This window comes from Rhinoraja longicauda, chromosome 31 (assembly GCF_053455715.1).
Source record: "Rhinoraja longicauda isolate Sanriku21f chromosome 31, sRhiLon1.1, whole genome shotgun sequence".
Taxonomy (NCBI): Eukaryota; Metazoa; Chordata; class Chondrichthyes; order Rajiformes; family Arhynchobatidae; genus Rhinoraja; species Rhinoraja longicauda.
In genome coordinates this window covers 17,189,537-17,766,252 of record NC_135983.1, presented here as the reverse complement: position 1 = coordinate 17,766,252, position 576,716 = coordinate 17,189,537, and the positions used below count along the sequence as shown (strand labels likewise).

Below are 576,716 nucleotides of genomic sequence, written 5' to 3'. Positions count from 1 at the left end.
GCGGGAGTTCAATGCTCCTGTGTGACAAATCCATGCTTTTTGCCAGAAGCATCCTGTTAATATTCTGTATATCTTTGTTCTGGTGAACCACAAGTGGTTCTTGTAACATCCTTGTTTTCATTTAGAGCAGCAGTCTGTTTGTGAATGACATCTTGCTGCTCAGTGAAGATTGTGGTTTACTCATGACTGGTTGCTACCTTGTGGCATATTGCCAATCCTTCAGAGCTTTAAACCATGGTTGTAGCCAGATGTTTAGCTGGGTTAGTGCAAGACTGTGCAGAAACAAATGTGGCCCCTGAGCCAATAAGTGTTGAGTAATGGGAATAACCCGAATCCCCGACACAGTGAACATTGCATCCAGGAGGTATTGGTGTCCTTGCTGTGCACAACCATTTGCCAGAGTTTGGGGATCCTCCAAACATGCCTTCTTTTTGTGAGGCAAACCTTAACAGTTAACTAACTTGTGCATTCCCATTTGTCTTTTTGACAGCATTGCAATTGTGGTACACATCTGAGTGCACTTAGGCAGTACATATATTTACAACCCCTCCCACCCCAGATTCCTTGTGCATGCTGCCAGGCTAGAGGCTATTTCCTCATTGTATCTCAGTGTTCCTGGTGCACATTATCCCAGTCACTTCTTGACTGGTTCTTCTATCAGCAGCACTGTGGGTTTCCTGCTTTCCCCACACCCTGTTTATAATGCACAGCTTCCTACCTTCTGCCTCTGGTGTCAGGATTTAGATATTGCGTTCAGTGAATCTATTGGTCTCCCCTTTCCCTGCCATCTGTAGCTATTTAAATTGGTGGCCGTTTTATATTGTTGCTGATGTTTGGTAGCCATGGGAACTTTTCTTTTTATAAGCTAATGGCCCTTTGGCATTTGTATACAGCAAAAGGTCAGAAGCAGCAATAAACGGAGGTTCTTTCAGGAATTAAGCAGGTTAAGCATGGTATATGTTTCTGGGCATAAACCATGCTGCTGCTGTTTCAAACAATTCTTTGGTCAATTAATTTTTTTTGTGTGGGGTACCGGAATGGATATTAGCTCTGGATACAGCTGCAGTGTAGCACACCAGAAAAGGTGGAATCCCAGCAACTTTGGCAAGCACGAGTTTTAAACCATGGTGTATCAGCAATTTGATTTACAAGGTTTGTTTACTTAAAAGAAATTAGTTTAGTTAGGTGTAGCAGTGCAGACACAGGTTCTTCGACCCACCGACCAGCGATCCTCGCACACTAACACTATCCGACACACACACTAGGGACAATTTATACTTGTACCAAACCAATTAACCTACAAACCTGTATGTCTTTGGAGTGTGGGAGGAAACTGAGGATATCGGAGAAAACCCACGTGGTCACTGGGGAAACGTACAAACAGAACCCGGGTGTCCGGTGCTGCTAGCGCTCTAAGGCAGCAACTCCACCGCTGTGCCACTGTGCAGCCCTATTCATTTTGGGTAAAATTAGTTCTTTAGGTTTGGGACAGGTGTTGAAGAAAAGACTAATTGCAAACAGAATATTTAAACTAAAATAAGCAGATGTCATGTACATGCATTAGCAAATTTATCAGCACTTACTAATGCGTCTTCCTGAAAAAAGATATGAATTGTGATTTTAATAATAGTTTTGTTAAAGAAAAGGTTGCGTTCTCTAAAAATCTATTCCAATCTGGTCTGGTGTCTAAATTTATATTTATTTAAATGCTCCCCTCTTGTAGTTACGCGGACCGTGGCATGCTATCTTTCTCTGTAGATTACAGGGTACTTAAATACGAGTATCCCAGCCCTTGTTAAAGAAAGCAAGGAGCTTTTGTTCACTTGAGGTAATTACTTCTCATGCATAATTCTCTGAAACACCCCAAGAGCCTTGCAGTTGAACAGAATATTGTCTCTATCACTTATTTCTGGAACCATTCAAGGACAATGCAGAGGACTACAGCAGTTTAATGTGTTTGTCCATTGGCAGGTTCTGGAGTTTATATCACCCGGGGTCAATTGATGAACTGTCACCTCTGCGCTGGGGTCAAACACAAGGTGCTCCTTCGCCGCCTGCTTGCCTCATTCTTTGATCGGTGAGTAACAGAATCACAACCCTGCTATGTAGCTTAAATTTGCCTCCAATTTGAACCAAAGAACATAGTGATTTGCTATAAATAACTTTTTTTTTGTTTTCTTAGCCAACAAACTCTTAGTTCTGGTAAGGATAATGAGATGGTTTTCATTATTTTTCAGCAACACATTGGCAAATAGCTGTGGCACTGGGATCCGTTCCTCCACCAGTGACCCCAGTAGAAAGCCTTTGGATAGCAGGGTCTTGAATGCAGTAAAACGTGAGTTGTAATCGGTTGATTCATTCTTGCCATAAATAGAGAAAATTAGCGTGCTTGAAGCTGTGCAATAATCTAAGCGAATTTATGTAGATTTAACATTAAGATTTTGTTGAAAAGAACCAGTTGAGTGATTGGTTATATGTGGCTTCTCCTCCTCTCATTACTCTTAAAAGATATATTTTCACATTAGAAAATTGACCCAGAGTTCTTCAGTGTGAATGCAACTGATGAGGCAAAAATTGAGAGATCAGATGGAATGATTAAAGATGTTAACCAAAATTGGGCTTCGTGGAAATACTTGGAGAAGGAGGTGGAACTGAAGAGGAGTTTAAATTGGGAAATTTAAAATCAGGGATTTGTGTTGTTATTGGCATGTTCCCAGTTAGTGGGGTAAGTACAAGAAAATACAGAGGAGCCAGGGTCGGAAGGAGAATTCAGAGAAGACAATATTGAAGAAAGCTGCCAAAGTGGGGGAGGCATCTACATTATCTTTAACAATATTTGATGTCTGGGGAATGAAGAATCTGATGATGGCTCTGAGAAGAATCTGAATGGAGCTGTGTGTTGCATGCTCATCAATTGAAATGATCAATAATAGGATGTAAAGTATTAGAGTCATACTGCATAGAAACAGGCCCTTCGGCCGAACTTGCTTATGCTAACCAAGTTGCCCCATTTACACTAATCCTACCTACCTGCATTTGGTTCATATCCCTCTAACCCATTCCAATCCTGTATCAGTCCAATTGTCTTTTAAATATTCTTATTGCACCTGTCTCCACTGCCTCCTCTGGCAGTTCATTCCATTTACCCACCATCCTCTGAGTGAAAAAGTTGTCCCTCTGGTTCTTACTAAATCTTTCTCCTCTCGCCTTAAATCTATATCCTCTGGTTCTTGATTCCCCTCCTCTGGATAATAGACAATGTGCATTCATCTAATCTATTCCCCTCATGAGTTTATACAACACTATAAGATCACTCCTCAGTCTCCTGCGCACAAAAGAATATCGTCCAAGCCTATCTATAGCTCAGATCCTCCAGTCCTGGCAACATCCTTGTATATCTTCTCTGCACTCTTTCCAATTTAACGACATCCTTCCAATAGCAGGTGACCAAAACTGAACACAAATGTGGCCTCACCAATGTCTTGTACAACTGCAACATAACATCCCAACTTCGATACATTAAGAAATTCAACTAGTTAAACATTTTTATGAGAGCTCTAATGTCTAAGATTAACTTGTATTGAACATGCATCATTGCTGAATTGTGCATGCGTGGGACATTTTTTAAATTTGGTACATAAAATCAGAAACATATTTTGACTCAACATATCCAAAGCCAGGTGGAAGCAAGAGATGTAATGCTGAGGATCTGTAAGGTGCTGCCAGGTCGTATTTGGAGCACTGTGAGCAAATTTAGGCCCCGTATCTGAGGAAGGATGTGCTGGCTGTGGAGAGGGTCCAGAGGAGATTTACAAGAATGATTTCCAGGATTGAATGGGTTATCATATGATGAGCGCTTGACAGCACTGGGCCTCTACTCGCTGGAGTTTAGCAGGTTGAGGGGCGACCTCATTGAAATTTACAGAATGACGAAAGGCAGAGATGGTGGATGTGGAAAGGATGTTTCCACTGGTGGGAGAATCTAGGACCAGAGGTCATGGCCTCAGAATTAAAGGGCGCTCTTTCAGAAAGGAGGTGAGGAGGAACTTCTTTAGTCGGAGGGTAGTTAATCTGTAGAACTTATTGCAACAGAGGGCTGTGGAGGCTGTCAGTGGATATTTTTAAGGAAGAGATAGACAAATTCTTAATTAGATCAGGTGTCAAGGGTTATGGGGAAAAGGCAGGAAAATGGAATTAGGAGGCAGAGATCAGCCATGATTGAATGGCGGTGTAGACTCAATGGGTGAATGGCCTAGTTTTACTCCTATAACTTGTGAATGAAAGTTTAGATTGGCCAAAGGGAAGAAACCAGATTTGTTTTAAATAAACTAGAACTTTGAGTACAAAAGGGGAACAAAAGGAGAAGTCCCCCATGTCCAGACTACAATTAGAAAGCTCTCTGTCTTCAACGTTTCAATGTCGAATGTTAGAATCCTTGATTTTGCACCATGTTCGTCACTACTGGTTGTAAGGGCTGGTGCCCATGGTATGTTAATGTTTAGCATGGAGTTTCAACGCAGATATAGGGACTGTCACCTCATTATAAATTTATCAAAGTATATATTGTAACCCAACAGTGCATTGGAGAACCCAAATTTTCATAAACTGATTCTTAGAATCTCAGCTTGTTTGTACAGCTAACAAATGGAACTGAAGAGTTTGACGCTGAGGGGCAAACTGGAGAATACCCCTTCAGTGTTGTGTTGGCTAGAAATGGAGACATGATTTTAACAAATGCCTTTAACCTTGGTTGAAATTTGATTTAAATCCAGCCAAAAGTTCACTTCACAGAATAATACAACCTGATTTACAAATTTAGTTCATCTGTTTGAATGTAATGGTAAGGGGGTAAGCATTCTCCTAGTTGTGGAATGACTTGGTCGAATAATAACATGGTGTAGTTTGTGAATACAGATGTAGTCTTATGATCCCAATACAGATTTTTATGTATTAGAAGACTATCTTGTGACTCAATAGAGCCCATTAGCAACTATTAAAGCTTTTTTAGGTATGTAAAGAGGAAAAAAATAGTCAAGGCAAATGTGGGTCCCTTGAAGACAGAAGCGGGGGAATTTATTATGGGGAACAAGGAAATGGCAGACGAGTTGAACCGGTACTTTGGATCTGTCTTCACTAAGGAAGATACAAACAATCTCCCAGATGTTCTAGTGGCCAGAGATCCTAGGGTGACGGAGGAACTGAAGGAAATCCACATTAGGCAGGAAATGGTGTTGGGTAGACTGATGGGACTGAAGGCTGATAAATCCCCAGGGCCTGATGGTCTGCATCCCAGAGTACTTAAGGAGGTGGCGCTAGAAATTGTGGACGCATTGGTGATCATTTTCCAATGTTCTATAGATTCAGGATCAGTTCCTGTGGATTGGAGGGTAGCTAATGTTGTCCCACTTTTTAAGAAAGGAGGGAGAGAGAAAACGGGAAATTATAGACCAGTTAGTCTGACATCAGTAGTGGGGAAGATGCTGGAGTCAATTATAAAAGACGAAATTGCGGGGCATTTGGATAGTAGTAACAGGATTGTTCCGAGTCAGCATGGATTTTCGAAGGGGAAATCATGCTTGACTAATCTTCTGGAATTCTTTGAGGATGTAATTAGGAAAATTGACAGGGGAGAGTGGTGTACCTTGACTTTCAGAAAGCCTTTGACAAGGTTCCACATAGGAGTTTAGTGGGCAAAATTAGAGCACATGGTATTGGAGGTAGGGTACTGACATGGATAGAAAATTGATTGACAGACAGAAAGCAAAGAGTGGGGATAAATGGGTCCCTTTCAGAATGGCAGGCAGTAACTAGTGGGGTACCGCAAGGCTCGGTGCTGGGACCGCAGCTATTTACAATATACATTAATGAAGGGATTAAAAGTACCATTAGCAAATTTGCAGATGATACAAAGCTGGGTGGTAGTGTGAACTGTGAGGAAGATGCTATGAGGTTGCAGGGTGACTTGGACAGGTTGTGTGAGTGGGCGGATGCATGGCAGATGCAGTTTAATGTGGATAAGTGTGAGGTTATCCACTTTGGTGGTAAGAATAGGAAGGCAGAGTATTATCTGAATGGTGTCAAGTTAGGAACAGGGGACGTACGTACAACGAGATCTGGGTGTCCTGGTGCATCAGTCACTGAAAGGAAGCATGCAGGTAAATCAGGCAGTGAAGAAAGCCAATGGAATGTTAGCCTTCATAACAAGAGGAGTTGAGTATAGGAGCAATGAGGTCCTTCTGCAGTTGTACAGGGCCCTAGTGAGACCGCACCTGGAGTACTGTGTGCAGTTTTGGTCTCCAAATTTGAGGAAGGATATTCTTGCTATTGAGGGCGTGCAGCGTAGGTTTACTAGGTTAATTACTGGAATGGCGGGACTATCATGTTGAAAGACTGGAGCGACTAGGCTTGTCTACACTGGAATTTAGAAGGATGAGAGGAGATCTTATCGAAACGTATAAGATTATTAAAGGGTTGGACACGTTAGAGGCAGGAAACATGTTCCCAATGTTAGGGGAGTCCAGAACAAGGGGCCACAGTTTAAGAATAAGGGGTAGGCCATTTAGAACTGAGATGAGGAAAAACTTTTTCAGTCAGAGAGTTGTGAATCTGTGGAATTCTCTGCCTCAGAAGGCAGTGGAGGCCAATTCTCTGAATGCATTCAAGAGAGAGCTGGTTAGAGCTCTTAAGGATAGCGGAGTCAGGGGGTATCGGGAGAAGGCAGGAACAGGGTACTGATTGAGAATGATGAGCCATGATCACATTGAATGGCGGTGCTGGCTCAAAGGGCCGAATGGCCTCCTCCTGCACCTATTGTCTATTGTCTATTAAGTACTCATTTGTCTGAGGTACCCTTGTATGGGTTCAGAACTTTCAAACCAAGGAATTCTGCATTAAAAATAATTTTACGCTTCCAAAATGTTAACTTTCTTCCTTTATTGTAATTTCTGAATCATGTAAGCTTTGATATTTTGAATTTAGATGTTGCCTATTCCTTGCTTGACACACTCTTTTACACATTGATTACCTTTTTTTTCTCCTGTTTTGACAGTATATTGTCAGAACTTTGCTCCCAATTTCAAAGAGAGTGAGATGAATGTGATTGCTGCTGACATGTGCACTAATGCTCGACGGGTTCGCAAGCGCTGGCTGCCCAAGATTAAAGCGATGTTGCCTGACGGGATGGAGGTGTACCGCACTGTGATCGGTGATGCAGGTGGCGGAGACAGTTTGGACCCCGAGCTGTATGGAACTGGGTTGGCATTTGAGCAAAATAGTCAAGCTGAGAAGCGTAATGATCCTGGGACTGTACTCGGAGAAAGAACAAACCCTGCAAGCATAGATGTGGAGTCCCCCAGCTCCAACCAGTCGTGTGAACAGAATGAAATGGTAGAGTCGGTAATAAGAGAAGCTGCTGGCACTAATAATTTGGCTCCCGACATGCCCAACACGGGCGCCACTTTTGATCAAGATGAAGCTTCCTCCAATAATAGATCTGAAACAGCCATGCGGAAACTGGATGGAACATATGCAGGTACCTTGTGAAGATTTCCACTACCAAAAGAAAACGCATCATGGTAATTGAAATGGCTTGCATGCATACTAACCCTCTCAACATTTGGCAGTGTTATTAAGCCACTGACCTGTACCTGTTGCCTGAAGACATGACTTTTATCCTACCTGTATACAAATTGCCATGAAGGAATGAAGACGCCTTTTTAACAGTGAAATAGAAGTTTCTAATTCGACTTGTCTTGCCGGGACGACATCAGAGTTTGTAATCTCTCCCCATCAAATGTCACAATTAAGGAGCAGCCAGGTGGCTTGCGAGTTGCCATTAATGCTGGTATATGTAGCCCTGGTCGTTTTAGCACTGTTGGTCCATTAACAGACTCTTAAATGGAACTGACCTTCTAAAAACACACTAACTGTGATGGGTTTGAAAAGTAGAATTTAAAATAAAATTATGTCCTCATCGACGTCTCAATATCTGCTCTCCTCTCAAACCATGATGACCGTGGTTACTACCGAGTGTGCACTAGCTTATCTAGTTGAAGATCAATATTTAGCATAATCTGACTGATTATATTTTTTTCAGACACTTGCATATAAATATGTAGCTATAAGTGATGCTATAAGAAGAATGATTGACTGAATGACTTTGGGCTCGGAAGGAGTTTTGAAGATTTCCATTGATGCCGACTGGTAACATTTTGAGCATTTTACCCTGTTAGAGGGCAGGGGTTTCAGGATCCCAGGTGGGGTGTTAATCCTTCACTCATTCCTTGAAGTCAGGTGGTACTGCTGTTGGGCTGGACTAAGGCGTGATGGGGGAAGAAGTCCAAGCAAAACCTTAAAATAAGCATAAAGGTTTAAGTTGTGCAGGAGGTTTGCATGATGTGACGAGATTGAACATTGATCATGCTTAAGACATAGATTGTCATAAAATGTTACTTAGATTGTATACATGCAGAAACATGTGCCTTAGACATTTGATTTACTCTTCCTCCCAAGAAAGAATCCCATCATATTTTGCTGATTGTTTTGTTAATTGTAAAGAGCACCCATAGTATTTAAGTGACTTTACAGTATTTATGTATAAATACAGATTTGTTCACAGGTGTGTGAATTTTCCCAAAAGTTACTCACTTTGTTTAAGCAACTTTGGCACAAACCATGCCATTAATATGACTGTTGACTAAATGCACTTCGTGGAAAGTATTTTTGTTTTTCTAATGAAACTGACCATTCCCCTAACAGAAGAATGCAGAAGTGCCATTTGAAAGTTTGGCTCCTTGACCCTTTCAACTTGAATATTTTGGCTTACACTGTTCTGATGCACTTTATTGTACGTGGTAGGTTATCAAAGATTCTCAGCAAGCAGGCATCTTCTAAAATTGTTAATATTCCCTCGCCCCTCTACTTTTATTTTTGAAGATTAATCAAGTTCATTTTTGCTTGTATTACTAAAACAAGATCTCAATGTAATTTCTTTGCGAGGGTGTTGGCAATGATGTCATTGCTGGAACTCTCTCCAGAATGCTGATTTTCCTGCTTGTGGTTCATTGATATATATATTTAACATTCTCCTTCCTACAGATTAATGTGGTTAGATTACTGAATAAAGTTCTGGGGTAGTCCAGTATATTTTCTTACCTTTGTTCCTTTCCAGTAAAAGACCAATAATTGTTTACTGGATATAATCATTTATTACTTCCTTTAAAGCTAAACGTAATGCTCTCAGATAACTTGAGTGTTGTACGATAGATGGTTAGATAGGATAGATGGTTAGACAGGATAGATGGTTAGCTGCTCCAAAAAACCCTTGCCCCCCTTTTGAGGGGAAGGACTGACTAGCATTATTCATTCTCCCTTTGAACCTGGCAGAATCTGCAGCAGCCTCCACTTCTTTCCCTCTTCAAAAGATTGAAAACCTGAACCTATGTCTTCCTGCTGTATTGCCCCAAATCTGGGAGATTATGCTAACTAATCCTGTGTTCTGCCGTTCAACTTTCAAAATGACACACTACCATTTCTGCTTGGGATAGAGACACTTGTGCACTATTGGTTTGGAGGTGGTTAATGTAGGGCTGAACTTAAGGAACTGTTAGAAGGGCCAGAAGATTCTATTTGAAGAGTTTGTGGGGTAAACAATGCAACTGCTATCAATACTGAACAGATGCTGAAGGAACTCAGCGGATAAGGCAGCATCTGTACCTTTATGGTACAGGTGACCACCATAAAGAATATAAATGCCCACCACACCTGCCTGTGGTGGCTGGTTATATACTTTATGGCAAGCGTCTGTCCATTCCATCCACAGATGCTGTCTGACCCGCTGAGTTCCTCCAGCACTTTGTCTCTTCTCCCCTCAATACCATTTCTACATGCCCTTTTCATTTGGACAAGAGCACACAAGTGTGAGCAAATTGCATTTAGCCTTTCCAACAATTAAGATCGTTTTTCTGCCAGGTTGAATTTAATGGTCAACTAGCACATTGGTTTTGAAAAAAAAACCTTTGTATATTTAAACCAGGAAGGTCTCAAAATGTCTCTGCCACAGTGTGGAACATTTCCTCTTAGGTCGGCATGGACAAGTTGGCTGATGAGCTTTGTTCCGTACTCAATGACTTTATGACCTGTTTATCATATGCCTCACCTCGTCTTCCTGCCCATCAATGCACTGATATTAAGGATGGCAGTTGCTTTTATGGGATACTGTTCCAATTCTAATAAAGTGCAGGTGCAACTCATTTCTTTGACTTCCCCGCTTGCTCTTCTATGTTCTACTCACTATCTTGCAAGCAATCTCGCCACAATCCCAGCATGCAAAGGCATGTTTCATGCTGAATTGCTGACTTTGTACTACATTGTCGATCACAATATCAAAGCCTTGAACTTAGCAGAGAAAAAATGTGAAACCTCCCATTTAAAAAAAGACAAATGATGGAGCAACACTGTTAGAAATGTAACCAAATATACACTAACATTTTCAAAACTAAATGTTATGCTTTATCCTTTGATCTTGCAGTTAAAATACATTAGTTCAATGGAAAAGAGAGACAGCTGGAGGACAAATTATAGTCTTTGGTGTAGGATTCAAGAACTGCCGAGTAGGTGCTTTCCAGAGATGATATGAACCCCAGGTTGCAGTGTTGCACATTGCCTTTTTTTCCAACCATTGGATCAACAAGGCACCCTCATTTATAAAGGAGATCATTTCTGAAAATACATTAATCATTGAAGTCAATTGTGTTCAGTAGATTCTAACTTCATGGCTATCCTGTTCATGAAGATGATATGGGCCAGTGCCTTATCCTTTCAGGATTAATAATCGGATTCACTGAGGGGAAATATTCTGAAAATTTGAGGGTGTTTCAAGACATGCTTTTGTTCGAAGATATGTCTCCTATTTTTGGCCTGAGGGAAGCGATCTTGCATCATGTTTTGATTTCACCAAGCGCCCTGCTTTACCAAATGGAGGATGTATGCAACCCAATGGATTGGAAGCACTCCAAAAACTTTCCTGTGCCCAAAAGCTTTAAGTTAAATGGTGCTTTGCAATGTTGGGCCTGAGTGGATCAAATGATGTATACACAACAAATAGTTAAAAATACAACTCTAAAATGACAAAATAAGAATAATTTGGTGAGCATGAATTATGGTGTAGGATGTTAAAATTATCAATATAACAAAATATAATTTGTGGTATTGTAGTAGTTCTGGTACTTATGCTGAAATGGATGTTAACTACAAGATTTTCTAGCTGGTATTTGGAAGTAGTATTAACTTAATGAAGGTGAAAAACACTCGATTAAAATGGAATAACTGCAGCTCTAAATTTCGCAACTCAAGGTTTGACGTGAGGGTTTTTAAATCTTTGAATCCTCGAGTGTAGGAAAGCTAATTTTTAACAAATTATTCTTCAGTTAACTGCAGAACATCAGTAAAATTGCACTAAACTACAGTGATCAGGGATGAAAATTAAAACTGAACGGCTTCAAATTCCTGGCATTAAATACAAGGAATGAAGTGGTGCAGTGGGGTGATGGAGGGGAGAGGAGGAGAATGAAGAAGCTAGAAGGGACATCTGGTGGACTTTGCCAAAAGATTTAAAAAATGTAATTGTGCATCAGCCGCATTAACTTTTTCTAACTGCATTATTTCTAGACCATTAGTGCAGCTGTCAGAACCTATTGAGAGATTTGCTGATTCTAACATTCACACGATTGAAAAAATGTCCCTCATAGTTTTCTGAATTCACCAAAAGAATTTCGCAAGTCTGATTCAGTAGAGAGGTATTTTCATATGCTGTGGAAAAAAAGGGTGCTTTTTCTGCATGCACTTGAGAAGCATGTGAACCAACTAATATTTTTAATAGAAAGTTTTATCAAATTTCACATATTAGTTCGTCTGAAGAGGTGCAATGTTGTACTAATTTTTAGGCTTTTCTTTTTGCTGCACAGTTTTGCTTAAAAGGTGTAATCCACAGACCATATCATTTATGAAATCACTAAATTTATAATCCATGTTATCTAAGAATCTAACTTTGCAGGCAAGATGTTTTGGGTGACGTTAATCATCAAAGTCCTGGTACGTTTTCATCACTTATCAACAAATCCCATTTTGGAACCATTTCATTCTTACAAGCAGTTGGGGGGCACAATGTGGAGCTGGTAGAGCTGCTGCCTCAGAGCGTTGGAGACCTGCATTCGATCCTAACCTCGGGTGCTGTCTGGAGTTTTACATGTTCTCCTTGACCATAAGAGTTTTCTCCAGGTGCTCTTGTTTCTCCCACATGATCCATCTCAAAGACATGCAGGTTTGGATGGTTAATTGACCTCTGTAAAATTGTCCCTTGTGTAGGGAGAGGATGAGAAAGTGGGATAACAGACCAAGGGCAAATGGACGGTGTGGACTTGGGTCAAAGCGCCTGTTTCTATGCTGTATCTCTAAACTAAACATCTAGCCACTTTGAATAATGTGTTGACAAATCATTTCACTTGGCATCAAGAAACTCTAATCACAATCTTTTTTTAATTTTGAAATTACCGTTTATATTTCTAACAAACTGTAATGGGATCTTTTAAAATGCTAATCTTCCCGATTGGGCCTGGTTCCTAATCAATGGAATTGTTTATGGTTAACGTTGGCAGGCAGCACATTCTTCATTTAGCTTTCAACACAGCACTAATGTGCGAAACATAACCTTCGTGATTGTACTTCTATTTTATTTTAAAGGTACAAGGAACAGATGCTTCTGCCTTTGGGAATCTCAAATATTACTTATTTGAAATTTTGTGTATTTTAAATGTACTGTAGATTTATGAAGATAATTGTCCCATGTCCGTAATGCTGGTTTAGGGGTTTTGTCAAATTGTTACAAGAATTACATTGTCTTTGTGTGGAAGCTTGAAATTGGAACCCTGAACCTATTCAGTGTGTTTTTCAAATACATCTGACAGTGAAGCTTCCAAGGTAGGAATAAAGTGAAGAAATCTCTAGATCTGCTGAGTGAACAGAACTTGGTATGGTTAGCAGGACTAATGATGTGAAATCCAGCCACTTCGAGTTAAAAATACTGTTAATGTTAAAGGGCACAAAGGGCTGGAGTAATTCAGCGGAACAGGCAGCATCTCTGGAGAATATGGATAGGCGATGTTTTGGGTCGTGGCCCTTCCTTTCCTAACCAGAAACATCACCTATCCAGAGATGCTGTCTGACTGGCTGAGTTACTCCAGCACTTTGTCTTTTTTGGTAAACCAACACCAGCAGTTCTTTATGCCTACTGTTAATGTTGGGTTGGTTTGCTGTTGAATTGGGTTTGTTTTCCTCTGCCTTTGACCTGCTCTGGGTAGCTTGCATCTTCGGGCACAGCTGTTGTGTGAAACTGAGTATCATAAGCATCAGCTGATTCTTGTTCCCACCAGCATCTATTTATTGCTGAAGAGAGTTAGCAGGTATCCCCACTAATCTAACTGTGCTTCCTCGCTCACCCAGCTACACAATGCAACTCTACATTTACGATCGAGAGAGCAATTGAGCACAATTCAAACTATCCTTGCCATGGTTCATTGTTCCACCATAAATAATTGAGAAACTGCTTTATATAGAATGAGAACAACTTTAAGAATTGGAGAGTATTAATTTCAAAATCCTTGGAAGGTGTGAGGAGGAGAAAAAAATGATGCAAACTTATTTTGATTTAATATAAACCCGGTGTTTAAACATTGACATCAGTCACACCTCCTCCAAACAAAGCAGTTCATTTATTTAATAACTGCTTGTAAACTGAAAAATGCTCTGTCTTTGTGCTGCAGTCAGATCTTATCAAAATGAGTTTAATTTAAATCCACAGCAATCAGCTGACTGCATTTTGTTTCATATCAGAATTGCATTTTTGGCTCAAATACGTTTGTACAAAAAGGCGTTCATCACATAAGCAAAATTACAATTTCCTTTTTCTCCAGTCTCAAGAAGGGTTCCAATCTGAAACATTGACTGTCCATTCCTTCACAGATGCTGCTTGACCTGCTGAGTCCCTTCAGCACTTTGTGTTTTGCTCTAGATTCCAGCATCTGCAGTTTTTGTTTAGGAAAAGTTCATAAACTCCATAAATGGATCACCACTTCATGATCTATAAGCACATCTCACATTGATCTTTTTCAACAGACTTTGACCCAAAACCTCTTCCCTGTCCTCTCTGTGTAATTTCTATGTGCAAAGCAACAAGAAAATGCCCAAATTGAATATTTAGATGTGGGGTAGCAACAAGGTCACGGTCTATTGTAACCTTTGACACCTTCCAATGCAGTACTGACAGACTATTGAAGTACTGAAGAGGCATCTAGCCAAACTCTTACTTGCTATAATGTTCTGAAAGACTGCCATAAGGAGCCTCAGGATCCCCTTGAGAAAGAAATTCTGTTTATATTTTATGCTACAGAATGGAACATTGTTTGATTTTGAGGGAACTTTGTCTGTCTTGTAAGATTTTCAAAGCATTCATGCTGATTTGTTTTCATTTTGCTCGCCCTACCTCTTTCAAGTTTGCGAAGCAGATCTATCAAAACCTAACACTGCAACTTTAATAGCAACATAATTGGAGAAACCTTTCGGCACCAAAGCAAACAATAAGGCCTCACGCTTGTTTTAACTAACATATCAGGATGGAAGAAATGTTGTATGTTTCTGTAGTCTTCTTTGATTAAAACTGGGAGAGTGTTCATTGTGAAAAAATAATTTAAAAGATTTGCCTGACCTGCAGCGGGTTTGTAAAAATTAATTATTTTTAAATTACACTGTAAAATGTCTGAGCCATTTCAACGCATTTGCACCTTTAAGTTCGAGGAAAGATTGTATAGATAGAGCTGCCTTACTGAAAATGGCACTGTTGGGACTGTTTCTCCAGCAAGATGACTGTTAAATTCTGGGACTGTTTCTAGATTTGGCCAAGATTTAACGTGTTCAATAAAAGTAACACACTTGAACTGTTTTTGTGTCTATTGTCATACTCTTGGTCTGTTTTATTCAATCGTTACAGCTTCAGTGTGAGATTTGCTGGCTGAATTTGTGGGAAAGATAATCTTGATCCATGCAGTGTCATCTTGGGTTTTTTTTGGAAATCGTTTTGAAACACTATTGTATTTTCATCAAACTTTAAAACTGACTGAAATGTTTATGCACAAGTGATCGTACATCAGTCCGAGAACTGTCATCAGTGAATCACAAAGCCATGCCACAGATGTGGGTGGAATTCAAGACTGATGTTTAATTTCAATGTTAAGTGTTGAACTGATGGAGATGGAATAAGACTTGAGACTAAATCCCTGCTTACATTCAAGTGGACCTTGGAGATTCCAGGGAAATTGAAGAGGTGGAAAATTCTTCACATCTTTGGGCAAGTGCATACAGTCTTTAACCCAGAATTGGGGAATCAAGAGCTAGAGAGTATAGATTTAATGCAAGAGGAGAAAGACTTAAGCCTGAGAGGCAACCTTTTCCACACAAACGGTGGTAAGTACATGGAACGAGTTGCCAGAGGAATTGTTTAAGGCAGGTATAAAATTTTAAAAAAACAGAACAGGTACATGGATAGTGTTAAAGAAAACTTTAAAACACAACACAAAGATCGGGTGAGACAGTCAAGACTTTATTTAAGAGTGCCAAATACAGTTTGTTGAGCAATCTCCTAGATCAATCTGGGAGCAATCTAGGAGATTGCTCAACGAACAGATTCAGCCACTCCTTATATACAAAATTTTCCTTTGATGTTTTGTTTATTGCAGAAGGCGCTAGAACTTTTCCTTCCAAATGGTCTTATAACAAATATACATCATGCACCTCTGAAATACACAGCAGAGTAAACACAGCCCAATTCCACAGCATTACAGATAAGCAAATTCCTGTTACCCTTTCAACCTTATTTTATTGTTTTACGATTGCCATTTGCCCTTTGATACAGAGAAGAGAACCTGACTAAAGTGGACTGCAATGAGTGTCATTTATACATGCTTAGTTTCAACCTTCTTTAAAGCACAGAATTATTATAACACATGAAGAGAACTTTAAACATTTTTAAGCACTCTACCTACTATCCCTTGCTGCCTTCTTGAAGCGTTGCGATTTATCTTTGACAATAGGAAAGGTTAAAAGAATATGGGTCAAATGGAGGCAAATGGGCATCATTGACAAGGTGGGCTAAAGGGCCTGTTGCATGTCTCTTTGACTCCAATTATTGATTTTATCATTTCACATTTAGAGTATCTTATCAATGCAGATTAGCCGCAAAGTGTCTCTGGGACTCTTCGCACAGCAATTTGCTTCGTACGGCTGGAATGTAATCAGACAAAAATTGACCCCGACCCACATGAAATATACAGACCAATAACTTATATGTAATTCGATGATCATAGCAGGGAAGGTTGAGGTCATAAAAGAGAACGCATTGTTGGAGTTCCTTTGCGCCTTATCTCTCAGCATGATAAGCCATAAACAGGTCATTTATAAAATTTCCATTAAGATTTTTAATCTCTGAATTTGGGGTACTTTTTAAACGTCACAATTTTTATGAATATTGTACTGTCTACAATGGAGTCTGTTCACCACCAATTCTACACAAGAAACAAAAAACCACACCGTAGTTGAAATGTTAACGTCTCCATCTCTCTCTCTCCTTAGATGCTATGCCTTCCCAGCATTTTGTATTTCAGATCCCAACACCTTCTGCTTGCGTTCATGAAAGTTGTAATGGTCCACCTGTACGTGCTGCAGAGGTCCCGATCAAGCTAAGTAACCATACTGTTGTGAGTGAATGTTTATTCTTTAAATGGACAACTTGCTGAGTAAATTGACTGCTGCAAGTTATACACCCTGTCCCATCACCGCCTAGCAAAGTGTTCAGAACTACTATTTCACATAATGGGTGAATGGAATGCAGGTTGCATTAAGATATGGATAACAGTGTAGTATAATGTTAAAATCCCCAGTTTATATTTACATATTCTTAAAAGTTTATTTTTAAAATCCTTTGAGGGTGCTGATCTTAGTACACGTTTTATGATATTAAATTAAGGCATTTATTCTGAATCTGGACTTGAATTTTGATAGGCTATTCAGCTTCAAAAGGGATATTTTTCGCCTGAGTTATTCCCTCTTCTCCCTGCTTCCATTAGGCAGAAGACACAAAAGCTTGAAAGTACATACCATCAGACTCAGGAACAGTCCTCCCCATATGTTAGGGTGCAGTGCCAAAATTCCAACAGACCTCAATGCAGTCAATGGACTTTTAATCTGGAACAGTTACGCTATAATGCCCAAAACATTATTATTATGCACTGATATTTTGCACTTTGCATTGCCTGTTGTACTTGTGTATGAGTTGATTGTACTCGTGCATAGTATCTGCTTTAATTGGATAGCAAGCATACAAAAACTTTCCACTATCTTGGTACATGTATCAATAATAAACCAATACCAATAGTTTGTTCAGCTTCAGGAAGCACCAGAGTTGAGCTCAGTTCCTTGCCTGTCCAATATTTATTGAATAGCACCCAGGAATGGGAGCTCTGGTTGATATTCCAACAGAATTCAACAATCTCAGATAATAAATTTGCTGTTTAAAAAGTACCTATCTTTTTAATTCTTTTCTGTTACAATTGCCTTTCACATCGCCTTCCCGTCATGTTTATCAGTTAACGCCTTTTTCTCTGCATTCTGTCACAAACATTTGAATTCTTTCCTCTTTAAGCAACCCTCTCTATGCATCGTAAAATGTGTCATATCTATAACTTGCAGTTCTGATCTTGAGTCATTGACGTATAACCAGTGCTTTTTTAAATGATGGTAATGGTACATGACCATTATAAAGATAATGATAATTATAAAGATAAACGTCATTATTTTTCTTTCTGGCCGTGTGATGTGTTTATTAATCATGTGTACCAGCATCTTTTTGTCTACCATAAAAGCACTACATAAAACATTAACTTAGTTTTTATTTTCCTCTCGATTGCTGCCTGACTTGCTGAATATTTTCACCATTTGCTTGCATCGGATTTCTAGCATTCACAGTATCTTGCCTTTATATAGTTTATTAATATCTTTGCAGCTGATGCCTATGTAAGCATGCGCACCATGCAAATCTGACGAGAACTGAACGTGATGTTATTTTGATGATAAAGAGTGGCAATTGTTCCAGGCAAGAGCACAAAGGAACAATGGCATGGCGAAGTTAGCATTAAAATTAGTCGAGTTGCACGCCTGCTTTTGCATTCAGCGGTCCCTTTTCATTGTAGCTTAATTTTCTTTTAGTAATTTGTGATTAAAGATTGTATCTGAGACAGATGATTTTGATCAGAGAAAGATATTTATTTACATTTCCAAACGTATAATTTTAAGTAAGACGGTCGGGTCTATATTGATATTTGAGGGATATCTATTTGGATCTTCCTCTCAGCTTTGGTTAAAAGTGCTTTATCAGCTATATGAGACCGCACTGCAGTGTTTGAGAAGTAACCTGACAGTAAGATTCCCAGAGTAATAGAAATGAAATGGTGTGAGCTATATTCAGTGAGTAAGTAGTACCTGGATTTTGGATAGAACCATGGAAGTATGATAGTGCCCATGTTGAATTCTTAACCTCTAGTCAATTAATTGATATCAACTAATGGGCTTGAACTTGAAGGGTCCTAGTTGGAATAGGAATTGCTAAGCCAGTTTGCTGTATTAGTGAGGGCAGACTTTGTCCTTTTTGAGATGTGTGCAGCAGCTCACAATTGTTCTTTGTGTTGAGAGAAAATGGTGTTGCAGCTAGATACAATAGTGGCATTTAAGAGACTTTTATATAGGCACATGGATAAGCTGGGAATGGAAAGGCATGGATAATGTGCAGGCAGAGAAGATTAGTTTAACTTGGCATCATGTTCGGCACAGACATTGTGGGCCAAAGGGCCTATGTTTGCATTGGTTTAATATTGCCAAATGTACCACAATATAGGGAAAAGCTTTATCAACATGCTATCCAGTCAAATCATGTTGTGCATAAGTTCAATCAAACCATACAGAAATGCAACAAGGAGTGCAAAAGGAAAGTACCAGAGTGCAGTATATATTGTTACAGCATTGTAATGGTGTAGTTATGGAGACAAACCGCAAGGTCTGCAATGAGGTAGTTTGGCAGATTGGGACTATGCCCTAGGTTATGAGAGGGCTGTTCAGTAGTCTGATAACAGGGGGAAGAAGCTGTTCCTGAGTCCGGAATGGAGGGATATGGATCGTGTCCAGGCAAATCGAATTAGATTAACTGAGTATGTTTGGCACTGAAACTGCGAGAAGCCTGTTCCTGTGCAGTAATGGCCTATGTACTCTGGAAGGTGTGTACATGTACATCAGCATGCCTGAGAATGACATTTATTTGAGGCAAAAGACAAATTCAGAAACACTTTGGATGTATCAACTTTTGCCACTAGGTGCGAGAAGGATTTCAAGATCTATTTTGTGACTTGATCAGAGATAGTGCCCTGTACTTACCTGAGGGCTGAAAATGTCAGTTTCCATCTGCTCACGGCATGGAAAGATTTGTAAATTATTGGTGTCAGTCTTGGCCATCGGAGAGATGATCCTTATCCAATGCTGCAGATGCTAGAACTGGGACAGCATCTCTGAAGGATATGGATAGGCAAAGAAGCGTCTCAACCAAAATGTCACCTATCCCTGTCCTCTAGAGATGCTGCCTAACCAGCTGAGTTACTCCAGCACTTTGTGTTCTAGGAAAGATCAGGATAGCTTAAACACAATGAAGTAAACTTGTCGATTTATTCACAAAATGCTGGAGTAACTCAGCAGGTCAGGCAGCATCTCGGGAGAGAAGGAATGGGTGACGTTTCGGGTCGAGACCCTTCAGACTGATGTCGGGGGTGGGACAAAGGAAGGATATAGGTGGAGACAGGAAGATAGAGGGAGATCTGGGAAGGAGGAGGGGAAGGGAGGGACAGAGGAGCTATCTGAAGTTGGAGAAGTCGACGTTCATACCACCGGGCCGCAAACTGCCCAGGCGAAATATGAGGTGCTGCTCCTCCAATTTCCGGCGGGCCTCACTATGGCACTGGAGGAGGCCCATGACAGAGAGGTCAGACTGGGAATGGGAGGGGGAGTTGAAGTGCTGGGCCACCGGGAGATCAGTGGCGTTAATGCGGACCGAGCGCAGGTGTTCAGCGAAGCGATCGCCGAGCCTGCGCTTGGTTTCGCCGATATAGATGAGTTGACATCTAGAGCAGCGGATGCAATAGATGAGGTTGGAGGAGGTGCAGGTGAACCTCTGTCTCACCTGGAAAGAATGTTTGGGTCCTTTGATGGAGTTGAGGGGGGAGGTAAAGGGACAGGTGTTGCATCTCGTGCGGTTGCAAGGGAAAGTGCCCGGGGTTAGGGTGGTTTGGGTAGGAAGGGACGAGTGGACCAGGGAGTTGCGGAGGGAACGGTCTCTGCGGAATGCAGAGAGGGGAGGGGATGGGAAGATATGGCCAGTGGTGGGGTCCTGTTGTAGGTGACGGAAATGTTGGTGGATGATATGTTGGATCCGCTGGCTGGTGGGGTGGAAGGTGAGAACGAGGGGGATCCTGTCCTTGTTGCGAGTGGGGGGATGGGGAGCAAGAGCGGAGCTGCGGGATGTAGAAGAGACCCTAGTGAGAGCCTCATCTATAATGGAGGAGGGGAAGCCCCGTTTTCTGAAAAACGAGGTCATCTCGGAAGCCCTAGTCTGAAACACCTCATCCCGGGCACAGATGCGGCGTAGACGGAGGAATTGGGAGTAGGGGATAGACTTTTTGCAGGGGACCGGGTGGGAAGAAGTGTAGTCCAGATAGCTGTGCGAGTCGGTGGGCTTGTAATAAATGTCCGTCACTAATTTTTCTCCTGTGATGGAGATGGTGAGGTCCAGAAACGGGAGGGAGATGTCAGAGATAGTCCAGGTATATTTAAGGGCAGGATGGAAATTGGAGGTGAAGTGTATAAAGTCAGTGAGTTCTGCATGGGTGCAAGAGGTAGCACCAATGCAGTCGTCGATGTAGCGGAGGTAGAGTTCGGGGATGGGGCCAGTGTACGTCTGGAACAGGGATTGTTCGACGTACCCGACAAAGAGGCAGGCGTAGCTAGGGCCCATGCGAGTGCCCATAGCTACGCCTCTGGTTTGGAGGAAGTGGGAGGAGTCAAAGTAAACTTGTCAATCTGCTAGACTGATGAAAAAGACAGACTTTTATTTCTAATCCAAAGGCATTTCTTGTGACGTGCAGATGTCTGAGTAATTTGCATCTGATGAAGTATTCTTTAAATGTAGTCACGATTGTAATGTAGAAATCAAGATGAGTCGTCTTTCTTCCCACTGTCTGCAATGTGATAACTTTGTTCCGTGTTTAATAAATACATTTTGTCCAAAACAGGGATTTTGTCCTTTATTCATAACTGTGGAGTAAGAATTTTTATGTTCCCTTGTGAGAGACCAAGACTTAGGTACAACTTACCATCTGAATTGTGGCACTGTTATACTGCCATGTTGAAGTGAACCTTGCCCTCGCAACCTTTAGATTGTTGATGGTCAATGAGGATAGCAACTATCCAACGTATTGCTGGATTATTTGTTGATAGTTTCAACTAGTTACCAGAGTTGTGCTTGGTAAAGGCCTGTGAGAGGAGATGCTCTCATTTCTCCTGCAGTTAATTATGTTCTTCCACTGCAGATTTCACACCAGCTCCGTGTGTCAACAGCAACTATTTTTATCGGCTGTGTTTTGCAGGGAAGTGCTGGCTTTTGATGACAGAATTAGTATGTGCTGAATAGGATGTTCTGTTTCCGTGAATACTTTCATTTCAGGTCTACACCTCACATTTTCCTCAGTTACTTTCCCCAGTCTGACATTTAGGTTTTGGTCTAATGGCTTCATTTCTTGTTTGATCCTATTTGTACCTCTGTCACTATAACTCTGCCTGAGATGTGTATGGAGTAGCCTTTTTCCTTTTGTGTGCAATTGCACCACCGTTGAGCATTTCCTGGCGTGCAAACCATCCTGTGACCACTCAGTTTGGTGCTGATCATGACCATTGCAAATTAAATCGAGAGCTCCATTGGGCTGACCCAGAGAAAAGACGAGCTTTCTTGGGGTTTACATGGCTTAAAAGCATAAGTAGAATGAGATGTAGATGATTTAGCTTCATGTGTCTGGTCTCTCACTCGATGAGATTGTAATTAATCTATCTTGGTGTCTTTCCTCCTCGAGCCCTTCATTATCTACAAATCTGTCATCTTGAATAAAATCTACTGAGCCATTTAGAAGGGGTTCCAAAGATTCACTACTTGTATTTTGGGATTGTGACCCTGGTATTTGGTATCCCAGCCAAAGGAAAATGCTCCGCATTTATCTTGACAAGCTTCAATGATATCACCTTGAGGATATTTCGAAGAAATTTGCAAGCTGTGCAATATTTTTGAAATTCAGACACAGTCGTATGTAGAAATTGAGGCATGTAATCTCAAAAGACCTCCATAATATTACTGACCATTTGAGGAATAAACAGTTTTGGAGGAACTCAGCACGTCAGGCATCCATTGAGGGAATGGACAGATGACGTTTTGGATCAGGAGCATTGAACCCTCCAGAAGTGACCAGACCGAACATGTCATCAGTCCATTGCTCCACAGATGCTGCCTGACCCGCTGAGTTCCTCCAATGTTTTATTTTGCTCGGGATTCCAGCATCTGTAGTTCCTTGTATCTCCATTAATGTCCAATTAATGTGCCTGTTTGGCAATGTATTATCGGCCTGGACATTGTGCTCAAAGCTCTGGAAAGAGGGTTGGGTTGAACATGTGACTTTCTTGCAAAAAGGCAACTGTGCCAGCAATTGAACCACAGCTGAGAAGTCTTAAGCAAGTCACGAATATGTAAAAGAATGCTTTTTTTTCCCCTTCACAAATCTTCCATTTAATTTTCTTTTCATGTGTAATGTAACACCTCGTCCTTCATCTGTCCTTTTTTCCCCCTTAAATTTGTCATCTCCTTCTCCTAAGGAGATTGATGCATAGTTGTACACAAGGAGGCATTGAAGCCCACTGTATCATTGCTGGCCATCAGGCATCCAGCTAAGCATCCCAATTTCCAACTCTTGGCCCTCAGCCCTCATGCCAATGTGTTTCAGATGCTTGGCTAAATGCCATTTAAATGTTGAGAGAGTATCTGCCTCCACAACCACTGTAGCTAATGCATGCCAGGGTTCAACCATCCTCTGAATAAAATACTTCCCCAAAACCCCCCACTAAATATCCTTCCTGTTACCTGGAGCCCTGTGTAGGAAAGAACCAGATGCTGGTTTAAATTGAAGGTAGACACAAAATGCTGGAGTAACTCTGCGGGAAGGCAGCATCTCTGGAGAGAAGGAATAGGTGACGTTTCGGGTCTAAAAGAAGGGCCTCGACCCGAAACGCAGTCTGAAGAAGGGTCTCGACCCGAAACTAAGTCTGCAGAAGCGTCTCGACACAAAACATCACCCATTCCTTCTCTCCAGAGATGCGGCCTATCCCGCTGAGTTACTCCAGCATTTTGTGTCTACCTGAAGCTCTGTCTCTGGTTATAGATGTCCCTGCTACTGTTAATGCTCTCCTCTATTCCCCTCAAATTTTACATACCCGATCCCTCCAGAGCATTAACTGGTCACTGTTCCACTGTTCATTACAATCTCGTGCCCAATTACCCTTATTGTGTTATCATCGCCTTTTGTCTTTGGGTGGGGTTTGGTGAGCTGATGACTTGGAATGGGTCTGATAAGTCCCGTAAGAATGCCCCATCACCAAAATTCTGTGTATGGTTCAACAGCATGTAGCGGAGCCAAGGAAAATGCAAGGAACTGCTGAAAAAAAAGTGCTGGAGTCACCCAGCGGTCAGGCAGAATCTCCGGAGAACATGGGCACGTAACATTTTGGGTTGTGACCCATCCTGATTGCAGTGGGGTGGGGTGGGGTGGGGTGGGGGGGAAGGGAAGAAAGCTGGGAAAGAGGTGGGGGTGGAACCAAGTCTGGCAAGTGATAGGTGGATACAGGTTAGGGGCATTTGATTAGCAGATTGGTGGGCAAAATGCTAGTAATGAAAGGGTGCAAGATAAATGTGAAGCCAGAAGGAGGGATAAAGGTAGAAGGAGATGGTGGGGGGAAGAAGCAAAGGGGGCACCCCAGAGTGGAGGCACGGAGAAGAGAAATGGGGAAAGAAGGGGGTTTTGCCTAACATTGGAGAATTCAATTCAAGTTGCAAGCTACCCAAGTGGATTATGAGTGGCAGAGCCATTATCTTCAATTGATTTCCTGCACAGAATAATCACTGCCACACATCCATCATATTTATTTCTAAGAAATTTATTATCCCAAGCCAGCACAAGAAAAACCAAGGCAGAAAAATTATTTATGTACATGATGAGAAACAAGAACCATAGAATTCTCCTTTATCATAAAATAGCACTGTCACTGGAAGGTTATGTACAAGCTTAAACTTCAAAATGTTTAATTATTTACACCAAAATTATTTACATATGCTAAATGCCTCCGAACAGTTGAGTTCAGTGGACATTGATTCATTCCCAAGCTGGGCAGCATTGTAGATTGATTGACTTGTTGGGATCTTTCCAGCGCCTCACTGTGTACTTTCATCCCTCAGCTTTTGACTTTATGAATGTAAACACTACTCTCTGAAGCCCAATGCCCCCCTTGCTTGTTTTAAGTTTATTGATCCATTCATGTGTCCGTAGGATTGGAATGGAAGCCTAGTTCACAAAATAGAGCAGGTTGATCTGACTTGACAAACTGCCTATTACTAATATCTTCAAGCAACTGATTCTATGTAACATCACTGTACTCAGACACATACATATTGGATTAAAACACGGAGTCACTTCGTTGCTGCCCACACACAGCTAACACTACGGGGCAGCAATCACATTTTTAATAAACTCCCCTTTAGTCAACTGTTAAGTGAGACTAAGACCAAACCATCATTTGAATATTCACATTTTACAGCTTTGATCGCATACTGGAATCTTAACCAGTTATTCCTTAAATATCAGACTCCAGACCAGAGCAGAATCTGTTTATTCAAACATCCAAGATGCCACAGTAAACATTCTGTGTTGGTGATTTTTCCTTCTGCATGTCTTAGATTCTCTCTTCTGCAAAGGCTGTAGCAATCTAAACTGTTCATCTGCTTGTGTGTGCGTGTTGCAAGTTTCTAATTTTGACAATCTCTAGCTGCATTTAAAACAGATTTAATTTTGTCTTGAAATCTAATTAGCTCTTTAAGTCTTGGGACTCTTTCATTCATTTGACATTGAACGTCCAGATAACGAGCTTACAAAAACCACAACTTGATATTACACTAATGTTATAAATGGTCAAGGATTCACACCTGTAATTCCACACAAGATTTCATTTGTGTCACCAAAAGAGGGGAGTAGAATGGGTTGGTTAGAGTAAAGGAATGGAAAGTCAGGGGTGCTGGGAACAGCCCAGTTCTTCTTTGCCAGAAGAGGAAAGCAATGGGAAAGTTAGCCAGTTTGGTGTTGGAAGCTTGGAAAGATTAGAATATGGAAAGGAAAGTCGGGGATGCTGAGATCAGACCAGTTCTTCTTTGCCAGAAGAGGAAAGCAATGAGAAAGTTGGCCAGTTTGGTGTTAGAAGCTTGGAAAGGTTAGAATATGGAAAGGAAAGTCGGGGATGCTGAGATCAGACCAGTTCTTCTTTGCCAGAAGAGGAAAGCAATGGGATAGTTGGCCAGTTTGGTGTTGGAAGATTGGAACTAGAGAAGGTCTCTGATTGTGAGTCTTTGAGCAGATCTTTGTCGAGGAGACCAGCAGAGAATCAACACCCTCTACCAATGCAGGGTCATTTGAAAAGAGCTGATTTTTTCCTATATATATGTTGTTTGATAAAAGTATGACTTTTCTCTGGTCAGTGGCTTCAGTCTTTTTACTTCAATGAACAGTTCAGTTCACCCAAATGAGTTTGGAGCATTCAAAACAGCCCCCATGCCTTTGCCAAGTGTTTCAAGGGAACTTGGTTCAGTTTTATCAATCACTCCATCTCTTCAATGTGAACTTTCGTTTCCCAGCTTTTGACTCTGAAGAACAGACACACAACAGTTAGTGGAAGGGAATGAATTGGTTTGAAACAAAATCCTGCAATTGTCAGTTTTGCCCAAATTACATTATAAGATTTTGACATATGTCGATCATACAATTGTGACTTTTAAGACATTTGGACAGATATATGGATAGGAACGGTTTAGAGAGCTAGGTGCCAAATGCAGCAGGCAAATGCAACAAGTCCAACACGCCAACTTGGTCAGCATGGATCAAAGGGCCTATTTCCATCTTGTACAGCTGTATGACTATTGTTAGGAAAGAAGTATTGCATGTACATTACATTTCTCTCTTGCATAGTGACTTTTGTGGCCAGCCTCACCACAGTTTTGTGCACAGTGACTCTTGGGATAGGGATGAGATGAATGACCATTTCACCATGAGATCTTCAGCCTTGTTTATCTGAACAGGTGGACTTGCATTCTCTGCTCTGGAAAATAATGTGTCTTAATCTGCATGAGATCTGTGGTCCAGAGTGTTAATGCTGACGTATCAATGCTGTTGGTCAAACTCCTGGATCTTCCGCTCAGACCGTTGGAGTATTTTCACAGCACACACGGGGCCTGTTCACATAAATGATGCATCACCATCTTCTTAGCACAATAAATAAACCACAGTAAATAAATGCCCTCAACATCCACATGACGAGACTGAAACATCTCCAGCCTTAAAATTGGAAAGGACTCTGTGAAATGCACTGATAATTAGCTCTTATCAAAATTTTATTGCATTGAAATAAAAGAAATAGCAAAACTAAAGCGTAATATGAATTTTATCACTGATTACAATAATATAATGGGCATTGATAAACATTTTTGATAACATCTGCAACGTATTCCACAGCAAGCTACCAACAGGAAATGGCGGGCACTAGGCAGAGTTTGCCTTTGGACACTTTAGATGGATGGTGTTTGGGTAGAAATGTGCCAAACTGGAGGAAATGATGGAGGGTTAATGTTAATAGTAAAAGATCCAAGGGGTGACTGCCTCACTGGTGGGTGGCACAGCTGGGAGATCTGTTGCCTCAGTGCCAGAGACCCGGGTTCAATGCTCCCACCCAACACTGAACATTTTGGAAAGTGATTGGGTTTTGTCTCACCAGAGACATCCCCACCACCATTGGTGAAGGGTATGTGAAAGAAAATAAGTTGCAGCGGGAAGTAAGGAGAAAGAATGTAATTTGTAGGATTTTCCCCCTTGGGGTTGACTAGTCCCTGATAGGCCAATAGTTATAGTATGTTTTGTGTTTTAGTGCATGGTTCAGAAACCTTGTGTGTGTGAATCCTCTAGCACAATAGTTGACCACGATGGCTAAATTGATGACCGGAACTGCTTTTGAAGGCCACACCCCTCAGTAGGGAGATGGTGAACACCAGTGATGCATTCCTCATGCCATCCAGCAGCTGAGCTCTCACTTCCTGCAGTTTTCCAGAAATGACAACGGAAGCCAGCATACTGAATGTGTACTAGAATTGGTTCAGCAAGTATAAGCATTTTAATAGTCAAATAGCCTGGTATGAGAGACATGGAACTGCAGATGGTGGAATCTTGTGTAGAACACACAGTGCTGGAATAATTCAACGGGTCAGGCAGCATCTGTGGAATACGTGGAAGGGCAATGTTTCTTGTCAGGACTCTTCCTCAGAATCAGACTCTGAATTGGACTCTTCTTCAGACGCTCAGTCAGAATCAGGGTTCCAACCCGAAATGTTTTGCTTAAGATTCCAGCATCTGCAGATCGTTGTGCTACCAAGCTGGTGAACTATTGTTATGACCTTCATGAACATCCATTATCAATCATGACAGAACCTCATCCATGCAGAGCTGCTGCAATGTAATAATGGGTGCGGACAAGTGAGCACAACTAGCTCTGTTACAGAGGTGGACCAGAGGGCTTTGTATCATGGCCAAAATCGGCCCACAAGTTGACTGTCCTGCTACATGGTCCTTCTAGAAAGGAAAGCCCTGGTTGGCAGTGCACACAGGGTAGTACTGCCACCCACTGATCACATTTGGCCTTACAACCAAGTCTGAAGCTTTGTTGGTGCTGCTCTTCCCAGTGCAATATTGCCTTCATTTTTCCTCCTTTTGAAGGTGATAAATTAATGTTGGGAGAAAACTGATTTTGAAGATGCAGAGAAAGAGAGGAAAGGAAATAATGCAAAGATGGTTGATAATTGCTGTAAGGCGAGAGTTGAAGGCTCTCTGGCCACTCCTATCCCTTGTAGAGCAACAGCTCTCTCCTCTCATCCCCGCCCACCCATTCCCTGGATTTTAAAACTTATTTTATCTTTAACATTTTACAGTTCCAATGAAACACCATTGATTCAAAATATTAATTTCCTCTTTATCCACATGGCCTGGCAGCATCAGGGAGAGATAGTTAATGTTTTAGGTTGAAACACCATCATCAGAAATGGGAAAGGTGAGAAAACAAATTTGTTTTGTTGCAGAGGAGATGGTGAGGGATGGGATATGGTGAGGAAATATCTCCAATGGGGTGAGGCTGATGTTGCTGATTCCTCGGATTGATGAGGGTAGTAAGAGGAGACTTGGAGGAACATGTAAAAACTGCCAGAACTACAACTGAGATTTGAAGCTGAAAAGAGAATTGCTGAAAGTGTTCAGCTCTTCAGACTGTGTGTGCTGGGAGAATGGGGGGAAAGGGTTAATGTTGCAGATGGATAATCCAGCAGAACTCACCACTTCTGATGCAAACATGAATTAAATTATCTGAAATTAATATTAAATCCTGAAGATTTCAATATGTCCAGATGGAAGGTGAAGTGTTGTGTCTCAAGCGGGTGGAAGTAATATCAGGATAACTGAAAGGTCTAGATGTAAATCGCAACACATCCTCTAAGACAGATTCCGAAAGGGAAGTGAAGAGTCTGGGATGGTCCTTGTGACATTGAGAACCATAAAAGGTAGGCAGCAAAACTAATTGAATGGTTGAGTTCTTTGTATCCAGTAAACAATACTGATGCGGGTGTCACTGAATGAATAAAGGGGTGAAGGAGGCGCTGGGGGGTGAGAACGGGGTTCCACAAGTTCAGATGGGGCCAGGTTTGACTGAGTGAAAGGGTGGCAAAATCGAGATGATGGATGAGAAGGGACATGGATTTGTGGTGGGACTTGAAGTGGAAGGAACAGGAGGGAGAGTTGGTGGTCAGAGGAAAGTGAAGGTGTGGGGAGGAGTTTGGGAATTGGAGAACTGTAGAAGTTTGTGATCTGAAAGGAAGGAATTGCGTGGCAGCAATGTGTGTACTGGAGGGAAGAGGGCAACTGCAGCAAAGTTTTTTGAGGGCATGTCAGTGCTATTACAGAGAGGTCAGGAATAAGCATGTGCTGATATAGGCCATTAAGCTTGGATCTCAGACCGTGGCTCTTGGGCATTAGCTCCCTCCACAGATGCTTCCTGACCTGCTGGGTGATTCCAACAGTTGGTGTTTCTATTTCAGATTCCGGCTTCTGCAGTTTTAAAATTTTCAGTAACCTTGTGCATGTGGCAATTTTTTCTTGTTCAAGATTTTCCTAGCATCCATCAATCAGGCTCTTGAACACTAGTCAGCGCTAACTTCAGCAACCATTATCTTCTATGAGCGGTGTTTCTGGTTGCACTACAAACTTTGGGTTTTGCATTTTTATGGTGACCCCGTATTAGCTATTTATTATATTTTTGATTATTACATATTATGGGCCTGTTAAACTGCAGCAAGTAAGAATTTCATTGTTCTGATTTTGGTACAATTAAACGCTCTTGACTCATGTCTCCTTTAGTGGCTAGGTGAAAGATCTGAGTCAAGTGTGTGCAGAGCCTTAAATGTTTGCAAAGGATTAACGTGAATATAGATGTAAGTCATCATTGTTTCTTAACTGACCTTGATCTTTTAAAGGAGAAGTTGGTTTTCCTCTTGCTAGCTTTGACTTTTCCACGATTCCTGACGCCTTCCTGCTGGTCCATGAGCAGTAGCAGAGTGGCCTGGTTTTCCCTGGTCAGGGGCATGATGGAGATGTCGCGGACTGCTCGGAACTGGCCACAGTTGTTCAGATGTTCGTTCTCCAACCGGAAGAAATTCCAGACAAATCGTCTGCAGCGAAAAATGTGTTAAGTTTAAATGTGGCAGAATGCTATTTACAAATGAACCACAGTGAGCGAGATGGAAAATAAAATAGTACAGCACAGGAACAAGCCCCGTGGCCCACAATGTCTCTGCTGAATGTGATTCTAATTTAAAATCTCATGTCACCCATATCCCTTAATTCCCTGCATATCCATTTGCCTATCCAAAAGCCTCTGACACACCACTCTGGTATCTGTCTCCACCACCTCAAGAAGCACATTCCACGCTCCCACTACCTTCTGCATTCATGTTTTTAAAAAATCTGCCCCATACGTCTCCTCTAAATTTCCCCCTCACCTTAAAACTATGCCTTCTAGCATTAGAAATCTAGCCTGGGGAAAAAAATTCTGGCACTCAACCCTATTTATGCCTCTCAAAACTTTATATGCTAGTTTCTGGTCTCCCCTAAACCTCTGACATTCTGGAATAAATGTTTGCTTTGTATCTTTTATCATCTTCTTTCACATCATTCCACGTCCACCCAAGTATATGGATAGGAAGGGTTTAGAGAGGTAAGGGCCAATGTAGTCGAATGAGACAAGCCCAGTATGCTAACTTGGTTGACATGGACAAGGGGGGTGGGGGGCAGAGGGCTAGTTTGTAAGCTGTGCAGCTGTCTCTAACCCCTCTGCTTATTATCATTAACTCTTTATAAAAGCGCTATTGGTCAAAATGGAGGTGATTGGGGAGTTCTTCACTCCTGGAGAACATATTGCTATAAATTATTGCAGTTGATTTGTACTAAGTGCACTATTATCCCCTTATGATTCTTTTGGGAACTTTTAAGGTCGGCACGGTGGCGCAGCAGTAGAATTGCTGCCTTACAGCGCCACAGACTTGGGTTCGATTCAGTGTACAGATATATGATTAAGGGAATAACGTTTAGTGCAAGATAAAGCCAGTAAAGTCCAATTAAAGATAGTCTGAGGGTCCCCCATGAGGTAGATAGTAGTTCAGAACTGCGCTCTGGTTGTGGTAGGATGTCAGTGAATATTTCCTCAACTCACCTACAAGTGAAAAGAATGTCTTTGATACAGCTTTAGGATATGGTTATGTATTGTAGTAATATCAGAACATTGACTCCCACTGTTGTCCTATTTGGGGTCAGAATGTGGAGAGGATGTTTCTACTAGTGGTGGAGTCTAGGACCAGAGACCATAGTCTCAGAATAAAAGGACGCACCTTTTATAAAGGAGATGAGACGGAATTTCTGCAGTCAGAGGATGGTGAATTTGTGGAATTCATTGCCACAGATGGCTGTGGAGGCCAAGTCAATGGATATTTTTATGGTGGAGATTGACAGATTCTTGATTAGTAAGGGTGTCAGGGGTTATGAGGTGAGGGCAGGAGAATGGGGTCGAAGAGGGAAAGATAGATCAGCCGTGGGCTAATTCTGCTCTGAGAACTTATGAACTAATGAGAATAGGACATTGATCTTAAACATATGAATGTGATACAGCATTTCCTGCAGCAGTCACAATCATCTTTCCTGAACTTAACTTCCTATGCCTGTGGGACTGACATTGCCTCTTACCTGAAGACCTCCAGTGGAGCCAGGGTAGTTGAGATGATTTCCGCCACCTCCGATTGTTTGGTATTAGTGAACAAGATGTTAAGGGCCCAAGCAACACGAAGTATCACATCCTGAAGCATGGCGCCGTAGTAGTACACCTAGTGAGCAGAGCAAATCCATTTTTAAATTGGTTCTCAAAGTGGAAAGGACTGTCACAGTTATAAATGGTGCACTGAAATATCTGGCCTATGCTGATTTATGCTCCACTCAAATGTCTGCCACCTTGCTGCTGGCAACCCTGCCAACGTAACCTAATCCATCTGTATTCATTGAGCTTTTACCCTTTTATGTCCAAGTCAGATGAGCAATCCAAGTGTTTTCTGAGATCTACTCAAGTTAATGAGAGGTCATCTATCTGATGATGGATCGTCCATGAATCCAGCCACAGAGCAGTTTTCCCAGTAATATTGCAGGAGACTCTTCTTGCTCAACCTGTACCAATTGAGTTCGGTGGTTCAGAGGACAATAGACAATAGGTGCAGGAGTAGGCCATTCGGCCCTTCGAGCCAGCACCACCATTCAATGTGATCATGGCTGATCATTGTCAATCAGTACCCCGTTCCTGCCTTCTCCCCATACCCCCTGACTTCTCTATCCTTAGCTCTATCTAGCTCTCTCTTGAATGCATTCAGAGAATTGGCCTCCACTGAGAGGCAAGTTTCAGGTCACTTAAGATTTTTTGCATATTTAAATGTACCTAATTGTTCAATCCTTTGGCTTTTATATTGTTTTAATTATTTGTTACACTTTTGGAAAAATTCCCAGCCATCAATATTTTATTTTAGTTGTAAGAGAAAAGCAACTCGTTGGTTTTTCCAATAGGTTTAGACATTATTGTCACGCACACTGGACCTAGTGTTTTGCATGCTATCCAATCAATAGAGCACTAAACAGCAGTGCACTGTTCAGTGCTTCCCCTGAAGCAACAACACCCTCTGGTGGCAGGCTGACACAACGTGCAGGACATGGACAAGGTTTTTGGTCGGACCTTTGCTCAGACCAAGTTTACATTTTTCTCCCATCTTGTGATCTCTAGCTCTTTGCAGTTCGGAGTGACACATTGCACAGCCAGTAGAGTCACTGCCTCGCAGTGCCACTGACGTGGTTAAATCCTGACCTCAAGTGTTGTCTGCATGGAGTTTGCATGTTCTCCTTGTGACTGTGCAGGTTTGCTCCTACATCCTCGGCCAACACGCATCCCAGGTACGTGTTGGCCTCTGTAAACTGTCTATAGGTAAATGCTATAATCTGGGGGAGTCGATGAGAATGTAGGAGGAATTAAACAATTGAATAACATAGGATTAGTGTAATTGGATGCCTGATGGTCAGCATGAGCTTGGTGGGCCGAAGGGCCAGTTTCAGTGCTCATCTTTCTGATACTCGGGGTATAGCACCTGCCGATCCACTAATCCACACCTATCTTGCCAATCGATCAATGGAGTTGGCAGTTTAATGTGGCATCAAAACCTATGCTGTGTAGACACCAGAACACCAAAGACCATGTGACTTAATGGTATGTGCAATTCCTATAATTCTCCATTTCACAGGTGGCTAACATAGAGTCAGTCATTCAGCATGAAAATAGGCCCTTTACCTAACTCATCCATGCTGACCAAACCGCCCCATCTATGCTAGTCCCACCTGCTTGCGTTTGGGCCATATCCTTCTATATCTTTCCTATCCACGTATCTATCCAAATATCTGTTAAATGCTATTATAGTACCTGCCACAACTACCTCCTCTGCCACCTCATTCCATATGTCCTCCACACTCCGCTCGTATCTTAAACCTATGTCCTCTGGTTCTTCCTAAAAGAACAGTCCTTTAATTATGAGGCTATGACCTCTAGTCCTGGACTCCCCCACTGGTGGAAACGTCCTCTCCATGTCCACTCTATCCAAGCCTTTCAAAAGTTACTCCTGTGCTTGTCAATTGGAAGGTCGGAAGATTTGAACTTAGTGTGGTCTGAGGAGATTACAATGGGAACATTGACACACAATGTGCCAGAATGAAAGACGGTATAAAATTTCATAGACAAATGTACACTGATGTGGGAATTTCACTGTTTCATCTAAATTTGGATGACACCTTTACAAGAAAGCAAGGACTTGGAAGATAAATATTCTGCTTACTAAGTAACCAACTTGTTCGGTTAGACATGCAGGCTTTATAGACTAATTAACCTCTATAAATTGCTCCTATTGTGTAGGGAGTGGATGCAAAAGTGGAATAACATAGAATTAGTGCCAACAAGTGATCGATGGTCGGCATGGATTGAAGGGCCTGATCCCGTGCTCTATCTATCAATCAATGTGCACTTACTTTATAATAGTATACTGTCTCTTCTCTCAGATACTTGTTCTCCTTGGTCTTCCTGTCCAACAGACCCCAGTCCATCTTCAGGTCCCAGCCAATGGTGAAAATGGTGCTGACACAGGTTGTCACGGCCCACAGGTAAAAGTAAACCTTTACACCAACCGTCAACTGAGAGCGTTCTAAGGGAGAGCAGGAAGGTGCACATGAGAACTCGCTCAGCTTCACAAACAACAAATTACTGAGCAACACCCGGAGGGATTGATGGTGATCTTTTTTAATATCCAGCGGTATGCCACAGCACAGCATGTAACCATGGCAACGGGGGAAAGCACAACTCTTTTTCTCCTTGATAAAGTAATGTGCTGCAGACGACAAATCTTCAGGTCTGCACTGCCAAAGACCAAAACTTTTTGCCCTAATTATTTAGAAGATATTTAGACATATACATGGATAGGACATATTTGGAGGGATATGGACCAAATGCCAGCAGGGGGGACTAGTGTAGCTGCGACATGTTGGCCAGTGTGGGCAAGTTGGGCTGAACGGCCTGTTTCCACACTGTTTCACTCTATGACTCCAGGTACATGGATAGGGAAGGCTAAACACAGGTAAATGTGACTCGACTGGATGGGCCGTCATGGTCAGCCTGCACGAGTTGGGCTGAAGGGCTGTTTCGGTGTTGCCTGACTCCACAACTCTCACAATCCATGCAGCACTTTGCCATGAAAATATCCTCAGAGCCAACTTCAGCTCGGGTGCTATAACAGCATTTAAGAGATTTGAACAGGTACGTGGATAGGAAAGGTTTTGAAGGGAATAGGGGGGGTAAATGGGACCCAGCCTAGATGGAACATTTTGATCAGCATGGACAAGTTGGGCTGAAAGGCCTGTTTCTGTAATGTATGATTCTTAGTGCTGAGAGATGCATTTCAGCCAATAACACAGAGTTACTGCACTGATCCAGTGCATTGGGCGAGAAGTGGGCGATGTATGTTGAAGGCATCAGGAGCACCAGTGCTTATGGTAACCAGCAGGTCTGAACCATGCCCAGTGCTGTGATACCAGCACTCTCAATCTGGCAATGAGTAACAGGTATCTGCAATTTTTAAGTTGATCCAAAATGGAGTGAAAACCCAGAGATAGTAAAACCTTGATAACCCCACACCCTTGGGACTACTCTGTGCTAGACTTGCCCATTTCCCAGACCATTAGGCATTGCTCTCATTATTATCTAAGCATGTTCCTTCTTTAGCATGTTACACAGTCGTACAATAGATTTTTTCAGTGATCCCAGTGAGTTTAAACAGCAGGAAATGTACAAGCTCTCGGGACTTTGGCTTTGGTTGCAAACCCATACCAAAGTTCCTGAACCCTGGGGTTCTGGATCCCAACCACTGCTAGGTGGCATTCCAGACCCTGGGCACTCTACCCGCACTCTGGACCCCTGGCTCACATTCCCAATCCGTGAGTAAGCCAGATGATGGATTATTAGAGTTTTACTGCAACTAGATCTCACCAGGATGGCAGCAGACTGATTTCACTTGCCTTTCTCCGTTGAGTATAGAGCTGCAAAGGTTACCATAATGAAAACCGTGGAGTATTTTCCAGCATTTGCTAAGTGCGGGAATGCTTCCCGGCTGTCCCTGTATCTCCGGAGGCACTGAGTGAATCTGATCCAGGGTGGAATACATTGGATAAAGCAGGTCATTCCATAGGAGTTACCACTGGTTATGAATTTATCTGTGCCAAAGAAAAAGAATGATGTGAGATGAGAAATGTAAATGACAATTGAAGGATGCTCATCATACATGTTAATGGACAATTGGTCTAATTTTGTTTTAAAGTTCTGAATGTTATGGATTTGAAGTATGAACTCTGAGCGTGTCTTGTATTCTCCCCTCCCCAATTTTTAGTGCTGCAGTATTTTGCTTTTAGATTGAAGGAAGACTCTCAAACGTTGGTCAGTAGTAATATTTATGCAACACTGCTGCTAGAAAAGACTCCACATGGCAGGAGGAAGCCCAACTTCTTCCATTCCAGCCTCCAGCAACACTGCACTCATTGAGCATCCATCGTCAGCATCCTGGGCTCAGAGCCTGAGCCTTAACAGCTAGGCACGGTAACACAACAAACTACAATATTCAGCCAAACATCCTGCTACAGGGTTTAGTTTGGAAATGCAGAGGAATGTTTGTGATTCCTCTGGATAGCAGGAATCGTAGCACTCCAGACTTGGATCCATTCTCCCGCCATCAAGACCCTGATTGTAGCCCTCAACCAATCCTGAGATTGCGATATACACCATCTGCAGGATTCCCTGGTACATTGGATGGATTCCTCCCTTGTGATTTCCAAGGACAAGATAATCTTGCTTGCAGGAACATCCAGGCTCCTTTCAATTGCACACAACATGGACCTTGTTCAAGGGTCACCCTTTGAATATCAATCGGTCATAATGTGGGAACTTGCACACCACAATAGGGCAATTTTAAAACCAAGGACAATGGTGGTTCGGGGAGTTCAGGAGAGATGATGCCGGTGTTTGTTCAACGTGAGATAACAAATGCAAAGCCCTGTGTATTGAGTCTTTTCGTCCCTGTTACCTCAGTAATACACTTGCCATGTGTGTGGTGTTGCAGATGACTGCAGTTCTGACATGATCTCTCACCTGCAGGTGGGCTCAGGAGACCCTCGTTACTCTCCCACTTCAACTCAAATCCATAGAAGCAGATCAAGTACCAGAGGTCCAGGAAGACTGGCCCCATGCTGTTGAGTTGATCAGCCAACCAGAAATCAGCAAAGCCCACTTTACGGAAGGGGGCCGTTGCTAAACGGGACTGTTTGCAAGGAAAACAAAGAGGGAAATGATTATTTCAAACCCATGTTTCTCACTCCCAAGACAAATGTTAAATTCTACCACATGGTTGCAACTTCCGAGAGGATCTTATACTCTAAGGTCCTTTATGAAATTAGTTTCCCTGTAGTCACTTGCATCAAACAAGATGATGTGATCAGGATGAACTTGTCGATGTTCCAAGATCAAGTTATTGAGGATAAAGGAGAATCAGCGTCGTGGCTGGATCATGCAATTGTTTACCCAGGGAGAGTCACGGCTTGATAATGAGACAATTTTCATTGAATTATCCAAATTTAATTAACAAATTCCCATCCCCTCTTTCATGTGCCCAGCCCTACCCTGGTATTCATGCATTTCTCCCATGAAACTGTCCCTCTTCCAGCATCTCCCGCCCCCTTCCACCTTTATCACTCCTGGCTTCACATTTCTTTCCTCTTCTCTTTATCTGATGCCTTTTTGTCTCCTTTTCACTTCTAGCCTTTGTCCACCTATCTGCCTATCAACCACCCCTCCTCCCACCTAAATCCACCTATCACTCGCCTAGCTTTGCCTCGCTCTCACCTCATTTCCAGCTTTCTGCCCCCCCCCCCCTTCTCCCCCTGCAATCAGTCTCAAGAAGGGCCCGACCCAAAACATTGCCTTGCCATTTCCTCCACAGATGCTGCCTGACCTGCTGAGTTGGATCAGCAATTTGTCTTGTTTTTCAGAAGTACTTTATTGGCTCAGAAGGATTGCTCCACAGCCACTGAAGGCCGTACGTGTCTGCATGCTTTCCCCAACTAGCCATGTCTGCTGGTGCACTTACCAGAACTTTCAATAACCAGATGCGGGACTTGTAGTAGAAGGTTTTGGTTGGGTTCACGAGAAGTAGCACCATGAAACCATACAGGACCAAGGGACTGACTGACATTGGAGTGTGGATGTAAGCACTGAAAAGGCAGGCGAGTAGACTCAAGCACCAGAGAACGCCCAGGAAACCTGCCAACTGAAAGAGAGATGGTGACAAGTCGTCAGTATGAGGGCTTATTCTAGAGAGGACATGCTGTCAGAATCAGGGCTATTCCCATGCCAGTAAGTTCCCGGGCAGTGGTGGTTTGGTGGGAGGGATGTACTTTCAAATCTTTTTGTGGGATATAGATTTTGTTCTTTAAACTCCTTAATTAATACAAATCAGATGTTTTCTGGCTACCTTCAACATAGTCCAACACACTGATGTGGAACTGGAATCCTGTTTACTCTGGACCAGCTATGGAGAGCTTCCTTCCCTTAATAAGAATCTCACACTCTGAAGAAGGGTAAACCTGAAATATCATGTCCTTTCCCTCCACAGATGCTGCCTGACCCGCTGAGTTACTCCAGCACTTTGTGTTTTGTTCAAGATTCCTGCGTCTGCAGTTCCTTGTGCTGCTCCACATCAAATTCTCCTCAAAGTATAGCAACTTTGAATAAGTTCTCTCTCCAGGAATGCTGTGGAACCCTTTCTCAATGCTGAGACTGAAGAAGGTTCTGACCCGAAACGTCACCTGTTCATTCCCTCCACAGATGCAGCCTGACCTGTTGTGTTCTTCCAGCACTTTGTGTTTTGCCATAAATTCATGGTGACTTACAAATTGTTATTTTTGACTTTATTAACACCGACTCTCATCTCAAGCTGTCTAATTAGTTTCAAGCAAGGATGACATGCCGAAATGGTGCACAAAATGCTAGTTTCCCAGCTAATTAGTCTGGTGTTGAAACTGTTTTCACATCATGAAAGGAATTTCTCCACCTCTTCACCAAAGGAACACCACCACTTCTTCTGAACCTACATTGGGGAGTATTATTGAGCGCCTTAGCTTTGAGCTTTAATTTACTGTATCCATCTACACCTCTACCCAACTCCTGTCACCTGACTCCTGACTCAATCGCTTCTGTACTCTGAACTTGTTTCACTATCGTTGAGATGCAACACTCCATCGGACTTACCTCAAACAAATCCTGATGGGAGAGGTGATTCCTGGGATCAAGTTCAAAGATCAAGCAATGGTTTACTCCTGCCTTTCTCCAGCCATAGATGTTAATTCCCAAGAGGAAGACAAACTCAATCATAATGAAGCCCCCTCTGTAAGCCCGCAGGAGGGGCCACACGCTGGCTTTCTGGGATAAATGGAGACCTAGAGGAAAACAAGCAGCAATGTAATCGGTTAGAGTTTGCTCTGCAGATGCTGCCTGACCTGCTGAGCTCCCCCAGCACTTTGTAATTTGCTCAAGATTCCAGCATCTGTGGTTCCTTGTGTTTCTCATCTTTTCTCTTCCATCTTCAACATTCTTGCAGCCAATGAACAAAAGTGATGAAAGGAAACAGCCAAGTTTTAGTTAAAAAAATCCCCATCTCATTTTCCTCCCAGTAAGCGAGGAAAATGTTTGTGGTCCCATCAACACGACGAGTCTTCACTTCCTGAAGCCTAGACGTCAATGCTGGAGGTTTGGCAACCCTGCACCCCAATGTCCACATATTCCTCAGTATGAAGGGGCCATGGGCATTGGCTTGTCCATGTGATTCATCTATTCACATTCTGATTACCTGGGAGTGGGCTTAGTGGTGATTGGTACATGAATAAGGGCAAACTGACCGATCATTGGGAGAAATCTACGGGCTTATGGGATGAAACCTTCTCAAGCCCATCCATCTCTAGTTAGCAATCTTCATAATTCGCCAAGGTAATGCCTGTTCTCCTTAAATTACTGTCTGAAGCAAGTGACGAGAATAAACAGGCAAGTTGCCGGGAAGTTGAGGCATTTCGTGCCATTTTTCCTATAAATATTTAACTTGGTGAAAGTATTTCTGCAAAGGATACCACCAGAGAAAGCTAATAACTGAGTACACTCCCTTTCTCAACTGTTGATCCTGAGATCAAGTGAATAACATTATCTGCAGTTTTAGGAAAATTTAGGTTACTCTGTTAGAAAATGGGCCTGTGATCATTCCCGCCTCTTTATCTTCATTACACTTTTGGAAGTCAGAGTTGTGCTGACCTGTGTTACTGGAGCTCCTGTCTGCTCTGGTCACTTGATCTGCATGCACCATTGAATGATTCATGTCAGCCTGTCAGTAGTGTTGTTTACAAATATCCCTGGAATACACAATGAGACCCGTGCTCTTTTTCCCGGTTGGTTGATGCTAAGTGCTCACCTTTGATGATTATCAGCACAGATAATGCCACAATGAGTCCACACTGCACTCCCACCCGAAAGGTGGTCCATACAGGGGCAGGCTGAGGGGACACAATGCAAGACATTAGCAGGGGAGACTGGAAAAGTACTTCAACCATTTATGTAATTCTTTCATCCATTAATAATGTCGTCAAGCAACACGTGCACACACCTCAAACTGCATTTCCTCCACTGAGATTAATATACAATAATATACGTGCACTGATCTCATCTGCTTCTTGGGTGTTTTTGCAGGCTTGATGACATCCACTCAACTTTGGAGGGTTTTATATAGTCATTCAGCCTGAAACGGGCCCTTTATAATTTAAAAAAAATGTTTTTGAAGTGTCTTTTAAATGTTGTTATTGTACCTGCCTCAACTACTTCCTCTGACAGCTCGTTCCTTAGACCCACCATCCTCTGAGTGGAACAAGTTGCCCCAAGTTCCTATTGCTGCCATCTTGCCCCTCTCATGTTAAATCTACCTCCTTTGGTCCTTGATTCCCCTGGAAAAGGACTCTGTGCATTCACCCTATCTATTCCCTTCATGATTGTATACACCCCTTGAAGATCGTGGCCCTGGGGTGGGCAGAGCCATTCCATGGCTGGGGCAGGATGTGCAGGCGAGCAATTAGGTGAAGCTGCCACCATTTACGCAGAGGTTCCTGATGCATGGCAACCGTACTCTCCTTAGAATCCCATTGTTCCTTATCCACTCTCAGCAGTCATGGGCCAGAGGTGCCAAGAGTCAGTGGGATGGTGTTAGGAGCTTTGAGCACACCTGGAATCTCTTCCTTTGACAGGGTGTCTGGTGTTGGACGTATGAATGGCTTGCCCTGTCCAATGCAGCGACTGAGGGCCAAAGGGCCTCCCTCTGTGCTTGAGATGCTGCCTTCTGAGTGTAGAATGATGTTGATTTCCTCATCTTTCCAGTGAATTTGGAGATTTTGCAGATGCAGCAGTGGAGGTATTGTCCTGGTCAGGATAGGCTGTCCAGATTACAGAAGCATTTTGGAGGATGCTTGATATTGAGAATGTTATTCAGGTCTGATATCTTTATCTTTGAATACTCTTCCTCGATCGACTAAAGGTTTTCCTGAATCGCTGAAGAAGTCAATGATGTCTGCCTTCGCCCAAAAGAGCTGCTGAAGTGATCCATGTTTTGTAAACTTGTATTGCCACAATGCAGTGTCGTGTAGGGGGGGGGGGGGGGGAGGGTTGGTAGAGGATATTTTGTCTTGTGGATGTTGAGAGTAGGCCCATCTACTCGTTCTTCAATGAAAGATTAGACGATGGCTTGAGACTCAGTCTCCAACTGGGTGCAAATGCAAGGGAAAGCTGCAGAGTGCAGCGCACCTAACCTTGGCTGTGGAGTGCAGTAACCTTCAGTTGACCAGATTGCATTACATATGAAAATTAGCTCCACTCCCATGAGGATGTGATGGAACAGTACAGTGTGATGAATTGTGCCAATGAGTTGGTCTTGCTTCACTCAGATTTTTTTCTCAGCTGTAGACCCATTCGTTAGTTTCATGGCATGCATGCAACCACAAAATAGTTTTGGAAACAAATGTGAAGAAAGTGTTTCATTATCCCTCCTGATGGATTGAGTCATTGGCTTTGACCTCATCAGCTTTGAGGTCAAACAAGGCCACATACTGCTGCTAGTGTAGCTAGACACAAAATGCTGGAGTAACTCAGCGGGTCAGGCAGCATCTCTGGAGAGAAGGAATGGGTGACGTTTTGGGTCGAGACCCTTCTTCAGACTGCCCATGTAGGTCCCTGCATTTTGTGATGGAAGATCATAATTATCGTGCTTCTGGATGGACAAAATCCATGCTGCAATTTGGAAACAGCTTGTATTCTCCCCACCATTGAGAGCATCTACATGAGACACTGCCTCAAGAAGGTGGCATCTATCTTCAAGGATCCCACCATCTGGACGATGTTCTCTTCCCGCTGCTACCATTTGGCAAGAGGTTCAGAAGCCTGAATCTCCCACCATCAGGTTCAGGAACAGCTACTTTTCTTTTCGGCATTAGGTTTTTGAACTGACCTGCACAACTCTAATCCTACCTCAGCAACAGAAAACTAGAGATCACCTCTCGCACTACCTTGGACTTGCTTTCTAATTATGTTTTGTGCTAATTCCTTACATTTTTCACACTTTTTTTTTCCTTTTCACTGTCTTACAGAATTGGTGCAATTTATATATAATTTGTTTGTGTTGTCTGAGTCTGCTTGTAATACTGCTGCAAACAAGATTCTCATTGTATCTGTACCTCACTGTAATTGTGCATATGACAATAAACTTGACACTAATATACATTCTTTGACCGCACCCCTCCATGTAAGCACAAATAAGATCACTAGCGCACACTCTCAGACACATGCACACACATAGAACACAAAACCTTATTCACCAATGCTTAAGCAAGCAATGTTAGTAAGACATGCAAAGCGTACATTCACTGTTATTCAAATGCATGCAACACAATGACTGGATTGTCATTACATTACATGTATCTGCTCACATCTGTGTGCACACTTGCTCCAATACATCAATGATTGTATGACTGACCTGTGCCGTTCCTAGTGGTGGAACCCGAAGCCTCTTCATTGCCCGTGCTCTGTCCCCTCCTGCCAGCTGATTGGTATAGAGTGACTGTGTGGAACAATTTTGCATCCTCAGTACAACAAAGTCTTTACTCTGGTAACGTATTATCATTTCTACTTTTGTATCTGTGCTTTCTGATGCTGGTTTATGGCCCAGATTATGGAACTGGAGCTCCAAGGTTCTGTCACGAGAAGAGCTACCAGCAGTGCCCTGCACCGTTACATTCTGTGGAGCGATCAGCATGCATGAATTGTTCCCACAACTGCCATGCTGGCGTCTCTGTCTGGTATCATTGGATCAGGACAGGGTGGGTTTCTCCTGTGCTCCTCGGTAGCTGCCTCTCAGTTTTGCACGTAATAAAATCAAAGAAAGGTTTCTTGCCCAAAATCGGGTGAAGTCTGCCTTAAGAAGATGGCTGCCAGGTTATCCATAAATAACCTTCTCCTTTGCCCCTCTGTTGCATTCTGTAAATACTCTACGTCCACCAGTGCATGGCAAGGCAATGTCCATGGATACCACCCCCCCCTCCCCCGCACACCCACTTGTATGCTGCATTCTGTCAATACTCTGCTATATTCACCTGTAACTGTCCTCAAGGTGTACTATAATCTGAGCAGCTACCTCTCTGACTATGCTAGCACACTGCACTCCTTATAAATACCTCTCACCCCCTCGCGACATGTTTCACTATGTAAATACCATTGCGCCTGCCAATACCCTCTCATTCTCCCTTCAGTGCTTGTAAAAGACCCTGCCCATGTCCCATATTTCCCTTCACCCCTCTTTTTTTTCCCCTGTCCCTTTCCACTCATATTCCTTCCAGTTTAACATTTCATTCATCCTCTCCTTATCAGGAATCCTTTTGCCTCCTTTTCACTTCTGGCCTTTGTCACTTATTCCACCTATCTGCCTGTCCCCCCTCCCTTCACCTATATCCCCCTATCACTTGCCATGCTTTTTCCCACCCCCACATCTCCCTCTCTTCACCCATATCCACCTATCACTTGCCAGGCTTTGCCCCACCCCCACATCTCTTTACCAGCTCCCCCCCCCCCAACCCAGCTTGAAGAAAGGTCCAGACCCGAATCATTACCTGCCCATTCATTCCACAGATGCTGCCTAACCTGCAGAGTTCCTCCAGCACTTTGTATTTTGTTCTAGATTCCAGCTTCTGCAGTCTCCACTTTAAATATCAGGGTATTTTTAAAAAGTTGTGCACAATTGCTATTTTAGTCTATAACTTTCCACAACTTTAAAAGGCAAAGGTTTCCAAGCACAAAGCTCGAGATTCCTTACATCTTCAGTTCATTGCGTCTCTGACGCAATCTTTTGGTCAGATCTCATCCTGGGGATCCGTCGCACCTCCCAGTGCTATAGCTACAAGCACAGTGGTGAGAACTCCTGTAAAAGCCTGCAGCAGTCTAAACCAATCCTAGGTGGATGCATGACTGCGCTTCCTTGCCTGGTAGCCCTGGAGAGAGACCAGGGATATCATATCTGCCTCTGAGCAAGCGAGAAAGGACCCCTTCAGTCCCGCCCGCACTTACCTCCACCTCGCTTATTAGCTGGTCTATCTTCCTGCTGGTGTACACTGTCGAGCTCTCCACCAGGGCTGCCTGCCAGCCCGCCCCCTTCGATGCGTTGAACATCTTATCATATTTCTTCAAAATTTTGGAAAAACCAGTGAGGTTGAGATTCTGGAAGAGAAGTAGAAGCTGCTTTGTCATGAGATGAACATCTCTTGAGATGTTGGACAGGTGGGGAGGTGGAAAGAATGCAATTGGCCAGAACTTGGAAAGAGTGAGTTCAAGTGTGTTGTTCCTGGCATACGCATTGGCTGATGCATTCAGAGGGTAATCGTCAACTCCACAGTGCAAGAGAACTGCATTCGATCCTAACCCCGTTTGCTGTTGGTGTGAAGTTTGCATGCTCTCTCTGTGGCTGCCTGGGTTTCCCCCTCTCATCCCAAGGTCATGTGAGTTTGTAGGTTAATTGGCCTCTGTAAATTACCCCTAGTGTGTTGGATGAGAAAGTGGGATAACATAGAACCAGAGCGTAATGGTGAGTGTGGACTCAGTGGACTGAAGGGCCAGTTTCCGTGCTGTATCTTTCAATTCAATTCAACGCACAGAGTCTCAAACCATAAGAGCAAGCTGGTCCTGTCCCTCATCATCCTCATTATTCTTAAAACCTTAATCATTGGTTAAATTCACTGCAGAAAGTTATGGTTATTGATGGGCTACTGGTTAACAAAGAATCAATCAAATCCATGGTTATTAATTCAAAAGATGAGCTCTGATTGGCAAAGGCGCTGGGTGGAGTCCAGAAGGGTGTTGAGGTTGACATAATAACACCATTTAAAATACATTTGGACAAGTACATGAATAGGAAAGGATACGGGACAAATGTGGGCAAACGGGACTCGCTTAGATGGGGTATCTTGGTCAGCATGGATGAGTTTGGCCAAAGCACAAGTTTTTGTGCTGTATAACTATACCCCTGGTGTGTAGCTGAGGAGGAGAATCTGAAAGTGGGCAGGGGGGAGTTGATGGGAATGTGGAGAGAATAAAACAACATAGGGTGAGTGGAAGTAGGTGGTGGGTGGTTGGCATAGTCTCATTGGGTTGGAGAGTCTCTTTATGGTACATCACTATGACGATGCTTTGGACTACATGCCAGGGTGAAGCAATGTGAAGAGCCACAATGTTGTAATTGTTGACATCCGTATTCAGGGCTGTATTTCCTGACCCTGCACTGATCCTTCTTTCCACACCCTCCCCCCTTTTTGCCACCTCTCTCCTCCGAGCGCTGATGCAGGATAGGACACATTGTCACATTATCCCAGAAGGGTGACTGATGACCATGGAAGGGCATGGTGATGAAAAGATAAATAAAGGCAAGGACAAAATTGGTCTGCACTGCTCCATGAAAATAAATCATCACTAAAGAAATCTCCTCTGATCCTCCCTCTGACTATGGCAATTTCTCAATGTTAGGAATGTTACTCTGCTGGAGCTCATGATTGCTCTGCCAGTCAATCGGATCGGGGTTTGACCTCATTTTTAACCTTTGATCGATATTCCCTTGTGTACCTGGCGAGCTCAGTTTGGTCTGCAGCATCCACAGCATTTTGAGGGGGCAGGAGCGACAATGAGAGACGTGTTGCCTCTTTGTCAACCTGAACACAACCCAAACCACTCCATAGCTGATGAAGAGATTTGACTTTTAATGTATGGTCACTCCAAGGTAAAAACATGCAGTAAGACATATAATCATCGACGAGGTGTATGCAGAACAAGGAATTTCACTGTATCTAGGTACATGTGACAATAAAGTATCATTGTCATCATCTAAAGTATCATTGAGGTGAGAATAAATATTGTAATGAGAATGTTTTAAGACCAAATATTGGATGCAGTGTTTTCTACTCACATGTGCATTGGTTTTTCATGTGCAACTCTGAGGGCAGAACAGGGTTGGATATACTTAACAACTTATCCAGCAGACAATACCTCCAACAGTGTTGCACATGATCAGCATGTGCCGAGAGTTCGTGGACATACAATTCTATGTATTGGCCTTGAACACACAGCCTCCTGCTCCAGTGGTGGCCGTGATACCACCGACCATTCGGAGACTTTCTCTTTGACCCATGTTTAACATGGTGCATTAAATTTCACTTTTCCGCTCCGATGTCAAGGCAATGTTAGTAATGCCTTCTGCCAAGAGAAGGCATATGATTTGCTTGCCTTCATCGATCAGGGTATTGGTTATAAGAGTTAGGAAGTTGTGATGCAGCTCGTTAGGACTTTCTTTAGGCAGTATACGGAGTTTTGTGTGCAGTTTCATCACTAGAAGGATGTGGAGGCATGGGAAAGGGTGCAGAAGAGGTTTACCAGGATGCTGCCTGGATTAGATGGCATTAGCTACAAGAAGAGGTTAGACAAACCTGGATTGTTTTTTTTCTATGGAAAGCCACTGGTTCAGTGGAGTCTTAATAGAAGTATATCAAATTATAAATGGCATAGACAGGATAGATAGTCAGAACCTTTTTCCCCAAGGTGGAAATGTGAAAGACTAAAGGGCATCGTTTTAAGAAGAGAAGGGCAACATTTTAAATTTAGAGATACAACGCAGAAACAGGCCCTTCGGCCCACCGGGTCCGCGCCGCCCAGCGATCCCCGCACACTAACACTATCCTACACCCACTAGGGACAATTTTTACATTTGCCCAGCCAATTAACCTACATACCTGCACGTCTTTGGAGTGTGGGAGGAAACCGAAGATCTCAGAGAAAACCCACGCAGGTCACGGGGAGAACATACAAACTCCGTACAGTACAGCACCCGTAGTCAGGATCGAACCTGAGTCTCCAGCGCTGCATTCGCTGTAAGGCAGCAACTCTACCGCTGCGCCACCGTGCCGCCACATGTGGTGGGAACACTGTCAGGGGTGATGGAGCCAGATCCGATAGTGGCCTTGTAAGAGGCTTTTAGCCTCTTTTAGATATGCACATGAATGTGCAGGGAATGGAGGTATATGGATCATGTACAGGCAGAGGAGATTATTTAACTTTGTATCATGTTCGGCACAGATATTGTGGGCTGAGGTGCTTGTTCCTGTGCTGTACTAAGTTCTATGTTCAAAGTCTCTGGTACGTCCTGTCCACTCACCACCTGAACATTTCTATAATGACATTAAGGGGCATTTTAATTTGTTTCCACTGGATCCCATCCGTCAGAGTGGGTGATGAATTTTGATGGGCTGAAACAGCCTTCACATACCTGGTAATTCTGCAGTAGGACAAGACTAAGGTAGAGTTCACTGAAAGCCAGTTTCAGGCCACACATGGTCTTGTGTCGTGCCCGGTGCCTGTGTGGTTTAAGAAGGATGCTCCTCCAGTGCCCCGTTGATCTTGCATCGATCACTCTCTGGGCATCAAATACTGCTTGAAGTTCAATCTGTAGTGTTGCTAATTTTCTTTGCGCTTCTGCAAGTTTCTCTGAAGATGTAGAAAGGCAAGATGTATTTAATTAAGCTGTAATGCGCGAGTTCAGAATTATTCTTATTAATGTATAGTGTGAGTCAGTGAGTAAAAGGTGTAAATAATTCACCATGGAATATTGGGAACAAAACATGATTAATAACTTTGCAAGATTGCTTGGGTTGTTTGTTATGGATCAATAGACCTGGTACCTGCAACTTGTTCAGGAGACTGGACATAAAACTCCCTTCGAAGATAGACGAAGATAAATCAGCGGGACAGGCAGCATCTCTGGAGAGAAGGAATGGGTGACGTTTTGGGTCAAGACCCTTCTTCAGACTGTTTTTAACTTCATCAAAGTTCTTCATCGTTGATTTGCTATCTGCCCCAAATCTTTAACCCTCCAAGTGCAAAGTCTGGGAGAGTACCATTTATAAAAAGAGAAGTGAAAAGACCATAGGGTCAAATAGTGAATCAGATTTGGTCTAGTTAGACCTATTGAAATGAACTGATCGCCCAGTAGCTAAATGCAATACATTTGTCTCTCGATGTTATAGTTGTGGATTTTGGCTCCGGGCTCTGTTTTGTTTAACACGGTACAATTCTCAGAGCTGGAGGTTCCCTCAGCCATGGAGAACACAAGAAAAAACAGTAGAAGTTAATCGTTTGGATGTATTTTCTATTTGGTGAAATCATGTCTGATTTGATCTCAGCCTCAACTCCATCTCCCCACACCAACCTGACTTGCATAAATTCCAATTGATTGCAAAGTAATCTGTCCCTCCGACTGCCTCATTTTCACAACACAGACAAAGAATATAACAAATGAAATAAAATCATGAATTTACCTGCATAAAATGTATTTATTTTGGTTAATTCTTTCTCACTTATCTGAAAGAATTGTTCTTCCAGTGACGCGTAATATCGTTGAATAACTGCAGGTTCTGAAGCTGTGGAGATAAACACAGAAAATTTGTCAAAGGAAATTGGGTAAAATCAAAGCATTATAAAACTTCTATGTTGAGAATTTTACCTGCATCAATAATCTGTGACATCACACATCTTGAATCAAAGGGCAAAATGGGACATGTTTGTCAGCATGGATTTGGGACATTAACTGTTTCTTTTTCAACAGATGATGTCTGACCTGTTGAGTGTTTTCAGTATTTTGTGGGGGTTTTTTTCTGTTTTTTCCTTTTGTTCTCTCCTTATAATGGGATTGATAGCATTCCCTGGGACACCAACTACACTTCAGCCTGTTTTTCTAGGCTAGTTTGGAAAGGCTTTATTTGTGGAAAGTTATTGATCCCATGTCTTCCTATTAACCAAGAGTATCATCCAACTCTACCGTGTTATCTTTATCTATCAGTTAGAAATGACTCCAATTTCTTGCCCACGTTTCTTCAGTTACTTTGCAGAACTGGATATAGAAGTCTTTGTCTATTTCACTGGGATGACGCTGTTCCAAGTGTACTCTGCCCAAGTCTACTCTGCCCAACTGATCAAACCTATTAATTGAAAATTACAGCATGGAAACAGGCCCTTTGGCCCACCGAGTCCATACCGGCAATGTTTCACCCATTGAAGGGCCTTTTCTTGGTTTAGCAGAAGTTATAGCAAATGAGCCATATTGAGAGGAAGTTTAACATCTCTTGCTTTTATATTTATTTCCTGGGTTTATATATGCTTTGACATTAGTTAAAAATCAATTGTCCACGTGAGTATCTGGTGGTCAGTCTACCTGCTTCCTTAGTGATTTGGTTGTCCGAATTTTTTCAATTTTTATCCCTGAGAATATTGTGGCTTAACATACAAGTTTTCCCTCAATTTTCTGTGGCCTTCTAAATCATAATTAATCTTTAAGTTCATGAGCTCCAAAATATTATCTTAATATGTTGCAAGGGCATTCCTTCAGTGGACTATTTCACAATTCTATTAACTGAATTCTAATTTTATTTAAAATAATAATTTTATAAGATTTTACTTCCTTCATCGCAACTGTCTAATTTCTTTATGAAACCTCTTTGTGCTTAAATCAACCAGGAAGTAGAGGTGGATAGATCATACAGAGAACATAAAACAGTACAGCACAGGAACAGGTCCTTTAGCCCACAATGTCCGTGCTGAACATGATGCCAAAATAAACTAATTTCTGCCTGCACGTGTTCCATATCCTTCTATTCCTATCTAAAGGCCTCTTAAAAGCCAGCCCTGCCACTATAAAGCACACACACATTCCTTTGGTGGGATAGACTTCTTACAATTGAAGACCACCATGGGGGATGGAAGAAGAACGTTATTTACAAAATTGTCGCAATAGATTTTGTTTGAAAGCACATAAGCACGTATGGTGAAGAATGCAAAGTAACAGTGGTGTTACACTGTGGCATACTTAAATCCAAACCAATAACTTAAGCAGGTGGGGGACTGCCACCAGAGAAAAGGTCAATACAAGTTGTCATCTTCGTGCGCAAGCCAAACATCTGAGAAAGAGACTCCATCTCCCATCAGTTGTTAGCCTCTGCTTTGTGGGTGATCCCTGATCTCTGGCACTGGAAGCTGTGGATCCAATACCCATTTGTTGACCCTTGTGCACAATATATGAAGATTAAAACAATAAAACATGAGGAATTACTGCATTGTTGGAGGTGCAATTTTTAAGTTTTCAGTTAAGTTTAAGTTTTCTAACCATCTGTTAGATCTGCCTTCCCGGGTGCACGTAAATTATTCCATAGCACTTTTTGGGAAGAGCTGAGGAATTTTATCCTGCATCCTGGCAAATATTTATCTCTTAACTAACATTATTAATACAGATGTCATATCCATTATTCCTTTGCTGTTTTGGAGATTTTCCCTTGTGCCAATTGGTTCCTCAAGTGCCTACATTAGCAAAGGCCCAACCCGTTTCTCCCGCTAATACCCGCGCTCACCTCACCTCACATGACTTGTCCTTGCCCTCAACACCAACCCTTTGGATTTTTCTCCCCCACTTTCTACAAATCAAATCACTTGCTTGGGCCTTAGCTACACCTTGTCTGTTTTGTTGGCTATGTGGAACAATCCTTGTTTCAAGCCGATCCCGGCACAAACCCACCCTCGAGCTTTCTCCTCTGCATCAGCAGCTGCATTGGTGCTGCTTCCTGCACTCATGCAGAACTAGTCATCTCCTCCACCTACTTCCCTCATCTCCTCCACCTACTTCCCTCAAATTCACCTGGCTGATCTCTGACTCTCCTTTATCTTGATCTCTCTGCCTCCATCTCAGATGAGAAAATTGCCACTGACATCTCTTCTGTAAGAGCACCAAGAGACATTGGTATCTCGACTATACCTCCTCCCACCCTGCCTCCTTTAAGAACACCATCCCTTTTTCACAATTCCACCACCTTTTCTTAAGATAAGACCTGACCTCCCATCTCTGGAAACAATGCTATCCTTTGCCATAGTTGATGGAGCTCCACACATATTTTCTCCGTTTCCTAAGATAGACACAAAAAACTGGAGTAACTCAGCAGGTCAGGCAGCATCTCTGGAGAGAAGGAATGGGTGACATTTCGGGTAGAGACCCTACTTCAGGCTATTCATTTCCATTTCCTACACATTTATTCTGAGCCCCAAACCCCTTCCCTCTCTTCACAGACAGAACACCAGAAGGGCAAGTGCTGGAGGAACTCAGCAAGAGTGCTGGAGAATTGCAAGTTATTTTAATTTCCATTTTCCCCCCTATTCTAGTTTCCCCTGAAATCTCTGAGAACTATCTTCTGAACATAGCTTTACATTTTGGCATCACCGTCAAGGCCGCAGTCAAGTGTTTAATTGTTATACGTACTGACAATGGAACAATAACATTCTGTTTTTACTGCAACTTATCAGGCCCGTTAACACAGATAAATATATAACAATCAGTTGTATAATAAATTAACTAAAGGGATTTTATTCCTCTGTAAAACTAGTTATTATAAACTGGCTTTACAGAGGAAAAGCTATTAAAACACTCAACAAATAATCAATCAGACGTTGCATGTAAAACAGGAGCCAGGATTTTGGTGTTCTTCATGGATTTTCCCTGCTGATTTCTTCCCATCTGTCCCTCCCTGTAGAAATACAGAGGCGGATCAGCTACAGGTTGGGATGTAAGAACAAAGGAACAGGTATGTTGGAATGAAGCTGTCTGTCACATCCAGAGGAGAGAGCTCTGTTCATGAGGTGCACTGCACAGGCAAGTGCCCCTGGTTAATTAATAGATGAGGATTTCACAACCAACCATGTTAATTAAGGGATAAATATTTAACCTGATTTAATTACTTTTCAGGATTTGTTTCTGGGGGGATTGAACTGCCTTTTTTTGCCACACAGACATTTAGAATTCTCTTTATTCATAGAAGCAACAGGTATCTGTGAGAATTCAGCTGGAGATCTGCCGCTGACCATTCTCCCAGAGTGCGTGAGTGGTCGGGAATTGTTCTGCTTTCTGTATCTTTTTGGAGCCATTGTATTTTTGCCCCATGTTGTGTTCTGCCCACAGCCAAGTAACTTCTCACAAACTAATTCAGGATGGGTTTCAGGAGCAGTCGACAACTAACCATACTCCCCCTCCCATTCCCAGTCTGACCTTTCTGTCATGGGCCTCCTCCAGTGCCATAGTGAGGCCCACCGGAAATTGGAGAAACAGCACCTCATATTTCGCCTGGGCAGCTTGCAGCCCAGTGGTATGAACATTCACTTCTCCAAATTTAGATAGTTCCTCTGTCCCTCTCTTCCCCTCCCCCTTCCCAGATCTCCCTCTATCTTCCTGTCTCCACCTATATCCTTCCTTTGTCCCTCCCCCCTGACATCAGTCTGAAGAAGGGTCTCGACCCGAAACGTCACCCATTCCTTCTCTCCTGAGATGCTGCCTGACCTGCTGAGTTACTCCAGCATTTTGTGAATAAATACCTTCGATTTGTACCAACATCTGCAGTTATTTTCTTATACTCCCGTGATTGTGATTGTCAGCAAGATGGTATTCTATAATGGCTCCATCCACTTCCTCCGCTGATCACACTCACCTCTCCTTTTGCCAGATTTTGCACAACAGCAACAACAACAACTGATGTTTGTTTTATGAATTCCCTTTAATGTGGCTGAACAATTCAAGATGGTGCACAGGACTGATATTAATTAAACGTTGACTTTGGATTATGAAAGGAGAAAAACGAAAAGCTTGCTCAAGGAGATGGCTTTTTAACAGCAATGTAAAGGTGGGAAGAGATACAGAATGGCATTGTGGACAATGGTGGAGAGATTTTAACCTGTGATGAGGCCCGCATTAAAGGAATACCGTTCCCATGGAAGGTCATATGGCAGGAGGGTATCAAGTTGTCTTGGTGATCTACGTACTCCTCTGCTAAGTTTCAAATCTCTGGTCCAACCCATCATCAATCCCATCTGTCCCCATCTGTCCCCATCTTCACACCGTCAGCCAACTTTACCCTTTGGAGGGATGTGGGCAGGACAAGATTGGTTCCAACAAGTAACTCTGATCTCTGCTGTAATTAAATCTCTTTTGCAACTTCCAAAGCCTTGAGATTTTTCCTTCAGTGTGAAGCTTCGAATTGAACATTATAAGTTACTGGTTATGTTTCGTTATGCTTTAACCTCCTCCCTTAGAATCCTATTTATTATTTGAGGCCGCTCCATCTGACTGTTCTTTACCCATGTCATCTCAATTCCGACTTAATCATCCATTAAACCATAGGTTCCCTTTCTACTGACACCATCAAAGGCTCTCTCTCTTCCTTTCAGAACTTCCATTAAGCTTTTGGTCACCCACCCAAGTACCCCTTCTCTGTCTTGTTGCCAAATGTAATCTTAGATTAATGAAACTCTTCTGGTGCTTTTTCTCATGTTAAAGGTGCTGTACAATTTAAAGTTGTGGTGATTGTACTTGCCCTTGTAACCTTCATTACAGGCCTAAACGTGCTGGAGTAACTCAGACGCCAAGCAGCATCTGTGGAGAACACAGATAGATGACTTTTTGGGTCGAGACAAAGGAACAAAGGACAACCATCTGCCTGTCAAACCCCCCTCCCCCTCCCTCGCCTGTGTCAATTTATTACCTGACATGCTTTGTCCTGCCTCTTCCCTTTTCCAGCTTTCTTCTCCCCCCCACCCCCATATTCACAACCTTAAACGTCACCTATCCATGTTCTCCAGAGATATTGCCTCAGCTGCTGAGTTCCTCCAGCACTTTGTTTCTACCTTCATTACAGGGCTGTTAGTCCCTGGGAAAAGTGGCGGTGGTGACTCCAATTGCAAAGGCAGGGGTTGAGCAACAGATCCATTGTTCAACCCCCTAAAGTGGAGCATTGTCTTTAACCAGACAACTATTTGTTTCATGATAAATAAATACTGACAGCACAAATAAAACCTTGCCTCTTATTAATAATACAACAGGAAATCGATCCCCGCACAACCATCAATGCTTGAGTCAGTGCCAAGGTTAAACTCTGTTGCTAACTCCAGGATGTACAATGCACAGAGAACACTGGTGAATAATGACAAAGAGCAACCTCTCGTTTGGCATCGTGACGTGCACTACCACCACAATGTGGGGCAAACGGCTGAGGTGGGATGAGGTGCCATTGTTACTCCGTGCAGTCGAACAGCTGGGGTTTAAAGCCTGCCTCTGGTCTCCATGGAGACACGTGCCCGAAAGCATCTGCGTGCTATCAGGTGTACGGTGGTGAAAGGAGTTGAAAGGAAAAGGATAGTCTGGTTTCATTTATATATATATATATATATACAGTGCTTTTACCAATCTCGGGTCAGCCTGAAGGTATTAATACCTAGAATGTGGATAATATGCAGCCGGCATGCACACAGCAAGTTCTCCAGAACACAACGTGCCCCAGATCGGATAATCCACTTAAATGAGGCAGATATGATTGCGGCGTTTAAAAGACTTTTAGATAGAGGCGTGGATATGGAGGCATGTGGATCACCTGTGGGCAGGACGAGATTGGTTTATTTTAACATCATGTTCGGCATAGTTATTGTGAGGCGAAGAGCCTGTTTCTGTGCTGTACCGCTAGTTCTATGATACATAGAACATTATAGCATGTTGGCAATGTTGAGTGGGAGATAAATGTTGGCCTGGATTTCAGGGGTACAACCTCTGGCCTTCTCTGAGATGGTGCTATCAGATCATTTGTGTTCACTTTGGAGGTAGGTTTAACAATGCATCCAAAGGAGGCACTTTGGGAAATACAGCTCTTCCTTGGCATTGAACTTGGAGCATCTGTGGAGATTTTTCTGAAACGGTCTCTGGAGCAGATTTAAATGCTCAACCCTCCAGAGAATACTGCCCTCTGAGTGACTGCCTAGGCTGACTTACAGGGGCCACCAAGTTGCCAGAGGTGTCCAGTGAGTTTTGGAAGGAACCCAGTGGGCAGTTTAATTTTGTTTTTAGTTTTAGAGATACAGCGTGGAAACAGACCTTTAGGCCCACCAAGTCAACACTGACCATCAATCACCCATTCACACTAGTACTACGTATCCCATTTATGCATCCACTACCTACACACTAAGAGTACTTTACAGAGACCAATTAACCTAAAAACTCGCATGTCTTTGGGATGTGGGAGAAAAGCAGAGCATCCAGAGGAAACCCAGGCGGTCACAGGGAGAATGTGCAGACTCCACATGGACAGCAGCTGAGGTCAGGATCGATCCCAGGACCCTAATGCTGTGAGGCAGCAACTCTACTATGCTGCAGTGTGGAAGGGATGTTGCTTCTGGTTACCAACTCTCCAGCAGACAACATCCTGGCTCACAAGAAGATCGATGTGTCCATAGACAAACAGGGGGATGATCTTTAAGATCTTTAATGGAATGAAAGAGGATTAAAATAATTTAAAAAAAGATATTTGAAATATCTGCAACAATTAATTTCTGCAGTAATGTGATAACATGTAGAAGTTGACCTCAATGCCAGAGGGGTGGCTTGGAGTAATTAATACTTAGAGTTTTGAACATTTACTTATTGGAATAGACAAGCCCTGGCCATGTCTGGCGAGTTAAGTGGAGGCGAGTTAAGTGAAGGTGAGTCACAGAGGTATAGTTATGTCGGGCCCTGCCAGGACCTTTAGTGCTGAGTTGATGGGTTTCTGTTCTAGTGAAGCTTTTAAAACTTGGAAATTAATGGGCAATCTGCTGATCAGTGTGTGTCATTTACAGTGAGTGGTTGTTGTTATTTTTAATGGGCTAAATCACGCATTGGAAGTATTTTTGTATGTTGACACATTGTTTATGTGCCTATCCAACCTCTCCCTATAACTCAAGCCCAGATAACATCCTGGTGTCAAATGTTACATCAAGGCGGCAGATTGATATTTATCATGCTTCACATGTCCGGGTAACTGACACCATTAACAGTCACAGCACAGTATAGGTAAGAATTCTGATTTGTGCTAGTCATACATATTGATGAGGTTACACTGCGAGAGGGCGCGTAAAAGATATGCAAGGATGGGAGAGCTCGAGTTATCAGGAAGGATTGGTTATGCTAGGACTGAGTGATGGCATGGTAGAGTTAGATTAAATTAAGTGAGACATGGATAGGATAGATAGCCAGAGTCCTCGTGGTATGGTTATCTAAAACTAGAGGGCATAGGTTTAAGATGAGAGGTCGAAGGATTAAAGGGGATCTAAGAGGTAATTTGTTTCATGGAGTAGTTGGTATCTGGAATAAAGTACCAGAGAAGGTGGCAGAGGAAGGGACAGCAACAACATTTAAGAGGCATCATGAGAGGTAGTTGAATGGGCAAGGCACACAGGATATGGAATGAATGCACCCAAGTGGGATTAGTATAGATGTGTATGATGGTCAGTGCAGATACAATGGACCAAGGGCCCATTTCTATACTGTACAACACTCCCAACACACCAGTGTACTGAAATGACACCTGCCATTATCTATCAACAGTGGCGAAACTGATATCAGTGTTACTAACCAATACCAATGTGTAAATACGAAAGTAGTTGTGAGCTAGTTTTGGTTATTGGTATTTATCTCACTGTCTAAATAGGACAGTGTTACGTATGGCAGTATAGCAATGAGATGATTCCAAGAAGCTTCCCAGTCACCAAACCAGATATTCAGACAGATAAATGACAAATAGGGGAAAGGCGAAAGAGAACGGTTCCTGCAGGAAGTGGGAGGGATCAAGAGGAGTTCAGTTGAGTTTATGGTGGTCTTCAGCACAGCGAAGGAAGAGCTACCAGTACCAATCAGAATCATATATGTTGAATAGTCTAGAACGGACTTGAGGAATCGTCCATGAGGCTTGGCCAATTTGAAAATGAAAAGTTTTAAATTAAGGTTTGGATGGATGAGAGGCAATGTCAGTCAGTGAGTGTGGGAGCAATAGAATGGTGCAATGGTTGGTGTTGGTAGCAAGATTATTGATAAGCTGGTGTGTGCATGTATGTATAAGGTGGGAAGGGAAGCCAGCCAGGAGAGCATTGGACCCATCTAGTGTGAAGAAAATACAGGCATGGATGAAAACTTCAACAGAGGAGGAGTAATGGCCCGAGGTGGATGTGGGTTGTCCTGGTAATGGAGTTAACCATGTGGTCAGAAACCCATTCAAGAGTCAATAAAAACACCAAAGTTAAGAACTAACATTTGTCTGAAGAACGGTCTCGACCCAAAACATCACCCATTCCTTCTCTCCAGAGATGCTGCCTGACCCACTGAGTTACTCCAGCATTTTGTGTCTACCTTCAATTTAAACCAGCATCTGCAGTTTTTTCGCTTAACATTTGTGCCATGCACTCTATAAAAAGGAAATCTGATTTATTCCTGTGTTACAAACTGATTAGGATTGCATTGTAGGGATACCAATGTTAGAAATTGGCATTCAGCACACTATAAACAACTGATGCCTTTATAATAGTACCTAACCACATTCATCAAACAGTTTCATTTAGTGGGGGCACAATGAACTGCAGATGCTGAAATCTTGAACAAAACACAAACTGCTGGAGGAACTCAGTGGGTCAGGCAGGATCTGTGGAGGGAATGGACAGATGCCGTTTAGGGTCAGGTTCCTTCAGACTAATCAGTCCGAATAAGGGCCCTGACCTAAAACGTTGCCTCTCCATTCTCTCCCCAGTTGCTGCCTGACCCGTTGAGTTACTACAGCAATTTGTGTTTTGTTTCAGTTAGTAAATTGACTGCACCAGATGCATTAATCTTATTGAAAATCAATTAAAAAACTGCAGATACTGAAGATTTGACATTTTAAAACATGCTGGAAATACTCAGCAGGTCAATCAGCATCTCCGTTTCTCTTTCCACGTTCATCTCATTGTTCAAACATCAGTTAATGTACACCTGTGAGAACCTCTAATGTTTTTAGATGATACAAATGAGAGATTAAATTTAGGTTTTAGCTTTTTATTGTCGTGTGTACTGAGATACAGTGAAAAGCTTTGTCTTGCATGAAGTCCAATCATATCAGATAATACGTGGAGGAAGGAACTACAGATGCTGGTTTAAACCGAAGATAGACACAAAAAGCTGGAGTAACTCAGCGGGACAGGCAGTATCTCTGGAGAGAAGGAATGGGTGACATTTTGGGTCAAGACCCTTCTTCAGATAATACTATACATAAATGCAATCAAGCCAAACTCAAGTTCAATTAGTGGAGTGAAGGGAAAGATACAGAGTGCAGAATATAGTTCTCAGCATTGTAGGGTAACTGTTCCAGAGACAATGGTTCCATTGAGCAAAGTCCAGAATCAGACAGTACACTAGCTTATGGAAGGACCATTCAGGAGCTCGATAACAGAGGGGAAGAAACTGTTCCTGAGTCTGGTGGTGCGCACTTTCAAGCTTCTGTATCTTCTGCCTGATGGAAGTGGGGAGAAGGAGGAATGACCGGGGTGGGAAATGTCTCGGGCACATTCAACATGTGCACTAACTTGCAATCCACAAATAGAACAACTGGTGAATGTTTTGTCTGACACACATATTGGCACACAGTAGATCAAGGACTTCTGGTGGGCATCAGTTGTGCACAATAACATTCATTACTCTGCATAAATAGAAGTCATTAATCACACGGTACAAATAAGGGAGCTATTCGTTATTATTCCAAACATTTTGGCATTTTGGAATCATGTTTGTCCTACAACCAGGGGAGCTAATGGCTACCAGCTTCACAGACCAACATAAATCATACTTTAAACAAGGAAAACGGAAGGTGTCAGTGCTGTGCTGATGTTAATCACTGTATAAAACGAAGGATCAATAGCTGTTGGTGAAGTATTTGAGACTTTTTGATTAGCACTGTTTTATTCTTGTTCTTAAGGAGGATTCAGACGTAGGAAAGATCTGCCTGCATATTTGCTCAGAAGAGGAACAAGCCATCAGTGAAATTGCAACCTCCCGTGACTAACGCAGGAGTTCAGTAAAGGTCATGGTGCTGGAACCTGTTTAGAAAACCTGGAAAAGGAGATGAGATTGCAGCATTTATGGAGGAGTAAGGAACCTATTAAACAGATGTGGATTAATGTCAAACGCTTGTAAAGAAAGCTTTAATCAGACTGTCTTGTAATCGTTAACGTTATAGGTTTCTCTCTATCCTCTAGTAATAGAAACATTCAGGTTTTGCCTGTTGATTCGGGAAATAAAAGTTACCCTGAACAATGAACTAATGAATTAAGCCTGACCTAAACGTAATGTGGTGCACTTCAGTAAACTGAATTAGCAATACATAGCAGTGGATTAGGAGAAACTGAAGATTGGTACAAAGTGGCACAGGGTGAATTTATAACTACAAATCCTACTTTGTGGTGGAGGTTAAACGAATAGAACTATTCATTAGATCATAATCTTAGTAAAATATATTATTGAATTTAAAGTTATTGGCAAGGGACAGAGTTGTTAATGGTCCCTATTTATGGACTGCATTAAGCAAAAATCAATGGTTTGTCACTTAAAAGGGATAAGAGAAATATTCATAATTTATGCACTTGGATTTGCAAAGATCGAAGATGAGAACTCCAGACTGTAAGGTAGACACAAAATGCTGGAGTAACTCAGCAGGTCAGGCAGCATCTCTGGAGAGAAGGAATGGGTGATGTTTCGGGGCGAGATCCTTCTTCAGTCTGAAGAAGGGTCTCGCCCCGAAACGTCACCCATTCCTTCTCTTCAGAGATGCTGCCTGACCCGCTGAGTTACTCCAGCATTTTGTGTCTACCTTTGATTTAAACCAGCATCTGAAGTTTTTTTTCCTCACTCCAGACTGTAATATGATTGTAATATGTGTGTGCTTTTTAGGATTGTTTTGTCCCATTACATGTACCTTGTGCTTAATCGGTGATGCATGATATTTAGCCCCTTTAAGGAATGAATTATATTTAATAACAACTAACTTCTAGAATGCTAGTTGGGTCTCACTGACTTACAATGTGAACGCGTTGAAGGAAATTATCTGAGTTTACTCAGAGTTTCAGAACAAATTTTTAAATCAATACATTATAAATGCATCCACACTTCATTTTCGAACATCTTCATGACTTGAGAAATGCAACTTTTAATTTTATTAGTCACTTATTACAACTGCATTTGAAAACAGGTTACATAAATAATTATAGGCACAGTATTTGGCTGTGGGAATGACTTTATCACCTCAGGCAGGAAATCAATAATTTATGCTTCATCGGAAGTTAATGTTGAGATTAATTAATGTTACTGGAGTTGCTATAGTAAACACTGTTAAATGTGAATGCTATTGTTATCAAAGGAAGTTCTGGAAAATGTAAACTATTAATGATCCAGTTTAAGATTGTGCATCCAAACTCTAGGACGTTTTCTTATTTTATTCCATTTATTTTATTTTATTTTTAAGAATATGCAAGATAATTCGACCTGAAGGGGTAATCTGGCGAAGGTATGCGCTCAAAGACCCTGCCCCTGTCTTGATTGCAGTTCTTGCAGTTACCACCCATGTTGCCACTATCGATGTTCCCAGACAGATTCTGAAACCTCCACTGATTCAAAGCCAAAAGCAAATCCCTGCAAAGTGGAACAGTGAACGGTGACTGACATCCCAGTGTTTGCTGCCCTTCCTCAGAATCTGCAATGTGTACAGAATTCCTTTGCCCATGCAACGTTCCTTTCTATTTATGTGGAAAATAGTTCAAGCCGTGTATGAAATATCTACCGATGGAAAGATCCTCAAGACTGCTGAAATTCAGCAGCTTCCGCAGTGGCTGCCCAGAGGTTAGAATCTGGTGGACGGTGATTAACAGAGTATCTGCAAAATTCCAAGTTTGCCAGAAGACGTAGTTGACTCAAGTATAATAACAATTTAAAAAGACATTTGGACATGTACATGGATAGGAAAGGTTTGGAAGGGTATGCATTTAGTTTGGAAATACAGCATGGAAACTGGCCCTTCGGCCCACTGAGACCGCACTGACCAATGATTACCTATACACTAGTTCTATCCTACACATTAGGGACAGTTTAACAAGGTGAATTTTAACCTGCAAACCAACCTGTCTTTGGAATATGGGAGAAAACCAGAGTACCAGGAGAAAGCCCTGGATCTCTGGCACTGCAAGGCACCAACTCTACCAATGCATCACTGGGCCAACCAAGGGCAAACGGGATTAGTTGGGCATCTTGAAAGGCATGGTTGAGTCGGGCTGAAGGGCTTGTTTCCGTGATGTATGACGTTGTGACTCTACGGTGCTGTTATGATCTGCTGTGTCCTGTATCATCAGTGTGCTGAGAAGCTTAATAACTTGACACCATGCTACCTCTGGACATAGTGGTCTGACTAAGCACTAACAGTAAATTGGCAGTAAGTAGCCATGGCAAGCGAGGAAGTCGTGCCTTTGACCTTCCATGTTATATGTATGGACAGTATTCGACTGACTTAGGAGGTCCTGTACGTGGAATCTGGAAAAGGTTATTGGAACATTGTCCATCCCAAACTTCACAACACGTCCAACAGAGGCAGGCACCGGGCTGGACCTAATGGTCTGGCTGCATTTGGCAAGTTTGACAGTCCACTTTACTGGAGTTGCTGTGGTAAAGATTGATAAATGTGAATGCGATTGATATCAAAGAAAGTTATGGAAAGCAGAACGAGCAACACAGTGTGTTCCTACTTGAAGAGATTGATGAATGTAATATATGGGTAACATCTTGTTCAGTCACCTCCTGAACCCTACATATGGAGACGAATTATGATGGAAATTCATTGACCCAGAATGTTAACTCTGTTTCCCGCTCCACAAATGTTGCCTAATTTGGTGAGTATTTCCACTATTTCGGATATCTGGCAGCTGCAATGTTATTTTATGAATGACCTGCGTCCAATGGGGGAAGTGAATGTGTATGTGGGGAACAGTGGCTGATAAAATAAAACTGATAGAATACGTTAACTTTCAAAGTTCCAGAGCAATTTATTAAGGGCAGACATTGGATCAGATTGTAATCAATGCTTCCTGTAAATTCAGAAGTTTGGATGAACATCACAACACAATTAAAGCCACAAGTTGGCTTTTCATTAAATGCATTTGAATTCATCCAAATAAATCATTTTAAATGTATCCAAGAAATGTTCTTAAAATATGGAGCCATTTTCCAAATACATGGTGTATTATTTAAAGTACAAAGGCTTTGCCTAATCATTAACATGGTGCCCATAAGTAACAGTACCACTGATATGTTGCAGAACAGAATAAATAAAAGGTCTTCGATAAATTTGCGTCTTTATAAATGTAAATGTGTCGCAATCACCAGAAAGCATTATTTGATTGATTACATTGTCGCTGTCAATAATACTCACTCTGAATTACAAATTTGACATGCTGTCTCAAGCTGTGAACAAGGTAGGTCCTGTTCACATTTTACATTTTGTGACCTCTGCCAAGTTACTTGAGCCTTCAATATCTCATTCCCACCTCAGGATGCTCCCCAGCTGTGGCAAGGGTAAGTAGAGCTGCCATTCAAACTAATCCAACCATTCTCAGAGGTGACATTTTGGCCTTAAACTCTTGTGTTCCTATCTCCTTTAATTTATTAAACTGTGTTCAGCACTGTTTTATCTGATCCAGACTTGACAAGTTGGAAGGAAAGAAAGGCAAAGAAAGGAAAATACTTTCATTTATGAAGTGCTTTTGTAGCAAATGAAATATTTTGGAAAGGTAACCGCGGCTGGAATGCAGGGATTGCAGAGGCCACATTGTGCAGCTTGGGACCACACAAACAGCAACAAGCTAATCGGGCCAATTTTTTTAAGATCTGGCTTTAGGGACAAAAATTAGCGGGGAAATTGTGGAGAATTGGGCTAAAACTTTTTATCCTCGGTTCTGTTTATCTCCTTCCATAGGCTTAATTGTCCTGAAGTCAACCAATAGTGTTGGACTTTCCCCCTGGAACTGTTATTCTACAATGCTGCAAACTATATTCTGCGTTCTGGTATCTTTCTCTTTGCTCAACCTATAGTACTTGCGTTTGGCTTGATTGTATTCATGTTCAATATTATCTGATTTAATTGGATGGCACACTAGAGCTAGATAGAGCTCTTAAGGAGAGCTCTTAAGGATAGCGGAGTCAGGGGGTATGGGGAGAAGGCAGGAACGGGGTACTGATTGAGAATGATCAGCCATGATCACATTGAATGGCGGTGCTGGCTCGAAGGGCCAAATGGCCTTCTCCTGCACCTATTTTCTATTGTCTATTGTCTATTGTCTATTGTCACACAAACAAAAGATTTTCACTGTACCTCGGTACACATGACAATAATAAATCTAAACAATAAACCATTATGAATTTAACTTTGTATAGTGGTAATATTAGTCTTGAGCCTTTGCCTGTTATGCTGAGAGATGTAACAGTCAATTTAATCAAACTCGGATGAATTGCTGGCCCCAGTGTTCCATGCTTTCATCTCCCTGTCTCAGTTGGAGAGCTGACCAGTCCCAGTGTGAAAACATCAACAGGCCCATCCATTCATCAATGCGTAAGCAGATACAGTAGATTCTTGTTGCATCGACATTTCTTATTGACATAGTGAATTAAGCACAAACTGCTCTTGATACCCTATGGGGTGCTTCGACAGTGTGCCCCAAAAGCAACAATAATCCTCATATGACACGCAGAATGACAGGTATATTAAACAAGCAATGGGCCTCTTTCTTATGCAGTGAGTTAAGGGCAGAAAGTTTACCAATGAAGCAAATGAATCAGTCACAAATAATTGTTTGACAAATAGAATTGAGCAAAATAAAAGATTTTCTACCTCCATGTTTGTAAAGAAGTAGCATATTTGCCAACAGCTACAGTTGAGTCAGTGATGTAAACCCTGTTCTATGCTTTCCATGTTTCAAACCTTTGGACACGTTCAACTAACCAGCTCCTTCCACTACCTCTCCCTAAACCTGCAGTCTACTGGTGACAATTATGTCTGATGGCGGCACGGTAGCGCAGCGGTAGAGTTGCTGCTTTACAGCGAATGCAGCGCCGGAGACTCAGGTTCGATCCTGACTACGGGTGCTGCACTGTAAGGAGTTTGTACGTTCTCCCCGTGACCTGCGTGGGTTTTCTCCGAGATCTTCGGTTTCCTCCCACACTCCAAAGACGTACAGGTATGTAGGTTAATTGGCTGGGTAAATGTAAAAATTGTCCCTAGTGGGTGTAGGATAGTGTTAATGTATGGGGATCACTGGGCGGCACGGACTTGGAGGGCCGAAAAGGCCTGTTTCCGGCTGTATATATATGATATGATATGATGATCAGACGAATTTCCTGGAAGCTCTTGCACTCTGTGAAGCCTCAATTCACGTAAACCTCATCTCTTTGTACTGTCATAGCTTCCTAAATTCCACAGTATTTCTTATATGGAGAAACAAGGAGCTGTAGGTGCTAGAATCTTGAGCAACGCACCAAGTGTTGGAAGAAGTCAGTGCATCAGGCAGCATCTGCGGATGGAATGGAATGTTGTCTGTGTATTCCCTCCACAGATGCTGCCTGACCCATTGAGTTACTCCAGCACTTTGCCTAAAGCTCAGCATTTCCTGCATGTTTTGAGAAGATATTGTTAGCGCATTTTCCAGAAAAGAACACAGACTGTAAACTTCAGTTCCCTGGGAGTGATGAACATCCAGCCTTTGTAATGGCTTTACTTTCCTTATAATTTCAACATATCACTTGCAGTAGAAGAACAACCTATTTCACCATCCACTGATACTTCCAAAGGATTACATCTCTGTGCACTTACAGACCACAAAGGCAGCCAAAAGAAAATAGATTCTGGAAGAGAATCTTCATAGTGTTGAAACGGGTCAAGAGGAACACACAGGAAGCTTCCCGTTGTCATTTGAAGGCCCGCAGAATGACCAACTAAACCATGACCAGAGTAGAACTGGGCAAAACAGCAGTGGAAGACAGTGTTATGTCCAGGAATGAAGTGGTACACACTGCGTGGCTCATCACAGGTACTAACCTCCATACCATGGAAAGGATCTTTAGGATCTTTTAGAATAAAAGGTTGTACATTTAGAAAGATGAGGAATTTCTTTAGTTAGTGGTGGTGGTGAATCTGTAGAATTCAGTGCCACAGACGGCTGTGGAGTCAGTCATCACAATCACAATCACAATAAAACTTTATTAGCCAAGTATGTTTTGCAACATACGAGGAACTTCATTTGACATACAGTCATAACAATAAAAAGCAACAGGACACACAAAATACATTTTAACATGAACATCCACCACAGTGACTCCTCCACATTCCTCACTGTGATAGAAGGTGAAAAAAAAGTTCAATCTCTCCCTTCATTGTCCTCCAGCGGTCGGGGGCTCTAACCTTCCGTTGACGGGATGATCTCAATCCAGTAGCCGGCGGCGAGCCTTCCTCATCGGGGCGATCAAGCTACTTCATCGGGGGGATCTCAGCTCCCCCGCGCCGGCGATCTACCCCGGGTGGGGACCAGTCGAACCTCGTGCAGCTTTTGGAGCTCCCGACTGATCTCAACCTGAGACTGCGAGCTCCAGATGTTAAAGTCTGCAGGCTGCATTGGAGCGTCGATCCCAGGCAAGGTATTTATTCACAAAATGCTGGAGTAACTCAGCAGGTCGGGCAGCATCTCAGGAGAGAAGGAATGGGTGATGTTTCGGGTCGAGACCCTTCTTCAGACTGATGTCAGGGGGGCGGGACAAAGGAAGGATATAGGTGAAGGCAGGAAGATAGAGGGAGAACTGGGAAGGGGGAGGGGAAGAGAGGGACAGAGGAACTATCTAAAGTTGGAGAAGTCAATGTTCATACCACTGGGCTGCAAGTGAGGTGCTGTTCCTCCAATTTCCAGTGGGCCTCACTATGGCACTGGAGGAGGCCCATGACAGAAAGGTCAGACGGAGTGGGAGGGGGAGTTGAAGTGCTCAGCCACCGGGAGATCAGTTTGGTTAAGGCGGACTGAGCTGACATGTTGAGCGAAACGATCGACGAGCCTGCGTTTGGTTGGATCGCAGGCTCAGATGATAAGTCCACGCCCCCACGGGGACTCAAGGTTAGTCCCAGGCAAGACCTCCAGCTCCGTGATGTTAGGCCGCAGAGCGACCAGAGATACGATCCGGAAAACAATCGCATCTCCGGCAAGGTGAGAGATTGAAAAAATGTTTCCCCCTCCCCCTCCCCCACCCCCCACATAAAACAAACCAGAGAACATTTACACAAACTTTTAAAACTTACCAAAAATAACAAAAAGAGTTTGAAAAGGACAGGCAGACTGTAGGCGAGGCAGCCATTATGCGGCGCCCCCTGGTGGACAGATACGTTTGGGTCCTTTGGGTATTTTAAAGCGGAGATTGACAGGTTCTTGATTAGTAAGTGTGTAAATGGTTACGCGATGAAGGCAGAAGAATGGGGTTGAGAGGGGGGAAAGATAGATCAGCCATGATTGAATGGTGGAGTAGGCTCTGAGCCAAATGGCCTACTTCTGCTCTAAGGACTTATGAACTTATGAGCCACATAAACAGCAGCCAATATCATCAAAGACCAACATCACCCTGACCACGCGCTCATTTCACTATTGCCAATTGGGAAGAGGGGACAGAAGTCTGAGAACTGTAACTTCTAGGTTCAAGAACAACTTCTTCCCATCAACCATCAGGCTCTTGAACAACACTAACCTCACAACACTAACCTCACAACACTAACTTTCTGGTTGCTAAACATTTTAATTCTCCTTCCCAATCCCACACAGAGCTTTCTGTCCTAGGTCTCCTCCATTGTCAGAGTGAGGCTAAAGACAAATTGGAGGAACAGCATCTCATATTTCGCTCGGGCAGCTTACAGCCCAGTGGTATTAATATCGATTTCTCTAACTTCAAGTAACCTTGACATTCCCTCTCTCCCTATCCTCCCCCACCCAAGTCGCACCAGCTTCTCGTTTTCACCCAACAAACAGCTAACAATGACCTGTTTTCTTTATCCTCGTTTCTTTTTGTGCATATCTTTCATTCATTGTTCTTTATCTCTCTACATCATCGTCTATACCTCTCGTTTCCCTTATCCCTAACCAGTCTGAAGAAGGATCTCGACCCGAAACGTCACCCATTCCTTCTCTCCAGAGATGCTGCCTGACCTGCTGAGTTACTCCAGGTTTTTATGTCTATCTTTGGTTTAAACCAGCATCTGCAGTTCCTTCCTACACTAACCTCAGCAACTATGATATTCTCTGGATTGTGTCTTTGGTTGCACCATGGGCTTTGAGTTTTATTTTTGCACTATTATGGTTACCTAGTATGATGGTTATTAATTTATTGTTACTTGACTATTATATAGTAACTACATGTTGTTATATTATCGCAGGCCGATTAAGCAGCAGCAAGTAAGAATTTCACTGTATGCCAGATCATATGACAATTAATACTCTTTCCTCTTGATTCTTGTCAATTCACCTCTTGTGCTGTTTAGCGTACCATCGAGCACAGTAAGATCTCTTTGAACCAGATCCTCTATTCAATTGTTTTGCATTTCCTCCAAGCAGTTTGTTATTAAAGGGGTTCCAAACTCATGACAAAAGGGTGGACAGGAATGATTGTTTCATTTTAATAAAATGTTACTTCTACAAAGTCCCTCTTAGGAGTGTTCCTGACCAGCACACTGTTCAGTACGTTTCTGTTGCTGTGCACAGCTATCATTGGGAGTGTAAGCACAAACAGTGGAACAACATTTCGCCTCAATAAATTATTGATGAGAAAGAATCATTTCATATTTCAAGCTGTGCACAATGTGATTATTAATTAAATCCTTCAGCATCACCCTTGCCTGATAGGAACATATTCAGGAGGTTAATTATTCATCATGACCTGTATTTTTTCAACACATTTGAAAGTCAAGTAAAGAACAAGAACAGTTAACATTATATCACCTTTAACACTGTGAAATATTGCGATTTCCCCCTCACAAGAACATAATCAGACCAAATTTTAACCGAGCCAACTTAGGTGTTAAGGTTAATTTTAAGATGTGAGGAAAATCAAATGTTTTGGAGAGAGAATTCATGAACACAAGAGTATAACATCCTCGTCGGTAAATCTTCAAAAAATTATTTGGAATAATATTAAACACTGTTTGACTGTTGGAACAATGTTGAAGCTAAGCCCTCTTTCATTATATATAAATTAAATCATATTTCAGCATTAAATATTAATGTCCAGGATACTGACTAAAGTTGGCATAATTCCAAGTGCAAGTCAGGATATTCTATTCAAGTTAGTGGAAGCAAAACATCTGTTCTGGAGGTTGCTGCCATTCCATCTCATTGTAACATCACTAACACAGAACATAGAAAAATACAGCATAGGAACGGGCGCTTTGGCCCACAATGTCTGGACCGAGCATGGTGCCAAAATAAACTTGTCCCATTTGCTGTGTGGGGTCCACATCCCACCATTGCCTGCTTATCAATGTGCCTATCTAAATGCCTCTTAAATACCCCTAACGTATCTGCAGGCACCCATCTCGGTCTGTGTAGGAACTTTCCACGCACATCTCCTTTAAACTTTGCCCCTCTCAATTTAAAGCTATGCCCTCTAGTCTTTGACATTTCGACCCTGGGATAAAGGTTCTGACTGTCTACCCTATCTATGCCTCTCATAATTTCCCAGACCTCTCTCTGGTCTCCCCTCAACCTCCAGTGTTCTAGAGAAAACAATCCAAGTTTGTCCAACCCCTCCTTGTAGCTAATACCCCATTACCTTCTGTATTTGGGGCTTCGTGCTGGGCCAAGTGCAGCATCTTCTTCAAAGCCTGTTCAAGAGAAAAATAAATATAAAGAATAAGTAAGCATGCACCTGGTGTCATTCCACCCAACATGATATGGGACAGGAGGCACTTGAGACTAAACCAACTCTACTGCTGTGTTCTACCTTGCCATGTCTCTTGGATTGTAGACCATCAATACATAATTTTAGGCAGTGCGGTGGCACAGCCCGCAGAGTCACTGCCTCACAGCTCCATAAACCTGGATTTGATCCTGACCCCTTGTAGTGTCTGTGTGGAGTTTGCACGTCCTCCCTGTGACTGCATGGGTTTACGCCAGATAATCTAGTTTAATCCCAGATCCCAAAGACGTAAGGTTTGGTGGTTTAATTGACCTCTGAAAATTGCTGTCGGTGTGTGGGTAAGTGGTAGAATGCGGGAGAGTTGATGGGAATTTGGGGAGAATAAAATGGGATTAGTGTGGGATTAGTTCAAGGATGTCGTGGACACAGTGGGCTGAAAGGCCTATTTCTATGCTATATGTCTCTGACTATATTAATACTAAAGTAACCGTGTATGTTTGTGTTGGTCCCTGTGACTCACATCTAGTGATGATGTCCTCTCATGCACCCAGAATGCAGTGGGTTGTGAAAAAATGTTGATAAACCTTTCATTTTAAACAAGTTGAACATACAGTAATAGACCACATAGCTTCTTTCTAAGTATTTTATGATGCCACCAATGAGAGATTTCCATGGAGTTTTCTTTGGTGCAGGAAACTTTAATGTAATTGCCGAATATTAATGAAGACATTTGATTCATTCAGTTGTATTTCTTCATGACAGTAATGTAGGGCACCTCACGTGCCAATTCATTCCCCCACCTCCATTGTGTTGAATACATCAACATCCTCATGGAACAGATTTAGGACAAATCTAGAGCCCTCATCCTAACCCGCCTCACCTGTATCCACCTATCACTTGCCAGGCTTTGTTCCATACACATCTCTCTTTTCAGCTGTATCTCCCCCCCCCCACCTTTACAAACAGTCTGAAGAAAGTTACCAACCCGAAACATTGTCTGTCCATTCCCTCCAGTGATGGTGCCTGACCCACAGAGTTGCTCCAACACTTAGCGCTGAGCTAGACGTTCAATGCATGGCACTCACGGGCATTGGCAGCAGCACTGTATTCACCCGCTATCTGTGGCTTCATGATCTCTGCCATTACTCTCTGCACAGTTGGCCAATATTGATCCAATGAGGCGTACAGAACAAAATGCCAGAAGTTTCAAGAACATTGAGGAATGAAAAGCCAACCTGAACCCACGACATGGAACTCCACTTATGGTTAGCAGTAGAGGCAGTGTGTTATAGAGAGAGCTAACCAATGCCATGACCCATGACTCAGGTCAAAGCTCTGTAGTTCTTTCAAACCTGGTTGTGTATTGTAGTAGATAGATGGAGGATAGAACAGTGCAGCACAAGAACAGTTGATTAGACAGTTAAAAGGAGAGGAGAATCAATGAACATTTCAATCCCCTCTGATTGGGGGAATCCAGTCTTTCATCAGCCTTGTCTGCAATGAGATAAAATGCAATATACTTTTACATCATTAAATTAAAGTGCTGTGGCTTCTTATGGTGAAATGCGGATTTGTTATATGAGCATGTGTTAAGTTGTCTAAATAGCCATCAATTTCTGTTAGAGCAAAAGTTTGATTGCAAGGAAATTTGGCATGTTTCTTCAGAAGACTAAGGAAATTTGGCATTTCTCCAAAGATTCTTACCAGTTTCTACAGATGCACTGTAGAAAGCATTGTACCCAAATGCATCGCAGCTTGAGTTGGCAACTGGTTTGGCCTGGGCCACAAAATTTGGTTTGAGTTGTAGACTCAGCCCAGTCGAACACACAAACCAGTCTCCTCCCCTTCCACCCCACTCTCCCATCGATTCCATCTGCACTTAATGCTGCCTCAGGAAAGTAGTTAACATAATCAAAGTTTACTCACACCCAGGTCATTCTCTCTTTTCCCCTCTCCCTTCAGGCATAAGACACAAAAGCTTCAAAGCAATTGCCATCAGATTCAAGGACAGCCTTTTTCCTGTTGCTGCCAGGCTGTTGAATGGGCCACTTGTAGGCTAAGGATATATTCTTGACCTCCCAATCTCCCTTGTTGTAGCCTTGCACTTTTTGCTATCTGCACTTTCTCTGTAATGCTATATTCTGCATTGTTTTTTCCCCTCTTTTTGCACTATTAGTTGTACTCATGTATGGTATGATTTGTTTGGATACCACACAAGAAAAAGTGTTTCACAGTATCTCAATCCAAGTGACATTGGTAAACCAGTAGCAAAACCAATACCAATTCTCGACTAAAAACCACCATGATCATTTTGAGACTTCAAGAACTGCTGCCATCAAATTTGCAAAAGTCCTTCACAATTTAATACTTATTAAGATGCTGTTTCAGATAAACAAAAGTGGATTTACCTAGTACTTTTGAAAGATGAAAACATTCCAAGGTGTTTCACAAGAATGGGGAAACTGGCAAATTTGCCAACAAGCAATACCAATATAATCACAGATGTTGACAAAATCCCAAGTCTTAAGGAGTATCTAAAGGAAAAAATAAATGTTGAGAGGCAGGGAGGTTTGGGGAGGTATTTCCAAAGTTTATTGAACTGCCAATATGCAAGTCTTCTAAGAGCTGACCGATTAAAATGGGGAGGTGCCAAGTCTTGTGCTTTGAAGGGTAATGGATGGAGGCAAAGATTCTGTAATTATTGTTTGAACTACTTGAAGAACTCAGGCCACTTAACATGGTTCACATAACCCCCATAAGTGAAATGTGGTGAGCAAAACACAAAGTGCTCAAGGACCTCAATGGGTCAGGCAGCATCTGAGGGTCAAGGACCTCAATGGGTCAGGCAGCATCTGAGGGTCAAGGACCTCAATGGGTCAGGCAGCATCTGAGGGTCAAGGACCTCAATGGGTCAGGCAGCATCTGAGGAGGGAATGGACAGATGACATCTTGGTTCCTTCTTCAAACTCCACTGACAAATTTCCTCAGAGTAATCTGCAGTTCTTTGTATCTCCAGCATTATGGTGAGTGTGTGCTTTGTGTTATTTTTTTCTGTAGTTTCTTTTAGTAATGTGGGCCTCATTTCTTTGTAAGGGAGGCATGTCCATCTCGGTCTCAAGAAGATGGGATGAATACAGCCCACCTTCGACACGCCTGACATCAATCCATTCATTGGCTCTGTCCTCCTTGCCCTCAACACCTGGCAATCTGCAGGCAAACAGAGCAGCCAATTTGCACACATTGAAGTGCCTTAGAACTACACTGGAGAAACAGGTTAGCTATTCCCAGAGGGTGCTGATTGAAGGCACCATGTTAACCAGAGTACCTGCTCTGTTTAGTTTAATCTTGAAAGTCTACTTGATTAACTTCCCTGTTTCTGAAGAACAGCTCATCTAATTGTGCATCAAACCAATGGGGGGGGGGACACAGCCTTGGACATGGACTCCCGGATGGGAACAAAGGTGAGAGCTGTCATCTGATTCTCACATCTTCATGATAGACCCTTTTAGCACTTGCTCCAAATCCAGTTCTAACTGTTAAGTCTATTCACCTTAGCTCACAAAAATTACCAACTGTCGTGATGAATTGCTTCATTTCACAGATTAGTAAACATCATCAATAAATGATTCTTGAAAATAGAACTGGGGGGTTTGTCTTCCCCCTCCTCTCTTTTCCAGCTATCAACCCCCTATTCAACCAGTCTGAAGAAAGGTTCCGATCCAAAATGTCATCTGTCCATTTCTCTCCCCAGATGCTGCCCGACTCCCTGAGTACCAACAGGACTTTGTTTTTAGCTCAAGATGCCAACATCTGTAGTTTCTAGTTTCTTCTGATGACACTAAAAGACACCGACACAAGGATGTGGTTTAGAATAAAACAATTCTGTTTCCATTGATAATTTAATATAACTCTTGTTTAAAGTTTAGCTTAGTTTAAAGATACATGGAAAAAGCCCCTTTGAGTCCATGCTGACCATTGATCACCTGTTCACATGTTTGCCCACGTTCATATCCACTCCTTACAACTTAGGGGTAGGTTACAGCGGCCAATTGAACAAACCTGTATTTCTTTGAGTTTCGGGAGGAAACTGAAAGAAACCCACAGGGATAATATGCAAACTCTGCACAGACAGCATCTGTGTTCATGATCGAACCCCAGCCTCTGGCGCTGTGAGGCAGCAGCTCTACATATCTGTGCCACAGTGCTGATTGTAGATCACCAGCACACACTGACTCTCCACATTGCTGGCACCCAACTTGACTGGGGCCAGTTACCCATAACTTCCACCATAACTTCACCTCTCACACCGGGGTTCAAGAACAGCTTCTTCCCAACAACCATCAGGCTCTTGAATACAACGCAACACTAACTGGAACAATAAACTTCTGTGGAGTGACACGAAACTGCAGATGCTGGAATGAATAAAACCACACAAAGTGCTGAAGCAACTCAACGGGTCAGGCAGCATCTGTGGAAGACATGTATCGGGAATGTTTCAGGTCACTTCAGTCTGAAGAAGAGTCCTGACCTGAAACATTGACTATCGCTGTCCTCCAGACTTGCTGCCTGACCCGTTGACTTACACCAGCACTCTATGTATGAAATTCCATGGACTGTCCTTGGTTGCACAAAGAACTTTGATGCGTTTTTTCTGCACGAGGATTGTGGTTGTTAATTTATTGAATTTTTGTTCGTGTTATCAATGTGTATTGTGTTTACAGATCTGTTAAGCTGCAGCAAGTAAGAATTTCATTGTTCAGGTGCATATGTCAATTAAACACTCTGGACTAAATGCAGTGGTCCCCCACAGTTCAGATACAGAGAAGTAACTTGTGCAAGTCCTCACCTCGTATTCGATGTACTGCTTCCTCCATTCTGGAGTGAGATGTGCCGACAGATGTTCTGCAAACTTCATTGCTGCAAAAGACTCAGAGCACTGAGGATTTCCCAGGAAAACATAACAGGAGCAAAAGGAAAAAAAAAAGAAGAGGCAGGCGAACCAGTCCACTGTCTTACGACCGCTTGGTGTTTCGGCTGGCGACAGGTACCGCAATAAAAGTTAGTATAAATTTTTTGCACAATGATTGATTACGGTGAAGTCCGAGCAGAACCCTAACACCTTTCTCTGGCTTCAGGCAGCTCGGTGACAGAAACAGTATCACTACCCATCAATAAATAATTGAGCGCTCCACTAACAGAGTGGGAGGGCATTAGAGAGAGATAGCAAGCACAGCATTGTCAGAAAATACCAAGTCAAGCCAAGTCAAGTCAATTTTATTTGTACAGCACATTTAAAAACAACCCACGTTGACCAAAGTGCTGTACATCTGATTAGGTACCAATGGGAAAAAAAGAAAGAAATGTACAGTAGCACGCAAACAGTTCACAGCGCCTCCTCAATGAGCCTCAAACGCTAGGGAGTAGAAATAGGTTTTGAGCCTGGACTTAAAGGGGTCGATTGTTGCGCCCTGTTTCAATCTAACTTTCACTTTTGCTTATTTTTGCTCATAATTTGATGAAGGCCTCATATTTTGACGTGCACGGTGATTTGGTGGGCTCAGCCAAAACAAGGCAAAGGAATCGGATTCAGATTCCGACTAGTTTATTGTCACATACGCCAGAGTGAAATTCCTTATTCGCATGAAGCTTACAGAGTAAACAGTATACATGGCAATGATAAGTACAATAATAAGTACAATGACGCAAAGCAGTCAGAGCAGCAAAATGGCGCAAAGATTGAAGTGCATTCTGGACTAGTGCAAAAAAACATACTAGAGTGCTGTAAGAAGCTGCCAGAGGAAGGTATATGGAATAATCTACCAGAGGAAGTTTAGAGATGGGTACAAGATTAAAAAAACCATTGGACAGCTATACAGATAGAAAAGGTTTAGAGGCATGTGGGCAATGCATGGGCACATGGGGAAACTGAGACACAAGGAACTGCAGATGCTGGAATCTTGAACAAAACACAAAGTGTTGGAGGAACTCAGACAGCCTCTGTGGAGGGAATGGACAGGTAACATTTCAGGTGGGGATTCTTCTTCAGGCAGCTGTAAAATGGGACGAGCTCAGATGGACATCTTGGTCAGCGTGTATGAGTTGAGCTGAAGGGCCAGTTTCAATGCTGTGGCTCCATGTGGCTGTGGCGCTCATCGACACTAAACATTGTCCACAGTGAGGAGGCGCTGGTTGGACCCAGCACCGGTGACAATGGAGTTGAACGTAAAAAGGAGGGCACATTCAACCCAAGTGGACTGCCTTCCCCCGAGCCCCAGTGTTTTGATCAGGTTCCTTCATCTAATAAAGAGGACTCGACGGGTTTGATCTGAAGAAACAGTGCCCTTTTCAGTTTTGATGAACAGTAATTGTCCTGAAATGTTGAGTTTGTTTCTCTCTCTTGAGCGGCTACGACATTCTCTGTCCCCATTCTAAACCACATCATTTGCTGTAAGAAGGAAGAATGAGAGGATGTGATCTTAACGTTGGAAAGGGATCCATTAGAACAAGGGATGGGGTGTAGTAAACACTGATAGTGCCTTACGATGCAGCCACAGTCTGCACTGTGGAGGATGAGTACTGCTTTAACTGGGCTCACCAGAGTGTCAGCCAATCTTCTACCAAAATTAAAGTAAGATCAATTTTCCAGTGGAAATTTGATTCCATTGTCTCCATGAAAATCTACTCCTCCACCAGATACATTAATTCTTCTGCATTGGTCACCCCATGACCACCAAAAAGATAATAGGTGAAGAAGAGGAATGGGCATTTTTGTCGGCAATCGTTGTGCAGTGATATTTTTATTATTCACAATGAATATGGAAAACAATGCCCAATTCGCAGAAAAAAACTAACAATACATTTGCCTTTTCTCTTCAAGAACGTATGTATCTCACTGCTAATGTTTTATGGGACTCTCCATCAGTTCTTGGTCAATAGAGAGCTCTGCTCAGGATGTGCATGTTGGTCAAGGTATTGTTCAATATCAGAGATTAGTGGTCAGACTCTCTCTTGTTCATTGTCATTTTCAGTCACTGCTGTGGCACAGACCTTGCTTGGGAGTTCACATCCCAGGTCTTGTTTTGGTTCATAAGTAGTCCCGGTGCTTAATGAGTTGCACCTTCTGATTCACGAGTTGCTTGTTTGGTTAACGCCATCTGCAGGCATAAGGCACTTCATCTTTGGATGAGTTACAAACAGAACATTTTGAAGTAGTCACAGAGTCTTACATTACAAAACCAGACCCTCAGGCACAATTTGTCCTTGCCAACCAAGATGCCCCATGTGAGCTTGTCCCATTTGCAAGCGTTTGTCCCAATTCCCTCTGAGCATTTCCTGTCCATGTACCTGTTTATGTGTCTTTTAAATTACCACTTCTGGCAGCTTGTTCTATATGCACACCACAGTCTGAGTGGAAAAAAAATGCCCTTCTGGTTCGTATTAAACCTGTCCTCTTGTTTTTGATTTCCCCTTCCCAGGGTAAATGACTTTGTACATTCATCCTATCTATTTCCCTCATGATTTATACACCTCTGTAAGATCACCCCTTTGCCTACTGTGCTCCAAGGAATAAAGTCTTAGCTTGCCCAACCTCACCCTATTTGCAAGTCCTGGCAAATTGTCTCTGCATTCTTTCCAACTTAATGATACCATTCTTATAGCAAGGTGACCAAAACTGACCACACCAATGTATTGTACAACAGTAACATAACATCCCAACTTTTATACAATACCCTGACTGATGAAGGCCAGAAGACTCCTTGACCACCCTGTCTACTTGTGACGTCATTTTCAGGGAACCATGTACCAATACTCCTAGATCCCTCATGAGTAATGAGACCCTTCCGACAATCAGTAGACTTGACACAACTGTGACGCTTAATAGTAAAGTAATCCAGGGCTGTGGCGAAGAGGAAGGAGGTGAGGGACAAATTGGAAAGTTCATTCAGAGAGCTGTGAGTATCAACAGGCCAAATAGCTTCCTGTGCAATACAAATCTTTCGCTCTTTGATACAGTTTGATTTGGTTTTGTCCAGTTTAGTTTAGAGATACAGCATGGAAACAGGCCCTTTATCTCACCGAGTCCACCCTGACCATCGATCACATGTTCACACTAGTTGTACCACAATGTGCTAGGGGCAATTTACAGAGGGCAATTAACCAACACAGTCACATATCTTTGGAATGTGGGGGAAAACGGGAGCACCTGGAGGAAACCCATATGGTCACAGAGAAAGTGTGCAATATCCACTCAGACAGCAGCCAAAATCAGGATCCAACCCAGGTCTCTGGCATTGTGAGGCAGCAGCTCTACCACTGTGCCACTGTTCTGTGGGGCTCATAAACACTGGGGCTATAGCAGCCAGTAAGAGGCTATGTGTCTTGCGGCAAGTGACTCACTATTTGAGCCTCCCAAACCATCTGAGGGCATGGTGGCACAGTGGTAGAGTTGCTGCCTTACAGCGTTTGCAGCGCCAGAAACCCGGGTTCGATCCTGACTAGGGGTGCTGTCTGTACAGAGTTTTACATTATCCTCGTGACTTTGTGGGTTTTCTCCTTTGGCTTCCTTCCACACTCCAAAGACGTACAGGTTTGTAGGTTAATTGGCTTGGGTTTGTATACTTGGTATAAGTGTAAATTGTCCTTCGTGTGTGTAGGCTTGTTTCAGTGTGCGGGCATCACTGGTCGGTGCAGACTCGGCAGGCCGAAGGGCTTGTTTCAGTGTGCAGGCATCACTGGTCGGTGCGGACTCGGCAGGCCGAAGGGCTTGTTTCAGTGTGCGGGCATCACTGGTCGGTGCGGACTCGGCAGGCCGAAGGGCTTGTTTCAGTGTGCAGGCATCACTGGTCGGTGCAGACTCGGCAGGCCGAAGGGCTTGTTTCCGCACTGTATTTCTAAACTAAACTAAAATCCCACTTCAGTCAAGGGATGTGTTTGAGTAATCTCCATTTTCCTGGGTAACTGCAGCTCCAATAAGCTCAAAAGAAAATGCCGTTCAGGACAAAAGAAAGAACTGTAACTGATTTTATTTTCTCTTTCCTTCCTCTTACAGCAGAGATACTGGGGTTGGTGGGAAGACCTGGGTAGCAACAGGTGAATTTTAAAAGAAGCTGAGGCCAATTCTTGCACCTCATTCAGTAAGATGAAAAGACTGTGCCCTTGCTTTTGAGGGTTTCAGATACTGAGCCACTTGTTTAAGTATCGAGATTTATTTGAAACATTTCTGTAACATGGAGAGCTTCAGTCTTTAGTGAGTTGGTGCCAGGATGGTTAAATTATCAGTAGATCCACTATTTCCTCACATAACATTGCTGTTTATGACCTCATCTTCTACCCTTCCTCAATCTTTTATATCAGCCTATCTTTTCTATCTTCATCTCTCTTTCCTCCCTAAGGTTTTCCTTGAGCAATTATTTGCACAACCAAGTAACTTTGCAGACACAAGGAATTGCAGATGTTGGAATCTCGAGCAAAACACAAAGTGCTGGAGGAACTCAGGGAGTCAGGCAGTATCGGTGGAGGGAAATGGATAGACGGTGTTTCAGGTTAGGACCCTTCTTCAAACCCCACGATGATAAAGTGACCTGGAAGATCACTTCAACACTAATGTGCATGAATAGCCCCAATGTGTGTTCCATGTAGTTCTTACCTGCAAAAGACAACCAACATCTTGTGGGACTTGAGTAATCTGCAGCCTAGACCCAGGAGAGTTAACACGTCCATTCTTTAAATCACATTAAGGAACAGTTGAAGCTTACAAGTCCATTAGTTATAATGATATTTCATAACAGAGACACAAGGAACTGCAGTTGCTAGAATGTGTAGGAAAGAACTGCAGATGCTGGTTTAAATCGAAGGTAGACACAAAATGCTGGAGTAACTCAGCAGGACAGGCAGCATCTCTGGAGAGAAGGAATAGGTGATGTTTCGGGTCGAGAGTCTGAAGAAGGGTCTCGACCCGAAACGTCACCCATTCCTTCTCTCCAGAGATGCTGCCTGTCCCGCTGAGTTACTCCAACATTTTGTGTCTACCTACAGTTGCTGGAATCTTGAATCTATAGCATGAAATATAATTCATTATATATTCATTTTTGTGATTTCTTCTCATACATGATCAAGAAAAGAAAAAATACATAACAATTGTATCCTAGGGCACAATTCAAGAGCTGAGGGCCTCTCATAACACGTGAAGCCTATTTTTCATGTGGTTACAATTGTAGGTTAGGTTTATTAATGTTGCGTGTACCGAGGTACAGTGAAAAGCTTCATTTTGCATGGTATCCAACCAGGTCAGATAATACGATATTGTAGCGACCATAGAGAATGGTCCAGGTCGTCGAACCCTCGGATTGGCCAGCGAGGTCACGTGGGAACGCGACCATGAGGATTGGTCCAGCAAACGACATCGCTGATTGGCCAGCGATGTCAGGTGCGCGTTTGGCGCCCGATTTAGCCAGTTCGGCGAAGTCTTCAAGGAAGACAGTAAGTTTATATTGGTTGTCCTGTAACTTGTTGTTTTGATTCTGTATTCGTGTATTGCGGCTGCAATAAACTTCGTCTACAACTAGCAAGTTTCGGACTCGCCATATTGGTGACCCCGAACGTGATCTGGACGATCACCAACTGAGCAGGAACCCGACGCCTCGTTGACGATGACCGAGCAGGGCACACCGGAGTCAGGCGCGGCAGGCGTTCATCTTCCGTTATTTTGGACGTACGCACCGCAAGCTTGGTTTATCCACGCCGAGGCTCAATTCCACATAAAGAAGGTGTCGGACGATTCCACGAAGTACTTCTACCTCGTCAGCGCCCTATCGCCGGACACAACCAAGCGCATGATGCGGTTTATCATAACTTCACCTGCGGAAGACAAATACGAAACCATGAAGAAGGCATTACTGCGAACCTTCGGGTTAAATAAGCATGGTGGTGCGGCAAAACTTCTGCACCTACCGGAGCTTGGAGACCAACTGCCTTCCGTCCGCATGGCTGAAATGATGGTGCTAGCCGGTGAGCATACGGATTGCCCGATGTTTGAACAGGCATTCCGCGAGAAACTTCCCGAGGATGTCCGACTGCTGCTTACGGATTGTTCTTTTAAGGACCCCGAAGCATATGCAGCGAAAGCGGACGCGCTCATAGCGGGAAAAAACAAGGCCAGTGATTCCATCAACAAAGTCTCGACATCGGTGACCACGCCACAGCGACGGAAAGATGGCGCCACGTCTCCCGCCAATTCCCCGAAAGCCCGCCAAAAAGATCCGCACAAGCGCGGCTGGTGCTATTATCACCTACGATGGGGTAACGAATCCCGCAACTGTCGTTTGCCTTGTACCTTCGCGGGAAATGCCTCGGCCGATCGTACATAGGGGCAGTTACGATTGGCCAGAACCGGCGCCTCTATGTCCATGATCGATTCACGGACACAGAATTTTTGGTAGACACCGGAGCCATCGTCAGCATAGTGCCGCCGACCGACCTCGAAACCAGATCGAGTAAGACAGGTCCCACCCTCATCGCGGTTAACGGCAGCCCAATTCGCACTTTCGGCACACGGAAGATGTCCCTTGCTTTAGGCCTCCGCACGTACGAATGGCCATTCATCATAGCCGACGTCAAACAAGCGATCCTGGGCGCAGATTTTCTCTGGGCTTTTTCACTGGTTCCTGATGTCCGCGGTAACGACCTCCGACCCGCTGCTGAAGACGAGCACGTCGCTCCGGCAATCGCCTCCTCGCCCAGCCCTACTGTCCAGGCCGTCGTCGCGGCCCCCGACTCGTATGCTGCGATTCTGGCAGAGTTCCCAGAGCTGCTCGTCCAACGTTTTGACGCACCTTCAGCTAAGCACGGTGTAGTCCATCACATCCGCACTGAAGGCCCTCCCGTTTTCGCTCGGGCCAGGAGACTACCGCCAGACAAACTGGTGGTGGCACGGGCGGAGTTCAGGAAGATGGAGGAAATGGGAATTGTTCGTCAGTCTGACAGCCCGTGGGCCTCGCCGTTACACATGGTCTCCAAGGCATCTGGGGGGTGGAGGCCATGTGGCGATTATCGGCGTCTCAATGCTGTCACCACGGCTGATCGCTACCCCATACCGCACCTACAGGACTTTTCATCTGGACTGGAAGGAGCGGTGGTGTTTTCCAAAATCGATTTGGTGCGAGGATACCATCAGATTCCGGTGCGACCGGAGGACATACAAAAAACTGCAACTATTACTCCGTTCGGATTGTTTGAATGGTTGCGTATGCCTTTCGGTTTAAAGAACGCGGCACAGGCTTTCCAGCGACTGATGGACCGCGTGGGCAGGGGTTTACCCTTTGTGTTTATTTATTTAGACGACATCCTGGTAGCCAGCCCCTCAGTGCAAGAACACCAGGCCCATTTGCGGACCGTGTTCCAGCGGCTCCAAGACCACGGGCTCATTATTCAACCCTCCAAATGTCAATTCGGCCTGCCTGCTCTCGATTTTCTAGGTCACAGAATTACCTCTGCCGGCGCTGTCCCTTTGCCAGAGAAGGTGGAGGCTATCCGGGCTTTCCCCAGGCCTACCACAGTAAAAGGGCTGCAGGAGTTCATAGGCATGGTTAATTTCTACCATAGATTCGTTCCGGCAGCGGCGCGAGTCCTGCGCCCACTTTTCCAATGCCTTGCAGGTAATCCGGTAGAGTTGTTGTGGTCCCCGGCCGCAGAGTCGGCTTTTACGGCAGCTAAGGCAGCCTTGGCAGACGCCACCATGCTGGTCCATCCGAGCCCCTCCGCCCCCACGGCCCTGACGGTTGACGCCTCTGACGTGGCGGTGGGCAGGGTTCTGGAGCAGCAGGTTGGTGGCCGTTGGCAGCCTTTAGCGTTTTTCAGCCGGCAACTAAATTCGGCCGAGCTGAAATATAGCGCATTTGACCGAGAGCTTCTAGCTCTCCATTTAGCTGTCCGTCATTTCAGGTATTTCCTCGAGGGCCGCCCATTTGTGGCATTTACGGACCACAAGCCATTAACATTTGCTTTTTTGAAATTGTCTGACCCATGGTCGGCCCGCCAGCAGCGGCACCTGACTGCTATTTCAGAATTTACCACAGATGTCCGTCATATCGCGGGTAAGCTGAATGCCGTTGCTGACGCCCTGTCTAGACCTGCTTTTCCCCCTATTTCGGCGGTGGACTGCGAAGTGGATCCCCAGGAGCTCGCGGAGGCACAGCTCCTGGCGGATACCGTTTCGACGTACCAGTCCACCACTTCGGGATTGAAGTTGGCCCAGGTAGCTTGTGGGTCGGAGGGCACGAAAGTCTGGTGCGATGTTTCTCTTCCTCGCCCCAGGCCGGTAGTACCGCCCTCCCTTCAGCGCCGGGTTTTCGATGCCATTCATGGGCTGGCACACCCGTCCATCCGCTCCACCTCTGCCTTGGTGGCAGCGAGGTTTGTCTGGCATGGCCTGCGGAAACAGGTAGCGGGATGGGCACGTTCCTGCGTGCCCTGTCAGACCGCTAAGGTCCAGCGCCACGTCCAGCCCCCCGTACAGGATTTCGAAGTCCCGGCTTTTCGTTTTTTCCACATCCACGTGGATTTGGTCGGGCCTTTGCCTTCCTCCCGGGGCTACACCCACCTCCTCACGGTGGTGGATCGGTTCACCCGGTGGCCAGAGGCTTTCCCATTGTGTGATATCTCGTCAGCGTCTTGTGCTAGGACTTTGGCCCTTCACTGGGTAGCTCGTTTCGGGGTCCCGGCAGTTATTACAACTGACAGAGGACCACAGTTCACTTCGTCCCTCTGGGCCGCGCTGGCGGAACTGTACGGGTCCAAATTGCAACCCACAACTGCATATCACCCCCAGGCAAATGGACTCGTAGAAAGGTTCCACCGCCAACTTAAGGCGTCCCTCTGTGCAAGGCTTGAAGGCCCAGACTGGGTAGACCAACTCCCTTGGGTTCTGTTGGGCATCCGGACAGCTCCTAAGCCAGATCTCGGTGCGTCGTCCACAGAGCTGGTATATGGCTCGACCCTTCGAGTACCTGGAGATCTGTTTCCGGACACTTCAGCCCTGCTCCCTACAGTCCCATCAGCGTTAGCAGCTCTCCGGGAACGGGTGGGCTCCCTGGCTCCAGTGCCGACTTCACGTCATGGGTGTCCCATGGTACATGAACCGTCTTCCCTGAAGGACTGTGAGTTTGTTTTTTTGCGTAAAGATGCCCATCGCGCCCCGTTGCAGAGGGTCTATCAAGGGCCGTTTCGGGTTTTACGTAAGGGAACGGCTACTTTCACCTTAGACATGGGCGGCAAGAGTGAACTCGTCTCGGTGTCCCGGCTCAAACCTGCCCATTTGGACCCAGATCAACCAGTCCTGGTCGGTCAAACCCCTAGAAGAGGCCGACCTCCGTTAGTTCCGCCCAGTCCACAAACCCCCATTCCGACAGTTCCTCCGGGACCTCCAGTTTCGGCAGTTCCCCTAGGACCCCCCGTTTCGGCAGTTCCTCCAGGACCCCCCGTTCCGGTAGTTCCTCCAGAACCTCCCGTTCCGGCTGTTCCACCAAGTCCGGAACCTCCGGCTCCTGTGGTTCAGGCTGTCCCTCTCCGTACTCGTTATGGTCGCGAAATCCGGCTCCCTGCTAGGTTCCGCACCTCGGGTTCTGGGGGGGGTCATGTAGCGACCATAGAGAATGGTCCAGGTCGTCGAACCCTCGGATTGGCCAGCGAGGTCACGTGGGAACGCGACCATGAGGATTGGTCCAGCAAACGACATCGCTGATTGGCCAGCGATGTCAGGTGCGCGTTTGGCGCCCGATTTAGCCAGTTCGGCGAAGTCTTCAAGGAAGACAGTAAGTTTATATTGGTTGTCCTGTAACTTGTTGTTTTGATTCTGTATTCGTGTATTGCGGCTGCAATAAACTTCGTCTACAACTAGCAAGTTTCGGACTCGCCATAATATATAAATGTAATCAGGTCAAACTTGAGTCTTTGAATATCATCATAATCAAATGACAGCACCTTTAAAATGCAACAGGGCAGCAGTATTTGCATAGAAATGCCAAATTACAACACAATCTCACCCCTTGATTGAATGCCTGATTGCAGAGAGACAGGTTTCACCTTTGAGCAGCAACTGACATATTGCAACTTACCACAATCAGATTTGAATTCACGATGCAGTAATCAGATTACTGTAACTGGATCACACACAATGCATTGCTCACGTGGCTCTATCTGTGCCTCGTCTTCCTTCTGCACATGGAATTACCAACACTGCCAGCTCTTAACATAGAACAGTGCAGCACGGGTACAGGTCGAGCCCGTAATGTCTGTGCTGAACATGCTGCCAAGACCAATTGTTATGTGCCTCTACATGATGCATATCCCTCCATTCCCTGCAGATCCATGTGCCTCTCTGTAAGTCTCTTAAATGCCACTGTCGTGTCTGCCTCCACCACCACCCCTGGCAGCTCTTGAAAGAGAAAACAAACTCTACGGAGGGAAGGCAATGGACACCTTTTTATATCATCTCCTGCCAGGAGAATGTTAATGAAACCATGTCACATATCACCTAAGTTTGCTTATTCCATTCTCAACAGGCAAACTGCACTGACAATCCGAGCATTTATTTCCCTTGAGAAGGTGGAAGTGGATCATCTCTTGAATTGTTAGAGTTCACGTGGTGAACGTGACTCCTACTCTGCTGTTACTGGGAATTCCAGCATGTTGACCAAGTAACAATGGAGGAATGAGGAAATGTCTTCATTGCTGAGATTTATTCACAAAATGCTGGAGTAACTCAGCAGGTCAGGCCGCATATCAGGAGAGAAGGAATGGGTGACGTTTCGGGTCGAGACCCTAAACGTCACCCATTCCTTCTCTCCTGAGATGCTGCCTGACCTGCTGAGTTACTCCAGCATTTTGTGAATAAATACCTTCGATTTGTACCAGCATCTGCAGTTATTTTCTTATACTACTCATTGCTGAGATGGTGTGTAACTTGGATGGAATAAGTTAGCTGCTATCTTTTTGACTTCTGGTGAAGGATGATGAGAATTGGGGAGAAGCTGTAGTACATTTTAGTAGACAACTCAGCTATGCCAAGTGCTGAACTTATGGAATAGTTTAGTTTGAATCCAGGGCATGGAAACAGGTGCATCGGCCCCACTGAAGTCCAGGCTGACCATCGATCACCTGTTGACACTAGTTTAGTTTAGTAAGTTTAAAGATGCAGCATGGAAACAGGCCCTTGAGCCCACCGAGTCCATGCTGACCACAGAGCATTCACACTAGTTCTATGTTAACCCATTCCCCACAAACTCGGGGTAATTTACAGAGGTGAATTAACCTACAGACCTGGTATTTATTCACAAAATGCTGGAGTAACTCAGCAGGTCAGGCAGAGAGAAGGAATGGGCGACGTTTCGGGTCGAGACCCTTCTTCAGACCTACAGACCTGCAAGTCTTTGGGATGTGGGAGTAAACTGGAGCATCCAGAAGAAACCAATACGGTCACACACTGAGAACGTGCAAACTAAACACAGACAGCCCCCAATGTCAGGATTGAACCTGGGTCTCTGGCACTGTTAGGCAGCGGCTCTACCAGCTGAGGCACTGGGGTTTTACATTTAACATCCTTTAACATTCAGTGATTCCACTTCTTGCTCAGCATCTACTTTAGCTGTTATTTTTGTCTCAGATGCGATTGTGGTTCCTTGTGAAAATCACGTGCTGAGTGAACCAAAACAGTGTGTCGGAAGGAACTGCAGATGGTGGTTTAAACCTAAGATAGACACAAAAAGCTGGAGTAACTCAGCAGGACAGGCAGCATCTCTGGAGAGAAGGAATGGATGACGTTTTAGGTCGAAGAACAGTCTCGACCCGAAATGTCACCCATTCCTTCTCTCTAGAGATGCTGCCTGTCCCGCCCGCTGAGTTACTCCAGCTTTTTGTGAAACAAAACAGGACTGATTTTGTGTTGGTGCGAGTAGCCTGAGCAAAGACTGCACCCTACTGGTCTGGAAGGCACCTGCATCAGAGGAGATCTTGAAACCAGCTTCCAATGGCTGAAAACTCTGCAGTTATATAATGCCTTTCTTAGCTATTCTTTAAAAATAAAAAAAACGAGAAGCAGACACATTTTCCCACTAGATCCTCGGTCCCCCGTATTTCTGAGAGATTGTTTGTGTCTTCCTTAGTGAAGACAGAACCAAAGTACTCGTTTAACTTTTCTGCCATTTCTTTGTTTCCCATTATAAATTCACCTGTCTCTGGTTGTAAGGGACCTATATTTGTCTTCACTAATCTTTTCCTTGTTACATATCTAAAGAAGCTTTTAGGGTCAGTTTTTATATTCCCCGCAAGCTTTCTTTCATGCTCTTTTTCTGGCCTCTTAATTAACCCCTTTGTCCTCCTCTGTTGAGTTCTAAATTTCTCCCAGTCCTCCAGTTTGCTGCTTCCTCTGGACAATTTATATGCCTCTTCCTTAGGTTTCCAGTTGCAGGCCTGCCCTTTGGAACCAAATGAGTGCAGTTATGGCCTCAGTCTGAAGAAGGGTCTTGACCCGAAACGTCACCCATTCCTTCTCTCCAGAGATGCTGCCTGACCCACTGAGTTACTCCAGCATTTTATGATACCTTTGCAGTTATGGCCTCACTGCTGGAGATGCTGGTCAGGGAGAGGATGCTGACATTAATTTTCTTATCCTACCAGTTGATTGGGTGGATATTGTGGCCGGCAGCACTGGTACCACCACACCGGGACGTTGAGGTGCCACTGAGGGTGGTCTACGTTTCAGCAGCGTACAGTGGCCAGCAGCTATTGTTGTTCAGAAAAATGAACTTTCCATCTGCGCTGAAATCTACATCATGGCTACCTTTGTGTGTGGCTGCATCAACCCGTGCATAAAACCAAGGCACGCAGGCACCAAATAGTTCAGATTTATTATTGTCACGTGCACTGAAATACTTTGGTTTGCATGCTAGTTGAAAATAAACTGATAATACTATACATAGAAACAATCGTCAAACTCAAATACAATCGATCTCGAGGCTCGACCGGTGAGACCGACGTCAGGCAGAGCCATAGTGGTGGGTGACTCCATTATCAGAGGTGCGGACAGGAGATTGTGGGCGACACGCGAGACTCGAGGAAGGTGTGTTGCCTCTCTGATGCCAGGGTCCAAGATGTCTCAGACCGACTTAAGAACATCCTCGAAAGGGAAGGTGAGCAGCCAGAAATAGTTGTGCACAAATGATGTGGGTTAGAAGAGGAAGGAGGTTCTGCAATGTGTATAGAGAACTAGGTAGGAGGCTGAAAAGGAGGACTTCTAGGGTGGCTATCTCTGGGTTGCTTCCAGTACCTCATGCTAGTGAGGGTAGGAACAGGGAGATAGGGGATCTGAATGTGTGGCTAAGGAGTTGGTGCAGGGGGCAGGGATTTAGATTTCTAGATCACTGGGATCCCTTCTGGGCCAGGGGTGACCTGTACAAAAGGAACGGGTTGTACCTTACTTAATTGGAGGGGGGACTGACATTCTGGCAGGCAGGTTTGTGAGTGCTACATGGATGGGTTTAAACTAAACGGTGGGGGGGGTTGGAGTCAACAACGTGGAAGCGTATGCATGCAGTTCATGGAAAGAGAGTTCAGGAAAGGTCACATTTAAACTAACAGGGCAGTGTGATGAGAACCGATGCAAGGAGACAGAGGGAAATAAAAGGAGGACAGAAGCAAATTGCAGAAGGGAGATAAGACAAACAAACCTGAAAGCTTTGTGCCTTAATGCGAGGAACATTCGTAATAAGGTGGATGAATTGAATGCGCAGTTAGTAGTTAAAGGATATGATATAGACAATAGACAATAGACAATAGACAATAGACAATAGACAATAGGTGCAGGAGTAGGCCATTCGGCCCTTCGAGCCAGCACCGCCATTCATTGTGATCATGGCTGATCATTCTCAATCAGTACCCCGTTCCTGCCTTCTCCCCATACCCCCTGACTCCGCTATCCTTAAGAGTTCTATCTAGCTCTCTCTTGAATGTATTCAGAGAATTGGCCTCCACTGCCCTCTGAGGCAGAGAATTCCACAGATTCACAACTCTCTGACTAAAAAAGGGTTTCCTCATCTCTGTTCTAAATGGCCTACCCCTTATTCTTAAACTGTGGCCCCTGGTTCTGGACTCCCCCAACATTGGGAACATGTTTCCTGCCTCTAACAAGTCCAACCCCTTAATAATCTTATACGTTTCGATAAGATCCCCTCTCATCCTTCTAAATTCCAGTGTATACAAACCTAGTCGCTCCAGTCTTTCAACATATGAGAGTCCCGCCATTCCGGGAATTAACCTAGTAAACCTACGCTGCACGCGTTGGAATATAGTTGGAATTACGGAGACATGGCTCCAGGGTGACCAAGGCTGGGAGCTAAACATGCAGGGGTATTCAATATTCAGCAAGGATAGACAGAAAGGTAGAGGAGGTGGGGTGGCATTGCTGGTTCAAGAGGAGATTAATGCAATAGCAAGGAGAGACATTGGATGCTCTTGAATTGGTATGGGTAGAACTGTGAAATAGCCAAGGGCAGAAAACGCTTGTTGGAGTTGTATACGGACCAGCAAACAGCAGTAGGGAGGTTGGGGATAGCATCAAGCAGGAAATTAGGGATGCGTGTAGCAAAGGTACAGTGGTTATCATGGGTGACTTTAATCTACACGTAGATTGGGCCAACCAAATTGGTAGCAGCGCTGAGGAGGAGAATTTCCTTGAATGGATACGGGATGGTTTTTTAAACCAATATGTAGAAGAACTGACTAGAGGGCAGGCCATCCCAGACTGGGTATTGTATAATGTGGAAGGATTAGTTAGCGATCTCGTTGTGTAAGGCCCCTTGGGCAACAGTAACCATAATATGGTGGAATTCTGCATTAGGATGGAAAGTGACACGATTATTCAGAGACTAGGGTCCTGAACTTAAAGAAAGGAGACTTTGAAGGTATGAGACAGGAATTGGCTAGGAAAGACTGGCAAATTATACTTAAAGGTTGACAGTGGGGATGCAATGGCAAAGATGAACTCCAAAATTTGTTCATCCCTGTCTGGTGAAAAAATATAAAGGAGAAGACAGCTCAACGAGGGAAATCAAGGATAGTGTTCAATCCAAGGAAGAGGCATATAAATTGGCCAGAGGAAGCAGCAAACTGGAGGACTGGGAGAAATTTAGAACTCAACAAAGGAGGACAAAGGGGTTAATTAAGAGGTCAGAAAAAGAGCATGAAAGAAAACTTGCGGGGAATATAAAAACTGACTCTAAAAGCTTCTTTAGATATGTAACAAGGAAAAGATTAGTGAAGACAAATATAGGTCCTTTACAATCAGAGACAGATGAATTTATAATGGGAAACAAAGAAATGGCAGAACAGTTAAATGTACTTTGGTTCTGTCTTTATGGGAGATAATACGATATTATTTTATGCATGATATTATTTGATATTATTTTATACATTAGACATTGTTACGGTATTATTTTATACATTGTTGTTTAAGGTTTGTAACTACTTAGGCATTAGGCGCCTCTCTGTAACTAATTAAGGCGCTCTAGACATTCCTTACCCTTGACACGTCTCTGTAACATAACACTCCTTTGCTTTAGCTTGTGCCCTTGCTGTAGCCTAGATGATAAGGGCAGCAGAATCCGAAGAGATGCAGACATTCATCAATGAGTAGGATTTAATGGTGGCAAGAGAAGAGATAAGGAAAAACATAGGCCTTGTGTGTGAGGGATGAACTAGCAGGAAATAAGGGAGGCGAAATATGAAGGGATGTGAGCATTGAGATAAGGATATATTACTAAATGGGATTTAATGGTGGTGGGACAAACAGGTACTACAAAGAAATGAAGGACTGAAGAAAGGAGTGTGAGTATGAGGTAATGCAAAGGAGATAAGGGTTAGAATAATCCTATAAAAATAGGCTGTACTAAGTGGACAGTCAGATGGTTGACATCCTGATTGTTCCAGCCGTTGTTTGCAAATAAAGGCTTTTAACTTCTTGAAGAATTCTCCGTGTCATCTGCTTCATTTTGAACACCGGTAACCACGACATCTTCACTAAGGAAGACACAAACAATCTCCCAGAAATACTAGGGACCGAGGATCTAGTGGGAGGGAGGAACTGAAGGGAATCCACATTAGTCAGGAAATGGTGGTAGGTAAACTGTTGGGACTGAAGGCAGATAAATCCCCAGGACCTGATGGTCTGCATCCCAGAGTATTCAAGGAGGTGGTCCTAGAAATCGTGGATGCATTGGTGGCCAATGTAACCCCACTTTTTAAGAAAGAAGGGGGAGAGAAAACAAGGAATTATAGACCAGCTAGCCTTACATCGGTAGTGGGAAAGATGCAATAGCATCCTGCATTTGGAAAGCAGTGACAGGATCGGTCAAAGTCAGCATGGATTTATGAAAGGGAAATCATGTTTGACTAATCTTCTAGAATTTTTTGAGGATGTAATAAGTAGAATGGATAAGGGAGAGCCAGTGGATGTGGTGTATCTGGACTATCAAAAAGCCTTTGACAAGGTCCCACACAAGAGATTAGTATGCAAAATTAGAGCACATGGTATTGGGGGTAGGGTATTGACATGGATAGAGTACTGGTTGGCAGGAAGCAAAGAGTAGGAATTAACAGGTTCATTTCAGAATGGCAGGCAGTGACTCATGGGGCGCCGCACGGCTGGGACCCCAGTTATTTACAATATATATTAATGATTTAGACGAAGGAATCTTCAAGTTTGCGGTGGCACAAAGCTGGGTGGCAGTGTGAGCTGCGATGAGGATACTATGAGGCTGCAGGGTGACTTGGATTGGTTGGGTGAGTGGGCAGATGCATGGCAGATGCAGTATAATGTGGATAAATGTGAGGTTATCCACCGTGGTGGCAAGAAAGGAAGGCAGATTATTATCTGAATGGCGCCAGATTAGGAAAAGGGGAGGTACAACGAGACCTGGGTGGGCTTGTGCATCAGTCACTGAAAGTAAGCACGCAGGTACAGCAGGAAGTGAAGAAAGCTAATGGCATGTTGGCCTTCATTGCGAGAGGATTTGAGTTTGGGAGCAAGGAGGTCCGACAGCAGGTGTACAGGGCCCTGGTGCGACTGCACCTGTGGTATTGTGTGCAATTTTGGTCTCCTAATTTGAGGAAGAACATTATTGCTATTAAGGGAGTGCAGCATAGGTTCACCAGGTTAATTCCTGGGATGGCGGGACTGACATATGATGAAAGAATGGGTCGACTGGGCTTTAATTCGCTTGAATTTAGAAGGATTAGATGGGATCTTATAGAAACATATAAAATCCTTAAAGGATTGGACAGGCTACATGCAGGAAAAATGTTCCCGATGTTGGGGGAGTCCAGAACCAGGGGTTACAGTTTAAGAATAAGGGGTAGGCCATTTACGACTGAGATGAGGAAAACCTTCTTCACCCAGAGAGTTGTGAATCTGTGGAATTCTCTGCCACAGAAGGCAGTGGAGGCCAATTCACTGGATGTTTTCAAGAGAGAGTTAGATTTAGCTCTTAGGGATAAAGGAATAAGGCATGTGGGGAAAATGCAGGAACAGGGTACTGATTTTAGATGATCAGCCATGATCATATTGAATTTCGGTGCTGGCTAAAAGGGCCGAATGGCCTACTCCTGCAACTATTTTTCTGTTTTTTCCATGTTTAATAGGTAGAGCAAAGAGAAAGATACAGTGCAGAATATATTTCTCAGCATTGTAATGCACTAGTTCCAGAGACGATGTTCGATGTCTGCAGTGGGGTAGAATAGGATCAGACTGTACCCTAGCTTATGGAAGGACCATTCAGAAACCTGATTTACAAAAGTGTTGCTGCATGCTGAAGATCCCCCTGTCCCTCGTGTTGTGAAGGACAGGCCTGGACTCTTTGCTGCACAACCTTCCATTTAGTTGGACATTGCTGCACTACCCATCATTCATGCAAAAGTAATTTCAGGAAAACACCTTGGACCACATCTCCACAAGGCAGTGTATCAGCGGCAGAACTTTCTGCAGGAGGACATGATGGATCCTGGGGCATGGTTCCCCCAGCCAGTTCTCAGAAAGGTTTTGTCTCATTGACCAAACTCACTAAAATGTGCCAAGACTTCACTTGGCTGACAGTGAGGGGGGGGGGGGGGGGGGGGCATTTCAACATCATCCTTCATGTGCAATTGACATTTTACCCACAACACATGCTCCTTCCGAGAGGGTTGCAATGAGGATAGGATGATCTTTGTGGATTGGGTATTTGCAAAGAAGTTCTGGGAAAGAATGAATGGTCCTTGTCTAGGTAAATCGTGGACAGTTGCGTAACAGAGGATTCTGTGATCTACAGTATGAGTAGAGATTCATATGGATAGAAACTTTAAATTAGTTTGTTAGTTTAGATACAGCATGGAAATGATTCATTTTCTCCACCAAGTCCACACCAGCCATTGATCACACTAGTTCTATGTTATCCTACCTTTAAATGCTGCTGCTGCTGCAATTTGGTAAAATATGTACTTTGATATGCCTGAAACATTGTTCTTCCAGTACAAAGGGATATCCATAAGGAAATGCTGACACCACCTTACTATCACAACGTTTGAAAAACATTTGGATAGGTTTAGAGGGATATGGGCCAAACGCTTTGGCATGGGCAAGCTGTGCCGAAGGACCTGTTTCCACGCTATCTCCATGACTTGACACGTTCCAGCCTACTGGTGTAAGTGCTAAGGGCTGCACTGACGTTTGGTGCGGCCAATGCTTTGTGGGGAAGGACTACATTCTAAGATCCTACCAACACTTAACATTTAGGGGTTAAGCCCTGAGTAAAAATCCTACAAACACATGAAATATGTATTATCCATAGTGACAATGGTGTTTTGTACATTGAACATATTGACACTGCAAATGTCCAATAACACTATGAATAATTCATCTTTATAAATGTAAAGAAAAACATGCACTGCTTTTGTATTTCTTGTCTTATCCTTTTATGAATAAAGTTTATATATGAATTAAAACGTGATCTTCAAATTCTCATTTCCTCAAACAGATAAAGGCTGTGCTAGTGCACTGAAGATGATGGTAAATTTCATCATTGAGATCTGCCTTGGCAGAGATGTAGTCCTGAGGTATGGGGAAAGGCCTGTGTTTTCCAGGATCTTGTCTTGAACCATGATTGATATAGGAATGGGGAGCAGTGGCAGAATGCAAGAGGACCTTTGATTATCTGACGATTGTCACTCTGAGCAGCCTGTTGCATTTATTACATGTCTCAGATGTGTACTGAAGGGCAGGGATTTACAGAATGAGTATATAATGACTTCCAAACTATGGCATCTGTACTGACCTGTGGAATCCCTTGGTTTATGACTACTCAAAATGTGACATTCTAGATGGCAATGAGAACATCAAGTTTAATGTAAAACTTCAGTCTGAAGAAGGGTCTTGACCCGAAACGTCACCCATTCCTTCTCTCCCGAGATGCTGCCTGATCTGCTGAGTTACTCCAGCATTTTGTGAATAAAAAGTTTAATGTAAATATTGGTATTTAATGTAAAAAGTATCATCTCCCAAACGACCATCCACCATACCCAAAACAGTGTTGCAGTAATTCAGTGGATCAGGCAGCAATTGTGGGGGGAATGGACAGACACCATTTTCCATCGAGCCCTTCTTCAGACTGATTGTAGTAGGGTTTAATGAGTGAAGTAAATGACAAAGGGTGGAAGTGAAAAGGAGATTAAAAGGGTGTCTGATAAGGAGAGAAGATGAGTGAAATGTAATGTCGGAGAGGGATATGGGTTAATGGGTGACAGGGAGTGGAAAGAGGGGGATAAAAGGGAAATGGAGGACATTATGATGGGAGATGAGTGTGAGAAGGAGAGGGAATGAGCAGGAGGCGGGGGGGGGGGGGGGGGGGGGTGTTGGGTGGGAGATGGTGAGAGATATGTTTGTGTACCTGGATGCACTACCCACAGTACTCTGCCACTCCACTTCATCTCCACTAACTCAATCTATTCCTGTGCTGTAAATTATATTCATATATCATACTTTGGGTTTTCGTAGCACAGTGAACTCAGTTGTTGTAATCGAGGAACTGTTTCCTGTGACATCCGCATCCAGAGGAGAGAGATTTCAGGTGATTAAAAACAAAACCCGGAGATAAATTATGAGAAGCGTATTGATTGAAAGATAAAGCACTGAAATCGGCCGCTTCACCCATTGAGTCGATGTCATTGATTGCCCGTTCACACTAGTTCTGTTATCCCACTTTCTCACCCAGTCCCTACACATTAAGGGCAATTTACAGAGGCCAATTAACCTACAAACCCGCACATCTTTAGGATGTGGGAGGAAACCGGAGCAACGAGAGGGAACCTATGCAGTCACAGGGAGAACGTGTCAACTCCACATAGACAGCACCTGAGGTCAGGATCAAATCCTGGTCTCTGGGGCTGCGGCTCCATGAGTTGTGTCATTGCGCTGCCCTCGTTTTGGCTGAAAGGGTGTTGCAGGTGGGAATGATTTTGAACAAAATTAGGGGGGAAAATGTTCAAGATTATAGGGGAGTGGAGCCAATTGAACCGAAAGCCAGCACTGGAAAATGTAATAAATCTTCCTCTGTGCTGTACCAGTAAAATAAGTATAAGAAAATAACTGCAGATGCTGGTACAAATCGAAGGTATTTATTCACAAAATGCTGGAGTAACTCAGCGGGTCAGGCAGCATCTCAGGAGAGAAGGAATGGGCGACGTTTCAGGTCGAGAACCTTCATCAGACTGAATGCTAAAATGCTTGCTGCTACTGCTGGGAACTACAAGGCCCAGAATGCATGTCGTTCTGCGCGCAGGCGCAGGAGGCGCGGACCGGGCGCCCCCCCGGGAGTGGGTGAAAGGTGAAAGGTCGCACTGGTCTCCGAGTGGAGGGGCGCTGAGGAGGTCGGGCGCTGCCTGCTGGCGCCGGGGCGGCGGCTGAACGACAGTCCGCAGCGGCTGCTGCTGGCCGGGCCGGGCCCTGCCCTCGCCTCGCCCGGGGCCATGTTCGTGCAGGAGGAGAAGATCTTCGCGGGGAAGGTGCTGCGGCTCCACATCTGCACCATGGAGGGAGCCGAGTGGGTGGAAGAGGTGACCGAGGACACGGGCGTCGAGAAACTCAAGGAGCGCTGCCTCAAGCAGGTGGGTCAGGCCGCGGGCCGCACCCCGGGCCGGGATGCAATGCCCCTGCCCCGCCGCCCCTGCCCCGCCGGCCCGGCCAGGCAAGGCACGGCCCGCATGGGGGTGGGGGTTGGTGCGGGGTTGGAATGGGGTCGGAGAGGGGTTGGGATGGGGTCGGAGAGGGAGGAAGGGGGTTTGTTTGGGTCGGAAGGGGAGGTGGAGGTCCGGGTGGAGAAGGTATGGGGGTTTGTGCGGGTCGGTGGGGAAGGGGGAGGGGGGGGTTTGGGTCGGAGGGGAGGGGGATGTCCGGGTGGAGAAGATATATTATGGGGGTTTGTGCGGGGTTGGGGGTGGAGTTGGAGGGGGAGTTCAGGGTGGAAAAGGTATGGGGGTTTGTGTGGGGTTGGGGTGATAGGGGGGGGGGTAGTGGTTTGGTTAGGGGGGGGGTGAAGGAGGAGGTTGGGGTTGAAAAAGGTAGGGGGTTTGTGGGGTGGAGAGGGTCAGGGTGGTGATGGTGGGGCGTGAGGCAGAGGAGGGGTGGTGGTGGAGGGGTGAAGGCATGGCTTTTTATAATGTCATAAATAAGCTTTATCTGTATTTTAAAAATACATGCAATGCTCTTTTAATATATTAATATGTCTATATTCATATAGCATGGATGATAGACACAAAATGCTGTAGTAACTCAATGGGACAGGCAGCATCTCTGGATGCTGAACCCATACAGCATGGAACAGGCCATTTGGCTCAACTGGTCCATACTGACCAAGATGCCCCATGTAAACTAATTTAATTTGCCTGTATTTGGCCCATATCCATCTTAACTCTTCATATCGATGCAGCTGTCCAAATGTTTTTTAAATATTGTTATTGTACCTGCCGCAATTACTTCCGCGGGCAGCTTGTTCCATGTATCTACCACTCTCTGTGTTCTGTCCCTCAGATGCCTGCTAAATATTTCCCCTCTCGCCTTAAACCTTGGACTGGTTTTTGATTCTGCTACATGGTATAAAAGATTCTGCGCATTTGCCCTTTGTTGCTCTTGCGATTATCTACACCTCTAAAAGATCAATCCTCAGCCTCCTGCACTGCAAGGATTAAATGTTGGGTGGCACAGAGGGATTGCTGGTGGAACTGCTGCCTCAGCACTAGAGACCTGGATTCAAACCTGATCTTGGTGTGTCTGTGGAGTTTGAAACATTCGCCATCATCATGTGGGTTTCCTCCGGGTGCTCCTGTTTCCTCCCACATCCCAAAGACATGCAGGTTTGTAGGTTAATTGGTCTCTAAAAATTACCTTGTGTGTCGGGCATGGATGAGAAAATGGAATATCATAGAACTAGTGTGAATGGGTGATCGATGGGTAGTCAGCATGAACGCAGTGGACCAAAGGGCCTGTTTCCATGCTGTATCTTTCAATCAGTCATTTGCTTGTGTTATACCCAATAATGTTAGCACCTCCTTTTTTACTTGTAGGAAGAGCATTGCCACTTGTGGCTCCCCCCAGGGTGATGTCCATTCCCTTGTTTGAGGGAGCCCCCACCAGACTCGCACCCTCAATGTCCAGCAGCAGAAGGACCGTAGTGGAGCTCCGCAGAGCCGTTATGTTGGCTACACTGAGCTTCAGCAGGCATGATGGTTCTGTTTTTGACCATGTGTGGGGAGTGGGGCAAGCTGCCCTGATGGCTCTAATGGGAAGTAGGTGGGAGGAGAGTAGAAAATCATAGGGGAAGGAATGACTATCCTGGTGGTCTTTGTGGTTGTGCCACTAGCTTCCTGTTGCTGGGGTCCTAGTGTTGCCCCTCCACTTCTTCCAAAGTCCTTTTTTTGTTACTTTGCTGAGACGTATCTGATATTTCCAATGAATTCTTATTTTGTACATTAGCATCTTTGTTGTTTAAGAAATAGTGCTAGATGACTTGTTTCCACTATCCTTTGAGTACAACTGCATTCCATTAATAAATGTACTGGATGTGTTCATTCCATCCACACTGCAAACATGGTGCAAGCTTTAAAGTACGTCCGTTTATTTAATAGGACCAGGCCACTAAAGTTGTTTTCTGCCTTCTCCCCTTTTGATTCTATGTACGTTTGAACTTTTAGAAAATTGTGTGAATGCACAATGATTTTTCTGCCCTGAGCTGGATGCTAATTTGTGTTTTTTTGCTTTTTGATGGTAAAAAGGCTTCTACCTTGGCTGATGAAGGATCTAATTGTCGGTTTTGGCCTAAGTTTTGTCTCTGAGTCATAGAAACATAGAAAATAGGTGCAGGAGTAGGCCATTCGGCCCTTCGAGCCTGCACCGCCATTCAATATGATCATGGCTGATCATCCAGCTCAGTAGCCTGTACCTGCCTTCTCTCCATACCCCCTGATCCCTTTAGCAAAAAGGGCCACATCTAACTCCCTCTTAAATATAGCCAATGAACTGGCCTCAACTACCTTCTGTGGCAGAGAATTCCACAGACTCACCACTCTCTGTGTGAAGAAATGTTTTCTCATCTCGGTCCTAAAAGACTTCCCCCTTATCCTTAAGCTGTGACCCCTGGTTCTGGACTCCCCCAACATCGGGAACAATCTTCCCGCATCTAGCCTCTCCAACGCCTTAAGAATTTTATATGTTTCTATAAGTCTTCTAAATTCCAGCGAGTACAAGCCCAGTCAAAGGATTGCGGGTTCATATCCTTTTCCGGAAATGTGAACGCTACATTGTACTACAGTTCAGTGTAGAACTTTGAAGTGAAGACACAAGAAACTGCAGATGCTGGAATCCTGAGCAAAAAATAAAGTGATGGGGGGAACTCAGTGGGTCAGGATGAGTCTGAGGAAGGCTCCCAACCTGAAACATTGCCTGTCCATTCCCTCCACAGATACTGCCTGACGCGCTGCATTCCTCCAGCACTGTGTTTTTGCTCAGTACTTGGAAGTGCTATGCTGTGCAACTGCTGCCTTGTAAATAAGATATAATCCATGTGTTCTGGTACATGTGGCACAAGAGCTGAGGGGTTCTCCTGACCGGCCATTATTCCAGAGCTAGCTATAAATGAGCCCTGCAAATTATTCTCATTTCAGTCCATGGGACTTTGCTGGACATGAGCTTGCTGCAGAGTTTGCTTATGTAACACTAGTGAACCCAGTTACCCTGTTCTTTGACTATAAGGTGCTTCAGAATATCTGCAGTTGAAAGGGGTTTTATAAATGCAAGCTATGTTTTTTAAACTGAGGTACATAGAAAAACACAAAGTAAGATTTATTAGGAATTTATCAAATGGTGTCATAAATTTAATGGTACATTTTTGCTTGAACTGCCTCGAGGTCCCAAACACTTATGAAGATGTTTATTGCAACCTAGAGTATTTATATCGAGGATGATGATGTTTTTTTTTAAAAAGTGGTGTCCAGCTTTGAAGAAGCTGACATCATTCTTTAAAGCCTTGACCGTTGGTGAAATTATTTTTAGCTAGTTGTTTGGTATTTTTGCGCTATTAAATTACTGAATGTTTCTCATCAGCAGTTTTGGATTATGGTTGCAGCAAACTCTTGTTCTGCACTCTGCAAGGTTAAAATCTTGTTTTTGCTTGTGTCATTTTGTTTCTCTTGGGGTTCTTCCTTCAATTGTGCCCTGACAGTTAATAAGTGCCAAAAATAAATAAGCACGTAATTCAGTGTACAAGTGTACAGTGTACAAATACTCTGTTCACAGCATAACCAAAGTGAGTTAATTCCTTATGTTAAAATCATAATCTGTTTCTCCCGAAGGTGAAGTGCAATAATATAACTGTAGGAAAGAACTTCAGATGCTGGTTTAAATCAAAGGTAGACACAAAATGCTGGAGTAACTCAGCAGGACAGGCAGCATCTCTGGCGAGAAGGAATGGGTGACGTTTTGGGTCGAGACCCTTCTTCTGACTGATCGTAATTGATATAATTGTAGGATATTTATTTTAAGGATCCCTTTCACTTGTTATATATTTTGGGTTTTATTTGGTTTTGCTGTCAATAATATAATGGAAGTGTTCCTTACTGTTTTGCCATTGTAATTATGAAGACAGATTAGTATGGATGTGATGGGCTGAATGGCCACTTGTGCTGTTTATTTTAAAGCAAATGAAATTATTTTATTTTATGCTCTGTTTGACTGCTCTTGTATCCCAGACAAAGAGCAATTTACATTGCAGAGCCAAATTTGTGTGTACACTTTTAACATTTCACATCATGTGCTTAAAAAAAATGTGCCAAGGTGTTACCTGATTAAGACAACTGCTTGGCGTGCAACCAAATGGTTTTGATAAAGAATGTTGGTTTCGTCCCCTTGGCTGCGATGAATTAAGTGTGACAAGTGGACTTCACATTCGGACCTTGAAAGAGGATATTAGCCTGATTACTTCAGCACTCCTGAGACTTCTGACATGATGTGCGCAAGAAGGAAGGAGTGTGGGTGTGTATGTAAACGTGTGACAGCATGATCACACTCACTTGGATGCCTTATACTGTCTAATTGCTTGCCAACATTCACTCTAGGTGCACAAATGAAGAATCTTAAATTTATATTTATCTTGTCTTCTGAGTCATTGGCTTATAATCACATCTGCAGAGATGCAGTGACAGACTGTTTTGTGTACAACTAGGCAAGCCATATCATTCATGTGTACGTCAGGATATGCAAAAGAACAAATTAACTGCAGAATATAGCGTTACAGCCATCACAAAAGTGCAGATAAAAATAAAATGCAAGGGCCACAACAAGGTAAGCTGGAAAATCAGGAATTAATCCCCATGAAAGATCTGAACGAGTCTGATAACAGTGGGAAAGAAGCTGGTACGTGCTTTCAAGCTTTGCATCTTCTGCTTGACAGGATTGTTGATGGCATAGATTATGATTTTGGGAGAGATTTTCTAATAATGTATTCAAATTTGGTGGAAATGCTTTGGGTTGAACAGCATGCAGCGATTCTGTACTGACTCGTTAGTTGGAGAGATTATAGGAATCCAAGCAGAGGCAGATAGCCACTGGGAGCTAAGGAAATGGTTTGGTTTTCTTTTGGATGATCCGGTTGAAATTTTGCATTATCCATCATTTCTATTGAATCTTTTGAAGGTGTACGTTTTTTGCTCTTCCACTGTTGCAGTTAGGGTTTTGAGATCTGCGGCTCTTTGACTGGCTGTGTCAGTTTTCTTGAATAGTTCAACAGACACTTGGGTATTTGACTATCTTTTGGCTCGTAGTTGGGTTTCTCTGAGCTTCATTAATGGATGTTCAATTTGCTCCAGACCATTTCCATTGTTAATGATATCAACTTCAAATGGTCTGATTCCATATGATTTTTTAAAAAACATGCCAGTGATGTTGACAGAAGCCACATTTAGCTCGTATCCATTTTGTTCCTGTTCCTGGCTGTGGGTGGTTATTGTTGGCCATGCAACATTTTTGATTTTGTTTCAAACTTGTTGACTGGACCATCATTTAATGTGCTGCCAGCCAGCGTACGTTATTTTTAAATTGAGAAAGCTGTAAATAAAAGTACATCAAGCTAATGTAGACACACAATACTGGAGTAACACAGCGGGACAGGCAGCATCTCTGGAGAGAAGGAATGGTCAATGGCCCATTCCTTCTCTCCAAAGATGCTGCCTGTCCCGCTGAGTTACTCCAGCAGTTTGTGTCTACCTTCGATTTAAACCAGCATCTGCAGTTCTTTCCTACACATCGAGCTAATGTGCTCCACTGGTGTGTTGGCCAATTAAGTCATCTGCTAGGAGCCTGTTTACTATCATTCTTTTTTGCCACATCTTCTCTTGTATTTCCCATCTCTCCCTTAATTTTATAACCTAAAACTTACCTTGCCACTCAGCTGTCTACCAACACATTTCTAAATGCTTCCTTTTGAAACATATAAGATTCCTATTGAAACATATAAGATTATTAAGGGGTTGGACACGTTAGAGGCAGGAAACATGTTCCCAATGTTGGGGGAGTCCAGAACCAGGGGCCACAGTTTAAAAATAAGGGGTAGGCGATTTAGAACGGAGATGAGGAAAGACTTTTTCACTCAGAGTTGTAAATCTGTGGAATTCTCTGCCTCAGACGGCAGTGGAGGCCAATTCTCTGGATGCTTTCAAGAGAGAGCTGGATAGAGCTCTTAAAGATAGCGGAGTCAGGGGGTATGGGGAGAAGGCAGGAATGGGTACTGATTATGAATGATCAGCCATGATTGCATGGTGGTGCTGGCTCGAAGGCCTACTCCTGCACCCTATTGTCTATTGAAGTTAAATTTTGACTACCCTTTCTCTCTCATACTCCAACTCAGGGAGATTGTGTTCTTCAAACATGCACAGACCAACTGGTTGGGGATTTTTGGACCTCTTAGATGATCCGGGACTTTTGGTTTGGGAACACTTAGATGGTTTGGGTGCAAACATACCCCTCCACACCTTTCCTTATAAAATCAGTAATAACAGCAACATAGTCGTTCATGCCTGTCTACTGACTCCAAACAGTCAGAGTTGTTCCTCTACCTCCCCTCTCCAGCTCTGTTCATTCCTCACCGCTGGAGCCATGCTCCTCAGTCACTGCCAATACACAGGAAGAAGGAGCTCGGCTAATATGATTTCCCAAAGTGAGATGAGGGATAAAGCAATAGGCATCTTCGATAGTGGAGTAGCAAAGGTGGAAGGTGTTTGATCCTCTGGTGCTGCATGACATATACTGATGGTAGTTAGGAAGTGACATCTGAGAAATCCTCATTCTTTGGGGCACGGGGGTTCCCCTCTTCCATCATAGATGAGGCCATCACACGTGTCTCCTCTACCCTGTACCTCCGCCCGTGCTCCCCCCCTAGTCGCAACAGGGACAGAGTCCTCTAGTCCTTGCCTTTCACCCCATCAGCCATTGCATATAAAAAATAATCCTCCAACATTTTCACCACCTTCAATGGGATCCCATCACTAGTCACATCTTCCCATTTCCACCCCTTACCCCCTTCTGCTAAGACCGTTCCCTCCACAATTCCCTGGTTAACTCATCCCTTCCCACCCAAACCACCCTCTCCCCAGGTACCTTCTCCTGCAACTGCAGGAGATGCAACACTTGTCCCTTACCTCCTCCCTCAACTCTGTCCAGGGACCCCGATAGTCCTTTCAGGTTATGCAGAAGTTCAACTGCACCTCCTCCAACCTCATCTACTGTATCCGTTGTTCAAGATGTTGACTCTTGTACATCGGCGAGATCAAATGTAGACTGGGCGAGTGTTTCGCTGAACACCTTTGCTCAGTCTGCCTGGACCTACCTGATCTCCTGGTTGCTAAACACATTAATTCCCCTTCCCATTCCCACATTGACCTTTCTGTCCTAGGCCTCCTCCATTATCGGAGTGAGGCTCAATACAAATTGGAGGAACCGCATTTCATATTTTGCTTGGGCATCTTACAACCCAGGTGTATGAATATTGATTTCTTTAACTTCAAGTAATCCCTGCATTCCCCCTCCATCCCTTCTCCCACCCAAGTCACAGCAGCTTTCGTTCTCACCTACCTGTTCCCTGTATCATTGCAACTTTTTTTGCATATCTTTCATTCATTTGTTCTATATCTCTCTACATCATCACCTATATCTTTCATTTCCCTTTCCCGTGACTTTCAGTCTGATGATGGGTCTCGACCCGAAACGTCACCCATTCCTTCTCTCCAGAGATGCTGCGTGTCCCACTGAGTTACTCCAGCATATCGTGTCTATTTTGGTTTAAACCGGCAGTTCCTTCTTGCACAGTGACTTGTACGAACTGGCCTTGTTGAAGTCCTTAGCTATTTTGGGAATGGTGCGGTGTATGTTCTCTAGTATTTGTTGGCCACGGCATGCAGCTCCTCCAGTGCTAGCAGAACATTTGCTTGGGGTGGGATGTAGTATGCATTCATGATGATGGTGTTGAATTCTCTTGGGAAGTAGAAGTGCTTGTATTGAATGAAGCATGGAATTCAGAGCTGCTGGAATTTATTCTTGGCTTTGGGTTGGTTGGAAAATGATTCTGTCACTGGTGGTTAAGATTTTTATTTATTGGGTTTGTGAGCTTCCTGGAAAAAAAGATTATATTGCCCTCCACAGTAGATAGAGCCAGTGGCCTTTCCCGTAAATTGATTTTAGAATTTTTAAGATCAATATTGTGTAGGACACTCAATCTAATGTCTTGATTAAACTGGTATTGTATTTTAGCATTATTATTTTAGTCATTGTATTTGCTGAGAGGAAAACTACTTTTCCACCTCTCAAGTCACTGATTTTATTGAGCAGAGCACTAGAAAAAACAGTCATGCTTTGGTGTCCCATGTAAGTGAGCATTCATGCATCATCAGTCTGTCAACATTGTGGCAACTTCATAAACTAATGATCCTGCTTTGCTTGTTTTTCGCACATGGGTTTCCACTAGGGGATGTTGGATACCAGTTTACTAGGGCAAAATGATAAAATAGCATTTAACCACACATCCACTTACTGTGAAAAATGATTAATTAAATTTTCTGCTGTCTAGGACATTGAAGCTATTTTCAACACTGATCTGGAGAATATTCAGTTGTGAACTCGTGCTTAAGATAAAGAGAATCATCATTTTGTTTAGAATATGGAGGGGGGGGGGGGGGGGGGGGCTGGAGAAAACTACGTGGAAATTTTCAGTGCCCTCTGCCTTTTATTATACAGATGTATTGTGCTAGGAACATTTAATTTTTTTTATTTAAAATCATTTAAAACATTAGCGACACAGTGGTGCTGGTTTCCGATGGGCTTGGTGACGGACACACCATACATCTCTGTCCTCCATACAGCTGGCCAGCTCCTCTTGTCTCTACCTTTGCGTCTTCCATCAACGTCTTCAGCATCGTCTTGTTTGGTCGTCCCGGGTTCCGTCTTCCATTGTGATTGTGAAGCCGAGGTCCTTGTGTTCCTTGAGCGCCTGCCTCGTTGCATAATCAAGGATAATGACAAAGAGAAAGGGTGCCAGTGTGTCTCCCTGTAAGACCCCCGTGAGGATTTTGAACACTTTGCTCTCGCCATCCGGGGTGACAACCTTGACCGTGGTGCCCAAGTACGTATCCTTAATGGCTCTCAGGAGACGAGGAGGGATACCATAAGCCTTCAAAATCCTCATCATTTTGCATCGATTAATTGAGTCAAATGCCTTCTTGAAGTCAATGAAGGTTAGGACGGCCGGCAGGTTGTATTCTTCACCTCAATGATTCTTCGGAGGGCCAGGATCTGTGTGACCGTGTTCCTTGACTCTCCGAAGCCGTTCTGATTGTAACATAGCTTCGGGCCGTTAGCAGCCCTAATCCGGTTGAGAATCAAATGGTTGTAGACCTTGGCCAAGACACATGTCAGGCTGATGCCACGATAGTTGTCAGTCTTGTTCAGGCTCCCAGATTTGGGGACAGGGATGATGTTGGATTGTGACCATTGTGTTGGCTTGTCATTCGGCATTAGTGCTTGGTTGGTTCTAAACTAAATATTTCTTAGTGAAAAAAAAAGAAAGTGGACTGCAGTAGATTGTTATATCAGCTAGTTTTAAGAGGAAGAGTTGATTTTGTTTTTGATTTGTTAACGATCACATGTAAAAAGTCATTGCTATTGTGGACACCGACCGGTCTAACGGATTTTGGTTATATGGATGGAGCATCTCACAGCAATCTGGCATCTCTGTCTCTTTATGAACACAGGCAGCTAGTCGTACTGCAGAGGTCATTGAAATTGACAAGACCTTGAAATTAACAAGCAAGTGCTTTGATCGACACCTCTATTAAACAATGTAACAAACAGACTATAACTTTGTATACTTAGCACGTTAGGCAGGTTAGTGTCTTTGGAAGGAGAAACAGTGTTAACTTTTACGGTTGATGTCCTGTCACCCTGGCAGAGTCTCTGATTTTTAAAAAGAAAACAAACTATCTGGCTGCAATTCTGTTACTGTAACGAGATTTTAACTCCAATGAAAGAATTAAACCTATGAACTTGAACCCTTGATTTTTGTGCTAAAGGTTTGGTCAGTGCTTGTGAGGTTGTCTGAGAATTTCACAACAGGTATCTGGAACCACCACTGCACATTTGGTAATGCACACCCAAGATGTTGTGAGATGTGCAATTCTGGCATACTGAAGTTGCCACGGTGAAGCAATACCAATGCTGTTTACAGTTGGAATTTTGGAGTGCAATTGAATTGTGTGGCTATAATGTTATGGATTTTTGAGATTGGACAATTGGGAAATTCTCTTCCTTGTGTGTATATATAGACTGCTCACAAGTCTCTTTCCAATGAAGAATGACAAGTATGTGAAATGTTTAAATTAAATTATGGAGAAAGCAAGTAGGGCAATCTTTCATCTCCCCCCCCCCCCCCCCCCCCCTAAATCACAGCTGCAATTTGCTGGCATTGCCAAACCAATTATAAGGCAGGCGGGACTGATTTATTAAGGGCATGGAATATGATCTGTGAGGTGAAGGCAATGAGTTGAGTGGTTAAGATCAGCAGGGTTTGCCTCAGACATCGATACTCTCAGCACTCCGGTAAAGGAGATAAGAGTCGGAGTGGGTGTTTGTACCCATGTGCAGACCAATGTACATTCTCTGCTTCAAATGGCTTCCTATTGGGTGGGAAATAATCCTTCCTGGGTGTCTCATGCAGCATGTTGCCAATGCCCACAGGGCTACATCTCGATAACCAATGGTTTTAGGAGAGGGAGAAAATGGCAAACGTTTTAAACATATCAACACAGCATTGTTTTATCGAAGGTATCATAAAATGCTGGAGTAACTCAGCGGGTCACGCAGCATCTCAGGAGAGAAAGAATGGGTGACGTTTTGGGTCGAGACCCTTCTGGTGATTCCTCCTGCCTCCTACTCTACACTCTACAGCATTGTTTTAAGTATGCTTTAAATGTGTGGGGTTAATTGTATTGTTTATGTGCTTCTCTTTTCCCTGCTACTTGTACTGTAAATGAGCCTGGGTGCTTTGCCATTATGGAAGTAAAGGACTGAATTCAAGTCTTTGTACCATAATGTTTACTGTGGTGTACCCTTAAAAGAGTTAAAATCACTTTGTAATTTCTTGGCACATCCAACAGTGCGTACAAGGAGGTTTAGAGGATCCAAAGACAGTCACACACCACAAACTCATTCACGCTACTTCAGAGAGGGTCCTGTCGGACACAAAGACTGTAGGTGAAGAGAACCTCCAGGATAAAGGTGAGTGTCAGCACTGTTCCTTGAATGGAGGGGGTCTTTGCGGATTTCTCATTTTAAAAGAAAAATGACTGATAAAGGAAGTTCATTTGAGAGTTTTAATCCTACTCTATAACCTTGGGTAGCGAGTATCTGGGGGTTGGATGCAAGGAAATTAGCAAATACTAAGGTGGTTAATGTGCTTCCGTGGTTTAGATCAACTGAATAACGTAATCAACCTAACATGGGGAATGTTGCAGTCTTACCAGCTTGTGGTAGACTATTTTTCTCTTATCTCTTGTTTTTGAGTTTAGTTTCTTTTGTTTCCCTTGAGTTGAGGTCGGACGGCTTTGAATGTTATAAAGAGGCTTAGGCAAATTAGTAACATTTTGGTGTGGGACATTCTGAAAGCTAACTTGAAAGATTATAAAGGAAAATATTACTGTGGTTAACAAGACTTGTAAAATGATTCCATACATAGAGAGAATATATACAGAGAGTATGAGGCCAGCATTTATTACCCATCCCCTTTTGTTCAGTGGTGATGGTGAGCTTTGTCCTTGAACCATTGCTGCCTGGTATTTTGCAGTGCTGCTAGGTAGGGAGTTCTGAGATTTTGATCCTTTAAAATGAATTCTAGGTTGTGATGTGTTGTGTGATATATAGCCTTGAGAGCCACAAGTGATTCTTGGTTTAACTGGAGATTAACCTATGCCCCTCAGTTCCCTCAGAATATCCCTCAGAATAATGTGACATGTACACAAGCAATTCCTCTGTGACTTACAGTTGCTAAACCTGGGCTGTGCATTTATGGCTGATGTTGAGAGCAGTGTGATTGAAGGAAAGTATTAAAGCAGTGGTATGAAGTATCCACAGTAGCAGAGTGATTTCCTTCACTCAGAGCTAAACCACACTAAGTAGGAGGGACCCTGCTTTGGTCGTTGGTCTGGGATGACATTCGAGCTTTAGTGGTGTTCGGTAGTCTTGAGCTAAGTCAATGAAAATGATTTGAGGTTCCCATTCATTACTGTCTGGTAAGGGTTGTTATGGAGTTGAGTTGGAGATGGTTTTACTGCCCACTGTGTTAACACCAATAAGACCACAGGGACAACTTAAAGAGGGGGTACTAGCAAATTGTATCTCAACAGAAAATAATTTAAAGTCAACATTACAAGACTAGGAAAATATTGTTATTGTACTTTCAATGTCTGGACTTCAAAACTAAGATGAAAATAGAAAACATTTGAAGCACTAATCGGGTTGATCAATGTCTGCTGAGAAAGAAATAGAATTATTGATGGGTATCTTCAGAATTGGCTGTCTATTTTAGATTTGCAGCCAGTGCAATTATTTTTTTGGTTGTCAAATCCAAGTCCCATGGTGAGCCCCAGATGTCTAGGTAAAATAATTGTGGGACAAGTGTGATGGTTTAAGATGCAGTAAGTAATTCCTGTGGTTTAACTGGGTAATGACATTAGTCCTGACCATGTTTTGCTTGTATTAGTCTGACGGTGAAAAGGTTGAGAAGAGTGTTTGGATAATCTACCATCTGCTGTTGTCTCAGTTGCATACTCATGTCCCCCTTTGGTTCTATTCTAGATGTTTTATTGTTAATTAAAAAGCGTGCCCCTGCTGCTCCTCCCAAAATGGCTGATGTTTCTGCAGAAGAAAAGGTAAATTACTCATTTAAAACAATCTATGTTGTCATTTGGGGAAATTCCACCATATAGGAAACACTCTTCTAATCTATGGCTGGTAGTTTTATATCAACAGGGATTCCTTGTAAAATTGCACGGATTTTTACTGAGGTTATGTCCAACTTAATCCTCGATTCACATTTTGGATTAAAGACCACTTAATGTGAAGTACATACTTTTATGTAGTTCTCCATATTTCCTGTGGAATGGAAAGAAAGGGTTTCTGGAGTGATAAATGAGGGTTTCAGATTTTTCCAAGAATGAGAGTCGAATTTTGTTTGCTTTCACAATTGCAGCGTACCGTATTGGTCATTTATATTCTCATGACGCCATCTTCTAATATAAAGCATTTTTATTTTCCCTTCTCCATCAGAAAAAACAAGAGCAAAAGGCACCAGATAAGGAGGCCATCGTGAAGGCGACAGCTCAACTTACTGCTCGGCAGGTTGATCGCATGGTTGCCCAGCACAACTTGCGAGATGTACGTGACTATCTTTATATCATATTTTTTTAAAGAGTTTGTTAAAATCAATTGTTTTTATTTCTTTACAATAAATTTTTAAAATATTATTTTTCTGCACTACTCTGATAACGTCCTGTTATTCCTCTGTAGCCCATCTGCTGGCATGAGGATGTAATTGATGGGTTTATATGGGGTGTTTCCAAAGTAAATGTCTTGGTATTGGAATTTAAAAAGTTAATAAGGTATTGTTAGTTGAGTTTGTTTTGAATACTTTGGTTTGTTTATCCCTAACTGTTGCAACCCCTCAACAACTGAATATGGCTGTAGATCTAGAATACATGAGCAATGCTATTGAAGATCCAAATAAAAAACCTGAAGTGATTGGGAAACCCTAATCGCTGTTGGGATGATGCATGTCATTTAAATTGTTTCAGTTCACTTTTGGATTTAAATTATCAGCAGTGAATTTCGGTGCTGGAAATGGGTTTTAAAACTCAAATTCGGCAACTGAGTTTATGAATGACTTTTTAAAGCATGGAGTGTTCCAGCTCGACATCAATAAGCAGCAGCTGCTGACAAAGAATCACTGATGAAGTGGCGGGATGCTGCCGCTGGGACAAATGAAATGGTTCCTAACACAATGTTAAGCCACCAACTGGGGGTTTCTTGCAGTTTGGATAGGGAGATCTAAACCTACCCTGCAATGCCCAGAGAGAACGTTCTGATCAATCCGTCCATTGTTTTTTAAAATAGATCACATAACTCCTGGCCTAGATTTTACTTGCTATTTACTCATTAGGCTGGAAAGCTAAAACCACAATCTTTTTGCCCCATTTCCACCAGGGGAGCAGTGTTCAAATCAGTCCCACGGAATGATGCAGGAAGAAGTTAGAGGGATTAATGGTGATCTAAGCTTTGATTACCAAGGGGCTGATTCACAGGAAACAAAACCAAAATGCAACCATATCTTATGGCAGTGAGCATGGACCAGGCAATTGTTTGTGCTTTGTTCTGAAAAATGAGATATCAGTGCAAAAAATGTGTAATCTGGAGGAATACTGGGTAGAAGTAGATGGGTTGGGTATATTGACAAATATTTAGCTGGAGTGATAGTGATGTGAAGTGATTAGACTTTGCAAACAGGATATGACTCAGAGCTTCTGGCAAAAATACAAAATCTGTATTAACCAGTTATACTTGTTCAGCGAAACAATGATATTTAACTGAAAATAAATTGTAAGCTAATGTTTTTTTCTAGTTTCAGACAGAACTCAGGAAAATACTTGTTTCACTAATAGAAGTGGCACAGAAGCTGCTAGCGTTAAATCCAGATGCTGTAGAACTGTTTAAGAAGGCAAATGGTAAGATTGCATTTTATTGATGCCAAGGCAACCAGTCTGTTTTTTGGCCCTGATTTTTTTTCCATCCTCAAATCATGCTTTTTCTCAAGGCTATTGATTGTAGTGGTTAAGTAAAGATTGGGAAAGACCGACATTTGTCGCGGGGTAGAATAGTGGCAGAATGCTGCACTTGACTACATTCATTATCTTTGGGGATTGAAGGAGAACCATTCGGCAATAGCAACTGATGGAAATTCTACTTCGATTAATAATTGTAATGGTGTAGTCATTGAGATTAATATCAGTAATATTGTAAAGATATCTCACAGGCGTATATCTCCTTGGATTAGATTTAACAATTTAGCTATATCTTCATTTATTTCGGAAATCACAAAATGGAGAGTGGACAAAGAAACTGAAACTAATGCAAATTTAAAGATAAAATAATTTTAAAGACTATGGAAGTGCATTGTCAGAATTGTTCGCATTTAACAATTGGGATATTTGGTTGTTTTATAGGTGTTGCTCTTTAATCTGAACTTTTTTTTGGAAGAAATGTTGAAGCGAGGCAGAATATTATTTAGAACGGAGAACATCAATGAAAGTGTGATAATGGGACCTTGTAAATCATGGGACTTTGTAAAAAGCTTGAGGGGAAATCAGGGAGTTCTTGAAATCGTGTACATTTCTGTACTTGGCCAGCAAGTCAGAAAAATATTGTCTACCATACAGTATCGTTTTTCATTGGGGAAATTGACAGTCTTTTGAGAGCTAGGGTCATATCCCAATGAAATTTGTTTTATTTTGCAGGGTTAAGACTGGTTTGTGTTTTGCAGTTCTCCCCAGAAGTAAAAAATATATATATCGCAGTTTTACAAAATGAAACTACTGCATTCAGCTCTTTGTAGCCTGACACATTGGAGTTTGAGACAATGATCTTGTTCACAGATATATGGAACAGAAATAACCATTCAGGTTGATGACCTATTATCAGAATTGAAAAGGAATCTGTTTCTCTACATCAGACCATTTTCTTTAATTGAACAGCTTTGATCAAACTATATTGATGAATAAATCTCTGATTTGGCAAAAATATTGTAGAAAACACTTCCCCTGCACATGATATTTCAGATATTAATTTTCAAAGGTCATGGCGTGCCTCGTGCTCTTTTTAAGGAAATTATTTTCTAAGCCCTTCTGAGAATTCATTTCTTGTTTCATTGTAACTTTAAGATAAACTTGATTGTTATGAGTGTAGCTAATGTATTTTTTCCTTCATGTAGCCATGCTGGATGAGGATGAGGAAGAACGAGTGGATGAGGCAGCTCTACGTCAACTGACAGAAATGGGCTTCCCCGAGAGTCGAGCAGTCAAAGCATTACGGCTGAATCAGTGAGTCTGATGTGGAGTATTTATTTTTAGCAAATGAGTATTTTAGCTAGAGGACTCTACATTGGAAGCTGAAGGTAATAATACAGGAATCTGTTGTGGCACATAGTCTGTCACTTTCTCCTTGCACTAAGTATTGAAGGGTATCAAGGCAGTATCTTTCCATCAAGGAATGTATTATTCTGTTAACAGGAATCCTTCTAAATTTGCTGTCGCACATAAATGGAGTACCATTTTATTTTACAAAGGTTTGCCTCTATCTAAACTCCCAATCTTCATAATGGAGGAAGATAGCTCAGCTGTATGCTTAAATATTTGTTTAAAAGTCCCAGCTTGTTGGCTTAGAATTCCTTATTCTAATCTAAGGTGATTGTGCTTTGTGTTATTTAGTGCAGTGTTATTTTAATGCTCTCAGAAACTATGTATTCCCAAGCCCGCCTCTTTAAACATGTTCAGCAACAGTTGTATTATAAATGGGTATGGTGGATCAAAATGATATGTGTACACATTTTGTTTTGTGTAGAGTGATCAATCTTTAGCCAATTTTAATTTTTACTTTTGTTTTAATTTCACATGTGATTTAATCTTACCATGAACTGTGATCTTCAAGAACAATGTCTTTATTGCACATTGGTTCCTTTTGTTCGCACTAATCTTATTGTTATTAATGTGTTCAATTTTTTTGATAGTTTATCTCTGTTATTGCATTGACAGGCCTGTTAGGCTGTTGCAAGTAAGAATCCCATTGCTTCATTGTCAGTGCATGGAACAATTCAACACTCTTGACTTGTCATAATGTAGCCAAGATGGAGGCAGGATTAATTCTGTAGTCCCCATTCTGGGGTCTGAATATTGTTGTATGCGGATGCACAATAATTACAAGTTTTCCCTTCCTTTCCCCCTCCAGTATGTCTGTAACACAGGCTATGGAGTGGCTAATTGAGCATGCAGAAGACCCTGCAATTGATGCACCGCTGCCTGTTCCTGGAACATCTGGAGGAAAAAGAGCAGCGGCAGAGGAGGCTAAACCTGAAGCAGTTGCTGAAATTTCCAAGCAAGATGAGCTGACTGACATCTTCAAGAGAATTAGGAGGAAACGGGAATTTCGACCAGAACCCAGAGTGAGTAGAATTAATTTTTCCACATTACTGATACTGTACGGTGGGACTATTTCTTATATTTAATATGTTTCACATAAGTTGGGGTGTTCACTCTGTGACACCATTTTGATTATAAACTAGACGTTGTGATACATTAGTTTGTTAGAAAGTAAAGTAATTCGATATGAATGATACTGCAGCTGCTGAGAGAACTGGTATATATCATTTAAGGCTTCCTTTATTTGCCCCATATTCAAATTGTAATTAAAATCTATGATAAGCAAGAAATGTGTTAACTGTAAACTTTATTTATAGCCACGCTGGAAATACAATTGGAATACTGTTTTACTTTCCAAAGAAATTGTTAGCACCATGATGAATCAAAGTAGTTAATGATTTGTTTCTCAATGTTAGCCTCTTGTGCTTTCAACATTGATTATATGTTGCTGTGATTTGTCTGTTGGTTAAAGATCCCAGTCATTAAAAAGAATAAAGACTTGGGTTTTTATGGCACATTACACAATTTCTTGATGTATCAAAATGTTTTGCATTCAATGAAATACTAAAGTTACATGTAGTCATTTTTCCTAAATCTGCCTGAGGGATAGGAAAAGAGTAAATGATAAAATGAGAAATAATTGCTGTACCAGTGGCTATGAAGAACTGGTCCCAGTTGAATGCTCTGCAATTCGGATCCTGTGTGTGGTTTTTGTTGGGTGGGGGAGGGTTTGCTGTCAAAATTAGGAAGTTTGGATTGCCTTCTGTGCAGACTGCTGTGTTAAAAACCAAATATGTGAAATCAGAGTGTAAGGACTTCATTGGAGTTTAGAGTCAGCTTTTAATTAACCCAACCATTAATCCTGTACCCACTGTGCTGTAACTATTCATCACACAGGCCTCTGGGCATTTATGTATATATATATATATATATATATATATATATATAAGGCGGCACGGTAGCGCAGCGGTAGAGTTGCTGCTTTACAGCGAATGCAGCGCCGGAGACTCAGGTTCGATCCTGACTACGGGTGCTGCACTGTAAGGAGTTTGTACGTTCTCCCCGTGACCTGCGTGGGTTTTCTCCGAGATCTTCGGTTTCCTCCCACACTCCAAAGACGTACAGGTATGTAGGTTAATTGGCTGGGTAAATGTAAAAATTGTCCCTAGTGGGTGTAGGATAGTGTTAATGTGCGGGGATCGCTGGGCGGCACGGACTTGGAGGGCCGAAAAGGCCTGTTTCCGGCTGTATATATATGATATGATATGATGATATATATATATATATATATATATGTGGGAATGGTAAGGGAAAATCAGGAATAAAACTTTATCATGACAGCAAGCAGAATTGATGGAGGGCAGAAATGTTCTGGCCATGTGAAGTGGCAGACATTTTTCAAATGAAGCGTGATTTCATTTGCCATGTGTCATGATTTTGTTCTCCGTGAGAGGTTTTATGAGCAATCTGCTATTTTTGGGAAATTGCCATTTAAAATATATAGTGTCTGTACAGGTGAAGTACAGGTGGTGATGCAGTTGTCGGTCAATTTGTATTTTCTTCGATAGGCAATGATTGCTCTGATGGAAATGGGATTTGATGAAAAAGAAGTCATCGATGCATTGAGAGTTAACAACAACCAACAAGATGCTGCTGTAAGTACCAAAAAGACAGTTTATTAAATAAAATCTTGTCTGAGAAATACAGAGTGGTTGATATCTGGAATACACTGGCGTAGGAGGTGGTGGAATCAGATCACTGTTTGGACGGCCCCTTGACGAGGTAATGGAATTGGTGTAGGAAATGGAATTGGTGTAGATGGACAAAAACGTCGCCGTGGCTATTACGGGTCAAAGATCTGTTTCTGATCTGCACGACTTTGACTCCAAATAATTGCATCTAATTGCATTTGAGTTTGATCTTTTATTCACTGCATTCTCAATTGAATTTATCTAAACCATGAACAGATTATTTAGGTTGTTAAGGAGGATGTTCGTGCAAAATGAGTCAGTGGAAATTTAAAAGGTTATATGGCTGTCTTTGAGTCAACATGGAGCATATCATTGCATCCTAGGGAAGTAATGCATTCATTTGCTGTTGCATTTCATCTTTTCTGATCTTGTATATAAAGTGTTATTCATGGCTGTTCCCTTTTGAATCACTCGTAGAATAAAATTCCCTAGCAGTCCCCACTTGGTCGCTGAAAGTTGCTTTGCTATCTTAGGAGAAAATCGAAGCTGTCTTTAATGATTAGCATCAGAATTCAAACTGGTAAAGATCTATAAACCAAAAACATAACAGGTGCTAGTGGAACTGTGTAAGTGTTGGTGATGAAGAAATTGAGAGTAAGGATAACTAAATTATTCAGCCAACTTAAAAATTACATTAATAAAGCATTTCAACCCCTTGCTCATGAAGGTAATATTTGTGCAGAATTATGATGATTTTGGTCTGTTATATAAGCTTGGATGCTTTAATTTTATTTCCCCCATTTACCTTTTCCTATCTTGCTTGTTTTTGCCCTCCCTTTCCACCTGGGCTGATAATAGTTTGTGTATTTCCATTGTAAATATCGCTAAAGTCTTTTAGGCAGAATTGACCAAAGGAAGATAACAGGGGTGTAAAATTCAAATAAATTGTCTGAATTACCACACCCACTCCCAGTGTAATAGTTTTACTTGCACACTGATCCTCCCATTTCTCGATGATGGATAAAAAGAGTTGCTGGAAGTACGAATCTGAGGGGGGGGGGGAGAGGAGGTGAAGAGAGTGAGTGGGGGTGGAGGAGCAATGGAGAAACACTTGCCAACATAATGTAACTGTTCAATATGATACGATAGAACTTTATTTATCCCAGGAGGGAAATTGATCTGCCAACAGTCATAAAAACACAAAATACAGGAGGCTTGGGAAGGGTCTATGTTGATGAGGGCAAAGCTGTAGACTTGTCTTTCTGGACTAAAGCAAAGTATTTGAATAAGGTTCTGCATGGTAGACTGCTCTGGAAGATTAGATCGCATAGGAATCGGGGAGAGTGGATAGAGAATGTATAAAGGAACTGCTGATGCTGGTTTATACAGACCATAAATACAAAGTGCTGGAGTAACTCAGCACGTCAGGCAGCATCTCGAGAAAAAGGATAGGTGACATTTCGGGACAACCCTTCTTCAGACTCAGATTGGATAGAGAATTGGGTTCATGGAAGGAAGCAGAGGGTGATGGTGGAAGGTTATTTTTTGGACTGGAAACCTTTTAACTAGTGGAATGCCTCGGGGATAAGGGCCTGTTGCTTTTTGTGGTTTTGATCGAAGATTTGGTTGAGAATGTAGAAGGATGGTTAGTAAGTTTGCTGATGACAATAGAGTGGGTGGTATTGTAGATAACAAAGATGGTTATCACAAATTACAGCAGGATCTTGATAGCTGGGTAAGTGGGTTGAGGAATGGTTAATGGAGTTTAATGCAGGTAAGTGCGAGGTGTTGCATTTTGGGAAGTCAAACCGGGGCAGGACCTTTGCAGTGAATGGCAGGGTTCTGGGGAGTGTTGTAGAGCAGAGGGATCTAGGAGTTAGTTTCTTGGAAGTGACATCACAGGTAGATAAGGTGGTCAAGAATGCTTTCGGTACATTGGCCTTCATCAGTCATGGCATTGAGTATGGAGCTTGCGTTCAAGTTTGAGTATAGAGTATTGTTTTCAGGTTTGGTCACCCTGTTATCGGAAGGATGCTGTTACGTTAGAAAAAGTGCAGAGAAGATTTACTAGGATGTTCCCAGCACTCGAGGACCTGAGCTATAAGGAGAGGCTAATCAGGCTAGGACTTTATTCCTTAGAGCGCAGAAGGAGAATGGTTTTAGGAACCTGAGAGGCAATTCTTTTCAGAGAGGACAGTGGATATATAGAACAAGCTGCCAGAGGATGTAGTTGACGCAGGTGCTATAAACAATATTTAAAAGACATTTGTACAGGTTCATGGATAGGAAAGGTTTAGAAAAGATATGGGCCAAATGTGGGTGGGTTGGACTGGTGTAAATGGGGCATCTTAGTCGGCATGGGAAAGTTGGACCGAAGGGCCTGTTTCTGTATGATCTGTAACGAGTAATTTTTATCATTCAGTGTGAGTGGCTGCTGGGTGATCGAAAGCCTTCCCCTGAGGAATTGGATAATGGTATTGATATCGAAAGCCCGTTATTTCAAGCCATTTTGGACAACCCTGTCGTACAGCTGGGACTGATTAATCCTAAAACACTGCTTGGTAAGTTTTTTGTTAGAAGCTTTGGTCTCATGATAAACAATGAACTCGGATTAGAATTTTAGAATGCTTTCTTTCTGGTTCCTTGTATTTTTTTCAGACAATTTCTCTTTTCAGCAACTCTGCATCTTTTTTAAGATGTTAACTATATCCAGGTGTTTATTTCTACAGTGCCCCTAAAGTCCAGGTGCTTGTTAGGGCCAGGGGTAGAGCATTCGACCCTCAAATTTGCCACGGCTTGCAATAAAATGGTGGCTGATCAAATTGGAAGTTCAACATGTTCCCACATATTCTCCATATCCTTTCACTCCCTTGCGTATTGGATTTTCCCACCTCTGCTTTATAAACATTCAAAGACTCTATTTGCATGGCCCTTTTGAGAAAAAGTTTCAAAGACGAGGCACACTAACAGAAAAAATGACTTCCACTGCTTTAATTGGCAATTCCTTGTTTTTAAACATTGATCCTGAGATCTAGATTCTTCCACAAGAGAGGATTCCTTTCACATCTGAACTGTCTATGTTTTGATCAAGTCACTTGTTGTTGGTTCTGGACAGTTCAAGGATTAGCTCCCGCCATTAGGTTTCACTTAACCAATGTAACTAACAGTTGCATGTTAACACATTATTTGAAAATAATCCAGAGGTTTGTTATTTGATGGTTGACAGGTATATTTTCCATTCAATGATTGGAACTTTGTGACTCAGCGATACGGTAACTGTTTATTGTGCAGTGCTTTATGTTTGTTGCTATAGCCTTGCTTTGTAACAAAGCATAACATAGTTGGATGTTCTAAGTACATTGAAGAAGGTTTCAATGCCCCTTAAACCTTGTTGACTGAATGTTACATTTTTAACCAAGTGTTGCTGCTATCCATAGGTGTTCCCTGGGAAATCTGTGACTATAACTGTGCTACTGTTATGACGTGGTTTCCCTTGAGCAAACAGTGTTGATTTTTACAAGCAAGGGAGAAAACCTCAGTGGGACAGTGCGTAAACAACTATGTGGTGCAAAAATAACTTTCCCTATGGACTTCTGTTCCTTTGCAATAGAACAATGGCTATGATTGACCTGCCTATTGCCTATGGCAACTTTTATTGCCTGATTCTTTTTGGGGCAGCCTAGCTTATTTTTGCTTTTTTTGGATCGAAGAGAACACAGAACAGCAGAAAATCAGGCCCTATGGCCCACGATGCCAAGAGCATCTCTTATCTGCCTGTACATAATCCATACCCCTCCATTCCTTGTGTATCCATATGCCTATCCAAAAGGTAGACACAAAATGCTGGAGTAATGCAGTGGACAGGCAGCGTCCCTGGAGAGAAGGAATAGGTGACGTTTTATCCAAAATGCCTATCCAAACGTCTTCAAAGAAAAGTGAGATCAATTTTTCAAACATTTTCTGACGAGAGGGGAAATGACTTTCTCCTTCAGTATTATCATCTAAAACTTCATGCTATAAAAACAATTTCCTGACCAACTTTTATTTGCAGTGCATGTCATCTGTAATTCTCGTGGCATTTGATTCTTCTCTGAATAGATTTTGGCAAAGCACCAGTCTGAAAGGGGTTGTCTGAGTGAATCACGCCTTGCTTGCATTTTTGCATCATGAGTTTGTAAAGAATCTTGACTTTCTAGCATAATTAGCGTAGGTGTTGATGGTGTGCATGGAAGTCCTTAGGCTGCAGAGAGTTATTGAGGTCTTGGTTAAAGGACTTGAAAAATGGCAGATGAAGTTAACATGACATTTAAGTAATAAAAGAATGTACTTTGTAATTTAAATTTTCTATACTTTGCTCAAATTTATTAATTTAAAATATCTTAATATACCATATGTGATTATTTAACATAAAATGTAATGGCTAGGACATAGTTTTCCAAGGAATCTTGTTTTCATAGATTTAAAAATATTCTTCGAGGTTATCCACTGAAGAATGCCCTCTTTTGTGTTTATGCTACCCTGTTATTCATTTCCACTTTCTCTTCCTCCATTCCAACCCCTCCCCTCTCCCGCTTTACGTTCCTGCTTGCAGCATTTGAAGATATGCTGGAAAATCCATTGAACAGCACTCAGTGGATGAATGATCCCGAGACTGGCCCTGTGATGCTGCAGATTTCTAGAATTTTCCAGACTCTGAATCGTACGTAGAACACCCCCCTCTCCTCAAACACGGGTGCTTCCAGCTGCTTGCCTGCAGAGATGGGTTTCATTTCCTGAGAAGAGCAAGTGCGGATTGTTCACGACTGGAGCCTGTTTGTGCTTAATATGAGAAGCTTGCAACTACATCCACGTAACTACTGTTGCCTTTGGATCTAGCGCTTAAGGCCTTGATCTGAGGTTTTTTTAATTTAAAGGAAAGGTTAATAGTAAATTGCACAGATTTCAAGACACGAAAGAGAACACTTATAAAAGCTAAAGACAGTGGTAATCCCATTTTTGGAAAAGGGCAACTAATATGTTGTTTGGCATTTGGACATTTGTGAACAGCCAAAGAACAATGGGTAAAAAGCTTGGGATCCGCTAAATAGATGTTTACTATTATTTGATTGCCTTGGTTATTGAACCCTATATATACCTCTTTGAAAGGGATAGAGCAACTTTGATAACTGGTGAACAATATTATTACTATTAGAAATGCACCAAAGCGTACTTGGAAAGACCTTTTAATGTGGAAAGCTGCATTGCTCTTGTTATCAAGGTTGTCAGTCCTCGGTAGAAACTTCAAAATTAGCGGTAGTGTACAGTGAAGGAGGCAGTCGTGCAGACAGAGGTGATTGCAATATTGAAAATAAACGGTAATAATTGTAGCTGAGTAAGGGTTTTCTTATCACGTCTTTTACTAATACATCGGTTTGGCTTTTCTTCGCATCCAACAACAACGGGAAGTCATCGTTCAAAATAATCGCAGTGCCAAATAAGTCTGTTTTAGAGTGCAGAATACTCCCACTGATTACTATATGAATATTTTTTAAAGCAATGAATTGGTTCCTTTTGCAGCTTTGGAAGATGGTCTCGTCTCTCACTACATGGTACCATGGTGCTCATTACTGCTGTGTATAAGGAATCTATAAATACTGATTTTTATAGAATGCTCTGTGCTCTATTTGGAGAATTTGTACAGATGAGTTTTTACTTGCGAGTTTTCCATGCACCAGCCTATTTCCTCTTTGTAGGACAAAGGAAAAACTTAAACCCATAATCATTGTGACCTACGATGATGATGAACTCACCCGATAAAATTGATGATTACCATGAACAAATGAAGTTGCTTTGTTTTTAAATTAGTGTTACAGTGGTGAGAAACTAAGATTGCTGTTGGGGTTTGAACACTGGAATAGTCATCTATTTATGAAAAGGAAATGTTTTGGTTGCTGGGGTTAATCAATATGCCAGAACGTCTTTAAAGAGTAACATTTTACTGCCAGTAGCCAGCAATTGATACTCTCTCAAAATAAAGAAACCCAGTTGAAGTGCTTTGGTCGCTGTAAAGCAAAATCTGTTTGTTTCTTTGGGAAGTCATATTGATATCTCTTGACATGAAAACAAAAGTAATTCTTCCCCTATTGTACTTGGTTGTATTTTATAAGTGTTCTCCTTTCTTAAAAAAGAAACTGTACTGAGACCATCAGGAGCTGTTGATTCACTAACAACTTTAGTTTGTGGTTTGAGTGTGAGACTGCTTTAAAAGAAGAGATTGAGTGGAGTGAAAAGTCTTTTCCGTATTTATATTGGCTGAAAGAATTGTCAAAAGATTTGCATCAAAGTGGGGAAGTGTCAGGCTTGCTACTTGCTTGCTGTTTTTTGGTAAATGGGTGACTTGATTTAATTTTCTGCTGCCTTTTAAGTTTCTCTTCATTATTGCCCAAAACAAACCAGACCAACTAACTGCCTCCATAGTGGTTTGGAATAGATTGGTTGTCCAGAAAACAGCTCTCCTTGTCTAAAGTGCAATTTTAAAATAGTGGAAAACTATTACTCGACTCTTGTGCAATGCAGAAACCTTTCCCAGATTATAACTGCAAGAGCTGAAGTGCTGTCATTGCACAAATTTGATTAATTTCTTCATTTTCACAACTCTAGATGTTCCAGGTATTTTTTTGAACAAAAAATACTTGTTATAAATGTGTAGGAAAAATCTGCAGATGCTGGTATAAATCGAAGGTAGACAAAAAATGCTGGAGTAACTCAGCGGGCCAGGCAGCATCTCTGGAGAGCAGGAATGGGTGACATTTCGTTACCCATTCCTTCTCTCCAGAGATGCTGCCTGCCCCGCTGAGTTACTCCAGCATTTTTTGTCTACCTTGTTATAAATGTACCTTCTCCCTCCAGCCATGGTTAATTCATTGCTTTCGGTACAGTTCTGTGGTGCTTAATGCCTTGGTGTGACCCAGTAAAATGACAATCATTCATGTGTACAAGCCCAGTGAATAGTGTCAGTACGAATTTTGGCAACCCCCCTCCCTGTAATTCTGGGCTTGTCTGTACTTGAGTTTGTACTGTTTGGATAAAAGTGGTAAGCAGAAAATGGATTCCATTATTGTCCAGACGAGGTAATTGCAAAGTCAAAACATTTGACATTGCAGTGACACCATTTACCTCCTGGATGCACTAAAAAAAATCAGTGAAAGTAAATATATGGGCTTTGAATTGAATTCTACCAAATAAGATTTTTTTTCTAATTGGCAGTTTTATACAACTTTTAAAATGTAGTGAGTCGCACTGGAAGCTGTCCTCGCCTCCGCTTGAGTTTACTGCTGCACAATGCAGAGTTCATGCTATTGGGAATTGCTGCCAAGAGAATGATGATCCACTTGCAGGAACATACCCATACAATATTATCTAATGAAATCAGAATAAAGGGAAATGTTACATATCTGCTGTACATCTGCAGCTTTTGCAAAGCTGATAAATTAATTTGAAACCCTTTTCACTTTTAGAAGCCTTTGTTTTTAAATCTTTGCGTTTTCCAGCTTTTATTCGATTTCCAATGTTCATTATTTGTATTCTATCTTTCTAAGGAGAGGTTCCTTTTTTAGAATTTAGGAGAAGTGGTAATTTTACTTTTAATTAAAATAAGTAGAATGTACAAGAGTTCCTGGTCAATGCCAGCTGCATTGCAGGTGGAGGTGGTTTTAGAACTGGGAAAAGTTATTTAAAAATATATTCTACTTGTTTTTAACCTTTAAATTCAATGGAGGGGGAGTTTAATAAAATGGCAAGTGACCATTTGCAATCTTGATTGTTTCAAGTGTAGACCTTCAGTCTCCAGTGGTATGTGGTTTACATTAATTTTGTAGTGCAGTGTGATGTCTGTGTTGAGGTCATTATGTAATGTCTGCATTGAGACCTAATGGAAATGGAGTGATTCCAGCTGAAATGGGAACTTGCCTTGGCTAATATGATCTCAATGTACAGAACTGGTTAAAAATGTTCTTCATATTAACAGCAGAGCATGGATGACTTCACTGCAGCATTGAGAAGAGGAGAAATAGAGAAGGATATACATGTAGAGAAACAATGCAGGCAGATGTACAAAACTGCACAAATATTTGATTAGTCAAGCTCGGGCTACACTGGTCACTGAATACTGTGCCATATTTGATTTGGTCTTTTTCATATCTATTTTACTCAATCTTCCCTTTCTTAAAAACAAAAAATATTTGCACCGTTTTTCATTCTTCTCTTGCCACCAAACTCTTCCAGCCTTTCTTGCCTGCTTTCTGATTTAGATGCTACCTTTACAGCTGCAGATAAATGCAATCCTTCAAACATGCACTATACAAGTGCCAGCAGACCATATGATTATTTTGACCAATCTTTAAACGAGTCAATTTTTGTTCCTACCATCGACAGAATTATTGCCACTTGTTAGTGTCCAGTACCTGTTAAATCGCATGATCTATTCTCAAATTCCCATTTTTCTTTGATATGAAATATTGATAACCCTCTTCACTTTTCTCCATTCACTTAAACATTCTTGTTTTTATAGAATGCCTATAAAGTGCAACAAAACTTGGCACTTGTTAAAAGGCTGATTATTTGGTCATTTTTACATTGCAGTGAGAGCTGGCTATTCACAAATAGGCTGTCATATTTCCACATTGAATGGTGACTGATAAGCCATTCAAAGCGCAATTTTCTGCTGCAACATATGGGGGTAAACATCTTCGTATTGAAAAAATGATTAACATTTCTTTAAATTGAGGCAGTTACATTTCTCTCAGCAGTTAGTTCTGTCTATTGTTAGAGGTCGCTATTTATTAGTCCATATTTCCTTCTGATCTGCACACTCTACCCACTCCATCCCTGCAAAGATGGGATTGGTTAATTAAAAAATAGTAGGTTGTCACAAGTATCCCAAATTTTCCATTGTTTGTACTGTACAGTATTTTGAATTACTGAAGAACTATACCAAATATCATTGAAAGTGGTGTGTATTCTAAATACTTTTTAACTATTTTGAGCTTATAATGAAATTGCAGATTATAATGAATTCATCAAAATTATTTAATATTAGGATTTGAGTTTTGAGATCAAATCGATGCAAATTTCGAGGTGCAAGAGGAGAGTAAGAAATATATTATGAATCTCATTTTATTTGAGATATTGTAACAAATCTGTTGCTAAGGGTTCCACAGTTCATTTTAAGGTGACAATTTTTGTGTAAAATGATAAATGGTTTACACTGGCTTTTAAATAGATTTGTTTTATAAAAAGGTGCAAACATTTCATCTGGATCAGATTTGGATCTTGGGGATACTTTTACAAATGTTAACAACTTTACGTCTGGCAGTTGCAACATTTCAGTACATTTGATATTGAGCATGAGCATTTGTTCCTGTGGTGGGTGCAGAATTGCTTGTGTGTGCTTTCCTTCCATCTCTCTTCCCTACAACCCCCCCCCCCCCCCCCCCCCCGGTAGTTTGGGTAATGGAAATTCGCCCTTGTAGAGTTCGCAAATCACAATCCAAAAATCTGGGATGTTAGGATCCTCTTAGAAACTTTGGGGGGGGGGGGGTAGTAAAGAGTACTGTTTTGTTTTCCAACTCTTATTTCCTCACGTGTATGCAGATGATGCACAGAAAATCATGACACAGACCGTTTTCTGTGAATGTAATCCTCCGGTAATGCAACGGTCACCTGTGTTGGAATGGCCATTATTGGTACAGAAAGATGCAATAGCAAGACAATCAAAGTGGCAATATGTTTCTTATATATATGCCTGCCTTGTGCATTGTGGAATTGTGACCACTCAATATAGCTCACTTATGACTTACTGACATTTACTATCGTGGTAAAGTAAAGCAGCTAATAAAAACCCACTTGGCTGTAGAGTTCTACTGGACTATTTAAATGATTTGTTTTGTGTCCATTAATAAAAAATATTTGGTTTTGAGTTTTCTTTCAAAATTTGGATCTTGCCTGGAAGCCTTTATCACGAGACCCTCAACATTTGGGGTAATGTCGATTTTAGGCAGATTTGTGAACTAGATTGTGTAGTTGGGACTTCCCTTGCAGTCAAATCAGGCAAATTTCAGAGAAATTGTATGTTACTAACCATCACCTTGCCTCTCCATTTAAAAAAAAAAAAAAAAGCAGCAAAATCCACTTAACTTCTTGACCAGTATGGTTGTGAGATGCATGGCCATTTTGATGTCCAGTTTAAATTGAAGTCACTTAGTTTGCAGAAGTATGTATTTTCTAAAATTCTTTTCTTACTGAAAAAGTAATATATCTGTTGGGTCATATGAATATATATTTGCTCTTCCAGGACAATTTATTTTCAAATGATTCCTCCAGTTGTAAGCAAGGAATACACACTGAAATTCAAGGAATTCACACTGATGTGTGATTTTTAAATCACCAAATCTGTATCCTGATATTCTGGCCCAGAAAGTGTGCCATCTTCAACTCTGAATTTGTCTTGAGAAGTAGGACTTGCTAAGATTGAAAACTTCACTGAGATCTGACAAATGATACATGACCTTTCCCTTTACTAGTATATTGGTCATTAGCAATTTATTTATTTATGGTACATTGAGCAGATACTTGGTTGACACAATTTGCTTTGCATGATACTTTCATACAAGCTGTAGTAGGGAAGTTCAGACCTGTGCACTCCAGTATTAAATGCAGAACCTGCTATCCTTCTCGTAATTCCTTGCTTATCACAGTTAACCAACAAATACAAGATAACATTGTACATGATGAAATGCACAGCTATTATCTAATTCCTGCAGCAGTATTTGTCACTTTCTGCCATTTATCCCAAACCTATAGTTGTTTTATAGTTTAGAAAAGATCACTTGAATACTGGAAGCACCATTGTTTGCTTCATTTGATTTACAGCGGTCTTTAGCTGTGTAGGAGGCAAAATCAGATGGGACAAATACAATTGATCATCCTGCATTAGATGATGTGTAGTAATTGAGTTTGAACTTTAGATTTGAATTGATCCCATGATTTGAACTGAATAATTTCCTTCCTATTCTAATTATGCTGTTTTTGTTTTACTTCTAAGATGGATCTTCAAAATTTCTTCCTCTTCTGTTTGGAATTGACTTGATTTAATAGTGGGCTTGAACATTTCAGCCATTTGTGAAATAATACCCTCTATATTTAGATAGTTAGTGCTCAAATGCTGCCATCCTATTTCAACAGTTCTGCATTTTCAAATTAGTTACTATATCAGTTTGTAATCAAATCAATTGAGGTTACAATTGTAAATGGGGAGAATGAGCAGATGGAAGATAGGAGAGAGAGAGAGAGACTATTGTATGCTTTGAGAACATAAAGGGTTTGGTTAGGTCCCAGTACAAGCATGTTTCATGCAACCAGACCTTTTCTGGCTGATGGTAGATTTATCACCTTGGATTCACTGCTCCCTTCAACATTTTGCCACGATTGTGTTCTGTAAACAAGATTTTACAGCCTGTCAGATTAAATTCTCTAGTGCAGAAAAGAAAGTTTCCAGGTGGTCTTTGAACTAACAGTAGTGAGAGTTGGAAGAACTGAGCATTCATTTTTTAATGTAAATGATGCTTGCAAATTGACCATGATATTTCTTGCAGATGTTCATTGACACACATCTCAACAGGGTTTCCTGTTTGCTATCCAGCTGCAAACGTGATTGGCATCTTCTGCAAATGTTAGAGCTCTATCAGTTACTTCTGCACAGACATTTAGTTGATCTACTGTTTTGTTAATTGTGGCATGGATTTGGCTGGTGAGCTAAGTTCCATAAGTCTGCCACTAAACTCCTTTGCAACATTGACCATGCCTACTCCTCTACCTGGTCTCATTTATCAGAACCCAGGACATCAACTCTAGGTTACATTATTCTGCTAAGAGTCACATTATCAACATTTAATCTTGGAGAGTCACCAGTTAGGGACAGTCCTGTAGTGTTTTGGGGATTTTTTTGGATCAGGCCTGATCCAAATTCACCTGCTCGATTGTTCTGTTGGGAAAATAATGATAATTCCGATCTCGCACGCTAATGGAAAACTATCTGTTTATATCAGAAGTACGAACAAGAAGGTACTCGGCTAAGTACCTCGACCTCAATGGTTTCCTTTCTTTGTTGAATTGTGGCCAAGTTCACTGCAAATTGTAGATGAAAGAAAAAACTTTTTTGTTAGAGTGGGGTGGGGGGAGGTAAGATGATTGCATGGACTTCACTTGGCTGAACTTATATACGCTTAGGAAGATAGACACATTGATCCTACTTCTTTCATGGTTTTATCATCCCACCTTTTATACGAATGGAAACTGATTTGAAATATGGGCCTGATCAATATATTTGTTTTATTTTCAATGTTGTCGTCCCATGGAGAAACCTGCAGGTTTTGGGTTAAGTTTGGGCAAGACTAATTGGATGACACTTTCAAAGGGCTGTAATAGCTCCATAAGTTGAAACTTTTCCTCCAGCCCTGCCAGATAATACAAATATGATTTTAAAGAAAGGAGTAGACCTTGGGTCAGGAAGAGAGAGACAGGAGTTGGCTCTGTGCTGTGCATTGATTTCACTGACCCAGCCCACTTATCAGGTCTTTGCAATGAACACAACAAAATATGTAAATCTGCCATCAATAGATCTGAGCAGACACTGTCAAGCTCCAGGTTAGTGCATCGGGATTCAATATTGCCTATGAGCATCTAATACGAGAACTATCTTGAGGCAATGTACACTAAAATGTTGTCTTCATCTACTAGATCTAGATTAGTGCATCTGGATTCAATATTGCTAATGAGCATCTACTATGAAAACCATCTTGAGACAATCTGGACTAAAATGTTCTCTACTACCAGCTCCAGTCTGCTTTAATCTTACCTAAAATATGATTAGCAGTGCATATTGCTAATACTAATATGATTAGTCCAACATTCATGGCAGCCCAAAATCTAAAGAATTAGAGCTAACACTACTGAGGTTAATTGTGTCACAATCCATTGTGGTGCAATTCTGGATGTATCCGGTGGACAAGGGAAAGGAGTGCATTCACGTATTCCTGCTGTTCCCCAGAGTTTATAGGGTCACAGGTTTCATCAGACCAGTACAGCTCCTTGTGAAAATGCATTGCAATTTGGTGTTGCAGCTGTCTTTACCGTGTTCTGATTAATTGCAATTGCTTGTAAAAACAAACCTCAATCCTTTCCCAAGTCAGACAATTGGCACAATTCCTCCATTTCCTGTACCTATTTGGAGTGACTGTGAACTGGTTTTGTGGATTGTGAAGTGCACAGTTCTAATACTAATGTGAACTATGATTTCAGGTTGTTTAACAAAATGTTTGGAATTTATTTATTTGCAATAAAAGATTTAAAAGTGTCTTTTGATTTTATTTGAATAATTTGCATGAGCAGATGACTTAAATTATAGCATTGCCCTTTGTGAATAATTAAAGGGTTTCAAATGTAACTAGATTAGCTATAGTAAACAGTTGTTTAAAGTGCTAACAACAGACCATTGTAGCTAGTACGTACTAAGAACTCTCGACAACATGGCGAAAGATGGAGAGGCTTGAGAGGTGCAAACTCATTTTCTCCAGCATTCCTGGAGATGCACAGGATTTACTCCATACATTTTATAATTGATGTCGATTGCTGGAGTGTTTAATGAGTAAACAGTGTAAGTGTGGGTCAGATTACCAGCCCAATATAGCTAATAGCTTGTTGGGAAAAGGACAAGACAGTTTAAATTGCAAATCAACCAGCTGAGTTCTCACAATTTTTGACTTTAATTTCAATTTCCAGAATCTTATTTTTTAAATTTTCGACCTCGTTGATTTTAGAGGGAGGGAGGGTGGCTGGGTGGGAATTGAACAGGACAAGCTTGCACAGATAACGGCTACTCTTCTGGTTATTGCTACTCATAAATTAAATAACAGTACCCAATGAGCCAGGACATTAAACTATGTAATGCATGTAATTCTATTAAAAAGCTAATCTCCGAGGTTTTAGTTGTCCCTTCACACTAAATGGATGCTATACATGGCTTAGTGCTGAAGTCACAAGATTGTGCATGCACCATCCAGCTCTAGAGTACAAAGTCTAGGCTGACACTCTGGTAGAAAACCACACTGTTGGAATAGTTATCTTTGTTATGATCTTATACACGTGACCCATCTATTGTCATGGGTAGATGAGAAATGCCACGCACTATTTTGGAAAATAAGAGATCTATTTTCCGTGTCCAAGCCACTATTTGTCCTTCTGTCATTATGAAAGCAGATTATCCGGTCATTTTGTATAATTACTGTTTGTGGACCATGTGTGCAGAATTGCTGTCATTTTTCCTACAATTAAAGCAGTAACCTTTTTATTCATTTGCAGACCCAGGCAATGGCAGCATGTATTGCCAATAATTGCTTGAGAAGGTGGTGGTGAACTGCCTTGAACCACTTCAGTCCTTGTGATGTTGTGCTGTTGGGTAAGGAGTTCCTATAAGGCTAGACTAGACGTGTCTGGATTTTCTTTGGTGGGACATCTTAAATGATGTCCTTGAAATGCAAGTAATTTCACGAGTAGTCTTTCTAGGGATAACTGGGGGAAGGGAAGAATGATAGAGAAGTTGAAATTGTTGTCTTATGGTCAGAACACCAAGCAGAAAATGACCAGCGGCCTTGTATTTTTGAGTATTTGCATCTGCAGCCAAGTGGCAAATTCGTTTTCATTAATTCACAATTGAAAATCGACTATCATTAACCCATTTTTAAGAGAACTATTTGACAGCAAAAAAACATTCTATGTAAATTTAAAATAGAACAGAACAGTACAGCACAGGAACAGGTCTTTTAGCCCTCAACGTCCAGGCCGAACATGATGCCAAGATAAACTAATCACTGCCTGCACATGATCTATACCCCTCCATTCCCTGCACATTCTTGTGCCTGTCTAAAGGCCTCTTCAATGGTACTATCGTATCTGCCTCCACGCCTTGCCTGTGCATTCCAGGCACCCACAACTCTATAAAAAACTTACCTTGCGCATTTGCCCCTCTCATCTTAAAGCTATGCCCTCTCGTCTAAATAAAGAAGTAAAAATAAATTTAGAAAGCCTTTTTGTGGTAAGCTCTAATTGCCAATATTTAAATAGCTGCATGACTGTAAAAATGTTTTCAATGAAGTGTGTTTGTGTTGCATTTCTTCCCACGTGACATTGTAACCCATCCATCCTCAGCTGTTCTGTAACAGAACTTTACTCACTAACTGAGCAGCTGCATAAAAATAATATTTGTGCTGTTCTGCCCTGAGATAGTGAACTCACTGTTCATGCAACCACTTCAGGAGCAGCCAGAAGCTTCTCTGCCCCTCAAGCCTGCTCCACCATTAGATGAGATCACAATTAATCCAATGCTTTACCTCGGCTCTGAAATCCTGTCAACCCTGGTAAGCTTTACCACTTTGAATTTGTGTTTTGCCTGCATTTTACCCTGCCTTGGAGTTTCCTGGGATTGACACCTGTGTAAGCAAGCGGAGGGAAAGTGTATTTTTTAGGTGACCGTTCTAATTTTCCTTGAACATTTTTGTGGATTAAAAACTGTTGGAAAGATGCAGGGCTCTATGAAATCATCTTCGAAAAAGTAAATTTCAGCCATAATTGGCAGCCTTAACCAAAGCATCTAAAAGAAGAATTTACATCATTGAGCCTAACGATGCCAATTCAACAAGCTTGATGATTCCCAGAATCTAATTCCACAATTCCCTTTATCATGCAGTTCTATGTACTATAAAACGCTATTAGTCTGGCACGCTTGGGATTTTGTAAAACTGTTGGTCCAGTAACAATTGGGGGTTTAGAATTAGTTAAAGATGGTGATATTTGCCATCCTGCGAACAAGCACCCTAATCTCACTCATTGATTTACAACCACAGGCTTGTTTGCGCACTTTCAGAGGCTGAGCAAATCATCAATGCCTCTTGCATGGAAGCACATCATTGCATAAATCTTTTTAAACAATATTGGGAAGAAATGGTTCCTCTGCTATCCTAGTCCACCATGCATGGTTTCCCAATAATAAAATCTGCAATGAGATCCTAGAAAACATTAGTGACTTGCTCAAAAGAGGAACCACCTCTCAGCGCCGGTAAATATCAATGATGAAGTGTGCTATTGTCTCCAATATACCGTTGTGTGCAGCAGTGATTCTACCACCCTCTTTGTATGTTGTTTGTATAGTAGGACATGTAACATCTAAGCAGTATCCCCAAATCCTCCTGATTCATCCTCCACTTTTGATGGACTGGCCATATTATCTACTTGCTTGGCACCAATCTCCTGAAACAAGCACTCCATTTTGACGTTCATCAGGAGTGCAAAGAAAACACTTGAAGGTTATCCTCCTCCTTCTTGGGAACAAGTGTAACATGCTCGCCAACTAATAAGGATATCGCTGGCCCTGTAATTGCTTGAAGGAGCATCGAGGAAGCTAACTTTGGTAGTGAGAGCCCAGGAGAAGTAAACAAGCAGGAGGAGTACACAACATCGCAAAATAGCCTTCCTACCCACCCAACCAAGCGTCAGCTGTGGCAGTCTGTGTACCACTCTCTAACTCGCAAAGTTGGAGCAGGAGTGAAAATTTCCAATCCCTCATTATTCATGTACTAGTTTAAAACAACCTCTTATAGACTGATGGGAATCCAGGTCAAGCAATTTGCTTAACTGCACTGCAAATGGATCATGCCTTTAAATTCTATCTTACAGACTGATTTATAGTTATTATTCCTGTGACCAAGAAGAGCATTAGATTAAGTATTGCTATCTCTTCCATTAAAATCTGCATTGGTGCTGGCAGAGATGTGCCAAAGTGCTGATTCATTCTACAGCCTGACTTTCAAACTTAAATTAGGCTATTTTGGAGAGTTGAGTAAGAACTAATTTTGGAAATAATGTGATGATTGATAGGCTTTTGGATAGGCACATGTATATGCAGGGAATGACGGGATATGAACCACATGCAGGCAGAGGAGAGTAGTTTAACTTGACATCATGTTCATTGTGGGTCGAGGGGCCTCTTTTTGTATTGTACTGTTCTGTATTCTATGACAGATGGGATGGAGCTAGAATATGAAATCTTCCTCGCCTAAAGCAGGGAAGTCCTTCTAGACTAGTCAAAAATATATGGTGTTAGACATCAAGCTGTTATCATACACCATAGGGAGAATCTGAGCTACTTCAGCATATGACCGTGCCAACAAGGTGTGAAACAGCAATCTAAAAGCCTTTTTGCCAACAGCCCATAGCAATTGCTGCTGAGTTTTGAAGCCTTGAAATTTATAGGCCCAGCTTTCATCAAGTTGTATATGAGTTCAGAAGCATTTATATAGTTTCCATTACTGTCTTCCACTACCAAGCTGTTAACATGTTTCTCAATGCCTATTATATTTCAGTATCGCGTGCATGCCCTTTGATTACTAACATGACCTAGTGGAAGGTTTCTGCACATCCAAAAAACAAATGGGATTTGAGAACAATATCATAACACTAATGCTCTTAGATTGGTAAACCAAAGGGGTAGGAGCACAAATGCCATTGCTGACAAATTATGACAATGAATGGAATAAAACTCATCTACAGCAACAGCTAGAGGTAAGATGCCATTGATCAGTCAGATAATGGAGTATAGAGGTTGGGACGTTATGTTATGGTTGCACAAGACGTTAGTGAGGCCACACTTGGAATATCGTGTTCAGTTTTGGTCACCCTGCGATAGAAAAGATGACATTAAGCTGGAAAGAGAACAAAGAGGATTAACGAGGATGTTGCCAGACCTCAAGACCCTGAGCTGTACGGAGAGGTTGGGCAGGCTAGAACTTTGTTCCTTGGAGCACAGAGTTGATCTTATAGAGGTGTATAAAATCATGAGGGGGATAGATAGGGTAAATCCACTGGTTATTTTATTGCAGGGTAAAGGAATCTAGATCTGGAGGGCATGGGTTTAAGGTGAGAGAAGAAGATTTAATGGGAACCAGAGGGGCGAAGGATGCTGTGCATGTAGAATGAGCTGGCAAAGAAAGTGGTTGAAGCAGGTACAATAACATTTAAAAGACATTTGACTGATACAGAGGAGATATTCAGAGGAATATGGCAAAAGGGACTAGTTTTGATGAGGCATCTTGGTCAGCAATGAATTGGGTTGACAGCCTGTTTCCAGGCTTCGTGTCTGACTTTGATTCGCATCATTATACTGGGTATATTTGACAAAATGTTTCAGGGTGCCTTACAGGACTGCTATCAAACTGGATGTGACGTAAAGATATCATGATTGATGTTCATCTTGGTCAGAAAGGTAGGTTAGAAGGAGACTACATTAAGGTTCCCCCACTGTAAAAATCGTCCCCACAGACATACTGGTATCTCTCACTAGGGTCTCCTCGATATCCAGCAGCTCTGCTCTTGCTACCCCTCCCCCTCCCATTCGCAACAAGGTCAGATTCTCTTGTCCTCACCTTCCACCCCATCAGCCATTGCAGACAGCACATAATCCTCCAACACTTTCGCCACCTCCAACGGGCCCACTACTGGCCACATCTTCCCATCCCCACCCATTTCTGCTTTCTGCAGAGACCATTCCCTCTGCAACTCCCTGGTCAACTCGTCCCTTCCCACCCAAACCCACCCCCTCCCCAGGTACTTTCCCCTGCAACTGCAGGAGATGCAACACCTCTCCCTTTACCTCCCCCCTCGACTCCATCCAAGGACCCCGACAGTCTTTTCAGGTGAGGCAGATGTTCACTTGTACCTCCTCCAACCTCATCTACTGTATCCGGTGTCAACTTCTGTACATCGGTGAGATCAAACGTAGGCTTGGAGATCGTTTCACTGAACACCTCTGCTCAATCAACCTTAATGTACCTGATCTCCCGGTTGCTCAGCACTTTAACTCCCCCTCCCATTACCAATCTAACCTTTCTATCCTGGGCCTCCTCCATTGTCGGAGTGAGGCCCAGCGCAAATTGGAGGAACAGCACCTCATATTATCACTTGGGTAGCTTACACCCCAGCGGTATGAACATTGACTTCTCCAACTTCAAATAGCCATTGCTTTCCCTCTCCATCCCCTCCCCCTTCCCAGTTCTCCCACCAGTCTTATTGTCTCCAACTACATTCTATCTCTGTCCCACCCACTCCCCTGACATCAGTCCGAAGAAGGGGCTCGACCCAAAACGTCACCCATTCCTTCTCTCCAGAGATGCTGCCCGACCCGCTGAGTTACTCCAGCATTTTGTGTCTACCTGATATCTTTCATTGTGAATAATCTGTCTCCCAGACTCTGAAGCTCTGGAATTTCTACCCAATCATCTGTCTTTTGCTCTACTTGAACCCCAAAGTGAGCTGCTAGTAATTTTATTTTTATGCTCCTATTGGTAGCATTGGTGCTGGTGTTTTATTCCGCTTAAAGGTGTTATTTCGCAATATTATTTTCTGACATAAAACATGGCATGGTGGAATGCTGCACAGCACTTTATATAATTGAAGAGTCTTTCTTTAATGCCTTTTACAAGTGTGGCATGGTTTGTGTATCTACACCCACATCTGTGCTTAAATCTAAACAACCGAGTCTGGTTCTCCAGCTGAGAGTGCTTGGCATCTGGTGTGCAATGGCGGCCTTACAGTAAATAATAGCAGGCACGGGCCTTTTCCACTTGTCTAAATGAGGGTTCAAGATCTGGAATGGCAGACTTCTCACTAACAATCCTAATACTAATGCACCGGGATATCACCTAAGAACTCGCCTATTCCTTCTCTCCAGAGACGCTGCCTTACGTGCTGCGTTACTCCAGGTTTTTGTATCAGTCTTTGGTTTAAGCCAGCATCAGCATTTCCTCCCTACACACTTAAGGACTTGGATTCAGTGGTTACTTTGCTGCCCTGAATGAGATTTATTGAGCGAGTAAAGGCCAATGATCAATGTACACTCTCTGCAAAGGAAGCCTGAAGGAGGAATCTTCCTATCTCACCATTAACAATGACCTGCACCAGAGTTTTATCAATAGCCCCCTGTAGGAAAAGCAATTGCCTTATCAGCCTCTGACTCGATCATAATTAGAAGCAGCATACTGCAGTCATTGACAGCCACCAACTCTGGAAACGAGATGAGACCAAAAGTGAATCCTATCCTGAGTCCAAGCATTCCTTGGCCAATGTCCCAACAGACTGCTGCTCCCTGGTAACTTTACAGCCAGAGTTGGTGAAGAAGCATACCCCCTAAGGTGTTATTGGAAAGAAGAGGAAGCTAATCCTTCTGAGTACCCAGGCAAAATGCTTCAAACATGGGCATGTCATAACCCAGGTCCAGTTTCGTCACAGAGACAAGTACCAGATCTTAGAGCGACATCTGCTCAATTACACCTGAATGATTGACTGCAGGGTTGGTTTCAACCTTCATTCCACAACAGGTGCCATTGACTGATGGTTGGATGTGCACCCGATCCAATCTGTCGTCTCCATTAATCTGCTCCCTGGATGGTGATGACCACAGCAGGGTATGATAGGAAGATTAATACTGAAAGAATCAATGAATGTTCTACACAATTAGTACTTTGTAGGCAATCCGATCACTCCCAGCAGGCAGAGATGTTTCCCGGGCTGCTGTAAAGCCTGCCATAATTAGCACCTGCAAAGAGACTCTTGGCCTTTCAACCAAAGAGTACCAAGACTGATTTAATGGGAGCAATCAGGTGATGCAAGAAGAAATTAATAATGAGCACAAGGATTTTATGTGCAGGGAAAGTGATCATATATCAAAGACAAAACCAAAACAGGTCCTTTGTCGTCTGAAGGTTGAGGGCCAACAAGAAGACCTGTGACCTGAGAAACAGATGATGGCTGAAAAGAGTGCATGGATCCAGCAGCAAATGGCAGATGACTGGAATAGTCATGGGGTTGTACATGTTTAGCATTGTCAAGGTCATCTCCCATCTACAACCTGAAAGCTGAGAATGAGGATATGTCCAGGATAGAGAAGCAATCAGTGCCTGCCGGAATAGGGTTCTGTTCAGCTCCTCCTGCTCAGAGCTCTTTGCACATCTTGGACCCCACAAACCTGGGTGGAGGCAAATCATCGGCAACTTGAGGTTTAGTTAGTTAGTGTATTTATTGTCACGTGTATAGAGATATAGTGAAATGCTTGTCCGCATGGTATCAAGTCAAATTATACTATTCATGAGTACAATAAGTCATCTTCTGGATTAGCTTGCAGAGAGTGGCCATCTTGAACATCCAATTTTTTGAGACGTTCCATCTTGGCCCAAGGAGATATGAAATTTGTTCTTCACTTTTAAGGCCAGGAGTCAATAGACAATAGGTGCAGGAGGAGGCCATTTGGCCCTTCGAGCCAGCACCGCCATTCAATGTGATCATAGCTGATCATTCTCAATCAGTACCCCGTTCCTGCCTTCTCCCCATACCCCCTTAAGAGCTCTATCCAGCTCTCTCTTGAATGCATTCAGAGAATTGGCCTCCACTGCCTTCTGAGGCAGAGAATTCCACAGATTTACAACTCTCTGACTGAAAAAGTTTTTCCTCATTTCAGTTCTAAATGGCCTACCCCTTATTCTTAAACTGTGGCCCCTTGTTCTGGACTCCCCCAACATTGGGAACATGTTTCCTGCCTCTAACGTGTCCAACCCCTTAATAATCTTATACGTTTCGATAAGATCTCCGCTCATCCTTCTAAATACCAGTGTATACAAGCCTAGTCGCTCCAGTCTTTCAACATATGAAAGTCCCGCCATTCCGGGAATTAACCTAGTAAACCTATGCTGCACGCCCTCAATAGCAAGAAATCCCGGCACACTGGATGAATGAAGTAGGGTCGGACGGGCCCAACACGATGCCATTGGTTCCATCTAACGCCGCTCCAAGCAGCTGCCACAGCCACCGCTCGATTCACTCGCTTACTCGGCTGCTGTAGGGCCAACACCACAATCCGCGACCACCACAAATGCACCATCCATCGCCTCCAGTAGCTGCTCCTCCACTTCCCTGCGGCAAAAGAAGACTATCTTTCACAATACTAGAATCTTCCAAGTACTTTGCATACATTATGATGTAGGAAGCAGGTGTACAGCTATTTCGAAAAGAGGGGGGAACGACCAGGTAATTTATTTTTAGATGTTGGGGAAATATTGGTCAGGACACAAGTGTCTTTTTGACCAAATATTGAAATGCTTCTTCTTCAAATATTGAAATGAGAGGGCAAGCATCCAGCATTATAAAACGTGTATTGATCAGTGAGGTCCAATCATCGTTTGGTCTCGGGCCAAAGTGAAAGGTGCATTATATGCTCTCTTGCAATTACTTCAATCAATCCATTAGATTATTGCTTAGTAATTATTAGTGACCACCTGCAATGTGAATAGAACTGTCAAAATTCTTCATTTTAGATTTTATTTTTAAAATACAGAAATTCTCTTACCTTCCTAAATGAGGACATAATTTATTACCAGTCAGTTTCCAATAGCAACTGTCATCCTTGCACCTTACACAGTGTGGGATATGTGTAGTGTGCTAGGCAACGTGACCATGTTAATTCTCAGGGGTGGCTTTGTCTCATCTGAATGTTCACTGCAATCAGAAACTAAAATTTGCCAATGGAGTGAGTTCAATACCATCTCAAATCTATGCTGTTCTGCGCCCTTGGAACATACTGCAAAATGTGCCATAACCTGTCAGTTACCCATAGTTGTTGTACATTAAATGGCTTTAACAAGGTTAATCTGGAATATTATTTTAAACTATGTTACATTGATGTGCTCATCATATGAGAAACTCTTGCAGGCTATGTATTTTCCTTCTGACGTTCGTTACATATTGAAAGCACCTGCATTTACGTAATGCTTTACACAAAGTTAAGTACTTCATACAATATGAAGACACTGGTGAAAAAGGTATTTGATGTAAACTCCGTCATGCATTCTGATCATCTGGGAAAATAAATATTTCAGGTCGCAATATCTTTGGAATGGAGTGTCAGCCATCATGAACATTGTTTTCTTGCATTCTTTCCCCTCATCTACTCAACAGTCCACTTAGGTTTATTGTCCCTTTGTTTGCCTATCTCATCTGCTTCCCCTTTCCCTACCACCACCTCTAGTTTCACATCACCTGCCAGCTTGTGTCTGTCTATTCCCTCCACAGATGCAGCTTGATCCACTGGGTTCCTCTGGCACTTTGTGTTTTGCTCCAGATTCCAGCATCTGCAGTTCCTTGTGTCTTCAGAGGAAGACTGGGTTTCTGTATTGCTATCCTCCATTGGTTTAAGCAGCAACTCCCTCAACTGCCATCTAGCCTGCTAGTCAAGTATAAGTCTCCAAGACTTCTGCAGCTCCTCAAATATTCAAAGTCGTCACCCTCAAGGGCACAATTTGATGGGAGTGCCAACTCATCCCCCATCGTATATTATTTACTATTTAACATCGGTGCAATTATAGTCCTGTAACTCCTTGCAAACAGAACTATGCATTTTGTATTTGAGTTTAAATGCTGCACATCAGGACTTTAAGTGGATTTACAGTTGTACAGGGCCTTGGTGAGACCGCACCTGGAGTATTTTGGTCTCCTAACCTGAGGAAAGACATTCTTGCCTTAGAGGGAGTACAGAGAAGGTTCACCAGATTGATCCCTGGGATGGCGGGACTTTCATATGAGGAAAGACTGAATAGACTGGGCTTGTACTCGCTGGAATTTAGAAGACTGAGGGGGGATCTTATAGAAACATGTAAAATTCTTAAGGGGTTGGAGAGGCTAGATGCGGGAAGATTGTTCCCGATGTTGGGAGAGTCCAGAACCAGGGGTCACAGCTTAAGGATAAGGGGGGTCTTTTAGGACCGAGATGAGAAAACATTTCTTCACACAGAGAGTGGTGAGTCTGTAGAATTCTCTGCCACAGAAGGTAGTTGAGGCCAGTTCGTTGGCTATATTTAAGAGGGAGTTAGATGTGGCCCTTTTTGCTAAAGGGATCAGGGGGTATGGAGAGAAGGCAGGTACAGGCTACTGAGCTGGATGATCAGCCATGATCATATTGAATGGCGGTGCAGGCTCAAAGGGCCGAATGGCCTACTCCTGCACCTATTTTCTATGTTTCTATGTACATTGTTTCCATGTTTTGACCACACAGTCATAGGCAGACTTGAATTGTAAATTGATAATCCCTCTAATGGAAACTAAATGACTGAGACACAGCCACTCCCAATGACCTTATTAAAACATCTTCACTGAGAGAATGCAGCAGTTCCAAATGATTGTTCAACATCCCCTTCTCAAGAGCACCCAAGATGGCCTAAGATTGGACATTAAATGTTGATCTTGCTCTCAAATGTCACGTCCAATAATATACATTTTTAAAAACAACTTGATGGACTATTTAAGCCATTGTGCTGTCAAACTATTGCTTTTAAACCTTGAAATTGCTACATAATGTTTGGATTACATCATTCCAATATGAATTAAAAATAAACATTAAAAATATAATTGAGTGGCAGATGTCATAAGTTTTAAAATAACCATACAGCACTTGCTGGGCTGCTGATGGCAAACTGTTTGTAATTGAGAACATAAGAATATCTGGCAGCCAGCTGTTCATGAGCAGTGATTCACTGAGGTGTGGATGTGCAGAATTTTAGATTACATAAGAGTAGGAGTATGCCATTCCTTTTGTCTGTTGCACCTTTCAAAAAGAAAGTCTAGTCTTGATTCAGATTAGATCATCTATATCATTGTGGAGATTTAGTCACAGGTCAGAATCAAGAAGGAGAAGCAGTTTGGGTGGAGCAAAAAAACAGAGACAGAAAGTGGCCGAAAGTCTACTGGTACCCAAATAATGGGGGTAATCGTGGATATGGCATTAGAAGCTTGAACTGCATATAATAAAGCTAATGAAAGACTTTAATCTATATCTAAACTGGGTGAACCAAATGAGCACTAATAGTGTTGGAGTTCAAAGGGTTTGTTTTCTAGATCAATATGTTCAGGGTCAATTGAGGGAACCGACTATGAGGAATAAGGCAATGACAGAGAAATTGAACTAATATTCTGTGTCTGGTCACAGAGATTGTAAACATTCCTGGAAATCACAACAAAAAACAACAGACTTGAATGAGCAGCTAAAAGAAATCAACATTAGTTGAAAAAAAAGAAAAATCAATGGGACTGAAAATCATTAAATCACCAGGATCTAACAATAGGCACTCCAAGATTTAGGGGTTGTCATCTCCCAAAATGTTAGGGATTCTGGAAGGGATCCCATGGATTGGAAGGTAGGAAGTATAACCCTTATATTTGAAAAAATAAAATGAGGAACTACAGACCAGACAGACTTGCATCACTCCTTGGGGAAAATATTGATATCTATTATTTATGAAATGGTAGCAGGGGTGTTAAAAATTAATAAGAGGATTGGGCAGCAGTAACATGGTTTTATGAAACAGTGTTAACATTTCAGGTTAAAGACCCTTTAAGATTTATATTTTCAAGTAGATAATCTGTCGTTTCATTAATGTTAGTTGGAGGATGTACTTTCCAGTTATTTTTTTGAATAATATGATTTATTTTTACTATAAATAGATTTTTGATAAATCTAATAGTTTAGTTTAGAGATGCAGCATGGAAACAAGCACTTCAGCCGTGCACAATAGTTCTATGTTATCCCACTTTCTCATCCACTGCCTATACATAATTTACAGATGCCAGTTAATCTACAAACCCCTTTGGGATGTGGGAGGAAATCAAAACACCCAGAGGAACCCCACGCTATCACGGGGAGAACATGCAAACACCAGACAGACAGCACCGGAGGTCAGGATCGAATCCTAGTCTCTAGCGCTGTGAGGCAGTGGCTCTACCAGCTGTGCAGACTGCTGCTCTAACTACGACTGCAATTACAAAACAGATAAAGATTAAACTAATGGCTCCAGTATGTTTGGACTTTCAGAGGGCATTCAAAAAATGTATTTAAATTAGGGCATTTGGAATTGAGGATAATATATAAAGTGGATTAAAAATAGATTAATGTACAGGAAATAGAGCAGGGGGAATAAATGGGGCTATTTTGGCTGTGACTGGTAGGATGCCACCAGGAGCCTCAGCTCTTCTCAGTTTATATCAATGCTTTGGATACAATGATCATGTATAATATACCCAATATCTTTGAGGGTACAAAGTAGAGTGGCTATAAGGACATATAGATAGGTGAAAAGAATGGGCAAGATCAGGGCAGATGAAATATAATGTGGAAAAGTATGAGGTCTTCCACTTTGGTAGAAAAATAAAAAGGCAGATTGTGCTTTAATGTTAACAGATAGAAAGCTGTCGGTGTTAGAGGGCTTGGGTGCCCTAGTTCACATATGGCAGTAAGTTAGCACACAGGTACAGCATTCATTTGGAAGTTAGCCTTTATTACTTGATGATTTGAACACAATATATCGGAAGCTGAGGGGAGAGATGATAGGAGTATATGAAATTATGAGAGGCAGAGATAGAGTGCCTTTTTCCCCAGGGTGGGAATGTCAAAGACTAGGGCAGAGCTTAAAGATACAAGGGACAAAGTTTAAATGAAAGCGCAGAGCAAGTTTTTTTTTACACAGCGAGGCAGGTGCCTGAAACACACTACCAGGGCTGTTGGTGGAGGCAGATATGATAGTGCCATTTAAGAGGCTTTTGGATCATGTGCAGGCAGAGGAGATTAGTTTAACTTGGTGCCATGTTAGACAATAGGTGCAGAAAGGATATACTTGGTTGACTCAATTTTAATGTGCACAGCTGCAGAAGCCAAGATGGGGAAAAAAAATCTCTCCACCATAGTGGAATAGATACCTTTAACTAGTCTGTAGGGACATACGGATTGGCCAGGTAGTCTAGAACCCTCAGATTGGTTTACGGGTCACGTGGTGCGGGAGCGCGAGGTATTTGAGTGTCTGGCGCCAAACTCGAGTTAGGGATTAGATTAGCGAGCGAAGTTAGTGTGTGTCCAAAAGTAAGTGCATTGCGTTTGTCACGGGTTTTATCGACAATAAAGTCTTTGGATAATATCGCTCGTTTGGACTCACTACAAGTCCATCAAGAATAGGTCTAGGGGTAGGAATTACAATGTGTCTTATACCCTTCAGGAATCAATGCTTTCAGGAGCGAAAAGTGTTCAAATCTGTCTAAATAAATTTGATCTTGGAAGGAATTCTATCTTAGCTCACTGGTAGCAATCATACAGTTAGAGGATTGTTGCTTCAAGTACCAAGCAAGAGATTCAGCATAAATTATTTGCTGTCATTCAATGAGTTCAATGCTAAGTCAAGTCAAGTCAAGTCAATTTTATTTGTATAGCACATTTAAAAACAACCCACGTTGACCAAAGTGCTGTACATTTGATTAGGTTGCTGTACATTTGATTAGGTTCCAATAGAAAAAAAATGAAAACATACAGTAGCACGCAAACAGTTCACAGCGCCTCCTCAATGAGCCTCAAACGCTAGGGAGTAGAAATATGTTTTGAGCCTGGACTTAAAGGAGTCGATGGAGGGGGCAGTTCTGATGGGGAGAGGGATGCTGTTCCACAGTCTAGGAGCTGCAACCGCAAAAGCGCGGTCACCCCTGAGTTTAAGCCTAGACCGCGGGATAGTGAATAGCCCCAAGTCGGCCGATCTGAGGGACCTGGAGTTAGAGAGGGGGGTTAGAAGATTTTTGATGTTGGGGGGGGGAGTGTCCATTTAGGGCTTTATACGTGAATAGGAGGAGCTTGAAGTTGATTCTGTACCGTACAGGGAGCCAGTGGAGAGAGGCCAGAATCGGGGTGATGTGGTCCCTTTTACGGGTACCCGTCAGGAGTCTCGCTGTGGCGTTTTGGACCAGTTGCAGGCGGGACAGGGAAGATTGGCTGATCCCAGTGTATAGGGAGTTGCAGTAGTCTAGGCGGGAGGAAATGAAAGCGTGAATGATTTTTTTCTGTGTCGTCGAATTGGAGGAAAGGTTTGATTTTAGCTATGGTTCGAAGTTGGAAGAAGCTGGCTTTTACCACAGCGTTGACTTGCTTATCAAATTTTAATGCAGAGTCAAATATCATGCCGAGGTTTTTGACATGCGGTTTGACTAGGCAGGATAGGACTTATCAGATGAAATGGTAACTGAGGCCTTATTTTTTCTCTCAGACAGATACAAAATATGGCATTGCATTATTTCAAAGAAATTGAGCTATCTCCTTGTACTGAAAATATTATTTTCTCAACTAATGATAAAATGAATAATGTGATTATTACCACATTACTTGGAACCTTGTGGTTAGATTTGCTTCTAAATTTCCCAAATTTACAAGAGTCTGCATTATGTTATAAAATAATTCCCAACGCTGCAGTTACTTTGCTCTGGTCTTTTTCCTAGAAGGAAAGTTTGATTTTGTGGTGTTGTTGTGAAGTTAAGCCACCAGGTGGCACATTTCATACAAAGGGCAAGAATGATGTGTGATAGTCTTATTGGAAGCAGTGTTAAACCATGTAACTGAAAGCTAATTGTCAAGTCAATTTTATTTGTATAGCACATTTAAAAACAACCCACGTTGATCAAAGTGCTGCACATCTGATTAGGAAAAAAAAAAAGAAACATACAGTGGCAGGCAGCCAAACACAACGGCGCGGCAATCTTGAACAAAATGTTTAACTAAAGCAGAATGGTGTCCCGCGGCCGCGCCGCACCGGGCGATGGAAGGCCCCGTGGCCGAGCCGCACCGGGCGCTGTTCAGTCCCGCGGCCGAGCCGCGCCGGGCGATGGAAGGCCCCGCGGAAGAGACCTAAAAAATAAAAGAAAGATTTCCCCCAACCACGCCCCCCCCCCCACATACCCACCCACCCTCACCACCCCCCCACCCTCACCACCCCCCCCCACCCCCACATACACAACCCAAACAAAACACCCCACCACCAACACACTGTATCAAGATACAGTGAAAAGCTTTGTTTGCAATAGTATTCAGTCAAATCATACTGTACATAAGTACAATTAAGCCATGCACAAGTACAGCAGGTAGTGCGAAGAGAAAAATACCAAGGTACAGAATATGGTGTTAGATTTAGTTACAGAGAAAGTACAGTTGAAAAAAGCGTAAGTTACAGAGGGAGTTTTCGAAGTTGGGCAAGAGGGAAATATGGGCATCCCAGTGTTTTCTGTGAAGATTCATGACAGTGACAATCTGTGTATCCAAGCTTGTGCTTCATTTTGCTTGACACACATTTCTAGCACTTGAAAGGAGCATTGGCACTTGAGTAGATTGGTCAGCCCTGTCAATCCTGCATGTAGTTTTTTTTCCCCCCCAGTGAGCGACTCGGATGGCTTTTATATCTCAGACCTGCGGTTTCACTGGACACTTGTGCAGACTTGGGTTCACTCACACCATTTGTAGACCGTTCTTGTGGGTTGAAACATTGCATCAAGCATTGGCTCCAACGTGGAGGGTTTGCAGGTTCACACAAGGCTGTTTTGCTATTCAGTCTGATCTGGACAATGATTTCATCTCCAAAGAGTATGTGGCTTAGCTTAGAAATTATTGAGCCACCATCTACTGCATTTTGGGAGAGAATTACAATCTCAGCAGTTCTCGCTTTTATTGATTCCAGTTAACGATTCACCATGGGAAATAATTATTTCCAGTTTGTGTTACTATCTTTTCTCGAATTTAAAACTTCACTTAACAAATACCAGACGGCCGCTGTGCCTCAGTGTCAGCGATTAGTTGAAAGGTTCATGGTTAATTGCCAGTGTAGAGGCTCTCAGCATCAACTCCACATTGAAATTCCATTCCAATATCGAAGAAGAATATTTTTGACTTTTGGATAGCGGATGAGATATTAAACTGAGATAATCAAATATATATAAACAAACCCATAGTATCATTTCAAAGAACAACAGGAAAGTGCATCTGGTATTTACCCCACTAATAATAATACTAATGAAACAACAGATTATCCACGGTACAGCAGAGGAAAAGGTCCTGCGGCCCACAATGTCCTTGCCAAACATGATGCCCAGTGAAACTAATCTGATCTGCCTGCACGTGATCCATATCCCTCCATCCCTTGCACATCAATGTGCCTCATAAACACTTCTATTGTGTCTGTCTCCACTGGCATTCCTGGCAGCACATTCCAGGCACCCTCTGTCTGTAAAAAACTAACTTGCCCCACACAGCTTAAAACATTGTCCCTCTTGCCTTAAATCTACGCTTTCTAGTCTTTGCCATTTCCATCTTGGGAAAAGGATTCCGGCTGTCCATCCTGAAATAAAAAATTCTGTTTCTCATCAGAATCAGAATAACCTTTATTGTCATCCAAAAAAACAAGTCTTTTGGACGAAATTCCGTTACCCACAGTCCAACAATAAGAGCAATAAAAATAAGCAACAACACACACACACAATCACAAACCAACACAAAACAAACAAAAGAAACAAGCATCACAGAGAGTCTCCTCCATTCACCTCCTCACTGTGATGGAAAGCCAGAATGTCTTTTCTCTTCCCCTGCCGTCTTCTCTCGTGGTCAGGCTGTTGAACTTGCCACTTTCCAGGCCGCGCCGGACGGTGAAAGGTCCACAGCGAGCCGACCCAAGCCCCGCGATCCGGGGCGGGCGGGCTTTCCACAGATGCTGCCCAACCTACTAAATGTTCATAGTATATTTCAAGCATCCATTTGTTAAACCACTGCCGTTTGTGGAACGTATTGCATGTAATTTGGACACTGCTTTTTATTTATTTATTCATTCATGCTACATTAGTATCACTAGCAACGTCAGCATTTATTGGTTATCCTAATTGTCCTTGTGAAGGTCGTAGCAAACTTTTATTTTCTGCAATATCTGTTGATGCAGCCCCATGTCAAAAGCTTCTAACAATCAAAGTCCCCCCCTCCCAGCTATCCATACCAATAATAGTTATAGAGTCATAAAGCACCAATACAGGTCCTCCAGCCCAACTTGCTCATGCTGACCAAGATCTACACTAGTCCCATCGGTCCGCGTTTGGCTCATGTTCCGAAACCCCTCTAAAACTGCCTGATCCGTGCACCTGTCCAAATCTCTTTTAAATGTTTGTTATATCGTACCTGTCAAAACGACCTCCTTTGGCAGCTTGTTCCAGATACCCACCAACTTCCGTGTGAAAATGTTGCCTTTCAGGTTCACTGCCATGAGAATAATTCCATGAGCACCTGGAGTTTGGGTGAGCTGCCTAGTACATAATAGCCAATTCCTAAATTATGCTCTGTGGGTTGCAGAAAATAAAGTATCATGCATATTTATATTACATCAATCACGGTCTCGGGATATCTCAAAGCACTTTACAGCTAATGAATTTTGGGAAGTGTAGTCAGAATCCTAAAACAACCATGTGACAACTATCATGAGTTAGGCTACTCATAGATTTGCTGTCATAGCTTTTGATAGTGAAATTACTCCTTGTTAAAATTAGTTACTTCCTGGCAGTTCAAAGACGTACAGGTATGTAGGTTAATTGGCTGGGTAAATGTGAAAATTGTCCCTAGTGGGTGTAGGATAGTGTTAATGTGCGGGGATCACTGGGCGGCACGGACTTGGAGGGCCGAAAAGGCCTGTTTCCGGCTGTATATATATGATATGATATGATAGTTGTGTGGCTTAGATGTAATGTACCACTTGTCCTAAGTCTAAGTCCTAAGTCATCCTAAGTCTGGACATTGACTGCTTTATATTTCCGAAGGCATTGACTGCTTTATATTTCCGAAGTTAGAAAACTGAACACTGGTTTCCTTCACCAAAACAGTCACAACATAGGGTGGGTACCCTGAAAGCTTTTTAGATTTAATTTCTAATTACCACCCTTGTTTCTCGAGACTCCTCTTACATCTAAAGTCTCTCATCAGTGCTTTGCTTTTATTAAATGAAATTTGATGGTTGAATTGTTAGTGCAGCTGCATGGAATGAAAAATCACACGACATGCTCTGCAGTGTTTAACAGGAATCAGGGATTAATTAAAACATAGAACAATACAGCAAACGAACAGACCCTTTGGCCTACAACGTCCGTGCCGAAATGATGACAAATTAAACTCATCTCCTTGCATGTGATGTATATCCCTCTATTCCCTGCATTTCCATATGCCTATTTAAAAGTCTATTCAACACCACTTTCATATTTGCCACCACCTCCAGCTGTGCATTCCAGGCACCCACCACCCTCCCTGTAGAAAAACTTGACCCACACATCTTTGAATCTTGCCCCTCTCACCTTAAAGCCGTGGTCTCTAGTCTTTGACACTTCCAGCCTTACACCATAGTTGTGAAAAGGGTCTTAAGCGGTTAACCTGCAATATGAGTTATTCCCATAACTAATTTCTATCATGGTAAATGTGATTAGGCGGGGTGGGGGGGGGGGCTCAGTGGGAAAAGGACAGAAAGGTGGGAATCACAGCTCCGTCATGGCATATTGGGCCAAATAGCCTCCTCCTTTATGGTGTAAATCACTGGATGAATTTAAGAGAGAGTTAGATAGAGCCCTGGGGGCTAGTGGAATCAAGGGATATGGGGGAGAAGTTGAGAACTGATTGTGGGTGATCAGCCATGATGACAATGAATGGCGGTGCTGGCTCGAAGGGCTGAATGAGCTATTGTTATAATAAGGGCACAATGATCTAAATGCCAACTGAATAGAAATGTATTAAATTAACAGAGGTACAGATAGGGTAGACAGTCAGAACCTTGTTCCCGGGGAGAAATGTCAAAGACTAGAGGGCATAACTTTAAGGTGAGAGGGGCAAAGGTTAAAGGAGATGTTCAGGGCAAGTTTTTACACAGAGCGAGGTTTGTTCCCTGAACTCACTGTCATGGTTGGTGGAGGAGGCAGATATGATCGAGACATTTCAGAGGCTTATAGATAGGCAAATAATTACGCTGGGAAAGGTGGGATGTGCATACCAAGATTAGTTTAACTTGACTTCGTCTCGACCCGAAACGTCACCCAATCCTTCTCTCCAGAGATGCTGCCTGTCCCACTGAGTCACTCCAGCTTTTTGTGTCTATCTTCTGTACTGTTTTATGTTTTGTGAATCATTTGAGCAGGGGAATTTCTTTCCCCTCGTGCTGAGGCAATGATTGGCATATTTGAATAAATAAAATTTGCATAATAGTTTAGTGGGCGGTTAATTTTACCAAAGGAAACCAGCAACATAGCTTTTACAACATAGCTTCTTGCAAGGCCATCAAACTAAAATGAATCAGAAACTGAAACTAAAGGACTGAATGGTTTAAAAAAAAAAGACACTAAGTGCTGGAGTAACTCCATGGTTCAGGCAGCATCACCGGAGAATATAGATAGGCGTCGTTTCGGGTCGAGACCTTTCTTCTCAATGGTGAAGTCTGTGAGCCTGGTGATGTAATAAAGCACGAGTTAACCAAAGTTTCTCTGGCCATTTAGTTCCAGTGGGGCGAAGAATGTGATGCCACAGAGACCAGTGCTCGGAGCACGGCTATTTTGTTTGTGTCGTACCCAGTTGATTGCAGAATATTTGGAATGCTTCACAGGTTGTGAGTTTGAGGCCAGGAGCCTGTCTTTCTAAGCAGCTTCAAATTCCCATCAAGGAGTTGGGCTTCCAGGGCCTCAGGAGGAGGAAGGAGGTGCATCAGGGAACTTGTGCAGTCCCAGATCTCCTCCTGTCAATTAAAACTCATTCTCCTGGCGCCAGTACTCCTTGTGCACATTCCCCTCCCCCCCCCCCCCCCCCCCCCCCCACACACCCACTGGATATACATGAAAGTTGGCATGCCTTTCAGCTACTCAATAGATACTAACTTTAATTCTTCATGGATTATATAAAATTCATTTCATTCAGAGAGACACAAGAGACTGCAGATGTTAGAATTGCGAGCAAAATACAGACTGCTGGAAGAACTCAGTAGGTCAGGCAGCATTTGTGGAGGGAAATGGACAGGAAACATTTCAGGTTGGAGCTCTTTAGCCTGATGGAGCAGAGGGGAGAAAGCTGATAGAAAGAAAGGAGGGGAAGGGGTGGGCCAAGAACTGGTAAGGGATGAGTGGATCCAGGTGGGAGGGTTTGGATTGTCAGATGAGTCGGGTAGGGAAAGAAGGGTGGAGATAGTAACTAAAATTGGAGATGATAAATGGAGAAGACAAAAGGGTGCATATGGGGGAATCTGTTAAGAAAGGAAGGCGGGGAGTGAAATGTACAACCAGAAGAAAGGATAGTGGATGAAAGGAACTTTGGGGGGGGGGGATGCAATGTTCAATTTCCCATTCCACAAATAATAATGAAGTATGTGCTCACAAGCAGCAAGGCCTGGACAACATCGAGTCTTGAAGAGGTAAAGGACACATAGTATTTTAGATACTGAACTAGATATCACATCTCCAACACAAATTAATCTAATCGCCTCTCTCTGATGTTGAAAAGCGTTACCATCACTAAATCCTCTATCATCAATGGCCTGAGGACAGTATTAGCCAGCATTCAAGTAAACCAGCCACAAGAATGTCACCTGAGCAGGTTAGTGGCTCAGTATTTTGCAGCAACGTTTTCTCTGCAACGTTGGAGGTTGAGGGGAGACTCGATAGAATATAAAATTATGAGAGGCATATATGTCGTACACAGTCGGAACCTTTGTCCCCAGGGTTGAAATAACCAACACTAGAGGGCATAGCTCTAAAGTGAGAGGGGGAAAGTGTAATGGAGATGTGCAGGGCACAGTGTGGTGGGGGCCTGGAATACATTGCCAGGGGTGGTGGTGGAGGCACATACGATAGTGGTGTTTAAGAGGCTTTTGAGTAGGCACATGGAAGTCCAGGGAATAAAGGGATATGGATCATGTATAGGCAGATGAGATCAGTTCAGCTAGGCAGCGTGTTCGGCACAAATATTGTGGGCCAAAGGGCCCGTTTCTGTGCTGTATTCTATGTTCTAAACCGAAGATTGACACAAAAAGCTGGAGTAACTCAGCGGGACAGGCAGCATCTCCGGAGAGAAGGACTGGGTGACGTGTTGCGTCGAGACCCTTCTCCCCATTTGTCTTGATGTGTGCAGCACTAATACCGTTGAAGCTTATCCCACCCAGGACAAGGCAGGTTGCAACAACATGCTGCAAATCTCCTCCAAAGAGCATTTTTAGAAGCATCTTCAGCACATGGACTGTAACAGTGGCGAGATGTCACATGGACTGTAAGAGTTCGACATCTCACCACCATCTCTTCAAGACGAAGCAGAAATTAACAAAAAAACGACTTTTTTTTTGGTTCTCGCATTCCATGAATGAGCGAAACAACAAAGCCCCTGTTAAAACCTAAATATGAAAAGAATTATGGCATTCCATACTTAAAACCTTTCACCACATTGAAGGCAACAAGAGATAATAACTACTCTGGTCATAAAATTGACAAATACAGGAGGCCATTTTCCGTGTAAAGAAATCTATTTTGTCCTATAACCTGGTTCCTTCTTCAAAGCTCTGTACATTATCATTACAGAATATTTATACTGGGGAAAAAATAACTGAAGAAATAAAGTCCATGAATCCCTTTTTTTTCAACTCTCTCTCTCTGTTCTTTCCCTTTTACCAGTGAGATAATTGAGGAATGCTGGAGCACAAATTATGGGATGATTCACTATGCTCTGGCACTCGTCTAGATGCCAAATTAAGAACATTGGCAGAGGCCGAGGGAATAAACTTCCTGATTAGGTAATGCTGTGTGGTTGAAAAAGTAAATGGGAGCAATGAACATAGAATGTATTACACTGAGACATAAGAAACTGCAGATGCTGGAATCTTGAGCAAACACAAAGTGGGAAAGGAATTCTGGAGTCAGGCAGCATCTGTGGGGAGAATGGACAGACAAAGTTTCGGGTCGGGACCCTTCTTCAGACTGCTTTATTACATATGTATAGAAAAAATTATAGATATCTTCAACTGCACTAAACATGCAATTGTATGTTAATTGAATTTTAAATCTAAAATTCAGGGAAATGCCTTAACACAGCTGCATGTCAAACCAGAATGCAATACGTTTCTCAGAGTGGTTTGCTTCGCAATTATGAAGGAAGGAAAATGCTTAACATTTAATTACATTTCCCAGAGAGTTTTCTGGAACTGAGGTATATTGGATGCAAAGAATTCCTTTGTGGGAAAAGACAGTGGTCATGTTGTATACAACATAAACACAAAGTGCTGGAGTAACTCAGTGAGTCAGGCAACATCTCAGGAGTCTGAAGAAGTGTCTTGACCTGAAACATTGTCTGTCCATGTTTTCCAGAGATGGTGCCTGATTTGCTGAGTTACTCCAGCACTTTGTGTTCTACGCAAGATTCCAGTATCTGCAGTTCTATGTGTCCATATATAACATAATTGCCTAGACAACAATGGGATGAATGTAAGATAACTCGTGATGTTAACTGAGGAAGGAATGTTAGCCATCACTGGAAGAACAGCCTAACTGTTTTCAAATTAGCATTGCTTTATTATTGTCACATGTACTGAGATAAAGGGAAGAGCTTGTGTTTACATGCTATCCAATCAAATCAGACAATACTATACATGAAGACAGAAGAAACTGCAGATGCTAGAATCTTATGCAGAATGCAAAGTGCTGGAATAATTCAGCGGGTCAGGCAACGTCGCTGGAGTACGTGGATAGGCGATGTTTTGGGTCAGGTCAGAAGACTGGTCACGACCCAAATCGTCGGCTATTCATGTTCTCCAGAGGTACTACCTCACCTGCTGATTTATTCACAAAATGGGTGACGTTTCGGGTCGAGACCCTTCTTCAGTCTGAAGAAGGGTCTCGACCCGAAACGTCACCTATTCCTTCTCTCCCGAGATGCTGCCTGACCTGCTGAGTTACTCCAGCATTTTGTGAATAAATCGATTTGTACCAGCATCTGCAGTTATTTTCTTTTACCTCACCTGCTGAGTTCCTTCAACACTTTGAGCTTTGCTTATTGCTGTATCAGATGGGATTGACGTTTGGACCCTGAAAGATTCAAGTTTATTCAGAAATGCAGCTTCATTGAGCAAAACAATGTTTCCAATACTGGTGCAGATTATAAAATGGGGCTGAACTCAGTTGTGTTTGCAAACCTATGATTTAGGGGTGGGGTGATGTTGCTGGAATTTCCCATGTTACATTGTGTGCACAAGTTTCTATGTCACTGCCTCAGTGCCATTATCCACAACTGTTTCTCTTGTTTCATTGCATCTCCTGCATCCGGCAGATTCTGAAAAGGACTATGCCATGTGTTACCTGCTTCCATGGCAACTGGAAATGTCACAGATTAGTTCTATTGCACTGGTTAGGCAGCGACGATTTCAGAAAAGAGCCAGAATGTTTTCAAAGGAGATATATCAATCCTGATGATTGGAAGGCAATATTGAACATCCATATTTACATCGGTGGGAGAAATTTAAACAGCTTAATTTCGATGCTTTAATATGTGATTTTGCAAATATAGATTTTTATTTCACAATATTTCGCATACATTTTAATTGCCAAAATTAGTAAAATCAAGAACTTCACTCCTAAGAATCTGGAAACTAGGAGAGAATATTTTCTATCCATGATTTCTTGGTTCACGAAATGTTAGCTCCAATGACTTAGTCAATGTTTAATGCTCAGTCCTGGTTGCTCTTGAAGAAATGGTAATGACAATGAAACCTCTGATGGCCTGAAAAATTCAACCTGCAGTACTCATTAAAAAAATTAAGTGTATTTATTTTTAAAACTTGTTTGCCTATTAAGAATTGACTTGCTCTCATTGTGCTGAAGTGATTTTAGTGCATCTCTCCTGCACTATGGAGAATCAGTTAACTTTGTACAATCAGAACTGAAATCCAGGTCTTCGTAACTTATTACTAGACCCTCTGATTCGTTTCACCGAATGACTGGAGAAAGCAACTCATTGATGACATTCACATTGTGTGTTCAACAGCTACATGTTGTAATTTGAGTATTACATATAGGAAATTAACAGGAAGAACTGTTGTGATTTTTAAAACCGGTCAAATGGGCAAAAGATAAAGGGCAAAAGAAAAATCTGTGCAACTATACACAAAGAGTTCTTCTTAAATCCATTGACACTTAATTCAATAGTACAAAGCATTATTTTTAAAAGACTAAAGATGTTCTGCTACAAACTTTCATCATAACTTAGGAATAAGTTTGGGAATGCTGATGCACTAATACAGGTGCATTTATTTACAGAACCCCAAAATATTCTTTCGAGGTTTACCAATCCCACAATCATGCTATGGATATACCACGTTTGTTCATGAATGTGATCTTTTTTTAAGTCTTGCAGTTGTGCAGTTTGCCATACTTCGAATTATAGGTTTAGATTGATTTTAAACCCATGTAATAACTGTTTATAACATATCAATATGTTGGGTGGTAGATAACAGAACAGATTTCCTTGGTGTTGGGTAGAAACATAGACAATAGGTGCAGGAACAGGCCATTCGACCCTTTGAGCCAGCGCCCCTGTACCCGTTGCACACCATTCAATATAATCTTGGCCGATCATCCAAAATCAGTACCCCGCTCCAGCTTTTTCCCCATATCCCTTGATTCCGTTAGCCCTAAGACCTAAGGGTATAGTAATATAATCTCATTTTTCCTAAAAGTTTTTACAATTCTGTTACAACAATGGCAGCGTAAAACTACGCCCATTGTGCTGTCCAAGTGCTTGCTTTCAAAATTTACACAAATATGACTGCAAATCCCCACTAATGTTCTTCATTCCACCAGGCGGTGCCATCAGCAATGGCAACCTTGCCAACGGTCTGTCTGGCTTTTCATCTTTTTTTGTTATTTTTAGTGTGTTTTAAAAGTTTGTGTTAATGTTCTCTGGTTTGTTTTATGTAGGGGGTGGGTGGGGGGGGGGGGGCCGGGGGAAACTATTTTTCAATCTCTTACCTTACCGGCGATGCAATTGTTTTCCGGATCATATCTCCGGTCGCTCTGCAGCCTAACATCATGGCACTGGTGGCCTTGCTCAGGACTGACTTTGAGCCCCATTGTGGGGACGTGGACTTGCCTTCGGAGCCTGCGATCCTTAGCCTGGGATCAGCGCTCCAACTGCGGACTGCAGATTTCAACATCGAGGGGCTCGCAGTCTCGGGTAGAGACTGATGTCGGGAAGCTCCAAGCCACAGTAGCCCCGACCCAGGGTCAGATCGCCTGGAGCAGGGAAGCTGAGATTCCCCCCCGATGCAGGAGCTCGATCGCCCCGACACAGGAGGGCCCGACCGCCGGCTATGGGAGTCAAGATCATCCCATAAACGGAAGGCTCGAGGCCCCCAAACAAAGAAGGGAAGTAGATTGAACTTTTTTTCGCCTTCCATCACAGTGGGGAATGTGGAGGAGTCACTGTGGTGGATGTTCATGTTAAAATGTATTTTGTGTGTTCTGTTGCTTTTTATTGGTATGACTGTATGGCAAATGAAATTCCTCGTATGTTGCAAAACATACTTGGCTAATAAAGTATGATTATGATTTCGTTGAGTGCAATGCATATTTGATATTAATTTTTTTTTAAATGGTAGCCTTATAATCTCTCAGTTTAATGAAACATAACATTCAACAAGGTCTGAAATCAATTAGATAAAATGAACAGTGCAGAAATGTGATATTTAGCCCTGAAGCCTCCCCACTCCACTTCATCTCATTCTCAGTATATCCTTCTATTCCCTTCTCTCTCATGTACTTATCTCAATTGCCCTAAAATGCATAAATGATAATCATCTATTTAACCACATGTGGCAAAGTTGTTATTCCAATCATCCTCCAGGTAAAGAAGTTTTTTAAAATTATGTGCAGGATTAATTAGGACTATCAGTTGCCATTCTCATAAAAGAGCAAACTGCTACAAATACTCAGCAGAACAGGCAGCATCTCTGGAGGGAGAATTAAAATTCTAGGTGTAATGCTCTACCATTGGAACTGGGAACATAACTTCATAATGTAAGTTTTAAGTTGGGGGTATAGGGGCTGAGAAAATAAGGGAATAATACATTGGAGAGCAGTTAAAACTAAATCCAATGTTTGATTTAAAACTTCTCAGTTCTGATGAAGTCATCAACGTAAAATACCAACTCTGTATTTCTCTTCACAGATGCTAACGTGCTGAATATTTCTACCATTTTTAATTCATTCAGATTTGCAGTAGTTTGCTTCTGGACATGACACTTAGTCTTGAACTAAGAATGAGAAAAAAACTGTTTTATGAGTACTCTAACATAATTTTAAACATTTTTATTGGAGGAATTTGGGTGTTCCTATGTGTCACTGAAAGTTAACATGCAAGTAGAGGAAGCAATCAGGTGGCAAATGGAATATTGGGCTCTAATGGAAGATTAATAAAAGAGAAGGAATGGGTGAATTTGTTTTCTTGAGAAGGGTCTCGACCCGAAACTTCACCCATTCCTTCTCTCCTGAGATGCTGTCTGACCTGCTGAGTTACTCCAGCATTTTGTGTCTACCTTCGATTTGAACCAGCAACTGCAGTTATTTTCCGACACAATATTGGGCTTAAATGGCTTTTATGTTTCAGAGTAGAAATGTCTTGCTCCAATTATATAGTGCCCTTGTGAAATTACATCTAGAATATTGTAGTTAGGTCCAACCTCTTTTATTGAAGTCAAGTCAAGTCAAATTTATTTGTCACATAGACATAGAAGAGACATAGAATCCATTTGGTAGAAGCAATATAGCAAAGCTTCACTAGATTGATGCCAGAGATGGTGGGTTTGTTGAATGAAGATAGTTTAAACAAATTGAGCCTATGCTATCTTAAGTGTAGGTAATTTTATTAAAACATTTAAAAAATCATGTGATTTGACAGTGTAGATGTGAGTGCAGTCTATGTTTCCTTTGCTGGGATATCTCAAACCAGGAGCCAGTGTCTCAAAATAAGGGTTAGCCTTTCAGGACAGAAATTAGAAACAAATTTTTCATCCAGTCATTAATTAATCTGCAATTTTCTACCAAGAGAGATGTAGAGACTCGGCATCTAGGTGTACTCAAGAAAGAGATTGATTGAATTGTAAATATTGAGGTAAGTGATGGAAATGGGATTACTTCAAGATAGTGGCATTAATGTCAAGAATCAATCATGATCTGAGTGAATGGTGAAACAAATATGAGAAGCAAATACTTGTTTCAATTTCATATGTCCTGAGGTCATCGTTCAACCTTGTTTTCATAAGAGCTTAAAGAAGGATTTTGGGGTCCAAGTCTATAGCTCCCTGAAAGTGGCAACACAAGTAGATCGAATGGTAAAGAAGCTGTACGATATGCTTGCCTTCATTGATAGGGGCACTGAATAAAAGTCAGGACGTCAAGTTGCAGCTTAATAGAATGGGACACGTTTTATACAGAGTGGTGAGCTGTGGAACATGCTGCTGGGGGTGGTGGTGGAGGCAGTTGCAGAAGTGGCATTTAGATAGATGCAAGGAAATAAACCTTGGAAAATGAAAAGCTGCAAATCATCCGATTCGAATCTCCCGCCCCGGAGAGAATGTTACCTTGGTGGCGCGTTGCGCGCGCGCGCGCGGCCGGTGCTGGGCGGGGCGTGGACACGCCCTTCCGCGTCGCGCACGCGCGGCGGGAACGCAGCGACGCCGACGGTTGGAGGGGGGGGAGGGGCGCGAGGGGCGCGCGTGCCCGTCCAACCCGCGCACTGTGGGGGCGGCGGCGGGGCGCGTGCACGTTCAACCCGCGCACAGCGGGCGCGCGTCTCCAACGGCCGCGGCGGCGTCGACGGACGAGCTGAAGGAGAGGAGGGAACGGCCGGTCGGCCCAAGGAAGGGGGCGCAAACATACTCTCACACATACACAGCAAAAAGGACGCCTCTTCGACCACCATGACACGATCGATCCGACTTTTCCTGGGCGCAGCCTCTGCCATTTAAAAAAAAAAAATTAAAAATAAACTCCCATTCATTGGGGTGTCACGTTGTAGGCCGCGTCCTCAGGTAGGCGGTCACCGAGCGAGGAGAATTAATGCGGCGATTCTGCTGAGGAGGGCGATTGTACTGGGGATCTTTATTCGTTTTTTTTGTGGAAGATTACGCCTTAAAAGAATTGTTTGATTATCTGACTGGCGACGATGGTGGATGTGGATGTAGATTTCGGCGGCTGCGGTGCGTCTGGAGATGGCAGCAGCCGCAGGAAGATGCCGGAGCCGCTGGACTCGGACTGCGCCGAGGTTGTCCCGCTGGAGCTGTACGACTCCTCCAGGGCCAAAATCGCCGCCAACCTGGCCTGGATCTTCTCCAAAGCCTACGGAATAGGTAACACTAAAAATCATCTCCATAATTACATCTCTCTATCCTGATTTATTACTGTAGAAAAGAAATGCAAGTTCATGAGCTGCCAATGATTAACATATTTGCTGATTTCTTTGTTTAAATTTGCTTGTGGCAGACTATAAGATAAATTATTTTGGGCAAATATTTCTTCGAAAGAATTGGAGAGGCTCATTGTAAAGTAGCAGGAATCTCAGATTCATTTATTGCGACAATGACATGTGGGGATTCGTTTGGCTGTGGTATCCACGTGAATCGTGTTTAGATTTTTGATTGATTAGAAACGATACATTTTTGAACTCATAATGCTTATTTTTACTGCTTGGCTCTTGACTAGACTTTATCTTTTGTGGTGGAGTTCTGGTTCTGTTTTCATCTTGAAAGGAAAATACTTTCCAATTTAACTATTAACTCTTAGGTGAGATAGAACATACCAAAACAGGTCTACATGTCTCCTTTGATTTGGATATGAGGAATGTACGAAAAATGTGAAATATTTAGATGCTGTGGGACTAGCCAGTAGGCAAAACTACAACCAATGTGATGAGGGCTGGACTGATTTTCTCATCAGAGAGCATGTATACACATCACTCGTACTGCTTTACATGAGTGCAAGAATGGGGATAGAAGACTAATGATCATGGTATTGGATTCACAAGCTGTAGACTGAACTATGGTAAATTGTAGAGAATTTACATCATAAAGAAGGACATTCAGCTAAACTGACTTTGTTACATTTCACCGAAATGTCCCTCCACCATTATTTAACCCCAACGACATATCCATCAGTTCATTTTTCATTTGTGATTATCCAGGTTCTTAATTTCTTTAAATGCTTCAGTGCAATCCTCAGAGCTGGCATGTATATAACACAGTTAACATTAAAAGATTTCCCGTAACTCTGCCTGCTATATTTCAAATAAAATGAAGAGCTCTTGCAACTACCTTGTGTCATTCTGTGGTGTCTTTGCCCTGACTGATCCTCGCGTGACGAGATCCACAATATTATGGAAGACTTTAAAAAAATAATCTCAGCAAGCAGATGTGTGATGCAAATTAGGTATGGACAATTGCTAGGGATGCTCACTTCTTTGAATAATTAAAAAGAAATAAATTACATCAGATAATGTATATGCATATCTCGAGTCCAGTTTAACCTGCACTTTTAAATTATGTTCCTCTTTAAATTAGTGTTTTCCAGTGCTTTCCTTGCATTTTTAATGGTGGTGATTTTCCCATTTTTTTCTTATGACAGTGAAGACCATTCAGCCCATGGCCTCTGGCAGCTCACAGAACATTTTCATTCCCACACAAAATTTCACTGTGACCTATTCTCCCTCAAATTCTCCCATTTGTGAAATACTGGGGGCAATTAAAGAGCCTAATTAAATTACCACAATGTGGCCTGACATCAGGAAAAGTCAAAATGAAAAACTACCTGTTTGATGTAATGTTCTTTGGGATGGAAATCTGCCAGAGTTTCACCTATGTATCACTAATGTCTTATACGCTGACTCCGTATGCTTTAAGAGTAACCTTCTTCAGTAGTAATTACTGGCAGGCCAATGCCTCACACATCCTATGAATAGATACAAACATATCTACTGTTGGTTTCCTGAATCCTTAAAATTATAATGGGATCGCTGCAATATTGACATTTTACTCATTGAAAAGATCATGAGTTATTTTGTTGCAAAACTTTTTACTTGGAGAATTCTACAATAGAATGACATATTTTGGAAATACTAGGTGGACACAAAATGCTGGAGTAACTCAGCGGGTCAGGCAGCATCTCTAGAGACATTTGGATAGGGTGACATTTTGGGTCGAGACCCTTCTTCGCTGCTGATGGTCTTTGAAAGTGTGGTGAATTGAATTTGATACAGGTGACTTGTATTTTAAGTGTAGCTCCAGAACAAAATGTCAATTGTTCTGGCCTCTTGTGTAAAGATATGTATCAAAAAAGGTTATGTTCTAAACTAAAATTATTAATTTCCATCAGTATTCAAAATAGTTGTTTTGCTTTGTTAGCTATGTTGGACAGGGAAAAGAGGTAATGACTATAATTTAAAATGTGCGTAAAATGGAATACAAGTATATATCACTGTTCATAACCTCAGTCTTTTATCCTTGAGAGTGACCATGCATCATGACAGAATAATGATGAACTATGTCGCCATTAATACAACAGCTTAAAACTTGTAGGCAGTTAATGAAAACGGTTTTACTTTTTTAGTGTTTTACTGTATTAGTTTCCTTCTAATTATGTAACGGACACAAAAGATGGTAGCAACACTGTAGGCTGCCCTTGTATGAACAGGCAATCCATGCATTATGTAGGGTATGCATTTACGTTCCCTGAACACCGCCCATGATGCAATTTTCCATAATGAGAAGCCGCATCATCTACTTCTATTAGGGAAATGGAATTGGGAAAAAAATGTTTATTTTTATTCACATAAATTCCATGAGAGTGAATTTATTTTGTACCTCAAATTTTTGGGTATCAATATGCGACTTCTATAAGGATGAAATTCCATTACCTGAATGACCTTAATAACATGAATCGCTTTTACATATTTTATACACTTTTATTTGGCAAAAATAAACCTGAATGCAACTAATCTGTTGCAGTGGTTCTAATTTCATGAATATTTCCTCTGGTACTCGATTTCTAAGACTTCTGAGATTATCAGCGTGACTCCAGTATGGTTTGTGGCCTCTTTGGTACCAGCGTTAACGAATGCATGCAGAGCAGACTGAAGGGAGAGAGTGAAGAGCCAATTACAGTTCACATAGGTAGAAAGAGGAATGGGATCCTGTGAGCAGATTTTCAGGAGCTAGTAAATGGGACAAAACAGAATCTCAGTCTATTGTTTCCAGTGATCCAGGTAACAAGTGCAGAAGTAAGGGCAGTGAGCAAATAATGCTTGGCTGGAGAAGTAATGCAGGAGGGAGGACTTTAGAGATCTGAGACTTGTAAACTGTCAAAGACAGATGGGTTTGACCAGGTAACATGACCAGATCTATATGACTGGCATTTCTGGCAATGGTGTGGGAGAAGTTAGCTGGGGAATGGAAATTAAGAGTGAGTCAGGAGAGAGGGAAACACAGATGAAATGAAAGTTAGAAAGGTAGTAAGCAGAATAAGTAAGCAGTGCAAACAAAGTCAAGCAGCAATAGGGTTCACAGCACGGAAATTTGTTAAAAGGCACTAAAACCTAAGCATTATGCATTCACAATAATGTGTATGAATTGATGACATAAATAGTTGTAATTGGGTATGCTCCAATTGCTATAGAGCAGAAATGTGGCTGTGAATATTCCAGAATGTTTGACAATTAGAGAGATGAGTAGCAAGGAAAAGGAGGTATGATAATGCTGTTGAGTGATGGCATCAGTATAATACTAATTAAAGGATCTTGGCTTGGTTCCGGGTCCAGTATGATGTAGAGCTTTTCTCCCATTGCCACGCCTCTGAGCCTTTTTCTGGGAAGGAGTCCTCGCCTCCCAGTGACAACCCTTTTTCTCGTATCCAACATTCCCTCCTCTTGAACCCCGCCCCACCTCACCCCCATGCCTGCCCCCTTACCTTCTCTGGACCTTTTTATTTCCAACTGTCGGTACAACATCAACTGTATTAACTTCTTTACTGCCCTCAAATACTCCAATCTCACCCCCTCTGAACACACAGCCCTCCGCTCATTTAGCAACGATCCCAACATTGTATTAAACCCACCAACAAGGGAAGTGCTGTTGTACTCTGGCAGGCTGACCTCAACCATGTTAAGCTGGTGTCAGTTCTCGGACTCCTCGATATACCTGTATCTTGACCATAACCCCACAGACGAATACCAGGCCACCATCGCCCAAACTGTTTCTGATCTCATCGCCTCTGGCCTCGTCCCCTAACTCTTTCTTCACTACATCGACAACTGCACCAGGGCTGCTCTTGCACCCCTGCAAAAGTTGTGGATTTCATGAACATCATCACAAACTTTCACCATGCCTTCATTCATCTGGACTATCGATGACACCTCTTTCCTCTTTCTTGTCCTCTCTATCTCCATCACAGGGGACAGACTACCGACAGATGTGTTTTATAAAACCTACCAACTCCCGCAGTTATCTGGACTCCGCTCCCTCCCACACTGCCTTTTGCAAAGAAGCTGTTCCCTACTCTCAATTCCTCTGTCTCCACCGCATCTGCTCCCATGGTGACTTCCCATTCTAGGACATCTGAGATGTCCTTTCTTTCCTCTCTTCCTCTGTCTTAACTATAACCCGGAACTCCCAAATACAGTTTTGCTATGGTTTTCCATAAATTCACAACTTCATTCATTACCGCAATACATGTATTTGGGTTATTTAATGGGTTTTTCTTCGTCATTATCATCATCAAAAGGTTTTCCCTGTACTTCAGTACAGGTGACAGTAATAAGCTAGACTAAACGCAGTTTATATAGAAACAAAGAACTGCAGATGCTGGTTAATAAACAAAAGGAGACAAAGTGTTGGAGTAACTCAGCAGGTCAGGCAGCATCTCTAGAGTACAGAGACGGGTGACATTTTGGGTTGGGGAGACCCTTCAGACTGAAGAAGGGTCTCAACCTAAAACATCACCTTATCATGTTCTCCAGAGATGCTGCCTGACCTGCTGTTACTCCCAACACTTTGTGTCCTTTTTTCAATTTATTTACACTGGCGCCTTTTAATTATAGTGAATTGGTCTTCGCAGGGGCACTGACAAAACAAAAATGAGCTTAACCTACAGGCTCATCACAGGGGCAACTTTAAAAATACATTTTGAAGGAAGGTAGAGAGATTTAGGTTCATTTAAAAAGATGATGCTTTAAATGACAGGAGAACTTGCCAGCCTTGCTCATTCCTTACACTCCTGAAATTCTTAATATTTCACATTTGCCTTGCCATTATTCCAAATATTAATACTTTGCATAATTTGCGCTCCATCTGTCAACTCCCGCCTTCCCCCTCCCCTTTTTATCAACCAATCAGTTTGCGCTTTGAGTGACCCCGAATCCTCAGATTTACTTTCCCTCTTTGTACTTTTATTTTCAGCCTCACAATAAAACTGATTGAATATATTTGTGTGCATTTTGGGACGTCAAAGCAGGACAGTACCTTCACAGTGATTGGTAGGGCCCTGGGTAGCATTGTAGAGCAACGGGAGTGAAGATGCATATTTTCTGAAAGTGGCGTCACAGATAGATAGGGTGGTCACGAAGGCTTTCGATACATTGGCCTTCATTAATCAGGTTGTTGAGTATAGAAGTTGGAATGTTACATTACAGTTGTAAAAGTCATTGGTGAGGATACATTTGGAGTATTGTGTTCAGCTTTGGGCACCCTGCTATAGGAAAGATGTTGTTAAGCAGGAAAGAGTGCAGGAAAATTTATGAGGATGTTGCCAGAACTCGAGGGCCTGAGCTCTAGGGAGAGGACTTTATTCCTTGGAGTGCACAAGACTAAAGGATAATTTTATAGCGGTATATAAAATTGAGGGGAATAAATAAATAGTCTTTTATCCAGAATCAAAATATAGAGTACATAGGTTTACAGTGAGAGGGGAAAGAAATAGCAGGGACCTGAAAAGCAACTTTTTCACACAGAGGGTTGGGTATATGGAACACATTGCCAGAGTAGACAGTTGAAGCAGGTACTATAACAACATTTAAAAGACATTTGGAGAGATACATGGATAGGAAGGTTTTAGAAGGATTTTAGCCCAATTAGGTTGTGGGACTAGGTAAATGGAACATCTTGGTAGGCATGGGCTGGTTGGGTTGAAGGGTCTTTCCGTGCTCTATGACTATATTATAAAACCTTCTGATAAAACAGCATTTAATTTCTATTCCTTGTTTCACATCTTCCATTTCTGAATCCAAATTAGTACCATTCTGGATCTCCTCCCCTTGATCAACTCTTTAAAAAACATGTCCATTATATAAATGAAAATCAGCAAACTGGTGGAAATACTCAGAGGGTCACTCAGCATCTAAAGAGAAACAGATAATAATCATTTTATTAAAGGTCATAAAAATCATCGTCAACACCCATAAGTTAGATATGTAAACACAGGAAAGCTCAATACTCATCAGATCAGGAATGTATGTGGAGAAAGAAAAATTAGTTGATACTACAGATGTTTAATTGTGTAGCAGAACTGGTCTGCCCAATCTGCCGGGCGTTTCCAGCATTCTTTTTGGTTTAATTTTATCAATAGCCCTGACCTTTTCATAGCTTTAAATGTGTCTCTTTGTTTGTTTCCCTCTCTAACTTTCCTCATTAACCTATTAGCTGGATGGCTTGATAAACATTGAGGGCAATCAGAGATAATATCTTTGTCCGAGTCACCCTTGTCCCTTTCCGCAACTTAAAGCTAACCTGTTTTCTCATTTTTCAAGCTCAGTTAAAATGTTTGATCCGAAGTGTGAACTCTTCACTTCGCACAGATTCTGCCTGGCCGGCAGAGTGTTTCCAGTATTTTCTGTCCATTGTATAATGTTCTTAAAGTCCAAATGCTACATTTGCTGCTTGTTGCAATTTACCATACCAACTAGTCATAAAGAATGAAATTGGTTAAAAACAATGATATTTTTCACTGTGAAATATAATTTCCCCAAGACACTTGTGTCCTTTCAAATTTGGCGTTTAGGTCACCTTTAATGTATTATCCTTTTATTTGTAATAATTATACTTTATCCTTTTTAAGCAGTTCAAGATTTTTGCGCACTTCCTAGCAACATCTTTCTTAATGACAAACACTGATGCAAAGGACATGTAGATTATTATTGACACTTTCCACTTGTCAATAAGATTGTGTTTCACTTCACATTTAAGATTTATTTTAATTGATATAGTTGGAGATTATTAATTTTCTTCTTCGTGGTATTTTCACTTCCCTCAAGCTTGGAGTGCATTGAAGTCCCAGTCAGTTCTTTGTGTTCTTGTGTCCTGTCAACCCCCCCTTGCTTGGCTTAATATGTCACTGGCATGCGCTCTTTTATCTTACTGTTGTGAAACTACAATTATGTTTAAACTGAGAAGGAATAAAACTGGGTGGACCATCTGGCATTAACCTAGGCGCTGAGTTTGAACACAACAAAAAATCACTTCCAACCCTGTCAACCTAGCAAATGTCTCCCATACAAACATTAGGGTCTGGTGTCGGTTATGCCATAGACTATTGAAGTAACTGGCAAACACATTTGTACTTACAAAATTATGCCTTACTCACAATGTACCAGATTCTTCCATCACAATCCTTGAGCAAATTCTGTCTTCAAGAGTGATTCAAGACCCCATGCATTAGTCCAAATATGAGCAAGGAAACCTTTGCCTAATTTCAACCTACTATCATTATGTCATTGTGTAGGCCTTTGCCAGCTAAAAATTGAACTAAAGATTTGAATTTATATTGTGAATGCATTTAGGACAGTTGTGCATCCCATTTTAAAATGTGTATCATATTTTTCTGTAGACCACCAAAGCACAGTTAAATATTGGTTAGAAAAAAAATCATAGTATGCTTTCTAAAAAGCTAACTTTCCAATTTGCTTTTTGTTCTTAAATTCAAAAAGTGCAACAAATAATTCTTGCTTTCATATTAATGTGGGGCGGGGGAAATCATTGAAATCATGGATGTCCATTAAATAGAATTAAAGTAATGTAGAAAAGAACAGCAATTATATCTTGTTTACTGTTTAAGCTAGTGAGCTGAAACAAAATTATTTGTGACTTAAAAGTCTGTTTTGATGAAAATGACCAAAAATAAGAGTATGGTGTCTTGTGTGGCTCTTTCTAATGATGTGTATATTTCCATAAAAGATTCAGTTATAATTATAGTTGAACCAAAATAGAATAAATTATATCCTCGTTTACCGCCTTCATTTGGAAATTTCTAGAATGAATTGAAATGTTTTAAAACTGAGGTAAAGAGTCCAGTTGTTGAATTTAACTTTATAATATAGAAAAGCAATGTGGATATTTATAAATTGTGACCTGCTCGTAAGATTTATTCAGCAGCACCATTTTTAGTAAATACTAGACAAAGTGGACCCGTTAGGCCCAAACCTCTCCTGCATTGGTGCAGCACCTGTCCTCCCCCCTTCTCTCCTCAACCTCCCTTCCCCCCCCCACTCCCACCACCCTCCTCCCCTCCCCTCCTTTTAAACTTTAAAATGTGAATAACTTAAAAAATATAACACCGATTTCAATAATATTACTTGCATTATCACTAAAGTGACAACGGTGAGTAAGATGGGCCTAAAATTGTCACGCTATCGTGTACCGTTTTGGCTGAAGTTCAGTCACAAACAAGATAACAAACGAGAGTTTTAGTATATAGATTATAAATCCAAATAAAAGCATATTAATAACCAAAACATGTTTGTATCTACTTTCTGTAAAAAGTGTTTAAAACAGTATAAAAAATAATGAAAGATTTTTTTTACTAAACCAAACAATAAGTCTGAGAATCATTTTTTATTAATTTCTCACAACAATGGGCTAGTGAAATCAAGGGATATGAGGAGAAGGCAGGCACGGGTTATTGATTGTGGATGATCAGCCCTGATCACAATGAATGGCAGTGCTGGCTCGAAAGGCCAAATAGCTTCCTCTTGCACCTATTTTCTATGTTTCTAAGGGGTGGTGAAAAATGGCTCATGAGTTAACACTTTTGTAGAATATAATTTCTACCTCTTTATTGCCATAAAATGTGGCGCCTAGAATATGCAGGTCCCAATCACCCAGTAAAATCTTTGTCACCAGTTGTCCCAACCCATGGAAGCAATATTAAAGCGTAGTCTAATGCGGGTAATTGGTTCATGGGACCTGGATGCCATGATTCTGTATAAGAAAATAACTGCAGATGCTGGTACAAATCGATTTATTCACAAAATGCTGGAGTAACTCAGCAGGTCAGGCAGCATCTCGGGAGAGAAGGAATGGGTGACGTTTCGGGTCGAGACCCTTCTTCAGACTGATGTCAGGGCGACAAAGGAAGGATAGGCCATGATTCTGTTCTGATTAGCTGGTCAGCCAGGATTGAAATCAGATAAGTTGAAGCAACAGGGGGATTGAAAAATATTAGAGAGGTACAAAATGTATAATTTTTCTATACTCGTTTACATGGGGGAAACTTGAATCACAGGCGGTATTCGGGGGCGGCACAGTGGTGCAACCGTAGAGTTGGTGCCTGACTACAGGTGCTGTGTGCACGGAGTTTATATGTTCTCCCTGTGACCGCGTGGATTTTCCCCGGGTGCTCCAGTTTCGTTCCACACTCCAAAGACATACAGGTTTATAGGTTAATTGGCTTTGGTAAAGATTGTAAATTGTCGCTAGTGTGTAAGAGAGTGCTGGTGTATGGGGGCCACTAGTCGGCACGGACTCGGTGGGCTGAAAGGCATGTTTTCGCTCTATCTTTAAACTAACGAAAAAGTTATTATGGGTTATTTTTAATAGTAAGTTAATTAGTGTCAGCACAAAGGTGTATGTCTTTTTTGTCTTTTTTGTATGATTGGTATGTTAATTGGCAACTGTAAATTACCCTTAGTGGAGGTGGATGGTAGAAGGGTTTTGGGTTGCCTGTGGGAGCAAACTGGTTATGGAAATAGCATGGATGGGGATTTTCTGGAGGCATGCATAGATTGGTTGGGCTGTATGGCCTAAAGTATTGTGAGGAAGTCTGAAAGGAATACCAGTAATCAAGCATAGAATCATATCTATAATTTCAGTTTAGTAAATCCTCCACCATCTGTCAATTTTAAGTGATGGATCCCTACAGAAAAGGATTCTGGGAAGAATGGCATGATAGTTGTCAGGGCCGACTGTGTGGTTCTATGATTGTTTCTATTCCATTACTGAAGAAAGCAGCCTCAAAAGTGAATGCAATTTGAGCAAATTTTTTTTTTGTAGTATTTAAATGAGCTGCTTAGCGGTTTTGTGACCTTCCCAAAGGAAAGGTTAGTAAATATCTTGAAAAATTATTAAACTCATTTAACAATACTAGAGATCTTGTAAGAATCCAACCATAGTATGTTATATGCCCAATTCACTGCATTCCACAGCTGTCACAAAATCCTCAATGTCAGTCAGAAAATGTTACAACAAAATCTTATTTCATTGTTCATATATTTTTGAATTCTTAAATAATCTAACTACTTCCAAAGTTGATATAATAGATCCGTTTCAGGCAATGGGAATGATGAAATTTATTTTACTGTTGAAAAATAGATTTGTAATTTTCAATAAACGTTCACAAATACCTACAAACAGGCTAAAGATATAAACAGTACTGGGTGCTTTCAATACTAACTTCTGAAATGCAGCACATACTCCTACATGCACCTAGAAATGCACATCAAGGTAAATATTGTTGGAAGATTAGTAAACCAAGAGCTTGACTATTTTATGTCCACATAGAAGTAAATTTCTCGCTGTCATGTCATGTTGACCTTTAATGAATGGCCACATCAGTTTAGATTGATCAACTCAGTAGGTTTGTTTAGATCTCAGATTAAAGTAGGGTTCCTTACATTCCTTAGGAACCCTTTGTCATGTGAAAATATGTTAAGATGGATGTAGATTTTCCAATAGCGGGAGTGGGGGGTGGAGGGAAGGGAAGAGAGAGGGAGAGAAATCAGTTTGGTATCTAATGTTAAGATTTTTAGTAAACTGAAATTTAAGAAAATAAGCCATATCAAAATCAAAGTGTTGATTTTATTTAAATAAATAAAATTACCATTATAAGGCAAAGAGAGGTTGACAAAAGTTTCTGCAAAAGAAGGTGGTGTGAGAATGAACAGACAAATGTTTTAGGTGTTGTTGAAAACGGAGGTAGATGTGTTGGTTGAAGAGGCAGCTGGCACTGGTATGGGTTTGTCAGATGACAATTTGACAGGTACAGGTTCAGTAGAGGCAGATTTGACAGTGCAGTGAAGATCTCAAAACAAGAATTATAATTTTCACTGCCTTTCTTTATGTAACTTCCGGCAACAATTAATGTTTTGCTGACTCCACAGGCAACCTCTGTGCTGCATTTCATTGCAAGTGATAGGTGAATTCAGATGGGGAGAGATGGGTGGAGATGGTAATCAAGGTTGGAGGTGATAAGTGGAGAATACCAAAGGGTGCATGGGGTGGAATCTAATAAAGAAGGAAGATGGGAAGTGAAATGTAGAAGAGATAATTGGTGGATGGGAAAGGGCTGGGTGTAAGGGGGAGGAAAATAGAGGGCCAAGGGTAGAGAGGAGTGGGAAACGTGTAGGTGAAGGAGTAAAACAGGGTGACGAGGCGGAGGGGGTGAAAAGAAAGGTGTGCGTGGGAGAGAACTGGGTAGATTAGATGTGAGGTGTTTACCTGAAATTGGAGAATTCAATATTCATGCCATTGGGTTCTTAGCTATCCAGCGGAATATGAGGTACTGCTCTTCCCATGTGCAGTAATCGTGTTACTTCCAAATTAGAAGATTGGTTCAATTTCTTCTTTAGAGATTGAGTGCAAAGGTCTAGCTTGACACAATACAGTGATGAGGAGTTGATGCACTTTGGTGATATCATATTTTGGATGAGATTGTAAATGCGAGGTGGATGTTATAAGTTCCATTTTGCTGTGTCATTGTTGCCACCAATGTCGTGACCCATCTGTATTCTCAGTCAACCTTCCAAAAGTAGATCATCTGACCTCTGTGGTTCTGCTGTGTGCAAAAGCTTGCTATGGATAAATTGACTACTCTGATCCCTCTGTTATAGCAATGATTACACTTCTAAAAACTTTTGTCAGCAGTAAAATAGTTTGGGAGAACCTGAAGGCATGAAAGGTGCCATATACTCTGTCTTTTCTCTTGCATAGATGTTAGCATGGAACAGTTGAACTGGATGGTGTATATCTGTTTTTTTATAATTGTTACATTGATGTAATGGAGAGAAAGTCAGAAAAATGAATGCTAAATGGCAAAATCCCTGGTGGGACATCCTAACTGGGGATAGATTTGAGAATTTTACTTGATGCTGCAGAGAAATCCATGGATTGGAAAGAAGCTGATATCATGCTTCAAAGTAAACAAGTTAAGTAACAATGGGTTAATTTATTTTATTTTAAACATATTTTAAGCATTGCTTGGGTTAGTAAAGAAAATGAAATAATTAATTTAAGCCATAATGCCAAAACTGTCCCCTTGTTTATCTTTCTCATGTCACCCTTTGAGGGCATAGTATGATTTTCTGTATCCATAATTGTGTAACTGACTTGGGTATATTAAAATCTTCAAGGCAAAATCTTATGGCATCAGAGCATGCGACTCATTACATGCGCTTCCCAGTGAAGGATCTACTATCATCCAATACAATTGCTTTAGTCTTTTAAACCTCTTTTCTACCTGTAAATGTAACTGATGCGTTAGTGCTGAGAAACATATTCTGCACTTTGTATCTCCCCCTTTGCTCTACCCCTATTGTACTTGACTGATTTGATTGTATTTGTGTACAGTATTATCTGATCTGATTGAATCGTATGCAAAACAAAGTTTTTCATTGTACATCGGTACATGTGACAAGAATAAACCTAAACCTAAAACCTTGTTCACATTACTTCTTAGTCACTGTTTCCATTCCTCTTTCTAACTGCACAGACAAGCTGAACTTGAATCAGTGAATCTTGTTTTATGTTTAAGTCAATCAATACACGACAATTCCAAGAAAAATATCACCAACCTTCATCTCTACCTCATTCCTAATTTACATACCATACCCTGTTTTATCAGCAACCGACTAATATGTTTTTGTATCTATGACTAATCTAAATCTCTATTTATGTATCCATTTTCATAATAAATCCTGCAGGAATATTGATTGATTGAAAGATACAGCATGGAAACGGGCCCTTCGGCTCACCGAGTACAAGCTGACCATCGACCACCTGTTCACACTGGTTCTATGTTATCCCACTTTCTCATTCACGCACTACACAATAGGGGCAATTTAAAGAGGCCAATGAACCCGCAAACGCTAGGTCTTGGGATGTTGGAGGAAACCAAAGCACTCGGAGGAAACTCACGCAGTCCAGAGAGAACATGCAAAATCCACATAGGCAGCACCCGAGGTCAGGATCGAACCCAAGTCTCTGGCACTCTGCCACTGCAAATTGGTTGTGCATTTTGAAATCTTTGGCTTCTGTCATTCCTATTTGTGGACCTCAAATTTCTCCTTTGCTGTTGTCTTGTATCCTGAATCCTAGCTTATGCTTTCTGGTCCATTGTGGTTTTTACTGTGCTCAGAATTTCAGGCCCCTATTTGCCTACACATTGTACTCTTCTCCCACTTGTGTCCTGGTACCTCTGATACTGTTGTTTTGATGTCTTGAAATATTTTGAGACATGGAAGTTGTTAGTCACATTGAAGGTTTAATGTAACTGTCACCTGTAAGGCAGGAGAAATAGTCTGGAGCTAGCTGGTGCAGGTTTAAGGTGAGAGGAGAAAATTTTAAAGATTTGAGGGGTAGATGTTTTATAGAGAGGGTGGCGAACATCTGGAACGAAGATGTGTGTAAGAAGGAACCGAAGATGCTGGTTTAAACCAAAGATCGACACAAAAAGCTGGAGTAACTCAGCGGGACAGACAGCATCTCTGGAGAGAAGGAATGGGTGACGTTTCGGGTCGAGGTCTGAAGAAGGGACTCGACCCAAAACGTCACCCATTCCTTCTCTCCAGAGATGCTGCCTGTCCCGCTGAGTTACTCCAGTTTTTTGTGTCTATCTGGAACGAACTGCCAGAGGAGATGATGAAGACATACAATTACAATGTTTAGAAGGTGTTTACACAGATACTTGGTTAAGAAAAGCGTAAAATTGGATGCAGGACTAATTTGGGCAAATGGGATTAGCGTCGACAGGCTTCGCAATTGGCATGCATGAGGTGGGCTAAAAGGGCCAAAGTCTATGCTATATGTTTCCATGATTTTCTGTTGTGACATAAGAAATATGATGAAGTATTTTATGGATTAAGGCTAATTGAGAACTAAGGTTTCTAAATTATTTAAATCTGTTTGCTCTAATGTGATTGTAATATATGGTTTTACAAATTTCAGTATTTATCAAGTTATAGGCATGTGACTTTTCTATTGGATAGACAGTTCATTCCAGACAGGAGGGGAATGTCAAATTAATTTTTTGGTTAAACATGGATGTGATTGTTGCTGTAAATCAATACTTTCCTCTAATTCCTTCTGTGGCTCATTGCAGATAATATTCCTGAGGATTTAAGGGATGCTTTCTACACAGACCAATATGAACAAGAACACATTAAACCACCCGTCATCAAGCTGCTGCTGTCCAGTGACCTTTACTGTCGTGTGTGCAGCCTCATTTTAAAAGGGGATCAGGTGGCTGCGTTGCGGGGTCACCAACCCGTCATTCAAGCATTGTCGCGCAAAGGCATTTATGTCATGGAGAGTGATGATATGCCAGTTTCGGAATCGGACCTGACACAGTCTCCAATCAAAATGGTGAGTGAGATAAATTCTTACTGGGGTTTATATTAATTCCTTTATCTGGTGGCTTTCTGGTATTTCTGGGTAGATTTAATTATCGTATTTTCAGGCTTCCCTTCAGGAATGTTGACAAAATTGGATAGCACAAAACTCCCTTCCATGGTTTACACGGAAGCTATCTTCTGTGGTTCGCAAGTTGTAACTGTTGACATTACTAATGCTAAAACCAGCAGATGCTACCACTGGCCGTGTGTTATAAACTGAGTAATTTATAAGTGCTCTTCACAGATTTGGCATAAGCTAGTTATAGTGTAGAGATAATTTGCAAAGATGTTGTCAAGACGAAGGCTTGAGCAAAAGGGAAAGGTTGAGCAGGCTTGAAGCGCAGGAAACAGGGTGATATTATAGAGGTGTGTAAAACCATGAGGGGAGTGGATTGGGTGAATGCGCTGTATTTTACCCCGGGTAGGGGAATCAAGAACCAGAGGACTTTGTTTAAGATGAGAGGGAAGCGATTTAATAGCAACCTGAGGGACAATTTCTTTCACTCAGAGGGTGAGAGGAGAAAAGACAATTTCTTTCATTCAGAAGGTGAGAGGAGAAAAATTTAAAGATTTGAGGGGTAGGTGTTTTATAGAGAGGGTGGCGAACATCTGGAACGAAGATGTGTGTAAGAAGGAACTGAAGATGCTGGTTTAAACCGAAGATCGACACAAAAAGCTGGAGTAACTCAGCGGGACAGAGGGTGGTATGTACATGGACCGAACTGCTAGAGGAGGCATTTAAAAGACATTTGGACAGGTACATGGATAGGAAAGGTTTAAAGGAATATGGGCCAAGTGTGGGCAAATGGGACTAGCTTAGATGGGTCATCTGGGTTGGTATGTTTGAGTTGGGCAGAAGGGTCTGTTTCCTTGCTGTATAACTCTGACTATATTATGTGGCTACATTTGCTTCTTTCTCGATGTGTACTTGTTTCAGGTTGTTATGTTTTTATTTTGCTCGATAAACTTGCTATGCACTTTGTAAAATAGTTTTGAAGATGAAAGAATGCGAATTGATGTTGGGGTCTTTGATCTTTATGTGAGTCGTGACTTATTCACTCTGTGCACATTCAAAATTAGTTCAATTGAAAATTTCTCTATCCAATATACCAGTGTGGTTCCTTCTACCATTATGACATTGATTTTCCTTTTGAATGTATTTAACAATCAGGATTCAGCCTTTAAGCCATATTTATTTGTTCAATGTGTGCTGATGTACATGGGAACATGTCAAAGGCCTTACTGAAGTCAATATAAACTACATCAGCTGCACTGACTCATCAATATATTTAATTAGTTCTTCAAAAAAAGCCATGAAATTAATTAGATAGCATTTCCCACCAACAAATTTGTACTGACTATCCCAGTCATTCCTTACCCTTCAAAGTATAGATTAATCTTCTGATTCATATTTTTTTCCAATAATTTCACTACCACTACCTTTTGAGTAAAAATAAAAATCTCTCACTTTGGTCCTTTTGTCTTGTGTAAAAGCTCTCTACCACAAAAATCCATGGCGGAATTTTGTGCATTTCAGTGAAATCTTGACTTGACCTTTGCCTCACCTCACCTGACAGTCCTACCATTCCAGGAATCAGTCTGGCAAATCTTCATTGCATTCCTGCTATGGCTAGTATATCTTTTCTTGAGCAAGAAGACTAAAATTGCATAATTTCATCAGGTGTGATCACACCAATGTGTTTCAAGAAGATCATCTCATATTCTTCCAAAAGACAGTGGGCATAAAATTCTAATAATGGCATTCTGACTGTTTGGAAATCTTGACGGTTTAGCACTCGTTAGTTCCCATCCCTTTCCATGCTCCCTGGTTTCCATACTCCCTTTCCCACTCACCAGGTTTCCATGCTCTAATGTCACCTGAGTGTGCCGGATGATTGGAGTTTTACTGTATTATTTTATGTAAGGAGGATGGTGATACAGAAAACCAGTTTGGTCTGTATACAGGTCTTGAATAGCAGAAAACTATAAAATGTAATAGATTCCGACTGTTGGGAGCACCCAGGTAATACAACTAAATGTATGAGAGTTGGTGGATGGGAATTATGACACGACAATAATGTTAAATCACTGACTTGTATTACCACAATAAACGTGACATTTTGATTATGAAATTAACGCCAGGTTAAAATTAGTAACTAATCTATTGGAGATCTGTTAGAAATATCATATATCATATCATATCATATATATACAGCCGGAAACAGGCCTTTTCGGCCCTCCAAGTCCGTGCCGCCCAGCGATCCCCGTACATTAACACTATCCTACACCCACTAGGGACAATTTTTTTTTTTACATTTACCCAGCCAATTAACCTACATACCTGTAAGTCTTTAGAATGTATGAAATATCTTCCAATTATTTCGGTTTATAGTCATTGTTTCTATCAGAGGGTCACATGTTTAACTTTTGTAAATTTTCAGTGGTTTATTTTTATTTTTTTATCATGAAATTTTTATTTCTTCAAGCCAATTGTAAACTATAAATGTTTGTCCAGTTCTTGAAAATAGCTGGAGTTTTTGCTGAGTGTGTTGAGCTGCCTGGAGTCGCCACTCAAATTCCACATTGTTTGCCACTTAATTTAGATTTGGGCTTGGATGTAGTGGATGTGGAGAGGATGTTTCCACTAGTGGGAAAGTTTAGGACTAGAGGTCATAGCCTCAGAATTAAAGGATGTTCTTTTAGGAGGGAGATGAGGAATTTATTTAGTCAGAGGGTGGTGAATCTGTGGAATTCTTTGCCACAGAATGCTATGGAGGGTATCCTTAAAAATATCCTTAAAAGGATATTTTAAAGGCAGAGATTGATAGATTCTTGATTAGTACGAGTGTCATGGGTTTTGGGGAGAAGGTAGGGGAATAGGGTTAGGAGGGAGAGATAGATCAGCCATGATTGAATGGTGGCATAGATTTGATGGGCCAAATGGCCTAATTCTTCTCCTATTACTTTTATATCTAATAAATTATGGCCAAACTTCCTTGCTGAGAACATCCTCATCTCGATTGCTTTGGTCCTACTATGTGATAGAATCTTCCAGCAAGTAGTGAGGTCATGTGGGCAGACCAGAAACAATCTTTTACAAAACAGCTCAGAATCTTTTGATGGGTGACAGTGCCCCGAGTCCCAACTTCGCCATCTGTCAAAGTATTTTGCAGTTTGTAATTCTTCTGAATGTCCTCTATCGCAAGTGATTAATTTACCTTTCTTCCTCACAACTATAAAAGCTTAATTGAAAGGAATTGGAGCATGTATTCTGGGCAAGATCTAACCCGCACAAGATCTGTGAACACAATTTTAGGATTCGCCCAGTTCATGTTCCATTGTCATGCTCATACTCAATATAAATTCCTCAATACAGCATACTGATAGATTTGCTAGTTGGAATGTCTCGGTATATTCAGAGCTTCTTTAATTTAATGCAGGTATTAGAGTTCTGAACTTGCTTGCATTTAAATGATTAAATGCTGGTAGTTGGTTAGATGAATGCAGACCTTTTAACAGCAAGATTTAGGCCATTAGCAACAAAATATGAAAGCCCCCTCGATGTCTGTCCATCTGCATGCTGTTTTAAAGTTATGTGTCTGAAGGAGAAGCTGTTCTGCTCTAAACTGAGATGATGAATTGTGAATCATGGATTAAAGAGTGGGCGACTTTCCATATTCAATGATAATACCCAGCCGAGGATATTCTGCAACACTTGCACAATTATTTAAAGCTTGTACTGATACTGTTGCTGTTTCATAGCAGTTTATTAATAAACTGAAAATGGAAATAAAGAAAAGCCAGAGTGATGAATGCGCCTTTCACATGTTTCAGTTTAGTTCGTTTAGTTTAGTTTTTTGTCACGCGTACCGAGTTACAGTGAAAAGCTTTTTTTTTACGTGCTATCCAGTTAGCAGAAAGTCAATACATGATTACAATTGAGCCATTTACACTGTATAGATACATGCTAAGGGAAGAATATTTAGTGCAAGGTAAAGCCAGCAAAGTCCCGATCAAGGATAGTCTGATTAGCATTTTGTTTGGGTGTGTTAATATTGAAAAAAACTATTGTAGAGTTGTAAAGATCATTACATTTGGCACATACCTGCAATTTGACAGTGCAAATGAGGACATTTAATTAATTTACTTTCTTACCCACCATTCAGTTCATTACATTTATTGCAAAATGTGTCTAGTGTTGTTACTTTAAAATTATTGTGAGCTATATCTAACATTTTTATTATTTTGATTATTGCACTCAATTTTCCTATGTAGATTCATAATGCCATCTAGTTGAAATGTTGGATGCACAGAAGCACACAACATGAGCTTTTTAGATTCACATAAGCTGCTGACCATCCAATTTATTACACTGAATTTAGAGCCAATGGTGTGGTCTCATTTATACTGGGGAAATCGAATGCAGATTGGGTGACCCCTTTGCACAAAATCATTGTCAGCAAAGGTCAAGTCAAGTCAAGTCAAGTCAATTTATTTGTATAGCACATTTAAAAACAACCCACGTTGACCAAAGTGCTGCACATCTGACTAGGTGACCCATCGCTTCCAGTTGTCCATTGCTTTAGTCTTCCCTTCCACAGTCACTCTAACCTCTATTTTAGGCCTCCTAAAATGTAACAGAAAATCTCAACAAAAACTTGATTTGAATTCAGCAATTTGATATAATTAATCAGTCAATTCAGTTTTGGATTCTAACATTTCCAACATTCCTTTCCTCTCGCGCTCCAGAATTATTTAATTAATTTTCACTTGCACATCCCCTTTGAAGGTGGGTTGTACTGAGGGAAAACAACTGAGGGATACAGCAATCTGCTTAAAAGAAAATGGAGAATTTGGTTGATATTGAAGTTCAGAGAGACAATAAATAGGCAGTAAAAAAGCTTTTTTTTTAAATGTCAAGGATAGTGCATCTGTTATTTTTCTCCTCATTAACATCTTAATATTTGAATGCTTGCTTGCAGTTTTGGCAAATGATAGATCTCAACTTTTATGTTTTCATTTTTTCTCTGCATATGAGAAACCACTATATACCTTCTATATTTTTGTTCCTATATTGCATATTTCAAACTTCATTTACAATTGATGTAACCATTGTGTGAAGAATTCATTACTATTTTCTATCAATATTATAAACAAACAACATTTGTTTCAAGTTCAGAAGTCTAGATAAGGAAAGTTTGCAATCTGATTGTGGAAATGGCCGACCAACTGGATACGTGAATTAGAGTTTTGGAAGCTGCATTCTAAATGTAAAAATATTTGCAGAGGTTACCACCTTTATTAGCAACTCAAAAGCTTATAGTGTTCTAAATGTATAACCATATACTAATGATATATACTTCTGATATTACAGAGTGCCCATATGGCTTTGATTGATGCGCTGATGATGGCCTACACAGTAGAGATGATTAGCATTGAAAAGGTGGTGGCATCAGTAAAGCGTTTTTCCACGTTTAGTGCCTCAAAGGAATTACCATATGATCTGGAAGATGCCATGGTGTTCTGGATAAACAAGGTAAATGTAAAATCTTAGCTACTTTATGTAAATTTTAGTTTTATCTTAATGTTCTATACTGGCCCACAAAGCTTTCACCCAATCCTCTGATAGAATATGAATTGAAATGTTGCTCATAATGTATGTGCATAATCTCTTTCTATTTTTTGTTTTCTGTGCAAGAACTGCTCTTATTTGCAACCCTTGATTTTGTTTAAAGTAGCCATTTTATAGCCACTTTTATAGGCCTAAAAGTGTCTATTCTGACATGAGCAGCTACACCCTGGCCGTTGGAACATAAGAGGCTAAGGGGTAACCTTATTAAGGTGTACATGATCATGAGGGGCATGGATATATTGATTGCTTATACACTTTCCTCCAGGATAAAGGATTCTAAAACTAGAGGGCATTGGCTGAAGGTGAGAGGGGAGAGATTTAAGAGGGACATCACTCGGAGGATAGTCCCTATCTGGAATGAGCTGCCAGAGGAAATAATTGAAACGGATACATTTATAATGCTTAAGACATTTGGACACGTATATGGATAGGAAGGGTTAAAATTCTTGATTAGTTCGGGTGTCAAAGGTTATGGGCAGAAGGCAGGTAAAATGGGATTAGGAGGCAGAGATCAGCTATGATTGATTGGCGGAGTAGACTCGATGGGCCAAATGGCCTAATTCTATGCCAAAACTTGTGAGAGGGCTCTGAGCCAAATACAGGCAAATGTGACTAGCCCAGTATGCCAACTTGGTCCGCGTGGAAAAAGTGGGCTGAGAGGACTGCTTCCAGTAGTATTGCTCTGACTCCATCTGATTAACTCTTTCTCGTATCAAATCTCTGGTTGCATATATTTTTTAATTTACTCAGTTTCACAAGTGGTCATTGCTAGCCATTGTTGCAGTAACTACCAGGAGGTTTGAATTGTAATTGGAAACAAGCCAATCTCAGTGTTTAACTTTTTGAATTTAGCTATTAGCTTCTCCCGTTGCAAAATTTAGATCTCGTTCAGTGTGAATGAGTCTATGTTAACTAATCTCTCCTCTAATTTAATCAGAATCATTTAATGCCTTGTATCTCTTTCAATTTTTCACTTTGTGCCTACCTTTATTTCATACTGGCAGTTTTTCTGCACTATTTCCTGTTATTCCTATTAATATTCAAATGACGTCTTTTAATTTACATTTTTTTGGCTATTACATAGTACTATAATTTTTTCAATAAATCCATTTAGGTATAGAATGCAGGAGGAGTGGGGCTTGGTGAACCATTGGGATTTCAAAATATTTGGATAACAGACTATCGGAGCAATTGAATTCCTGCAATTTAACTATTTTGGGATTGCCATGGAAGCATTTTACCCATCGCATTTCAGGCTACATGCATTTATTATCCTTTATTCCTGTATCAACTTCCTGTGGATCATCAAATTCCTGATGGACAGGAAGCAGCATGTGAGGCTGGGAAAGCACATCTCGGACCCGTAGACCCTCAGCATAGGAGCACCGCAAGGCTGCGTACTCTCCCTTCTCCTTTACTCGCTCTACACCAATGACTGCACCTCCACAGACTCCTCTGTCAAGCTCCTCAAGTTTGTGGATGACACTACCCTGATTGGACTGATCCAGGATAGGGAGGAATCTGCCTACAGATGGGAAGTGTCACAGCTGGCGTCCTGGTGCCATCGCAACAACCTGGAGCTCAATGCTCTCAAGACAGTGGAACTAATTGTAGACTTTCGAAGAGATCCCCCTCCCCTCCCCCCACTCACCATCAACAACACCATAGTCGCATCTGTGGAGTCATTTAAGTTCCTTGGAACCATCATCTCCAGGGACCTTAAATGGGGGGCCACCATCGACTCCACAGTCAAAAAGGCCCAACAGAGGATGTACTTCCTGCGGCAATTGAGGAAACACAATCTGCCACAGGCAATGATGGTCTAATTCTATACTGCTATCAGTGAGTCCGTCTTCACCTTCTCCACCATGGTCTGGTTTGGCTCAGCCACCAAGCACGACATCCGGAGGCTGCAACGGATCGTTCGCACAGCTGAGAAGGTTGTTGGCTGCAACCTTCCCCCCATTGACGAACTGTACACTGCAAGGGCCAGGAAGCGAGCGGGAAAGTTCATCTCTGACCCCTCTCACCCTGGCCACAAACTCTTTGAAACACTTCCCTCTGGAAGGCGACTCCGGACTGTCAAAGCAGCCACAGCCAGACATAAAAACAGCTTTTTTCCACGAGTGATAGTTCTACTCAATGATCAAAGTCTGTAGTCTCTTTTTTGCTCTGGTTTATTTTCACTCACATGTTTAGACCGTAATGGTGTATCCTTATTGTTTTGATGTGTTTATGCTTTATTCTTAATTGTTAACTGTATGTTTGTGTTGTCATTTGTGAGCGGAGCACCAAGGCACATTCCTTGTATATGCATACTTGGCCAATAAACTTATTCATTCATAAATGCTATTTCTGTGTGCCATCATAGACAGAGAGTTCGTATGGAGATGCTTTGTGGGAACATGAATCGCCCATTTATACTCATTGTGCTCTAATTCCACTTTATTCTTCCCATATTCCCATTAACTCTCAGATCCCCTGTCACCAACACATGAGGGGCAATGCACAGAGACCAATTAACCTACCAATTGGCCCGTCTTTTGGATGTGGGAGGAAACTGGAGTGCTGGAGTGGGGGGGGGGGGGGGGGGGGGGTGATGATGGAGGAACCCATACGGATACACGGAGAACGTGCAAACTCCACATGGCACTGGAGGACGGTATCTAACTAGAGTCACTGAAACTGGGGCTGCAGTTGTGGCCTTGTTCTGCCCACCAGTTCAAAGAAAGGGCTCAAATTTAATTGTTTATCCAAGACATGCTATTTCAAAGTGTTTTTCTGTTTTCTGTTCTAAAGTATTATTTGTTCCTATTTTCTTTTAAATTTTGTGGGACTCCTGCTGTTTGCATTTTCTACAATAATAATTACATTTTACTAAGTCTTTGTAGGCTACGTGGAGTATACTGAAGCCATAGAATCATTTATCCAAAGGTGTAACAAAAGAAGTCAAATGCCATCAATCTGAATTAAAAGCAAGAGAGTAAAAGGCATTATAAAATTGATCTCTTGCCAAACAATAGAAAAAATGAAATAAAATCCTCATTATGCCACAGCAAGAACACTTTGTGTAAATCTGGCCACCATGATGAGGTAGATATAGAAGCAGGTGAAAGTTATTTTCAGATATTTCTATGCTGAATCCAATTGGGAAAAATGATATTTGGATTTCACAAGATATTTTTATTCCCTGAAAAGTTCGAATTTTGTCGCAGGTTAATTTCTTGTTATGCTTGCACAGCATGGTTATGTAAGGATGTAGTTACTCTCACATTTACTTAGCAACCTAGAATAGTCGTGTATCGCATTGCTTAGCAACCAATAGCAACAACAAAAATAAAATTACAGGTCCAATAAACATTCAGCCAGATTGGCCAAAGGCCATTTTGTTAGTCCGATTACTATAAAATTGTGATTAAAAATACTGGGACGTTTCAGAAGATACAATGTGAAGTAGTTCATTTTGAAAGTAATTTACTTTTCTCATTAAGTCATAGAGTTGTTTTTCTGATTTTAAAAACCTTTTGTAAAATTGTGTTAACTTTAGTTGATTCAGAGAGCTACATAGAACAAAACAGGAACTTCATCCCCACCTGCCTGAACATATTCTTCCTAACCTTTAGAAACAGAAACATAGAAAATAGGTGCAGGAGTAGGACATTCGGCCCTTCGAGTCAGCACCACCATTCAATATGATCATGGCTGATCATCCAAAATCAGTACCCCTTTCTGGCTTTTGCCCAATATACCTTGATTCTCTTAGCCCTAAGCTAAATCTAACTCTCTCTTGAAAACATCCAGTGAATTGGCCTCCACTGCTTTCTGTGTCAGAGAATTCCACAGATTCACAACTCTTTGGGTGAAAACATTTTTCCTCATCTCAGTTCTAAATGGCCTACCCCTTATTCTTAAACTGTGACCCCTGGTTCTGGACTCTCCCAACATCGGGACCATTTTTCCTGCATCTACCCTGTCCAATCCTCTAAGAATTTTATATGGTTCTATAAGATCCCCTCTCATCCTTCTAAATTCCTTTCCCATCAATGTACATGGCCAAGTGTTTTTAAAATTTTGTCATTGTACTCATCTCTACCACTTTCTCTGGCAGTTCATTCCATATAAACACTACCCTGTGGAAAGATTTGCCCCCCATTCCTTTTACCTTAAATCTGTGTTCTCTACTTTTATACTGCCCTACGCCAGTGAATAGACTGTGGCTATTCATCTTATCTATGCCCCTCATTATATTATAAATCTTTAAGGTTATTCCTCAGCCTGCTATGTTCCAGAGAAGTCTCTCCTAATAACTTCCAGACCCTGTAATAGCTTTGCAGGTTTTTGTGGACCCTTTCCAGTTCAATGACATCCATCTTGTAATGTACGGCGGCCATTAATGTACACTGTACTACAAATGTGGCCTTATCAATGTTTTGGTCAGTTGTAATATGACGTCCCAACTTCTGTACTTCATACCAATGAAAGCAAGCGTGCTAGACACCTTCTTGACCACTTTGGCTACCTGTATTGCCACTTTCATGGAAATATGCAGCTGTACCTCTAGGTCTCTTTCTTCTGCAACACCCCCCAACACCCTACCAAGTCCTGCCGTGGTTTATCTTATCAAAATGTAATGCCTCGTATTCATCTGAATTGATCAAGATCCTGTTGTAATCTTAAATAACCTTCGCTATTCAATATACCACCAATTTTAGTGTGATCCACAAACTTACTAACCATGTCACCATCATTCACATTCAAGTTGTTAATATAAATAACTTGGTGGAAGTGGTGCAACACAATTTTCGACGCACAAACCTTCAGCTTATCAATCAGTCTTTGCCTTTCCAAATGCATGTAGATCTGGTTTCTCAGAATCTTCTCCAATAAATTTCTGATCACTGATGTTATGCCCACCAGTCTGTAGTTCTCAGGCTTTTCCTTGCAGTGTCTCTTAAATAGAGGCACAATATTAGTCTTCCCATGGCTATCAATGATGCACAACATCTCTGCTGGGGGCTCTGCCAATTCTTTCCTAGCTTTTCACGATGACCTAGGACACATTTGACCAGATCTAGGGGAATATCAACTTTAAAGTATTTTAAAATCTCCAGCATTTCCTCTTCAATGTGGACACTCTCTAAGACATCACTATTAACTTTCCTGAATTCCCTAATATTCGTGTCTCCACCGTAAATATGAACGTACTCACACATAGATGGCCTGGTTGACCTTCTGGTGAGTCCTATTCTCTCCCCAACCACTTGTTTGCCCTTAATGTACATGTAGATTTATTTTGAGTTCTCTTTAGTCTTATCTGCCAAATCTGTGTTTGATTTTTTTTTCTTTCTTGTGACTAAGTCAAATGCATTTGATAAATTTTTGACAATGTTGGCAGACTTTCAGCTGTTGGCTGAATATTGTATGAACCTCAGTTCAATGATCTGATAATTAGAAAAACAACCGTCAAAAAGCATTATTCTGTGGTATCATCATTAATGTTGAAGTCACTGTAGTATTAAACATGAAGCTAGAAATTGGATGCTGGTTGTATATTGAATTACTGCAATTTATTGGATTCTTACAAAGAGCATACTATGAACGTTGCGATTGCATCCAAATTGAGGGTACTGACATTCTTTTTGTCTTTTGTACATTGTGGATACTGTTTTTCATTTGTCTTGTCCCCATACGTCAGTCACTATACCTTGCTGTTAGTTGCACTTCAAGCCCCCTCTTTGCTGACTAATGGGGGTCTCACTAACGAGATGTTGGTTGGAGAACTTGCTATTATCAGTGATAGGTTTATCATTGCAAATATTTACAAAGGAAAAGAGTGTTCTACCTTTATGTAGTTCTTCCTGTATCCCCACTTTTATCTGAAAGATTAATAAAAATGGAGAATCTTTTGGTAGACACAAAATGCTGGAGTAACTCAGCAGGCCAGGCAGCATCTGGAGAGAAGGTATGGGTGACGTTTCGGATTGAGACCCTTCTTCAGACTGGATTTTTTTACTTTGGAATCTTTTGAGAGGACACATTTCCCAAAAGGAGTTATAAACCCTTAAGTTAATTTTTCCATGCTGCTTGTTGAAGTGGGTTGTTGCTTGAATGTGGGTCTAGTGTTACAACAATGAAAAGCTGATAATTCCCCTCAATTTCACAGTGAAATTTAGTGTCTCCTCTGTGTGGTAACAGTCTATTCATGAATTTGCCCATCAGCATTTCTGACCAGTATTTGAATTTGTATATTGGAGATTATATTTTTTCCTGACCATTTATCATTGGTATCTGTTCCCACTTCAAGATTAAAATGTCTTTGTCTTTTGCCATTTTAGGTGAATTTAAAAATGCGAGAAATCACAGAAAAGGAATTTAAACTTAAACAACAAGTTGTAGAAAGTCCAAGTCACCAAAAGGTAAATTTGATGGTCTTATTAAATTCTAGATTATTATTTATTGACTGATTATTGCTGTACAAATATAAAAAGTACTTCTCTAATTTGTTCAATACAGATACACAAGGAAATGTTTGTCAAACATTGAGCCATCAAATTGTTAAATGATGTGTTTCAATCTTTATTTACTATTTAATAAAAAACAAGATACTTAGATGTGCTCTCACCAAAGGTCTAATACATTTTTAATTGAAAGATTTATTGGCGAATTCTTCAACGTCCAATTACTTGATTATGTGGATATTTTTAAGGCAGAGATAGATACATTTTTGATTAGTACAGGTGTCAGAGGTTATGGGGAGAAGGCGGCAGGAGAATGGGGTTAAGAGGGAGAGATAGATCGGCCATGATTGAATGGCGGAATAGACTTAATGGGACGAATGGCCTAATTCTACTCCTATCACTTATAACCGTATAACACTGGTCAGACCTCACTGAAATTCTGGTCACTGCCCCGTAGGAAGGCAGTGATGGCTCTGGAGAGAGTGCAGAGGAGAGTCACCAGGATGTAGCCTGAGATGGGACATTTCAATTATGAGGAGAGACGAGAAGCTAAGTTATTTTTTCCTGGGGTGGAGAAGGTTAAGAGGGACATGCTTGAGGGATATAGATAGGGTTGATTCCAGGAAATGTGATGCTTGATGTAGATTTAGGAAGATGGGTAAGATATTTAGAGGGAATCTGGGGGACCTTTTTCACCTGATATTATGAACCTGATATTTTTGGTACACCTCATTTATCTGTTTAATTTTATTTTATATATCTTTCAACCGAGGAGCTCATACTATTGTTGCTCCACAACTAAATGTATTTGGATTATTCTGGATCCATCTGGTCTTTGAAGGATATCAATTGTTCAATTACAATTTTGTTTGCTGCTCTTAAATGCCACTGTATCTCTGGCCGAACCCACTGTCATCCCCTGGGAATTGGCATGTTCCCAGTTCAGTATGTTTACTGTAAATTACTCCATTATTTTTCCCTAGTTAATCCAAACCGCATGATACTATGATTACTCGCGCCTAAATTTTCTCTCTTGTGCACTTGGTCCACTGACTCTTTTTTTAGAAATTGGTTTTAAATTATATAAACATTGTAATGGAAGATTATAAAGTTAGGAATTAAACTGAAGACAGAAATTAAAATGCAGGTAATTAAAGTGGAGATGAAATGTGAGAAGTCAGCACTGGAAAGTATAGATTGTCAGAAATGTAATCATAATTTATCAAACCTTTTGTCGTGTAAGAAGATTGGGTAGTCCATTGTTGCAAGGAATGCCAGTTCCATGAGATCTGATGGGGAAGGGAGCAAGGCAATGAAGTGCAAACGAGGAGTTTGGCATTGTGGAGTGTGAAACTAAAAGTAGACTGGATGGTGAAGGAGTGTGACTCAGTGTGTGGGAGAGTCAAAAGTTTGGACGCCAATGAGATGTATTTTAAATAGTTACAGGGAAACCACAAGATCAACTAAATTCCAATGATAGGCTTTAGATGTTTGCCCATCACATTTCTTTAGTGTATAAAGAGAGAAAAATTATAGTTCAGAGTTCTGTGTGCAGTTCTGGTCGCCCAGATACAGGAAGGATGTCATTAAATAGGAAAGGGTGCAGATGAGATTCTCCAAGAAGTTACCTGGGCTTGCGGGCTTGAGTTACAGGGAGAGGTCAGATAGGCTGGAACTAATTTCTTTGGAGTGTTGGAGGCTGAGGGGTGACTTTATTGAGATGAACAAGATCATGAGGGGGATGGATAAAATGAACACTCACTGTCTTATTTCCAGGATAGAGGATTCTAAAACTAGAGGGCACAGGCTTAAGGTGAGAGGGGAGGGGGCATTTATTTACGAGGGAAATCGGGGGCAACATTTTCCTCAAAGGGTAGTCCGTTCCTGGAATAATCTGCCAGAGGAAGCTATAGAAGTGGATACAGTTATGACTTTTAAAAGACTTTTGTACAGATGTATGGATAGGAAGGGTTTTGAGGGGAAAAATAGACACAAAGTGCTGGGGTAACAGTGGGTCAGGCGGTATCTCTGGAGAACATGTTTTGTTGATGTTTCGGGTTGGGACCTTTCTTCAGACTGATTGTTGTAGGGGCAGAAATATGGAAGAGAGGGTTTAGAGGGCTCTAGGCCTAGTCCAGTATGCCACCTTGGTCAGCATGGACAAGATGGGCCGAATAGCCTGTTTCCACGCCATACAGCTCTGTGGCTCTATGGTGTTGTCCACTGCTCGGTGAACTTGTTTAACCTTGTCGGCGCTAAAAACGTGACTACTCGTGTACTGCAAAGGTGAGGTCTGCTGTATGATTTTACCGGGTTGTATGCAAAACAAAGCATTTCACTGTACTGAGGTACATGTGATAAGAAAGTATCATTGAATCATTAAATTGAATAATTGAATCAATGGTTGGGGAAGGAAGCGAGGGAGGTTTTGTGGAAATTACGTTTCAATGAAGGGGGACCTCATTGAAACATACCGAATAGTGAAAGACTTGGATAGAGTGGATGTGGAGAGGATGTTTCCACTAATGAGAGAGTCTAAGATTAGAGGCCTCAGAATTAAAGGACATTCCTTTTGGAAGGAGATGAGAAGGAATTTCTTTAGTCAGAGGTTGGTGAGTCTGTGAAATTCTTTGCCACAAGGCTGTGGAGGCAAAGTCAATGGATATTTTTATGGCAGATATGGATAGATTCTTGATTAGTACGGGTGTCAGGAGTTATGGGGAGAAGGCAGGAGAGTGGGGTTATGTGGGAAAGATATGTATGAAGGAACTGCAGAAAGCCGTGTTACAAACGATAAACAATAAAAGGTGGCAGGGTGGCGCAGCGGTAGAGTTGCTGCCTTACAGCGAATGCAGCCGGAGACTCCGGTTCGATCCTGACTACAGGCACCTTCTGTACGGAGTTTGTACGTTCTCCCCGTGACCTGTGTGGGTATTCTCCAAGATCTTCGGTTTCCTCTCACACTCCAAAGACGTACAGGTATGTAGGTTAATTGGCTGGGCAAATGTAAAAAATATTGTCCCTAGTGTGTGTAGGATAGTGTTAATGTGCGGGGATCGCTGGGCGGTGCGGACCCGGTGGCCCGAAGGGTTTCCGCGCTGTATCTCTTTAAAAAAACAGTGCAACAGGTTTGAAATTTGGTGCGTCCACTAACTAATTGTTTGAAGAAGCAAGATAGAATAATTTAATGGTTCATTATAGTGGCCAAAGTATTGACCAAATATATAACCTACCAACAGCAGGATGATTTTAGTTAAAAGGACTGAAGGATATGTTGTACCTCTCCTATTTCGTCCAGTCTTTTTAATGTTTAATAGTGCAAAATAGTGCACTGGGACTGAAGGCTGAATCATTGAAGCTGAAGGAATGAACAATTAAATACAATTGATTAAGAATCAGACATTTGAAGTCTTAACATGAAGAAAATAAGCTAGTAAACTAATTTGAGTGCAAAACTGCTCAGATGAGGAAAGAAAGTCTGTTATGTTAAAACAGACTGGAAAAGGGGTCCAATATGGAACTAGGAAAAGGCCCAAGCTACGGATGCAAAATAGACTATGTCACTAGGTTTTGCTTATTGAAAGCAGCACATTTTTTATCAGTGGAACAAACTAATACCAAGTTTTAGACAGTGATTTGGGGACAGAAAAATTGTATACATTGTTGAAGTGAATTGTTCTCGTGTTTAAAGCAAAAGTCTGAAAAAAGGTAAAAATACTTTGTCATTGGTGGCAATCATATTTGTCTGAATATCAGGCATAGGAGTGGAAATTGGAGTGGAAAATGGAAAAGTACATATGTCAGAATTATTTGAACTATGTGGAGGAAAATGCAGACAAATTCAAAAGTACATAAGCACATATTTAGTGGCTGATAGGATAAACTAGGCATATGGTGCCATCTTGAGGCAATTGTCGCTTTGTACAGGAAATGCTATTGTGGGAAACTGTTCAGTCTAAGGCACCTATACTAAAAAAAACAAGGCCATCTGAATCTTAGTAGTGGAACTGTAGTATGTAGATGATTACTACCTTTGTGTATGCTCGGTGGCTGAATTAGAAGATTATTTACTTTTTTACTAAAGCGCATTGACCTTGCATTCAACGCCCACAAGAGTCTAAAAGTCCTATACATCATCTTCCCACTGCGCAACAATGTTTCCTGACAATAAGAATTAATGATGAGACCCTGGAAAACATGGATCATTCTTATATTTTTTGTGTCAATCCTTAGCAAAGATAGACATTGATGAAATTCAACATAGCCTTTAAATGCTCCAGCTCAGTCCTGGGTTAAGAGAGAAAGAGTAATTGAATTTCGACTTTAGACCTGATGCACAACTCTTGGGAGCAGTAATCCCTGTTCTGTATGTCTCTGAGACCTGGACTGCCGGCAGCAGGCATATAATGGCACTGGGAAAATGCCACCCACAGAGTCCCCCAAGTTCACTGCAATGATAAGCAAACAAACATCCACATCCTCAGCACTGAGGCCTCAGTTGCTCTGTTGATGATGTCAACTGCCACCATCTGCCACCTTCTGCTCCAACTGTGCAACAGTCTGCAGTTCCCTCATTGGCCCTGTCAGCCATCTCAGAATGTATAACGGTTGTCTTGTTCCAGGCTGGCATGATTATGGAGCCTGTCTCATACTTCCCTTTTTAATAAACGCTAGAAATCTGTGGTTTGGAAGCAGACAGAAGCCATGAGAAAGCTGAGGAAAAAGTGCACTACATCACAAACTGCCCAACCCATCTGCCACCTTCTCCAGCCATGCAACATAAATCTAAAATGATTAAATAAAATGTTCGAAATATATTTTTGGTCACTCACAGTCAGTGAAATGGGTAGCAAGTTATGACAATTCAGATGTGTAGGCTTCATCAGTTTTGAATTTTTATAAATTGGTTTCTTATTCTTGTGGACTGCCTGATGTACACAGTCATGTATTTTACCTATTGTAAACAAATTGTTTTCTTGAGCAGCTACTTAATACCATCTTTCAGCAACATCCCAGGGAGAGGTGAATTGCAGCTTGACCTGAGTCAGTTCAGATTTGTTAGACAGAAATGTACTTTGCAGTGCTATTCTTATATATTTCCCTCCCCCCCCCCCCCCCCCCCCGTTTATATATTTTGCAATTCTTTTAGTTTGGTTTTGAACTTTCATATTAGTAATTAGCATCAAATGTGTAATTGTGAAGAAACATTTTTTTGATATCAGAAGACATTCTCAAATGACATTTATTTCATTGACATATTCTAGTGTAATATATGTTTGCAGTTGGAAAGATTAAATTGATCAGTTTGTGAAACTGAAAGGGAAAGAAAGTAATCTGACATTCCATTTCTGTGGCAAACATTTTAGATGAAACATTTCTTAAGTTGATGGTTAGCAGCACTCCCACTGACTTTGATACTCATTCTCATGGAGTGGTACTTACAATTCTGTTCAACATTGTTTCACAGCAACACACAAGAGACTAAAAGCTTATTATGTAAATGATAAAGGAAATTATCCTGACCCACTTCTGCATTTGTGGCCTCTATATAATTTGGTATTTAAGTGTAATTGTAAACAGTGCTGTGTTTACACAAAATGGTGCATGGATAAATAAAGGGAAATTCTTTCTATTTGTTGTTGTACCTCCATGAATATTTGACTGTTTTAATTGAACATCGGTTGCACAAGGAGCAAATGAATATGAATTATGTAATGACTAATCAAAAGGGAAATATTTGCCAGCAAATATTACTACGCAAAATTTGTTACACAAATCTTTTGAATGTTGGTTTATGTTGGGTTTAGGATAAGTGTCATATGCTATTCTAGCCATCTTCCACATTTTAAATGATTTAATTTAATAATGCTGCCCTATTTTAATTCTGTAAGCATTTTATATTTAATCTCAATTTAATCTTAATTACAATTAACTCTATGTACCAGGTATGGGTGTACAGTCCAACTGGATTCATGAGCGTAGCCTTTCCTTTCTCATGCATTCCACTCCATCAGATCACACACAAATATTCTCTGTAAAACTTAACTAAACTGATGTAACAAAGTAGGTAATACTGTTGAATATGTTGATTGCAAATCGATAGGGATTAGCTGTCTGATTTGAAGTATTTTATAATGGTCTGCGTGTAATGTTCTAACAAGCTTTGATCCTTACCCTTTCTGTGCGTTAATTCTAACTCCTTTCCATGCTTTTTGGGCAGTCTCCTTCAAAATGGTATTGGAAACTGGTGCCTGTAAGTGAGCCATTAAATTTCTATTTATATTTCAGTCATAATTTATTCCTCCCCTTCTAACAGCAATAAACAACAAACACTTTCTGGTATCTATTGGAATTACTGTATAAATCTACTTTTAGTAGCTTAAGAGTGAATTTTGTACGAGCATTCGATTGTTTAAAAACTTCCTGCCTCAAGAACAGATTTCACATTTTAATGTAGTCAGAAGGTAGTTGTTTTACCTCTTTCCAGATATTCCAGACTCTTATTAGTATTGAATTCCATATTAAATGAGTTGCATGTCGTGAAATAATGAAGGAAACATGATTGTTTTAAAATGCAAAAGGCCATTCTGTTTGTTTTTGAAAATCTGCAAGAATAACTTCTGAAGTAATGTAATTGCACACTTGTAAAGGCTATTTTTTTGGCATAAGGGAGGTAGTTTTACAGTTGTTATTTACCATACTATTAAATTAGGTAGTTAAACTAGTCAGGAAAGGCCTGCATTGTTTTGTAGCAGCTTCACTTCCATTTCAGGATATTACAAAATACTGTAGTCAATAATGCATGCTTTTGAAAAGTATAATTGCTTGTAATGTAGAAAGTTGTGGACAACTTCTCACACAATTGCCATGTAATAATGCTCAGGTAATTGATCATTGGGGATCAAAACTGTTCTCCAATTAAAATAATGCCAAGATGCATTCCCTCTAACACTGCAACAGTTTCCGAGTGTTGTGCTAGAATGACAAAGTGGATTTAGACTCTGGTCTCTTGAGTAGGACATGAATCACAGCCAAGAGTCAAGAATGTTTAATTGTCATATGTACCCACAATGGAACAGTGAAATTCTTGCTGCGGCAATTAAGTGTCTGAGTGCTACCAATTTAACATAGCTGGTGGTCAATTTACTGGAAATTTTATCAATTTAATTGCGTTCAGATGGTATAGCAACTTCACACCATTCAGTGTATTGAGTGGCAATTCAGATGACTTGATTCCTTGGTTGGAAGGTGGTTTGTTGTTTATTGCTGAAAATGCAATGACTCCAGAGAACATCTCTGTGCTTTCAAAAGTGTTTATTTGGAAAATACAATGTTCTCTTTTAACATGTATGATTAAGAATAATGTATGTCATGCTTTGAATATGGATTGTAAAATTATTATTGGAATATACTTTTTTTTACCACTGAGAACATTGCATTTACAAATGAAGCATTGAGAATCTATGAGAATATTCAGTAGATTAATTGTCAAGTATGTTTTCTGACTGCAGGTACTGAATGCTACAGAGCCAGATAATTTTATTGTCAGATATGCACATGCATAAATCCTCTTATTCAACAGTCTTTTTCATCACTTTTGTAGATGTGGAATTATTTGTTTCAGCAGGAAACTCCTAGAGACTGTCAAAAACCCTCAAAATTATTCCAAATTGCACCATTGGCCCAGACTTTCATCAAAAATGTACTCAAGTTTTTTTTTAAAGGTAGTTTCACTAGAATTTGCTGTGGCTTTTGGCTGCAAATTCTTGGGGAGCTGTTGTGGTATTTTCCAAATAAAGGCAGGTGATATGATACAAAATTCCAAAAATGGAGTGTGTTCCTGGTGAATATACTGCATTTACTAAAAGTGCCGAATCAGTGGTAATGCCCATTTTCTCTGTTCCAAACTTATCCTCGGTTCTCCTGTGGCCGTCAACCAATGCCAGTCCACTTCAAGACTGCACCCAGGACCTATTTCTCAATTTATCCACCAAATGGTTAAGTCTGAATAAGCATGAGGATCTTTGACAGGTCCTGTGTTGAAACGAGCATACTGTTTTCTGCATGCCTTGCATCTTTCCTGTCTTGTGTAAGTTGGTCTGATCTGATGCATGCCATAGCCCACTGCATTTTAGAACCAAAAGAATATGCTCAGGTTATACAGTAAGCTTCATATTTTTAAATGAAGAGTGTGTAAAGTCCCAGCCAATGTATAACAGTAATGCACATTTCATTGAGTGAGTTGGATGAATTAATGTTCTTGGTTTCTGAAAAATAATTGTGGATCTGGGGAAGTACTGTTATTGGATTTCTTTAATTCACAATTCATTAAAACCATCCAGTTTCCCTATTATCAGGAATTGAAGCTCTAATTTGTCGCTGTGGGTTTAAAATAATAATTGTAGGTTTTGTTAATAACCCATTGTTTTTCATCAAAGAGAAGCAAGCCAAGTTAGAGTAAGCAATTCTAATGTTCTAGCACTATTTAATTGAGGCATTGAAATAAACCTTAAAATGGATATATGTAAATGATTAGTTAGTTTATTCATCTATGCCTTTAAAAGGACATGTTTGCATAAGCGTTATTTTTCAGACACAATGGAATATGATTTAATAAAATCACCTCCGAATGTCATTGGAAACAGAATTTTTGAGCCAGTATACTGACTTCGGCATCTACTTGCTCAGCTTTGATTCATGCAGTTTGCATATGTACTCTAACAAGTCAACTATGGCACCAACAGCAGAATGCTCTGTTTAATCACATCCTATGCTTAATCTAAATTATAATCTCCAATATAATGATATGTGACTCTTGGCTAAATATAATGCTTGCCTTTTAAAAAAACACATAGCATTGCTATCTTTGGTAGGCTCTTAGATTTGTAACCTTGAGTATTTATTTGGAATATGGATGAAAATCGCATTAGCACTGATGAGTATCCATCGAGCCAGGATGGATAAATTTATACTTGCACGTAAAACAAAACAAGAAGTGAAGCAGACAAAGTTCAAATCAGACTGATAGTAATCTTTGCACAGTTCTTTACATCTCCTCCAGGGTAATGATGTTGATATCTGTTGCTTCAATAACATTTTAAAAAATGTATGAAATTTGATCATTGCTTCAATTTATTTTGCGTTCAAGAGCAAATAATGATTTTTTAAAAATGCTTTTGAAATTTGATGTAGTAATTCCACATAAAATTCTTTTCATTTTTTCTTGTTTTCGATTAAAATTAGTATTGTGTTATGCTTTAAAAAAAATTAAATGACTTTTCAACTGATTTTTTGATCCATCACTCCTTTGCACCCTTAGGCTTAGAATTGCACTCAGACTTTTAGAATCTTATTAATGTAGCGGAATAATGAGGAACATACTGTGTGGTTGCAGATATAGCACATAACATTTGTACTTGTGCATGTTACTTCTTTCATCAGTAAAGTGTTATACTTTAATACACTTGAAGTATAACATAGGTGGCCAATGTACTTGATTGGATGTAACTGTAAAAACAGTTTATTACAAAATTGTGTCCTCCGAATCTAGATTAATTCTGCAGTAACACCAACTTGCATTTCTGTATGTGTATAAATTCAGAAATTTCCATGCAAACTTTCCAAATTTCTAAATTTCCATGAATCTGAAGAGTATGCGACCGGGCATTTGTTGCCCATCAATTTCAGCGAGCTTTTATATGTCTGCCTCTGTGCAGTACTGAAATGTCAGACTTGGGTGATGTGCCCCAACTTAGAGAGGTTCAAATACTTTTTTTTAAATCTGAGGATATCAAAAACTGCTATTTTCTAAATTGCACTTTGGTATACCAGCCACTCCTAGACATTCTTTATCATTGAATAGTATTTCACTATTTTTTTTAAAGAGAATTAATGGAAGTGCCAAGTGTAGAATGTAGGTGTGCCAAATGTAGGTTAACATGTATTTGGGAGCATGATTACATCATTTCTGAAAATAATAAAGACCCAACTTAACTTGCACAATAAGTCCCAGTTTTATTAATATTATTGTTATTCTGCAGAAAAAAGTTTATTAAATGTAATAATATTGGAAGGTTGGCACAAACAAATTCTACAACTTCCAAAAAAGAGATGCATACTTCTAATGTAAAAATATCACCAACACACATAAATTGGCCTCATGTATTTTGTGGGAACCAAGCTGAGGAAATATTTGCAGCTCACCAAGCAATATAGTGGCATAGGGAGCAGAGCTGCTGCCTCAAGGCGACAGATCTCAACATCGGGCGCTTATCTGTGTGGAATTAGCAGGTTAATAGGTTAATTGGCCAGTAATTTGCCCTTGGTGTGTAGGTGAGTGATTGATCAAATCTGGAGGGGTTGCTGAGAATGCGAGGAGAATAAAAATGGAATTAATGTAGGATTAGTGTAAATAGGTTCATGGTTACCTGGTGCCGAAAGGCCTGTTGCCTTGATGTATCTTTCCACAAATCTAAGATTTGGATCCTTGCTGGAAAAGATTTTAACAACAGAGCATTACCAGCACGTTAATGCGATAGAAAACGTAAAAGTGCAAACTTGTTCTGTCTCTTTCAGGCTGGTGTAGTATTGTACTTTAAATATTTCATTGATATTTTATTTTAAACTTTTATTCCTAAATAAAGCAGTACATGTGCCTGTTCGAGGGAAAATAACACATAGTGGCAATTTACTGCTTTGCTGATTTCATTTTTCCCTCAACAGGGATCCACTATCCATCCCACAAAATCAAATTCATTTGACTTGTAAGAATGTTAGGTTTAACATCTTTTTGGGAGACATCTGTTCAAAAATTTACTTTTTTACAAATCCTAGTGATAATTTTCGCTTTGATAATGTCCTATCTAAAAATAAACATGAGACCAGTGAAAGGGTATCCAGAGCAGAATGTTCTTTTGGATCTTGAGGAAGAAACAGAATGGAGTACCAGTTAACTTCTAGCACAAACATAATCTTGACTACTTTTGCGTTAGGTCCGTTATCGGCGAGATCATCCCTTGAACAAGCAGTTACCATTTTTCCCTTTAATGGAGGACCTAATGAGGGATGCCTGCGATGGCTGTTCACTTCTGGCAATTATTCACTATTATTGCCCAGAGCTCATGAAATTAGAAGGTATTTATGACTAAAATTACACATTATACTTATCTTTTTCTGCTATTGCACGTAAACGTAGATATAATTTTACATACTATCGTAAATCAAATATTGAAAACATCTGATTTTTGTAAATATTTGTATTTCATGCTGTTGTGCATTTATCCAATGTATAATATGATGCACGCTCAGAACTGAAGAAATATCAGATTGAAAGTAATTATGATGCTGACTATTTTTCAGATCACTAGTTCTGGCATTTATTCTATTTAAGCAATACACTTATCATTTTCTACACCTTAAATTTTAGCTGAAATGCCATGATATAAAGTACAGGAAAACATCAAGTGAAAAATTAAAGGTTATTTCAGGTAGCTCCAGGTAGCCAAAACTCCTTGAACAAGTAAATCACTTCATTCATTTTTTATGTATTCAACACATCAGGCACCCTAAAATGTTGACTTATTCCCTGAGGTTCCAAAGCCTAATTTTGTTTTTTTAATTATCAATCGGGCATTGGAATCTTAGGGACTAAGTCAACATTTGAGGGAGCCTGTTGTGTTAAATACACAAAAGATGAATGAAGTGATTTACATGTTCAGGCAGCTTTGGCTACCTGGTCTCCCAGTTGCTGAACACTTTAATTCTCCTTCCCATTTCCACACTGACCTTTCTGTCCTAGGTCTCCTCCATTGTCAGAGTGAGGCTAAGCGCAAATTGGAGGAATAACATCACATGTTTTGCGTGGCAGCTTACAGCCCAGTGGTATTAAGATTGATTTCTCTAACTTCAAATAACCCCAGCATTCCCTCTCTACCCTTCCCCCCTCCAGGTCATACCAGCTTCTCATTTTCACCCATCAAACAGCCAACATTGGCCTGTTTCCTTTATCATCATTTCTTATTTGCATATCTTTCTTTCATTGTTCTTTATCTCTCTACATCATCTTCTATATATCTTGTTTCCTTTTCCTGTGACTTCCAGTCTGAAGAAGGGTCCTGACCCGAAATGTCACCCATTCCTTCCCTCCAGAGATGCTGCCTGTCCCCGCTGAGTTACTCCAGCTTTTTGTGTCGATCTTTGGCTACCTGAAACAACCTTCGTTTTTATCTAGACTTTTTCTTACAAAACATCAAGTGAAAAAGTTAATAGTTAATGGAATACACAAAATTAAAGATGTTGTAGAAAACAATAGTGTACATAAATTATCCCTTCAACAGAATAAATGCCAGAATTAATGATCTGCAAAATAAACAACATCAACACGACTTTTAATCCAGATAATTCTTCAATTGCAAATAGTAAGTTCCAAAAATGTATTTGGAATTTGCTTGTTTTTCTTCTTTAAAGACTGATTGATTTTAACATTAATTTAAATCGGTTCTTTATGTTATTTTTTTCTTTTGTAGATATTTGTTTGAAGGAAGTGACTTCAATTGCAGACAGCTTGTACAATATTCAGCTCCTGATAGACTTCTCAAACCATTACCTAAACAGAAGTTTTTATCTTACTCTGGAAGATATGCTATATGGTCCTTTAGTATTGAAGGTAAGGTCTAATTTAGAATCCCTATTTAATAAGGCACTTCATTATGTAGAGTGACTGTACCTGGACAGAAGTGGTATAAGAAAATAACTGCAGATGCTGGTACAAATCGAAGGTATTTATTCACAAAATGCTGGAGTAACTCAGCAGGTCAGGCAGCATCTCAGGAGAGAAGGAATGGGTGACGTTTCGGGTCGAGGCCCTTCTTCAGACTGATGTCAGGGGGGCGGGACAAAGGAAGGACATAGGTGGAGACAGGAAGATAGAGGGAGATCTGGGAAGGAGGAGGGGAAGAGTGGGACAGAGGAACTATCTAAAGTTGGAGAAGTCGATGTTCATACCACTGGGCTGCAAGCTGCCCAGGCGAAATATGAGGTGCTGTTCCTCCAATTTCCGGTGGGCCTCACTATGGTACTGGAGGAGGCCCACGACAGAAAGGTCAGACTGGGAATGGGAGGGGGAGTTGAAGTGCTCGGCCACCGGGAGATCAGGTTGGTCAATGCGACCGAGCGCAGGTGTTGAGCGAAGCGATCGCCGAGCCTGCACTTGGTTTCACTGATGTAAATAAGTTGACATCTAGAGCAGCGGATGCAATAGATGAGGTTGGAGAAGGTGCAGGTGAACCTTTGTCTCACCTGGAAAGACTGTTTGGGTCCTTGGATGGAGTTGAGGGGGGAGGTAAAGGGACAGGTGTTGCATCTCGTGCGGTTGCAGGGGAAAGTGCCCGGGGACGGGGTGTTTTGGGTAGGAAGGGACGAGTGGACCAGGGAGTTACGGAGGGAATGGTCTCTGCGGAACGCAGAGAGGGGAGGGGATGGGAAGATATGGCCAGTGGTGGGGTCCCGTTGTAGGTGACGGAAATGTTCGCGGATGATTTGTTGGATCCGCTGGCTGGTGGGATGGAAGGTGAGAACGAGGGGGATTCTTTCCTTGTTGCGAGTGGGGGGAGGGGGAGCAAGAGCGGAGCTGCGGGATGTAGAAGAGACCCTAGTGTGAGCCTCATCTATAATGGAAGAGGGGAAGCCCTGTTTCCTGAAGAATGAGGACATCTCTGACGCCCTAGTGAGAAACACCTCATCCCGGGCACAGATGCGGCGTAGACGGAGGAATTGGGAGTCGGGGATAGACTTTTTGCAGGGGACCGGGTGGGAAGAAGTGTAGCCCAGATAGCTGTGCGAGTCAGTGGGTTTATAGTAAATGCCCGTCACTAGTCTGTCTCCTGTGATGGAGATGGTGAGGTCCAGAAACGGGAGGGAGATGTTGGAGATAGTCCAGGTATATTTAAGGGCAGGATGGAAATTGGAAGTGAAGTGTATGAAGTCAGTGAGTTCTGCATGGGTTCAAGAGGTAGCACCAATGCAGTCGTCGATGTAGCGGAGGTAGAGTTCGGGGATGGGGCCTGTGTACGTCCGGAACAAGGATTGTTCGACGTACCCGACAAAGAGGCAGGCATAGCTAGGGCCCATACGAGTGCCCAAAGCTACGTCTCTGGTTTGGAGGAAGTGGGAGGAGACAAAGGAGAAGTTGTTGAGGGTAAGAACCAGCTCTGCTAGGCGGAGGAGAGTATTGGTAGACGGGGATTGGCTGGTTCTACGGTCGAGGAAGAAACGGAGGGCTTCAAGAACATCCTTGTGGGGGATGGAAGTGTAGAGTGACTGGACATCCATGGTAAAGATGAGGGCCTGGGAACCGGAAGTTATCGAGGAGATGGAGAGCGTGTGGTGCAAATACTCTGCTATCCCTCGGAAAATCACATCAAAAATAACTCCGTACAACTGTACTCTGCAGCCTCTCTCTAAATAATCTGCTTTTCTATTCTTCCTGCCAAAGTGGACAACCTCACTTTTCCTCAAATTATGTTCCAGTGTTTTGCTCATTCCTTTGTTGGCTCTTTCTGCTGCTCTCAGCATGGATTCTCTCTTTGTGTTATCACCAAACTCTGACAATGAAGGCAGTTCTTTTAGCTTAATCATTAATATGGCTTGGGAATAGTTTTGGTCCCAGCATACCGCTAGTCTATCTGAAGAAGTCTTATCCCTGTTCTTGTAGCCCTGGTAATGTAACTGCTTTGTTTGATTCCTATAGTAATAAACGAGCATATGCTTAACATTACCTTTTTCTTTGTAGCCTAATATTATGGTGTTCATTGCCGAATTGTTCTGGTGGTTTGAAGTTGTAAAGCCTGACTTTGTGCAGCCAAGGGAAGTTCAAGAAATCAAAGATGGTACGTTTTAATTTTTTTAGATATCCTTAAAAAATAATAATTTAATTTGTCATTGTGATGAGATTACTCAGGAGTCAATATTTGATAATTTGACCACAGAGTTTGGCCAAGCCATTACTGCGATTTGTTCTGCAAAAGACTAGATATAAGTATTGACCTGAAGATCGAGACATGCTACATGATATCAAAATGTTCATCATTGTAAAAACCTTCCAATAATTACAAAGAAAAAAGATTCTCAAGTATTTGCTCTCTTTATTCAGCAAAAATGCTCCTTCAACAGAAGAACTCACGTCCGCCTCTTCCAATTTCCAATGTAACAAAACGTAGCTTTATGGTCAGCCCAGCAAATGGTTTAGGTGATGTGACAGCAACTGCACCACAGAGTAACCAAGAGAGTGGAACAAGGTATTGCCTGCATCCTGAAGAGTTTATGTAAGTCTGTCCTCTTCATCTTGGCATGCCCTTGAACAACATGGTTACAGTGTTATCTAAAAACGGCTTCTGTTCATTTTATTTATTTTTGTGTATGTGTGCATGCATGTATTTAAACTTTTATTATATGTGGAATTTAAATTAAAACCTTAGCACTAACAATTAGAATGTATGGAGAACAAAAAAATCCAAGTCACCTTCATTAAATTAAGCTGTTTACATCTTGTGTCGAATAAAAATACTTTTTTTAAATCTATAGCAAAGGAAGCCCTGCTTTCAGTCCATCCCACCCATTATTGCCTTTAAGACAGAGGCAACATAAATCTCCTTTGCCTAATGAAGACAGTCCAGGTAAGACGGTTGCAAAGCATATTAACTGGAAAATGTACAAATAAATATATGGAAGAATTGTAGAACTGCTATTTTTGTTTGTGGGTGGGGATGGTGGTGCCATGGAAAAGACATTAGAAATCCAATTGGAAAATCTCGATGACCAGTTGATTATTTAATATGGTATCAACCAGCAAATTCTACAATTGCTTTAAATTGTTGCTTTCAATGTCAGCTAGTTGGATTATAAGGCTCCTTTTTGTGTATTATGGTGAAATGCCAGTGTTTAAGTTCTTCTCGGCATTTTTGATGGTGCTGGAATGGAGATTTTTTTATTTTTTTTTCAAGGAGGAATTCTCCATGCCAAAGAGCAGTGGAAGATAAATCATTGAAAATGTTCAAAGAAATAAAGAGATTTTTGGGCTATAGGTGAGTCAGGGTTATGGGCCACAGGCAGGAAAGAGTAGTTGTGCTCGGGTTAGCCTAACCAAAAGATGAAACATCTTTTCACATAACTTAATAGTATTCTTACCACATAACTTAATAGATTCCATTCCTAAAATTATTAAGGATGCTAAAATTAAAGCATGATCAACTTTAAAACCGGCGCATCTATAGATGAAGAAGCACTTTTTTGATATTGATAAGCAGATTTAAATTATACATTATATAGAACATGATGCTGATTCACAAATTGTCTAATTGAATGTGTTTCTCTGGTTTTACTGTAATTTTATTTTTTCTCTGTTGTTTATCCATTTTCCCTGCTTACAAATGTTTTGATCTTTGCCAAGTATATTCCAGAATGAACAGTCACTCTCTGGTATATGTGATAATTATGTGACAATTAATCTATGAGCCTTAATAAAGCAATTCAGTCGTGAGCAATCAACCCACTTAGTCCTCCTAAACACATTGAAATCAGGAAATGCTGAATAGCTGAGTTAATACCACCTGTTTCAGTTTTTATATTCCCCAAAAATCTAGGAACCCAGACCTATTCTAACAATCCTGCTTTCATCTTTGAGACATGAACAGTTGGGATCAAATCTGCAAATCCTTTGACTTGTATGCTTCTCATGAATAAAGTGTTTAAAAGACGAAAAGTAGAAGTAGAAGGAGAAGGAGAAGTAGAAAATTACAACTCAAAACGAAAATAATTAAACTAAATCTGTGTGGGATGGTTAAAATTATCTATGTAATGAAAAGAACTAATACTATTTTTACTGTTTGACAAGTTTAAATCATGTCGACATTATTACCCTTGCAGTTACAATGTGGTGGCATTTAACACTGGAATGAATTTATTTGATACAACACCATATTCATAAGATTCAAAAGGCGTGATAGCTGCTGTTTTAATTTGTTCCACGCTTTTAAAATCATTGCCATTAGTCCTTACTCAAAACTCAATGCAAGCAATGATTAACAAATAATGTTGCATTTTTTTGCAGTTTTCCCTGACACATCATCCCTTCGACTACACAACCGTATGAGATTGGCTTTTCATATGTGTGTGCACAAGTGATTACAAACTAGATAGAATATACAAAGAGGCTCCTGGTTTTAGGTTTAGGTTTATTATTTAGGTGTGTTATTGGTCAAGATGTACAAATAAAATGGTGCAATCATACACTCCTGAGATGAAGGGATTTTTAGCAATGATAAAATGAGTAGGTTGGATATGTACTTGTTCAAGTGTACGAGAATAAGAGGTGATCCTATTGAAACATGGATCATGGATTGGACAGGTTTGGAGGGATATGGACCAAATGCGGGCAGGTGGGACTAGTGTAACTGGGACATGTTGGCCGGTGTGAGAAAGTTGGGCCGAACGGCCTGTTTCCACACTGTATGACTATGACAGTGAAATTTGCAATATTTTTTAAGGGATTTGACAGAATAGATGTTGAGAGAATATTTATTTTCAAAAAGGCATGTTGAACTGGAAAGTTCTTTGGAACTCTCTGCCCCTGAGAACTTTGGAGGCTGAATCATTGAATATGTTCAAAGCTGAGGTCGACAGAATTTTGGGCTGCAAATTAGGGTTATGAGGAGTGGAGAAGAAAGAGGAGTTGTGGTCAAGTTTAAGTAAGATGTGATCTCGAAGATGAACCTCAGGGTGCTGGATGGCCTTTCCCTGCTCTTATTTCTTGTGTTAACATTCATTTTATGTTTGTTTAGATACCCGTCATCGTTCAAATTCCCTTACTCGAGTTGATGGGCAGCCAAGAGGCTCAATTTTGGCTTGGCAAGAAAAAAAACCAAGGTAGGTAGAGGAATATCTTGATGCTTAATTTTAACCCAATATCTTAATGTTACTTGTTTATGTTATTTTCTTTGTCTCTGCGGATAGAACATCTAATTACATGGTACTTTTGTGATAGTAAAGATCGCAATAGTGCAGAAATATCAATTGCTTCAAGAAAAATTAGGTGCTTCAAGTAAAATGTCACCACTCTCCGGTGCCATTCTATAAATCTTATAATGAACATTCTTATATTGTTAATTGAAGTTTAGTTTTTTTTTGGCTGTGCAGGCCTGTCCCCCAATCCTCACTGTTTGTTGCATTCTGTCTTGAATTAGCCTTCCTTGAATTAGCTCTTTCAAAATGAAGACCTATTCCAGACTGGGGATTGATTTGACGTGGGTAGTTTGAGGAGCCAATTGGCCTATGTATTCTGTTTCGTATGTATTTAAAGGTTGAACAAGTAGTTGAGTCGTGTAGAAAGCGGCTAATTCAGTTAATATTGTTTTGGTAGTGGTGACATACTCTAATTGGCCTGAGTGTGATGTGTTCAGAAGACTAATGTCAGCAGGATCTTCCTTTCCGGAGGGGAAAAAAGGAGAATTGCTGGAGGAATTCAGTGGGTCGGGCTGCTAGTAAGCGATAAGTGGGTCATCATATCATAAGACATAGGAGCAGAATTAGGCCATTCGACCCATCGTGTCTGCTCCGTCATTTGATCATGGCTGATCTATTTTTTTCCCTCAATCCTATTCTCCTGCCTTCTCCCATAACCTTTGACACCCTTATAAATCAAGAACCTATCAACATCTGCTTTAAAAATATCCAGTGTCTTGGCCTCCCAAGATATTGGGTATCTGGCTGTGATCCACACACTCTGGGTACAGAAATTCCTCATTATCTCCATTCTAAAGGTGTATCCTTTATTGTGAGGCTGTGTCCTCGGGTCTGAGACTCTCCCACTACTGGAAACATCCTCTCCACAGGTTTTTATTTTTGGCTACTAGCTCTCTTTCTAGCACACAGCAGTTCCCATGGATTTGCTCCTATGCCTATAACTAATGATATAAAACAAAAATAGATTGCTCTTAACTAGTAATAATATAATATTGAAAGTTGTTATTTATAGTTGAATTCCATAATTCATTGTAGATCATTATTAATATTACCAAATTGACAAGAACATGGATTGAGGTGAAATGCTATTCTCTAGCTAACATTGGGCTGTTTTTGGAACAATATAATGAGAGCAAACATGAACGGTAATCTCAATGGGATGGATATTATACTGATAGGCAAGTAGAAGCACGAAGGAACAGCACTTCATCCTTCTACTTACAACCCTGGAGACCCAATATTCAACAGTTTCATATTACTGGCCAGACTGAAGTCATTCTCCAGCAACTTTAACTCACTTGCTCTCTCCACAGATATCACTTACTGAGTATTCTAGCATTATCTCTGATACTTTTCTCAGTTTCTCTCTGCTGCCCTGATTCTTCTCCCTTTATTTACACTCCTTCAGATAAGTCAATTATAGTTAATAAACATTGACCATCCTCTCTTAAAGGGACCAAAATTTGTGGTACTTAAAACACACTTGTTTTCTCAATTTTCTAAAAGGTCAGTGAGTTGAAACATTAAAGCTGTTTCTGTCTCTGCAGGTGCTACTTGGTCTCCCTAAGTATCTCAAGTATTTTTTGTTTATATTGCCAAATATATGTTCGATTTAACAGTAAATGTGTTGTATACACTTTAAGTCTTGTGCCTGATTCTTTTTTTCCAGACCTTTGTCTCAGCCAACGCCATTTGCCCTTCACTCTGCAACGGATAGTGATGTAGACATTGCTTCTGGAGATAGCATCAGCTTGGCCAGGTCTATCAGCAAAGACAGTCTTGCGTCCAATATAGTCAGTGTAACCCCAAAGCATCAATCCCAGTTATTTTCGCCACCTGCAGAAAGCAATGGAAAAGGTTTGCTAAGAAATGTGCACATAGAAGATGAGGACGATGAAGAACTTGTATCAATAATTAAGTCAGATGACGGAATGGTTAATAATTGTGGTCTTGAGTTACAAAATGTTTCATTTAAAGCCCCAAATCAATTATTGCTGTCAAAGTCCCCCACAAAACAGCAACATGACCTTGAAGCAGCAAACCAAACATGTGGATTTTTCTTTGAACCTTTAATGCCTGCTGTTTTAAAACCAGCCAAGGAAAATCTTTTAATTGTTAATAAGCGTGATGAATATGGAGAACGTAAATATAGACCTTTGACAGCAAAGAAAATAGCTGATGGACATTTGCCTTCAACACACAAAAAGGCAGTGAATACCAATGGTGAAGCAGATGTTAACAGGACATTCACTCCCATAACCAGTTCTGATTTTACAGTAGTCGCTGATCCAACCTTTACAGAGCCTTTAAGACACAATGAAGCAACAAGAGTTTCTTTGAGTAACTTTAGACCTTTGGCAAGCAGTAGTGTTGAAGCTTTAACGCAAGAAGAGCCTGGAGTTTTTTTCCTTCATACTGGAGATACTGAAAAAGGATTTGATGATGTATCAGCGAATAATACAATCGCTGCGGAAACAATAAATATCCAAGATTCTGATTCAGAGGTGCTAGATACGGAAGAGGCTGCTCAAGATCTAGTTGCTGATGAGGAGGTGCAGCGCGTGGGAAATTGTTACAGTGGAGAAGAGGAATCTAGAAAATTACATCACGATATGAAGGTAAAAGAACACGAGGACAAAGATGATGCCAGCGGACGTTCCAGCCCTTGTTTGAGTACAATATCTCAAGCGAGTAGTACATCCATGACCAGTGCCAGCATTAGAATGACCAGTTTTGCAGAACGTAAATTACAAAGACTCAACAGCACTGAGGCAAAGTCCAGTGCAAGTAGCTCTCAAAAGACAACACCTGATGGGTCAGAATGTTGCCCCATACACATGATGACGTGGAGGCAGAAACGAGATCAGAGTCCTGGTAGACAGATCAAAGACAGTGCTCAGATACTAGCCTCCGAACTTGTTCAACTTCACATGCAACTTGAGGAGAAAAGAAGAATTATTGAAGCTCAGAAAAAGAAAATGGAAGCTCTCTCTGCCAGACAGCGTCTAAAACTGGGCAAAGCAGCTTTTTTGCATATTGTTAAAAAGGGCAAGAATGAAGGGATTCCGCAACCACTTAAGCCTGAACATTTCACGAAAGAAGCGGAATGCCCAAATCACGAGGAAACTATTGCTCTTGTTTCTCAACCTCCTAGAGCAGATGAAGATTTTCCAAACCAAGAAGCCAAAGAAGATTACTTAAAGCAACTGGATGAAATAGGGGCAAAAGAAGTTCAGGAGAAAATAACTGAGGATGATATTCAAGAGAGCATTGCTGCTGTTAGACAGCGGTGGTTTAAGGAATCCTCCCAAGTTGCCTTTGATGTTGACAAGAACAGGGTGAATTCTAATGGTGGTTTTGATGACGGTATGTCAGATGTCGATGTAAATGAATATAACCGTTCAATTGAAAAACTTAACGAAACTTTGAACAACCTTCAATTTGAAATGCATAAGCTTTCACAGCAGCAGGAACTCCTGATGAAGCTTAAGGACCAAGTGCCGACAACACCGGTACCAAATATTAATCGCAACCTGCAGGATCAAAAGATCAAGCAAGCAGTACTGATTGTGGAACCACTGTCGCCAACAGGCAGTAGTCCATCGCAAACTGTGCGCAAGCAACCACGCAGCATACAACTAAAAAACCCTCGTGCAGGGAGGCCAACAGAGCTAAAAGTCTCTCGAGATACTAAAGCACAGGGCTCTTTTCGTCTTATTACACCAACACACAGCATAGAAACGCTTCCCCATTTGCGACCTTTCTCAGGTAGTAAACCACTTAAATTTGAGACTGAAGATATTACTGATCCTGCTGCTGTTAATGCAGGTGCTTTAGATGGCAGGACTTCTAAAGATTCTGCTGAGCTCTCCTCTGAAAGGACAAAGGATATGGATGGTCCCAGGCAAAGTGAGGAAAGTAACCTGCGACCATTGGTGCTCTCCGCATCTCAAAAAGACAGTTATAACTATTTCTATGAGCAAATCAACACCGAGGCAGTAATTAGCACCCCAAAGAAGCCTGAACACACTTCACTTAATTCTTCAGACAGTTCAGGGAAGGAGAACATTCCTATTGAGGAACACTCCAAAAATAAGGCAAACCTCGTTGAAGTAGATATCTCTGAACTGAAGGCACCTGCAGAAGGTGAAGTATGTGAAAGCCAAGGCATCTCCACCAGTCAAGTGATTTGTGAATCAGAACAGAAGTCTGGATTCGGCTTTTTTTTCAAGGTTAGTCAAATTCAAATATCTAAATTAGTAGTTTCTGAAAATTGGTTTTCACTGGAATCATTTTTTTCTGTTAGTTTTTCTTTCAAGCCATCTTGGGTGGAGTGATATGAAATAAGTATGTCCTTTTCTCTTACAAACACACGCACAATATATACGTATGCACTATTATAAAGGTGTTTATCACCTGCAAATCTGTGGGTTTTGTTGGTGTACTCCTAATCAAAAAAAATCAGACTTTTGTGATGCATCACGTCAGATTTGGAAGTGCTACAGATGTCATTAACTGATTTCATTGAGAAGTATGTGTTACAGTATGGTGGAGGAGAGTTTAATTTGAATAGACCAAAATACCTTGTATAGAGGATGTTTGTGCACTTCAAAGCATAAGACCAACTGAAGTGGATTACTTATTTGAGTCATGTTCCCATTTCCCTTCAGTTACCCAGAGTTGTTATTTATAATTACATTTTGTGTATGATGTAATATTAACACTGAAACAGACTAAAATTTGATGCACCGACTGCAGTCTGTAGTCCTCTATTGTCACATTCATACTTTACCCTTCAAATGTGCACATGATCATTTTTGAAATTTCCATTCTCTAATAATCTCTCGTTTGTGACTTGGTACATTGTTGTCTTTACTCCCTCTCCATCAAATAATACTAAACAAGATCCTGGACGATATTTGATCTCCCCCTCCAGCACCTAACTGAATTTATGTCCCAATGCTTATATTTACTTGGCCCAATTGTATCTTGCTTAATAGACATTAAATCTCTGTCACAGAAGGTAGTTGAGGCCAGTTCATTGGCTATATTTAAGAGGGAGTTAGATGTGGCCCTTATGGCTAAAGGGATCAGAGGGTATGGAGAGAAGGCAGGCACAGGTTACTGAGCTGGATGATCAGCCATGATCATATTGAATGGCCTCAAAGGGCCGAATGGCCTACTCCTGCACCTATTTTCTATGTTTCTAAATATCTTTGGCATGAAGGCATTTTAAAATCTATTAGACCAAGTGGACCCGTTGGACCCAAACCTCCCCTGCATTGGTGCAGAACCCTCTCCACCCCCCCTGCCACCCCCCTGCCCCCTCCCTCCCTTGGAGAGATTTAAACTTTAAAATGTGAATAACCTTAAAAATATAACACCGATTTCAATGAAACTTCTTCCATCAGCACCAAAGGAACGACGGTAAGGTGGGCCTAAAATTCTTGCGCTATCGTGTACAGTTTTGGCCATAGTTCAGGAACAAACAAACAACAGGAGTTTTAGTATATAGATTATTATTGAGATATATAATTCTGAATGGTAAATTTATTTGAAAAAATTAATTAACCATAAAGATGATTAAAAACACCTTTTAAACTAAACATTTTTTTTACATAAGTAATTTATGCCCAACTCCAGTTTTGCCTCCCGATCTGAAATCTTATAATTCCCATTAGTCGAGTGGTTTCTGATGTTGCGCTGTCTAACCTGATACAAGTTGAGATTTTAATGTACATTTTGAAAATGTACCTTCTATTACTTGGTGTAATTTGGTTTCCATCACTAAATAGCCATTTTATCTCATAACAAAAAATAAAATTTTGATTGGGTGGAAGTTTTTATTTCAAATGTGTGTGTTATTTCATATTCAGGATGAACAAGTTTGCTTATTTATGTGCTAAACCATGCACTGCTCTTTTCTCATTTCCCAGCAGGATGATCAGAAAGCAGAAGATGAGTTGGCAAAAAAGCGTGCTGCGTTTCTCCTCAAGCAGCAACGCAAAGCAGAAGAAGTTCGCTTACGGAGGCAGCAGCTAGATGCTGAGATAGAACTGAAACGTGATGAAGCAAGGTGAGGCAATGGAGTTTTAAAATGGAAAGGGCAAAAAAGTTTCAGATGTGGATTTAGTTATGGTCCAATAATTTTGTGCTGTGGATCATCTCAGTGACCTCAACTCTACTGAACCACTACGGACTTTGCATGACCATGGTTCCTTTCTTTTTTTCCTACTGCCTTGTTACTCCCTAATGGTGCCTTTATGCCACTTGTTTTCACTTCCTGGTGTTGTTTTCCAATCCTCTAGTGAAATACTTGGGATACTTTGCTGTATAAGAAATACATTCATGAGAATGCTTTTCAAGTAATTTGACACAAAAATGTAATAAACATAGAAACATAGAAAATAGGTGCAGGGGAGGCCATTCGACCCTTCGAGCCAGCATTGCCATTCACTGTGATCATGGCTGATTATGCACAATCAATAACCCGTGCCTGCCTTCTCCCCATACCCCTTGATTCCACTATCCCCAAGAGCTCTATCTAACTTACTATCTAAATAGCAGAGCTTGACAAAATAATTTTGATAGTTAGCATTTTGAACTTAATTATATTGGTTACCTGAACTCAAAATAATCAAAATTATTTGATTAATTTTGCAATCAAAATAACAACATTTTGATTTTACAACTTAGGGCTGTAATAAAATGGAAGATTCTGTGATAGACTTTCACAGAATCTAGTATTTTGACCATTACCCTCTTTCAGACGATGCATAAATGTAATATAGCTACATCTTCAAAATAAATTAAACTATTTAAAATTCTACACTATATACTTAGAGTCGTAGAGTTGTACAGCACATGTCCATGACGATCCTTTTACCCACCTACACTAATTCCCTTTGCTTGCACTAGCTCTATATACTATATATCGTGCCTGCCTAAATATATCTCTTAAATGTAATGATTGTATTTAACTCCACCACCTCTTATGGCAGCAAATGCCAGATATTAACCAGACTGTGTTTAAAAAGAAAATGTCTCAAATCCCCATTAAAACTCATGTTAAACCTGTGGCCTCTTGTTTTTGATACTGCTACCATGCCAGAAGACTCTGACTACCTACTCTATCTGTGCCTCTTGTAGTTATACTGGCCTTTATCAGCTCACCCTTCAACATTCCTCCAGGGGAAAATGAACCCAACCTATCCAATGTCTCCCTCTAAAGTCCTCCAATCTAGGCAACATTCTAGAGAATCTTCTCAATACCACATCCTACCTCGAGTTTAGTGACCAGAACTGCACATGGAACCTGTACCTAAACAATCTAAAAGTGCACCATGCATTCCATGTCCATATTCGATTTGTATCTGAATTGTCACCTGAACAAAATATTGTTTTTGTTTTGCAGGCGTAAGGCTGAAGAGGACCGCATTCGCAAGGAGGAGGAGAAAGCACGAAGAGAGTTAATCAAACAGGAATATCTAAGACGTAAACAGCAGCAAATACTGGAAGAGCAAGGCCTTGGTAAACCCAGACCTAAAGTTAAGAAGCAACGTCCAAAATCAGTCCATCGGGAAGAATCTTATAGCGAACCACCTTCACGATATCCTTCCACTCGTAAGTAGCATAAAAGTTTGAAATTGACTCTTCAGGTTATGTCATTTTGGATGATGTAATTATATCACTGATAGTGCAACAATTTAAAGCTGGTTTAGTTTTGTATTGAGGTTTGATGAACAAAGCATATTTCATCTTGTTTGATTCCCAAATTGCACTGCTCTCAAGTGCTATAAATCACATTGCCAGAATGCACAGATCCATGTATTTTTTGTACAATTTGACAATATTATAACATTTTTTTAAGAGTAACAGAAAAGTGAGAGGAAAAAAAATCATAGTCTACTGTGTAACTATAGGAAGGTAACATGAAATAATGACTTAGAAGGGAAGTCTGTTTAAATGCCGCATTGAATGACAGCAAATAAATTGAAACTCTTCCACCCAACAGGTGCATGACTAAGATGTCCCATTTATATGTGTTTGGCCCATATCCTTCTAATCCTTTACTATCCATATACCTATCCAAATGTCTTTTAAATGTTGTTATTGTACCTGCCTCAACGACTACTTCTGTCGGTTGAAATGGGTGCCTGGCTCGTATGTGATCGTCAAAAAATTAGCATGATTCTAAAACATGAATCTACATGTCACTAATATTTTCTAAAACAGTAAATTGAGGTTAAGATTAGTTTTCCATTTAATTTAATTTATTTACAGTTTTGCATTATGGAACCCAAAAAGACTTGATAAATGAATGAAATGCGGAGACTTTTATGAAATCATCAATTTGAGGTATAAAAGCAGTTTGTTTTGCTTACATAATAGTGATGTGTGAAGTATGTTTTTTGTTTCCTTACTTTCAGCTGACAATTTGAGCAGTGCTCAGTCTGGGTCAAGTCTGTCTCTGGCATCCGCCGCTACCACTGAAGCAGAAAGTGTGAATTCTGCTGGCGGCAGTGGTAGTGGCGGTTATTCACAAAGGTAAGCATGATGCAAATGTTTTAGAATGGACATAAATTAAATTATTTCACATTCCTGGAAAAATATAGACACAATAATTTGGAAAGTTTAGGTAAATCTTATTACTTGTATTGGTTTCGACTGGTTGTATTTCATAGTCCCCAAAAATTATATACAGTGCCCTCCATAATGTTTGGGACAAGGACCCATAATTTATTTATTTGCCTCTGTACTCCACAATTTGAGATTTGTAATAGAAAAAAATCACATGTGGTTAAAGTGCACATTATCAGATTTTATTAAAGGCCGTTTTTATACTTTTTGTTTTCACCATGTAGGAATTACAGCTGTGCTAATACATAGTCGTCGTGTCCCCCCCCCCCCCCCCCCCCCTCCCCATTTCAGGGCACGATATGTTTGGGGCACATGGCTTCACAGGCGTTTGTAATTGCTCGGGTATGTTTAATTGCCTCCTTAATGCAGGTATAAGAGAGCGCTCAGCACCTAGCCTTTCCATCACCTTTAGAAACTTTTATTGCTATTTATCAACATGAGGACCAAAGTTGTGCCAATGAAAGTCAAAGAAGCCATTATGAGACTGAGAAACAAGAATAAAACTGTTAGAGACATCAGCCAAACTTTAGGCGTACCAAAATCAACTGTTTGGAACATCATTAAGAAGAAAGAAAGCTCTGGTGAGCTTACTACTCGCAAAGGGACTGACAGGCCTCCACAGCTGGTGACAGAAAGAGACCTCCACAGCTGATGACAGAAGAATTCTCTCTACAATAAAGAAAAATTCCCAAACACCTGTCCGACAGATCAGTAACATTCTTCAGGAGTCAGGTGTTGATTTGTCAATGACCACTGTCCACAGAAGACTCCATGAACAGAAATACAGAGGCTACACTGAAAGATGCACACCACTGGATAGCCGCAAAAATAGGATGGCTGGGTTACAGTTTGATAAGAAGTACTTAAGAGCAACCACAGTTCTGGAAATGGGTCTTGTGGACAGATGAGATGACGATTAACTTGTATCAGAGTGATGGCAAGAGCAAAGTATGGAGGAGAGAAGGAGCTGCCCAAGATCCAAAGCATACCACCTCATCTGTGAAACACGGTGGTGGGGGTGTTATGGCCTGGGCATGTATGGCTGCTGAAGGTACTGGCTCACTTATCTTCATTGATGCTACACCTGCTGATGGTAATAGCATAATGAATTCTGAAGTGTGTAGACACATCCTATCTGCTCAAGTTCAAACAAATGCCTCAAAACTCATTGGCCGGCAGTTCATTCTACAGCAAGACAATGATCCCAAACATACTGCCAAAGCAACAAAGTAGTTTTTCAAAGCTAAAAAATGGTCAATTCCTGAGTGGCCAAATCAATCACCCGATCTGAACCCAATTGAGCATGCCTTTTATGTGTTGAGGGGAAAACTGAAGGGGACTAGCCCCTTCAAAATAAGCATAAGCTAAAGATGGCTGCAATATGGCCTGGCAGAGTATCACCAGAGAAGACATCCAGCAACTGGTGATGCCCATGAATCGCAGACTTCAAGCAGTCATTGCATGCAAAGGATATGCAACAAAATGCTAAACATGACTACTAACTACTTTCATTTACATGACATTGCTGTGTCCCAAACATTATGGTGCCGTGAAATGGGGGAACTATGTATAAACACTGCTGTAATTTCTACATGGTGAAACCAAAATGTATAAAAATGGCCTTTATAAAAATCTGACAATGTGCACTTTATTCACATGTGATTTTTTTCTATTACAAATCTCAAATTGTGGAGTACAGGGGCAAATAAATAAATGATGGGTCTTTGTCCTAAACATTATGGAGTATACTGTACAATCAAAAACAGGCAGTTCAGTAGAAACAACCTCTGCATTTGTTCTTGTTCTTGCTCCTCTTTGCCCCACTGCTCATGCCCTACTGCCTTTCCATCCCTATTTATCTTTTTCTCTCACAGTAGATCTATATTATACTCATGCAAAGTGTAATTTTGGGGTAATGCTCATTTCTTCCCAACCAATCAGCATAGCAATGTGTTTTTTGGAATTACAACTGCACTGAGTAGCTCCTTCAGTGACAGACTCCTTCATCCCAAGTGCGTGAAGGAGAGATATAGGAGGTCCTTCCTTCCCGCTGCTGTGAGACTGCACAACCAGCACTGCTCCCAGCAGACGAGTCAACAGTAACAGTTAAGGAATACACAGTAAACTGATGACAATTTATCCTTGTCTTTATTTTTATTTATACTGAATGATCTTTTGCTATCCATTTTGCTGCTGTAACACTGTAAATTTCCCCGGTGTGGGACGAATAAAGGAATATATTATTATTATTATTATTTTAATGGTTGCTAAATGTTCAGAGTTATTTTATTTTCTTAATATACAGGACGGACTCCATGGAGACCTTCTCAGTGCCGAGTCGAAATCAGAGTAGGAATACAGAACGAGATTGGGAAAATGCATCCACAGCCTCATCGATTGCATCTGTAGCTGAGTACACTGGTAATATCAAAATTCTTAGGTTGTGTTTGTTTGAAGTTTGGCTTGAGAGGATCAATATTTTTTTTTAAACCAAGTTTGTGTTCTGTTCCAGGTCCAAAATTATTCAAGGAACCAAGTTCAAAATCAAACAAGCCAATAATTCATAATGCTATCTCACATTGCTGTCTTGCGGGAAAAGTAAATGAGCCGCAGAAAAATTCAATACTTGAGGTCAGTAACAGAAAAACAATATAAATGTGGTAAACACATGGATCAAGTAATTACATGGTTAAATGTTTTGCAACTTCACAACACCAACTATTCTTTAACTCATTTAATAATCAGTTTTATAAGACGTGATTTTGTGTCCCCATCCCACTTCGCCTACAGTTATATAGTTGCCTTCAAAATTCAGTTTTTAAGTATTTCTAAAATGTACAAACGTATAAATGTAATAACTGATGCACCTATGATAGGATTTTGAAAAATATTCCATTCTAATTGAAAATCATGAATTGTTAAATAGAAAACTGGGCATATAATCAATGTGAAAATAAGTCACAACAAAAGATGCTGTAAAATAAGGGATAATGTATGTCAAGAAGGAAAATGATTTAAACCAGCTTTTAAAATAAATTTATCTTTCAGTTTAAGTGTAGGAAGCATGGATGATGACTGCACATGTAACTATTAGGATTGTTTTACCTTTGATGGATTTTTTCATAAGCGATCCAAAATTTAAATGCCCTACTTTAATTCACATATTTTTCAACTTATTACTAAAACAGAAGTATTTATTCACAAAATGCTGGAGTAACTCAGCAGGTCAGGCAGCATCTCAGGAGAGAGTTAGTCAGGGGAGTGGAGAATTTGAGGCAAAACAGAAGTAATTGTTTTGCAAATGTATTGCCTTTTGTAAATCTGTTGCCTTTTGTAAGAACCCCAATTATGAGTGCAGGAAATCAGCCATTTGAACATCCAACTTCATAGGCGGTGGGATAGGTTGAAGACAGATACTGTGCATAGACACAAAGTGTTGCAAGACTTTTCTGAAACATGAAATAGCAAGCACATTGGTTTTCAATTGCCATAGCACTTTTTAAGTTAAGAAATGCAGCCATTGGTCGAAAATCTCCTACATTAGTTTCCATCGAAATTCAAAGCTTGATTGCAGGGCCATATTTAAAGTTCTTGAACCAACATCAAACACAACATTGTGAGGAACCCTCGTAATTTTCTTTGCTTTTGAGGATTTGGATTTTCAATTTAACACACCTTTCTAATAGTAAACAGAAGATTCAAATTTTCATCCCAGAAATTTAAGACCAGAATAAAATCATTGTGGTTGTTTATTGTGGTGGTCCCATTCACAGTTCCATGCAATTTTATACAGCAAAGAGTGCGATGATGCCTTTTGGGTAAAAAGATAAGTAGTCAGGTTTCAGAAAAGTATTGCAACACTTTGTGTCTATGCACAGTATCTGTCTTCAACCTATCCCACCATTCATGGATGGTCCTGATTATTGTGGAGAAACAGACATCCAGTAATGCAAATACATAATCCCTTGAAAATGAGTTTTGGGGCATAAAGTCATAAAAACAAGGTATTAGAATTTTGAGATTGAAATTAAGGGGTTGAATGTACCGGGTAAATAAATAATGAAAACATTTCATGGTAATCAATAGTCAATAGTCAATAGTCATTTATTTGTCACATACACATAAATGTGTAGTGAAATGAAACATTACCCGCAGTTGAAACACTAAGACCAATAAGAATAATCAATAAAAATGCAATAACACATACAATCATACACTAACACCAAACAAAAAGAAACATCCATCACAGTGAGTCTCCTCCAGTCCCTTCTCACTGTGATGGAAGGCCACAATGTCTTTTCTCTTCCCTGCCGTCTTCTCCCGAGGTCAGGCTGTTGAACTTGCCACGTCGGGGCGGTCGGGGCTCCCGACATTGGAGCGCCGCGCCGGACGGTGAAAGGTCCACGGCCTATTCCAGGCCGCGCCGGACGGTGAAAGGTCCGCGGCGGGCCGACCCAAGCCCCGCGATTCGGGGTGGACGAACACGCTGCCTCTGCCGCTGCCGGTGCTCCCGATGTCGGCCCCCACCCAGGGGCCTGTGGGCTTCCGACGTCCACGCGGCCCGCGCCGGAGCCTCCGGAGACGAGTCGCAGCCGCTCCCGCAGCATCCGCAGGCAGCCAGCGCCGCAGGTGGTGAGTCCGGGCCGTGGGCTCTGCGAACCAGAGCCCCAGGTGGTCCCAGGTGCATGGCCAATGGTAGGCCGCATTGGGAACGGAGACACGACACAGAAACAAAGTTCGTGTCTCCGTTCGGGAGAAAGAATTTTTTACAGTTCCCGTTCCCTCCCATCCCCTCCCCCCCCCACATAACATACAAACACTACACCATATTAAAACTACAATTCATACAAAAACAACAAAAAACACAAAAGACAAACGGACTGCAGGCAAGCCGCTGCTGCGACGGCTGCATTGGTTGTTCTACCATGAAAGTAGATGTTAACATCACACAAAGCATGCCATACACTAAGCTAGATGATGCCTTGAGATTTCTTTACCAAGAGAACAAAAAAAGTCCAAGAGATTAAAAAAAAATTATGATTGGTTTTGATTAGTAAATTTCAGAAATATAATTTGCTCTGGTTAGAAACAGCTGGAGGTAGTCGTCAGAAATGACAGATCTGTCAATTCTAAATCATCAGTCACATACAAGCATTTAGAAGGATCCAGATAAAGGGACTGAACCTGAAACTCAACTGACCATTTCCCTCCTCTGATGCTGGCTAACCCAGAGTTCCACCAGCAGGTGTAGACTCCACATCTAGTCTCTTGTGTCAGCCTTCAGGAAAAAAATCATTTTGGCAGAGGGTGGTTAAGAACCTGGGGTTCTTAGCAACCTCATAATTGGGGTGTCTATAACTTTACAACACCGTTCACACAATACCAGAACTGTTAAGTCATGTCCAGAGACAACTAATATTGGGAATTGGGTCAAGCTAACTTTGTCCCAAATCAGGTAGCAAGCCAATTTTACTGTTCTCTGCATGTGAGATGAGGAAGAGTGGAAGCACAAGATTTTTTTTAAACCACAAAGTTGTCAAATTTACAGTTCAAAATTTCTTAGTAAATTGTTTTCCATTTATCTTCCTAGGAACTTGAGAAATGCGAGGCTAACCATTACATCATCTTGTTTCGTGATGCGGCCTGCCAGTTCCGATCAATTTATGCCTATTCCCCAGACTCTGAAGAGAGCCAGAAGTTAACTGGCACAGGGCCAAAAAACATTAATAAGAAGATGATCGATAAGCTTTACAAGTACAGCTCAGACAGAAAGCTGTTTAGCCTAATACCTACGAAAACCATGTCGGTCAGTGTGGACGCAATCACGATTCATAACCATTTGTGGCAAGCCAAACGATCTGCAGTGCCAAAGAAGCCAGCAACTGGAAAATGAGAAGAATTTTATGCTTGGGTTCAAGTGCTCTGTTAATCTAATGTTCCCCCTATTTCCTTATAGTAGAATGTGTTGAAATCAGCAATTTTTCCATTTGATTTGCTGGCTATTTGGTTTTGGGAGCTACAAATCTCTCCAGATTTTGTTGCATTTGACAGAATGGAACTTTTTATTGTACGTTTGCACAGACAGTGAAATGTTATCTATTCTACAAAGGACAAAATAAGTAGTCAGGTATTTTTCTGAAGGATTTTGGTCTCTGGGTGCTGACATTTGGCGGTACGTGACAAAATTATGGCTTTTTTTCTACGGTGGTTACTCTGGCTTGTAACTCTTTTCTTTGCATGTGGCAAGTTTTCTAGCCAGTGAATTCTTAAAAGTATTTGTGGGCTGTGATTGTAAAAAGGTTCCTCTACTTTTACTTTACCTTCAATTCCTCTATGGAATGGCATCGCCATGGGGAATGGGGCAATGTTACAGCTGGATTTGGCTTGAGGTAAACTTGTGGTGAACAGATTTCTGACACCATACCTGCCACTGACCTGAAATTGGAACAAAATGGTGGGCCATCTTCCGAAACTGGTTCAGGTAATTCTGGCCTTACTTTGGTACAACAATCTAATAACTGCCAAGAAACTTAACGACAACTGACTTGCAATTCCAATGTTACTTACTTTTCTCCTTGTATTCTTGCTGTGAACGGTGATGGAGTGTGATCTGTATATATTGAGACAGCAATGTGACCGATTTATCAGCAGCCATAGTACTCTTGGAAGAACAATCATGCAAAGCGTATGAACAAATCTGCCTAGGATGGCAGCATATGCAGAGAATTGCCTCATTGAACATTTGATTTATGAAAAACTTGAATTTGGCACATTTTATACATACCCCATCATTTTAGAGAAAGTCTGTGTTCTGCAGTAATGATTGGGTGTTATTCGTCCAGTAAGGAGGATTGTTGTAGAAGTAGAGAATTATCACACAGAGCACAGTATTGCTGTATGGAGGCACACTGAGAGTTCACAGTTAAATTGTAATGCTTTTTATTGCATTGTGCATTCTGAAATCCTTACATCCTCTTATTTTCCAATGCTGTATGAGCAGCATGCTCTTGTAAGAATGTATATTCTGTTGAACACAGCCTATTTCCTTTGGGATAACAGTATTTATTATATTTCATAACCAGTTATTTTGCCATTCTTGACTAATGTCTGCAAAATGGACATTCTCCCACCAGATGTTTATGATTTTTTTTTTCCTTCTGGAGTTTTTAACAACCTGTCAGGAGCTGTGTGTGTTCTGTTTAAAATAAAGGAAATCTTAATATTAAGCGGTATAGTAGTAAACTAATTTGATCGCTCTCAAATGTGTGATCATAATGATGGTTCTTGAAGCTGGATTCTTTCTCCACTACACGGCAATTCTGTGTAATCACTTGTAATAAACCGGCAAGATAAAGTTGCTTAGAAGACACTTTTTATTTTGACAGTGCTGACTTATACATATAGTCTGAACACTACCAACATGTAAACACATCTTTAGCAGAAGGAAACGGCTTTAACTTTTTTTTTGAAACAAAATGCAGAAGTAAACTATGTTTGTTTATAGTGTATAATTGCTCCAAATTGAATTGTATGTTTAGAAATTTTCAGCTAAAATTGGCTAAATCGGCATGGAAATTTTGCAAGCATAAATGTAATTACCAGGAAGGATTTGAAAATATCTTAATTGTAGGTGCAGATGAATGTATTTTCAAATACTCTTTTAGTTTTTCATTATTATGGCAGAGTTATTGTCTGTTGTTTTATAAAATTCATTTTAATACTTCAAGTGAAATAATTAGTGAAGGTGATTACATCATATAGGGACTGAACATTTTAACAAATGAGTATGATGTGATACTCTTTAAATTGCTTAATTCTTAATAAGTAGGATCAAAGAGGAAATTATTAAAAAGTATGATAAATTAAGGCTTATCATCTAAGGAGTTTATTACTTCATGGATTCTGTTATCTTAACATAGGTTAATGCCAGATTATTTGCAAGTTTGATACTTGTTTTAAAATAGATCATTCCTATGCAACATTTATGAAACGTTCACGTTTTAATGTTTTAAATTTTCACTACTTAAGCACATTTGTTAAAAAAATCCTTTAAGAGATAATTACAGACATTTAGATTTAAGAAGTTGGCCTAATGGCTATGATGCATTTAGTTTCACATCATATGTTGGACCCAAATGAGTTCCTTCAACTTGTTTATGGTGACTTTCTCTTTTAGCACAAGAATATAATCTTTAGAAGGTAATTTATCATTCTGTAAAAGCACTTTTCTAAAAAATATAAAATGTGTCGAGGGATATCAATATTTATTTGCATTATTTAGAAAACCTGCTTTAAAATAGGATCTCACTGCTTCGGGGTGTTGAATGGTAGTTATGGATAAATGTACACAAACTTTAAATTGTTTTAAAATCCAGCTCAGATTGAGCTAACGTGCTGACTGGAAAGTCCGAGGTGAAGTGCATTGTGTCAAAATTGTGTTTAGAATCAATATTGAACAGTCAGTCGAAATAAGATCAATATTTTAACAATGATTTTATGTACTTTCGGTATGATGTACCTTGTTTTGCAGCACATATTATTTGCTTCAATTTCTGTTGATTAAGTGGAAACATTCACTGCGTGCTGATGACATCAGGTGCATGAATTGAGAAGGGGAATGATACCAACTCCAGCGTGAACCATGGTTGGAAGTGTGTGGTCCAATTTCTCTGGATAAGTTTCCATTGGAAATGGGTGCAAACATTTCAAAGTATGCACAGTACACTTTTTATGTGTGATCCACACAAGGAAAAAAAGTGCTTTTTCAAAAACAATTTCTGGGCTAAGTATCCACTTACCTTGTTGTTGGGTTTTGATCACTTGCGTTGTAAGTGTGTCACCATATTGTGATTGAACCTTTTAAAACAATTTACACTGCCATTTTTCTATGTGACAATTTTAGTAGCCAGTTCTATTAGAATCATAAAAGCACAGAAAATGCAGTAAATCTCAAATGAGAACAGTAGACACTGAAAAACAATAAATGTTAGCAGAAAGGAATATTCAGAGTTTGGGTGATGGTCACATCTGATATAAGAATATTTGACCCAAAGTATCTCTGCTAATCTCAAAACATTTAAAATATACCATATACATTAGTTAATCTTCCTTGGTGCTGTCTCTGATTGGTAACATGCACAGGGTGGCAAGTGGAAAGAAAAACTTGCTGTGCTATAATATTTGCAATTCAGGATGCACATCTCCAAACTTGTATAAATAAATAAAATTTAAATGATGTGAACAAATTTGATGATGTTAACACCACAGAAATGTAACCAAAAACAATTATGTGGCTAGACTGGATTCATTTGCCATTGCATCATAATTGGTTTGCAGCTTTGTCCATCACAATATTTTTTGTAGCAAAATACACCAGAAAAGTTAAGAAAACATTTGTACATTCTGCTGATGATATGTATATGAGTGCATTCCAAATTATGTATTGAGATTAAGACAACACTAATAAATTGCTGAGAGTTACCTCTTGAGCGATTTCACCTATAACACTGGGCTGTAATGCATGTTTTGCAGTAATTTCCATTTTAGTGGTAATCCTTTTAAGGAGTAAAGATAATTTTATGATGTGCCAAGTTGCTTCCTTTTCACTTTCCATGTGTTTCAGGCTGAATTATTTACTCGTCAAGTTGAGGTGACATAGACACATAAGCTGTTTCGTTCCTTACTGTTTGTGACTTGAAAATCAAGAACAATTTTCAATAGCAGGCCAATGCAGATAAAAGGGAGTGAGAATACTATTGTGAATGACTATTTTACTCAGGTATTTTGGTTTCTTTTTATAATGACAAAATGTCCATATTTTTTTGAAATTAAAATATAAATTCATAGAATATGAATAATTGTATTGGTACAAAAATAATTTAAACAAACTGGAGTATAATAAGAGGATAAGTAGAATAGCTATGCTAGTCACCCACTCTATTTCTATGCTGTACAAAAGCAGTGGAAATTAAGTTTTGCAAAAATAGGTAAACTCTTGTCTGTCCATAATACTGCTATGGAAATGATGTTTGCTTGAGTTAAGTATACAAATAATATTCTTGAATTTTACTGCTTATGCACTTAATTATTTGATTTAAAAGAAGTGCAATTTTCCTTTTTGTGAAAAGATAATTTCAAAGTGAGTACTTTAACAATGAGCTGTCAGAGTTCAATGTAGTTGTGCACAAATCAGTTTACATTGGATTAAGCTACTTATATCAGGCAAACCGGGTTGCACTGATGCATTTGGTGATGTAAATTTATAAAATGTCAAGAAGTCTTGAGCTAACAAATGCAAGTTTGTCTTCCACTCCATTTTTATTTTGCTTTTTTGTAATTTTAAAACAAAAGTGTGACATAGAGTGAGATGTTAAGATAAATTACAGCATTTTATAAATAAGTGTATGGGTAGCTGGTTGGAACTGTAAATATCTAAAAATGCCAGAAGGTATTTTTATTAAGTTTGAGTATTTCTACACAGATCACAATAAGTGATGACTTGTTTTTGTAATGTTATCATGCTTATCATCATCACCTAAATGTTGCCTGCTTTTATGTTTAGCACATAAAGCATATTTATTTTGGAAAAGCACTGAAAGGTTAATAAAGAGCAGTGAACTGCACTGATCACATCATTGTATATTTTGATTTCCGTCATTTTTATTTGACATTTTTGTTGCAGTATTTTTACACATCAAAGTTCCTGAAAACACATTAATTGGAGAAAAGTTTGGTTTACAACAAACAATGAAAATTATGGCACCTGCGAAGAAAAAAAACATGCAATTATACACTACAAACTCTAGCTGATGTAAAAGTTATATAAAATCTGCAAAGATTATTTATTTTGGGACTCCATCCAGCATTTTTGCACATGATTTCAGTAACCCTAGTTACTGCACTCAGTAAGTGCTACAGTAGGGTAAATTAAAGAACATATTTCATGCTGCCTTCAACACTGGCATTTAGGTGGCAAAATTCACATTGCTTAAATGCTAGATATCCTGTAAAGATTGGCCCTGAAGTGACACTAACTTGGCTGAAAGGATTAGGAGTAAACTAGGGTAGACACAAAATAGCCTCTTCAATGTGTCTGAAAAGAGAACAGTACAACACAGGCACAAGCTCTTTAGTCCATTGTGTCAGTGCTGACCATGATGCCGATCTAATTAATCCTATTTGCCTGTATCCCGGTATTCCAACCCAGTCCATGTGAATATCTAAATGCTTCTTAATGGTGCTATTTATCTGCTTCTACCTCCTCTCCTGACTGCGCATTCCGGGCACCTACCACTGTGTTTATTAAAATTCCCCTCTCACCTTAAACCTAATATTTTCACCCCGAGGTAAAGACTCTACATTATCTATGCCCCTCTTAATTTTATATATTTCTATCAAGTCACCCCTCCGCCTCTAACGTTGCATAGTCTCTGCCATGGAGATGACTTGTGATCTTGCTCCATATGTCTGCCTGGAAATCTGAACCAAAGATAGCTGGAATCATTCAGCGGGTCAGGCAGCATATGTAAATTGCCCCTAGTGTAGGGAATGGCTACAAAAGTAGGATAACAGAACTCGTATGAATGGATGACTGCTCGTTGGTGTGGACTCGGTGGGCTGAAGGGTCTGTTTCCAGGCTGATTCAATCTATTCGCTATCTTGATTATTTTTCCATATCTTTGGAAGTTGAGTCCTTGCCTCTCTGGTCCTCCATGGTTCTGTGTTATTGCTGCGTGGAAAGAATGGTAGATAGGACATCAATCAAACAGTTGTTTGTCCTGAAGATAGATACATAATGCTGGAGTAACTCAGCGGGACAGGCAGCATCTCTGGAGAGAAGGAATGGGTGACGTTTCGGGTTGAGACCCTTCTTCAGGTCTCGTCCCGAAATGTCACCCATTCCTCTCTCCAGAGATGCTGCCTGTCCCGTTGAGTTACTCCAGCATTTTGTGTCTATCTTCGGTTTAAACCAGCATTTGCAGTTCCTTCCTACAGCTATTTGTCCTAAGTAAGTAATAAAGGAAAATCGCAAGCATTCCATTTTGCACCTTACCTTTGGTTTGTATGTGATCTAAAGGAAGTCAGAAGGTAAATTAATCATAGTACCCTCTAATGTGTATGGCGGGAGTTCATTTTAGTCTCTGGTAATTTATTATTTAAATCAATTTTGGTGTTCCTGAAAGCCCAGCATTTATTGCCCGTTCCTAATTGTCCTTGCGAAGCTGTCTCCTTCAATCACTACAAACCCTCTAGAGATGGAGCACTCTGAGTACTGTCAGGCAAAGTGTTCAGGATTGAGTTGAAGTGATGGCGAAGATCGGGAGATATATTTCCAAGTGAAGTTGGTGTACATCTTGGAGGGAATCTGCAGGTAATAGTGTTTCTATGCACCTGATGCCCATGTCCTCCACGGTGGTTGAGGTTGTGTGCTGCTGTCAAAGTAGCCTGGGCTTGTAAGTGCAGTGCATTTTGTAGTTGGTATGCACTTGCAGCTGCTGCGTGCTGGTGGCAGGGAAAGTGAATGTTGAAGGACGGCAGAGAAATATTACTCCAGAGAACTGCTTTGTTCTGGTTGGCGTTGAGTTGCTTGAGAGTTGCTGTTATCCAGACAAGTGGAGAGTATTTTATCATGTTCATGATCTGTGCTTCGTAGCTGGGAGAAAGAACAGTACAGCACAGGAACAGGCCCTTCAGCCCACAATACCCATGCCAAACATGTTGCCAAGATAAACTACTCTACCTGTACATTATTCATATCCCTCCATTCCTTGCATTTCCAAATGCCACTATTGTATCTCTCCACTATCACACCTGGCAGCATGTTCCAGGCACCCACCGCTCTCTGTAAAACAAAAAACTGCCCTGCACATCTTTAAACTTTACCCCTTTCACTTTTTAAAGTTATGCCCTCTAGTCCTTGACCTTTCCATCCTGGAAGAAAAAAGGATCTGACTGATCTCCAGGATATTGCTGACGAGGGTCTTGATAAAAGTAATACCATTTAATGTTAACGGTAGGTGGTTGGTGTTCTCCCATTGGAGGTGTCATTGTTGATACTGTTATGGCACACATGTTACTGACTGCTAATCAACCCAGCCTCAGTTTTGCCGAGGTCTTGTTGAAGCAGCACTGCTTGCTTCATTAGCTAAAGAACTGCAAATCGAATTGAACATTTTACAATCATTCCCACTTTTGACCTTCTGATAAAAAGAAGGCGAATGAAGCAGAAATGTCCATTGATCTGTTCTAGGTGGATCGAATTTTGAAACTTGGTTTGGGGTTGGTGATGGTGGTGGAGGAGTAGAAGTCGGTCAACGATGCAGACTCATGGGTCAAACAGTGTTTTACTTGTGCCTGACCCACGGGAATCGCAAAAATTAATTAACACAGACCCCCAAAAACTGATTACTGACAATGGTGATGGTGCTTAGAAGGAACAAACGAATGCCGCATTTCTGAAATAACAGCAAGAAATTCTGGGTATTTAATGTTGCTTCTGGTAAAATGGGTAAATGATTGGGGTGGGATGGATCACTGGAAGTGTAGCAGCCAGTTTCTCGTCTATCAATTAGCTCCCAAGCTGCCACTTGCATAGACCGGGTGAGCGATAAGCGTAATGACTCGAACAAATAATAACAGATCCTCCTCGACATTTGATAGTCTTCTTTATTTGAAGGTGCAATAAACATATTGGCATATCTCTTGTCATCGACTGGTTATTCATTTGCTAGTGGTGAAATTCCATATCTTACCACAGTCTTTGCGATCGATATGAATTGCCAGATATAACTTCAACACAGTTTGTATTAATCTTCTTGTTAATAAAACAGGCGATTACATCTTGGCTAATATCTATTGGCGGAGCCTCTGACTGACCCTTTGTCAGCACCTCCTTGGCTCACTCTGCCAGCACCTACCCAACTGACCGCCCTCTAGCTCCGCCCTGCCCCTACGTAAGCATTGCATTAATTCTATAGTGTCCAGACTACAGCAGGATACAAGGTAATAATATTAATAAGCAAAAATAACTAATAACTGCAAAATGGCTCCTTCAGGAAGTATGTGCATTGAAAGGTCCAGTCCACAGAACTAACACAAATCCAATCCTAAAGACTAATTGCAGATGCTAGAAACCTGAAATAAAAGCAAAATATAATTGAAGCATCCAGCCAGTCAGCATTCTTCAGGATGGCGCCGACCATGGCTGCCACAGTGGCTGCTCTTTGCTGTTTTGTATGTGTTTGTTCGTTTGTGTTGTCTGTGAAAATCCCACAAAGATCACTTTCATGAGAGAGGTACTCCTTAACATCAGATATACGGTACCTTCAAACATCATTTTGGATTTCTCCCACTCGCTCGATTATTTGGATATACTCGTCGGCGGGACTATGTCCGTGTTCAAGGTCTTGAAACGGAGGTGGACCCAGATGAAGCGCTCTGGAGCACTCACCCGATTCCGGCGACGAGGATTACACACAGCGCTCCTGAGTATATTCCTTGCAAATCTACGTTCTCGCAACCACAAAGTGGACAAACTGCAACTCCTGCGCCATACAAACAAGGACTCTCTCCAGTCTGTGTTCTCTTTTTGCTCTGGTTTATTTCACTCACATGTTTAAACTAATGTATTCTTAATGTTTTATGCTTTATTCTTAATTGTTCACTCAATGTTCGTGTTACTTGCGAGTGGAGCACCAATGCACATTCCTTGTATGTGTACATACTTGGCCAATAAACTTATTCATTCATTCATTCAGGCAGCAAACAGTTAAATTTCAGATCAAGGACCTTACATTCCCAAATATTAAGTGTATTTAACCAGAATTTTCTGATATTTGAACAAGGACTATTTATTTTTAACGGTGGTATAAACATACTAGATAATTTTCACTTCTTCAGAAATGATTAGATATAAATGGCTTCACACACATCTAAGAATGGAGCTCTCGGCTCAGTAGGGGACTGAAAAAGCGGGTATTGATAAACATGCACAAGTCACCGTGGTAACCTTGAGAGAGAGAGCAACATGGTATGTCAACCAAGTGACCCATGGCAAAGCAGAGGGAAGCACAAGAGAAGAGCACAGATTAATCATTGTAGGAAAATAACTGCAGATGCTAGTACAAATCAAAGGTATCACAAAATGCTGGAGTAACTCAGCAGGTCAGGCAGCATCTAGGAGAGAGGGAATGGGTGACGTTTCGGGTCGAGACCCTTCAGACTGATGTCGGGGGCGGGACAAAGAAAGGATATATGCGGAGACAGGAAGACAGTGGGATAACTGGGAAGGGGAGGGGGAAAAAGAGAGAGAGGAACTATCTAAAGTTGGACAAGTCAATGTTCATACCGTTGGGCTGCAAGCTGCCCAAGCGAAATATGAGGTGCTGTTCCTCCAATTTCCGGTGGGCCTCACTATGGCACTGGAGGAGACCCATGACAGAAAGGTCAGACTAGGAGGGGGAGTTGAAGTGCTCAGCCACCGGGAGATCAGGTTGGTTAAGGCGGACTGAGCGACGGTATTGAGCGAAACGATCGCCGAGCCTGCGTTTGGTCTCGCCGATGTAGAGAAATTGACATCTAGAGCAGAGGATACAATAGATGAGGTTGGAGGAGGTACAGGTGAACCTCGGTCTCACCTGGAAAGACTGTTTAGGTCCTTGGATGGAGTCAAGGGGGGAGGTAAAGGGACAGGTGTTGCATCTCCTAAAAGGTTAATCATTTGTGCTTTGACTCTCGTGGTCCCTGTGCAGTTACCACACAGAATGCCATCAATGCTCGCTAGTTTTATGTTACACAGGATTAATCTTTTGGCTGAGAGGTGAAGTGTTACCATTGAGCCAAACTAACATTTCATTAGGTTGCTGCGAAGTCGTGGAAAAGGATGTGTTAATTGTTAACAAATCTTGTAATCAGTGTGGAATTTTGTGCTCTGGTTTCTGCAGTGGGGCTTCAATCTTTTTCACTTAAATGCCCGTCTGTTACCAATTAAGCCATCATTGTCCCAATTACTGACACTTCGAACAGTTTTCAGAAAAGAAAGGTACACCTGATTGAGTGATTAGTGGATACAGCTTGCCTAATTAATACATTTTAAAAAATGACAAAATGTCAAACAGACTTTAATGAGAATCTTTCTATGCCAGGCAGGCAGATTTTGCATTGATTTTGAAATTGGTTGCATTTTAGTAGGCAAATAATTATTGATAGTAATGTTTAGGAGTAGGGATCATAGAGCTCCCATGTTCTAGTCACTGCTGTTTATCAACGATGATGGAACTGATCACATTCTTGGATGACAATAGACACAGGAGTAGGCCATTCGGCCCTTCGAGCTAGCACCGCCATTCAATGTGATCATGGCTGATCATTCTCAATCAGTACCCCGTTCCTGCTTTCTCCCCATACCCCCTGACTCCGCTATCCTTAAGAGCTCTATCTAGCTCTCTCTTGAATGGTGCTAATTGGAGACAGGGAGAACTTTTTTTAATAGTTATTAACTAATGAAATATCTACCTTTATTAGAAAATGTATATATTTAAGCTATTTCCCACAATTTTATTCAGACGTTTCTATTTACACTAGGAGGCATTATAATCCAAAGTAAATATTCTCAGTTAAAGCTACCGAACAATGAAAGGCCTAGATAGAGTAGACGTGGAGAGGATGGAGTGGTAGAGTCTAGGACCAGAGGGCACAGCCTCGGAATAAAATGGGCATACATTTATAATGGAGATGAGGAGGAATTTATTTAGCCAGAGTGGTTAATCTGTGGAATTCATTGCGGAGGCAAAGTCATTGGATATTTTTAAAGCGGAGATTGATAGGTTTTTGATTAGTAATGACGTCAAATGTTACAACGAGAAAGAAGCCAGGAGAATGTGGTTAAGGGGGAAAAATAGACCAGCCATGATGGAATGGTGGAGCAGACTCGATGGACTGACTGGCATAATTCTGCTCCTATGCCTTATGATCTCCTTAAAATAGATACTTAATTTCTTTAAGATTGGATGTTTGGTCGAGTTTGAAGTAGATCTGTCCCTCCACTAAGATATTTTACTGGACACTGTGTGTAATATAAATAGTTCTTCACTTGTGTCTGACCCATATTAAGTTCAGAAAATAATTAACACAGACTCCCAAAAGTGATTACAAACAATGCTGGAAGTTAAAAAGAGTAAATGGATGGAGAGTTATTGAAATAATAGCTGGGAACTCTGAGGATGTGCTGGTGTTTCTGATGAAGCTGGGCACATGATTGGGGTGGGGGTGAATCAGTCCATGACCATAAAATCCCCGCTGCTCGCCCAGAGTGAGATTTGTTTTCCGTTCCGACGGCAGCGAGTTTTTTTTTTTAGTACAACGATACATTTTTCTTGCAGTTTGAGCGATAGATTTATGTTGATGAGTTGCAATATTACAGCATCCCTGGGAGGCAATCACTACTGACTTCTCAACCAAAACCGTGCACAAAGATCAGTACCTTTTAAAGTGTAACAGAGCATAGCAACTTTACCCACCTCGGCGTGTGGGTTTGTAGCATGTCCCCTGCCGTTAATGGACACACACCGCTGCTCGTGGACTCTAATAGCCCATGTAAACATGCACGTGTTAAAACAAGTCCTGACGCTTTGGAATCAAGAGACAGACCACTGGTTCTTCAGAGTCTGTTGGGAGTTTTAAGCCGGTTGCATGTCCAGATGTGATTACGGCATTATCCAACTTTCTCCAGATGTTCCAGATGCCGCAGGCAACCGTTCGAACGCGAAACTCGAACTGTAAGTACTTGTTCTTTTACCGATTAAATTTTAGTATAACGCTGTTTGAAACTCTACTAGAATGCACCCACTCCTGATGGATGTACTGATAGATGCACCCACCGTGCCGGAGTAACTCAGTCATTCGGGCAGCATCCCTAGCCTAGAGGGAATGGACTGACGATGTTTCGGGTCGGGACCCTTCCTCAGACTCGATCTTTCTGCAGTCCCTCCACAGATCGAGAGTCAAGAGGGTTTAATTGTCGTATATATCGACAACCGTCCACTTAACAATTAAACTCCTCGTTGTCAGCATTTAGAAGTCGCATGGACGGGACATGAACGGGAAATGTTTAGAGCGAGTGAGCCAAACCCGGGCAATGAGGACCAGCGTGGGCAGGGGATCTTGGACGAGTTGGGTCGAGGGCTCTGACTCTTTTCCAGACTTCCTCTCCCCAGTCTGAAGAATGGTCCCCATCCGAAACGTCGTCTGTCCATTTCCCTCCACAGATGCTGCCTGACCGGCTGAATTCCTCCAGCACTTTGTGTTTTGCTGACGATTCCAGCATCTGCAATTCACTGTGCCTCCGAAACACGTGTCCAAACAGTTTGGACCATATAGCTTGGACCTGCCCCGAGGAACTGAGTCAGTGGACTCGCGTGAAAGGGGGAGTGCTCGCCATCAGAGGCAGTTGAAGAGGCGATCCGGTGTGGCGACCAGTTCATTCCCACCACCCTCTCCAGTCCGCACGGTGATGCCCATGTGTCAGGGCTTTCTCTGAGTTGGTCGCGCCGCTAGTAACAAGGGGTAATATATGCCCGAATGAGGTTAACACTGGGTGAAATGAGTGAAAACAACCCCCACCCCATCTGACACCCGCAGCTTCTCATTCACGTCAACCTCGCATTCCCTGTTGATCAATGTTGTCCTATTTTTCTTCCCAGTATTGCTGTCAGCGCTTTATGCTTGGAATCTGCTTCATTCAACGTGCGAGGCCAGTGATCCATGCGTCGGCGTAAATAAGAATGTGTACCTCTGCACCATTATACCGCACGGTGAGTACAACTGTGTACTGTAATCAGGCAAACGCATTTAATTTCAAAGTCTGTCCAGACCTTTACGCACAAGAGGAGCAATGCCAATCCTCAGCAGAGGGGAGAGTGATGGGTTGAATCCTATCAATCTCGCCGACCACACTGTTAAAGTGCATGAAACGAAAGCACAGAAAGCATAGCTGTTAGAGCTCGTGTCTCACACCACCACTGCGGCCTGGGTTCAATCCTGGCTCCTACTCATCTCTGTAGAGTTTGTCTCTCTGGCCATATGGGGGTTCCTCTGGTTTCCTCCCAGCAGGGGTTGCTTGGTTAATTTGCCGCTTGTGTTCTTACTGTGCAGGTTAATGGAAGGGTTGGGGCGGGGAGTTGATGGAAGGTGAGAAAATAAAATGGGATGAGTGCGAGAGAGTGTTGGATGGTTGGCTTGGCGTCGCTGCATTTTAAAAATCCAGATATAATTATCTTGCATGCACTAAATATTTCTGGAGAATTTGCTCCACTTTTATTGGTCGATGGTGGTGTGGTGTTTGTCTACAATTTTTAAATACTGTGTACTCTTTCTGAGTAGATTGGCCTTGTTATGGAGGGAATGTCGTCCAAATTTGCCTGGCGGGTGCCTGGAAGGGTGGCACAGAAGTGCATCTTGTAGAGCTGATGCTTCACAGCACCAGAGACCTGGCTTTGATCCTGAACCAATTTATAGGTTAATTACTCTCTGTATTTGCCCCTAGTGTGTGGGGGCATAGTTGCGAAAGTGGGATAATGTAGAATTAGTGTGAACGGGTGGGTCGATGGCCATTGTGAACTGGGTGGGCCAAAGGACCTGTTTCCATGTTGTATGTTTCAATTCATTCAACCAACAGTCTGTCATGTGAAGGGAATGAATAAACTATGTTTTTAAAAAAAATAAAGAGTTCAGAGAATGAGAGCACCTTATTGGAACTTGCATTTATAAAAAGCTGTGTAGGATAAATGCAGCGAGGATATTTTTTTCTGTTGAGGATTTTACATGGGAATAATAATCTCAAAATAAGGGAAGGACTTTCATTCCTGAAATGAGGAGAAATTTCTTCTCTCAGATATTGGTAAATGTTTGGATTTTCCTATGCCACAGAATGTGATTTCAGACATTAATTTGGTGGTGCAAATTTAAGCTATCAAAGGGCATGGGGGGCGGGCAGGAAAATGATTTTGAGGTATTGGTTTTTACCGAGTGGTGAAAAATGCCCAGTGAGCGAAATGGGCTTCTTCTGAATCTGCTTCTTGTATTCAAAAGCAGCAACAACATTTTGTCTTGTTATTTCTGTTCATGAAAAATGGATGTTACTAGCAATGCCATTGTTAATTGTGCACTTGTTACCTACTGTTTGTTGCGAGTCTTAATCTGGCTTCTGTCATTAGCAACGCAATGTTACCAGTGAAAATTCTGTCTGCAATGTTACATGTGAAACCCATTTTTAGAATTTTTGGGGGCTTGTTGAAGCCCAAGTAATGAAGCTTCTTTCCTTCGCCATTAAAACTTGTGACTTTCAAAACACTTTGTCTTTCAGCTTCATTGTATCCTACCAACGTGAAACACCTTTTGTTCAAAGTGGGGAGTGGGATTGGACCCATCAACAGCACCATGTTCAACAGCTCAAGCCTCTCCTCTGTCACCAACCTAACGATCGTCGACAGTGATGTCACAAATATCGAGCAAGGAGCTTTCAATTCTTTCCTTAGCGTAACTGTCCTGATTCTAGACAACAATAAACTGTCTACCATCAGTGCCTCCTGGTTCACCAGCCCTGCAAGGCTGGTTAAACTTTCTTTGGTCAGAAACAGAATTTGCGCCATTGATGTGACCACCCTGTCCAACTTTACCAATCTGGCCGAACTTGATCTTTCTCAAAATATGATAAGAACCATAGCAGACCAGAGTTTCAGGAATAATTTGAAGCTGTCCTTCCTTAATCTTTCCAATAATAACCTGACCTTGCTGAGGATACAGACATTTGTAGACTTTCATCCCAAGAGGCTTGGTCTCCAGGACAATCCTTGGTGTTGCACCTGTGAACTTGCTGATTTGGCAATCTTCCTCAGAGGTAATTGCTTTTAATGGACTGATTATGTGATTCTTGCTGACTTCCTACAATCTGGGCCGATTCGGAAGTTAAAGTGCGAAATATTGTAGGTGTTAGAAATATTTAGCAGTTGACGGCAAAACTGTAGCAGTTGAACGTGACTTTATCCATGTAAGGAGGCCTCCCCATCTTTATTCTTACTGCCTTTCAACATAAAGCTTGGGAACAATTGAATGCTTACTGAGTCACTTCAGGTCAACCTTAGTAGAGATATTCTATCACATTCTGCTGAAACTGCTGGTCGTGAACCATTTTAACACCCCTTCCCATTCCGATGCCAACTTCTCTGTCCATGGGACTCCTCCATTGCCGCATGCAATAGCACATCATTTTCCTCTTGGGCAACTTACAGTCCAATGAAATGAGCAATGAATTGTGTCATTTCATGCTATATCATAACCCTAAGCCTCCTCTCTTTCCCATGTCCCTTCTCCACCCCAATGTGCTCCTATTTCACCCACTCACCAGTTACCCTGTTTAGTTCCTCTCCTTTGTACACTCATCTCCCATCCCTACATCCCATATTTTCCTTTTATTCCCCTTATTTCTCCTCTCCTCCCCCCCCCCCCCTTCCACACATATCAATAGACAATAGGTGTAGGAGTAGGCTATTTAGCCCTTCGAGCCAGCACCGCTATGCAGTGTGATCATGGCTGATCATCCACAATCAATACCCCGTTTCTGCCTTCTCCCCATATCCCTTGACTCCGCTATCTTTCAGAGCTCTATTTAACACTCTCTTGAAAGCATCCAGAGAATTGGCCTCCACTGCCTTCTGAGACAGAGAACTCCAGATTCACAACTCTCAGTGAAAAGGTTTTTCCTCAGTGAAAAGGTTTTTCCTTTTCACTTATTCTTAAACCCCTTATTCTTAAACCCCTTATTCTTAAACTGTGACCCACCCTCTGGATTCACATTTCACTCCTCTCCTTATCTGACACACTTTTGTCTCCTTTTCACCTCGAGCTTTTGTCACTTACTGCACCGATCTAGCATCACCCCTTCACCTGTACCCACCAGGTACAGCATTTACCAGGCTTTGTCTCGCCCCCACCTCTTTACCTCTCTTCCTTTCCCAACCCCTTCCCCACCCCACCTCCACTCCAATCACTCCGAAGAAGGGTCCCGATCCAAAACATTGTCTGTCCATTTCCCTCAACAGATGTTGCCTGAACCACTGAATTCCTCCAGCACTTTGTGTTTTGCTCGATTCCAGCATCTGTCTGTTTGTTGTATAATCCTGTCTGGCTGCATGAAATTTTGGCCAGATAAGAATGGAAAGATCATTTTGTAATTATGACCAAGTTTATTGATGATCACAATTATTGATATTTATTTTAGATTTACTAAATTAATGATCTTGATTTTGAAATTCTCCTTGGTGCCGTGTTGAGGTTTGAACTCAACTTGTATATCGTTAATTCCTTCCTCTAAATAGTTAGATCAGTGAGGTAAAGGTTGTACTGTTCTTCTACCATGTTAAAAGATTCACAATGTGATTCAATATAACATATTTTGCTAAATAATGAACAGTTCTAAGTTTCAAATTTAGCAAGTATTTGAATGTTCAGGGAACCAAGAAATATGGAGATTGGTGAGGTAACTGGACTCGAGGTAAAAGATCTCATTGTGAGAGGGGGAAGTACTGTTTAGCTATTTCTTGCTTCTCTTTCTTGTATAATCGTTGAATAAATGCAAAAATGATCCATGACATAAATGCAGGTATGAATATATCTTGAAAGAATGGGAAACCAAATGCAAAACATTTTTAGTTACTAGAAATGCTCAACAGGTTGAGGCAACACCTGTGGAAGTTGTAGGTGTCGTAAAGTCCGAATTTTATGTCGATATCAATGCCCGATGAGTTTACTGTTTTTATTTTTAATGTATCTTTATAGTGTTCCAGTACAGCTATCTCAATAATTTGACCTTTAATATTTCCAGACTTTATGAATAAATCTATTCTTGACGACAAGTATTCTGTTACTTGCCTTGATCCTCCCAACTTGCTGGGAACCCCAGTCTGGAATATATCTGATTTTGGCTGTGAGACAACGGCAAGTACAATCCAGTCTTATCAACACCTTCCTTCTGAGAAACGGCTTCCTAAATTACTTGGGCTGCTAGGTATGTTTTACAAATGTTTATTGTATGCTAGACTTTGTGTAACATTTCATTTAAACTCATTTGGTTATCAGTTTTTTCCCTGTGAATAACACATTAGCTGATGGGGATGGACGAACCAGTTCAATCTCCAGTTAGTATCTCTGTTCTGCACCTCCCCCACCATTGCAAAGTTTCTATTTTCAATTTTGTGAATTCTTAAGTTTTTTGAGTGAAAGAGAGGGGTGAAGTCAAATTTTCCATCTTCTCCTCTTGGAGCCATTGGATTGGAGTGCACATAGTGGCACAGGGATGGGCAGACATGTCCCAGCTTCTCTTTGCTGCATTCACTTTGCACAAATGGCACTGTGCCCAAATGCCAATGACATCGGGAAAAGAAAATGTAATGGCAGTTTCTATACCATCTCGAAATCCCACTTCGATAGCCATTACTTCTCGGGGATGAAATGTAGTTATAGCTTACGCACACGTCGCACCCTGATATGACAAAACAAATCTTCCAAACTCCTTTTCTTCATTAATTGGTTTTATTAAAGTAGCACAAATCATAGAGTCATCAGTTTCCGTACTTTATCAACTGTTTCTTCTTCAAACAATATCTAGAAATTCTTGCAGTTATTACCGTATGGTTCTTACAAATATAACCGGTGCGAGCGCATGGTAAAGAACTGTATGCTCACCATCCACCGAGTCTAAACTGACCCACAACCTCTGTCGACACACTAGCCTCCTCCCATCTAGACACTCCCAATTACGCATTAAGTCACACCCACATGCAGGCAAAAAAGACATAAACTAGAAATATTAAAACATAGCCATAACACAATGACAATAACTGAATTAAGCATAAATGGCTCCTACAGAAAATATGTTTGCTTTGTTCAGTCCATTGTATCCCATGTGGACAGAACAAAGCAAAGCTGGAGGTGAAAAATCAGTCTTTGCCAGTTTTCCTTTCTGTCCCTAGTTTCTTTTTTTTTTCTTTCTGGAAAGTGATGGAAGTGCTTTTAAATTTCAGCTCTAACCACTGCGTTCTCACTATGCTTTCTCAGGGCTGCTCTCCATTCCCCTTCTACTAGTTCTGCTTTTGAAAAGGAAACAAGAAAAGAAGCAGATCATACCAGGAAGACAAACAAGCAAAGAACAGGAAAGTGACCTGGAAAAGGAGGCTCGGGAATTAAAATCTAATGCTGAAGGATGGTCAATTTCGGGAGAGGATGGGAACAAAAAACACACAACATCAACAAGAGCAGGGGTTCAACAGGTAAATGAAATTGCTCACAAGGATCTGGCTGAATTAATACATTACAATCAAGAGATATCAATTACAAATGCATCAACGTCTCAATGTTTGACTGAGGAATGGGAGAGTGAAAAAGGCAAGATGGTCACAAGTAAAGAGCAAAGAGCAAGGTGCAATGCCAGTCCTTGCCAGGAAACGTATGATCCATCCTCAACAGTCTTTGACAGACAGTCTGCTGGAGTTCTTGATTATGGAACAGTGAACAATTCAAAAGCATTGGTCCAGAACCAGGACGGGTCGTATGTAACAAAATGGGATAGGAATGGGAATGACAAACCTGTAGGAACAATTGTACCATTGTCCAAAGTGGCAACTGATGATAGCATGAATTGCACAAATGTGAATCCCACTGCGAAGCAAGTTCTAACTATGACAGTGAAGAATGGTAGGCACGATGCAGAGAAAAATTCAATGGCAAGAGCAAAGGTGAGTAAAGAAGATGCTGGTGATACGTGTGATTCAATCAGTGCAGTGAGCAGTGTGACTGAAAGACAATATGGCAGGGAAAGTGAAAAGCCTGAGGAAGATGGAAGTCAAGAAGATATCTCGCAAGTCAGAAGAGGATTTGTTGGTGGCCGAGGAAAGGATTTGAGACCAAAGAATGATGAGAATAGAGTGAAAAAAGGCCAATTGAACCCTCAGGCTGCGACACTTCCTGGCTCAAAATGTGATCTAGCCACAGCAAACAGTGAAACAGCAGATGATACCGGCTCGCCAACCAGTGATGATCGTCCTTGGGACAGCGAGTATGGCTATGTTAATCTTCTGCATGAAATTGTGGAAAATCAAGGACGTCGTACCAGAGAACGATGGAAACAGAGCCAGCGATTCAAAATAACCCATTGAATGTCATAACTTTCAGGCCATCATCTGTAGATTTAGATGGCAAGTTTGATGTGAGCCTCAGTTCTTTGGATGAAAGTCTGTCCATTCGTGTCAAATGCTCTGTCGTACAATGACTAATCATAGTCAATGGCTAATGACAATCCTCCTGATAGTCCTTGGGGTGGTATGAATTATGATAGGGCTGCAGCATTTGAAATGTGCTTAAAAAAATGTAGAGGTTGTGCATATGAATATGTAAATGTGTGAATTGGAAGCAGGATTAGACCCTCAATCCTGCTCTTTCAATTCATAACGTCATGGCTAGCGTGATTTAATCTCGCCTCTGCATTGCTGCCTAACTATGGTAACCATCCAACCTTGCTTATGGAACATCACCCAATGCCTCAAGTATTTAAAAATGTTGTTTCCATTGTCCTATGAGAAAGATTTGCAAAGACTCCTTGCCCTCCTTTGTTGTAGAGTCTCCCACAAGTGGACATTCCAGGACCCACCCAGATCCTTGAGGATCTTGAGCAAAATGCTGGATGAACTTTGCATCTGTGGAGGGAATGGACAGGCAACATTTCCGGTCTAATCCCCTCTTCAGATTCAATCCCTTCAGGATCTTGTATGTTTCAGTCAAAATGTGGTGGTTGACTGGAGCACAATGGTTTTCCATTGGATCCATGGCTTCCCTCCCACGTCATAATGATATGCCGATAGATCAATTATCTACTGTAAATTACCCCCAGTGCAGGGAAATATCAAAAGACTCCAGCAGAGTTGAGGGGCGCACGAGAGAATAAGCTGCAGAGTACACAGGGCATGATCAGGCAAGTGAAAATGCAAGGGGGAGTGTTTCTTTATTTTAGCATAATAAACATTTTACTTTTCAAAATGTCAAAATCTTGAGTGAAGTCGTCAGCATGTGCCCAAATCTTTACCATATTTTGAAGTTAAATGGCTCCTCCCAATTTTCAGGTAAATTTTTGGCTTTTTAAGAAAAAGAATCTTAGCAGATTTGGCAGCTTTTGTCCTCTGTCACTTGGTGAACAAACCCCACGGCTACATTCATCAACAGATTCAATGAGCTGCAGCCAGAAGCCCAGAAGCACTTCACTTTTCAACATGCAGTGAGTGGCTCATGATTACAATTTTTATTCATTTATGGGATCTGGTTTCATTAACTGTAACAAGTTTGCCCATTTGCTGCTGTTGAGGCTCTGTGTTGTGTTGAGGAGCTGAGCTGTTATGGCAAAAGTCGCATATGTTCCAGATTGGTTAAGGAAAGCAGACTTGCTTTACTGGGGTATGAGAGATAATTCAGTAATTTTTTGGTCACTCTCGACCTTCGGGGAGAAAAATAATTGCCTCATTTGTGCGTTAAAGTAATTATGTCAAATTTGCAGGTCACCTAGAAAACTACTTTGCCCCTTGAATGTAAACAGTTGCTCATGTTAGGACTATAATCGATCAAATGTATCCTAACTGAGGCAGCATGGCACATTCCCTGATTATGAAGGCAAGGGCTGGTGAATTGAATTTTTATCATGTTAATAGTAGAAGATTTTTAATTATGAAAATAATTTTCATTGGTGAATAGATTTGAAATAAATATTAGAAAAATGCTAGTATTTCCTTAAAATTGAAATGAATACGCATGCTGAATCGTAACAGGCAAGAGTTGGAACTTTTAGTTTTTCTTTTGTAATCACTTCTGTATTACTTCACAATAAATGATTTGCTTTTGTTGCAATATACTGTACCTTCAGTGTGGCTGGTGCTTTTCCTTCATAAGTTCTTCTCCTGACTACATGTGTAGCTTGTTTCAATACAAAAGTAACTTTGAAAATTGCAAGTATGGCTTTCTGGGGAATGTGTTGTGCAGTGATTTTTTTTTGTCTCCTTCAACATATGGTAATTGAGATAGAATCCTGATCAAACTGCCCAGGAACATTTCTTCTCTCTTTCTCTCATCCCCCCCTCCCCCTTCCCCAACCCACCTCCTCTCACTGCCCCCCCAACACCAACATTTACTTCCCACCATCCTCACATCTGCAAAAAAAAAGTTATTTAAATAATTTTGGTGGTTAGTTTTTAAAAGTCTCCCTTGAGCTTTCAGCCGAAAAGATTGATAACATTACTTGGGTTTAGATCTATGTGGGGTGCATTGGAAAGCTTTGTTTTGCATGCTGTCCAATCGGATCAGATAAATCCCATACATAATACAATCAACCTAAACTTAAGTACGATAGGTACCGCAAATGGGAAGATACAGAGTGCAGAATATGGTTCTCAGCATTGACATGCATACGGAATGGACATATCATGATTGTGGTGGGTCCCTTCCACAGATAAGGCACTTTTCTCTGTAGGGGAATCTGAACTAAAGTGCTTTAAAGTAAATCTTCTACTCCATATTGGCAGTCCATTGATGTGATTAGAAAGGACGAACTCCTATGGTTGAAGTGATAGTGAGGAAATGGTGAGGAACTGGCATTAAAAAGATAAAGCAGGTTGACTAGGTATGTACCTCAGATTTTGCTATGTGATAGTTATCGCCTTAGACAGCTCAGTGTAGCAACTAAGCAACGATCTTAAACAGTGCCGTGGGAGAGCTATTTGCTCATTAAAGTTTTCAGATTCGTGCTCCAGGCTCCCTGAGGTTCTGATCAGTTATTTAACTCATTAACTAAAGTAATTAAGAATATCAGGACATGTCCTGACACATGCCCAGTCTCAATTTGCCTGTCTTCCTGCCGCTCTAGGGGTTGTCAACACTGTTAATGTTTATATCTTGTAACATGACTCATTAACATCTGCACTGAAGCAGAGACCATCTGAGAATAAATGCTGCAGTTACTGAGAATCCCAGGCACCTGCCATCAGACAACAATCACCAGAAGCAGCAGATGGTGGAGAACAGATCTGGAATGGTCTTGGAGAACCTGATGGAATTCCATTCTGTAAAATGACCATTTATAGGAGAAAGATGAACAGTGAGTACAATCCACCTTTATATTCATTATTTCCACATATTTCTGTGGTTCTGCAGTTTTTTCAAGACATTTATACACAAGCGCGCATCACTTTTTTACATGTTGTCCCATTCCAGGAATGATGTGGAGGCTTAGGAGGGGGTGCAGAAAAGATTTATCAGGATGCTGCCTGGATTAACAGGTATTAGCTAAGAGATTGGATAAACGTAGATGGTTTTTCCCAGGAGTGTTGGAGGCTGAGGGGAGACCTGATTGAAGTATATAAAATGATGAGAGGCAGAGACAGTGCAGACGGTCAGAACTTTTTCCCTGGAGTGGAAATGCCCAACACTGAAGACAATAGCTTTAAGGTTAGAGGAATAAACTTTAGCGTAGATGTACAGTACAAGTTTTTTTACAGAGAGCAATTGGTGCTTGGAACACGCTGCCAGGAAGAGTGGTCGAGGCAGATACAATAGTGGTGTATGAGGCTTTCATAGGCAGGTGGATTAGAAGGGAAGCCAGGGCTAAGAAGATTGGTTTATCTTGGCATCATGTTGGGTATGGACATTATGAGGCAAATGGTCTGTTCCTGTGCGATACTGTTCTACGTTACTGTAGTATAATACGTTTTTGAGTGGGTTCTGTGTTTAAATATGTAAGCACCCCATTTCTGGCAGCAAACCTGCTCACATTCCTGAAAGTTGGTATTCCGGACCTAATCCCAGCCCCAGTTACACTGAACATTGAATCTGCAGTTTTAGGTAACTGACCTATGAACAACCCACCTTCTCCCTCTCTTCTCTGTGCCCCACCTGGACTTACACCCTTTGCTCCCCTTCCACTTATATTCCTCCCTCCAGCTTTCCAATTTTCACCTCTTCTATTCTTATTCCTCACTTTTTGTCTTTTTATCTCTGGCCTTTGTCCAAAAATCTACCTATCACCCCCCCCCCCCCCCTCGCACCCGTATCCACCAATCACGGGCCAGGCTTTGTCCTGCCCCTCCTCTCTTCCAGCTTTCCTTCCCCCCCCACCACAATCAGTGTGAACAAAGGTCCTGGCCCAAAACATTGTCTATCCCTGTTCTCCAGAGATGCTAACTGACCTGCTAAGTTACTCCAGCACTTTGTGTCTTGTTTTTTGTAAACCAGCATGTGCAATTCCTCGTATCTCAGTCCCAATTGGCTGTGTGACAGGAGGCAGAGGTGGATCGATGTTGTATTGAATGGATCTATGTTGTATTGAATGTATATGTATATAAACGACTTGGATGAGAATGTAGGGGATGTAATTAGTGAGTTTGCAGACAACATGAAAATTGGTGGAGTTCTAGGTAGTGAAGAAAGTGGGACATGGGTCAGCTGGTAAGATGGGCAGAGCAGTGGAAGATGGAACCAGGTAAATGTGTGGTCTAGCATTTTGGGCAGTCACAGGGCATGTAAATGGCAGGAATCTTGGCAATGTTGATGTACAGAGAGACCTATTTGTGCAAGTACATAGCTCCCTGAAATGGTAACACAGGTAGATGGGATAGGAAAAAGTGGAATTTGGTACGCCTGTTGTGGCATTGAGCATAAGAATTGGGTTATCCTGTTGCAGTTGCACATTTAGAAACTGGGTAAGAGGAGTTGGGCAGGAATTTGGGTCAGATCAGCCATTAACATTGATATGGCCGCCTAGTCTTAAATTCATGTCATTAAAGTTATGACCTCATTAAATTGGTTACTGTAAATTTTCAGAATAAGGAGGCTAATCTTAAATACGGAGGTGATATCAGGAAGCTTATTTCCTTGGACAAAAGCTGTGGAAATTGACAATTCTCCTCTCCCCCCGTAAGTTGTAGATAGGAAATTAAGTGATAGACCTTGGTTTGGCCAAAGACAAGAAATATCTTTGTAACTGTTGTGGGTGAAATAAGTGAAGGTTAGCTAAGATCTAATTAAATGGTGGATTACATATCGGCACTAGACTCCCACGTCCCTTTTGTGTCTCTCAACAGATATTTTTGTGTTCCTGTGTGTCGTTGCAGTGCTGCTGTCGGCTGCTGCTCCACAATGTCCCAGCTTCTGCACCTGTGCTGAAGATGTGGCCAATTGTAAGTCTCTGCCTTCACTGCAACCAGGTAAGTGGGGATTTCAGCAGGAGTTGGAGGCACAGGCGGGTTCCTTGGATAAGTGTATGAGAGAGAATAGTTCAGACCAGTGCCTCTATCACCCTTGAGCAAAATTTGGCCTTTGGGCCAAAGATTTATTTTAAGATGGCGTGGCTAGATGAATTGATAATTCTGTCAAAATGATTTGGGTTTGCAACCTTTATCAATCACAAAATTAAATCATTAAGTTAAAAAAAAAAGTAAAATAAAATTAAAGGATGAAATAAGAGGGGAAAGAATTCTATCCACGGGCTTAGAAAATCCTGGAAGGATTCAGTCACAGACACGCAATGAATATTGCAACGATCTTGAATTCTCCTGCTCGTTGTGCGCTAAAAGTTGCACAAGAGCAGCAAAGCTTTGTGTCAAACCAGTTTAATATCTTTTGCTGGGCTTTTCCATCAACGTTTGCTATAATTTTCATCAATTTTGAATCCCCTGCACGACCCAGTGTCGATCCTTCACTGCCAATTGTAGTCGACGGCCAGAGATTGGGAAGCGGAAGTTTAGACAGTCATGCTGATAGCTGGAGGATGGGAGGAGGCGAAATGTCAGCAGGGACCAGTGGAACTAAATGGCTCCTGAAAATTAGTATTAATTTATCCTCTTGTCTCTTTTGTGTAAGTGCTTACAGATTTACCAAAGTCTATGCAAACGATCTTGCTTCAGGGGCAAGGATTGTCACAAGTCGCAAGGATTGAACCAAGAGCTTTGCAGAACTTCTCCAGCCTGCATTACATGTCCATCACTGAGTTCAGACTCTCGCTTTCCAGCCACGCCTTCTATGGGTCAGTGGGCGGACAGAGTAGCCTGCAGCTGCTGGAACTCACCGCAAACAATCTCTCCAGTTGCAACGTGGAAAGCTCAGCCTTCAGGGGCCTGTCAAATCTGACCACACTCAACCTGTTCCAAAATGATCTGGATGTGCTGAAGGCACCCTGGTTTTCAGACCTGGCCTCGCTTCACACATTAAATGTGCAATCAAATAAGATCTCCTATCTCCCACCACGCATATTTGCAACACTGCGGCTGCTGAAAATACTTAATGCATCTAGGAATCTCATCCAATACCTATCCACAGACACATTCTGCGGCCTGGGAGCCCTCTATGAGCTGGATTTGTCTAACAACAAGCTTGCTTTCATTGCCAGCGATGCCTTTGAACCCTTTCACAATCTGAAGCAGCTGAATCTGAATGGCAACCAGCTTGTGACATTGGCTGCTGTCCCCGAGTCCGTGCAGAAGATGCAGTTGCATCACAATCCCTGGGAGTGCAGCTGCCAGTTGATGATGTTGCTGGAATCACGGCGAAAGGCTGTAGAGGATGCTGGTAGTCTCATGTGTGGGAACCCGTGGCCACTGAAAGGAAAACTCATCCTGGATCTGCATTCCACTGAATGCTCAACCACAATCCCAGTGCCAGCAACTACGGCCTCACATGTCGCTCCTACCCTAGGTGCTCAAGCTGTGGTTGGTGGATTTATTGGTGAGAATATATTACTTTTTTACAATCTCAAATATAACATCCCAAAGATGGGAGGTGCATTGGCCACTGTAAGTTATATGATCCTAGGAAGCTGAGTAGATTTTGGCCAATGTCTAAGGAAATAAAGATAATTATTTGTACGCAACTTGGCTGGCAATTGTAAATGACGAATGTCCTTCCAGAGGCAAATATTCAAAGTGGTCTTTGTTTTTAAACCCTTTCAAATTGGGTTCAAATGTCAGTGGACCAAAAGCAACACTGTACATGAGCTGGAAGTCTATGTAGCACTAACGGATTATTTGCATTTTAACCATGTGCAATTATAACTACTGTATTTTAAAAACAGTTAATGGCATAGTTTATACAATATCTTTTAAACAGTTATAAATTAAAATAAGTTAATAATTCAACAATGGGACTTGTTTATCGATTAAGGTGGGGGAAACAGTTGATAATCTGGGAATTCTCTGAATTTTAAACAATGGTCCCGGTCTGGTCAACAGCCCTTCAAAGTTCAGCCTAAGTTTGTTAACGGGTGAATGTATTCGGTCTTTTTAAATATTTCATAATCCAGAAGGCAAACTGCTGAAGTCAAGTATAGAACAGGGGCCAAGTTTGAGGTGGTTGCAACATGACACAATGATTTGTTTATGTGTCAAATTGGGCCGGACTGCAGAGGAGATACTGAGAGAGGTGATGGATTCATTCTCAATTTGGTCAGCCATATTCTAATTTACACGGGAGTCATGTTTGCAGGTGGATTTTGATAATTACATTCTTTCATCACCAATCTCGATCCTAATCTCTCCAACTGGATCTTATCTTGGCCTGCCACCTTCTCTTCTGATTTCTGCCTCAGACCTTGTAGGTGCTATTTAACTTCCCTGTGGTGAGAATTTGAACAAGATTGCTTTGGCATTCAAATTAATAGTTCAGAAGATTCCATTCAGATCTTATCAGTGCTTGCACCTTGCTGTTCCCACAGGCCTGAGCAAACACAATGGACTGACTGTTACTGATGATACACAGTCATGCCTTTTAATCAACAACTACACAAGGCGTGGAAGGCTGCGGACTCACCTTGGGTAAATGGGTGCCACAGTGTGTCGAAGAGACAGTTTCTGTGCTGGTTTACTCCGACAAGAGCAGCTTATCCCACATTTTCAGCCTCTAACAATTTTTGTCTGTTTGATTATTTCATAGACCCAATCCTTGTGTAAAATTGAAATATAGGAAGTCAGTTCGACACAGTTGGGCTGTTTGTTGTCATTATAATATTGAGTTTCAAAATAATTTTGTTCCTACAAGGAGATAATACAGTATTTAATTTTCCTCTTATTCATTCTCTTACTAAAATGCCATGATACTCTGTTATATTTTACAGTGGTTTAAATATTCAAAGTATCCTTCTGATTTGGCTAGCAAGGAGACTAGAGCTCCTAAACATTGAGGCCCAATGTGCACAAGCAGGATAAGCCTGCCTTGAGAGCTATTTGGACATAAATTGGAATGGACTTGAAAGGATACGACTCGACTACACTTAGAAAACTCTGGGTGATAAAGTATTTTCTACACTTCCATTTGCAGCTGTGGCATTGTTTATTTTAGTACACAATAATCCAGGATTCTGTGATCTTTCCATCCTAGGGGGATGTTTACTGGTGGGAGCTATCTGGCTGGTTACCTGGCTGGGGAGGAGACACTGGAGAGAGCAATACCCGAGGAGTCGCAAGAAGGACAGCTATGAGGCAAAGGGAAAATTACAAACAAAGACACCAAGTGAAACACCAATGGAATTGGATGCCAGCAACCTGAATGCCAATCTCCCTGTGATTGCTTCACATCAAACGATCAATGAGACAGAAAACGTTAAGGGTAACCAAGTGGAGCAAGGGGAAGAACCTTTAAAGATCCCCACAGAGTTATGGACGGCCATGGAAAGAGTGATCAGGGAAAATAACACAAAGAACAAGAGACTACGACCCTGTAAAACGTTACCCTGTTTACTTCAAGCTGCTAATGTTGTCCACATACAGAATGAAAGGACAGTCAGTGTTAGCAGTGCGATCATGGATGAAGGAAAAGGAAGAAGCTGGGGAAATACTGAAAGAGGTGATAGATTCATTTTTAATTTGGTTGGCCATTTTCTAACTTGTAGGGCAGTTAAATTTGCAGGTGGATTTTGATAACCGTATTCAATCATCAGTTTTGCAAGAGATAATTTGTCTGAGAGGTTGCTGTTGGGAATATTTTGGTCTTTGTGTGTGCTCAAAATGGATCCTTGCAATAACATCAAACCCACAATGACAAACAAGAAGGCTACATGGTATGGTACACTTGCCTTCATCAGTTGGGACATTGCATCAAGAAGTCCTGTTGCAGCATTATAGGACATCCCAAGCCACAGTTGGGAGTATTGTGTACAGTTCTGGTTGGCCCATTACAGTAAAGATATGGGAGCTTTAGAGAAAGTGTAGCAGACATGTATCAGAATACTGCTTGGATCATAGGGTATCAATTATAAAGAGAGTTTTGACAAACTTGCACTGTTTTCTCTGGAGCTTCTGAGGTTGAGGGAAGACCTGATACAAGTATATAAATGATGTGAGGCATAGATAGGGTAGACAGTCAGAACCTTTTTTCTCAGAGTTCAAATGTGCCGAGGTATAAGGTGAGCAGACTAAGTTTAAAAGAGGTGGGTGGGACAAGCATTTTTACACAGTGGTGGGTGCCTGAAAAACACTGCTCCAGGTGGTGGAAGCAGATACAATAGCATTTAAGAGTCTTTTAGATAAGTACATAGATATACAGGGAATGGATCATGTGCAGGCAGAGGAGATAGGTTTAACTTGACATCATGTACAGCACAGACATTGTGGCTGAAGGGCCTGTGCTGTACTGTACTTTTCCAGGCTCTATGTTGTCCTGGGCCAGATAGTAACGATCCTATGAGAGTCAAATCAGGTCACCCCAATTGAAGCATTTATATTTTACTTGTCCATACTCTAAGTCACAGTAGCATGGTGAGGGCATTACTGATGGAGAGTCTGGACGTTATATTCACCTACAACATCGTAAACAGCTAATGCCTTATTTTTAATTTCCCACAGAGAAAATGCCCATCCACTCAGCCACCAGCAGTTCACTTCACAACCTGAAGTTAACAAAGAAGGGCCAATGCAAACTTCAAGAAAAAATGCAGGAAGATACTCCATGCAAAGCTATCCTGTCAAAAGAAGAGAAAACTGCCCTGCAAGTGTCCAAGTCCTCGAATGACCATAAAGTAAATGATACCCCATCACTGGAGATGGAAGGAAGAGTTGGTGTTGGACTGCCTGAGTATCAGCAGACATTATCCCAAAGCCATCAGTGTGAAGAACCAATATTGAATACCTCTCAAAAGCACAACTTGCAGCAAGGCAGTAAGCATCACAGTGAAAGCTCTCAATTCACAAAAAGACCCAAGATGGTACTTGACTCCGAGTTCAATGTATGTGATGCAGTAAACGTGGAAAACAACATATCATTTATAACCGGAATGGACGTGACAACCACACCCATTTTAATATTTGCTCACGATGAACATGAACAGCCAGGACATGAGCTAAATGAAATAGAGGTGCCTATCGGCAAAGAGTCTGATGGAAACACACTGGGGTTAAATAGCACCCTCTCTAAAGCACCCATTTCATTAGTAGGTAGTTCTGCTGGACCTAACAATGGTGTAACTTTAACAATCAACACAATTACTGAGGATAAAGTGAGCCAGGCTGGATCAGCAACGACATCATTTAGCTGGCCTTACGCGTGGAGTGTGCAGAGTCAAGAGAATTGGAAACAAAGTACCACGACACTTGATTCAGCTCCACTTTCAGAACGGCCGGAGACAAACCTCTCACTGAAGTTGTCTTCAAAGACTGGCGCACCCATGCAATCAAGTACCAGGATAATAGACCAAGGAGCTAATCTGGATGTGGAAGAACGGACCAAGAGATCTGAGCCACGTTTCCAAAATACATTTGCCAGAACTGAAGCCTCAACAAATACGAAATTGGACTTGGAGCCACTGGGACACATCCAATGCCCAACACATCCAGGGAAGTTATTGGATAGGAATGCAGAAGAAAGGAGAGACTCCAATCTACACAAAAGGCATTTTGGTAATACAAACTATACCAAAAAAATGTACAAATCGGTTTTTAAATTAGTGGATGAGGTGCAGTTTCCAGCTGCGGAAGAGAAAATGCAGAATAAAGCATCACAAAACTCGCCAATTCTCAGTGACGGGGAGAGCAGGGATAAGCTTAAACTGCAAAATATTTTGATTCCACTCTCAGTCAAAAATAAAGATCTACAGCAATTTGAATCTTCTGATCCGGCACTCAAATCGGCGGCACACTTAAGTCCGTTTTACAGCCGGTGGTTCTATAAGAGAGAATTTGGAACTGGGTTTGGGAAATGGAATCCAACTGTACCTGAAGGAGTCGACTGGAATACGGTGCCAAATGTTCACTCTGAAAAGAGCCGTGGAAGTCCGACTGCTGATCAGATACAAACCAAGGCTGAGGGAGTTACTGTGGTCAGAACCTGGAAGGACATCCATTTACCCAAGCACTTTGTTAAGCTTAACCCACCCACCCGTGGCGAGCGTTTTGCCAATGACGAACTCACAGTTATTGGCGTGTTTCATAATCTGAGGAAAACATTGGATTTTGATTAAAAGTCACGTTGATTTTCTTCAGTCAGCCATCAACTTAAATTCAGTCTGAAGAAGGGTCTCGACCTGAAACGTCACCCATTCCTTCTCTCCTGAGATACTGTCTGACCTGCTGAGTTACTCCAGCATTTTGTGAATAAATACCTTCGATTTGTACCAGCATCTGCAGTTATTTACTTACACAACTTAATTTGGTCAAATTATTTACAAGTTTTATAAGACTAAATGTACTCTTCCCTGTGCAATGAGACTTACCCAAGGTTTGCATGTTGTGATGTCTTGAGAGGTCGGGAGCTTTTCTCTTGAAGGTTGGGAGGTGTGGGTGCCGGAAATGAAGACAGAAAAGTTCTTGTTTTCAAACTTAAATTCCATATATTTAGTCTTTTCCAAAAACAGGTAAACTTAATTGTTTGCAGACAGGTACACAAAACCAAAACGGGTAGTTAAATCAAAACTGAAGCTTGCTGCCTTCTTACAAAATATAACTCAAACACTGCTTCTCTCCCTGCCTGCTCCAGTTGTTGTCTCTCTCTTTAAATACAATGCTTCCCTTCCCTTTTAGCTCTCTCACTGAGGCAATCAGCTCATCTCGTTCAGCTGGGCAGCAATCAGTGTCAGCAGCAATCAGTGTCAGCAGGGCAGGCAGCCCTGTTGACTATGGGTTTTGTAGTCTTTTGCTGGCAGCCATGATGGTTTGTAGTCCTCGTTGCATCCACCGGGAGGAAATGTATCTCCCCTCTATGACTCTACCTCTCATGATATCACAATGTGTACAAACTTGTAATCAACAAAGCAATTTCACAAACGTATCAAGAAACAGCTGACATTATCGCAGAATTATATTTTCATCCTCCATCACCAACAACTGGACAAATCTGTTGAAGGTGGTTACACACTAATGTATAGTCATATAATTCCTCCATAACAACTTCAGACCTGTGGTAAATTAAATGGCCAAGGAATACATCTGCCAATGACGTTTCTCACTCTGTGAGAAACACCAAGAGGATTAACCACTGGATGTAGCAAAGGCATAGGAAGTACTTTGGATGTGAAATTCAGGATGGGGTTGGTGGACTGACTCTGGACATTGCTAGGCTGTGCTGTGGCAGATGGTGAGAGAACCAAGATGGGGAAATCCACTCTCCTTCATTCTCACTCATCTATCACTCATTTGTTCCCCAGAGGTGTGGTGACTCTGAGATAACGTCCACCTTCCTTAGGACTTTTACTGTATTCTAGAGCATTACAAAACTGTAAAACAGAATATATCAATAATACAGCTTGCAACTCAAGACTGGTCATTTGTGAGGTTCTCGTCAGCAATAGCAGTCCAGCACATTCCCCTGCCTGGCGTATTTCTAACATTATCATCGAGCCACATGCCAACCCTGGTCTACAAAATGTAGAAGAGGAGAATTTGGTCTTAACCAAATGTTCTGATCAATGAGGTGCCAATCTCATGTTATTACAAGACAGCAAAAGCATCAGGCTTTAAGCAGAGCAGATGATTCCATAATCCAATGCATTAGGTAAAAAAATTGTATTCCTAACATATCCAGTAATGGATGCAGCATTTAAAATGAATTGCAAGAGAAGTTTCATTGAATATCCCCATCTCAGTGAAGCTGGAGAGTGCAAGTCTTGCTGAAGCAAATCAGTGTGAAAAACTGACAAAACATATCCAATTAAGCCAATTACCATCATCAATTTACTCCAAACCATCAGCGAAATGCTGGAAGGTGTCATCCTTTGCATAAGAAAGCAGCACTTACAGTCACCAACATGTTATGAGTCACCGATTCTCGTTTCTCTCAAGGCCATTCAATTCCAGACCTTGTTATAGCTTTGCGTAGGAAGAAACTGCAGATGCTGAGTTAAACCTAAAACAGATACAAAAAGCTGGAGTAACTTAGCGGGCCAGGCAGCAGCATCTCTGGAGAGAAGGAATGGGTGACGTTTCCGTCACCCATTCCTTCTCTCGCTGCCTGGCCCGCCCGCTGAGTTACTCCATCTTCTTGTTATAGCTTTAGTGCGACCAGTTTAATGCAACCGTTCAAACGCCTGACCGTGTGGTTTCAAAGATCCCTACGATAAAGAATCAGAAGCAAAATACTCTCCTCCAGCTAGAGTCATATCTAACACAAAAACATCTACCTGTTGGTAGTTGAAGCCAACCATTTTAGCCCCAGGATATCACTGAGCCAGTTCGGCAGGGCATGATCCAACTATCATCAGCGGTCTGAATGAAGCATCACCCAACATTGCATTGATTAAATGGCGTAGCCTCGATGGGCCAAATGGTCTAATTCTGCTCCTATAACCTGTGACATTAAATGTTACGATTTATTCACAAAATGCTGGAGTAACTCAGCAGGTCAGGCAGCATCTCGGGAGAGAAGGAATGGGTGACGTTTCGGGTCGAGACCCTTCTTCAGACTGACCGTCATCTCCATCGCCACAGTTGTTATCAGGTTTGCTGTGACATTTCTGTTTACATTTTGGATTTGTCGCACATCACGATCTTGGTTTTGCCATAAGGATCACAAAGCACATGAGTGTAACAATTCTTACTGAAAGTCAATCATCGGCTGCATGCAGCAATTTATTTCTGATTTTTTACATTCATGGACACTTCATTTAACAGTATAAAATGATGACACTTTTCTTTCAAAGCAATATATTACAGTTGAAAGGTACAAGAAAAAAGTCAAAACGATCCTTTAATATGTTGTTTGCAATTGGAAAAAATGGGAAGTACACTGGAAGATCACAGGCAACAGGTATCAAATTCAATGCTATCTTTAAAATACGTGATGAAAAAGACATACTTTCATAATATAATATGTAAAGATAGTTCTGTTTTATCGAATGGCATTACACAAAATAGATGCTCTTAAAAAGAATTTTTAATTCGCCTCTCCCCCAAAATGATATGTTGTTACTCCAGCTGTAAACCAAACAATCTGCGGAAATCTGATCAGATTGACTGTAATGCATGTCAGAACACCAGTGCATCTGTAGTATTGCAACATATTCATTCAGCAGAGAGGCCATGCTTGGGAGGGTGAGCGGCCCCAGGGGGAGCGGGGGGGGGGGGGGATGAAATGTGGTGGTGGAATAAGTTGACACTAAATCAGAATGAGAGTATCATTAATGGCCTCCCACCGTTTAATTGTGGGAGAAAAATCATTCTTAGTGAGTTATTGCCAACACCCAAATGCTAAACACATGCAGGTTTTAAAATTCGGTGACCATTTATGCATTCAAATGGTAAGTTTGAATTTGGCAGTGTTCTGTTCTGAATCCTTGAATGAATCATTAGTTTTCCCAAGGCTCTTTGCTCTGCATCAGCTGGAGTTTATTTTAGTAGTTTGGGTGTTTTGCAGATGTAACAAAATGCAAAAGCGTTATTGTTCAAGTGGACTCATATAATTACCAAATAGATCACACAAGAACTATTTTCTGGTCTCAGCGGCCTTAGAAAAAGCTCTTTGCTCATTTTGAAAGTACTTTACGTTCAGGTTTGTTGCTATTTCCATTCAGGACAGGTGCAGCAATACTAAACAGCTAGAAGCTTAGATGCAGTGCCATGGGTGCACGTAGCTTGCTTGCGAGGTGCACTTTGGTACTCTGTTGAGTATCCATACCATGGCTGGGTCAGATAAGTAGCATGCTGAATGTGTTTCAATGTCCTCAGAAGCTTGAGAGTTCCACAGCTTACGTAGTTACATTCCTTGTAGATGGGCTTCTGTCTGCAGTATCACAGGGATTTGAAACTGAGCTTTGATGGAAGGTGGGTGTGAAACCAGACACCATGAATGGTGGCAAATAAATGCCACAAACGAGGTACTATGGATCACATCGTCCTTGCATTGAAGACCAGAGGCATGAGAGGGACAACTGATGAATTTGTTGAGTTTGAGGCTCTGTATGTTTCAGTAACTGGACGTCCACATTAACTTCCATAATTTCCATTTTCCCAAATAAGCCCGTTGATCGCCACCGTCAACTCATGTAGTTTCCATGAACTGTCCAAACTCCAGCTTTAGATGTGGTGAGAAAGATCTATGCAAGTTATTTTGAAGTGTTCGACCCAAAATCTATTACTGTCTTACAATAGAGTTATGTTGATGCACGTAAATTTCTATTTACGCTATCATCTTTTTTTGATTCTAATGTTCTGTACCTCAGGGTCATCCTCTACACAGAGAGCAATGTGTCGACACAGTCAAACCGTGGTACAACCGCTGACTGGGGCCTGTATGTTTCCCGTTCTTTGTGATAGACAATGACATGCCATAATTTTATAACAAAATAAATACACGTTCCGCAACTATCTCAACAGTGTGCAATACAAGTGCCCATGTTCCCTTGCACACCCATTAAAATTGTTCAAGTTATTTGTTCCAAATGAATATGGACTGATGCTTTCTCTCCTGCACAGTTTTCCTGATATTTTTCACATATTTGTCCACGGTTCCTTATTTCTTGTTGGCAAGTAATTGATGATTTAGCCCAACGATGAGTCAGACTGAAGGCACCACTTTCCATTCAAACCAGCAATGAGAAATTAATAACTGTGCAAAAATGGATCGGAGATCAAATAGCTCCAGCAATTATCCTATAACAATTGTCCAAGCACATTTATGTAGAAAAAGATCTTGAAAGCATTTGTCCCTTTGGCACCAAAGGATCCTTTGAATTAATTTGACACAGCAACATCGGCACCTGGACAGTGGAAAGAAAGATCATGCCATACCTGTACATATGTCTGAGTCACAAATACTATCTGGGAGACAGTATCAGGGTAATCTGCTCACCAATAATAGAAATAGGACCACTTGTCCCAAGTAGGTCGAGTTCAAATAAATAAACAGCACGTCCCATTCTACATGGTACAAAAATATATAAAATAAGTCCACTATCTGGACATGAAATTATGCATAATATATCAAGTAAACATTTTCTTCATATGTTGCTTTAGTCTGAGTCAATGCTGATTTTCAACTGGCATAGTTCCATTAAACCTGTTGTATTTCAAGGTCTAATCAGAGTAACCACGGTGATCTATTTCAATTTGTAAACTGGTCGTATTTGGTAATGCAAAACTTCAATCAGCATAGTTTTGTTTCAAAGTGTCAGTAGGACCATCTTCTGTGCATAACAGTATGCTGTCATTTATGTAAAATCAAGATGGTGTCTTACAAATTGTCAGGGATCCAGCGTTTATAGTTCCGTTTCATTCTTTGCCTCCTCATTGGATGGGAACAACCTGCAAGGCTTGCTCTTCAGGCTGCTTGAACCATTTTGAACATTGGCCAGTGGGTCAGAACGAATCAGGTACCTAATCAAAAGTACAACAGTCCAGTTAACAGCAGTACAATACTTTAAACAAGGTGCCGAAACCCTCTGCCTTCAGGTCAGGTTAGAAAAACTGAAACCATCAATGTCAATGGCCAGTGAAGTGTTAGCATTTAAAGGTTACATACGGCGTCAGAACTACATGTTCCTCATTTTAAAATCTGCCTGACCATTTTCCCAAACTCTGTAACTAACTTCTCTACAGTTACTCCTCACTGACTCTGGCAGAAAAGGCCCTTAAACCCTTGGCAATAGAAATATAGAGATCCCATGGGACATTTTTACAGATGACCCAAACTATCCTGGCCAGCACTTATCCTTCAATCAACATTGCTAAAACAGATAATCCAACCACTAAAATGTTGGAAAATTTGCTGTGTGACACATTTCCTACTTTACTAGAATGGTGACACTTCAACAGACAGTCATTGCCTATAAACAACTTAGGGATGACTTGAAAGGGACAAGAAAGATAAAGTTAATGCCAGTATTTTTAAACATTTCCAAAAATCCTAAAGCAATTTGAAATTAAGAAACTAATGTGGTGTTCAAGGTTATTGATTCTTTGACAGCTTGGTGGAGTTGCCCAAAGGAACCATTTCCATTGTTAACCCTAAATCTAATAAACAGTTTACAGTATTTGGGTACATACACAATATCGTTCAGTTCCAGTCGTGTGTCAGGTGGCGGGTTAATCAGAACATACGATAAAGTATTCTGATGGTCGTTCATCTCATCTAAACAGAAAAAAGGTTCAGATAAAAATGTTTGATAATTAAAAACGAAAAAATAATTCCCCTATTAGCAAGAATTTAGATTATGTATGAAATACCCTATGAGTCTACTCCCAAGGTTATGCTCGTGATTTCCTTCTATTTACCGAACTATTACTCAACCATTACCAGTTTGTGTACAGATGTGCTGGCATTAATTGAATCTCCAAGCCAATCTAAGAACAAGAATGCCCTATAGCCAATGCAGACCTAATCCACATGGAATAAAAACTCTGTTCAAGAAGGAGGAAAAATTGTGACTTAGTTTAGTTTAGAGATACAGGACCTTCAGTCCACCAAGTCCAAGCTGACCTGCAACCCCTGCACATTAACATGATCCTACACACACTAGGGACAATTTACACTTATACCAAGCCAATTTATCTACATACCTGTATGTTGTTGGGGTGTGGGAGGAAACCGAAGATCTCGGAGAAAATCCACACAGTCACGGGGAGAACGTACAAACTCCGTACAGCCAAGCAACCATAGTCGGGATCGAACCCGGGTTTCCAGTGCTGCAAGCGCTGTAAGGCAACAACTCTACTGCTACGCCACCTTGTCGCCCTTAAAAACGTGTACTTTTTTTATAAAGAAGCACGAGATATAAGCTAATTCAGGGGAGAATTGTTTTTTCACACAAACTCAAATGGGTGTAAGAATATCAGGTTCTACTCACCTCTGCACATTTGGTGCCAATGACTTTAATGGGGATAATTGTGTGGGAGGGAAGTACAAATGGTGGCATCCATTTAGAACTAGTGGTCAAAGATAAGTCACTCCCTCGTTGAAGTTTTTTCTCCTGTAGATTATGGACTTAGATGTTTGTCTCATAGTTTAAAAATGACAAGGAGAATGAATAATAGTGGAATTCTTCTATACACAGTATATATAAAGATCGAGATTCAAATGCTCCCCACAATTTGTGTGCACAAGGTCAGCAGAAAACAAGCTTTTAATATATGTACGGCAATGCACAAATTCATTTAATAAAGTATAGGTGGTTGTGCACCATGATCGGTTGAAATCTTGCATCCTTTAGTTTTAAAATACACTCTCTTAGCATGGACCCCATATCAAATAGTAAAACAATCCATTCATCAATAAATCAATACAGTACAATTCACAAACACTTACAAAACATGTTAAATTTGTTTAGAAGATGTCTTCCATCAACTTTGCAAACAACAAGACTACAGTTGACTCCAGGTAAAATCATTCTTGACCCATGCACTAAATGTGCCCCATTCAAGACCATCACACAAATGTTAGTCTCAGCATAATGTTTGCCAAGAAAACACAGTCAATCTATCAGTGAATTTAACCCCTTGGCAGTGATGCACTGACAACTTTCTCCCACCCAATCGACCTGCATTGTAATTGCAAGAAAAATGGCACAGGGTTCATATGAATTCTGACTGAAGTGCAAATGGACAAAAATTATGTTTTATAAGGATTCAACTGCAGTACAAGATGCACTTTCTATTATATATATCAAATGAACACCTCAAAGAGATTAACGTGAACACATTTGTGAACAAGAAATATATTTTATAACACACCTCCTTTGATGATATTTTCCCTCAACTGATAACAGGTTCAGATAAACTTTACAATACTTATTTTAATAATTTCAGATATTTTTTGCACACATCCTAATAAACAAAAATCATAGAATTTTAGAATTAAAACTTGAGAGGCATACAGGTGTGTTATAAAAGATGATCACACAATGAAGCTACTTTGGAACAATAAGGCAGACACCAAAGTCATGGGTTGTGCAATAACAATGATGTGAGCATAAGAAAGCTATCTCACTTAGACTGACCCTCACAGTTCATGGTGATCACTCATGCAGGCAGATAAGAAGCCATTAGATTTTATGCTTTTCAGTGTTCTGTATGGAAGGATGGAAATTGCGTTCATTTTCTATGAAACACTGGCATAACTGATGGAAATAGGATAGGTACCCCAGAAGAGACTTGCCATTTCTCTGATGCATAGAAGCATAAATAAGTAATTGAATAGTTTCATTCAGAAATATGTGTTGTGTAACACTGAATTGATTGGAATATACAGCATGGAAACAGGCCCACCCCAAGTCCATGTCATATCATATCATATCATATATATACACAGCCGGAAACAGGCCTTTTCGGCCCACCAAGTCCGTGCCGCCCAGTGATCCCCGTACATTAACACTATCCTACACCCACTAGGGACAATTTTTACATTTACCCAGCCAATTAACCTACATACCTGTACGTCTTTGGAGTGTGGGAGGAAACCGAAGATCTCGGAGAAAACCCACGCAGGTCACGGGGAGAACGTACAAACTCCTTACAGTGCAGCACCCGTAGTCAGGATCGAACCTGAGTCTCCGGCGCTGCATTCGCTGTAAAGCAGCAACTCTACCGCCGCGCTACCGTGCCGCCCATCGATGCCCACCGTGCCGTGTCAACCATCGATCAACTGTTCACACTAGTTCTATGTTATTCCACATTTGCATCCACCCCCTACACATTCAGGGCAATGTACAGAGACCGATTAACCTAGAAACCCACATATCCTTGGGATGTGGAAGGAAACCGGAGCACCCGGAGGAAACCCACTGTCACAGTGGAAATTCCACTCAGACAGCACCCGAGGTCAGGATCAAACCCAGTTCTTTGGCACTGACAGGCAGCTGTTCTACCAGCTGCACCACTGCTGGCAGTGAGATGAATTTGACTACAGCATAGCAGAAGGTTCGAATTTCACATTGCAGCCAAGTGTTTGAGTATTCTCACATGAATACAACTAATTACCCAACCTGTGTGCTGCCATTCAAACTTACTCGCTTAGGTGAGATTTCTACAAAGTCTATCTTTGTGCTTTCCTATAATTGTTGCAAAATATTGTAACAAATATCTCAGATTTGCTGATCGAGATTTGTACCAGGATGGTGTCATTAGTGATATTTTTGTTCAACAACTAACTTCTTCAGCAGATTTTATTAGATCAGGGATGCTCAGAGTTAGATTGCTGAGCCACAGAAACCATCCACTTGCAAGGAATTTTGCTTTTTCCCCAGTTTGTATCCTTTCCTTTGGGAAACTTGTGGTTCATTTTTCCGGCAATTGTTTGCAGCCATGACTCTAACACCATGCTAAATATTCTGTCTTTAATGGAGCTGGTAACAACTTTGGTATTTTATGAATTTTCAAAACATCAGGCAGTACAGAAAATTTCCCTGGGGCTAATATAATCTATTTAATTAGAGTACAGAGGAATAATTCCCATGTCCCTATATCATTATTATTCTTAAGCAAATCTATAGTATAAATTATTCATAAATTAATGTTTAAAAAAGCTAAGATTTGCTTTCATGTTCATAATCTCATCAAAGACAAAATATCCCAAGAATATATTTAGGGAACACAGTATCCTTCAACACGCAATTTTAAATACAACTCAATGTTTCAAGTTCTCTCATCATGTAAAAGAGTGTGAAAGGAGCATTATTTATTGATTAGCTTATTTAAAGAGCAATTGGAGTTGGTTATGAAAACTAAAAACATAACCTTAAATCACCCCAGATGTCAGATTAGTAAGACATTATAACCTTTATTAATGATATAGAAATTCAAATAGTGAGGTTCATTTTGCATTTATCGCTATTTTGAATTTGCTGTATTTTAGGACTTATTTTGTAGGCCCTCAGTGTTTAAAATATAAGGTTCAAGAACCAGAGTCTTCTGACAAGTATTTCATTCCAGCAGGAATCTATTTTTGAAAGGCAAGTTGTTTTGGATTGTTCTGGACTTTTAACAAGTGTCGGAGAAGCTGGCCGCTGCAACAAGTATTACATAAAGAATGATCTTTATTTCACCGTAGTGAATTCATCGAGAGCACAAAAGCAGAAAATCCTGGCCTTAGCTTTTAATTAAATGGGTTTGATGATTGTGCACCAGAGTGAATGTTGGAAAATGTAGTGTTAAAATGCAAACATGATTTAAATAAAGAATTATATTTTAGGCTAAAGTTCCGGTTTGTCAGTAACTCTGATGTAAAATTTGTGCAAATAAATATTACCTATAGGTAATGGGACATGGGAACTTTTATCAAGTTCTTATGAGAATTATGGAAGGAATCTAGCACTAAAATACAAGCTTTCACTCTTGCATTTGTACTTGGCAGTTGATTAAATATAAATGAGCAATTGCTTCTGTTCATGATTTAAAAAAAACATTTTTGTGAATATTTCATTTTCCCTCTTTAATCAAAAAATGTGGAATTGCCAAACAGCAATCGAGTTGCCTACTTCTACTATTGTCCACTGAAAGGTGCCACTTTGACAAGGACCGAGTAGTGTTAATGCCATCGACCCTTCCTCATGGGTCTAGCCTTCACTTGCCAGATTGATTGTGTGGATGGCAAGTAGAAAGTGAAAAGTCACAGAAATGGTCACTTGTGTTCAAGTATCCAAGCCAGGTTAGTACTTGATGACCATGTATAGGGTAGTACTTGATGACTATGTAACAGATGCAATAGTATCAAGTTTGCCCGTTGAAAACTACCAATTTTCACTTCAACCTCGTGGAGGGGCAGAAGTCAAAAGCAACCCCATCCACAGTTAAAGCATACGACAGCAGCTTTCTCGTAGTCACTTCACCAAGAACACAAATTTAAAATCAAATGATTAATAATTTATTGGATAACAAACTGTCTCATGAGAGAAATGGAAGTGCCACTTGCTGAGCACCTTCCACCAGCACAGATAGAGAGAGGCACCACACCATTGGATTAGTGAATTATGAATGAGGTTTAGTGGTTCATGCACACAAACCTGCTCCATGGAAGAAGCCCAGTCCCCTGTAAAATACAGTGAAGGGCAACCCGACCACAATCATAGCGCGTGGCCTTAAGATATAACCATGCTCTAGTACAAGGGAGCAGAACAAATTATGTTCAAGAAGTCAAAGTTAACATTCAAATTTCAGCAAATTGAGATTCCAGCTCAACCATACATCCCAATTATGCCCTACTTTTTAAAAACAATTATGGGAGTAATCGCTTTTAGCAGCAGAGGGTGGAGAACAGGCCATGTTGACCTTGTGTAAATACCACAATGGATCTAGTTGTTTCATGTACACCAGGAAACACCAAAGCAATGTCCAAGCTCTGCTCTGTCCCAGTACTTGTGCTATATTCTAATGTTACCTGCCGAAACATTGTTTTGAAAACACAATGAAATTAAATATTATTACTGAATAGATCTGATGTGCTCAAATATCTATGATAAAACCCATTGGGTATTTAGGTCATGCTGTCAAATAGTTTTTATTGTTTAAATATCAATCTAATTTAGTTAGGCCTTGGCTGGCAATTAGGCCAAACGGAAGTGATTTTATCAATTACTCCCCTGCCCAATTGGCATTCACTTTTCCCAACCGAAAGTTAGACTGCCTCGAGAATGTATTTTGTGTTTTTATGACTGTTGGCAGATCAGTTTCCCTCTTGGGATAAATAAAGTTTTCTCATATCGTGTCGAATGTTTAGTTGACAGTATTCCCATAATGTGGAGTTTGTTGTCAGAGGCAGTTTTGGGAACCTAGACTCAGGGCTTCATATGAACAGATGGCATTAGGTTGCACAGTCAGTATGATAAAGGTGTGATGATTGATCGTGGCATGACTGCTCAATGTGCAGTCGTAATGCTCTTCTCTCTGCTGTTGATAAAACAGACTAATGCCTCTATTAAAAGCAGGGCCCAACAGAAGCTAGAAAACTATATGGACAACATGATTTCCACCCAAACATCACCACAAATGGATTTACAGGTCATTTGGTCTATGCTGTTTGTTCAGATGTAAAATAAAACAATAATAGCTAACTGAGCCTGTTTATCTGAAAAGCTTTCCACTGTACCTCAAAGCTTTTCACTGTACCTCGGTACACGTGACAATAAACTAAACTAATCTTGCTGCTCCTTCAAAGACACACCTATTTATAAATTTGAAACCTTGTCTTCCTCTTAGAAGCCAATCGGAAGTTTAATTTAATAGAGTCATTGAGCCATACAGTGTGGAACCAGGCCCTTCGGCCCAACTTGCCCACACCGGCCAACATATCCCAGCTACACTAGTCCCACCTGCCTGTGCTTGGTCCATAACCCTCCAAACTTGTCCTATCCATGTACCTGTCTAACTGTTTCTTAAACGTTGGGATTGTCTCAGCCTCAACTACCTCCTCTGGCAGCTTGTTCCATACACCCACCACCCTTTCTGTGAAAAAATTACCCCTCAGATTCCCATTAAATCTTTTCCCCTTCATCTTGAACCTTTGTCCTCTGGTCCTCAATTCCCCTACTCTGGGCATAATCTGGGATAATGTATCTTTGATCTATCAAGCCCGTTGTAAACCTAAGCACCCTCAGTGTAGTTCATCATACCATTTTGGATACTGGCATAACTTGGGATGTGTGGTAGGTATATGTCAATTTCAATGTGATACTTTAGTAGGGCAAAACTTCCATGAAACCTTATTTGAGGCTCGTCAAACAACAGGTAAAGCACGCTGTATGAAAGAGATGCCAACATTTATAACAGAAAACCCACAATTCTTTTCAGGGCTAGGCAGTTGGTCGGGTGAAAAGAGATGAATAATTACGATTGACAACTAAATTAGGGAAGTTGAAGTGTCTGCCCTAGAGTTTAACAGATTATGCATACTTGATCACATAATACTGTGTACTCATTTCGCCAGTGGATGCTTACATCTGAACACAGAGCTGTGCAGGTTTGAAGGTGTCGTGTGCATGTGTTCATTACTGTTGGCAGCAAAGTAATGAGATTTTTTGATTCTTAAGTGGGCTGGCTTATTAGAGAGACAAGGAACTGCCAATCCTGGTTTACCAAACACAAAGTGCTGGACTAACTCAATGGTCAGGCAGCATCTCTGGAGGACATGGATAGGCGATGTTTAGGGTCGGGACCCTTCTTCAGTCTGAGCATTGTATTTCTTTTTGGGTTTGATTATTAACTTTTCATGCAACAGTTGAGACCTTCTGAAAGTTATGCCATGTCGATAAAAGGCATCAACTTGGCAAGATCCCTGGGTAAGAAACTCCCTTATACCTGCAGATGCAGCAGTGATAGATGGATACACTATCTGAAGTGTTGAAAACATTACAGATCAAAGGCTGAAGTGCCTTCTCTCATAATGATGTTTCTTTTCAATCAGGAAAGCCAGGATGTTTAGTCCTCGTCTGCGCAGGTACCAAATTCGACCCCTTTGAAAATATTGATTGCATTACAGAAGTGCTAAAAATGTGCAGGAACTATTATAATAAACTAAGACAGATGTGATTTTCCTGGAGCAACTGTGGGAAACGAGACATTGATATAGCAAATATCTGAGGGTCCTTTGGGCCAAAATATTCCCCATGACTTTGTGAAATATGCAGTGGGCACTTGATCATGGTAAACTGTTATTAAGGTTGGCATTTCTTATAGTATACATTGTCTGTGGAGGGTCACTCTGTTACCAGGGAGAGAATTTACCTTGCAAATATCCAAGATTTACACGATTCATCACATCACTGGCTGTTAAATTTGCTACATCCTCTACAGAACATACATACACACACATACAGAAAAAGGGACCAAGATTGTAATGTTAAATAAGATAAATAACTTGTAGTGTTAAATAAGATAAATAACTTATATGCTGTTGAGACAAAGTAAACTGAATGAGAAAAAGAAACAAAGAAAGGAGAAACACTGTGGAAAATATATAGTCACTTTTCCAGATATTGCATGTCCTTTAAATAAATACATTGGTGCCCAGATTATTCCGTGTATATATTGGCTGCATAAAGCCAGGAATCACAGAAGCACAATATTAATGTTGCATAAATACACATCACGACACATATGGCAACCCCACTAATGCGTTACTAATTCAATTATGAGATAATCTTGATACGATAGAGGGAATTAGCTGTAACGAGAGGTTGGACAGACTTGGATTGTTTTCTCCGGAAAGCTGGAGGTTGTGGAAAGATCTGATAAAAGAATATCAGATTATGGGAGGTATTGATAGGGTAGACCATCAGAACCTTTTCCAAGGGTAAAAATGTTAAAGACTCGAGGGCACGGTTTTAGGATGAGAGGGGCAAAGTTTAAAGCAGAAGTGCAGGGTAATTTTCTTTTACACATTGGATGGTGGGTGCGGGTAATGCACTGCCAGGGCTTGCGTTTAAGAGGTTATTAGGGAAAAAACATGGATATGCAGGGAATGGAGAGATCATGTGCAGGCAGATGAGATTAATTCAACTTGGATTCATGTTTGGCACAGACTGGAATTTAGAAGGTTGAGAGAGGATCTTATCGAAACGTATAAGATTATTAAGGGGTTGAACACGTTAGAGGCAGGAAACATGTTCCCAATGTTGGGGGAGTCCAGAACAAGGGGCCACAGTTTAAGAATAAGGGGTAGGCCATTTAGAACTGAGATGAGGAAAAACCTTTTCAGTCAGAGAGTTGTGAATCTGTGGAATTCTCTGCCTCAGAAGGCAGTGGAGGCCAATTCTCTGAATGCATTCAAGAAAGAGCTAGATAGAGCTCTTAAGGATAGCGGAGTCAGGGGGTATGGGGAGAAGGCAGGAACGGGGTACTGATTGAGAATGATCAGCCATTATCACATTGAATGGCGGTGCTGGCTCGAAGGGCCGAATGGCCTCCTCCTGCACCTATTGTCTATTGTCAGATGTTGTGGGTTGCAGTCACCTGTTCTGTTCTGTTCATCCAAATGATTTCACAATAATGATTATGCATTTATCTTCAATAACACGGCAATTTTGTTAAGACACTCTAAAGAAGGTTAGCCATGTGATACACTGTCCGATCATCAAAAGTCGATACAATTATACCTTGTGATAATGACTCTGCTCTACTGATTGCATCACCTTCTAAACTTTGAAAATGAAATATCAGGCAATTGGATTGGTCTCAAAGCTGGAACAAGCAAGTTGAATTGAATGCAGTGGCATTCAGTTTGCAGTTAATATTCAACAGTTTTAGTAGAGAAAGAAATCTACAGATGCTGCCTTGACCCGCTGAGTTCCTCCAGCACTTTGCATCTTACTTAAGATTCCAGCATTTACAGTTCCTTGTGCATTCAATCTGCTGCTCATTGCAAAATCTCCTCAAACTGCACCTACAGAGCTCCTCTCTGATGCAAGTTCTGTGATGCACTCCCCCTTTCTCACTGCTCCCCCTCTGTGATTCTTGCTGCTCTCCAGCCCTTTGACCATAGTCTATCACTTGCCAGGCTTTGTCTCGCTACCACCTCTCTTTTCCTGCTCTCCCCCACCCCCCTCCCCTGAAGAAGGCCTGGGCTGCCAGGGGTTCGTAAACTGTCCAGCACTCTACAGTGATGAAAACTGTTGCAGAGCGCATGCCAAAATCATCACCATAGTTGCCTTTTTAAGTAGGGTCGATGTAGATCTTAGTAATTGAGGTAAAGACTTCTTCCACTTCTTGGCAGAAATGTCATCACTTCATGCATCTGCTGACTGCTTTTCTGGGAAATCAGGAGGTAGAAATTTATCTGCACACACTAATGCCTGAGAAGTATGGGCTGGCTGTGCACATGTCCTAACGCAGATGCTGCCTGACCCGCTGAGTTACTCCAGCATTGTGTGGCCTAACGCAGAGATCCATTGACTTCAGTGGCACCAAATGAGAGAAAATGAGAGAAATGGCCAGTGGCCAATGCACTTTACAGCATTTAGCACAAGTGGCCAAAGACAAATTTCTCCCCATGTTTTTCTCTCAGTCTGTGGACGTGGTCATTGGCCTTGTTCCTGATGGAGGAGGGATGTGCAAGGTGGGGTGAAATACCTAGCAGAGATGAAGATCAAAATAACTTCAACTCTCTTTCAATCTTCACCTGCTAAGTAATAGCTGCTCCAAAAACCTATGCCTATGAGAAAGGTAACAGAGTGATAAAGCACTGAAACAGAGCCTTAGGGCCCCAAAACCTTACACTGGTGTTATCAGCGTCTCAGTCTGTCTGACACAGTTGCTGGGCATCACGCACTTTAACTCAATAACTACATATCTTGTTTCAAATTTAATGCAAAAAGCCATACTTAAATATTTTCAAATTTTCCATCATAAGTTGTGTTCATTTTACAATACAGCAATATTTTCCACAGCACCTCTCCAAAGAGCAAGATGATAGAAATTACTGCATTTCAATTACTGGTTAAACAGCATTTGGCTGGTCATAAGCAGATACCTTTCTCCTGTGTGAAGATATTTTTAACATAGAAGAAAACAATTAAATTTACGGTCAGAAAATAGATAAGATTAGCAACATCTGACCTTGTTATTGCTTTAAGAAACGAGAGCTATTTCTATTAATTACTATCGTAAACTTATGGAAAAAATCCACTACATTTTAGAAATATTTCGCAAATCAGGTCGTTGACCTGTTTTTGTTGTTCGAAAGGAGAATACCCACCATATCCTGTAGTGGGTAATCCCAGGTGCTTCATTCTGTTTTTCACCAGTTCTGACAACTCTTGCCGTTCTGACCGGTGGTACAGGTTCTGTCTCTTCTGGCTGATCTTTTCGTCGGCTTTGCTGGTGTGCCTGTTTCCCTTCCTGCTCAGCTTCCGCGCCCACTGCAAGCTCTTGCGTCTCAGCAACGGGTGCTCCGACTGGTCACTGGACGTTGAGTTGCGGTGACTCTTGGCACCCCAGTGGTCTTTCCCCTCCCTTGTGTCCTCACACTCATCAACGTTGATTGAGATCTGTGACTGAGAGAACCAGAGGGAGGAGGCACAGGTCACACCATTGGCCAAATGTTAGGCAATTGTACTAAAGGCACCAATTTCAGGGGGAAAAATATTTGTCCTAATTTGGAAAATAAAACGCGCAATAAATGCTCAAGAATCCCGAACCTTCTCTACAATAGTCAAGTAACACCCAAGCATAAAATGACCATATCATACCTGCGGGCTCAGCAAGTCAGGCAGTAACTGTGGAGGGAATAGACAGGCGACGCTTTGAGTGGGGATTCTTCTTCAGACTGAAGAAATTGAATGAAATGAATGGGAATGAATGCTAATGACTGCATGATGTTCAATTCCACTTGCAACACCTCAGCTAATGAAGCAGATCGTGCCCACATGCTTAAATCTAGGCACCATTCAGGCAGTGGGGATAAGCGGCCAATAACATTCATACCGTCGAGGGTCCGGTGCCACTTGTGAAAGGAATGAAAAGTAAAAGGATTTGGCCAAACAGCACCTCACCTCAGATGTTGAAAATAAGTGCAACTCTGTCCTGTAAATCCCAACTGGGATTTCGGCACTTGAAGAGCAGAGTTTCTGAAAGAGCCTTCCATATGTGCGAATCCATAAATCATCCTCCGTGATTTTCATCTACAAAACAAAAGCAAGGAGTCAGTAGGTTGGGTGAACGACTAATCAATAAATATTCAAATTCATCAACTAAAAATCACCGAATTAGTGGACGTTATCTGCAAGGAGAGGTTGGACAGACTTGCATTGTTTTCTCTGGAGAGCGGAGAGCACAGAGGTTGAGGGACTGTATAGAAGTGTATAAAATTATGAGAGGCATAGATAGGGTAGACAGTCAGAACCTATTTCCCCCAGGGTGTAAAATCAAGTTCTAGACTGCATAGCATTAAGATAAGAGGGTCAAAGTTTAAAGGAGATGTGTGGATCAGGTTGTTTTTTTACACATAAGGGTGATGGATGCCTGGAATGTGCTGCCTGGGATGGGGGTGGAGGCAGATACAATATCTATCTTGTGTAATTTAAAAGGCTTAGAGATGGGTGCATGGATATGCAGGGATATGGATCACGTTTAAGCAGATGAGGTCAGTTTATCTTGGCATCATATTCGGCATGGGGACTGTGGGCTTGTTCCTGTGCTGTACTGTTCAGTGTTCTATGAACCTTGGAAATCTCATTAATTTATGGATTCAAAGTTAATCATTGAATGTGTTCATTTAGTGAGGCAACCAGATTGAAAATTAAAGACTGCATTTGGATGTCCATTATCCTGATAGACAATAGGTGCAGGAGTAGGCCATTCAATGTGATCATGGCTGAACATTCTCAATCAGTACCCCGTTCCTGCTTTCTCCCCATACCCCCTGACTCCGCTATCCTTAAGAGCTCTATCTAGCTCTCTCTTGAATGTATTCAGAGAATTGGCCTCCACTGCCCTCTGAGGCAGAGAATTCCACAGATTCACAACTCTCTGACTGAAAAAGTTTTTCCTCATCTCTGTTCTAAATGGCCTACCCCTTATTCTTAAACTGTGGCCCCTGGTTCTGGACTCCCCCAACATTGGGAACATGTTTCCTGCCTCTAATGTGTCCAACCCCTTAATAATCTTATTATGATAGCAGAAGGTTCCGTTTTCCTTTAAAATAAATTCTGAAGCAATCAAATTACATTTTAACAGCACTAAGGAAACTGGTGGATCATATCAATGGGTACAGGAGGATTTACGTGGATGTTGCTGAGACTTGAGAGAGTAGTAGAGAAAGGTAAGGCAGGCTTGCACATTATTCCCTGGAGCATGAGAAGCTGAGGGGTGATCTTATTGAGGTGCTGAAAATTGTGAGGGGCATGGGCAGGGTGAATGCACAGTCTTTTTCCCAGGGTTGGTGAATCAAGAACTAGAAGGCATGGGTTTAATGTAAGAGGGAATAGATTTAGTAGCAACCTGAGGGGCAACTTTTTCCACAAATAGGGCGTGAGTATATGGAACGAGTTGTCAGAGTAAATGGTTGAGGCAGGTACAATAGCAAAATTTAAGGGACATTTGGACAGGTACATGGATAGGAAAGGTTTGGAGGAATATGGGTCAAATAATGGGTGCAGAAAGGATTTACGAGGATGTTCCTATGACTCGAGGGCCTGAGTTATAGGGAACTAGCTGGGACAAGCTTATTCCTTCGAGTGCAGGAGGATGAGTAGAATAGTGGAATAGATAGGGTAAATGCACAGAATCTTTTACCCATTGTAGGGAAATTGAGAACCAAAGGACATAGGTTTAAGGTGGGGAGAAAAGATTTAATAGAATCCTGAGGACAACTTTTATTTACACAAAGGGTGGTAGGTATATGGAACGAGCTGCTGGAGGTAGTTGAGACAGGTACTATTATGATGTTTAAGAAATATTTAGAGGTACATGAATTGGATAAGTTTAGAGAGAAATGGGCCAAACGCAGGCAGGTGGGACTAGTGTGAATGGGGCATGTTAGTTGTAGTGAACAAGTTGGGCCGAGGGGCCTGTTTCCATGCTCAATGACTCTATGACTCTCCAGTCTAGGTGTTAATATCTTATAGCTATCAAGGCCAGCATTTACTGCCCATCCCTAATCATTCCTGAGTAGGTGGTGGTGAATCATCTTCTTGAACTCTCCAGTTCAAGGTTCTGGACACAAAAATATTTCATTGTTCAATTATTTTTCTGAGCATTTGTCATCTTGCTTTTTTGTCCCCACAGGAGGATTTACCGTTTGGACCCGAGACATTGACCATTTCTGGTTACACAGTCATGTGTCTGTCACGTCAGCAGCCTCACAGCTTGAATTCCACTTGTAGCAAAGACAGTGATTCAGCCAAACGTTCTCAGACCTTCACACATTTGCAACTTGCTGCTCTCTGTAACAACACCATTAATGTGTGCAACATCGTCAAGGTGTCAAGATGTGTGGGAGGTTCAACCCTGAAATAATTCCTTCAGGAGCATAACCGAGAGGTTCGGAGGGAACAAGAACGTTCATAAATAAATGTTTAGATAATCTGGAGGTTAGTTCTTTATACTTGTAACATTGTACATTCATTGGAGTGTGCAATTGAAATGAGCAGTAACAAATGGGCTCAGACAACAAGTACTTCTGGAGGCAGACAAACAATGAAATAATAGACTTAGAGAGTGGGTTACTGAGGTTACTCTGGAGATAGTGCATGGAACAGGCTCTTTGATCCACTACATCCATCCCAACCATCAATTACTCGTCCACACTGGTTCTATGTTATCTAATTTTCTCATCCACTCCATACACACTCGGGGCAATTTACAGAGGCCAATTAACCTACAAGCCCACAAGTGGAAGTGGGAGGAAACCAGAGCACCCAATTTCATAATAATAATAATAATAATATATTCCTTTATTCGTCCCACACCGGGGAAATTTACAGTGTTACAGCAGCAAAGTGGATAGCAAGAGAGCAAGAGATCATTCATTATAAATAAACAAAAGATACATAAATTGTCATCAGTTTTCTCTGTGTTCTTAGCTGTTATTGTTGACTCGTCTGCTGGGAGCAGTGCTGGTTGTGCAGTCTCACAGCAGCGGGAAGGAAGGACCTCCTATATCTCTTCTTCACGCACTTGGGGTGAAGGAGTCTGTCACTGAAGGAGCTACTCAGTGCAGTGACAGTGTCCTGCATGGGGTGGGAGTCGTTGTCCAGCAGCGATGTTAGCTTTGCCATCATCCTCTCTCCCACCACCTGCACTGAGTCGAGGGGGCAACCCAGGACAGAGCTGGCCTTCCTGACCAGCTTGTCGAGTCTCTTCCCTTCCGCCGCTGAGATGTTGCTGCTCCAGCAGACCACTCCATAGAAAATGGCCGATGCTACCACCGTGTTGTAGAAGGTCAAACTTCATTGTAGAAGGTCAAATTTCAGTGCAAACTTTACACAGATGGCACCCAAGGTTTAGGATCGAACCTGGGTCTCGTGCTGTGAGGCAGCAGCTGTACTGACTATGCCACCGTGCCACTGAAGAGTTGCTTGGCCATTCTTGTTGCCAAAAATACATGTTAACTGGTGCTTTTTTGATGACGGTATGCTGACTTGGCAACCTTACACAGTTAACAACGAGATTTTCAATTTTTTTTAATGTGTTGATTCTATACTTTTTAGTTATTGGTTTATTAAATTTGAAGTTGATTGGTCACAAGATCAAATCACAAGAGGGGGTATATTGATGGGAAAAATGTTGATAAAGGAGGCAAGGTGGCGCAGCGGTAGAGTTGCTGCCTTACAGCGAATGCAGCACCGGAGACCCGGGTTCGATCCCGACTATGGGTGCTGTCAGTACGGAGTTGCTACGTTCTCCCTGTGACCTGCGTGGGGTTTCTCCGAGATCTTCGGTTTCCTCCCACGCTCCAAAGACGTACAGGTTTGTAGGTTAATTGGCTTGGTAAATGTAAAAATTGTCCCTAATGTGTGCAGGATAGTGCGAATGTGCGGATAGTGCGGATCGCTGGTTGGCGCGGACCCGGTGGGCCGAAGGGCCTGTTTCCGCGCTGTATCTCTAAACTAAACCAAATGTAGCAGAATTTTTTATTGATATGGTGACTCAAAAAAAGTTCTGTTGTTATAATAACAGTTGGCTTGCCAATTATTAGCAAGATGCATGAATGGATGATGAAATAGACTTGCATGGACAAAGTGAGTGAAGCACAACTGGTTTGGGGTACAGTACACAATTATTTGAATTACAATTTGTCAGCCTGCGAATTTGCAAACAAAAAAAAATTACATTCATCTCTGGGTATTTCAAACTCAGAGATTAATAAAAGGAAATACATAAATAAATCCGCAACAAACTTCTTTAAAATTATTCAATCTTACTTACAGCACAAAGATACCCGGAGCCTGGGGTAGTGTCAAGTCCAAGTAACAATCGTGCGATTGGAATCATGTAATCTTTAACAAAGGACTTGCAAGGAAAGTGGAAAGATGGGGACAGTTAGTACTTGTTATGTAAAGTTATTTTTGTTTTGCACACTCAATTTGCTTGTTCCTACTTACATCAGTGGGAACAAATAAACAAACAGCTGAGATGCTCAGCGATACAAACTTGCATGAGTGCATCACATTTAACATCATAAAATGTTCTAGCATGTTTCACAGAAACATAATTAAACTGAGATGTGCTAGGGACTGTTATGATAATTGATGAAAAGCTTGGCATGAGACAGTTCTTAAAGAATGTCTTAACGGAGGCAGAAAGAGAGAGGGCTCAGGACAGACAGAATTCCAGAGCCTAGCTACCAGGGAGCTGAACGCTGAGCCATGAATAGCACAGTGGCAATAGGATCGCATATCTCCCATTGGATTGCTAATCTGTTTACTGGCGAAAAATGTGTCAACGGGAGGTAGTGCATCAAGAATGCAGCCAACATTATCAAAGACCCACACCACCCTGGCCCTGCGCTCATCTCACTGCTACATTACGAAGGTACAGGAGCCTGAAATCTATGCCCACCAAGCTCAAGAACAGCCTCTTCCCATCAACCATCAAGCTCTTGAACACTACACAATAATTACCTCAGCAATTATGATCTTCTTCAGACCGTATCTTTAGTTGCACGACTGACTTCGGTTTTGCACTATTATGATTACCTAGTATTAACGGTTATTAATTTATTATATTTTGCGTTATTATCTGTGTGTATTGAGTTTATGGGCCCACTAAGCTGCTGCGAGCCAGAATGTCATTGTTCTGTATTTCAGTACAGATGACAATTAAACATGTGATTCTTGAGAGGGGTGTTTGTGAAGTGTGCATGGCGATACAGACCTGATAAAGCAGTGTGTCCAACATACTGATGCTGAACACTCTCCCAGCGGCAAACGGGAGACGGAACATGAATGCCAAATTGGAACCCTTTTCACGCTCCTTCTGCAAGATGACAAGGGAACAAATTCAATGCAGTTAGTTCAAGTAAGGTCAATTCATCATCCAGAAAGTCGGTAATAATCCAAAATATAATAAATTAATTATTAGAATCAAAAAGTCAGACTCCAAGTGGGGTATTGTACGCTACAGAATATAGAGCAGTACAGCATAGAAACAGGCCTTTGACCCACCATGTCCATGCCAAACATAATGGCAAGTTCAACTAATCTCCTCTGCCTGCATGTGATCCATATCCCTCCATTCCCTGCATATCCATGTGCCTATCGAAAGGCCACTTAGGTGCCACTATCGTGTCTGTCCTCACGACCACTCCTGGCATCTGGACAGATACACAATAAGCAAACATGAAGGAATGTGAAATTATTCCAAGCAAATGGGAAAGGCACAATGGTGGGCCCAAGAGCCTGTGCCTCTGCTGTTCTCTCAATGGCAATGAATTCTTGACAAAGATCACGACATCCCTTTCTCAGCATTCACGAGGAGGTGAATGGCCGTCTCACACAAACACGCACACAAGCTTATTAACAACTTTCCACGTCTCAGAAATTTACACAAAGTTTTATTGATTCGGAGGAGAAATAGTTGTGCAACATTTGCCCAAGGCCCGAACTCTTTATGATCTACATAAATAGTACTGGCTTAGCTTCCACCCAACTTAAGATTCAGGAGAGAAATATCTATGGTAATTAGGCACCTGTCGCAGAATCAATGTGCTTGTGACTCCCTCCCACGGTAAACCTTTAGATACAAGCAATTTGAAAGATACAGCATCGAAACGGTCCCTTCGGCCCACTGAGTCCGTACCGACCATCGATCACACCTTTATGCTAGTTGATATCTATGCTATCCCATTTTTGAATCTGCTTTCTACACACCAGAGGCAATTTACAAACCTTCACATCTTTGGGGATGAGGGAGGAAACCAGAGCACCTGGAGGAAACCCACGAGGTGACAGGGAGAACATGCGAACTCCACACAAACAGCATCTGAGGTCAGGGTTGAACTCACATCTCCAGCACTGCGAGGCAGCATTTCTACCAGTTACACCACTGTGCCACCCCCACTTAATAGGCAATTCAATCAAAATATAAACGACGAGTTACCTTTTCTAACTTGGAAAGTGCAAGAGAATAACAGTCCTTGGCTCGAAACTGCATGAACCTCATGTTTGATGGGTGTGTCAGCTCTGTAATGATGCTGAGACTGGGGAACAACCTAAAACATAGAGCACAGCAAATGAGCTTTGAATACCAGCAGACGATGGATGAATAATTGCCCATTCATGGTTTTCTATTGGTCAGGTGACCTCTCAGGTTGGGACCCCTCTTCAGACTGATGGATGGACCTGACCTGAAACGTCGTCTGTCTATTCCCCCCACAGATGTCGCCTGACCTGCTGAGTTCCTCCAGCACTTTGTTTTTACTCAAGATTCCAGCATCAGCAATCCCTTGTAGTTTTATGGTTTTCTTCTGCCTTGACTGCTTATGCAGCCACAAAAGGTGAAGATGTAAGCAGCTTAGTTGAAATATTCTATCCCAACCAGAAAAGTGAAGTGCGGCTTGTTCTTACACAAGCAAATCCTTCATAGCCATTGATGATTTATAGATACAGTAGCATTCAGTTCATGCGTGTAAACAGGAATGTTGGGATACAGGATGCAATTGCTTTCTCGTGAGGAGAAAGAGGTTAGTTGACAAGGGGAGGAAGCAAAATTCCAATTGTATTGCTACGTGACTGCAGACGCGTATCCAATCATAGACATTAAATATTATTAGTGACCTTATTTTGAGACACAAAGCATTTCCCTTTGTAGGAACTTAACCTTGGATATAGAATGCAATGAGCATTACTTTGATTCCTCTAACTCTCAGTGACATCTTTAGAAAGAGTTAATTGGGAAATTACAACATTATAATGGCACTTCAGAGTGATTTCAATAATATTCACAGGCTGTAACTATATCAAAACCTATTTCTACTCCCTAGCGTTTGAGGCCCTCTGAGGGGGCGCTGTGAACTGTTTATGTATGTGCTGTTATGTTTGTGTGCCATTGTATGTTCGGTTCTTAGTACCTGAACTGATGTACAGCACTTTGGTGAACGTGGGTTGTTTTTAAATGTGCTATACAAATAAAATTGACTTGACTTGACTTGATTGTTCCCCCAAAATGAAGTGTTCCCATTTCAGATAGAATGGTGTGAGTGATCACTATGTTAAAATAAGCTATTTACAGTTATCACCACCAAGGTCAATTGGAAAATATTGTGTCAGAGAAGTTATGACTACTGCTGAAAAGGCATCCCATCCGAAGAAACATTTCATCTTTTGTTTCTCTGATTCTCAGCCATTTTCACTGAAACACAAAGTGCTGAAGGAATCCAGCAGGTCAAGCAGCATCTGTGAAGGGAATGTGGAAGAAGGAACTGCAGATGCTGGTTTAAACCGAAGGTAGACGCACAAAGCTTGAATAACTCCACAGGACAGGCAGCATCTCTGGAGAGAAGGAATGGGTGACGGATCTTTCAGACTGAGAAGGATCTCGATCCGAGACGTCACCCATTCCTTCTCTCCAGAGATGCTGCCTGTCCCGCTGAGTTACTCTAGCTTTTTGTGTCTATCTGTGGAGGGAATGGACAGGAATTTTTGTAGTAGTGTTGGAGTAGTACAGTTAACTGGACAAGGATCAGGAACAGAGAAGTTGAGGTTGGAATTTATCATAGTGAGAAACAAGTGGACGTGCAAGCAAGCCAATTTGCTTGAGAGACCCACCCGTAACTCATTTACGCATGTCCACGGTTTGCAGAAATATTCTTACCTGAACATGGTTTGAACATTGACAATGGTCTTGGCATCAGCCATGTAATCTTCTTCAGCACTCATTGTACTCTCTTTGTCCACGACCACCAGGTTATCAGCATAAATAATCCCACACTGGAGTAGATTATCCAGGCTGCGGAATATGTCCCGGAAAAGAAAACAAAACAAGATCAAGAGTTCAAATGTGTGAAACACATCCCTTGCAGAAGCAGAAAGAAGGGATTGTCTGAGGCATTCTGTTGGCTTGGTGGCAAATAATTCATATATTTTCCTTTCAGCACATACTCTGCGGGGCAGATTTAGTGTGTTTTATCTTCTTAAAAAATGCGAAGGGGTGCCTTGATGTAAACATTGAAATAAATAATATAATACAAAAGGCCTTTAATGAATTTTGTATGTAGTAAACAGTCTGAAGAAGGGTCCCAACCCTACCCTTGTTCACCTATCCATGTTCTCCAGAGATGTTGCCTGACCCGCTAAGTTACTCCAGTCCTTCCTGTCTTTTTTCCCCCAATATCAGTGCTGCGGAATTATAATTATTAGCCACTTATCCCAGTAGTTCTGTCCAGGTACGTACACGGTACGGTTTAGTTAATCCCACATTAATACATAAATCAGCATCTTTTACTGCTTACAGTATGCAGCCTCGCAACCAGGCTTTGAAATGATTTGTGCTTGTGTTGCAAATTTTGTGGCTCATTATATAGATGCAGAAGAGCAAAGAAACGTTAATCCTATTGATGAAGGCTAGAAGTAAACTCAGATCACGGAGGTGAGAGACAATCCCTTCGCCCACTGTACATCTCAGTCATTGAAGAATTCTTTCAAAAGAAAATTAGGCTGCCACTCCAGATATCAACAGTGGCTAATACTAAGAGAAGCACTTAAAAGAGTTCACAATGCATAGTCTCATAATCATAATAGTATGCTTTGCAACATATGAGGAATTTGATTTGCCATACAGTCATACCAATAAAAAGCAACAACACCCAAATAAATTTTTAACATGAACATCCACCACAGTGACTCCTCCACATTCCTCACAGTGATGGAAGGCAAAAAAAGGTCAATCTCTTCCCTTCTTTGTCCTCCCACGGTCGGGGGCCTCAAACCTCCCATTGACGGGGCGATCTTGGCACCCGAAGCCGGCGGTCGGGCCCTCTGCATCGGGGCGATCAAGCTCCCATGTCAGGGGGATCTGAACTCCCCCGTGCCGGGCGATCAGACCCCGGGTAGGGGCTAGTCGAACCTACTGCGACTTTGGAGCTTCCTGACATCGGCCTCTACCCGAGACTGCGAGCTCCTCGCAGGCCGCGGTTGAAGCGTCGATCCCAGGCAAGGGATTGCAGGCTCTGATTGTAAGTCCACAGCCCCGCGGTGGGGCTCAAAGTCAGTCTCGAGCAATGCCGCCAGCTCCATGATGTTAGGCCGCAGAGCGACCGGAGATACGATCCGGAAAACAATCGCATCTCCGGCAAGGTGAGAGATTGAAAAAAAGTTTCCTCTGACCCCCTCCCCAACCCCCCACATAAAACAAACCAGAGAACATTAACACCTACTTTTTAAAACACACAAAAAATAACAAAAAAGACAAAAAGAGAAAGCTTGTTAGCGAGGCTGCCATCGCTGATGGCGCCACCCAGTGGTCTCCTCCATATCATTCCAAGAACATCTCCAGAACTATGGGAAACACTATTATGCTTGCAGAAATTCACCAAAATAATTCTGATAGCCTGTTGGGAGGTATTCATGAGGGACTTTGTTCTAAAAGGAAACTGCCTGATGTCTTGGCATGTTTTTATGCCAGCCCCCTGATTAAAACCTTGGCCAATGGAAGAAATCCAATCAATGCTCAATTACAACATGGCTGTGCAACCAGGACTCTAATCTTCAGCCTTCAAACCCAAGTAGCAGTGCAATTATTAAACTAACGCTGGCACTTGGATAGTATAGTGTGTGGATACTTACTTATCAATGCTTCCTGCCATGAAGTAAACCATGGGGAAACAGCAGATGGCCTCCAAAAAATGATTATCCGGCCTGAAATACAAATCATGGCACAAAGGCATAAAACCATTCCATCCATTCAATCAAAACTGCTCACAGCATTGTTCATATATTAAACTTGCATGATTATAATTCTGTAATATGATTTCAATTGATATATATTTTTTGGTAGACACAATGATGATAATAGGGAAGAAGGTTTAATGAAAAAACTATCAGTGATAGCAAATGCCTGTCATGAGACAGGCCATAGACAACTATAAATCTTATTCTATCGGATTTTATTGCTAAGGGTGCTGGCGGTAGATACATAGACCATAGGTGCAGGAGTAGGCCATTCGGCCCCTTGAGCCAGCACCGCCATTCAATGTGATCATGGCTGATCATCCACAATCAGTACCCCGTTCCTGCCTTCTCCCATACCCCTTTATTCTGCTAGCCCTAAGAGCTCTACCTAACTCTCTTTTAAATGCATCCAGTGAATCGGCCTCCACTGCCTTCTAGACAATAGACAATAGACAGAGAATTCTACAAATTCACAACTCTATGGGTGAAAAAGTTTTCCCTCATCTCAGTTCTAAATGGCCTACCCCTTATTCTTAAACTGAGGTGGCCCCTGGTTCTGGACTCCTCCAACATTGGGAGCATATTTCCTGCATCTAGCGTGTTCAATCCCTTAATAATTTTATATGTTTCTATCAAATCCCCTCTCAGCCTTCTAAATTCCAATAAATACAAGCTCAGTCGCTCCAATCTTTCATCATGTAGAAGAACGATTACAGAGGCGAGAGTTGACATTATCCTTATTTTAGTCTAGTTTCCTCCAACCTAGACTCAAATGTGGAAGAGAAATAGTAAGCATTCACTCTCTGTGGCATGGTGTTTATAAATAACAGCAAAACCCTGCTCTGAAGAAGAGTTCTGACCTTAAACGTTGTCTGTCCATTCCTCCTCAAGTGCTGCCTGATCCACTTATTTCCTCCAGCACTTTGTGTTTTGAGCAAAACACTGCTCTATTCTTTCACTATTTAATGAAGGCAGGAAGATAGGTTGGAATGAACTTTTTAAAGACAATTATTAGAATTTACTTGTTCAACATTACTGATAAAGTCTATAAGGGATGACAGTTTATTTTCTTTTTGCTCAATACCTCTAAAAGTCCATCGTGTACCAGGGAAAGTGAAAATGTACGTAAGAATATTGGAGGTAGAATTCACCGGGAGAGAAAACCAAGATATGTGTCAATTAAAAAATCTAGAGGAGGGAAAGATGGAAAGAGCAAAAGTGATTTAATCCAGAACATTTTCTTTTGTTTCATGTGTTTAAATCCATGAATGCTTGCATGTCTGATAACAGGAGCTTAAGATGTCTACATTTTTAGTAACTGATAGTTTCACCAGCCCATTTCATTCACACCCATAGTGTTTGATTTTACAAGCTGTCGGATGACAGAGAAGATAAGTTCTGGCAGGAAAATACTACATTCATGGTGCAAAACATCTCCCCCTTCTCTTATGAATGACTAACAATATATCTTAGACTCTAAAACCACAACATGCAAGCCTTTAAGCAAAGGGGTTCTTCAAAGCACTTGTCCAGAATGATGCATGTAATTAAGAGGAGAGTGATTCTCCATGTTAATAGTTGTATCTAGTTCATAATCATTGAACAAATATAGAGGCTGTACATGTTATGGATGACCTGACTTATGTTGATCAGACCATGCACAAGTTCCCCCAATACATTTTTAAAGCATTTTTCAAGATAGTAATAGCAATAAAATATTTCATGGCATTCATTAATGATGGAATACAATATATATTGCATTAATTTAATTGCGTGTAACACTAGGGTGAATATTAGATGAAATGAAAGAATTACAGTAAGTGTATGCAGAACAAATATGGGTAACTATAGAAAATGGATGTTTCTGAACTGGAGAAAATGGGATAGTTGTCAGGAACAGAATTGTGATGTAACCAGGAACTGCCTATCCTGCGTTTGTCTTGACATGGTGGTTAAGAATGCTGCCACCTTCATAAAGGAGGATCCATTTCTGGCAGAGTAAGATCATCCAGTGAAAGTTAACTTTTGACAGACTAGTTACAATTGCTTTTAATCTGCTTTCAGTGTTGGATTGTGCTCACACTTGAAGTGAATGTTTGCAGCCGAAGATTCTTCTGCGAGATAGCTTGTTTCAGATTAGTTGCGGTCATTTATTTGGAAGATGAAACTTGACTTAAAAATAATAAATCAGACAATTTCCTCCAAATAAAGCTTCGTAGCATCATTGCATCCAAGTACTGTGATAAGTTAGTTGACAAGATTATCGATCTAAAACCATAGTTAGTTATAATTTGAATTGCTATTTCCCGGAACACACCATTGTTATCAGCTGGCCATTGATCATTGAATTATGTGCATTGATCAGCATGGCAGAAAATATAGAAAGAAACCCTTCATATATGCAGATGCCAAGTGTAAATTATACCATTTTTCTAAGTTTGCAAATGAGCATAATTAAATGACTGGACTGAATATAAATCATCAAAAGTGCACTCACGGGTTGTCCAGCAGAAGAACGATAGGATTCAGTTCTTTCCTGGGCCTGTAGTATGCTCGGAGTGGGACAATGAAATTGTACAGTCCGTTGCCTGCAGTCTCGGCAGACACAATGATCAATTTGTTCTTGAAGCCATAGGCTTTTGCATCTTCAAAGCTGTTGTGCCTGCACCCCTTAACAAAACAACAAGACAAAGCCACGGGTAAGGGCAGACATGGTACATAATTGTCTTGGGGCCCTGAGCAACTCTCAGGGAGTAACATGACATTTCAGAACCAATTGGAATGGACAGTTCCTTTTCTGAATATATTTCAGACTGGAGGTAAAACAACCTACAATATTATTTTTTAGGAAGAACTCCAGCCATTACCCAGTTGGCTGTGAAACATCTTGGTGGATTCAGAAGCCATAAGGTATTCAAAAGAAATGTTCTTTCTTTAACTTAAAAATATTTTTGATAAAATTATCTTTGTATTCAGAGTGCATTTTATTCATGCATGCTGCCACAAGAGTCTGTAATTGATAGAGTAGAGAGAGAGAGAGAGATCTCCTCTAAATCAATATATATATTTTTTAAATGCAATGTTAAGAACAACTTCTTCCACATTGCTATCAGACTCCTGAAAAATCACCTCTTCATATCGTCTTCCCAAAAGTGCTGCCCTCCGCTGTTACTCTCAACTCTACTTGTATTAGTTCAGATTGAACCAGACTGTACCATTCTGATGTTTTGCAATTGCTATTGTATGCATTGTTGTAGTTAATATCACTTCATGTACACTATTTACTCTTTGAGCCTCGTGAACAAAGAATTTCATTACACCCTGGTGTATGTGACAATAAACTGATCTCAAGCTGAATGATCAGGTTCTAGGGTCACTAGAAGCATCACAAAATGCTCTTGAAAAGTTACCGGTCACCCATTCATTTAGACCCAGCCATGACAAATTATATACCTGCACGTGCTGCTCTTGTCTTTCTTGGTGGTGGAGGTCATGGGTTTGAGTAGCGGTCTCACAGCAGATCAGGTAAGTCACTGCACCAGCTGCCTACTTGGGGTGGAAGGTGTGAATGTTTTGGGTGGTTTGTTGAAGAAAATCAATCTGGGTTAAAGTGATGGAGTTACTCCGTGGGTCAGGCAGCATTTGTGGAGGGAATAGACAGATAATGTTTCTGGTCAGGACCCGTTTCAGGTTGGTCCACTGATTTTCTCCAGCACTTTGTGTTTTGCACAAGATTCCAACATCTGTGGTTCATTGTGCCTCCAATTAATCGTCTGCTTTGCTTTGGATGGTTTCAGGCTTCAAGTGTTATTGAGGTTGCACTCATCCGGGCAAGTGGAGAGTATTCCCTCACACCCCTCATCTTCACCTTGCACATAGTGGAAAAGCTTGGGGGGGGGGGGGGGGGGGAGAGAAGGGTCAAGGCATTCTCTGCAGGATATCTAGCCCATAACCTTCTCTTTGTAGCTATGATATCTGTGTGACCGGTTTAGTTAACTGTCTGATTAATGATGACTCTCAGGATGTTGAAGGTGGGACTTGTTGGTTGTAGTGTCATTGAATGCCAAGAACACATGGTTAGAATTTCTGTAGACACAAGGGACTGCATTGCTGGAATTTTGAACAAAAGGCACAACGTAACTTAGTGGGTCAGGTAGCATCTCAGGAACATGGTAAGGCAATGTTTCGGGTCAGGATCCTTCTTCAGATGGATTGCAGTAGGGGAGGAGGGGTGGAGAAAGATGGAAGTGAGGTGGGGGGATAGAACACATTTTGAATTTTGGTAAGTGATAGGTGGATACATGTCGGCGGGGGGGGGGTTGGGGGAGTTGATTAGCAGATGGGTGGACAAAGGCCAGAGATGAAAAGGTGACAAAAGGCTGAGAGATATGGTTCTGGATACCAGAACTAGGAATCCTGGGTCCCCTGCTTGATTTACAGGAAGGTTTCATTACCAACATATGTGGGTGGCATCACTCATTAAATAATTTCATTTTTACATGTCAGCTATATAACACTGATTGGAAATGCAACTGACAGTAGACTGATGAGTGTCTTTTGATCTTCTGACAGGAAAACGCAGCGTGGAGAAATGAGATATTGATGTTCTCACTTAGCGTTCAATCATGTTTGGCTTTTCAATCTCAGATTGCAGCGCTTGTTTATTTGCAGCTGGGAAATTTACCTCAGCGTAACAGAGTCGAAGTGAAACCACAAGAACAGAAAGCTACAATGCTATAAGCATTCAGCAGCTTTTAATCAGAATGCTCTTGCACCGAAGAAACCCTGGGTGGCCTTTCACCCACACCACCCGGACGTCACAATTCCCAGGAGACCTGTGACTGATAGTGGTGGAAACATTTAGCAAAGGTTGGACACAAAATGCTGTATCAACATAATGTAAATTGTTTTAAGTAAACCTTGAACAATGACAAAACAGGAGGGCATATATTTGAGGGGCAAAGTTAAAAAGGAGATGTACGGGGAACGATATTTTCACAGAGGGTGGTGGGTGCCTGGAACGTGCTGCCAAGGGTGGTTGTGGAAACAGATATGATAATGATGTTCTGGAGACTTTTAGATAGGTGCATGGATATGCAGGGAATGGAGTGGTATGGATCCCATGCAGACAGAGGAGATTAGTTTAACTTAGCATCATGTTTGGTGCAGACATTGTGGGCTGAAGGGCCTGTTGCTGTGCTGTACTGTTCCATCTTCTAAAACTAAAGTACACACAGGTGGGAAGGAGAGATGGAGTGGCGAAAGAGTTTATATCCACTAACCTTCAGCTTGTTGCCGTACCTCTTTCTTCCCCTCTGGGAGTAAGGTGTACCCTACGTGACCTGCCACATGTCTTTCTGCTTTGCAACTCCTCCCGTCTTATGTCTATGTTCTTTTGTCTTTGGTCTCCCTAACTGGTTGCTCCTATTCACTGCTTACAGCTTATCCCCATGGCCACCTAGGTTTTACCCAATCAAATAAATCACAGGCAAGGACTGTTATAGACCAGTTAGTCTGACATCGGTGGAGGAGAAGATGCTGGAGTCAATTATAAAAGACAAAATTGCTGAGCATTTGGATAGCAGTAACAGGATCGTTCCGAATCAGCATGGACTTACGAAAGGGAAATCATGCTTGACTAATCTTCTGGGATTTTTTGAGGATGTAACTAGGAAAATGGACAGGGGAGAGCCGGTGGATGTAGTGTACCTTGACGTTCAGAAAGCCTTCGACAAGGTCCCACATAGGAGATTAGTGGGCAAAATTAGAGCACATAGTATTGGGGGTAGGTTACTGGCATTGGTTGGAAGACGGAAAGCAAAGATAGGGGATAAATGGGTCCCTTTCAGAATGGCAGGCAGTGACTAGTGGGGTGCTGGGCTCGGTGCTGGGACCGCAGCTATTTACAATATACATTAATGACTTGAATGAAGGGATTAAAAGTAACATTAGCAAATTTGCAGATGACACAAAGCTGTGTGGCAGTGTGAACTGTGAGGAAGATGCTATGAGGTTGCAGGGTGACTTGGACAGGTTGTGTGAGTGGGCGGATGCATGGCAGATGCAGTTTAATGTGGATAAGTGTGAGGTTATCCACTTTGGTGGTAAGAATAGGAAGGCAGATTATTATCTGAATGGTGTCAAGTTAGGAAAAGGGGACGTACAACGAGATCTGGGTGTCCTAGTGCATCAGTCACTGAAAGGAAGCATGCAGGTACAGCAGGCAGTGAAGAGAGCCATTGGAATGTTGGCCTTCATAACAAGAGGAGTTGAGTATAGGAGCAAAGAGGTCCTTCTGCAGTTGTACAGGGCCCTGGTGAGACTGCACCTGGAGTACTGTGTACAGTTTTGGTCTCCAAATTTGAGGAAAGATATTCTTGCTATTGAGGGCGTGCAGCGTAGGTTTACTAGGTTAATTCCCGGAATAGCGGGACTGTCGTATGTTGAAAGACTGGAGCGACTAGGCTTGTATACACTGGAATTTAGAAAGGGATCTTATTGAAACATATAAGATTAATAAGGGGTTGGACACATTAGAGGCAGGAAACATGTTCCCAATGTTGGGGGAGGCCAGAACCAGGGGCCACAGTTTAAGAATAAGGGGTAGGCCATTTAGAACGGAGATTAGGAAAAACTTTTTCAGTCAGAGAGTTGTAAATCTGTGGAATTCTCTGCCTCAGACAGCAGTGGAGGCCAATTCTCTGAATGCTTTCAAGAGAGAGCTAGATAGAGCTCTTAAGGATAGCGGAGTCATGGGGTATGGGGAGAAGGCAGGATCGGGGTACTGATTGAGAATGATCAGCCATGATCACATTGAATGGTGGTGCTGGCTCGAAGGGCCGAATGGCCTACTCCTGCACCTATTGTCTATTGGCATGGCACTGGCAAGCACTGGCAAGCACTGGCCTGGCACTGGCAAGGACTGGCATGGCACTGTCAAGGACTGGCATTACCACTGGCAAGGACTGGTCTTGGAGTCCTGAAGAACTCTCAAAATGTAGCACAATATTTCAGAAACAGTTGGAATGGACAGTTCCATTGCTGAATGTTTTTCAGATTGGATGCAAAGCGACTGACCACATTGTTTTTAAAAAAAACTTCACCAACTAATTATGAAATTCAGAAATCGTGAAAAGATACTCAACAGAAATGTTCTTTCTTTCATTTTATAATGTTTTTGGTAAAATTAACTTTGTATTAAGATTGTGCTTACTACCTCATTTCAATGCGACCCTGTGACCAACAGGGTGGGGAGATCTCCGAACCAATATCTGTACTTTTAAAAATTGGTGGAGATTTAAGAACAGCTTCTTCCCCATTGCTACCAGACTCCTGAAGCAATCAAGAAACATAAAAAACCGCAGATGCTGGTTTTGAAACAAAAAAAGATACAAAGTGCTGGAGTAACTCGCAGGTCAGGCGGCATCTCTGGAGAACACGGATTGGTGACGTTTTGGGTCAGGATCCTTCTTCGGATCCTGACCCAAAACATTGCCTGTTCATTCATCCACAGTTGCTGTCAGACCTGCTGAGTTAATCCAGCACTTTGTGTCAAAATCTCGACGGCTGAGAATTAAACCAATTGGTTGAAGGGGAGGTGGGATGAACATTTTCACCTAGAGTGTGATAGGTATCGGAAACTTGTTGCCCAAAAGGGTACTAGAGGTAGAAACCTCACCACATTTAAAAATAACTTCATGCGTTCTTGAAAAGCTGTGACCTGCACAGTGATAGACTAAATGATTCAAGTGCATCTATACACTCGGGGTAATTTACAATGGTCAATTAACTTATCAATCTTTGGGACATGGGAGGAAAATGGAACATTTGGAGTAAACGCAGGCAGTTTTAGGTTTAGTTTCACAGGGAGAAATTGGAGGTCTGAATGGAACCTAGGTCACTTTTGTACCGCATATATGAGGAAGAACAGTTAGCTAATGGGAACTGATACGATATTGTGGTTGGAGGCATGGGGAGCAAACAAACTACTTGGCCAAATTCAGTGTTATAAATTTTATGTAACATCAAATTGCTGTCTATTGTTGTAGTTTGTCACAAATACTACCAAATGGCGAGGTTCCATTACTTTTGTATAAGTAAAATGCTAAACGGCCTCAAAAGACGTACAGGTATGTAGGTTAATTGGCTGGGTAAATGTAAAAATTGTCCCTAGTGGGTGTAGGATAGTGTTAATGTGCGGGGATCACTGGGCGGCACGGACTTGGAGGGCCGAAAAGGCCTGTTTCCGGCTGTATATATATGATGAACAATACTTTCTAAACACGAGGTTATATAACTGAATGCCCTAGATCAGATATCGAAAACACTCAAAATCTAAACATCAGCATCATCTTGGATTTGATACATCTTAAAGACCTCTGTAAAACCTTTGTAAAACTTATGCACTCTTTTTCATCTCTTCTTCTGCAATTGGTGTCCTGGAAACACAGAACAACCAGTCTGCGCAGTCAACTGGGTTCATTTTGAAGGTCTTACCCTGTCTAATCTCAGACAGCAGAATGAAGCCTTCACAGGTAATAGATGGCAGAGAGTTGGAGAACTTCCAATGTAAGGCGAATTGGGAGGGTATCCTTTCACGTACCTGGATACAAACAGAAGAAACACAATGGATATGATATTTGATAACACAATTAGCATTTGTCGGCAACGTTCTTGAATGTTTTCCATCAATGATTTTCTCAGAATTGATAACTTTAAAATGGTGGGATGGTGTGTATGGTACATAGAGTGAAATAGGCTGGAAATCATGATACACCACAAAGGGAGATTGAGTTAATTGCACAATGGGGAACCAAACCATAGGAGTTGAGTTCCACTCCTTTACAACTAATATATGTACAACCTCTTTAAAAGGGGACATAACGTGAATAATACTCAGATGTGATGTCTAATGCTCATCAGCAAATTAACATTAAGTCTTAAAACTAAACTTATTTTTGGATACAAGGCATTAAAGCAAAATTCTAAAGGGTCTTGACAAGGTGAGTATGAAGAGTAGATTTCTTCTTTTGAGAATCTGGAATTTAGGTTATTATAAAAAAAATTAAGGGATCACCCTTTTAAAGTGTCTCCTGTCAATGAGTTGTGAGTTTTTGGAGTTTCTCAAGTGGCAGTGGAAGCAGAGTTCTCAAGTACCTTTAAGGCAGTGGTGGAAAGATTTTTGGTAAACAAAGGGTTGAAAGGTTACAGTGGGGGATGGGAATACAAGTTCAGGTTTAGGTTCCATTTAGACCAGCCATGAGCTTATGAATGCTCTGATGAGCCTCTTCCTGTTTGAGATGAAGGTTATTTGGTCATAATTGTATTGCAAGATGTAACTGTGCACAAGGTGACACAGGAGACTGCAGATGCTGTGATCTGGAGCAAGGAACAATCTACTGGAGGAACGCGGATCATAGAACAGTACAGCTGGACACACAGGAACCACAATGTCCATGCTGAACATGTTAATTCTAGCAGCACCTGTGAAGTTCAGATACAGTATTTCAACTATCCCTTTGCATTTACTGATGCTTCCTGACTCACTGAGTTCCTCTAGCAGTTTGCTTTTTGCTATTGACTGTGCAGAAACAAATACCCATGTTCTCCACCTCACAATAGTCATTGCATGTCAAAATACTTTATTGGCTATAAGTTGATTTGTGATGCTGCAAAGTTTTCTTTATAAAGCTAAACAATAAAAATATGCTTCTCTGAAAGAAGATCCACATCACCACAAGGTGGTGCCATTGGCTCAATCATAGATTCGTTTGGGCTGTGTTAGCAAACCCATTGTTAAAAGCTAGCCAACCCATAAAACACAGCAAAATACACTTTGAATCCAAAATGACTTTTAAATGGAAATGCTGTACCATCAGATTAAATCCCAGCACAATGATCAATAGATTGCAGTCAATTGTAAATAAGAAATTATGTTCACTATTTGGAATTTTGCCCAGTTTCTAAAATGGGCTCGTTTATGAGCAAGTAATCTGTCATTTAGTCTAGTAAGTAATTCTGAAGTTAGATATTGCAGCAGTTATATAGTCAAAAAAATATTCTTCAGATTTTGCTAACAGGTCTTTTAGGCATTGTTTTGACTACCCAGCCCAATGACTTCCCTTCAGGCGTTTAATTGGAAAATATCCTCAAGATTGCAGTTCTTTGCAGTGTTTAGATACAATGGCAAAATAGGTAATTGTTCCCAAAAGAGAAAGAAGGTTTGAGTCCACAAAGCCTGATTGTTTTCTCTGGAGCGTTGGAGGCTGAAGGGAGACCTCATGGGAGAAGTGTACACAATTATGAGCGGCATAGATAGGGTAATCAGTCAGAACTTTGTTCCCCTGAGTGTAAATGTCAAAGACTGGAGAGCATAATCTTAAGGTGAGAGAAGCAAAGTTTAAAGGAGCGTGCACAGCAAGTTTTTTTTACACAGGTCGGTACTTGGATCGCACTGCCAGGGGTGATTGTGAAAGCAAAAACAATAGCTACATTTAAGAGGCTTTTGGATAGGCACGTAGATATGCTGGCAATGGAGCGATGTGGATCGCATGCAGACAGAGGACATTAGTTTAACTTAGCATCATGTTGGGCATTGACATTGTGGGCCGCAGGCCGCAGCAAATACCTATGCTGTGTTGTTTTATGTTCTCTGTAATCCAATTTTCTTACTTGAGCTCGTTGCAACCCAGTGGCTGATCTGAACCTCATTATTTCCAAGTTCTTATAAAATTATTGGTGGAAATACTTCTCAACATTGTCAGGCTTCAAAATTCCAATAGGATTAGCATTTTAACACTGCCTCACTGTGAGACTTGTTGAGATAGTGTTCTCTAGATTTGCACACTCTTTGTGTGAATTTGTTTCACAAATAGACTTCTATGTGACCAAGCTTTAATTTTAAAACATTGTCTTTTATTTCAGTTTTCTTTATCATTGGTGGCATCGTCCTACTGAATTCCTTTACCAGTTCATAAACCTTGACATCGCCCTGTCAACACAAGGTATAATAATCTATGTGGAATGCAAACTACCTCAAACTGCCCCTCATGGATGCTCACCCATTTTTCCCGCTATCCCACCCCTTCCCCCCCACCCCCCTTCCACCTACAGCCCTTCCTCTGGACTCACTTTTTCGCTCTTTTTCACACCACCTCACTGCCTTTTGCCTCCTTTTAGTCTCTGGTCTTTCTCCATCCAACTGCCAATCAATCCCAGATGGAAACAAAAAGCTGGAGTAACTCAACGGGTCGGGCAGCATCTCTAGAGAAAAGTAATTGGTGACGTTTCGGGCCGACACCCTCCTTCAGACACTGCCAATCAACCCCTCTCACTTGGATCCACCTATCACTTACCAGGCTATGTCCCGCCCCTATCTCTCTTCCAGCTTTCCCCCCACCTCTTATTACAATCAGTCGGAAGACGAGTCCCAACACAAAACGTCTATCCATGTTCTCCCGAGATGAGTTAGTCCAACATTTTGTGCTTTACACTCAAGATTCTAGCATCTGTAGTTCCCGGTCTCTGCCTCATAATTTAATAATTTTTACCCTGGCATTATTCTGGTCAATCTGCACTATAAAATCGTTCCAAGGACAAAGCATCTTTCCCCGAGGTTAAGTGGCTAATACCTAGTTCAGTCAATAATTGAAAATGAATCATGCACTAAATGGATGACTAACACTTTCCTCTTTTTGATCACATAGAAACTGGAAATGGAACTACACACTATACAATCCTTCTGTGAAACAAAACTGCTACTTGGTGCCATTAGCTTCACTCAAAAGGCAGGAGACCTTGGCTGAAGATGAGACAGTCTCACAGTGAGGCCGTGGCACATGTGCTAATGGAAATCAAATAACGTTGTTAGGATTAAATGGTGGAACTTTTACATCCTGAAATGAGAATGTTAATTATATGACAAATCTTTTTTACAACTAGTTAAATCCCTTATTTGGCCGAAAGCAAAATTTAATTTTTACAAAAAGAAACCTATCCATTTGTTCCTGTAGAGTCTTGCAGCCACTTCAAGTGAGGAAATGTCAGAGATCAGAGTGCATAGCTTTAAGGTGAGAGAGGCAAAGTTTAAAGGAGGTGTGCGGGCATGTTTTTTGTACAAACAGGGAGTGGTGGGTGCCTGGTATGCACTACCAGGGATAGTGGTGGAGCTGGATACGATAGTGAGGTTTCAGCGTATGTGATATGCAGAGAATGGATAGATAGGGAGACACGGAGACAGAGGAGATTAGTGTAATGTTCTGAATTCATTTTTCTGAATATTAGTGCATCATGTTCAGCACGTCATAGTGGGCCTGTGGTGTATTGTTCCTTGCTCTACAGAAGTGAAGCAATTAAAGCTTCAAGTCTGGGAACCTTCACTACAATATGAAATGTTAACTGTTTCTCTTTCCACAGATGCTGTCTGACAGGCTAAGTGTTTCCAGTACTTTTGGTTTTAGTCCGCATTTTCAACAACTGCAGTTTTTTGGGGGGATTTTCATCATCTCTACTGTGTTTATTCACAGCACCTGTCTCCATTAGATAATGACATTCTGACAATGATCACTGACTGGTTCGTTTACTTCATATTGAAATCCTTCCCAGCTTTCCACCACTTCATTAAATCTGCCCATAATCTTCTTTGTTCTGAAGGGTCATTTAGAGGAAAATGGAAGCAAGAGCAGCAAGTTGAACATAAAAGAGAGAGACAAAAAACTGCAGATGCCAGAAGCTTGAGCAGAAACCCCAAGTGGTGGAGGTGCTCAGCTGGTCAGGCGGCATCTGTGGAGGGAATGGGCAGATGAGGGTGTCAAAGGTTTCAGGGAGGGGGCAGGTTGAGAGTAAAATAAATAGATCAGCCATGATCAAATGGTGGAGCCGACTTGATGGGCGGAATGGCCTAATTCTGCTCCTATGTCTATGGTCTTATGACGTTCTAAAATGCTGTTATAAAATGCAATGCCTGATAGCATTTCCCAGACACGAGACCTCGCCAACTGGAAAGACTTGTGGCGGCATAGAAACACCATCTCATGCACAGTCTTGCAATTGAAGTCCTATTCTGCTCTTTCTTCAAAATATATTGAAATTCCTTCACCATTTCTGGATCCATTTTCACCAGCAGGATTGCATTGAATCTCAAGCACAATGAGAAATGGGAAAAAAAGGCTGACGTTACTTGCACTGCAACACTTCATAAAATGAAGGAACAATATAAGTTAACACCACGATGTTCTTGAGCAAAACTCTGTGCTGGAGGAATTCAGCAGTTCAGGCAGCAAATTGAGATGAGTCTCATTCTCTGAGTGCCTCCTGCACTTAGTCCTTTGCTCGAGAGTCCAGCATCTGCAGCTCACTTTGTCACTACAACGCTCTTGCTGAGCAGATACATTGCTGTATAAATGCTTTAACTATGTTGATTTTATGGAATGCAAAAAAATTCAATACACTAAAACGTGAACGGCATTTTGTGTTTGATTTGCAAGGTTAGGTACAATGTATACGTGATACTGAACACGAATGCTCAGATTTGTGGCTGCCTAGTTAATTAGAACTAATTAGAGGTTACATCCTGTCATCTGTAAGGAACTGCCTTCCGCATTGTCCACAAATATGCAGATGTTGTGCTGGTTCAACTGAAACTAATAAATGTGGTTCAATTGCAGCACAAGAACATAACGGAGAAGCCGAAACATGAATGGATTTTCAAATGCAATTCATTGTTGGAATTGAATAGTGATTGATGAGAGAATTTCTATTTTTTTAGTACAGTACAATATGATACAGCATAAGTATGGGAAATTTCAACACCACTGTGCAATAGCACTGGTTCAAGAGTTATGCCAAGCAAAATGTAGCCACACTCGCGATCACAACGAGAGCCAATCGGCCACGATGTGGAGGAGTCCATTAGCACACCCACGCCAAAACACAAAGGATTTCAAAGAATTGCAACCTTGAAATGCCTGCATCTCCCAGATTCTGCTTTTGTTTTACAAACTTGCAAAATGCATCGCCACTGTTAAAAACGATCAATGTTAAAAGGTCATTTTTGTGAACACTTTTACAGGCTCAGAATGTTGCACAAGTAGTCTTTCTTGACGAACTAGCATCAGCTTACTTAATAATGGGAGCGTCAGAGCTCTACACGACTCCGTTCGCTCTAAGTACTTCACTTGGCAGCAGGGGTCATGAGAAGCAAAGGCTAGTTGTGGCACCCCATAATTGAAGCTTCTGAGATCTGCTCAGTTAGTCTGGGGTGGAGATTGAAAGTGGAACTGCATGATTCAGCACCAAGTCATTCAATGCACTCAGTCATCGAGCTGTCAATGAGGGGAGCAAAATACACAAAACACTGGAAAAAAAGAGGAGAAAAAAAAATAAAAATAGAAATACTACAATTAGAGCTTTCATTCTAACATCATGCGATGATTATTTTCTGAAGTTTACAGTTTTGATTCTCTTTATTGATATAATTCTAAAGTCTGAATATTCTTTTCCAAGAGGATGTTGGGTCTTTTAAAACAAATAAATATGTGTGGGCGTATAGATAATGAGCAAGGATTTGGAATAATTGCTCTTTTAGAGACATGGTGGGTGGAATGCTATCTTCTTACGGCAAATGATTTAATAGTCTAAAAATATATTTCCCAGCCACAGATTCATTGTAAATAGTCTTATCTGGATATTACATTACATTCATAATTTGAAAGCAAATTAATATAGAGAAGGTACAATATCTATCTTCAGTTGTGGATGGGAACAAGGGACAAAGTGCCACATAAGTGAAACACAATCAAATATTCTTGCTGAAAAGCACAAACACCAGTTTGTTTTATGACATGGAAATAGCGCAGATTTAAAGGAAATTAAGTAAGGGTGTGAAAGGGAGAAGAATGGAAAAATATGTCAACAAAATGAAGTGAGGTGAATAAAGTGCATGGGAGGTGGGAGGCTCATCGGAAGCAGAAACATCACCAATATTCTGTCGGCTGTAAATTCAACTCAATTCATTGTAAATGATAATTTCCGTCATTCTATAAAATAAAAAAGCACCTACATCAATGATTATTCACTCCACCACCTTTTGGAATAAGCCAAATAATCACCAGAACATACACCAATTTATTCATACTATTTTCATTTGACAAAGAAAATAGCTTGGTAGCCACTTAAACAAAATATGAATCTTTGAGCCATTTTCCCCATATATCCCTTTTTTCCTTTAAAACCGAAGAGCTAAATCTAACTCTCTCTTGAAAACATCCAGTGAATTGGCCGCCACTGCCTTCAGTGGCAGATTAATTCCACAGATTCATAACTCTCTGGGTGAAGAAGTTTTTCCTCATCTCAGTCCTAAATGGCCTACCCCTTAATCTTAAACTGTGACCCCTGGTTCTGGACTCCACCAACATTGGGAACATTTTTTCCTGCACGTTGCCTGTCCAATCCTTTAAGAATTTTATATGTTTCTATAAGATCCCCTCTCATTCTTCTAAATTCGAGTGAATACAAGCCCAGCGGACCCATTCTTTCATATGTCATTCCCGCCATCCCGGGAATTAATCTGGTGAATTTGCGCTGCAATCCCTCAATAGCAATAATGTCCTACCTCAAATTAGAAGACCAAAATTGCACACAATACTCCAGGTACAGTCTCACCAGGGCCCTGTACAACTGCAGTAGGACCTCCTTGCTCCTAAACTCAAATTATCTCGCTATGAAGTGCCATTAGCTTTCTTCACTGCCTGCTGTACCTGCATGCTTTCTTTCAGTGACTGATGTACAAGCACACCCAGGTCTCGTTGCACCTCCCCTTTTCCTAATCTGACACCATTCAGATAATAATCTGCCTTCCTATTCTTGCCACCACAGTGGATAACCTAACATTTATCCACATTATACTGCATCTGCCCATTCACCCAACCTATCCAAGTCACCCTGCAGCCTCATAGCATCCTCATCGCAGCTCACACTCTACCCAGCTTTGTGTCATCTGCAAACTTGGAGATGTCACATTTAATTCCCTCGTCTAAATTGTTAATATATATTGTAAATAACTGGGGTCCCAGCACCGAGCCTTGCGGCACCCCACTAGTCACCCCCTGTCATTCTGAAAAGGACCCATTAATTCCTACTCTTTGCTTCCTGTCTGCCAACCAGTTCTCTATCCATGTCAATACCCTACCCCCAATACCATGTGCTCTAATTTTGCACACTAATCTCTTGTGTGGGACCTTGTCAAAGGCTTTTTAAAAGTCCAGATACACCACTTCCACTGGCTCTCCCTTATCCATAGAAACAAAGAAACATAGAAAATAGGTGCAGGAGGAGGCCATTTGGCCCTTCGAGCCAGCACCGCCATTTATTGTGATCATATCCCTTGATTCTGCTAACCCCTAGAGCTCTATCTAACTCAGGTCTGTCTAATTCAATCCATTCTACTTGTTACATCCTCAAAAAATTCCAGAAGCCCCGAGGAGCATTGTCCTGAACATGTTTCAAGCAGGTTCATTCAGCAAACAGGACATCCTTGTGGCTGAAGGAATTCCATGTTATACTGGGGTCCCTCAGTTACAGATCAGTTACAACAACCACTGCTGGAGACGCAACGCTCTGTGAAAGCCCATTGTCACCGAGGCGCATACAACATTGAACAGTGAATGCCCATTCCGACTCACCTTTCTGCATACATTTCTGATTTTATCTTCTGTTTAAAGAAAATCTATACATTGATTAGATTGAACATGAAATGCACCCTGCAATCATTGTACACACAATATCAAAAGTTATTTCCGTGTGTGGCTGTTAATAATTACAAGTAAAAGCCCATTAAATAAATGTCTTGTTATCAGGAAACAGTTTTAAAATTAACTTGCTATGTGCAAAATCGATAATTCTGTAGTGAACAGCTGTAATTCAGTGCTTGGGCCACTGCTGCTAAAGTCTTGTTGAAGTGAAGGTGGTGGTGGAACCTTGCAGGTTGGGTCAGGATCAGCATTGCCAGAGGTGGAGTTGACGAGGCTGTGAGCAGGCAATGGGTGGGAATTGGCAGTCCATGACCTAATGTTCATGGGCATGAATAAGATGTGCAGTGAGAATCAAGTAGATAACTTAGAGTATAAGAAAATAACTGCAGATGCTGGTACAAATTGATTTATTCACAAAATGCTGGAGTAACTCAGCAGGTCAGGCAGCATCTCGGGAGAGAAGGAATGGGTGATGTTTCGGGTCGAGACCCTTCTTCAGACTGATGTCAGGGGGCGGGACAAAGGAAGGATATAGGTGGAGACAGGAAGATAGAGGGAGATCTGGGAAGGAGGAGGGGAAGAGAGGGACAGAGGAACTATCTAAAGTTGGAGAAGTCGATGTTCATACCACTGGGCTGCAAACTGCCCAGGCGAAATACGAGGTGCTGTTCCTCCAATTTCCGGTGGGCCTCACTATGGCACTGGAGGAGGCCCCTGACAGAAAGGTCAGACTGGGAATGGGAGGGGGAGTTGAAGTGCTCGGCCACCAGGAGTGCTAGATAACTTAGAGTGCTACCCATAGTGCTCAGCCACCGGGAGATCAGGTTGTTTAACGCGGACCGATTAGTGCAACGCAGCCAGTCCCTGATAGCAGGGTGGGTAACCTGCGCTTCTCGGCCTTTTGGCTAAGATCAAGTGTAGTATCTGTTCTGGCACAATCTAATGTTCTTATAAGAACAGTGTAAGTATAAGAGCAGTATTTGCATTAGATCATCGACGAGGAGCGGAGGTCAGGAGCACGTGTCTGGTTTAGGGGTGGATCCATGCTGGTTGGGTAACCAACCTAACACCCTTATCCAGGTGGGATGGCAGTAGCAAGTGGAGCTGGAGGGCAGGGTATCCGGAATACCCTGCGTGTATCGGTGAAGGACCTCAAGGAGGGGAACCCTTTCTCAAGGGATCTCTTCATCAAGAAGGTGCTGCTGGAGGCCTGTGGTTTCAAAGCCGGGGACATCTTCTGCCTCCAGGACTTCCCAGGTAACGGATATTTCGACGTTACCTTCCAGAACCCGTCGGGATGGCAGAAGTTGCTGCAGGACTTCCGGGAGAAGGGGGATGAAGCCCCGCTGTCGCTCCTGAAGGTGCAGCCGCTCTTCACCCTCCCCACCCAGAGGGAACGGATGATCACGGTGCACATGTTTAACCCACATGTGCCCGTCGTGGATGTCCTCACCTTCCTTGCGCGCTACGTCGAAGGGGCCGGAAACTGCGTGGACATCAAGGACTTGTTCGGGATCTGGACGAGCAAGAGGCAGGTAAAGGTGAAGCTGAGGGTGGACGGGAAGGGATTCATTGTCCACCCTCCCTAGGTGTTCGCTATCGGAGGGAACCGGGGCTACATGACGTACGTGGGGCAGCCCAGGGTGTGCAGGAAATGCAACAAACCTGGGCACGTGGCGGCAGAATGCAGGACAGTCGTCTGCAGAAACTGCAAGTTAGAAGGCCACGAGACAAGGGATTGTAAAGAGAGTAAGAGCTGCAACCTGTGTGGGGAGGCAGGCCACCTTTACAGGGCCTGCCCTAAAAGAGCAAGCACTTATGCACAGGCGATAAGAGGGGCCGCTGCCAGCACCCCCAGGGTGGACGAGACGCCTCCTACCACGGAAAAAGTCCAAAAAGGAAAGGAGAGCAGGGGCGAGGACAACGCGACCACCAGGAGCCCCCAACCGCAGGACAGAGCCCCCCAGGCCCCCGCCCACGAGGGTGAGTCGATGGAAGAGGGGGAACAGGAAGAGGAGGAATGGAAGGTGGTACAGTCGAGGAAAACATTGAAGGCTGTGCGCACGGAGAAAAAGACGGAGGGGGCAAGCAAGTCCCAAAAAAGAGTCCTCTCCCAGGACGAGGCCAGCAGCCTCTCCGCATCGGAGGATGAGACGACCAGGAAGAGCCGACAACGGAGGCAGAGGCAGAGGAAGAAAACGGGGGAGGAGGAAGGTAAGAGAAAGAACATGTCTGTTGCCCCCCAGCCCCAGGAGACTGGGAGCAGTGCCAATGGGCCCCAGCCCCAGGAGACCGTGAGCGGCACAACGGCCAATGGGCCCCTGCTCCGGGAGACCGTGAGCGGCACAACGGCCAATGGGCCCCTGCTCCGGGAGACCGGGAGCGGCACAATGGCCAATGGGCCCCAGCTCCGGGAGACCGGGAGCAGTGCAGTGGCCAATGGGCCCCAGCTCCGGGAGACCGGGAGTAGTGCAGTGGCCAATGGGCCCCAGCTCCAGGACACTGGGAGCAGCGCAGTGGCTTCGCCAGAAAATACACCCTGTGCTGAGGAAGCCACCAACCTGTACCACTACCTGTGCGACAAAAATGTGCAGGAACTGAGCCAGATGATTGGCATGCGGGAGGATCGCCTGGGACTCTAAAGGACAATGGAGCTGAAACTGGCATCCTTAAACGTGCGCAGTGTGAAGAGCACTGTGCGATGTGTATCCGCCTTGCAGTACCTGGCCAAGGTAAAGGCGGATGTGACTTTTTTACAGGAGTGCGGGCTGCCACACCTTCGCTGCTATCGGAGGTGGTCGCGATGGTGGCCCCACGGACTGTCGGTATGGTCGGGGGGAAATGATTGTCGTGCGTCCGGTCTGGGGATCTTGCTGCGGGGAGGGGGCTTCACCATCACTGAGGTAAGGGAGGTGGTGGGGGGTCGTCTCTTGGTGGTGGATGTAATGTACCGTGGTTCTCCGCTCCGGCTGATTAATGTGTATGCCTCACCCAGGTGGAGCGAGCGGGTGGCCGTCCTCCAGCAGCTCCCACCGCTGCTGGCCACGTCTAGACCGCTCGTTCTGGCCGGTGACTTCAACTGCATCATCGATGCGGCTGGACTATCCGGCAGTGCCAACCACAGACAGGACGGCACCTCCAAACTCCTGGTGGAAACGGTCAAAGATGCAAAGCTGCGCGACGCCTTCAGTGACCCTGCAGGCGGAGTCCAGCCACGGTTCACCTGGTCAGGACCAAACGGTTCAGCCCAGTCCCGGATAGACTTCCTCTTCACATCGAGGGCCGTCACGGTCAGACACACCGACCTCGCCCCGGTGTTCTTCTCTGACCACTGCCTCCTTCAGGCCACCTGTCACCTACAGGAGGACCGGAAGGCGGGCAGAGGGACGTGGAAGCTAAACGTGGAGCTGTTGACCCCGGAGAACGTTAAGGAGCTAAAGAGGGACTACGCATGTTGGAGAACTGTGAGGCCCCTCTTTGACTCCCAGACACTCTGGTGGGAGGCAACAAAGGAGAACATCAAGAAGTTCTTCGTCTCCAAAGGTGTTCAGAGAGCAAGACAGGGTAAGAGGGAACTGTGTCAACTCCAGACAGATTTGCAGCAGCTACTCCTTCTGCAGAGGAGAGGGGTGGATGTGAGGGAGGAACTGAGAGAGTTGAAGGGTCGGCAAGCTCGGCTCTTTACCTCTGAATCCTCCAAGATCATCTTCCGGTCCAGGGTCCGCCATGTTGAGCAGGATGAGACGTGCTCACGTTACTTCTTCCATAAGGTTCACAGGGGGAGCTCTGTGATCAAAAGCCTTAGGGAGGAGGACGGCTCGGTAACATCCTCGCAGACAGACATGCTCAAGATCTGCAGATCCTTTTATAAGGATCTGTACGATGTAAAGACCACAGACAGCACCGCCTCCCAGAACTTCCTGTCCTCCATCACGGAAGTCTTGGACGACAGCAAGCGGGAGAGTCTGGACCAACCACTGACCCTGGAGGAGCTGACTGGCTCCATCCGTTCCTTTGACTCGAGTAAAACTCCCGGAGGCGATGGCTTACCGGCAGAGTTGTACTCGGCTCTGTGGGACTGGGTGGGCCCGGACCTGCTGGAAGTGTACAACGATATACTTCTAGCAGGCAGCATGTCAGACTCTATGAGAAAGGGCAACATCACCCTGATCTACAAGCAGAAGGGGGAGATGAATGACTTAAGGAATTGGAGACCCATCACATTGTTGAATGTAGACTACAAGATCCTGTCTAAGGCCATCGCCAACCGGGTCAAGTCTGCTCTGGGACAGGTGATCCACCCGGACCAAACCTGTGCTGTACCTGGCAGGAAAATCTCAGACAGCCTGGTGCTGCTGAGAGATACCATTGCCTACGTGCAGGACAGACGGGTGGATGCCTGCCTGGTCAGCGTGGACCAGGAGAAGGCCTTCGACAGGATATCGCACACGTACATGAGGGACGTGCTCTCCAAAATGGGCTTTGGGGAGGGAATCAGGAAGTGGATACAACTGCTCTACTCTGATATCTGTAGTGCAGTCCAAATTAATGGGTGGGAATCAGACAGCTTCCCCGTCAGGTCTGGAGTCAGGCAGGGTTGCCCTCTTTCCCCTGTCTTGTTCGTCTGTTGCATTGAACCCTTTGCCGAATCCATCAGGAAGGATGCGAGCATAAGAGGAGTGACACTGCCAGGCAGTGGGGGCACTCAGGTCAAGGCCTCCCTGTACATGGACGATGTCGCCGTCTTCTGCTCGGATCCAGGGTCGGTCCGCAGACTGATCAGCGTCTGCGACCAGTTTGAGTTGGCCACGGGGGCCAGGGTAAACCGCAGGAAGAGCGAGGCCATGCTCTTTGGCAACTGGCCCGACCGATCTTCCATCCCCTTCACCATCAAGCCTGACTTCCTGAAGGTGCTGGGGATCTGGTTCGGGAAGGCTGAGACATGTAACAAAAATTGGCTGGAGTGGATAGCCAAGGTGGGGAAGAAGCTGGAGCTGTGGAAGCAGCGCTCCCTCTCCATCACGGGGAAAAACCTGGTCATCAGGTGTGAGGTGCTCTCGGGGCTGCTGTACTTGGCGCAAGTGTGGCCCGTCCCTCCCTCCTACGCCACGGGGATCACCCGGGCCATTTTCCGTTTCATCTGGGGGTCGGCGATGGACCGGGTGCGACGAGCCACAATGCACAAGTCGGCAGACAACGGGGGTAAAGGCGTGCCCAACGTCGCCCTCATTCTGATGGCCACTTTCGTGTGTGGCTGCATCAGGCGGAGCATAGAGCCAAGGCACGTGGGCACCAAATGCCACTACCTGCTGAGGTTCTACCTGTCCCCGGTGTTGCGAAGGATGGGCCTGGCGCAGATGCCGCGCAATGTGCCAGTCAGCTGGACATTGCCGAACCATCTGTCGTTTGTGGACAGGTTCTTCCGGACCAACACCTTTGACCACAAGTCCATCGGGCAGTGGTCAGCACGGAACGTCCTGCAGGCACTGCAGGGGAATGACTCCATGGATCCTGTGGCGTGGTTCCCAGAACAGACAGCCCAGCTTGTCTGGCAAAATGCCTCATCGCCAGTACTCACCAACAAGCACCAAGACCTGGCTTGGCTGGCGGTGAGGGGAGCCCTCCCAGTCAGATCCTTCCTGCACCGCCGGAACCTCACTACCAGCGCACGCTGCCCTCGGGACGGCTGCTACGGAGAGGAAACGGTGGCCCACCTCTTCAAAGAGTGTGGATTTGCCAGGAGAGTCTGGAGAGGTCTGCAGGGGTCCCTGTCACGATTCATTCCGAGCAGCTCCGTCACAGAGGACTCTGTGCTCTACGGACTGTTCCCAGGGACGCATTCCGAGACTGACATCGAGTGCTGCTGGAAGGTCATCAACTCGGTGAAAGACGCTCTTTGGTCTGCCCGATCCTTGTTGACCTCCCAGCGGAGCGAGCTGTCCGTCAAGGAATGTTGCCGACTGGCCCACTGCAGACTGCAGGAGTACGTGCTGAGGGACGCTCTGAAGCTTGGTGCAGCCAACGCCAAGGCCCTGTGGGGGAGGACCACAGTCTAGGGTCCTTCCGCTGCTGGACATGGGGGGCAGGGTGTGGTGGAGAGAGACGCCCCTCCAAATAAGGGATATGTATGTAAATGTATGTAAATGTCTAAGTAAATGCCTGTATTGAATATGTAACCTCCGGAAATGTCGGATGGGTTTGTTTAAAAATGATGTTTTGTAAATGATATTTATAACTTGAATAAAGTATTTTTTGATAAAAAAAAAAAAAAGAAAAAAAAAAAAAAGAATAAATAAAAAAAAAAAAAAAAGAGTGCTACCCATAGGTGTTACTTTAAGCTTGGAGACCTGGAACCATATAGCATTTGCAGTCACAATTCTTTTGGGATAAAATTCTATTGTTGTATTTCATGATAGGCCAATGCATTTTCGTTTTAGTGTTTCTAATACCAGAAGAGTTTACTTACATCTCAACAACAGGAGGTGAACACAGTACTGCAGGTGTGGTCTAACTAGAACACTCTAAAATTAGAATGTAGCTTTTTTCATTCTATATTCCACAGTCGGACTATTGTATAAAGGACAGACATGACTTCTCTCCATGCCTATTTAGTATCTTATTTTCAGTGGGAGAAGACTGACATGAACCTTTCCATTTCCATATGCAGCATGAATATAAAGATTTCCACTTCAGATAAACACAATGATCCACAAAGTTGCTTATGTCACAGTTCTAAATTCATTGTTTCAGTTTCTCAAAGTTGCATAAATATTTTCAGCAGCCTTGTCTAATTGGGCTTGCAAGTCCTAATGGCAGAACATTATAAGCGTTGCAAATTAAGTTTAACTTTTAGCAAACTACAAAATGATAACCACCAGTAACTCAGCTTTAAACAATATTGTTGTCTGACAACAAATCACTGACTAATTAGACTCAACATGTAGAAAAGCATTGGAACAGTCTTGATCTCCAAAATTATTTACCATAAAATTATATCAAATCAAGCTGTAATTGGTGAGGAAATAAATGATTCATGCCACAAGTATAGTCAGTTCCAAACTTCCCAGGGTTATGAGGAATTGGATCTATTTCATCAATGAACTGCAATGCACATGGGCCAGTCAAATTAATGTCTATTTTGAACAATTGCATAAATTAATTGAAAGGAAAATAATAATCACAGAGGGGAAAAAAGCAAAGTATCATAATTGCAGAAGACGCACAAGTCTGAGTAGGTGGGACCAGCAATTCAACTAGAGTCATCCATTTGCTTTTTCCGCATTATTTCATATTCTTCACCTTCCAACAAATCTCTAGACTAGATTTTTATATTGATTCATGACACATTTGGGTCAAATTAACTGAAAAATCAGGGCTCATTGTTTTATAATGACTACTTGAGATAATGAATGTTCTAACAATCCTCTGATGAAAGCAATGTCATTGCACTCCCACTTCACTCACTATCAAGTTCATTCGACGTTACATTTTATTGATCATCTCGCCAGTGGAGCCAATCTTTCATTAAGGAACAATGCAGGCATTTTTGTAGTTTTGAATCCACTTTTATCATCTCAGTTGGAGAGAAAAGGCCAATATTCAGTCTTTGTTCAAAACTTCTCAGTGCTCTTATAATAATTGTGAGGTTTTGATGTACCCTTTCCTTACCGCTGATATGTTCCTCAGTATGCCAGACTTGCTCGTGGTATTTTGAACATGGCCTAATCAAAGTCCCATTCAAACATTACTTCCTCATATACAGACACAACATGCTGGAGTAACTCAGTGGGACAGGCAGCATCTCTGGAGAGAAGGAATGGGTGACGTTTTGGGACGAGACCCTTCTTCAGACTGAGAGTCGGGGAGAGGGAGTCTAGAGATATTGAAGGGAAAGGTTCTGTAGTTCCTTCCTATACATTACTTCCTAATACCTATATTTGATGTCTCTATATTTGATGTCTCTATATACATATATCTCTATATGCATCAATATGATCAGCCATGATCATATTGAATGGCGGTGCAGGCTCGAAGGGCTGAATGGCCTACTCCTGCACCTATTTTCTATGTTTCTATATCCAAAAATCACCCAGAGCTGCTTTATGAATTTGTTCATTACTGTACATTGTTCACAATAGCTTTAAGTTGAGAGGGGCAAAGTTTAAAGGAGCTTGCAGATCCAGTTTGTTTTTTTACACAGAGGGTGGTGGGCACCTAGGTTGGAGGTACAATAGTGGCGTTTAAGATGCTTTTAGATAGGCACATGGATATGCAGGGAATGGAACGATATAGTTCATACGCAGGCAGATGAGATTAGTTAAACTATGCATCATGTGTAGGCACAGAGGACCTGTTCCTATGCTGTACTGTTCTATGTTATATATTCCAATCTAAACTATCTAAAGATCAGGATCAGGTGCAGGCTGAGGGGATTAGTTTAACTATGCATCATGTTTGGCACAGACATTGTGGTCGAAGGGCCTATTCCTGTGCTGTACCTTTCTATGTTTACGTTCTACTTTCCAATCTCGACTGTCTGTGCGCTGCAGATCAATCTGTTCCTCCATCGGTATGTCTGAAGAACGATCTTCAGCACGGTGGCGCAGCGGTAGAGTCGCTGCCTTACAGCGAATGCAGCGCCGGAGACTCAGGTTCGATTCTGACTATGGGCGCCGTCTGTACGGAGTTTGTACGTTCTCCCCGTGACCTGCGTGGGTTTTCTCCTAGATCTTCGGTTTCCTCCCACACTCCAAAGACGTACAGGTATGTAGGTTAATTGGCTGGGCAAATGTTTAAAAAAATTGTCCCTAGTGGGTGTGGGATAGTGTTGGTGTGCGGGGATCGCTAGGCAGCGTGGACCCGGTGGGCCGAAGGGCCTGTTTCTGCGCTGTATCTCTAAATCTAAAAAATCTCAACCTGAAACATCACCTATTCCTTTTCTCTAGAGATGCTGTCTGACCCGCTGAGTTACTCCAGCTTTTTGTGTCTATCTTCTGTATAAATCTTGGGTTGGGGCTATGTCCTTTTACTGTTGTTTTCCTCCCGCAATTGCCATTTGCATTTCTTTACAAAGGAGTTTGCGACCGATGAATCTTTTTAACATTAGTCTCGCAGGAGAAGCCAACAAAATTGCAAATTTACACCCACGCTTCACATCTTTACCTGTTTCGCATGATTTGTTTCCCTTGTCCACAATGCTTTTTTTTAATGTATACGGTCAGTTTTTTTTCGTAATGTGCTGTCCTTTACATCATTCGTCAAAGCCAATGGCCCAAATCAACTGAGCAACACCTGACTGTTCCCCAGAGAACCGCTGATGAACAGCACCTGCTTGAATCAGCATGTTCCCGACTTCCACGCCGATGCATTGGGAACATCGATCTCAGCAATGAGTCGGAGGTCAGACACTAATATACCTGACCCCTAACTTTCACACCATCTATTGTACCGTTACTGGACTCACTACCGTGCTTCGTTGTGCTAAACCAAGGGCCCGGATTCACTTATATCTGCCCCCTGAGCTTTACGCCCCATTTATGGAACCATTCCATCTATTTGCAATGGTCACTGATCAGGAACAGAAAGGTAAGCACATGTGAGTGAATTTATCTCGTGTGTTATTGAAGATTCAAGATTCAAGATATCTTTATTTGTCATCCAAAAAACAAGTTTTTTTGATGAAATTTAGTCACCCATAGTCCAACAATAAAAGCAATAAAATAAGCAAATTACACAACCCCAACCAACACACAAACAAAGAAACATCCATCACAGTGAGTCTCCTCCAGTCCCCTCCTCACTGTGTTGGAAGGCCACAATGTCTTTTCCCTTCCCCTGCTGTCCTCATGTTTGTATATAATGTTCGTTTTAATTACATTTAAATCAGTAAAAAGTTTAAGCAAATTTATTGCCTTCCATTTTAAATATATGTTTTAACTTGCTCATCATCTGAAAAGATCTTGGGTGATGCCACAAGATCTAACACTTGTATTGTTCTGCCCTGGGCCCAGCACAGAGATGTATAAGCCTTCACCTCTAATTTGATGGAAGCTTAAAGAGATTCAGCATATCATTGAATACGTTAACAAACATCTACTGAAGTACTGCATAAAATACCGTGACTGGTTGCATCATGGCCTGGTATTGGTAATTCCAGCACACAGGAACGCAAGAGGCTGCAGAGAGCAGTGAATCAGCCCGGTCCATCATGGGCACCATTGCCTCCATCAAAAGCAGTTATATGAGGAGCTGCCTCACGAAGGTGGCATCTGTTATCAAGAATTCCACCATCCAGGCCATGCCCTCTTCTCAAAGCTGCCATCCCTCAGGAGGTACAGAAGCCAAAAGCTCCACAGCATCAGGTTCTTTCCTACAACCATCAGATTCTTGAACCAATTTGCACAACCTCCTTTGACAATGGAACAGTGCGGCCCATATACTTGAGCTTTTTTAATTGTCCTTTGCACTCATGTCTTTTTCTTCTTTTTAATGCCTTGCAGAATTTATGTCTCCTTCATGTTTTGTGTATTGACCGAGTCTATGTTCCTGTGATACAATTGTGCCCCTTTGTAAGCTGCTCCACTTTGCACTAAGGCCCTTGGGTCAAGGAATAAAGCTGGGTTTGATTCACAGGACCGCGTAAGGACAATGCAGGGGTAACAGGTTGGGGGTTGGGATGGTAAATATGGACTGTCACTGCAAGCACTTTGAGCAAGACTTAAAATTGAAAAAACACTTTAATGCGAGATGGAAATAGAGCAAATTAACAGATGCTGAGAGCTGAATTGTCAAGTTCATGCCCCTTTCACTAACCAGTCCATCTTTGTAATTTCTTGCCTTCATCTTCACAGCGCACTGCTCTCTAAATTGGTATAATTAGCAAACCTTAAAGTCATTAGTTTTGCACGCATGTCCAAGTCATTTGAATAAATGGAAAATTTAAGAGATAGCAACACAAATCTCTGGGGCACGTCAAACTCCTACCAAAAGAATGACTGGATATTCTTTCTGTGCATGTGCATTAATTTACATTTTAATTTTCTTATGTGCTACCTTATTAAATGCCTCAGAAAATTAATTTATAAGATATTGAGCCCATCTTGTCTCCTCTGTTTCTGGGCTTGCCATTAGAAAATATGAGTTGGCTTGGTTAGATAAAGCACCTCTGTTCTACACGAGTTCTTTGCGAGTGTTCCTAATTAGTCTGAATCATCCTTCTCCTTTTGAACAGATATGTAGTACCGCAAATCACAAAACCAGATGGTGACCGCTGCTCTACATTTCTTATTTAGACTTCTAACTCTCCCACTTTGTTTCTTTTCTCTACCATTCAGCTTCCTTCTACAATTCCCACTTCACTCATCAAAAGGCTTTTTTCAAAGTTTAATTTTTGCCCCAATCTCTCTCTCTCTAATCAAATGTTTATCTTTGATGTACCACTATCCAGAATCTTTTTTGATGGTCTTATGCATTTCATATCTTCGCTCGTCTATTGTTTGATATAATATTTCTTTGACCTCAGCTGGGGTGCCAATCATCGAGCTGAAAGTAACTGATTTGCTGCCCAAAATCTTCTCTTGGTCTCTGCTTTCTCCATATCCAAAATGGCGGCGCTGCCATAGCAGCTGCGGCTTACCTGCGGTCCATTTGTCTTTGTGTTTTTGTTGTTTTTTTTGTCTTAATTGTAGTTGTGATGTGGTATTTTTGTGTTTGTGTACTATGTGTGTATGTGGGGGGAACTGTAAAATTGTAAATAGGTGTCCCTTCCGAACGGAGACCCGACCTTTGTTTTCTGGGCCGTGTCTCCGTTCCTGCTGCGGACTACCATCGGCCCAACTCCTGGAGCTGGCTGCCTCCAGAGCTCTGGTTCGCAGAGCCCGCGGATCGGACTTACCATCACCGGAGCCGGCCGTCCTCGGAGGCTGCGGGAGCGGCTGCGACTTGCCTTAGGCTCGGGCCGCGTGGATGCCGACATCGGGAGCTCCGGCAGCGGCAGCGGGTTCGCCCGCCCCGGATCGCGGGGCTTGGGTCGCGGACATTTCACCGTCTGGTGCGGCCTAAGATATGCCGCGGGATATTTCTCTGCTGGGCGGGGGCTTCAATGTCGGGAGCCACGACCGCCCCGACGTGCAGCAACAGCGGCAGCAGCAGCGTGTTCGCCCGCCCCGGATCGGACTTATCATCGGCGGAGCCGGCCGTTTTCGGAGGCTGCGGGAGTGGCTGGGACTCGCCTTAGGCTCGGCCCACTGCGGACCGTCCGGCGCGGCCTGCAACTACAACAGCCTGACTGCGGGAGAAGACGGCAGGAGAAGGGAAAGACATTGTGGCCTTCCATCACAGTGAGGAGAGGACTGGAGGAGACTCACTGTGATGGATGTTTCTTTGATGGATGTTTCTTTTTTTGTGTGTTTTTGGGGTTGTGTAATTTTAATGCCTATTTAATGCTTTTATTGTTGGACTGTGGGTGACTGAATTTCGTCCAATATTGGATGACAAATAAAGCTATCTTGAATCTTGAATCTTGAATCCAGCACTGGTGTGAATTTGATCAAGTTATCTTCACTATTTCCAAAATTGCCCTTGCTTCAGTTTCTCAGGATCACTAATTTAATCAGATCAAATTTAACAATAATTTGCAATATAGAACATCTAAAGATGCTTTACAGAAGTGTTCTTGGATATTATTTTGATACTGAGCCACATAAGCAGATCCCGCACCATAGAAAGGTGTGAGTTCTGCTCATGTGGCTCAATAAACATTCCAATAAATGTTTAAGTTTCTTTAGTTTAGAGATACAGTCCGTGCACCCAGTGATCCCTGCATACTAGCACAATCCTACACACTAGGGACAATTTTACCAGAGAATTAACCTACAAACCTGTACGTCTTTGGAGTGTGGGAGGAAACCGGAGCTCCCGTAGAAAACTCCCGTTGATATGTGGAGAACGCAGAAACTCTGTCCAGACAGCATCCGCAGTCAGGATCGAACCTGGGTCTCTGGAGCTGTCAGACAGCAACTCTACCGCTGCAAGGCAGCAACTCTACTGCTGCGGCACCATGCTGCCCCTGAATCTAGACCACCCGAGGATCATTAAAGCACCTGCCTAAAAATCGTACAGTAAGATTACAGCATCTGCATTCCTTGCATCTCTCAACCTTGATTTGTTCTCTACACCATCGAACACGTAACAATACAGCACGGGAAAAGGCCTTTCTGCCCTGTGAAGTGCAGTCTGTGATGAACGTGATGCTAAGATAAATATCATCTACCTGCACGTTTCAAGTCCCTTATTACTCAGTGAATTGTTCACAGTAAGGTAATCACATTATTTCTCAAGTTAAGGGGTGGAGGAGGTAGATACAATAGTAGTGTTTGAGGAGGTTTTAAATATGCACATAGGTACAGGGAATTGAAGGATAAGGAAAGAAACAGATTTAGTTTTAGAGATACAACATGGAAATACGCTCTTCGGCCCACCAAATCCACATCAAGCAACAATCCCCCATTCACACTAGTTCCATGTTTTTCCACTTTCACACCCACATCTTACACGTGGGTGGGGGGGGAATTTACAGATGTCGTTTACCTTGTAAAACCACTCGTCTTTTGGGATGTGGGAGGAATGTGGTGCAGCCAAAGGAAGCCCATGTGGTCACAGGGAAAATGTGCAAACACCACACAGATAGCACCAGGGCCGTCTTAACGCATGGGCCTGATGGGCCCCATGCTGATCTGTGTATGTTAAGTGACTTGCAATAAATAAATACTACTTTAAAAATGTAGGTTCAATAAGTGCTTTTTTCACAACAGTTTCGGTCCCTAAGTGTTTTTTCGCAACATTTTCCATCCCTAAGTGCTTCTCACAGCGATCTGTTTCGCAACAATTAGCTCCCTAAGTGCTTTGCTTTTAAGAAATGCCGCAAATGCTTGTTATAATAAGAAATTCGTAGTAATTTCATACTGTGACATCTAATCTGTATGGCTTACTGAGTATTATTGTGTTTTTCAAGCCTCGTGTATTGTTCAAATGTTTATCATGTTGATTAGTTGTTGCTGTACAGCATGTTTTTAATGTTTCAACACCGATTTTGTTGGAAGTGCCAATAAAATAAATATATGTTTAATTTTATCAACCATTTACATTTTTATTCCTGTGAGTAGTTGTCGTAGGGGCCCCAGTGCACTGCTTTGCCCGGGGCCCATAATGCTGTAAAGACGGCCCTGGATAGCACCTGAGGTTAGGAACGAACCCAGGTCTCTGGCACTGTGAGGTTGTGGCTGTGAGGTTACTGTGTCACCCAAATTAGTAGCAGTTAAAGCCAATTATTGAGGGATGAGTAATTTACCACCATCAATGCAGATAAATTGGTCAATACAGAGAAAATAAGCATCAGAAGCACTATCTGAACAAATACACAGTACTTTAAAGTTTTTTTTATACTGACATGATTATATTGACCTTTTGGTTGAAGCTCTCACTTAAAAACACAGATGGATGCAACAGAAAGAATACAATAGGATTGTTATTCTGGAAAGATGAAATCAAATGGACTGAGGGGACATTGGTATCATTCAAGTCACAAACTCAGGGGTCAGTTGGAGGTTACAAAGAGGGCTGAGGGAAATAAATTGCTATTCAACAGTGCAAGCAAGAAAGGAGACCGTTCCAATCTCAGGTGCAGTGGAGGAACTCAAGGAGGAACTCAAGCACTTTGAGATTCATGATATTCGTTTGCTTCTGTGTTTGAATGTGCTTGGGGATCTACAGTTTTATAAAACCGCTTGCCCACAATCCCAGGGATTGAATTGAATTGATTGAAAGATACAGCAAGGAAACAGGCCCTTCGGCCCACTGAGTCCATGCCGACCATCAATCGTCTGTTCACAATATTCTATGTTATCCCACTTTCTCATCTACTCCATCCAGACTGGGGGGCAATTTACAGAGACCTATTAACCTACAAACCCCCACGTTTTTGGGAAGTGTGGGGGGGGGGAACCACAGCAGTCAGAGGAAACACACGCAGTGACAAGGAGAACGCAAAAACTCCACACAGACAGCACCCGAGGTCAGGATGGAACCTGGGTCTCTGGTATTGTGAGGCAGTGGCTCCACTAGCTGTGCCACTGTGCTGAGGTCAGCTACACCAAACACAAGCACAAACAGGAATATCTAATGACTCAGTCAACAATTATCGGTTCAAATTCATCTTTAAGGTAGCTAACTCACTCGGGGGTAGGTAAGCTCTCATCATCAGACGGATTGGCCTCATCTTCCGACTGGTCGCTTAAGAGATCGCAGGGCAGAATGGCAGAAGTGTCTGCGACTTCCAGGACGGGTGCAATGCTGGGCCTTCGACCTCCAGCCCCATTCTCCGTAGGCAGAGTCAAAGTGGTGCCACTGGATGGGCGGCAATCTGTGTTCTGTAGGTCCATGGCAACTGTGCCTAGAAAGAAAACGACAGTAGGGTCAAACATTGAGGCAACTAAATGCGGTTAAGTTAACCATTTCAAGTACAGTTCATGACGTACAGTGAAGTTAATCATTCCAGGTACAGTCATGGGCTAGGCTACCAACCTCAACTCAAGGCAGAGGTGACCACAACTGCACCACCTCCCTTCTCCTCAAATAAATAAGGCTTTATTTATTCAAGCGTCCCCAGTGGCCCGGTCGCTAACAAATGTTTTGATTGTGTGCGAGGCACTACAGAGTTCAGCAACTGTTGCTGAAAAGGCCATTGTCCACTTTTGCTGATGCAGGTGTGATGGCTTAGAGCAAGGTTTAGTGGAGGCAATATTAGGTGCACAACCAGATAGGGATGGGGAGAGGGTCTGGATGTCCTGCAGGTGGCAGGGAAAGATTCAGGGGTGAATTCAGGACACCCTGCGAGCATTCGTGGCTCTTGTTTAAATCAGGGGCTCGGGGCCAAAGGGAGTGTGGGAGTTCAGACTGCTTGGGGGGAGATCAGGGGCTCAGGATGAGATTGCAGTGTTGGGTCGAGTGAGGGACACAGCAAAGATGGGATATAAAGGATCGACTTTTTATGGGACTTATCTAACCAGAATCCAAACTCAGCACTGCACTCTAGAGAAAAGTGTACAGAGAAGCTGTCTGACCTGCTGAGTTACTCCAGCACTTTGTGTCTATTTTTGATACTGCCCTGTGAAGATTTAGTTAGCCCGGAAAAGTGCAGCAGAGGTGGTTCCTGGACCAATTTGTGCCGATCTACCCCTAACAGCAGAGTCACTAGAATGATGCAATTTGACGCAGCTCACACCCAGAATTTAACACATGTTAAATTCCACTATTTCTATGGGGTTTTTGCTACATATAAGTTTGTATTCTAGGAAATATGAACCCTGATCCATTTCAATCGTTTTGATAAAATGTGTAAAGAAAATCGTCTGAAAAAGCGTATCAACTGATCAGGTAGGATGAGTGAAGTGCTCTGAAAGGAAGCATGCAGGTGCAGCAGGCAGTGAAGAAAGCCAATGGAATGTTGGCCTTCATAACAAGAGGAGTTGAGTATAGGAGCAAAGAGGTCCTTCTGCAGTTGTACAGGGCCCTAGTGAGACCGCACCTGGAGTACTGTGTGCAGTTTTGGTCTCCAAATTTGAGGAAGGATATTCTTGCTATTGAGGGCGTGCAGCGTAGGTTTACTAGGTTGATTCCCGGAATGGCGGGACTGTCGTATGTTGAAAGACTGGAGCGACTAGGTTTGTATACACTGGAATTTAGAAGGATGAGAGGGGATCTTATCGAAACGTATAAAATTATTAAGGGGTTGGACACGTTAGAGGCAGGAAACATGTTCCCAATGTTGGGGGAGTCCAGAACCAGGGGCCACAGTTTAAGAATAAGGGGTAGGTCATTTAGAACAGAGATGAGGAAAAACTTTTTTAGTCAGAAAGTTGTGAATCTGTGGAATTCTCTGCCTCAGAGGGCAGTGGAGGCCAATTCTCTGAATACATTCAAGAGAGAGCTAGATAGAGCTCTTAAGGATAGCGGAGTCAGGGGGTATGGGGAGAAGGCAGGAACGGGGTACTGATTGAGAATGATCAACCATGATCACATTGAATGGCGGTGCTGGCTCGAGGGGCCGAATGGCCTTCTCCTACACCTATTGTCTATTGTCTCACAGTCTGTTTCCATGAAGTGCTCTTGTTATATCTACTTTCTCAGATCGTGTGAGCTGGTAACGGTTCTCCTGATGCTCTGAGCTGACTTCGTCATCCCTTTATCACTCCACCCTTTGCCTTGGATTATCATCTGTTTTGTCACTCAGTTACGATCACTGTCTAACTTATCACAGACATAGAAATAGGATTTGTAAAAGAACTGCAGCCGTTTCTTAATGTGCAAATCTCACGTAAAACACAAAATTCGCCCCGTGCTCACTTCCAGTTGAGGTCCGTTAGGGAATTTGGACCAAGCATTTCCTGTTTCGATTCATCCAAAACTTCCATTGTATTTTGTGCACTTAATAATATCATCAACGTGCACAGAACTCATGAAAACATTTGTAAAGAAACTGGATGAAAATGGTGTGGCATTTTGTTTTCCACTCGCAATAAGGAGCAAAACACACTGGGATAGAAGTTAGAGAGGCTGAGATCTCCCTGCCTGGATACGTTTTCATTCCAACAGTGGTAGATAGCGAGTGGATAGATGGAAGCATCGGTGCAGAGTTGTCAGGGTTTGCTTCGACTGGTGATCTCAATGGCCATTCTGAGAGTGGCCTCTTGGGCACACATTGGGCAACTCGGGCATGTATCTCCCTTGGTCTGATGAAGGGTCTCGACCTGAAACGTCACCCATTCCTTCTCCCCAGAGATGCTGCCTGACCCGCTGAGTTACTCCAGCATTTTGTGTCTCCCTTGGGAGATCGATTGATTGAAAGATACAGCTTGTAAAACAGAGTCCACATTGACCATCGATCACCCGGTTCTATGTTACCCCACTTTCGTATCTACTCCATGCACACTAGGGGCAATTTACAGAGGCCAATTAATTAACTTACAAACCTGTGTGACTTTGGGATGTGGGAGAAAACTGGAGAACCCGAAGGAAACACACATGATCGCAGAGAGAAGGTGCAAACTCCACAGAGAAAACACCCGAGGTCAGGATCGAACCTGGGTCTCTGTGAGGCAGCAACTCTATCAACGTGGAGTAACATTTCACCCATTCCCCACCACATCCCCAAAGCGCACAGTCAGTGTTCTGTTGCTTTTAAAAGGGAGAAAGAACAATAACAATCTCTTAAAGTAAAGAAGTCCCACTTTCACAATCTCTTTGATGACCTATGGTTTGGTATTAATAACAGTGCTTTTTTGGCGATGGTATGTGCCGGTACACTTTGTCGTTGACAATAAAGCACTGATTGGTACCATACATGAAACATGTTTAGCAGACCACATTAAGGGGGGACTCCAATTTTAAGGACTGATCAAATTGTCCCCTTGTTCTTCAGCTCTGTTAAATCTCTATCTACCAGTACTCATGTACGTACGGCCTTTTACCCGAGATATAAACTCAGTTCCCCCCCCCACACAAGTGCTGCCCGACCTGCTGAGCATTTTACATTTTAAGCAGTAATAAACTTTTGGTACCGATATATACAAAAATCCTGACAAAAAGGAAATGGTAGTTTGGAAACTTGAGTCAGTAATCATTTGTGGCCAGCAAGAGTTTAATTACTATGAAGAAGTGGAGGGTTGAATTTTGAATGTGTTGTGCACTAATATGTACCCTCTATGGGTTTCCTGTGACCCTGTCAGTGAGACAATAACATTGCACGTATAGTTTAGTACTTTACTGTGCAAAATGTTACATTACAAACACTAATGTTCCCGTTACATTGCAGTAACATTACAATATTAATTTACAAAAACTTTGTAAGATTACAAGACAATAATCTTACAAATTATATTTAGTATGTAGGAAATCATTCTGCTTGTATTCCCTCTCCATATTGCACCCAATTACAGAATCACCACCTACTTTTTTCCCTCCCTGTGCTTCCTTAAAATGAGCAATATATATATATATATATATATACATATATACACACATACACACACACACATATATATATACACATGCACACACATATATATATATATATATATATACACATACACACGCACATATATATACACACACATATACACACATATACACACACGCACATACATACACACACGCACATATATACAAACACATATATATATATATATATCTCATAGTTTCAAATTCTAATGGCAGCCCAGTTTCCTGAAATATTAACATTACTTCATCTTCCTCCAGTGCTGCTTAGTCTGCTGAATATTTCTGTTCAATTTTCAGGATGTGCAATATTTTACCTATAGATTATTAGTGAGCAGCTGTAAGTCAACATTGCTTTGAGGCTCCCTTGGTGCTCAGATATTTAAAAGGCCTTTTGAGCAAAGTTGGAGTTTATTTCTAGGGAGTTTGGAATACAAAAGGTTGAGGGTCACATTGTAACTGCACAGAGCCTTGTCGATCTCCTCAACACCCTTGATAGATAACTTGGCCTTGGAAGGGGATGCGACACAGAGTTACTGGGGCAACACAACAGTTCAAGAAGTTATTTAAGGAAACACAAGAAACTGTAGATGTTAGATCCTAAGTGCTGGAGGATCTGGGGAGGGAAATGAACAGAAGATGTTACAGGCCAGAACGCTTCTTTAGATTGATGGAGTAAGGGGAAGAAAGCTTGAAAAAAAAATATTACTCCAATCAGTCTGAGGTAGGGTCCCAACACAAAATGGCGTCCGTCCATTGCCTCCACAGATGTTGCCCGACTCGTGGATTTCTCCAGCACTTTGTGTTTTGCTCAAGGTATTTCATAAGACAGACTTCACAAACTTGGCATTGCTCTTCAAGGGAGTCCAAGGGATGGTCTACTTGGCACATTTAAGATGATTGAAGATTGTGCTTGGGTAGTTGGAGACAGAAACGATTTATTTTGATGATGGAGTCCAGAAGAAGGTGGTATAATTTTAACATTAGACTGAAGCTGCTCTTCAGTGATGGCATGAAGTATATCTTTATGCAAAGGGAAATATAAATCTGTGCACTAGCTCTCAACAAGCTGTGGAGGTTGGGGAAGAGAATTAATTGATAATGTCAAACACAGTGAGATGTATCTAAACAAGGATTATATCTGTGAATCCCTCTGTGGCTCTGATTGTCTTTTGACATGGCTGAATTGAAGTTAGGCATGAGGTTTTGGAGTGTCCATTCACAGCCCTCTTAAACATTTAGAAGAAGCAGTTGCAACATATCTTCCTACTGTGCACATGTGACTCTGATATGTTCTGTACTGTTGTTTGTCACTTTAAGTGTCAAAGACAAAACAGTGTCATTTACACTTATGGGGGCATTAGTGAAACTGAAGGAAAGATAGCATTAATAAGGCAAGAGACCAAAAGCAATGATTTGACTTTATAAAGTGCCTTTTAACATAATAGTGTCTCAAGTCATCTCATACAAGCATTAGCACAAAAAATGTGTCACGTAGGTAGTAGTCTGGGCTTCAGACGTAGGTTAATGTCTGTCCCTTGTGATGAAAGGGTCTCCACCTGAAACATCTTCTGTCCATTCTCTCCACAGAATGTGCCTGACCTGCTGAGGTCCCCCAGTACTTTGTAGATAGCACAAAGGGAGATTAGTTGCATGTGACCAAAAGCTTGGCCAAGGACAGGGATTTCAGGAGCATAGAAAAAAAACAAACATAGAAAATAGGTGGAGTAGGCCATTCGGCCCTTCGATCTCAGAGACAATGATATTTCACTAAAAAAAAATCACAAAAAGATATTCACATGTTTGGAATTATTTTGAAATATGGTGACTGCATTCATCTGGGCAAGTTGATCTTGCAAACAGTAAAATGGCCATTTTGGCAACATTCATCTTGGCAATGGACTCCGAGGACTGAATGTGTAAACTCCCCACAAAGGCTGTGCTGCATAACACATTTATGCTATCTTGGAGTGTTGGTCTATAGTCACGAATAAAATGCATCAACACCCCTTTGTGTGATTTTTCCTCAGTCTCACTACTAATAATGCATGCCAAAATGGCAAAAGGCACTAGAAACTGGAGGCTGGGAAATTAACACAGTTCAATTAACAGCACAATTAGTCAAATACAAAATATAAAAATAAATTGCTGGAAACACTCAGCAGATCAAGGTGTAATCTGTTGGAAGTGAATCACTGTCAAAGCATATTACACAGAACATTATAGCACAGGAGCAGGCCCTTCAGCCCACTTTGCCATGCTGAACATGATGCCAAGATAATCTAAGTTCTGCCCGCACATGAACCATATCCCTCCATTCCTTGCAAATCCACGTGCCTATATGAAAGCCTCTTGAACGACACTATCGTATCTGCCTCCACCACCACCCCTGGCTGCATGTTCTGGGCACCCATTGCCCACAGTATAACAAAATCTTGCTCTGCACATTTCCCTTAAACTTTGCTCCTCTCACCTTAAAGCTATGTTGATATTTCCCTCCTGAGACAAAGGTTCTCATTACCTACCCAATCTATTATTGGGCTTTCATTAGAGCTGCCTGAAAAACATCTGGGCAGCAGAATGTGTAATGTAAACAAATGCACCTAGAGCCAACAGGTGTTTGTGACCAACACAGTCATAGGGAGAGCATGCAAACTCCACAGAGATAGCACTGAAAGTCAGGATTGGACTTTGGTCACTGGAGCTGTGAGATAGCAACTCTATAAGTTTTGCTACTATGCCACCAAAAATGCCCTGCAAACAACCTGTGCTTGCTCTTCTACCGCATGCATCAAGGCAGTATAGTGCTAGTGCATTTATACACAAGGCTCAGCCTGAGGCACATTCCCATCTTTCATGACAGGAACAGGCAAAGACTTCAGCCCAGCCATTCGGGTCAGCAAATGAGTCTTGGTGACATTGAATGACCTTCCCCAGTCTCTGACAGCAGGGAAGGTCCACAGTCAACAACGTTTTTGCAACTGCATATTTGCCAGAGTTTTAAATCTGATCTGAAATGTCAATGAAAGCACGTATCATGACCAACAGCTTCATTTGTCAAGGGAAACGATCTTGGGTATAAGTGTGTAAAATACTTTCTCATAGGCAAAGCTGAGCTTTGCAGAACACGATTCAATTAGTCAGCGTGTCAACTTATTTTACTGCCTCGATAACAGCAAGGTAGTTGCCATACAAATACAAATAATTGGGTTGAAGTATGTCAAAAGTGGAGGATGGAGATTCGGGTAGAACAGAGCAGTGAAGAACAGGCAATTAGGTCTTTGTAGGTGATCCTGGGAAAGATTTTAATCAGAACATATCGAAAGAAATGGATTTGGGAAATGAGTGGAGAGGGATACAAGGATAGATGAGAGAAGCCTCCTCTGTAATATCTATTTTGAGGGGAGAAGGTTGATCAGATGGTAACAAAAATAGACAGGATAAGAATTAAGTGGCTGGTATCAAAAGAACTTCGATTAGACTTGCATTCGAGTGATTGATTGAAAAATAGAGTGTGGAAACAGTCTCTTTGGCCCACCAAATCCATGCCGATCATCGATCACCCATTCACACTAGTTTTACGTTTTCCCACTTTCTCATCCACTCCCCACACGAGAGGCAATTTACAGAGGCCAATTAACCTATAAACCCGCACATCTTTGGGATGTGGGAGGAAACTAGAGCACTCGCAGGAAACCTGCGAGAGAACATGCAAACTCCACTCAGACAGCACCCGATCTCAGGAATGAATCCGGGTCTCTAATGTTGTCAGACAGCAGTTCCACCAGATGCGCCGCTCGAAGGATCGACTGTCATTCATGTAGTGAATGCTAGTTAACCCTATTTATGCTGTTACCCACGGGCTAATTGTCAGATTAAGATTGTTCCTGGCACAATTTTGTTTTTACTGTGACAAACATTACGTTTACCTTGTTCTCTAAAAAAAATAAAAAGAGCAAATTTCAAGAATATATGAATTCTAAAAGATTGTCGTCTTCTTGGGAGAAATATCATAGACACAGAAGCCCAAGCATCACCATTTCTACCGAACATTATTTTCCTGTACTTGTTAAAGGCCAGAGTTTCATTTCAAATCAGATCTTCTAACAGGATGACAAAATGCTATTAGAGAGTCACTGGATAATGTCATGTAAAATGTCATTAGAGAGTACACTGGATAATGTCATGTAAAAGTTTCATATACAATGCCGATTTCAACCATACAGGTAAACCATTAATTGAATGCCTGGATTAGAGGGTTTTAATTACAAGGAGAGGTTGGATAAACTTGGATTGTTTTCTCTGGAACATCAGAGGTTGAGGCGAGACTTGACAGAAGGGTATAAAATTATGAGAGGCATAGAGAAGGTAGACAGTCAAAACCTTTTTTCTCCGGAGTAGAAATAAGGTGAGAGGAGGAAAGTTTAATGGAGGTGTACGGGGCAAGTTTTGTTTTTACACAGAGAGGGGTGGGGGGCTGGATCACATTGCCTGGGGTGATGGTTGAGGCAGATACGATAGTGGCGCTTAAAAAGGGTTCTAGATAGACACGTGTAAGTGCAAGGAATGGAGGGATTTGAATCGTTTACAGGCTGATGAGATGTTTAACTTAGCATCCTGATTGGCACAAACATCGTAGGCCGAAGAGCCCATTCCTGTGCTGTAGTGTTCTATGTTCTATGCACAGTGTATTCCTCATTGGGAGACGGGTCACGATCCTTTTTAAATGGTAAAATGGAGAAGACTGGACAGATGTGGTGGAGTTTAAAGTCATGCATGGCATGCCTGGACATAACCTCGGCGTTTCTGGTCCACTTTTATGCGGAGTCTCTCTCTCAGAACCTCCACCATCCCACCATTTTGAACTCTCACCCACAAACTTCGACCTCACCCAGTCCCACTAATTTTTGAACTCCATCCACCTTCCCCTCTCATTTCAGAACCCTTCTCCATGCTGACCATCGCAGTGATCATCAGATCGATCTGAACCACCAAATGAACGGTGCCAAGTTTAAACCATCGATTTAATAAGCCTCGACAGATTTCAGGCCGTTTCCAGACCATGCAATTATATATATTGGTTTGATATATTGGACGAGGCCAAAATAATGTCTATCCATTCCTTCAATGGATCATTTAAAAACAGTTTACAAGTCATGCACACCAACAGTGCAACAGTCTGAAGAAGGGTCTCGACCCGAAATGTCGCCCATTCCTTCTCTCCTGAGATGCTGCCTGACCTGCTGAGTTACTCCAGCATTTTGTGAAATAAACGCCTTTGATTTGTACCAGCATCTGCAGTTATTTTCTTACACCAACAGTGCAACAGGTAATCTCATCTCAGGGTCGATAGCTTTTATATAAAATGGTACAATAACGTGGAAGGGAAAAAGGATGCTCTCAGCATTCTTGCAGAGAAACTGGCTGGGAACATTGATAGTTCAGCCAGTGCAATCAGCATTGTAGGCATTGTCTTGGGACTCTCTAGGCAACAGAGTTTATTTGCAGACTGTTGGAGAATGCACCACCTTCAGAACTTCCAATTTAAAGCGTGTTTGCAGTTTAGTTTAAATGTGTGATAAAAGTGTTCATTGAGTGAAATGTAGTGTATCACTACAGTTTTATGTAGTGAAATGTAGTGTATCACTATAGTGTAGTTTTCTCCGAGATCTTCGGTTTCCTCCCACACTCCAAAGACGTACAGGTATGTAGGTTAATTGACTGGGTAAATGTAAAAATTGTCCCTAGTGGGTGTAGGATAGTGTTAATGTACGGGGATCGCTGGGCGGCGCGGACTTGGTGGGCCGAAAAGGCCTATTTCCGCGCTGTATATATATGATATGATATGATATGATATGATCACCTGGCTGGGTCAAATTGCTCAATAATGCTGTAGGAGCCATTTCGCTTAAATTAGTTACTGTCATTATATTATGGCTATGTTTAATATTTCTAGTTTCTGCCTTTTTTGCATGCTTCTCGGGGATGTGATTTGATACGTAATGGGGAGCGTCTACATCTGAGGGGGCTAGCGTAGCCACAGAGATTGGGGGTCAGTTTAGTCTCGGAGGATGGAGAGAATACAGTTTTTTACCACAACCGCGCCAGCCACAACCACATGGTAACGACTACACAACCTTTACTGTATTGTTTGAAGAAGAAACAGTTGATAAGAACGAAATTGCTCTTTTGATTTGTACTACTTTAATAAAGACCAACTAATCAAGAAACAGCGTTTGGAAGATTCGTTTTTGCGATCTCAGAGTGCGGTGTGTGCTTAAGCTATACCTCCATTCCATCCCCGAGAAGTAATGGCTATCAAAGTTGGACTTTGAGAAGGTATAGAAACTGCCATTTCAAATTCACTGCTTCTGATGAGGTTGCCTTCATTCTCGGGTTAAAATTTGGACCAAGTTTCTGTTGCAAATGATGCATTCATCTTCACAGGATGCAGAAAGAAAATGTGAGTATATTTGACAATGGATTAAAAGTAAATAAAATGATGCGAGGGATAGATAGGGTAGACAGTCAGAACAGTTTTTCCCCCCGTGATCAAAATGTCAAGGACTAGAGGGTATAGCTGTAAGGCAAGAGGGGCAAAGTTTAAAGATATGCGGGGTATGTTTGTTTCTCCCGCACAGAGTGGGTACCTGGAACCCGCTGCCAGAGGCGGTGATGGAGACGGATACAATAGTGATATTTAAGAGGATTTTAGATGGGTGCGTGAATATGCAGAGAATGGAGGGATATGGATCACGTGCAGGCAGAGGAGATTAGTTTAATCTGGTGTTAAGTTTGGCATGGACATTATGGGCCAAAAGGTCTCTTCCTGTACAGTACTGGTCTATAGTCTTTAAAGTGGAAAGCAAAGATCACAGCGACAAGACAGCCACAGCAGCAGCAGATTGAGGTGTCGAGTCTTGGAGAGAGAAACCTTGCTTCTTTGAGTGATGGCATCCTCAGTAGCAAGGGGTTCAAAAGAGAACCCAGCGATTTGTTCAGATGATACAAGGCAGTCGGTTCATCGAGAGTGTACCTAATAACTGCACCTTTGCTGGAAATCTCTGGGGTGTTTGTAACAGTGCCACCTTAATCCAGTTTGATGCTAATGCTGTGGTAGAAGGGACTGTGCACATCTTGGGAAAAGAAAACGTGGTGTTTACACTAATTCAGCTGTTCACTGAGCTGCTAAACTATCTGATCCAAGTTGGACGGTTGAAGGATTGTATTGAAAAGTGAAGGCAAGTTTAAATATCTGATGTTATCTCAGGTGAAAAGAGAAGCAGAGAACGATAATTAGATTGAAATCCACCCAGAGGGAACGTCAGAGGTGATGAAAAGGAAGGATCATTATCCACAAGGAATGGAAGTGAGAATTGGTTTGTTTACTTGAATCAAGAGGATGAGAAGCAATATATATTTTAAAAAAATATTCAGGCATTGTTGTTCTTGGATTTGAGATATCTTGATGCCATTTTTCAAGAACGGTCAACTGCAATTGCGCAGGAGGATGTGTTGGTCTATGTCAAGTTTGGCATTTATATTTGACGTTTAGAAATGTATACATGGGTAGGAACAGACCATGTAACCTTAATATAGGAGGCAAGATTTGTCAAAGGTGAAAATGGAAGGAGAAATCATTTATTTGGTTTATCATTTCCAGGACATATATCATTTCCAGGACATATTAGTAGCATAACTGACATTAGTTTATATTATGTAAGAAAATAACTGCAGATGCTGGAACAAATCGAAGGTATTTATTCACAAAATGCTGGAGTAACTCAGCAGGTCAGGCAGCATCTCAGGAGAGAAGGAATGGGTGACGTTTCGGGTCGAGACCCTTCTTCAGACTGATGTCAGGGGGGCGGGACAAAGGAAGGATATAGGTGGAGACAGGAAGACAGTGGGAGATCTGGGAAGGGGAGGGGCTGAGACCCTTCTTCAGTCTGAAGAAGGGTCTCGACCCGCAACGTCACCCATTAGTTTATATTATCGTGCTTTAGTTAAGATCAGAACTAAGGTGATTTATCTTTTGTTAAATTTATTGCTGTGACAATGTATAGATACAAGTCTGTCTGTAAATGATAAGTCACTTTATAATTTTATTCCCATTACAAATAGCTCATAGATAGAATAATTTACATTTAATAAGTAATTAATGTCATCATGGAATTGTTAATAGGCTTTTCAAGGGAAAGTGTATATAACTACAAGGCCAATTTGCATCATGCAGCATGACTTCTGTTGCAGTGTTTCATCAGCCACTTGTCTGAGCATCAATAACAGATGGTTAGAAGTTCCACTCTTCTTATCTCACTAAACAGCAATGCAGTACAATCTATAGAAGTTATAGGCACATGGGTGGTGAACACAAGCTCAATGGCCTTAGCAGTGAAGTACCGCATCAAATGGCAGAATTAAACTTAGTTTATTTTAACAGCTACTCTGTAGATTTATATCATGCAGGAAAACTAAGCATAATGATTGAAAACAAAAACTGCCTTGTCCTGTCCACTTTCAGTCATAACAGATGGATATTTGTTCATTTGGGTATTCCTTTGTCAAACCCCTTCTCCGCAAATAAAAATTTGGCAGTGTAAAGCCATGAACTAAGTGCTGGAGGAACTCAGCGAGCCAGGCAGCATCTGGGGAAGGAAATGGACAGACAATGGACACATGTCCAGGACTCATTATGTAGGATAACTGAGATTAACTGTGGAGGGAAATGGACAATGGGCAGGCAGATGCTGCCTGAACCACTGAGCTCTTCCTGCACTTTGCTTTTTTTACTCAGGATTTTAGCATCTGCAGTCTCTTGTGTCTCCATTGGAACAGCATTAACCCATTTCTGTGAAGGTTATATTCAGAGAACTCAAGGCAACAGATAATGCCATTGAACCTTGGATGGCCTGCAGTATATTAATCTCTAAACACGAATAGGCAACATTTCGCATCAGTACTGACTCAAGGTGTCCCGACCTGAAATGTCACCTATCCATGTCCTCCATAGATACTGCCTGATCTGCTGAGTTAGTCCAGAACTTTGTGTCTTTTTTCTGTGCCTTGCTTTCTATTTCCTTGCCTTGTTTGACCTTTCCAAAGGTATTCATCACTTTCCTACCCACCTGACTAGTGCATTGATATTTGCCTGCCATTTAGAGCTTGTTTGCCCACACTACAAATTGCAAGGCCAAATGTTATATAATCTACAAACTTTTTAATCAGGGTCCAGCATCCAATCTAACTCAGTGTTCACTTGGCAGTAAAGTGACTGATTTAGCACCAAACTCTCCAGACAACACTGCAAGCAACATTACAGTTGCTAAAAGACCTCCTAAACTATCTGTTTCTTTCTGCCTCTGGGGCAATCTGCGTTAATTTCACTTTCCCTCATGTCCCAGATATTAACTGAGAGGTTTACAAAGCAGACTGCACGACCACCTGCTGTCCTAGTCTCTCTGGTGGTGAGCACCAGATCTCCTGATAGTCAGTGCTACAACCATTTTGCTACTGTGCTGACTTGATGTGTTAACTGTATGCTCAACACTATTCATATCCATCAGTAAGCATTGCATGGGGATAAGATGACTTAAAATGGAAGAAGCTCACTATCTTCTTCCAGTTAAATGCTGCAATACAAGGATAGATATACTCAGGAAACGATTGCATTATCCAATGTAGACACAGGAGATTATAGATGATGGAAGCCTGAGCAAGAAGCAAACCGCTGGAGGAACTCAACGGGTCAGGCAGCATCTGTGGAAGGAAATGGACAGACACCATTTCGAAGAACTGTCTCGACCTGAAACGTCATCTGCCCATTTCCTTCCACAGATGCTGCCTGACCCATTGAGTTCCTCCAGCTTTGTGATTTCAAAGTCCAGACTCCCATCAACTAAACTAGATTCTAATCGGGACCTTCATATGTCCTGAGTGAAATTATTGCTTCTGAATTCCCTCTAATCCCATTAATTACTTTAAGTGTATGGTGTACTTTAAGTTATTGGCATAATTGGTGGTGACCAGAATTACACACACTCCTCCTCCTGTGGCCTAACATGTGTTTAATACAGTTCCAGCAAGACTCCATTGCTTTTACTTTATGTCTTCCAAATTTCTTTATTTTCCTACAGAACTGCCCTCTCCACCTCTCAGCACCTTACAGTTTACAGTGGATTCTCATGCCTTGTTTCTCCTTCTCAAGAGGCACTGCCTCAGGATGCTCCCGGTTAAATTCCATTCGCCACCATGTTTTTACAGCTGTCCAATCCATTGCTAACTCTCCGCAATCAACAATTATATCTGGTTGGATATATTCACCAGGCGATCTTTCGTCTTCATTTAATTTTCCATTCTCCAATCCTTCTAAAACTATTAACCAACAGATTAAAAAACTTTTATTAAAAAAATCTCCAAAGACTTTCTCTCTGAAGGTGATTTCACTGGCGTTCAGGTTCTCCAATTTCTGAAAATTCCAGAAAAATCCCGGAGGGAATGCAGTTCACTCAGCTACATGCTGGGGTGGAAACAGCCTGGGTTTTTGTTCATCCACCATAAAGCCTCGTTTCATTATTACCCTGTGTAACACACAGTAAACGCACCACCCAGTAATGATGTTTGCTTCTAGAGGCACAAGGAACAGCAGCTGCTGGAATCTTGAGCTAAACACACAGTGCTGGAGGAACACAGCGGGTCAGGCGGCATCGTTGGAGGGAATGGGTGGACGACATTTTGACCCAAATCATTGCCTGCTCTTTCCCTCCTCAGATGCCGCCTGACTTTCTGAGTTCCTGCAGCACTTTGTGTTTTGCTTACATCTGCCTCTGCATTGGTTTATAACAATGAGTCACACAAAAAACTCAAGTGAAATTAATGCAAGAGATGAAGGGGAAAAGCACCTGAAAATATGAACTTAATGCAAATGAGTAATAAAGTTGACACATAAAGGAAGACTGCAAATGTTGGAAATCTTTAAAAAAAGCAAAAAAATGTAAAATGCCAGTCAGCATCTGATAAGACTGTTTCAGCAGAACCAGTTCTGATGACAATATTCAAGGGCCAACCTATTTTTTCCTTAAGGTATCATCCAGATTGCTGCACATTTCCAACATTTGCCTTTGGTATTCAAAGATTACTGTTATTAGATCATGCTTCTAAACTAATTATTTGGCATTTCATGAGGTGTATCAAATAATGCATATCCATCCAATAATATTACATGCACTGCAATTGGAACTGCATAATCTTAACAATAATCCTTACCATGGCTAAAGCAGAACAAATTGCAATGAAGCTTACAAAAAAAAAAATCAGACAGGACTCAAAACCTTTTCAGGTGAGTTGATGTATGATGGCAGGACGTGCATGTATTACTTACCGTAGGCTGTGGACTGGTTAACTTCACGTCACACATACAAAGGAGAAGAAAGCAGTAACAGAAAGGGAACAGTCAACGCAAACTCCATCAACATCGCAACACCTCAAAGGTGAAGTCCTGTCTTACTTTTGCAATTGGAACATTACATTAAAAAAGTAGATTTAGTCGTGACAGTGGAATGACCATGTCAATCTTCAGGCTTGTTTGACAAATCGCCAATTATTTGGCACTCATTCAAAGATCATTGATGGAAAGGTGAACCCAGGATGCAGACAGTTCAGCGAATATGCTGTACATCTTTGTTTTAAATTAATAATAAAGTTATGGAACAGGAGTTGCATCAATTGACCAAAATGTAATAGGTGAATAAAAAAAATCAAGGAAGAACAATGAGGAAAAAGAAAGCAAATAACAGTATTAAAAGCTTTGTATTATTGTATAAAGCTCTTAATCAATGTTGATTGATAATGCATCAAAGTTGATCAGGCAGCATCTCAGGGGAGAAGGAATGGGTGACGTTTCGGGTCTCGACCCGAAACGTCACCCATTCCTTCTCTCCTGAGATGCTGCCTGACCTGCTGAGTTACTCCAGCATTTTGTGAAATAAATACCTTCGATTTGTACCAACACCTGCAGTTATTTTCTTATGCTTCAAAGTTGAGCTCTTTTCAGCTTCAGTGAATAGGAAATTTGTTGAAAGTGCCCAATCTTTATATGCCAAATCAAAAGTCACAAAAATGCAGCACAAAAAATTAATCAGAATTATTTGCAACTTTTTTTTATAATGGTGGATAATTGTTTTCATAAAAAGTATATATTATGCTGATTATGATTAAAAAAAAACATTACAGATGCTCCTCGACTAACGATATTTTGACTTTACGATGGTGCAAAAGCGACATGCATTCAGTAGAAATCGTATTTCGAATTTTGAAATTTGATCTTTTCCCAGGCTAGCGATATGCATTTTCGACTTACGATATTTACGATGGATTTAATCGGAACATAACCCCATCAAAAGTCGAGGAGCACCTGTATTACCATAAATATAAACCCAATGTCAATAACCAGAAAATACAATGGCAGTTCAAATCATGAATTAATTTGATAATTAATTTTATTAATGAAGTTCTAAGCTTGTATCCAAAATGATATTATGTCATGCAGTAAGATGTGGCTTTTGAATTAGCCACAATCTTTCTTTTATTTATTATTTCTTTGTCGTAAGTACTTTTCAGCCAAGTCTTTGTCAAATATTACTCCAGCTAAGTTGTACTAGGACACAACTTGTTGTGCCCATATAAAATGGTTTTGGTTCCCCAATGCAGAGGATTTAGTCCTGGCTGAATTCAGAACTAAAGATACGAGGCTAAACCAAGTGAGACACAATTCCCAAACTGCATGACAATTTCTCTGACAAAACATAAATCTATTTCAGATGAACATAAGTACACCAGTCTCAGAACACTTGGATTTTTCCCCTCAGGTCTTAAATTAAATGATTGAGTGAAATACTTGATGATTAACATTTGTGTTGTGGCCATAAGTCCTCTATCCAGCAGAAACAGAAGTGACTTCCATTTCTCACATTAATGGCCCAAGTTTTGCAGATAATATGACAATTACTCTTAAAGTTCGTTGCCAATTTGCAAAACTGGAAGTAATTTCCCAAGCTGCCAGAGATACTTAAGTGTTAGAAGGTCCTATCAGTGAAACCTGCTTTTCCATACCAGTGCAATCTGTATATCTTTTTCAAATCATTGAATGGATGAATGTTTAAACTTGTTTTACATTATCCTCAAGACAAAATCATGACAAAATTAAATTCCACTGAATAAGGGTCAGTATGATTCACCTTATCAATCAATCTTTGATGATGCAGTTACTGTCGAAAGCCCCAGACACTGGAAAATTAATTCCATATAAACTTCATTTACTTAGGATACTCATACCCAAATTACATGCTATTCAAAATAATTTTAAAATGTTATTAAAGTTAAGAGATCACAGTTCCTATCTTAATCTCATTCAACGGTTCCAATCTCTGAGCACTCTGTAAAATGTTTACAGTAAGTTAGCTCATAAATTAGAGATATTTCACTTTCTGCACATTCTTCAAAGCTGGTAAAGCTGATGCCAAAATTAATACCAGAAAATTGGAAGACCCCAGGATTCACTGATCCTTATGTTCATCATTCTTTGAGGCCAGCAAATGAAACCTTGCTTCCATGCAGATGACAGCATCCAACCTAATGTCTTGATAATTATTAAGGGCTTTTGTCAAGACGTCATCTTGCAAGAAACTAACACTCACTATGTAACATTACAGTGCAAGGCAGGGCAAAATGTAAAGTAGATGAGCGGGGCAAGTTTTATTTTACACACAGAATGGTGGGTAACGCTGCCAGTGGTAGTGGTGGAGGCAGATAAAAGAGCTTTTGGATAGACACATGGATATGCGGGGAATGGAGGGACGAGGATCAGATGCAGGCAGATCTTGGCATCATGTTTGACATGGACATTGTGGGCCGAGGGGCCTGGTCCTGTACAGTTCTGTTCTATGCTCACTAAATGGCCAAAAATCAATTTTAAATGAAAAATGTTAGTGCTTTCACTTCTACGAGAATGGTTCAAGAAGATCGTGAATACAACTAAAATCTAATCCAGTAGGTCTTTTGAAAATTGTTTAATCCACACTTATTAAAGCAAGCAAATAATATTCCATCGCACTCCTGACATATGCCTTGTAGATGGGGTGTCTGATGAGTCATTTGCCACAATCTACTAGCCTCTGACCTGCTCCTGGCCATAGCATTCATGTGCCGAGCCAAATGAATTTCTACTCAACAGGATCCTGGCGATGAGGGTCTCGACGATGGTCACTCCATTGAACGCCATGAGTAGTTGATTAGATTCTCTCTTGTTAGACAATAGCATTGCCTTGCACAGTTGTTACTTACCACTTATCAGTCCATGCCTGAATGCTGCATAGGTATTACTGTATGCAGGTATACATTGATTATTTTGCCAAAATAAAATCACGATGCAAGGATCAGCAAATATATTTATCCTGTCCTTACGATGAAGGAAGTTCACTGACAAACCAGCTGAAGGTGACCTAGGACACCGGTGACATTGCCTTGCTGGGGAATGATGATTGAATTTCAACATTGCACTTTGTGCAAAAAAACACATGCTGGCGGAAGTCAGCAGGTGAGGCAGCATCTGTGGAGGGACATGTCCAGACGATGTCTGAAGAAGGGTCACGGCCCAAAATGTCATCTGTCCATTTCCCTCCACTGATACTACCTAACCCGGTGAGTTCTTCCAGCACTTGGTCGTTTTGATAAACATTCCAGCTTCTGCAGCTCCTTGTGACTCCAACTATTGGATTTTGTTCCCCTTAATAGCCGTTGAATTCAGTTTTATCAGAACTCCTCGATGTCGCTTTGATGTCAAGGGCAGCTGCTCAGGGAACACTGCTTTCTGGTCCAAGATGAAAATAATCGTCACTGAGCAACTGAACAATTCTGCTTTTAATTTAAACATGAAGAAGAGGAGGAGCAAATGATTCATGTTTACTGATGGTTTTTTTCCATGGAAGGAACCAACGCACTGTAGAATATTTTGTCAACCTCAATTTATCAAGATGCTAGCACCTTCCACCCCATCAACATTTCCGTCACCTCCAACGGGATCCCACTACTGGCCACATCTTCCCATCTCCTCCCCTTTCTGCTTTCCGCATAGACTGTTCCCTCCGTAACTGGTCCACTCGTCCCTTCCCACCCAAACCTCCCCCCTCCCCAGGTACTTTCCCCTGCAACTGCAGGAGATGCAACACCTGTCCCTTTACCTCCCCCCTCGACTCCATCCAAGGACCCAAACAGTCTTTCCAGGTGAGGCAGAGGTTCATCTGCACCTCCGCCAACCTCATCTATTGTATCTGCTGTTCCAGATGTCAGGTTCTCTACATCGACGAGAGCAAACACAGGCTCAGCGATTGTTTCGCTCAACATCTTCGCTCAGTCCGCCTTAACCAACCTGATCTCCCGGTGGCTCAGCACTTCAACTTCCCCTCCCACTCCCAGTCTGACCTTTCTGTCATGGGCCTCCTCCATTGTCATTGTGAGGCCCACCGCAAATTAGAGGAACAGCATCTCATATTTCGCTTGGGCAGCTTACACCCCAGCAGTATGAACATTGATTTCTCTAACTTCAGATAGTTCCTCAGTCCCTCTCTTTCCCCTCCCTCTTCCCAGTTCTCCCACAGTCTTCCTGTCTCCAACTACATCCTATCTTTGTCCCGCCCCCTCCCCTGACATCAATCTGAAGAAGGGTCTCGACCCGAAACGTCACCCATTCCTTCTCTGCTGAGAAGCTGTCTGACCTGCTGAGTTACTCCAGCATTGTGTGATTCCTTCAAGATGTTAGCAAATAATTAAGAGTCAAAATAATTTGGTTGTTTACCTCCATAGATGCTCCCTGGCCCACAGAGATTCTCCTGCACATTTTTACTTTTTCTCCTTATTCCAGCATCAGTCTTTTGTCTCTCTAGATCTTTTATAATTTGTTATAAATATTGGCTGTATTGTTAATGGTACCTGGAGAAAATTACTCTTCAACATTCAGTATTTGCATTCATTGTGACAATGCAGCTCATGGAAGCAATTAAAATGATCGGCAATTGGAAGTGTCCATGTCTGTTCAAAGCCAAACCGCAAAGAGCCAAATTAGACATTTGTTAATTAGAAACTCCAGGTGCTGGAATCTTGAGGGAAAATCAAAATGCTGGAAAAACAGTGGATCAGGTAGCATCTTTGGGGGCAATGGACAGGCGATGTTTCAGTTGGGAGCTTTCATCAGATCTATACATGCTTTTAACAACTCAACACCACTCAGCCATAACATCTTGGTCTACGTTCTATTCTCTCTCATGCCTCCAGTCCTGATAAAATCCTACCTCTATGGGCCTTGACACAGACATAAGGATTTTCAAGGTAGAAAAGAGTGCTGAGATTTAGTGTACGTATTTAAGTTAAATCACTCACCCATACTGGCAATGATGCTGTGGACAGGTAGCCTGGAAGGTCCACTGAAGATGCCCCCTGAAGTCAGGGACTGTCGCTTTTGTTTCTCTTCCTCTTTGAAAATGAATGCGGAGTTTTCTTCTTTGGTGATATTGATGTAGAAGCAGATGTCTGGACTGGCCATGATGTGCCGAGGTCCAGGGTTAAGCAAGATGCTCTTGTTGTCCTCTTTCTTTGCACCTATCAGGCAGACACCGTACCTGCAGAAAAAAATGGAAAAGGTACAATGTGCTGGAGTAACTCAGTGAGTCAGGCAGCATTTCTGGAGAACATGGATATATGACATCGTGTAGGGACCCTTCTTCGGACTAATTTAGAAAGCAAGGAAGACAGCTACTTACTATGTTAGCCTTTTATTCCCTCTGGGTAACTCACAAATTAATTTCCATTTTAGTTTTGGGATATAGCATGGAAAAAGGTCCTTCATCCCAACAAGTCCACGCCAACCATCGATTATCCGTTTACACTCGTTCTATGTTACCCCATTTTTGCATCCGTTCCCTACACACTCGGGACAACTTACTGCGGCTAATTAATCTACAAAGCCGCGTGTCTTTGAGATGTGGGTGGAAACTGGAGTACCCAGATGAAATCCACGCAGTCACGGGGAGAACTTGTGAACGCCACACAGACAGTACCCGGGGTCAGGAAAGAACCTTGGTGTCTGGTGCAGTGAGGCAACAACTCTACCAGTTGTGCCCCCGAAACAAACTATTACAATAATTTAAATTCATATTGGAAGTTCATTCCATGATCTAAAATAAGATAGATAAACATTGTGGCGATAAACATCTACCAAAATAGTTTTGATGGCATTCATTGACTCAAATGCTAAATTTAATTGAATTTCCACCACTATTGACTCTTTTGAAGTGTATTTATAATTGCAACTCAATAGCAGAAATGTATTGTGCTTATAAAGTGCACTTCTCACAGGACAATAGCAGCACGTTATATCAAAGTTTAAAGATGAGTACATTTTCCATTAATATGCAGTGTGGCTCAGCTGGCATCCTCATCCCAACGAGGGATGCATTTTCATCCAAAACCACTAATCATGATCCCATTTGAAAAAGATTTACATTTTCTACTCTCCAGAATTTATGCCTTTAAGACATATCTCCAAAAGGCTCTGATTATTGGTCACAATTCTTTGCGACGATATTAAAAGACAATTCACTGTTCATCCATCGATGTTCCAGGAAAATGACATTGCCGCCTTGGTTCGCTGCCATGCGTATCTGCATGATTTACATATCCAAAAATGAAATCACCACTGCAAAACCATTATCGTTATTCTTCATCTGTCTTTTCATACCCTTCTTTCTCACTCTCATTCTTATTTTCATCACTGTACGTGCTAGGGTCCAGAACAATGCCTCTGCCAACTGAAAGGAGCTTGAAGCAGGAGGAATAAAGCAGGAAGAGTAATACAGAGAGATGCCCATGAGCTGTACCTGCAGCGTTTGTAATGCTGATGATAACATGAACACTTTGGGAAATTCCTCCAATTAAAACGACAGGTCTACAATCAGTACGCTATACTGCAGATAGACCACTCAAAGACTCTCTTTGCCATCAATGTTCTATTTAAATACATTGGAAATTGGATACCGCATTGCGGAATCCAAATGAGTCTTTAAATACATAAAATATAGCAGCAATATTCACCGTACTACAATACACAGGTACAAGTCATCTAAAAGTCAAACAGATTCTGAAGAAGGGTCTCGATCCGAAACGTTGCCTGCCCATTCTCTCCGCAGATGCTTCCTGACCCGCTGAATTCCTTCAATACTTTGTGTTTTGACCAAGATCCCAGCAAATGCAGTTTCTTGCGTTTCCAATCAGAGATTCCCAACGGATGAAATGCCATTGTGTTGAAAACCTGAACCATTTACTGCTTACAAAGCTCAATTTATTATAAAATGGAGATGTTTTATTTTCAATTCACACCTAGAATTGACACCCAATATTAGCATCAAGCTTACACATGGTAGGACTGGCCTAGTCCTACCTTCATGAGGATCCTTCATTGCTTCTACTCTGGGGCTGTAGAGAGCATCCTGGCCGGCAACATCACAGTCTGGTTTGGGAACAGCTCTGCCCAGGACAGGATGGCCCTGCAGAGAGTAGTGCGTTCGGCAGAACGCACCATGGGAACTACACTCGTCCCCCTGCAGGACCTATACATCAGGAGGTGCAGATCCAGAGCATGCAAGATTATGAGGGACCCCTGCCACCCCAGTAACGGACTGTTCCAGATGCTACGATCAGGCAAACGCCTCCGCTGTCACGCTGCGAAAACGGAGAGGATGAGACGGAGCTTCTTCCCACAGGCCATCAGGACTGTCAACTTTTATAACCCCAGAGACTAAATTTTTGTCGACACTAATAGTAACTTATTAACTTTATTTATATGCTGTAACTGTAATTCTTTTTTGTGCACAACCCGCAGGCATTGCCACTTTCATTTCACTGCACATCGTGTATGTGTATGTGACAAATAAATTTGACTTGACTTGACTTAGTTCAATGCTATTTTTTCTTCTACTTTGCCACTGTCTACAAATATTGCAAGGACATTTTTTAATCTTATGGCGCTAAATATCCCATATTCTTCATGAATAAGACGGCTATTTATAAAATTATGGGTTATCCAGTTTTATAAGATAACCCATAATTTGACAAATGGTCACGGGAGTCATGCTCACTAAGAAATGGTATTGAGTACTCAGACAGGCTGTTTACAATCCAGTGCTCCAGCAGCATCTCAGCACAAAATTATCTTTAGGTTTCTTTATTTGCCCTGAACTTCCAGAGAAGCTCAAATCTGGCCCTGCATCGTTCATCGCTGTTCATATCATAAGAGATAGAAGCAGAATTAGGCCATTCAGCCCATCAAGTCTACTCCGCCATTCAATCACGGCTGATCTATCTCTCCCTCCTAACCCCATTCTCCTGCCTTCTCCCCGTAACCTCTGACACCCGTGCTAACTTTGCCTCCACAGCCTTCTGTGGCAAAGAATTCCACAGATTCACTACAGAAATTCCTCCTCATCACCTTCCTAAAAGAACATCCTTTAATTCTGAGGCTATGACTTCTAGTCCTAGACTCTCCCACTGGTGGAAACATCCTTTCCACAACCACTCTATCCAAGCCTTTCACTATTCTCCAAAGACGTACAGGTATGTAGGTTAATTGGCCGGGCAAATGTAAAAATTGTCCCTAGTGTGTGTAGGATGGTGTTAATGTGCGGGGATCGCTGGGCGGCGCGGACCCGGTGGGCCGAAGGGCCTGTTTCCGTGCTGTATCTCTAAATCTAAATCTATTCTGTATGTTTCAATGAGGTTCCCCCTTCATTCATCTAAACACCAGCGAATATAGGCCCAGTGGCATCAAATGCAAGAATTCATTTGGCATGGAGAGCAGAGGCAGAGAATGCTCGAGGCATTCAGTGGGTCAGACAGCATCAGTGAGGGAAGAAATACAGTGGCATTTTTGGTCAGACACTTCCATCAGAACTGGAACCAAGGCAAGCATATTTTACAGCGGCATTGCTGTCAGTTTTTTGCTGTACCAGGATACAGTGAAAAGCTTTTGTTCGTGAGCCATCCAATGAAATCAGATAATAGTGAACATCAAGCCATACACAAGTACAACAGATAAAGTGAAGGGAAAAATAACAGAGTGTGGAATATAGTTTTTCTGCAATGTAGTATAACAGTTCCAGAAAAAAAATGTCTGCAATGGCATAGGTTGGAAAATCAGAACTATACCCTAGCTTTGAAGCTTTAGTGCCCGTCTGGCTTCTTAAATATATTCAGCAACTTAGCCTTTATATCTCCTTGTGGGGAAGAATTCAGTGGAGTTCCATTGAACAGCATTACAATGGAAAAGTAATGGGTGACATAGAAGGAAAGATTACAGAAAATGCAACAGATATACATTTCTCTCCAGTGCAAAAAGATAGAGGGAATAAATCGACTTGACAAAAGGATAGCTGAATATCCAAAGAGGAGTCATATAAAGGCGATAAAAAAGTAGCAAGCATTTCCCAAAGACATACCGGTTTGTAGGCTACTTGTCCTTTGTAAATTGTCCCAAATGTATAACAATACGATAGAACTTTATTTATCCCAGGAGGGAAATTGGTCTGCCAACAGTCATAAAACACAACAAGATATCCCGACTACGGGTGCTGTCTGCACGGAGTTTGTACGTTCTCCCCGTGACCTTTCTCCAAGATCTTCAGTTTCCTCCCACACACCAAAGACGTACAGGTATGTAAGTTGATTGATTGATTGATTGTATTTATTTGTCATTCAAAAATAAATCTGAACGAGATGTTATTGCCATAGTCATAACAATAAAAAGCAAACAAGACGCACAATTACATGAATTTAACATAAACATCCATCACAGTCACTCTCCTCCAGGCACCTCCTCAGTGTGATGGAAGGAAAAACAGTCTTCTCTCTTCCTTGCTTCTCCCGCGGTCAGGCAGTCAAACTTGGTATAAGTTTAAATTGTCCCTAGTGCGTGTAGGATAGTGTTAATGTGCAGGGATTGCAGACTCGTTGGGCTGAAGGGTCTGTTTCCGTGCTGTATCTCTAAGCTAAACTAAAGATACATGAAACATGAAATTAAAGTGACGAGTGGAAAGTCCAGGATTGGGGATGTTGAAAGATTGGGGAGGGGAGGGGAGTCAGTCCACCCCACGACAGAAGGGGGAGGAGTTGTACAGAAGAAGGGGGTGGAGTTGTACAGTTAAGGAGTGGATGTGAAAGTGGAATAACATGGTACTATTGTGAACAATTGATCGATGGTCGGCATAGACTCAGTGGTCCGAAGGGCCTTTCATGCTATATCTTTGAATCAATCCAAAAAAAACCCGCAGATAAATATATCATTAATAATATACTAAATGAATGACCATACTAGGTAACCATAATAGTGCAAAACTGAAGTCCCAAAAACTGATGGATTGAAAGATACAAAATGGAAACAGGCCCTATGGGCCACCAGGTCTAGGCCGACCATCCCTCACATCTATACCCGTTCGGTTACCCACCTTTGCAGACACTATGTACACTCTGGGGCAATTTACAACCCAATTAACCCACAAACCTCAACGTCTTTGGAATGTGAGAGGAAACCGGAGCACCTGGAGGGATCCACTGCGGTCAAAGGGAGAACGTGCAAACTCCACACAGACAGCGCCCGAAGTTGGAATCGAACCCGGGTGTCCGGCACTGCTCTACCAACTGTGGCAGTGGGGCTGCATTGCTAACAGGACTGTTAATGTGAACATGAACAGCACTTACTTTTTGTGGGCATGGAATGAGGCATAGGTGAAACTCTTCCCTTCATATTCGCCAAAGAACTTGCTGTCGGCCAGTTTAATGTGATAGACTTCATTCCCCGAGCACCGACCGTACATCCTCTGCCACTGTTCTGGGGATTGTTGTCCTTCCCTGTAACCATGGAGACGCATTCTTTTATTAGTTTTAAATTCTTCACGAAGCATAGAAGCCTCGTGAGATCTAATGCGAACCGAACAAGGTGAAACCCAAGGACAAGAACACTGTTTAGCAATTTCCATTCTCCAACTGCAGGAGAATTCAAGATTATCATGAGTATTTCTCTGCAATCCCACTTTCTGGTGGCACCTGGCAAATGCAAAACATATTCAGCAACTTGTGTGTTCTTTGTTCAGTGTTGCAAGGAATGAATGATGAGGAAGAAACAGGGTTCGAGAAGCTCATCTATCCAGAGGCCATGTTTCAAGGATTCAATTATAAATACAACATTTGTACACATCAATGAACAAAAATCTCCACTGGGAGTAATTTTTTTATTTATTTTTGCTGTATCTGCTTTATCAAAATAGCAAATAACGTTTCAGTTTCCCATGATGTACAAACTTGCAACATCATCACGGATTAGTCTTTGTGAACAACGCACTAACATATAGACTTGTACTGATTCCCCTTATGCAGTGTTGCTGGTTTCACCATGTTATATGAGGAGGCTACTGATTAAAGCAAATAAGCAATACAATTTCACAAAGGCTTAATCTTGGCAGAGAGCAATTTTTGCTGGGGGGCATGTTGAGAAATCACTGCTTCAAGTTGCACCAAACCAATTTCAATTTTCCTGTCATCCTAAGCTTATTTTAGACAGGCTGATGATATAAGTACTTCATAATTTATCTTAGTGGTCACTGCGGTAATGAACTGATTTTAATTCACAACAGAATATTAACTGGTGGATTGCAGTGTTAGTTTAACCCAAGGTTCGTTCATTGAAATACTACCACAGTTTGTTTGTTTTCTTGTGTCTCAAAACAAGTTGGGAGATTTTCTTTCAATGTCTGATTTTTAATTCCAGATGTATGGAATGAAAAAAAGCTACTGAGATGTTGCACCTAAAAATGCTACATTTTAAAAAATGACCACTCCTGTCTACATTGATTTTTTTACATTAAATTCCACAATTGTCATGCTTTTACATAAACTCTGACAATGCATTAAAAAATACCAATTTAAGTTAACTCCTTTCCACATTGAAATTTTTACATTAAATTCCACAACTTGACATGCTTTTTCATTAACAATGCATTAAAAAAAACCTGATTTAAGCCACACAGATGATGCTAAGTTACAATGACCATGGGTATTAGACGCTGTTCAGGCCGCATTTGGAGTATTGTGAGCAATGTTGGGCACCGTATCTGAGGAAGGATGTGCTGGCTCTGGAGATTTACAAGAATGATTAAAAGAATGATCCCAGCAGTGAATGGGTTAGCACACGATGAGCATTTGATGGCACTGGGCCTGTACTCGCTGAAGTTTAGAAGAATGAGGGGGAACCTCATTGAAACTTACCGAATAGTAAAAGGCTTGGATAGAGTGGATGTGGAGAGGATGTTTCCACTAGTGGGAGAGTCTAGGACTAGAGGTCATAGCCTCAGAATTAAAGGATGTTCTTTTAAGAAAGAGATGAGGAGGAATTTCTTTAGTCAGAGGGTGGTGAATCTGTGGAATTCTTTGCCACAGAAGGCTTTGGAGGCCGTATAAAAGGGTATTTTTAATGCAGAGAGATATTCTTGATTAGTATGGGTGTCAGGGGTTATGAGGAGAGAATGAGGTTAGGAGGGAGAGATAGATTAGCCATGATTGAATGGCGGAATAGACTTGATAGGTCAAATGGTCTAATTCTACTCCCATCTCTTATGACCTTATGATGGAGGGCTCTATCAGGGTAAAACACGTTTTAAATAGGAAATCTTGGTTCAAAAATATGTACAAAGTACAAGGATCAAATTCTAATGGGCAGAGTTAACAAATCAGTAAAAAGGGTTCATGTCGAACTTCAAGTGGGAATAGTTTATTTTGGCATTGTGCTTGGCGCAGACATTGAGGGCCAAAGGGTCTCTTCCTATGTTGTGCTTTTCTGTGCTGAACATGGATCTGAGTCAACCAATGTCTTCAACGAGTAATTCAAAATAAATGCAGGTGCAACTCAGTCGATATCATTTAAAGCACATTTTCCTGATGATCTGGATAGATTGATACCCATATAATGGAAGACATGCAAGCATTTGACTTACTGTCCCCTTGATGTATGAACCAAGAGCGTGATGAGAGTTGAGGTGGAAGGGCAGATGCAATTCAAGGCTAACATGGCATACTTAAACTCCTCTTCACAAACTACGTGATCTACAAAGAAAAGGAAATAAGAACATGGATGAAGATACAGAAGAGCCATTTTTGAGTTTGTATTTGAATGCCAGAAAATCGAATGCTGCAAAATATATGAAATGGATATGTCATTCGATTTAAATTGAAAACCCTGGGAGCATTCAGCAGATCAGGCAGTATCCAAGAGGGAAGAGTTAAAACTTCTTTTTGATGACATTTCACCAGCAATGGACACCTGATGCCTGAGCTGCTGAGTAGTTCTAGCATTTTCAATTTGTGTTTCAGATTTTGAGAAACTTAAATATTATTCGTTTCTGACGTTAGTTTCATTACAAATGTCAATCCGAGAAAATATTTCTGATATGCTTGGCAAGTTGGTAACACTGCAAGCTGTAGGGTTGCAACAGTACAAATGAAATAAGCAGTTCACACCCACACTGTGAACAAAAAAAGGTTATAAGACAGAGGAGCAGAATTAGGCCATTTGGCCCTTCGAGTCTGCTCTGCTATTCAATCATGGCTGATCTATTTTCCCCTCCCAACCCCATTCTCTTGCCTTCTTCCCGTAACCTTTGCACCCTTACTTCTCAAGAACCTATCAATCTCCTTTTTAAAAATACCCAATGTCTTAGCCTCCACCACCGTCTGAGGCAACGAATTCCGCAGATTCACCACCATCTGGCTCGAGAAATTCCTCCTTAACTCCATTCTAAAGGTACGCCCTTTTATTCTGAAGCTGTGCCCTCAGGTACTATACACTCTCACTATTGGAAACATCCTCTCCATATCCACTCTATCTAATCTGCTCAAGGTTTGGTAGGTTTCAATGAGATCGCTCCTCATCCTTCTAAACTGCAGTGAATACAGGCCCAGAGCCATCAAACCTTTCTCATACGTTAACACAAAAATCTGTAAACCCCCTAAACCTCCTTTGTATCCTCCGCAACACCTGCACATCCTTCCTTAGATACGGGGCCCAACCACAATATTCCAAATGTGACCTGACCAGTGCTTTATAAAGCCTCAGCATTACATCATTGTTTTTATATTCTCGTCCCCTCAGAATCAGAGATCTACATCTTAGTTCACCTTTGTTAGATGCTAGGCAAAACCAAAGATCCCCGAACGAAAATAAGGGGAGGGGGGGATATCTAACACATGGTGCCTGTGTTGATTGCATGCTTTATAACACAGTGGGGAACAACAAACAGCAGCCCCTCCAGAGTCACAATGACTTTGTGCGGCACGGTGGCGCAGCGGTAGAGTTGCTGCCTTACAGCGAATGCAGCGCCGGAGACTCAGGTTCGATCCTGACTACGGGCGCCCTCTGTACGGAGTTTGTATGTACTCCCCGTGACCTGCGTGGGTTTTCTCCGAGATCTTCGGTTTCCTCCCACACTCCAAAGACGTACAGGTATGTAGGTTAATTGACTGGGTAAATATAAAAATTGTCCCTAGTGTGTGTAGGATAGTGTTAGTATGTGGGGATCGCTGGGCGGCGTGGATTCGGTAGGCCGAAGGGCCTGTTTCCGCGCTGTATCTCTAAATCTAAATCTAAAATTTACATGGAGGAATTGCAGTTGGTCTCATTCAATAATAACGCCTCAAAGTCAGTAAGCTTTGCAGTGTGAAAAGCATACATCATAATCATACAGTTTGCATTAATAGCAGATTTTCAGTAACTTTGTATTTCTTGGGTTATAAACTTCGTAAAAAGTCAAGTGCAGTGGAGGGATATGTTACACCGAGCAGCAATGAATTACTTTGAATATTCTGGGCCAATTTGGAACTTGGGAAAGTGCAGAAAAAAAAAATTCAACTCACCTGCAAACTTGACGTGAAACTTATTTTCTGGCTTCAGTATCTGAACGTAGAGGGGGCAATTTGGGGCAAAGTCCTTTACAGCCCACGCTCTCAAGATAGTCTGATGATCCTGTGCATAAAAAACCCCACTGTTAGATATAGAGCAAAGTACCAATGATGAAAATAAACTCCCCAGTAATAAGTGAAACATGAAGTGTTTGAGCAACTCAGCAACTTTGAATGGAATCTTGTGGAGCCTGTCCATTCCAATCCCTCCAGAGATGCTGCCTGACCCACTGAGGTTTTCCAGCATGTTGTATTTAATTCTATATTCCAACAACTGCAGTTTCTTGTGGCCCCACAAGGTACAGCAAAGATCAAAGTACCTCTTTGCAGAATCCGATGAGTTCTTCTTGTAACCATATAACAACCCGTTCGGCCCTACCAGTCCATGCCGACCACTTTCTCTGACCTAGTCTCATCTACCTGCTCTCAGACCATAACCCTCCAATCCCCTCCCATCCATATACCTATCCAATTTACTCTTAAATAATAAAATCGAGCCCGCCTCCACCACTTCCACCGGAAGCTCATTCCACACAGCCACCACCTTCTGAGTAAAGAAGTTACCCCTCATGTTACCCCTAAACTTTTTTCCCTTAATTCTGAAGTTATGTCCCCTTGTTGGAATCTTCCCCACTCTCAAAGGGAAAAGCCTACCCACGTCAACTCTGCCCTCTTAAAATTTAAAAAACCTCTATCAAGTCCCCCCTCAACCTTCTACGCTCCAAAGAATAAAGACCTAACCTGTTCAACCTCTCTCTGTAGCTTAAGTGCTGAAACCCAGGCAACATTCTAGTAAATCTCCTCTGTACCCTCTCCATTTTGTCGACATCCTTCCTATAATTTATAATTCTTATATCAGGTATCTTGTTTGTATGGTTTTCCATCTCCCCCTCACTCACTTGTCCCACAATGTGCGGTGTAAGGAAAGAATGGTGGGGCCTGGAATTCGTCAGGGGCGGTGATGGCGGCAGATATGATAGCGGTATTTAACAGGATTTTAGATAGATGCATGGATATGGATATTATTAAGAATAGGGGGTAGGCCATTTAGAACTGAGATGAGGACAATCTTTTTCGCCCAGAGAGTTGTGAATTTGTGGAATTCTCTGCCTCAGAAGGCAGTGGAGGCCGACTCACTAGATGCATTCAGAAGAGAGTTAGATAGACCTCTTAGGGCTAGCAGAATGAAGGAATATGGGGAGAAGGCAGGAATGGGGTACTGATTGTGGATGATCAGCCATGATCACATTGAATGGCGGTGCTGGCTCAAAGGGCCGAATGGCCTCCTTCTGCACTTATTTTCTATGTGTCTATGTATATGGATCATGTGCAGGCAGAGGATACTAGTTTATCCTGGCATCAGGTTAGGCACAGACATCGTGTTCCTGTGCTGCACGTAATAGAGCAAAATAAAATGATATGAAGGATTTTGCACCTCATATTGGCACAGGCATGACATTCAGTGAGAACTATTTAAATTTATAACATTGAGTGTGACTCAACGCAATGCTAAAATGGAAAGTTGAAAGCTGGGCTCAGTATAATCACTGCTAATGTCCCAATGGGTTCAGCTAAATACTCCAGATCAGTGCATTTGGTGCGGCCAGAAAGGTCATATCAATTACAAACTAAGCTACATTCAACAACTTCTTTGCCATCAATATATCATTAAACATCATTACAATTATACGCAAAAAAATCTAGCTTTTAACCTTTTAGAGTATGTCAGTACAAAAATCTAGCGTTTAACCTTTTAGAGTATGTCAGTACAAAAAAAAGCATTGCTCAAGATGATCTTATTACTCAAGTTAATTTCTGTGTTTTCTCTGAGGCAGCATAATGCTTTTTGTATTGAGCGTAAACCTATGCTTGAAATTGCTTCTTTTCCTCTATACCTGATACACCTCTCCCTCTGTGTGTCCAAACTGTAAAAGCACACACCAATAAAACGTAGTTGTAAAAATATAATTAAAATGGCTTCAAAATCCAAGAGGTTACCACATAGAACTGCGATGTACCTGATTCTTCAGTTACATTTCTGCCGTTCTGCTTTCAAAGACCTTAGGCATTAATATAAGAAAATAACTGCAGATGCTGGTACAAATCGATTTATTCACAAAATGCTGGAGTAACTCAGCAGGTCAGGCAGCATCTCGGGAGAGAAGGAATGGGTGACGTTTCGGGTCGAGACCCTTCTTCAGACTCCTTAGGCATTAATGTTGTATTACCACCTCCCTGCCACAAGAGGTTCTCAGAGAGCTGTGCAGACAAGACTGCTCTGAAGCGATAGGAAACTTGAAATAGGCAAGACCCTTTCATTGATCCTTACCGGACCTTATATTGCACTAAGCGTTTTATCCTTCATCCTGTATCTGCTCACTGTGGACAGCTTGATTGTAATCATGTATAGTCTTTCCTCTGACTGGATAGCATGCAACAAAAAAAGCTTTTCACTGTATCTCGGTGCATGCGACAATATACTAAACTAAACTAAATTAAAACCATAAAGACCAAATCATAAAGTGCTGGAGGAACTCAGCGGGTCCAGCAGCATCTGTGGAGGGAAGGGACGTCTCAATCGTGAAGATATTTGCTGGTGGCTTCAACTGGAAATGCACACGCTGCAAAGCATGGAAATCTGGGGTCCACTGACCAATTTGAAGGTCCTAATCCCAAATAGCAAGGCCCAGAAATGCTGGTATACCCCAGCGTCCCGGGGGTTCCACTCCCAGATCCTGTGCAGGGTCAGACCTGATGCACAATCGATGGCTCCATTGGTTTAAGGGACCATGGACAAAGTTTCAATGTTCATGAAACAGTACATTACTCCCGTAAAATTACATTGTTTCAGTTTAATATTTTCAGTGTTTTTACTTGAATTTGAATTTTTAAATTTTTTTTTACATTGGTGTGGTGGTGGTGGTGGTGGAGGCAGATACAATAATGGCGTACAAGAGGCTTTTAGATAGGCACGTTATTATGCTGGGAATGGAGGGATATGGATCACCTGCAAGCGGAGGAGATTAGGTTTTCATGGCATCATGTTCGGCATAGCCATTGTGGGGCAAAGGAACTGTTCCTGTGCTGTACTGTTTTTGCACTTCAAGTTTAATTGTTTTTAATGTTGTTGAATGTCAGGCACATTTAAAATATAGTGAAGTCAATTGAAATTTTAAGCTGGTAAAACCCTGCATTCCCCAGCTATCGAAGGATGTGGGGTCATTTTGGGTGAAGGGCTACATCACTGCCCTGATCTTATAGACAATAGACAATAGACAATAGGTGCAGGAGTAGGCCATTCAGCCCTTCGAGCCAGCACCGCCATTCAATGCGATAATGGCTGATCACTCTCAATCAGTACCCGTTCCTGCCTTCTCCCCATACCCCCTCACTCCGCTATCCTTAAGAGCTCTATCCAGCTCTCCCTTGAAAGCATCCAACGAACTGGCCTCCACTGCCTTCTGAGGCAGAGAATTCCACTCCTTCACCACCCTCTGACTGAAAAGGTTTTCCTCATCTCCGTTCTAAATGGCCTACCCCTTATTCTTAAACTGTGGCCCCTTGTTCTGGACTCCCCCAACATTGGGAATATGTTATCTGCCTCTAATGTGTCCAATCCCCTAATTATCTTATATGTTTCAATAAGATCCCCCCTCATCCTTCTAAATTCCAGTGTATACAAGCCCAATCGCTCCAGCCTTTCAACATACGACAGTCCCGCCATTCCGGGAATTAACCTAGTGAACCTACGCTGCACGCCCTCCATAGCAAGAATATCCTTCCTCAAATTTGGAGACCAAAACTGCACACAGTACTCCAGGTGCGGTCTCACCAGGGCCCGGTACAACTGTAGAAGGACCTCTTTGCTCCTATACTCAACTCCTCTTGTTACGAAGGCCAACATTCCATTGGCTTTCTTCACTGCCTGCTGTACCTGCATGCTTCCTTTCATTGACTGATGCACTAGGACACCCAGATCTCGTTGAACTCCCCCTCCTCCTAACTTGACACCATTCAGATAATAATCTGCCTTTCTATTCTTACTTCCAAAGTGAATAACCTCACACTTATCTACATTAAACTGCATCTGCCATGTATCCGCCCACTCACACAACCTGTCCAAGTCACCCTGCAGCCTTATTGCATCTTCCTCACAATTCACACTACCCCCCAACTTAGTATCATCTGCAAATTTGCTAATGGTACTTTTAATCCCTTCGTCTAAGTCATTAATGTACATCGTAAATAGCTGGGGTCCCAGCACCGAACCTTGCGGTACCCCACTGGTCACTGCCTGCCATTCCGAAAGGGACCCATTTATCCCCACTCTTTGCTTTCTGTCTGTCAACCAATTTTCTATCCATGTCAGTACCCTACCCCCAATACCATGTGCCCTAATTTTGCCCACTAATCTCCTATGTGGGACCTTGTCGAAGGCTTTCTGAAAGTCGAGGTACACCACATCCACTGACTCTCCCTTGTCAATTTTCCTAGTTACATCCTCAAAAAATTCCAGTAGATTTGTCAAGCATGATTTCCCCTTCGTAAATCCATGCTGACTCGGAATGATCCCGTTACTGCTATCCAAATGCTCAGCAATTTCGTCTTTTATAATTGACTCCAGCATCTTCCCCACCACTGATGTCAGACTAACTGGTCTATGGTTTGGGCAGTTCAATAACTTATCCAGATCTGTCCTTCCTAAGTGTGAGCTTGGGGCCCTGAAGGACAATAATTCCAGATGTGGACAGTGCCAGCAACATCCAGGACATTATTTCACAGGGTCAAAGGAATGCCGCCAACGACCTTCGCATTCTGAGGACATAATGGATGAAATGTTATCCTTGTTCAGTACGACAAGGGCTGGGGAGAGCAGGAGTAAAAATCCTTGTTCCAGTACAAATGGAAGCTATTTAGTTTCATCGCTCATTTAATTTAAAATCAACTCGCATGATAATCCTGAAAATTAATCATTGATATTCAAAAATAACAATCAGTTACCAAATGGGAACATGAAAAGGCAACGAATGGGGCACCTGTACAAAATGTTTCCCTCAATGCCAATTGTGCAGGATTGATGTAGAGTTTGCAGGTACTAAAGATGAATTATCTGGCCGTAACTTGGGAGAAAAATCATAGGGATATTAAGTGTACGACATAAAATGCTGGAGTAACTCAGCGGGACAGGCAGCATCTCTGGAGAGAAGGAATGTGTGACGTTTCAGGTCGAGGCCCTTCTTCAGACCGAAGAAGGGTCTCGACCTGAAACGTTACCCATTCCATCAGTCTGAAGAAGGGTCTCGACCCGAAACGTCACCCTTGCTTTCTCTCCAGAGATGCTGCCTGAGTTACTCCAGCATTTTGTCGATTTAAACCAGCATCTGCAGTTCTTTCTTACACACAAGATATTAACTGTGTTTGTTTTCATTATTTTTGCAACAAATTCGATTATTAAAGAATTAGACATGCGAAACACACGTGTGGTACTGAGTTGGTGACAGAAAGTCTCCTTATGAAGTTTCTATATGTCTTCTAGAGTTAGCGATCGTGTTCTACTCTTGATTTAGAGGACACAAGATGAAATATCAGCTTGATCTCAGAACATCGAACTTATGGTAGAGTTTTCCTTTTACCAAGGCAACCATAGTATTAAGCCCCCCCCCTCCCCACAACCCCCCTCCCCACACCCCCCCCCTCCCCACAACCCCCCTCCCAGTTGACTGTTGGGTTTACCGTACCGCTGCTGTACGGTCCGCTTCATTGCGGCTGCTCAGAATGAAACAGGCTTCTGCGTCATCCATCCTGTGACAAGGGAAGACATCAAGCACGTTGGCCATTTAATTATTCCATAACCCTGCGATACACCTGTACCAACCCCCCCTAAGGAGTGGAGAGATACGGATCACGGGCAAGCAGAGGAGAATAGTTAAACCAACCTCCTCACCTTCCAACATCAAGGGCACAGCGACCTTTCATTCTGCTCCAGCTCTCACGTTATTTTTGGATGATTTCTCCTTGTTTACCAATTCTATTTTCCTGCATGCATAAGCTGCATCAAATTCCCTGGTGCATTGAAGGTTGAAAGCACAATTTGGTCGAACAAGCGGAGGGATCATTGGTGGGATGGGAAACCAGGAGCAAGGGAACACAACTTTCTTATTACAATCATGTTATTTGGAAAGGGAAATGGGAATTTAATATAAAGATTTGTGGAATTTTGTTCCTTCCCCCGAGAAGCACTGGTGCATGGAACACGGGGAACTTTCAACTGATAGAGTTTGGTCAAATATGTATTGAGGATTATGGAAATGAATACAACAAATTGATTTGAAGTGTAAATTAGCAGTGACACGAGCAGACTGGAGGGGTTGACTGCTCCTCTTGCCTGCATTCATCTCTTGCCTCAATGAGGATGAGAGTCAGGAAGTCTTGCAGCAGCTTTATAGGACTTTGGTTGGGTTGCATTTGGAGTATTGTGTGCAAATCTCATTGCCCCATTGCAAGAAGGATGTGGAGGCTTTGGAAAGGGTAGAGAGAAGAAATTTACCAGGATGCTGTCTGGATTGGAGGTTATTACCTAAAAGGAGAGGTTTGATAAACTTGGATTATTTTCTCTGGAGACGAGGGGAAACCTGATAGAAGCATATAAAATCATGAGTAGCATCGATAGGGTAGACAGTCAGAACCTTTATAAACAGGGTGGAAATGTCAAGGACTGGCAGGCATAACTTTAAGCAGAGAGGGTCAAAGTTTAAAGGAGATGTGCGGGACAAGTATTTTTTTCCCCACAGGGAATGGTGGGTACCTGAAACACACTGCCTAGAGATGTGGTGGAGGTAGATATGATAGTGGCACTTAAGTGGCTTTTAGATAGGCACATAGATCTGCAGGGAATAGACTAGGGTTGTGGATTACGTGCAGGTAAAGATTAGTTTAATTTGGCATCATGTTCGGCATAGACAATGTAGGTTCAAGGGCCTGTTGCTGTGCTGCACTGCTCTATGTTCTGTGTTCCACGTGAGACAATGCGCCTCGTATTTTCCTATGATCCTTTGACCCACCAACTCTATGCATGTTCTCAGGGCATTCCCATGTTAATCTTGCGGAGATATCGTTCTGGTGTTCACGAGCTCCTGGAACTATTGGAAACGTTTACTGAGTTTAAAAAAAAATTGTGCATTCTTTCACATAATCCACCAAAGTCTATCAGTCACTTACCACCACTTAGAATCGAGTTTCAAATTGATACGAGATGTGCCTTCATCGATCCATATCAGAAAATAGTTTAGAATAATACATTTAATTTGGTTAGTTGTGAACTTAATTTCCAAATCCAAGAGCACCGCATGTTCAACAAGACCATCTTTTAAAGGGACGTGCAACAAATATTGATCTGAAAGCAAAGCCCGACAAAGCCAAAGTTCGCCAAGGAATAAATCTGTATTGTATGTCTCATAATGGGTGAATATTGTGGCCACAGTTCTGTCAGGCAGGGCAGGGATGATGGAGTAATTCACCCATTGACTGGAGGGTGGTGACCACACTGCTGAAGGTGGGATTTAGTTCATGTACATAACTGTTTATAACTATCCCCCAACATCATTGTACTCTTCTGGAGAAATTACCCTAGGGTTTTCTGAGATACAGCTTGGAAACAAGCCCTTCGCTGACCATCGATAACCAATTCACTCTAATTCTATGTTATCCCACTTTCTCATTCGTTCCCTACACATTAGGGGCAATTTACAGAGGCCAATTATCCTACAAATCCATACATTTTTGCAATGTGGGGGGGGGGGGGGGGGGGCAGAGCACCCAGAGAAAACTCATGCAGTTACAAGGAGAATGTGCAAACTCCACACAGCCAACACCCGGGACACTGGCACTGTGAGGCAGCAGCTCATAAGGTCATAAGGAATAGGAGTAGAATTAGGCCTTTTGGCCCATCAAGTCCATTCCGCCATTCAATCATGGCTGATCTATCTCTCCCTCCTAACCCCATTCTCCTGCCTTCTCCCCATAACCTCTGACACCTGTACTAAGCAAGAGCAACTCTGCCAGCTCCACCACTGCGTGGCCCAACATTTAATGGGAGAGTTGTGTAGTTTTCGTCTTCAGTTCAGTTGACCACACTGTTTAAATTGAGCTTTTTTCCCTTGGGTAAATTGACTTTGTTGGACAACACACTGGTAGCTATGAAAACAGTCACACAGCTAACATGGACTCTAACTCACTGCCTGACATGGTAGATGAATCAGACACATTGAACAGTCACCAAGTTAATAATCCCGAGGTATCATAAGGGGTTTCTCCCTCCCGTTTTAGATACAGAAGCATGCCACATTGATGTGGGCAATTTGACTTACTTGGCTCTCATGAGATCTTGGTCTTTCAATGCAGACCCCTGCAGGTAAATGACCCGCTGGGACCAGAGAGGAATCTGCAACACTCTGCGCACCTGGAGATCCATCTCAGTTGGACACAGGATGACCACATAGTAATCCTGCAACAGAAAGTAGATACAGCACCACCTTCTCAACACAGTATAACCAAATAGGGTTAAATGAGCACAAATTAACAATGCACACAGATCAAGCACACTTAACTTTAAATAATAATCTTTCATCCTTGCATAATTAAAGATATATTAATTTTATTCACATAGAACATTACAGCAAGGGAACAGGGCCTTTGTGTGTACCGAACATGATGCCAAGATAAACTAATCTCCTCCGCCTGCATGTGAGCCATATCCCTCCATATCTACGCTCCTAATTAAAAGCTTCTTAAACATTACTATCATATCTGCCTCCACCTCCACCCCTAACAGTGTGTTCCTGGCACCCATCACCCTCTGTGTAAATGAATTGCCCTGCACTTCCACTTAAAACTTTGCCCATCTTGCCTTAAAGTTATGCGCTCCAGTATTGGACATTTCCAGCCTGGGGAAAGGGGTTCTGACTGTTTACCCTTTCTATGCCACTCATAGTTTTATATGCTTCTATCAGGTCTCCCCTAACATAGTGTGCATCACCAAAGTGGTCATTACAGCCCCAGGGGTAGATGCCTCATTGATCATGGAAACGATTTACTGGTGCAACTCATGAGATAATTGTCCCATCAGAGGCAGTTGAAGGAATTGCATCTAGATTGTCAGAAGTATAGAAGAATTGAGAAGTGATCATATTGAAAAATTGATATGATCCACGCGTAGATGCCAAGATGCTTCCACTGTTGAGGTCGATCCATCTTGAATGTGGAGACATTGTTACAAGATCAGGAGGTGGTAATTTATAAATGAGGTGCATAGGAATTTCTTCTTGCAGAAGGTGGTGAGTCTCAGAAATTCTTCACATGGGCAAATGGGACAAGCTTTGGTCGGCATGGGGCATTTCGGATGGCATGGACGAGTGAATTGGGCTGAAGGGTCTATATCTGTGCCCTCCAGAGCTGCAGAGGCTAGATCAGCAGGGGCAGTTGAAGAAGGAGGTACAGTTTTGAAGGATCAGGAAACTGAGGGCTATGGGATACTGGCACAGAAAATGAGATGAAGCCTGGGGCAGATCAACCAGAGGGCGGTGGGCATATGGAATGAGCTGCCAGAGGAAGTGACAGTAATACAACTTGTACAGGACGTTTTGACTAGTACTTGGAGAGAAAAGGTTTAGAGGGATATGGCCCAAATGCAGGCAAATGGGACTGGGTCAGGATGACAGGTTCATGAGATTGATCCCTGGGATGGCGGGACTGTCATATGAGGAAAGATTGAAAAGACTAGGCTTGTATTCACTGAAGTTTAGAAGGATGAGAGGGGACCTTATAGAGATATATATAATTATAAAAGGACTGGACAAGCTAGATGCAGGAAAAATGTTCCCAATGTTGGGGGAGTCCAGAACCAGGGGCCACAGTCTTAGAATAAAGGGGAGGCCATTTAAAACTAAGGTGAGAAGGAACTTTTTCACCCAGAGGGTTGTGAATTTGTGGAATTGTTTGCCACAGAGGGCAGTGGAGGCCAAATCACTGGATGAATTTAAGAGTGAGTTAGATAGAGCTCTGGGGGGGGGGGGGGGGGGGGGAGTGGAATCAAGGGATATGGGGAGAAGTTGGGCACAGGTTACTGATTGTGGATGATCATCCATGATCACAATGAATGGCGGTGCTGGATCGAAGGGCCAAATGGTCTCCTCCTGCACCTATTTTCTGTGTTTCTATGACACCATGGGCAGCATGGACGAGTTGGGTTGAAGGGCCAGTTTCCATGCTGAATGATTCTCTGACTCTCTCAACTGATGAGGGATGTAGAGTCCACATTGTATGGCTTCGCAACACAAAATTATCCTCGTAGAGCATTAGCGTGAACCAAGAGTATTGAGGAGAGAAGGCTGAGCGTTTTCTTATTCCTAATTTCAGTCAGAAATCAAAGTTTGCTTCCCATCGTTAGAAAATTCCTGACTGCTTTCCAAATTAAATTGGGAGTATCAATCTCAATATTCCTTTCAAATATCAAGCAGTTAAAGATTATCTGAAAATCTACTTGAGAGTTTTTTGGTCTGCTTCTGTTGATAAGGTTCTTTCCCATGGCTAAAACAACCCTTACATTTATTTTTTATTCTTCACTTCCTGCCTTTGTTGCTCCTTGCACTGTTCAAGCCTTTCCCCAAATACATTTCTGAAAATGCTTAGTGGAGAAAACCTGGAGTCAACTCAAAACAAATTCATATCTTTTGAGAATTATTTCAGGGGGAAAACAAACTGAAGCTGGAACTGGTTTTTTTTCCCCCCAAAGGTTTGGCAAATATCATCAGGGCAGCACTGCTGGTAGAGCTGCTGCCTCACAGCGCCAGAGGCCCAGGTTCGATCCCGACACCAGGTGTTGCCTGCGTGGAGATTGCACGTTCTACCTGGACCATAGCTTTCCTCCGGGTGCTCTGGTTTCTTCCTACACCCCAAGGACGTGTGGGTTAGTAGATTAATTGGCCTCAGTAAATTGCCTCTGGTGTGCAAGCAGTGGAATGGAAAGTGGAATAACATAGATCATGTGAGAATGGGCAAATAATGCTCAGCGTGCTCATTGGGGTGAAGGGCCTGTTTCCAAGCTGTACCTTTCATTCAATGAAATGCTGCATGAAAACCTGCTTTTCCATGTAATTTAGCAAGAAGGGCTTGAATTTATACAATGTCTCTTGACCCATTGGTCCATGCCAACTCCCAAAGGAGATTATCCAAAGGAGCAATCAGCTTAATACCATTCACCCCTCCATAATCCCCTATCCCCTTTCAACCTATTTTCTCCTTCACATGCTCATTAACTCCCCTTTTGTTTTTCTCATACCTAGATTCATACAGCACGGAAACAGGTCCTTCAGCCCAACTTGTCCACACCAACCAAAATGCCCCATTTTCGCCAGTCCCCCTGTCCATGTTTGGCCCATATCCCCTTAAACTTTCTTATCCATGTACCTGTCCAAATATCTTTTAAATATACCAAAGGATAATTTACAGTAGTCACTTGTATCACCAGACCATCTTTCGGACATGGGAGAAAAAAGCTTCTTTCAATTGTTTTAGCTTTTACAAAAATTTATGTATTTTAGTTTTACGTGATTTATATTTTTCATTGTTTAAATATTTATTTAGTTTCTTTTGATTTCGCAGCTTGATGGAACTTTGGTTAGGCCGCGTTTGGAGAATTGTGTGCAGTTCTGGTCGTCAGTATATGGGAAGGATGTGGAGGCTTTAGTGAGTGTGCAGAGGAGGTTTGCAAGAATTATGCCTAGGTTAGGGTATGTTGTTTGCTACAGGGAGACAAACTCTGTTTTCTCTGGAACACTAGATGTTGAGGGGAGACTTGATAGAAGTACATAATTTATGAGAAACATAGCTGGGTAGACAGTCAGAACCTTTTTCCCCAGGGTGGAAATGTCATGTAGTAGAGGGCATAGCTTTAAGGTGAGAGACTTTTGGATAGGCACATGGATATGCAGGGAATGGAAGGATATGGATCATGCACAGGCAGATAATAATTGGTCTTGGCATTATGTTGTGGGCTGAAGGGTTAATAGACAATAGGTGCAGGAGTAGGCCATTCGGCCCTTTGAGCCAGCACCACCATTCAATGTGATCATGGCTGATCATTCTCAATCAGTACCCCATTCATGCCTTCTTCCAATACCCCCTGACTCCGCTATCTTTAAGAGCTCTATCTAGCTCTCTCTTGAAAGCATTCAGAGAATTGGCCTCCACTGCCTTCTGAGGCAGAGAATTCCACAGATTTACAACTCTCTGACTGAATAGGTTTTTCCTCATCTTTGTTCTAAATGGCCTACCCCTTATTCTTAAACTGTGGCCCCTGGTTCTGGACTCCCCCAACATTGCGAACGTGTTTCCAGCCTCTAACGTGTCCAACCGTTTAATAATCTTATATGTTTCGATAAGATCCCCTCTCATCCTTCTAAATTCCAGTGTAATCAAGCCTAGTCGCTCCAGTCTGATCCTGCACTGCACTGCTTTATGTTTGCAGCTTTGTCAACCAGTTAAGCTGGGGAGCAAGTCTTGACCTGATGTCAAGGGGTTTTCCAACTGGTTTTGAACCACCATCCAGGATGCCATTTACATTATTGAACCTCCCACTACCTGACTGAAGATCCTGACAGTTATTTTAAGCAATCTCATTTCAGGAGTATTGCACAAAGCAGGTGCATTCCATTGGACACCACCACATGTCTGATTGACTCAAGATTAACTGTAAACTCTTGGCTACGCATTTGCACCCAAAGCCAATGTCAAATTTTACCTGCAGCCTGGGATGAGCATAGAATTCATTGAGGAAGTCCATCAGCAGGTCGATTTTTAAGGAGCTGACACAGAGCACAACGTGTTTCTCTGTCTGTGCTCGATGCCGACTGTAATTCCCACCAGACTTCTGCCTTTCCATCCACAGGTAAACAAGCTCTTCAAACTAGGGCAAGAAAGAAAATAATGTCTGTGACAGAGCAAATTACCCAGCTAATGCCTTTCACTAACCTCTTCAATGACACAAATCAGAAGAGGCAATGACATTGTCTAAGCAGTCACTGTACACACTGGCATTTCCCTATATAGTAAAAGAAAATAACTGCAGATGCTGGTACAAATCGAAGGTATTTATTCACAAAATGCTGGAGTAACTCAGCAGGTCAGGCAGCATCTCAGGAGAGAAGGAATGGGCAACGTTTCGGGTCGAGACCCTTCTTCAGACTGAAGAGTTCATGGTAATATAGTAACCCTATATAGTAACATCGTCTTTGCTTCAATTTCATGTAGAATTGTATAAGATTTGCTTATATTGAAGAAATCTTGCAGCAAGCGATGTTCTAACAGGCATCCAGACCATACCAATTTGTAAATCCTAACACCATTTTCCCTGTTGTTGCCAAACAACTCCTCGCAATCAATGATCACAAACGTGATGGCACCTCTTTGCGAGGTGGCAACATTGGACTTCTGGGCAATTTAGTTTTTTGACGCAGCACCATAAATCACATTGCTCCTCACCAAGAATATATCCTCGTTAATTCCTTACACATTGCGTTGCCAATCCAATTGGCCTGTTTCAGCAAACCTCCTGCTGAGCTACTGAAGTAGACTGGAACCCGGTCCCACCTGGAGAGAAATGTAACTCTGAGATTGCCCTTAGTGCATACAAGAAGGGAACATCAATGGTTTTGCTTTCCGTAGATGCTGCCTGACCTGCTGAGCGTTACCAGCATTTTCTGTTTAGTTTTCATGAGACTAACTTGCTGCTTACCTGGTGGAAACTCTCCAACACATACACAGATATGGTCAATAAATAAGTTAATAGCAGATATATATATATATCAGTTCCATTGGCCAGATAAACAACATACCTGGAGAGGCAATACCACCAAAGCAACGCATATCATGATGACCACAAGGAGTTGTGAAGGCCAGATCTGTGGAGTCACATCCCCAAATCCAACTGTAGAGAAGGTGACAACGCAGAAGTAGAGAGAATTGAAAAATGACAGATTGTCTCCCGCTCTCTCCAAATGCTGGATTCCACAGGCTCTGGAATATCAACAGAATTAGTAAAGGTTAACATCGTGACCGTATAATACACAATGAGAATAACAGCAAAGCTTAAATGCAGGAACACTTATAATCTCCAGAATAGTCAAATAACAATTGGAAATGTAAAACTGGAGGTTTTGCACTAAGAAATGCCCCATTCTTCCAACAGGCTGCACATTTGAGCTTTCACTCACAAATCCTGCAATTAATTCACTGCATGATGTAAATACAGAGGAGTTCCACTGTTTACAAATGTTTGCTGTATTACCATTAACTCTGCAGCAATGATATCCATGATTTATATATCTATTTTTATTGCAATATATTGTGGAACACTCTGCCCACAACACCATATCAAAATACCCATTTTACTCAGCCTCTGATTTATGGAGGTTTGCTAAATGTCACGTTAATGCCAGCCTTTTGTAAATCAAGAGATGCTTGAATTTGCCCGCTAGCCCCACATACAATACAGCTACCAAGACCTGTCTATATTTTCAGACTTTTTAAATAGTGTGGTAAATGACAGTCTCCTTGCCTTGAAAATGATTTTTTAATATCCATGGAGTTTCAACCTCTTTCTAAAAAAGTGTTGGAGATATTGACCGAGATACATTTTCCTCATTTCCTTTTATCAGACCATTAATCCAGGCTGTGTTTCCTGATCCGAAAACGTATGTCATTTAAGTACAATTTATACTTTCTCACACAGTCTGAGAGTCTCAGTAAGGACTCTGCAATTTTATTTATCCTTCACAAAACTTTCTATTCAGACACCATAGATTACACGCAGAGAGAACTGCATTGGAAAATACATCAGTTTGAAGGAAATCTCTGCTGACAGGCTCACAAAAGCTCTATGGGTAGCTGTCTGCAAGGTAAATGCCAAATGCCATTTCCTTACCACAGAGAGCAAAATTTGGAACAATATTATCATTGCCTCCAGGGCGTGACTTTTGAGTCATTTCTTCTCTACTCCTTTGTTGCTTGCAGTCGTACACATGGTTTAAAGCCATCACACTGGCTATTTCCAAAGTGGAAGATGAGATCGGGGTCAAGAAATTGGTTTGCACGGTGCTCAAAAAAACGGCATTGCCAAAATTGCATAATGAGACTTTTTATTTAACTGGAGAAGGTCATCTGAGAGAAGAGGCAACAACTGGAAGAGGTCTGTAAAGATAGCAGTGCTCTCGATGAATACCAGCATTTCTAAGAGCCCTGCACTGCAGCCGAATGCCTCTCCCCTGAGTGGATGCAAAAGCTGCAGTTCGTCTGTGACAAAGAGGGAGACTTCGCAGAGGCAGCCCACTGAGTCTGCACTGACCAGCGCACCCATTTTCTGCACCAATCCAACTCTAACACATTGTAGTTTTAATGCCTGGTTCATCACTGACCTTGCCACCATCGAAGGGAGATACAGGAGGTGCTGATTCAAAAAGGCAGCCGATATCAAAGACTGGCACCACCCTGGCCATGCTCTCATCACGCTGCTACCTTTAGTAAGGTGGTACAGGAGCCTAAAAACCGTGACCATCAGGCTCAAGAGCAGCTTCTTCCCAGCAACCGTACAGCTCTTAAACATGACATACCACCAACCTCAGCAACTATTAATTTCTATGGACTGTTTTTGGTTTCATTACATTTTTTTGCATAAGTATTACAATGATTAGTTTATTGAATTTTGTACATTGCCTTTGTGTATTGCATGAACAGGCCTATTAAACTGCTGTAAGTAAGAATTGCATTGTTGGTACATATGACAATTAAACTATCTTGACTTGACAAGTTTATACTACTCATATTCACGGCAATTAGTCTACCAGCCAGCAGGTTTGGGGATATAGAAGGAAACCGAGTTCCCTGAGAAAATCCACACAGCCGTCAGAGGGACTTCACACAGACAGCACCAGTGGTCAGGGTTGAACCTGGTTATCTGTAGTTGTAATGCAACAACTCTCCAGCCGTACCCCTGCGCTCTGCAAAAGGGGGCAGCTCCTCACTTGAGCTATTCCTGACCTTTACAGTGCACCAGTGAAGTGTTACTTGGGGCACCAAATAAGTCGAGGCAGCCTGCATTTATCACAAGGTAAGTTCCCGAGTTTGTCAGCTCAGACACTTGTGTTTGGTTTCTACTTTGGGTTTACTCAAAAGTGCTTGTACTGCTCTCAAAGAATAGGTCTTGTTATAATGAGCTGGAAATCAAACCCGGTGCTTGCCTGATTGCTTTGTAAAAGTATTACATTGATCCCTCAACTTAACAACTCAAAGAACATTTCGATAACTGCAACAGTATCACCAACCCAAGCAGAAGGCTGGAACTTCAAGTAACCCCCACACTCCCTCCCACTCCATCCCTCCCCCACCCAAGTCGCACCAGGTTTCCATTCTCAGCTAGCAAACAGCTAACGATAGCCTGCTTCCTTTATCTTCGTAACTTTTTCGCATATCTTTCATTCATTTGTTCTATTTCTCTCTACATCACTGTCTATATCCCTCATTTCCCTTTCCCCTGACTGGTCTGCAAAGGGTCTCGACCCGAAACATCATCCAACTGCTGTGACATGAGAGTCTGAAGAAATGACCTAACTTGAAATCTATATACTAAAACTCTCATTTGTTTGTTTGTTTGTTCCTGAACTACAGCCAAAATGGTACACGAAAGCATGACAATTTTAGGCCCACCTTGCTCACCGTCGTCCCTTCGGTGCTAATGGAAGGTTTCAATGAAATCGGTGATATATTTTTAAAGTTATTCACATTTTAAAATGTAAATCTCTCTCCTATGGAGGGAGGGGGTGGAGGGGGGGAGGGAGGGAGGGAGGGAGGGGGATAAGGAGGGTTGAGGGGGTTGGAGTTGGGGGGAGGGGAAGGGGAGGGAGGGGAGGAGGGAGGGAGGAGGGAGGAGGGAGGGAGGGAGGAGGGAGGGAGGGAGGAGGGAGGGAGGGAGGAGGGGGAGTGGAGGGGGGAAGGGGGGAGGGGAGGGTGCTGCACCAATGCAGGAGGGGTTTGGGCCCAATGGGTCCACTTGGTCTATATCACCTAAAAGTGTCGTCTAGAGCTGCCGCCTGACCTGCTAAGTTACTTCAGCACTGTTCTATGCAGCATTCTAGCATATCTAGTTCCAAGTGTCTCTGATGTGAGGAGTCAGCGTCACTGAACGACAAAGTAGATCTCTCTGAGGATCTCAATTAACCACTCAAGTGCACTTCATATTACTAGCGGTAAAATATAGTTCCCCTCCTCAGTCAGTTAGCTATGAACTAATCGCATTATACAGGAAAAGCCATGCGAATTGATCATTCACAAAAATCCAAATTAATCAGCTCATTTGGCCAAATAAATTCCATCACCTTCTCATAACAGCAATCTTTTTTTCTCTCAAGCAAGCATAATTTCCACACTGCCATTGCACGTTATAAATCAGCAGTCACCTCACCTTACAATATTTAACCTGCAGTCTGAAGAAGGGTCTCGACCCGAAACCTCACCCATTCCTTCTCTCCTGAGATGCTGCCTGACCCGCTGAATGACTCCAGCATTTTGTGATACCAAAGAGAGATTCTACAGTACATCAAGAAAGTACAGGTAAACATTGTTAATCCACCAAGCTCGGGGCTTGAGCAGTGCTGGGAAAGTGGATTTATTTTGGCTGATGGAAATGAGTCCAAATCATACTCCAAAACACACCTAACTCACTTTCCTTTTTAAACGATGTTACATGGTAGATTTATAAATTCCCCGACAAACCCAGTAGGAAGTGTGGGAAACAAAATTCTGTGAGATTCAAGGGAGTGCAGGAATTGGGATCTCGGTGAGATGAAAGAAAGTGTAAGAACCAAGTCCCTGGTGAGTTTAAGGGGAGTGCCTTATAGCAATGTCCTACTCTTCCACAGGCTGTACAAATGAGTTTGCGCTCACACATCCTGCAATGAATTCACTGCATGCTGTAAACCCAACATCGAAGAGATCCTCTGTTTACAAATGCTTGCTGTTCTGCCATTGACTGCACCATTGATCCCTTGATTTACCAATCAAATTTTGTTGTGATAAATTGTGGGCCATTCTCTGCATACAAGACTACACCGTATCAATATATCCATTTCAATGATTTATGAAAGTTTGCTTAATGTTATGTTAATCCAAGCCGTTTGTTAAATCGAGGGAATACTTGAACGCCCACCAGTTCCACAATCGAAACGGCTATGAAGGTCTGGCTATATTTTCGCAGCCTCTGAACATTTAATAGTGTGCAACATAATGTGTAGTGGGCTAAACGGGCATCAGCATCTGGTGAGCCAGCTGTTGAACCACCTGGAATGCTGAACTATCAGGCGGTGGATGTTTACAGCACCGGTCTCTGACTCACAAATTCAAAGCCTCACGGAACCACCACCTTGTGATAAAAAGAATAATATAAAAAACGTATCATTGAGAGGGTTCTGTAAAATTTGTGCTTTTGGATTCACCTGAAATAGTCCTTGCCATCCTGTAAATAGATTTAGAAATGTCAAATTGCAAGCCCAAGTGTGGGCCATTTGACGGCAATTAGGAGAACGTACAGCTAAGACAAACCATTTAAAACTAAGTAAAATTACATTAATCACTCCGAAATGGGTAGTAACTGTACAATTGCAGTCACCTAGATATTTCCTGTGATGTTCGTGCACTGTAATAAAGAAAAACACACATCACCATCAATATGACAGTAATTAACAGTTCTGCTCTACAGGAGCTTTCTCAGAAGGAGTTGAAATGACACAGATCTGTTTAAAAATTGACAGAAAGAATATATTCATGAAAAATCTATCTGCCTATATTTATATTGTACCCCTCATCATCTTTGCCAAAATGTCCCTGTGTCTCAAAACAAACGATGCAGTGATCTTTGGCACATGAGCAGCTTACAGCAGTTGTTCTGACACAGCAATGAGACTATTATTCTCGAGTTCAGTAATACTGATTAAATAAAGCATATCTATCAGCACTGTTTGATACATTGTGCTGTTGGATCTTTAACAGATGAAATGTAATGCACAAAGCTGGTCACCCTGCTATAGGAAGGAGGTCATTTAGCTGGAAATGGTGAAGATTTAATAGCTTGTTGCCAGGACTCAAGGGCCTGAGCTACAGGGATAAATTAGGCAGGCTAGGGCCTTATTCACAGAACATAGCACAATGCAACACATGAAAAGAGCCATCGGTCCACAATGTTTATGCCAACCATGATGCCAAGATAAACTAATCTCATCTGCCTTCACATGATCCACGTACATTCCTTGGAATGCCAGAGGATGAGGAGTTATCTTGTTATGATATTTAAAATCGTCACGGGGATAGGTGAAAGTGCAGGCTCTTTTTCACAGGTTAAAGGAATCAAGAACAGGTGGCCTTAGGTTTTATCAGCTGAGAGATGAAAGAGTTAATAGGAACAGAGGGATGTGGGTATATGGGTCAGAGGACGTAGTTGAGACAGGTACAATAACAACAGTTAGAAGACATTTGGTCATGTACATGGATAGGATAAGGTTTAGAGGGATATGGACCAAATGCGGACAAATAGGCCACTGGAGAGCTTGAGAATGTGCTGAAATTTACACTGATCTTTGGAGAAATGTGATGAGCTTAGGCCTCTACAGCCTTCTGTAGCAATAAATTCCACAGATTTGCCACCTTCAGATTCCCACCAGCTGGGAGTGGAACACAGCATGACAAGTGATAGGTGCATACAGGAGAGAGGGATTAGTTTATCTAGGAGTGTCCGACACAGACGTTAAGCCGAAGGGTCTGTTCCTGTTGTAAGTCTGAAGGGTCTCGACCCGAAACGTCACCCATTCCTTCTCTCCAGAGATGCTGCCTGTCCCGTTGAGTTACTCCAGCATTTTGAGTCTACCTGTACTACTCTATGTTGTTTATAATATTGCTATAGATAGAATTATTTCAATTCTAAATAATATTAAAATCTCTCCAAAGATCAGTATAAATCTCAGCACATTTTCAACCTCTCCAGTGGCCTATTATCAAGCCACAGATTTCTCAACTGTTCCTTGTAACTAGAAGTCTCAGCCAAGTTGCTATAATCTTGATGTCAGTGCAGTACTTTTTTTGGCACCAAGGCTTTCTGAACCCTTCACCTTTGAAACTGTTGTTATTTGTAACATTTTTGATGTCCTGGGAATAAATTATCAGCTCCAACGTTCGTCAAAGATGTCAGGAAGCATCTGGAAGCTTTGCTCATATCTGGCGGGAACCAATCTATATTTGGTCCATCTGCCTTTTATTTTATTTTATTATGCAACACAGCATAATAACAGAATAAATATGCGAAATTTTTACTTGATGTAGAAACCATGTCAATTCATTTGTGCTCACACTAACAAAGCAGACATATAAGAAATAAGGCAACCTTGAAATCAAAATTTGGAAGACAACGCATGTAGAAACATTAGTTTTTCTAGCCTGACAATATATTTTTAAAATCACATTTCTCTGTGTAGAAAGGAACTGCAGATACTGATTTATACTGAAGATAGACACAAAGTGTTGGAGTAACTCAGTGTGTCAGGCAACTTCTCTGGAGAAAAAGGATGGGTGATGTTTCGGATCAGGACATTTTTTCAGTCTGAAGAAGGGTCCCAACCTGGAACTTCACTATCTTTTTCTCCGGAGCTGCTGCCTGACCCGCTGAGTTACTCCAGTATTTTTGACCTATCTTTGCATTTCTCTGGCACACTTTGTATTCTTTGGACACTCCAAAGAGTGTTGCAGTCAATTAAGTCCTTCCAAGTTATAATCACCACTCAATGCAAGGAATTCTGCAGAGAATATGTACACGATCAGCAATTTGAAAAAGTATGTTGGACACAAAAAGATGTTAGGATTCCTTGTTAGAGGAGGGAATCACTAATATATCTGGTGTTACTGCTAAGCTCTCCGAGCCCAATTATGACTTTCCTTTTACTCTTAATAATGTATTTTAGCAGAAACTGGTGTTTCAGTACTCCAAATTAGAAAGAGGTCCACTAGTTGGTGTTTATAAAATCACACAACTATACAGGTGGAAACAGACCTTTCATCCCGAGTTGTGCATTTTGGGCTAACTCCATTTGCTTATATTTCGCCCATATCCCTGTAAATCCTTCCTATCTATATATCTATCTAAATATTTTGAGAGTCATAATTCTACCCTTTTCAACAACTTTTTTTGGAAGCTCATTCCATATACACCCCACCCCACCCACTGTGTGAAGAAATTGCCCCTCATAACAAAATTTTAGACTTCTATGTCATTTTGTAACTGAGCTATGTGCAGGACTCTATTTTATTATATATCTTTAGATATTACACATATACAAATTAAAAGTTTTAAATTGCATAAACTGCAGCTGCATCTATTCTTTATCAGCTTTCTATTGTACAAAGTGCCTGAGGGCAACTGCAAACATTCAAGTCTAATTTTCTACCATGGAAATTTCTATCACTTGATATTTACCTCATGTTGGTAAAGAATTGTTTTTAACACAAACAGCAGCAATTAAGCATTAAGTCACAAACTTCAATTCCCTCTTCAAGGGGCAGCAGCTGTTTAGAATACAAGTGAGGATTTTGGTCGGCACAAGCAACAGCAAATGCTAGAATCTTGAACAAAACACAAAATGCTGGATGAACTCAGCGGGTCAGGCAGCCTCTGTGGTGGGAAAGGACAGGTAATGTTTTGGGTGAAACTCTTCTATTGGCAAATCATGATCTGTCCATTACTGCCACTGCCTGACCCTTGTGTTTTGTTGAGGACTTAAGTGGGTCAATAAGGTCCAAAGGCCACTGATCCAGCCCGTGTTCAGACTGATATGGATATCCTAAGTTTTTCCTTTTATATGCAGCAAGTCAGACTACTGAGAATTTAACATGCAAACACTTCATGACTTAACAAGGATCCTTCTTAACAACAGGAGGGAATGGACTTCACAAACCTACGTGATATTTTATTGCAATGACCAAGCCAAGCATAAACAACCATTATTGTTTTCCTGGCTCAACGGAGTAGAAATTTAGACAAGCATCATTGTGAATGATGAATATTATTCCTGCCACATGCTCTGCCCAATATTTAGTCCCATTGATTTTAATACAACTGAGCACAGGGTTGAGCAAACTCCAGAAACGCTGCCCTTTTAGTGACAAGATTCAAGTATATTTAATTGTCATGTACATCGGCAATGGAACTAAGTAATTCTTACCAGCTGCTACTTTACAGGCCCATTAATGGATTAACACACACATAGATGTACAATAATCATTAATACAATAAATTAATGATCAGTGATACTAGGTAACCAGACCATAATAGGGTGAAACCAAAGCCAGTAGTGCAACCAAACCAAAGTCAAAAGAACAGCATAGTTACTGAAGTTAGTGTTCAAGAGCCTGATGGTTGCTGAGAAAAAGCTGTCCTTGAACCTGGAGATCATGGTTTTCAGGCTCCTGTACCTACTTCCCTAAGGAAATAGTGAGATAAGAGCATGGCCAGGGTGGTGTGGGTCATTGATGATATTGGGGCTGCCATACTGCCTCCTGTCGATCCCCTTGATGGTGATGAAGTCAGTATCGGCGATAGGCAGAGTCCACCACTCTCTACAGCCTCCTTCATCCTGGGTATTCCACTTTATTCCTGGGTGTGATCGAGGTCATGATGCAACCAGTTAGGAGGCTCTCTACGTGTAGAAGTTCGATAGACTATTGGGTGACATGTCGAATCTCCTCAATCTTCACAAGAAGTAGAGGCATTGATGGGCTTTTGCTGTGATCGTATCAATGTGCCGCCACTTGGCCAGTTTCTCGTTGATTGTCGTTCCAAACTAACAACAGGCTGTTGCTTCAAGTTTCAGAAAAAAATCCTGAAATAATTTGCTCAAGTCATTTTGGCTGCTTAGAAATAAAATTAAATGGCGAAAAGATATCTATTTTTAAAAATGCCATTTATGTGGTGCTTATAACACTAAAATGTTCGAAACATTTCAATGACTCAACTTCAATCAGTTAGAAGGTTCGATTGGAGAAGCTAGTGGGTTTCCTTCCTCTGAACAAAAATACCAAGGGGAGATTTATCACTTCTTTTTTGTTTCATTGCAAAGAACCTGCTCCCGTTAATGGGGAGTTGGTAGATCAGAGAGTAGGGATTTAAAATTTTGTGCAAAGGGTTTGAGGAAATTGTTCTTTTTGTAAACAGTGATTCATTATGTTCTGGAGCTCAGGCTGGTGGAAGCAGAATTAATCAGTACTATTAAAGGAAGCTTGAGAAACATCTGAGAGAAAACCACTTGAGAAAGAGCAGGAGATTGACGTTAACTGGATTGCTCTACTTGAAGCAAGCACAGGCTGGATGGGCTGAATAGCTTCATTCTGTGTGCCAAAGACTCAATTATTCAATGCAATAATTTTCAGTTGAAAGTTAGGCACAGAAGGAACATTCATGACAGTGACAAAAAGCTCGGTCATAGGAAGGCGTAAGGCGCATTTTAACAAAAGAGAATAACAATTTATTTTGCAAGGAAACTGCATTCCCAATATCAATTGTATATTTACTTTGTACTGTGGCAGGAAGGAGAAGCAACCTTAGAAGCAACCTTACTACTAGAAGATGACTCATTACAAAAGCTATGAATTCACTAATAATGGGAAAGTTAACACAGATTTCACCTCAGAAGGTTGATGGAAGTATAAAAGAATTGAGGAAGCGTCACCAATACGGCTAAAGCTGTGCCCACCATGTTTTGATTGTTCCTGGTTTTGAGCACCAGACTCCTAACCTTTAATTCTTAGGGGTTAGATTTAATATGCAGCTATTTTCAACATTCAAGCTTTTTGCACATGTTCACATTAAAAATAATCATTTTTATCATCTTTTGTTGTTAGTGTGAGCTGTCCTTGCTTTAAATCATTTGTACTCGATTCAAACTGACGTTGTATGGGAATATATTAAACTAAGTGACCCAAATGCACATTGAACTGAGAAGCCCACATTTGCTTGTGATTTAATATCAATGCAGGGTTTTAATTGACTATTGTAACCCCACTTTTTAAGCTAATATAACCCCACTTTTTAAGCTAATGTAACCCCACTTTTTAAAAAGGGAGGGAGAGAGAAAACGGGGAATTATAGACCAGTTAGCCTAACATCGATACTGGGGAAAATGCGAGTCAGTTATTAAAGATGTGATAGCATCACATTTGGAAAGTGGTGAAATCATCGGACAAAGTCAGCATGGATTTACCAAAGGCAAATCATGTCTGACGAATCTTATAGAATTTTTCGAGGATGTAACTAGTAGAGTGGATAAGGGAGAACCAGTCGATGTGTTATATCTGGACTTTCAGAAGGCCTTCGACAAGGTCCCACATAGGAGATTGGTGTGCAAACTTAAAGCACACGGTATTGAGGGTTCAGTGTTGAGGTGGATAGAAAATTGGTTGGTGGACAGGAAGCAAAGAGTAGGAATAAACGGGTCCTTTTCAGAATGGCAGGCAGTGACTAGTGGGGTACCGCAAGGCTCAGTGCTGGGACCCCAGTTATTTACAGTGTATATTAATGATTTGGACGAGGGAATTGAATGCAACATCTCTAAGTTTGCGGATGACACGAAGCTGGGTGGCAGTGTTAGCTGCGAGGAGGATGCTAGGAGGCTGCAGAGTGACTTGGATAGATTAGGCGAGTGGGCAAATGCATGGCAGATGCAATATAATGTGAATAAATGTGAGGTTATCCACTTTGGCGGCAAGAACAGGAAAGCAGAGTATTACCTGAATGGTGACCGATTGGGAGAAGGGGAGATGCAACGTGACCTGGGTGTCATGGTGCACCAGTCATTGAAAGCAAGCATGCAGGTGCAGCAGGCAGTGAAGAAAGCGAATGGTATGTTGGCATTCATAGCAAGAGGATTTGAGTTTAGGAGCAGGGAGGTTCTGCTGCAGTTGTACAGGGCCTTGGTGAGACCGCACCTGGAGTATTGTGTGCAGTTTTGGTCTTCAAACCTGAGGAAAGATGTTCTTGCCTTAGAGGGAGTACAGAGAAGGTTCACCAGATTGATCCCTGGGATGGCGGGACTTTCATATGAGGAAAGACTGGATAGACTGGGCTTGTACTCGCTGGAATTTAGAAGACTGAGGGGGGATCTTATAGAAACATATAAAATTCTTAAGGGGTTGGAGAGGCTAGATGCGGGAAGATTGTTCCCGATGTTGGGGGAGTCCAGAACCAGGGGTCACAGCTTAAGGATAAGGGGGAAGTCTTTTAGGACCGAGATGAGAAAACATTTCTTCACACAGAGTGGTGAGTCTGTGGAATTCTCTGCCACAGAAGGTAGTTGAGGCCAGTTCATTGGCTATATTTAAGAGGGAGTTAGATGTGGCCCTTTTTGCTAAAGGGATCAAGGGGTATGGAGAGAAGGCAGGTACAGGCTACTGAGCTGGATGATCAGCCATGATCATATTGAATGGCGGTGCAGGCTCGAAGGGCCGAATGGCCTACTCCTGCACCTATTTTCTATGTTTCTATGTTTCTATCACTATTCATTGTGTAGGAAGGAAATGGAGATGCTGGTTTAAACTGAAGATAGACACAAATGGATGGACAGGTTTGGAGGGGTCTGGACCAAGCGCAGGCAAGTGGGACTACCGTAGCTGGGACATTGTTGGCCGGTGTGAGCAAGTTGGGCTGAAGGGCCTGTTTCCACACCGTATCACTCTATGACTATCACAAAAAGCTGGGATAACTCAGCATCTCTGGAGAAAAAGAATAGGTGACGTTTCGGGTCGATAACCTTCTTCAGATTGAGAGTCAGCAGAAAGGGAAGCGAGAGATACAGACGGTGATGTAGAGAAATATAGAAGGAATGAATGAAAGATATGCAAAAAGCAACGATGATAAAGGAAACAGGCATATTATCGTTACTCTGGCATTACAAAATTACGGAGGCAGACCATTTCCCTCCGGGGATGAATAAAGTTTTATTGTATCATATCGCATCACCGTCTACATCTCTCATTTCCCCTTCCCCTGACTCTCAGTCAGAAGAAAGGTCTCCACCCAAAACGTCACCTATTCCTTTTCTCCAGAGATGCTGTCTGACCCGCTGAGTTACTCCAGCTTTTTCTGTCTATCACTATTTATTAACGTTATTGTGTGCAGTTATAGATGCTCCATTACAGGAAGGCTGTGAAGGCTTTGGAAAGGGTGCAGAAGAGGTTTACGCTGTCCGGATTAGAGGGCGATAGCTCTCCTTAGAGGTTGGACAAACTTGGGTTGTTTTCCCTGGAGCATGGAGGTTGAGGGGAGACCTGATAGAATTATGAGAAGCATTGCTAGGGTAGACAGTCATCCCCCCCTCCCAGGGTGAAGATGTTATACCGGTGAACAGGTCATACCTTTAAAGTGAGAGGAGCAAAGTTTAAAAGAGATATGCAGAGCACGTTTTTTTAATACAGCGAGTGGTAGGGGCCTGGAACGGGCTGACAGGGGTGGTGGTGGAAGCAAATACAACAGTGGCATTTACAAGGCTTTTAGATAGGCACATGGATGTGCAGGAAATGGATATGGATAATGTGCAGGCAGAGGAAATTAGTTGAACTTGGCTTCATGTTCGGCACCGACATTAAGAGCTGAAGGGCCTGTCCCAGTGAGGTACTGTTCTGTGTTCTAATTCAGTGTTAAGGATCTTCCAGACTACATTCACTGCTCCTGGAAGTTTTAGCCTCTTTACTACAGTTCCATTGGATCACAGCTGCTACTTTAACCAGTTTTTTTTTGTATTAGTAACATTACAAAAAAAAGCTGCCCCAATATCCTTTCCAAATCTCTCCCCTCTTATCCTCTAGTTTTAGAATCCTCTTCCTTGGGGAAAAGATTGAGCGTCCACCTTATCCATACCCCTCATGATCTTGTACTCTTCAATAAGGTCACTCCACAGAAGAAAAATCCCAGCCTATCCAAACTCTCCTGATAGCTCAAGCCCACAGGCCCTGGTGGATGCGATGTGAACCCTTTCCAACTTAATGACATCTTTCCAGTAGCAGGTGCCCAGAACTGCACACGGTACTCCAGGTGTGATCCAAGTATGACATCGCCCGTGGAGGAATTTGTCGTAAGGTCATAAGGAATAGGAGTAGAATTAGGCCACTCGGCCCATCAAGTCTACTCCACCAATCAATCATGGTTGATCTATCTCTCCCTCCCAAACCCATTCTCCTGCCTTCTCCTCATAACGTCTGACACCTGCACTAATCAAGAATCTTTGACATTAATTAAAAATACCCGTTATCTCCATAATCTTTGTGGTGGAACAGATCACTGGTAGGCATCCGTATGAATGAAGTCAGAGCATCATCTTTAGTGGGAGTGTTGCACAGCAGGAATTATCGTAGTGCTTATTAAGAGTGACAGAAGGCAGCACCATACCGAGAATTTAGACAGCATCTCTGGATATTACCAACTAAATCAAAATGTTGCTACATCACAACAGCATGGTTGACAGACTGGAAAACTCAAGAAATAACATAAAAACCACACATGTTAAACATGTTTCCACTTACCCAGTGAAGACAAGGCAGAGTAGAGTGCAGATCAGTATTGACACTTGGTTGAACATGGCAGACTGCGTTCTCTGAATGGCTCGATGCAAATCATTCTGGAGGGAAAGACATTTCTGTTAGGTCATTGAGATGATCCACCTACAAATGAGAACATGTCCCATTTTTTACAAAAGGGACCTATGTTTTTCAAACTGGAAATTTTAATTAGTTTCTTTCCAAATTTGAGTCCCCCACTGTGGTTTTTGTTGATTTGCTATTGAAGGTTGTGAAACTAAAAACAGTGGCATCTGCTAATTCCTGAAATGTCCCTTTATCAAAATCACCAACAATAACAACATATTAAGCCACAAAGTGCCGGAGTAATTCAGCGAGTCAGGGAGATTCAATTCCTCACCATTACCCGCTCACCATTGAGAGTAAATCTTCCTCTAAGCAGCCCTGCCAGTTGAAGTTGTTGTGCCTTTTATAGTAGTTACTGCCATTTCAGCAAATCGGGGAGTTAAGTTTGTGCTTCTCGTATGGACTTTGCTGCAAATTTGTGGTAATGTGGAGAAGGTCTGTGGTTTGAGACTCAAACTGTACCTGGTGGAATATTGCCCCCAACAAGGCTTTGCACAGAACAAGTCTCCCACATGAAGCTACAGCAATCTGCATTTTTATACTATGAATCCCAGCACGCTTTCCTTTGGAGGAGATATTAAATTGAGGCTCCAACTGCCTCCAAGATGCATTTTATGACTTTAGAATACCACAATTACTTCACCACTATTCAAGTATTTTGGATGCATAGTTACTATTTACTGTAGGAAAATTGTCAACCACCTTGTGCCAGCAATGTTTCATTATCACTTGATCAGTCTGGTGTTGGGTAAACATTGGCCAAAATATCTGAAAACCTCTTTTAATAGTTTAATAGTCTTTTTTGCATTCATTATAGATGGTTGCCAGGTCCTTGGTTTAACATCTCATCTGAACAAAGCATTATAGATTGAGCCTGTTCCTTGCTTCTTCAAAGTATATTTCAGTTCATTAGCTTCTTATTAAGAAAGAAAATGATGCAGTTGAATCACAGCAGATAACTAAAACTGTAACCACATCCATTGTTAAATACCCAGCTCTTAGCGTCTGTGCCAACTACCTTCAGTCCACCGATAGTGTTGTGGTCTATATAAAATCTGGTATTCTCTCTTTATGATCCTATATTAATTGGAGTTTTTGTAGATGCTCTCGTCCCTCAAATGCAACATGTAAAACACTCTTTACGTGTAAGAAGGAACTGCAGATGCTGGTTTACACAGAAGATAGACACAAAATGCTGGAGTAACTCAGTGGGCCAAGGAGCATCTCTGGAGAAAAGGAATAGGTGACGTCTTGGGTCGAGACCCTTCTTCAGACGAAGAGCTCAGTCTCTCAGTCTGAAGAAGGGTCTTGACCCAAAGCATCACCTATTCCTTTTAGGTGCCTCACCTGCTGAGTTACTCCAGCATTTTATGTCACACTGTACATGCGGTGTGCCATTGTCGACACAAGGAACTACAGAAGCTGGTTGACACAGAGCTGCTTCCTCACCTGTACAATCAAACTCCTCTCACCTGTATCCACCTATCACTCGGCAGGACTTGTCCCACCTCCACTTCTCTTCCAGCTTTCTTCCCCCTACGACAATCAGTTTGAAGAAGAGTCCCAATCTGTAACATTGCCTGTACACGTCCTTGAGTGGTGCTACCATACTCCAGTACTTTCTGTTGTCGTCCCCCCCCCCGTCCCCCCCCCCCCCGCACCACAAAATAATTGCTGTGGCACAGTGAGTTGATGTTTCCGGGGAATATTCCAGTCTGCAGCTCGTAGAAAGTTTACACTACACAATAGAATTTCGTTCTCAGCACTTCCCGCAGTGAACCACCCTCAGTGCTGTACTGAAGTGTCAAGTTGGATTTGTCTTTCCAATATAAAGCTTCCTAACTGGGATGTGTAGAAATGTCAAGTCTTATGATTCAATAAGTCAGAGCTCGAACTGAAAAAAACATTAAGGAAGGAGTTAAAACTCTGGCCACTCTATTATATTGCATAGTTTCCGGAATGAGCAGATATTTTATGTAGAAGGGACAGAACCTGAAACTTTGCCTGTCCATTCCCTCCACAGATGCTGCCTGACCTGCTGAGTTCCTCTGGCACATTGTGTTCTGTACCATAAGTAGAAGCCTGCTTATGGTTGATTTTCTTAGTGCAGCCCAAAGAGTTCAGCAGAATAACAGATACCAACCCAATGAACAGAATCAAATAGCAATCAGCATGGTTCATTTGTCCTGATTCCTATCAGATAGCTAGAAGTGGGTGTTGCCTAGTTACCTCACTGTATTTTTATCCTCTGCATTAATCTGCAATTGCAAGGCCAAGTTTGTTCAATGTACTTCACTATAATATATATTCAGTGTGACAGGAGTAATGAATCAGCACGCCCTGACCTGTGAATGTTCCGTGCTCGTTCACCCAATTGTCACCACAAAAAACTAATTTTGATCCTTTAGTAACCAACATATGAAACTATTTACTTCCAATGGCTTGGTGAATTGTGAAAATTACAATTGCAAATGCTGGGAAGAAAATCTCTTTGCCTACAAACAGTTGTACAGCAGAGGGATCCGATGTAGAGCAGAGGGATCTAGGAGTACAGGCACACAGTTCCCTGAAAGGGGCATTACAGGTAGATATGGTGATAAAGAAGACTACTGGTACATTAGCCTCCATCAATCAGGGTACTGAGCATAGAAGTTGGAATGTTATGTTACAGTTGTACAAGACATTGGTGAGGCCACCTATGGGGTACTAAGTTCCGGTTTGGTCACCCTATTAAAATAAAGATGTTATTAAGGTGGAAAGAATGCATGAAAGATTTATGATACTACCAGGACTTGAGTGTCTGAGCTTTCGGGAGAGATTTGGCAAGCTAAGACTTTATTCCATGGAGCACAGGAGGATAAGGGGTGAATGAGCCTTTGTGAATATGTGTTTGGTGATAACTACAGGATGCAGGATAAAATTGATCACTTACAATCATGTTCTCCAGTGCATGTTTGGCCAGCCAGCAGTTTAGAAACACTGGGATGAAGAGATTCCTCAAGGGCGGCCAAAAAATCTGCCAAGGAAAAAGAAGACTGTCACGCTGGGAAAACGCACAATATATCAACAATTACCAAATATAGTAGTGATAGAAAAGCAGCAAATCAAGATGCTTTATATGGAAAACAGATACCAGACGGGACAGAGTGAGAGGGAGGGAGAGGGGCAGATTCAGCAATCTGTATCTTCCCCTTTGCTTTACCTATTGTACTTGAGTTTGACTCGATTTCATTTATGTATAGTATCTGATTGGATAGCATGCAAAACAAGGCCTTTCACTGTACCTCGGTACACCTGACAGTAATAAACCTAAACAATTAAACTGGAATAATGTCAACCTGACAAAGATAGTTAGTTCATATATGTGAAGTGCAAAGTATTGGACTTCCAAAGAACTATTGGAAACTTCAAAGGGTTTGTTATCAAGGTAGAAAAAGCACTGTTCAAAACACTTCATGGCTGTTCCACAGTAATGATTCCATTGCAGCCTTATCACATCTAGAGCCACTTAGCCTCCTTAAATAAGAAAATCAGATTGGAAAAAGATCAGTTCAACAAATGGCATCTCCTTCAGAAAGTAGTTGCCACAGTAATCTAGTACAGCAGACATTTTCAAAACTTTAAAGTGTCTTGTCAAAAAGGAATGCATTGATAGTTAAGTCATCTGTGCTTAGGAAGTTTTCTGCAAGATTAGATCTCATTAGCAGCTGGGCCATCTTGAACACAGAAGGATCTGGCAACAGAGATTGAGAGATTGGACATGTGAAGTTATAAAGCTAAATGGCTTACTGTTACAAGTGCCCATGTAATTTGTAACAATTTTATATATAAAATTAAAAACTCAAAATACTGAAAACACTCATCATGTCAGATGGCATTTGTGGAGAGAGAAAGCTTACGTTTCAGGTCAATAACCTGTTATCAGTAAAGTCCGGATAAAAGATCATAGAATTTAAGGTTATGAAACTTTGGGGTGAAGAAGAAGCAAAGAACTAGAATAAAGACACGAGACTGCAGATGCTAGACTTTTAAGCAAAACACAAAGCGTGGAGGAACTCAGTGGGTCAGGCAGCATCTGTGAAGATAATGGACAGATGATTTTGTGGGTCAGGACACTTCTTCAAACTCAGTAACACAATACAGCTCTAGCTGTAAATAGGTTGTTCTAAAGCTCCTGTGTTATTAAGTGTAACAGCTGGTAGACCTGTGCCTCACAGCACCAGTGACACGAGTTCAATCCTGACCTTGGGTGCTGCCTGTGCAGAGTTTGTACGTTCTCCCTGTGATCACGCATTTCCTCCAGACCCCTTCCACATCTCAAAGATGTGCAGGTTTGTGGGTTATTTGCTCTGTAAATTGCTCCAAGTGCCCCAGTCAGTGTGAAAGTGGCATTACCTAGAACTAGTGGGAACAGGTGATAGATGGCTGTTGTGGACTTGATGGGTCAAAGAGCCTCGTTCCATGCTCTGTCTCTAAACTAAATTTCATCTTAATTACAATCAAGAACACAAGAAATATCAATAATACTTTGCATGTGTTGAGATAATCTGTGAATATCTATCTATAAGGCAGTGACTATATATATTTTTTTACAAATGACTGCTCCTGGAGTTAAGCTTCTCTAACTGTAATTACATAACTGCACCAAATTGGCAATCTGATTAGTGCTTTGAAAAGTCAGAGATAAATCTTTCACATTTACTTACAGTGACTATGAAAGGAACAGTGTTGATCATTTCAAGAAGAAAAGATATTCGGAAAATCTGTTCCCAGATATTTCCCTGTATAAAGCAGAATGCAGTGAATTAATTTTACATATATTTTTCCACTCAATGTCTTGATTTGAGTTCACATAAACCACTTCACATAAACCAAATTAACTGGCTTTGAGATGGTGCAGTGTTGACTAACAGATTGGTCATCAAACCAAACATTCGGAACATGGAATCAACGACTGTATGGTCGGTTATCTTCCTCGCTGGTCTGTTAATTTCATTGCTCGGAATTGCAAACATTCTGAACCAAATTTCTAAAGCACTTCCGTAAAACTGGTATTGAGGTGATTTAAACAAATTAAATTGTCGGTCTCCAGTCCAGGTGGAGGTGGTGTCACCATGTTGGAAAGACTTGCAGGAAAAAAAAATCACTTCTCCCCCTTTCCAACATAACAAAATCGCAGTGTAATTCCAAGTGCATGGGTCACTCATGATTCCATTGATAGATACTGAACAATCTAATGAATTTGATACTTTATCCTGTGAACCAGTAACTCTTCAGCATTCCATATTGCACTGTAGTGATGATTCAAGTACACCATGCAATTTTGGTAATTTAAAATGTCAGAACTGTCCCAGAAAATGGCTTTTTTAATGGTGCAAAGCCTCATGGCACTAGAGATGAGAGAGGTATCAAATTTGAACAAGCTCTCCTCAGAATCAATTAATCCTAGTTGGAGAGAACGCGTGTATGTTTGAAGTGTGCTCAGGGCTGGGCCAGGGAGGAGTAACAATCATAAAGAGCCCTTTTGGAGACACAAGAAACTGCAGATGTTAGAAAATTGAGTAAAACACGAAGTGCTTTACACATCTATGCTGAGAATGGATTGGAGATGTTTCTGGTATTAAAGAGCTCTTTATTTTTCGTTCAGTAGGGGTTGGAGATTATTAATTAATTATTTTGCAGTGTTAATAATAATAATAATAATAATAATATATTCCTTTATTTGTCCCACATCAGGGAAATTTGCAGTGTTACAGCAGCAAAGAGACATTCATTATAAATAAAAATAAAGATAAGGATAATGGTTATCATTAACTGTGTTTTTTTTAAAAACTGTTACTGTTAACTGGTCTGTTGACTGGTCTGCTGGGAGCAGTGCTGGTTGTGCAGTCTCACAGCAGCGGGGAAGGAAGGACTTCCGATATCTCTCCTTCACACACTTGGGGTGAAGGAGTCTGTCACTGAAGGAGCTACTCAGTGCAGTGACTGTGTCCTGCATGGGGTGGGAGTCTGATGTGGCTGGAAAATTCAAGCTTCTTCCACAACAGTGAAATGAGATAGCTAGCCAAAATACGGAATTTTTATACAGCACTTGTGACAAATCATCTCATACTGGCACACAAAGAGTTGCCAACAATTACCAGGGCAAGAGTTGCTTCACTACAGTAATTAGAGGGAACTCAGTCATACAGCATGGAAACAGACCCTGGGCCCAACTAGCCCATGTCGACCAAGACACCCTATCTAAGCTAGTTCCATTCGCCCACATTTGGCTCACATTCCTCAAAACCTTATCTGGGCCTGAAGGTTAGTTCAAGGCCAGAGCACGGTATACTGCCTCTTCGCAAGGTAGGTGTGGAATCAGCATCTTCCATTTGCCTCAATTTATCTTTTTAAATTAAGAGTAATCTAACTTCAAATTATGATTCAATTCTTCTTCTTACTTACATAAGAAAATCAAAAGTATCCATAGGCTCCATAGAAATTTGTTCTTTAGATAACTGCTAAATTAATGTATTTATTTCACGAAATGCTGGAGTAACTCAGCAGGTCAGGCAGCGTCTCAGGAGAGAAGGAATGGGTGACGTTTCAGGTCGAGACCATTCTTCAGACTGAAGAAGGGTCTCCACCTGAAACGTCACCCATTCCTTCTCTCCTGAGATGCTGCTTGACCTGCTGAGTTACTCCAGCATTTCGTGAAATAAATACCTTCGATTTGTACCGGCATCTGCAGTTATTTTCTTATACTAAATTAATGTACTGTATTGACCATTCTGATTTTCCTGAAAACATTGATGTTTTCTCAGCTGAATCTCCCATTCCAACCTCAGTTAACAGTCTACGAAAAATGTAACTTCCAATTAATCTACTTTCTCATGTTTAAAACATGGGTGGGTGACATGACAGAATTTATAATATTGATATAATCGATCTTTGATGAACACTTCCTTGAGCACACGTTCACGGTTCTTTCCAAATGAGAGCTTCGTCACTCAAAGATTGGGTGAAGAAACTTATTTGAAACACCGTCAAAACAATAAGAATTGGGGTGAGTCATCATTTCTATGTAGGTTAATTGGCTGGGTAAATGTAAAAATTGTCCCTAGTGGGTGTAGGATAGTGTTAATGTACGGGGATCGCTGGGCGGCGCGGACTTGGTGGGCCGAAAAGGCCTGTTTCCGCGCTGTATATATATGATATGATATGATATGATATGATATGTTAGGGTGTTGGGAATGTTCCCCTTGAAGTGGAGTCCCAACTAATGCATTTGATAAAACAACAATCGGAATATTGCCCATTTAAAATTGTGCTCTTGTCGAATCTCTAGTAGACAGATTAGAATGGATTGCTGCCACCATCAACTGCTGTGGGAAATAAGAAAATAAAAGTGGATGCACTATTAGAGGGAGCAGTAACACCATTTGATGCGTCCGAGGTACTGATTTCAAAATGGCATTTCTGGTACAATGGTAGGGACAGTACACGGGCAGGAAAAATCGAGCATGAAAGTAGGAAGTGAGTAAAATTAAAAGTGAATAAGGTAGAAATAAGTCAGGAGAAAGAGTGAGGGAAGATACAGACTCAGTGTCAACGAAACCTAGAAAATAGGTGCTGGACTAGACCATTAGGCCCTTCGAGCCAGCACCGCCATTCAATATGGTCATGGCTGATCATCCAGAATCAGTACCCTGTTCCTGCTTTCTCCCCGTATCCCTTGATTCCGTGACAGTCTTGAAAGAGACAGTCTAATTATGTTTTGGGATATATTACATACACATGACCTCATCAGTTGGGGCATTGAGTATAAGAGTTAGTGAGTCATGATGCAGCAATATAGGACTTTGGTTAGGGCTCATTTGGAGAATTGTGTGCATTTCTCTGACTTATTACAGGAAAGATCATAAGATCATAACTGATAGGAGCAGAATTAGGCCATTCGGCCCATCAAGTCTACTCCACCATTCAATCATGGCTGATCTATCGCTCCCTCCTAACCCCATTCTCCAGCCTTCTCCTCATAACCTCTGGCACCCGTACTAATCAAGAATCTATCTATCTCTGCCGTAAATATATCCAGTGGCTTTGCCTCCACAGCCTTCTGTGGCAAATAATTCCACCGATTCACCACCCAATATGTGTAAGCTTTGGAGAGAGTGCAGAAGACGTTTACCAGAATGTTGCCTGAATTAGAGGACAATTGCTATGAGAGGTTGTATTATTTTCTTGTGAATGTCGGAGGTTGAGGGGAGACCTGATAGAAGTATATAAATTTATGAGAAGCATAATAGATAGTTAATTCTTTCTTTCGCGGGGCGGAAATGTCAAAGACTAGAAGGTGTAGCTTTAAGCTGAGAGGAGCTAAGTTTTAAGATGTGCAGCAAGTTTGTTTACGCCAAGTGGTGGGTGCATGGAATGCGTTGCCCAGGGTGTGAGTGGAGACAGATATGATTGCGGCATTTAAGAGGCTTTTAAATATGTAGGGCTTAGTAGGAATTGGAGGAGTATGGTTAGGGTGGTGAACCTGTGGAGTTCATTGCCAGAGATGGCTGTGGAGCCAAATAATTGGGTATTTTAAAAACAGAGACTGATAGGTTCTTGATTAATAAGGGCATCAAAGATTACGGAGAGAAGGCAGAAGAATAGGGTTGAAAGGGAAATATAGATCATTCATGATCGAACGACAGAGCAGAATCAATGGGCCAAATGGCCTAATTCCGTTTCTATTTCTTATGGTCTTATATGGATCATGTACAGGTAGAGGAGATTAGTTTAGCATGGCATCATGTTTGGCATAGACATTGTGGGCTGAAGGAACTGTTCCTGTCCTCTATGTTCTATGTGTATAGGCATTGTGAGAGAGGAAGACACAAAAGAATCACAGCTGGATCATTACTGATATGTTGTGAGGGTTGTATTCGGCTGGGATGAATAAAAGGGTGAAAAACACTTAGAATTACCAACAGACCGATTGCGCTCAGAATTCTCATAAAAACAAACGGAATACCTTGTTGAATTGTTACGTGAGCAGCTTTGAGTTATGCTACGTCTCTTCATATGTGAGGCCACTTATATTTCCCCTATGCTTCCTTATCAGAAGCAGGTCAGTTGGCTTCACCTGTGCCATCATTTATCGCCTGCCAAGATATAGTCCTGTCAGCAATTTCTCTTCTATTCAGTGGCCTGGGACTGTTGCAGTGGTCTTTTCTCTGTCTGTTTCCCCAACGGGTCTTTCAAAAAAGTCTCAACAAACCCAACCAACAAATGAAATACTGTTATTTTCAGTTCTTTATCGGTACTATTATTCCTCTGCTGGAATCTCATTTCAAATTCTGGCAGGGCAAATATAGTAATCTTGCCAAATGTTGATAAATTTAGGTTCTATAAATACTGTGTGCAGTCTGTTAGAAGGACCATCAACTTAGACTACCCCTGTATAAACATTTCTGGTCACTGTAATCCAAAAGGTCATCGCAGCACTGGAAACAGTGGACCAAAATGGATTGCCAGACGTCAGCAGAGCAGTTCTCATGCTCTGACTTTAAGTTCCGAGTTCATAAGAATGGATTATGAAGCATTAAATCTGCCAAAGTTGAACAAACCCTCAGCCAAACACAGTAAAGAACCTCATAGAATCAACTGAATATTAAAAATATAAAATATATGGCCATCAGCTCATGCTTCAGAATTGGGTTTAAAATTGTTGAAGCTATTTATCTTTCAAAGAGAGATTATTTAGATTGAACTCTCTTACCTTGTAACTTAAATACGTGAGGAGCATTGTCTCCAGATAACCAATTAAAGCCACTGTAACCTGTGGAGAGAAATTAATGACAACAATAAGAATTCATTTGCTTTCCTGCTTGATAAAGATAAATGCAAACCTGGTGTATTGTCCTCTTAAACAATGGAGCAAAAACAATCTGCGTTATTCCAATGTACAAGAATTCATCAGTTGTAATTACTGCTGTGTCATCAGTCAAAATAGCTGCCAATCTGCCTCCGGCCTTGGAAATTGAATCTTACAGTCTATTTTTTTTTCTGAATCTAATTACAGTTGGAGCCTTGTTTTTTAAAATAACGAAATGATTTTTCTTTTTAATTTTTTCTGTTGTGCCTCTACATCCTCTCCTTTAATTCCACATTTCATTTGCTCTATTATGGTTGAATTAAATTAAATTTAATTGATTTGGAATCTGCACGTGTCAATGAGGATTCTTCAAGCTGTTTGTTAAATTCCTCATTGCTTTTCCCACTTTCAGGTAGTGGTGAGATCCCTTTCTGATGAGAAACCAGATTTGAAGAACTCTGGCCAGAAGTACACAGAGGAAGTGGTCAGCTAGGTTCTTTCCAGGTGACTCAGAGGGTTGTGGCTGTATGGAATGGGCTTCCGGAGGAAGTGGTGGAGGCTGGCTCGATTTTATTATTTAAGAGTAAATTGGATAGGTATATGGATAGGAGGGGATTGGAGGGTTATGGTCTGAGTGCAGGTAGATGAGACTAGGTCAGGGAGAATGGTCGGCGTGGACTGGTAGGGCCGGACAGGCCTGTTTCCATGCTGTAGTTGTTATATGTTATATATATGTTATATGTTATATGATATATATTTTCCACTGACCGGAAAATCTGGGGAATTTTCACATTACCTATTTTCACTATTAAAAATCCTTGTCAAAGAAAATAGAAACAGAGTTGAACACAGAACATAACACGGTGCACTTCAACCCACAATGTCTGTGCCAAACACAATGCCAAGTTCAACTTGGCATATTCCCTGCCTGCATGTGATGCACACCCCTACATTCCCAGCATAACTATGCGCCTATCCAAAAACCTCTTAAATGGCACTATCGCATCCACCTGCACCATGGCAATCCGTTCCAGGCACCGATGGATTAACACAGGTCCCATCACAACTGTTGCCTTGATTTAAATCTAATTTATATCATAAGGTCATAAGGAATAGGAGTAGAATTAGGCCATCCAGCCCATCAAGTCTACTCCGCCATTCAATCATGGCTGATCTTTCTCTCCCTCCTAACCCCATTCTCCTGCCTTCTCCCTATCACCTCTGATATCTGTACTAATCAAGAATCTATCTATCTCTGCCTTAAAAAATATCCACTGACGGTCTCCACAGCCTTCTGTGGCAAATAATTCCACAGATTCACCACCCACTGACTAAAGAAATTTCTCCTCATCTCCTTCCTCAAAGAACATCCTTGAATTCTGAGGCTATGACCTCTAGCCCTGGACTCTCCCACTATTAATTGGATTTTTTTACAAAACTTCTGTGTATGTTCAGTTTAGTCATGTTTGAGTGAACAATTCGCAGACACTTCAAACCTGCATTAATTAAGCACAAAAAGGCAGGCAGACCTTCTGTAGTGTAATCAGTTTTTAAAAAAAATTCAGGCTGATGAACAAATCACTTTAAGTGAAAAATCGGAAAAAACTGCAAATGTTAGAAATCGGAAAAACCCCATAAAATGCTTGAAACACCCAGAAGATCAGATGCAACTGTGGAAAGAAAAACAGTTCATGTTTCGAGTCTGAGACTCTACACATTGAGTTTATATTAGCATGGTAATTGGTATAATGAAAGTTTGGTATTTTGAGATTGGATAAAGTACATTTCCTGAACACAAGATAGCAAGTTCTCCACTTCATACATAAGTATAATTCATGTAAGGCTTCATCCATATAATCATAATTAATATAATTATATGAAATAGTGATCATCTTCCAGCCACACACAGGCACGAAGAAATTCTTGCCCATGTTACATTTATTCCAGGAATGAAGGGAGATGGTCACTGTGAATCTTCTGCCAAACATGGAGGAAATCCCAGCTACACAATGGCAAGATGTGGAGTTCGAAAATATATATGAAGTTGGTTTAATATTTTCCCGCAATGGAAAACACCTTTCGGTGAATGACTAATCACATGTTCGGGAATTTATCAGCAAAGGTTAACTTTAGCTAACTAGATAATGTGAATCAATCACATCAATATTTAGATAGGGTTCATTATTAATTTTAAATAATGCTGAAAATATGCAGTGTAGTTGCAAGTAGGAGTTTGATCTGCCATAAAATATTTAAATCGTAATCCAGGATAATTAATTACATTTATCTCATGGAGAGCATGAATAATATGCTATTAAACTCATCAGCTTGTGGGCGGCACAGTGGTGCAACAGGTAGAGGTGCTGCCTCACAGCTCCTGTTCTCCAGGACTTTGGTGCTGTCTGTGTGGCGTTTGCATGGTCTCCGTGTGATTGCGTGGGTTTCCTCTGGGTGCTGTGGCCCACTCCCACCTCTTAGAAATGTTCCAGTTGGTGGAAGAATTGTAAATTATTCCTAATATAGCTGGAAATTCAGAAGGAAGAATTGTGGGCATGGGAGGAGATTACATGGAGAATGGAATTGATGGAATTGCTGTGGGGGCCAGCAGCAAGGACTGAAAGGGTCAATTAGTCTCCTGCTGCTAGTGTGTGAATAAATCAAAATCGGGTAAATCAAAATTCATCTTCTGACTTTGTGTTTTATAGTCCTGTAGTGAAAATGCATTATTGCCTCTTAGCCTAGAGACAGTCTTGTGCTTGCGAGGAATGGGTTACAGGCTACATTTTATGCACAGTATGACTGTAACATCGACTGTAGCCTCTGCTCAGATGAGACTGAAGTGGTCAATTCACAACCACTGAAAATGCATGAGGTGATCACATCTTTCAAATCAATTCCCCAAACCAGGGAAGGTGATACAGGCAGATACGACAGTCCGCTCCAAGTGAATAGAATAGCACATTTAAACAAGAGTCAACATCACAAACTTTGGAGACTGGAGTAAATCTTCCCTGATGTCAGTTAGCTGTTATTTTATTTCACTCACCTGAATTCCCCACAGTGGTAGACTTCTGTTTACCCAAAGTATAGGTGCCCTGTAAATATAAAAACAGCAAGCATTGGACCCTAGTAGCACTTTCAAATATCAGAGTCATAACCAGTCAGCCATATTCACCCAGAGTTGTGAATCTGTGGAATTCTCTGCCACAGAAAGCAGAGGAGGCCTGTTCACTGGATATTTTCAAGAGAGAGTTAGATTTAGCTCTTTGGGCTAATGGAATCGAGGGATATGGGGAGAAAGCAGGAACAAGGTACTGATTTTGGATGATCAGCCATGATCATATTGAATGGCTCGAAGGGCTGAATGACCTACTCCTGCACCTATTTTCTATGTTTCTATTCCAATAACTAAGATTAAAGCTGGAAATCTATCAAATATCTCACAACTTTATCCATCACACAAACGAAGATGGAAACAGATGTCACAGTGTTTAGATTTATGATCAAATATAAATCAGATGCCTGAGAGTTTGGAAAAATGAAATGGCAATCACTTTGACTGCTTCGGGCACCTGAGCTACTTGTCCAACAAATATTCTACAAAAGGGACTGCAAAATATAGACGTATTAGTCTACACTGAGCTTACCTGTGGTTAATTAATTGGTGTTTGGTGAACAAAAATCCATTTTGGGATGTGAAATTTTGTACTAAGTTAAACCATTTAATTTTACTATAAGGGAATAATTCAGACTTAAGAGGATCACTAACAATCAATACTGCATAAAGTGAAAAAATGCCTTTTCTCCTTATAAGGGAGTGAATCACATAAGAGCAAGTTCTCTTTACAACCCAGTAGTTGTGAGTTTTTGCCTTAACACTGGTTAAACCTCATATTTCGCTTGGGCAGCTTACAGCCCAGCGGTATAAACATTGACTTCTCTAACTTTAGATAGCTCCTCTGTCCCTCTCTTCCCCTCCCCCTTCCCAGTTCTCCCACTGTCTTCCTGTCTCCACCTATATCCTTTCTTTGTCCCGCCCCCCCCTGACATCAGTCTGAAGAAGGGTCTCGACCCGAAACGTCACCCATTCCTTCTCTCCAGAGATGCTGCCTGACCCGCTGAGTTACGCCAGCATTTTGTAATACCTGGTTAAACATCAGATCAGTATAGACTTCATTGAATGCATGGAAAAGCATACCATGGTGTAGATCTTCCTGATGCATTTTTTTTTGCAGTTAAAAAGTATTAAGTTCCTTTATATTCCTTCCTTTATAATCATAACTGTTTGGTTAAAAGTAACAAGTGAAAAAAAATTGTCCATTATGAATCTATTCAAAAGGAGGAAGGGAAGGCAGGTTTGCTAGTGCGACACCTGTGGCTTTAAACTAAGTAGTAGGGGGGAGGGGTTAACAAATTGTGAATATGAAGATGAGGTTAAAGGGAATACAGCAGATATTGCAGAAGACTCTCGAAAGAATGGGAACAGAAGTTCTAGAGGGGAAAAGAGATTAAGGGCAGGGCCATTTGTGACCGATGTGAGAGGGGAGGTAAATACAGAAGTTAAAGTGTTGTACTTAAATGCACGTAGTATAAAAAATAAAGTGGATGAGCTTGAGGCTCAGTTAGTCATGGGCAAGTATGATGTTGTAGGGATCACTGAGACATGGCTACAAGAGGACCAGGGCTGGGAACTGAATATTCAGGGGTACACAACGTATAGAAAAGCAGACAGGTGGGCAGAGGGGGTGGGGTTGCTCTGCTGGTAAGGAATGATATTCATTCCCTTGCAAGGGGTGACATAGAATCAGGAGATGTTGAATCAGTATGGATAGAAATGAGGAATTGTAAGGGTAAAAAGACCCTAATGGGAGTTATCTATAGGCCCCCAAACAGTAGCCTCGACATAGGGTGCAAGTTGAATCAGGAGATAAAATTGGCGTGTCACAAATGTAATGCTACGGTGGTTATGGGAGATTTCCACTTGCAGGTAGACTGGGAAAATCAGGTTGGAAATGGACCCCAGGAAAGAGAGTTTGTAGAGTGCCTTTGAGATGGATTCTTAGAACAGCTTGTACTGGAGCCTACCAGGGAGAAGGCAATTCTGGATTTAGTGTTGTGTAATGATCCTGATCTGATAAGGGGACTAGAGGTAAAAGAGCCATTAGGAGGCAGTGATCACAACATGATAAGTTTTACTCTGCAAATGGAAAGGCAGAAGGGAAAATCGGAAGTGTCAGTATTACAGTATAGCAAAGGGGATTACAGAGGCATGAGGCAGGAGCTGGCCAAAATTGACTGGAAGGAGGCCCTAGCAGGGAAGACGGTAGAACAGCAATGGCAGGTATTCCTGGGAATAATGCAGAGGTTGCAGGATCAATTTATCCCAAAGAGGCGGAAAGACTCTAAGGGGAGTAAGAGACACCTGTGGCTGACAAGGGAAGTCAAGGACAGCATAAAAATTAAGGAGAGGAAGTATAACATAGAAAAGAAGAGTGGGAAGACAGAGGATTGGGACTCTTTTAAAGAGCAACAAAAGTTAACTAAAAAGGCAATACGGGGAGAAAAGATGAGGTACGAGGGTAAACTAGCCAATAATATAAAGGAGGATAGCAAAAGTTTTTTTAGGTACGTGAAGAGGAAAAAAATAGTCAAGGCAAATGTGGGTCCCTTGAAGACAGAAGCAGGGAAATTTATTATGGGGAACAAAGAAATGGCAGACGAGTTAAACCGTTACTTTGGATCTGTCTTCACTGAGGAAGATACACACAATCTCCCAAATGTTCTAGGGGCCGGAGAACCTAGGGTGATGGAGGAACTGAAGGAAATCCACATTAGGCAGGAAATGGTTTTGGGTAGACTGATGGGACTGAAGGCTGATAAATCCCCAGGGCCTGATGGTCTGCATCCCAGGGTACTTAAGGAGGTGGCTCTAGAAATAGTGGAAGCATTGGAGATCATTTTTCAATGTTCTATAGATTCAGGATCAGTTCCTGTGGATTGGAGGATAGCAAATGTTATCCCACTTTTTAAGAAAGGAGGGAGAGAGAAAACGGGTAATTATAGACCAGTTAGTTTGACATCAGTGGTGGGGAAGATGCTGGAGTCAATTATAAAAGACGAAATTGCTGAGCATTTGGATAGCAGTAACAGGATCATTCCGAGTCAGCATGGATTTACGAAGGGGAAATCATGCTTGACAAATCTACTGGAATTTTTTGGGGATGTAACTAGGAAAATTGACAGGGGAGAGGCAGTGGATGTGGTGTACCTCGACTTTCAGAAAGCCTTCGACAAGGTCCCACATAGGAGATTAGTGGGCAAAATTAGAGCATATGGTATTGGGGGTAGGGTACTGACATGGATAGAAAATTGGTTGACAGACAGAAAGCAAAGAGTGGGGATAAATGGGTCCCTTTCGGAATGGCAGGCAGTGACCAGTGGGGTACCGCAAGGTTCGGTGCTGGGACCCCAGCTATTTACGATATACATTAATGACTTAGATGAAGGGATTAAAAGTACCATTCGCAAATTTGCAGATGATACTAAGCTGGGGGGTAGTGTGAATTGTGAGGAAGATGCAATAAGGCTGCAGGGTGACTTGGACAGGTTGTGTGAGTGGGCGGATACATGGCAGATGCAGTTTAATGTAGATAAGTGTGAGGTTATTCACTTTGGAAGTAAGAATAGAAAGGCAGATTATTATCCGAATGGTGTCAAGTTAGGAAGAGGGGATGTTCAACGAGATCTGGGTGTCCTAGTGTATCAGTCACTGAAAGGAAGCATGCAGGTACAGCAGGCAGTGAAGAAAGCCAATTGAATGTTGGCCTTCATAACAAGAGGAGTTGAGTATAGGAGCAAAGAGGTCCTTCTACAGTTGTACCGGGCCCTGGTGAGACCGCACCTGGAGTACTGTGTGCAGTTTTGAGGAAGGATATTCTTGCTATTGAGGGCGTGCAGCGTAGGTTCGCTAGGTTAATTCCCGGAATGACGGGACTGTCGTATGTTGAAAGGCTGGAGCAATTAGGCTTGTATACACTGGAATTTAGAAGGATGAGGGGGGATCTTATTGAAACATATAAGATAATTAGGGGATTGGACATATTAGAGGCAGGAAACATGTTCCCAATGTTGGGGGAGTCCAGAACGAGGGGCCTGTAGTGGCCTGGCGGAGGCCAGAGAAAAGGCAAGATGCCAGGCAGTGTTTAGTTAGATTCTTTATTAGGCTGTGAGCTGGTGCCCACAGCGTAGTTCTCCCAGGGATGATCCACGCCTTCCCTTGGTCTGGCTTTTAACCCCTTTCACCTGTCCGTCACGTAACGAGGGGGCTGACCCGAGGAGTGGCCTGATCCGCCACAGGACCCCCCCCAAGAACCGGAGGTACAAAACGGACAGGAGGGCGCACGAGGCGACCAGCCCGGGTGCGCACCGTGACCGGCGCAGGGACCGGCGACTGACCGACAGGTGGAGGGGTCGTAGCAGACACTGGAGGGGGTAGGTTGGACGGGGGGCGACCGCGCGGGCGGGGCTGTGCAACCGGCACCGGCCGATCAATGTCCACGTGTGCCGGCTTCAGCCGTGCGATCGAAACAGTCTCTCTGCGACCCCCCATGTCCAGAACGAATGTGGCCGAGCCGTGTTGTAGGACCCGGAAGGGGCCCTCGTACGGCCGCTGGAGAAGTGATCGGTGTGCGTCCCTGCGCAGGAACACAAACTGGCAGTCCTCCAGAGCGGCAGGGACGTGTGGCTGGAATGTCCCATGACGTGATGTGGGCACAGGTGCCAGCCTGCCCACCGTCTGCCGAAGACGTTGCAGGGCGTCAGAAGGCTGCTCCACTCGACCCTGCGCTGGTGGGATGAACTCCCCGGGAACCGTCAAGGGGGCCCCGTACACCAACTCGGCGGAGGAGGAGGCCAAGTCCTCCTTGGGTGCGGTGCGGATCCCCAGCAAAACCCACGGCAGGGCGTCCACCCAGTCTGGGCCCGTGAGCCGAGCCTTCAGGGCAGCTTTCAGCTGGCGGTGAAAGCGTTCCACCAACCCGTTCGACTGTGGATGGTACGCCGTAGTGTGGTGTAGGCTGACACCCAAGAGTCTTGCCATGGCCGACCACAGTTCCGAAGTGAACTGTGGCCCCCGGTCGGATGTAATGTCCAGTGGCACCCCGAACCGGGCGATCCAGTGCGCCGCCAAGGCCCGCGCGCAGGTGGCCGTCGAGGTGTCTGCCAGCGGAATGGCCTCCGGCCACCGCGTGAAGCGATCTACCACAGTGAAGAGGTGGGTCATGCCCCGGGACGGCGGCAGCGGCCCCACGATGTCCACATGAATGTGGTCGAAGCGCTGCCGAGGGACACGAAACTCTTGCAGAGGCGCACGCACGTGTCGCTGGATTTTTGAAGTTTGGCACGGGATGCAGGTACGTGCCCAGTGTGCGACCTGCTTACGCAGCCCGTGCCACATGAAACGGGAAGATACAAGGGCCACCGTCGCCCGAATGGAGGGGTGAGACAGCTCGTGGAGCACCTCGAATACCCTGCGACGCCAGACGACAGGGACGATGGGCCGCGGCAGGCCAGTGGAGGTGTCGCACAACAGTGTTGTATCCCCGGGGCCACAGACAATGTCCTCCAGCTGCAGGCCGGACACGGCTGTACGATAGGCGGCCATCTCCTCGTCCCCCAGCTGTGCGGCTGCTAGGGCGGAATAGTCGATCCCCCCGGCCATTTGTAGGACGGCATGGATCACGGGTCTAGACAGGGCGTCGGCCACCCTGTTGTTTTTTCCCTCCGCGAACCGAATTGAGGTGGTGTATTCCGACACATAAGCCAATTGTCTCTGTTGCCGCGCAGACCACGGATCCAAAACCTTGGCGAACGCAAATGTGAGTGGCTTGTGGTCTGTGAACGCGGTAAAGGGTCTCCCCTCTAGGAAGTACCGAAAGTGGCGTACCGCGAGGTAGAGGGCGAGGAGCTCCCGGTCGAACGCGCTGTAATGCCGTTGGGCCCCGCTGAGGTGCCTGCTAAAGAAGGCGAGTGGCCGCCAACACCCGTCGATGTGCTGCTCTAGCACCGCACCGACCGCCACCTCCGAAGCGTCCACGGTCAGGGCGGTTGGGGCATCCTCCTTAGGATGGACGAGCATCGTGGCCCTGGCCAGGGCCTCCTTAGCCTGCTTCGTCATCCCACTCGACCTCCTTGCGGCGACCAGCCATGAGGTGGAAGAGTGGGCGCATAGTTCGGGCTACCGACGGCAGGAAGCGGTGATAGAACGAGACCATCCCAGCGAATTCCTGCAGGCCCTTGACAGTGGTCGGTCGGGGGAAACGGCGGACAGCTTCGACCCTGTCCGGAAGAGGTACCACCCCTTGTGGGGTCACCCGATGGCCGAGGAAATCGATGGCCGTCACCCCAAAACGGCACTTGGAAGTGTTGATGGACAAACCGTACTCGCTGAGGCGTTTACACAGCTGGCGGAGGTGGGTGCAGTGCTCCTGCTTCGAGCGGCTGGCCACGAGTACGTCGTCCAAGTAGACAAAGACGAATTCTAGGCCACGGCACACACAGTCCATAAGCCGTTGGAAGGCCTGTGCGGCGTTCTTCAACCCGAACGGCATCCGTAGGAACTCGAATAGGCCGAACGGGGTGATGATGGCAGTCTTGGGGATGTCATCGGGGTGGACCGGGATTTGATTATATCCGCGCACAAGGTCCACCTTGGAGAACACGGATGCTCCGGCCAGGTGGGCATTAAAGTCCTGGATGTGCGGAACCGGGTACCTGTCGGGAACGGTCGCGTCATTTAAGCGCCGATAGTCCCCGCACGGTCGCCAACCCCCGTCCGCCTTGGGGACCAAGTGGAGTGGTGACGCCCACGGGCTATCGGAAGGGCGCACGATGCCCATTGACTCCATCTGACGAAACTCCTCTCGAGCTAGACGGAGCTTGTCTGGAGCGAGACGCCGCGCTCGGGCGTGCACGGGTGGCCCGGTGGTGGGGATGTGATGTTGCACCCCGTGCTTGGGAGTGGAGGAGGAGAAGTGGGTTTCCACAATGTCCGGGAAGTCCGCCAGGATGCGCGCGTACGTCGCATCCACGAACGACAGGTGTCCGACGTTGGGGGAGACCGGCCTCAGCGTGCTGGAGTGCACCAGGCGCTGCCGCCTGACATCCACGAGCATGGAATGCGCCCGCAGGAAGTCGGCGCCCAGCAGCGGCTGGGAAACATCGGCAATGATGAACCGCCACGTGAACCAGCTGTCGCCGAAGTTAAGGGCGAGCTGGCAGACCCCGTAAGTGTTGATGGGGCTACCGTTCGCCGCAGTGAGGAGGGGGCCGCGTTTGCCCGTATGGATATCGGCGGTGGAAGGAGGTAGGACGCTCACCTCTGCTCCAGTGTCGACGAGGAACCGACCCCCGGTGCGGCGATCCCGAGCGAACACGCGATGGATCTGGCCGGCCGCCGAAGGGATCACTGACGGCCGGCCCTCGCGTTTCCCGGAAAGGCACAGGGTAGGCGACATTGCTTGGCGTTCGGTCCCCAACGACGGTGATAATAGCACCAGCTTTTGCTGGTGTCCGGTGGTGGTGCAGACTGGGATGCCCACCAGCGACCTCCGGTGGTCTCCAGCGGTATTGGAGGTGGTGCTGCTTGGGCCGACCACCAGCGACCTCTGGTGGCGTCTGGCTGAATTGTCGGCGGGCCGTGCGAGAAGGACGTGCCGGCACCGGGGTTCCCGATGGCGGCCGGATTTCGCCGCGGGGGTCGCCCTGAAACGGGGTCGACGGCGGCCCCAGCTTGCTGTTGGCCTTCCGACGCCGCGGAAAAGACGGCTAGGGCTGCCAGGTCCTCCCGACGGGACATCCAGATTTGGTCAGCGCGCTCGCCCAGCCGCTGCGTGTCGGTGAAGGGGTCCTCTGCGAGCTGAGAACGGAGGTCGACGGGGAGCTGCCGCAGGTAGGCCTGCTTAAATAAGAAACAGGGCGGGTGGTTGCCCATAAGGGCGAGCATGTCCTCCAGAAGGGCCGACGGCCGTCGGTCCCCGAGCCCCCCCTGGCTCATAACGCGAGTTGCCCTCTCGGCGTCGCTGAGGCCGAACCTCCTGATAAGGAGTTCTTTAAGGCCCTTATATTTGTCATCCGCGGGGGGGTCATTAAGGTAAGGCTTTACTCGCCTTGCTGTCGCCTGGTCCAGGGCGCCGACGACGTAAAAGTACTTCGTCAAGTCGACGGTTACCCCTCGCACAGCAAACTGTGCCTCTGCCTGCTGGAACCAGACCTCAGGCTCTTCGGTCCACAGGGTCGGGAGTTTGAGGGAGACGGCCTCGAGGTCGGCAGGACCGAGGGCAGCAAGACCAGGTTGCGCGAGGGCGGCAGGACCGGGTTGCCCATTGTTCGACATCACTACGTGTGATGTCCGTCGGGGTCACCAATGTAGTGGCCTGGCGGAGGCCAGAGAAAAGGCAAGACGCCAGGCAGTGTTTAGTTAGATTCTTTATTAGGCTGTGAGCTGGTGCCCACAGCGTAGTTCTCCCAGGGATGATCCACGCCTTCCCTTGGTCTGGCTTTTAACCCCTTTCACCTGTCCGTCACGTAACGAGGGGGCTGACCCGAGGAGTGGCCTGATCCGCCACAGGCCACAGTTTAAGAATAAAGGGTAGGCCATTTAGAACGGAGATGAGGAAGAACTTTTTCAGTCAGAGAGTGGTGAAGGTGTGGAATTCTCTGCCTCAGAAGGCAGTGGAGGCCAGTTCGTTGGATGCTTTCAAGAGAGAGCTGGATAGAGCTCTTAAGGATAGCGGAGTGAGGGGGTATGGGGAGAAGGCAGGAACGGGGTACTGATTGAGAGTGATCAGCCATGATCGCATTGAATGGCGGTGCTGGCTCGAAGGGCTGAATGGCCTACTCCTGCACCTATTGTCTATTGTCTATTGAATACCAAAACTTTGTTATCAGAAATGTATCAATAAATTTAAAGATTTCATTTATCAAGTTATCTGGCCTCTCTCTCCACCTCCCTGTTACAGAATTCTAATGAATGCACATTTCATCACAAAGTATTACTTACCAATTGATAACGAGATTAGATGTTGGACGCGAGGTGTAATTCTGCTTTGAACATCCCCAACTGAGAGGAAAGAAAAATCAATAAAGACACAGAAAGCAGCAGCAGCGAGGTTAAAATACTTGTACAAAACATTATACAAAGCCAAATGTCCCAAGGTACTGGTACAAATAACTAGTACTTAAAAACTAAAGGGAGACAACAGGAGGTTTAAATAGGAAGGCAGTCTATAGGAAGCACCTGCAGGTCGATGAGTTAGTAGATGGAGAGATATTTTGGAGAGTCAACTGCCAAAACAGCTTCTGTATGGAGAACTGTGTCAGGGCAAGCGCTCAGTAGGAGGTCAGAAGAAACGGTTTAAGGACTGCCTCAAAGTGTCCCTCAAAGACTTGGACATCAACCTCAGCACTTGGGAGTCTCTTGCTCTGGACCGTCCAACCTGGCGTAGCAAGCTCGCAACAGGAGCCCGTGCAGCAGAGAACAGACGCACTGCAGAGGCCCAGAGGAAACGCACCGCGCGCAAGGCCCGGGCTACCTCCACTTCCACTGCAGCAGCCATCCACTTGTGTCCTACGTGTGGGCGTGCCTTCCGGGCCCGGATTGGCCTCACCAGTCACTTCCGGACCCACAGTCACCAATCCTCCAACTGAAAGTGAAGTCATGGTCATCTTCGAACCCGAAGGACGAACAACAACATTTTGGAGAATGAAACTGTGGAAAGAGGCCACTCGGCATACTTCATCAGCTGATTGGAAGGGAACAAAAATGTAATCTGATACTACAGTGTCCTGGGAAGTGCTGTGCTGATTGAGGCACAGTCTTATCATATCATATCATATACATACAGCCGGAAACAGGCCCTTTCGGCCCACCAAGTCCGTGCCGCCCATCGATCCCCGTACATTAACACTATCCTACACACACTAGGGACAATTTTTACATTTTACCCAGCCAATTAACCTACATACCTGTACGTCTTTGGAGTGAGAAGACTCATAGACACAGAGTCGTACAGCACGAAACAGCCCCTTTGGCAGAAGTCATCCATGCCGAACAACATGCCCCATCCAAGCTTGTCCCATTTGCCCGTGTTTGGCCCATATCCCTTTAAATCTTTCCTGTCCATTCAAAGTATCTTTTAAATGTTGTTATTTTACCTGCCTCAACAACCTCCTCTGGCAGTTCATTCCAAATACCCACCACAACTCTGTGTGAAAATGACACCCCTTCGGTTCCTTTTAAATCTTCCTGTCGAACTATGATTGTTCAAATGGGTTAGATTCAGAACAGAGCCATCAGCTTAAAACCAGGCATCCTCGAGGCATTGTGGGAAATCCTTAGAAATGCATGCAGTCCAACCTCATGGTCAGGCATAGCTCTGAGTCCACCATTACTATCAAGCCAGAGACTGGGTTTTGTTCAATGAGTTGAACACTGGGGAATGCTGGAAGCAGCACCAAACAAACAAAAAAATGATGAGATTGCAGCCTAGTGACTCGAGGCAGCAAGGAACATTGGGGTCACTAAATTCCCAGCACAAATGGGCATCTCGAAAAGGAGGCTAACTGCTTAAGTCTTGACTAGCACTGTAAAGTTCACCACCCCCAATCTCTTACAATCTGATGAAAAGCTGAACTGGACCAGTCACATTAATACTAAGGTTACAACAGCAGGTCAAAGACTGGGCTATCTTGCAGAATAACTCACTTCAGAATATACTAAAACCTTCCCACCAGACTGCAAGGCACAAGGAAGGAATGTATAGATTGAACATTCTCCGTTTGCCTAGATGAGTTACAATTTCGGCGATTCTCAAAAAGCCCAGTATCATTCAGGACATAATATTTGCCTGAATTGGAAACCATTCCACCAACCTAAACACCCCTTGCCTCCACCATCAACACAAAATGGCTGCAAGGTGCACTTTATTTAACTTGCACTTAAACAAGAGATTACTCAACTTTGTTACTCCACAGCCCCTCCCAATCCTGTGACATTTACTACCAAGGAGAGCAAGTTTAGCAAGAACATGGGAACTCCAACACCTAACAGGTTCTCCAAGTCACAAAGCAATCCAATTTGGAAACATATAGCCGGTCTTCTATCATTGTCGGCTCCTAATCGTTAAAGTGTCCATCTAGCAGAAAGTAACAATACTGTGCTTTAACAAGGCAGCTCATGGTCAATTGGACATTGCAATAAAATCTGCCCACCAATAGTGCCCAAATCCTGAAAATTGAATTGAATATAGATGCATTTCAAGCAAAAGTATCATAAAGTATTTTGTAACATCCTGAAGATCTTGAATGGCGCTTTATAAAACAAAGCTCCTTGTTTGTCATTTCATGACCTGTAACCCATACGATTCAGGAAATGCAATCTTTGCATTGAAACAGAGAAAAAAAATTGACGTAATCTCAGGGTTGAAATGACTTTTTTTCTCATAATACAAACTCATTTAGAACTTGTCTTCTAAATCATACAGTGTACAGCAGCCCATGCAAGTGTTGCAGGTAGCAATAAAATCAAGGTCTGAGGTTGATTGAGGCCTGGTCTGAGGTTGTAGATCACTGAGTCAAGCCGTTGCAATCTGTTGCTAAAGGAAACAGGATCACTCAGTTTTCTGCAGCACTTATGATGGGCAATGCTGAGATGAAGAAAGCTGAAATTCATCTTGGGCTGATATTGGGCTTGCATCCAGACTGTACAATAGTCAGGCCATCGAACAATAATGGATTGGTAAAAAGGTCATGTGGTACCTTAGTGACAGAACAACAATCAGAGAGTAGGTTAAATGAGAAGATGGGTGTGTGCGCATGATATGGCTTAGCAAGGAGGAGGCTCAATTTGGCCTTCGCTTTGATTCAGAAATGCTTTAAAGTCTGCCTCAGATGCTGTATGAATCTGTGGGTCGTTGAACATTGAACTGTACAAGAGATCTGGCAGCTCTTCACGCTGTTTCACGCTTGCACTCAATCCACCAAGGCCTGCTGGATTTCTTGGTTGCTAACTATTTTAACTCCCATTTTCATTCCCATCTAATCATTCTGTCCTCCTCCATTGCCAGAGTGAGAACACATGCAAAGTAGAGGAACAGCACCTCATATTCTGCTTGGGTAGCTTATAGCCTACTGGTACGAACATTTAATTCTCCAATTTTAAGTAACTGATCAACAAATAACCCCCTCATTCCATTTAAAAAAAATGTCCTTTCTCAACCCTGTGCCCCACCTGAACTCGCACTCATTTCTCCATTTCCCCCCTCTCGTTCCACCTATATTCCTTCCTCTGGCTCCACAATTCACACCTCATGCATCCTTATCTCACACCTTTTGTCTTTTCATGCCTGACCTGTGTCCAACCATTTGCCTACTAAAGGCCTCCCTCATCTGTCTGCACCTAACACTCACCAGGCTTTTCCCTGCATCTCCTCTCATCCAGCTTTCTCCTTCCCCACCCCCCATCACAATCATGTCTGAAGAAGGGCCCCGACTCAAAATTGTACCAATCTATGTTCTGCTGCCTGACCCATTGAATTACTTCAGCACTTCAGCCATGATCGCATTGAATGGCGGTGCTGGCACGAAGGGCTGAATGGCCTACTCCTGCACCTATTGTCTATTGTCTATTGTGTCTTTTTTAATGTTTATTTGAACTTCACTTATGGTGACTTCCTACACTTATTAAACTCTTTAATGTGCATGTATTAATATTGAATGTACAAACTAGAAACAGACCCTCCTACACATCCAATATATCTATATACTAAAACTCTTGTTTGTTTGTTCCTGAGGGGGGAGGGGGAGGAGGAGGGGGCTGCACAAATGCAGGAGAGGTTTGGGCCCAACGGGTCCACTTGGTCTATATTACAATATTATTTTCACTCCCTTCCTCTTCTGAGCCCATCAGCTTAAATTCCTATTGGAATTTGTTCTGTGTACATTTCAAAGGCTTGATTTTTTTGAAGGCTGTATGTAGTATTGTAGTAACATGGATACATTTTAGATAAATATGAGACGGCAAGTTAAGTAAATGAAGAGGGGCAAAGGAAAATTAAAATTTAGATGTGATCTTGAAGATTGCAGTGTGAAGATTCCTCTGTGTTTGCATAAATGGCCCACAAAATCACAAGCCTCAAGTACTGCTGAACTGTCTAATGGGAATGCTTTGCATTTATACTTTTCACTTCTTGTTTCAGATAGGTATTTGTGGGAGCCCAAATAGACTACTTGGACAATAAAAACTAACACGTAATAAGTCAAGATTGGAATTCTTAATGAATGGATTAAATTAAATAAACACATATCCTTGACTATAGCCTGAAGAAATGTCCTGACTCAAAATGTTGCCTGGCCACATTCTCCAGCGATTTTGCTTGATCTACTGACTTACTCCAGCACTTTGATGTTCATCTCGACTACAAGGTGATTTATTGTTTAACTGTTGGTTATTGAACCCTTCTAATTTTCTCAGGCTGTGACAGATTGGACAGTCGTACGGACTCAATAGTGTCCTTTATCTTTTTAAAGTTAGAACACATCTTTTTTCGTCTCAAAACCTATGGCAGGATTCTGCAGCACATCCCAGGCAGACGCTACTCTGGACTCCCTTCCTCCATGCCTTAAGGAAGTCAATAACCCATTTAAAAATAATCAGTTTGATGTCACCTTGGAAACAGCTCCGAAGAAATTCTTGAGGTGTGTTATTAGGATAGATTCCCCCACTGGACACTCCTGAAGTTGAACTGCCCTTCCAAGGACTGCAGGGCCAGAAACTGTGTTTCCATAGTTATTAATTTTCCAAGCAAGGCATTTTAAGTACAATCAAAATCATTCTTTAAGTACTCCTGTATGCCTTGGCATCCTTTCAGGAATCACAAGGCCAAATGTGCAATAGATATCAATGCCTTGCTAAGCTCGAAGGTACACTCTCAATCTGTTTACATTCTGATTTTCTATGGAGTTACATATTAGGGGCCAATAACGAGTGGAGACTTCTTGTAAGAGAGCAGTAAGTGTAGATAATCCCATGTTTGAAGTCATACATTCTATTCTGATGTGATTTTATTTTATCATTAAATAATTAGATTGACAGCGGTTGAGTAGTAGCGGAGATTAGAACATGGCGAGGAGGTCAAGGAGCTGAGAGATGTAAAGCACAGGGAACAATGCCACTGCTCGTAGGAAGAAGGTAACATAGTGTGAACATTTAAACAGGCAATTCCAATTATTAACACAGACACAGGAAATATTGACAACAGTGAGATGACATCAGGTTTTGAAGAAAGGAAGTGAATATAAATAACTAGACCAAGTGGACCCGTTGGGCCCAAAACTCTCCTGCATTGGTGCAGCACCCTCTCCTCTCCCCTTCCCCTCTCCCCCCACTCCATCCCCCTCAAACCCCCTTATCCTCCCTCCTCCCCCCCTCCCTCCCTCCCAAGGAAATTGCGCTAGAGTCTCTATGAGGATCCTTCAATGCTTCTACTCTGAGGCTGTAGAAAGCATCCTGTCCGGCAACATCTCAGTCTGGTTTGGGAACAGCTCTGTCCAGGTCAGGAAGGCCCTGCAGAGAGTAGTGCGTTCAGCTGAATGCACTATGGGAACTACACTCGCCCCCCTGCAGGACCTATACATCAGGAGGTGCAGATCAAGAGCAAGCAAGATTATGGGGGACCCCAACCTCCCCAGCAATGGACTGTTCCAGCTGCTACGGTCAGGCAAACGCCTCCGCTGTCACGCTGAGAAAACGGAGAGGATGAGACGGAGTTTCTTCCCACAGGCCATCAGGACTGTTAACTATTATATCTCCAGGGACTACCTTTTTTTTTTCTGTAATAATTTAAATTATTATGCTGTAATTGTAAATTTTTTGCACATTCCGCAGGCATTGCCACTTTCATTTCACTGCACATCTTGTATGTGTATGTGACAAATAAACTTGACTTGACTTAAACTTTAAAATGTGAATAACTTAAAAAATGTAACACCTATTTCAATGAAAGTTCTACCATTAGCACCAAAGGGACGATGGTGAGTAAGGTGGGCTTAAAATTGTCGCGCTATCGTGTACCGATTTGGCTGTAGTTCAGGAACAAACAGATTACTTGAAATCTATATTTTCAAGTATATAGATTACTTGAAATCTATTCACATTTGGGATGAAATGAAGTTGAGGCACGTGTGCAACATTAAGTTTAGGACACCCTTAATGAGCTGAATGGTGTTTTTGCATGCTATAACTTTCATGCCTCCCATTGTAATATATTTTTCTTTCTTTTAAATTGAGGGATTAGTAAATCGATTCTTTAAACCCCCATTGGTGAAAAGTCTCAAACTCCAGATTATCGAGCATAATTGCACCATGCAGAGCTCAAAATATATGGTCAAAGCCCTGAGCATTGAGAAAATGGCCACAATTCGCTTATTGTTCAGCACATTGTAATTGTGGGCCAGACGCAAGTGATGGCAAAAATACTTGATAGGCTGTTTATTTAATCAGTGTCATAATATTAGCTTAGATTAAATACACTAATGTAAATCTAAATGCCCAGTATAATGAATCACTGCTGCTGTTGTGCAAGACATCTAATTAAGGATGTACATAAGTTGTGATCTTAGCTGCTTCAGTGTCTTACCATCCAATTCCTTCTTCGGGCTGGTCGAGCAAAACTCGCACAATGTACAGCACACATGTAAGCACCTTCAAGGAGAAGTTAAAGAGTCGTATTCTTAAGCCTGCAAATAAAAGCAAAGCACCCTTTATTTAGAACTCTCTTCAATAAGTGACCTAATTAATAGAGGCTGAGAAATGATTACGTGGAGAGCTCTAATTAAAATGTTATTTCCAGGTCAAATTGAAACAAACTAGAAACTCGGTCAGGCCCTGCCAGTTGCGAATCATAGCAGCTTCAGAGCATCGCCCAGGAAACGAGGTTACAGTCTGCTGAAGTTTCCACTGGACCATCTCAGATCAAATGGCACTGCTCGGAGCAGATCCATGGCTGGTAACTTCAAGAGGTTGGTTCCCTTATGTGCCATCCCACTCCCACTGCAATGTACCTGTTCACACCCACCAACATCACCCCCCAAATCCCCAACCAATTACACCTTCAACCCTAAACCCAACCCCTAACACCCTGATGATACCCCACCTCCTGATCTCCCCAGATTTCTTGATTATAGTCAGTCCTGAACATCTGAGTGTGCGTTCTGGTAGAACTGGGAAAGCTTGACAATAAACAAAAAAATCTACCAGAGAAAGCTGGTTGAACATCAGCTGAAGGAGAATCCAGTACTAAACTCAGAACATTATTGTTGTCTTTCCTTTCTAGATGCATTCCAAAATCATTTCATATCAAACCGAAATATCCAAGGACAAATCACAAATACTGCGAGACCTGCAGAGTTTCTGGTTTTGTCCCAGTTTGTGTGTTTTAAAAAAATAAATCCAGCTTTTTTCCTTTACTACATCGAGGTGCATAGAGCTCCAAATTCTCCTCAATTCATCTTGAATTATTCTAAATCCAAAAGCCGAATAAATAATTCTCCCCCAAAGTTCCATTCCACATCCCTCTCATAAAACTACATTTAATACTGATATTATATATATACATGATACAAAACGGGCATCTCCTCTAACTTCATCTACTGCACCTGATGTGACCTTTTGTACGTTGGTGAGACCAAACGCAGACCTGCCAACCGTTTCGCTGAACATATGTTTGGTCTGACAAGGCCCACTGGATCTTCTGGTTGCTAACCATTTTCACTTCCCTTCCCATTCCACACTGACCTTTCTGTCCTGGGCCTCCTCCATTGACTGAGTGAGGTGACGCACAAACTGGACAACAGCACGACATATTCAGCTTGGGTAGCTTACAACCCAATGGTATGAACATTGAATTTTCCAATTTTAGGTAACCTCTCAAAACAACCTCCCCCTGACTTTGAGTTTTTCCAGCAGAGAGTCAGTGCCATACAGCACAGGAACAGGCCCTTCAGCTCATCTCGTCAATGCCGACCAAGATGCCACATCTAAGCTGGTCCCATTTGGCCCATATCACCCAAAACCTTTCCTATCCATGTCTCTGTCCAAGTGACAAGCATTTTCTGTTTTAATGTAAATTGACACTTAAGTGCAGTGTCCAAAAAACAGTGCTCCCAATTTCAGGAATGCGGTTTCTCTGACAACATATTGAATGTTTACTAGTGCATAAAGGATCCCAAAGAATTAGAAGGAGATTGACTTGGAGTCCTGAGTTAAATTAATGTTACAGCCAGGTTCGGCAGACTACAAACAGTGGTCCCTAAAAAGGTAACACATTGGTTGCAAAGCTCTTTGTGACATTCGTAAGTGTAAACAGATGCACCATTTTTCTCGGCTTGTTCACCTATTCTTCAAGTCCTCCCTGACATTGTTCCTGACTGTCCTATCATGGAAAACTGTAACAAAACTATTTCATAGTTCTAGGAAAAACATTTGCATCTTATTTTCACCAAACAGCTTTTCATCCAATTGCACCTGCATTGCCACTGTCATGTTGAATAAATGTCACCCATTAATCTGGAGACATATCATATCATATCATATCATATCATATATATACAGCCGGAAACAGGCCTTTTCGGCCCACCAAGTCCGTGCCGCCCAGCGATCCCCACACATTAACACTATCCTACACCCACTAGGGACAATTTTTTTTTTTTTTTTACATTTACCCAGCCAATTAACCTACATACCTGTACGTCTTTGGAGTGTGGGAGGAAACCGAAGATCTCGGAGAAAACCCACGCAGGTCACGGGGAGAACGTACAAACTCCTTACAGTGCAGCACCCGTAGTCAGGATCGAACCTGAGTCTCCAGCGCTGCATTCGCTGTAAAGCAGCAACTCTACCGCTGCGTTACCGTGCCGCCCTAAGAGACAGCATACCCTGATGTCCTAATGTCTCGACCCCAAATGTCAACGATTCCTTTGCCTCCACAGCTGCTGTCTGACCCATTGAGTTCCTCCAGCAGTTTGTAAATTTTCTCCCGCTAATCTCATGGATTTCCCCAAAAGCATAAACATCCCATAGATTTTTCCCGGAAACAAAGCATAGAGATCTTTCAAGTTGGGGGGACTTAACAAATGAAGTAACAGCATCAAAGAACCAGATCTGGAAGTAAAGCCATCAGTTAAGTCAACCTGCATCCGCATTTTATGCAATAGCCCTTCTCTCTTTCCCTGCCATCCCTCAAACCCTTGCACGCACATTTCTCCCAGCAGCTTCGTCCACCCCATCACCCTGCTCCCTTTCCCCAGCTCCCATCCCAGAGTCCCATATTTCCTTTTATCTCCCACTCTTTCCCTTCTCCCCTTACACACATACACATCCTCAATCAGGCTTCACATTACTCTCCTCTTCCTTCCATATCTGACAATGTTTGTCTCCATTTCACATCTAGCCTTTGTCCCTTACTCCACCCATCTTCCAATCACCTACCCTTCACCTGTATCCATCTATCCATTGCCAGGCTTTACCCACCCCACCTCTCTTTTCCAGCATTCTCCACCCTATGCTATCAGTCTGAAGAAAGGTCCTGACTCGAAATGTTGTCCATCCATTTCCTCCCCAGATACTGCCTGACCTGCTGAGTTTGTTTGTGGCTCAAGGCTTCAACAACTACTTGTGTCTTTGTGTCTGCATTTGTGCAACATGAAATATCATGACATGTACAAAAATGTACATCCCCTCCTCACAGCAAGTACAAAGAATAACTTCCATAAAGAGAAATAAACAAAGCCTTCATGACACCGTTACTCGTTCTGCATTCTATTCCACACACTCCCGAGTCTCAGTTCTGTCTGTGTGATCTTATTCTGCGCAATATATATAGCTGTGGTACTTTCACAAAATAACCAACCGCGTGTGAAGTCCTTCTAGTTGTTTCTGCATGGTGCGTTACGACGCTGCATTGCTGAGTGTTCTGTAAAAGTTCTGTTTGATAATACCATCTGTTATAAAAACTGAAGCTGGTTAGTTCTATGTCAGCAACAATCATGGTCAGATCACTTACTTGATCTTTGGTTTTTGATGAAGAAGAGTTTGAGGCGCTCCTTGAAAGTGTTCTCGTTCACGTAGAATTCCACCTGCACCCTTGGGGAAACAAAAATAGAACTTATAATCATGCTCAGAATAGGTTTAGAGTTATTTGTTGCATTCAAAAAACAGGAGCAACAACAAGTTAAATTTAGCTTTGCATTAAACATCCAAACCGAGCTGCAAATTGATCAAGAATATCTGCAACTGAGCTAACTCTACGTCATTTTTGCTGGTGTAAAGTTCAAGAAAAACTGAAATAGACACAGCAGTGTCAGTCCAAACAGGCAAACAAATTTCTGCGGATGCACTGGATGAAGTAACCTACCATCTGCGTCCAGGCATCATACAGCAATTCCAACACAGAAGAATGCAAGAGGCTGCAGAGAGTGGTGGACTCAGCCTGATACAACACTACCCACGATCGACAGGATCCATATGAGATGCTGCCTCAAGAAGGTGGAATCCATCATCAAGGATTTCCACCCCGTGGACCACCCCCTCTACTCGCTGCTTCCATCGGGCAGGAGGTTCAGAAGCCTGAAGATCCACACCACCAGGTTCAGGAACAGCTACTTTCCGACAGCCACCAGCCTCTTGAACCAACCCATACAACCATAATGCTACCTCAGCAACAGAACTTCACGGTCACCTCTTGAACTACCATGGGCTTGTTTTCTAAGTGTATGTTTGCACTATTGTCTTCTTTTTGTACACTGTCTTTTTCTTTTCACTGTCTTGTTTAATTTTGTATTATGTTTTAATAAAATGATGACATATAATTTATAACAATAAAATGATGTTTTTTTGCGTGTTGCCTGAAACTAAGTGCCTGTGATGCTGCTGCGAGCAACATTTTAACTGAAGATGTACCTCACCACACTTGTGCATATGACAATAAACTCAAATTGATTTGAAATCAGAGATGACAATCCTGGTCACATCATTATTGGGATGATGTAAAAAAGCAGAAAAAGGTGCCCAAGGATTTCCAAGGATGTTAACAACCAGGAGAACTTTAGCTAGAAGAAATGAAAGCCATGGATGGAGTGGTTGTCTTTGCGACCAAGAAGCCTGGTGGATTTGAGATGCATGAAAATATGCAAAGCCTCAGCAAACCGGATAGGAAGGACAGATTTTTCTTAATGGAAGGGTCCCTGTAAAGCGTCTTTGAGTATATGAAAAGCGCTATATAAATGTAATGTATTATTATTATTATTATTATTATTAATAACTGGAGCATGGATTTCATTGGGAGAAGGATACGAGGAAAACTAAGACTTCTTTCTCTTCTCTATCCTCTCCATTTCCACACCCTCTCCTTCTCACCCACCCACCAGTGAGGTGTGACATTCTCTTGGTTGTAGAGGAGGAAATACTCACATTTCTAAAAGTACTTGATCAGCACGTAATCTGCTGTGTCTACATGGCAACCAGCTAAACGTTAAAGTATGGGATTTGATGGCACAGCAGTTTTCTGGCTGGTACGAATATAAAGGGTTGAATGGTCCACAACTGTACAGACCAAGGAGGCATCAGGTAACAATGGTCTGTCAGACCCAGAATGTCACCTATCCATCCCCTCCACAGATGCTGCCTGACCTGCTGAGTTCCTCCAACGCCTTGCGTTTTACTCAATAATCTATGATTTACTGTTTGAAATGTGAATGAAAGGTCTTATCAGGAATTTCTAAAAAAGAATTAAATAAATACTTGGATTTTTTTTTTTAAACTGCAGAAGCACAGGCACTGAGCCAGTGGGTTAATAGCTTTTTCCAAAACGTCGATATGGGCAATGGACAAAATGGGCCTACCATTCTATGATTCCAGCAGCTTCTTAAGGTCAGATCAAACATTTCAGATTGCAGTGCCAAAATCAAAGAAAAAGGAAATTAATCCAAATGCTGCTGTCTGAGCCAAGAGAAGGTTTTGACAATTAAACACCGAAAGGGGAATAGAGCTGACAAAAGCAATCCAGAAGATGGAAAATTAAAAATACTCCAGAGGTTTGGAAGAAAACCTGAGAAGTCAAAATATCTGCAGCTAATCCGATGAACATTATGTAAAGTGTAGCGTGTTGATAAAGGCAAGGAGCCAGGTATTTTGGGAAGGTATATTTATTGGTTCGTGGGTCTCAGACGGGTCTAGTCTGCCGGAATGGCTTGGCGCCCAAACCTTGCCCTTATATACCTGCGTCTAGGACCGCCTCCCGGGACTGGTCCATTCCCGTGCCGAGGGGTCGGTAGTAGTATGGCCCGACCCTTGGGAGCCGCCACAGTACCCCCCCCCAGATCCGGAGGCACGAAACGCACTGGTGGTCGCACAACCCGACCGGACCGCGTACGGTAATCGGTCGACAGAGGGGCCGGCGGAGGCACAGTTGGAGAGACAGGCGGTGGGACCCGCAAAGGGGGGCGACCTCGTGGGCGAGGCCGGGCCACCCGCACCGGTTGGTCGATGTCTAAGTGGGCCGGCTTCAGGCGGTCAATTGACACGGCCTCCGGCCGGCCCCCCATGTCCAAAACAAAGGTGGTCTGCCCGTGCTCCAGCACCCGGTACGGGCCTTCATACGGCCTCTGGAGTGGCGCCTGGTGGGCGTCACGGCGCAGGAACACAAAGGCGCAGTCCTGGAGGGCCGATGGCACGTAAGGGCGGAATGTCCCATGGCGGGACGTCGGCACGGGTGCGAGCTTTCCAACTCGCTCTCGGAGGCGATGTAGGGTGGATGAGGGTGGTTCCTCTCGCCCCGGCAATGAGGGCACGAACTCCCCGGGCACCGTGAGCGGAGACCCGTAGACGAGCTCCGCTGAGGATGAAGCCAGGTCTTCCTTGGGGGCAGTCCGGATGCCCAGCAAAACCCATGGTAGCTCGTCCATCCAGTCGGGGCCGGCGAGTCGCGCCTTCAGCGCTGCCTTCAGCTGCCGGTGGAACCTCTCCACCAAGCCGTTTGCCTGCGGGTGATAGGCCGTGGTGTGGTGCAGCCGCACGCCCAACAGGTGGGCCATGGCCGACCACAGCTCGGAGGTGAACTGTGGCCCCCGGTCCGATGAGATGACCACCGGCACACCAAAGCGAGCAATCCAGTGCGCGGCCAACGCACGAGCGCATGTGGCTGTCGACGTATCAGCCAGTGGTATGGCCTCCGGCCACCGCGTGAAGCGGTCCACCACCGTGAAGAGGTGGGTGATGCCCCGGGACGGCGGGAGCGGGCCCACAATGTCCACGTGCAGGTGGTCGAAACGGCGGCAGGGTAGACCGATCCCTTGGAGTGGCGCCCGGACGTGGCGTTGAATTTTTGACGTCTGGCACGGAATGCAGGTGCGGGCCCATTGGCCAACCTGCTTGCGTAGACCATGCCACATGAACCGCGCAGCTACCAATGCGATCGTTGCCCGGATGGATGGGTGAGCCAGCCCGTGGACCACGTCGAAAACCCTCCTGCGCCACGCGGCCGGGACGATGGGGCGCGGCTGACCTGCCGACACATCGCAAAGTATCGTCGTCGCTCCGGGGCCGAGGGGAACATCCTCAAGGCGGAGGCCAGAGATGGCAGTCCGGTAGGCGGGCATCTCCCCGTCCGTTAGTTGGGCCTCCGCCAGGGCAGAATAATCAATGCCGGGTGCCACTTCTAACACGGCATTGATGGCGGGGCGAGACAATGCGTCGGCCACCCGGTTTTCCTTCCCCTCGATAAAGCGGATGGAGGTGGTAAATTCTGAAATGTAGGCCAACTGGCGCTGCTGTCGGGCGGACCATGGGTCGGAGACCTTTGCCAGGGCGAAAGTGAGCGGCTTGTGGTCCGTGTAAGCGGTGAACGGGCGGCCCTCCAGAAAATAGCGGAAGTGACGAACGGCCAGGTACAGGGCGAGGAGCTCGCGGTCGAAAGCGCTGTACTTCTTCTGGGCGTTGTCGAGGTGCCGGCTGAAGAAGGCCAGGGGGCGCCAACCCCCGTCCGTGAGTTGCTCCAGTACGCCACCAACGGCCAACTCTGAGGCGTCCACCGTAAGGGCTGTCGGGGCATCCTCCCGTGGGTGAACAAGCAGCACAGCCCGAGCCAGGGCCTCCTTCGCGCCGTCAAAGGCTGTTACGGCCTCGTCGGTCCACACGACGGTCTTACGCTTGCCCGCCAGCAGCTCGTATAGCGGCCGCATGATGTGGGCCGCGGATGGCAGGAACCGGTGATAAAATGCCACCATGCCGACGAACTCCTGCAGGCCACGCACCGAGGACGGACGGGGAAACCGGCGGATGGCGTCTACTTTGTCCGGCAGGGGAACCGCTCCTTGCGAGGACACACGGTGGCCGAGAAAGTCGATTGTGGCCACGCCAAAGCGGCACTTGGCGAGGTTTATGGCCAACCCGTGTTCGCTGAGCCGCTGGAAAAGCTGCCGGAGGTGGGCACAGTGCTCCTGCCGCGAGCGGCTGGCTACCAAGATGTCGTCGAGGTAGACGAACAGGAAATCCAACCCGCGACAAACGCCGTTCATTAATCGTTGGAATGACTGCGCGGCGTTCTTGAGGCCGAACGGCATCCGTACGAACTCGTAGAGTCCGAACGGCGTGATGATTGCCGTCTTGGGTACATCCTCCGGGTGGACCGGGATCTGGTTGTAACCTCGCACCAGATCCACCTTTGAAAATATCGTGGCCCCAGCCAAATGGGCGTTGAAGTCCTGGATGTGGGGCACGGGGTATCGGTCCTCGGCGGTAGCGACGTTCAGCCGCCGATAATCCCCGCAAGGCCTCCAGCCCCCGTTTGCCTTGGGGACCATGTGGAGTGGAGATGCCCATGGGCTGTTGGAAGGGCGGACGATCCCCAAGGACTCCATCGTACGGAACTCCTGTCGTGCCAGGCGTAGTTTCTCAGGCGGGAGTCGGCGTGCTCGTGCGTGGAGGGGTGGGCCGGTAGTCGTGATGTAATGGTACACCCCATGCTTGGGGGTCGATGACCGGAATTGCGGGGCCATAATATCCGGAAAGTCCGCCAGCACCCGAGCGAAATGGGAGTCCACGGACGACAGCGGGCGTACAATGGGGTCATTCAGCCGCAACGCGATGGGCTCCATCGTGGCGGAGTGGACCAAGCGCTGCTGCCTGACGTCCACGAGGAGAGAATGAGCCCGCAGAAAATCGGCCCCGAGCAACGGCTGGGAGACGTCGGCGATCGTAAACAGCCACGTAAAATGACTGGCGCCGAAAACGATGTGGACCGTGCGGACGCCATATGTCTGGATAATGCTCCCATTTGCCGCGGTGAGGATGGGCCCCCGCTTCCCAGAACGAATGTCCAGCGGCGAAGGGGGCAGGACGCTCAGCTCCGCCCCGGTATCCACGAGGAAGCGGCTCCCGGAGCGCCGATCCCAGGCGAAGAGGCGGTGAATCTGGCCGGCCACCGCAGGGACTATTGGTAGCCGGCCCCGGCGTTTCCCGGAAATGTGCACGGCTGGCGGCATTGTCGGGCTGCCGCACCCCAGCGCTGGTGGTAATAACACCAGTACCTCTTGCTGGTGCTGGCTGGAGCCTGCTGATGTGGGACTGCAGGTGCACGACCCGCAATGGCCACCGGGGGCGATCTCGCAGGCCTCCGGGACGTAGCTGTCACTCCTTCCACAGCTCCCCCGCCCGACCGGAGAAAATCGGGCGCTTCTCGAGTGACGTTTAGCGCACTGACGTCATCACGGCGCGCCGCCCACAGCGCGTCCGCGCGCCTGCCGAGGGCCCGGGTGTCTTCAAAGGAGACGTCGGTGAGCTGCAGGCGAATGTCGGCCGGCAGCAGGTGCAGGTACGTATATTCAAACATCAGGCACGGTCTGTGCCCGTCGAGCAGCGCGACCATCTCCTTCAGGAGGCTAGATGGGCGCCGGTCACCGAGGCCTGGCATGTGGAGGAGCCTTTCGGCCCGCTCCATTCGGGTTAGCCCGTAGGTTTGGAGCAGCAGCTCCTTAAGGGCTTCATATTTACCGTCGGCCGGTGGGTCCTGGAGGAACTCCGTTACCTCTTCGGCCGCGTCCTGGTCAAGGGCTCCCACCAGGTGGAAAAACCGGGTGTCATCCGTTACGTTGCCCCGCAGCTGGAACTGGGCCTCCGCCTGGTAAAACCAAATGCGAGCCCGGGTGGTCCAGAAGGTCGGGAGCTTAATGCCTACCGCGTCGACAGCTGGGGCCTGGTCGGCCTGCGAGCCGGACGGGCGGTCGGCTTCTGTTTTCTTGTCCATCCTAATGAATGGACCGTCGAGGTCACCAATGTAGCGTGTTGATAAAGGCAAGGAGCCAGGTATTTTGGGAAGGTATATTTATTGGTTCGTGGGTCTCAGACGGGTCTAGTCTGCCGGAATGGCTTGGCGCCCAAACCTTGCCCTTATATACCTGCGTCCAGGACCGCCTCCCGGGACTGGTCCATTCCCGTGCCGAGGGGTCGGTAGTAGTATGGCCCGACCCTTGGGAGCCGCCACAAAAGGAAGAAATATAAAGTAATCCCTTGGGGAGTCAAACGTAATGTTGTCAGCGTCAATTAATTGATTTTCTATTTCAGTGGGAAAATAGATCATCTTAGACAATAGACAATAGGTGCAGGATTAGGCCATTCGGCCCTTCGAGCCAGGGCCACCACTCAATGTGATCATGGCTGATCATTCTCAATCAGTACCCCGTTCCTGCCTTCTCCCTATACCCCCTGACTCCGCTATCCTTAAGAGCTCTATCTAGCTCTCTCTTGAATGCATTCAGAGAATTGGCCTCCACTGCCTTCTGAGGCAGAGAATTCCACAGATTCACAACTCTCTGACTGAAAAGGTTTTTCCTCATCTCCGTTTTAAATGGCCTACCCCTTATTCTTAAACTGTGGCCTTGCATTGAATCTCCATTAATTACCTTTTGGCTTCTTGACACAAAACAATGCCATGCATAAGTCATTAATTCATCAGTAGTGTACACTGCAGCAGTGAACTTCAAGAGCAACCCATTAAGAGAACTTTATCACGCATCAAAGTCTGGACAACCCAAGTAAATGTATTGTCACACCATATAAAAATACCCGTGGCTAGTTCAATCTGTATTTATTGCAATGGTTGACAAAATCAAAAATAGTTAATTTTGCACAAACAAACTGCAGAAGAGAAGAATTCAGAGAGTTGCACTTTCAGACATTTGTACTGCATTCAGACAATTGTACTGCACAGGAACTGCTCCTTTAGCCCAGTGTTCCTGCTGAACATGATCTCAAGTTAAACTAATCCCCTCTCCATGCATGCGATCCACATCCCTCCATTCCTTGTATATCCTTGCGTCTATCTAAAAGCCAGTTAAACACGACTATCATATCTGCCTCTAACACCACCCCTGGCAGCGCGTCCCAGGCACCCACCATTCCCCATGTAAAAGAAAACCTGCTTATGCCCCTCTCCTTTAAATTTTGCCCCTCTCACCTTAAAACTATGCCCCCTAGTCCTTGATATTTCCACTCTTCATACACGTTTAAGAAGAGTGGAAATGTCAGACTAGAGGGCACAACTAGAAGGTTTCTTTGTTCTAAAGAAAGCTTATGAAGGCTAGGAGGTTTCTGTTTGTTTGGAAAATCAGATATTTATAATTGTTTCTTTGAGTCTTTACATCCATCATTGGGATGAACAAGTAAGAATTTCATTGTTCTGGTTTGGGACATACGACAATAAAACATTCCTGGCTCTCATTTTCAAGATTGTCAGGCATTTCAACCGTTTTAGTTTACAAGTTTAGAATGCTACATTGGAGTTGGTATTTATTTTGATATTGTGGGCCAGTAGATACTGTGATACTCCATAATAAAGGCAGGACGTGTGGCTGAGTGGTGATTCTTGGTATTACATTATGGTCTGCAGAGTCTGAGGTACCTCAGCCAGCAGGAGCTCTCGTTGCTGCCTTTTTTTCCCTCCTCCTATTTTAATTTTTCTACAACTGTTCCCCATACATTAGGTGGGCAAGAGCTGAGCCTTCAATCTTGCAAACAAAGTGGCAAGCAAATATATCTTAAAATCTACTATGCTGAGTGCTTTATGGATCACCCAGAACAGTCCTAGCAATGTTGTCATCGCTTGAGGTCACACATGATGGGTCATATCAGAGTATAGGAGGCAAAATGTTCTCTCTAACATGCAGATGCCCTGCCGTGCGTGAGTTGTGCACTGGAATCAAGAGCCCTTTTCATCTGAACATCATTTATAAATGAAACCTAAATAAAAACAGCAAAGCACCGCTTTCTCATAGGAAAGAGTAATAAACGCTGGACTTAACAGCAAGATTTACATTTCACTGTGGGATGCATGAAGACACCTTGACTGTGGTCTGCATACCAAGTCAGGATGCACTATGGTTACACACCAGCAAGATACGGAGGGAATTCCTTCTGGTTGTGATAAATCTTCTGTTCATACACAGACCCAGCTTTGACTCTAGGTTTCCATTATATAATGGAATCATTTTGAGGTGGAAAAAGAATCTATAATCATTCCTAGGATTTGGTTCCTTGACCATTACATCCACATGCTTAGCGAGGACTGCATACCAAGTACACTCATTTGAGAAAATGGCAACATGCCCAAGTGTTGGGCATGGATCAGCTCCCGCACCCTCAGCTCTACGATGGAACCTCGTGGGCTCAAACCTCACACCAGACATCTGAACAAAATAACACACTAGTGAATTACTACACTGCTGAAGATGCCATATGTGGATAACATATCAAACCAAGTGTCCATCTACCTTCGAAGTTGAAAACAACTTACTCACAGTCAAATCGTGAAGAGGAGGAGAAACAGGAAAGCTTTCCCCAATGATCTGACCAACAATTATACCTCAAACTACATGACTAAAAGCGAAGAATGGAGACACAATGAACTGCAGATGCTGGAATCTTGAGCAAAACACAAAGAACTGGAGGAACCCAGCGGGTCAGGCAGCATCTGTGGAGGGAATCAACAGGTTGAGATCCTTCTTCAGACCGATCTGAAGTCTGAAGGAGAATCCCAATTCAAAACATCGCCTATCTGTTCCCTCCACAGATGCTGCCTGACCCTCTGAGTTCCTCCAGAACTTTGTATTTTGTGCCAAAAAGCAGACTTTCTGGTTGTTGTCAAAGCAGTGTTTATGGAGATTCCTCCATGGAAACTATTCCCTACATGAAAACAGTAAACATATGTTAAAATTATTTAATTGGTTGTAGAGGATTTTGGGCCATCCACAGGCACAAAGTAAATGCACATTGTTCTACCATTTGTAGTCACAGCATTTGGAACGATGCATAGTGCAAACCTTAGTGATTCAGCTGCAGCTTTAATGGTCATCACACAGTTGGCCTTAGTTCGATGTCAGACAAATAGACAGGAGCCAAGGCAATCACCACTTCTATGTGGCTGTTAAAAGAGCAGAATTGGGCTCAGCATGATTACTTACTGATGGGTCATGGTCTCCCACAGCAATGTGCCCATTTGGAGCAAAATATTACCTGTGGGCCCAGAATCAGCTTAAGGCAACAAGAAGGTGCAGTATGTATGTGCTATGTGCACTGCGAGAGGGTATTCAGTCTAAATAACTCTCATAAATAGGATCTAGATCACTGACAATTACCTGCATGTATCATCCATCTGGAATATAACAGTAATGAGAAATTCTCCTTCTCCAGGCTAGGAGTTGACAATCCTGTGACTAATTAGCTTGCAATTTAATTAATAATGCGGTGAAAGATAAGCCAAATAAAGTATGTTTTCTCCACAAAGATGTTTCAATAGCCACTGAACTAGAAATATGTCCCGTAAAAAGCAATGTGATAATAACAGGAAAATCTTTACTCAGGAGACCAGGAAGAACTTGTCCGCTCCTTCATAAAATAACAACTTTCACTTGTAGGACAGACAGACAGATTTTCTGCTCCTGGAATAGCTCTAAGAAACACTAGCTTCTGACTCACGGGAGAGCACCCTCAATAATTCATACTGACACAGTGTTGTGTCACAAACAGACAAATGGGACTGATAAAAGACGGAGCTGCCAACTATAAGTATCTGAATTCCTGTATATCAGCATCAGTCAACAGTAGTTGAATATACCAGCACAGGTTTGGTTAATTAACAGATACAGCATGGAAACAGGCCCTTTGCCCCACCGAGTCCACTCTGACCATTGATCACCCATTTACACTAGTTCTATGTTATCCCACTTTTGCATCCATTGCCTACACACTGGGAACACTTGATACAGATATCAATTAACCTACAAATCTGCACGTCTTTGGGATGTGGGAGCACATAGAACATAGAAAAATAGGTTCAGGAGTAGGCCATTTGGCCATTCAATATGATCATGGCTGATCGTCCATAATCAGTTCTCCGTTCCTGCTATCTCCACTCTACCCTTGATTCCATTAGCTCTAAGAGCTATATCTAACTCTTGAAAACATCCAGTGAATTGGCCTCCATTGCCTTCCGTGGCAGAGAATTCCACAGATTCACAACTCTCTGGGTGAAGAGGTTTTTCCTCATCTCAGTCCTAAATGGCCTACCCCTTATTCTTAAACTGGGACCCCTGGTACTAGACTCCCCCAACTTTGGGAAACGTTTTTCCTGCATCTAGCCTGTCCAATCCTTTAAGAATTTTATATGTTTCTATAAGATCCCCTCTCATCCTTCTAAATTCCAGTGAATACAAGCCCAGTCGACCCATTCTTTCATCATATGTCAGTCCCAGCATCCCGGGAATTAACATGGTGAACCTACGCTGCATTCCCTCAGTAGCAATAATGTCAATCCTCCAATTAGGAGACCAAAATTGCACATAATACTCCAGGTGCAGCCTCACCAGGGCCCTGTACAACTGCAGTAGGACCTCCTTGCTCCTAAACTCAAATCCTCTCGCAATGAAGGCCAACATGTCATTAGCTTTCTTCACTGCCTGCTGTACCTGCATACTTACTTTCAGTGACTGATGTACAAGCACACTCGCGTCTCGTTGCACCTCCCCTTTTCCTAATCTGACACCATTCAGATAATAATCTGCCTAATCAGATAACATGATCTGGATGATGGGATCGGTGGCATTGCGGCCAAGTATGCAGATGATATTAAGATAGATAAAGAGGCGGAGATAGATTTGAGGAAGCACAAGTCTACAGAAGGACATACACAGTATGGGAGACTGAGCAAAGAAGTGGCAAATGGAATATAGCATAGCAAAGTGTATGGCCATATGACTTGGAAGAAGGAAGAAAGGCATAAACTATTTTCTAAATAGGGAGAGGATTCAGTAATCTACGCTAGGACTCCCAAAAGGTTAATTTGCAGGTTGAGTTGGTAATAAAGAAGGCAAATTCAAAGTTATCATTAATTTTGAATATAAAAGCAAGGATGTTAAGTTGAGGCTTTATAAGGGACTGGTCAGACCACATTTGGAATACTGAGAGCAGTTTTGGGCTCCATATCCAAGGATGGATGTGTTGGCGTTGAGAGGATCCAAATGAGGTTTACGAGAATGATCCTGAGATGAGGTTTACGAGAATGATCCTGAGGATGATTGGGTTAACGAATGTGGAGCGTTTGATGACCTTGGGCCTGTAGTCGCTGGAGTTTAAAAGAAGAGTGGGGAATCTCATTGAAACCTATTCAATAATGAAAGGCCTAGAGTGGATGTGGAGAGGATGTTTCCACTAGTGGGAGAGTCCTGTGCAAGTCTCAAAATAAAAGGAGGTACCTTAAGAATGGAGATGAGGAGGAATTTCTTTAGCTCAAGGATGGTGAAACTGTGGAATTCATAGCCACTGATGATTTGGAGGCCAAAACATTGGGTGTTTTAAAAGCAATGGATAGGTTCTTGATTACCAAGGGCATCAAAGATTATGGGGAGAAGGCAGGAAAACTGGTTTGAGAGGGGAAAAAAGATCAGCCATGATCGAATGGTGGAGCAGACTCGATGGGCCGAATGGCCCAATTCTGCTCCTCTGTCTTAAGATCTTATGCAGCCAGTGCACCCAGAGGAAACCCACATGGTCACCAGGCAAATGTACAAATGCCACACAAACAGCACCCGAGGTGAGGATCGAACCCGAGTCTCTGGCACTCTGAGGCAGCAGCTCCAGCAGCTGCGCCACTCTGCTCATCCTGCGAGTTGATATCTCCAGGATCTAACACCATGTCAATGAAACTTGAGACGATTGTCTGCTATATTATGGAATTTTACCAGAGACTGCCATGGGACCTGTGCGTCAAGTACACTGAAGAATGCATGTTCCAGGTCGTCTGGGCACAGGACGCACAAATAGACAGAGGCTTCTATTATGAACCCCAAATTAGGCTTTAGCATTAATGCACTAACAGAGACTGTGCACCAGGGCCTGAAAAGAGTGCAGCCCTTACAGATGGATGCAATCAGAGGGCCCTACCTTAACTGTCCCCTACCGGAAGTTCAAGGCACAATTTCAAGCTGAGTCAGACCTCTTTTAAATGCTCTTTATAATGGTTGCTCTGACTGGTAACCTTCTCCACCCGCCCAACCACCAATACATTGTTGACATTCCTGAAACCCCATTCATTCTCAAAACTACCTCATGCTCGTTATTGGCATAATCATCTCCCCAACCAGCCCATAACTCACTCATGCTCCCAGCCTAATACAATCACCATCCTTCCCTGTCCCATTATTAGTCTAGATTTAGATTTTTAGATTTAGAGATACAGCGCAGAAACAGGCCCTTCGGCCTTCCGGGTCCGCGCCGCCCAGCGATCCTCGCACATTAACACTATCCTACACCCACTAGGGACAATTTAAAAAAAAAACATTTGCCCAGCCAATTAACCTACAAACCTGTACATCTTTGTAGTTTGGAGATAAAGTGCGGAAAGAGGCCATTCGGTCCTACGGGTCCTTGCTGACCAGCGATCCCTGCACACTTACACTGTCCTACACACACTAGGGACAATTTACGTTTATACCAAGCCAATTAACCTATAAATTTGTACGTCTTTGGAGTGTGGGAGGAAACCGAAGATCTCGGAGCAATCCCAGGCAGATCACGGGGAGAACGTACAAACTCCGTACAGACAGCAACCGAAGACAGGATCGTATGTGGGTCTCTGGCGCTGTAAGGCAGCAACTCTACTGCTGCGTCACCATGCCGCTCTCTTTCTCATTCTGACCCTTACCTGCCTAATCATTTATGTATTTAGACTTCGGTGGGAGAATTTTGAGAACTCAGTTATCTTTCCTCTCAATCACAAATCTGTTACGGCTTTTTATGACACGATGCGATACAATAGAACTTTATTCATTCCAGGAGGGAAATTGATCTGCCAACAGTCATAAAAAAACACAAAATGCATGATATTTAAGTGACGAAAGAAAAGGCTTGGGGGATGTACAAAAATTCAGGAGGGGGTGAAAGAGTCAGTCTCAGTCTACCTCACGACAGAAGGGGGAGTAGTTGTCAAGGGTGATACCCATAGGGAAGAAGGATCTCTTATACGTTCTGTCCTGCATGTTGGTGGAACCAGTCTATTGCTGAAGGTTTTCAAAGAGATAAGCAACAGGGTAGATGAAGGCAGGGTGGTGGACATTGTGAAAGTTCATGCTTCAGCCCATCTACACAATGTCCTGCAATGGTAGGCTAGTCTGGAAGATCAGATCGCATGGGATCCAGGGAGAACTAGCTAATTGCATATAATATTGGCTAGATGGACATAGGTGGCAGTGGTGGATACTGAGGGCCTCTTTGGATAGTGCCTACGAAAGAAGGACATTCGTTTTGTGGATTTAGTAGTTGTTCTCCTTCGAACAAAGGTGGTTGCAAAGAGATCTCATATAGGTATTTAAATTCATAAAATATAGATGGAGAAAGAATTAAAAACCCATTTCAATTGTCAGATGTGTTGAGGAATGAGGGACACAAAATGAAGGTGGCCGACAAAAGAACCAAAAGTGACATGAAGATATTTGGTTAACAGAGCAAATTGGTCAGGGATTGGAATGCATGGCTAAACGCTGTAATGGAGGTGGATTTAATTGTGGTGTTCAAAAGGGAGGTGGTTAAGTACCTAAAATATACAATTAGGTAAGATGAAAGGGGGCCTGGAACAGCTTTAGATGAAGATAGTACAGAGTTGATGTGCTGAATGGCCTTTTTCCCTGTTGTAACCAACCCGCCAAACATCCAGAACAAATTTGACTGTAAAATTCTGACGTTTTGTGCAACTGCTGCAAGGTGTGATGTGTTGATGCTCGGATTCGGAGCTTTGACAGTCAGCTCCGATTTCCTGGTGATGACTCCCACTCTAAACTTTCACTGCTCCAGATACTTCAAATTTCCCATTGTGACTGTCACTTCCAGAAGCAATTTTAGACACGATCTCCTTTATTCAACATTAGGTAAATTGGTAACAAAATTCAATTTTCGCTGACAAGACAGTAAACAAGCCGTCAATTGTCATTCTATTGCAGAACCTAGATGGCTAGTAATTGAAAACCCAGAACCAACCAGAGCAGAATGATTGTGACAGCATGGTACCAAGCCACCACAGGTAATATTATAGACCTCGAGTCAGCATCAGTACAGATTCACCTCCATTCACTAAGTTTGCTTCTCCCTGTTCCTGTTTGGCAGAAGGCACAGAAACTTGAAAGTGTGTACCACCAAACTATGAAACAGCTTCTTCTCCTCTGTTATCAGGCTTCTGGGCGGTCTTTCAATAAGTTTGGGTACTACCCAAGTCACCTCGACCCCATTGAGGACATTGGACATGGTCTTTGGAACTGATGCACTAAAATGCTGAGAAGTATATTCTGTACTCTATATCTTCCCCTTTGCTCTATCGATTGAAGTGATTGTAGTTATGTATAGTATTATCTGATTTGTTTGTATAGTATGTAAAACAAAGCTTTTCACTGTACCTCAGCACACATGATAACATTAAACCTAAAACCTTTTGGCCAAAAAGATGGACAAGCTCATAACACATCAACTCATGTCATAGTTGCACCCGATTTCTTTTACTTAAAATACACACTGAATTTATTTGTCAGTGTGCATTTGATATGCAAATCAGTGATGACCCTTTGAATATAAGATTCACACAATGCTCCATCATGAGCTTATGAAAGGTTTGACAAAAACATACATTCATTGTTTAAAATATAAAATCCAATGTAAAGATATTTAAAGCACAGCATAATTTATTATCCCTTGACCACAAAAAAAGAAAATATCATAGATTAGTTTAATTAGATTTAGAACTATTAAATATTTTTGTTCCATCAATAAATATTTTTATCCGCAGTACCAGAAGATACCCATGGATGGCAGTGTGAAGTTGTAGCTGTTCCAACAACAGACACTGTCCATTTTGACTTGCTGCACTTTGGCTTTTGATTTCTGGTTGCTTCGACAGTGATTCATGTGGAAAGGCAATTCATAAGCACTTACAATCCTCATATATTTCACTCAAGACACGAGATTTCATGGCAGTTCCTGGTTGAAGAATACTCTCAGGCTATTTAGTACGAGCCGAAGTGTGGCCAGATTACTATTCACCCAAAGTTCCCAAGGATCACTGAGCAAAAATCCTCCCCTTCCCATTCTTGGAATATGTTGTACAAATTGTCATTGCTTCCTTCCTCCCACCATAATCTATATCCAGTAACTCAGTCAAGCTCAACAGTCAAATGTGGGAAGTTCTTGACATTTTGGCCTGCACATTTGTTCACTGGACTATTTTTTTAGTCTCTAAAATTCTGCTGATATTTCTTCTAATCTTATCGCACTCCCCATTCCTCAAAACATGGGCTGAAGGTGTTGCAAGAAAATGGCGATATTTAAAATGTTATTTCCTTCAAAAAAACAATAGTTTATTGTCGATTTAGCAAATTGTGTATTACAGGTAGTTCTGCTTTAATGTGATAATCGCATTCTTAAGAAACTTTGTATTATAGAAAATAGTGTTATGAAGACAATTGAGTTCAGGCTCACAATAACAAAGGAATTTTGGCCGCAAGAAATAAAGGTATTTTCAATAACAATACATTCAATTTTGTTACTGCAAGCTAAAAATGCTAAAGGCTGTGGGTTACACTATTTAATAGATAATTGCACAAGGATCAATAGAAGCAATTACAAGTCAATTTCAATGATCACTCCTATTTAAAGTAACAGTTGTGCTCTTTAAGAGATGGTATCCGATTACTGTGGCAAACAGGTTTTTATCCCCTATACTGATTAAATACAAAACAGCATTTTTTTGTTGTCTGCTTGTCAATTTCAAAACTAACTTTTAAATGGTTCCCTAGTTCCCGAACAAAATCCACATAAAGGAAACGTTCTCTAATTCCTCAATCACAATACATCCAAGTTGTGTCACGGAAACACACCGATCCTCGGTCAGAGAATCAAACCGAGTCAGGAGCACCACCAATTTCATCAGCAAAAGGCAGAGCCTAAAGCAAGAAATGCACAATACACTTTGTCGCCTTACTCCATTCTGGTAGCAGCTGGACAACAACAGGACTTCCGAGATTTGTGACCGGAGAATGTTTACTATAGCAGAAACAAAGCACGCAGCAAGTAGCCTCCACAGTCTTTGGTACAGGGTAAAATATCCAGAGGATACATGCAATGCTGTAAAAACATTACTTTTAATCAAATCTGTAAAGTGGGTGACCAAGCTGGCAATGTATACTTGAGAATGAATACAAGATGCACTTGAAAAGGCAAGGTCAGATCAAGTAGTTTGCCATGTATTGTCTGATAGTTGTAGCAGTACAGAGAGAATGGCATGAACTTGTCCTGGTATTTGGCACGTTGCTTCCACATACAGATGGAAACCAGAGTACTTGAGTGACTGACAATATAAATAAAACCTACCATGACGTGCATTGCCTAACTATGCCAAGCCTTGCTCTTTTTCCCATGCATAGCTTTAGTGCTTGCAGACTAAAGGTTCACCATTCTTCACAAAGATCAAAGAACACAAGAACACAAGAAAACAGGAGCAGGAGTAGGCCAACCGGCCCCTCGAGCCCGCTCCGCCATTCAATACGATCATGGCTGATCCTACCCCAACCCCCTTCCCACTATCGCCCTTCTTCCCACCCAAAAGAACCGTGTGATCTCCTGGGAGAGGCGAAAAACCCGATAAAAACCCAGGCCAATTTGGGGGAAAAATCCGGGAAATTCCTCTCCGACCCCAAGCTAGGCGATCGAAACTTGTCCAGGAGATTACTCAGGTCTTACTATACTAACGATAGCTCATGTCCACTTCCCTGCCCGCTCCCCGTAACCCCTAATTCCCTTGTCTATTAAAAAACAATCTATTTCCGTTTTAAATTTATTTAACGTTCCTGCTTCCACAGCCCCCTGAGGCAGCGAATTCCAGACTAACCACCCTCTGAGTGAAGAAGTTTCTCCTCATCTCAGTTTTAAAAGGGCTTCCAACATGCCAGTCAACCAACACAACTTGTTTTTAAGTGAATCAGATTTTCAAGTGAAATTTTAAAGTGAAACGTTTTAAATTGAAACAGATCCAGAAATGGCCAGAAAACATCAAAAATAGATTTAAATTAAAACTTTAAAAGGTGAATGAACGTTGCAGATGTAACGTGCAATGGATACCTTGCAGTGGAGGTGGAGGTGAGAAAATGCAGCATGCCTAATGGATGATTGTTTTCTACCAAAGTTTAGTTTTTAATAAAAAAGACAACTATATCCTCCAGTGCAGAAGGATCCATCAAGCCAGTGATCGTATTTGGGAAGGAAAAAAACACTACTTTCCACTATAATTTTTACTTTTACGTATACGCTTAATTCCCTTATTCTATTTTCAAAGTTACTATTAAGTTATCCTTCCACTACCCTTTTGGGCAGTGAGTTAAAGATTATAAATCAATTGAAGCTATTTATCATCTTCAGCCTTTTGAACTCTACCACTGATACTACCATCAATTCCACCAATTATATAAATATATGCCTTAACTATTTCCTCAGGCAGCTCATTTTATATATCACAACCCTTTGCATGAAAAGTTTGCTCCTCAGGTTGCTATTAAATCTTTGCCCTCTCACCTTAAACATATGCCCTCTAGTTCTTTATTCCCCTACCCTGGGGAAGAGGCTCAGTGCTTTCACTCTATCTATTCCCCTGCCCAACCTCTCCCTCTAGCTCAGGCCCACGAGTGTTGTGAAGATTACTTAGCTTGAACACATTCTTAAATCTTGCTCACTCATCATCCTCGTCATCAGCATAATCCTGCTTCTCATCTTGCAGTGTATCAACTTCAAACTCCACCTCCATTTATAACAAATCTTTTCATCTTGCAGTGTATCAACTTCAAACTCCACCTCCATCATCTAATTTCTATGGCCACCTACAGAATCGTGTCCCCTTTGCAGCATTCGAACTCGGTCTTTTGACATGATCCACCTCCTCTCTTTTTCTCATCCACCATTTACAATGGACTTCGTTAGCCAACACAATCTCAAAAATTTCTAAGAACATAAGAAACATAATGAGGAGGTGCCTCGTCTACTCCATTATTCAAAACGTTCAGAGCTGATCTTATGCATCATATCCACTTTTCCTCCTGAAACCACATTCATCAATGCCCAAATTAACGATCAACTTCATGCTCGAAAGTACTCAGTAACTCAGTGTCCATGGTACTCTTGAATAAAGGACATCAATATTTCTTCAAAACCTCTTGGCTCAGTATTCAGTAATTCATGACATCATCTTTTTCCAACTTAACAAACTACCTTATGCTCTTTTGTCCTGTCTAAGGTGCCAAATAAAGTAAGTAATAGCTATGACATTAGGTTTGAACCAAAGAGTGTTAAAAATCCACATCACTTGTGCAGCTGTGTAAATGATTTACTGGCAGGAAGCACCAATAGAAAACATTATTTGTATAATGTAGGTTGATGGAAATTTACAGCAGAAGCTATTTGACCCTACTGTGTTTAATGTTTGAATACTGAAATTGAAATAATTGGAGAACTGTTTATTCTTGTTGTAAATCTTGAAAACATTTCCATAATGACAAATAGCAAACATTTTCCAGCATCTTTTCTGAACCCTCTGGCTTTCATTTCACTCATTGTCTCCCCTTATGTAATTGAGCCCCTCATTTTCCTTTCATCCCCCATTTCTCCTCCTACCCACATCCCGCTTCTGGCTTTACATTTCACTCCACTTCTTCTATCCTTATCTGACACCCCTTGGTCACCTTTTCACCTTGTGTCTATGTCACTTACTCCACCCATCTGCCAATCAGCCCTCCCTCCCCTCAGCTGTATCCACCTATCACTTGTCAGGCGTTGTCCCACCCCCAACCTCTCTTCTCTCCTGCTCCAATCAATCTGAAGGGTCCCGACCCCAAACGTCGGATGTCATTACCTCCACGATATTGCCTAACCCACTGAGTTCCTCTAGCACTTGGGGTTTTACCATGTAAAAGAGCACAAATGTTTCATTCAAATGGTCGACTGGGATTTAGGAATTCAGTGTTCCAAGAAAATATTAACTGATCAAGATAGATATATAATCAGATAGAATTAAGGAGAAATCTACTTCATATTAAATCTCAATTGTTACATAAATGCTTTGAAGTGACTGAGGCCCCAACATGAATCAAAAGGGGTCAAGAATACTTAAATTATTTAAGTGCAATGAGAGTATAAGTGGTGGAGTTGAATAAGTTGAAGATGATAAATAGCCTAAATTCATTTATAATCCCAAATTCACTGCCCAAAAGTGTAGTGGAATGATGACTAACTAGTACCTTGAAAATAGAATGTATTAAACGTGCATGTAAAAATAGAAAATATAGAGCAACGACTGTGGAAAGTAGTTTTTTTCCCCCCCAAATACTATCACTGGCATGATGGATCCTTCTAAACTGGAGCTAAAGCCAAATTTGATCTGTAAGACAAGTAAATCTTTTCTGCACTCAATTGTCAATCAGCCTTCAAAAATCTGCTTTGAGGTAAAGGCTGACCCCCTGAGGTTGATACAATGGGGAAGCCAAATAAAAAATAACACACTGTAGCATCTGGTCTAATGTTTTACAGCAACTGAATGACCAATATCGAGTAAACCCCCCCCCCCCCCCCCCCCATCTCCATAGACAATAGGTGCAGGAGTAGGCCATTCGGCCCTTCGAGCCAGCACCACCATTCAATGTGATCATGGCTGATCATTCTCAATCAGTACCCCGTTCCTGCCTTCTCCCCATACCCCCTGACGCCGCTATGCTTAAGAGCTCTATCTAGCTCCCTCTTGAATGCATTCAGATAATTGGCCTCCACTGCCTTCTGAGGCAGAGAATTCCACAGATTCACAACTCTCTGACTGAAAAAGTTTTTCCTCATCTCCGTTCTAAATGGCCTACCCCTTATTCTTAAACTGTGGCCCCTGGTTCTGGACTCCCCCAACATTGGGAACATGTTTCCTGCCTCTAACGTGTCCAACCCCTTAATAATCTTATACGTTTCGATAAGATCCCCTCTCATCCTTCTAATAGGTGGTGGAGGCAGATACAGTAGTGGCATTTAAGAAGCTATTGGATAGGCACCTGGATATGCATGGAATGGAGGGATCTGGATCATATGCAGGCAAATGAGATTAATTAATTCAAGATTCAAGATTCAAGATTCAAGATTCAAGATAGCTTTATTTGTCATCCAATATTGGACGAAATTCAGTCACCCACAGTCCAACAATAAAAGCATTAAATAGGCATTAAAATTACACAACCCCAAGAACCCCCAAAACACAGTCCAACAATAAAAGCATTAAATAGGCATTAAAATTACACAACCCCAAAAACACACAAAAAAAGAAACATCCATCAAAGAAACATCCATCACAGTGAGTCTCCTCCAGTCCTCTCCTCACTGTGATGGAAGGGCACAATGTCTTTCCCTTCTCCTGCTGTCCTCGCCCGCAGTCAGGTTGTTGTGGTTGCAGGCCGCGCCGGACGGTCCGCAGCGGGCCAAGCCCAAGGCGAGTCGCAGCCGTTCCCGCAGCCTCCGAAGACGGCCGGCTCCGCCGATGATAAGTCCGATCCGGGGCGGGCGAACACGCTGCTGCTGCCGTTGTTGCTGCACGTCGGGGCGGTCGTGGCTCCCGACATTGAAGCCCCCGCCCAGCAGAGAAATATCCCGCGGCATATTTTAGGCCGCGCCGGACGGTGAAATGTCCACGACCCAAGCCCCGCGATCCGGGGCGGGCGAACCTGCTGCCGCTGCCGGAGCTCCCGATGTCGGCATCCACGCGGCCCGAGCCTAAGGCGAGTCGCAGCTGCTCCCGCAGCCTCCGAAGACGGCCGGCTCCGGTGATGGTAAGTCTGATCCGCGGGCTCTGCGAACCAGAGCCCTGGAGGCCGACAGCTCCAGGAGTTGGGCCGATGGTAGGCCGCAGCAGGAACGGAGACACCACCCAGAAAACAAAGGTCGGGTCTCCATTCGGAAGGGACACATATTTACAATTTTACAGTTCTCCCCCTCCCCCCCACATACACACACAGTACACAAACACAAAAACACCACATCACAACAACAATTAAGACAAAAAAAACCCCCAAAAAACACAAAGACAAATGGACCGCAGGTAAGCCGCAGCTGCTATGGCAGTGCCGCCAAATAGTCATGTTCAGTACAGACATTGTGGGCCATAGGGCCTGTTCTTGTGCTGTACTGTTTCATGTTCACTTCTCCCATCATCTCCTACCACCCTGGTCATCAAACACTTCCCCCCATCCCATACACTCCGAACCCATCTCCACATCCCATGTTGCATCTGCAGTTGCTTGTTTCTACATCTATGATCTACATCCATGGTTCAAGTGCCCCGACCGAGGGAGACCAAAGAAGGGAAGAAGATTGAACTTTTTTTGCCGTCCATCACAGTGTGGAATGTGGAGTCGCTGTGGTGATAACATATTCATGTTAAAAAATTATTTGGGCGTCTTGTTGCTCTTTATTGGTATGATTGTATGGCAAATCAAATTCCTTGTATGTTGCAAAACATACTTGACTAATAAATTGCTATTATGATGATGATGATCTTTGATGAACTGTGCTTTACTTACACTATGGATTTCGGTTTTGCACTAATATAATTATAGAGTCATAGATTATACAACCTGGAAACAGGACCTTCGGCCCACCTTGCCCAAGGTGCCCCATCTACACTAGCCTACCTGCCCGCATTTGGCCCATATCCCTCTAAACCTTCTAAACCTCATATGATTAATTTATTTATGATTGCTTATTATATATTAACCTGTGTGTTATCGCATTAATAGACCTGTTCTGCTGCAGCAAGTAATAATTTCATTGATCTATTGTCAGTACATATGACAACTAATCTCTCTTGACCCTTGACTCACTCAGCTGAACGCAAAACATCCCATGGCATTCTTTCAATGAGGAGCACCGAAGATAACATCTGATGATCTGGCCAATATTTATCCTTCAATTAAAGTCACTAAAAAGATATCTGATCAATTTCACACCACAAAAGGGCTGCCAGGCATCCTAGCTTACATATTGCATGTACAGTTAATTGCCTGTAAAGCTCTGAGGAGCATCCTGAGTTTATTAATGCAAGTCTTCCTAATATCCTGATAGGAAGCTCGGACTGAAGTGAGTGCAATACCACAAGTGGGTATTTCATCAAATGATCAATTATGGCCAGGAAAACTGAGGGGCAAAGATTCCTGGCACTCTTTTGATTAGAAAAGTCTGCGACTGTGTGATCTTTTAATGGCGTTATTGGATACAATCCAATCAAGTACTACTCATTTATTTTTCAGTAAACTAAACAAATGAAAATCGCAGAGGCATGTGGAACGGTGCAAGAGGTGGGAGGTTGGGGGAGAGTAATGAGAGTTTTGCACTATTATAAGTTCCTCCAACAACCAACTGAATGTGTATAATATAAAGTTATGAATATAAAGGCACTCATTTCCTGTATAACGCAAGATAATTAAGTTTGTTGATACATTAAGATATTTCAACATCAAGCTTAATTGCTTCATCTTATGGATATATCCTATTCCTTGTACACATCTCTGTAAATTGTTCACAAAGTTATTTTAAAAAGTGCTTTTTACTTTGGGTTAAGGATGGCACTGTTGCTGGAATAGTTGTCTCAGAGACCTGGGTTCAATTCTGACCCAAGGTGCTATCTATGTGGAGTTTGGACATTCACACCTTTTATGATTGCCTGCGTTTCCTCCAGGTGCTCCCGTTTCCTCCCACATCCCAAAGACACCTTTGTAAATTGCCGTTAGTGTGCATGGAGTGAATGCAAAAGAGGAATAACATAGAACTAGCGTGAACAGGTGATCGATTGTCAACATGGTCACGGTGGGACAAAGGTCCTGCTTCCACACTGTATCTTTCAATCAATCCATTTGAGATCCGAGAAATCTACAAAAGCAATTGGTTTGGTGAAACTACTGTTCCTGGCTGTGAACTATCTGCGCAGCTTAGAGCAGAGTGAAATCAATGGTTACAGAGGAAATATACACCACAGAAATCATAAGGTCTTCCTCGTCAGCTTCCTTTGAGATTAGCAGCAAGTGCTGTTGCTTTGCTGCTGACCACAAAACACAGCTCACTGTCAAGACCAAGTTTCAGTCTGTGGGTAGACACAAAGTGCTGGAATAACTTTGTTTCTACATCAACCTTTGGTTGTTTCTGATAACAATTGATCATTGTGTGACTCACAAGCACAACAAGAAAATAGTGACAAGTTAAGGGCCTGTCCCACTTTAGGCGATTTTAAGGAAGACTGCCGGCGACTAGGCTGTCGCCGACAGTTCGCTGGGTGTCGCGGGCATGATCGTGAGGAGTCTTCCAAGAATCGTAGTGGATCTCAGCGCGTCGCTGAGAATTCATCCGGAGTGAAATTTCTCGGCGACAGCTGGCTTGTCGCCAGGTATCGTTGCTTATTGCGGGCGCTGTCGCCTGCTGTCCCCAGGTTTGCTAGGTTCTCTTAGATGCATTTAGAAACACATAATATTAAAATAGGTAGTCATTTCAAAATACCAAAAAATGCTTGTGTTTAACCAATTTATTTACCGTCAGGACATTTGACAGATAGATTGGAGGCGCCAGTTTGACGGTCAGGTAAGCGTGGGAATTTCGCGATGTTTATGGCCATCAGCCATTACATTTAAAGTGGGCTCCCAACCCAGATATGCAACCCAGAAACCAGATATGCATCTCCCGTACATTTTCAAAGAATGCCCACACACTTTTCACAAAAATCCACTTAACCACTTTAAAAAAAATAAAAATTAATACAGCTATTAGTAAACTGGAAGTAAATCCAGTTTATGTCTTGTTACAGTGATGCTTGGTTTTTAAGTAACCCATACAAGATGTTATAGTTCAAAACTCTCAAGTACTTACCGACTTGTCAGTGATTTCAGGGAAAATTAGGACGCCGGAGAAGCATTGACAGCGTGGGAATTTTGCAATGTTTCCGAAGACGCTGTAATCTCGACCTGACTCGGCATTGTCGTGGTCATTGTCGTCGGGCAAAAGAAAAGTTCGGCGATCTGCTATGACTTTGACAGTCGCCAGCTGTCGCAAAAAAAATCGCCTAAGTGGGACAGGCCCTTTAGGTCACTCAAACCTGCCCCTCCAGTAGGATCTTGATTGATCTGCCCCAAGCCTCAACTCCTTTTCTGTGCCAGTTCACCATTCCCCTCAATTTCATGATCTTTCAAAAAACCTATCTACTTCCTCTTTGGATATTGCCACTTTACAAACCTCCAGAGTGGATAATTTCAAACGTTTCACCACCCTCTGAGAGAATAAATCCCTACATACCTCATTTTAAAATGGAGATGCGGAACACAAAGTACTGGAACAACTCAAGGGGTCATGCTGCATTTGTGGAGAGAATGGACAGGACATTTTGACTTGGGACCCTTAGAAGGATTTCCATCTGAAACATCACCTGTCCATTCCCTCTACAGAGATTGCTTGGCCCTTGGAGTTCCTCCAGCACTTTGTTTTGCATTGATCCAAAACCTGTTGTCGCTTGTGATAATACATCCTAGGAATTAACATGGTGAATCTCATTAAACCAGCCTCCTATCCCCATACACACTTTCTTAAATATAGGGATTCTCAGCAGCACAAGCTAATAGATAAAGCCATTTTACTCTCTCCATGATCTTTTGTGATCATTGAGAGACACAATAACGCCAAGAATTCATTTATATATACGAATAGATATATATTCATCCACGCTTAAGACTCTATATTCTTATATTAAGTATACAACTCTAAAATTCTTTGATAACCCCCAGATCATTGCACCTTCTCCAACCTCAACTACTGTATCCGTTGTTCAAGACGTGGACTCTTATACATCAGCGAGACCAAACGTAGACAGGGCGATCGTTTAGCTGAACATCTTCGCTCAGTCTGCCTTGACCTACCTGATGTCCCGATCGCCAAACACTTTAATTCCCCTTCCCATTCCCGCACTGACTTTTCGGTCCTAGGCTTCCTTCATTGTCAGAGTGAGGCCAAATGCAAATTGGAGGAACAACATCTCATATCATATCATATCATATATATACAGCGCGGAAACAGGCCTTTTCGGCCCACCAAGTCCGCGCCGCCCAGCGATCCCCGTACATTAACACTATCCTACACCCACTAGGGACAATTTAAAAAAAAACATTTACCCAGCCAATTAACCTACAAACCTGTACGTCTTTGGAGTGTGGGAGGAAAACGGAGATCTCGGAGAAAACCCACGCAGGTCACGGGGAGAACGTACAAACTCCTTACAGTGCAGCATCCGTAGTCAGGATCGAACCTGAGTCTCCGGCGCTGCATTCGCTGTAAAGCAGCAACTCTACCGCTGCGCTACCGTGCCGCGGTATATTTCGCTTGGGCAGCTTACAACCCAGTGGTATGATTTTGATTTCTCTAACTTCAAGTAACCCCCTACATTCTCTCTCTCTCCATCCCTCTGCCACCCAAGTTACACCAGTTTCCTATTCTCACCTAGTAAACAGCTAACAATAGCCTGTATCCTTTATCATCTTTACTCTTTTGTATATTTTTCATTCATTTGTTCTATATCTCTCTACATTACCATCTATATCTCTCCATTCCCTTTCCCCTGACTCCCAGTCTGAATAAGGGTCTCAACCCGAAATGTCAGCCATTCCTTCTCTCCAGAGATGCTGCCTGTCCCGCTGAGTTACTCCAGCATTTTGCGTCTATCCAGCAAAAATGTTGGTGGAAATAGACACTTTATGTTGTCAAACAAAAACATACTCAAGAGACAGGAATATGCAATTTAATCCCCAGGTGAAAACATTACCCTCACTTCTTGCCAAAACAAAAGAATGAAGACAAAGGCCACTTGCAAGGAAAATTAACTAAAAAAGATAAATATGAAAATTATCTAACAGTTGAAACTGTACGAATTGCTGACAAAGTTACAATATCCTACAGCTAAACACATTGATGTGTTTTATTGTTTATTCTTTAACTCTACTCCATTATGTACCAGGTCAGGATTTATATGTGCGCATCACAGTTCTCAACCTTGGAATATTCCAAAATGAGTTACCTGTGAAACAGTGACATTTGCTCAGTGATGTTTTCTAAGCACATATGCAACTACTTCACTGTAAAGACTCACAATTAACGAGGTACACATATACACACACACACATTATGTATTTTTAATTTCACCTGGATATTTTGCATACTCTGTAAAATGATTACCTTTATAAAGAAGAGTTCTTTCCCTACAAAATTGTGAATGGCGCTATCAACATCAAAACATCTAAAACTCTACTGTCTTCTCTTGGTTTTTGGTGCAGAAAACTCAACTTTATCCTTATTCCCATGGCCTCCATGATCTTTCATTCTCATCTGGGAGGCAGACTAAAGGATCAATTTGCATTGGTTGTGTCGGTTGTGTTGTGTTGTGTTGGTTCCTATGTTTGTGCGATTGTCTTTGAAAGATTTGCACTGTCGCACTGTTTCAGATGTAGCACTTCTAATTTTGTTGTACTGTTCGTACAATGACAATAAAGGCATATTATTGTCATGGGCCCATTGCAGCAACATTGATTCATGCCTGATGCTCAATGTGTTCAGCACCAATGAAAGGCACACAAATGTCAAATGGAGCAGGTGACCTCTGGAACAGGACCATGTGTGGATCCTTTCACGGGACACAGACCCAGCAATCGAAGATCAGTGCCCTCAGAGGTGAGCTTGGAACCTCAGAGACCAAAGTTCAGCTTGGGTCATCACAGAGATCATATGTCAGCTTGGGACGTCCACCAGAGCTAAGAGGTCCACTTTGAACGTCAGTCTGAGCTTGGGCCAAGTCACAGTTGACCGAGAAACCAGATGAGATTCTTGGGGGGGGGGGGGGGGGGGGGGGGGAGGAAGAAAGGAGAGAGAAATGTGGCTGATACCATGAAGCAGTAGGGGAAAAGGGGAGGAGCCAGGAATAAGAACTATTTGGAGTGCAATTCACAAATACAGAAAAATCACGGAGAAGTTATACAAGAGATGGTGGCCACTTTGTCGATCAAGTCTGGACTGGCTTTATATGCAAGGCCAATCCAGCTCTTCCCACACTCCCACCTTCTCTCCATTGCTCTGCAAATTCTTTCCATTCTTGTACCTAACCAGTTCCCTTTCTAATGCCAAAACTACACTTGCATCTATTTACAACCCTGACAACTCATCCCAGACCTCAACCACTGAAAAGGTATTTTCCATGTCACTTTTGGTTCCATTGCCAATCATCCTCTTTCAATGTCTTCTGATCCGTGAGCATTCCACCAATCGCAAGTTTTACTTTCTATCTACCTGATCTTAACCTCCTCCACTCCAAGAAATGCACTCCTTGGAATAGAGAGTGCTCCAGTCTATCCACATAATTATGTTGCATTCTCCCATGATCATATCTTCTCTGATCACCACAGCAGTGGCCCTGGTCACATGCAGACAATGAAACCCTAGTTCTGCGTTCAATAGAACAAAAGGATTTACATTAACTCGTTCTGCCCTGGCGATTACTGTATCGTGGGAGGAACATATTTTTAGCATCTATCACAACATTCCAGTTGCGGCAAACCCCAAATTTTATAAAAGTTAATTTTTACTTCCCTGTTCTCGTACGCTATGCTTCTATTTATAATGCTCAGGATTGTGTATGTTTTTCTAACCACTTTCCCAACCAGTCCTGCCACTTTCACTGCTCTACGCACTGATAACAACCAAACATCACTGTTCCTCCATCTCTTTTGAATTGTGCCCTCTAGTTTTCCTTACTTTTTCAAGTTCTGGCCACCAAAAGATATTCGATTGATTTTTCAAGTTAAATTGCTTCTGTCACATCCATGCATTTCACCAGAGTATTCATATCTTTTTGAAGTCTGTTACAAACTGCCCCAGAGTTCACTAAGCTTCCAAACTCTGAGCTACCTGAAAATTTGGAAAATGCCTCGAATTTCCAAGGCAATGTCATTAATATTTTAAGATAAGCAATGCTCTTAGCACCAGCATGCACTTCCATCCAGAACATAGAAAGAACCTTTCCCGACTACTCTTGGGTTTTCTAATACCAGTTTCCTGTCCACATTTCTATTGTTCCTTTTATTCCCCAGGTTCTCCAGATTCATGGACAGATAAGATTTAGAGGGACACGCGCCAAACGTAATCAAAAGGGATTAGCTTATATGGGCATGTTGGTTGACATGAACATGTTGGGCTAAAAGGCTCATTTACATGCTGTATGACTATGAGTCCATTTACATTAAAAACCATGATCTAAAATTTATTATGGCAAAAATATGGATTCAAATTACACTGAAAAGTGCGTAATATTAAACTATTTAAAAATTTCAGTCATCATAAATCAGCAAGTAGAATTAAAAATATGAGATCTACCAGAATGTGATCACCATCTCGCTGTCAAGAGCCTTGTAGTTCAACATAATAAGTATAGATCAGATCTTATCTGATTACCACAGCAGTGGCCCTGGTCACCTGCAGACAATGAAACCCTACTTCTGCGTTCAATAGAACAAAATGATTTCCATTAACTCATTCTGCCCTGGCGATTACTGTTTCGTGGGCAGGAACAGAGTTTTAGCATCTATTCAAAAACATTTCAATATTAACTCGGATCTATCTATCTATCGGATCCGTTAGTAAAACCTTGTCATGCCTCTTGTACTGTGAGTGTTAAAACAGAGCAGTGAGCTTTAGAAAAATGATCACACGATGATTGGGTTAGTGTATGATAAGCGTAAAACCTTGTCATGCCTCTGGTACTGTGAGTGTTAAAACAGAGCAGTGAGCTTTAGAAAAATGATCACACGATGATTGGGTTAGTGTATGATAAGCGTTTGAGGGAGCCTGTACTCCCTGAAGTTTAGATGGATGAGGGGGAACCTCATTGAAACTTACCGAATAGTGAAAAGCCTGGATTGAGTGGATATGGAGGGGCTCTTTCCACACTTCAGTTGACTTTAGCAATAGGATGGAAAATAGAATAATAAGTAATCAGCCTGGCTTCCTCTGACTTAAACTCCTGTGGTGTTGTGGAGTGAGAGAAGGAATAGTCAGCATTGCTATCATTCCCACTGGAAGAGCGTCAGAATATTGACCAGTCCAGCTCTAATTGCCCATGTACACCAATCAGCCAAAACATTGTGACCTGATGAGCCAAAATATTATGGCCATCTGCCTAATATGCTGTTGGTCCTCCGTGTGCAGCCCCATACGCAGCAGGGTGCGATGCACTGTGTATTGTGACACATTCCGCCCGTGACCACCATTATAATTTTCTGTGACTTGTGCCGCAATAGACCATCTGTCGGTTCGGACCAGACGGGATAGCCTTCGTTGCCCACGTGCGTCGATGAGCCTTGGGCGCCCAACACCCTTCCGCCGCTTTGTGGTTTGTCCCCCCTCGGATAAAAGTCCCAATGTGGTAGGTACTCTGACCGGGAGCACCCCACAAGCCTTGCCGTTTCAGAGATGCTCTGACCCAGTCGTCTGGCCATAACAATTTGGCCCTTGTCAAAGTCGCTCAGGTCTTTACTCCTGCCCATTTCTTCTGCATCCAACACATTAACTTCAAGAACTGACTGTTAACTTGATGCCTAATATATCCCACCCCTTGACAGGTGCCATTGTAACAAGATAATCAATGTTCTTCACTTCACCTGTCAGTGGTCATAATGTTTTGGTTGATCGGTGTATACATTATTTAAACATATTGGCGTAATCCCAAAATTCACAGATCATGTGGAACATAAAAGCAGTTCTGAAAATGGAAGGAAGAGAATTGGAGAAATCATATAGGAGGCACAAGATACAGCAGATGTTGGAAAGTTGAGCAAAACACGAAGTGCTGGAGGACCTCAACTGGTCGGGCAGCATCAACAGAGTGAATGGAAAAGTGATGTTTCACGTTGGAACCCTTCTTCAGATATAGATGTTTCCTCCATTCAGATACATTGCAATTGCAAACAAATGGACACCTAATTCGCAGAGCAAGAAACAAACTGCTGGAGGAATAGTTACCTGTGTTGATGGGAATTAGAGTAATTAGATATTTCCTGTTGTGATAGTTCTTCCAACTCTACCACCATTATGAAGACGGAAAACTTTGCATATACGGTATGTGGCAGGATGTGGTTTTAATTCTAAAAATAAACTCCTATTTGCCGATTATAAGCTTTGCCACATCCAAACTTGAAGAAACTTTAATTATCATGATAAAAGTCCCCAGTCTGAAGAAGGGTTTCGACCCAAAACTTCACCCATTCCTTCTCTCCCGAGATGCTGCCTGACCCACTGAGTTACTCCAGTATTTTTTGTCTACTTATGATAAAAGTCCCAATGTGGGCTAACATGAGAGCCCATCTAAAGCTCAGTAAACTGTGAAGATCTTTGGCTAAGTACGTTAAATTAACCAAGAAATAAACATTTACCTATGAAATGGCATCATGTACATGAAAACCCTCAGTAGTAACTACATTTCCTGCTCAATAGTGTCACAGCATGTTACCATGTGGTGAATTATTATCGCCAACCACTTAAAGCGTTGAGACACAAGGAACTGTGGATGATAGAATCTTGAACAAATACCAAAGTCGGGGCTTTTTAAAAAAACGGACAAAGGTTCAAGTCTGAAGAAAGGTCCTGATTCAAAACGTCACATATCCATTCCTTCTACTGGCGCTGCCTGACTCGTTGAGTTCCTCCAGCACTTTGTGTTTTATTTGACTTGATTTACAATCAGAGTAACAAGAACAAAGAAAATTGAGACCAAGCAGTCTTTGCAAAAAGCCCCATTTGTAAAAACGAACTCTTCGCACTGCAGCAGAGCTGCCGTATTGTGATTCTGCTCTTCACATACTTTGCTCTAGTGATGTGTGAAAGACAAGTGCAATTTCAGTAATTGCTTATTCCAAGTAAACTGGCAGTAGGGGTTGGAAAAAAAATCATATTGGGTAGAATATTGAGAGATTATTTGGAACAACACGATGGATTTTGGTTGTAGAAAAATAAAACTGATTAAAAAATGAAAGAGAAGCAGCATTGCTACATTGTGCATTATGAAAATGCAGGTTAGATTATACAACATTGCAGTTATTGACTGATTCCCATTGGATGTCAGTCTTTGGCAGAATCTCTTCCATCGACAAGCAAGGAGACCAAGGCAACGGGAGTGAAAAAATAAATTTTATGTCTTAACTAAAAAGATGCAAATTATTAAATAAACTTGTGTTCAAAAGACAAACTGATCACAAAAACTGATCACAAAACTGATCACAAAAGACAAACTGATCACAAAAACCCGAAACGTCACCCATTCCTTCTCTCCTGAGATGCTGCCTGACCTGCTGAGTTTCTCCAGTACTTTGTGAATAAATACCTTCGATTTGTACCAGCATCTGCAGTTATTTTCTTACACAAAAACAAAGGAAATAGGAGTATTGCATTTGGCACACCCTCCCCACAAAATAACTTATTCCCTGTATCTGTTTGTATCTGCTCTGGCATTCAACAAGATCATAGTTGATCATTTGACACAAAACCATTTTCCTGCTCTCAGTCCATGTCCTTTTTACTCTTAAAATCTGAAAATCCCATCAATCGAAAGCAACTAAGATGCCAGAGGTCTCTTGGGTAACGATTTCATCACCACCTGAGAGGCCTCGCAAAATAAAACCATGTCAAAGAATAGATGGTGGATGGAAGGAGCCCAGAGGCAACAAGCCATCAACCATGAAGGAGATGCAAGGAACTGCAGATATGGGAATCTTGAGCAAAAAAACAAAGTACTGGAGTGACTCAGTGGGTCTGGCAGCATCTGTAGAGGGAGTGGACAGACAACGTTTTAGATGAGTACCCTTATTCAGATTGACATATGCTTCGGGTTGAGACACTTCTGTGGACTGAAATGTCTGAAGGGTCATAATCCAAAACGTTACCTGTGCACACCCTCCATTGAGAATCGCTGCCTGCTCTGTTGAGTTCTTCTCAAAATCACTCAAAATACAACCCCTCAACTCCAGGAATCAATCTAGTGCAAAGGTGAGTTTATATTCCAATGAATTTTATTCCCCATTGAAGTCACTGGCAATCCATCCAATCTCAATGGTTTCTTCAACCAGAGAAACTGACTTTATTTTTTTTCACATCAGTAAAGATTAATCAAAGCATTAGCAAAAACATCTGTTCTGAGGACAACATTGATGTTGAAAGCGTCTTTACTTTTTTTGCACAGTGCTGGTCATCAGCATTGTACAGGTAAAATAGCAGCACCTCATGGTATTTAATTAGGCTATTTCATGTTGGCAGCCCATAAAAGTCAGACACAAATATGAGAAGGGTTATCTGCACAGCATTCCCGAAGTGGTACTGATCTTGTTGGCAGGCTCTCAGAAGTGTCTGAAGCAGCCAAGGAGCGGGACTACGTCCAAAGAGCAAAGCAAAGCATTATAACTTGTGTTTCATCAGGATCATCTCAATTGGTTCACCTTGGAGCAGGCCTACGAGCCAACTGTCTGCAAAATGTCCTTGTTATACGCCAATGATGGGTGAGCCAAAGTGAATTGGGAATGCGAATAAAGGAAAAAAAAAGTAAAAGGTTACTGTGTCTTCTGGAATACGAGATAGTAAAGAAATAATACTTATTTTTATATGACAAATTTTGCATTTAGTTTACTATCCCTTAGTTTACTAATGGTTCACAAGGTAAATAAAAAGGGAATCACAATGGGACGGAATATTAGTGTATGTAAATGGTGGGCATTTACCATCCATTTTCCAGGCCAAATATAGCAAAGTTAGAATTAGATTAAGCATTCTCTGCATTACACAAAAGCTTTTCCAATCACCAAGTGCAGATATTAAGCCAAACCCTTTTTAATGCATGACTGCAACAATTTGTTAAACAGCCTAAGGCAGCTTCACTGCACAAAGGTTTCATAACGGGCTACGTGAGGAACTACCAAGATAATGACCAAAAGCTTGGTCAATGGTACACCCAATCAAGAGGAGAGAAGAAGGTAGGAAGGCTTTAATCCTGGACTTGAGAATTGGAGATTTAGTTGCCTAATTAAAACAAGGGGACACAAGAGACTGGAATTGAAATAGCACAGAATTCATAAAGGCTTCAAGCTGGAGAAGACTATGGAAAGAGGATGGGTCCCTGGAGTGATTTGACAGTACCATTGAGAAATTTAATACAAAATACATAGATGCTATGTTCAAAAAAGGACCACAAATCATATGATTCAGTTGATCAAACAATATGTGCGAGCAAAGGAAGAGTTGATGTTTCGAGTCAATTACCCATCAGAGTTGGATGAATTTGGACATAATATAAATTATTTGCACATGGAAAGTAAAAGGAACATAAGAGATCAGTGATGGGTAGGCATGCTGGGGAGAATTTTTTTTTTAAACGGATAGTCAAAGGCAAATGAGCGCAGTGGCATACAGGGCGGCACAGTGGTGCAACTGGTAGAGACTCTGTCTCACAGCACCAGAAACCCAGATTCAATCCTGACATTGGGTACTATCGGCGTGAACGTTGCACGTTCTGTGATCACGTGGGTTTCCTCTGGGTGCTCCAGTTTCTTCCCACATCCCAAAGACTAGTGGGTTTGTAGGTTGATTGGTCTCTTTAAATTGCTCCTAGGGAGTGCATGCGAAAGTGTGATAACATTGAACTGGTGTGAACTTGTGTTCAATGGTTGGCATGCACGCGGTGGGCCGAAGGGACCGCTTCCCCATGCAGTCTTTCAATCATTCAATCAAAAGGATTGGAACTAGTAAAGAAAGAATAATGTTGAATGGAGTAATTTTGTGAAAGGAGGTATCTTTATCTGAAATTGCTGAAGCCAGTGCTGTAACGAAGCCCTGTTACTCGATCCTAAGTCACGCATTATTGAAAAAGAGCAAAAGGGTGAGCCAAATAAGTCAAGTTGTCAACATGAAGAGTGGTGAGGTACCGATACAATGAAAATCTTGCTTGCAGCAGCTTCACAGGCACATGTACTCAGACAAATGCACACAAAAATTAATTAATATAAATTACATATAAAATTTCTAAAGGAGAGATGATTGTGCAACAAAAAAAAAGGACATTAGTGCAAAACACGGTTAGAAAAAAAACCAGGTCCATGGTAGTGCAAGAAGTGAATTGCAGTGTTCCGTTGTTGAGGAATGATGAGAGGTATATAGGTTGTTACGAACAAACCTTTAAAACTGAGGTGAAAAAAACATTTTCACCCAGAAAGTTGTGAATTTGTGGAATTCTGTCGAGTCAAGTCAAGTCAAACTTTATTTGTCACATACATATTATACAAGATGTGCAGTGAAATGAAAGTGGCAACGCCTACGGATTGTGCTAAAACTACAAAACAGAATAGAATTTTTTTTTTAACACAAAAAATAAATTAATACAGTAAATTAAATTAGTCCTTGGTGATATGAGAGTTAACAGTGGCCTGTGTGAAGAAACTCCGTCTCATCCTCTCTGTTTTCACAGCGTGACAGCGGAGGAGTTTGCCTGACCGTAGCAGCTGGAACAGTCCGTTGCTGGGGTGGTAGGGGTTCCCCATAATGTTGCTGGCTCAAGATCTGCACCTCCTGATGTATAGGTCCTGCAGGGGGGCGAGTGTAGTTCCCATAGTGCGTTCAGCCGAACGCACTACTCTCCGCAGAGCCTTCCTGTCCTGGGCAGAGCTGTTCCCAAACCAGATTGTGATGTTTCCAGACAAGATGCTTTCTACAGCCCCAGAGTAGAAGCACTGAAGGATCCTCAGAGAGACTCTGAATTTCCTCAACAGTCTAAGGTGGTAAAGGCGCTGCCTTGCCTTACTCACCAGTGCGGCAATGTGTGTTGTCCATGTCAGATCCTCTGTGATGTGGACTCCCAGGTATTTAAAGCTGGCAGTGGAGGCCAATTCACTGGATGAATTTAAAAGAGAGTTAGATAGAGCTCTCGGGGCAGTGGAATCAAGGGATACGGGGAGAAGGCAGGCATGGGTTACTGATCACCCATGATCACAATGAATGGCAATGCTGGCTCGAAGGGCCAAATGGCCTCCTCCAGCACCTTTCTATGTAACCTGATATCTGTAGGGAAGTAGCTGTCTCTCAAGCTGGTGGTGTGGGACTTGAGGCTTCTGCCTGATAGCAGCAGCAAGAAGAGGGCATGGTCAGATGGTGGTGTTCCTTGATGATAGATACTTCTTTCTTGATGCAGCACTTCATGTAAATGCTTTTGGTGGTGGGGAGGGCTGTACCTGTGATGGACTGGCCCAGGTCCACCACTCTCTGCAGCCTCTTGTGTTCCCCTGGGTTGGAACTGCCGTCCAAGGCCATGATGCGACCAGTCAGGATACTTCCTACAGCTCGTCTGTGAAAGTTTGTTAAAGTGTTCGGTAACATGCCGAATCTCTGTAAACCTCGAAGTGGAGGCACTTGTCACCGTCTTCATGATCGCATCTATGTGCTGGGCCCAGGAGAAGTAATCGGTGATGTTAAACAACCAGGAATTTGAAGCTGTTCACTCTCTCCACCGCCAACCCACCAATGAGAATTGCCGTGCACCACTAAATACATGGGGAATGCTGAGAGTCACTGGTCAGTACTTGGGAGGGCATGGTGTACAAGATGAGAGAGGTTAAAAGCATACAACCACAAGAGAAAGTTCTATAACGGTGTGAAGAGAGGTGATGGGTCTCTGATCTAGATGGACAGCCGGAAGATGCATGCAAATGACACTGGGAAATTCACATGAGGATTAAAATCTAAGTTTTTTTATCGTGGCTTGTGCAGAGATAAAGCAAAAAAGCTTTGTTGCCTGCGATCCAATCAAATCAGCTAATACCATACTTGAATACAATCAAGCTAAACACAAGTACAACAGTTAGAGCAAAAAGAAAAACACCAGAATGCAGAAAATAGTTTCTTGGCATTGTAGCATAACAGTTCTAGAGAAAACACCCAATGTACACAATGACGTATGTTGAAAGATCCAGACTGTACCCGAAGCTTATGGAAGGAACATTTGGAGAGCCTTGGCTCTCTCCTCGGCTCTTCACCTTGCTTTTCATTGAAATAAGACAACATAAATTTACCGAGGTAAAGGTTCAAACCCCACTTTGTGAAACCAACTGAAATGGATGTGACTTTTTCCATCGCAAAATTTTAATGTATCCATTTTCATACAATATAAATCGCAGCCATTGTTTAGTTTAGTGATACAGCATGGAAACAGGTCCTTCGGCCCATTAAGGCCACGTCAACCATTGATCACCCGTTGACTTTAGTTCTATGTTACCCACTTTCTCATCCACTCCTTACACACCTGGGGCAATTTTACAATGGGCAATTAACCTATAAACCCACACACCTTTGGAATGTGGGAGGAAACCGGAGCAGAGGGGAAACATGCAATCTCCACACATTAGATGTCAGGATCAAACCTGGATCTCCAGTATTGAGGCAATAGATCCACCAGCTTTGTCAATGTGGTTTCATTATGTAATATTTGTCAGTCTAAAACAAGATTGAAAAACTTACATGTAATTGTATGAACATTACATCACATAATGCTGCATCAACAACATTAACCATCTCAATCTAAGGCACTGATTTGGTTTTCCCAACACATAGTTCTGGATTCCACATATAATCCCTCAATTCATAATAATTCCCAACCTTTCAATTTTCAGCCGTGCTTTGAGCTAGTTATTTCCCCAGCAGTGTCCCAGTTAATCTGCATGGAGAACACTAACTTACAACATGGGGTCCCACACAAGACAGGCTCTTTATTTTGTTCCGGGTCACTATTTTAGGCTTTCTGAAAGGAAGTGCCTAAAGTGATATTATTATAAACATTATAAGTGTACAAGGCGCGACCTGCACAATCTTACATTTCTCTTGTGATCACCTTCAAAAGGGGGTGGAAACATACTGGAAACAAGTTGAAGAATTAATTTTTTTAATCAAATTTACAGCAAATTGATTTTTCTTCGCGAAGTTCTACGAATGTGCATATTTTTAAAAAACTGTGCAGCATGTACCTGCTAAACTTTTACTAAAAAGATTTCAGCAATATAAACAAAAACTGTGGAAGGTGAAATTGCTCAGGAAAATCCCCCTCTCTCCACCAGTCTTTGAAATAAGCAGGTAAACTGGTAATGCCAAAACATATTGAACATTAGCTCATGCTCTGCATGACTAATATGACAATAATGAACTAACAAGTAGATAACTAGCTGGGGTGAGCACGTGTAATAAGTCGATCACCAGTGATACAACTAATTCATTCCCCACTCTTCAATTTGATCAAAAGCGAATGTGTTATCTTAGCCATCCAGTGAGCTGAATATTCAGTAAGAAAACAATTAAAACAGTATTATCAATATATAGCGCGAGGAGCTTTTAGAAAATAAAGATGAATAATAGCAGGCAATCAAACTGGTTGCTGATCTTTAAATCAATGTACGAAACACACCAGGCATCGAAATGAACCTCTGTTCTTCATCCCTTCCCTCTCCCCTACTTGGCTACGTAAATATAACTTCTCGCCCTCTCAAACCGACTGAGAGCACCACACATTGCCATCTGAGCAGAACTCTAGTTTCCTCATCCTGCCCCTTAGCAGAGAGATCTTGCTGATAATAAATCCGTCCACAGAAACTGCAGTACCTTGGTCCGTAGTCACTCCCTAAAGATCCCATCCTCCGGAGTGGTTTGGGGGAACTGTTTACGTTTGCATTCTTGGCGTTCTTTGATGCAGCCTTCATCACTGCCTCTGGCTCCGAGGAGGACGGTTTCAGCTTCGTCCCTGCCATCGTTCAGGTTTGCACGGAGTTCTCTCCAATGAATGCTGCTCATTGATAAACACAGCAGTTCTTGCACTGCACACAAGACTGACTGCAGGCAACAACCACCTGGCCCGGAGTTTGGATGCGCCTCTCCCTCTCCTTGCAAGTGGAATAGTCCCAATCACCAGATATTTTTGGTCCAAGTCTTCGCGATGCGATAAATAATAAAGGGCCACATTCTTGGTGTTGCTACCGTTATTATCGCACCTGCGTTCAGCAACACGCACGGAAGCATTTCATTATCGTGACGAGTGGATCACACGTGAGATGCACCGTGACCACTTTCACAGTAGCGCGGGTAGGAGGAGAATCGGATCCTCAATAACGCTTAAAAGGAAAGTTGCAGAAGCAATTGTGTTTTATGGCAGGTGGCAATAAACATCCGTCCCCCCGGCATCACATCCACCCACAGAAATCACTGCATCACTTGGAGAGAAAAAATAAACCTCGCATTTCTTTCCATGCAGATACAAAAAGCTGGAGTAACTCAGCGGGACAGGCAGCATCTCTGGCGAGAAGGACTGGGTGGGTGGCGTTTTGGGTCGAGACCCTTCTTCATTTCTTTTCATGTAACTGTGATAAGATCCAACTTGCAGTTTTTATCGACTCGTTCTCGACATCGAAACATCCCAAAGCTCTTTAGTCATTAAATACTGATTGTGTTTTGACAAAACCCAGCAGAAAATCTGCAGAGAGCAAGCTGCCATAAACAGCAGATGACAATGTCCAAATAATCTGTTCTTTCTCTCCAGAAATGCTGCCTGTCCCGCTGAGTTACTCCAGCTTTTTGCGTCAATCTTGGGGGTTGGGTTGATGTTGGCTGGGTCACTTGGGGGATCCCTTACTCTTCAAAGTAGACACTTGTGAAGGCAGATGGGCATTGGCAAATAGCTAAAAGGCAACAACAATGCACCTCTTCCTCACTGATCAGTGATCACTAATCAACCTAGATGGCGTCAATTTTTTTACTTGATCAGAGGCAAGAGGGCGCTCATTCCTGTCATTGCAAGGGAAGACCCGAGTGACAAGTTCAAGAGGCCACTCATTTCTTGGGGTTTGACCGTTCTCGAGTAGAACAAGATTCCCGGACTGTCTGTCCGGCTGGCTGCACTGCCACTTCTGGAGTGGCTGTGGAGTTGGGAGGTATTGTTTCCTCCATCTGTCCCAGAAGGTGTAGAACAGGTGTTGAACCTGAACCTGTCACCATTGACTCTTGTAGAAGTCTTTGACATCAAACTCACCAGCAGGAGCAGGAAGGACGTTCACTTTCTGTGTGAGTAGAGCAGCTGGCTTCAGGAAGAACGGGTCGTCCGGGTCAGTGGACACTGGAACAAGTGGCCTTGCGTTGATAATGGATGCTACTTCTGCCATGAAGGGAACAAGTACATTGTGGGTAAGTTTGGTGTTTTTCAGTTGCAGGAACATAGAATCCAGGATTCTTCGAGCGAGACCACTCATTCTTTCCCATGTGGTCTCATGAGGAAGTGGTCTCTCATTTCAGGTTTTCTCTCAAAGTTGTGTATGAGAGACTTGGGACGATTCAGTGCCTGAGGCCTGTTGTTGGAGAGCCATCAGCGTGGATGTTTAAATGATAGCGGTGCTGCCCTGTTGCTGCAACTTTCTTCAAACCTCCTTTCATTATTTTCATGAAAGAGGCATCTTGGACACAAGGAGCGATCTGGTTGTCTTCTTTGGTTTGACTGAACACGTTGTAGCCTGCGTGATCAGCTTTGCAGGCAAGGTTCTCCCTGAATTATATCGTGGAACATTGAGGGATCTGGATTCCATTATATTTCTCCTTGACATGAAACACATTGGTTCAAACAGCGTTGGCTGCTCTCCCTCTCTGGTCTTAGTATAGAAGGTCTCTACTGTTAGTGGTTTGTAGACATTGCCAAGACACACATTACCTACAACAACCCATCCCAGGTCCAGCCTCTGTGCGTAAGGTGCGTCGTGGGGGCCTTTGGCCTGTCTGCATACTTTGTGAACTCTGATGATGTCCCATCCAAGCAGGAGCATGATGGGAGCTTCTGGGCCAAGATCTGGGAAAGAGGTGCGCTATTGACTTCAAATGAGCGCGGTAAAGAGCAACATTGGGAGTTGGAATCTCAGATCTGTTATCTCGTTGGATTCAATGAGGCTGAGCAATGCAAGGCTGACTGTTCCATCCATTTTGTATCCACTGGCTCTTTCCCCCGTTGTCTCCTTTACTCCAGCGCACGTTTTTAGGAAGTAAGGAGAGCTTGGCCCTTGGTCATTGAATATTTCAAAGAACTCTGAGCGGATGAGAGATCTGTTGCTCTGCTCATCTACAATTGCATAAAGCCTCCTTGCCTTGACTTGATGGCCTGCCAGATATACTTTCACAAGGCAGATCCTTGAGCAGGACCGGTCTGATAGATCTCCGCCACAGACTTGTGTACATTTTGTGGTGACGTTATGGTGATGAGATGTCTTCCTCCCGGCTGTGCTCTGGAGCAGGTTCGGTCACTTTGATCCAGGGAGCTGGTCCGGGGTGGAGAGCTGTATGATGCTTTTCACTGTCACATTCAGAGCACTGCGCCTTGAATTTGCAGTTCTTTGCCATATGTGATGAAGAAGCACAACATTTAAAGCAAATGTAGTTCTCTTTTAAGATTGCTTTACGTTCTTCAATGGGCCTTTCCCGAAAGGCACGGCTCTTGTGTAGGGGGTGAGGTTTCTTATGTATTTGGCACAGTCTCTCACAATCGTCTTTCTTTGGAGAACTTTTCGATTGGAGAGCGCTTCGGGGAATATCTCTATTTTATGTACTGAGACCTCTCTCTGTCTGTTTGGTTTCCCAGGGGGTCTCTCTGTCTTGAAAGCCGTGTCTGTGGGAGAGGTGAAGTTGAAACTTGGCTCGTTTTTGGTATTCACCTCTCCAACTGTTGACAAAGAAGTTAAAGGGAGGATATGGAACATGGTGTAAGCGCTTGTAGGATGAGCCAACTGATGCCCATTTTTCTTGCAGGTTGAAAGGAAGTTTCTGTACAATTAAAACTGTTACAATTTGTTTCGTTGGGTTGTTTAAATTAATAATTAATACTGACTAGCTAATTAAATTATTGCATCGTATGGGAGGCACATTCCCAATCTCGTTGTACCCCTGTACAATGACAATAAAGGTATATTGTATTGTATTGTATTAGATTGAGGCCTCTTGATTTGTCGAGGAAGAAAAGGCCGGGAAGGTCTCCTTCGGCCTTGGCTGGCTGAAGTTCCATTAATAGGTCACTTAACTTTCTTAGCTTTGAATAATCTTTGTTTGTTATCTTTGTCAATTCGTTTGAAGAGAGCATCTTCAATAACTTCAGCTGAGCCATATCATTGCTCGAGTCTGTCCCATATCATTTCTAACCCTATTTCTGGATGAGTTATATGAATGGCTTTGATCTGTTCAACATGTCCTGCTAACTCCTTACCAAGCCATTTGAACAGGTCCATTTCTTCACTTGGTAACGTCCAATCCTCTTGTTGCATTTCAAAATGAGCGTTACCATGCTCTGTAGCTCTGTGGCTCTGTGGCTTGTCATTGAATTGAAGTAAGCCTGTTGCAACGAGCCAAGCATCTTACACAGTCCGTAGTGTTTGAGTTGTTGAGGTCTGGAGGCTTAAGATTGGGAGCAGGGCATTGATTGTTGTTTTGCAACATCCGTTGGGTGTAAGAGTCATTGACGTGCTGGTCATTGATGTCAAAACTTACTTTGCGTGGCCAATTAGCGTCCAGTTCGCAATCAGAGAATTGAAGTCGCTGTGGACTCAAACGAGAAGAATCAATGGGTGTTGAATTTGAGACACGACTGGGATGGTTGGGTGAAAGGGTTGAGTCTGGGTGAAAAGGGTTGCTTTCTGGATTGGCGTGAAGCTGGAGTGTCACTGCGAACCTCTGACTCTGTGAACAGTGTGGCTTTGTCGTCCTCCTCTCCTGACTTGGCCTGGTCGATGACATATTGCTTAGTGTGTTGTGTCCTTTCTGAAGGAATGGGATCCCAATTGTGCTCACTGTTGTGTTTCTCACTTTGAGCTTCAACAGCAGCTTCCAGGGCCTCTGCTTCAGCAATGGCTGCGGATGTCTCTTTTTCACAAGTCAATAATTCCAAAGATGCTTCTAGTTTAGTTTTCTCTGACTTCATTTGCATTTATTTTTCGGTGAAGGAGAGTTTCATTAGCATTTCTTTATCGGCAAAGGAGAGGCAGAGCCAGTTGACGAAGCACTTCCTTAATGTCAAACATGAAGCTGAAAAGAGGTGGAGGCAGGACAAAGCCTGGCAAGTGAAAGGCGGATGCAGGTGAGTTGATTGTCAGATGGTTATCAGATAAGGAGAGAAGTGTGAAATGAGAAACCAAGGAGAGGGATATAGATAGAAGGTGATTGGGAGAAGGGAAAAGAGGGGGGAGGGGAATGCCGAGGGTGGACACAGGGAGGAAAGGGAGTTAAAAGGGCAGGGAGGGGGGTAGATAATGTCAACTAGAATTGGGGAAAATAAAGGGTTTACTGCTGCAGAGTTCCTGGAAGGAATGGACACGGTTATTATCAAAGGAATATGAGGCCGCAATAAGAATGAGTTTTCATGGTATGAATATACTGCTTGAAAAGGTACTGGGAGCAGATTCCATGGGACATTGGACATGCTTTTGAAGGCAAAAGAATTGCAGACTTATGAGAAACAACTGGGAATTGAACTATTTTTGCTTTGGTTCCACTAAAGGGCTGGCTAATGTTAAATAGGTCAAATGACTGGTCGGTGTTACATTATTCTATGATTCTGTCACATTTGCTTATGCATTGGTAAAGGTGTTTGGAAAGATCTGTGCATCAGTACGTTATAAATAAAGAGTATTTTTGTGTGGCTGTGCAGCGTCCAAGCATCTCTAAAAAGTTAAAAACTAAATTTTCACATTTTTAGAAATTTTAACATTACAAAAAGTTTAAAGTTTAAATTATATAATTTATCAATCAAATTCGACAGGCTGGCTCTTAAACAGCTTATAGACGAATGATCTGCCACAGAATTCAACAGCATGGAGCGATATGCCTACTGGCACCTTTTTGTTCACTATAAAAGTCCTGCAAATAAATGAGCAGGAGTTAGAATTGGCAAATAAGGCTTTTTATGTAATCCATTTATGTGGCCTGAGCAAATCAGACAACAGGAAATGAGTTTAATATCATGATCTAATTTCAGTACTCTCACTGCTGTTAAATGAAAATTTATGATTGCATCTTTCTAACCAGAGATCCTGTTAAGTAGGAGAATTATCTTCGGCATCTTCATGCAACAAATGATTCATTCTGCATTGCATTTTCCACACTCTCATGAGATCCCAATGAGCTTCGCAATCACAAAGTGCTAGAGAAACTCAGCGAGTCAGGCAGCATCTGTGGACGACATGGATAGCTGACATTTTGGGTTGGAACCCCTCTTTCGACTGATTCAGTCTGAAGAAGGGTCCCGACCCAAAACATCACCTATCCATGCCCTCCGTGGAAGTTGCCTGTCCTGCTGAGTTCCTGCAGCACTTTGTGTTTTGTTCAAGATTCCAGTATCTGCAGTTCCTTGTGCCTTGAACGTCACAATCAACTATAAACACAGTTGGTACAGTACATGGTGAATCACATCTAATTTACGCATAGCAATATTCCACCACTGCTGATGAAATGAGGCACCTGTAGATTAGTCTTATTGATGTTGGATGAGGGAGGAATGTTGGCTGGGATACCAGCAAGAGTTCTGGTCTTCTGACAAAATGAGGTCTTTTACATCCTATGGAATAGGCAGAGTGGTCCTACTGGATTGCCACAACAGCAGTTTAATAGTTCCATGGCCTTAGCACATAACAACAGCAGCACAGTTGGTAGAGCTGCTGCCTCAAAGCCCCAGAGACCTCAGGTTCAATCCTGACCTTGTGTCCTGTTTGCGTGGGGTTTGCTCATTCTTCCCGTGACCATGTGGGGTTTCGCTGGGTGCTCCGGTTTCCCCCCACATCCCAAAGACGTGCAGGTGTATAGGTTTAATTAGCCTGCGCAATTGACCATATTGTGCCTAGGGAGTGAACGAGAAAGTGGAATAATATAAAAATAGCGTGAGCAGGTAATTAAAGGTTGATGTGGACTCGGTGGGCAGAAGGGCCAGTTTCCATGCTGCATCTCTAAACTAAACAGTAAAAATAGAAAGGAAAGGTATATGCAATTGTTTAAAGATTCCCAAAGAAACACCAGTTTCATCAGCAACATTTGGATATTGTAAATTAAAGCCCACAAGGCTTGTCCACTTTACACACTCAAAACAGTCTGGCATCACTTTCCAGGAAGATGCAGTACAGAATATCCACTATCCATTTCAACCAAATTCCATGCTGCAAAAATGATTCTGTCTGAGATCAGGTGAGAAACAGAGGGTCTGTCCACTCCCTCCACAGATGCTGCCTTACTCACTGTGTTTCTCCAGCACTTTGTGTTTTGCTTAAGATTCCAGCATCTGCAGTCTCTGGGGTCTCCTGCAGTTAAGACCTTATTTGAATACGGCCTCCGGTATTAATCTCCTTATTTAGGAAAGGATATTAATGCACTGGAAGTAGCTCAGAAAAGATTTTACACCACTAATACCGAGCCTTGGCAGATTGTCGTTTGAACAGATTAGGATTGTATCGTTTGAGGTAACACGGAGCAATGTTGGAGCCATGACAATGGATTACCAGAAAGCAAAAGCAAACTTCCACGGATGTTGGAAATGTAAAATAAAAATATTAAAGACTGGGCAACAGACTTCTTCATTACAAAAATATAATACCTTAAAAGCTTTGTATTGGGCCAAATTAAGCCAATTATCTCCTTGCCGATAAAGCAAAAGTAAATTTGTCGCATTTGGAAGTGACGAATGCGAGAGATGCTTTCTTAGCTATTAGATTTTTGCCCTTTTGATAAATATGGAGGGCTACGTTAATAAAGCTGCTGAATATTTTTTTAGTGACTGAGAATTTTCACTCTGTAGCAATCAGCTTTTCCACTCATTACTTTAAATAAAACACAAGATCTTCTACTTTGAGGCATAAAAGGGGGAGGCAGCCAGAATCTTTTTTCCAGAGAGGAAATGTCAAGGACCAGAAGACCTAGGTGAGAGGGGCAAAGTTTAAAGAAGATGTGCGTGGCAAGTTTCCCGCTGCCATCTCCCCACATAGAGTGGTGGGTGCCTGGAAGGTGCTGCCAGGAGTAGATCAGAATATGACATTAAAAGGCTTTTGGATAGACATGTGGATATGCAGAGAATGAGGGATATGCGCTGTATGCAGACAAGGGAGATGAGTTTAACTTGGCATTATATTGTGGGCCAAAGCGCGTGTTCCTGTAACGTTCTATGTTCTTTTATCTAGTTTGATTAGAATCTGTGGCACTGAGATTATTCTCTGTGGTTCAGTGACTTGTATTAATTTTCTCTTTCAATGTGGATATTGGTAACTTTATCACCACTTGTGTGTGGGATGTTCATGATCCTTGAGGGTGATGTGATTCACGTACCAGGAGATTTTTATTCCGTCTTACTCAAAGTATAAAAGGTGGAAGGTGAGAGTAACCTCTCAGAATCATTTAAATTATGCAGGTTTTTGATTGTTAAGAAGTTGAGAATGCTTCCTTTTGTGAGGAAGACCAGACTTGGGGCTCTGAAATATAGAGTTGTCACAAATAAATCAAATAGAGAATTCAGCAGATTTGTTTTTCATGAGAGAGGGTTTGGAATGCAGATTGACTGAGGCAACTAACATACTGTAGGTGAATTTCAGGATGAGGTTGATAAGTACATGACAGATTACAATGTAGAAATGGGTTGAAAAGCTTGCCGGAAACAGAATAAAGAAGGTTAATGTGAACTATTAATTGGCACAGAACTGTTTCAATACTGTAAATTCCAATTGGAAAAGAAAAGAAATGTGTAAATTGCAGAACACTTGGTGATCCTCTCTTCAAATGAAGTGCCGCAACTGGACACACAACAAGATACCCACATATGTTCTTCTCCTGTCCCACCAAGGAAGGAAACATAATTGTATAAGAAAATAACTGCAGATGCTGGTACAAATCGAAGGTATTTATTCACAAAATGCTGGAGTAACTCAGCAGGTCAGGCAGCATCTCGGGAGAGAAGGAATGGGTGACATTTCGGGTCGAGACCCTTCTTCAGACTGATGTCAGGGGGGCGGGACAAAGGAAGGATATAGGTGGAGACAGGAAGATAGAGGGAGATCTGGGAAGGAGGCGGGGAAGGGAGGGACAGAGGAACTATCTAAAGTTGGAGAAGTCGATGTTCATACCACTGGGCTGCAAAATGCCCAGGCGAAATATGAGGTGCTGTTCCTCCAATTTCTGGTGGGCCTCACTATGGCACTGGAGGAGGCCCATGACAGAAAGGTCAGAATGGGAGGGGGAGTTGAAGTGCTCGGCCACCGGGAGATCAGTTTGGTTAATGCGGACCGAGCGCAGTTGTTCAGCGAAGCGATCGCCGAGCCTGCGCTTGGTTTCGCCGATGTAAATAAGTTGACATCTAGAGCAGCAGAGAAACATAATTATTTCTTGCTGATAATATTCTGTCTTATTCAAATACATTGTTCAAATAAAAAATCTTGCACATTTTCAGAATAATAAATATTGCAGATGGTGGAAACTTGAGCAAATGACAAAGTGCTGGAGGAACTCAGAGAGTCATAACGCATGGAAACAGGCCCTTCGGCCCAACATGGCCATGCCAACCAAGGTGTCTCATCTATACTAGTCCCACCTGACCGGGTTTGGCCCATATCCCACTAAAACTTTCCTATGCATGAGGTAGCATCTGTGGAGGGAATTGGACAGGTGATGTCCCATATTTCCCTTTTATCCTCCAACCTCACGACAGGTGATAGGTGGATACAGGCGAGGGGGTGAAGTTGATTGGCAGATGGGTGGAGCAAGTGACGAAGGTTAGAGGCGAAAAGGAGACAAAAGAATGTCAGATAAGGAGAGGAGTGAAATGCAAGGCCGGAAGGAAAGATACGGATTGTAGGATGCAGGAGGAGGGGGTTAAAAGGGAAATGTGTGACATGGGGATGGAGGTGAGCATACAGAGGAGGGGTAAAGAGCATGGTGACTTGGAGAGTGAGGTGGGAGAAACGCAGGCGTAATGCAATAGGGTGGGAGCAGGAGGAAGAGAACAGGGAGTAGGTGGGTATTACTTGAAATTGGAGAATTTAATCTTCACAATGCTGGGTTATCAGCTACAAAAGAGGAATACGAGGTACTGTTCCTCCAGTTTGCATTGCTGCCTCAAAGCAACAATGGAGGAATCGTAAGAAAATAATTGCAGATGCTGGTACAAATCGAAGGTATTTATTCACAAAATGCTGGAGTAACTCAGCAGGCCAGGCAGCATCTCAGGAGAGAAGGAATAGGTGACGTTTCAGGTCGAGACAACGTTACTGCTCTCAACAAGGCGAGGCAAAGAGGGGATTGTGAAAATGAAAAATGTTCAAATCATAAAGTAATTTGCAGAGAATACATGAATTTATTTTATCTGAAGGAGCAAGTGAATAAAACTGGCTGTTATCGTGGAAAGCAGGGCAGCTTATTACTCCCCTTGACTGGATTGTCAGAAGAGGTAGAGAATGTTTTATTAAAGTCACAGATGGTCTGATGACTCAGAGCTGCTGGCTGCTTCAACTAACCTTCCAAAAAGGGAATTTTCACTGTACATATACCTCAACGCATCAGGATTACCACATCACTACTGCCTGAAGCTCAACAATCCAATGTTACGCTAACTGAACAGTTTATTTTGTAGAGATTTAGTATTGGAATGTAAATTATATATTTATTCATGGGATATCTTTATAAATTATCCTCCAACAGCCACGGTCAGTGATTACTGCCTCCGTCTCCAATGTCAGAGGTTCAAGACCCTTGGAGATTAAAATATATTTTACCAGAATGATGCCTGGATCTTTATCAAATTGATGGCTGGATTAGCAGGTATTAACAACCGACCGATGGCTAGGTGACTTGGTACTATACTACATGGTAGGCACTAGAAAATTGCATGTTAATACTGATTTAGAGCATTACATCATGGACAAAGTCCTTTCCACCCATTAAATCTGCACCCATTTACTACCTCGTGCTGCTGCCTCAGCGCCTGAGACTCAGGTTTGATCCCTACCTTGGGTGCAATCTCTGCGGAGTTTGCACATTCTCCCTGTGACTGCATTTTTTTTATTCTCCACTTATTCCCATCAACTCACCACAAATTCTTACTACTCATCTACACACTAACCCACCAACTCACTCTTCTTTTTACATCTTACTGCAATTTGTCATTATCATCACTTTTCAGTTTACAATCTCGCCAAAACCTGTGTAATCCGCCCCCAAGCACATACCCCCAGATTCAGGAACAGCTCCTTTCCCTACTTAGGCTACTAAACGGTTCACCCACAAGCTAGGATATGGTTCTGATTTTTCAACCTACCTCATTTTCAACTTACCTCATTGATGATACAGCATGGAAACAGGCCCTTTGGCTCACCATATCCATGGTAACCATCAATCACCCTTTCACACCTGTTGTATGTTATCCCACTTTCGATGCATGGGGGCCAATTCGCAGCAGCGAATTAACCTTCAAAAACCCACGCGTCTTTGGGATGTGGGAGGAAACCGGAGCACCTAGCAAAAACCCACATGGTCATAGGGAGAACGTGCGAACACCACACAGATGGCATCCAAGGATTGAATCCGGTCTCTGGCATGTGATTGATTAATACGGGTGTCAGAGGTTATGGGGAGAAGGCAAGAGAATGGAGTTAAGAGGGAGAGATCGATCAGCCATGATTGAATGGCAGAATAGACTTGATGGGCTGGATGGCCTAAATCTGCTTCTATCTCTTATTCTCTCATGCTGTGAGGCAGCAGCACTACCAGTTGCACAAATGTGGCATCCTTTGTACTGGAGAACACTATTGGTTAAGAACTTACTACATTCAGTAAATAATATTTGGTTGGTAGCTTTATGTTAGTTGTTTGCCTCTGGGAGCAGTTACACTACAAAACCTTCAGGCATTACACTTTCCAAAGTTCAGCATGTGATTGCAAAAGCAAGGTTGAAGTGCTTGCAACCTACGATAACCAGAAGTACCAAGTGAATTATTCTTATTCTGAGAGCCCGGGCATCACAGAAACTCATCTTCACCCAATGCAGTTTAACCCATGCGAATCCCTGACCAAAATCCAGAACCTCTGTAGATACATTCACCACATGATTTAAAAGGGCAGCTCATTACCATTGTTCAGGACTTGCCATTGGAAATCAAAATATCACCCTTCAATATATCCATCCATCTGGCTTTACATTTCACTCTTCTTTTCTCCTCTTCTGACACTCTTGTGCCTCCTTTACACATCTAGCCTTTGTCACTTGCTCCACCCATCTGCCAATTCAACATCCCTCACCTCTACCCATCTATCATTTGTTAGCATTTGTCCCACCCTCTACCTGTTATCCAGCTTTCTTCCCCATACTACAATCAATCTGAAGAATGGCCCCGACACAAAATGTCATCTGTCCACTCCCTCCACAAATGTTGCCTGATCTTTTGAGTTACTCCAGCAATTTGTGTTTTCCTCAACATTCCAGCATCTACAGTTCCTTGTGTCTCCTTATACCAATTAAAGCGGCTTTTTTGCCAATGGCGTCAAATCCTTGAAGCAATAAATGTACAAGATAATAGCTCTGTCAATACTGTAGGAGAAAGCTAATACAATGTGATTCATTTAAGAGCTAGGATGAGGTTTTAAGAGTGGACTGCAATTATTATAGCTTGAAATGTTATGAGAGTTTTGTGTCGAAATTGAGGTAACTGAGTTAGCCCAAGTTACAAATGTGAAATACATGCTTTAACATGAGTTAATTTAATTTCCAAAACGACAAGTTTGTAATGATACATGAGACGTCAATGCATTGTGTGCCTTGCTTTCCATGAGGAGAATGATGTACAACATGTTATAATCAGCAGTGCACAGTCCAAAATAAGTGGGAGAGCAGATTCAGCAACAAATTTCAAAGGGAAACCATTAAAGTAGTTTGTCAAACCGGGCAGAGGAGAGACAAACTAATTGATTAATTGAAAAAAAAGAGCAATGGAAACAGGCCCTTCAGCCCACCAATTCCACATTAAACATCAATCTGCCGTTCACACTAGTTCCATGTTATCCCATTCTCACATCCACTCCTGACGCATAGGGGCAATTTAAAGAGGCCAATTAACCTACAAACCAACATTTCTTTGGGATGCGAGAGGAGACCAAAGCACCCGGAGGAAACCCACGCGGTCGCAGGGAGAATGTGTAAGCTTCACATTGACAGCACCCAAGGTCAGGATCAAACCAAGGTCTGTGGCGCTGTGAGGCAGCAGCTCTACCAGTTACGCCACTGTGCCGCACTATACAAAACGTTGCTCAACTACCTATTGTCATGCATCATTTTAGATAAGTGAACAGATCCTTCAGCAGAATGAGTCAAATGCCAGCTTTACCTTCTGGATTTGTACAATAGGCTGCATCAAAAATGACACACTGAAGCACAACAATAGTTAGCAGAGCAACAAACATAGTGCAAGTATACATTGGAAAAAACAAGGATGAGTTTGTCACCTACAGACAAGTTGAACACGTTGGCTGACAAATTAGGTGGCCAAGTTCTGACTGGTGTTAAAACAACAGGGAGCAATAATGAGAACAAACCAAATTTACATTGCCTCACATGAATGGATAAAGAAATTACAATTGGATGTCAGTGATTTTTCAATTTTAATGAAAATATTCACTGCTGCAATATAAGAACAACATCCATGCTGCCGTTTTATTCACATCCTGCTTTGCCGACATTTTAATTAGCTCCCTGTCCTTTCTGCAGTAATGACATATGGCAATGTTCATTAAAGCAGCAGCCTATTTATTGCTGCATCAGTTCACATGAGCAGGAGTGCAGTCCAATAGACAGCGGGAATATCATTCTAAAACGAACAGAACATTCAGAACATAAAACAGTACAGCACAAGAATAGGCTACAATATCTGTGCTGAACATGGTGCCAACTCAAGATAAACCTCCATGCCTGCACATGATCCATATCCCTCAATTTCCTGCAAATCCATGTACCTATCCAAGGGCTGCATAAAAGCCCCTATCGTATCCGCCACCACCCCTGGGAGCATGTCCCAGCATGTGGGTGATGTTAGCATTTAACCATGGAACAGCTCACTTGATTTGCAAATGGGGACCAGGATATATCAGGCTCCTTATGAGAATTCTCTCTGTACATGGTCCATTATCTCGAGGGAGATGAGCTGAGAGAGGCATACAACACTTGTTTATAGTGAGATACTCTTACAAGGAACCATGAGAGTCACGATCCTGCAGAGCATTTTTTTGGTTGATTGTTTGAAAGATAAAACATGGAAACAAGCCCTTTGACCTGAGTCCAGGCGAACCACTGATCACCCATTAACACTTGTCCTATGTTTCCCCACCATTACATCCTTATCCCACGCATTTGGGGTAATTTAGAGAGGCCAATTAACCTAAAAATCTGCACGTCTTTGGGATGTGGGAGGAAACTGGAGCACCCGGAGAAAATCCATGTGGTCACAGGTACAAGCTCCACATAGATGGCATCGGAGGTCAGGATTAAACCAAGGTCTCCAGCACTGGGAGGCAGCAGCTCTGCCAGCTGTGCCACTGCATCGCCTTCTAGCCGTAGTGATTGTAATTACATGAATGAGTGAGGATGGCACAACAATAGAGTTGCTGCCTTATAGCACCAGAGATCCAGGTTCGATCCCGACTATGTGTGTTGACTGTAGAGAGTTTGCACGTTATCCCTGTGACCCCATAGGTTTTCACAGGGTGCTCCGGTTTCCCCCCACGTTCCAAAGACGAGCAGGTTTGTAGGTTAATAGGGTTCTGTAAATTATTCCTAGTGTGTAGGATATACCTAGTGTAAGTGGCTGATCATTGGTAGGCGCAAACTCAGTGGTCCGAAGGGGCCATTTCAGCACTGTATATCTAAACTCTAAATTGAAAAGCTAGCAGCAGGATTTAAGAATAGTTCCAGAGCCAAAGACTTGCAGAATATCAAAGACTTGCTGATAACTAGATGAAATCTGCCTCAAATTGAAGTATTCAGCAGAGAATATCGCAAGATTTAGTGAAGAGTCGTGAGAATAATTTTGAACGGGATAAAAGTTAGACATAGTGTTGAAGAAAGGCGAGAATGAAATAGCAAATCGGCATTGTTATGTTTACTGCATAAATATATTGGATATATTTCACGGCAATTGATTTGTAGATCAAATTCCCCATACTTGACAGGGTCACTGCCAAACAAAGGCAGGTCTTATGGTTGTAACACAATCCTCCAGTTCAAAAGTGCAAATTAAATCATTAGATTTTGTGTTATGACATTTTCAATAATCCTAGTCATGTCGCAACCTTGTTACTCAATACTGATAAATATATCGGCAGTTTAAGGTACACCAGGGAAATGCAACCATACTGACTGCAAACTACACACCAAACATTTTGCACTAAAATTATTACAACCGAATAATGCAATGTTCCTTTGCATAACCTTGGACATGTAAAATATGCTTTACTGTGAGAGCACGCGCTGGTACAGTGTACCAGCACTTCTAAAATGCTAAATGTCATTCTTTTGTTTCTCGGCAGCACGACACATATGTTTATTCATTTGTCCACAAAAAACGCACTGGATATAATTGATTTTAATTGTAAGAAAACAAGCACAACTCTGCGAATGAAGGAGAGATCTATCAATGCCCCAGCCAAACTAAACATGGCTACACACCAACCATCACAGGATCCAGATAGATGGGAGATTTTCCTCTTATGTCCATTGATTGTCAATTAATTTAAGTGGCCCGAGATCACGATTAAGCTTTAAGTCTATTTATGACAAAAGATGGCGTAATTCAATTTAAACTGCAAATAAATTACAGAGTTGCTTTGAGTTAGCATTAAATGCCACCACTGGTTTAAAACAGCAAATTGCCCATAATCCCAAGAAAATTTAATCAATCAATCAATCAATCAATTTCATCCCCCCCCCCCCCAAGCCATTTGGGCATGGATAAAATTGCAAAGATCATAAATCCGACTCCCATGTGCTTATTTCATGCTTTCATGGAGGTGTATGTAGGCAGAGAGGAGGGGGGTGAAAGCAGTGAATAACCTGCAATCTCCTATTCTGTATATTTTAATCTGAGTGTGCTTTGAACTTAATCAGTGCCCTACTTCCAGGGCCTGGGAAATCTAGCATTGAAAGGACTGGATCCTGCAGGGTTCCTTTAAAGCTGCACATATGCCAACCAACACTTCTGCATGCCAGCCTGCTTAAGTATCCCAGTTTCATTCTCCAGAAGCAGATCCTCAAATTCACCATCTCTCTATCCCTGTTAATTGCATTTTCTCAGACTTAAACATGTACATATCTCAACTTTATCCTAGCCTCACCCTCTTATCACTTCTGACCTCCTCAATCTATTCTTGCTTTTCATCCCAATTTACTCCCACTTCCCCCAAAGTCTGTCCTGATATCTTGAGCAAAATACAAAGAAGAAAAATGGGCTATTTTAGATCTAGTATTGTGCAATAAGAAAGGATTCATTTATAACTGGTAATTAAAGGAACTTCAGGGAACACTTGATCATAATTTTTTTTTAAATCAACAAAAAAATTGAAAGCTAATTTATCTTGACCTTAAAAGTCGACTGTCCATTTCCCTCCCCCAAATGCTACCTGATCAACTGAGTTCCTCCAGCTGCTGTTCTTTTTTATGGGAGATTCTAGCATCTAGTCTATTGTGCCTTTATGAAGGTATAAGTTGGCTACAGTGAATTTGGAAACTAAGGATATTACAATGAGCAAACAATGGTTTGCATTTAAATAATTAATTAATACATAGTTTACCAAAATTGACTATGCGTTGAGGCACAAAACACCCCAGGAAGACGGACCCAGCGAATCTACCAAGTTAAAGATCATATTAGATCAAAGACGCCATTAAACTGGAATGTTGCTGTAGATTTACGAGGATGTTGCCAGGACTCAAGGATCCTGAATACAGGGACAATAGACAAGCTTGGACTTTATTCCTTGGAATGTAGGAAGTTGATGGGTGATATTTTAGAGGTGTACAAAATCACGAGGGGATAGACAGGATCAATGCACAGAATCTTTTTACCAGTCCAGGAGAATTAATAATTAGAGTAATTGGTTTAAAATAAGAGGGAAAGGATTAAGAGCAATCCAAGGGGAAACTTTTTCTCACATATGGTATACAAGCTGCCAGAGAAAGTCATTGAGCCATATACAATAACAACAGCAAAAACATTTAAAAGGTATTTGGACAGGTGCATGGATAGGAAGGATGTGGGCCAAACACAGGACTAGCTTGGGTGGGGCATTTTGGTCTGTATGGGCGAGTTGTGCCGAAGAACCTGCTGTAGGACTCTGTGAAAGGCTTTATAATGTTGCAAAAATAAGCAGCAAGCCTAAAGATTGAGAGCATTTCAGAATTCAGTAAAGGAGAACCCAGAACTATGTAGAATATGAAAGCACTGAGAAGTCTAACAAATAACATAAGAATAACCATAAAACTGATAAGCTTCTGCACATATGAAGAGAAGAGAAAAAATATCAACTACTGTGGATCCCTTTACTGAGTGACCAAATAAATTACATCTTGGAAGAGAAAAATGGCAATGAACTCAACAAATGTAGGTTTAGGTTTATTATTGCCTTGTGTACCAAGGTGCAGTGAAAAGCTTTGTTTTGCAAACTATCCAATTAGATAATACCATACATAAATACAATCAAATCAGCCTCAAGTAAAATAAATAGTGCTCTGGAACTTGTAAATGCAAGTTACAGAGGGAAGAGTACAGTTCCCAGCATTGTCGTGCATTAGTTCAATAGACTTAAGGAATAACACCCAAAACATCTCCCAGATGTAGTGGTGAGCTGCAGGTTTGGAACAATAGAGTCGTCAAAGGAAATCAGTTCAAAGGAATGACTGGAGAAATCAAATGTCTAATAATCTGCACCAAAGGCTTCACAGATTTAAAACAAGGGGTTTCTGCTATTTAGGGCCCGATTGGGAAGACATTTTACCACCCAGAAGGTAACAAACATGTTGAATTCTCAACGCAGTGAGCCAAAAATTATAACTATGATAAAAGGAACTGCAGATGCTGGAATATTTGAGCAAAACATAGTGCTGAAGGAACTGAGCAGGTCAGGCAGCACCTGTGAAGGGAATGAACAATAACTTTTAGTTCGGCACCCTTCTCACCTGTCCATTGCTTATACAGGTGCCATCTGGCTCACTGAGTTCCTCCAGCACTTTGTGTTTTGATCAAGATCCTAGCATCTGCAGTTTGTTGCAAGTTATGAGGCAATCAGAACGAAAGCCCATCAATGCCTCTACTTCCTTAAAAGATTGCAGAGATTCAGTATGTCACTGTATACTCTCTTGAACTTCTACAGGTGTACAATAGAGAGCATACTTACTGGTTGCATCAGGGCCTGGTTCTGCAACTTGAAAGCCCAGGAACAAAGAAGATTGCAAAAAGTGGTGAACACTCCCCAGTTAATTATGAGTACCGACCTCCCCACCATCGAAGGGATCTACAAGAGTCATTGCCTCAAAAAGACAGCCAGCATCATCAGAGATCCACACCATATTCTCATTTCACTCCTGCCATCGGAAAGAAGGTATAAGAGCCTGAAAACTGTAACATCCACATTTAGGAACAGATTCTTCTCTAAAAATTATCAGGCTATTAAACACTACAAACAGGCACCTAACTATATAGACACGGGGACATTATTTTTGACTTTGCATTATTATTGTCTATTTGTCTGTTTAAAAAATATTTCTATTGAACTTTATTTTCTGTTCCTACGGGTTTTACGAGTACTATGCTTACATATCTGTCGTGCTGTTTCAAGAAAGAATTTCATTGTTCCGTTTCGTGACATATGACACTTAAGAAAACATGCGTGACTCTCAACTCTTGTTGTGTCTCCACCTTGAATTTTCTAACCAAGAGGACTGTGGAGGCTTGGTCACTGAGTATATTCAGGACGGAGATATTAAGGATATGAAGTTAACCAAGGGATGTGGGATTAATGCTGGAAAGTGGCACTGAGGTTCACCTACATTTTAATTGAATAATGGAACTGGTTTGAGGGGCCAAATGGACTAGTTCTGCATCTTAATTTCTTATGTTTTTGTAATGACTTAATTTAGAGATGGAATAACATCATGCAGAGAAATTACATATTAATTGAACAGCATCCTTTAATAGCAGAAGTTTTTGACAGCAAAGCCTTAAAACCATATATAACTAAATTTAGATAAAATAATTGTCAGTCTTTAAAATCCATGAAGATCTGAGAGTTTATTAAATAACTAAGCAAACACAGCAAATTGTCGACATTGAAAATAGGTTGTTGGTTGCATTCATAGCTTCAGATGTATCTCCCAGCAGCCTCATTACACAGACTCCCACACCAAATCCTCCTGCCCATTATGCAAAGGCCATCAACGAATATATTAGTTTGGGATGACAAGCCGGTTGTGAAGTACATTTGTGAAAACAGCACACAGAGACACTAACAATCATGAAAATACTAAATGTTCCATCATAGTACCAGCAAACCTTAGTAAGTCATATGAACACAGAAAATAATTTACAGTGGGAACATTGGAAGGCCCCTTGATAGCAGAAGTATACAAGTTAACAGATCCTTAGTGCACTATTATGGAAAAAAAACAAAATTGCACAGCAGGAGAGGAAACGCGACAATCTATGTTCATGTTGAATTAATTTATTTAATTCAGGTGCAATATTTCTGAAGCCAAAATGCAGACAAAAAGATTAATAGAGTCATACAGCAAGGAAACAGACCCTTCAGCCGAACTTGCCAAGATTGACAAGATGCCCAGCAATGCCAATCCCACTTGTCTGTGCTTGCCCCATATATCCCTCTAAATCTTTCCTATCTACCAGTCCAAATGTCTAAAATTGTCTAAAACCTCTACACCTCCTCTGGCAGCTTTATCCAAGATCATTTTGCAGGATACTGCAATGAACCAATTCGAAAATTGTCGAGTATATCACAATGATGTCCTGAAATGGATGAAGTGAAGTGTAACTCAATCCTGCCTCAAGCTGTTCAGAAAATGAGTGGTGAACATTTTGTGGGAAGCCATAGATACGGAGCTTAACATGGACACATATCCAAAAAATGACAGACTAACTCAGTTTTCTAAGTTAGAGCAATAAACCTTTGATTTCTGAAACTCCAGTCTTGAAACATCCTTTAAAAGGTTCATCCATGTCCGATGAAGCAAAAAAGATTTAAAATCATTTTAACAAATATATTGTAACTTTTAAAATATTTGTGCTGCATTTGAAAACAAAGCAAATTCTCTTATTTTCTATTCTGTTTGATAAACAAGTCATAGATTATATCCATGCTCAATAATTCCTGTCATGAAGCTTAATGAAGTTGAATGCAATTATGTTAGGATTGTGTTAGAACTGTAAATTAAGAATTGTTTTAAATAACAAAAAAGCTTATTAAGAAAATAACACCATTTTAAATACAAATTCACTTTCGCTTTATAATATAATGAGCTATTAATGCCTCGCCAACATCATTTTCTGATAGAAGTCACCCTTCCTGTGCAACTTACATTTCAAATAAGGAAGAAATTCATCTGTATTCAACCTGCCCACATTTTAAAATAATCCCGTCTCTTTAAGTACTGTCCAATGTACTCTCAATCAACACAGAAATGGAATGTGTTGGTGGTAGTGTTATCAAATAGCATCAATAAACTGCCCAGACATCAACTGTAATCCTACTATTGTCTATGAACTGAGGGAATAGAGAAAAGAGCAAGCTATAAATCAGTTAGTTTACCAGAGAAAAATTTATAATTTATTATTAAAGAAAATTGTATCAGAGCAGTCCAATGCCAATAGCATTGAGCAGAATTGACAATAAATCATGTACATCAAAATACTAAATGATGCAGTAAAATGCTTGCATGGTTTAGCAGGACAGACCACTGCTGGATAAGCAAAGTCTCAGTTTTAAAATGTGCACCGTCATTGTCATGTCCTCCATGGGCTTGAACCCATGTCTTTTGACCAAGATTTTGGTGATCTGTGATATGCCTAAATGTGCTTCTGTGGCAAATTCTTGCAAAATGCTTTGGAACTTTTAATTACATTAAAAGTACTATATAAAGCCATGATTGCTGTCAAATAGTTTTAGATTTTCTTTCCTTAGCGCATCATAATTTACAAAAAATAACTCAATCAACCTCTCAATCTTAAGAGTTGAATTCCATTAACAATTCCATTTGTCTCGATTCCTGGAGCCACACTCATTAGCAAATTGACTGTTAAGAAACAACATTAGAACCAAACAAAAGTGCACTCCGTCATGCAGCTAATGGAATATTAAACTTAAAATGGACACATCCTGTTTTCCCTTGAAACATTCAGTGGTTTCACTAATGTAGCTTGTAATTGTTAATAAATGATAAATTAATCTTTATCAAGACGCACTTCACTGCAAGGTACAGTTTGTGTTGAATATAAATAACAGTTGGCCATTCAAAGGGACCTGCGAAAGGTTGATGTGAGATGGCAGAAGCATAAGAGGTATTTACAGAAACAATGCCAAATGGATTGAAGACAATTTATGTTTTGTAAGTTTTCTGAGTGTATTTGCCTATGTCTCTTGTACCTGTCGCAAGGAGTCGCAAGGAACTGCAGATGCTGGAATCTTGAGCAAAACACAAACTGTTGGAGGAACTCAGCAGGTCAGGCAGCATCTCTGGAGGGAATGGACAGCCAATGTTTTGTGTCGGGACCCTTCTTCCACAGCTGCCTGACCCGCCAAGTTCCTCCCGCACCGTGGATTTTTCTCTGGGACTAGTACCTCACCATATTTGTGCAATTGACTTTTCATGATCGTTAATATTAATTATTGTACTTATTTATAGGTCTTTAAGGAGATGTTTTATATTCTGCTTTTGTTAGCTACAGATGTACCAATAGGTGTGTTTGAATAACTATCTAATTTTAAATGTACTGAGAAATTGATCACTATGCACAAATATAATTAGCCATTGATTTTGTGTGAATCTTAAAGTCATACTCAGTTGTTTAAAATCAGCTCTTACCTAAAGGGTTACATATGCTGAATAAAATGTTTTTTTTTTGTTTATTAATCTCCCTCTGCACTAATGAAACAGCATCAAAATGTCACTTAAATATGACAGGGATTTTATTAAAGATTATATTCCAGCCTGAATAAACTGGTTTCTGACTGATTGGTCTAAGACAAAATCACACAGCCAGCTTAGTGTGAAAGTGAGTTTGCTGTGAGAACTGTGTCCAAACCAGAAAGTCCAGGTTCACATCCGTAATGCAGTTTGAAACCGTGACCTTTTGGATCATAAGCTAGATTGTTACCACAAAGAACTGCAGATGCTGGAATCTTGCATAGAACACAAAATGCTGGAGTAACTCAGCAGGGCATGGATATATGATGTTTCGGGTCAAACTAAGTATGAAGAAGGGTCCCAACCCAAAATGTCAGCCAGGCCTGCTGCCTGAGCTGCTGAGTTACTTCAGCACTTTGTCTTCTACACTAGATTGATATCACCATGCCAACCTGATATAACTGAAGTAACATAGAAGAATATATTAAAGGGAGATTAAACCTTTACAGTATTTAGATGTAAATTAAAATATTGCAAATGTAAATATGCAATCTGAATCGACAATGTAAATTCGATAATTTACAATAGATTAGGTTTTCAAAATTCTTTATATTCTATTTCTAAATATCCTGAGTCAAATTCTAAACTTTCTATGCATTCTACACTTTCTATGCATACAAGTAATATTTGGATCAAAAACGACGTCATATAACATTGATTTAAGGTAAGCTTCGAATTTTAAATGAAGTCTTTACTATCAAAATCAAACGACCCAAACAAACACGCACTAAAATTAGACACAAGGAACCACAATATGCTGGGAACTTGAGCAAAACCATAAAGTCTGTGGAGGGAAGATGGGTCCTGACCCGAAATAACAACTATCCATTCCCACCACAGATGCTGCCTGACCTGCTGAGTTCCTCCAGCCCTCTATGTTACGCACTAAAACTACCTTGGTTCTAAAAGAAACTGAATTGTGCCATTAGCTGAATTAAGTAAAACTGAATTGGATGTATACTGTTTTATTTCATGGAAATGCATGAATCTCGTGGAAGGAAGACATCATATTGCTGCCCCAAGGTGTTTAATCTGCCAAACAGCCAGTATTAGATCGGATGGCTATTTATCTCTTCTGAATTTTATTTTAATTGAACTATCTTGGATAATTTATCTAAGAGCAAACTCCGTTTACACATTTCAACAAGTCTAAATTACCATTACTGCCCCCTGGTAATTATATGAGTTTTGCAAAGTGGCTCCAAAGTACAAAAGAAAGGTGTTAGAGACACAAGGGACTGTAGATGCTGGAATCTTTAGCAAAAAGCAAAGTGCTGGAGGATCTCAGCAGGTCAGGCAGCATCTGTGGAGGGAAACAGTCAGACAATGTTTGTGGTCGTGCCCTTTCTTCAGCTGGAAGATTGGTGTTTGCCTTCTTAAGACAAATTGATGTAAATCTCTGCAGACTTGCATCAGTTTTCTCAAGCACTCCACATGCTCAGTTGCCAAGTATTTTAAAGGAAACTTGCCCATTGAGACAAATCAAAGTTCATGATGTTGACAAGGGTGGGACTGAAATAAATAGGATGTTTTTAAAAATTAACATTTTTGCAATTTTGAAGCTCAACACAAACTGACATTGTAAACTGTGCCTGTTCAACTGCTGACGTTTGGAACTCATATCTCTGCACATTGCAAATGAATGATGCAGAAAGCTGCAAGTCCATTTCCCCTCAAGTTCCCTCCAAATAAATGGCATCCAAGTTTATATCCAGTATAAAAACCAAGACCAAAAACACAACACAATCAGTACCCTGTTTTATCTGCAACTCTGCCTTTCCTCATCTGTTGTCAAAATTATACAGTGACAAGATTATTCAATATTATTATTATCAACATCCAATCAAGTTAAGTCCAGGTTTCTCTCCCCCACTGAGTCCCCCAATCTGAGATTGGTCAGCAGAGCCTTTACGTGCAGAACTGTAAAGGTTCTACCTGATCTTTTGATGGATAAGCACAATCTCAATTTAGAAAGGCTTTGAACCCATCAACATCCAGGGGCCCATCTACACCTGCAGCACATGGATAACGGCAATACAAGAAGGCCAATCACCACTATCTTTGGGAGTGAAAGGGTTATGTAATAAATGCTGCTCTTAGCATTTCAGAGTGGCTCTGCTGATATATGTTAGGTACCAAAGTAGAATATTTTACTGTAAACAATTAAATTTCTACAGCATAGTTGCACGATAGAAATTTAATTGTTTACAGTAAAATATTTGTTTTGACTGATGGGATTTGTAGCTCCAGTCTGATGGAACATTAGAAACTCTAAATATCTTAGCTGAAAGAAGCTGCAAATGTGAGAAAACTCAGTTAACAGAAGGCTTTGGTTGCAAAACGGAATAAAATCTGTTTTATCACTGATAAACAAAATGCACAGATTTGTGCATCTGTGGCGTTTTTCGGCAAAGTGTGTGCACAAGGAACTTCATGAAGCAAAGTGTTGGTGTCATGCTGCTGTTACACTGTCAAACATTTACAATCATCACAGGAGTGAAAAAAAGATTTCACATCTGCCTTCCTAATCAACACTGGGACTGGGTGAATGTTGTGTGCAGCGCAGAACTGGGACACAGATTTGTGAGTTGATAACATCTTGGTTGGCAGCTTTTTACATGAGTGTGAAGACAACAGAAGTCGGAAGACAACAGAAGTCGGAAGATAAGCTGATCAAACCTGATAGGGAAAAAAGCATGGGCATTAATAATGAAGTAATAAATTAACTGTTTCTAAGTATTTTTGATGATAGGTCCTATAACCTATGGAAATACAGGGCAAAATAACATATTTGTCAGACTGCACAAAATGACTGTAGAAAGTGGATTTATGATTTGCAATATGCAACACGAGACTAAAAAAACTGAATTTGAACCCATGTTTGCAAATTCTATTACAAATGTGCATAGTTTTCTCTCATTAGTAATTGTTGTTTGTCCAATTGGTTGTTTGCATGAGGAAGGTCAAGAGTCAAGAGCGTTTAATTGTCATTAACAGGCTTGTAACTGCATCAGAGCGACACAATATAATATATTTTTTAATTAATATATATTAATAACAATAATACTAGGTAGCCATAACAGAGTTCAGTGGTGCAACTACAAACAAAGTCCATGGAAGATCATAGTTGCTGAGCTAGTGGTTAGCGTTGAGTGTAGTTCAAGAGCCTGATGGTTGCTGGGAAGAAGCTGTCCTTGAATCTGGTCACAATTCTTATGATAGGGGATGAAGGAACACTAATGTACTCTTCAGATCATTTGCCAATAGCTAAATTACAATTCAACCCCTCCCACATAATTTACCTAGGTTAACAGATAACATCTTGGGTGGCAGCTTTTTACAAAGTACATAGTATTATTTTACATTCACATTGTTTACCTAGATTTTCAAAAAGTTATTGATAAGGTGCCACACATGCGGCTACTAAGGAAGATGGGAGCCCATGGTATCAAAGGGCAGTTACTAGCATAGATAGCAGGATGGCTGGATGGCAGAAGACATAGAGTGGCAATAAAGGGGGCTTTTTCTGGTTGGCTGCCCGTGATTAGTGGAGTTCCACAGGGGTCGATACTGGGGTCGCTACTCTTCACGTTGTATATTCATGATTTCGATGAGGGGATTGAAGGTTTTGTGGACAAGTTTGCAGATGATACGAAAATAGGTGGAGTGGCAGGTAGTGTCGAGAAAGTAGGGACTGTGCAGAAGAACTTGGACAGGTTGGGAGAGTGGGCAGAGAAGTGGCTGATGAAATATAGCGTAGCAAGTATGGCATCAAGCATTTTGGTAGTAGGAATAAAGGCGTAGACTATTTACTAAATGGGGAGAGAATCCAGAAATCGGAGGTGCAAAGGGACTTAGGAGTGCTGGTGCAGGTTTCCCAAAAGGTTAATCTGCAAGTCGAATCGGTAGTAAAGAAGGCAAACGCAATGCTAGTGTTTATTTCAAGAGGGCTAGAATACAAAAACAAGGATTTTATGCTGAGGCTCTATAAGGCTCTGGTCAAGCCGCATTTGGAGCATTGTGAGCAATTTTGAGCACCATATCTGTGGAAGGATGTGCTGGCTCTGGAAAGGGTCAGAAGAGGTTTACAAGAATGATCCCAGGAATGAGTGGGTTAACTAACACATGATGAGCGTTTGTCGGCACTGGGCCTGTACTCGCTGGAGTTTAGAAGAATGAGGGGGGACCTCATTGAAACGTACAGAATAGTGAAAGGCTTGGATAGAGTGGATGTGGAGAGGATGTTTCCACTGGTGGGAGAGTCCAAGACTAGAGGTCATAGCCTCAGAATTAAAGAACGTTCTTTTAGGAAGGAGATGGGGAGAATTTCTTTAGTCAGAGGGTGATGAATCTGTGGAATTCTTTGCCACAGAAGGCTGTGGAAGCCAAGTCAGTAGATATTTTTTAAGGCAGAGATGGATAGATTCTTGATTAACACAGGTTTTGGAGGTTATGGGGAGAAGGCAGGAGAATGGGGTTAGGAGGGAGAGATAGATCAGCCATGATTGAATGGCGGGGTAGACTTGATGGGCCGAATGGCCTAATTCTACTATTCCTTATGACCTTATGAAGCCTTGGTGATTTGAATGCATAATCCAGGCCAACACGCCGGTCAAATAATAAGCAATCACTAAAGTATTCAAAGCAATACAAATTCAAATTCAAGTTTACACTGAGAAACAAACAGGTTATCAATAATACAACCAAAATATATTTTCCCAAATTAAATCAACTACTGTTCCAGATAGCAAAACATTACGATTCATAATACTGCTTAAAGAAAAAATGTAGAAAATGAAGTAATCTGTGGTAATCATTAGTGACTAGTAATTAACTACAATATTTGCACATCCTCAGGACAATTCAAAAAGTACTGCAACTAAAGAGGTGCTTCTGAAGCATAATCACTGTGAATATGAAAAGTGTAGCAGCCAACTTCTGCACAACAATGTCTCACAGCTGCTACATAATTTGGGCAACTTCTCAACAGTACTGGGGGAGGAATGTTGGTCATCCCCATTGTCTAACAAAAAAAATTGTGTTGGATCGCTTATGTTGGCCTGTACACACTGCTCTTTGTATATTTGCATCCCCAACAAGAGATCTGCCTATTGAAATTGATACAGGGCAAGAACCTGTCTGATTCGGGGACTTAGATTGCTGTCACAGCACGGCCACAAATTGTATGGGAGACAGGTGCAAGGATTGCACAAATACTAGTTATGCATGGGTGCTGATGTTATTTAATCCAAGAGTCCATTGCATTCTTGTTAGTGCATCAGTTTGACTCCCTCACAAGTTGTCTAATCTATATACTAAAACTCTTGTTTGTTTGTTCCTGAACTACAGCCAAAACGGTACACGATAGCACGACAATTTTAGGCCCACCTTACACACCGTCGTCCCTTTGGTGTTAATGGTGAAATCGGTGTTATATTTTTAAAGTTATTCACATTTTAAAGTTTAAATCTGTCTCCCAGGGAGGGAGGGGGAGGGAGGGAGGGGGAGGAGGGAGGATATGGGGGGTTGAGGGGGATGGAGTGGGGGGGGGGGGGGGGGGAGGGGAGGGAGGGGAAGGGGGGGAGGGGGAGGGGAGAGGGGATGGGGGGAGGAGAGGGTGCTGCACCAATGCAGGAGAGGTTTGGGCCCAACAGGTCCACTTGGTCTAGTAGACTATATTAATTGTAGCCCCCAATGGTGATTTAAATTCAATTTCATTTCTTTCCTCACATCTAATATATATATTTCAAACTAAAGACACGAACAGATGCATGGATAGGAAGGTTTACTGGAATATAGGTCAAATGGAACTAGTTTAGATAGGGCATGGTAGATAGGGCATGGATCATCTCTCAAACATCCAAGGATTCGTGGCCAAAAATATCAAAGTATATGTGTCATATCTTAACTACTCAAACCTTTTAAGAATTAATACAACTTGCTGAAAGCTAGGAAACAGCTATCCTCTGAAGACTACAAGAGTAAATCCATTTTTAAAACATACAATTAAGACTGGTACTCTCCTAGATCACATTAACGAAAGATGTACATCTTGTCCCGTCTCGGAGCCTTCAGCACAACCTCAGCACATCACCTTAGCTTCCGATAGCCAATTCATCCAAAAGAAATATCGAAGCCCTATTTATCTCCATTTGTCTCTGTTGATGTGGAAATGAGCAATATATAGAACATAGAACATAGTACAGGCCAGGTACATGTTCTTCAACCCACAATGTCTGTGCTGAATATGATGCCATGTAATGTCTGACTTTGATGGAGCCACTTGTTGTACAGCAGGAGATATCTGCAATGTTAGAGTTTCTCAGTATTTATTCCTGTCTTAAGAGTTTGGCTCAATTTCTCTATAATTTGATAGCATTTTGACCATGTCCAAAATTACACTCTGCCCTGCTGCAAAATTCACAGTGGGATTATTCTCAGTAATTTTCCATTTGCTGAGCTGCTAGGCAGGTGCCAATTTGTAACGGTAACATGATAGATTCCAAAAATTGATTTTTGTCATACATTACGCCTCCTCAGCCTTCAATTAGGATTACCAATCAACTCACATCCCTGGAGGAAATTTGTAAGTTCCTCAGTAAAAAACTATGGTATTGCATTTTGTCATAGTATTACAGTATGTGCTTCATTTGATCAATGCTCACAATATTGTTTTGGGTCATAGAGTATTTCTTTCATAAAATGAGCAGTATCTTATAAATCAGTGGATCAGCAACTTTTAAAATCAAGGACGTATTTCTGCCCATCCTTTGGGCTTAGTCTAGTAAAAAAAAGATTAATTAAACTTCTTCTCTCCCCAAATTTAAACAGTTCCTCACAATGTGTGTTAAGTACACATTCATGGACATACCTTTAGGTACTTATGTTATTACTCCACTATTTTGTAAAGGTTTACACACTATTTGATGCCTTGCACATGTTCTTTACAACATTTAGAAGCTTCCCTGTGATTAATCCCTACATTAATGTAGCAATCACAGGGAAGCTTCTAAATTTCATTGGTGTTTCAACATTAATCCTCTTTTCCTTGGCGCAATGTAAAGTTATATATTCAGCATTCACTTTATTGATTATTAAAACATATAGACTGATATTACTGTTCTCAAAACATATAAACATGCCCTGGATGTTCTCCCTGTGACCTCTGGGTGCTCCAGCTTCCTCCCACATCCTAAGGACGTGTGGGTTTGTAGGTTAATTGGCATCTGTAAATTGTTCCTAGTGTATATAGAATGGGACACTTGGATAACATTGAACGTGTGAATAGGTGGGCAGAAGAGCCTGTCTCCATGCTGTATCTCTAAATAAATACTTGATATACTGGTGCTCCGATATTGGCCCTGTGTTTCCCCAGAGTCTGCATACCCTTGCATTACTTGTGCTTGAGGGCGGTTTATCTGGGATTACATTCTGCTTTATTCCCCCCCTGCTTTTATATAGACTCTTCACGAGTCTCTGGTGATCACTCCATGCTGTGCTTAAAAACTTCCATTGCATCTCACTCTATCAAGCTTAACTCAGGGGACCTACTGAAATCTCTCAGCCACTGCCAACTTGATCACAAATTATTCCATCATTCATAATACTTAATGTTTTCTCTGGAGTGTTAGAGGATGAGTCGTGACCTGATAGAAGTACACCGAATTATGAGATGCAGAGATAGAGTAAATAGATTCTTTTTTCCTGGACGGAAATGTCCAGTACTAGAAGGCATTGGTTTAAGGTGAGAGGAGGAAAGTTTGAAAGAGATTTACAATTCCATTTTTGTTTCACAAAGAGTGGTAGGTGCCTGGAACACGCTGGCAGGGGAAATGGTGGAGGTGGAAATGTTCAATAAGCATTTAGACAGGCACATGAAAAGGGAAGGAATGGAAGGATGCAGATCACATACAGGCAGATGTGTAGTTGAAATTGGCATCCTGGTCAGCACAAACATCGTGGGCTGAAGGGCCTTGGGTATATCATCATCCAAGAGTTCTAGGAGTCGCAATAATCTGCAGATACCAGAATCTTGAGTAAATAAACTTCAGCCTGAAGAGGGGTCCTGACCCAAAATGTCTTCTGTCATTTCCTTCCTCAGATGATGCCTGACCGGGTGAGTTATTCCAAATTTTTCCCTCAGGTTCCTGCATGTTATGAGGCTAAAATGCAACTGATTCAGGTTTTTCCAGAGGTTCAGCTGTTGAGCAATCAGGTCACAGGAAAATCAGAGAGTCTCTGCTCTTTTGGGACAGATCTAATTGAGGGATAATTGAGGGATAAAGCTTGGCATTGGAACCAACTCATGCTAATGGAGAACATTTCATCATTTCAGTAAATTCACAGCATTTTAAGGCATCTGCCAATTTTTACAAAGCTGTTGTGTGACTTAATATTTCAGGAACGGAGAGTTTCGATCGCTTTGGCCAGTAAATTGTAGAGCATAACACAATATTTATGTGCGCCACATAAAATAACTATAATGTTAGAAACTGTGGTAAAGGAAAATTGGGTATTTTCTCCAAGGTCTGTGAAGTCTACAATTATCCTCTGGATATCGGCTGCCAGGGATGTTGGTGGAGACAGATATGATAGTGGCTTTTAGATAGGCACACAGGTATGCAGGATGTGGAGAGATATCGTGCGCAGGCAGAGGAGATTAACTTGGCATCATGTTCAACACAGACATTGCGGCTGAATTCCCTGTTCCTGTGCTGTACTGTGGAATGTTGTCTGTATCTGACATGCGAATGGAAGGCGGCAAGAACATCATGGAATGGACACATAATGGCAATGTTGAATCATTACAATGCAAGATTGGTTCATTCAGCTCCAGTCTATGCCTGCTCTGCATAGTGATCGACCTAAAATATTTATTCTCACGACACTCTGAAGTATTTTGCCAGTCACTGTTTTCCTTGCCCGTCCATTAATAGGAGCCATTTATATCGTTTTATTTGATGCTTGACCCTTAAAATAGCAGGCTGCTCATCGTTGACACCTCTGGGGCATTAAAGGGGACCTACCTGAATTAGACTATTGCTTTGAACTTAGCTCAATGTGCCTCTAAATATTTTCACTTCATGATTATTCTAAGTGGCTCTTCACCCCTCCTCCCCCCTCGAGCTTTATCCCTTCAATTGCAACTATCACTATTCTTGCCATTCAAAAAACTGCCTTACCCTGAGCTGACTTTTCCATCCCAGTAAAGAGTATGGCCCACCCTACTTCCAGTATCAAGGCCGATGCTTAAGTCTTCCTGATCTTAAGACTGACCTTTGCCATCTGCCCCACTCTCCCTGATTTTGATTAATCTTTGGCAAACAAACTCTGGGCCGAATTTATTTCATTCTTTCCAAACAGAAAGAATGGCCCTGTCCAAACTGCCCCCACACCTGCTATTAATCCCAGCCTATTCCCCACAATTGCCACAGCAGACATCATCACAACACATTACATCAATCTCTTCCTCAACTCTCATCAGCCAGAAGAAGGGTCCCGGCCCGAAACATCATCTGTCCATTCCATCCACAGATGCTGCCTGATCCACTGAGTTCCTCCAGCACTTATGTTTTCCTCATCAAGGTTAGCTTACATCAACCACTGATCACTTGGCCTGCCCACTCTCACACTGGCCTGCACACTCTCACACTTTAATTTAGTTTATTATAATTTTTAGATTATATAGGGTGTTAACTGGCCCTTCGGCCCACTGAGTCCAAGCCAACCAATAATTACCCATACACTAGGTCTATCCTGTACACTAGGGACAATCGACAGAAGCCTACAAGCCTGCACGTCTTTGGAATGGACTATTCCACTTCCTTTGCTTTTCTACCATGGCCTCAAAATACCAGGATACAAATGAGATAAGTTGTACCCTTGCCCAAGCCACTGTCCACAATGTATAGCTCACTGTTACCAAACAGAAATGTACAAATCCCTTTGTCTCAAGCCATTTCCATTGTGTTCCCAATGTTATTTCAATCATATCAGGTTAAGAATACCAACAACACAATACACTCACAGACTATAAACCTAAGAAGAGCTTTGTACAATGACTTTCCATTTCCAAATTAAAACCTTCGTCAAACGTCAAAAGGATCTGAACCCAAAACATCATCGGTCCATTCCCTCCACAGATGCTGCCTGAGTAGCCGAGTTACTCTGGCATTTTGTGTTTTAATCACTAATGCTCTGCTACATATCAATGTACCTTCCACCTTCATTGGTTTCCGAGTATGTTACTTCCATCAAGTTAACTTGCAACATGTCCCTAGTCCCAATTACACTTTCGTTTCAACATCTGCAGGAAACCACACCTGGAGTACTGTGTGCAGTTTTGGTCTCCAAATTTGAGGAAGGTTATTCTTACTATGGAGGGCGTGCAGCGTAGGTTTACTAGGTTAATTCCCGGAATGGCGGGACTATCATATGTTGAAAGACTGGAGCGACTAGGCTTGTATACACTGGAATTTAGAAGGATGAGAGGAGATCTTATCGAAACGTATAAGATAATTAAGGGGTTGGACACGTTAGAGGCAGGAAACATGTTCCCAATGTTGGGGGAGTCCAGAACAAGGAGCCACAGTTTAAGAATAAGGGGTAGGCCATTTAGAACTGAGATGAGGAAGAACTTTTTCAGTCAGAGATTTGTGAATCTGTGGAATTCTCTGCCTCAGAAGGCAGTGGGGGCCAATTTACTGAATGCATTCAAGAGAGAGCTAGATAGACCTCTTAAGGATAGCGGAGTCAGGGGGTATGGGGAGAAGGCAGGAACGGGGTATTGATTGAGATTGATCAGCCATGATCACATTGAATGGCGGTGCTGGCTCGAAGGGCCGAATGGCCTCCTCCTGCACCTATTGTCTTTTGTGTATTGAAATGAAATTGTCTTTATGAACTCCATTAGCTTCTGCCCCTTATTTTATAAATGATGCAGAAGGATTTGAGCATGTAAAAAAAAAAATGATCTGAACTTGTTCAGTAAACAAAGCAGAAAATGAGAAGTTCTCACCAATGACTCAGAGGCAACATTCTCCCTCGAGTTGCTTGCTTGAAAGTTCAGATCCCAATTTAGAAATTAAGCACATAATTGAGGCTAAAACACCAGGTTTAGTGCTGAAGGATTGCAATATTGTCAAAGGATGGTATACTACATGCCAATAACAGGGAGCTCTGTCTAGTGTTTAATTCAATACTCATGCCTCAAGGAACAACTCCAAATAGATTCGCCAAAACAGTGGATCCTTCGCCGAAGCCCGCCACCTTGTTGCGCTGGAGACGCGTGCATGTGCCTGTGATCCTGAGGGCAAACGTCTCTGGCGTGATCCTCCTGGCAGAGTCACCCTTGGCGGGCAGGTCGCAGAATAGTTCCTGACAAAGAGCGGCCCAATAAGAAGACCTCAACGGTGGAATAGTTTCCGTTTCAGTTTAGTTTATTGCCAGGTGCTTGTTATTTAAAAACCAACACCAGGAGACCAAAGAACAATAACTAACAAATTAAAATAAAAAGAGAAAATCACATCTGTAGAGAGACAATAGACAATAGACAATAGACAATAGGTGCAGGAGTAGGCCATTCAGCCCTTCGAGCCAGCACCGCCATTCAATGCGATCATGGCTGATCACTCTCAATCAGTACCCCGTTCCTGCCTTCTCCCCATACCCCCTCACTCCGCTATCCTTAAGAGCTCTATCCAGCTCTCTCTTGAAAGCATCCAACGAACTGGCCTCCACTGCCTTCTGAGGCAGAGAATTCCACACCTTCACCACTCTCTGACTGAAAAAGTTCTTCCTCATCTCCGTTCTAAATGGCCTACCCCTTATTCTTAAACTGTGGCCCCTTGTTCTGGACTCCCCCAACATTGGGAACATGTTTCCTGCCTCTAATGTGTCCAATCCCCTAATTATCTTATATGTTTCAATAAGATCCCCCCTCATCCTTCTAAATTCCAGTGTATACAAGCCTAAATATACAAGAGAGAGAGAGAGGGAACAATTATTCTTTTCCCTGCTCTCCATTTCTGTTTCATTTGGTTTTACTTTTCCCTCCCAATGCTGATTTTTAAAATAATTTTTAAGTTTTGGTCTTCACCCTATCACACAGACATTTCCTGTTCTCTTCCACCTTAACTCCACCCCTTAACGGGATAAAAACTGCTTGCTTTCTCATTTTCCCAACCCTGATAAGGACCTGTTGACAAAATGTCAACTCTTGTTTCCTTCACCACTAATGCAGCTTGACTTGCTGCATGGCTCCAACGATTTATGTTTCTCCTCTTCATTTAATGCCCCATCTTTTGCAATGGAACGGAAGGGGGTTTCAGAAGCAGGTAACAGTAGCTTAGATAGACATAAAATGCTGGAGTAACTCAGCGGGACAACAGCATCTCTGGGGAAAAGGAATAGGTAACGAATAACAAATAGGTAGCAGTAGCTTCCTCCCCACCCCCCCCCCCCACCCCCCCCCCCATAAATACGATAGAAAACCAAACCTCATGACTGATGTGGGCTCGAATTGACTGATCCACTGTTTTATGTGCTGGGTTAATTTAAAACAAAGCCATTTAATCTCATTTCACCTCCCTGCCGATCTCTTCCTCAATTCCTCGCCCCTCCAGGCAGCTAACGTGCACCGTGGATGCCACAGAGCCGTGACTTTAAGAGCCTTGACCTTATCCCAGGTGGGCAGTTTGTGAAAGAGATGGCAGCAGTGAATTTAGGCAGCAGCTGCCACCTGTAAACTTGCGAGCCAGTTTGCAACACCTTTAAATTGAAAAATATCCACAACGGGAAAATCCACAACAGCAATTTCTTCAATTTAGCTTTCTTTTCATGACATCTGGTTTGCCATTAAGGACATTTAAAATGAATGAAATCCAATTTCTAGACCATTATCTGGTGCTTGAGCGAGCTTGCAGCGTGCGCTATTATGGTCACTCTGATGACACTGCAAAATATTTGAGGATGTTCTGAGACGGCATGAAGTATTACACAGGAGTGGAGTTGCTGACGGTGAGGAAGGCTGCCAGACGAAACAGCGGGATATACATCACCTGCAGTAATGGCCGGAGAAATAACAGATGGAGTTTAACCCGAGCAAGTGTGAGGTGTTGCACTTTGGAAAGTTGAATGTAAGGAGAGAGTATACAATTAATGGCAAGCCCTAAACTGCATTGATCAGCAGAGGGATCTCGGAGTCCAAGTTCCTAAGCCACTGAAGGTGGCGGCACAAGTAGACTGTGTGGTAAAGAAGGCATATGGTATGCTTGCCTTCATTGCTAGGGGCACTGAATTACAAGAGTCAGGAGGTCATGATGCAGCTCTACATGACTTTGGTTAGGCCGCATTTGAAATATTGGGCGCAGTTCTGGTCGTCCCATTGGAGGAGACTTTGGAGAGGGGGCAGAGTAGGTTTACCAGAAGGCTGCCTGGATTAGAGGGTTTCAGCCATAGTGAGAGGTTTGTGTACCTGGATTGTTTTCTCTGGAACATCAGAGGTTGAGGGGAGATTTGACAGAAATATATACAATTATGACTGGCATAGATAGGGTAGACAGTCAGAGCCTTTTTCCCCCAAGTGGAATTGTCCAAAATTCGAGGGCAGACCTATAAGTTCAGAGGGGAAAAGTTTAATGGCGGGGCAAGTTTTGTTTTCATGATGAGAGTGGTGGAGGCCAGGGGTGGTGGTGGTGGTGGTGGAGGCAGATACGATCGTGGTGTTTGAGGCTTTTGGAAAGGCACATGCAACTGCAAGGAATAAAAGGATATGGATCTTGTACAGGCAGATGAGATCAGTTTAATTACACATCGTGTTCAGCGCAAACGTTGTGGGCCGAAGGACCTGTTCGATATAAATTCAAGCATTCTTTTATATATTCAATAATCAGCATTTAGTACAGGGAGCAGATAATATATGCCAGCACATTAAAAAATTGCTCATTAAAACATTTTTGTTCAACAGCAAGTATTAAATAAAAATAACAGGAAAAGATTAAGAATACTACAGGAAAATATTTCATAAGCTATTAAAAATCCAAATGATAAATAATCATCTATTCTAAAGATGAAATGAAACAGGAGATGACAATTCAGAGCAATAGATGCGGCCCACGCCACTATAAATAACCAAGGCAACAGAACCATAAAAGGGTTCAAAAATCCCAAACCGATAATTAGATAGGTAGTGTCCATCGCTTTTTTATCCCAAAAATAAAAATATTTGAACCGAATCACTTACATGCTTTTAAGTATGTTCATTTAGTTCATAAACAGTCAATGTCCCTACAGTAATTGACAGCATCACAGCAGTGCAGCTTTTCCAGTGGCACACAGTACGTGGGCTGCAAAGATCAGGGACGTCTTCAATTTAATTCATCATCTCTCTGGAGTTAGCTGATGTCAGAATATAGGCAGTCTCTAAAATTAGTCTCAACCACCTTGGCCTAAAAAAAAATCTCTGCTGGAAGAATAAATGTTCCCTGTCGCTGCGCGAGACTATGAAATAATTGCGATATAGATGTGGGGTAGAGAGGATGGTTGAAAGATAATTACAGGAAAGATTATTATAACAATTACAGTTATTTCTTTTCGGAATTTTTTATTATTATAGTGTGTTATTGTGTTTACGGGTCAGTTAAGCTGCTGCAATTTCATTGTTCCATTGTCAGTATGTATGACAATCAAATGCGCTTGACTCTTGAAAGATAAATGTACATACTGTAGCTCATTGTAAGTATAAATACAGCTATAGAAATCTCTAATGGGAATAGTTGACACTGTGTGGGGGCGTCTGGGTGTGCATAGGCGAGGAAGATATAGATGTGTGTATGGGTATGTATGCATGCAGGGTTGGCACATGTTGTGCGTGCTTGTAACCATAGTGCAGAGTGCCTGGTGTGCTAATATTCTATTTTTAAATGAACAAGCACTTGAAGGTAACTGACACCGACAGCATCATTTTCCTGGTGTACTTTTAAGAGGGGCAGAAAGCTTTTTTTTTTCTTCGATTTTTTAGATTTAGAGATACAGCGCGGAAACAGGCCCTTCGGCCCACCGAGTCCGCGCCGCCCAGCGATCCCCGCACATTAACACAATCCTACACACACTAGGGACGATTTTTACATTTACCCAGTCAATTAACCTACATACCTGTACGTCTTTGGAGTGTGGGAGCAAACCGAAGATCTCGGAGAAAACCCACGCAGGTCATGGGGAGAACGTACAAACTCCGTACAGATGGCGCCCGTAGTCAGGATCGAACCTGAGTCTCCGGCGCTGCATTCGCTGTAAGGCAGCAACTCTACCGCTGTGCCACCGTGCCGCCCTATATTTATAGTTTTTAAAAAGTTGATCATCCATTTTAACCAACAAACAAACCACTCTGGACCTTGAAGTGAATACCTTATCTAATGCAAAGAATCACACAGTGAGCTGTATTTCAAATAAAAAGCAAAAGCAATGGTGACAGAGCTTGATTCGTGGGCCAATTGGCATAGAAACAAGCTATAATTGCAGAGGACAATCCGTGGATTCAGTAAACTTGCTACGTGAGAAGCTCAATAAAAACAGAGATTCTACATTATCTGAGAATTTGGATGCTGGAAGAGTGTTAAAGCACATTTAGTTCAACTCCCTCTTTCTGAAGCTTGAACAACACAGGTAGCGAAGATACCAATGTAAGTACAATTTTAGTAAATAACTAGACCAAGTGGACCCGTTGGCCCCAGACCTCTCCTGCATTGGTGCAGAACCCTCTCCTCCTCCCCTTCCCCTTCCCCTCCCCTTCCCCTCCCCATCACTCCTCCCTCCTCCCCCTCCCTCCCTCCACCCCCCTCCCCCTCACTCCATCCCCCTCAAACCCCCTTATCCTCTCTCCCTCCCTCCCCCTTCTCCCTCCACCCACCTCCCTCCCTAGGAGATAGATTTAAACTTTAAAATGTGAATAACTTAAAAAATATAACACCGATTTCAATGAAACTTCTTCCGTTAGCATCAAAGGGACGACGGTGAGTAAGGTGGATCTAAAATTGTCACGGTATTATGCACCACTTTGGCTGTAGTTCAGGAACAAACAAACAAACAAGAGTTTTAGTATACAGATGGCTATAAAAAATCCACCAATACTTAGTAGGATGAAAGGTGTCCACCTGAAATTTTCATTCAACTGATGGCCCTTCCCTGCACCCCACAACCCCCCCCCCCCCCGAACCCCCAACCCCCCGCCCCCCCCTCCCCCTTCAACCAAACTGCTGAGGATTTGAAACATTTTCCATTCATAATTGTCAGTGTTTATTTATTAGGAAGGAAATGGTGCAAAGGAGAGTTTGCAGTTCTGACAGAGACAAATGCTTCACTACTTTTAAAACGACATTTTGAGTAGGTATATGGATAAGAAAGGTTCTGAGGGCTAGGTGCCAAATGCAGGAAAGTGGACCTGCGCAGTATGCCAACATGGACTAGCTGGGCCAACGGGCCTGTTTCCATGTTGTATGATTCTCCGACTCTATTGCTATATTGCAACGCTAAAATAAAAATATAAAGAGACATCTTTTCTTTCATGGACAAGATTAAAACAAATGTTGTGGGGATTAGTGCAAGTGACTCAGTACAAACATCGACCCTTGAAATTAAAATAATCACAAATGAGTCAAGTAGAGATTGCTGGAGAAACTAATTTACTCAGAGAGTGGTTTGGATATGGAAGAGCATATTAAAAAAAATGCAAATAGCATTGGCACATTTTTAACTGCATGAGGAGAGAAAGAAACTGTTGGTACGGTTGGACAAAATAGAGTTACAGGTGTCTCCTCAGGACCACAAACTTCAGCAAACACCAGAAGTAAACGGCTTCACTCTTTGCATTATTTTCTATGCAATTATATAAAGTCCAGATATAAAATTAATTAAAAAGATAATTCTGCTAATGTTAACAAGTTGACCATACAGCAGCAAACACTATGTACATTTGATACAACTTATTTTTAAATTACTACAGTAACACACCAATGTTTAATGGTACATCGACAAATATAAGCACAACAGTGTTTTATTCTTGTTCGTTTATTCAATGAATAGCATTTTAAACTGTTCCTTCTCAAGGGAGAGTAAACACTTAGCTTTGTTTTGGAGAAGCAAAATTTTATTCATTCTCTGAGCAATGCAATAAATAAAATCCATCAACCTGAAGCAGGTCGAGTTATAACAGCTCAAAATTAGCCCCAGAGACACAGTTTAAATCTCCTGTCCAATGTGATAAACAGATGGACTTCAAAAGTACAGAATTGAGCTTTTGGGTCGGCTATTACAATCTAACTATACAAAGTATTTTACAATATTAGGGCGGCACAGTAGCGCAGCTGGTAGAGCTGCTGCCTCACAGTGCCAGTGACCTGGGATCAATCCTGACCTCCGGTGCTGTCTTAATGGAGTTTGTACGTTCACCCTGTGACTGAGTAGGCCTCTTCTGGGTGGTCCGGTTTCCTCCTACATCCCAAAGATGTGCAGTTTGGAGGTTAATTGGTCTTTGTAAATTGCCCCAGGTGTGTAGGGAGTGGGACGACATAGGACTAATGTCAATGGGTGATCGATGGTCATTGTGGACTCGCTGGGCCAAAGGCCCCGTTTCCATGCTGTATCTTTCAATCAATCAATCAATCAATCAATCAATCAATCAACCAACCAATCAGTAAACTGATCTGGAGAAAATATGTATTCACATTATTCAGTTTACAGATTAATGGTCCCGTTTCAGAAAGGAAAGGTAATTCCCACATGAACATGATGGCGGCAAAGCAGTGATGAATATTACTAGAGCTATTATCCTAGAGGCCAGAACCAACAATTCAGAGTTCATAGCCCACCATGGAAGTTGTGAAATTTAAACAGGTGAGATGATACAAAGAGAGCATTTGAATGATTGTAGCATCAAAACAGGAGTCAATGGGCATCTAAATGTTATAAACACAGATTTAGACGCGGATGTCCTGCATTGCGTGACGAACCTGTTGGCAGCTCTGATGGCATCCAGGTCAAAGCAGCCCACGGCAGCAACCCAAAAGAAACCTCATCATACATCCCCTTCAACATTGGTGCACACAAAGCATGCCATCTTCACCTCGCACTGCAGTTACTTACCTAGACTACTTTGACAACACCTTCCAAACATGTCAACTTAACCACTAAATTGCACAAGGGTAGCAGGATGATAAGAGCACCACCACATTCCCCTAGTCACACACCCTCCTGACTTGGAAGCATCTCCTTCCTGGCCCTTTATCATAACAGGGTCCCAACCCCGTGCTTCTCCAGTAGAACTGCTGTAGTTCTCATGGGGATGGGGAATAAATTATCACATTGCTGGGGAATTCTAAATCCTGAAAAATTGACCAAATTGATTGAGTTGAAATTTAATGGTAACGTTTCAAATAAATCCTCAGCACACAATGAGGAGCCAGACAGTCATGATGATGATTTGCACTCTCTGTAGTCCATGCATCATAAAAATTATATATCGTAGACAGAGGGGTATGAGAAGTAATTTAGTCTCCAGTTCAGAAGAACATTCATAAAAGCACTTAAGCTCTTCTGCTTTGCAAAAGCTATCTGAACTTACTAATTAAATTCTGAAGCTATTTACTTCAGATGACTTGGTTCAAGCTATTCAGTAAAAGCAGCAAAGAAATCAGAATTCATTCAATCATATAACATGACAGCAAAAAGGAGAAATTGCGAGTTGGCCCAATATAAGAATGCTGCCTCTCGCACAAAGAAATCCATTTTGATCTGCTCTTCAACTTTCATCCCACAGCCCTGAAGATGATTTCACCTTCAGCTATTTAGACAATAGACAATAGGTGCAGGAGTAGGCCATTCAGCCCTTCTAGCCAGCACCGTGAGCATACACAATCAGTACCCCGTTCCTGCCTTCTCCCCATATCCCTTGACTCCGCTATCATTAAGAGCTCTATCTAACTCTCTCTTAAAAGCATCCAGGGAATTGGCCTCCACTGCTTCTGAGGCAGAGTTCCACAGCTTCACAGCTCTCCGAGTGAAAAAGTTTTTCCTTCGTTCTAAATGGCCTACCCCTTCTTCTTTAACTGTGGCCCCTGGTTCGGGACTCCAACATCAGGAACATGTTTCGTGCCTCTAGCGTGTCCAATCCCTTAATAATCTTATATGTTTCAATAAGATCCCCTCTCTTCCTTCTAAATTCCGGAGTATACAAGCCCAGTCGCTCAAATCTTTCAACGTACGATAGTCCCACCATTCCGGGTATCAACCTCGTGAACCTATGCTGCACTCCCTCAATAGCACGAATGTCCTTACTCAAATTTGGAGACCAAAACTGCACATAATACTCCAGGTGTGGTCTCACTAGGGCCCTGTACAACTGCAGAAGAACCTCTTTGCTCCTACACTCAACTCCTCTTGTTATGAAGGCCAACATTCCATTAGATTTTATTTATTTATTTATTTATTTAACCAATTCCCCTTGAAAGTTTTGGATATTTGCATCCGTGTGCTGATTTGTATGTAGCCAATGCAAGCTCAACTTAATCAACCTTTCTCTTAAAACTTACCTTTATCATTGAATCCACTTCCAAGATTATTCTTGTTTTAGCATCAGACTGGAAGGTACTTTCAATTAACTTACATGTATTAAAAAATTACCTTGATCTTGCATGGCTGAAGTATTGGCTCTGTAAAATGCCTTGGGAAAAAAAGCCCAATCCTAAATATCAGTGGCTTTGGTACTTTAATAAATTTTCTGGAATGTGGATTTTGTGGACAAAGTCACACATTTACTGCACATTAGTTCCCTCAAGCCCAGCACTACCAATTACAGTACTACTTCACCCATTACAGTCCTCCGGTAAAGATCAACCACACTACACTGTTTGGTAGGGAGTTCCAGGATTTAGACACAGTGAATTACTCCATGAAGGAGCAACTGTCGCTACAGTGGGTCTTCACAATGACCATGCACTGGTCCCTTTGACCAATGTTACCTTGGATAGCTTCATTTCCCACCATAGGATTGGTGAAGACGGAGTCAATAGGCGTGTCCATCATGTTGGGTCACTCATGACCTGCTACAAGTGTAATCTGACATCCTACAGAACGAATAGCTCTGTCACTGGCGGCTTGACAATAGACAATAGGTGCAGGAAGAGGCCATTCGGCCCTTCGAGCCATTCAATGTGATCATGGCTGATCATTCTCAATCAGTACCCCGTTCCTGCCTCCTCCCCATACCCCCTGACTCCGCTATCCTTAAGAGCTCTATCTAGCTCTCTCTTGAATGCATTCAGAGAATTGGCCTCCACTGCCTTCTGAGGTAGAGAATACCACAGATTCACAACTCTCTGACTGAAAAAGTTTTTTCTCATCTCCGTTCTCAGACAATTTCATTCCTGGTGATGGTCCCTGAAGGTTCCACCAGAATACAATCTGCATTACTTTAAGTTTAAACGATTCTTTAATGGAAACATAGAAACATGGAAGAACATTGAATCTGATGGAAGGTAGAAACATTACGGAAGAACATTGAATCTGATGGAAGGTAGGAAGTGATAATTAGGAGGAAATGTCCTTGCCCGTGTGTGATGCAATGCCATAAGACTTCATGAGGTCTGCAGTTGTTGATGAGGACTTCAAGGATTACACCTGCCAGCTGTATATCACCCTCTGGTTCTAATGGTGAGACAGATCTACCCAAGAATTTCTGTTAAGTTATTATTTGGTGAGAAACACTAGGTCAAACTGTTGCTTGACTATTCCGTGGGAAAACTCTCTCAATTTAGATACAAGTCTCCAGACACTGATGTGGAGTCTACTATGCCGAGGCTGATCGTGCTTGTCCACATTTGGTGGCAAGGTGAATGCAGGTGGTCTATTCATTCTTTACCGGGAAGGCAGTGAGGATGCAAATATCTAATGAACTGGGTGAAAATCAGCCAAGTGTCCAAGCACAAGCTGGCTGGATCCGGCTGGGTATCCTCAGATGGTTGAGAGGGAAAGCAGAGAATCAGATTGGTGCACCCGGGCCATCAGAAGTCAAATAACCAACCAATATTCACCAATAAAAACAGAATGTTCAAAGTATACAGCAGTTCAGGCAGCATCTGTGGAGACAGGAACAGTTAACTGTGCAGGTCGACAACCTGGTTCTGATACTGAATTTATCTGAAATTGCCGAAATCAGAGTATGTGCTAAAGTCTGTAAAGCCAGAAGATGAGTAGGAAAATAACTGCAGGTGCTGGTACAAATCGAAGGTATCACAAAATGCTGGAGTAACTCAGGTCAGGCAGCATCTAGGAGGGAGGGAATGGGTGACGTTTCGGGTCGAGACCCTTCCTCAGAATGCTGCCTGACCTGCTGAGTTACTTCAGCATTTTGTGATAGCCAGAAGATGAGATGTATCTAAGCTACTGCTGAGTTTGTTGGAACCATGTACGGTTTCAAACTCGGAGAAGTCAGATTAAAGTGACGGACAGTTGGAAGTTGCTCCAGTTTTGTATCTCTGCCAGAGATGCATCTTTATCTATGTAATATAACTAACATCACCCAATTTTATTTCAAATTTTCTGCTTTGGCAATGGTTTATTTTCTCAAACAATCTTAATAGATCAGTTCATATATAAAGAGATGTCATTTTAGATAAGATGGTGAAATGTGCAATGATCCAGACCTGATTGTAGGTGTCTCAAAATGCTGGAGTAACTCAGCAGGTCAGGCAGCATCTAGGAGAGAGGGAATGGGTGACGTTCTAGGAGAGAGGATGGGTGACGTTCTAGGAGAGTGATGTACCAGCATCTGCAGTTATTTTCCTGCAGACCTGCTTGTCAGTCAATACATCAGAGAAATCATAGAACAATTGGAAATTCACAACAAAAGGTGGCCGATACATGCACCATGTCAGTGCTGATCAGAAAATAGTTGGCCAGTCTAGCTGAATCTTCCAGCACAGGACCTTGGCGTTAATAGCTCAAGTACAAGTTCAGGTAACTTTAAATGTGATTTGTTTTGCTTCTGCTGCTCTTTCATGCAGATACCCACTACTCTCTTGATTTAAAAACTCCTTTCATCACCTCCCCACTAAACTAATCTACCAATTATGTAATTTAAAGCTATGCCCCCTGGTTTTGATTTTTTTTTAAGAGATGCAGCGCAGAAGCAGGCCATTCGACCCACCGAGTCCGCACCGACTGGCGATCCCTGCACATTAACACCATACTACACACATACTAAGGACAATTTTACATTTATACCAAGCCAATTAACCGACAAACTTGCACGTCTTTGGAGTGTGGGAGGAAACTGAAGATCTTGGAGAAGCCGCACGCAGGTCACGGGGAGAACGTACAAACTCCATAGTCAGGATTGAACCCTGGAGGGAGGTGTGGGGAAAGAGGTTCTGAGGAAATGGGGAGAGCATAATGGAGATGCGCAGAGGGGATAGTGGGATGGAGAAGAGGCGGGAGAGTGGGACAGAAGACTGGGAATAAAGGGGGGAGGTAGATTGGTGGAAGAGAGGACTGAAACAGTAGCTATTTGGAGGGACGAAAGTCTGGGAGGCAAGAGGGAAGGGGGATTGGTGAGAGAGACGCCCAGTGGAGTGGGGAGAAGGAGAGTGCCAGAGAAGTGGGGAGAGAGAGAGAAGACCGCAGGAGTGAAGAGAGAAAGAAGGCCGTAGCAAGGAAAGGGAGGGGCGGAGGGGTAGGGAAAGAACAGGCGGGAGGTATGCGGAAGAGTGAGCAGTGGAGGATTCGGGGGAGCAAGTGCCAGAGGAGTGGGGAGAGAGCGCCGGAGTAGGGAGAAGGAGGGCCGGAGGAGTGGGAGAGATGGGGGGGGGGGGGGGGGGGGTGTTGAGGTGGTGAAAGTGGCCCGGGGACTTGAGAGAGGAGTGAGGTGTTTGGGTGAGGCCGGAGGTGTGTGGAGTAAGAGGGCCGGAGACTGGGCGGTTAAGCGCTGGCTGCCCATTGGTCCGCACAGCCCTGCTGCCAACACATTCTAACCGCCGCGGTTGGGGATCAGCTCGTGCAAGACAGCGTCCCTGCCGATTTCAAGCATTTGGGGATGCCAATTTGTAGCATTTTGCGCGGGGCCCTCAAAAGCGCGTGGCCCGTAGCGAATGCGACTTTTGCTACTATGTTAATCTGGCCCTGCCAGTCTTGAGAATGGATGGATAATTATCAGGCAAGGTCTGAAGAAGGGTCTCGACCCGAAACGTCACCCATTCCTTCTCTCCTGAGATGCTGCCTGACCTGCTGAGATATTCCAGCATTTTGTGAATAAAGGCAAGGTTAGAATATCTTCAATCATCGTCAAAGCTGATATCAACTCTCCTGTTAATGCTGCTTTGATCTGAGTGGTTGATGCCAATTACTGATGTCAAATGTGCAGAAGAAAGCATTATCCAGAAAGACAAGCAACTTAAGGGTAAAAAGGTCCAGGATTGCAGGCAGGTGGTATGAAAATGAAATGAAAGCTCAACTCATTCTCATATTTGTATGCCTGATGAAATAAGAACTTTGATTATCATTCTGATATCAAAAAAAAATCACTGTCCAAAACACAAATCCTATTCACTGCCTCTAAAATTTGGTGACAAGCAAAAACAGTGAAAGGTGTCATTCTGCACAAACTACATATTTACTCTTACAAAATATAAAGCAATTTCTTCAAATAAAATGCAATAATATATCTAATGAGGTTGTGGCAATGATTAGTGAGTGCAATTGTGCTCCATTTAATGTTGTAAATGATTTCCATCCTTAGTAATGCAGCACTCATTTGTGGTTCCATTATCCGGTGTTATTGTTATTACTCAACACCAAAGCTTTCATTCCTCATTCCCGAACAAGGCCATCATATTTGAGCAGCTAAATTAAAGTCGCTTCGTCATAAAAATTGACTAATACATCTCGATTGGCTTGAAAAGATTATCTGTGTCCAGTTTATCACTTAAAGTTGTCCTCTTTGCTAATCAAAGATATTCATTGTTGAAAGTGCCAACCATTTGATATTCCACTTGTCTACTCTCCTTACTAATTAAAGGAGAACAAATGATGTGAAGACTGTGAGGATATTAAACTCCCTCAAGGACAGACTTATATGGAAAGCAGGAATGATGAAAGAGATAGTGCAAAAAAAAGCCCTCTCAATCTACATGAGAATTTTGGACATTTGCTCTGAATCGGCCTCAGTCATGTAGATTTGTGAATTTTATTTTCTATAGACCAAGTGGACCCGTTGGGCCCAAATCTCTCCTGCATTGATGCAGCACCCTTTCCTCCCCCTTCCCCCCCTATTCCCCTCCACCCCCTCCCTCCCTCCCCCTCCCCTCCCCTCCATCCCCTTCAACCCCCTTATCCTCCCTCCCTTCACCCCCTCCCTCCACCCCCCTCTCCCCACTCCATCCTTCTCAACCCCCCTTATCTTCCATCCTCCCTCCTCCCCCCCCCCCTCCACCCCCCTCTCCCCACTCCATCCTTCTCAACCCCCCTTATCTTCCATCCTCCCTCCTCCCCCCCCCTCCTCCCTCTCTAGGAGACAGATTAAAACTTTAAAATGTGAATAACTTTAAAAATATAACACCGGTTTCAACAAAACTACTTGCATTATTATTAAAGCAATGGCGGTGAGTAAGGTGGGCCTAAAATTGTTGCGCTATCGTGCACCGTTTTAGCTGTAGTTCGATCACAAACAAACGAGAGTTTTAGTATATAGATAAAGGGAGACTGGCAAGCTAAATCTGACATCTGATCTGCAATCTAGTCCAGAATTTCACCTTTAATTAAAGTGGGCAATTGTAACTGTGACATCTTTCCTTTGTACATAATGATGAGATGGGAAAGCATCATGTACATGGAACATAGAAGAGTGCAGCACAGGAACAGGTCCTTTGGTCCATCATGTCTATGCCCACAAGGATGTCAACATAAACTCATCACATCTGCCTGCATATCATATCATATCATATATCTACAGCCGGAAACAGGCCTTTTCGGCCCTCCAAGTCCGTGCCGCCCAGTGATCCCCGTACATTAACTATCTATCCTACACCCACTAGGGACAATTTTCACATTTTTACCCAACCAATTAACCTACATGCCTGTGCGTCTTTGGAGTGTGGGAGGAAACCGAAGATCTCGGAGAAAACCCACGCAGGTCACGGGGAGAACGTACAAACTCCTTACAGTGCAGCACCCGTAGTCAGGATCGAACCTGAGTCGCCGGCGCTGCATTCGCTGTAAAGCAGCAACTCTACCGCTGCGCTACCGTGCCGCATATGGTTCATATCTTTCCATTCCCTGCAAATCTTTGTGTCTTTCTAAATGCTACCATTGTATCTGCCTTCACATCAGCCCTGGCAAAGTGTTCCAGGTTCCCACCATCCTGTGTGTATAAAAAAAACTTGCTCTGCACATCTTCTTTAAACTTTCTCCCTTTCACCTTAAATCTGTGGCACCCCAACCCCGGGCACTTTCCCTTGCAACCACACGAGATGCAACACCTGTCCCTTTACCTCCCCCCTCAACTCCATCAAAGGACCTAAACAGTCTTTCCAGGTGAGACAGGTTCACCTGCACCTCCTCCAACCTCATCTATTGCATCCGCTGCTCTAGATGTCAACTTATTTATATCGGCGAAACCAAGCGCAGGCTCGGCGATCGCTTCGCTGAACACCTGCGCTTGGTCCGCATTAACAAAACTGATCTCCCGGTGGCCCAGCACTTTAACTCCCCCTCCCATTCCCAGTCTGACCTCTCTGTCATGGGCCTCCTCCAGTGCCATAGTGAGGCCCGCCGGAAATTGGAGGAGCAGCACCTCATATTTCGCCTGGGCAGTTTGCAGCCCGGTGGTATGAACGTCGACTTCTCCAACTTCAGATAGCTCCTCTGTCCCTCCCTTCCCCTCCTCCTTCCCAGATCTCCCTCTATCTTCCTGTCTCCACCTATATCCTTCCTTTGTCCCACCCCCGACATCAGTCTGAAGAAGGGTCTCGACCCGAAACGTCACCCATTCCTTCTCTCCCGAGATGCTGCCTGACCTGCTGAGTTACTCCAGCTTTTTGTGAATAAATCGATTTGTACCAGCATCTGCAGTTATTTTCTTTTACTACCTTGGATACTAGTTCACCCTATTGATGTCTCTCATAATTTTGTAACCTTATGTCAAGTTTCCCCTTAGCCCTCAACAATCCAAAGAAAACAATCCAGCTTTGTCCAACCTCTCCTAATACTCTCTGATCCAGAGGTTCATCCTGACTAGCCTCTCCTGCACCCTCTCCAAAGCGTTCACATTTCCCATAATGGGGCAACCTGAATTTTGTTTTTTCACACACAGGTGTGGTAGGTGCCTGGAACACGCTGCTCGGGCAAGTGATGGGAGCAGATACAATAGCATCATTTAAGAGGCATTAAGACAAGGCACGTGAACAAGAAGATAATTGAGGGATATAGACCACATGCAGGCAGATATGCAGTTTATAATGGCATCACGATCAGCACAGACATCGTGGGATCACAGTTCCTGTGCTGTACTGTTCTATGGTAGACACAAAAAGCTGGAGTAACTCAGCGGGACAGGCAGCATTTCTGGGGAGAAGGAATGGGTGATGTTTCGGGTCGAAACCCTATTTTGTCAGAGGGAAGGAGGAATCACAGAGCGGGAGCAGTGAACTGTACTGTTCTATGTTCTATTTAATTACTGATAATAGATAACCATTTAATATGCAACCATGCTCTCATAGGATTGGTCATTTTCAAATTAAACTCCACAAATGTTTGATTAGGCTCTTGCTAAGATATTATCCATTTATTCAAGCAGATATGTCAAAAAAAATTTGTTTCCATAATTTGGCCTGCAATTAAGTTGGAATAAAAAGGTAAATGTTTGGATATCGGATCCATCAAGCTTGCCTCATGTTTAAAAGAGATTTTAATGTGAATAAGATTATTAGAGTCATAGAGCCATACAGTATTGAAGCAGACTCCTCGGATTAATTTCCTAATTCCAACCAAGATGCCCCATCTACACTATTCCCACCTGCCCACGCTTGGCCCATATTTCTCTCAACCTTTCCTATCCACGTACCTGTCCAAATGTTTATAAATATTGTCCTAGCACCTGCCTCAACTGGCAGCTCATTCCGTACACCTGCACCATGTGTGTGAAAAACCTGCCCCTCAGGTTCCATGTTTCCTGTCTCAATTTAAACTTTTGTCCCCAGGTTCTTGATTCCCCTATTCTGGGTAAAATAGTCTGTGCATTCACCCCCTCTATCCCCCTCATGATTTTAAACACCTCCATGAGATCACCCCTCGGCCTCCTGCGCTCCAAAGAATAAATTCCTAGCCTGACCGGCCTCTCTCTGCAGCTGAGGGCCTCAAGCCCGGGCAACAGCCTCGTAATCTTCACTGCCCTCTTTCTAGCTTCACATCTTCCTTCCTAGAGTAGGGTGACCAATACCGAACACAATACTCCAAATGCAGCCTCAACAACGTCTTGTACAACTATAAGATAACATCCACCTTCTACGCTCAATACCCCAACTGACACTAAACTGAAAGACTTCATGACCCCCCCTGTCTACCTGTGACACAAATTTAAAGGACCTATGTACCAACACTGCTGGATCTCACTGCTCTACAATACTCTCCAGGACCCTATCATTCATTGTGAAGGTTTGACTTACCAAATTGCAATAACTCATGCTTATCTGCATTAAACTCCATTAACCATTCCTCAGCCCACTTGCCCAACTGATCAAGATCCTGCTATAATTTTTTATAACCATCTTCATTATCTACTTTAGTGTCATCCGCAAATTATGAATTATACCTTTTTGCATTCTCATCCAAATTGTTAGCAGCAATGGGCCCAGCACTGAACCCTGAGGAACACCTCTCATCACCAGCGGCCAGTCCAAATAACAACCTTCCACCGCCGTCTTCTGTTTCCTTCCATGAAACAATTCTCTATCCAGTCAGCTAGCTCTTGCTGTATCCCATATGATCTAACCTTTTAGAGTAGTCTACCATGTGGAAACAAATACCTTGCTGAAGTCCATATAGATAACATCAATAGCTTTTCCCTCATCAACCGTTTTGGTTACTTCTTCAACTAATCTCCCCCACCTGCATGTGATCCATATCCTCCACCCACATGTGATCCATACCCCTCCACCTGTGTGTGATGCATATCCCACCACCTGCGTGTGATCCATATACCTCCACCTGCACATCCAAATGCCTATCTAAAAGCCTCTTAAATGCCATGGTCATATCTTCCTTCATCTCCAACCCCGGCTGTGTTTTCCAGGTGTCCACCACTCTCTGTGTCTTCCAGGTGTCCACCACTCTTTGTGTAAAAAAACTTGCCCTGCACATCTCCTTTAAACTTTGCCCCTCTCATTCGAAAGTTTTTCCCTCTTGATTTGACTTTTCCACCCTGGGGAAAAAGGTTCTGACTGTCTACCCTATGCCTTTCATAAATTCGATCAGATCTCCATTCAGACTCCAATTTTCCAGAGACTCAGAATCACACAGCAAGGAAATAGCCCCTTCAACTCAATTCATCCATGCCGAACAAACTAGTCTCATTTACCTGCATCTATCCCTATCCATCGAAACCTTTCCTATTCATGTTCCTGGCCAAGCGTCTTTTAAATACTGTTATTGTACCTGCCACAACTATGTCTTCCGGCAGCTTGTTCCATGTATCCACCACACTTTGTGTCAAATAGTTGCCTCTCAGCTTCATATTAACAGGCTCCATTATTAAAGGAGCTGCTATGAAATGTTACAATCTTTATTTTGCATCTACATTAAGAAAAAACTATTATGATCAATGAGCAAGGGGGCGTGACTTGCATTCATATGACCACCTGAAACCAGAGGACATATATTAGTTGAATTCTAAGCAAGGGTAAGGCACACAGCATTTTTGGACACTTCGCAATTCAATATATTCACGGGTACAGTCCAAACTCCACATTCCCACATAAAGTTTAGTTTATGTTATCCTACTTTCTCAGATACTCCCTAAACATTAGGGCCAACTTACAGAGGCCAATCAACCTACAAACCACACATCTTTGGGATGTGGGAGGAAACAGGTGCACCCGCAGTCCCAGTGAGAGCGTGCAAACTCCACAGACAGCACCTGAGGTCGACATTGAACCTGGGTCTTTGGCGCTGAGAGGCAGAAGCTCTAACAGCTGCATCATTGTGCCTCCATCAAATTATAGTTACCTATAATTGGTAACTCTTCTCCCCCTTGTTTATTAAGAATAGACAACGCTTCGTTAAAAATATGCAAAAAATGCTCCTGGCGGCTATTGAGGAAGAAAGCATCAAAGACAACCCTCTGAGAAAATAACAATGGCTTCTATGGGCACCCATTTAGGAGCAGTGACCCTATTACCAGATTTACTTACAGGAAACATCCATCTTGCCAACAATTCTCAGGGTCTTGTACGTATTTAAAGTCATTGAACTGCTGTCATCTATGAAATGTTGGAAGAATCAGCATTCCATTTGAAAATAAGAGCAGATGAAATGGGAATAAGGTAAATGGCAGGTGGTGTAATGGTCTTACAGTGCCAGTGACCTAGGTTCGATCCTGAATATGGGCGCTGTCTGTATGGAGTTTGTACGTTCTCCCTATGACCGTTGGGTGCCCCGGTTTCCTCCCACACTCCAAAGACGTACAGGTTTATACGTTAATTGGCTTTGGTAAAATTGTAAATTGGCCATAGTGTGTAGGATAGTGCTAGCGTATGGGGTGATTGCTGGTCAGCATGGAGTTGGTGGGCCGAAGGGCCGGTTTCCACGCTGTATCTCTAAAGTAAAGGCCAGTTAAATAATTTTAATGGTGTTCCTTTGAGCACTGATCTGAGGGGGCTGCTCTGGCAGGGCATCGCTCCTACACAATACCACATAATTGATTGATATATATGAATTCAATCAATTATTGATTGAGTTCATGTCTTCATCTACAAATATTGGTGAGAAAGCTTCCTTTAAAATTGGACTTGTTCAATATTAAACACACTTATCATAGTCCCTAGAGTCCCTAGAGACGGTCGGCTGATTCCTTGTACGTCCGCCTGCCGGTAACTCCTGCAACCGAGTAGGTCCCTGACGTAGCAGCCACGCCGTTCCTCTGGAATCAACTTATCAGGTCGAGAGGGGAATGCAGATGCTGGGAAAGTTTGTATTCCCATTTACCTGTCCAGGCTCAGCGGCCAAATCAAATGGAGAGGACACTTCATCCTTGCTGGGCACAGTGAGACCACAGATGAAAAATCCCCCTCTCCAAGCAGGTCAATGCCAAGCCGCACCATGGCCGCACGGTGGCGCAGCGGTGGAGAAGCTGCCTTACAGCGAATGCAGCACCGGAGACTCAGGTTCGATCCTGACTACGGGCGCCGTCTGTACGGAGTTTGTACGTCCTTCCCGTGACCTGCGTGGGTTTTCTCCGAGATCTTCGGTTTCCTCCGACACTCTAAAGACGTACAGGTATGTAGGTTAATTGGCTGGGCAAATGTAAAAAATGTCCCTGGTGGGTGTAGGATAGTGTTAGTGTGCGGGGATCGCTGGGCGGCGCGGACCCGGTGGGCCGGAGGGCCTGTTTCTGCGCTGTATCTCTAAATTTAAAAATCTAAATCTAAAAAATCTAAATCATCTCCTGCAGATGGACGGATGCCAGAAAAATATCATAATCATGCTTTGCATTATTCAGACCTTCCTTTGCATGCTACAGCAACTGTAATTAAAATTCTTAAATATGCACACAACTCCTTTATTCTATATCACAATAGATTTTCCTTCATTTATTATCTATAGAAACATAAATTGAATAATGTAAATTGCAAAAAAATCAGCCCACCTTCAAAAAATATCAGCCCTAAATTATTCCTTGAATAATAAAACCTTGATTGATTGAAAGATACAGCATGGGAAAGGCCTTTCAGCTCACTGTGTCCATGCTGACCATCGATCATCCTTTCACACTAGTTCGATGTTGTCCCACTTTTGCATCCACTCCCTGCATACGAGGGGCAGGTTACAGCGGACAAATAACATACAAATCTGCTCATCTTTGCGATGTGGCAGGAAGCAAGGGCACCCGATGGAAAAGCATCCTGTCACAGGGAGAACGTGCAAACACCACAGAGACAGCATATAACATGTGAAATCATATAACATTATTTCTGCCTAGGCCAGATTCATTTTCGATTCATGCTTTTTTTCCCTTAAGCACAAAATCCTTTAGTTGAACAATCATGAGTCTGGCCAAAAGGAGCATTAAAGACAGTTACTCAAAACTCCACTGAGCCATTGCTGCAACTTGAAATGACATACCAAATAGGAATCTGAGATCAACATACACTGAAAGTGAAGGAAGGCCACATAATCAAGTCAAGTCAATGACTTCTTGACTCCAACAATCAATAGATAAAATTATTTCTAAGAAGGAGTTCTTTTAGCTTTCATTCCCTTATCATAGTTTACCCAGCATTACTCTGCAGCAAGGCATTTAAAGAACTTGGCCATGCCACAGTTTGCCACGCCTCAGAGTGATCTAATAAATGTTTAAAACCATAAAAGGATTCAAAGGCATGGGTATGGGCTATCTTTATCCACTGATGGAAAATGGAGGTGTATCAAAATCAAGAGGTGGAGGGCATAGGTTTGAGGAGAAAGATTTAATGGGAACCCAAAGGGTCACATTTTTATACAGTGGGTGGTGGGTATATAGAACAAGCTGCCAGAGGAAGTAGTTGAGGCTGGTACAGCAACAACATGTAAAAGACATTGTGACACTTTCATGGACAGAAAAGATTTAGAGGGATATGGGCCAAACTTGGGTAATTGGGACTGGCTTAGATGCTGCCCCTTGGACTTGTTGGGCCAAAGGGCCTGGTTCCATGCCGTATGACTTCAAGAGACACAAGGACAAGATGTTCTCCTCTGACTTGAGTAACTTGAAACAAAGATCATGGTAAGGGATTGGCCATGCACAAAAATGTCATCACCCACGATATAAACTGCAGGTATCCTCCACTCAATAGAACCTTGTAGCCACAGTTCCCAGTACGTTCAAGACATCAATTATGAGGATCGAACTTGTCTCTAGGGCTGTGAAGCAGCAGCTCTACCAGCTGCGAGACTGTGCCACCCTAATGTTGAAGGATGAATTTTTTTTTTTAATGAATTCACTCAGTGTGCATTTTGTGCACTTTGGTTACAATAAAATGATATTGATGCCTTGAATTGAAGGGAACCTAATCCTGGAATATGAGATTCCAAGGATTCAAATGTGCAAATCATTTAATAAACGACATATAGAATTAACAAAATCTTAGGTTCTATGACAAAAGGTGTAGGTTATAAAAGTCAAGGAATCTGTACAAATCATTGTCCAAGGCAAAGTTGGATTAATGCTTCGACTCTACATGACAGAGAGGACATAGTAGGAGTAGCACATTGCAGATTTATTTTAAAAGTCCGCTCGTATGAAGAAATACAAATATGAAGAAAAACTTGCAAAACTGGAGCCGTTTCATTTCAGCAGAGGGGATAATGAGGGAATGTGAAGCAGCTATTTGGATCAATGGAAAAATGGGACCGTGGAAAGAGTTTCAGTGATTGATGGGATTTGACCAATTGTGCATGACTAGACGTTAAATCAATTTAGTTCTCAAAAGGAGGACTTTTCTTTTAAACAAAAGGACTGTGGGAAAGTAAGAAACACTGCAGAAATCAATAAACGAGACATAAGCCACATTAGATGACTGGTTGAAGAAAGAATAAAGAAATATGGGACGAGAGAAACTACATGCAATTAGAATCATAGTTTATGGGGAGGAGAAACAGGTCATTATGGTCAAAATCTGTGTGAGATTTCTACATTGTAATCCACAGTAATATCGTTACATATTAAGATTAGATTAGTTTATTGCCATATGCAAAAGATTGCAATTAAACATAGAAACATAGAAAATAGGTGCAGAAGGAGGCCATTTGGCCCTTTGAGCCAGCACCGCCATTCATGGTGATCATGGCTGATCATCCACAATCAGTAACCTGTGCCTGTCTTCTCCCCATATTCCTTGATTCCACTAGCCCCTAGAGCTCTATAAATTCCTTATACATATGAATCTCCGAGTTTAAAAAATTTGGAGTTTAATTCAGATGCTCTGTAATACAGAAATAGCAAAGTAGGAATTTGATGGTCATTTAAAATTGAAACATCAGTTGCTTTCAAATTAAACAACTTTAAATATAAATGAGCAATTAAATATTCCAGTGTGGTCAGAGACACAATGAACTGCAGTTGCTGAAATCTTGAGCAAAACCGTAAATGCTGGAGGAATTCAGGTCAGGGAGTATCTGGGGAGGGAATGGACAGACGGTGTTTATTCAGACTGAAGAAGGGTCGAAACTTCGCCTGTCCATGCCCTCCACAGATGCTGGCTGACTGGCTGAATTCCTCCAGCACTTTGTGTTTTATTCCAGTACTGTATCGTTGCTTGACAATTTGATGGTGTTATGATGGAATTAAGATTGTTTTTATAACTTTACTGGCAAGTAATGTCAGAAAGAACATTTTTATCTTTTAAAAAAAAGCAGTGTAAAGGCTAATAGCAATATTTGTACCCAGTAATAACGCCAGCAGTTTCACTAAGGACATCCCAGAAGGGCAGCTATAACAGCAGTAGAGGGCCACCTAGTGGTGGATAGGAAGCAGGTTTTAAAAATCAGCCTGCAATTTCTCCACAGAGCAAATACTGCCTCAGCTTCATTGTTAATTTGCAAAAATACTGAATCATGCCCCAAGAATTCTAATACTGATTTGCAACCTTATACAAGTGCTGAGAGAAAAAAAAATCATACCAATTGTTTAAATTAAAAAGCTCACCTAAAAGTAATTAATAATGAAAACATCTCAATAATAGGTTTAATAAGTCAATTAATATGACTTCATTGATTTCTGATTTGTTCTCTATGAGAATTCTTCAATATGTTTTGCTGCTCATGGTCTATCAATGGTTTATCATAAACATTTTATTTTAGGAAATAATTAAGCAATAATTATTTTCCATTTGAAAATTCAGTGGCATCCCAATCATCAATTTTTTTCCTTTGAGCACCAGCGATACTCCAGATCCAACACCTAACATTGGCTGAAGTTGGGAAAAGGGACATTCATGATGTCTGAAGAAGGGTCTCGACCCGAAACGTCACCCATTCCTTCTCTCCAGAGATGCTGCCTGTCCCGCTGAGTTACTCCAGCATTTTGTGTCTATCTTTGGTTTAATCCAGCATCTGCAGTTTCTTCCACAGCAACACAGAAGCTGCTTATCTTTCTGAGCATCTTTGTATGAAGTCAGCAGCAAATACGGTTGTTTCACCTCTCGCCATTTCAAAGAAAAACTTAGGATGCAACTGAATTTTCAAATGGAAAATGAGGCCATAATTATTGCTTAACAACTCCTTGGCTCCAAAGATAAAATGTTTACGATCCAAGCAGCACCCAACATAGCAACTACAAAGTAATATTTGCTGTTAGGAAGCAAGAAGATACGATTCGATATAATACAATAGAACTTTATTTATCCCAGTAGGAAATTGGTAAATATTTGGAACATGTTAAGCAGTAATTATAACCTACTTTGCCATTAAAAACTTGGTTACATCACATTCATAAAGACATCAACACAGTGTGCTGGTGGAACTCAGTGGGTCAGGCAGCATCTGTGGAGGGGATGGACAGATGATGTTGCAGGTTGCAACTCTATTTCAGAATGATTTGTTGCCTGTCCATTCCAGAAAGCTCCCAACCCGAATCGTCATATGTTCCTCTCCCTCCACAGATGCTCCCTGACCCACTAAGTTCCTCCGGCACTTGGCATTTTGCTCCAAATTCCAGCATCCATAGTTCCTTGCGGCTCCATCATGACATCAATGTTTCTCTTTTAAAATCTGAGATAGTTCATGAATCAATGCAGTGTTTTTAGATTTCTGTTGGACTGGCCATGTCATTTACACGTCTGACCCCTCAGATTCTCGAAACACTTTATTCCAAGCCTTTTCACAGGAAGAGATTACCACGTGAGGAGAGAAAAAGATTCACGGATGCACTCAAAGACGCCTTGAAAGATGCCTGACTGATTCATTTGAACCCCTAGCTATTGAATGCATAAAGCGGAAGAGCACCTGAGAACCAAACATCAGCAGGACCCAGAAGCCCAGTACAAGTTGACGATAGATGGTGGAGAGGGTGAATGCCAATGAGGGGAGACTGCGGTTCCACATTAGCCTCAATAGCTATCTCAAAAACTACTAAACAGATATAAAATCAAAATGATCATGAAACTAAACTAATATTCACTTTGTTCAACAAACCTGGACAGAATATACTGGAGTAATGTCGGTTAGGGGCCGCAACAGAGATTCAGGCCTCATTTTCTCAGCAGAATTACGTTTATTTCAAAACATCATCATCATCATCAACACCCCCCCCCCCCCCCCCCCCCCCACCCACCCACCACAGTGAATTTTATTTCTATTATTGCAATGACAATTCTGGGAAATAAGCCATACTTTCAATTATTTTTGGCTCACAAGTCTCTCCTGACCATTTATGGTATGCATTGAAAACACTGTTCCAGTGCCAAATGTAATCTGTCCCCTCTCATTAGGGACTGCATCAGAGCACTTTAGATATACTGCATGGAAATAGGCCCTTCAAACTACCACATCCATGCTGACCATCCACAGCACCTATTTTTACACCAGCCTGACCAATATCATCCTCCCTACTTTACTCCTCCCATTCCCTTTACCGTTGAAAGCACATACATTCTCCTGGTTGGATCTGGATGCAATGACAATAAATGTTGCCTGGCCTGCTGAGTGTTTCCAGAGTTGTCCGATTAATATGTGACATTTGTTTGCTGTCCTGTTGCTTCCTTCATGAAGCCATTACAAATTGACAATAAGGATGCACTTTTTCCGGTTTTTGTGAGAGATTGGTGATGAGAGTTTGGTGCACTAAATTGATTCCGAGAGTTTTCTGCAACATGACAGGCTTACAGTTCTCCTTGTAAAGATGCCTTGCTTTAAGATGTAATACAGAAAATCATATCATATCATATCATATATATACAGCCGGAAACAGGCCTTTTCGGCCCCCCGCACATTAACACTATCCTACACCCACTAGGGACAATTTTTACATTTACCCAGCCAATTAACCTACATACCTGTACGTCTTTGGAGTGTGGGAGGAAACCGAAGATCTCGGAGAAAACCCACGCAGGTCACGGGGAGAACGTACAAACTCCTTACAGTGCAGCACCCGTAGCCAGGATCGAACCTGAGTCTCCGGCGCTGCATTCGCTGTAAAGCAGCAACTCTACCGCTGCGCTACCGTGCCGTGGAAGATTACATTTTTTTTCTTAGATATAGCTGAATGCAACATGTCTGGAACAAGGAAACAAAGCCCGCTGGTACAATTTGTCCCACCAAAGAATTTATTCTACCACTTGCTTTTAGATGTTGCCTTATGTTTTTGTCTGATGTACAAATGCTGGCAAAATTCATGAGCATTTGACATTTAAACCTGTAAAAAGGCTACGTTAGAGAAAATGGCAAGAATGCAAAAGAATTTTGTTCATGAAAGGCAACTGGTGGAGCTGCAGTCCCGAGTCAGCAAAGACTAATTAAGTCCAAGGCTGCAGAACCAAATGTTATGAGCACCGGCAAAACCAGTTTAGTCAGTTTTAATGGCCATCATTCACATCGTTGCTCTCACTTTGAGAGATCAAAGAGTTTCAGTCACGAAAAGGTCTCATTTTATCCACCAGTAGATCCGAACTCAAGACAAAAACAAGCTATTTCAGTGACAGTTCAAACGGGCAAGAGGAAGAAGGATCTCAGTTTGGCGGCTCAACTGGCTAGCACGCACCAAGAGCTTTTCACTGTACGTGACAAACTAAACACAACCGAGTGAAACTTTGGACTGTTCAGTGTCTGCATCACCAACATTAATGGCAGAAAACAGATTTTCAAAACAAAGTTGTTGACTGACATCTTGCGCACTGACAAGTGAATAGATACTGCAATAAACTGTTCAGCAATGAGTCAAGATATTTATTCTCCCAGGTTCAGCCGGAAAACATTGTCACATTAACAAACATTTACTGGTGAGATTTGAGTCATTGGGGCAAATGAAATGCAATTAGCGACACAACATACAGTGTTTACACTTTCCCATCAATGCAGCAAGCTATGGAAACATAAATGGGAAAGAACTGACTGAGACAACTTAAACTCGAAGAGAAATACAATAGAAATACAAATACAATACGTTTTCAGCACTGACTGCTCAAAGTCAAGTTTTCACACCTTGGCATGAAACAATGTTCTGAGACAGCTCCACTTGCATAACAGGTTACAATGCTCACATCTGCACCCCAATAACAGATGCAAAGCTGGTTGATTGAAATACGAGACCAAATCCTGTAGAATAGGAGCATTAGAAAAAAAGGAATGGGAAGGTTAGGAAAAAAAGATATTCTTGTGCAAAGAGACCAGAATTAGTGAGGTCCCTGCATTAACTGAGGCTGTACTCAAAGATACTAGAGGAGCAAGATAGACCACTCGGCCCTAAAAACCATAGTATGTCATGGTGCCATTTTAGTAGGCAGAAACTTGCAGGAACATTTAAAAAGAAAAATAACAAAAATCTGTGAATTGATAGATGAGATATATTCTGCATTTTAATGGTATCATCACACATACTGTTCCCCCAAAACACTGATTACACTGCGAGAGGCATAGCAAATGGCGGGTTTTGCCTATTAAAATGGCGGCCGTTACGTACTACACTTCAGTATAGGCGATTTCGACGAAGTGGTCCATCTTGTTCCTCTAGTATCTTTGGTTGCACCCAAGACATATAACAGTGTGATTGCGTGAAAACGATTGAAACCCCGTGAAACTAGCCATTAACATCAAACATTTTCAGCTATCTTTTCACAAGAGACCTGTGCTCCAAATGTATTCACATAATTGGATTTTTCCTACACCTATAAGTGGTTTTTCATAGATAGCACATTTTAGGAGGTATTTCATCTCAAGGGAAGGCTGCCGAACAGGGAATGGATGAATGCCAGCTGGACAGACAAAAATAGACATGTCGTTTAGGAGACTCCCAAGAGCATTTTATCTCCAACCAGTTCCAAATACTGATGATGGAAATATTTCTTTAGGAGACAGCAGCCAGAGGCCAAGACGACAGCACCACAGGTAGCTCAAATGTACAGGACAGGCACAGAAGGACATGAGAACAATAGTTATCAGTCATCCTATAATCAGGAGAGCATTGGCATTGTTGTGGTTGCAGATGCATTTCCAGAATAGTGTGTTGCCTCCTTGGAGCTAACAATTATATTCTGGAACAGAATAGCGGAGTCAGGGGGTATGGTGAGAAGGCAGGAACGGGGTACTGATTGAGAATGATCAGCCATGATCACATTGAATGGCGATGCTGGCTCGAAGGGCCGAATGGCCTCCTCCTGCACCTATTGTCTATTGTCTAGGAGGAACAGCTCATGTTACTGTGGTCAATAAAGTCGAGTTTTTCCATACACAATGCCTCTCACATGGAGGATGGTGGGGTATAAGGAAAGAGCTGGCAGAGGAAGTATTTGAAGCAGGTATAATAACAACTGTTAAAAGACATTTGGATAGGCACATGGATAACCAAGGTTCAGATGGATATGGGCCAAATGCAGGTAGCTTAGATGAGGCATCATGGACAAGTTGGGCTGAGGGGGCTTGTTTTCATGCTGTATGACATGACTCTATGTTACTGAGTGAATGCAGAGGGCTGTGGAGGGGCAGGGGGAACAGTCAGAATTTATGATCCACATCAGTATCTTTGAGGTAGTGAGTAAAGGGGATGTGTTCCTGGATGAAAAAGATTCATCCGCTTTAAGTACTGCTCACCTTTCTTGTAACTTCTCTTATTCAACATCCATTTATAGCCCATACATAATCTTATTAGAAGTTAGAAGGAAATTGCAGAACCGTACAAAAGCCATAGAGTCATGATAATTATCAAACCCAGGCTAAGACAGAAAAAACATAAGGGGCAAAGAGGGAGAGGAATTTTTGAAATCTGTTCAGGGATCTTCATTGATCAGCAAGTTTCTGGTCCAACAAGAAAAGCAACATTGTTGGATTTCAGTCCAGGAAGGGAAGGGGTCATGCGGACAAGTGTCAGTTTCAACAGGTCTGCCAATGGAAAGTGGCATCACAGTTTGACAGGCAAAATGTATTTGAACAATGGGAAGCGTTTAACGTGAAAGTGTTTCACCCACCGTCTTCATATTGACCCGTGAGAGACAGTGGTAGAGAAATCACAAGGAAGACTTGCACAAATGGCTGGAAACATATGGGAAAAAATAAAGAGAAAAACATTACAGATATCAGGCTGTTAGAGAAATGAGAACAAATGAGAACCACTTGATTTCAGACACGTCAGAAGGAGAGGAAAATATGTAATAAATGTCATAGAGTGAGCATGAGATTATCAATAAGAAATTAGCAATCAACATTCAAGGAAATCCCAAAATATTCTATATGCAAGTATTACAGGAAGGATGTGGAAAATCTTATATGGAGTCAATGCAACCTGATCTGCCCTCCTTGCTGTAACCATACTATTATTCCAAGATCTGTTGCACGTTAAATTGTGTCATTCACCCTGATGCCATTAAGCTGGAAAGAGCGCAGAGAAGATTTACGAGGATGATGCCATAACAGAGGGCCTCAGTTATCGGGAGGAGGTAGGATTGGCCAGGACTTTATTCCTTGGAGCACAGGAGACAGGGGACTGATCCTAGAGGTTTATAAAATCATGAGGGGAATAGATGGGGTGAATGTACAGATTACTTTACCAAGAGTAAGGGAATCAAGAACCAGAGGACATAAGTTTAAGTTGAGAGGGGAAAGATTGAATAGGAACTCGAGAGCCAACCTTTTTCTTAACTCAGAGAAAGGTGGGTATATGAAAAGAGCTGCCAGAGGAGGTAGTTGAGCCAGATACGATAACAGCATTTAAAAGACATTTGGACAGATGCATGTGTAGGAAAGGTTTATAGGGATATGATGGACAGGTGGGGCTAGTGTAAATGGGGCATCTTGGGACAAAGGGCAAGTTGAGCCAAAGGGCCTGTTTCATACTGTAGGCATCTATATAGTTATTGGAAAACAGCAGAGGAAAATCATTTTTAGTTTAGCTTTTTAGTTTAGAGATACAGCATGGAAACAGGCCCTTCAGCCCACTGAGTCCTCACCGACCAGCGATCCCCGCACAATAACACTATCCTATCCTACACACACTCGGGACAATTTACACATACACCAAGCCAATTAATCTACATACCTGTACGTCTTTGGAGTGCGGGAGAAAACCAAAGACTTCGGAAAAAACGCACACAGTCACCGGGAGAACGTACAAGCTCCGTATAGACAGCACCCGAAGTCGGGATCAAACCCGGGTCTCTGGCGCTGCAAGCGCTGTAAGGCAGCGACTCTACCGCTGCGCCACCATGGCTGCCCATACCAGGAACAAATGTCCACCTTTTTATCCCCGAGGCATATTCCTCCCACTCAACCATTAACACCAGGTGGCAAGCTGTGACCATTTAAAGCCCTAAAAATAATTTGCGTGATCCGAGTAATCCCCAATGGAAGCCTCAATTTCCACCTTTACCCTGGTCTCCTCATCTTTCTTGGGTAACCCTACAGGATCCATACCAGCCAATATCACCGTAGACCCACACCACACTGGCCATGTTCTCATTTCACACTCCTACCATTGGGAAGGTGGTACAGGAATCAGAAAACTATGCCGACCAGCTTCATAAATAGCTTCTTCCCAAAAACTGTCAGGTTCCTGTACACAAAATGTGTATGAAGGAACAACAGATGCTGGTTTAAACCATAGACTCTAAAATCTGGAGTAACTCAGCGGGACAGGCAGCATCTCTAGAGAGAAGGAATGGGTGATGTCACTAATTTCCTCTCTCCAGAGATGCTGCCTGTCCCGCTGAGTTACTCCAGATTTTTGTGTCTTTCTTAGGTTCTTGTACACTATCCTCAATTATAAACTTCTAAGGACTGTCTTTGGTTGTACTAAGGACTTTGGGCTAGTGCACTAATATTATGGTTATTAATTTATTGATTTTTTGTTTATTGCATACTATCTACATATTGTGTTTATAGGCCTGTTATGCTAATGTAGGTAAGACTTTAATTATTCCGCAGTCAGTATATTTGACAATTAAAAACTCTCAACAGATTTATGGGTTATGGGGGGACAGATGAGGCCAACATGGGAACTGTAGATTTATCCACTGATGCAGCAGGAGGTCCTGATGGAAGTGGCTACATGTGTTCCTACAGCTGGTTCTATGGTTTTCTGATGCATCAACTCAAGGATCTCAATGCCATGCTAAATGCTCCTCCACTTTGAGTGGTCATGGGGAAGAGATTCCCAGGAGCAAGTGGGAACATTACAATTTCTGCAGCCTTTTGCATATGCTCGAGTCTTCCTTTATTTGCTTGGTAATCACTTGGCATGACCTATCTACTTTAGGAACCTAGTGATATGGTCTGCCCAGTGGAGCTAACTGGATGCAAGTAGGACCTTAGTGGTGGGGACACAAGGAATTACAGAGCTGCAACTCAGGCAAAGTGTTGGAGTAATTCAGCGGGTCAGGCAGCATCTGTAGAGGGCATGAATAGGCGAAATTTCGGGTCGGGATTGTTTTTCTTACCGCATGCTGCCTGGCCCAATGAGTTACTCCCAGCACCTGTGTTTTGCTCAGCGATGGGAATATTGGCCTAGGCGGTGCTGACATTGGTTCATTTATGGAGACACCATCGGTGATATCTTTCCATATCTCAAGGTGCTTGCCACAGGTAGTCCCTGTTTCGTATGAATGCAGAAGGGCAGGGACCCGTCCCCCGCGAGCTGTCTGCTAGGTTTGGGGTACTGATCTTCACAATTTTCTTCATCCGACCAGAGGCTGTGCTGATGCATTGAAGGTGATCATTAATCTTTGCTTTCACTGAGAGCTTCATTTCAATGCCACAAAGGTGCTTTCAGATTACTGTTTAGCATAAGAAGCGGACAAGAATTTCTAAACCATTGACTTCACAATGCCAAGTTTTCTGCAGATGTCCATCCATTGTCATTATTAACAGTCAATTTGATCTTTATTTTCTTTCCACTTTCTGGAAAAAATGAATTTTTCTTTGCATTTTCTGCATCTATTTGTTAATTTAATGACTAAATATATTGTACAGTTAAGCTACTGAACATGTAGTGTAAAAAAATAACTGCAGATGCTATAGGCCTACTGCACAGCTGGCTAGACAAAGACGATGACTTAGCTGCCTGTCCAAGAGCTTTTCCAACAGTTTTCAATTCTGATATAAAAAACAATTTGAACAAATCACATTTTCATCAGTTCAAGGCTTCCACCAAATGCCTTCCATAAAAGACAATGTTGTTGAGTAGCAGTTATTCAGTTGAGAACCAAGACTGATTCCACAGATCCCGACAGGCTCTAATATTCACAACAGTTCAATCATGACATTATTATCAGATAAAGAATGCGGAAAATCACACTTTCATTTCTGATTGCTGACTTGAGGTTTACTACCGTTTGTATTTTAAAGAAATTAAGAAAACCTCATGAAAACGATAATACAGAAAGAAATTGCACAATTTCATAGTTAATTGTCAGTTGCAAATCCAATTGGATTTTGTTACAAGGTACCACGCAATTACAGCGTAAAATGGGATTGTGGGTTTAGGATTACAGACAATGCCTGATTCTGTTGAAAATACATTTGTCTGGCCTGACAGTCGTATGAAGCACAGTGGGACGCATGGCAATGCAGCCAGTAGAGCTGCTGCCTCATAGTGCTGAAGACCAGGTTGGATCCAGCCATTGGTTGGTGTCTGCGTGGAGTTTGCACATTCTCCCCATGACCGTAGTTGTTTCCTCCAGGTGTTCCAATTTCCTCCCACATCTCAAAGACATGCAGGTGTCTAGGTCAATTGGCCTCTAATTTGCTGCTTGGGTGTAACAAGTGATGCGAAAGTGGGATAACCTAGAACGAGGGTGATCGATGGTCATCATGGACTCGGTTTGGCGAAGGGGCCCATTTGGGGAGTTGCTCAATTCAAGATGCAAAATAACATGTGCAGCAAGAGAAAGTCGCAGCCATGTAAAAATATTACCAATATCACAATTTCAGTCTTTATTCATGGCTCTGTGCTTAGCCTAAGTTTGCATATTTACCAGGCGGGTGGAATAATTTCCTTCATCAGACTGGCAAAGGAATATCAAAAAATGAAGCAGGAGGGTCCAATGGGACACATCTTCAATTTGCTTTTTATCTCCATATGTCCAGTCCTTCCAAAATAATAGGAAGGAAAGTGAAGACAGGTGGTCGCACAGATTGTGTAGAAGAATATTGCCTAACATTTTGATAGAGATAATGAACAAATTCTAACAACACATTCATTTTAATATCAAAGAACATAGAAGCACAGGAACCGGCCCTTCAGACCACAATGTCTGTGCGGTCAGTACATGATGCCAAGACCAACTCTTATCTGCCTGCACATAATCCATATTCCTCCATTCCCTGCATATCCATGTGCCTATCCAGCAGTCTCTTAAATGCCACTATAGTATCTGCCTTCACCACAACTCCTGACAGCCTGCTCCAGGCACTCAAAACCCTTTGTGTAAAAAAACTTTCCAAAGCCTCCACATCCTTCATGTAACGGGGCAGCCAGAACTTCACGCAATACTCTAAAGGCAGCCTAATCAGTCCTATAAAGATGCCGCATGACTTCCTGACTCTTACACTCAATGGCTCGAACAATGAATGCCTTCTTCAGCACCTATCTACCTGCATTGCCACTATCAACAACGTGTGGACTTAGAGCCCCAGATCTGTACATTAATGCTGTGAAGGGTCTTGTCATTTATTGTACATTTTCACCTCATCTGCAACTTCCCAAAGTGCAACACCTCATACTTGGTCAGATGAAACTCCATCTGCCATTTTGCTGCCAATTTCTCTAGCTGATCTATATCCCACTGATTACTCTCAGTCCGCGACACAGCAATCTTAGTGTCATCTGCAAACTTACTAACCAACCTTAATGCACTTACATCCAAGTTATATATAACTAAGGAAAATGGTCACAGCCTTTTACCCAAGGTAGGGGTGTCTAAAACTAGTAGGCACAGGTTCGAAGTGAGAGGGGAAAGAACCTGAGAGAGAACCTTTACCACACAGAGTATGGGGGGCGCATGGAATGATCAGCAATAGAAATGGGTAGAGGTGGGCACAGTTACAATGTTTAAAAGACCTTTGGATGGGTTCAAATATGGGAACGGTTTAAAGGGATACGAGCCAAATACAGTCAAATGGGTCTAGTTCAGTAGACATCTTGGTTGGATGGACAAGCTGGGCTAAAGTCCATGCTGTAGGACTCTATTGCTAATGTACTTAGCAGTAGAATACTAATGCAAAATTTGACATTGATTAATCTAAAGGAACTCAGATTATCCAAGTACCTCCATAACCCAAGCAAGCCATTAGTTTTGCATAAAAACTAACTGTGAATTTACAACCACACAAACAGAAATACATGAACTATGAGAGAGGTTTTGTACATACTAGGAATATATTTGACATAAAAATTGCAGTAGTAATGCGAAGCTTTACAAAATAATATAACCCCTCAAGTCAAATCTTCGTAGAGGTGATGCTCAATGCTGCAATTAGTCATGTCGGTATTATGAAGAACTCTGAAATAATTACTTTAATTATAACTGGGATTTGCAGCACTTTCATATTACAGATAGTGTAAAGCTCACTGTGATGTGGCAATACAATCCATCCAAACATGCAACCCGCTCTTCAGTGAATTGTAAACAGAGACGGTCCTGAACAATGTACGCCAGGTGCAGCATGAAGTCAGACAGCACGGAAACAGGCTCTTTAGCCCACCTTGTCCATACCAACCATGTTTTAGAATAGAGTTAGTCACATCTGCCTCATATCCCTCTCGACAGTTACAGTATCCATGTCTTCTAAACAACACCATTGTGCCTGCATCTATTGTCTCCTCTAGAGTCATTCTATATTCACATCATCCTTCGCAAGCTGAAAATGCCTATTGGTCTCTTAAAATTTTCCCTACCCCTTCAGGGCTGACCAAAAATAAGCCACTAATAAAGTCCTTTGAACAAAATCCTACAATGACAATGGAGACACCAGCAATTCACCTGCATTAGCGCATGGACACTGCTTTTCATATTTGTGATAATCCATAGGGCATAAATTCTGTTTCAGCCCATTGTTCAGCAATAAAATTAATAAATGGAAAATGGGAACATAAACAAACCATTTAACTTCTCTTTAAGTGACCTTTTAAAACCACATAGCTTTGATATAAATTTGTATAAAATAGGAGGCACTGGGCAATCAAACTCCAAAGTAGATCAGCACGGAGGGCGGCACTGTGGCGCAGCGGTAGAGTTGCTGCCTTACAGTGAATGCAGCGCCGGAGACTCAGGTTCGATCCTGACTATGGGTGCTGTCTGTACGGAGTTTGTACGTTCTCCCCGTGACCTGCGTGGGTTTTCTCCGAGATCTTCGGTTTCCTCCCACACTCCAAAGACGTACAGGTATGTAGGTTAATTGACTGGGTAAATGTAAAAATTGTCCCTAATGTGTATAGGATAGTGTTAATGTGCGGGGATCGCTGGGCGGCGCGGACTCAGTGGGCCGAAGGGCCTGTTTCCGCGCTGTATCTCTAAATCTAAAAAAAATCTAGATCAACTCCGACAGAAATGGTTGAATGCAAGTCATTACAGGATGGAACATGAGCAAACTCTTCACAAACCTCTTCTAACCTCATCTACTGCATTCCGTGTTCCCAATGTGGCCTCCAGTACATATCAGCAAGACCAAGTGCAGACTCGGCAACTGTTTCGCCGATCTAACCTGAACCTTTTATCTAATAACTAATCTTGCACTCAATCTGCCAAGGCCTGCTGGACTGCCAGAATTAGGCCACGTGCAAACTGGAGGAACTGCTCCTCATATTCCACTTGGGTAGCTTATAAGCCAATGGTGTGAATTTTCCATTTGTCCTGTCCCTACCTCTCTTCTAGCTTTGTCCCACCTCACTACAGTCAATCTTAAGGGTCCCAATCCGAAACATTACCTATGCATGTTCTCCGGAGATGCTGCCTAACCGGTTGAGTTACTCCAGCATTGTGTGTCCTATTTTGTAAACCAACATCTGCAGCTCCTTGTGGTTTGAAATGGCTAGATGAGGAAGAAAACACTTTCAGAGGAACAGCATTTCCTCGCTATTAAATAAAAGGATGATACCTGCGATTTGTACCACCATCTGCAGTTATTTTCCTAGATAAAGAGTTCAGGTCAGTTTACATGCTCCCATTCTTTGACAGCGGTGCAATCCTCTGACTCCAAAATAAGTACAAACAATCGAGACTAGTTTACGCACAGCTTCACAACGTGGGTCTTTCCCAGTCAAGAGCACTAACTCGATATATCATATCATATATCTACAGCCGGAAACAGGCCTTTTCGGCCCTCCAAGTCCGTGCCGCCCAGTGATCCCCGTACATTAACACTATCCTACACCCACTAGGGACAATTTTTTTACATTTTACCCAGCCAATTAACCTACATACCTACTATATGCTCTTGATAATCATAAAATAATCTGCACTGCCCATTTAAATAAACCCCTCTAGCCTAAAACCAATTTTGCAAGAATAAATGAAATGCCTTACATTTATCAGAGGATTTCAGCATTGCAAGGAAAGCTGTGACATCACTTCAAAGCCAAATGCTAAATAAGGCTGCTATGCTAAATCATTGACCAAAGTATTATTACATCTTGTAAATGAAAGATATTTATCAGACAATGTTATTTACTACTGCACCAGTATCAAGCCAATTCCTTCTGATATCCTAAAGATTCAAGAATTTATATTTCTTAAATATCCTCCCACCAAAATATTGCATACAATATTCCAATTTTACTCATGTGCACTATTTCATAGTCATTTTCTTATACTTTTGAGATCTCCACTACATACAAATCAAGAATTTGATTCATTTTCGTCAGCTTTCGATAACAAGATTGATTAAAAGGTGTCAGGATACAGAGAGAACAAATATTAATACAATTCTCTTGATTCACATCACTTAGTTACGTTTTAAGAACAGCCCTGACATGGAGCCCTGTGGAGCATTAGTCATTTGAGGTTTTCACTCCACTCCAAGCTGCTAGGCAATGCAAAAAGAAAATCAGTAGGTCATCCAAACTGTGATATAGTCAACCCTATCCATACTCTCAATTGAGAATGTCAGTTAAATGTCTGGAAGACTCCAAACACTAGTTTGGCAACTTTGGTATTGTAACAATGAAATAAAGCACAAATCAAAATGGCAGTCCACTGTCAAATGCAGTTCTTGTAAATAAATAGCCAACCAATGCAGCTATTTCTGTAGAAGAGCACTATTTTATTTTTAAATTGCCTAAATGCCAACTTTGATCTATGTAAAATTATAGTGGGCTACAAAACAAAACAAAGACAAGGCAGACAACAAAAATCAACAGGGACAGCATGATGGTACAGCAGAAGGGCTGCTGCCTCAGTGCAGAGACCTGGGCTCGACCCTGACCATGTGTGCTGTCTGTGTGGAGATTGCAGGTTCTGTCCGTGACTACATAGATTTCCTCTGGGTGCTCCGCCTTCTTCCTACATCCCAGAGACACGAGTGTTTGTAGGTTAATTAATCTCTGTAAATTGCTCCTAACATGTAGGGAGTATATGCATAACCGGGATAACATAGAACTAGTATGAACAGTCAGAATGGACATGAAGGGCCAAAGAGTCTGTTTCCATGTTGTATCTTTCAATCAACCAAAATTTCCCAATCTGCTCATCGCTGAGCAGTTCCTCACTGTCAAAAGCTGAACTGCACCACAATTGCTATTAAAACTATACATTTTTAAAGTGAAAGGAAAAAGCCCAATACAACTTCCATTCTAACAATGTTTCTCCAGTAAATTGCTTGTACATCTGCCGCAAGCACTACAAACCACAGATAAGAACGTCACTGCCAAAAACCCGAGTGGTGATTTGAAAATAAAATTTTGAAAATATAATAAAATTTCAATTGATTAATTTCAATTTCAATCTATTCAATTGATAGAGGTCATATCAGAATAAAGTTAGCACACACTGCCAAGTGTTAATGAAGTGATAAGGAAGAGCATACAGAAAGCAGTCACTTAAAATATATTCATACATTATGAAGAGTTTATCGATATGAGATTATATGCAAGGGTATATCACCTTCTGGAATTCTCGATGTAGTTTGAATATAGTGTATAAAATAACCTAGCAATCTTTTTATCAATTAAATGTAATATACATTTTTACATACAGTTATCAAATTCTTGAAGATGGTACATGCATACAAATAATACCTTCCATGTCCCCATATTTTACGTATTGATCCCTTTAATATCCATGTAAATATTGGAGGATAAAATTCCAGTCCTGAAGACTGGAAAATTGCAAATGTTACATCTTTCTTTGACAGAGAGTGCATATTGTTTATCTGCTTCTGACTTATGATGGTGTTATTTTATTATATTTTGTTTTATTGTTTTGTTTCACTGCTATTTTGGCTAGTTAGGGTAATGCTTTGTTAAGTATTAAGGGTAGGCACAATAAGCTTTGGCTTCTGCCTACACGTTTTTTTCAGTCAGAGAATATCATGTTTTATCTTGTTTTATTTTTTGATATAATGATTTCACACTGCTTAACTTTCACAACTGTATGTACTGTATTGACTGGAAATAAATAAATAGATAAATAGAATGTATATATAAATTTATCATCTCAGGGACTAAAGACCAGCTGATATACACTCCAGCTCGTCTGAAACTTTGCCCCCGTGTTCTGGATTCAAACGTGAGGGGAAACATCCTCGATGCCTCTCCATTGCCGAGCTCCATCAGAAACTCGTGTTTTCAGAAAGATGTCATTCTTCTAAATTGCAAAGAATAAGGTCTTAGCATTCTCAACCTTTCTTCATACATCAACCATCTTGATCCTGGAATCAATCTAGAGAACCTTGGCCGAATTGCATGTAATGTAATTATCTCCTGCAATAAAAGACCCAAACTGAATGCAGTATTTTTAAGAAAATGGAGCATAGGAGGGAGGTGTGTGTGTGTGTGTGTGTGTGTGTGTGTGTGTGTGTGTGTGTGTGTGTGTGTGTGTGTGTGTGTGTGTGTGTGTGTGTGTGTGTGTGTGTGTGTGTGTGTGTGTGTGTGTGTGTGTGTGTGTGTGTGTGTGTGTGTGTCTCTGTGTGTGTGTCTGTGTGTGTGTCTGTGTGTGTGTCTGTGTGTGTGTCTGTGTGCGTGTCTGTATGTGTGCGTGCGTGCGTGTCTGCGTCTGTGTGTATATGTGCGAGTGTGCATGCACATGTGTGTGGGTGTGTGGGCATGCGTGTGTGTATGTGTGTGCGCGCGCGCGGGCGTGGGCTTCATGGTGCTACTGGGCTTTGCAGATATTTTAAAATTATTGAAATAGATGGGGTTTTTTAAAGTAGTATACAAAAATAAACGTACAATAAATATGAATAATTAAAATAAAATACAGACCTGCATTATCCTTCCATAAGTTAGGTACACTCCCAATTCTACAAAGTCTCATTTTGGACATTGGACTTTTTCCTCTGGAACTGTTACGCTGTAATGTTGAGAAGTATATTCCCCACTCTGAACCTTTCTCTTCACTCTACTTGTACTTGAGTTTGGCTTGATTGCATTCCTGTAAAGTATTATCCAATTTGATTGGATAGCACACAGCGGTAGTTGCTGCTTTACAGTGCTTTCAGTGCCAGAGACTCGGGTTCAATCCTGACTACGGGTGCTGTCTGTACGGAGTTTGTATGTTCTCCCCATGGGTTTTCTCTGAGATCTTCGGTTTCCTCCCACACTCTAAAGATGTACAGGTTTGTACGTTAATTGGCTTTCTATACATATATATTGTCCCTCGTGTGTGTAGGATAGTGGTCATGTGCAGGGATCGCTGCTCGGTGCGAACTCGGTGGGTCGAAGGGCCTGTTTCCGTGCTGTATCTCTAAACTAAACTAAACAAACAAAATATTTTCACTGAATCCCAGTACACGTGACAATAATAAATCTAAACCTAAAGTGAAACATCTCAAGCACTTACTTTCCCAACAGAGTCAGCAACATCTTCAATGGACGGAAGTCTTCCTTTCTCCGAAATAAATCCAGGATCTTGCTTCAGCGCATCAATGCTCTGCCAGTGGACTTACTGTGCTGGATATGGGATGGCTGATGGCCAGCAATTCCAAAGGGAATTACCATCTTACAAGTAACACAAATCAAAGTATTGAAAAAGCAAATCGTATTGAGTGCTCCAAACAGCTGGATTAGTCTAATGTTGCACGCCTTATCAGTTTAACTTTAACAAAAGGCATGAATGTAATTAATGTAACATAGATGGTTTGGAAGTCAGATAAACTATTCCCCAAAATATTTATTTGCATAATTTGCACTTAGTCAAACCTATATCATGCTCATATCTCCAAAGGGGCAATCTGACCTTTAATCTCTTAAGAGAATGAAATTTTCTACTAGTCTGCAAGATTTTAAATGCTGACAAATGCAGATTTGGATGAGGGGATTGAAGGCTTTGTGGCCAAACTTGCAGATGGTATGAAAATAGGTGGAGGGGCAGGTAGTGTAGAGAAAGTAGGACTCTGCAAAAAGACTTGGATAGTTGGGAGAGTGGGAAGAGATGTGGCAGATGGAATATAGTGTAGCAAAATGTGGAGTCGTGCATTTTGGTAGTAGGAATAAAGGTGTAGATTATTTTCCAAATGTTTGAAAATCCAGAAATCAGAGGTACAAAGGGATTTGGGAGTGCTGGTGCAGGATTCCCAAAAGGTTACTCTGCAAAGTCAAATCAGTAGTAAAAAAAACAAATGCAATGCTAGCATTTATTTTGAGGGCTTGTAGACAAAAACAAGGATGTAATGCTGAGGTTTTATAAGGCGCTGGTCAAGCCGCATTTGGAATATTGTGACCCATTTTGAGCACCATATTTGAGGAAGGATGTGCTGGCTCTGCAAAGAGTCCAGAGGAGGTACACAAGAATGATCCCAGGGATTAGTAGGTTAACATATGATGTGCATTTGACAGCACTGGGCCTATACTCGCTGGGGTTTAGAAGAATGAGGGGGGACCTCATTGAAATGTACAGAATAGTGAAAGGCTTGTATAGAGTGGATGTGGAGAGGATGTTTCCACTAGTGGGAGAATCCAGGACTAGAGGTCATAGCCTCAGAATTAAAGGATGTTATTTTAGGAAGGAGGTGAGGAGGAATTTCTTTAGTCAGAGGGTGGTGAATCTGTGGAATTCTTTGCCACAGAAGGTAGTGCAGGCAAAGTCAGTGGATATATTTAAGGCAGAGACAGATAGATTCTTGATTAGTACGGGTGTCAGAGGTTATGGGGAGAAGGCAGCAGAATGGGGTTAGGAGAGAGTGATGGATTAGCCTTGATTGAATGGCAGAGTAGACATGATAGGTTGAATGGCCTAATTCTACTCCTATCACCTATGATCATATGACTTAATCGAAATGTACAAAACATTTTAAAATCTTTTAAACACTATTCCATTTCAGTTTATCTTCACTGTCGCACAATTATATTTGCAGGGATCTCGAAGAGAAAGCAACCTTTAATTGTTCTTGAGATATAGCCACTAGAGACTAATTTCCCTCCAAGGAATACTGGAACTATAGCCTCAAAAACAGCAGACCAAATTATCTATGTAGTTCAATATCACAAATCTGCTTCTGGCCGCAAATTGCACTTGGGATTTCTGTTAATATTCAGTGGTTAATAAATTCACATACTTATAATGAGACTAATAACTAATGGTAATGATACCTGCTCCTGTAAGCATCCAGAGAGATTTCATTTTATCTCAGTAATATATAGTCAACAATGCTGTTATTAAATTTGAATGCTTAAAAGTAGCCCATTAAATGGTGTGGTGATAATATGACTGTGTTTGTTGGGATAACCATTCAAATTGTAAAACTTAAATGGGTAAGATTCTCTCAGAACTTGAACCACCATTAAATTGCAATATGAAATATATGTTGAGACAATTAAATGTTTTAAACAAGAGAATGCAGAAAATAAATAATATTTCACTGAGGAGAACCTCGATCAGCTTCCCAGGAATCACACTAAAATGAACACTTGCTTTATCTTTCTTCAAGAGATATATCTCATTAACAAAAATATTTAAATGACTGAGTAGGTTTCAGGGTCAGGTAAAATTAAAAGACATTTGGAATTTAACATCTTTATACTAAAACTCTTGTTTGTTTGTTTGTTCCTGAACTACAGCCAAAACGGTACACGATAGCGTGACAATTTTAGGCCCACCTTACTCACCGTCGTCCCTTTGGTGCTAATGGAAGAAGTTTCTTTGAAATCAGTGTTGTATTTTTTAAGTTATTCACATTTTAAAGTTTAAATCAATCTCCAAGGGGGGGAGGGGGGATGGAGGGGGGGGGTAAGGGAGGTTAAGGGAGGTTAAGGGAGGTTAAGGGAGGTTAAGGGAGGTTAAGGGAGGTTAAGGGAGGTTAAGGGAGGTTAAGGGAGGTTAAGGGAGGTTAAGGGAGGTTAAGGGAGGTTAAGGGAGGTTAAGGGAGGGAGGGAGGGAGGGAGGGAGGGAGGGAGGGAGGGAGGGAGGGAGGGAGGGAGGGAGGGAGGGAGGGAGGGAGGGAGGGAGGGAGGGAGGGAGGGAGGGAGGGAGGGAGGGAGGGAGGGAGGGAGGGAGGGAGGGGAGAGGGTGCTGCACCAATGCAGGAGAGGTTTGGGCCCCAATGGGTCCACTTGGTCTAGTTGGAACTAAAAAAATTATTTACTTTAGAGGCACACATAGAACAGAATTGTAAAGCACACGACAGGCCCTTCGGCCCACAGAGTCTATGCCGAACATGATGCCGAGCCCAACTCTTATCTCCCTGCATAAAATCCATGCCCCTCCAATCCCTGCATATGTGCCTATCCGAAAAGTCTTTAAAATGTCACTCTCATAACAGCCTCCACTAGCAGCGCACACCAGCCACTCCCTAACTTCTGTGTAAAAACCTGCCCTTGTACATCCCTTTTAAATGTTGTCCCCTTCGCCTTAAACCTATGCACTCTGGTATTGGATATTTCTATCCTGAGAAATGGGTTCTAACTCCCTGCCCTATCAATGCCTCTCATAATTTTATTTAGTGGATATTTTTTGAAGACAGAGATAGATAGATTCTTGATTAGTACAGGTGTCAGAGGTTATGGGGAGAAGGCAGATGAATGGGGTTAGGAGGGAGAGATAGATCAGCCATGGTTGAATGGCGGGGTAGACTTGATGGGCCGAATGGTCAAATTCTACTCCTACTCCCCAATGATCTTATTTACTTCTCTCAGGTCTCCCCGCAACCTCCGGTATTCCAGAGAAAACAATCCATGCCTGTCCAACCTTCCCTGTAACTAATATCCTTTAATCTAGGCATAATGCAGGTAAAACTCCTCTGCATCCTTTCTAAAGCCTTCACATCCATCCTGTAACAGTGCAACCAGAACTGTGTGCAATACTCTAAATGTGGCCGAACCAACGTCCTATAAAGCAGCATCATAACTTCCTGAATCTTGTACTCAATGCTCCTACCGGAGAAGGCAAGCACACCATACACCTTCTCGACCACTCTACCCACTTGTGTTGCCACTTTCAGGAGTTATGGAGTTGCACCCTGCCATTGATTGTATATCTGCCATTGATTGTATATTTTCCCATCAAAGTCGACCTCTCAGAGTGCAATACCTCATACTTGCTTGGATTGAATCCCACCTGGCTTTTCTCCATCCATTTCTGCACCAGATTCATATTCATAGAGTCATCCTGCTGTATCCTTTGACAGCCTTCCTCACAGTCCACGACCCCAGCCATCTTGTCGTCATCTACAAACCTGCCTACATTTACATCCAAGTCATTTATATATATCACAGGCAACTGAGGTCCTAGCACAGATCTCGGTGGTCACAGACCTCCAACCTGAGCATTGTCCATCGAAAAACAACCCTGTCTTTTATCAGTAAGCCAGTTCCGAACCCGTGTGACCAAGTCACTATTAATCCAGTGCATTTTATTCTAATACCATTTCCTATATCCTTTGTAATCCACACACAAACTTCTGTGATTCAGCAACAATCTTCAACTATTCTTGACAAAAATTAAGAAATGAGGATTCATACATTTGCAACAGAGGTCAAAGTAGATGAAAGTGCTCAAGTATGTAATGTTGTAACTTTACACACAGTTGCAATGGACTGAACGCTGCAGTAATCAGTTAGTCTACTGCTGGTCCCTGTACATCAGAGGGATGGATCTTCATGAATGCAAAATGAATGCAAATCTGAAATCTGAATTAATTTGAATTGGTTGACACATCAGCAGTCATGCAGAACATTGTAGTCACAACACGATCCAAACACACGGAAACGGACGGCGTCAAAAGAATATTGAAGATAGACACAAAATTAGAATCACAGGCAACTGAGGTCCTAGCACAGATCTCGGTGGTCACAGACCTCCATTTAGAACGGAGATGAGGAAGAACTTTTTCAGTCAGAGAGTGGTGAAGGTGTGGAATTCTCTGCCTCAGAAGGCAGTGGAGGCCAGTTCGTTGGATGCTTTCAAGAGAGAGCTGGATAGAGCTCTTAAGGATAGCGGAGTGAGGGGGTATGGGGAGAAGGCAGGAACGGGGTACTGATTGAGAGTGATCAGCCATGATCGCATTGAATGACGGTGCTGGCTCGAAGGGCTGAATGGCCTACTCCTGCACCTATTGTCTATTGTCTATTGTCTATAAAATGCTGGAGCAACTCAGAGGGTCAGGCAGCATCTCTGGAGTAAAGGAATAGTGACATTTCAGTTTGAGGCCTTTCATCAAAAGAATATCGTTGGCTTGTGGTTACAATCACCAAAAAGTTAGAATTGTTAGACATATCTAACAACAAAATATGAGCTTGTTTGTTCATTCGCTACAAAGATGCTGCCTGATCCACTGAGTTCCGCCACCACTTTGCGTTTTGCTCAAGATTTCAGCATCTGCAGTTCCTTGCGACTCCAGCTTTACATCAATCCATTTATGTTAATTTGTAATATGAATCATGGTGAACTAAATTATACATATTATAACAATTTGCAAATGAATTTTTCAAAATTGCAATTTGCAAGATTGCAATTTGCAAGATTGCAATTTGCAAGATTGCAATTTGCAAGATTGCAATTTGCAAGATTTCTTACTGTTTCCCTTTATGGCATTTTTTATATCACAATATATTATTTTTCTTACCCTCCTATTCCATTTAGCAAGCAAGAGAAATGACAGATGCTTCCTCTTTTGCAAGTAAATAATCTGAATAAGTAAACAGAGGACAACCAGCCTGTTATTTTCTTACTCTATTGCGGAAAAAAACCTGGTGTATGTACATGTCCCCCATATGACCATAGACCAAAAAATCATGTGGGTAAATGTAGGTGCAAATTATCCATCCAGTTTGAGATGCTGTGCCAATAGGCTGCCAAGTAACCTTGGTGCATTCCAGTACCACTGCAAAAAAAACCCCATACAATCTACCAATGGAATTCCAAATAATTATTCCAATTATGCTCCACTAGTTGTTGCAAAGCTCCAAACAAACAATTTGGTAATTAGTTAAAGTCGTCAGACCAAATTAATGCAAGCCTTCACACAGCCCTTGTGTACAGCTTGTCAGCAAGGAAGCTTTATTTATTTGCACCATAGTTCTGCGGTTTTGTGAAATAAACCATGGTCTGTTTGCTTGTCTGTCTGCAGCCCACCTTATGTTTAAATGAAAGCTAAGGGAGTTCTTCATTACAAATCTACAGTCATTTTCTCTCAATGTAAGGGGCAATAAAGCTGCAGTTAAATTCATTGGCTCACATGACCTTAAATCCCCCTATATTTATTCACAAAATGCTGGAGTAACTCAGCAGGTCAGGCAGCATCTCGGGAGAGAAGGAATGGGTGACGTTTCGGGTCGAGACCCTTCTTCAGACTGATGTCGGGGGTGGGACAAAGGAAGGATATAGGTGGAGAACTTCTTCAAAGTGGACATACCTCGAAGAGAAATCGCAGTGGAGCAACCAGTAGTATAAGAAAATAACTGCAGATGCTGGTACAAGCATCTGCAGTTATTTTCTTATACCTTAAATCCCCCACTGTACACATCAGTCCAAAGAAGAGTCTCGACCCGAAACATTGTTTGTTCATTCGCTACAAAGATGCTGCCTGATCCACTGAGTTCCGCCACCACTTTGCGTTTTGCTCAAGATTTCAGCATCTGCAGTTCCTTGTGACTTCCAGCAGAGACAAACCAAGGCACAGGAGACAGCAGATACTGGAATCACGAGAAACTCAGCGGGTCAAGCAGCATCTGCGGAGGGAATGGACAAATCAAGGCTTGGTCAACAGATACAAAGTGGAAAGTTTAACGTTATAAAAGGATATTAAATGTTTTCAATGTAGTTTACATTGGGTAGTCAATAAAACTTATGTATATGGGGATCTGCAATCATCACAGATTATTCATTGTATCATTCCTGGTAAACATCTTGTCATTTTACGATACATTCTGAAGATGTGTAAAAATAGTATTTTTTTTTCAAATATAAAACTTTTTCATGCTGCTGAGAAGGCATCTTTCTCTGGAAATAGCCATTTGTTAATGGCAGCTAATTCACATGCACATTTTTCTGAGAATGTATGGTTTTGTTTATTGATGCTGTTTCCAAGCACAATATCCTAGTGTTTGGAATTGATAACAGTTTCTATGCTGGGTTGTTCATGTTTGTTTCTTTTTCCTTTTTCTAAATAAAAAGTTACATGTCAAAAAAGAGAGTAATAATTACAATGTGGAATCTGCTCAGGTGTAGATCATAACAATGTGCTTTCAAGCTGAAGATATCTCACAGTTTTGAAAGGTGGACATTTGAGATTTTGTACACAATTATTTATTTTGCCAATTAAAAGATGGGCATTAACTCTGATAGCTTCATTAATTTCACAAGTATTTAAAACTATAATGAGATTAGACCTTTCAACCCCATTCTTTCATCCTGTTAGCTCATAATTGAACGAAACACCTGTTAGCCAGGAATCAGTCCTGACCTGAAACATGGTCTATCCATCCCCTCCCCAGATGCAGCTTGACTCTGAGCTCCTCCAATGCTGTGTTTTGCTCTAGATTCCAGAATCTGCAATCTCGTCTCCAATTGTCTACCTTGACTACATAATCATTTGTCCCTCATAAATCTGTCTCAATCTTGAAAATACCAAAGGATTTAGCATCCACTATCCTTGAGCATGACAATGTCATAGAATTATGAGCCGTCATGTAAAGGTCCTTTTGCAATTCACTTCCGAATGCACAACTTTAAGTTTTATTATGCTCTCATGCTTTGGATCAGCCATTCGGATCTCATGTTATGTTGTACAAGGAAAAGGCACCAGGTGCCTTTGTTATTTTGAAACAGGTGAAAACAAAGTTTTACATATACGATCTAACAGAACATAAAACAGTGCAGGAACAGGCCCTTCAGCCCATGATGTTTGTGCCGAACATGATGCCCAGATAAACTAATCTCATCTGCCTGCACCTCCATACCCCTCCATTCCCTACATATCCCTGTGCTTATCTAAAAGCAACTAATGCATCCAATGCTACCCCTGGCAGCACATTCCAGGTACCCAACAACATGCACTGCACATTATTTTAAACTTTGCCTTTCTCTCCTTAAAGTTATGCTTTCTAGCCTTTGATATTTCCACTCTAGTTTCTGACTTTCTATTCTATCCATGCTTCTCATGACTTTATATACTTCTATCAGGTTTCCACTCAGCCTCAGGCATGCCAGGGAAAACAACCCAAGTTTCCCTCACCTCCTCTTGTCGTTAATACAACCTAATTCAGGGAACATTCAGGTAAGCTTCCTCTATACCCTCTCCAAATCCTCCACAGCATATCACCAGAACTGCACACAATACTCCTAATTAATATAACTTATATATTAAGAAATTGGTTTTAATAGTTGAGAGTACATGACTGTATCAATTTATTTTAAAGATGTACAAATTAAATGTAATTGTGACAATAAAGTAAGATTGTTTGTGGCAAGAGTAAAAAATAATCGCAGAGCTATAATTTGATTTTAAATGTTTCATTTCACGTGCAGGTTTTGTAAGTGCATGCAACAAAGTTCTGAACTATTGTTAACTTATATCAATTGTTTACATTTATTTTAACATCCAGCAATTAATTCTGCAACAAAGTTTTCTTCTGTTGTGAAAATTTAAAAACTAACTTGCCATTAAAAATACCCCGTATTATGTGATTTCAACATTAAAAAATAAAAAGATATTACAGTATACATTGCAGAGCATAGCCACAAATACAGAATGTCCCTGCAAATGAAATGAACATTACACTCCACAGTCAACAAGAATATAACTGCATCTGGGCAAATAGAAGAGAAAAAACAGCACTTCCATTAAAGGACACAAAGTTCTACTAAACATTACATAACTGTACAGAAATTGAAAAAGTTAGCTCTGTTGCTATAACTAAACCCACTTTCAACACTCAAATGTGTTTCCTTTTGACATTTAGATCATTCCAAAAAAATATTGTACAGTTAAGAAAAATCCTAATTTTAAATTGGCTCTAAAGTTTTCCAACCAAAACTAAACTACTTTAACTACATTAAAGTCGCAATTTTAATTCCCAAATGTGTATCCTTCACACGTTTAGGTCATTCCACAAATATCGTGTAGAGTATAACAATAATCTTCCTAATTGCAAATGACCTGCTTTCAGCATCCAAATGAGTGTCATTCTGACATTCAGATCACTCCATAAATATATTGCACAGGGTAAAGATAATCTTCCTAATTGCAAATTAGTTCTAGTTTCCTTGTCCACGTTCAGCTTTGGTCTTCCACATCCAATATAAAACTTAACTAAACCAACATGCAACTTTCAGCACCCAAATGTGTATCCTTTTAACATTCAGATTATTCCGCAAATGTAACTGTACAGGGTTAATATCATCTTCCAGATTGCAAATCGGTTCTAGTTTTCTTGCCTACATTAAACGTCTACAAAAAAACTTCTTGAACTAAACTGGCGACCTACTTTCAGCACCCAAATGCGTACGTATCCATCATCACTCCACAAATGTATTGTGCAGCAAAATGATAATCTTTCTAATTCCAAATTGGCTCTCGATTTCTTGTCTAAATTGAACTTGTACATCCCAAAAATGAAACTTCTGAGTCCAACGTGTAGGGTGGACAGTGAGGTTAGAGTGCATTTCATCACATCAATCCCCGCAGTAGTTTGGTGGACAGATGTGACACACAGATGCAGAGTTGCCTACCTGTCGTCGCTCTGGAAGGACTGGTCCCCCAGTAGCAAGTCCCTGAAGCGGTACCGCGGCGGCAGCGGGGGGACGTCAGTTTCCAGCTCGTTCATCTTCAGGGAGGAGATGTCCAAGATCACCCCGTCGTGGCTACGACTCCGGCTACGACTCCGGGCGCCCGCGGGCGACGGTCTGCGGAGAGAGCAGGGCGGCCGGTGAGTACGCGGGGAGAGGCAGGGCTCCATCCCCGGGGGCGCGCACACCCCGGGCGGGTCGGGGGCGAGCGAGCCAGAGCGGGAGCGAGCGCCAGCGCGCCCCCCGTCCCTCGTGGAAGCGCTGCGCTGCCACTGCGGGCGGAGAGAGCGCATGGAGGCAGAGAGTAGAGAGAGCAGGGAGAGAGAGAGAGAGAGAGAGAGAGAGAGAGAGAGAGAGAGAGAGAGGTGGCGGCGGCCGGGTGGCTGGGGAGGGAGGGGGAGGGGGAAGGAGAGAGGGAGGGAGGGAGGGAGGGAGAGAGGGAGAGAGGGAGGGAGGGAGGGAGGGAGGGAGGGAGGGAGGGAGGGAGGGAGGGAGGGAGGGAGGGAGGGAGGGAGGGAGGGAGGGAGGGAGGGAGGGAGGGAGGGAGGGAGGGAGGGAGGGAGGGAGGGAGGGAGGGAGGGAGGGAGGGAGGGAGGGAGGGAGGGAGGGAGGGAGGGAGATGACAGGTGAGGGAGGGAGGGGGATGACAGGTGGGGGAGGGGGGATGACAGGTGAGGGAGGGGGGATGACAGGTGAGGGAGGGGGATGACAGGTGAGGGAGGGGGAGGGAGGGAGGGAGGGGAGACAGGTGGGGGGAGGGGGATGACAGGTGAGGGAGGGAGTAATGACAGGTGAGGGAGGGGAGACAGGTGGGGGGAGGGGGATGACAGGTGGGGGGAGGGGGATGACAGGTGAGGGAGGGAGGAATGACAGGTGAGGGAGGGGGGATGACAGGTGAGGGAGGGGGATGACAGGTGAGGGAGGGGGATGACATGTGAGGGAGGGGGATGACAGGTGAGGGAGGGGGATGACAGGTGAGGGAGGGGGATGACATGTGAGGGAGGGGATGACAGGTGAGGGAGGGAGGGAGGGGAGACAGGTGGGGGGGGAGGGGGATGACAGGTGAGGGAGGGAGTAATGACAGGTGAGGGAGGGAGGAATGACAGGTGAGGGAGGGAGGATGACAGGTGAGGGAGGGAGGGGGGATGACAGGTGAGGGAGGGGGGCGACAGGTGAGGGAGGGAGGGGCGACAGGTGGGGGAGGGAGGGAGCGACAGGTGGGGAGGGAGGAATGACAGGTGGGGGAGGGAGGGGGCGACAGGTGAGGGAGGGAGGGGGTCAGGGTGACAGGTGGGAGAGGGGTAACTGCTGGGGGGAGGGAGGGGATCGACTGGGGAGATAGGTGGTGTGAGGAGGGGCAATCAAGAAGGGGTCAAGGAGGTCGATGAGAAGGTTTGGGATGGGTTTCAGAGTGGGGTGGGAAGAACTAATTCTGATCGTGTAAAGACCAAGGAGATGCTTCTTGTTTGCCCCAAGTCACAAAACGTTTATAATTTACACAGGCGGAGTGCAAATTAAAAGGTTCCAACCTTTTACCCTGCAGCAATCAAAAACTGTGCAACAATAAAAACTCACCTGCATGGGGCCAATGGAAAGGACAAGTGTCAGGAGGGAGAATAAAGAGGAAGTGAGAGTAAAGAGCAGGCTTGAGAGGGTCGGGCGGACAGTCAGGAGAAGCGGGGATGTGGAAGACATTTGGAAGAGAGTTGGAGAGAAAGAATGGGTGAAAGGTAGTGTAAAAAGAACAGGTGGAGAGAAGAAGAGGTGGGTGTGGATGAGTCATTGGGAGGTTAGGACATAGATTGATAAATGGACGTATGATGTGGAGAAAAAGCAAGTGGGGGAAATAGAGGACAGCACAAATCAACCAGCCTCGACCACATTTTAGAATTCATAGGACGTCTTCCTCATCATACCAGTGGTTTAAAAGAGATGACCGTATCTGCTTCGACTACCTATTCACAGACTCCCCTCTAATCCGACAACTCTACACTCAGGGAAATGTGTGCGCTCTCTGGCTGGGGATCCACAATTTTATACATCTCGGTCTGTCTTTCACTAAATTAACCTCGGCTGAGCCAGTCTTCCTTCATAACTAAACTTCATCTCATAAGGAATTGTGTTCATCTTGTTTTGTTGAGCTCGAGGCTGAAAGCAGTACTCCAGCTGCCCTAATTAGTCTTTTTCACACTCATTCTGCCCATATGAATTCCCAGGAGATATCACTATTTGCAGCCACAAAGCACGACATTTCGCTATGTGTATTTACAAAACTAGTTGAGCTTACAACCCTACAGGCATTGAAATTGCCCAGTTATTATACCACGAGCGATAAAAGCTCATTTGTTCCAATAAAAGTCACATTATTTGAAACAGAAATCATTGCAGATTGCAATTTTGGAGCACAGTTATATTACCAAGCAGCAGGAGTTTCAGAAAGCAAGAAAACACTTTTACTGAGAAACGAATGACTTTCATCAGAGCTTTTAGAACTTGTTTTAAATTACAATGGTAAGCAGACAATCCAATGGAATGTGTAGGAAGGAACTGCAGATGGTGGTTTAAACCGAAGATAGACACAAAATGCTGAAGTAACTCAGCGGGACAGGCAGCATCTCTGGATAGTAAGAATGTGTGACCCTTCTTCAGGCATACATTTCTACATTTTCCTTGATCTCCATCCCCCGTGTCTTGTCTTCACACCTTACACACCCTTATCTCTCTATCTCCCTCTGCCCTGACTCTCAGTCTGAAGGATGCTGCCTGCCCCGCTGAGATTTCCCAGAGATCCTGCCTGCCCCGCAGAGGTCCATCCAGTATTTTGTGCCTATTTTCGGTTTAATACAATCGAGGAAGTGGGTTACAATTAGGAAAGATTTGGAGCAGCCTGCAGAATATATTGACTATGCTATAAGGTAGATGTATGTAGGATTGGGTCACTTGAAAGTGGATCATTCAATCACACGCTGGGAAATTTCATTCCAAATCCTCCTTGTAGTGTGGCTGCTGGGTTTTCCTTCCTTTCACTATAAATTAGTTCAGAATCATAATACAGAAATTGAGCATTTATTCCACTGTTCCAGTACTAGGTCCCATCAGGAAGAAGATACCAAAGCGTGAAAGTGCATACCACCAGATTCAGAAACAGCATCTTCCCCTCTGTTGTCAGCCTACTAAACAGTCCTCTCATAAGCTAAAGTGTTGCTCAATCTTCCAAATAACCTCAATGCAGACATTGGACTTTTTCTCTGGAACCATAACACTACAATGGTGTAAAATTATATTCTGCACTCTGGCATTTTATTCTTCACACCACCGTTGTACTGGTTTATGGCTTGTTTGTGCTATTGCACAGTATGATCTATGACAGGACGAGTTGGATAGCACAAAAACAAAAACTTTTCACTATATTTTGGTAAACATGACAATAATAAACCAACACCAATAGGTCTTTAGAAGAGATATCCAATTTATCCATTGTGTAGGAAGGAACTACAGATGCTGGTTTACATCAAAGATAGACACAAAAAGCTGGAGTAACTCAGCGGGTTGGACAGCATCTCTGGAGAAAAGGAATAGGTGACGTTTCAGTTCGAGACTGGTGAAGAAGAGTCTCGACCTGAAACGTCACCTAATCCTTATCTCCAGAGGTGCTGTCTGACCCACTGAGTTACTCAGCTTTTTGTGTCTATCTGATGCACAGATAAACTAATCTCATCTGCCTGCACCTCCATTCCCTACATATCCCTGTGCCTATCTAAAAGCAACCAATGCATCCAATGCTACCCCTGGCAGCACATTTCAGGCACCAACCTTTGTAAATAAAACGTGCACTGCACATTCTTTTAAACTTTCCCTTTCTCTCCTTAAAGTTATGCTTTCTAGCCGTTGACATTTCCACCCTAGGTTCTGACTTTCTATTCTATCTATGCTTCTCATAACTTTATATACGTCTATCAGGTCTCCACTCAGCCTCAGGCATTCCAGAGAAAACAACCCAAGTTTCTCTCACCACTCCTTGTAGTTAATACAACCTAATCCAGGCAACATTCAGGCAAGCTTCTTCTATACCCTCTCCAAATCCTCCACAGCATTTCACCAGAACTGCACACAGTGCTCCTAATGATTATAACTTATGTATTGAGAAATTGGTTTTAATAGTTGAGAGTACATAACTCCACCAATTTATTATCTCCAATTTGTCCATTCTTTTTCTCCCCTCAGACTTGTACATTTATTATTTTCAAATATTTAACCAAATCCATTTTGAACCTACTTTTCCCAATTTCTCAGGCTATGCATTGCAGTTAGCAATTTCAGCCCCAATTTACTTTTTGTCAACAGTTTTAAATCAGATTTGATAATTTATCAATTTCCATATTTCTCAATGTATGCATTTTCAGCTGTCACTTTGTGACCAACCAATATACCTTTGTTTAAACAAAATTAAAACAGTGGCACAATTCAGGGTGGCACAGCAGGTTGCCTTGCTGTGCCGGAAACCCAGGTTCAATCTTGTCCTTGGGCGCTGTCTATGTGGAGTTTGCACGTTTTCACTGTGACCACCTTGGTTTCCTCAGTACTCCGATTTCCTCCCACATCCCCAAAACGTGCAGGTTACTTGGCCTCTGTAAATTGCCCCTAGTGTGTAGCACATTGATGAGAAAGTGGTCTAACATAGAACTAGTGTGAACAGGGGATCGATGGTTGGGGTGGACTTGGTGGGCCGAAGGGCCTGTTTCCATGCTGTATCTCTAAATTGAACTGAAACAACTCTCTTCCATTTTAAGTCCCACTGCATTCAGAATTTGAGTTATTATATTTTATTAATACAGATGAATCAAATATAAAATGCCTGTGGGCTACAACATAAAAATTGAGTACAAAATAAAGCAGTGTACAATCTCTTTAGTCCTGGGAATTCTTATACATTGTCTACCTTGGGCTGTTCAGACAGGGACATGCAACAGTTTAAGCATCAAGCTATTGTTTAAGCTGCTTGCAGTAAGAATACACATGGAATGTGATATTCCCCTTTTCTAAAAGCAGCAGGTGGTAATGGCTCATTCCAAGAAGCCATCGCTCCTGTGTGAAATTTAACAGCGAATCAGCTATTTGGAACTGGGCCAGGCTGAATTCATGCTCATTCAGGGTCCTGATGGAGATGGTAGGGTTGAAAATCTATCAGAAATAGTTAACTGGAACCAATGTTCCCCTCCAGTGTTCAGCGACAGACTGGTGATCAAACGTAGTACTTCCCTGCCAGAATGGGTTAGCAGGGTCATTAGACACACTACAGGATGTACATTGGAAGAGATGTGTGTGATTTGTAATGCTTGGGCGTAGGACACTACGTTGAAAAATACAGCGAAGAAAATATGATGAGTTATCCGTGCCTCTAGAACAACCACTCATCAATAAAGGCACAAGTAACTCAGCAGGTCAGGCAGCATGTCTGGAAACGAGGATAGGCAATGTTCCAGCATCTGCAGTTCCTCGTGTTTACATTTCACTACCCATTCACTAATGCTGACACAAAGAACTGCAGTTGCTGGAATCTTGAGCATAACACAAAATGCTGGAGGAACTGACGAGGTCAGGTGGAGAGAATAGACAAATGACATTTTTAGTTGGGACCTTTCTTCAGATTAAGTGGAGTAGGAGTGAGAGGTGGAAAAGAGAGGTGGGGGCACATACCCGATAAGATAGAACTTTATTCATCCCCGGAAGGACATTGGTCTACCAACAGTTATAACACAGGAGGTACACGAATACTTGAAATTAAAATTGAATTAAAAGTGAAAAAAAAGAAAAAAGATAAGCGACTGTTGGCTGGCTGCCATGTGCACAGCGCCTTAACAGGAACGAACGAACAAACAAACAATGCAGGTTTACCCCTGGGCAGAGGATTCTAAAACTAGAGGGTGCCCCCCTCCCCCACACCGCGTCCCCCTTTGTTCTCTCACCATCCCTCACGACAGTCCCCCCACGCCGGGTCCTCCATTGTTCTTCACGGCGGCCCCCCCATACCGGGTCCCTTTGTCTTCCCCTCTCCCCCCCCCCCCCCCCCCCACGTTCATCGACCGATGATCGCGGGTCGATCGTGAGGCCCCACCACAGCCGAGGCCCCACTGCTGTCGAAGCTCCCGTTGCCGGTGAGACTCCCATTGCTGCCGAGGCCCCACTGCCGATGAGGCTATTACTTGCCTATTCACCTATTACTTGCCAGCCGTTGTCCCGCCCCCACCTCTCTTTTGATCTCAATGAGTCTGAAGACCTGGAGCGTCGCCGTCCATCTCTCCACAGATGCTGCCTGATTTGCAGAGTTGCTCCTGCACTGTGTTTCAATTCACTAATGTCGCTGACCTTAACTAAAATGAAGCAGTAAGTCTCAGTTCGGGAGCCATTGATGAATGGGCAATAAATGCTGGTCTCACCAACAACATTGAAGTGCACCTGAAGAAATAAATAATTACATTTAACAGCGATACAGCATTATACTGGTATTGGATCTGCTCAAGGGAGGTGACACAGATTGGCATTTTAATATCCAGCAAGTTTTCTGAAATATAATTCTTTCAGTAGCTATTAAAAAAGGGGAAGATAATACCTTTATCTCCAAGAGCAAAGCAGACACAGTTCAGTCCCTCTCTGCTACTGACCTCCCACCATCAAAGAGATCTATGGACAGCCAACACCAAAGACTGATAAAACCCTGCCCATTTCACTCCTAACATTGCGGAGAAGGTGCAGGAACCTGAAAACCGCGACCACCAGGTTCAAGAACTGCTTCTTCCCTGCAAACACCAGGCTCTTGAACACCCCACAACACTAACCTCAGCAACTATGAACTTATATGAACTATATGGTTGCACTAAAGACTTCAGTATTGTTTGCACTGGTATTAAAGTTATTAATTTATTGAATCTTTTAAATTATTATATATGGATGTATGTATATAATGTTTACTGGCCTGTAAAACTGCTGCAATATGAGCTTCATTGTTCTGTTGACAATTAAATACTCTAGAGATACTCTGTAACCTATAGTGATGGTTAACCTTTGGACACCTCAAAATATTCCCTCCACCTGAAGGCATAAGCAAGGAGGAGGATGGAAGACATTCACTTGCCTGGATAAATGGATCGCATACAATGCTCATGAAACTTGACGCCATTGAGCTCAAAGTATCCCATCTACAAGTCTAAACATTAGTTCCCTCCACCAGCACTGTACCATGGTTGTGCCATATGCCGTCTACAAAATACACTGCACTTACTCGCTCTGCACACACTACATCCACACCCTCTGGCACCACGGTGAACACATGGTGTTCTTCACCAACACACCATCCCATCCTGACTAGCAAATGTACAAAACACAAAGTGCTGGAGGAAATCAAGGGGTCAGGCAGCATCTGTGGAGGGAAAGGCAGCATCTGTGGAGGGATGTTTTAGATCGGAACCCTTCCTTGCTGCTTTGTCAAATCATTTGTTCTAAATTCTTGAACTCCCATCACACTGCAATGATGTTCAACATTACTGAGTAGCTGTATGGGTTTAGGTGACTAAATTACCTACACCTTTACCTTCTTAGATTGGATTAGTTTCTGGTCATAAAGTTTAAAGATTAGGTTTAAATCCTGAATTTCGCAACCCAACAGTACTGCGGAGTATTTATAGAAAGAATCCGCATATGCTGGTTAACACCAAAGATAGACAAAATGCTGGAGTAAATCGGCAGGGCAGGCAGCATCTCTGGGGAGAAGGAATGGGTGACATTTTGGGTCAAGACTCTTCTTCAGAGAGTCAGGGGAGAGGGAAATTAGAAATATGGAAGGATACAAAGAGCATGTAAGGTGTGAAAAGGACTGTGAAGTATCTGCACCAGAGGACTGCCGAAGTTAGAGGCGGTGAAACCACCACATCAATTAGGAATATGCAATAAAGACTGGCCTTGCCAGTGATATTAGCATCCTGAAATGTGAAGACATTTTTAATAAACCTTACTAGCTGCCAGGTGATTATTCTGATCTGTTAAATGAAGCTGCAGAATGTAATCATGAATTTGCAGAACAGAATTGGAAGATTGAAAACCAATGAAAATGTCACAGAAAATGGGAACTGGAATCTTATTTGCAACAGATTTTGTGGCATTAAAATGATGGGTTGAGAACAGTAAATGCATAATAAACAATCAAGTGAAACCTGTAGAGAAGCAGTTCATATAGGATTGTTTAATAGAAAACATAGGTAGCGGCACGGTAGCGCAGCGGTAGAGTTGCTGCTTTACAGCGAATGCAGCGCCGGAGACACAGGTTCGATCCTGACTACGGGTGCTGCACTGTAAGGAGTTTGTACGTTCTCCCCGTGACCTGCGTGGGTTTTCTCCGAGATCTTCGGTTTCCTCCCACACTCCAAAGACGTACAGGTATGTAGGTTAATTGGCTGGGTAAATGTAAAAATTGTCCCTAGTGGGTGTAGGATAGTGTTAATGTATCGGGGATCACTGGGCGGCACGGACTTGGAGGGCCGAAAAGGCCTGTTTCCGGCTGTAGATATATGATATGATATGATGATGATATGATAGGTATGAAGCCTCAATTTGCTTAAAATAAATTTGTGCATACAAAGAAAAGGCCATGTACTGAGGTGCGACTAAATTGATAGAAATACAAGCGGATATCTGAGAGAAACAGAGAAAACGTACACATTCACTTATCTTCCTGAAGAGCAATATATGATGACAACTCCACATCAAATTTCAAAAGAAAGACTTCCCTGCCACCCTTTCCTGTCTAACTTCCATTATAATTCTGTTATCTTCTCTCTCAGATGTAACAAAACCTTCCCTTAGTGCATCACTACCCATCAGCTCAAGCAGTGGCTCTGGCAGCAAATTCCACATGTTAACCACGCTTGATCATATCGAGGTGTATAAAATCATGAGGGGAAAAGATAGGGCGAGTACACAGTCTTTCACTCAGGATAGGGGAATCAAAAACCAGAGGATATGGGTTTAAGGTGAGAGGGAAAAGATTTAACAGGAATCTGAAGGGCAACTTTTTCCGACAGAGGGTGGTGGGTATCTGGAATTAGCTGCCAGAGGATGTAGTTGAAACAAGTACTATAACAGCATGTAAAACACACTTGGACAGGTATGTGGATTGGAAAGGGTTAAAGTGAAAGGGCCGAATGCGGGCAAATGGGACTACCTTAGATGGGGCATCTTGGACAACATGTTTGACTCTATGATTCCAATTGTATTTTTAAATTTCCCAACTGACTTCTTGGCGATTATCAAACATTGATAACATAAGAGGTGGAAATATTGTCCATGCCCAACTCTCAAATATGAATAGCACAGATGTGTAATGTTATCACCTTAATGGTTATGAGAAAATCTAAATAAAAAGGTGATGCAAAACCTGCTTCGTTTGTGAAGCCAGCTTAGTGTCTGGCTTTAGGCGTGCCAGAATTATTCTGGAGACTCATCGGTTCCGGTAAGTATATTCTTGCTTTTGTAGCATTACCTTTTAAATATTTGTCTGCACCTTCGTCAGTGCCTGTACATCTTTACTGCAAAACTATAAAATTGCCAGCAGAATTGTGCATAGCACTGCAGAATGGCCAAACACCATTTTTTTGGCAGAAGGACAATATCCTGCAGTGCAAGTAAGTGATTTGTATATTTGTACTGGAGTGTGGAAATGGAATTAATCTTCAGGTAAAAACAAAATTGTTATTAAAAATATATATATAATTTAACATAATTATTTCTTCAAAATTCAAGAAGCAACTAAGCTGGAAATGGAGCAAATCCATCAATAGACAATAGGTGCAGGAGTAGGCCATTCGGCCCTTCGAGCCAGCACCGCCATTCACCGTGATCATGGCTGATCATTCTCAATCAGTACCCCGTTCCTGCCTTCTCCCCATACCCCCATGACTCCGCTATCCTTAAGAGGGGAAAATGATAAGTATTGATCACCTTATAAATATACCTGTTGGAAGTATATACAATTAAGGGAGGCATGGATTGAGTAGATAGTCAGAAACTTTAAATGTCAAGGAGTAGAGGGCATAGCCTTCGGGTGAGAAGGACAAAGTTATAAGGGGATGTTGCAGGGAAAGTTTAAATAAAAAGAGTGATGGGTGCCTGGAATGCACTGCCAGAGGTGGTGGTGAATTATGATAGTGGCATTAAATAGGCTTTTAGATAGGTGCATGGCTATGCAGGAAATGGAAGGATAAGTATCGCTTGGAAGCAGAGGAGATTAGTTTATCTTGGCATCCTCTTTGGCAGGTGCATTGTAGGCCAAAGGTCCTGTTCCTGTGCTGCTCTGTTCTATGTTGTGTTTTCGTAAACTCATGAATTTTTACATCAATTGTCCTCCATACCTTTCCCTTCTTACTTTCTACAACTGCCAAAGCAATAGAGGACTTCATGTTTGAGAGTCAACGTGTAAACTAGATCTATAACAACTAGAAATAAAAAAGGTCAGATTCTTTCCACACCATTAAGCCAGCAATAATGAGCACTTGCACAGTATAATGTTTGATAACCAATCATAAAGAAATGATCCAAAACACAAACACGATACTGAAGGGCACAATGGTAGTAAACTGAGTTGAGACTAAATTGAAACAAAATACCACAGCGGGCACCCGAGAGAAACAGAAAAAAACAATCATATTCACTTGGCCTCACGGAGAGCAATATTAGATGAAAACTCCACATCAAATTTTAAAAAGAGTCTGCACAGAAACATTAGAAGAAAAAAAGACGCAGTGCAGAATCAAACTAGTCAGCTCATTCAGTGTTTAAGCTCCCCTTCCTTCGGTCTCGGCCATCCTTTCCTGTCTAACTACCATCATAATCCTCGTTATCTTCTCTCTCAGATGTAATTTAACCTTCCCTTAGTGCATCAGTACCTATCAGCTCAAGCAATGCCTCTGGCACTAAGTTTCACACATTCATCACGCTTGATCTTATAGAGTGTATACAATCATGTGGAATAGATAGGGTGAGTGCACACAGTCTTCTGCCCAGGGAAGGGGAATCAAAAACCAGAGGACATTGGTTTAAAGTGAGAGGGGAAAGATTTAATAAGATTCTGAGGGGCAACCTTCTTATAGACAATAGACGCAGGAGTAGGTCATTCGGCCCTTCGAGCCAGCACCGCCATTCAATGTGATCATGGCTGATCATTCACAATCAGTACCCCGTTCCTGCCTTTTCCCCATACCCCCTGACTCCGCTAGCTTTAAGAGCTCTATCTAGCTCTCTCTTGAAAGCCAGATGGTGGTGAGAAGATGAAATGAGCTGCCAGAGAATTTAGTTGAGGCAGATATTTTAATAGCATGTAAAAGGCACTTGGACGAGTACATGAATTGGAAATGAGTGATCAGGCCAAATGCAGGTAAATGGGACTAGCTTAGATGGGGCATCTTGGTCGGTATGGACGCATTGGACCAAAGGCCCTGTTTCCAAGCTGCATGACTGCGACTCCAATTGTATTTCCAAATTCCCTGACTGACTTCTTGGTGATTATCAAATGTTGATAATCCCTGATGGAATTATTATCAATTACTCTCAAATATGAACAATGCAGATGTGTAATGTTATTGCTTTAATGGTCATAAGAAAAAATAAATAAATAAATAAGTAACTAAGGGCCTGTCCCACTTAGGCGATCTTTTTGGCGACTGCCGGTGACTGTCAAAGTCGTAGCAGATCGCTGAACTTTTCTTTTGCCCGACGACAATGACCACGACAATGCCGAGTCAGGTCGAGATTACAGTGTCTTCTGAAACATCGCGAAATTCCCACGCTGTCAATGCTTCTCCAGCGTCCTGGTTTTCGCTGAAATCACTGACAAGTCGGTAAGTACGAGAGTTTTGAACTATAACACCTTGTATGGGTTATGTAAAAACCAAGCTTCACTGTAACAAGGAACAAACCGGATTTACTTCCAGTTTCCTAATAGCTGTATTTAAAAAAAAAAATTTTTTAAGTGGTTCAGTGGATTTTTGTGAAAAGTGTGTGGGCATTCTTTGAAAATGTAAGGGAGATGCATATCTGGTTTCTGGGTTGCATATCTGGGTTGGGAGCCCACTTTAAATGTAATGGCTGAGGCCAAAAACATTGCGAAAATTCCCACGCTTACCTGACCGTCAAACTGTCGCCTCCAATCTAGCTCTCAAATGTCCTGACGGTAAATAAATTGGTTAAACACAAGCATTTTATGGTATTTTGAAATGACTTTACTTATTTTAATATTATTGAGGTTCTAAATGCATCTTAAGAGAACCTATCAAACCTGGGGACAGCAGGCGACAGCGCCCGCAATAAGCAACGATGCCTGGCGACAAGCCAGCTGTCACCGAGAGATTTCAAACCGTTTGATTTCTCGGCGGCGCGCTGAGATCCACTACGATCTTTGGAAGACTCCTCACGATCATGCCCGCGACACCCCGGTGAACAGTCGTCGACAGACCGGCAGTCGCCTTAAAATCGCCTAAGTGGGACAGGCCCTTTAGTTGATGCAAAAACTGATTAGTTTATGAAGCTAGCTTTGTGTCTCGCTTTAGTTGTATCAGAATTATTTGAGTGTCTCACCATTTCTGGTATATTTGTTCTTGCATTTGTGGTGTCACCTTTTAAATCTTTCTCTGCTTCTTCGTCAGTGCCGGTATTTCTTTATGATAGGAGTATAAAATTGCCGGCAGAATTGTACACAACACTGTGTTGTTGGCAGTGAAATTGCAGAGCGCAACATTTTTTTTTTCCAAAAGGACAATATCCTGTGTTGCAAATGATTTGTATAATTGTTCTAGAGTGTGGAAAAAGGAATTAATCTTCAAATAAATGTTGTACTTTGGAAATAAACGAAAATGCAAAGTGGAAAATTGGTATTCAATTTTTTTTTAAACTTAATTAGTTCTGCAAAATCCAAGAAGCAGCTGAGCAGGAAATTAACAGCAAATCCATCACAAATTGCAAAAGTGAAAAGGATAAGGACAGATTGCTTGATAAGTATACCTAAATAGCAGTATATAAAATTATGAGAAGCTTTGACAAGGTAGACAGTCAGAACCGATTACCCAGGTTGGAAATGTCAAGGGTAGAGAAATAGCAAATAGGCAAAAAAAGAAAAGTTTAAAGGAGATGGGGAGGGGGGGGGGGTGGAAGTTTTGTTTTTCCTGGTGGTTGCCAGGAATGCACTGCCTGGGAGGTGGTGGAGGCAGATACAATAGTAGCATTTTAAAAGGGTTTTGGATAGGCACATGAATATGTAGGGAACAGGAGGATATAGATCATGAACAGGCAGAAGAGATTAGTTTAACGAAAATGGTACCATGTTCAGCATGGACATTGTGGGATGAAAGGCCTAATCCTGTACAGTTCCATGTACAATGATGACAGGTCAGATCGTGGTTTGCCAGATGTGGTGGGTAATTATCAGGTTTTTTTTTAATACAATTGGACATTTTCCTTTTAATCAAGAGCATCTTTTTTGACATAAAAGTGTAATTCAAATTTGCACCTTTTTCTCCAACACAGATCCCTCTTTTTTCTTCGACCTAATTAATTTTTTTTGTTTGTTGCAGATTGTGCAGTCAAAGAGAATTGTAGCATAATTTCTCCATCAGACATCAAAAGGCTTAAATTTCTGCATTGCTCTTCTCTGATGAAGTATTTACAAGCTAACAGTTTGAAGAGTAAATTGAACTAACACCATCCAATGTCAGTAACCAACACTATTTCTATGGAAATCCCATGTCTACAATCTTAAGAGACAGCCGCCCTTTGAATCGTAACTGTTACAAGAACAAAAAGAATTCATGAAAATTAATGAAAGAAGAGTATTCAACATGACCTCAGCTCACAAGACAGAGGCAGGAGTGTAGGACTTGTTCACGCAAAGTCTTGTAAATATTGGCAATAGGGAACAAAATGTAGTGCTGCAGGGACTCCAAGTGCCCCTGTAAGAGGAGCCTCGCCAACAGCCGGTCTCGCCCCTTTCTTCTTTTGTTGTTTTTAGTCTTTTTATTTGTATGTTTTAGTGTATCTTTAGTTTTTCTATTATGTGGGGGGTGGGGGGTTGAGGGAAACGTTTTTTATCTCTTCCCTCAACGGAGATGCAACCTTTTCCGTTTCGTATCTCTGTCCGCACTGCGGCCCAACATAGTGGAGCTGGTGGTCCCTTTGTTAGGGATTGGCTTCGGGAGCCCCAACCGCAGGAGCTTCGACCGCCCCAATCGTGGGAGCCTCGATCGCCCCGAACGCGGGAGAGGAGGATGAAGGGGGTAAAGGTTATTCACCTTCCATCACAGCGGGGAATACGAGGTCGCCAAAAAACAAGATGGATGTGCTGCCTGCGCTGGTGGGGACTCAGATGGAGTGCCGTGAGTGCAGTGATCTTGGTGTTTGCGGGGCCATTGCACCATGAGAACATCCTGGAGTCTGCTGCGAGTGTGGACGGCTTTCTGACTGTTCGGGTGGAGAGGGACTGCAGAGAAAGTGACAGCGGTCGGTACAACTCTGGTCTCATGACAGTGAAAGAGCGTGTGTGTGTGGCCCGAACTTTGAATTGATGGCTGTTGGTCTCCGATTCTGCTGTGTGCCCTGGGGATTCTCGTACGCCGCTGTGGTGCTGTTTATGTTTAATCTTTATGTCGTTTTGTGTCTTGTTGCTTTTTTGGTATGACTGTATGGTAAATCAAATTTCATTGTACCCCGGTACACGTGACAATAAAGGACCATTGAACTCAACAGGTCAGGAGGCATCTATGGAGGGAATGAACAGACAACGTTTTGGATTGGGATCCTTCTTCAGACTGTTTGTAGTAGTAGGAAGAAAGATGGATTTGAAAGATGGGAAGTGGCGGATATAGGAAACTGACAGGTGGATGATGCAAGTGTCAAAGGCTTTCTCTTTCCCACCCCCACTCCCACTCCAATCAGTCTAAAGAAAGGTCAGTTTAGTCAGGACAGGACTTTTCTTCAGGACTTAGTCAGTTTAGTCAGTGTGCATGGTACTCAAGGATTTTGAAATTCAATAGAATGGTTAGTATCACTTTGGAACCACTACCATCTACAATTTCTCCTCCACATCATAATCCATTTTGACTTGGAAATATATAACTGCTCTTTTGTTGTCTGCATCTAAACACTGAATGTCTCGAACTAAAGACACTGCGATGGAAATTTCCTGCCATACTTCAAGGAAGTAATTCACCATCACCTTCTGAAAGGTTAAGGTTAGCAAACATGGTAAGTTTTTAAAAGTAGTGCCATGGATTGGCTTTACAGCAGCAATAGTTGTAATGCAGGCATACAGGGGAGAGGAGGCCACACTGAAAAACAATTTATTAGCCACAATTTTCTCCCTTTCATCGTATAATTATGTAGCATTATGAAAGAGAAAATTTACACAAAAAAGGAAAATATTCAGCTGCTTTCAAAATGCCTCAGATCAATATTTAATTAAGTGACCCGTTGCTTATGGTCTGTCCAAAATTTGTTTCAGTAAAACCTAGTGGATGAAGTGCAAAATTTGATGTATACCAAAGGTTTTAGCCGATTCAACAAAAAATGATTTTACCCAATGCACTAAATCCCTTTCCACTGTGATATATCTTAATGCCTACCCATTCCACATTCTTCTCACTGGTCTTCCTTATTACTAAGAAGACACATGGAACTGCAGATGCTGAAAACACAAAGTGTTGGAGGAACTCAGCGGTGTCAATAGACAATAGGTGCAGGAGGAGGCCATTCGGCCCTTTGAGCCAGCACCGCCATTCAATGTGATCATGGCTGATCATTTTTAATCAGTACCCCGTTCCTGCCTTCTCCCCATACCCCCTGACTCCACTATCCTTTAGAGCTCTATCCAGCTCTCTCTTGAATGCATTCAGAGAATTGGCCTCCATTGCCTTCTGAGGCAGAGAATTCCACAGATTCACAACTCTCTGACTGAAAAAGTTTTTCCTCATCTCAGTTCTAAATGGCCTACCCCTTATTCTTAAACTGTGGCCCCTTGTTCTGGACTCCTCCAACATTGGGAACATGTTTCCTGCCTCTAACGTGTCCAACCCCTTAATAATCTTATATGTTTCGATAAGATCTCCTCTCATCCTTCTAAATTCCAGTGTATACAAGCCTAGTCGCTCCAGTCTTTCAACATATGAAAGTCCCGCCATTCCGGGAATTAACCTAGTAAACCTACGCTGCACGACCTCAATAGCAAGAATATCCTTCCTCAAATTTGGAGACCAAAACTGCACACAGTATTCCAGGTGCGGTCTCACTAGGGCCCTGTACAACTGCAGAAGGACCTCTTTGCTCCTATACTCAACTCCTCTTGTTATGAAGGCTAACATTCCATTGGCTTTCTTCACTGCCTGCTGTACCTGCATGCTTCCTTTCAGTGACTGATGCACTAGGACACCCAGATCTCGTTGTACGTCCCCTGTTCCTAACTTGACACCATTCAGATAATACTCTGCCTTCCTATTCTTACCACCAAAGTGGATAACCTCACACTTATCCAGATTAAACTGCATCTGCCATGCATCTGCCCACTCACACAACCTGTCCAAGTCACCCTGCAACCTCATAGCATCTTCCTCACAGTTCACACTGCCACCCAGCTTTGTATCATCTGCATCAGGCAGCATCTTGGGAGGGAGATGAACAGATGATGTTTTGGCTCAGGACCCTTCTTCAGACTGAACAATCTTTTGTTCCATTTGCAAGTCCTCAGATAATGAAGCTCACCACCACCACAAACAATAAGACCCGAGCAACATTCAAGCTGGGCCTGATAAGTGAATTCTAGTAAGGGGAAACCCAGCATTCTGGGACTCCTATCCTGAGTGCTGAGTATCACCTTATTCGAATGTTGCCCCCATACAGGTAATGGTGAGTTTCATTGCCTGACAAATTGCAAAAGGAATTGAACGCTATCATTTTCAGAATCCATCCCCACTCTGATAACTTTCCAATCCCCCTTCCAGTCTCCCTGCTCCTTTGAACTCCCATCTCCATTCCCCCATTCCCCCCCCCCCCCCCTCTCTCCCAAATCTGCCCTGGCTTTACATTTCACTCCTCCTCTCCCCTTATTTGACACACTTATGTCTCCTTTGTCACTTACTCCAACCCTCACCTGTATCCATCTATCACTAAGAGTCAGAGTCATACAGCCTGGAAACAGGCCCTTCGGCCCACTACCTATGCCAACAAAGATGCCCATCTATATTAGTTCCACCTGCCCTCATTTCGCCCATATCCTTATAAACCTTCCCTACCATGTATCTGCCCAAATTTATTTTTTATGTTGTAATAGTACCTATCACAATCACCCCACCTGGCTGCTCGTTTCATCCATCCATCTCTCCTCTCACCTTAAACCAATGTCCTCTGATTCCCCTGTTCTGGATAAAAGACTGTGCATTCATCTTATCTATTCCCCTCATGATCTTGTACACCTCTACAAGATCACCCCTTATCCTCCTGCACACCAAGGAATAAAGCCCTAGCTTGCTCGCCCTCCCACTATAGCTCAGTCCCTCAAGTCCTGGCAACATCCTCGTAAATCTGCACCATACTTTTTCCAGCTTAACAACATCTTTCCTATAGCAGGAAACAAAACAGTGCAATGATACAAGTAATGGACCAAATGCAAACAAAATGGACACACAGGGAACTGCAGTTGCTGGATATTAACAATACACAAAGTGCAGGAGTGACTCAATGAAGCAGGCAGCATCTGTGGAGGAACAGGACAGGCCATGGATCTTTCTTCACACAAATTTACCTGCAATCTAAAGTTCTAAAAGTGGTCGCTGCGGAGATAGTTGGTTGTGATCGGTGACCAGGGAACAGAATTTGTGACCATGATGGCGCAGCGGTAGAGTTGCTGCCTTTCAGTGCCAGAGACCCAGGTTCGATTCGGACTACGGGTGCTGTCTGTACGGTGTTTGTACGTTCTCCCCATAGCCGCATGGCTTTTCTCCGGGAGATCTGGTTTCCTCCCACATTCCAAACATGTACAGGTTCGTAGGTTAATTGATTTCAGCAAGAATTGTAAATTGCGCCAAGTGTGTAGGATAGTGCTAGTTAATGGGGATCGCTGGTCAACGTAGACTCGATGGGCCAAAGGTCCTGTTTCCGCGCTGTGTCTCTAGACTAAACACTAATTGTATTGGTTGTGAGAAGGAACTGCAGGTGCTGGTTTAAACCGAAGATAGACACAAAATGCTGGAGTAACTCAGCGGGACAGGCAGCATCTCTGGATAGAAGGAATGGATGACGTTTCGGGTCGAGACCCATCTTTAGAATGTGACTAATTTTGTGATAATTGCATTGGATCTCTGATTAGAAATTGGAGGGGATTCCAAGTAGATGTCAGACAGGTGATAGGTAATAAATCAGGGGCAATGAGGAGGAAAATAAATAGAGGAATATGGGGATGAATGGATTTGTAATAAAGATCAAAGTCTTGTTATATCCTCAAAGATATCAAAACCTCAAAGTCTGGAAATGGAATATTAAGTTGTATAGAAAAAGGAATTGGAGCTAGGTAAAAGGGAACTATCCTATCACAGTACAAATTGTGGGGCAGGTAACAATGAAATATTGTTTGAATCGTGAAAAGATGTTTGAAAACTGCTTGAATCTTGACTTCAAAAAGGAAGCGGCTACATCAAAAAAAGTTGCAGATAAGATGTACGGTGAAGATTTACTTCTCATTACAGAAGATGAGACTTAGGAGATTTTCCAATCGATAATTTGCTGAGCGATACACAAGAACGATTCCTTTGGCACAGGACAGCAGGATAAGAGCATTTGAAGAGGAAATAAGATTCAGCAATCAATGCACAACACAGAGGATATACAGTCCTGACAAATGTGCAGTGAAACAGATCAGAAAGGTATTGTAGATTACCTATACAGGGTAAAATTGGACACATATTGGACATTTTAAAAATAATTATAAATGATCCAGAACAGTAAGGAGGAGCAGTGGCTCCTAAGGCATTGAAACATTTTCTTTCTTTGGCTTTCTATTGCTAGGCTTTTCATAATCAGACACCTGTCCACAGCTTTGGATGGATGTCCGATTATAAATGCTTGAAAATATAGGAGACAATAGAACATTGGGTTTAAGAGTCAGGATGACATGTTGCAGATTTATAGGACATTAGTCGGGCTGCATTTTGAGTATTGTGTGGAGTTCTGATCACCCCATTACAGGAAGTATGTGAGGGTTTTGGAGAGGGTGCAGAAGAGGTTTACCAGACAGGGAGAGGTTGGACAGACTTGGGTTGCTTTCTCTGGAATGTTGCAGGCAGAGGACAGGCGTGACAGCAGTATTTAAAATAATGAGAGGCATATATAGGGTAGACAGCCAGAACCTTTTTTTCCCCCCAGGACTAGAGGGCATAGCTTTAAGGCGAGAGGGGCAACATTTAAAGGATACATGCTGGACAAAGATAACTGCAACCCCTCAAAAAACATGTTGAGTGCCAATTGCCTTCTAAGAGGCCCCAGCAATCCTATCAGCTGGGGCAAATAGGGATGCACAATTTTAATGCTGGGGACACACAGATGAATAAAAAATATCTCCTAATTACTAGATTTATTTAGATTTTTTTTAAAGAACATCATAGAAAAATCGAGACACAAGACAGTGCAGATGCTGGATTATTGAGCAAAACACACAAAGTGCCAGAGGAGCTCAATGGGTCAGGCAACGTCTCTGGAGTGAATGGACAGATGATATTTTGGGACCCTTCTTCAGATTTTTATCCCGGCTAGAATTGTCGCTTGTCAGAAATACCCTTCAGAAATACTGCCTGACTTGCTGGGCAAAGGTCCTGTTTCTGTGTGGCATGACTGTAAAACAGCAAAACCAAAATATTTTAGACATAGACTATTCTATTCTATGACTATTATATTATAATGTAATTTTATGTTTGACCATTCAAACCTGGTTAGGTTCACCAGATTGATCCCTGGGATGGCAGGATTTTCATATGAAGAAAGGTTGGATAGACTAGGCTTATACTCGCTGGAATTTAGAAGACTGAGGGGAGGGTCTTATAGAAACATATAAAATTCTTAAGGGGTTGGAGAGGCTAGATGCGGGAAGATTGTTCCCGATGTTGGGGAAGTCCAGAACCAGGGGTCACAGCTTAAGGATAAGGGGGAAGTCTTTTAGGACCGAGATGAGAAAACATTTCTTGACACAGAGAGTGGTGAGTCTGTGGAATTCTCTGCCACAGAAGGTAGTTGAGGCCAGTTCATTGGCTATATTTAAGAGGGAGTTAGATGTGGCCCTTGGGGTTAAAGGGATCAGGGGGTATGGAGAGAAGGCAGGTACAGGTTACTGAGCTGGATGATCAGCCATGATCATATTGAATGGCGGTGCAGGCTCGAAGGGCTGAATGGCCTACTCCTGCACCTATTTTCTATGTTTCTATGTTTCTAAGACATACAGAAGATAATGCTCTGACTATAAAATTATGAAGAAATTTTATGTTTGATGTACCAAAAATGGCAACACTTGAGGGAAACCAAAAGTAAGTGGCATAAACATAAGAATATAAAAAATCTACTGGGAAATTCGTAAATGTCATTTATCCAGAGGATTGTTAAGATTTAAGAATTTCTTTTTGTTTAAGTATGTGAAGAGAACAAGTGCATTTAAAGGCAATGAAACAAGCAAATGCTGGAGGGGGAAAAAAAAGGAGAAACAGAGTTGTGTGCTGTCAGGCGTGGTGGGTGTTGGGAGTGGAGAGGGGAAACACGAGAAACACAGTCACCGGAAGATTGGGCTAAATGTGTAGTTTCTTTGTTTTAATTTCTGTGTATTTACATTTCCTTTCAATAGACAATAGACAATAGACAATAGGTGCAGGAGTAGGCCATTCAGCCCTTCGAGCCAGCACCGCCATTCAATGCGATCATGGCTGATCACTCAATCAGTACCCCGTTCCTGCCTTCTCCCCATACCCCCTCACTCCGCTATCCTCAAGAGCTCTATCCAGCTCTCTCTTGAAAGCATCCAACGAACTGGCCTCCACTGCCTTCTGAGGCAGAGAATTCCACACCTTCACCACCCTCTGACTGAAATCAGTTCTAATTGACTGATTGTTTAATTCTGTTTTCTGACTGATTTTATGGATCACCAAATCTAATTATATGAGAACTACAATTTCCATGTGAGGAATCTTGTAATTGTAATCACCGGTGTGCAAGAGGAGAGGTAGGATGGAATAATATTGGTATTCATTCATTTTATTGGAGAAAAGTAGATTTATGTTGATGTTTATATCCATGTATTATTCTTAATTATGAATCAATAATCAATGTTACATAGAAAATAGGTGCAGGAGGAGGCCATTTGGCCCTTCGAGCCAGCACTGCCATTCATTATGATCATGGCTGATCATCCACAATCAGTAACCCGTGCCTGCTTTCTCCCCATATCCCTTGATCCCACTAGCCCCTAGAGCTCTATCCAACTCTCTTTTAAATTCATCCAGTGAATTGGCCCCTACTGACTTCTGTGGCAGAGAATTCCACAAATTCACAACTCTCTGGGTGAAAAAGTTTTTTTCTCATCTCAGTTTTAAATGGCCTCCCCTTCAGTCTTAGACTGTGGCCCCTGGTTCTGGACTCCCCCAACATTGGGAACATTTTTTTCTGCATCTAGCTTGTCCAGTCCTTTTATAATTTTATATGTTTCTATAAGATCCCCTCTCATCCTTCTAAATTCCACAAATGTTGTGGGTATGTAACAATTTATGGGTGGCATAATTAATAGAGCTGCCACCTCACAGTGCCAGATACCTGGGTTCAATCCCGACGTGCATGGGTTTCCTTCAGGTGATCCGGTTTCCTCCCACATGCCCCAGACTTGTGGATTAGTAGGTTAATTGGCTTCTGCAACTTGACTCGAGTGTGCAGGGAGTGGATACGAAAGTGGGATAATATGGAACCAACAAGAACAAGTGGTCAATGGGCGAAGGGCCTGTTTCCATGCTGTATCTTTCAATCAATTCAAAACTGAATTGCAATTTCCCCATATATATTATGCCGTGACATAACATTTACTTCCACCCCACTCACCTCAGAAGTGCGAATCTGGGAGTAAAATATTTCAATAGTTTCAGAGGTTTAAATATCATCCAGTAATATAACTATTAATGCTAATTTCCTGAGATGGCACACACACATATTTTCACACTGATGCGGATTTGTTTCTGCAGAAGGCATTTCCTTTTAGGAAACAATGTGCTCCAATGCATAAAGGCAAACTGACAGTTTTACAATAAACTGGTCACGTTGATTAACTAAAGAAATGTGTCCTGAGTTATTTTTCTCCTCCCTTTCCCACGTTACCCTCTGGTCTTTGGCCAAGAGGTTACAGTCAAAGCCATTCCAATGGTCATGGGAAAACAACTTGGTTCGGTTGCCAATTCACCATTTACATGATCCAAATTCACCTCGTGTACAATAAGAACGTCTCCCCTATCTTCTTTTCCCACTCAATTGTTCACCTTCAATTTCTCAAACCTGTTCTTGTAATTTTCCCACTTTCCCCTCCAGTCTCTCCTCTCTGTGTCAGGTGCATTTCTACTCTACCTGAACAGTTGCCTTGCACCCCACCCCCAATCATGATGTTAAAGTCAAGATTCATTGCATTATACTTCATTCCAATTAATTTGCTTCAAAAATTATCGCCATTTACTGCGCAAACCCTTATCTCTATTATTTTTTCTCGTTTGCTTTCTTTTCTAAATGTGGCACTACAGAAACACAACATTTAAACAGCGGTCTCCTTTCTTGCTCATAACAACTTTGGTCGCGTCCCACAGTATTTATTTTGGCAACCGATCAAGGTTACTTCATGCCCACAGAGCTCATTTTTTGAATCAAAGATACATGCCCTTCGGCCCATTGAGTCCATGCCGACCATCGAGCACCCAAACACACTCGTTCTAGGTTATCCCACTTTCTCATCCACCCGCTGCGTCCTTGAACTATTTTCTATTTTGCAGACTTCATTTCACTTCCTACTCCCAGGACTCCCGCACTTTCGGCACTAATCTCACAATCGCCAGGACATTCGGCCCATCGCGACCATTCCGTCCATTTGAGCGCACTGCCTCGTTCTTTGCACTTCTATTATTTTTCCCCATGGGGCTCCGTAAATGATTTTGCGTTCAGTAAAGTATTAACCCTGCAAAGTTTAAACAAAAAGAAGCCCCTCGGGAGGGTGGGCGAGCCCTGAGCTACATACAATCCTCTCAGAAACCCCCCAGGACTTCCAGAAACACTGTGTAGGAAGGAACTGCAGATGCTGGTTTAAACCGAAGGAGGGTCTCGAACCGACACGTGGCCTGTTCACTTTCTCCAGAGATGCTGCCTGACCCGCTGAGTTACTCCAGCTTTTTGTGCCAATCTTCCAGAAACACTTGTTCCTCTCCGCTGGCGAGCTTTCCACATAAACTGCCTTGAAATTCACGTCCCTGTAACTTGCAGAACATGGCATTAACTCTAAAGATAGAACGATAGACACAAAATGCTGGAGTAACTCAGCGGGACAGGCAGCATCTCTGGAGAGAAGGAATGGGTTGCGTTTCTGGCCCTTCCTCAGTGTTGGTTACACTGATGCGCTGCGAGATGCAACGATTCATCGCTGAATCTTTCACCCACCCAACATCTGTCCGGCATCGCTGAATCTTTCACCCATCCAACATCTGTCCGGCATCGCTGAATCTTTCACCCACCCAACATCTGTCCGGCATCGCACCAACGGGAAAGAGAACGGATGCTTTCGCTAAAACCTGCTGCTGGCCATTAAATAAATCCCTGCCTAAAAATACTTCCCAAAGCAGACACACGAAACATAACCAAAAGCGTGTCCAAACACAGGGACACACACACACACACACAATACTGAGATACACACACAGACACACACACACACACAGACACACACAAACAGACACACACAAACACTGAGACACACACAAACAACACTGAGATACACACACACACACACACACACACACACACAAACAATACTGACACACACACATAACAAATATCTAGAGACATACAGAAATACGCCAATAGACACACACATACACACACACACACACACACACACACACAGAGACAGTGTCACACATACAGAGACAGTGTGACACAGGCATTTATACATGCACACACATACGTGTACACAATCCATAGACACAGAGCGACACATGCGCACAGAAAATACAATACAGAGCCTGAAAGAACTACATTGAAAAAGACATACACACAGAGTGATACACACACAGGCACAGAAAGATACACACACACACACACACAGTGTGATACACACACGCGCAGAGAGAGACGTACAGAGAGTCTCACACAGTGTTACAGTCACAAATATACACATACAGTCGCACAGAAAGAAAGTTACACAGTGTGACACGCACACACGCACAGTCGTACAGTCTCTCTCACTCCCACAGTGTCACACACACACACACAGTGACACACACACACACACACAGTGACACACACACAGTGACACACACACACGGTGACACAGTGACACACACACACACACAGTGACACACACAGTGACACACACACAGTGACACACACACACACACACACACAGTGTGGCACATACACAGAGTCGTAGAGAGAGTCTCTGTCTCTCTCTCACGCACACACACACACACACACACACACATATACACACACACACACAGAATGACACATGCACACAGTCGTACAGAGTGTGTCTCACACACGGACAGAGTGTGACACACACACATACGTGTACACAATACACGCACACACACATATACACACACACATACACACAGTATGGCACATATACACCGAGAGTCGTACAGAGAGAGTCTCTCTCTCTCTCTCACACACACAGTGACACACACACACGCAGAGACATTGTCACACAAAGGGAAACGCCGATCGCTACTACAACAGAAATCACGACCTGGAACAATGAGGTGAAGCCGCCGGTTAATTGGGAGGGAGTATTCCAAATATAACCTACTCCCACAGTGACGCCAACATGGACAAGTCCAGCGAAGGTGGGTATTGCCAAGGGATGGACTGGGTGTCAGCTCCCATGTCCAGGGCAGCGGCTCCGCTCAGAGCTGGCAATCCGAGGGCTTTCCCCTCTCGCAAGCAGGGATTACCTGGAGGTGTGTTTATTCGACGTCCCATCGTCGAAGACAAATGAGCGGTTGGTGTAGCACTCGCTGCACATGCTGTGCTGGGCTGGGCTTGGTGGGTGCCGGCGCCTCGGTCACTGCTTCAGTCGTGAGTCCCCAGCGCCAGATGAACCGGGAAACACAGTCCGTCTGCTCGCCTCAAACCCTCAAAACTCGTCCTTCACACACGAGGTAGTGGCTTGGGGGGGGAGGCAGGGTGGGTGGGGGGAGGCAGGGTGGGTGGGGGGTGGATGGGTGGGTGGGGGTGGGCTAGAGCTCGAAATACAGAGATCTAGTCGGTGGTGAAGTTGCCAAGTTTCCCACGATGGGGAAGTGCATGCATCTGTGCTCAAATGCACGCCTTCTCTGGGGTTAACTCCGGGAGAAAAGTTGCTGTGGCAGAGCGCAGGTCGTTGGCGGTGGGAGGGGAGAAGGTTTCGTGGAGTTGCAGCAGGAGCCTCAGCCTTTACATCACGCAAACCCTCAGTGGTCCAGAGCCAGTGGTGAGGGTCACCTGTTGAAGCGGGCGGCGGCTGGGTCGAGGTGATATTAACTGAGCGTGTCCACACTCAGCTGCAAATCCGGCACTCCCAGCTCAAAGGACATCAACTAGATCCATTGATTAGTCAGCACCCACTTCAGCAAGACTTATACCGCCGGGGGAAAGAAAAACAGAATGCTGGAGGAACTCAGTGGGTCAGGCAGCATCGGTGGAAGGAATGGACAGACGACGTCTCGGGTCGAGACTCTGCTTCAGAGGGGCTGGAATAGAGAGGTAGGGGCAGGACAGAGTCTGGCGAGTGATAGGTGGATACAGGTGAGGGGGGGTGGCGTAAGTGACAAAGGCTGGAGGTGAAAAGGAGGCGACAGTGTCGGATAAGGAGAGAAGAGACGATGTAAAGCTGGAGGGGGAGGGAGTTTGAGCGGAAGAGGACAGGGGGGAGAAGAAAGAGGGGGGGAAAGGGGGAACGAGGAACGAGGATAGAGGAAGAGAAAAGACATTCTGGCCTTCCATCACAGTGAGGAGGTGACTGGAGGAGACTCACTGTGATGGATGTTTCTTTTTGTTTGGTGTTGGTTTATGATTGTGTGTGTGTTATTGCTTATTTTTATTGCTTATTTTTATTGGTCTTATTGTTGGACTGTGGGTAATCTTTCATTTCACTGCACATTTATGCGTATGTGACAAATAAATGGACTATTGACTATTGAAGGAAGGGAAAGGAACAGGGAGACTGGAATGGGGGGGGGGTCATATTTGGGAAAGAGAGGGAAGGGGAGTTTACATTACAGAAACATCTATAAATAGCACAAGGAACTGCAGAAGTCTGAAGCAAGGTCTCGACCCGAAAGGTCACCCATTCCTTCTCTCCTGAGATGCTGCCTGACCTGCTGAGTTACTCCAGCATTTTGAGATACCTTCGATTTGAACCAGCATCTGCAGTTATTTTCCTAAGGAACTGCAGATGCTGGTTTACAACAAAAAAAACAACAAAGTGATGGAGTAACTCAGAGAATTACTGAATTCACAACTATAAATAAATGACAACTATAAATAATTGGATTAAGCCCTGCATGTAAACGTGCACTGTGTAATGAGAGGTTTTTAAACTTGTAATCAGCTTTAGATGTGGCCAATTAACTCCAACGCCCAGTGAAGAGGAAAACAACTGATGAGGTAGGACTGAGGTTGTCACAATTGTACAGGGCATTGGTGAGACCACACCTGGAGTATTGCGTACAGTTTGGGTCTCCTAATCTGAGGAAAGACATTCTTGCCATAGAGGGAGTACAGAGAAGGTTCACCGGATTGATTCCTGGGATGGCAGGACTTTCATATGAAGAAAGACTGGATAGACTCGGCTTGTACTCACTGGAATTTAGAAGATTGAGGGGGGATCTTATAGAAACTTACAAAATTCTTAAGGGGTTGGACAGGCTAGATGCAGGAAGATTGTTCCCGATGTTGGGGAAGTCCAGAACAAGGGGTCACAGTTTAAGGATAAGGGGGAAGTCTTTTAGGACCGAGATGAGAACTTTTTTTTCACACAGAGTGGCGAGTCTGTGGAATTCTCTGCCACAGAAGGTAGTTGAGGCCAGTTCATTGGCTATATTTAAGAGGGAGTTAGATGTGGCCCTTGTGGCTAAAGGGATCAGGGGGTATGGAGAGAAGGCAGGTACGGGATACTGAGTTGGATGATCAGCCATGACCATATTGAATGGCGGTGCAGGGCCGAATGGCCTACTCCTGCACCTATTTTCTATGTTTCTATGGTTCTATCTGCCCGGCCTGGGGCGACAAGCTGGTGTGTGACTACAGGGCAACGCCAGCCCGAGAGCCCCACTCCCACACACAGCTCCAAGCTCACTCACAAACATGAAACTGAGGAGTCACTGGCTACCTGCTTCCTGGCTGAATCACCCCATGCTCTCATTTAAAGGCCATCGATCAACAGAGCCCACGATATCAGTTCAGGACAAGTCAGGGAATACAATGGACCCACACTGGCCCCTCGTGGCTGCAGCCTGTAATAACAGCACAGCGAAATTCTTTTATCGGCAATTTCCATCATTTCACCAAAGAAAAATTGCTAATATAATCAGTGAAGCCCGAACATGAATCGAGAGAGCAGGCAATTAAATTCTGCGGAGAAAACGATTACTCTTACATCATATATTTTTCAAATAATATGTTCTTATAGCATAACTGAGACAATGTAATAGTTGAGAATGATCAACCATGATCACATTGAATGGCGGTGCTGGCTCGAAGGGCCGAATGGCCTACTCCTGCACCTATTGTCTATTGAGAAACATAAAGATCTTAAGGGATTGGACAGGCTACATGCAGGAAAATGTCCCCCATGTTGGGAGAATCCAGAACCAGGGGTCAGTTTAAGAATAAGGGATAAGCCATTTAGGACTGAGATGAGGAAAAACGTTTTCACCCAGAGAGTTGTGAATCTGTGGAATTCTCTGCCACAGAAGGGAGTGGAGGCAAAATCACTGGACATTTTCAAGAGAGAGTTAGATTTAGCTCTTGGGGCTAACTGAATCATGGCATATGGGGAAAAAGCAGGAACAGGTACTGATTTTGGATGATCAGCCATGATCATATTGAATGGCGGTGCTGGCTCGAAGGGCTGAAGGGCCCACTCCTGCACCGATTTTCTATGTTTCTATGAGCAAAAGAAAAGGGTGCTGGAGGTGCTTTGAAACTTATAGATTGGCACATGGATATGTAGACAATGGAGGGATCCAGTTCCTCCAGCACTTTGATTTTTTGCTCAAAGTTCCATCATCTGCAGTTTCTTGTATCTCAGGGTGATGCAGTGTGGAAATTTGCCCACACCAGACAACATGTCCCAGCTACACTAGTCCCACCTGTCCGCGCGCGTTTGGTCCATATCACTCCAAACCTGTCCTATCCATGTATCTGTCTAACATTTTCTGAAACGTTGGGATAGTCCCAGCCTCAACTACCTCCTGTGGCAGCTTGTTCCATACACCCACCACCCTTTGTGTGAAAAAGTTACCCCTCACATTCCTATTACATTTTTCCCCTTCACCTTAAACCTATATCCTCTGGTCATCGATTCACCTACTCTGGGCAAGAGACTCTGTGCATCTACCCGATCTATTCCACTCATGTTTTTTCAATTCTGAAATTTTGCCATAACTTTTGTGAATACTGGCGAAAATCGACTTATCAATTTTGGAGAATAAATTATGGAGACTAAAAATGTGAATGGGTAGTTGATGATCTTAGTGGCTTAGTGGGCCAAAGAGTCTTTTTTTCATGCTGTATCTTTCTATGACTTTAATATAAACTGAACAGATTGGGAGATGTTTAGTCTGACTGATCTTGCTGAGGTGTCATGGAATCGTGGAGTCATACGGCGTGGAAACAGGCCCATCGGCCCAACTTGCCTATGCTGACCAATATGCTTCATCTACACATTCCCACCTGCTTGCGTTTGGCCCCTATCCCTCCAAACCTAGCCTATCCATGTACCTGTCCAAAGGTACAAAGGGATAATGGTGCCAAAAACGGCAGCACCAGCATGTGTAATATATGCAAAACGAATGTCACTGTGTAGTTGCATGTGTGACAAATAAAACACAATTGACCATCGAGGTGTGTTTCTTGCAGATTCTGATATTGATTTCCTGCGCTAATTTACATTCTTCCTTACTCTGTCACTGTCTAGGCTGCTGAGTGTTTAAATTCTGCTACAACTCATTGCACATGGTATCCACTCCAGGAATGTTCCCCCTCAGCCCACTGCATTGTTGTCTGGGTAGACAGAAAATGCTGGCGTAAATCAGCAGGACAGGTAGCTTCTCTGGAGAGAAGGAACGGGTGACATTTCGGGTCGTGAGTCTGAAGAAGGGCTCGACCTGAAACGTCACCCATTCCTTCTCTCCAGAGATGCTGCCTGTCCCGCTGAATTACTCCAGCATTTTGTGTCCACCTTTGATTTAAACCAGCATCTGCAGTCCCTTCCTACACATGTTCTCTGGGTGTATTATTCTCCAACAAAATCCAGCTTTTCCTTTCCACCCTGTTCAACATCGACAAATGATCTTGCGTGCATTACAGAGTAAAGAATTCACGATAGGGACTGACTGCATGTGATACGTATTGGTGGACATAGTCAGAACAGACATTTGGTCAAGTATATGGATAGGAAAGATTTAGAGGGATATGGGCCAAACACAGGCAAATGGAAGTAGCTCAGATCAGGCATCTTTCTCAGCTTGGATGAGTTGAGCCGAAAGGCCAGTTTCTGTGCGGAATGACTATGACTTCAGATCATCACTCTGAAACAGTGCCTCTAAAGCATTGAGTGCCAATATTTGTTTGGCTGGATGTCATTCATGCATATTCGGTGTCATTATTTGTTACAGTAACTGATGTCAAAAGACGACATTTTGTGTTACTCAAGAGATACTGATATAATTGGTTGCTCCTTTGTAACCAAGGACATGGACACCTCTCAGTAGTAGAGTGGCATTTATGATATACGAGAACTGAAGTACTTGGAGCCGTGCTGAATTGCACATGTGATTAAGTGAATGAGTCATCCTTTAAGCCAAATAATTGACATTTGGTAGGTTCATATACATCATTGAATCAACTCTGCAGTTAGACCGCATTTTGGAGTATTGCGTGCAGTTTTGGTGGCCCCAATGCAGGAAGGATGTGCAGGATTTGGAAAGGTGCAGAGGAGGTTTACCAGATGATGCCTGAATTAGGGGGTATTTGCTGCAAGGAGAGGTTGGATAGGTTTGGATTGTTTTCTCTGGAATGGCACAAGTTGAGTGGGGACCTGATACAAGTACGTAAACATGATAGAGACAGAGATAGGGTCGACAGTTATTTTGTCAGGATGGAGATATCAAAGATGAGACAGCATAGCTTTAAGATGAGAGGGGCAAATTTTAAAGGTGAAAATAAGCAGATTTGTTTTTACTTTAAGTCTATTGCCTGAAGAAGGGTCCCGACCCGAAATGTCTTTTAAAATGTGATTGTAACTGCCTCAACAACTTCCTCTGGCAGCTCGTCCCGTAAACCCACCACTCTCTTTGCGGAAAAAGGTACATCGCAGGTTCCTATTAGATCTTTCACCCTTCAGCTTAAACCTATACCCTCTGGATCATGATTCCTCAATCTTGGTGGAAAGATTCACCTCCTCTGTGCCCCTCATGAGTTTATACACGAGGTTATAAGATCACCCCTCAGTCTACTGCACTCCAAGGAATAAAATCTCAGCCTCCCCGAACTCTCCCTCCAGCTCAGGCCCTCATGTCCTGGTGACATCCTCACAAACCATTATCTCCACCCTTTCCAGCTGAATGTGTGTAAATATTGCACCATGGGTCCACAGTCTCACATTACAGGTGGGACCAAGTCAAAGCATCAACTTTGATGGGGAATGGCCTGCTAACCGAAACATAACACAATGCATTTATTGGAAATGGAATAGAACAAAGTATTTACATAATATCAATGTTCCAAAAGATTGTCAGCAGAATTAAACCGTGATTTTTTGATTGAATTCATTGAATCAGCATGGAGACAGGCCCTTCGGCCCATCGAGTCCACACCGACCATCGATCACCTATTCACACTAGTTCTGTTATCCCACATTCTCATCCACTCCCTGCACACCAGGGGCAATTTATAGAGGCCAAATGACCTACAAACTCTCACATCTTTTGGTATGTTTGAGCAAACCTGAGCACCTGCAGAAAACCCACATGGTCACAAGGAAAACCGTGCAAACTCCACACAGATGGACCCGAGGTCAGGATCGAACTTGTGTCTCTGATGCTGTGAGGCAGCAGCTCTATTAGCTGCTGTGTTCAGGTTGGAAGATCAAAAGGTGGAAACAAACACGACATACGAGTAACACCTGATGGTGCTTTGTAATGGATGGAAATGTCAACATTTTTAAAATCATTAATGCAAATATGTTTCTATAAATAAGATGCTATTGCTTGTAAATAACCATCTGGTATCTGTACACATCATTTATGACCGTCTCTGATAACACAAGCTGACCTGCTGTTGGTCAGAGTTCCAATGTTACTACTAATATTCTGCAGACTGTGATTGAGATCATCTGGTGCAGGAGACCCAGTGATCAGCTCAACTGCTCAGCAATAAACACTGTTCATTCCCGTTGGTCAACTCAGCCATCCTCAGATATCCAGGATCACTGGTGTGTGAGATTTTTATGCATCAATTCCTGGTTTTGTTCATCGGTGGAGCTCGCTGGTGAAACGTGGAAATCATATTCAGGGTCCCCACCAGAATTGTCACCCTATTAAACACCTCCAGAGATGCTGCCTGACCCTCTGAGCTACTCCAGCACTTTGTCTCTTTTTTGTAAACCAGCCTCTGCAGTTCCTTGTGCCTGTACTTTAAACATTGTTATTGGTTTATTATTGTTATGTGTACAAAGAAAAGCTTCTGTTTGCGTGCTATCCAGCCAGATCAGATCATACTATACACAAGCATTATCAAACCATGCACATGAACAATAGGTAGAGCAAGGGGAAAAATAGATAGAGCTCTTAATGATAGCAGAATCAGGAGGTATGGGGAGAGGGCAGGAACGGGATACTGATTGTGGATGATCAGCCGTGATCACATTGAATGGCGGTGCTGGCTCGAATGGCCGAATGGCCTCCTCCTCCACCTATTGTCTATTGTCTAAAAATAACAGAGAGAAAAATATAGTGCTACAGAATACAGGGTAGGTCATTTAGGACTGAGATGAGGAAAATGTTTTTCACCCAGAAAGTTGTGAATCTGTGGAATTCTCTGCCACAGAAGGCAGTGGAGGTCAATTCACTGGATGTTGTCAAGAGAGAGTTAGATCTAGCTCTTAGGGCTAATGGAATCAAGGCATATGGGAGAAATCAGGAAAACGGGGTACTGATTTTGGATGATCAGCCATGATCATATTGAATGGAGGTGCTGGTTCGAAGGGCCGAATGGTCTACTCCTGCACCTATTTTCTATGTTCTATGTTCTATGTTTCTATGCTACAGCATTGTAGCATTGCAATGTCCAATGTCCACAGATAGGTTAGAAGATAGGGACTGCATCCTAGTTTATAGGAGATTGCTCAGTAGTTTAACAGAGGGGAAGAAGCTGATCCAGGAGTACGTCCGTGCTTTTAGGCTTTAGTACTTTCGGCCTGATGGGAGAGGAGATACAAATGAACATCTTCCACTTGCTGTAAAGTGTCTGAGATCCCACATGTACTAGCACATGAATGCAAGAATTTCCTAATAGTCCCTTCGAAACAGAACCTTTCAACTTTAAATCTCTTGTGATCAATTAGAGATTCCTTCTCACCAAAGACATTCTGTTCAAACCTTGATGAGCAATCCAACAGCGTTGGAATAAAACCAACATAACTCCCTCCTCGCACATAAAAGAGTTGGTCTCAATGTCCCAGAGCGAATACAGAAATGGCAGAACATAGAACAGCAACATGGGAACAAGCTCTTTGGTCTTGCTGTAGCTCCTGGCTCTTTGCCCTTGGCTCTGGGGAACATAGAAGAGTGGAGCACAGGAACGAGCCCCTCAGCCCACAATGTTTGTGCCAAACATGATGCCAACTTAAACTGACCTCCTCTGCCTGCATGTGATCCATACCCCTCAATTCCTGCACATCAATGCACGTATCGAAGAGCCTCTTAAAATGCCACTGTCATACCTGCCTCCACCACACCGCGGCAGCACGTTTCAGACACCCACCACTGAATTAAAAAGAATTACCCCTCACATCTCCTTTAAACTTTGCCTCGCTCACCTTAAAGCTGTGCCCTCTAATCTTGGACATTTCCACCCTAGAAATGTTCCATTGGGTTCCTGCACCTTCTGCCCAAAGGTAGGGGTGATACGAGTCATTGTCAGCGAGGTGTGGGTCTTTGATGGCATTGGCTGCCTTTTGGAGGGAGTGCCTCCTGCAGATCCCTTCAATGGTGGGGAGGTCAGTGCCTGTGATGGACCAGGCAGTGTCCACCACTCTCTGTCATCCATGATATCTGCTGGAGGCCAGCGTCGAGTGGATGTGGAGAGGATGTTTCCATTGGTGGGAGAGTCTAGGACCAGAGGTCACAGCCTCAGAAGAACAAGAGGTAGGCCATTTAGAACTGAGATGAGGAAAAACTTTTTCAGTCAGATAGTTGTGAATCTGTGGAATTCTCTGCCTCAGAAGGCAGTGGAGGCCAATTCTCTGAATGCATTCAAGAGAGAGCTGGATAGAGCTCTTAAGGATAGTGGAGTCAGAGGGTATGGGGAGAAGGCAGGAACGGGGTACTGATTGAGAATGATCAGCCATGATCACATTGAATGGCGGTGCTGGCTCGAAGGGCCGAATGGCCTCCTCCTGCACCTATTGTCTATTAGCCGTGATTGAACGGTGGAGTAGACTTGATGGGCCTAGTGGCCTAATTCTACTCCCATCACTTATGAAATGAGCTGGGTGGGATTGTGAGCAGTGGTGGAGATGCAGAGAGGCTTCCATGGGACGTGGACACGCTGACTGAGAGTGTGGGCAAGGCGCAGCAAAGCAACGAGGTTTAGGATGGAACTGCAGATGCTAAGATCGACATAAAGTGCTTGTGCATCTCAGCGGGTCAAGAAGCATCTCTGGAGAAAAGGAACAAGTGAGGTGTCGTGTCGGAACCCCTTTTCAGAAATGAAGTTATCGACTTCAGCCGAAAAATAAAAAAGGTTCAGTAGTGTTTTTGCATTTTGGAAAATTGGGATGTGTTCACTTTCAAAGGCATTCGCAGAATTTAAACGCGTGTCTTTTGCGTTCAGCCGAGGCTGGGCTGGATAACCGACGGGAACTAGTCCGAGCTGCTGGCAGGTGCAGTGCTGGGGCAACAACAGGTGGAGCTGGCCCGACCCTGGGTGAACAAATGCTGCCCATCCAAACACAGCTGACAGCCGCACGACGCTCTGTCTGCAATGAAGCTCCACCCGTCGGTTCTGACAAACTGGGACCGGTTTCAGCAGAGCACGGTGCGGGCTCGGCTTCCCATACCCGACCCACTTGTCTCTCCTTCAACCCCACCCGGATCACCCCGGTTCTAGGGCTCGGGGAATTGCAGAGGTACCTGCTTTTCTTGTTCCAAACTGGAACTGCAGGAGGGCAAGACTGAAGGCGTCCAAGGTGACACACGCCCTCGGCTCTGTGAAGGCGTTCGGTCAGATAGAGAGGAAGGGTTTAGAGGGCGACCGGCCAAATGGGAATGACCCAGTAAGGTGGGCCGAAGGGCCTGTTCTCGTGCTACACGGCTCTATGACACAGTGGGAGAAATGCTGTTCTTTTGGACGAAAACGTGGGGTCCGTTGCTAATTCAGCTCCAGCCCTCGTTCAAGAGGAGACTGGTGTTATCTGTGAATGGCCCATAAATCAAACAGAACATTGGAATAACTCACCAAGCGGCATTTGTGGTGGCAAAAGGTGCAAATGGACGTTTTGTGTCAGGTCCCTGCATCCACTGCAAGGTTGGACTATCTCCCCTTTCTCTGCCTCGTATTATTTTATATTATATCAAGTCTCCCCACAATCTCTGACTCAGCAGAGGGAACAGTCAAAGTTTGCCCAACAATAGACAATAGGTGCTGGAGGAGGTCATTCGGCCCTTCGAGCCAGCACCGCCATTCAATGTGATCATGGCTGACCATTCTCAATCAGTACCCCGTTCCTGCCTTCTCCCCATACCCCCTGACTCCGCTATCCTTAAGAGCTCTATCTAGGTCTCTCTTGAATGCATTCAGAGAATTGGCCTCCACTGCCTTCTGAGGCAGAGAATTCCACAGATTCACAACTCTCTGACTAAAAAAGTTTTTCCTCATCTCAGTTCTAAATGGCCAACCTCTTCTTGTAACTAATACCCGTATAATAGTTTGGCAAACCAGATAGCCAGTGTACTTTTTATTTACAGATTATTTAATTTAGGCACACGGGATGCTGTGGTAGATTTGAACTCCTGCTTGTAGATAGTTCACTCAGTCGTGTGAACGATTAGTTCCAGCAACTTAACCACACGCCATTTCAATCAATTTCCAGTCATCCATTGTTGGAAAGACCACACTAAAAAGCAAGACTGATTCCTCTCCTCCCCCCCCCCTCCCCCAAAGGACCTGTAACCCAGAGTAGGAATGAGATCTAGAACGCCATTTGATTACCTAGGGTAGAGAGTGGGAACTTTTCCCCCCTCACATGGTGGAAATATCGAAGACTGGAGAGTACAAACTTAAGGCGAGAGGCGCAAGGAGACGTGCGAGGCAAGTGTTTTATTTTTGACACAAAGAGTCGAGGTTGCATGGAATGTACTGCCAGGGGTGACGATGGAAACAGATATATAGTGGCGTTTAAAGAGATGTTTAGACAGGAACGTGGATATGCAGGGAATGGAAGGCTATGGGTTGCATGCAGGCAAAGAAGACTGGTTTAACTTGGCATCATGTCCAGCACAGACATTGTGGGCCGAAGGGCTTGTTCTTGTGCTCTACGTTTCTACATTCTATGTACTCCAGAGTCAAGAGCAAAGAGCCAAGAGTCACAGCGAACAGAATGAACACACCAGGACCAACAAGCAGATTCCAAAACTTGCTCAGAACTGCCCCAATGCTCCTTGTGCTTTCTTACTTTAACCAAAGAGGACATGTCAAAGTGCTAAGACAACTGATTAATTCCATGTTTTGCTTAATAGTAAACTAATCACTAGATAACCTTGGTTGAGATCAACTCACCCAAAGAGTCGACTGGTAGACCCGCTCACACCGTTGTTGACATTTAAGACTGACGCTCTGGAAGACTGGTTAATCGCAGTTCATGATATTAAGGCTAGCGTGTTTCACAAATGTTGCAATGTTCCAATTTTAGCTTTCGCCCCTCTCCCCCTCTCACGGCTTTGTTGGTCTTGTCCAGTGACTGCTGCTGTCTGGCAATAGACGGTGCTCTGCCCGTCTCACGCCCAGACTCTGCCAAGAGTCAGATATAGTTTCAGATATCGGCCCTGTCTCTGCTGGGCATTCTGCACTCGTACTTGCTCTGTTCGGAACACCTGCTGCACCTGAGTGTAATTAGACCATAGCTCGTATATTTACAATACAAACAATTGTGAATCGTTCACTGGAAGATAGTAACCAATCGAGCAACAGTTATCCTTTGAGTTGCGTTTCTCGCCAGCTGTCTTTACCCATCGCAAGCCATTAAACTCAGCAACATTTGCCAGACACAGTTGCCTCGCATTGTTTAGATTGTTTTCAGCCTGCGCTTCACTTTTGCATCTTCTGTTCATTGGGTTGTTACTGATGGGGCAACATCACTGTTTGCATTAAAATGGTGTTGTTAAATGAATACATAAACAAGTCAAAAGCTCATCACAGGTAGTGTGATACCACAGGAAGTGTGATTTATAGCCTTGGGAAGAGATCCAAGGACAGATGACCAAAACGATGGACCCCATGATCCGTCTGAGCTACAGAGGGACCTCGGGGTCCAGGTCCATGTCTCCCTGAAAATGGCAACACAAGTAGTTGAAGTAGGTAAAGGGGCACAGGACACAGTGCTGAAGTAACTCAGCTGGTCAGTCTCTGTCTTCTCTTGTTAATGGGCAGTGGTGAGCCAATGATTTCTTTTACAATTGTATTAATTGGAATCAAACTCCTCTCCAATCTTGAAATATAATTGACATCAACCATTTGTTAATGAATTTCAAAGTTACTACATCCAACAGAATTTATATTTTGCATAATGATATTTTTTTTTACGTTGCTCCTCGATACACAAACAGAAGAGTGACAAACGAGATAAATGGGTTAAATAATACTCGGCTCCAAGGACAATTCATCAGGATTGCCAGGAATAAGTAACAAGCTGACAGCAGTTAACAGCACAACACCAATGGCAGGGAAATAGACAGCAGAACACAGATAACAAAGATGAAAGATGCATCAGTCTGAGAGTCTTTCAGCTTGTCTGGGTTTGAAAAATCTAAACTTGGAAACTTCAAAATCTCATCTGATATCACAACCTCTCCCTCCGCCATTTTGCATCACTCCCAGGCTAAATATTTTTCTCTGATAAATATTGATCTATTCACTCTAAAAACTTATTTTGGATATTGCATCATCCACTTGAATGTATTCTCTCTCCCTTTCATTCCTCAAGAGTCAAGAGTGGTTAATTGTCATATGTACCAGCAACAAAACAATTAAATTCTTACTTATTCCAGCTTAGGGGCCCAATAATGCAATAACACAGACACATATATAGTAAACAATAATACAATAAAGTAAAAACAGCAATACTAGGTAACCATAACAGTGTAAAACAGAAGTCCACTGTGTAACCAAAGACACAGTCCATAGCAGATCATGGTTGCTGAGGTTTGCAAAGTGCAGTGTTCAAGAGCCTGATGGTTGCTGGGAAGAAACCTTTCTTGAACTTGGTGGTCACCATTTTTTAGGTTCTTGTACCTTCTTCTTGGTGGTAGCAAGATGAGAGCGTGGCCAGTTCTTTGATGATATTGGCTGCCTTTTTGAGGCAGTGCCTCTTGTATATGAAAGAATGGATCGACTGGGGTTATATGATGGAAGAATGGATTGACTGGGCTTATATTCACTGGAATTTAGAAGGATGAGATGGGATCTTATAGAAACATATAAAATTCTTAAGGGATTGGAAAGGCTAGATGCAGGAAACATGTTCCCGATGTTGGGGGAGTCCAGAACCATAGGTTACAGTTTAAGAATAAGGGGCAGGCCATTTAGGACTGAGATGAGGAAAAACGTTCTCACCCAGAGAGGTGTGAATCTGTGGAATTCTCTGCCACAGAAGGCAATGAAAGCCAATTCACTGGATGTTTTCAAGAGCTCGATATAGCTCTTATGGCTAATGGAGGCAAGGGATATGTGGAGAAAGCAGGAATGGGGAACTGATCATAGATGGTCAGACGATCATATTGAATGGCGGTGCTGGCTCAAAGGGCCGAATGGCCTACTCCTGCACCTATTTTCTATGTTTCTACTTCCCATCGATGGTGGGGAGGTCAGCACTAGTGATGGACTGGGCAGTGTCTATCACTCTCTGTGATCTCCTTCATTCCTGAGCATGGAGTTGCCGAACCAGGCTGCAATGTGACCAAGTCAGTGTGCTCTCCACCATGCACCTGTTGCTGATTATCCTTCAACATTCTGAATCTCCTCAATCTTCAGAGAAAGTGGAGGCAGTGGTATTGTAAAAATAGAAAATACTGCAAAAACTCAGCATCTGTGGAATGAGTTCTAATGGGTAGTCTCTGACCTGAAATGTTAACTCTGAATCTTTTCCATTGAAGCTGCCTGATCCGAGTGCTCCCAACTAGTTTTCATTTCAGGATTTCCAGGATGCTGAGCCTGCAGTACCCACTGCCAGCATTAGATGGCAGAGCTGCCCCACTCGTTCGATCTCCTTACCACCACCTGCTGGTCCCAGTGTGCTACAACAAGAGTAAGCTTGGAATTACATCAGAGGTCGCCCTTGAACATGGATTTATTTAATGCTTCCTGTTTCTCTTGCATAGCTCAAACAATTTGTCGCCAAATAATCATTTGTTAAACAATTACAATGCTGCTAGATGCTGGGAGCCCAAAATGAAAAGCGGATTGTTAGATATCTAAACTAAACATGAAGTTTATTTTCTCATATCAAAGGATTCTTCTTGAACAAGAGTTGGAGATGTGCCAAGTTTTAAGTAGGTGGGAAGGGGTGTTGAAGGAGGAGGAGATAGAAGTCTCTGAGTTTCAAGATTAAATTAATGGGGCCAACATGCCAAAGAACCAAGGGAAAGACCCAGGTGATACAAGGCACTGCAGATGCTGGAATCTTGAGCAAAGAAAGTGCTGGACGAACTCAACAGGTCATGCAGCATAGAAACATAGAAAATATGTGCAGAGGAGGCCATTGTCCACAATCAATAACCCGTGCCTGCCTTCACCCCATATCCCTTGATTCTGTGGAGGAATGGACAGATGAGTGATCAGACTCTTCTTCAGACTGATGGAGTGATGGGAGGGGGGGACTGGAAAAGAAAGGTGGGGGCAGCCCATTCACACATCTTATCACCTCCCTGAAATGATTCATAGTGAACTCTCCATGATTGTCTTGGCGTCTCTAGCAATTAAAATATTGATTTCTTGTACATTGATGTGGTTCAGAAAAAAATTACAAATGAATTAAATGCTTTTAAAAAAAAACAAACATTTTTGTTCTTCGTTCACTCTATGCATTGGCGATGGGAGAAAAGGGCAACTTATCAGGGCAGAATTGTCAAGGGCATGCTCAGAGACAGATTAACAACCTGCACCCAATCCAACTGCTGCCAAGCCCATCGTTATCACATGAATTCCACTGAAGTGAAGGAATGTTTCAAGTCGTGTTTCCATGAGGAATACCAGAAAGAACTAAAGTAACCAAATAATAGTTGGATGCAAAGAGGTCACTTATTTCACCAACTCCAAGATGATTCAAGGAGCTCCAGTAAGATTAAGGGAGATGACAAGCCTAGCATGAAGCAGTGAGGCTTTACAGTGCTTACAAACATTTAGATGGGATAGAAATGGGATACAAACACTGTAAGGAGTTTGTACGTTCTCCCCGTGACCTGCGTGGGTTTTCTCCGAGATCTTCGGTTTCCTCCCACACTCCAAAGACGTACAGGTATGTAGGTTAATTGGCTGGGTAAATGTAAAAATTGTCCCTAGTGGGTGTAGGATAGTGTTAATGTACGGGGATCACTGGGCGGCACGGACTTGGAGGGCCGAAAAGGCCTGTTTCCGGCTGTATATATATGATGATATGATATATAAATAGGATAGAGTCACATGACTGCAGATGTTGGAACATTGAGCAAAACAAAGTCCCTGATCCAATGAATTCCCCCTTGTACACTCAGCTCTCTCCCCCCCCCCCCCCCCCTCCCCCATTTCCCTTGTTTCATTCTTCCCGTGAGAGAGGAAGTGGGGAAAACAATTCATGGAAAGAATTTCATAGTGCAGGGTCTAGAAATACAGGCCGGAGCAAAGACAATATTAAAAATGGATTTATTTATTTTACAGACAAACATAAACATTTGCATTTTACATTTCTGATCACTGGACAATTACTGTTCAGAATTTGTACATCAGATCTATACCAAGCAAGGAGTTACTCAAAATAATTAATGGAGAAACAAATCCATGAAAATAAATTGGCCAAGTGCAATGGACAATCAATATGTCAGAACATCAAACAGCATTATGAAAGTGTAGAGCATTCATATCATCTTTATTGCAAGAGACTTTGGCAAATTTACTCAAACATTGAAAAACCAAATTCATAACATCACATTGCAGTAATCAACATTTCCTATTACAAAATGAATGCCCCATGTCCCCACCAATCTCTCACCTGTACGTTATGCTGTTTGTTCACATCAGTCTGAAGAAAGGCCTCAACCCAAAATATCATCTGTTCATTCCCTGCACAGATGCTGCCAGACCAACTGAGATCCTCCAGCACTTTGTGTTTTGCATATTATAGTGACTCCACACTCAATGTGGTCAACCCTTAACCATGTTCTGATTATGAACACTAAACGTCAACATTGCCACATCCCATAACAGATACATATATAAAGAAATTGTCAAAGAAACAAAGCAGATCTTGAAGGCCTCTTCTTGCCCCAGAGAACTTACTTCTTCCACTCTGGAATCTGTTCTTTTTCCTATTAAACTTCTCTTTCTACCTCCAACTCTTTCTTTAGGAAAGTTTCCAGTTCCTTGGTCTCACCATGATACAATCCCTCCACCACACCTCCAATCCAAATAAGAAAGGCAGGGGGATCTTTATTTCTTCTTTAAACAGGGCCTCACCAAACCCTTTCATTACCCCCCCTTCTGTACCTGGATAAAGTCGTCCTCATATTGATCAGCTTTTCATTCATGCTCCAAATTAAAGGTACCCACATGCATCTAAGCTATGCCAAGATCAAACAGCAATAGGTGAAATAAAGACCTTATCTTACCTTGTTCCTCCACTGAAGCCTCTTGAGCCAAATCCTCAGCACTAACCCTCAGCCACAGAACCTCACCACAGACACAGCCACTCCCAACATCAGGGGCTCCAGAATGGCCCCTACCAGCGGGTACTCTCCGTTTAAACAACACAAGGTGCAGCGATTCCCAGACACTAACAGCTCCTCTCAGCTACTGACCCACCCGCCCACGTCCTACAACTTCTAGTCTGAAGAAGGGTCTCGACCCGAAACGTCACCCATTCCCTCTCTCCAGAGATGCTGCCAGTCCCGCTGAGTTACTCCAGCTTCTTGTGTCTATCTTCGGTGTAAACCAGCATCTGCAGTTCCTTCCTACACATTCAAAATATTGAAAGCTTCTTGTGGAATTAAAATTCTCTCCCATCTTAATAAATGCTCAGCCAGCGTAGAAAATAATTAAATATCAAAGTTGTTACAAGCAGTGTATGGGAGGATTACAAGCATGACTTTCCACATCGAGCAACTGCATTCCTTCAGAAACAATCTTGGAAATGTAGTTCTTATATAGGAAAATAACTGCAGATGCTGGTACAAATCGAAGGTATCACACAATGCTGGAGTAACTCAGCACCATCAGGCACCATCTAGGAGAGAGGGAATGGGTGACGTTTCGGGTCGAGACCCTTCTTCAGACTGATCAAGGGTCTGAAGAAGGGTCTCGACCCGAAACGTCACCCATTTCCTCTCTCCTAAATGTAGTTCTTAAATTATCTGTTAGTCAGTACGGCCTTCAACTGAGTATGGCCCTCAGTGACTTCAACGGAGTCAAAAATTATTGTCAGCCCATTCACACATCTTATCACCTCCCTGAAATGATTCATAGTGAACTCTCCATGATTGTCTTGGCGTCTCCAGCAATTAAAATATTGATTTCTTGTACATTGATGTGGTTCGGAAAAAAATTACAAATGAATTAAATGCTTTTAAAAAAAATTAAAAACATTTTTGTTCTTCGTTCACTCTATGCATTGGAGATGGGAGAAAAGGGCAACATATCAGGGCAGAATTGTCGAGGGCATGTTCAGAGACAGATTAACAATCTGCACCCTATCCAACTGCTGCCAAGCCCATCGTTATCACATGAATTCCACTGAAGTGAAGGAATGTTTCAAGTCGTGTTTCCATGAGGAATACCAGAAAGAACTAAAGTAACCAAATAATAGTTGGATGCAAAGAGGTCACTTATTTCACCAACTCCAAGATGATTCAAGGAGCTCCAGTAAGATTAAGGGAGATGACAAGCCTAGCATGAAGCAGTGAGGCTTTACAGTGCTTACAAACATTTAGATGGGATAGAAATAGGATAGAGTCACGTGACTGCAGATGCTGGAACATTGAGCAAAACAAAGTCCCTGATCCAATGAATTCCCCCTTGTACACTCAGCTCTCTCCCCCCCCCCCCCCCCCCCCTCCCCCATTTCCCTCGTTTCATTCTTCCCGTGAGAGAGGAAGTGGGGAAAACAATTCATGAAAAGAATTTCATAGAGCAGGGTCTAGAAATACAGGCCGGAGCAAAGACAATATTAAAAATGGATTTATTTATTTTACAGACAAACATAAACATTTGCATTTTACATTTCTGATCACTGGACAATTACTGTTCAGAATTTGTACATCAGATCTATACCAAGCAAGGAGTTACTCAAAATAATTAATGGAGAAACAAATCCATGAAAATAAATTGGCCAAGTGCAATGGACAATCAATATGTCAGAACATCAAACAGCATTATGAAAGTGTAGAGCATCCATATCATCTTTGTTGCAAGAGACTTTGGCAAATTTACTCAAACATTGAAAAACCAAATTCATCACATCACATTGCAGTAATCAACGTTTCCTATTACAAAATGAATGCCCCATGTCCCCACCAATCTCTCACCTGTACGTTATGCTGTTTGTTCAGTCATTGTGTTTGAATTGTTAAACAAGTCACATCAGTCTGAAGAAAGGCCTCAACCCAAAATATCATCTGTTCATTCCCTGCACAGATGCTGCCAGTCCAACTGAGATCCTCCAGCATTTTGTGTTTTGCATATTATAGTGACTCCACACTCAATGTGGTCAACCCTTAACCATGTTCTGATTATGAACGCTAAACGTCAACATTGCCACATCCCATAACAGATACATATATAAAGAAATTATCAAAGGAACATAGCAGATCTTGAAGGCCTCTTCTTGCCCCAGAGAACTTACTACTTCCTCTTTGGAATCTGTTCTTTCTCCTATTGAACTTCTCTTTCTACCTCCAACTCTTTCTTTAGGAAAGTTTCCAGTTCCTTGGTCTCACCATGATACAATCCCTCCACCACACCTCCAATCCAAACAAGAATGGCAGGGGGAATCTTTATTTCTTCTTTAAACAGGGCCACACCAACCCCTTCCATTACCCCCCTTCTGTACCTGGATAAAGTAGTCCTCATATTGATCAGCTTTTCATTCATGCTCCAAATTAAAGGTTCGCACACTTTCAATTTCCCATGTCATTTACAGCCACAGAATCTCCCGTCCCTCTAAGGAGTCTCATATCACTATTGCCCCACCCGACTTCCCACTATGCCTTAGACCCCAACATAGACTTCACTGTCATTGTTGTTCTCCCCATGATGGCCATTCTCCCCCAACTGCACCTAAAAGAGTTTACTTGCTCTTGAGGGGCATGGCCACAGACCACCTTCCCTGGTGATCACACATCTACTTTCTGCCTGCACTTTTAGCATGACCATTCCACCGTAGTTCCTATCTAGGGAGCTCTCAGCCTCCCAAGGTCGGACTGCAGCAGCTCCTGTTACCTCAAGCCATCACAGGAGCTGCAGCTGGGCGCGCGTCCACACGTGTGCGGTCCCAGGGACACTGGTGGTATTCCTGGCCTTCACATCCTGCAGGAGGAGCATACCAGTGCCCCAACTACCAGCCCAAAATACACCAAGATCAAAAAGCAACTGGTGAAATAAAGACCTTATCTTACCTTGTTCCTCCACTGAAGCCTCTCGAGCCAAATCCTCAGCACTAACCCTCAGCCACAGAACATCACCACAGACACAGCCACTCCCAACATCAGGGGCTCAAGAATGGCCCCTACCAGCGGGTACTTTCTGTTTAAATAACACAAGGTGCAGCGATTCCCAGACACTAACAGCTCCTCTCAGCTACTGACCCACCCGCCCACGTCCTACAACTTCTAGTCTGAAGAAGAGTCTCGACCCGAAACGTCACCCATTCCCTCTCTCCAGAGATGCTGCTTGACCCGCTGAGTTACTCCAGCTTCTCGTATCTATCTTCGGTGTAAACCAGCATCTGCAGTTCCTTCCTACACATTTAAAATATTGAAAGCTTCTTGTGGAATTAAAATTCTCTCCCATCTTAATAAATGCTCAGCCAGCGTAGAAAATAATTAAATATCAAAGTTGTTACAAGCAGTGTATGGGAGGATTACAAGCATGACTTTCCACATCGAGCAACTGTGTGATCGAGGGTGCTCTGTTACAAGGTGAGGTTATGATATTCGTGCTGCTAATGCATGAAATCCAACCATTGTGTCCATTCTACTCTCCATTATTTCCATTGCGTTTTTGTTTTGACTAAACAAAGACCTTTTGCTATAATCAAAACACAACACAATTATTTTTAACCAGATAAAGTATGACTAGCGATACAACCTAGTTTTGGTAGTCAGGGCTAGGCAGAGGGGCAGCAGCCCATGCTATTTTTGCTTTGGGCGCTCTAGTGCAGTTTATAACGTGACATGTGTGTTTATTAATCATGCTAAGCCAATGGATAATGCAAGTGAAAGAATGAGACCATTTATTTGTTTAGACTTATAGAGTTCAGTTATTACATTACGTTAATACCTAACATTGGGTATATTTGTGGAAAAGAAAATTGTTGATGAATGCATGCGGAAGAAATTAATTTAGAGGGAAATTAAAGGAAAATGAAAAGTGGACACCGCAGGTTTGCTTCAAGAGACTTTATTGTATGATATCATGGAGAGATGGCGGCGGTTAACTGCTCACCAATTCTCTGACTTCACAGCAGAATTAGTCGACAGTTATACTGTGCAGCAAACAACTTTTGTTTTTTGTTAGCCATAACTATATGAAAACATACTTTGCCCTTGCCTATATGTTTTCCTATAACTACCAATTACGACATGGGTATTAATCATTTCATTAGCTATAATATACTTTTTATTTATATTAATCTTATTCAACAACAGATGGTTAATACAAGTCAAACATACTTCGTCTGAAGAAGGGTCTCGACCCGAAACGTCACCCATTCCTTCTCTCCCGAGATGCTGCCTGACCTGCTGAGTTACTCCAGCATTTTGTGAATAAATACCTTCGATTTGTACCAGCATCTGCAGTTATTTTCTTATAATACAAGGGCATCTTGACATTATTCTATTTCATCTTTTAGGCAGACCGTGCCACTATCCCCTCTCTGAGCCAGTCATAAACCCCTATTTACTGCAACGTATCTACGCCGAAACATCACCCATTTCATCTCTCCTGAGATGCTGCCTGACCCGCTGAGTTACTCCAGCATTTTGTGTCTACCTGCGCTACTAGCAGTAGGGGGCGTGGGTGGTCTACAGCAACTGGCTGCTGAGAAAACAAGCTTCCTGATCTCCTCTCATTGTTCCATGTTTACATTCACTATCCACCATTCAACAAATTCCCAGACAGAGGTAATCTGTCTAATCTCACTTTGCTAATTCCCACAAAACTCTCTACACCTGGTCAACGAGAGATGCCAATTGCCACGTTCATATACCCTTTCGTTACTTTATTCAGTTCCAACCTGAATATAGTAAGAAAGGATTTCAATATTTTCTTCAACAATGTAGCTTAATTTTTAATTGATCTGCGTGCCAGCAACCTTTTGTCCACAAGAAGAGCACTAAGTAGCTGGAGTTGTAACAGAACACCCTCGATCACACAGCAGGGCAAACACCATTCCTCTGGGAGTCTATTGAAAACACCCTCAGGCTAATTCAGTCAGAGTCATACAGCACGGAAACAGGCCCTTCGGCCCACCTTGTTCCTTACCGACCAAAATGCCCATCTCAGCTTGTCCCATTTGCCCACGTTTGGCCCATTTCTCTGTTGACCTTTCCTGTCAATGCATCCAGTCAGTCTGGAGAATCCCATATTATCTGTATTTAGGTGGGAAGCACACCTCACGCCATGATCTAGTGTTTGGCAGGTACAAGGCCGCGACTAATGCTAGGTACAAGCCCATTGAATGGGTTCACAGTGAAGGCAAGACCACAGCAACCAACTATACAAAGATTGTCAATGGCAGTGTTAGAGGGATGCAAGAGATGAACAGCAGCCCAAATGTGGCACAGGTGGAGTAGAGGGTGCTCTCCAGAGTCTGGATTAAGGCACACTATTTAGGGAGGATATAAGAAGTTTTCTGCACACCCAGCCCAGAGTACAAATGATCCCTAAAATACACAAGTGTGCAAATAAAAAGCTACACCGATGACAAAAAAAAGTACAATTAAAAGTAATTGGGGGGAAAAAAACAACATTTATATCAAAGCGAAATGTTTCTACAGCATTGCCAGAACTTAACACTCAATCAACCCATACATGGAAAGGTAGGACCTTCCAACCAAACTCCGATGGGCAATTATTTTGTAGCAGAAAGGAACATGATAAAATAATGGTCATTAGATTTGTTGAAGATAAACTGATTATTTTTCCCGAACTTAAAGTATGGATTGCCTGTTTTAAATTCTATTGACTACCCAATCAAAACACAGATAAGAGCAGAAAATAGCAATTTAAATACAAAATAGAGAGGCCTCTCGATTATCTTCAAGCCAACACTGGACAGTGTTTTCAACAAGAACCGTAGCAAAGTACATGCAGGATGAGTAAAAGGCAGGACAGACAACAGCACCTGGAACCCAGACTGAAGGGTCCCGACCTGAAATGTCCTCTGCCCATTCCCTCCACAGATGCTGCCTGACCTGATGAGTTCCTCCAGCACTTTTGTGCTTTGCTTAATACGTTGAATCCATTGATCTACTGACCTAGCTTTCATGGAAGCTTTCCATTCCTATCACAAAATACCAGAATAAGGTCCTCAGTGAGTTGTTCAAAAACTGCATCTGGCCAAGTGCCTGCACTTAACAGATTGAATCCGGTCAACAGGAATGCATTTTCCCACTAATCTATACAAAGGATATACTTCCCCCTTTGAATGTCAGTGAAATTCCAACTAGAGTATAAAGCAGGCAGATACAGTTGTCGCGAAACACAAAGTGCTGGAGGAATTCAGCAGGTGAGGCAGCATCTGCAGAGAGAATAGACAATGTTGAGAGTCTGAAGAAGGGTCCCAAACTGAAACGTCATCTGTCCATTTCCTCTGCAGATGCTGCCTGACCCGCTGAGTTTCTCCAGCGTCTTGTGTTTTGCTTAAGATTCCAGCATCTGCAGTTCCTTGCATCTCTATAGTTGTAGTACTTGTCTTTTCACTATACCACCAGGTGGCGCCATCAGCGATGTCAGCCTCGCCAACGTTCTGTCTTTTTTTTGGCTTTTTGGTTATTTTTAGTGTGTTTTAAAAAATGTGTGTTAATGTTCTCTGGTTTCTTTTATGTGGGCAGTGGGTCAGGGGAAACTTTTTTTCAATCACTTATCTGGCCGGGATGCGACTGTTTTCCAGATCGTATCTCCGGTCGCTCTGCGGCCTAACATCATGGAGCTGGAGGCCTTGTTCGAGACTGACTTTGAGTCCCACCGCGGGGCCGTGGACTTACCATCGGAGCCTGCGATCCCTTGCCTGGGATCGTCGCTCCAACCGCGGCCTGCGGATTTCAACATCGAGGAGCTCGCAGTCTCGGGTAGAAACTGATGTCGGGAAGCTCCAAAGTCGCAGGAGGTTCGACAAGTCCCAACCCAGGGTCCAATCGCCCGGCACGGGGGAGCTGAGATCCCCCCCGATGCGGGAGCTTGATCACCCCGACGTGGAGGGCCTGACCACTGGCTACTCATTGTCCTGTCCCCCCGACCACAGGAGGACAAAGAAGGAAAGAGATAGAACTTGTTTTTGCCTTCCATCACAGTGAGGAATGTGGTGGATGTTGATGTTAAAAATTATTTTGTGTGTTTTGTTGCTTTTTATTGGTATGACTGTATGGCAAATCAAATTCCTCGTATATGTTGCAAAACATACTTGGCTAATAAAGTAAGATTACGATTAAACCATTGGAGTGGATCTCATTGGTCAGTAGAAGGTTCTGGCATCCATCCAGAGGAAGCTGCAGCTCCAAATTCAGCTCCCAATTCTCCATAACCCAACATGAACATTTTAACAATGTTATAAAGCAACGCAGAGCCTCTTGCGCAGGGATCTTCCAAAAGGAATCTGCAACACTGAAGATTGATTACTGGGGAACTGTTAGTGGAGATGAAGAGTCAGAGGTTAATGAAGCATCACAGAAATCTTGACTGAGCGAAAATCCATCCATCATTCTGGAGACTTATTATCATCGGGTGGTGCCAAGTCGTCAGAGGTGTTACATGAATAATGTAAGAGTCCATGTTACTGTGTGCAAAGTAGGCCATGGAAGGGACTGATGCTACCAATCCGTTCCAGACAAGCAGATTAAACGGCATTATCAGGTCAAACATCACCACTTCACCTTTCAGCTGCGACCTTGCCATCCTCAATGCCTGCGTACCAATGCCCAGTGACCCTCCAGGCACAGCAAGCATGGGTTGTGGGCTGCACTTGGCAGTGATCCCAGAGTGGCCATGCTTCTACGTACAGAGTTCAGGAAAGGCAGGAGTGGCAAGGCCTCAGGAGGCGTGGGTCACCAGCTGGGGTGGGAGAAGACGATGTTGTACAGCTTCGCCCACTGAGCAAACACATCCTTCTCGGTGATGAAGCGATGGTGGCTGCCCTTCTTGACCTTCTCGTTCCTAAGGAAGGTATTGCACTCATCGGCACCTTTCGGCTCATAATAATGATAGGGCATTGGCTTGTGCTGGGGCTTACTGTTTTAAAAAGAAATCACATTAGTACTAATAGTAGCAAGGTTCAATGTTTAAACATCCCTCATATCTCCTGACAGGTATCTGCCATTAGAAACAGGGGCCAATAGAAACGTCATCTCTTTTCACTCTCCTCCCTACACATTTCATTCTCTGGGTCCGAATCACGCACGAGTCCAGGAAGATTATATTGTTGGATAATATCCCATGGAGAGGGTCACGGCATATCCTAGTCCAGTCTGGATTAATTCCCCATGCCAATAGACAATAGACAATAGGTGCAGGAGGAGGCCATTCGGCCCTTCGAGCCAGCACCGCCATTCAATGTGATCATGGCTGATCATTCTCAATCAGCACCCCGTTACTGCCTTCTCCCCATACCCCCTGACTCCACTATCCTTAAGAGCTCTATCTAGCTCTCTCTTGAATGCATTTACAGAATTGGCCTCCACTGCCTTCTGAGGCAGAGAATTCCACAGATTCACAATTCTCTGACTGAAAAAAACAGGGTGGTACTGGCAGGATCAGAGCGTCAGGGACTCAGGATTGATCCTGAACTCGGGTGCTGTCTGTGTGGAGTTTGCATGTTTCCCCCATGACCACGCGAGTTTCCCCCAGGTGCACCGGTTCCCTCCAACATCCCAACGATGTGCCCGCTGTAGGTTAATTCACCTCTGTAAAGTGAAAAAGCAGGATAACATAGAACTAATCTGAACGGTAGATCAATGGTCAGCGTGAACTCGGTGGGCAGAAGAGCCTGTTTCCCTGCTGTATTTCTAAACTAATCTAAATCCTGACCTTGTGTGCTCTCTGTGTGGCAATGGAATAAAACCAGAAGGGAATAGAGAGGGTGAATGCACAGAGTCTTTGTCCTAGGGCTGGCGAATCCAGAACCCTGGGGATAGATTTAAGGTGAGAGGGGAAAGATAGGAATCTGAGGGGCAACGTTTTCCACAGAGAGGGTGGTGGGGATGTTGAACTAGCTGCCAGAGGAAGTAGTTGAGGTAGGTACAATAAAAAACATTTAAAAGACATTTGGACAGGTACATGGATAGGATAGATCCATGGATATGATAGAGCAGTATGAGCAAAATACCAGTAAATGGGGCCTTGTTTAGTTGAGGCTTTTTGGTAGGCATGGATAAATTCAGCCTCAGGGGCTGTTTTCCTGCAGTATGACTCCATTAAGTGGTTATGATTGGAAGTACACCACTGGATAAGATAAAGAAACAAATTCAACAAGTTGCAAATAAGAAGTGGATAGATACTTGGAGGAAACTAATTGTTGAGCAGTGGGGAACAAACAAGAGGAATTGGAGAGCTCTTTGCAAAAGATTAGTGGTGAACCAAAGTCAGGGATGTATCATTTTTCACTCAGAGGCTAGTTACTACATTGAAATGTCAATTAATCAATTGACAATTAATTAATTGGCTCTACATTTCACACCTCTTCTAACCTTAAATCAGCTCATTCTGTTTGTCTTTGGCATTTGTTCAAACATTGGCCAATCACGACCCCCTTACCTGCACCTATCTATCACTTTATTCACAAAATGCTGGAGTAACTCAGCAGGTCAGGCAGCATCTCGGGAGAGAAGGAATGGGTGATGTTTCGGGTCGAGACCCTTCTTCAGATGTCAGGGGGGGCGGGACAAAGAAAGGATATAGGTGGAGACAGGAAGATAGAGGGAGATCTGGGAAGGAGATGGGGAAGGGAGGGACAGAGGAGCTATATAAAGTTGGAGAAGTCGACGTTCATACCACCGGGCTGCAAACTGCCCAGGCGAAATATGAGGTGCTGCTCCTCCAATTTCCGGTGGGCCTCACTATGGCACTGGAGGAGGCCCATGACAGAAAGGTCAGACTGGGAATGGGAGGGGGAGTTAAAGTGCTGGGCCACCGGGAGATCAGTTTTGTTAATGCGGACCGAGCGCAGGTGTTCAGCGAAGTGATCGGCGAGCCTGCGCTTGGTTTCGCCGATGTAAATAAGTTGGCATCTAGAGCAGCGGATGCAATAGATGAGGTTGGAGGAGGTGCAGGTGAACCTTTGTCTCACCTGGAAAGACTGTTTGGGTCCTTGGATGGAGTTGAGGGGGGAGGTAAAGGGACAGGTGTTGCATCTCGTGCGGTTGCAGGGGAAAGTGCCCGGGGTTGGGGTGGTTTGGGTAGGAAGGGACGAGTGGACCAGGGAGTTACGGAGGAAACGGTCTCTGCGGAACGCAGAGAGGGGAGGGGATGGGATAGATATGGCCAGTGGTGGGGTCCCGTTGTAGGTGACGGAAATGTTGGTGGATGATATGTTGGATCCGCTGGCTGGTGGGGTGGAAGGTGAGAACGAGGGGGATCCTGTCCTTGTTGCGAGTGGGGGGAGCAAGAGCGGAGCTGCGGGATGTAGAAGAGACCCTAGTGAGAGCCTCATCTATAATGGAGGAGGGGAAGCCCCGTTTTCTGAAGAACGAGGACATCTCAGAAGCCATAGTGTGAAACACCTCATCCCGGGCGCAGATGCGGCGTAGACGGAGGAATTGGGAGTAGTGGATAGACTTTTTGCAGGGGACCGGGTGGGAAGAAGTGTAGTCCAGATAGCTGTGCGAGTCAGTGGGTTTATAGTAAAAAACCTACCTATCACATGCCAGGTTTTGTCCTGCCCCCACCTCCCTTTCAGCTTCCTCAACCCCATACTACTACAGGTCTGAAGACTTAATACTTCTGACCCAAAACATTGCCTACCCATGTTCTCCAAAGATGCTGCCTGACGTGCTGAGTAACTCCAGCACTGCTGTGTTTTTTTGTAAACCAGCTATTGCAGTTCCTTGTATTTACATTTGACAAGAAGGTGCTAAATCCTCAACTTTCATTGCTTTGAAAGAACAAGTAGACAGAACACTTCTCATAATCCTGCTCTGAGAGTGGACGGAGGGCATTTCAGGCCTACCCTGACCATGGCACTTTTTTATTTATTTTATAGATACAGCGCAGAAACAGGCTCTTCGGCCCACCGGGTCCGCGCCGCCCAGCGATCCCCGCACATTAACACTATCCTACACGCACTAGGGACAATTTTTACATTTGCCCAGCCAATCAACCTACAAACCTGCACGTCTTTGGAGTATGGGAGGAAATCGAAGATCTCGGAGAAAACCCACGCAGGTCACGGGGAGAACGTACAAACTCCATACAGACAGCGCCCGTAGTCAGGATCGAACCCGAGTCTCCGGCGCTGCATTCGCTGTAAGGCAGCAACTCTACCGTTGCGGTACCGTGCCGCCCACTTGTTCTCTCCACCCCAGCCAGAGGATGCCCTCCGGTCTGATGTGACATCGCTGCAGGAAAGCACATACCTGCAGTGGGTGGGGGGGACCATTCCATACACGTGGACACTGTCGCAGAGCTCGATGGCTATCACCATGGTGAACCAGCCTGTGCTCAGCCAGGTGTGCGATTTCTTCCTTCAAAGCCAAACGAGAGAGAAAAGCAAATCCCATCAATAATGGCACCAAAAGAATTGAACAGAAGCAGAACGGGCCATTCAGTTCAAAGATCTATGCTTGTGCATGTATCCCACATCAAGCTTGCTTCGCAACTCAAAACCATGTTTGCCCGTGAAGTAGTGTGTGAACTCTGTTCACCTGGGTCTGGACAGCCGAGAGAATGTGTGACAAAGTTTCTCACAAAAAGTCTCCCAAATAAGCTCACTATCACAATGATTCAGAATTGAACTCCAAGCCCATAGTCCCCTGAAAGTGGCAACACAAGTATAAAGAGAGGTAAATGTGGTGTATGGTATGCTTGCCTTCATCGGTTGGGTTATTGAGTATAAGAATCAGGAAATCATGTTGCAGCTTAATAGGACTTTGGCTAAGCCGCATTTGAAGTTTTGCATGAAGTTCTGGTCACCCCATTACAGGTAGGATATGGAGGCTTCAGAGAGGGTGCAGAAAGTATTTATCAGGATGCTACCTGTATCAGAGAGGAATAGCAACAATACCTTGGGGTGTTTTCTCTGGAACATTGGAGGTTGAGAAGAGATCTGATAGATATATATATATAACTTTCTGAGGGGCATAAATAGGGTAGATAATCAGAATATTTTCTCAGGGTGGAATATCAAGGACTAGAGTGCAATAGATAGACACAAAAAGCAGGTGTAACTCAACAGGTCAGGCAGCATCTCTTGAGAAAAGGAATAGGTGACGCTTTGACTCAAGAGCCTAGTTCATACACTAAAAATGTCAGTTATTCCTTTTCTCCAGTGATGCCGCCTGACCCGCTGAGTTACTCCAGCATTGTGTGTCTATCTGCGGTGTGAACCAACATCTAGGAAGTTCCTTCCTACACACTGGAGTGCAGTAGGTACCTGTCTTGCCCGGTCTCCCTGCGGAACAAATCATCCAACTGCTGCATTCTCTTCGGAGACACAGTGTAGGCGGAGAGGGTTGGAAAGGCAGAGGCCACTCGGTGAATCAGGCGGAAGGTGCCGCTCCCTTTGTTCTGCATCTTCTGAGCGGGTCCCCAGAAGACAAAGACCATGTTCTGGCTTCCGCTGAGGAACCCCTGGGGTTTCTTCATCACCTTGTAAACGCTGGAGTGGGCGATCACCCGCAGGGTGGTTTTGTTCCCGATGTCCCTCTCGTATCCCACGGTCGGCGCATTGTTCATGCGGATCGTGCACTCGGTCTCGTCGATTTCCGACCCAACCTCGCTGCCCAGCAAGTGGCTGGAACTCGTGATAAGCGCGCACAGTCCGCAGCGGAGCTTCAGCATCTGAAACAGGGGCAACAGAGCACTACTGGTGTTAAAGGGACAGTGGTCAGTGTAGCGGCCTCCCTGGGCCACATTACATGCAAGGAAAGAGGATTAACAATTAAACAAAATTAACAATTAATTGGGGGGGGGGGGGGGGGGGGGGGGAGAGTGAGAACAATACAACTTCATTTTTAATATTCCTAATAGACCAAGTGGACCCATTGGTCCCAAACCTCTCCTGCATCACCCTCTCCTGCATCACCTTCTCCTCCCCCCCTCCTCCCCCCTCCCCTTCCCGCCCCACTCCATCCCCCTCAACCTCCCTCCTACCCCCCTCCCTCCCTCCCTATGAGATAGATTTAAACTTTAAAATGCGAATAATTATTAAAATATAACACTGATTTCAATGAAACTTCATTGAAGTTGTCAATGGCCTAAAATTGTCGCGCTATCGTGTACAGTTTTGGCTGTAGTTCAGGAACAAACAAACAAACAAACAAGAGTTTTAGTATAAAGATTATGGACTTCAGGCCTGTTCTGTATTTGAGAAGGGCCCCGATCCAAATCATCGTCCATCCATTTCCTGCCACAGATGCTGCCTGACCCATTGGGTTGCTCCATTTTGTTTTTGCAGCACCAGTTCTTCCTCAGTCAGTGTGTTAATTAATTGTACAAAGCCACGGAGCGCAGCCATGCCAATTCAAATGCATTGCATCAATTTACAAATTGCCCAACGGCCAGATTTGTCCCCGGCTCCTGGTTTATCACTGCATGGATGCCCATGTTTGTGTTGCTAGATCTGTTCCAAGTCCATCAAGTACAGCAGGCAGTGAAGAAAGCAAATAGCATGTTGAACTTAATTGAGAGAGGGTTTAAGTATAGGAGCAAGGAAGTCCTACTGCAGTTGTACAGGGCATTGTGTGCAGTTTTAGTCTCCTAATTTGAGGAAGGGCATTCTTGCGATTGAGAGAGTGGAGCATAGGTTGACCGGGTTACTTCCCAGGATGGTGGGACTGACATATGATGAAAGAATGGATTGACAGGGCTTATATTCACTGGAATTTAGAAGGATGAGAGGAGATCTTATAGAAACATATACAATTCTTCAGGGAATGGACAGGCTAGATGCAGGAAAAATGTTTCCAATGTTGGGGGAGTCCAGAACCAGGGGTCACAGTTTAAGAATATGGGGTAGGCCATTTAGGACTGAGATGAGGAAAATCTTCACCCAGAGAGTTGTGAACCTGTGGAATTCACTGCCACAGAAGGCAGTGGAGGCCAATCCACTGGATGTTTTCAAGAGAGTGTTAGATATAGCTCTTAGGGCTTACGGAATCAAGGGATATGAGGAGAAAGCACGAACGGGGTACTGATTTTGGATGATCAGCCATGATCATATTGAATGGTGGCGCTGGCTTGAAGGGCCGAATGGCCTACTCCTGCATCTATTTTCTATGTTTCTGTCCATGTTTCTATCCCATAATGTGAATGTTAAACACAATACATGTGGTGTCCACAGTGTGTGAAGTGATCATCTCCAGGACTCTGCAGTGATCGTGTCTACTAATGGCAACACAGATAGCTGTGTTGGTCATGGGTAGACTAGTGAGGACAAGACCACAGAGGTTTATCCCTCATGTTACTTACACTCGCACACAGTAGTTGGGGCCTGCAGCACATTGCAGAAGTGGAGGTGGAGATGATAACGTCATTTATGAGGCTTTTATGTAGGCACATGGATGTGGAGGAATGGAGGGAGATGGATCATTTACAGGCATGTTCAGCACAAACATTGTGGGCCAAGGGGCCTGATCCTGTGCTGTACTGTTCTATGTAACATGGAGGGGAATAAGGTTAGCAATCCTCATGGTATACAAAACGTAGCATTGTATTTCATATCTGCCACAGGAGGAAACTTTCTTGCCCATATTTGATCTGGTGTCATGAGATTTCATGCTAATCGTGAGACCCAAGGTATTTCTTCCACCTCTACACCACCGTGTTGAGACCCCTAGTGGATATGTCCTGTCATGCACATTGCTTTTAACGTACCATTCTGTCGGTACAACCATGTCAGGCTGTTGCTCGACTCATCTGTGGGACTGCTCTCTCTCCCCGTTTACACACCCGTATCCAGAAGTTTACAAAAGAGACCTTGCAAATTCAACTGGGAGGAGACCAACTTTGTCATGTATGAATCCAGAGCCCAAAAACCCACTGGAAACAGCCTACCCATTCCAAAACGCCCATCAATCTCCGTTTCTTTTCACTGGCACAGAAATGGGTCGTTAGATTCCATGGGCTTTTACTTTTTGTCCAGCTTCCCTCCTGAGACTTTGCCCAAGCATTGCTAAAATCCTTGCAGATTACATCAAAAGTACAGTGCTCTACAACCCTTCTCGATCATCCCTGAAATAATTCATTCAGGGTAGTCAGGCATAACCCCCGCTTGCATCTGGGCCAAGTGCCCTTGACTAATTAGTGTCTTTATAAAGGAAGTATTGTATAATCCCACAGAATTAATTGGCCCAACCACTTTAAGACAGAACCATATTAACACCTTTCCAATCCATTCTACTGGTCCTGTAGCCAGGGAGGTTTGGAAAATGATCAAAGCTTTTGCTGGCCTCGCAGTAAATTTACTTTCAAAGATGTTAAACGCTTTCTTGTGAAAGTGTTCCACACTTGTTGAACACTTTCTTGTGAAGGTGTTCTCACAGGGCTGTCAAGTTGGGAGTACGTAGAATATAGAACAGCACAGGAATGGGCCCTTTGGCCAACAATGTTTATGCAGAACATGATGCCTTGCTGAATTCATCTCCTCTGCCTGCATCTGATCCATACCCTTCTATTCCCTGCATTTCCATGTGCCTCTCCAAAGGCCTCTTAAACACCACATTCGTATCTGCTTCCACCACACCCTTGGCAATGTGTTCGAGGTCCCCACCACCTTTTGTGTTAAAAAAACAACGTTACCTTCCCCCCTTTCACCCTAGGGAAAAAAAGGGTATTTTTACAGAATATTTTGTTTATTTGTTGAAAGATTTCATTAAAAAAAACGAAAAGATCGGTGAAACGTCCTCACCTTGTTTCCTAAAACTGGAATGTAGCCATCTTTTGTGACCCATTTCGTTAAATTTGATGGTGCGTGGCTGTAGTGAAATTGTCCGTTATAATTTATGTAGTCATTGCCACTGCTGGAGTTGTAGATAATCAGGAGAATGGCTAATATGAAGATCACGATAGCAATCACAAATCTCTCAGCCTGTAAAGAAATGACGAGCAATGAGTTTGAGCACATGTGGGACTTTGCATATACAGCTGACAAGAGGAACAGTTGTTCCATACGACAGATATTCCAATAAGCATTTGTTTTGGAGGAAATAAGGTAGTATCTGCACCTGCTTCATATTCCTCAATTCCACTTTCCCAACCTACAGAAGATTAAAATTAACAATCCTTACTGAATTGAAAATGTAGCATTGTATTTACATCTTAAGCATCCACAGATCTAGTGGTTCAAACATCTAAAAAAACTGAAAGTCATTAATTTGTAGTTTGCATTTGTAATCTGTTGTTACATGATGTCATGTAGCATTACATGATGTTATGTAATGTTACATTGCCATGTCGTGTAATGTTACAACTAACACTAAGCTACAAAGGAGATAATTTACTACAGGCTTAACCGGGGGGGGGGAAGTTTAAAGGAGTAGAGAGAGGACAAGATGTAAAGAGGTTTAGGCCGACAATTGCTGAAAGTATGATCACCGAAGATGGTGGGTTCATAAAACCGGGGCAATAAATTTGCCAGAATTGGAATGGGGCAGAGATCTTGGGGTGGGGGGTTAGGACTATAGAAGTGTGCAGAGGTGAAAAGCGGTGGAATAAGTGTGGTGTATTGATGTACTTGAAAATAAGGAAGAGGACATGCAAAACAATGGTCGTCCAGGAGCCAGCGTGGATCATAGGGAACATGGACAATAGATTAACAGGATTGGGAAACAGTTTTGTTGGGCAAGAAATACCCTTTGTTGTCATTGGACCAACTTGTGGAGAACACAAGAATGTTAAGAGCACAATTTATCAAGCATACCCGATCCTGTCACATCATGGAATTCAGATGCAAGAGAATTGTATGGAATATATTTAAAGCACTAAGTCAACATCAGGCCTAATTCTCGATACCAAAATGTTGCAAGTTCATGAAAGCCTCCAATATGGTTAAGGAGTTTTACTGGTCTCAGGTCTGGTGTAGTTACAAGGTTAAAGGAAATATTTAGGAGTTTTACTCTTAACACAAAAGCAGCTAAACTATGATTTGTGATTTAAAATCCTGAAAAGTTAAAATGGAATAAAATAGAAGTGTTCCAATGACTCAACGATTAACTAGCAGAGGACAAATAAATACAAGTGGTTGTTGTCAAAAGAGCAAGATAGTAGGATTTTTAAAAAAATAATTAGGAATTGGAATGCACTCCACAATACAAATTTAATACTAGTTTTTCCCCCAAAAGGAAACTGGCTAATAGTTGAAGAGAAACATTTTATTGGAAAAAAAGTGAGATAATGGTGATAATTAGAGGTCAAAATGTAAAAACAAGGAACTGCAGATGCTGCTTCACACAGGACAGAAAGTGCTGGAGTAACTCAGTGGGTCAGGCAGCATCTCTGGAGAACATGGATAGATGACGTTTTGGATCGGGACTCTTCTTCAGACTGGAGATGCTGCTTGACCTGCTGAACTTTTGTGGTAATTGGATTGCTCTTCTGAAAGAGCTGGCACACACTCAATAGTCAAAACACCAGCTTCAGTCCCAAAATATCTTGCATATATTCCATACTAGTTATAGAAATGGATTGTGGCTGGCTTACAAACTCCATTTTAATTAGTTGCTCGATAAGTACTAATTATAATCACGACGCAAGAATTGTTTCAGAAAGTGAGGGGCAATGAGTCTGAGAAATACGGATCAGCATTTGCAAAGTAGATTTTTGGTCGAGAAAACAAAAATTCTTGTCCAGTTTCTTTAGCAATTGTTGTTATAGAAACAGTGAACAGCTCACCATAGTTTTCATGTTGTTCGAGGCTGTGAGCAGTTCCACTACACCCGTGAATGTTGCATCCTCACCTCAAGTGCGCCTGCAATGAAACAAAACACAAAGTACACTCGCCATTGCAAAATAAAACACATCCGGGCAATATTGAGTCAATCAAGCAATCAGAAAAAAGTTGGAAACACTCAGCAGCTCGGTGTACAAAGATATAATGAATGTTTTGATTTAAAAATCATGTTTGATAACTGGCAGAGCAAAATCAGGTTTTATAATGCAGAGAGGATAAGGGGTTGAGACAAAGACATGCATAACGTGAAGCCCAGTAGTCATGGGGGTAAGATTAAATGAGATCATCTGGTCAATGGATCACCTGTACAAAGGACCATAAAACCTATCAAATAATTTCATCGCGCCGTAGAGCTGTACAGCGTGGAATCAGGCTCTTCCGCCAGTCTTGTCCATACAGATACATGAATAGGGTTTTGGGTCAAATGCAGGCAAATGGGACTAGTCCAGTGTGCTAACTTGGTCGGCACAGACAAGGTGTCATATGAGCTGTACATGTTGTACAGCTATATGACTAACTTCAAGTCCACTTGAACATAATATGAACACACACGGGGAGGCACAGCAGCGAAGCTGGTAGAGTTGCTGGCTCACCGTGCCAGAGACCCGGGTTTGATCCTGACCGTATGTGCAGAGTTTGCACGTTCTCCCTGTGACCTCGTGGGTTTTCTCCGGGTGCTCCGGTTTCCTCCCAAATCCCAAAGATGTGCAGGTTTGTAGGTTAATTGGCTTTGGTACATTGACCCCCCCCCCCCTCCCCACAGTACAGGATGCGAAAGTGGAATAATGGAACCGTTGTGCGGGTGGTCAATGATCACATGGACTCGGTGGGCCAAAGGGCCTGTTTACACGCTGTATCTCTAAACTAAATCAAACACAACCGTACATTGACTGAACAGAAGGTTCAGGCTCAACATGCACTGCAAGTACATGGCAGAAGCAGAGTTGTTTGGTCAGTCTTAAACAGGCAGCTGCAGTCAGCAGAAGCAAAATAAACAATCAAGCAGCAAATCACACTCTTGATGTCCCAACATGTGTTTGCAAAGACCCCAAGGTCACTTCCGGACCCACGTACATTCACGCTGCCATTTATGTTTGTATTGCTTCCGATGGACAATCTCGCCTGCAACCGAACCGTGACCACCAGGTTGACGAACAGTTTCTTCCCAGCACCCGTCCGACTCTTGAACACTACACAACACCAACCACTACCTCAGCAACTATGACCCTCAATGGACTTCGATTTGGTCTCACTATTGACTTTGGTTTAGCACTATTTTTTTTGTTACTGTGGTTACCTAGTATAAGGTTACCTAGTATAGTAACCTAGTATAGTATTACTGTACAATACTATTAATTTATTGTTTTATTAATTATTATATATTTGTGTTATTGCATTATGGGCCCACTGACCTGCAGCAAGTAAGTATTTTATGTTCTGTTGCCGGGACATATGACAA

General features: G+C 42.4%; 6 protein-coding genes and 2 pseudogenes across 25 annotated transcripts in view; 5 read left to right on the top strand and 3 right to left on the bottom strand.

Moving 5' to 3' along the window:
* Positions 1 to 14,987, top strand: part of LOC144608513 (nucleus accumbens-associated protein 2-like) — a 67,615-nt gene extending 52,628 nt beyond the window's left edge. For all 4 annotated transcript variants that reach the window (XM_078426371.1, XM_078426373.1, XM_078426374.1 and 1 more), the window contains exons 4-6: positions 1,972 to 2,077; positions 2,238 to 2,335; positions 7,049 to 14,987. In XM_078426371.1, the coding sequence (XP_078282497.1) occupies positions 1,972 to 2,077; positions 2,238 to 2,335; positions 7,049 to 7,542 (698 nt within the window). In that variant the 3' untranslated portion in view covers positions 7,543 to 14,987. The remainder of the gene's footprint in view (positions 1 to 1,971; positions 2,078 to 2,237; positions 2,336 to 7,048) is intronic.
* Positions 14,988 to 26,047: 11,060 nt separating this feature from the next.
* On the bottom strand, positions 26,048 to 74,099 carry LOC144608292 (solute carrier family 53 member 1-like; annotated as a pseudogene).
* Positions 74,100 to 95,091: 20,992 nt separating this feature from the next.
* ubac1 (UBA domain containing 1) lies at positions 95,092 to 121,004 on the top strand. Its single transcript, XM_078426403.1, has 10 exons — positions 95,092 to 95,365; positions 106,448 to 106,568; positions 108,144 to 108,217; positions 108,615 to 108,722; positions 109,963 to 110,065; positions 111,328 to 111,436; positions 112,341 to 112,554; positions 114,100 to 114,186; positions 116,645 to 116,783; positions 118,814 to 121,004. Exons 1-10 carry the CDS (start codon positions 95,228 to 95,230, stop codon positions 118,927 to 118,929), a joined length of 1,209 nt encoding a protein of 402 aa, XP_078282529.1. The 5' UTR covers positions 95,092 to 95,227; the 3' UTR covers positions 118,930 to 121,004.
* Positions 121,005 to 156,016: 35,012 nt separating this feature from the next.
* On the top strand, positions 156,017 to 217,122 carry camsap1b (calmodulin regulated spectrin-associated protein 1b). 6 transcript variants are annotated; one of them, XM_078426288.1, is made up of 18 exons: positions 156,017 to 156,581; positions 170,860 to 171,122; positions 176,526 to 176,687; positions 183,119 to 183,199; positions 189,462 to 189,494; positions 194,233 to 194,374; positions 195,766 to 195,905; positions 198,030 to 198,126; positions 198,390 to 198,534; positions 198,821 to 198,912; positions 201,076 to 201,160; positions 202,926 to 205,488; positions 207,196 to 207,332; positions 208,671 to 208,879; positions 209,686 to 209,803; positions 212,202 to 212,317; positions 212,409 to 212,527; positions 215,487 to 217,122. In XM_078426288.1, exons 1-18 carry the CDS (start codon positions 156,398 to 156,400, stop codon positions 215,787 to 215,789), a joined length of 4,989 nt encoding a protein of 1,662 aa, XP_078282414.1. In that variant the 5' UTR covers positions 156,017 to 156,397; the 3' UTR covers positions 215,790 to 217,122. The 6 variants fall into 6 exon arrangements, with proteins under 6 accessions (XP_078282414.1, XP_078282411.1, XP_078282410.1 ...); XM_078426285.1 differs by having other exon boundaries at positions 207,193 to 207,332; XM_078426284.1 differs by having other exon boundaries at positions 198,390 to 198,561.
* A 10,462-nt stretch (positions 217,123 to 227,584) lies between these two features.
* Positions 227,585 to 236,757, top strand: LOC144608274 (uncharacterized). Its single transcript, XM_078425883.1, has 5 exons — positions 227,585 to 227,670; positions 228,533 to 228,705; positions 230,256 to 230,789; positions 232,773 to 232,955; positions 234,005 to 236,757. Exons 1-5 carry the CDS (start codon positions 227,585 to 227,587, stop codon positions 235,099 to 235,101), a joined length of 2,073 nt encoding a protein of 690 aa, XP_078282009.1. The 3' UTR covers positions 235,102 to 236,757.
* Positions 236,758 to 249,007: 12,250 nt separating this feature from the next.
* Positions 249,008 to 540,813, bottom strand: LOC144608490 (potassium channel subfamily T member 1-like). 8 transcript variants are annotated; one of them, XM_078426315.1, is made up of 33 exons: positions 540,735 to 540,813; positions 515,428 to 515,601; positions 395,780 to 395,859; positions 392,357 to 392,456; positions 385,723 to 385,782; positions 376,711 to 376,759; positions 373,569 to 373,628; positions 368,521 to 368,595; positions 366,747 to 366,830; positions 363,695 to 363,789; positions 349,930 to 350,110; positions 348,837 to 349,001; positions 344,407 to 344,543; positions 341,779 to 341,842; positions 335,996 to 336,104; positions 334,081 to 334,189; positions 331,793 to 331,942; positions 326,426 to 326,664; positions 321,375 to 321,395; positions 306,176 to 306,392; positions 282,693 to 282,798; positions 276,694 to 276,866; positions 274,092 to 274,163; positions 272,122 to 272,256; positions 270,409 to 270,520; positions 269,185 to 269,286; positions 268,237 to 268,320; positions 263,862 to 263,990; positions 263,559 to 263,585; positions 263,066 to 263,363; positions 260,098 to 260,160; positions 252,433 to 252,517; positions 249,008 to 251,763 (listed from the first exon to the last, which is right to left on the bottom strand). In XM_078426315.1, exons 1-33 carry the CDS (start codon positions 540,803 to 540,805, stop codon positions 251,646 to 251,648), a joined length of 3,744 nt encoding a protein of 1,247 aa, XP_078282441.1. In that variant the 5' UTR covers positions 540,806 to 540,813; the 3' UTR covers positions 249,008 to 251,645. The 8 variants fall into 8 exon arrangements, with proteins under 8 accessions (XP_078282441.1, XP_078282445.1, XP_078282449.1 ...); XM_078426319.1 differs by lacking the exon at positions 260,098 to 260,160; XM_078426323.1 differs by lacking the exons at positions 515,428 to 515,601; positions 540,735 to 540,813 and adding an exon at positions 469,917 to 469,975.
* Positions 291,830 to 291,926, top strand: LOC144608575 (U2 spliceosomal RNA; annotated as a pseudogene).
* An 18,066-nt stretch (positions 540,814 to 558,879) lies between the features above and the next one.
* The window catches only part of st6galnac6 (ST6 (alpha-N-acetyl-neuraminyl-2,3-beta-galactosyl-1,3)-N-acetylgalactosaminide alpha-2,6-sialyltransferase 6), a 28,309-nt gene continuing 10,472 nt past the window's right edge, over positions 558,880 to 576,716 (bottom strand). For all 5 annotated transcript variants that reach the window (XM_078426247.1, XM_078426244.1, XM_078426248.1 and 2 more), the window contains 5 exons: positions 575,200 to 575,275; positions 573,218 to 573,397; positions 569,744 to 570,150; positions 568,728 to 568,835; positions 558,880 to 565,389 (listed from right to left, as the gene is read on the bottom strand). In XM_078426247.1, coding sequence (XP_078282373.1) covers positions 565,206 to 565,389; positions 568,728 to 568,835; positions 569,744 to 570,150; positions 573,218 to 573,397; positions 575,200 to 575,211 — 891 coding nt within the window. In that variant the 5' untranslated portion in view covers positions 575,212 to 575,275 and the 3' untranslated portion in view covers positions 558,880 to 565,205. The remainder of the gene's footprint in view (positions 565,390 to 568,727; positions 568,836 to 569,743; positions 570,151 to 573,217; positions 573,398 to 575,199; positions 575,276 to 576,716) is intronic.

Coding starts and splice junctions, on each gene's coding strand:
- ubac1 (XM_078426403.1), top strand. CDS start 95,228: ATGTTCGTGCAGGAGGAGAAGATCTTCGCGGGGAAGGTGCTGCGGCTC. Junction 95,366..106,447: donor AGGAGCGCTGCCTCAAGCAG/GTGGGTCAGGCC, acceptor CACATCCAACAG/TGCGTACAAGGAGGTTTAGA. Junction 116,784..118,813: donor TAATCCTAAAACACTGCTTG/GTAAGTTTTTTG, acceptor TCCTGCTTGCAG/CATTTGAAGATATGCTGGAA.
- camsap1b (XM_078426283.1), top strand. CDS start 156,398: ATGGTGGATGTGGATGTAGATTTCGGCGGCTGCGGTGCGTCTGGAGAT. Junction 183,200..189,461: donor AAAGTCCAAGTCACCAAAAG/GTAAATTTGATG, acceptor CTTTTTGGGCAG/TCTCCTTCAAAATGGTATTG. Junction 198,127..198,389: donor AGTTCAAGAAATCAAAGATG/GTACGTTTTAAT, acceptor CTCTTTATTCAG/CAAAAATGCTCCTTCAACAG.
- LOC144608274 (XM_078425883.1), top strand. CDS start 227,585: ATGTCCAGATGTGATTACGGCATTATCCAACTTTCTCCAGATGTTCCA. Junction 227,671..228,532: donor TCGAACGCGAAACTCGAACT/GTAAGTACTTGT, acceptor TGACACCCGCAG/CTTCTCATTCACGTCAACCT. Junction 228,706..230,255: donor CTGCACCATTATACCGCACG/GTGAGTACAACT, acceptor TTTGTCTTTCAG/CTTCATTGTATCCTACCAAC.
- LOC144608490 (XM_078426314.1), bottom strand. CDS start 515,777: ATGCGCTCTCTCCGCCCGCAGTGGCAGCGCAGCGCTTCCACGAGGGAC. Junction 326,665..331,792: donor TCATTCCATGCCCACAAAAA/GTAAGTGCTGTT, acceptor TTTTTTCTGCAG/GTACGGTGTCTGCCTGATAG. Junction 252,518..260,097: donor AAATCTTGGATATTTGCAAG/GTAAATTCTCTC, acceptor TTTTCTGTTTAG/ATGAGATGAACGACCATCAG.